We start from the raw sequence: 518,332 nt of genomic DNA, 5'->3' as shown, positions 1-518,332 counted from the left end.
AAACTATCAAGTATGATCAGTCCAGAATTTACTGCATTTTTTTAATCTCGGAGTCAAAGCAGCTGGCATTAAAGAAATACAGTCTCCAGAAATTCTTGAGCATTTTTGTGCATAGGCTGTGCCTATGTTGGTGCTAATTGCTGAGAATTGTAGACTACTTCAAAAAACAGAATGTAGACTTCTTCAAAAAAATGAAAAAAATCATAGCTTGCCAATGGTGACATCACTAGTCAGGATCATTCTGAATTATAGGCTTTAGTAAATGTTTAGGATAGGATAATTGCACACTGTGCTTCAGAGCAGTAATTCCTTACAGCTGGTTACACCATAATAAAATTAAAATTAAGGAGTCTCATTCTTCCTTTCAGTCTTTTGTCAGTTACTTCTTGGACTTGGGCATTCATTTTTCCTTGGCTAATCATGTGTTAATGCACAAATATAAAATATTTGAGAATAATTTACCTTCTGTTACAAGGTCATGACTCATCTGGTTTATAGTCTGAATGGTTTTTGAAAAATACAGTTTTGAATACCATAAACGATTACATCAAATGGCTGACAAAAGCCTTAGCTACTGGGAACTAGAGTGTACCATGAGCTCGGAGCTTTGCTTCCAAGCCTCTTTAATTAGTAGATCAGGTCTGGAGCTCAGTTGCACTGTTGTAATTCTGTTACCTCCAGTAAAGCAAAAGTTGGTGTTTATTTGCTAGTGAAGTCAGTTTATGTTTGTATTTGCATCAGTCAAGCTGGAATTGAAGTACTTCATTTTTTTTCTACAAACTGTGAATGAAAAGTATCTTATCTGTAAGAGCTCTTATTCTGTGTAATTAAACGGTTGGTCATTTCACACATTCAGACTTTCCAGCCTGTCACAGTAGATGCACAGCCCAGGTGTTCGTAACCACATAGGAATTTCTGCCATGGTTAAAAGTGAGTAATCTGGGTTTTCAGATTATTAACCATTTATCAGCAAGCAATTTAATTGGTGATAACAAATGGTTTGCAGTGAATCAGAGATTCTGCTGTTGCAATTATGGGTTGGGTCTTTTCAGCTCTTTTAAGGTGTGATTCAGAGGTCGTGTACCCAGCAGAGAGGCTGAGCAAGGATTGTGTATCACTTTGTTCCTCAGCATTGGCTTAATCAAGATGTAAGTAGCCTACAGGTCTGTGTTAGTCCTGTTGCATAGTTGGACCAAGAGATGAAGGGGATCAGGACCAAGCGTTCTGTGCAGACAAGTGGCAGCTGGATAGGAAGTGGTTTTCCCAACTAATGAAAGAGCCTGAGATGCTGGATTTATTTCATCCACAGAAAGGAAGGGAAAGGGAGCCTGGACAAGATCCCAGGAGAGTGAATGCTCTGGGACATGGGAGACCCAGGTTGGAGTCCCAAGATGAGCATAAGTTTCTATCCCAGTCCCCTGCAACCCTGCAATTTGGCATTTGTTGTAAAGGAGTTACCCACCTATCTCTGACCCAATAACTACATCCTTATTTGTTCAAACTAGAGCAATTCACATGGGAGAGACTGGAAGAGACTTGTTTTCCAGCCTGAATCAAGAAAAGCAACCTCGCAAATCTCCATGTTCTTTGTCCTCCCCCTGTAAAATTGCATTCTGGATCTTCCCCGTTGACCCCCAAGCCCCTCCTGACTTGTTGCGGTTGGGTGAAACAGCATTGGGATTTTTTCTAAACTCCCACCCAGACCAAATTAGGTCCCTAAGTCTTGCTGACTTAAAATTCTCTTAACAGTCATCCACAAAGATGGATTGCTATTAATGGTGAAAAAATATTAGAGGGGTAAGGTTTATGTTCTTACAGCATTTAATTTGGGAGTAAAAAAGCAGATGCAACTCCCACCATGATTAAGCTCTAAGAGAATGCTTCAGACAGAGTCTTGTTTCAGATAGAATTGCTTCATGGGTGATTTTGATCTTGGAGGCTAACTGCTTTTCAAAAGAAAAGTCAAGACCTGGCGACTTAGCCTACAGATGGTTTCTTAGTCTGTTTTCCTTTTAAAAAATAAAAAGTAAAATCACTCTCCATCTTCTTGATTGTGCTGTATTATGAGAAAGAAATGTTGCCTCTATGGATTTCCTAGAATAATACTAAACTCATGCCAACTGCGTTTTATGAACTATGAAACAAGCCATTTGCTCAAAATGACACTCAGGGGAGTGGGGACTGTTGTCCACATGCACCTCATTTTAATTTAATGGGCTTACTCTAGTGTGATTGGGTCTGTAATGGTACACTGGGATTGCAGGAGTAAATTCTGAAAACGGGGTGGGGGGAGAGGAATTGGCTTTTATCAGCAGGTGCTGAGTGTGGGGGCCAAACGTTGGCATTTCCTTGGCCTTCGGCAGCCCAGGATCCCTGGGCGTTCCGTGGCTCCGCTGGAACCACGGGTGTGCAGCCCTTTGGCTAATCCGGTTGTGTACATAACTGCTCTGTGCTGGAACTGACTGGAAACCAAAATTTCTCCTATTATTTTCTTTGGCCGGTTGTGAGAAGATGCTATGCTTTCTCTGTGCATCCTGCTTTTATTTACTCATTAAGGAAGGAGGGTACCTGGGTGTTTCTACAAAGGAAATTACTCCAAATGCCATTTTATCTGCTGGCAACGAGGACTCCTGGAACGCCTGACTGACCGGCGCTCCTGAAGTACTCCCTGCGAAGCACCCTCGACTGGCTCGGCTTTTGCCAAGGTTTTGGCAGGCACCGTAGGATTCAATGTTGCAAAAAACCCTCAGTATCTAAGGCAGCAATTTCCAGACTGTGGTTTCCAAGGAGTTAAGCTGAACTGTCAACTCTGTGTATTCATCAGCCCAGTGTAGCTGGTTTTGAGGTCAGAAAAAAGATGGTCTGTTAGCCCAAAATTCAGGGAATCCTAGCTCCAGTGCTGGCCCATAATTAAAGCCAGGAGGCCATCTGGGTGTTTCCACCCAGCTGCCAGACATTGCCCTTGGTTTGTGAGATTCCTGCCCAGAGCACTCGCCACTCTTGCAGGAGGATGATGCTCCTTAAGGAACAGTTATTCTGTGTTTGCTTAGAAAGCATCATAGCACTAATTATTCTCATTAGCTTTGAGCCACTAATAATTTATCTCACCTATTGCTGTTCCATCTCTCAGTAATGAGAACCATTTAGTCAGATTTTGCAGATACTGCTCCCTTCCTCTCTACAACACACGATTCCCTGCAAGCATTCATCATAGGAAAAAAGGCGTCTACGTGAACAAAATCTTTTCAAATTAGTCTCTGGTGCCCCAGTTAAGTGGGTGTCTACATTGCAGGCATGCAGAAGAGCCTTCTTCATTAATACGTACAATTCTGCGTGAGCTGATTAGCTCTTGCAGCTCATTTGGTAGCAAATGTGTAAATCTGTCACACTCCAAATGCCAAATATGTGCACAGCTAAATTATTGAGAAGTAAGAAACTGCAAGAGTTGGGAGTCCTTCCTGGGAAAAAGGGTCCTTATCCAATGCATTAAACTGGAGTTCTGGATTTATCTAGAGCATTTGTCACTCCTCTGCTTTGTAATTTTTCTGCTTGCAAAATGAGTAACTCTTCCTGTCATGTTGATCGTCCTTTCAATAAGTGTGGGTGTTTAATTTTCTGCCTAACATTCATAACAGACACCTGATATCTAGTCTCAGTTCCCATAAAGCAACAATAACCACAACGCAATGCAATCTTCCTTGCACAGTCCGTGAAACCAAATTAATCAGTTACTATATATTATTAATAATCCAGTTACCATCACTTATCTTGCTCTTTTTTCTTTGTAAAAAAAACTTGAGAAACAGGGAGGGGGAAGACAAGACTTTTTTTTTAATGTCTGTGGTTTTTATCTAGGGCAGTGTTGCACAACTACATTAATATAATACTGCATCTGGCAGCACAAGGGAAGCACTACAAAATGTCACCTGCCTGTGGGGAGGGACTGTCTACTGCTGCAAACATTAAGTGCCCTCAGTCAGTATAATCTGGGACAAAACAAGGAAATTGGCCTCAAGAGCTCCTAATTTATGCATGCTTTTACTCCTCTTCATGCCAAGTAGCTGCAGAGCCAACCCAGCCTCAAGGCCTGGACTCGCCAGCTCAGGCCAGCCACACACACTCCGTTTTACTTTCTGCGTGCAGCGCAGGCCCAGCTTGATCTCCAACGAGAGCAATATTCTGGCATTATCTTCTGGCCATACAGGTTATGAGGACAGAGCTTCCCAATTCCCAAAAATTCTGGCATGGGAAGCCATCTTTTTCCAAGCTGAGGATAAACTGTTGAGATAACATTTTGTAGGAAAATGTGCAGCATAATAATGAAGCCCTCATCCTGTAGCCTCCAAACTGCTGGTGAGGGGATGCATATTACCGTACCCCACTCCATGAGCGTGGAACAGGGTGATCAGGTCCAACATTTCCTATTGCACCCCAGAATGTACCAAGACCTCTCCAAGAGTGTAGGATTTGCTTACCGAGAGGGAAGGGACAGCTCTGTGCTGGGGCTGCCCTGCAGTGGGTACACAGTCCTCCCCAGTGATAATATGGACAAGATGCTGCAGGTTGAGGCCTTTTTTTTCCCTTTTCAAAGAAGAACAACTGCCTTCAAGGCAGAGTTCCCTGATACAGCGGGAGGAGAATGGGGCCACAGGAGAGCAGCTGCAGAAACACAGAGCCGCTGCATGGTGCTGCCCAGCTCCTTGCAGGTCCCTTAGGACTTTGGGGTCCAACACTTCTGCCACCTGCAAGGGACCATAAAAGGATAGTCACAGGACTCCTAACGTTCCTAAACCCTACCTCTCTGCCAAAGCCCTCCTTAAGCGAGAGAGCAGAACAAAAGGAGACACGGCAGAAGTCACAGAACCAGAGTTCACAGTGTAATAAACTCATCTCTCTCACATGAAGTACCGCACTATTAGGTGCATTAGGTAAATTTTGGACGGATGTATAATCTTAATTGTTGTGTATGGTTTGTATTGTAGTCCCAAGATCCAGGTCCTCATTATGCTAGATGCTGTACAAATATATAAGAGACTGTCATGCATGGAAAGGCTTTTATTATGTAAATAGTCAGGTTGGAAAGAAAGAAGTAGTGTTATCTCTGTTTTACAGATGAGGCAGCAAGAGGAAAAAAAAAAGAGAAAGCATTTTGCCCAAGGACACTAAAAGTCTGTGGGTCAGTGGTGGACTTGAAATTCAAGTCTCGATTTAGTTTCTTACCAGCTCTTCTTTCCATTTGTGTACTGCCCACAGCATAATTAAAAATTAAGCACAAAGAAGACAATACCATGTGTAATTTATCTCTATCTGGAGCAATCATCCAGCACCTCTCAGGCAAAACCTCCCCAACTCTTCTCTCTTTCTTCAAAACCTGTATTTCTTCCATGCCCAATGCCTGCAATTGCCTTACAAGTCAAGTCACTGTACATATTGTCCTCTGATTTTCTGCAACATATATTATGTTTGAGTTGGACTATAAACCTGTTCAGGAAAGACCCTGCTCCATGTGGGGCCGTGTCTCAGTCGGAGCAGCCTGCTGAATTTATATTCCAATCCTTTTAAAAAGTGGTACTAGCAATATTTAGAATTAAAAAGGATGCATGTACTTTTCTGCTGGTGAATATAGCGAGGCATCCAGTATGTCTATAACTGCTGCTCAACCCCCCCTGCTAGTCAAAAATACATATTGATGTAAATAACTAATCTATACCAAAGACAAAGAAAACATGGATTTCACTCAAAAGGCACCATAGATTTTGCTTTGTGTACATCAACATTTTATGTCAGGCTTTGGGAAAGAATGTGGGAGGAAAGAATTATAGAAGTCATGACAGTCACTAAAAACAGAATAAAATGGAATTGGAATTTCCTAAGGCTAGATAATACCAGACTAATTCAATAGCTTTCTTTGATACCGTAATTAATTGCCTAGACAAAGAAGGGAAATCTGGCTGTTTGGACTTCAATAAAGTAGCTGATGAGGAGCCGTGTATAAAATTATACCTCCTATCTAGAGAAGTCTGAGACTTATAGAGGAACTGCAAGGCATACACGGTGTCAGAAGAGAAGCTGAGTTGTGTTGAAAGGGAATTATTGAAAGCTCCTAAAAAGAACGTCATAAAACTGATTATTCTTATTTTCAGTAATGACCCACTTGGAAAACAGAGGGGTCTGATCTCTAAAATTTATCAAATTCACAAAGTTGGAGGGTGTCATCGGTGTAGAGAAAGTTCAGAATATCCCACAGCAAGAACTGGATGCCCTTGAAGAGCGAGGCCACAGAAGCAGTAACAGAACTAGCAGCAGAAAAAATTCTGCAGGAAACCAGTAACGAGACAGGAAGATTCCTAAGGGTTTGCCCCAGTGCAGTGTGGGCATGGAAAAGGCAACTGAAGCTCTAAAATGCAATAGGAGAGGCATTTCCAGAAGAGCAAGGGAAGCATTAACATCCTTGTATAAGACCCCAGTAAGAGTTTGTTTGGAAAAAACCACGTGATTCTGATCAATCACGTTAAAGAAAGCTGGATTCTTAATGAAACAGGTACAGAAAAGGGCTGCTAACATGAGGAGGAGACTTTCATGAAAGTGTTCATATGCAGCTTGTTTAGCCTAGCAGCTAAAGACCAAGATGTGGTTTGATTACTCTTTGTAAATCAAAGGGGTAGGGGAAATATTAAAGGTAGGCAATCTTGGCATATGAGCAAGTGGGTATAAAGTGGCCATGAATAATTTAGACTATCAATTAGGTGCTCTTTATCCACCTGCAAAGTGAGGGTGTAAAAATTACAGGGACAAAACCATACCTAGATTTAATGTGACACTCACAAAATGTATTAAATGGCTTATGTGATCCAGTTGCCTGCAGTACCTGGGGAGTGGATTTGATAACCCAGAAAGTCCTGCTGGTCCTATGTCTTAGTGGGTTTCTAGTATAGTGAGCTACCACCTCCATCTTATAATCTTATTAGATATTACAGTACCTAATAATCCCTTCAGTCCTATGAAACCTTTCTATCCTTCTGAATTAAATTTCAAATAGACCATCCTAACTGTGGCTTACAAAGCCATATGTGGGTTTTTTTCTTACTCAAGTAAGTTTGTGGTGGCTATTATCATAAACAAAGACAGAATTTCTTTAGGGACCAAGAGTTCCTTGAAGATAAGTTATAGTGTTTATGGCACAACTGTACTAGTAAATAATAATTTTCTTATTTATTGTAATTGTTTAAATGGCTCCTAATGAAATTTTTGGCCTCATGAAGTGATCAGCTTGGAATGACTTTCCCTTCTATGAAAATATTTAAATACAAACAAAGTCTGCCAATGTGTTCAATTACAGTCATGTAGGGAACTAAAGGGATTATGTGTACTAGGAGTATATTCATGTGGCTTTTCAGATCAGCTGCTTCTACCAGAGAGGGAATAAAGTAAGTGGAAAAGCCCCAAAGAGCGAGCGTTACTGTTGGAATGGCTTGGGACACGCTCATCAGAAAAGCTCACTTTTGTTATTTCCATAAGCCCACGATGCTGATGGCCCTGTAAATAAAAATGCATTAACAACATGGCGCTTTTCAAACTAATTGAGATGCAGCGTGAAGATTACTTTTCAGAAATATGATGTTCTTTATGCAGGAGATCATGCTGGGCCCTGCTGCAACAAGAGCCATTGGGATAATGCTGTATTTTGTTCTAACATCTGCATTTATTACCAGTGAGATACTTTATGTGACATTATGAGGTGGCTTCAGACTTGTAAAGCCCTTGAGAATTAAACACTATTGTTCCATGAAACAAACTCTTCTGCCCAGCACAGGCCCTTATGACTGAATCAGCGGAGAAGGCTTTTAAAAGAGAAGCAAGGAAATAAACGGGATATTCTGCTGACGCTTTTTATGACCTTACTCACACTTCTGCTGATGCTGTGTTAGCAAGAACAGTTCATTCCAGCAAACATAATCTTAGCTCTTGTGATTATGGACACAGGTTTCTCTAAAACCTCTAAAATCAGATGCAATTTTTTTAGAGTGCAGATTTGTTAGAAAGCCATGGGTTCTTAGCCAGCACCATGACTTCAGGAGCCTGATTCGGAGTTTTATGCACTTGTGATGACGCTGAGCTGCACTCAACGTAAATTCACTGATTCAACACACCTGATTTTTTCATGGGAATTGGCATTACCATCCAAGAAACAGGAAGCACACTAATGGGTTATTAGACTGGTTTCCTGCTAAAGCCCCAGCTTGAATAATACCTCCAGCTTCAAGCACCAAACTTTAAGAAAGATACAGGGGGAAAAAAAGGTCCAGAGAAAGGAGCAATAGAATTATTAAGATGTTTAGTAAACAGAAGGTTATTTTTAAAATTATGAAAGGCTTTGGGTTTAATTAGTCTAAATCAGAGAAAGCTTTTTTTCCCCCTGCAAAAACGGGTTACAAAGTGGATCAGCAATCTGATATATTCCACAGTTTAATGTGCTGCAAAGAAAACTGAAGTTGAATTTTCTGAATGACCTTCTGAGGGTGCTTTCAGAGCTTTACCTCTGTGCTTCTCCTGTGACTCCATCGCCGATGAGCACAGCTACTGCCAGCTCCTCAGGCTGGATATTTTCCCTTGGGGAAACGTGATTTAAAAGTCGTGTTTAAATCCAGTGGACAGAGCCTAAGGGTTTGTCTTCCCTACCTTCAGTCATCTAAAACCGAGGCGTATAAACGTGGCTGGACACGTCTGCTCCCCCTGCAGTGACTGAGGAGAAATAGCAACAGAGAGCTTCACAGTGGGCAATTTCCAGATGATTAAACTTTGGTGAGATAAATCCCTTCCTAACTTGTCTCTGAGTGTTCGCTGTTGGGTTTTGCCCTCAACTGGCTGATGACACATTAAGTGAGCACATGGCTTCACTATGTTGCTGCACTCATGAAGACGCACCTCGCTGCCATCTCTGAGGGGTATGACACCACGGGGACCTCTTTGGTGCCAGCCCTTCCCGCCCAGCTTTCTCTTCAATCTCTGATGCTGCCCGTACCCCTTCTCGCACTACTCTGTATCTCTTCACCTCTTCTGCTTTTGAAACGCCTACATTTCTCCACTTTGGTTTCCCTCTGCGCTGACTGGATTTACTTCTTACGAACCTCGGTTTTATCTCTGGCTTCAGCTTTCACTAATTTATTAATTGCGCGGTGCCCCTCTAACAATGTTCTACTGCTTTCCTGTCTTAGGGGAGTCAATGGGACAAGAAAAAAAGCTATTTTGAGTGTAATTGGCTTGTTAGCCATGTGAATTCTTTAATAATGAGTATGTTTTAAGTTCGCCATGAGAGCTGGAAGCGTTGAAGCTGTAACCGCCACTTCTGACTGCCACTACCTCCCTCAGTGACCTTGTGCAATTTATTTAGCCTCTTGGGGCCAGGTTCACCTGAAAATAAAACATATGACTTTTTTTTTTTTACCCTGGGAATGTGTAAGTGTTAATTAATACATGCGTATGTAATTTTAAAAGTCATGTTTATGTGCAAATGCATACCTTTTTTCCTTCAAAGCATTTACAAAAGGTCAAGAGAATTTTAGGGTTGAAAGATAAACAGTTCAGAAGAACTAGAAGAAGTAAAATTACACACGTATACACTTATCACAAACCTTTAGGCAGCCTCTAATTAAGTAATCACTACTTCTCAGCATTATAGTAGATGCTATCAGAAGCTGTTAAATTGTGTAGCAGCTTGTAATACCATGCACTCTGTTTATACAGGATAAGGACTCTCTGGAAATTATTCAGATTAATGTATCATCTTCTTAACGTATGCTACAGTTGTGCCTAGTCAGTCAGGATTGAGATGTTCCCATGCTCAGCTCTACAAAAGCCTGACAGAACAGTTTATTCCTGACAGGCCATGATACTAACCTGGAGATACAAAGGAGCCCATTCAAATACTCAGACCCTCTGCCCCTTTTGAGCCTTACTCAAGACTTGTTCGTGGTGCAGCTACCAGCTTTCACTGCAAGACGGATGCTTGGAAAAGGGTCTTTTTCCTCTGGTCTCCAGGATATCACTTTTTCCTTGCTGCTTTTACATTCAGAACAAAACCACCTCATCAAGCACCTGCAGGTGACCTCTCCTGCAGTGGCCTCTCTGCTCACCTGCACCTGCCTTCCTCTCCCACAGCTCCACACCACCCACAACTCCTGACCCCCCACGTCACCACTTGCCATCCACATCACCACTTCTCTGTCTCATTTCATGTCACCTCTGAAAACAATTCTTCTCTTTTTGCCAGTCTTCCCTCCACCTCTGTTACTTAACTCCATGGCCACAGTTAACCTCATACCCCTTGCTGCAGCCTCGTTTAACACAGAGCTCGATTCCTCAGCTTGGCTGAGCTTTGCTTGAAGCACAGAGGAGAAAGCCTGGAGGCTGGAAGGGCAAAATTGATCTCCAGCAATAGCAACTTAGACCTGGTTGGGAGATCTGGGAGCTCATTTTACCACACCTGGATCACTGGCATTCACAGACACTGTCTCAGGGTAGGGAGTGAGGTGATACCCCACCAGTTCTGGGGTCACCGTAGGTGTCCACTTAAAGTAGTTTTTCCTGCTTAGAGAAGACAGACTTGAGGTTGGAGAGTATTAATGTGCTTCAGTGCCATCCTCCTGGTTAGCTTGCTCCTGAGTGAAGTTCAGTAGAGCCCAAAAGTCCAGAGTGTGAGGTATATTACCTCTACCCCCAACACTCTTTGCAATGCTACAAGCACTTGGATATTGAAGAGGAACAGATGGAAGGAAAAATTAAAAGGCGTTAGCGAGGAAATAAGCTGCTTGCATTTGAGATTTGAGCCAACAGACTAAAACTGTATGATACCATAGGAAAACAGTAAAGTTGAAAAGCAATACAGGGAGAAAATTATTCTTGTATTGGTAAGGAGTTTTAAAATAGGAACCTTTCGGATTAGTAATGAGATTTGCAAACTTTCCTTTTTGTATTGTCATTTATTGTCGAAACATGCCCAGTTGATGTGTCTGGAAATGAGTGAAATTAGTCTAGCGGCTGGTGTCATCTCAGTGCGCTTTTTCTGGTGACAACTATGTCACCATCGTACCTCCTCCCCGTCGGCAGTCAGGTCTGCTGCCCCATCAGAAAACACCTAACGTGTATCTTGTTATTTATACAGCATCAAGGATATGCGAAGTTCTACACGCGTCAATTAAAGCTGGTGGAAATTGGCCAACTACAGTTAAAAACTGGTACACAGGACAACCCAAAGAGCACAATTGCTAAACCTCCGTTCTTTTGAAAATGAGGCTAATTAAGAATTAGCCAAACACGCATGAAGTGGAGAGCTAGCAATAGTGAGGCTGCCTGCCCGCCCCGACATGCTGGGGCTTTCTGCAAGAGGTGCCCGTCTGACTGAGGACCACAAACCCAACCCTGCCACCCCAGCAGCCCAGCACCCCAGCCGCTGTGGGGACAAAATTGGAAGAGGCAGTGGAGGTTCAGGGACCATAGAATCATTGAATGTCCTGACTCGGAAGGGACCTGCAAGGATCACAGAGTCCAACTGCTGTCCCAGCACAGGACAACTCAAAATTCACACCATGTGTCTGAGGGTGGGTCCAAATGCTTCTTGAGCATCATCAGGCTTGGTGCCGTGACTGCCTCCCTGGGGAGCCTGTTTCAGTGCTCCACCACCCTCTGCGGGAAGAACCGTTTCCTAATACCCAACCTACACCTCCCCTGGCACGTCTTCCTGCCATTTCCTCGGGTCCTGTCATTGATCACCAGAGAGAAGAGATCAGCGCCTGCCCCTCCTCCTCCCCTTGTGAGGAGGTGGCAGATCCCGATGAGGGCTGCCCTCAGCCTCCTCTTTCTCCAGGCTGAACAAAGCAAGGGACTTCAACTGCTCCTCGTATGGTTTCCCCTCTAAACCCTTCACCAACTCCGCGGCCCTCCTCTGGACACTCTCCAGTAGCTTTATACCCTTAATGTCCTGTGGTGCCCAACACCCAGCACTCGAGGTGAGGCGGCACCAGCGCAGAGCAGAGCGGGCCAATCCCTTCCCTCGCCCGACTGCAACGCACCGCTACAGGCACCCCAGCGCACGGCTGGCCCTCTTGGCTGCCAGGGCACGCCGCCGGACCATGCCCAGACCCGCGGGGGCGCCGGTCCTGCGCCCGGCCACCATCTTAGGGCGGGGCAATGGTGCCACCACGTCACGCCGCGAGGCGGTCCCGCCGCCGGCGCGGGGCAGACGTGGCCGCTACCCACAATGCCCGGCGGGAGGTGGTCGCCGGGGCCTCCGCTCCGCTCCTGTGAGGCAGGTAAGCTCCAGCCCTTCCGCGCCGTGCCGCTGCCGGGCCTTGCCGGGGGGAGGGAGGGCGAGGAGCGGGCCGGTGCCGGGAAGGCGCTGCCGCAGGGCCCGTCTCGGTTGCCGCCTGCCTTCCCCTTTCAGCGCCGGGCCCGGGGCGGCGGCGGGGGCTGCCGGGGCACTGGTGTGGGTGCGGTTTTGGTCCCGCGAAGCGAAACGACTTGTCACCAGTTTCTCCGCGATCCGGGCCGCCGCCGTGGCCGGGACCGCCGCGGGCGGGGGTGGCGGCGCGGCCGCTGGAGCCGCAGGGCCGCCCGCGTTGACTCTTCGGCTGGAGGGGGGGGAAAGGAGGGGTGGCGGCCCTGCCCCGCCACCGGCCGCCACCGGCTGTCCCCGGAGGTTCGCTCCGGGCCACAGGCGCGGGGTGCCGCGGGCATCAGGGAGCGGGGGCCGCCGGCGGCAGCTCGGGCCTCTCCCCCGGTGGCGCTTCCTGGCAGGAGCCTGCTGTAGCAGGGACGGTCACCCTCCTGGCTGCCCTGCCGGCGTCAGCGCTTTCCTATAGTTTTGCAGCCTACAGCAGTGCGACCTCCTCTAAGTCCGGGCCCGCGTTACCTCTTCCTGCTCTGGCTGCCCTTGCAAACAGCGCAAATGATCGTGCCGAAGCCGCCATGTGAGTAGGTGGTAGGTGAAAGGGTCAAGTTCCCAAACCTTGGGATGCAGCGTGTGCAGTTCCCTTAGTGTTTCAGATTCTCGATTCTGTTTCCAAGGTCTCTTGTTCCTCTCCTTTATGGGGAGGATTATATGTGCTACTGGTTTAGGATTATTTCCTTGTCTGACCATACCGGGTGATGTCAAAGTGGCTTTATATGCTGTGCCCTTCTGTAGTACTTGAGTTTGTAACACAGATTTCTGAAGCATGCTGTAGGGTGGAAAAATTAAGCCTCCTGCCTGCATAATGCACCTGTCACAACCCTTAGAAGTGGGGACAATAAGTTGTCCAACACTTATTATGTGCACTTGAAATAAGCACAGAAGGTGTGTTTTCATTCTGCATCAAGTGGGTGTGCAGCATGCACCCCATTTGCTGATTTTATATTTTGTGGAAGGTTATCACGAGAGGCGGACATCCTGGCAAGGAATGCCTTGATTAAGTTGGTGCTGAAGGCTCACAGGTGTTGGAGGGCAGCCTTGCCATTACGCTCGGTCTACTTAGAATCTTTCAAGTTTTGTGAAGCTTGACTGTTTTTAAGGAATTGAAGTATCCTGAGCAAACCATATTCACAGGTTGCTTTCAAACACTTGTAAAAAAGGTTGTGAGAAGATGTCAGGTAGGTATAAAACAATTACTGTCAGAGCACAAGTTGCAAGACCAATTCGTTACAAAAGACTCGAACGTATACCATTTTCTAGGACTTTTCTAGATGCTGCCTCAGGATCAAGTAATATTGTAACAAAAATTAACAAGATGATAATTAAATCTGTCTTCAAGAAAAAAAAGTACAGTAAACTTGGCTCTGGTTTCCATCATCTGAGATTTCCTGCTCATGGGAGGGGCTGAAACTGAAGCCACATGTGATAATTCCTATTTGTGAAAGTAGTGGAGGTTAACATGTGTATGGTAAATTGGACAGCTTCAGGGAGGGTAGAATAACAGAGGAATGACCGTTTCAGGTGACTCTTGTCTATGGCCAGCTTTCCTTATGTTCTTCTTTTCCATGAGTTCTCCCAGCCATCACTCGCAGGGAGTGCTCTGTAGTGTTGGCGTAAGGGGAAATCAATAAAGATGGGCCCAAAGTACATGCACACAGGGAAACGTGAGAATGGCGCAGGCATGGAGTGATGCTTCTGTGGTGTACTCTCCCTGTGGGTTGTTGATTGGGGGTTAGAATCTCTCTGAGCCCAGGGGAGTGTTTTAGTTTAATAACCCTTGTAGTTTTTCTGTGAACTTTTCCAGTTGCATCTTGAATTCACGTAATGTTTTAGCATTGACAACATCCTGTGACAAGGAGTTCCGCTGGCTACCTGCATGTTTTTTTAAAGAAACATCTGCAGTACCCATGAACCTAATGCCTGCTGGTTGGATTTGATTTGCCTCAGTTCTGTCATCGAATGAGATAGCGAACCCAACCCTGTTCATTTCTTTGCGCCTGTAATGGATTTATAGACCGATTGTAATGGAAGTGCAGTCTTTTGTCATCTTTGGGTGTTTGATGGATATAGAGTTTTTGGAGGAAAACCTATGAAATTTGTAATGGTATGGTGAATCGCTTTGTGCAGTTTTGAATAGATGTTTTAAAAAAAGACATTTAAAGGTAGTTCTAAAAACACTTTAATGTTCTTTCTTCAATCTCTGCCTTTATAAGTCTATCAAATTTACCACTTGGCTCCTTCTGTAGAGCCTTATTGTTTTGAGATCTGAGTAAAGTAGCTAATCTTCATTTTGAAGATTTAGTAAACATTTTTTCTATATTAATACATTTTCAAGTAAGGCTGAACTTTCTGTTACAGTGTGTGTATTACTTTTTACATATGTGTGATGTTCTTTTATTAGCTTTGTTTTTAGATAGCTTTCTGATTCCACTCTTCAGAAGCTGAGGAAAAAGTGTATTTTCCCTGGGTGGGTTTTTAAGATGATCGTAGCAAAACCTGGCTGTCTGGTGATCTTAAGACTGTTCATCTAAATGCAATTTTTACTTTGTGTGACTTCATAGTACGTTAAGAGAAATGGCAGGTTTTAATGGAGGCTTGTCTTCTGTTAGAGAGCCTAATTTCTCTAAATGTAAGGAGTCTTGAAGAAAGTAAATGGTTTTGTTCTAGATTTATGCAAATATTTATTTACATATAGAATAGACATAAAAATTGAAAGAATACCTGTAAAGGGGTCTTTATCCTTTGCTTTCTCTGTTGTCTGTGCATACGTGTTGTTGTTAGTGATATTTATATTCTTCGTCTTCAGTTGTAGGGGTAAAGCAACTATTGTTAGATGGACTGTTGAAAATCTTAATGCTTTGGAAATACAGCTGTGGTTGTGTTGTATTAGGTTCCTGAAGTGCTCAGGTTTCTGATCAGAGGAGATGATAGCTTAATTAAACTTAGTGTATGAGGTGAATGGTGGAATTCAGAGTCAAAGGTTGCATTATGCTGAGTTACTCAGGTACTGTGCAGACAGGTAACATATTTTCCCATTTTAAATGCCTGAAGTGATGGGACTTCCTCAACTTCACTTGAACATAAAAACATTTTAATATTTCTGTTATTCTAGTTTTCTTTTTCACTTGAGTACCCCTGGACTGGGGGCTGTTCAGGCCTTTCCAATAAGCGTGCCCTCACAAAAAGAGCTGAAGAGTATTGTTAGCCAGTAAATATATTTGTTAACTTTTTCTGTTTGTTCTTATCTCATCAGGTAGCTCAACATGAACTTTAACCATCAAGATCATTTATAAAGTGAGCAGAACAATATTTTTCCTTCTGAGAGCTGGCTACAGGATTCTGAGTTTCTCCTTCAGTGCTTCACTACCTTTTCCTAAAACAGGACATGGAGCTATATTCCTTTCTTCACGTTAGGTGCTAATGAAGTTATTTGCTTCATCAGAGGAAATGCAGATCCATGAAATTACATTTTGTGCAAGTAAGTTAATGAGGGGAACATTAAACTTTGCTATCGTGTCATTGCTCTTACATTTATATTGATATAGCTCCTGGAAGTCCCTTTCAGGATTGAGTTGCAAGTGGTAGAGGTGGTTATTGTCGGAGAACCATTACAATTTAAAGCTCCTCTGCAATTTTGTCATGCTCTTGAGCTGCTGCCATGGTAATATGGTTAGCAGCATAGTTAAGAAAATGGGTGCCCTGTGCATTCCATGTGAATTGTCCTGCTGGGAGCACGTGCATGAACTCACATAGAAATAGGGAAAAGTTTCTAGAACTGTGGGTTTAATTTCTAGAATGTTTCACTCCAGCAAGCTAATATAGAGCAAGTCCTAAAGTTGTTTTGTGTCCAGCTGATCAAAGCACTTCGTACAATAGGGAATTCTGTAGTGAAGTGCTGAAATAACAAGCGTACCTGATAAAAGCCCAGAGGTATTCAGCAGACTACAGGCAACAGTGGCTTCCGCTGTTGGTGAAAGTCTGATATGCTGTACAAGTCAAATATGAGGGTATTAATTTGGAATTTGTTTAGCTTTGTTTTTTGCTTTGATGCGTCTCGAAGCAGGTTGAAGTTTGACTGCTGACGAAGCTGAATTTCTTAAACTGAAAGTTGCAACACATTTTCAGTGTTTTCATTATTACATGCCTCTTTCTGAAGAGTAGTTGTGGTTTAACCACAGCTGGCAACTAAATCCCACACAGCTGCTTGCTCACTCCCTCCCATGCTGGGTTGGGGGAAGAGAATTAGAAGGGTAAAAGGGAGAAACTGGTGGGATGAGGTAAAGACAGTTTAATAAGTAAAGCAAAAGCCACACACACAAGTAAAACAAAACAAGGAATTCATTCACTCCCTCCCAGCAGCAGGCAGGTGCTCAGCCATCTCCAGGAAAGCAGGGCTCCATTATGCATAACGATTACTTGGGAAGACAAACGCCATCACTTTGAACATCTCCCCCTTCCTCCTTCTTCCCCCAGCTTTATATGCTGAGCATGACATTGTATGGTATGGAACATCCCTTGGGTCACTTGGTGTCAGCTGTCCTGGCTGTGTCCCCTCCCAGTTGCTTGTGCACCTCCAGCCTCCTTGCTAGTGGGGTAGTATGAGAAGCTGAAAAGTCCTTGACTTAGTGTGAGCACTGCTCAGCAACAATTAAAACATCAGTGTGTTACCAACGTTATTCTCATCTGAAATCCAAACCACAGCAGTATACCAGCTACTAGGAAGAAAATTATCCCAGCCAAAACCAGCACAGGAGTAAATAACCTTGAAAAACCTGAATATTGATTATTATTCAGTAAGTATCCTTGTGTGTATATATAACCTTTGGATGGTGGGAAAGAGAGGAGGTGAGAGTTCAGGGAAAAAATAACTATTTCCTGTCTTTTGGGAAGAAGCAGTGCTATTTTGAGAAAATTTTGATTCCTAACTTTTCATAATACACTCCTTCAGTTGCTAAGGCTTGTAAAGCACCGTTAATGTCATAGTTTGAAAGGTGCTGTAAACATGTCAGTATTGCACATAAAAGCATATTTCAGCTGTATTCATAAATCTGTTTTCTTTTGCAGTTTGTGACTGTATGGAACTTCAGTAGCATCATCTGAGGGAGGCAAAAATCTATTTTTTTCATAACCTCTTAAGTGATAGGTGTAGTGTATGGTAGGAGTCTGGCAGAGAGCAGTGTTGAGAGTTGAGGAATTGTTTGGTTTTGGCTTCATGTAAGTTCTAGCAGTTCGCCCACTTGTAAGAGGACAGATTTGTGTACTGATACTTAGCAGAAAAGTAATCTTTCTTTTAATGCTTGTCTTGCTAAATTTTTGGATGTTTTGATTTCACGTAAGGTTTGAAGAAGTTGAAGGGTTTTAAAATTGTCTTCAGTCTTAAAAGACTATTTGTAGGCCTTGCATTTATACTGTTAAATGCCTGTTGAAAATTTTCTCCTTCTGATCAAGAAATGTTTAAATACACAACTCTTTTTCTCTTTTAAGTGACTATATTCAACAAAGCTTTAATTATTATGCTTTGAAAATTAAATGCTGTAAAATCTGTAGGCTTTGCAAGCAGTATTTCAACCTGCTCAGTATTTATGTAGTACTGATAGACACATTTTGCAGATTTAAAGAAAATGGAGATCTAGGGAAGAAAAAAGACATTTCATGTTTAAGAAATTCGGCTGTGAGTTGGGAGAGCTGGATTTCATTCCTTGCTGTCCTGATCCTTGATTTCCTATTAGATAGTGCGTAAGTTGTGTAAGTCTCTGTTTTGGTACTTAAGCATGCACTCAGTAACACAGTTTCATGAAAGCACATTAATATTATTGCCTGATCACAACCTGGATCACTTTTCCATCTGGCATATCTTTACAGTACATGTTTTTCCTCTCCAGCTATTGTTCTTGTTTGTTCTAGACTATAGTTGTTGTCTCACTAAGGAAGAACACTCACAGCTTGAAGGGTACAAGTGCTACGGTAGTACTAAGGCTAGGTAGTAGTGTTTAAATGTCCACAGGTATCTCTAGGTGAGGATTTATGGCAGTCCAGGTAAAAATATTTGAAAATGTGACATTGATGTCAGACGTGTTGCTGCTTTGTGGTTCGCTTAGACTAATAGGTCCTGTTCAGTTAGGACTCTTAATTTGAGCTATAGTTGAAAATCTTCCCTGTGCCTCATTTTAAGCCTGCTCCCAGGGTACAGCTTGGGAAGTTTGATTAATCACAGTTGACTCTGTTGCTTTTGCTTTTACCTTAATTCTGATTCCTCCTGATTTGTGTTTCATTGTAGGTTGTCGTTAACTCTGTTGGCAATGTCTATGATTTTATCTGCCTCTGTGGTCCGTGTGAGGGATGGACTCCCACTGTCTGCGTCTACTGATTATGACCAGAGCACAGGAATGCAAGAATGTAGAAGATATTTTAAAATGCTCTCAAAGAAACTTTCTCAGCTTCCTGATAGATGTACGCTGAAAACTGGGCAGTATAATATAAAGTAAGACTTCTCTTTTACATATTTGTGACATCCTGAGTTGTGTTTGTCTGTAAGTTAAAAAGTTAACAGTTCACGTTAGAAATCATTAAACAAACTCAGATTAATTCTTGCAAGTATTTATGTATCAGAAATTTAAAATTGAGAAACTGTAGGAAGATTTGGAACCTACTCAATCTTTGGTGGAAATTCTAGTTTGAAATAGACAGTAGTTTTCTAAAGGTTAAAGTCCTTGACCTACTAGAAATACTTCTTTAAATTTCAAGGTTGTTTCTTACATGAAAATTACCAGACTTGTTCTTTGTCATTCTAGTTCAACTGGTATTCATTTGTTTTCTCTTCTTAGTCTACATAAACTTTAAGTATCCAAATACTTTCATGTCCCAGTATTTCTGAAATCTTGTGGTTAGGATGTTATGGAATTAGGCCCTTTTATTGTGCTTTCAGGATTTCTGTTGACTTCAGAGGAAACATGCCCTAAAGCCCAAGCATAACTCAGTAATTATTTCACATGGCACACAGGGAGTGAGGGAGTAGGAAGGGTGGGAATGATTTTTCTAGTGTGAAGGCAGTGTGTAGTCAAGTCTTGAATGGTTGAATGGAGCCTACGTATGCTACTACTCCATAACTACTACTAAATTTTTTTGACCTAGTCAATTTGATAGTGTACCCTCATGACAAAAATGATTAAGTAATAATTCAGAAGATCCTCTTTTTTCAGCATGCAGCGTGAAACTTGGATTATTGTGAAATAATTATTTGAATCTACTGTTTACTCAGAATTTTGCTTTACATGTGACCTTTCTCCATAGTATTGGTAACTAGGTGCACCTGTGTGTAGTTGGTAATTCAGCTGCATTTTAGATGAGCTAAATTCTGATTCTAATTTAGATATGCAGTTTTAAAGGAAGGAGTAATTTCATCCTAACCCCTAGCAAACATGTAGAAGTTAGTGTGGAAAGTATACCACCTGAATGATCCTAGAAGATGCTCACCCTTCTCTCTCCCATTGGTATACATGAGTTTCCAGCATTTCTCAGGATTAGGCCCAGCATGGTCTAAACTTTTTCTAGTTCATGTGTTTTTTAAAACCTCAGCTGAGTTGGCTTGCAAACTGCTCAGCTTAAAAGAAACTTTTAAGAAGGAAGCATAAGGACGTTTTTTATTACTTTTGTCTTTGGTAAGGTATCCATCAAGATTTTGAAGACATTTGAATGTGTCGTGAAAATGTGAACTCTATTTAATGAACTGCCTAAATGCAATAGAGATATGTATATTGAAAACTATCCCTTTCTAATTTCATATTTGTGCTCTCTGATAATCCTTGCAACTATCTTTGGAGAATGACAAATCCTATATTCTCTGGAACAGTTTTCTTTCCTCATGTATTTTAGAAGACAACTGACCCACCCCCACCCCCTGCCCTCCACCCCCCCACCCCAATCTGAAGATAAGGTTTTGCACTTTCGGGATGCACCAGGTCACACATTCTGCATTTGAGATGCATGAAAAGCTATTATGAGACAAACCTTCTGTATTTCTATATCCTGAAAGCTTTATGTTATTTTCTGTTCCATGTATGTGAGAGTATGTACGTATGTACACACACACACATATATACACACACACATACATATGTATAAAAGAGTTTCTCATATGGTCGTGCAGTGCGGTGTTAACGTTAAACATTGCCTAAAAGTAAATTGTTTTTCTTCTAGCACAGTGTTAGACTTTTCAGTAAACACTAATTCCTTTGCTACCCCAGAGCAGTTTCTGCTTTTCTGATTACAGAATATGAGATCACACTAGCAAAACGGCTAATTACCTGGAGTTAAATTTGAAATTTTGAATTTGTTGTCTCAATTATAGCTTTATAAGTTCTCTGGGAGTGAGCTATATGATGTTGTGCACTGAAAATTATCCAAGTGTCCTGGCTTTCTGCTTCCTGGATGAGCTTCAGAAAGAGTTTATCACTACCTACAATATGATGAAGACAAATACTGCTGTCAGACCGTACTGTTTTATAGAGTTTGGTAAGGATCGGGCTTTTTTTCCCCTTCATTCTCACACTAAGAGAAATGAGTATTTAAATAGATGTGCAACTTAATGCACACAAAACAAAAATGTCCAAGGCAGTTTATAGCTGTATTTCAGGTAGATAAAGAAATACTTCTGTGGGCATTAAATTAGGCTACTAGTTTTATTCAAACTTGTTTATAATCTTTCTGCTCATTCCAGTAGGTTTTGGTTTAAGCCTTGTGTGACCAAATCTGAAGTTCATCTTCTCCTAGTTAATAATACTAGGAGTTGTTTTACTTCATACCTGTTGGAATACTTAACCTGTAAAGGCATTGAGCTTCATAAATTTCTCAAGTCAAAGATTGCCATGTCATATTTGCTCTTAGCTGTGTGGTAATTTTTGTTCAGTACATGTAAGGGAGAGATTTTTATTTTTCTTGTGATATAGTGAAGCATTTAGTCTGCTGTCATGCAAGCTCCAAATACAACAAATCTCATACATACCAGAAGACAGCTCTTATGGATTCCATTAGTATCTGTTGCTTTAATACTGTATGTTAGGCAGTTATTTAAAATATTCTTATAAAACACATTAGAACAAAAAGAACTGCAGTTTTAGAAATAAGAGGGAAGGTATTCCGGGTGGTTAATTCCTGTCTGTAATTCAGTCAGGCAATTTTTAACAATTTCTGTATAACATTGTTGTCTTCCTTACAAAGATTTCCACGAACGCTTTTTTTTCCCCCAATGCCGTCTTTGTCCTACTAGTTGTTAAAATGTAGTTCTATTACAGTCGTTATTTTTGTATAGTATGGTATTAATTTTCTCTGCCTGAATATTTTGCAAGCACATTTTGTACTCAAGGAAGTCTATACTTGAATGCAGGAGTTAGTTTAGTAAATATTCATACAAAAAATTAACAGAAAAGCTAGAACAACTGCAGTAAATCCATTATATTAGCAATGTATTCTAGCCTCATGCAGTGAAAAGTCATTAGTTTATTCACAGTTAAGTAATTAGATTTCTAGACCTTAAATTTTTTTTACTGCAGAAATAGCCCATGATATGTTAGTCACAAAACAGAAATAGTATTAAAAAATCCAAGATAAATACAAGCATTTCAAACTAGATTTCAGTTTGTGAAGTACATAAAGCTGCATAGTCTTGGATTAACAAAAATTGATGAAAGTCCATAAGGGTATACCTTTTTATTTTAAATTTTACACAGATAATTTCATTCAGAGGACCAAACAGAGATATAACAACACACGTTCTTTGTCAACAAAGATGAATCTTGCTGACATGCAGACAGAAATCAAACTGAGACCACCTTATCAAATTTCCGTGTCAGAACTTGGTTCAGCTAATGGGTTTGCACATTCATCTGTGGCAGAATATAAGGGCACCGGTAAGATATCTGCAGGTAAGTTTCAGACTCTTTTTTTGTATCCTTAAACAAGACAGATACAGGGTGGTAGAATTAATCTCTGATATTTTTTTTTCTTAAAAAAAAGCTTTTTCACCATAATGTTATTAAAACATAAAGCTGCCATGACCTTACATGTATTTTAGCTTAAATGTCTGTTGTGTCCTCTGCTCAAAGTGCGTATCTTCCCAAGGCACTCAGAGAAAGAAATGGGGTCTATTCAGTGGACTGCTTTATTGAAGGGAAAAAAAAAATCTGCATGACCTTTTAAGAGTTACGAAAATTTTTATTTCTGCCCAGTAAGACCCAATGATGATATAAGCTAAGAGCATAGTGTCAGGAGTTAGAGCAGCTGGAGGGAGAAGCGTCACTATAGGAAGTATCTGTGATGGTGAAAACCCAAAGAGCTGTGCTGGCTAAAAGATGTGGTCTCTAAAATAAGTGCCTTGTGTACGCTGTTAATAATAGCAATTTTGTACATACTGGCCACATTCATTTAAGTAGCCATTAATTTAAAAAAAATTCTATTTATTTAATGTAGGAGGCAAATATGGAATTGTGTGGTTGAACTGTGTTGTTTGTGCTATTAAATGAATGCTCTGAATCAGTTTGAGGCCCACATTTAGGTGTTTCCCACCAGGACAGAAAACTTAAAACTCTCCGAGTCCTTGCACTAATATGTGGAGTTCACATGCGAAACTGACATAATCTGATGTCCATCTTCCAAGTCTAGGGAAGCAAAAACATGAACAGAATAAAAGGAAGGTAATATCTTTCCCTTTTTCCCAAAAGTACCGCTCTCTATAAGGCTAGTTATCCTGGGCAGAAATACACGTGCCATTCTGTGTCAGGGTGAAAATTGCTATCGTAAATCTAAACACTTCCTACAGATTTCTCATATGAGATCACCTTAATTTGTGCAGTTTTATATATATATATATATATAAAAATAAATAGGATTTCTTTGCCAGTGTATTATCCTAATTACTTGGCTTGTAAAGATTCCTCTAGGAGATTGAAATGACTGTCTACTGAAGATGAAAAACAAACAAAATTGCTGGGGTACCCTTATTTGTACTGCTGGGGTCCTGATCCTGCGCGAATTCTAGGTGCTATGAGATAATGTAGAAATAGCTTACAAAATTGGTATTTGCGATTTAATAGTATTAGAGATTCTGGAAAATTAATAAAGGAAAAGTGTGAAGGTGTTTAAACTGTTTAGGAGAGTGGAATCTTTTAAGCAGCACTGTACATACCTTTAATCATTTGCTGCTTTTAAAAGTATGTAATGCTGTGATACCGTTCGTTTGCCACTGCGATGTTTACATCATTGTTACCTCTTAATATTCTGGTGTAATCCTGGCTTGTGGAAAAGGTTATAGTGGCAGAAGTGGCAACCGGCTAACTCTGAATATTGTCTGGATCCAAACTTCCTGCATTTGGAAAAAGAAAGGACAATAAGCATGAGAGAATTTGGCCTGTGTCAAAATTGCCTGTGTTTTTAAAGTTGTCCGTGTAGTGGGAGATGAGGTTTTCATCACTTTTCTGAGTAAAAGTGTTGGAAGATCATGTGGCCCTAAATTAAAGTGTGTAAGGACCATTTCCCTTTTTACTGTACAGCAAAATTGAACAATAATTGGCAGATGATATTCCAATTTTTTTTCACCTACCTCTCCATGACTTGTCTTACAGAAGCAGTTCTTTTGTCCTCTTTTCTTTCCATGTCGACTTTCTTCTTTTTTTTCCCCTCTTCCAGTTACTTACAACTTTCTTCCTCTGAAATCCATAGATCTCTTTGTTCAGTTATCTGCTTCCTTCCTTGAATTGCTGTAGAAACTCACCATCAAAGGGCTGTACATTATGAGAGGTTTGCACTTTGGTCCTTCTTCAGCTCTTCAAATTTTAGATGCTAGTGAATAACAGTGTCTTTTTTAGCAAGTCTGCTAATAGTTTTGTAATTCTTTGCATTCATCACTTCTCTCCACCCTTGAAACGAACCTTCTCTGGATGTTTGCTAGCCCACTCAGTTGGCCAGACTTCAAAGTTTCTCCTTTGCTCTAAGGACAAATTCTCACAAAAAGATGTGGTTTGCCTAGTGTAATTTCCTGAATGTGCTGTCCTGTTAAAAAACATGACTTGCTATAAGTGAATTAAGTCTGTTAAATCAGGTTAGCATGCAGAGGTAGGAAGTCAGGTGGATGCAAATCTAGTTTTGTTACACAGAATAGCAGGATTCGATGTGTTAGTTTTGGCTATGCTGATGAAGCGTTGTCTGTTACTTGCTTATACTTGTAATTGGGTATGTATCCAAGGTCTAGTGTCTAGGCCTCTTACGTTGTTAAAGTAACTGAAAATAGCAGCCCGTTTCCGTTAGTGAAAGTTGTGCTGTGTAGTGAGGAAAAGGGGTAATTATTAATGTGTGAAGCAGAAAGTGTGCAGATTATGGATAGAATTTTGCTTCAAAGGCAAATGTAGGTGTTGGCAGGCATTAGAAATAGGATGACAGCATGCTGATGTGTGATGTTTTAGGTATTTATATGGTTAGGATAAATATACCATTTTCTGAGTTACCTTTTGGCTGATGGTGTATTTGATTTTTTTGTTGGTTTTTGTGGTGTTTTTTTTTTTTAACTTTTAAATAAGCATTTAATGTGCAGTTTCTCACATTGTGCAAACGTCCAAATTTTTTATTTAAATTTCAACATTTTAATTCAGAATTTGTGCTTTATTTGACCCTTGGCTTGTGTAGAGAGTTTTTGATATGGCAATTATAATCTCTTAAGAGTTATGGATGTACTGATTCAAGGTCAGCTGTCCTTTACCTTGCCTTCTCTGACACTCCTTCATCCTTGTGGTTTTGCCCTTTTTTTTTTTTTTTTTTTTTTAAATTTAAATGACTCTTGTTGCTTTGATTGTAACACTAAAATTTATTAAGCCCTGGAGAACTTAATGACATCAGTAGCAGTATGCAACGTCCTTTGAAGTTTTTGGGTTTGTTTTCATATTTTAATAAGAGAAGTTACTGTTTTATGGTCCTTCATAGGCTGTCTTGATTTAGCTGACAAGACTCATTTTTCCCCTCATGGTTCTCAAAGAGGTGTTTTAAATACTGTTTTAACACATGATGTTTTAAAGTTACTCTGATACGTGGGGAAAATGAGGTTGTCTGGAGAGCTGTGCATGGAGAGCAGTGAACTAATTTCATCCACCAGTTAATGAAATGCAATGATCTTTGGCTAAAACCAGTCACATACACCGTCAGCTTTTTGACACTCTCTAGATGAGATGGTTTGAAAAAACCCAAATCAACCAGTTATAAGTCACTGAAAAACAATGGTTTGGTAATCAAATACCATATCTATCCTTAACTGAGTGATTGCTGGAGGTGTTCCTTTAATATGCACTATGGTTAGAAAAGCAATAAGCTCTGGAAGTTAAACATGGGTCATGCTTTTGTTTAAAAAATAAAAATACTGATTACACTGTTAAAGTCAGCACAAATGAGTTAATCGAACTAATTTTGTGTTTTATTCTTTATTCATAATAGACAGCCCTGTCTGCTTATCAATGTGAAATAGCTTTTGTCATTTTTTCTTTAGGTTGTGTAACTTCATAAACTGTTTGGAAGGGCTTTTTCCTGGATTTGTGCAATGCAGGCAACCAGGATTGACACCCCTCTCTCTATTAATGTTACAGTTCGTTAACCTCATTGTTCCCATCTTTACACTTCGTTGATTTGAACAGAATGATTTAAGTATGGCTCAGTAATTCTATTGTTTTCCCAGTGTTGCCTAGACTGTTAAGAGTTTTGCATTGTTTTTTCATATTTGCTTTCTGCTATTAATTATGGAAAGAGATGATAATGAGGAACATACACAACAGTAGTGTACTTGTGACCCTAGCTAAGCCAGAAAAAGTGGGTGTGCGTGGAAAGAAAGTGTGTTTGAATTTGAATGTGTTTTGTAAGAGACTTCTAAGCACTATGTGGAAGGTCTGTATAAGGTTGTAATATAGATACTAGCTTAGTTTCAGACCTGTCTTTTTATCTGTGTCTTTGGTAGCACTCACTGGCTGTATTTTTTAAGGTAGAGGTTACTGGCTGTATTTTAAGGTAATAGCTTTGCCTTCTACTGTTCCATTCAGCAAACAAGCTAAATCAGTCTCAATAGCTCTGCTAATGCATTAGTGGTTTTTTTTTTTAAAAAAAAAAAGATTGTTAGAGGAGCTCTGAAGTATGTGACTTACTAGCTGGCTACTAATTGTGGACAAATTTCACTAGCAACTGCATCATTTGCTGTTGATTTTTCTGGCATATTTGAGCAGCTTTCAGTACCATACTGAATAAACTGAATGTGTTAAGTTAAAGACTAAATATAATAAGACAACTACATACATGAATTGAAGGAAAGTATACTTTTTGTCAAAACTTGTGTTGAAATATTTAAAATATTTCTTCTTCACTTTAGAAAAAAGATTGACCTTTTGTGGTTTGCTTCAGTGATCTCTTCTCCAGCTAGAAGCCCCTGAAAAATGAGATTACTATTTTACTAAATTTCTAAAGACATTGCTCTGACCTCTGATATCTTCTTTTGATCTTCTGCTTTACAGCTCCTCATCAGCGTCTGGAACCTGTGACTCTGCCAGGGATTGTCTCATTTGTGCTTAGTTTGTTATGCGGGGCTTTGAATTTAATTCGTGGCTTTCATGCAATAGAAAGTCTTCTCCAGGTATTGTACATGTTTATGAATTTAAGAGTTGTGCATCACAGCAATCATAATATGACCTTAGAAGACACTTGTTGTATGAACTAAGTCTTGCCAGTTTTATTTTCAGAAATATTGTTTGTGAGGTCAGACCTCTGTTTATGAAACCTGTTATTGTTTGTGATCTGTGCATCCTTCTTGAGTGTGATGCATCATTCATTGAGGCTGTGAGTTTCAAAAGCAATAGAGGGTGGGTGGCTGACTCTTTCCCTAGGTGCCTTGGTAGCAGTGAGTATGTGAACATAATGTTCTGTTTTCTAAATTTATGCCAGGATATGAGACGTGTAATTTTGATAGATGTTATTTAAAAACGCTTGAGAGAAATGATGAACAGCTTTGAAAATCTGGCCAAATTTTTTTGAAAGGTCCTCAGAGCAGGGATCTTCTAAACAGGTTTTGTAAAAATTGTTTTTCAGAAACCTTGTTCAGTTTTTGTTTGTTTTTAATAAACCTTCTTAAGTAGAATGCGTATTTCTCTTTGTGTGCTGAAAGGGTCAATGTAAGGGAGACTGACAGGTGATTTCTTCTAAAGGCCTCCCCAAAAACAACACCACCTCCCTCACCAAACAACCTCCCAACAAACATTTGCTCTGCTCTGACCCTCCCTGTGCCTTTCAGTTTCTTTCTATTCCATTTCTTGTGCTAGTTGTATTCTCATCACTACATGAAAATAATAGTGCTTAATTATTTCAAACAATTCAAATCAATGTGCATGTAGAAAGTTCATGTGTGTTACTACAAAAAAACCCCACTTAACATTAAATGGCTCTACTGTTGTGTGATGGAGGTAGAAACTAAAACTCACATGGAAGTTTTCTGAAAGAAAATGAGAATCCTCCTGCTTGGCTAATAGATAATGTTTTTATTCAAACGTATATCTGATATATGTAAAGATTTAATAAAGCAGTGATGTTTGAGGTCTCAGCACTTCCTGAAGACTAATGAATAGATGAACAGGGTTAACAAAAGTGTTCCATGCTAGGTCCTTCTTTTGAGATGTTTTTGTTTTTTAAAGAAAAAACAAGAATGAAATAGTGAACATACTTCTCTACTTTATCCCTAGTAATCTATCCCTAATTAGATTTTTCTGTTATGCACGCTTCTCCGGTTTATAAATAGGAATGAATTTGAAGTACACTGTAGTATGAATAATACTGAACAGAATTCCATCACTTTGTGTAACGTTTCTAGAACTTCTTTTGTTACCTTTCCACAGCTGATTTTTTTCAAAAAGAAATGCTGGTGTTAGATTAACTGATGATAGCGCAGCCAATTCATTTTATTCTGTATGTCATTGCATGTGGGGGTAGTAGATGGCAGTACAGATGGAAGATATTTTTTCATTTCTGACAAATGAGGCACACATAAAATCTATTGAAATTTCTCTTAATTTACTTTGTTATGGAAAAATCTACAAAGTTCAGGGAGAAATAATCCAAAAAGTGATTAATAGAATTTCTGAGAAGTCATTCAAAAGCTTCTCCCTGAATTAGTGTTTCCTTTGTAACAGAGGTTTGCTAACACCCGAATAAAAACACTGATTATAATCTGTAGCTGTGCTCCAGCAAATATGCAGTGGCACTGAGGCAAAGATTTGCATGTGGTTTGGTAGTGTACTGCATTGTGTAGGTATATTTTATGTGCACACATACAAACTTCTCCCTAGTCAACACTGTAGATATGAATGCTTCACACTGAACATACTCTGAGCAGAAACAAATTGTAGTTCCGAATGGACCACCACCTTCTCAAAATGAAATTTGCATTCGAGGAAGAACATTTGCATAAGTACCCATTGTTTTCCTGGGAAAGTTTTTGATTGTCACAGATGTTTGCTGAAAATGCAGTTAGAATAATCACTGAGCATGTAAATTTATTCTGCTTAGCTCCATAGAAACAATAGCAACCTGTCTGAATAAGTTGGAAGGAATATTTTGGGGGTTTGGGTTTTTGGGGTTTATTGGTTGTGTTTTTTATTTTGGATTTTTTTAAAAAACAAATAATGGAAAGATCTGTCACTTCAAGTAAATGTCTCCCTCTTTTCCTTCAAGAAAACTTAATTTTCCAATAATCTCTCTCTGATAAGTTCAGGTGCTTTTGTTTGTTCTCACAGCCATCAACGCAGAGCTGCCTGCATTGTTCTCTGCGTAGAGTTTTACCACACCCTAGTGGCCACTCTGTCTTTTTCTTTTATCTTGTTTCCATTTTGTGAAGCTGGAGGAAGGCACAATTCTACAAAGTTGATATTAAAGGTAGTTACCAGCGTTTATACTTGAATTTTCAAAGGCACCTGGGGAAGGAAAGTGTCCAGTGTTAGAGCTGGACTTCCTTTAAGGCTTTGGAAAATGTCAGCATTAGGTGCCTGTTGTGAATAAACATTTTGGTCAGGTTCCAGATCACAGAGGGTTTTTTTCCAGACATGTAAAATAAGCAATGATTAGTGCTAACTTTTTTGGCTTATCGTGGCATTGGAATTATTATAAATCTCTATGTGAGACTATTTTAACATACAATAATTAGTAACTTTCATACTGTAAATATCTGGTATTTCACTGAAACATTGTAAAGCATGGCTTTTTATTTTATTTTCACAGAATGAAGGCGAAGATTTCAGCTACGTTATTGCATTTTTTCTTGGAACAGCAGCATGTTTGTACCAGGTGTGTTCTTCGGCTTGCATAATTCACTAGAGTTTAGAAACATTACGCAGTCATGCAGAAATGTCATCATGTTTCCTTAAATGTCAAATACTTAAATTGGGTGATTATAAAAATAATTTCTGCTCTGTTTTATTTCATTAATCAAAAACTATCATACAATCGACTGGTACAAAGAGCTTCTGTTTACTGGCATTTTTCTCCAGTTAGTTGATTGAGATTTGGTGTACTTTTCTGTCTGGAGCTTACAATTTATCTCTAAAGTCAAGCAGTGGAGTTTATGTAATTTCCTTAAAGTAGTAGTTTCATAGCTCAAGTAAACTTAACCATTGGAACAAATGCCCTGCTGCTTCTTTCCTTTGGGAGGATTTGAAGTAAATACAGTAATACCTAGGCACGACACCCCAGAATTTTCCTCACTTTGTACGTTATTGTGCATCTCCTTCCTTTTCAAAGCTTTCAGCCACTTTCCACTATGTTTTTCTTTTCCTGTCTGATATTTCACGTTGCATTTCATGTCTGTAGGTCTTCCATTTCTGCATCTGAATTTGACTCCAATATAATTGGTAGCAAGGTATTCTGGTGCCCATTGGCATTTATCATTCAGGGACACTGCTGTTACGTTTAGCTATCTATGCCTAAAACGTCTGTCATGCTCAATTGCTGTTACTATAATTCTTCTGGCTTTTAATCTCTTGCACTTGTGGAGTATGCAGTTTCTACTTGTTTCCATGTGCCAATGTTTAGTATCATGTCAGACCATAAAATAAAATAATGACTCAGGATTTTCCTTTTATATCAGCCTTTCTATCAGTCAGCCTTTTGTCCAGGTTACCTTACCTGTGATCTCCATTCTCCATAACTTACCTCTAGCAAAATGTCACAGTACAACTTCTGTTCTTTACCACTTGTTGTCTTTTAATCAGCTTCTGCCTTAAATAATTCTTCAGATTGGTGTTAATTTTCCATGCCAACAATCTGTTCCATATCAGATAAGGTGGAGCTCCTCCATTCTTTTTTGTGTGACACATACACATTCTTCCTTCCTCTCCCAAATTAGAAACCTTATTCTTTGTAAAGTATGCATGTCTGTGCATGGAGACATAAGGATGTATGCCTTTTCCCCACTGTCTGACTTGAATAGAGCTGTTTTAAAGAAAGGATCCATGCAGCTTGGGATGTAGGCTTTTTCTTGAATATTCAAAATATATCTGTTGAGGCTCTGGTGTCATTCCTGTAATCTGTAATTATCTGAATTCTTATTGCTGAATACTAGTACCAACTAATTGCTCTTTTAGATATGATTTGTAAAACTGTCAGCAGAAGTAGGTTGCATTTGCTCTGCTCAGAATGGCCAAGCAGGTTCAGAGGAATTCCATCTAGATTCTGAAACACGTGGATTACTTATCTCTAGTTTTACTTTGCTCTGGAGGAAGGACATACAAATCTTAGTGATACTGTCAGTACTTGCATCTCTGCAGATATTTAGATATCCAGAAATTGCAGGTAGTTTTGTTAATCTCAGCCACTCTTACAGTGGAAATGCTTGCTTTATAAGAAAGTGGTTGAGTTTCAAATCGAATATGAAGTAACCTCAATAAACTGCATTGTTCGGTTGCAAATGTACAAAGCTTTGGCCCTTTTTTGAGGAACCTGAAAAATGGAAAAAAAATTAAGTAGAGTTTCTCTGACTGAGAAATTGCGGCAAATGTCAAAGAAGAACAGAAACGACACTTAGATAAGCTGATAATGGATACTGTTAAAAAACTTGTGTGAGCATGGTTATATATCCACCAGGAACAGATTTAGAATACAAGTAAGCCCAAGTGATGTTGTTGTCTACCTTGAAGCACAGCAAAACTTTCTTCTGCAGACAGGGGATGGCTAGAATCCAGAGGGGGGCAAACAATGTTTTTGTAGAAGGAAGTTGTTTGAACAATAGTAGAAGTAAAAATAATATCTAGGTAAAAGCTATGTCCTTTTAGAGTTGAAAACTGAGGTGAGAGACCTGAAAAGATTCCCAGCTGCAGTCGGAAGAAGGCAGAGTAGGGAACTGCAGGCAGTCCTGACATCCTATGCGGGAACTGCGCACAACAGCGTGCAGAAACTGCCCCGTAAAACGTGAAGAAGGGCAGTGGGTATTTGTGGACCTCTCTGCGTCTGGCAGTTATTCCTCTGCATTAACCCTAGGAGGACACTGGGTTGGTGTCTGGGGGGTTGCCTTGTGCTGAGTATTCCCGGCTGCAGGGCCCTGGTATCTTCTGTCCTTCCTATTGCTCCGCCTGAAGAAGGCTTAACACTCGCTCTTTCTCCATCTCCATTGCTCAAGTGAAACAGAGTGTATTTTGACCAGAGATTGCCAGGAATGTCCACTTCCCTCTGTCATGAGCAACTCATTATTGCAGGTTGTAATCAATTATTGTGAGAGAATTGTTCTGAAAGAGGGTTTAATGGAACTAAAATGTAACCTTGTATTGGTGTCAGGTACTTTTCATCCTTCTGTGACTACTAAATTGATACTGCTCTTACATATTTGATTTAGACTTTTACTTGTTTTGGGTTTCTAATTTCTCAACAGCCAGGTAGTGTTTCTTCAGTGGAAGTTATTTTCCATGCAGTAATCTGATTTCTCTTTTATCTCCTGACAGTGTTACCTGTTTGTATACTACACAGGCTGGAGGAATGCCAAATCCTTCCTGACTTTTGGGTTAATTTGCCTGTGTAACATGTATCTGTATGAACTGCGCAACCTGTGGCAGCTCTTCTTTCATGTGACTGTGGGAGCATTTTCTACCTTACAAATTCGACTACGACAACCACAGGGAAAGTCCCCTGATTACAATGTCTGACAAGGCCTGGAACGTTTAGAGGCAGTCTTGTTCCAACAGTTATTCACTCTCAGGAATGTAAAGCTGTTCCCCAAAAGAAGCTGTCTGGATGGACTTTTTTTTTTTGTTAAATAAAGCAATGTAATATGCCTGTGGACATTCTTCACTTGATGGTTAAATGGGACACCAGGTTGGGGGAATTTGGCTGGTGGCATAATAAAGCTTCATTCAAAAGTATGTTAATGGAAGGAATGTATAGGGTGTGTGTTCTGCATATCATGCAAGCTCTTCACTTCCAAAATCGGTTTTGCCTTTGTGAGGCAGTAGGGAATAGGCTGAATAAGTAATAATAATAATAATGCTATTGCATATTAGCAAACTAGATTTGGAATATGTAAGATACTAAATTTTGGACTGTGTTGTTTCACATTCAGATATACGTGGATGTTTTCTAAATTAAAATGTAACCTGGAAACTCTGTTTCTGGGGCTCAACTTTATGGCACCGGTGGCCCTCTGTCTAGTGCTATCAATACTTTAACATTTTTTCATTTATTATTTCCTTTTAATTATCCTTTGAAAGTTATATATGTGGACAGGGTATTTTTTTAGTAATTCTTCAAAAAGTTCTGCGACTTACCCCAGGATTTGTGCACGCTTCCTGTGTTTGAACTCTAGAAAGGTTGAAAGGAAATTAATTGGTGAGTAAATGGAGTGACTTGTACCTGTTGGACTATTCTGCTTTTTATATACATTTAGAAATTGATGAATAATTAGCTCAAACCTGAGATAAACAACTGGTGACAGGAAAATAATAAATCAGCCTGATAAGCTTAAACAAGAAAAGACCAGGGATTTTATTTGTTCTTCTGGCTTTATGGGTCGGGTGTTTCTGTGCTGGGATAGAACCTCCTTTGTCTCTGAGAGAACCGTTGTATACTCTTGAAGTTGGTGAATCAACTAGCAAACCCTAAACACTTAGAAAATGGAACGGCAACCATATAATACCACTGTCAGTTGGGGTTTTTTTACAATTTTATGACAGTTATGACACTTCATAATGTACAAATAGATTTTTATATATGACCTGGAACAATGTAAGGATTCACTGTGAAATGTCGGAGGGAGAGGGGAAAAAGGAAAAAGCAATCTTTAATGGCAGGGAAGCTGCCATGCTGCTTGTGCTGTTGGCTTTGGGGATTGGCAGAGCTTTGCTGTGCTATGAAGTGTTGCTCCAGGCAAATTTCTTCGGGCACTTCACGGCAAAATGTTATGTGTTTCAGTAGGTTATTTAGTATCATATTATGACCAAGAAGAAAGGTGCTAGATATTTTCCTTTCTTTTTAAATAGGTGGTATTAGTCAAGAAAATGGAGTAATACAACCAAGAAGAATTAGAGAATGAAATTGTAATCTGAAGTGAACAGGAGCAATAGGTATTACGTTCTTCATAATGTGTTTCTCAGACTAATGTCTGAGAGCAAGATGCCTTGAAGATACCTTGGAGTGCAGCCTCAGAGATCGGTGTTGGAGGCGACGTGCTTTGCGGTTCAGTCTCTTCCCTCCCCACTTTGAGACAAAGAAGGATGAGTTCATCAACATGGTCTACTTTTGTTTTGGGACTCCAGAAGATGGGGAAAAGATAAAGAGGAGGACCGGACTGAAGCATGCAAGAGTTTTAGGAAATACTTAAACCACAAATACTTTAAAAATCCAGAAGAACAGAAAATAGTCTTTGTTTAGCACTGAGAAGTTTGCTTGTTATTAGCATTCAGTGCACCTTTCTGAACTCTGGACACCAGAAAAGGTGAAAAGCAGTCCTGCATTTAAAGTCAGTGACTGCAAAATACAGCTATTCATGTTTTAAGTGTAAAGCCAGGTTTTATCTTGCTTATAAAGTCTAGAAGAGTCTTTATACCTTCTTTTCAATTTACTGTACTTTACTATACTTTCACTGTACTATCTTTTCATTCACCTCCATTTATAGGCACGGAAGCTATTGTGAATGTCTGAAGTACTGCTTATTTTTTAACTCGGGCTGTTGTGCACATGAAGAGTTCTGTTGCATCATTTCTTCAGTTAATATGTTGGCAGAAAATCTTGTTTTCACTGAGACCCCTTCCCTTCCTGCTATTCCTAAAGGTGCATTTTTAAGGAATGAAAACTTCCTTTGTCATAGCATCTGGAGCCATTATTCCATTCCAGTTACGCTGGCATTAAACTAATTGCTGACTGGCAGGTACAACGAACAAATGTAACTGTCAGTGTAATGGAAGACAGTTGGGGTTTTGTTTGCTTGTTTTTAAGGCACTGATAAAAATCCCATTTCACAATGAAAAGGTAATGAGCATGACTGTTCTTCATTACCTGATATTACTAGGTGCTAAAAACATGGCTTTTTAATGTATTACTGTAGTTTGACTACAATATTAGAACTTGCTGAAATTTTGTGCAGAGATGAGAGACAAGACACACCAGGCCAAGTGGGAGGTGAAAATTTACTGCAAGTTCCTAAGATTTCCCAATTGCTTATACAAACTCCACATTCAGAGAAATAGAGGGTGCTTCCTGGCTGATTTTACCAGATATTTGAGGAGTTAGACTTAGGAAGATGAACTTATGAAAGATGACTACTCTCTTGAGCAGTGTGCTTTAGTTGGAATTGCACAAGGCCATTCGTAGTCGCTTGATTTTTCTGTGGGATTTAGTAGAAGCAGAGCCTACTTCGTGCTGTATTTATAAAGTAAGCCCTCTTTAAGGTTGGAATGAGTCCATCCAACACACCACACACACACACCCCCCCCCCCAATATTTTTCTTTGAATAAAGTGTCGCTGTTTAGTCACTTTCAGGAAGGGATGGCCAAAAGTTTGACTGACTTCCACATGGTATAAATAATGCTGTTTGAGGTTTGCTTACCTCAGAGTCCGCTATTTGAGCTTCTAGAGATTTAATCACATCTGAGGTTTTTCATAGTGATCTGTTCTTGTATTCCATGTATGGGCCAAGCTATTGCTGGGGGTAAGAACTCGTCCCATTTGCAGATTGTCAGATTTTGCTAGGAAATCACTTTTCAGACGCTAGAAAATGCATAGACCCCTTCTTTCACAGTGCATCATGGAAGACACACAACATGCACACATGTATGTATGTATAAGATACAAGACTATACTGAGAGATGGTGGGGAGAGAGGCGTGGAAAAGAATGCAACCTTCTATGAGGGAATATATGTATGTGTTACTTGCTATATCAACGCTAGCAGAGAACTAGATGATGGAAACTGGTTTCCTTTGCAGATGTTGAGCTTACTTAACATTTATTGTGGGTTCTTTAATATGTTGATAGGCTCTTTATCAAAGGACTGAGGAAGTTCTGTTTCGGGATGTTACCTTTTAGCCTTCTGCCTTTTATTCCCCATTTCCACTGCAAGTACTATGGTATGTTTTTTGCTTTCATGGTTTGTATTGAAAAAAGAAGCCCATTAACATTTGCAAACACTAAACAAGCTATTTTGAATCAGCTTTTAGTCAGAATAAATAGCATTCTAGATATGTGTTACAGCTTGCAAGAATCCATGCTTTCTAAATGGTATTAATATAAATGGATGATTTTAGGGATAGATAATAATCCTTATAAAGGGAGGTTTTTTTTCCCTGATGGGAGGTAATTGAAGAGAGGGTAGCAGTAGTGTGTCTGCTTCAACGGTATTTGCAGCCCTGTGTTGACAAGAGTCCAGCTGATCTTTTAACAGGAGTGTGAGGAAGCCTGGAGCATCCGGCTGCGGGTGCAGTTCCTGTCATAGCTGGTCAGATCTTCCAGGTACCGCTTATTTTGGTAAGGCCAAATGGTCTCACAGTGTCTGTAGCAGCTTCTTTTACTTAACAAAATTGTGGTTCATCGGTTTTGTTGATCAAATTGTTTGCTAATGAACTCTATAGAGCACTTGGTACACCCCCATTTGCTATCCTGACTTCATAGAGCTATCCAAATGTTTTTCAGACTTCTTGGAGCTTATGGACTCTTTGTTTCCATAGATAACATTTCTTTCTTCCTCAGAAGCAAAGCATCCTGTGACAGGTAGATGACAAGTTAATGGTCAGAAAGTTTAAGGTATGCTTAGTGGAGGCCGCATAGGCACCATACGGGTACCTGGGTCTAGTATGGCATGCAGCGCCCCGACCTGAGCATCCAGCTCAGCTTGCACTAGGAACATGGGAGTGACACTGTAGGGTTAGCCCACTAACCTCTGTACTGCGCAGAGCTTAAGAACACACCCTAGTTGTCAAGCACCATGCGAAGCTTGAAAGCTTTGAGAACACGCTCTAGCTTTTGTATTGAAGCTGCTGTGGAAATGCCATGAGAAAAGAGGGCAAGAGAGGAGGATGTGATCAGCTGGATGTTCCTGTGCTCGCCTAGGTGGGGGAGTCACGGCGCCTGTTTTCAACATGAAAAGTGACATGAAATAATTCCAGAGCCAGCTCTAATCTGTTTTCTTCCTGCCCTTTTCAGGACACAAACTGCATCTCTCTAGCTCTACAGGCAACTCAAGGTGAGCCCTGTTTCCTAGCAGGTGTGTAGCATCAAGACGGCACTCTGTGGCTCTCTTCTGGTGTTCGCCCCATCTCCCAGGCATGGCCATGCCAGGATGCTGTGCTGTGCTCCTTGCTGAGGAGGTGAAAGGAGAGGTAGGATGTCCATTTGCCTGTATTTTATTTCAGACTGAATGGCAACTGTTGGTTGAAGGACAGGCGAGCACCAAGCATGCCTGAGTGGTGAGAGCAGGAGATTCTCAGCTCTCAGTAAAAGAAGGAACTGAAGCCATTGTCCTGACAGCATGGCAAGGCCACTAGTGACAGCTTTGTCCTTGCTTTGGTGGGACTCAGGGTTCGCAACACGACATTTGGCTGCCACAGAACGGGCATTTTATGGCTCCTGTTGGAGCATGGGTTGCATCACGCAAGCAGCAGTTTGCCATTACGTGGGGAGGCCACCTCTGCGGCCTTGCAAGGGCACCCTCCTAGCGCGGAGCAGCAGCAGCGTGTATGGGGGGGGGTTTTGTTGCACCATTGCTGTGCTGCCAGGGTGGTGGTGGTGGGGAGGGTGGGATGATGACACACAGAGCCTGGGGTGATTATTTTTCACTTATCTGTAAGTTCATTTGATTGTGTGTAATCAGTTACTTTGGAAGGAGTGGCTGCCTCTAGGTTGTGATACGTTCTTCCCCCGGCCCGGTGCTGGAAGGGGGTTTGTGTCTCTGTCAGCCTGACCCTGTGGGATGGCTCAGCAGCAGTGGTGACAGCGCCTGGCTAAGGCTACAGAGGGCTGTTTCCAGTAGATGGCAATAGTTATTAGCATCTGAAAGTCTGTGTTTAAAGAAAATAAAATCTCTAGGGCCAGCTGCTTACAGGGGAAGCTTATGCTCTCTTTAGCTCTTCTTCTGTGGAGCTTTTTATTCCGATGGTGGCTGTGCTGTGCTGCACGGCGTTGCCTCAGAGCCTGTCAATGCCGGGCCCTCACCATGCTGCACCACTGCTGCAATTCCCTCCTAGTGCCCGCTGCCTGCTTCTCTGCGCCGGCTTCCAGCGGGAGCCACAGGGGACCAGGCTGGCACCAGCAGCGTGGCCTCGTCGCCAGCACTGCAAGCATCATGCCAGGCCAGAGCAGGCCAGGCAGGGACTGGGAAGCATTCAGGGACAGACATTTAAAAATATAACCCTGCTTTTTACAATAAGCTACCTGGCTGCCAGACAGCAGGAAGACCATTGCTGCTGCCGTTCCCCCATCCTGCCTGAAACTCAGTGTTCTCGGTCCTGACCACATCCCCTGCTCGGGTGCTTCTGGCTCCTTCAACTGAAAAAACCTGGGACATGGAGGGTTAAGAAAATGAAAATTAAGGGTGGGTGGTTTGTGTTTTTTTTCCTTCAGCTTAAAACAGCTGAACTGGCCTTTTTTCCAGCTACATCCCAAGCTCTCTCTTCCCACCAGCCTCCAAACTTCAAACTAGAAGTGATGGTGCCCTGAGGAGCAGTCAGGAAGGCTAACAGAATGAAAGTACATGCCTCTGGGCATAGTTCTTGGCCAGATGTTGACGTCCACGTATGTTGCATAATGCACGGACAGTGAGGCAGGGATATTGGCAGTGCAGGGTGCACATGTAAGAAATTTGGTGCGTCCCAAATTTATCATTTTATTATGTGCAGGCAGACACTTGATGTAGCCAGCTTTGTGTTGGGGAGAAGGGGCTAAACACCTTAAAATTAATAAAAAATGCTTTCTGGCGGCTAAAAGATGCATTCAGGGAAAAATAGTTCAGCTACTCAGGGTGTACAGCAATTTAAATGAGAGGGCACAGCACTGGGGGCTGCTGGCGTCCCTCCCCTGGGGAATACCCTTCTCCAGATAGGTTAAAAAATTGCTTACCTCAGACAGCGTCCTACATTGCTGTTTGCATGATTATGTAGGAGAACATGTAAAGTATTAAATAGGTCTTCACCGTCTTAAAGACTTAAAGTACTTCATGGCTTTTTGTTACTGCAGCTGCATTCTCAGTACACTTACCCAATCCCTCCTACCAAGTAACAGATCGTAAGTCTCTCAGTTACCTGTGTAATGCCGCCGCAACTAAAAAAAGTCAGGTGAAAGCTGCAGCTTTTTGTTTCCCAGTTATACTTCAGGCTTCTGTTAGTAAATGCTACACATAACTATATTGCTTTTTATCTAACAATGGAAAATGGTGCATTGGCAAGCACTGCTGCCTCCTTCCAGGTGTCCTTGAGAGGGCAAGTACCGACCTACCTGGGGAATTCTTTGGCAAAGGTGATGTACTTTTTAAAACACTTTGGTTTTTTTTAATAGGACAGACAAAAAATTTAAGCTATTCAGTACTACCAATATATTTAACTATAGTGCCACAGCGAGGCTTTATCAGCTAGCCTGAGACTGACGTTTCAAGGCAAGCGGCTGCACAAGAGGAACCCTGGGGATGTTTGCCCTTCAGCCAAGACCTTGAGGCTCTGTAACTGGGTAGTGCAGCGTGCTGGTGTGGTGCAGCCATCCAGCAATGCTGGGCAAGAATTGGATGGTTCTAGTTGCAGGTTCAGTACCTCCTACACAACTCACGTCTGAGCGCTTCACTAGCCACACGCAGCAAAAATAAAACAGAGACTATTTACCAGTGAAACAGTGTTTAATATAGTTAAATTACTTAAATAGATTTAAATTTCCATGGGAAATCATAACTGTATCCATTTTTGCAAGATCCAGAGTAAAGAGTGTGTGAATACCCCTTGAAATGATCATGACACACTGTCAACAATCACAGCTAGAGATACTGGGGACTTGAAATTTCATTGACAACACAACTTCATAAGATGAATCAAAAGTTAAGACGACCGCAGACTTTTGTAAAGCAGAAAGCAAACCTAAAAACCGAGTGTATGGCGTGAAGGTAATGAAACTCAGTGAGGGGTAAAAGGGATGGAAGGTGGAGGAGGGGAAGAAAGGCATAACAGCATGATGCAACTTAAGTATTTTGCAAACCAGGAAAGATGTAAAGGAGCAAAAGTATAGTACAAGGGCAGACTTGGCAGTTTTACAGAAGTCAATATACTATACTTTTCGGAGATGTTTCCTAGTGGAAGGGAGAAGGAAAGGGGCGATGCCATTTAAACTGGCGTTTAAATGGCTTAATGCTTGGGTTATGCTTAGCAATATGGCAAATTAAGTAAGACAGGCCCATGGATTTTCACTTATTCTTGTTGTCGAGTAGGAAAAAATAAATCACCACCACCATAGTGCAATCATTAAGCTGTTAGTACTACAATAATTCTGCCCTGAGAAGAGTGGAAAAGAACTTTATTAAATGTCAAAAGATTGGAGTCATTTTTAGTGCTAGCCAAATTCAATAACAAAACTCTCCCCTCATAGAATATAAAAAATATAGCTTTTTTAAAAATTTTCTTTTTTTTAATAAAATATCACGGGATTTCTTTCTTTAATAGTTAAAAAAGGTACATAAATGATAACACTGAACTATTCATAAACCCCCCCACTAGTGATAAAGATGTCCAACACAGTATCAATGGCACTGTACTTTAAGGTCAACCACCTCATATACACACACTTGCCATCATAACCTTCTTTGAAGATCACCTAATTCCTGAAAATTGAAAATCAGTGACTCAGTTTAAGTAAGTGCCTACTACAGGAAAGTCAACTTGATGCTGCAGTACGTAGTTCCTTGTAATGGCAAATGGCAGTTAAAATATCAGACAACTCTCATATTGGCAGGATTCTATTAAGACCTCCTATAAAAAAAAATATTTTTTTTAAAAAAGAAAAGTTCAAATGAGCTTTTTTGCCTTTTTTTTCTCTTCTTATAAGAGCTCCTGTTAGCATTAGTTAGAAGATTTGCTTAGAGCTCTTTTTCACATTTGACAGACCGTCTCAGTAGCTAAAACTCAGAGGTCCTGTGTTTCCATTTGTTAAGATGCCACCCTCTGCTTGAATGCTGCACAGAACAACTGTGTGACTACTGCATTTTGTATTTTCCTCTTCTTTGGGGTTGTAGATTTTTCTGGATTTTCATTTTAAAATGCATCTGATTCAGCCTGGAAACTCACCTGTTTGTTGTTGGTTGATTGTATAGTGATAATCTGAAAACTGCCAAGTCTGTGTTCAGAGTATTATGCACAAAAAAAAAAAACCTACACAAAAGTCTACAGGTTATATACACCTCCCACCACACCTTGGTGTGGACAGCCTGCCTTCTAATTTATATATAATTTACAAAATATAGAATTTGGTATATCTGTTAGATCTCCATGTTTTCAATATTACAAAATAAAAAATACAAAAAAAACCACGACAAATTTCAGGGGAGTTCTCCCCACAAAGTGTCTCTTGTTTACATCTAGTCTTTCCCATGTAAACTGATATATACCAAAGAAGAGCACAGAAGACTTTTTAATAAATATGGTTGTAGAGCCATCTTTCTTTATCTCGGTCTTCCCCTTCATCGGCTGTGCCAGCCCCACTCAGAAGAGCAGTCATTTAGCTGTGTAGAAGAAGGGAAAAGAGGGGGCCAGGGCTATGATGTCTTTTCACACTAAAACATTACTGATGCCCTTCTAAAAGGCCTTTTTGTGTGCTGCAACAGTGGGTGTCAATTTTGAAAGCCCATTCAAAACAGCTAATAAAAGCACAGTGGTACACTTCAAATAGCTGGCAGTATGGGATGGAAACATTATGGGAGTGCAAATCCATTCCAAAATAATGCTTTGTAGTGAATCATACATTCCTTCAACCGAATAAATGTTGTGTTGCGTCAATAAATACTTAAATAGCTTCTTATAGCATCCTGTAGTAGCAGCCTTTTTTAAAAACTCCGAATTCATGTCTTTTATCTGTGAACTCTGTAGTACACGTCTTTGGTCGACTTAGCACTCAGCCAGGAACAACTCCATGGTGGTTTCTTTCGCTTGCCTTTTGTGATGGGTGGCCAAAGAGCTTGCTGATACCAGCTCTAGAGTCACAGTGTGAAATTTCAACTGCGCCGACTTTCAGCTTTGCTGCCAAAAAAGTGATTCTTCTCTGATTCACAATCTTGTGTAATGCAAATGCCATCTTCAAGTGACGCTGCAGTCGGTGCTAACTAATTGGAGGCCCTTCATTTAGAAAGTAGGTTGTCATTTCTCCTTTGCCTTTGACCTTAATGACCCCTCGATATTCCAGCTGATAGTTGTTGGCTGCTAAAACCTGGTACATGTCTGTGGTTACCTGCAGAATAAACAAGAGTAAGCAGATGCTTGTCCTGCCTTCCACACAGTCTTTTCATTTGCTTTTGGAGTAACCCACGGACAAAATTGAAGTAAGAGCAACTATTTGTTTCTAAGTCAGTTGACTTTTGCATATCAGTGACTAATTAGAAGGTTGGCACAAGCTGTAGAACAACCTTTAGAAATGGAGACATTACAGAAGTCACACACGGTATGCAACTGGGGGGAACCCCCCACCCCCCCATTTTTCATGGAGGTCATAGGATAAAAAGAAACGAGTCACATATTTAAAAATGCACCTGGCAGTTCAGTCTACTCAGATGCATTTATTGTATCACTGGAGCAGTAGTTGGAAAACAGGTTAAACATATTTTAGAAGTCCTCAAAAATGACTTAGAAATTACATGGCGGCTGTACAATTTAGAAGTCATTCAGGAGTTTGTTTTTATGAAGGAGAAGGTAGCAGGCAATGAGAAAGACTGAACAAATGGAATAATCTAGCCAGCATCCAAATTCTTTCTGCAGATGCCATTCAAAAAGAATCACTTGTACTGCAGAATAACAGAAGTTGAAAGAACGTATTTCCTCTTTATTTATTACAATGTGTTTTCTCACCCTTTTTCAGGTGGTGTTAAATATTTCCATTTCTGGCTTCCTATTACTGTAACATTGCTCTGCTGATTTGCTTAACTAGAATGAAAATTGTTCACAGACCGCCTTGTAGGAAAGTTTAAAGGATGTTGGATAAATACTGATCCAGTTAGCTGGCTGCTTGAAAGAAACAGCATGGCTTTCCCTCTTGGGTTTTACATCAGTTACTCTAACTATTTTTATATCCCTTCAGTACTTTCCCAAGGAATGACAATCTGTTACTGTGGACATTTGCTTAGTGAAAGCAGGACAGTGGAACTGAATCATTGGCAAGGTCACTGTCTGAAGGCCAAGGAGACACTTGAGTACCAGAGAGTTTCCATTAACCCCTTAAACCGTCCTCTTTAGTTATAGATCCCCACCCTGCTGATGCCTGGATCCTTGCTAGCCTCACAACACATATGGCGTTGTGAACACAGCAGTGAATTACAGAAATACATATCTGAATCAAGCCCTTGGAAGATAAACCTACAGTTGCACGTAGCCGACCAGCAAAGCCGGCAGCACGGGTGAGTAAGTGTCACAGCGGGGCTGTGCTTATAGGGCCAGGGAGGCACTTGGGAAAGGAAACTCGGCTCACCACTTCCACCCAGAACTAACCTGCAAGTTTTTTACCAAACATTGCCAAGCTGGTCAAGCTGAAAAGGCAAAACTTGGTGGTATCACTAGCACTCCCCAGCTGGCTTTTCTTTCAGTACTGTGTAAGTAAGTAAATGCATGGCATAAAGGAATAAAATGAAACAAAAATTCCGATTCTAATTAAGTTTCAGAACCCGTAAGTGACACAGGGCTGGCAATGTAAGTTTTCCAGTGAAGGCCTTACCTGAATCCTGTCAGGCACACCTGTACTGTCCATTCGGCTGGCTACATTCACCGTGTTGCCCCATATGTCGTACTGGGGTTTGCGTGCTCCTATCACTCCAGCTACGACAGGACCAATATTGAGGCCTGGAAGGAGAGGAGAAATCCCACACTGTTTAGATCCATCACATGTGAGCCACACGATGCTTGAGGCAAGTTATTTTTTTTCAGACAATGAAAAAACATCCTGCGGTTCATTCGGTTTACTTGTGCTTTACCCTGACTTGTAAAGCTATGGCCAAACTATGGGGAAAGAACCATTTAAAGAAAAGTTGCTTTCTTTGATCCACTGTGCCTGTCTGACTGGCAGGATGGGCTGGATCTGCCCAATCCAGAGCTACTTGCCAGTACCAGATAACAGGATAAGGTTTATTTGCCATCCGGCTGCCAGGCAAGCTGCTCACTTGGAAGTCAGTACACAGTTGCTGCAATGCTGAGCACCTGCGAGGCAGCAGCCCTGTGGCCTTCCAGAACAAATAACACACCTGATAGCCTCACATTTCTTCTCCTTCTCCTTTTCTGTCTCTTTTTAGTCCCTGACTTGAAAGACAATTTAATGTCCAAGAATGGCAGAGATGGGGACCACAGGGTGTGTGGGCAGGGAGCACATCACAGGCAAAATGGACGTGAGCCCATGTGAGACCATGCTGTGGTAAGAGTTTCTCTGCACCAAGGTCAGTTGCCCAACTGCTCCTAATCCTCCAGGGAGCTTCAGTAATAATGCTGCCACCCTAACAAAACTGCTCCGATGTTTCAGGGAGGTGAAGTGGTCACCAGGCACAAGACAGCTAACAGCACTGTACAGCTACAGTAACATCTATGGTTTTTTACTGTCCATAAAATCCCCACCTCAGAATGACTGCTACCTATACTACCTATACCTATCCTGTAAATAAATAGTGACATTACCTATCTTCATCTGGAAGTTGTTGAATGAATGTTCATTAATGTATTTCATTTGGTCCATTAATCTCATGGCAAAATCAGCCAGAGCTTTGATATGCGTCTTCCCTTCCTTGTCGTAAGTGGAATCGTTGAGGCCTGATGCAGCCATATATGTGCTGCCAATGGTCTTGATCTTCTCCAGCTGCCGAAATTGGTCTTCACTTATTATCTATATCACAAAAGTAAAAGAAGTGAATAAACTGTGACAAACGCATACATGCTGGTAACGTCCTTGCCACGTGGCCCCCCTCGGTCCAAGCACTACAAAGTACTGGACAGAGCCTCCACTACACAAAGTATAAGAAGAAAGGGGACTAGCTGGTTGGAGGTGCAACAAGGGAATAGAAGGGATTTTAATGAGAAAAGAAAAAGAATTAATGACTTCTAGAACAAGGAGAAATGAACCATGGTACAAGGATTCAATAAACCACCTTCCTTCAGGAGCTCAGCAAACCCCAGTTAAACTCATTGATTCGATGCACTCTGCCCACCTAGATTTTCTGTGACTTACTTCATCAAAATCGGCAATGATCTCGTTGAGCAGTCTCAGGCACTCCACCCCTTCATTGTTGGCCTCCAGCTCCACATAAAACTCTGAGAAGTTGCTTATGGAGGCAAACATGACAGCCACGCACTCACAGGACTGGTAGTACAGTTCATCATTGCGCCGCTCCTGAGCCAAGAAATGGGCTGCCACATCCTTTGGCAAAATGTTGTGGAGGAGGCGTCTGTTATAGGCCTGCAGCTCCTCCATTTCTTCTTTCTCTTCAGTGGCCTAGTTTAGGAGGGAGAGACAGTGATGTGCTTACTGTTTTGGTAACTGCTCTAGGGAGGGGAGGAAAAAAGCTGAAATGACCTTGCAGGGAGGACAAAAACAGAAGAAAGGGGGAAACTGCAAAGGAGGGCAGAACCAGAGAGGTGCAGAACTTGTGTTTTGCCATAGAAGACGTTCTGTCTCTTTGTGTGCCCATGTGTATGTAAAAGCAGGCACAGAATAACATGAAAATCCAATGTTTTTGTGTTTCTGGGCCCTGAACTGGGTAACCTGTACAAGGTCTGTTCATTTTGGGGAACTCCACCGCCATCCTACCATCCATGAGAAGATATATTTAGCTTTCCCAGTCAAGCACAACAGGTTTCAGAAGGACAGAGACAGCTCATCATTGCTAAAGTCTGACTGCATGAGTGGCATTGAATTGTAATCCTCTCCCTGCATGCCCCAAATGCTCACGTAGCTAAATAAAAGGACCCTCCTTTTCCACAAGGCTTGCTGAGGTGCAATGATGGTCATGAAGTACGGTTACCATGGAGCCCATGAAACAGGCCAGGCCGACACTCTGGAGAGGACTTTTCACCAGCCTGTAAAGCCCGTATCTCCTGTGGTAGTGGGGATATGTCTGGGCAAAGGGAAACATGAGGAAGATGGGTTTTCTTTTTTTCTGTGCTAATAGGTGTGGATTTGGGTTTAATGTTCAGATGGAACCAGAGCTTCAGGAAGGATGTACTTAAGATGCACCTAGGCCTAGGTGACTGAAATAAAACAAGCATTTAGAGTTCACTAGATTAATCAGACTTCAGAACCAGATTTGATTTCTCTTTGCAGACTTGCACAGTACCAGCATTACCTCAATTCATTGCTCTGGTTTGTAAGTAAAGGTACAGGGGTGTGTGCGCTCATCACCCCTCTCCCCCCATTACCTCATGGCAGCAGGATTCTCCCCACCTGTTTTACTTTTTGCCATTTTGAGTATTTCTGAGCAAAGGAAAAACACAGGATCAGGCAAGGACTGGGGAAGGCGCAACTGAGACAGGGGTCGCACAGAGTGGTTTGGCTTACGGGAGCCCCGAAGAGCTGTCCTGTGTACAGCACCCTCCGCTTCAGCAGAGGCACCAGGCAAAACGTACAGCCTTTTGAAATGGATTGTCTTCAAATCTCTTTTCCAATGACTTTTGTCATTGCTGGAGAGCTGGAGCAAAAAAAAGAAAAGACTTTCCTGGCACATTTGGGCCTTGGTGTGGACGAACACAGCTCAGCCATACTCTCCAGCCCTCACTTTGTGAGGGGAGAAGGGCTAACTTCCCCACATCCTTTAAGTACTTGTTGGTAAAGGCACAAGCAATACTTGGAAAACACTTAAGAATTTGCTTGTGGATGCTGGTTTCTGAAACAGGACATTTGAACTAGAAATGAAGTTCAACAAGGAAGGACCATTTAGAAGGTGATATGTCTGGACAGAACAAGGAAAACACTTGGCTCTGCCTGGGGAAACAAACGCTTCAGCCAGCTCAGCCCAGACCTGGAACAGGCAAGTTGGCTCATCCCTTCCATTGTTTTACCACGTATAAATGTTTATCTGCCTCCCAAGGAGCTTTAATTAATTGGTGCTTCCTCAGTGCCTCCTAATCAAACCACTGAGACCTGTTATTAGAAAGATGTCCTGCCACCCAGAAGGTAAAAACAATCCACATAAAATCTGCAGTCCCCGGCGGAGGACTGGGCAGAGCTGAGACCTGTCCTGTGTGCTTGAGGATCACGTACGATACCCCAGCGTGCCTCGTGGGCACAAGTAGTGAAAGGATTAACACTGAACCCGGGGACACGAGCACAGCGTGGCATTATCTGTAGTGTGTTGGTTATCCAGTACTGCTGCCTAGGGGCTAATGAAGGCTGTATATCATGCCAGTTCCCCCTGCTTAACAAGAAAGTGAATGAAAATGAAAATGTGAATCTTTCACACCCCTGAACACAGCAAACTACAGCTCACTGAACTCTGGGAAACAATTCAGCAGTGAATATGAGCTTCTTATATTTACAAATCATGTTATATTATAGGTTCCTGCAACAGTGACAGGCTCAGTTGCCTGAATTTATTAACCTCACTCTTCAGATCTATAATCCTTTACTGTGGGGATCCATCCAAAGTGCATTTACAAGGAAACAAAGGGTTAAAATAAACAAGCAGGGTGAGAAGCACTGAGTATGCAAAGTACCAATGAAGAGCAGAGCATTACTAGTATGCCCAGTTATATGCCAGATCCAGATTAAATTCAAAGGCACTCCATAACACTCCGCAACTCAATAGTGAATAGCTCAGTAGTTTTATATTAACACCAACGACTACATGTATTCCTCTAACACAGCAAACACCCACTGACCTGGAGTTTCCAGAGGAAATCAAGCCTTGCAGTGGATTCCACTTGCTGGGCATGCAAGTACAGCGCCAGGACAAAGACGGTAATGATGACAGGGGTCACAATCTTCAGTGCGACTCGTGTCATCGCTGAAGAGCTGCAGCCAACAAAAGAGCAGAATTTCCCAGTTAGTCTCAGCGTGGAGGAACATGGCTTAGCCACGCTCCGCAGTTCCCACTTAAAGCTAATCAACCTCTGAAGAAAAAGCTTTTTTCCTTCCCCTCAAAGCACGTGTTGGTAAAGGGACAAACAGTACCTGCAAGAAGCTGAAGACTTTCGCTCGTAGGTGCTGGTTCTAAAGCAGGATTTTGAAAATGGAACTTTAATCCAACTTCTTAAAAAAGGCTAACATCAATATGAAAGCCATTTTTTTTAAAGAATGGCCATACACGCTCAGCCACCACTATGCTTTGCAAAACCAAGATGCTGACAGCTCTTCAGACTGTATTCACTGCGTCTCCTGCACTGGCTTCCCCAGCCTCCTAAGTCTGGAACTGTTCTAAACTTACTGCTTCTCTAATTAGTCACTTCTTAATGGTCTTTATATTCCGTGAGCTGAGAAGAGCACTAAGACACATTCCCATTTCTTCTGAGAAGCAAGCAAATAAAAACTGCTAAATCAGAATTACAGATATTGTTTTGAAAATACTGTTTTGATAAAACCTTTGACTTGTAATTACAAGTAAGCTCTATGAGATGCTTTATAAAGCAAGTTGACATAAGTCCCACAGGAAAGAGGGTGCTCTGGGAGCAGCAATACATACAAAAGGGCAATACTCAGTCCACTTAGGGCATTTGCACAGTGTTGCACCAGCTCACAGCAATGCATGGTCAAATACTAGACACCACTGGTGAGTCAACGTGCTGATAGCGCACCTCGTGAACAGACAATGCCTACCAACAAAACCCCATAAAAATATTTCATGCCAAAGTGACTCACCATGATAACGTTGAATTCGCAGACATGCTGGAAAAAAACACAAACAAGGTTAGTAGCACGCTTGGCTCCCTCCGGCACTCGTTCTCTGTACATCATTCATCAGCACCTCTGCAGTGTGGCACCTCTAACACTGTGTGGGGCTATAGCCCTTTTAAAGCAGAAAACTACAAAAAGATGGGGGGGGGGGGTGCCAGAGAAAAAAGGTCGTCTGAGCTACACTCAGAAATCCAGAGTGATGGTGCAACATGGTTAACGTGGTTAAAATAGCTAAGAAGTATTAAGAGTCAGATAATCATTTAGGATTTTAATGTCACTGGGGGAAGCTTAGCAAATGCTTGTGCATCCACCACTACTTCATTAGGTCAGGCTGGGAAATTTGATGTAAAGAAGGAAGCTTTGGGCTAATATCTTGTGCAGGATAGCTCCCCTCTTCCCCATTTACTGTAGCATGGATATGTGTTTAATTCCTTTAACTCTAGCACTACCCCCTTCTTCTGCAAGTTGCTCATCTTCACTGCTGTGCCTAGCTATGGGTGCCACACATGAGTGCACTAAAGAAAGTCCTTATGTGGATTGCTATTACTATTCACAATACTGCAAAGTACTCGTATGAAGCAGAGCTGCCGGCGAAGATGGAGGGTGTGCTTTTCTTACAGTGAAAGGACGGAAAGGAGCTTTCTGGTAGGTAGTATCTGTCTGAGTTCCTGACTGACTGATTGCTTAATGTTGCTGGGTTTCTTCTCAAGTGTGGGTGGAATATTAGGTGGCTGAGAACCATGTACATGGATCTTTTAAAACACTGTTTAAATGGAAAGAAAGAGTGCAGCGGTAAAATTACTGCAGTGTCATTGATGCAATTACAGCTTTGCAGGCTACTAACATGAATTATCTTTAGCCTGAGAATCTCACAGCTGTCTCAATAGCTTCAAGCCACAGTTTTCTGGGGCTGGAGGGAACCTCTCACTACAGAATCAGAGGTACAAATCATCAAAATCGAAATAGCCGAGGGAGCCTAACTGGGCATAAAATTAAAAATGAAAGCACAGTGACTCTCTAACCTTGTTTGTTCCGAGACATTTTCTGCAGCTCTGAGCATGGTATTTCTTCTGACACGGCTTTTGCAACCCACTGTTGTCTTGCACATATCTATTGCACAGCCTCTTGGCCAGCTCCAGCAATGAACACGTCTGCTTGGATGTGGACCAGTTTGTGTACCCTGGAGATGGTGACTCCCACACTAAAGGCTGGGTTTAGTTGGATTTGGAGACACTTCCCACATGCAGCATGATTCCCCTACTCCCCTATATCACTACACCTGGGCAAGGATGACTGACTGCCCCCCATTATCACTCTGTCTTATGATGGGAGCATGGCAGATCTGACCCTCTGTACCGGGACTGAAGCTCACTATGGGTGTTACACTTGCTCTAAAATCTTCAGCAGAGACTATGAAAAGCAGCAAATCCAGTATTTACAATAATGCTTTAGATAAGTGACAACGCCCAATGCAAGCATTAATGGCATTACATTGGTAGGTTACTCCCCCATGGGACCACCATTTCCTGTAGCAGATGGCTCTTTAATTACTGGAAGGCAACACAGTGAGAAGCTTGCTAAATACACTCCAGCTCAAGTGCACATTTTTAGCAGGAAAGGTGGTTGATTCTGGGGACAGCTCCCATAGACAGGAGCATCTCCCTTCTCATAACCACAATGCCAAGGACAGACAGCCCTCTAAATCACAAGCCACAGCTCAAACAGAAATTATGGCCTCGATGAACAAATCACTGGGCAAAGCTCTTTGGGCTCCACTATGCAGAAGTGGGCTCCACTCAGAAGATCACATTGGTCCATCACATCTTTAAAACCAATGCATTAGCTTTATCCTCTGCATAGGGAAAATGTAATACGATAGTAGCTCTGTGCGTCCAGTTATACTTCACATGTCACCACGCTGGTGTGTCACTGCAGTCAAATCTAGCAACTCCCAACGTGCTATAATGAGCCTTTCAGTTGCTTGCATGCTGCGTTGGTTTGTACACAGAAGTGTGAAGTGACATCTGCATCACTTCTAATTAGCCAGAGTACCATAATGGCTGCAGAGCAGACGGCAATTATGTAGCTGCAACAGGCACCCAATTAAAGTAGTATGAGGTCATGTTGTGGTTTGTTTTTTTTTTTTTTTTTAATATCAGCTGGACAATAAGGTACATCTCTGAACTATCTGCTACATGCTGAGCTCCCATTTCCCACAACACACAAATGGGACAATACTGGGACGATAAACAGATGTTCATGGAGCTCTCCGGACAAAACAAATATTTCCTGAGAGATAATATAGCATCACAGAAAGCTATTTCTGGGAAAACATGCTAACCTTCTCCACTTTATTACTGACATTTTGATTGTGAAGTGACGTAAATTATACTTCTAAGTGCTATAATTTCGCTTAGTGCTTGACTTACAAGAATGAAATTATATTTGGGATATAAAATGCTTTTATTTCTCTAATTGTATTAGAAAATGCTAAATAGCTTCCGCTGTTGGAATACATAATATCTGCAAAAAAAGGAAGAAAACCTCATTCTCCCCACACCTCCACAGAAAGCTCCATGGGATTTCCTACATAATTGGATTCACTTGAGTTAACAAAATAATTTATGTGATTACTGTCAATCGCAGTAAAAGCCATACCTCCATTAAGTCTTCTTTTTCCAACCTTAATGAATCTATGATTCTATTGGTGGTATTGGGTTGGCAGTTGGACTTGATGATCTTAGAGATCTTTTCCACCTTTATGATTCTATGATTACTGGGCACACAGGAATGCTAAAATCATGCAATATTTATGTGAAGGACAGAAGTAACCAGGTGCATCCGGCTTGAAGGGGTTAATGACCATCAAGAAATTTGAGCAACTACACAAGCTATTTCATAACCTGCAAGATAGCAGCGGGAAGGACCATGGGAATCTTCTCAACCACCCTCCTGGCCAAGACAAGAGCAATCACAGCTACCATCCTTGACCAATGTTTCACCTAAATTGCTGCTTTCTAGATCTCTGTTCTTTGCTGCTCTGGACTCTCCACTATCATGAACTGCCTTCTTGCCCCAAACTGGAAAACATATTCCAGGTTAGTCCTTCTCACTCCTGAGTAGAGCAATGGTCTACTTCTCACGTCTTACAGGCAACTCTCCTTATTATACATCCTAGCATCACGTTCACCTTTAGACAACACCATGTTTTTATTGACTCACATTCAGGTACAATTGTTGCCTACAAGGGCAAATCATCAAAACAAGTAGTGAACACAACAACGCAACTCCCAGTGAGAAATGAAACTTGTGGAGGAGGGTGAGTTTGCAGATGTGCAAAATTTCCCTCCCTAGCGTGACCTTCAGGAGAGGGGTAACCATGTCAGTGGAAGGAGGTTGCTGCCATGATTAATTTGTGACCTGGTGATGAAAAACTACCTTTTGTAAGTAAAAAGGGCAACTGTCTGCTCCCACTTAGTCCAGGCCCTTCTGCTGGGAATTATGCTGAGACTAGCTGCGATACTGGCTTTTCAAATGCGGACATGTGTCCAACAGCAACTGTCAGGAGATCACTAGCCAAACATTAAACACCACCATTCCACCACCCCAATCCGGGTTTGATGTACCAGATGTCTGAACATCTCAGTGGTTCATTATCACATCCCTGAGCCAGCTCAAGTTTGTTGGAGCACTTTTTTTTCTTCTTTTTTGAGGAAAGACATTTCTATATTGGGAGTGCATATACCAGATGATGTGAGAATGACTAACTACAGCTCCCCATTTCTGGAAGAAAAAGAAATAAAGATCCACTCTGATTCCAGTTATATTTTGTTATTAATAGATAGTTCATTAGTCAATTCCACATTAAAAAGATCTTAAAGGGAACTGTGTTCTCCTACTCTTCAGTTTTGCTGAAGTTTTACTCTTCAGGTGGGGAGCAGCATTGACAAAGTCTTCAGTTTACAGCCATGCTTTCTCTGATATCATGCACTTCTCTTGCTTGCACCACAGCCTTGTTGCTCCCATCCACCTAATGCCACACTGAAATCAGTGGGTGAAAGAAATTGGGTGAAGGTTTTAGAAGTGAAAGGCACTTACTAGATGTTAGCTGTAACCAGGAGATCTGCATTGTCAAAAAGGTTGACCCCTGGCACTTCCACAATGAGAACATATATAAATTCAATGATTAACATAAGGATCAGTTTTCCAATACAGCTGATCTGAAGGAACACAGAGCAGGCCAGAAGACTCAATAAGACACTGTAGGTAAAGTACTGTATAAAGACAAAAAGGGGAAAAAAAACAGGAGAGAGATGAATGTCAGCTGGACTCGAACTTGCATATCTGCACAATACACAAGACCAAGGGTATCAGCAATTCATGCCACCAGGACAGATATGCACTTGAGGCCAGTAAGTATTGCCCCTGCTGATGCGACACACTGAATCCATCGGCAAGATACAGGCTGGACAAACTTCTACTAATGCACACCACCATCATCATTTTTTTCTGCCAGCAGTTGCAGAAGAGTGTGCATGCGTGGTAGTGGAGCCCTCTGCCACACTGGGGTGGCGGGGCAGCAATGCCTGCCAATCTGAGAGCTGAATGTTTAGCATGCCAGTGCTTTCAAATGCAATTGCAGACTGCAGGTGCCATTTATGGCTCCTGGGAAAGCTAGCATGGATGTAAAATGAAGGGAGGCATGTAATCCAGCTCATCACCTTCCTGCTATCAAATCTGTGAAGATTTAAGCTTCTACTCTGTCCAGAAAGGCCTATTTCTGGCACAAAAACTGTATCAAATACCTGAGGCAATCCATCCTTTCAGTTAAAAGCAAGCCCTAGTTGAAGTAGAAATACACTTATGTTTGAGCTCATTTATTAATAGTTCATCACTGATATATTAAATTAGAGAAAGTAACTTGTACAGCTTGTAACTTGACCCTTCAGTTTCTGGAAAATGGGTGGACGTTCCCTGTGGCTGAGGGGTAGGATCCCACCATCTCCTGAAAGCACACTGGGAGCAACAGGCAGCACCTGTACCAGATCCAACATCTGCTCTGCGGAGCACAGGGGATTGAAGCCTCACTTCTGAGCCCACTGACTGGCAGGACCTGGCTCAAGGCTTCCATAGCATCTTCAGCATGCAAAATGGTTGTTCCTCACTGCTTAAAATCTTTCTCTGTCCTGAACTCCTGACAACCTCATGATGGGCACAGACTGTTTCTAGTTCTCCATTGTGCCAGATTTTGCTCCTGGGTCTTTCTGTGGACATACTAAAAGCCTTTGCAGGGTTGAAACTCACAGTAACAGTGGTCTCAGAAAGCTCACTGAATCAGATGGGGACCATATTCCTGTTAGGTGACATGGAAATAGGTTCAGTGGGCTCCCAGGGCTTTCAGTAGCACCTTGGGCATCTGGATGATAACAGATCAGCCATAAATCTGTCAGGTCCCCATAAACCCAGATGACCTTGACATAAATTCTGCCCCCATCCTAGACAGATTTTCTTCCTTTTCAGTTTCCAGTAGACAACACACATAATGGCCATTACCTAAAACCTCAGAGAAAGGTCTTGAATAGTGATGCAAAAAGATGTGGGTTTTTCTGGCAAAGTATTCTACCAGTGTGTAAAACATATTTGGGTTTCTTTTTTGCCATCAGAAGCATTTTTTTAAAAACACATTGTTCTGAAGAGGTAGGATTTGCATTTGCAGATTGAAGCAGACCACTATCAGGGCTGCTAACCTGCCTGAGGCCAGAACCTACTATACCTAGTGAAAGAATATATAAGCAAAGTTTTTCATCATGACATAAAACAATGTAGGGAAGAGTTAAATCTATGACTAGACACTGATTTTCAGTGAACTGATTTTCAAGTAATACCGAGCACCCACAAACTCCTTTGAAATGACCTGCAGTTCTGCAAACTATTAAGGACTTCATGAAGAAAGGCCATTTCTCCTGCTACAGACAGGATCCAACAATTATAAAAGCCTACTGATTATTCAGCCCTGAAGGAACTTAAACTTTAATGTGGACTCACGATAATAACTTCTGACACTTAAGTTTGCGCGTAGTAGCCAGCGTCAGTCCTATGATGTCAGTCAGGAGCTACCTTGCTTTCCTCTGAATCACTGAGATTTATCACAGAGGTTTTATAGCCCCTTCTCAGATCAAGCTTTGCAACCCATTTTTTTCAAGCAATACCTCTGGAAAGTTGCAGTTGGGCAAAGGACTTTCACAGAATCCCTGCAAGGTACCCAGGCTGTAGTTGGAAGTCAGGTTGCTGATAAGGCATATGTCCACCCGGTCAGGAGTGATGTTGTATTCTGCAGCCATGCAGCTGGCAAGATCCACAGTGCTGCACATGAACTGAAGAAAAAGATGGTATTAAACTCAGCAGCATAGACAAGGAGAACAAAACAAAGTAGTTTGCATCAATTAAAAAGCTCCCCTGGAAATGGCTGTAGCAATGTGTGAAATATGCAAAATGAAATCACTGGCTTATGTTTTACTGCATGTGCGATGGCTATGTTTTTTCTCCCCCAAAATATTCATTAATAAAATCCAGGCTGTGTACTCTAGAAAGCTAGTTTCATGCTCAACTTCACGTACAACTTTATGTCTGAAGGTTCACAGGCAGAGGGGCTGTAGATACTACACATGCAAATACATCCCGCCATCTGTGATAAGGTTGCTCTATTTCTGCTGATGGGAATTTCTGAGCTGATAACTTTCCTCTGCCATCTCTAAAGCTTCTGCTGTGGGTCCTTCTACAGGGAAGACTTTAGCAGCAAGGCTCAAAGGCTGATGTGCTATGTTATGCTGAGGAAGCAGCGGGGGGCCATTCTGATCTCCTCCACGTGCTGCTGTTTGTCCATTTTGCCAATTTTTACACTAAGCAGTTCATTAATACAAAGGATCACGTATTATGCAGAAAAACAAAGCTCTAATTTCTGCGTGGTGCTCAGCAACCCACAGCAGCTCTTTGCAGGTGACTATGGGGGAAGGCGGTGGGTGTGTTGATGCCACTGAGCTAGTGCCTCCCATTCAAGTACCTCATCAGAGCATAAAATTGTTCTTAAATCTCACAATGTGTATAGGGAAGCTGAAGCAAGAGCAAGTAGTGGTCTGAATTTTAGGTGTTTAAGCCTCTCCAGTCCAAGTCAGCATTGCCCCAGCTGAGGCCATAACTGAGAGGAGCAGAGGGCCATGAGAAGTCTTTGTAGCTATGTCGAAGCTCAGGGCTTTAACCCCAGGCCCATCTCTCCTTCCCTGCCCCTTAAAAAATGAAATAGATGATGCAGCATAGAGAATATTCAAGTGGTTTCTTCAAAATAGATTCAGCCTTCAAGCCATTTGTACAAGTGAGAAACCAGCAGCCACAGGGTCCTAGAGAACAGCCCATCTCTCCAAGTCTGAAATCAGCAGCAGCATCTGAATGCAAAGCTAGACCTCCCCAGCCCCGAGTCCAACTCAAAGTCTTCACAGTCCCTGTTAGGTGATTACTGCACTCAGAGCAGGATGCAGCACCGTGCAGAAGGCAGGCACAAAGCCTGCGCAACACTTAAGTCCCACTCAATATTGTGGGAGTTAAATGATGCATCGGCCTTGTGCTGGCCCTTCACGCAAGGGTATGCTTTGGGCTTGACTTATGTACTTGGAGCAGAAGCATTTAAAGAATCAGAAAAGAACATGGGCACAAATTGTTGCCAGGCATATAATAGGCTATAGGGATGCAGCTGTAGGACTACCATTTCTTTTTTGTGCCCAAAAAGCAAAAACGAATTGACCTCAGATGCTGTAAGCATTAGGCACGATTATATTAAACCCAGTGGTTGGAAGGGTTACGGTGCTGCAGAGCACCAATAAGAAAACTGTGCAGAACTGAGTGGGTCAAAAGGAAATAATGCACATACCATGTTGACAAAGGCAGAGAGAAAAACCAGGATAATGGCAAAGACTCCAACTAAGGTACTATTGGTCCTGGACTGCACAATCTTCCTGGAAAGAGTCTGGAGTGGAACTGGGAAAAGCTGCATGTGGGAAAAAAAAAAAATTAAATAATCATGTAAAATCATTGCTTGTTTTACAGATTACAACCCGCATTTGAGCTGCCCACATCCTTCAGCGCAGCGTCTGTGCGGATGCTGCATAAGGGTTAGAGAAAGGTGATGGGGGATGGCAGCTCCAGGACAAGGGCGAACAGGAACGTGACCGCCTCGTGGCAGCAGGCCCAGCTGGCTCACCAAATCTACTTAGTCCTTCCTAATGGGAATGATGGCTCCTGAGCAGAGATAGATAGCACGGCTTGCAGGGCTGTGCTCATCCTGTTGTGAGAAGCAAACCACAAGCCATCTGTAACTGAAATAGCCAGGAGCTTGGGCCTGTAAATTACTGGATTGAAAATTTAAAAACGCAGAAATGAGAAAATACAGGTCATATCCCTTTGATCACAAAGGTGCATCACAGGACTTTGGGGTGCCATTTCAGAAACTGATTGTTAAAAAGCCCAGGCTAGCCTCATGATATGTCGGACCCTTGGTGAAAGACGCTGGAGAAATCAGCCGAGCTGACCTCATCTGGTCTATGGCACTCGGCACCACAGACACACGGGGCTAAAAATAACCGCTGGAGAGAGCGATCACAGAGCTCCCTAGACAGACTGTCCCAGTGATTCACTACTATCAGAGCTAGAAGCTTTCTTCTAATTGCTTTCTGACTGCAGGCCACCAGCATGCTTTGCTTTAGGTGCTGCATCGTATTCTGGGTAGAAACACTCTCTGTGTTAAAGCAGAGACTAACCAGGCGCCCTTTGCAGCAAGGGTCACCCCTCAGCATTGCACGAGGCCTCCTTGCATTCCATTAGCTACAACAGAAGTCCAGAAGACAATGAGACCAGCCCTCTCTCTTCATGTGCCACCACCGCCCCAGTGCAAGCTCAGGGCTGGAGCAACAAGAGGTGGACGCCAGGAAACCCTTGTGCACTGCCACCCTCCCGCTGGAGAGCATCGGCCCTGCAGTGCCCTTCCCCTCCATGCCACAGGGCCTCTGCTGAAGACTGCCAAAGTTTTTTCCAGAACCCAACTCTCCTTTCCCTACCAGCATGCTGCATGAATAACCAAGCCACTAGAGGGTATTTTTAGAGACACAAAGAAGCTAGGAGTGCAGCGACTCGGCACTGCAATTTAACTATGACTAATGTTTCTATTAAAAGTCTTGCTTTTCCCTTTTATCCTTCACTCTTACATCTTCAGAGATGCAACATTTTGTCAGCGCATGGCTTCCCACGCAGCAGTCCTACAACGTAATTATGAAGTGTTTGAACGGCCAAAGCACTGATTAGCTGGTGACTTTTACAGAGGGAGAGAGGTTGTGGCAAGAGTTTTGAAAGAGCCAATTTCACCTGCTACCAGCACAGACACAAAAATCTAGCTAACTCCAGGCAAAAGGAGAAGGCAAGGCTCTGGGGGGGACAGGAGGAAAGGGGAAATCAGGGTTATGACTGATTTGCACTGAATGAGGATTGATTGAAATTCACTGAAAGCTTATGCAATCCTTCAGGCTCATGCAGCCACTGTACACCAACGCAGAACACCTCTCTCAGAAATAAAAATTGCTGATATAGAAATCCTCAGCTCTGCTCATAAGCCATAAATCAAAATATCTCCTTGCCCTACCATGTCCAGCTGCTTTCATGCAGACATCAGCTAGCAGATCCCTACCAGCGCGAGGACGTGGGAAATGCCACGGCGCTTTCCTTCACTCTAACCTTTATAGGATTTGGAGGGAGAAGGAGGATTTGCGCTGCATTTAAACAGTTTTCTCACTAGACTAGAGCAGGACAGGTTTCCTGCCACCCCTTTGTTCAGGCCTCAAGGCCAAGCTCCAGAAAGGTATGCACAGATCTAACCTCCTTCTGTAATCTCTGGAAGATCAGGAACCTAAATAAAACTTGGGAGTGCTTTATTGTGGATCTTGGCTCAAGCCCCTGCTGCCAACAATCCCAAAAACGTCTGACTTTGAACCAAGCCTGAGATATCAAGCAAAGCTAACAGTGGAAGACGAATTCTAATGAAAACGTGTTTTCTTTGTATTAATCTTGATTCTCATTACTTTGCAAATTAGGGAAAATTTTAGGTCAGTAAACAAGTACAGCTGGAAAAAGTCCTGAAGAGGAAAATTAATGCCAAAAACCATAGGAGGTCAGGATTGCAATAGAGAGCGCAATGGCACAGCCATGCCGCACATCTGAGGAACCTTTTCCTTGTGAACAACATTCATGGAGGCTCTATAACATAAGTAGTGCTCTCCCCCCTATTTCACAGAGACAGACAGAGATCAGGAATATTTGCAGCTTGGAGGACTTCTATGACAGAAATGGGGGACTTGTCTCAGCTCTGACAATTCAGCTCCATGCTAGCAATATTTGCTTCCTCCATAAAAACATCCACGAGTCAGGGGTATAACGAAAAAGAAGAAAAAAGAAAAGATTACTTCCCCTCCCATTCTAAAATAAAATAAAATAGAACAAAATAAAATAAAACAAAATAAAATCCCTTCTGTTCTAGGAAAAGAAGCAGAACGTCAGGACATTATAGTACAGTGAAAAATCCATGCACTGTTGCTGGTTGCCCATTGGTTTGTACTGTCCAACACCATTCACTCCTCTTAATAAGATGCAAATCTTGCCTCAGATCTTGCCTGAGTGAAGAACAGGACAAGGGAAGGTCTGATGAAATGGCAACTCTAAGCCCACGTGCACTACTGAGAACAGGGGCTGAAAGAAAGGATGCAGTCCATCTGGGCAGCTGAGATTCATGTTTGGGTTGCCATACAAGCCTGACGTCACTCATTAGCCCTCTTAAAATGTAAATTAAAATAACCACGGTGGGAAAAAGGAAATTGGATTGTCCAGTCAATCCGAGTTAATTCTGAATTGAAATGCACTTATGCATTTCAACTAGAAAGATTGGAAGACATTATCTCCAAGAAGAGAGAGGCTCTGAAAGCATGCAGGTACTAATGAATATAGAAGGTGAAGGTAGGGTACTGTTGTACAGGTGAAAGTCAGAATTTATAAAGTGATCCAACCAGTACTAGTGTTACACACCCTCCACAACCTCCAGTCATTTGCATGACAAAAATACACTAAATAAAAACTGTAATTCACAATAACAGCTGATCACAGACAGAAGAGTAATATTTCTTCTTGTCGTCTTCACATATATTGTGGACATGGAAAACTGCTTAGATAATTGCTGTTGTGTCAGAGATGAAAAAACTATGAGATCTTTAAGTTCTGATTTTTCAATTTGTAATAAAAGCCTTTGAGTCATTTTTAAGTACATTAAGATGCTTCTGGAGTAAAAGACAACTTGATGTTGCAAGTCAATTTATGTATCTTATCTCACAGTCATTTATTAGTCTATTGAAAAGTACAGTTTTCAGAGGTATTTTTCCCCCCGCTCAAGAATTGAAAAAAACCAAAAAACCAAAACCAAACCTCTTTAGGGGCATCTAGACCAGCTTTGGGAGGCAAAGAAGCAGGTTGGCAAGAGGCACCTATGTAAAGCTACAGAAAAAACTTGTTTTCTCGTGAAGGATAACTTGAAATTTCTCTCATACATGCTCCCAAGAAGACGCAAGAAGTTGAATTCCACACAGCAGTGTAGATACCAGAAGTTAAGGATTTTAAGGAGAAACACAAACTTGATAAGTTCGTAGCAAAACAGATGTCTGTCAGTGGAGTATTTGCAAAGGGACCCTGGTTCCCATGACCTTAGGCTCTATTGGGAAGGAACACCATCTCATGGTGGCCAAATCTTCATGGAGCATCAAAGTGAAGAACTGGAACTCTTGTTTATTACAGCTGAAGAAACTTGGAAAGCCAAGCCGGCTGCAGTGGCAGTTCCAGGATCAACTGGTCCATGGAGAGTTTTATAGTGCAAGATAATAATGACAGCAAAAGAAAATAAAACATGATCAAGCTGTCCAGAAAGAGCCTGCTGGCCACTGTCAAAGCCAGAGATGGAGAGGCCAAAACAGGGAAGGAAAAATCTCACATGAAAGCTGGAAAGAGGAAGAAAAAAGAGCCACTTATCATGTAACAACACAGCAAACAGGCAACAGTTATGCTTATGCAGATACCCTGGGGTGGACACCTGGCTTTCCAACTTAGTGTGGAATGAGCCATTGGTATGTAAAACACATGCTCTCCTATCCCACATCTGAGTGCGAAAGAAAACAAATGATGCTGACGTCCCTATGTCTTAAAATTTCATTTAAAGGATCTGTAAAAGTACCTTCCTGTGCATATGTGTGAAAATGCTTCCTGAAGCAATGTGGAGTACAGGAATAAACAGCCCTTAACCAAGGACTGGGTAAACCCGTTGCTAAAAACACCAAAATCTTTAATGACAGAAGCAGGCTGCAGCTACTGGGAGCTGCTGCTGTCTGACAGTAGCTGACAACTAATCATCTAAACAAGCCATCTCATAATGAGATGTTGTCAGCAGAGGCTAATTTGGAGCACTGAAAAAGGGGTAATCAAAAAGGTACTGGAGCTAGAAGGCCCAATGTTTTCAATATTTACAACCTGTACACAGAAGGCACTGGCCACGCTGAATGTTATACATCAGCACCTTGTAGGTCTGGGCCAGCATGCTGAAAACTCACTTTTGGAAGTACCAAGAGCTTCATAAAACCCCATTGAATTCTGATGTTAGTCTGAGTTCCCTCTGATGTCTCGTGTTTCCAGGGTCTGTGCGCTGAGGCAAAGTCAGCCTAAAAACAGTTGCAGGCACCACTGAACAGACCTCTTCTACAGGAATTTGGAAAAATCCTGTGTGCCTTTTAAATTAATTGTTAATTCAGATCAGTGATAATATGAAACCAAAATGCCCAAACCAAAACTTTTGAATGACAACAGAATCGAGTGCTGCTGTCAGTATGTGGAAACAACCTAAGCCCATAAAAGCCAGTGGGTGACAAAACCAGCCGTGCGTCTTGAAATCCATCTGACTGCAGGTCAACCAGCTCGAATGCTTCAGAGGTCTGTCACAGCTCTTGCCCCAATATCTGCACAACACCAGTAGCGCTGGTGTGCTGGTGTGGCTCGCACGGCTGGCAGTGCGCTGGGATGCTGCTGCCGGTGGCACTGCAGCATAAGTAGGCTCCAGCACAGCCCTGCACCAAGCTTTCAAGTCCTTTGTGGCTGTGACCAAAAGCTTTCCACATTCATTGTTAATTAACTGCTAATCACATTAACTGCTGATACCAGTTTACAAACTAATGACACTCAGTAGCATCCTCACGTACAATGGACACACCAAGTATAACCAGGCATCTTTGGGTACCGTTTCCCAGCTCAAGGGATCCCAGCCTTCCTATTAGCACTGTTATTTCTGACTTGTAATTCTCATTGCTGGTAAACAAGCAGGACCAACGGGATGCTGCGCTTATGAGCTAGGCTCCCTTTAAAATTGCCTTAAGCCCAAGGGAAGCCCTGTGAGTGAGTTGTTAGGTTCAAATATAACCTGAGGCTTCTTTCACTGGGAACAGTTTGTAGCTCTTATTAAACAAGAAGACAAAGATTAATTCTCCGAATCTAACTTTCAAAAATCAAAAAGACATGAAAGGTGTAAGTCTGTCAAGAGCACCCACATTCAGCTGATGAAAATGGCACAGAGAAGATAAAGTGATGCAAATCATCTGCCTGACGTAATCCATTACCCCACTGTTTCTTCTGTAGAAAACATAATGTTACCAAGCTATTTTATTCCAGGCTCTGAGGAGCAAAGCTGAGCTTCGGCTAAGGAGCCTGAATCTGAACGTTTCCACGTTCAGACACTGCTAGACTGGAAGGATCCACAAAACTGCAGATACAATCAAGTAGCATCAACATTTAAATACAAATACCTTTGAGTGAAAAAGATGAGCACGTCACCCTTCCCAAAGCACTGACTGCCAGTTTACCACAGAATGCCAAGAAGAATTAATATGTTTTCAGATTTCACGCAACCTATTTCTTTGCTTAACAAAACCAGTTACAAGAAAGAGCCCAATAATTCTGGAAGCTCTGTACACTCATCTGAGAAAGGCTGATAAAATTCTATATGTTTACAGCTTTTACTTCCCCCCAAGGCATTTTTCCTTGATGATGTTCTGCTTCTGATTATCTGCCTACCCAAACATGCATATGCATCAGGGGCCAGTACACAGGCAACTCTGCAGGAAGTTTACAGGGAGGAAACAAATGGTCAGTGTTTCGTTCCACATTGGGAAATGTATTCTTCTTATATCAATATAAGAGTGCCTGCAGGGGACTTAATAGACATGCAGATCAACACAGTGATTACTTCTGGATGAACTAAAGAGATGCCAGCCCAGCCCTAACATCTGTTTGCAGTTCATTCTGTCTTACCAAAGGCTTTTTCTCTAACCCTTATCACATAGTGTGGAAAGGGTGGCTAACAAAACATGCTCTGTTAGCTGAAGGAACAGATTACTGATCCAGTTAGCTTAGGCAAAGGACTCTACAAAGAAACCACAGTACTCACCTTTACACAGGAGTAAATGACCGAAACAAACACCACTGTGGTCAGGATCAGGAAACAGGTCAGGTAAAAACCCAGCATAAATGTAGAGCTGAAATCAAGCAGATTTTTTTTTTAAATGCACACCATATAGAATAGCTACAGCTCTGCTCTCCAGACCATGACATTTGTACAAGCTATGACACACTGCACGGGCTTTCCAATTAGGATAGCAGTAGGAGATACGAGGTGCCTTGAATACCAACAGATACTCTTGTCCTATTTCAAATTACTCATGCAGGCTGCAGAGCAGAGAATACTGCATCTTTTATAGCAATCACCTTCCTGCCGGAGTGACAGCAGAGGGACTGAGGAATATTGCATGTGCTAGAGGAGCTGATAGAACAATTTGTTATGGTGGGTCAGCCCTGGCTGGCTGTGGGCAGGAGAACCCTGGGAAGGAAAGCATGCTGAGTGCTGCAGTGCAGCCGAGTGGGAATAGTCTCAATGGGAATAGCTGCCCATCCTTGCTGTGCACAGGGAATGTCTGTGCTGCACCGTCCTCTGTGCTCTGTCTCATGCATGGGATGGGGGCAACTGTGGCATGAGGACAGTCAGGGAAAACAGCTTTAGCCTGGTCAGCTTTATAGGTTCCTGTTCCTCCCAACTTTGAAGTACAAACAGGACCCCAGGGCCAACTTTGTGCTATGCATTTTCACGTGTTTTGATCACGAAGATATTCAACAACAATTTCCCAGTGATTGGTCTCAGTGTGATAGGACAGGCCCCCTCCCAGGAGTTAGCCTTGTTTATAATTTAAAGCAAGTATTCTTGTGACATGACATTGAGGCCAACCACGCCAAAGCCAGCTGGTCTCTGTGTTCTCTCATGACTACTAAGATAATTGTACTTGCTAATTCACTGTTCAAGCCTTTGTGAAATTCATTAAAGCTATTCCTCTTTATCATCATAAATGATTACTTCCATTTTGTCTCTAGCTTCAGATTAAAATTCCATGTTGTGTCTTTCATGAAGCTCTGATGGTGACACATACACACACCTGTGGTTTCAGCTGCTGCTTAACTCTTATCTTCAATAAAAGGCCAAAACTAGGCAATTGAAATATAAGGAAAAACAAACCAAAAGGTGAAGGAAAGTATATCTGATCTGCAGTTAAAACATGAAATTTTATTTACTCTTGAACTAAATCATCTTTCAGACAGGTCAGGCTGCCTAAGGACACTTCAGAACTTACCAAAAAACCTAACTGCCACCCTTACGGGCGGCATGGAAGGAGGCTGAGCAGCATGACACTTACACCACGCTGCCATAAGGGATTGGCTGCTGTGTAATACAAGGGAGTCAGCCATATGGTTGCCACAGATCAGAAATTGTCAAGTTGTCATTTAAATGTTAAACTGAGTTTTATGGAGACAGCTTAGTGGCTGCATAGGGAGTTTGATGAGCAACACAAAGGCTGGTAGTGGACCTCTGCAGGTGTGAAGTCACAGCAGTAATATCCAGAGATCCAAAGTATAAACCCTCGTTAAATAAATTACTCTCAAAGAACATTTTTGGCCTTAATTAACAATGCGTTAATTGCTGGGATTGATCTAGTTTCAATTTTGAGCCTCTTTCAGCTTCACTTCCAGTTTCCCAAAGTGCATCCGTCTGTTTACACAGTGCATTTGTACTGATGTTATTTTGCTGATTCAATCTTCCCATGAGCAGAAGTGGATGTCCTCTTGCCTGGGAGAGTGAATGACCTCAATCATCAGACTATAGGTCATTTCTGTGACCTTCCAAATATCTGATCTGAACAGTACAAACCAATCTCTAGTCTGAAAAGACCTGTGGTGTGAGCATAAGTAGAAAGCAGTTGTAATGGCATATAATAGTATTGGAGCTCTCGCTAAACAATTTTTTGTCTTCTCATAATGAAGATGAATTTGGAGTGTTTCCAGAGCTTCTGTGATCTTGTTCTTCAGATTAAAAATGACTAACTCCAAATTTGTTTCCAACACAGCAGTGCTCAGTGAATGATATGTTATTGCTACTAAACCAGAGCACAGGAAATACCAACATGCTTTAATTTTAAGAGATTTTTTTATGAACTCTTTGAGAAGAAATATCATGTCCACAATGCTCACTGCTGGAAAAGATCCAGAGGTTTACGCTGTGCCTTTCAGTCAAAGCAGTGCACTGCAGTGATCCAAGAGCACTGTGCCCTAGAGCCCTGAGCTTATGCCACTCTTGCCTGGAGAAAGCAATGACTGCGACCCCTAAAACCGGAGTGAGCTACACAAAGTGCAGGCATGTGTAGCTCAACTCCTTCTATACCTTTCTTCTTGCGCTGCTACTCTGAGTCCAGAAGAATAAATGCATGACAGGTTATGCCTTATCTGTGAATCAGACCCTAAGACCTCAGTGCTCTGAGCAGCGAGGCTGTGATGGGTTTTTCACCTCTCTATCCCACTGCGTTCGGATAAGAGGACAGCCTAGCCTCACGTTGTGAATGCGTACTATGCCTTAGTAGGCAATCCTTCCTACTTAGTCATATTTGTTTTCCACAGGCTTATAAATGTGCTGAACTGAATTTCCTAAGATGGAGGTAAACAGAAAGAGAAATCACACTGGGAAAACAGAAATCCTCACGTGCCAGCGAGGAGGTTTTAATCTGCACTAGAAATGAGTGAAAACAATAAGCACCATGCATCACTTGAGCATGAATTATTTAAGGATTTTTCTCTTCCCCTTGATGCTCTGAATTCTCAAGAAAAAAAAAACCAAAGAAAAGTAGGCCAGAATAGAGGAGGGAAGCAGATGGGAGCAAAAGGATGAAAAGATACTCACTGTGGCACGATTATGATTTGAACAAAGCAGATGAAGAGGAAGACTAGGGAGGCACAAGCCACGTAGGCTCCAAACCTGTCATCCACCTGCTTGGAGTACTGCAAAAACGCAAACAGGGTTATGTTAGTGGGAATTTTCGCTGTTTGCCTTCTCACCACAAAAGCTTCTTACTTGGCTTCCATTTAGGTCCTTGGGAACAGCGCTGGTAGGAAACGACTAATGATACAAACTCCTCTTTTCCCTGGGCAAGCTGTAAGGGCTTGAACAGACCCAAGGTCAGGGAACAAACCTTACACAGCTGAATGGAGAGAGGATTCACCATCTGCCCCTTGCACAAGAGGAACAGGAATGGATTAACTGCACCCAGGATTCTAGGTCACCATCATCAGACCTAAACTTCTTCCATGGGAAGTTTTCTCCAACAGGGATGAATGCTGCTAATGAGAAAACCTTGTATTCTGTGCAGACGGCTTGGCTCGTTCTAATGATAGTGCGAGGATGCTGCGGTTTTCACACAGTCACTCCTTCCAACTACTTGTCAACATATTGGTCACATGGGAGCTGCATCTGATTCCCAAAGATGCTTTATTTAGCTTGAAGCACGGTTCTCAGCACAGACGGTCTCAATGTTTGAACCACAAAATAAAAGGTGCTCAGAACAGGTGAACCACTAATTTCCCTAGCAGTTTTCAGCTGTGAAATTGAAAGGAAGGAGTGGGGGGAAATTACATACTTGAGCTTTTATCCAGTCCCACACTGATTCATTGAATAGCTGTAAATCCTGCAAAGGCATACTTTTGCAATAGGCTGCAATTCCTGCCATTGAAAGAGTGTTTCTAAATAAAATGCTAAAATAGTTAGTGCAAACTTAATTACTGAAGCTTTTTCCATTGAATAATGAGCTTATCCTGAAGACCACTCCAGTATCCCATGGATCTGTGCTTGGATTAAAAAAAAAAAAAAAAAAAAAAGAAAAGATGACTTTGCTTTTCCTTGGGCAATTAAAAACAGCAGTTTATATTGTATCCTTAATAATAGCATCTGGGTACCTCTGGACTTAACTGAATTTAACTTTGCGGCCATCTAAAGCCAATGTCTCTATTATACAGACAGAGAAATTGAAAAGATCTTTGTGTCACACCAATGATATCTGAAACAAAACCAGAAAGCAATCAGCTACTTGGGAACCCTAGGTCTGTTACTCCACTTTCTCACATTTTTGAGGCAGAGAACTCTGCTTGTTACTTAAAATGGGTTCCTAAAAATGACCTCTGGTCAAATTGCATCCCAATGAACCTTAGTAGCACCTGGAGCTCCCTGGGGAGGCAAAGGGCAGAGTGAAGCCCCTCCAGAGGTGATTCGGAGCTCAGGCAGGCTGAAGCAGGTTTCTCCAGTGATGTGAGGGAGATAACGGGTGACTGCAATCTCAGTTTGGATGGCTCAAGATCACAGACACAAATCTGGTTTATTCTGGATTCCCTTTACAGCTCATCCGTGTATATTCCTGTGTGTCTGACAGAAGTGCCTTGGTTTTCCTGCCCAGTACTCCCTTCAGATGACTGTGGCTTTCTAGGGACATGGATATTAAGGTTTCCCTGAAGAAGCATGGATTTTTTTAAGATCACAACCCCGCCTCCAACACCTAAAACCTAGCTTTACCGTAGATATAAAACTTGACCTTATGCAGGCGTATTAAACTCATTACAAGCTCGACTGACACATTATAATGATTTTTAGACAGTTACCTTTTTCTCCAAGTCAGGCTCCCTGAATGTTAAGAGGAACTTGCGCACATGCTCAGAGCGTAACCGATCAATACTTCTGGCATCAATGGCACGGCCCAGAAACTCATCCACTTCATCTTCTGGGTTCATACTTTCCTGTGTATTCCTGAGGATGTCACAAAAAGGGAGCATAAGAGGACAAGATAATTTCCCCCTCTTCACCATATGCTATCATTTCACTGTATAACAAGCTGGAGGTTAATGGCATTTTGCTTATGACAGCTTCAATTTGGAAAACGGATTATGAACTGAGAGGAAAATGATATCAGCTCTAGAGCTCATTGCCAGTCCTGAGTCCACCAGTGAAAGGATTTGATTTACTTGCCCTTTTTAATACTGCATCCATCTGTCTTCTTGCCTTGCAGTCTCTTTACTGTCCTTCATTCTCTAAAACCGGTCAGTAGTCTCCTTCTACTAGTACTCTGACTTATTCTTCCCTGCACTGCTGTGCTGTCATAGATGTTAGTGCTTGACCAGCAAAATGCTAAACATACCCAGGCATATTTGTTGCTTCCCAATAATAATTTCCATAAATATTTCTGTGAAAATTTCCGAGCTTCAACAATTCTCCATTTTTGAGAAAAAATGGTTCACAGAATGAACATGTGGGGAAAAAAATGCCCTGATGCCCCACTGCCTCCCCATCATGCAGTTATTTATGAATATAAGGCATAAATCAGACAAAATTTTCTGTTTACAAGATATTTACTTAACTCAAAAAAAGGTTGCAAAAGAAAAAGATAGCAAAAAACCCCAAATTAGATTCTGCTTTCTAAATATGTGGAACAAGATTTCTAAATTGCTTATAATCTTTAGTATCAGTGTATTTCTGATGCTCAGCTACAGCTTCAGAAAAATGAGGCTGATTTTCAAAAGCTGTTGAAAGAAATAACACTGAAAACTTAATTGCCCTGAGGCATTTTGCACCGAGGATCAGGAAATCTGAAGCACCTCCCCAAACTCTCCAGTTATTTTTAAAATCTAACAGGATTTTAATGACTTGATGCTGTCACTTTAATGGCCTGCCTTAAAACTAACTATCGGCAGAAATTAAAAGCTAACCCTGAAGTGCTGTTTTTCTGCTCTGCTTGCATGATTGCCAAGGTTATCCATGGGATATGCCAATAGTTATCCATTGGAATACATCCCCCACTTGCACTGCGGCATATCCCCGTGTATAACTACTTCTATGTGCAAACGCCATCATGGCACAGCAACTTACAGTTCATGTTGTGTGACCTTCAACTTAGGCACTCTGGAGAAAAAATCCTGAGATCTAACAAGCACAATGAAAAGCTACACTGCTTTATTTTCTCAGTTTTATTTGTACTGTGTAACAGTGCATAACGCGCAAACAGTGTTGCAGCTGGTGGGCCCTACTGGTACAACTGTGCTGTAGAGCAGAGACCACTCAAAGCACCTTACAAACCAGAGTGTGACCCTTGTTTTAAAAGTTGAAGGTCCCTTTCCAAAAGAAAAGCTATCCAAAAGGTTTCTCCAAAACTGGACCAGATTTCAGGAATCCCTCTGTACCTCAACTCTACCACGCACCTCTTGCCAAGAGAAAAATAAATTGGGTCCGTCTACTCATTTCCATTCCAACTCCCTTTGCCCCAGCCAGCGAGTTGACTACACCTCAGCTGGGTCACGATGATACACCATTGGCATCTATTTAGTGACCATATGGCAACTGCAAACCTAGTTTGTCTCAAGCTCTTATCTTTATTTTAGCTAATCTTAATATTTCAGTGGGGTTGGGAAAAATAGTTTTTTATTTTGGGGTTCTAGAGTTATTTAATTCCTTGAACTTCATATATTCCATTTTGGAATTAAAAGTTGTTTGTCCCTAGAAGGACAGGACATTCAATTTACTTCTAGATGTTTCCTTAGAGGAAGCACATCTGCTTGACCATTCAAGACAATACTGCTTATTTTCATTCAGTCCTCACAATGTCTTCTGGACTTATACAAATGAGCAAGGAAATAATTAGGCTTCGTATTTACAGAATATCTTCCAAGATCCTGCAAGTTATTTACATATTTGGGTTATTCACATTTAGTCATTTCATACCATGTACAAGAGATGCAATACGCTTTCCCCTAGAACCGAAGCAAGAGTTGGCTCAGCATCTTGGCAAACCTCAGTTAAATTTCAAGTCTAAAAGCGTCACTCAGGAAGATGCAAAGAGAAGAAACTGCCTGCTCGGTCTTTGGCCTCGGCTGCCTCCAGTTTTGTAATAGGTCATTACACTGCTGAGGGTATCTCTAATACATCCTTAACTTTTGTGGTTGCAGATTGTGTAGAAATACTCCTGCAGGTTTTAAATTGCCTTGCTGGGATATTCGCAGTGAGGCAGCCACCTTCACGTAGACTGCAGGGAAGCTTAGTCACCTGGCATATACCTAGCTGCTCAGGTGACTTTTGCAGCCAGTTGTACCCAAACTAAATTACTGTACAACGAGTTTGGGTACATTTGCACAAATGCAATTTTAAATTGAAATACAAAATTTCCCTGTGTAAGGAGTGCCCTAGAGGCAGTGCCTGTAAGTCAGAGCTGAGGTACTGACATAGACAAATGAAATTCATACGTGGAAATCTTTACTGACATATTGATAGTGTGGTGGCGTGGGGAAAACCAAGGACTTCAGGCTGCCATGAAATTTCCAGAAACATCTCTTAAATGCACTGCTGAGATTTCTCCAAATGCAGCTGTCAGAAAATTGTTGCAAGGGACAGGAACAACACAAACAGAGCTTGGAGCACCTTTTGCACTCCGCTAGCAATTAACCCAGAGGTGCTGGCTTCAGAGTAATCCAAAAATGTGCTGCTGATTTAATTACTTTCTGCAAATGAAGATTGTGACCACTGCCAAAACGACGTGTATGCCATAATTTAAAATGCTTCATGCCTAGATTCAATAACTAAATCTGCATTTAGGCACGTAAGGGCTGGGTCCTGTTTTCAGAGATGCGTCTTCCTTCACGGTAAGAGAGAAGTATTGACGCTCAGTGTTTGTGCATGTGACGGCACTGGGTTGAGTGCTTGACATGGTTTAGGTATCTGATTTTAACCAATATCACCATGAACATTTTTCTGCTAGAGACTTTTTCTGGCCAAATTTTTGTTCTTGAGTTAAACAGATTTGTGGATCAAGAGAATCTGGGGCAAGTAGTAGCTTCTTTTGGTGCTGAACAGAAATGGAGAAATCCTGCCATCTATACAATAAGATGGCGTCACACTGAATCAGCACTGTAAAAACACAGCCCCTAGCTACTGGCCATAACAGCTCAAGTAACCTTTTCAAATTACAGGAGGGAGGAGAGCCATTATGGTCCTTGGAGCACCGGTGGAGGTGCTGTTCCTCGCCAGCTGGGTGACTGCATGGAGGAGCAACACTGAGGCAGCTGAATTTATGTTTTCTTGCACAAACTATGAGGAGAGATGTTATATCATGAGGAATACTTAAAATTTCTGTATTCCTAAGAATTATTTTGTTGTCATGTTATCTGTTTTCTGTCCACAGTATATCTAACATCAACTGAGGTCCAGCACCCATGGATGCAACAAGAAACCCTGGTGACTCCCCCTAGACACCTTGTAGCACCAGCAAAACATCCCAGGGTGCACAGAGCTAAAAATGTTATGAAAATCAAATTTGCAGTGAATGGCAAGGGAAGGAGAGAATGATTCTTAATATTGCCATGTTCAAACTTAACACTTCCCTTTACTTTCAGGGAGTTGCTCCCAATGCTTAACCACCATAATGTGAATTTTCCCAAAGCTGGATGCTTAGGGCCCACAGAAGCATTTAGCTGTCCCAGCTCACAGAGGTCCACTTAGTCCTGAGGGGCTGCCTGAGAAACATGATAAGGAGAAACAGCAACGTATTTTAGGCATCAGTCTCCTCTACTGCCACCTATCTTACTCTAACCAAGCTTACAATTCATGCCATTCAGTAGGACTGAATGAGAAATTATTCCAAACACATTCAATACTGGGAATGCTTTTGTTATGTCCAGCTGTAGAAGATAAAAAGTGAACACAGTTGGGGTTTTTTCCCCTCCAAAAGCAATTTTTAAAAATACCACTCTTGTTAATTTGTTATTTTAACTTTTTTTTTTTTAAGTTCTATATGAAAAAAATGAAAGTGCTGCTTTAATATGGCTATATTTTAGAGCATGAAAGTTTGAATTTACTTCTTCAAATAAGCTTTTCTGAGTTAATTTTTATATATATAAATAAGTAATATGGACTAATGAGTAATATAAAATATATACAGATAAACTCAGAAACTATATATGTATTTCAATACATACATAAATTTTTCTTATTGGAGATGTTCAACACTTAGACATACTTTACAGGAAGACTTTGCTCTTGGGCTATTTTCAAAGCAGCAAATAGTGAAGAATATTGGAGGCAAGGGGAAGAGCAGCAAAAGAATTTAACTTACAAAAGCAAGTTAGAACCACACAAACAAATAAATGTTTTGAGGGCAGTGGCAGTTCTGAATGCACTTCAGTCAATGCCGTGCCCTCGACTGACTGTCCCTCCAGGAGAAACCTCTAGGGAGTCCAGGCATTATTCTTGGCTGCTGGGCATTAATTTTTGTCTTTTTTTTTTTGATATGAGAAAAAAATCCCAAATGTGCAAACATAACAGTGTATGACAGAAGTAAATTTGCTTACTTGTCCTTGGGGTCCTCAAAACCCTGAAAGAAAGGAAAAGGACACAAGGGTTAGGAAACAGGCTGACCTTGAGGACACAAAGTATCCTGAGAACATCGTTTCGCAGAGGAGTTTTCAGGGCGCTCATTTGTTAGGTGTGGATGGAGAGCCTTACCCAGCCACAGCAATATTTTGTGCTGCCGCGTCATCAGGCAGACAGAGCAGTTTTGGAAAATCATGCCTTCAGATATAAATGTATGGAAGCGAAGATAAGGGAAATGCTTTATCTGACTGCTGGCATGCTTTATTTCAGGTATCTTCTTTTTTGCAGTCACCATTAGAAATGATAAAATGGAAATTATGCTGATATTATAACTGAGGATGTATTTTACTTGAAACAAAACTCAGAATGATAACATAGGTCAACTACTGTATTCAACAAGGTTGCACGTCTTTATGTTGGGGCTCGGCTAAGAGAGCTGGATGTGTTTCGGTTTTCATCTTTTCAGAAGGAACCTCAAGGGGTCTCCTTCCTTCTCCCCTCACTGCATGCACACACAAACATATTTTTTTGAATAAGATTTCAGGATTTATTTATAATATTTGTAATAGCCAAAATGTCCACAATTCCTTCAGGGCCACCTAAACTGAGTATGTGTATGTATTTACAGGTCATCCATAGTTTAAGTGGCTAGAAGGCCTCAGAGAAAAATGCGTACAGAGGCATCATTTTATATGTTTAGCATTAACATACCTAACACACCAAATTGCATCAAAATGGCCATTTTGCATGGGCTGAGACAAAATCTGCCCTCTGACATCTTGGCTTAAATTTAACTGAAGCCAAGAAAAGCTGCATATTTCACAAGTAGGGTCAAATACTCAGGCACAGAGTTTGTACCCTGTGTTCCAAAACATAAAATAAATGTAGCTGGGAGATAGGAAGAATTCCTTTTGTTTTCCTCCCAGAGACCTCAGGCCAAAACCGCTCAGAGCGTGTGAGGATATTCCAGCTGCTTGGACCTGCAGCCGCTACCAGGCGGGGGGCAGCAAACTGAGATCCGTCCTGACTGTAAAAAAGTAAAAATCTTTGGGCAAGTGTCTTCCCACGGCCACCTTGTCCAACACCATCAGAAACAAGAACGTTGACCAGATAGTAAATGAGAACAGATTTTGCCCTTGCAGCTAGGTAGCAATGTGGCAATATGGCGAGAGGCAGAAGTAAAGCCAACACAGTCTCCCTGAACAGCATCAGCTTTGCAAGAGGAAAAAAGCAGGTTTTGTCACTCAGGTCAACAGCCAGGACCGTGATTTCACTGAGAGCAATTTCCATTTTTCCATACTCCTTTTCAGGCTAAAACCACACTTCAAAATAGAAACCGCAACTCCAACTTAATCCATCAGAAATTCAGATAAAAGAAGTCTCTGAGTCCCATGTAACAACCACCAGCAGATCCAGTGGGAAGAAGGAAATAGTAATGTTGATTCAAAACTAGCATGTCAGTTATCCAAGCCAAAAAACCCATGCACTTTTTGATTTCACATTAAAGAGTAATGAAGCGATCATTCAACTTTTTGTTGTGTGCCTTTTTTTTTTTCTTTGCTTAATCATTTTAGAGTTGTCAGGAATATCTGATTGATTTATTTATTTATCCTCTAAGCAATGCTACAACACAGTGCCAAAACTGAAAGCTCACTGATTAATCATGGAGACAAAATGCTCACTAATTTGTCTGGTGTCATAGTTAGTTAGGCTGAAAAAAAATCAGCTGAACATGAATAGCTACCAGCCAAGAAATAAGGGGAGGGAACCAATAAGAAAACAGCCAGTACTTGCTTATTAGACATCAAGTTCACATTTTTCAAGCTTAGCCACATGGGAACCAGATAACTAACTGCAGTGGGAGAGTCCCCTAAAATGGTCTGATTTTCACAGACAGCTGCATAACCATTCACCCCGCTGAAATCCTGAAACTCAACACAGATCTCACACTTCTGCCTTCTAGGTGCACAAGTCTGAGGATACAGGCCAACCAGGTTAAGTTACCAAAACACCTCAGCACACATATCCTCAAAAAATTCCCCAGTATTTCAAGTGTGGAAAAATACATAGGCTGCATATTTAACTGGTCATTTATATGGGTGATCACTTGATCAACACGGAATTTGATTCTCCCCTGCTTCTCTCCCCCAGCGAAACAGTTATAAGGAAAGTCTCTAAAATAATACAGAATTAATTGATCTAGCTTTTCAATTTAGAATACTAAATTGTGCTTGGAACCCTGGAAATTATTCATGCTGTTAGCTCATATTAAATTGGTGTTTCAAAATTAAAAAGTCAAAAAAGGCGTATTTCAGGTAAAGCAAAAAAGGAAAAGATTATTACATTTTTCTTTCCTGGATTATCATTTAACGATGCTAAATATTTAAGAGTGACTTGAACTTTAATTAGAGAGAATCAGCTTAAAATTAAATGTAGCAGGAACCTCTTTAAGTTAAGCAAATTAAATGATTCACTTCAAACGTTCCCATTTCATACGAAAGATTCTTCAAGCAGAATTGCCAAAAATGGAATTGTTATGGAGAAAGGTCTGGAGAAAGGATTATTTTAGGAAAAAAACCCTCAAACACAGCTTCTTAAAAACTAGTTATTTTTTACAGGAGATCTTTCTTATTTGCACTGAAAGACTTTGCCAGGACACAGAGCACATATACTTCTAGGATCTGGCTGTGACCAGAGCTTTTCTTCCCTATCCGCTAAAGCATCCGTGTCTCAGTCACACACCAAGAAGCCTTTTAAGTGGAGGAGATGATCGCGCGCACACAGGGTCATGCTGCTCGCCCTGTTTTGGGTTGGGAAGGAAATTTTCCCCTGGGTTTTGGTTAATGTGTTTTTACTTCCTCCTACTTTGTGGGCATGCTCGGTCCATTGAAAAATCTGCACTTAAAGTATTTCCTTCCCCCTGCACGAGGCTTGGGCACTAATGACACACTGGTCTTTTTTCTTCTCCACAGCTGGCAAACAGTTTAGCTTCTTTAGGACTCAGATGCTTTGCTCCAATTAAAGCCCTCTGGCTCAGCATAAGGCTGCTCGCATGAATTGCAATGGTATGTGTTACACACAGGATGAACACTAAGCACAATCAATCCAGCAGAAATATGGTCTATGTGGATTTGCCTTCATTCCTAAAGGACTAACACACTCATGATCTAGTAGAAAAACTTCCAAGCTCAAGCAGGAAAGTGAAATAATGGGGCTGCTGCTGCGAGCGTGTCTATAAAGCCACTCTCCATCCTCCCTCGTCTTACCTGTCTGTGCTTGCTGCTGGAGGCTGGGCAGGGCCTGTACCCAGCCTGTTCAGGTATAGAGCAGGTTTTGAGATGCACAAAGATATGTCAAGGTTGGCATTTCTGCACACACATACACAGAAACCTGAATGCTCAGAAAAAAGCATCCAATAAAAATGATGCGCCTATCATTTAGGAGGGGTAGGGTAAGGGGGTAGGAAAAGAAACAGCCAGTTGCTGGACTTAAGTATATAAATCCCCTCTTGACTGCTCATGGATTTGTGCCCAGCAGACTGAAGCAATGCTGATGGCTTTGTAGGGTGCTATGAAGAAAAGGCTGGGAATTGTCAGCAGGGATGAAAATGGCAAAAGTGGCGATGGCTACAGGAATCAGACAGAGAGGAGTTCACAGGAGTTCAAGAATAGCTCCACAATCATGATGATGGAGTAGCCCTTGTTAAGGCCAAAATTCCTTTTCTCTAGAAGGGAACATAAGGAATGAGACGGATCTTATCACAGTGCAGTACTAATAGAGTGCTGCATATAGGACCTCATGCAATTTTTATTCAGTCTCATTTTAAATATCCCTGATACTGGAGTTTTTGCCCTTCCCTGAGGAGGCTGCATTATTCTGCCACCAGATTGCAGATGTAAAGGTAATAGCATTTAATAATTGCTCTGAGACTAAGACTGTTCTTTCTCTGACTTTAGGATTATTAACTCAAACTCAGCTGAATCAGCTCCCTTAAAGGCACTAATACCTATCAAAGAACAGACTTGCTCTTTCTTCTTTTCTACATAAGATTTTTTAAAAAACAATTTTTTATGGCAGGTCAGGTGGCTCTGAATTTATAAGCACTTACTTTTAATGACCATCCTCAGTGGGAGTAGACATGTGCAGAGGAAAAGAAGTAGTGTTGTTATATTACTGCATCTGTCCCTAAGGCTTACTATTTTATGGGGGATATTTTATGAATATCTGCTGTGCTAAAAGCTCATATGACTGCCATCTCTCTGCTTGACTTCTAAATTAACTAAGCCCTTTTCTTTGAAGATTAAAACTGATTCCTTAAATAGAATGATAAAGTGTTTGTCAAAGCCATGACAAGCTGACTGCTATACCATAATGCTTAAAATCAAGAACCATTAGAAATAATAATTCTAACTTTGGGAACATTAGCTGCAATTATTAACATATTGTAAATATGCAAAGAAAAGTGGAATAGACTTTGCATCCTTTTAACTTTTCATTTAGCTCCAAAAATAAAGCAGTAGAGGGGCTGATGAGCTCTATGGCCTTCTTAATAGCAATGTGGCTGGGAAGCAGGATTCCACCTTAAGAACTTTTCTGGCAACACCAGCAAAGATCATAAAAGCAAAAATGATGGAGAAACTAATTTTTCTTGACCTTTTTTTCATCTCTAGAAAAAAGTTGAAATGGGACTTACATGATGTTAAAGCAGAACTTGAAAGAACTTAGACTTCGGGACAAAATGAGCTTTGTAAGAGGTTAAGCCAACTTGCAAAGCAAAGGTGCTTCACAGGGACAGTGACCATGGAAAACAAAAGGATTGACAGGCTGAGAGTGGATGAGTTAAAAACAAACCTGGTTTGGCCCCACCACAAAGCTGATTTTTCACATCTGTGTTTAGCAGTGTTTTATATTCTGCCTCTGTGGTCAACAAGACAAGGCTATGAAGATAGATGTTGTCAGGTGTAAAAGCAGAAACAAAACCAAAGGACTTCAAAGCACTCAAGCCAGAAATAATGCAATTTCTATGCCAGAGTCCAGAAAGAACAGGCACAGAAAATACTAAGCCTGATAGGAAGGATATTTAACAAGCATCTAAGTGCAGAACAACAAACTGGCAGAAAACCAGTTTATGAAACAGATTATATGACGAGTGTGTCTGCTATAGATGGAACACAGACTAATGAGCTGCAAAAAGGAAAGCTGAAGTGCTCCCTTTCTGCAGCCCACCCTGCTTGATAAATAGCCTTTCATACCTCTGCACTGCTCACAGATGGTGAAACTCTCTCTCTACTTTGTTCTACTCAAAATGATTTTGTACACAGCCCCAGCTGGTAGACCAGACCTGGCCAAACCCATGAAATTATTTGGCCCATTATATTTATATCTACGGAACATGAGTGGCTGCTTTTGAAATAGCCCCCCACTCCCCTTACTTTAATTAACTTTTGGCTCTGAACTTGCACCTCTGAGAAGTGCAGCTTGCTCACACTTCCCTGTTTTCTGTGAACTCTGAATCCAAATTTCTTCAGTTCAAAGCTCACGTTTTTAAGTGAAATGGTATGTCGTTCTGCACCTCACTTGTGACTGTTACCAGAACTTGCAAAACAGAAAAAGACATAAAAATAGGTAGTCCTAGAAATGCTCTGAATCAGTTCTTGGCTCCCTCATCTCTGTTCTTTCATCTTTATGCTCCAAATGATGATAAACACAACAAACTTCTACAGAGACTACTGTCAAATAACCTTCTAATCAGATGCAGACAGACTGAATTCAAGCCTAACCAGCCTTAATTGAAATCACCCAGTGGCATTGGCCAGAGCTGCTCACTCTTTCTGAAAACCAGACCCAAACCTGCTGATTTGCATCCTTTTGTCATTAAAGCCTATTGTCTGCTTTAGGAAGCTTTGGAAATCATGCTCGTCTACAACTCCACCTCTGATGTCCACCTGTGCAACGCTGCCACGAACATCAGAGGAAATGTTTCTGTGAATAAAGGGGAATTGGTATCTTTATTTCTCTAGGCTTAATTTAGCGCCACTCAGAAACTGACACTTTTTAGTAGTGTCCCAAGCCAAACCACCTGTTCCCATATGACTATGACCCCCTATGAATGGTGGTAAGACTATCAGTGCAAGGCTTACAAGCAACTATTAAACTCTACCTAAGATTCACAAAAGCAGCTGCAGATCTCACTGACTCTTACCCCTCTTCTAAGGAATTCAGCAAAGGATGATTGTAAGCCCTGATCAACTAGAATAAAAGTTAGGTTTGCAGATGAGGACACAAAGCTAGATGAAGCCTCTAACAATTTGAGCAATATACAATGTTTTATACGGCTCCCACTCATTTATATGAGATCACATGGAAAATGTGAATCAGGTAAATCCTCTTTTCAGAAGCACCAAAGCAATTATTTATCATAACTGCAGGATAGGATTCCTCCCCTTGCTGTTTGTGAGCTATCTAAACGAATTTGCTATAGAAAACCCAGACTAGACTAACAATTTCCTCCCAGGTCTATAGCAATATGTGGAGATTACAGCAGAAAGGATTGCTCAAGGGTTTCTTCCTGCTTGATTGTGAGTTCAGGGGATTCTGCATACTACAATAGCAGTGAAAAAATAGTGGGTCAAATTCTTCTCCACTGGGTGCCCCTGTCCAGCTCCACTGACGTCAATGTTGCTATTACCAGATTTAGTAGATGATTGCTGGAAAAGAGGATAATGGTGACCTTCAGTTAAATAAAACCTTCAGAAGGAGGGTGAACCCTCAGTGCCTCATTCATGCACTCAAATCCACTTCTCTTTGATGGGGCTGCACTGTTGACTAAGGAAAACTTGCCCTACTCAGTTTTATTTTAATTTTTTAATAATTTCTGTTGTTTAAGCAGTAGAGTTGGCACAGAACCAGTTATAGCTTCCTCTGATGCACCTGTTCCTCAATTTTGATTTCCAAGTAACAAGAAAATCTATTGTAAGGGCAACTTGGAGACATAAAGGGAGGAAGTGAGCTGTATTTGTGATGCAACATGCAGAGAATTGTTTGATTTGGGGCAGGGTGAATGGGAAAAAGAATTATATTTATGTTTGAATAGCCAGGCTTGTTTCATTAGAAAGTAAACACCAAGCAATCATATATCATGTAGAAGACTCTGCAGGCTCTGAGCAGCACTGCAAGGAATCAGGCAGTGTCTACCTGAAAGAAGAGCTTGCTCTTTATTGCACCAGCCGCATCCAGGATGCATTTTTATAACCTTGTCTCACATTTTTAACACCTGCATGCAGTCATATTTCCTACACGTGCATAATTTCCCTACTTGATTATATTTTGACTTTTACTTCATAACTAACGTCGACGTCATACACAATTTCACTGCAGATTAAATGCTTCATTAGTTGTACTCAGACTCACAACAGATGCATGGTCAGACTGAAATCATTATTGCAGATCTCTGGGGTTTCCTCTTTCTGATCCTGAACTTCCTAATGTTAAACCTTTCCAACAGCTGAAAAAATAAAAGGAAATCTGACAGGCATCTACAACCGGGCTCAGTAATCACATTAGCCACTCTGCTCACATTTGATTATAAGGACCCAGTGGTACCTGTTTCTGTAGTAAACCTTCCCCAAAGCATGTATCAGTGGAACAAGCTAAGCTACTCGGTCATACCAGCCAGTGTAAAATAAATATAATAGCTGTATGGCAGCCTTAAGATCCAACAGCCGGACTTCCCACAGCTGAGTAGGTCTCATTATACAACTAATGCTTTTTTCTTTTTTTTTTGGAAGCCAGACTGCATTTGGCTGTGTCAAGTTTGGTTTTAAGACCTCAAAAATGATCAACGTCTTCTGGGCAGCACTAGTAAAACCTCAGTAGGGATGATGGGTTCAGTGCAGGCATTGCCTCTTACTGATGAAACGGCAAGTGCTCAGAGGGGAACAAGAACAACTGGGCTGGAAAGCACTAACTAGGGAACAAACCTGACGAGGGAATTGGAGCTGTGCAGACATGGTAATAGTCTTCAAATACAGAGAAGATAACTCTAAAGGGGAGAAAATTAAACTGTCCTCTCTCTACTGTGCATAGCTCATGCAGCACTGTGTTTTAAAATGGTAGTGAGGGAATATGAAGCAAAACATCAAGAAAAAAATCAAACTGTTGAAAAGGAAGCCCAGCAAGACTGTGGGATTTCCAGCCTTTGAGGTTTCAAACAAAGGCTAGACAAATATCTGTCAGAAAAGTTGCAGGTATAGCTGGCTCCTGTACAAGGAGGGAGATCGATGCCTTGAAGTTCTGTGCAGCATAGACTGGAAACTCATAAAATCTTTGTACCTATCTCATATTATTCTTATATTGTTTATTCTCTATAAATTCTCCTGATACAGATTTTTTAATGTTATTGTTTCTATATTTGCAAATGATTTTGTGATACCCCTCCAGACAGAAAAGTCCTGAATAACATAAATAAAATGTTTTCAGGAAAATCAAGAGTTCCACAAGCTCCTTATACAGCCTATACCTTGCATCTAAGCTTTTTCTTAATTTAGATCTTTCTTGCAGCAAATTAAGATGATTATTTTTAATCCTGCCCTTTGCAGTCATGGAAAATGATTTATCATTATTTTCTGTCCTTACAAACCTTTATGTATTTGAAAACTTTTGTTTCTAAGCAGTCTTCTCCCTTCTAGACTAAACAAACCCAATACTTCACCACTTCTTTACAGGTCACACTGTTGAAATTCTCCTAATTTATAATTTTCTCCATTGGACTATCTCCAATTCATCCACATTCTCCTAAAGGACTGTAATCCCAGATTGCATGTGTTTTTCCAGCTATGACCTTAATAATGCTGAGCAGGGTAAAAGATGCAAAAGAATAATTTGTCATCTAGAACAACCCTGTAATTCTGGAGGGTATCAACGTTTGCCTTTTTATCACTGTTTACAACAAACCTCTTTCAGTTTACTCAGCTACAATCCCTGAATTGTTTTTTTTTGGTTTGTTTTGGGTTTGGGTTTTTTTTTTTTTTTAATAGTAGCTTTGTTTTGCTGATGAAATCTGAGACATAAGTATTATTTCCAGAAGTCTAAAATCCATCAATATTTATAAAAGCACTCTGAAATCTATACTGGGAAAAGCAAAGTATTTCTTAGTGGTGTATAAATATTATTATAGCTATAAATATACCTGTACTCTCAAATGCTTTCAAGTCTGTTTATTTTTTTGCCCTTTTGCAATTAAAAACTGGGCCAGAGAGACAGTGGGGAAGACAAGGATGGTGTATGGGGATGTGGGGGAACGCTGCTCCTTTGCATGCACCATGAGCAGTACAAAAGTCTGCATTTCCAGAGAGATACAGTCACTGGTCCTGGACTGACCGCTTTTGTTTAGGAAACAAGAAAACATGCTGTTAAAAGCAATAAAAATAGAAAGCAGCTGTTCTGCTCTTCTGCTGTGCTCTGGCTCTTTTCATACTTTGTATACAGCCACAAAGCTGATCCTGTCCAGGCTTCTCTGCCTGCCCTGGGCAAGTGAGGCAGCCCTCCACCCGCTCCATGCCGGCAGCATCACCCTGTCCAAAAACACGGGTTCTCAGGGCCAAGGCTTCAGCAGAGCCTGCCAGCTCAGAGCAAGGCTCGTTGTCCTCCCACACTATTTGTACCTGTTCCTCCTCTACTGAAAATTTACCAGCTTTTTAGGGGCTGCCGCTGACCTGGCAGCACAACAGAGCACGGTCCCCAAGACTGGCTTTCTCCAGGCACTGGCTCCACCAGCTAATGGGGGTCGCGGTCAGCAATAGGCAACTCCGGAGCCTCCTGCTTGCTGCCTCCCCGGAGGCTCTGCATGGCAAGGAAGGCCACACTAAGCAATGGGAGGGAAAAAGGAAGGACTGGGTATGGTCTAGAAAGCAGACCAGTGCATGGGCTGTTGGGCAGGACAGGATGAGCTGGCGCAGTTGCAATCCCAGCTGACTTGGGCCCCAGTTAGCTAGGGTAGGACTAGGAAAATAACTCCAGTTTTCCAGGATGTTTTAGATTACTGCTACATAGACATGTGTAGGATATTTTTTCTTATTTATATGTGCGCGCAAGTACGCAACTTCTGTGTGCCCAGGGGAACAACTTAGCCTGGAAGCATCGTGGAAAGTCAGCTGGATGCAGCAGAGGTTAAGCTCCAAGCCACAACGTGGTGAGAAGCAGGGACCAAAGACCTCCCCCCATGCTGCTGGCCAGACTGCCCTCCCACACAAACCCCGCCGGATGTGCTGCTGATGTGCCCAGGCATGGCGGCGTGTTGAATTGCCACGGCAAAAGGGCGGGGGGCGGGGAAGAGTATATGGCTACCTTTGATAATAATTGTCTCATCCAGGACTACTGCTAATATATCCTAAGAATAGAGATAGCTACCAGAGTCAAAGTTCAAAGGAAAGAAAAATGGACAAAATAATTGTTTTCTATTAAATATAACAGTTCCCTCCCAAAAATGCGGTTCAGGTAATTTCAATATTCTCTTCTGGGGTATTGTAAGTAGTGCCACAAAAAAAACTGTCTCCCTTTTTTCTGGAAATACGGTTGTCTTCATAATGCAAAATGTTCTCAGTTTATGACAAAAAACTGTGTCCTTTATAACCATCCATATTACTCCCTACGCACAAATGTATTTATATCTACATATCAGTATAATGTAACTGCACATCACTGCTACATTACCTGGCTCCTGCCTGAGGACTATCTCACAATTACCTTTATAAACACTTCTTTTGAAATCACAGGGCTAAGGAGCTCCAGGTTGTAAAGTGAAAGGCAATGTTGCACTGCCTGCTTTCAGCATACTAGTTTGACTAATTCAACCTTACGTGTTCATAGTTTTCAAGGAAAAAAGCTACATATAATTACATGCAAGAAGTCTGGGGGAAAGGTGAGTGACATGGAACAAAGAGCATGTTTTCAGGAGCTTTGAAAGCTGGTGCAGCTTACCAAGATCAATGACATGCCATCTCAGAGAAGCACTGAAAAAAGCCTTTGTAGTTCTCCTCCCCTTCTGTCTGTCTGCGTTTTGTACTTCTAAGCAGGGCAGTTTGCACACAGTGTACATGTGCATGCAGCCAGCATGCACTGTGCATGCATTTAAGCACACACAGCATCTGTGTAACACAATGTTAGAGATTACAAATAAAGTACTGTGCAAACCTGGGTGGTACAAAAAAATGCATATTTAAATTAGAAGTTAACACAGAGAGCAAGAGTTGAGACAGGAGATGAAGAAATTGTTCCTATGATCTAATCAATAAAATGTCCATCTACCAGACATTAAAATGGTCTCTCGGCCATGGAGAACAGCATGTTTTCATTTTGACTAATGCGTCTCAAACATAAAGCAGTGGGAAATATTGTAAATACCAGATTTTTAAAAATACTCCCCAAGAACAACAAAAAGTCTAGCTGAAAATAATACATCTGAATCAAGTTTAAATTGGTTTTCAAGAAATAGCCTGATGCATGCAACAGCAGCCTCTCAAAAAAGAGCTTAATAAAAGAGGCAGTACAGAAGCAGATTGAGTGGAAAAGATTTTCTGAGCTGCTGAATTTATAAAAAAGTAAATACCATTATGGGGAAAGGTTCAAGATAAGGAGGAAAAAAAAAAGAAAGAGAGAAGCTTTTACTCCTACAAGTGAGGGGCAGGGAAGTTTTTAGGACTCAGTTTGATATTTCAATAAATAATTGTTTTTCCTACTGAACAACCAGCTAGACACGGCAAACTGTAATTAACACCAAGAAGCATAATACCATTTGGCATGCTTACACCTTGTTTCTGAACAGGAGGCTGCAAGAACCCCTTAAAAGCTATTCACAGAAACTTATAATTATAATTATGTGCTAGTGTGATTAGGCTCTTCTAATAATGTCATGCCTATTGAGCACACCCTGTTGAAAAGCCCACATAAAAAATGCACAGTTCCACTGATCTGTACGCTTATGTCAGAAGCCCTCATTTGGAGATCTGAGAAATTAAAGAAACATTACTATGGAGATTAAGAAATTTGGTCTAGCACTGTAAAATAATATTATGATTGAATAATATTAGCACCAACTATTAATAAATGTGCCAGCATTTCCCATTAGAAGGCACCATATGGGGCTGCTTATAGCTATGCCAAAAGTTTTAAGCTGTGGAAGTGAATCTCATGTTAAAAAGTTCTTTGAATACTTTAAGGCTTTGGTAACCTGGAGCAGAACTTTGACTATGGCAACAAAGCGGGCAACAAATACACAATTTTGACTGTGCATGAAGGGTCAAAACAGCATTAATAAGGTCATAGAGCAATCTGATTATGCATGCAATTACAGAGGTGCTAAATGTTTCTATTATTATTACAAATAGCCATTATAATAGAAACTCTTTTCTTCAACTTTATTGCAGGAAACAAAGATAGCATCTACAGCTTTATGTAAAATAAGCCATAAAAGTGTTCTCAGTCCGACTGCATTGGTAACTAGCTCTTGCTCATTTTAATTTAGAAGAACTGAAACTAATAAGCAAGAAATGAAGATGCCTGCTACCTTAGGCCACTTAATCCATGTACTCCAGAATGTATTCTCGAGAGTTAAACACAACCGCATGATTCAAGTATACATGGGCACTTAGCTTACAGAAGGTGAACCGCATCTGGCTGTTACGCAAGCAAGAAACCTTTGCGGGTGCTGAAGTCTGTAAAGATCTAGTAGAAATGTGTGTCAGCTGCTGTTTGAATGATTGGGTTACTGAGCAATTTTTGTAGATAATCGCGTCTTCTCACACAGCCTGGATGAGTTTTCAGAACGTGGGACAAGTCAGACAAAAGAGCCTTCTTTGTGACATTCAGCCTCCCTTCCCCTCTCGAACAACCTTGTGCCTCATCTCACAATCACTCACCTCCAGATGTACCAATTATTATTATTTCTGGAGTCAAAGTAGGATTTACCACCTCCATTTGGAAACCACCCCTGGGGCTGCAAGAAACTTCAGGCAAAGCAGGAAGGGATATATAATGCTGTATTAAGAAGAAAAGAAATTAATGTCCATAAAGCAGGGCATTACCATTCTCTTCATCTCCTTTGAGACCTGGTGAGCTCCAAGGTGGTTATAAAAGGGCCGGTCAACACCCCAGTGTGGTGGGTTATGGCTGATGGAATTAGCGCGCTGACGGTTCATCTTGGCTATTGTGGCTTTCTCATCTTTCTGAAATACAAATGAGAGAGAAATGCAGAATAAATTTTGAAACGTTTACATGGCAGCCATTCTCCAAGCATCTCTCGCTTCTGATTTTGTGCATGTAACTAGGCTAAACAACAGGCTAGTTAGTTCCTTATTTCAAATATATTGTCTAGCTAAAAAGACAGGCAGGTTTCCACATGGAATGTGTTCTGTGGAAAGACAGGACTTTATTGCACAAAATCAAACCCTTTAATCGTCTCTAGCAAGGACTGCACTGGAGACTTGCTCAGTGAGGACTGTGTGATTTACCTGTACTGACTCAGAAGGCAGAGGGGTGGCAATTATTACATCCTTGCTTAATAGAGACAAACTCTGGAGAGCTTGGAAATTCAGACAGTAGGGATAGCTACAACTTCGCTGTTTATTACTTGAGATATTAAACTTTTTCAAGAGAGTTGCTGCTTCCATGAGTTTATGAAAACAATAGACGTAATAGTTAATTTTGCATCTCAGTAAGTGTTTAGAGAACCGAAATATTTAAAAAGAAAGCATCAGTCATTTTGAACTCTAGACTTTAGGTTCAAGTGCTGTATGACAATACAGGTAGGCACGCATTCTTTTTTTGCCTGGAGTCTGCTTTCCCTACCTGTTTATTTTGATTCCCCACTATTCACTGTAACTTGTACCTGTCAGGAGTTTGCAAAATACCTGGTGTTATTTCCATGGCAACCAGAGAGTTAAATGTCAAGAGTTATGCTGCCTTAAGTGTTTTTTTTTTTTAAAGAAATTTAAAAAAGGCTGCTAAAATTCAGCGCTAGGGAAAGCTGCCTGATTGACAAGCATGGGAAATCATCATCTCTTATCTTGCAAAGAAGAGACAGCTACGATGACAACATTTCCCATGAGACCACAAGCTCACCACGCAGGCACCACGCGTACCCAGGAATGCAGTGCTGCAGGCTTCACAGCCACTAGCTGGGGACACGGTGCCACTTGCAACAGGAGCCGACGGGCCTGTGACAGTAAGCAGCAGTGGTCACTGCAGCCCCAGGCTGCCAGCAAAGATCTTTTTCCTTTCAGCCAGGATGACAAGTGTAGGATCTCAAGGAAACTCAGTGGGAGCAAACCTAATGGAGCTGTCAGCTCCCTGGGATGTTAGCTGGGGAGAACCATACGTGGTCCCACGCTGAATGCCCCCAGGACAGCAGGTGCCTCCCACGTCGCCTCTTCCCCGCATTGAACCCACCGCTGTTTCATCTGCGAGAGCCGAAAACTCCATCACTTGGCACCAGCTGTATTTCACGCGAGCAATCATGACATAGCCACTGGATAACCTCCAGGAGAGCTGCATTTTAAATGTTTCTAAAAATACACTAATGTGATGCAACGCTGCTGTCCAGATTTGAGTTGGTTTGAGGTTTTTACAAGTCACTGCTCTTTATGGTCTCTCTGCCATAATTTGTAGCATTTTCTTGTGGGTTTTTTTTTTCAGTTATGCAATCTTTTTCATAGTTATGCTTCTTTATTCTATGATGTGATGCCAGAAAACTGGTAGGAAATAGAGTTTCCTTATCTCCAAGCAAATATATATTGTTTTCAGTAATAGAAGTAACTGTCAATCCATTTTATTACAACTTAGTGAAGGGTTTTCAACCAAAAGCAATCAAAAAACCCAGACGCTGAAACTAGTCTGGAGACCTACAGAAGCAAAACTATTTGATTACATTACAAATGCCTTTACATCAACAGATGATAGAAGACACATACAGCAGGTTTCACCCCATGAGTTAGTAAATTTGGTTAGAATTTGAGAAAAGCCTTAACGCCAAAAATCCAAGCAGACCTACTAACCCCTCTCTGCCCTTGAGCAATCCTTCTACCTGCTGCTAGTGCTGGTGACTCTGAAGCATCACTTGATTAATTTGAAGGGAATAAAACACCTCATGTTTATTGACGCAACTGGGTTGAGGTAAGGGCGGGACAAACGGGTAAATATATACTTCTGAGATCGTTTCTAACCATAAGGTCAGGCACCATAAATTTTCCATGGCTACATGAACTCTGGCAGTATTTCCCACCCCCCCGTAGAAGGTTTCCAGTGGCTTGTGAACTATGCTTCAGCAATACTTCCAATCAGATTAAAACACATATACACAAGCATAGTGGATTTTGGGTTTCCCAGACTACATACTACATACATACCTCTATATTATCTTGAACAATAGGACTTTGTTGTTAACATCAATACTTACTTAAAAACTTTTTTTAAAACCCAGTATTTTAAAAAGTTGAGCTAATTTATTTTCAAAAAAAATCACTTTTTCAGTGGGTGATGATAACAACAAACTCTAAAAATGAAGAATTAGAAGGATCACAGCTTCTCTGTGGAAATTTATGAGGATCCCTCTCTTTCTTCCTGGCTAAGCAACAGTACGAGGACAACTTGCACACAGGGCTACCTAAGGCATACCAACGCTGGAAAGAAGAACAAAGCAAAGGAAGAGACGATACCTTTCAGTCCTACTCATTACAGGTACTACCAACAGGAGCAGGTGCAAAAGTTTCTGACAGCAGTGAGTTTTTCAGATTTAAAGTGGCTAAACTCCAGAAGGCTATTGTGGGAACTTTTCAAATCTGGACTCACAAAGAGACTGTAAATCTTATTCCCAGAGGTTTTATTGTGTTCCCATCACCAGTTCCCACACACTGAGCTACAGTAATGCTGTAGCAAAACTGCAGAAATAGCTGGGATTTTCCTATACTTATCAGTTGCATCAAGAATGCCAGAATGCCTGTTTCTTTAGTGCCTGATTGGATTTTCCAACATATTGATCACTATCAGTGCAACAAAGCAGTGAAATCTGAGCATGGATCAGCCATTTCAGATTCAGCCACATATTATTCTTGAAATTGTCTTGAAGTCCTATTGACACATGAATGATATTTCTTGCAGCGCTACATGCTCCAAACCATTGCCTTCATAAATCTACATGAGCGGAACCCTGCCGAGCTGTGACTAAATTTGTTAAATCGAGCAATCATCACTTTAGATTGATTGTGTTTTACAAGAGTCACATGCACAACATTTAAAGGACCATTTTGTTTCTTCAGCTGGATGGAGTTCCAAGACACTATTTAGAAAAGAATGAGAATTGTTTTTCTAGGAGTTATGGCCAAAGTTTTGTTGAGCTGTTTTAAGGCCACCATCAACAATCCTTTCTGAAACTGTTGTGTACCTGCTATTGTTAAAAGAAACACCCACATTTACTGCAATTGAAAGACATTACAAAAAAAATAAACATTTTTTCAGCTTGCTGACTTTGTGCAATCAGCACAGTGTGTTTAGTCAGCAGTATTGCTCATCTGTTGACAGTCACATTTTGTTTCCACTTGTGTTCAAAGCAAAGCATTTCCCCAGACTTCTGACAATGTTGAGGACATTAAAACTAGGTGTAAACCTTATATGCTATCAAAACCCAATTCATCTGTTTCCTAACCCTCCAAAACATACTTTTCCACCCTTCTCATAGTAAATCTTTTGTCAAAGATTAGAAGTGATGAGTAGAGTAGCTGTGATGGTTCTACAAATTAGTGCAGCACCTGATCTCTGAGAAGAGCAGAAAGTTGCCAACAATCACCAAGTGACATGCTCCTGTACAAATTCCAGAAACAGCAATTAAACTGAGTACTGTAAGAATAGCAGGGATGTGATAGGATAGCAGCAATGGCTGGGATTGACATTTTGTATAAAATGCAGGAGGACAGATTTAAAAGTTGTGGAAGTGGAGGTACAGACCTCTGTGTTAGTAAGGCTACAGTCTGCAGGGTAGACTTAAAAGTATGACAAGAATAAAACAAAACCACTCTTTGGAAGGATAAAGACATTGTACTGAGTAATGCTGGGTAGTTCACTACAGTCCCTCAGGGTTAAGTTTGAGAATCAGTAAATATCTTGGTAATAGTATTAGTAATTCTAGCTGCTAATTCGTTCTTTATCTGGAAACAGACTTTCAGATAAAGAATGAAGATGCAAAGCCAGTAATGGAGGAAAGGCAAAGATGTCCTTGGAGAAGTCCTGTATTTCTTTCACGCTAAGTTAAGTCCATTAGAGGCACATATCCAAATGCATGAGAAAAATACTGAATAAGGATAGAAGTCACTCTGTGTAAGTCACCCTATATCACACAAGGATAACAGAAACTTAAAAATCTACATTACTGTAGAACTGAAGGAACAGATTATTTCTCTTCAGATAATCACTTCTGCCACAGTAGAGGCAAAAGGGAAGAGGGATCATAAGTGTAGGGTTATAAATGGAAAGCATGACTAAGCTGGAAGCAAAACTTAAATGTGATGTGCTGAAGTCAGAAGGACAACATCCATCCCAGGTCTGTGCAAAACTGCCAACTGCAATTTCAGTTCTGATAACAGATAGTTTTAATAACTATTTACTCAGATATCGTGACATGACACAGAACTTGTAGAGCAGCAAATGCCGGGCTTGGATTAACAGCCTTGAGAGCATCCAAGTTTTTCTAAACAGAAAAAATACAGTGGTTCTTACTGGTCTTGTTTTTTCCATAGAGTACTTGACAAAGTGCTGTGCTGAGACTAATGGCTGAGACAGACGGGGAATACGAATCTGGGCAAAGAGCTGGTTTCCAGTTAAATGGCAAGAGATGATTTGAATAAGGAAGCATTAGGCTGGATGTAAGTTATTAGTAGAGTTACTCAATGATTAGTCTCGGGGCAGATTTTGTTTAATTTTTTTCTTATCACATCTGGCACCAAGTGTAGCAACGACAGACTTTGCTAATAGAGAAGTAGAGGTAGTGTCTGATAGATAAGAAAAAAAGGACTATTAGCACCTGACATTTGAGGACTGACATAGTAGAAACGGGACCCAAGACATTCAGGTGTACAAAATGCATGATCATTCATTTAGAGATTACAGTCAGAAGCTTCACTTCTTTATCAGGAATCACATTAGTTCATCACAGAATAAATATCAGACACCAAGATAATGCAACTATGCAAAAGATAAAGGTTTCCATTGATGATCACGAAAATGAAGAGCTTGCCGTAAGAGCTTGTGATTATCTCTTCTGCATTGGGAGAAGACATTAGAAGAGTTTGTCTTACAAGAAAAAAGGCTGAGAGGGAGAGAAGGGATACAATTGCTGTCTGACAGCAGACACCAGACAACCAGAGCAACCAGGTTTTAGAGCAGCCCACTGTTAGCACTAATGGGAGCAAATAAACTGCAGCAAAAGGTTCAACAGACCTTTATGGGAGGGCCTGCTAATTTTATGACAAGAATTACTTTATATATACATGTATATACAAACACACACTTACATATATGTTCATGTGTGTATATCTACACAGGTTCACATTACAATTAAATGCATGGCACCCTTTGTATCTCACACAGTTAGGACTGTTTTATATTTTAATTATCAAAAGCCTAGCTTAAGGAATTGAAAGCAAATACAAAGAAAACAAATTTGAGGCTTTGGATCTATGCTTTCAAAAAAACCCATGAAATTTTTTATCTGGGGGAACATAACACTGCAATAATAAAGTCACTCCTGCACTGCTGTGGGGTATCTGAGCACTGCCTTCTTCACAGGCAAGTGCTTACCCACAAGAGCAGCAGCATCACAGGACAGGGCAAACAAAGGTGAAAGCAGATGTGGAGGTGAAGATGAGGAGAGAGAAACCTAAACAGACTGGATTTTAAATATAGAATAATATAATATAGAGAATACGAGTTCATTATCTTTCAATAGAAAGCAACTCTTCTGTGTAGCAGAGAGAAAACAAGGACTACATTTTCAGCTCTAGGGATGTTATTTAAAGATGGAGCAATCAGAATCTAGCTTTCTTCCCCTTAAAACTCAAATAAATCTATTCCAGTTAACAGCATCCTTAACAAGGAAAAAAAAGCTAGTTTCAAAGAAAGAGCTAGTCTGAGTTCCTGGAACAAAATTATTAGATAAATGTTCCTCCTATTTACTCTGTGCCACAGAAATGGCATTAACATGATGAAAAAGTCAAATAAACAAAAAAAGACAGAAAATTCAAAGTTATGGCTCCCCATGGCAACCGTAAGCAGAAAGGGTATGGAACAGATGCTGTTACATTTTATACATTCATCATAACTCCTGGTATTGTTGGGTTTCAATGGCTGTGGGACTGATGGACCACATACTCAGATAATTCAAGCCTGCCTGTGTGAACTGAGGAATAGCTCAGGCAAAGTTACTTGGGTCAACGATGCAAATGCTCTCAGATCAATGCAAATCCTATGCCTTGTGTGTGAGGACAGCAGGAACCCAGACACGACTCACAGGAACCCATTACTAAGTTGGTGAACATTTTATGGCCATTACTGGAACAGACTGAATCGAAAACCTGGCTAAATACATCGCAAGAAGTCATTAAAATCAAGCAGAAATGGAAGGAAAAAGTGAAGTGCTAGAACTTTGCCTAGAATCAGGCAAAATATTCAAGATTGACTGAGCTGACTATGGGAGAAAGCTTTTCTCACTTCTGATCTTCACATTAAGTGAAAATGAGTTTTTAAAGAGGGAGAGAACTTTAAACTATTCACAAAGGGATAGAAAAGGGCTATGGGAGCAAGACAATTGCAGAAGTATGCGCAAACCAGGAGCCCCTCAAACTCTAAACACTAATAGCCATGACCTTGAGTAGCAGTTTCTTTATGTTTCAAATTAATAATTACATAGGCCATGTGCATGTCCCAATTCTTAGCTACTCTGGGATGCAGCACATTAAAGCAGCAGTATAACAGTGCCTAGAGACTTCAGCTAAGGGCTATGCTGTTTAACAGAGATGCAATACATATAAAGCAGTGAAAGAATGACAGGGGTGAAACCCATTTTATTTTACCATGGAAAATCAAGGCACAAAGATGCTTGTTCCTCAAAATCTAGGTCTAGAATGGAATCCACATCTCTCCTGAGTCTCTGTCCAGTCTCCTAGTCAAAAGACAGCCCTGTATTCAAAAATGAAGTTACGTTCCAAGTACCCCGTGTCTCTTGTTTTGTCTACACCATCAAGGAGCAGAATCTTGATCTTAGGTCCTCCTCTTCTCTCTGAGAAAACCCCAGTTCTCCACAAGAACATGTAGACATCTTGGTGAGTTCATGATTTAAGAAGTCAATATAGTTTATCCAGCCCAGGAGATGGGGCATGACCATAAGGGTATTTTGGTTTGTGTTCTTAAATCTACCCAGCAAAGAAGTGCTTTAGGTATAAACATCAGCTGGCCCACTGACAGGCAGTGATGCTCAGGAAACAATAACCTTTCACTGCAAGCTCTAATCCTCTTTTGAAGATTGACAATTTTTAATGAGATTTATCTTATGAGCAGATAAAGACCAAAACATCAGCTTCTCTCTTTAGCAGATGATAGGGATTTTCTTGGAGATTTTTTACACAATATCCATTAAGGAGATTGGAAGCTTCCATTCTCTCAGGAAATAAGACAATGGTAGCAAAGTATTTCTGTATAGGTGTTAATAGTTATTCAAATCAACCATGCTATTGGAACATGTCACAAACACTTCATTTAATCGCATGTTAGTCATATTTACAGCTGGGGGAAGGTTTAATTGGTCATAGATTCAGAAATATGTGAAATTATTTTCAATTCAGGCCAATCTTTATATGCTTGCCTATACTGTGAATAGCAAAGTAGTGCCTGTAATGAAGAAATTACTTAGAGAATTATTACTGGCTAGGCTCAACTAGATGACCAAAAAGGTCCTTTTCTAGTATTACAATCCACCATTATTTAAAAGAATACAAACTACTGATAATGTCAACCCATTTTCTGTTACTGGCAGTGTCACAAAAAGGAGATATATTGGCTGAAGTCCAAGCTGCATTTGACTTGACTTAAGTTCAAGTCAGTAATGACCTAATAGCCTTATTTCGTTGACCCATGTCATAGCAGTAGGTGTGATCTCATCCCACTGTCACAGTGATCATCTGTCATTATAGTGGGGGGTAGATTTTCATATCCTCAGAAACAGAGGCTGAAAAGTAATGATAGGAACTGCTCTAATCTTTATGTTCATGGCAATATGGTGAGCAGGTAGACAAAAAACCCCACCTCTGTAACCTGACAGAGAAGAGATCTTTGTGGCTTTCATCTATTGCTGTAAGAACTTGTACAAATTTAAATGAAAATATACATTCTTCAAAATTATTTTGAAAATAACTCAGGACAGTTTCTTTCATCGATCTAGAAAGTACTTGGTGCAGAAACCTTATGCAGAAGGTGGCTGTACTCCTACGCACGCAAAAGTTCAGGAAGGGGAGAGAGAAACAGAGATTTTTGTCACCAAAGGTCAGGCAGTCAACTGACTCATCTATAAAGGCTGGTGTTCACTCTACTTTAGTGTGCTGGAGACCATCTAGTTATTAAAAGTATCTAAACCTGCATTAGGTTGTTTGGTCTTACCCGTTTCTGGCTGCACCGTACAATCAAGAAGGTCTCAATACTGTGCTCTTTCAGATAAGCATTGCGTTCCCCTCCAAAGCCCAGCTCCACCTCATAGTCTCCATTGAGATAGTTCAGGGTTGCTTTTGTTATGTGGATGCGCCTTGAATGAGACAAAAGACAAACCAATTTTTGTAGGCTCTGAAAAGTTATCACCTAACAAGCCAGTTCCTGTCAGTGACAGGTTCCATGTCCTGGAACAAACAAGCAATAAAAATCCATTTATTTAGCCATGCCACCACTCTTACAGATGTAGTACAGGAGTTTCATTTATTTTAAAGGAAGCAGGCCAGGAGACATCTTCTTAAAGAAAGAGGTGTTGTGTTCATGTTAAGCATCTCACACATGCATTTATGAGCACCTCCTTAGATATAAAGCACTTACTCTTTCATTCACTTTGCTCCAACACACAGCAGTATATTTGTTTTGCAAACACAGGCCCTTCACAAGGACATGTCTACTTAGTGAACACATGTAATTTATACTGTAGCATGTATCTTTTTTTGTTGTATCACTTTAATCATTGTGGTACAAGAGTGCCTTGTAGAGGTACCCTGTCAAGCACCACAGTCTTATGCTTTCTTCCAGAGCAGAGAAAAGATGGAAAGGCAAGTAGAAAAAATATCTCATGGACTTAACTTGGTAGCAACTCAGTCTTCAGTTGGTCCATACAGTGGTGAAACAAGAACCGATTCTGCTCTCATAGGAATGTTTCAAAACAAATGGCTGGTCTGAAACAATGCTTCATACAATATCCATTGATAGCTGGGATGCTCTCCAGCAAACACTGTTAACATACAGTCACATCTCTTTGTAACTATGACCAACTTTGCTAGTGTTCGCATAGACTTGCTCATTTCTGTTGTATCTATCAGCTTTGTTTCACAGAGAAGGAATTCTGTTCTTACCACAGAAGCATACGCCCATCTTGGGATTTTCCTACCTCACTGTGACATGCTAGACACAAAACAACACATGCATTAACACCACAGTTTTGATGAAGCAACGTACCCAGCTTTGCCCCCTGCTTCCATGTGGTTGGCTAAGGTAACGTCGTTGGACCACACATCAAACTGCCACTTCCTAAGGCCCAAGACCCCGCAGTGAACTCTCCCGCTGTGGATTCCAACCCTCATGTTGACATTTACGCCCGTCACCTCCCGGACTAGTCTGAAAAGAGATATGGGAAAAGAGGACATCACTAAGAACTGCATGGTTGTAGTTGGTGGCACAAACTTGCACCCAGAACACAAAAGTCCATAATGACCCATAAATTATTCACTCATACACACAGTGCTGCTAATCCACATCAAGAGGAGAACAAAACAAAACCAGACCAGCTGTACTGCTCTTGGATGGCCTGGCTGGCCAGGTGGAGTACTAATTAGAAGGGGGAGCCCTTGGAGTAAATCCAGGTACCCCAAACTCATGGTCAAGTTGAGAACTCAAAAAAAAAAAAAAATGCCTTTGGGGCAGTAAAAAGAATAAAGTGCTGGTCTCTGATTTCCATACCAAAGCTGGACATAACCTGCTACTATTAAGAGTAATAGCATATTGCAAAGAGAAAAAGGAAATGATTTCAGAGATCTTAATTTGTCTGTATGGCACCAAGCACCAACTCTTCCAGAGATGAAATATGATATGTGTGTGAAATACCCCACTGCAGTTGGAAAGCTTGAATGGGGCTTACAGCTGCAGTCAGAGCAGCAAAACCAGAGAACCACATCTATTGCAGTCACTCCAAACAGGCAGCTACAAATACTCAAGCACCGATTTTAATGAGGTTTTGGATGCTCTGCTTACTGCCAGAATGACTGCTGGGATACTTTGTGGGTTTTGCCCTTTTAGGGCAAAAGTTAACTTCAAGAGCTGTTCACATGGAAAATATGTTTAGGAATGTGGGTAGGGGAAAGTCTTGATGAGGCCATCAGAACAACTCTGCTTCTCATTATTGCTGATCACATCATTCCCAGAATGTCCATGTTTCACAGGCAAATTGACCTACATCACGGAGCATAGTCCTTTCCCTTTGACTTGTTAGTTCCTCGCAGCATGAAGTTGTACTTTATACCTATCAGATTTCAACCTCTTTGGTTTTCATGTTCATCTAGTCCTTTCTAGATAACATCCTCTGAACAGGTAAGTCCTCCCAACTTCCTAGCATCAACAAAGATCTAATATTTATGCTTTAGTTTTTAATGAAAATGAATGATTAAAGATAGACCAATTTTGGACTCTAGTTCACTCCTCACAGTGTAATATGCCCCTTTAAAGACTGTTAAAGATGATTTCTTGTTAAAACAGCACCTATCATCTTCTTACAATCCCTATCTTACATTTCACTACCTACTCTCCGAAGTGACATTCATTACTTTCATTAACAAGCAGCAGAGATTCTCTAGCAGGGAAGCTGCATATGGTTAAGGTGCCATAGGCTTATGAACTCAAAGAGCTCCAACCATAACACTTGGGAAAACAACAGGAACTGGGGTAATGAAAAAGCAGCTGCAGCCATAACCCTTGCAAGGACAACAGCAGCACTGGGGAGGAAGGAAGAACACGCTGCAAGAGTGGTACAAACCCTGCTGCACCCTCTGCCAAGCCATGTTACTGACACAAGACCAGGGAACTTCTCCCAGTAGAGTCGTTGATGAGAAAGTGACTTTCTCCAGACTTTGCAGCACACAAATGATTTTGGTTATCCTTTGTAGACAAATGAAATATCCTTTGTCACCTTCCATTTTTTTTAGTTCATTTATACCAGCAGTACAGTGAATACAATTCTATCTTTCTGATCTGAGGTAACACTCCCTGCTGTTATTGTGCACAGATTAAATCAGCCTACGGGCAGGGCCCAGTGTTGGTGAAGCCTGCAATCAAATGTTCAGTAGCTATTTGTTACCTGCAATCAAATGTTCAGTAGCTGTTGGTTACCTTAATTGTGAAACCTCTTATCTTGATCCTTAGGGGAGGAGGAGGTGGGGGGGAAAGCAGGGGTAGTGAGAAGAGAGTCACTTCCCAGAGTTATTAAGAGATAAGTTTGTTAAATGCATTCATCATGCATCGAGTGGGAAACACGTTTTAAAGGCTGCTGAAGAGCTATTTGTAAACAAACATTGAGTGCACTTCAGCTCCATGTTTATTTCAAGGTAAGGTGGGTTGCAGTTAATCAATGAAGTCTAGACATCCTGGTGTTACTCAGCCTTGTAGGGGATTACACAGCAATGTGTCAAGGTCCCTGGACTTTATCAGGCCAACTACTGCAGGAAGTGAGATGTTTCTGGGCAACGTACACAGCATCTTCTTGGTAGGGTTGGTGGCTAAGATTTGCGGTTTCTTATGTTTGACAAGACACTTTGTCGCCTGCCACTTAAATCTATTCACGTGGAAGAAATAGCATCCCTTCAAGGGCTACTGGAAACTCGTCACCTGCAACTCCTTTTATTTTGCGTTTTGCATACAAACCCCAAAAGAAGACTGGTGCAAAGCAACAGAATTTAAAACCCGGAAAGTAAGGGTTGGAAGTCCTGACAGTGTACGCTGTATACAAAACAAGGCAATGCTGCTGTGTACTGCTCTTTGCATGGGGTCTCCTGGGTGAAAACACAACTCTTCAAACTATGTATCTGTGTTATGAAAACGAGACTGAAAAGTGTGGGTGTGTATTCATGTCCTTGCAGAAATTCAAATGGTAAGGATATACTGTATGAAGCTCAGCAAATAGATAGCTCTAGTTTTTACTGAACAGGATGAGAGGAGAACTGCATAGTGATCTTCTACTTCTCTGTTGGTACCACTGATACTTTAGAAGATGCTTTCACAAAATAAAAAACTAGAGAAGAAGGGAAAATGCAGCAGTCTCTGTGCAGCAGGGATGGTGTAGATGTTAAGGTCAGCTCAGTTACCATTCAAAACTGACTGATCTTTGCGCCCAAACTTGCATACACTCAGGGTGACCAACTAAATCTTCCCTCCCTGAATTCTGAAAGATTCATCCTGTGAAAGCTCATGTCCAGGCAAACAATATTCAACATTGTCCGCAATCCTCCAAGTAATATGACTAGATGTGGGTCTCATATTTGCTACTCTTTAAAGACAGGAAAGATTTGGACAAACACAGGATTGCTAGTCTGACCTCAGGAGCAGGCAAAGCCTCAGAACAGACTTTAAAAGAAAAAAATTAAGACGGAAATAAAGGAAAGTGAAAATAAAGGAAAAAGCACCATGGATCTGTCCCAGCCTGCGCCAGACCAACTTTATGGTTTTCTTCAATAATCAATTTAACTAAAGTAAGAAAGTCTTGAATCTGACCTCTTTGGCATAGGGACACATGGAGAAGGATTAGTTAAACTAGACAAGACAGACCTTAGTAGAGGAATTGTAAGGTGAGTAAAAAGCTGGTTTAAAGACAGGTAAGTAAAGAGTGACTGAAATTTAATAAAGTTATTATAATCCTCTGATTTCACATTTCTGTAATTCACTGGAATCCTTCTTTGAGAATGAGACTTCTGGTCATTACAGTAATCTCTGCCTTTCTCACCAGGAGATTGAGCTCCGACATCCACGTGGGTGTAATGGACTCAAGTATCTGATTTTCTGCTGTCAAACCTTTACTGCATTTTGTCTTCTTGTTCCAGTTGGTCTCCCTTTTTGCTGGCATCAGTTCCCTGGTTTGGCTATCTTACTACTAACGTAAGGAAGACCTAACGGGAAAGAGAAACTACTTGCTATTTGTTCGGAAGTTCCTCATGGGGAATATGGTACTTACGAGATGGCCTCTATCATATCCATTCCCATTTCAACACAGCAGTGTGCATGGTCAGCTCTTGCTTCTGGCAACCCAGAGACGCAGTAATAGCAATCACCCAGGATCTTGATACGTAAACAGTGGTTCTCCTAACAAAAAAAAAAATTAATAATAAAAGAGAGAGAATTATTCTGCTTATATTCATGCTTGCAATAGCTTGCCTTTTAAGGCAGTGAATATTTACAGAAATCCAGTGAACCAGCACAGTATGTCATTCTTGCAACAGGAAAAAAATATATCAGAATTATAAAAGAAAACTTACGGCTGCTAGCTTATCAAATCTGGCAAAGAGCTCGTTCAGCGTCATGACCAGCTCCTGAGCAGTGCACTGGGAGGCCAGACTTGTGAAACCCTCTATGTCTGCAAAGAGGATGCTTGGGAAAAAAAGAGAAAAAGAAAAGGAAAGTGTCACAAAATTTGTTGCTGATATTTGTGTAAGTTTTGGGGTAGAAGTGCAGGGATGACAGGCATGTAGGGGTATCCCAGCCCTATAGCAGCAAGGAGGTGAACACTCCTAATGCCACCTATGCCACAGCCTTGATCACGCATAAAGCCCTGAGGAGCATGGCCTCATCTCCACCAGAGATCAGAAAGGGTGAGAAAACCCCGCAAGCCTTTCATCCCCCCACTCCATGTCCAGAAAATTTATGGTACGCTGGGAGCTGGTGGTGGCATGATAATGCTATCAGCCACTAGCAACAAGGCACTCCTACACAACGACCAGATTAGCCCAGCTATAAAGTCAACGCTTACCCATTTTGTTCACATTCCTCAACTACTCAGCTCAATAACATCGCCAGTGTGTTAAGTCTGCTGCAGAAAACCCACACTCCTTTGCCTGCTTCCCCTGCTACCAAAGTGCAGCCACAAAATAAAATCCCTCTCTAGTGAACAACCCTAACTTGCCTACTACAGCTTTCACCCCTGCTTCGGTGGTCTGCTTCCATGCACGCACCGGAGCCCCGTGGCTGGCCGCATCCTGCCTGTACCGTGTGCCTGGCAGACATGCTCCTGCAATGTTATAAACGCACGAAGCCAACCACAATGGCACCACATGCTGCCAGGGTAAAGGCTTGGGCACAGCAGGGCTAGCTGGACATGCCTCAGCACACTTGGCTGTCCTGGTGAAGATATTTTATTGGGCTTTTATACTCTTCATTCACTGGAGAAGAAAATCTACACTGATTTACTCTACTCTACTCATCTCCCAGCTGTGCACGCTTCTCACTCATTGCTTTTTTTTTTTTGCTCAGCTTCTAAAGAACTACAGAAATGAAACCTCTCATTTGTACCACACCTTCCAGCTGGCTTAGCCCCTGAAACACTATAAATATATACACCTACAGCACTTAGAAGCTCCTCTCAGTAAGGCTGCAGGCAGGCATCACCGAACTTTCTGCCAAACGACAAGCGCAGCCCTGGCCAACTGAGGCAAACTTCTGCTACTGCAACAGGGAAACCAAATTGCTCCCATCTTCCCAGGACGGACCGGGAAAGCCCTCTGAAATCAGTGTGGACTGTTTTGAAAGCACAGTTATTTGAATCACAAGTATTAAAAATTATTCCTTGATTTCAATTAATCAATTTCAATGTGGTACTGCAAAGATTCTTTTTTAAACTGGAAAAAGATTTTGATTTATAATTACAACATGGAAATTATTGAAATGCAATCAAACACAGCCATTTTGCTAAATTTAAAATATTCAGTAAAACAAGCACCAGACTATGTCTGTATAGATCTAAGATAAAATGTATATATGCACACACGTTTATGTAATTGTAAAATTCATAAGCTATATTTGTATATAGGAACATTTATCAAGTGGTTGATTTCGTCTTTGAAGTTGATTATCGCATCAAGCTGTACTTGAATAGGAAGAGAAGTTAAAAGTGTAAATAACAAGCACTTTGGAATGGTTTCTTCTTTGTAACATAAAACTCCAACAAGTTTTAGGCAAATTGCAGAGACTATATTTTCAGTTGGAATTCCCTGCAATGTCTTCAGACAGAAAGCAAAGAAAACAAAAATATTTTCACCAGCATTTTTTGCAAAAATCCTGAAACACATTTCAATTCTGGCATGCTTTTCCTATTTTCCTTCTAAATGTCAACTCCAATAAATCCTCAACCAAACATATTGCATTAAGTATTTCTTTGATAGTCAGACTGAAGTTAAAACGTACAAGAAAAAAACAAGACAGGAATGCAGGGACGTCTGAATCAAAATACACTTCGCCATTTTTTAAACACTTGAGGAAATACACAAAAAATAAATCAAGATTTCACATATTTACAAATAAAAGTAAACCTCCCAAAGAACTACACTTGAAATCACGTGAAATCTTAAGAGATGTCTGTATTGCTCGCTAAGCAAGTTATGCATGTGTTAATATGTAATGTACAAATAGGAAATGTCTCCAGTTCTTCTGGCAGTAACAAAATATATCTTGTTGGAAGCATGTTCCTCTTCCAGCATGGGACAAATTGCAAACTCCTCACTTGTGGACGTGTTTATACTTTTTGCTTGTGTGCGTGTTGTAACAGCTGTGCGTTATAACAGGAGGAATATAGAGTAACTGCTGCTCTAATGTTCAGAGAGCAATGGGTATATCTGAAAATACTAGATAGGGATGCCCTGAGCCTTCTCCTTATGCCTGATTCAGAAAATTAGTGCTTGCATAGTGTCCTAATAAACATGGATAAATGACTGAAGGTTGCCCCCTCCATTCTCCATTACTATCATGGCAGATAAATGGATCAGACATTCATAGAAGTTAAATTGCAGCAGTATTTTCAACCAGGCAACAGAGGTAATCAGCAGAGACCTATGGAACCAACCTGTGCACATATTTATGCCTTTTCAAATTGAAACTACTTGATTACAGCATTTTCTCAAACTTGTAACTTTCTACAGGTGACCAGCAAATTGCTCTTTGTTCAGATTCAGCAGCTATCTCCTTCATCTTGATCCTTGTCTTGCACTTCCAAGGACAGCACGGTTGCAGCTCCAGATGCAGCTCTCTGGCTGAGTTCTAGAAAACTACAATTATAAGCCCTGCAAAAGGGTTTATTATGAGAATAAAACCTGGAAAGGTTGCATGATGGGAATCAGAAATGCATTCTGCACATGAGCCTGTAGCAATATTGGGAAGTTAATGTCATCTAATGCCCCTGTTAGGAAGCCAACATTTACTACCTGAGATGCTTCTTGGAATGAGTGTTTTGTCTGAGGAAAGAGGCATGCATGAAACAATTTCAGCAAAGCCAGTTTGATAATTTTGGAGAGGGAAGACAAGGAAAAAGAAGTTTGCTTTTGTCTAAAGTAAAGGAATGAATTACAAGTATTTATTTAGATGGTTCAAGTCTCTTCTCGCTCTTGAACATAGACATGACTCTTGGCAATAAGGGAAGAGCTTCACCTGGCACATACCTTTTCTTCTTTATACGAAAACCTACTCAGAATTGGTTACATGTTAAGTCCTTTGCATGTTTTAGTTTTTGCACACTTTGTGATTAACGTGAAGACATCTACCTGCGCAGTCCACCCCTTCGCCCCTCTTCCATGTCAGCCAACCAAGTAACATACGCACCTCTTGCAGCACCTGAGTATATTCCATTACAGGCTTGAGACAACTGTATGACCTGCTCTGCAGCCAAAGCTATGCCACTGAGCTATCAGAAGACACTGCCTGGGACACACGGACTGCGGGGAATGGAAAACCTCATCAGGGTATGGAAAGGACCACATGGGAGACTGCAGAGCAGTGATTTAGGAACTGAACACAGAGGGGTCAAAGACACATTTGTGGCAGGAGACTGGAGAAAGAACCACACATGATCATCACAGAAAACAGCCCTTGCAAACAGGAACGCAGCAGCCTGAAGCCTCCCTGTCCTCTCCTCTCAACAGAGAGCTCTGAAAACCGCTAAATCACATTTTACTCCTCCTGCCTAAATCTGTTCCCTCCACATGCTCCTGCTAGCACTGCAGCTCCCGCAGCAGAGACAACAACCAGGTTTATTGCTCCCAACCCTGCTAACAACCTGCAAGGGAGGAATGGGGACCAGTGACCATGGCGCTGTGCCATGCCACGTCTGTTCCTTTTGTTATTAACCCCAGTAATCCTTAAATTCAACCTTCTCCCTGTAAAATACCCAACAGCCCAGAAGCAACTAGGAAAAAAGATTTATCTTACAATAGCCGTCAGGGAACAGCACATGATCCTCACCCTGTGTTTAGTCAGGGCTTTTCTTTAAAAACAAAGCCTGCTATATCTCTTTACACACACAACACACACAGAGTGACATTGTAGGAGCAGCTCCCAGTCCTACCAGTGCATTTATCCAGACCAGGAGTCCTAGAGTTTAAACACAGAGCTTCCCCAGCACCCTTAGATCCTCACTGCACACTTCCATCTTTCATGTCAGACTACCCTTAGCAATGAAAAGATTTTAGTAAAGGACAATGGTGATGGATGATTATGAAGGCCACAACCCAAGCCAACTATTTGTCAGTCTTCAGAGGGCAAGGCATTTCCTTGCTGGTGGGAGCACAATGCCAGTAATAGGCCTTCCTTGTGCCAAACTGTGGGGTAAATGACAGTGGTCAACAGAAGGTCAAATGAAATAATTATTAAAGCTATAAAATATTGTGAGATAAGTAAGGCAGTGGTTTAGATGTACTATTAGCTGAAGCTGACCGGAAGGGATTGACCACACAGTCTGCAGCCTGGGTGTCAGCAACTGGGTCCCTTCATCTGGAAGGCTATTGCTTTGTGGGAAAAAAGAGTTTAGCATGTAATTAAAATGCTGTAATGGCTTTAGAGCTCTTGATATATTTTTCCATTCCATCACTGCCTTCAGATTTACCATCTGACTGGGTTTTGACCGGCAGTAACCAGGGTATGACCTCAAAAAAGACAAAAAACTGGTTTATTTCTGGGAAAAACAGACAAGAAAAGGGAGTTATCATTCATTTTACAAGTGGCTTTTTTTTTTTTTAATTATTTCTGTTTAATTTTGGTTGAAAAGTACCACAAATTGTGTTACAGGGTAGAGGTGAATACTTTCCTAAGCTCCTATTTCAGGTCCTATTTCCAGCAAGGGCTGGCTCAGTACATAGCTGTACAAGGCAAACTCAGTTTTGTGCCTGTTACCCTATGTGGCTTGTAATGTTGACAAGGAAGAAAGATGAAAAGGAGCTTGGGTAATTCCAGATCCTGCCATCCTTCCCTCTGCTTAGGGGCCAGTCTGGTACTTGCCTGCTCTTGCCCAAGATGCAGGCAGGGGAGCTGGAAAGGCGGATGCATGGACTGGAGCATCCCTGAGCCCAAGAGCCTGGGGCTGCCAGGCAGTGTAGGACACACTGGGCACACAGGCCTAGCTGCTGCTGCCACCGGGATGCCTACCTGTGCCTAAGCTTGGCCATTACCAAAACCACCACCACCACCGTGGACTGTGAGACCTTCATGAGCAGGATATCTAGCTGCTTTTTGCGGAGTGCTTCTCATACCTGCAAAGGCAGAGTGAGGTGAAATGGAGAGAGGAGCAGCTAAGATGGAGATCCAAGAGGGGAAAATTCCCAAAGTGCTGAGCTTAGCTTTCCTAATTTTTGTCTGTAATGCATTCACAGGATAGTTAAGATACATGGGGGCAGGCAGCTCAAGTACCAGCAGGAGCCTCAGTGTAACACCCCAGAGGTCAACAGTGTGAGCCTGCCCAGACTGGGCTCCTTTCACAGTCTGTGCTCAGGTCCATCCCATCGCACCTTGGGTCCTACCACTGCAGGTCATTTAAAACTAGCTCCTGTAATTCAGGTGATCCTTGCTGTGACTGCACTGCTAACATACCCTGAGGCAGGAACATCTTTCTGGTGGCAAAGGAGATGGTTCTTAGCAAGAGTGTGGGAAGCGGAGAGATGTTGCAGAAAGCAAAGAACAACGCAAGGAGTGTCAAGAGCTAAGGACAAGGTGGGAAGCAGGAAACCCACACGAGACATTTGAAACACACACACCTACAGAGAATGATTTTGAAGTGCAGCTCCAAATGTCTGAAGCTAGTAGAGTTATCAAAGGAGGGACACGACACAGTCAGGTTTCCCTGCAAATGCAGGGTTATTCAAAACGCTAAATTAAATCATCAGTGCTCCTAATGTAAAAACAAAAAACCAGTCGTGTTCTATTTCAAGACATGTGCGTGCCATGCACGCCAGCCACAACATAAATCAAGCAAGGCAAGAAACACAAATGCTATCACCATCACAACAGTAATGCCAGTCATGAATATAAACACCATGTGTTACTGGAAACCGAACACCACAGGCACTGCATGGGAAACAGAACAAAAACCCAGACTCGGTGAGCTTTAATGACTTATAAAAACAGCAAAGTGCATCTGACTGCATGTGAATTGAAGTAACGGTATTTTACTGCAATGAACATACTTCTCTACAAGAGAAGAAAAAAGTTAATGTACCATAACAGAATAAGCATTGTTCACTAAATGCAAGCTCACTAATTTTGATTCACAAGCAAATGTGTTACAAGAGAAAGCCATTTGCTGTAGACACAGTCTGCCCTTGTCAGTAAATTCACTAGGCTAATTGGTGAGGACAGTGTCTCAGGGTGCTACTTATTTGACAACACCATTCACTGCTATTGGTGTTTCATGCTATTAAGTCATACTATTAACAAGGAAGAAGAAAGAAGAAAGATGCATTGGGATGAAAATGACAAAACTCTCAGCTGAAGGGCAGGGTTGAACCCTCAACACCAAACTAGGCTTTCACAGCATCACAGACTAGTTGAGTTTGGAAGAGGCTTCTGGAGGTCATCTTGTCCAACGCCCCTGCTCAAGCAGGGCCACCAAGAGCTAGTTACCCAAGACCATGTTCAGACGGTTTTTAAGTATCTCCAAGGTGGGAGCACCTCTTGAGTGGTTTGGTAAATGAGTCAATCTTCACACTTGGACATTGGTTTAAAAGCCAGTTAGTTCCCCGCCTGCACTGTAAGCCCAGAAGTTATTTTCCAGCTCCAGTGCCATAAACATAGTGTTAAGTTAATCTAGAAGTTCCCAGAATAGACATGGCATCAAGATACACCCAGTCTCTCTTTCCTAGCTGTAGGCACTTGGGGATGGGATAATGAGGTCCTCTGTGCGCTCTCTCTTCTATTCACCCTTTGCATAAATAGGATTTCAGCTTCCAGAAACACTAAGTGAGAACACCTCATAATGCCCTTTCCCTCCTGATTTTAGTAGCATCAACAACAAAAGGACAAACCAAAACAAGCTGAGGACAAGTTCACAGCAGTGGCACAGTGACTGCGGTAAGGCAGCATGTCTAGGTAAAGCAGCACAAACATGAGAAAGGGAAGCAAAACCTACCTAAGGAGGGCAAAGTGGCCCACACAGATCACCATGTTGTGAGAGCCCGGCGACTGGTCCAGCAAAGGCTGCGAGCTACTTTCAGACTAACTCAGGTTCAACAGCACATCATCCTCGCTCTCTAGGGATGTCTATGCAAGAGGCTAAGGTCTTAGCCTTAGCAATCCAAAAAATGTTCTCCAGAACAGCAGGACATCAGACAGACCAGAATTTAAAATATTTCCTTCTCCTACAGTCATGGAAAGAAAAACCCCAACAAAGAAAAGATAGACTCTCTTTCCTAAACTTATATGGTCATTTCAGAGAAGATCCATCTACTATTAGAAATCACCTATTGTTTCAAATGAGTCCTAGCACTTCTGTGACACATCAGCTGGCACAGCTGCCTCTTGGGAAGCGAGACTGTCATGCACCATGACAGTGCTCCATCTTAAGATCACTCATGCTGGCTGCCACTTGCTCGAGAGGGTGAGAAGGCACATATGTACACAAATGCTGTGATAAGCAAAGCAATAGTTTTGAGAGAGAGAGAGAGAGAGAGAGAGAGAATAACACAAAATAGGAGGAAATACACAGAAAACCCTTACAAACCCAAAAGCCAAAAAACCTGTGCCTTATCACCTTTTTCTTTAAAGCAAAAGGCAGAAAGCACCCTGTCCCTCTTCCAAAGCAGCCAAAAATGTAAACCAAACCCACATTCCATATTTGAGAAGAAGTTCACTCTGCAAGACCATACCAACTGAAACTGGTGATAGAGTAAAAACCGACAAAGAAGCAGGAGACCAGATGGCTCTCAGAGACACTGGTGGCAACGTGCAGATTGTCATCCACAGAGCCACTGCATGACGACAGCAAGGCTCGTTGCAAAGATATAAACTGCAGAACCCTGCCTTTACTTGATTTTCCCATGTTTGCTCTGAAGTGACTGTTACCAGAGGTTAGAACTGCCTGGGGGACTCAGCTGGGAGATGCACATCTCCAGCACAAATTCGCAGCATTTGCGGTTGCAGCTCTGCCTGCGTTAGCAAATGTGCTCCTGGGAATGCCCTGCTGAGAGTCTCTGACCCTGCTGGCACTCAAGAGCTGCTGAGAAAAATGGCACCGTACTTTCCATCATGATCAGTGTTCCTCACCTCGATGTTTGTGGTCTGTCCTTCATTGCCAACACAGGAAATGGGAAGAGATTAACATCCTGAGATCACCAACCAGAAGGGGAAGACCGCTCCAGTCATACAGGGAAAAGTTTTTCCACAACCTTCCTAGGTTTGCCGTTTACAAGCATTAGTAGCAACCCCAGTTATTGGAACTTAGTTACAGCTAGGCAGCATCAGTACTCATTTTTTATTTTAAACATGAAAAACTTGCTACCCTCTCCCTCTAAGCATCTTGAGTTAAAAGATTTTCCTATTTCAGCAGGCTATATTTAACCAGATTGATTCTTCACTGGAAACAGGAGTAATAAATAGCCTTTTGGGAAGAAAAACTATTTGGGGAAGGCAAAACAAATAAAGATAGCTATGCAGTGGCTACCAGCCAAACTATAGGTGGAACATGTTATAGATGTCTTTGAGATAAGTGGAAGGAATTTTATTACTCCATCATCACAAGCCAAATTAGATGCCGCTGTCTGTCGAACATAAAAACGAAATCCAAGTGGCCTAAATGAGATTTTGGATTATTAAGGAGGGACTTCAGGTCTTTTTCATGTACCTGACAAGGAGCTGATGGGAATGTGAAAATTCTTCCAATCACTCTGGTCAGGGGAAAAACCATGTAAGTGAGAAAGATGCCAAATCCATTCCAACTCCAAGGAAGTTTAAGAAGGCAAAGTTGAAGGATATACATGGCCTTTTGCAGAAAGGGCAAAGAAACCATGTGTACTACTGACCTCGACCGTGTGTCTTTGCTTTGGCTCCAAGCAAGCCCAGACTCACCCAGGTTTGCCTGACCAGGGCAAAGGAGCTGGCAGGTATGTCCAAACTGGAGCTGGATCCAGCCCACACCAAAATAAATCTCAGATTCATTTGTCCCAAAGACAGCCTGAAATCCAGAACTGCGTATAAAATGAAAAGGAAAAGCCATGTTATTTTCTTTTTTCAAACTTCAGGCATGTTTTCTGATGTGAGCATTCTTGCAGTCTGTTTTCTGGCATTAGAGCAATCTCTGATGTCAAAATCCTGCCAAAAACCAACAAGAAAGAAGACAGAGCTAAGAGAACTCTGCAAGAAGGAACTATCCATTACCACCATAGCTGTATAAGTCCAGCACTATTCCTCCCTGCCTTCCTTCGAGAGAACGGCTTGCAAAAGTGACTGAAGCCATAGAAGCAGCACAACAGGAAAGAGAAGCAACTAAAAACTTAAGTATTAAAACAAAAGACAACCTGTTGCATAGAGGCTGTGTGCCAGCAATCAATCAGTTGTCAGAGAATAATAAACTTTGGCACAGACCGTTAACAGTTTCACACGTATAACCCAAGTCAGGCACATGGGATAGACATCGACTAAGTTGCATTTAATCAAATTCGAGATGCTTTCTGTTATATATTGCTCAAGTCTTTGTCTTTGATGGTGAAAGAATGAGCTCTTCATAGCTGTGCAAATTGCATTCAGTCTGCTCTTCCCTTGTAACATGGATATTCAGTCAAACAACGATGCTTGTTTGACCTACCCAAAAAGCTGCAGTAATTCTGCATGCAGCAGGCTTTTCACCTAATCTTACTACTTCCTCTCTCTCCCCACTAGCTTCCCCAGTGCCCTGTCCTTTTGTGATTTATTGACTCTGCAATTTTGTTAAGTCAGGGCCTTCCCCTCTGGAAAGCCACTAAATAATGAAAACCTTACATTAGTATATAAATGTCACAATTTAAAATGTGAAGGCGCAAATACGCCTTTCCTATAGCTATCTCATTTTCTCAAGGAGAGTTGGTACCAAGATACACAGGCTGTTTCATGGATAAGCTGAGAACGGACAAGTGATGTGATGTTCTGTGTACACGACTACCATTCATGTTTGGGAGCTTAGCAGACCGATAATACTGAAGCGGCCATTTGCTGGGAAAACTGATTGCTGGAGAATAGGAACATGAGCCTTACTGCCCTTTTTAGAACAATCAACCTGAGTTGACTTGCTGCCTCTTCATCTCTATACTTTTAAATGCAATTGAGCAGTTGTGTTTTTAAAATGACACCGATGAAACTGTAAAGAAAAACGGACCCGAAGCATATAGAGAAACTTAACTGTGCACACTTTGTAATGGCCACTTTTCTAAGAAACGTCAATGCAACATCAATGGAGAAAAACTTTAAAATAAAGACACAATCCTTTGTTAGCTATTCTGAAAGGTAAAATGGCTGGCCAAAGAAAATGGTACAACTCATTACCCAAGGGATCAACTTATTTTTAATTAATAAACAAACCTGATAATAAATTTAATAATAAAACACATGATGTTTTCAGTGAGCAGGGAGATAGGCTGTAATTTCAGAATTAAATGAAAAGGAAAAAATCCCACAGGAAATTGAACTCGTTATCTGGTTATTGTACACTACGTTAATATTCCTTACTTGATAAGAACCAGTAATGGGTAGATATGTTCAAGTCACGAGTAAAGTTCTCCCAACTCTACAATGGCTACAACTTAACGTTAAGGGTTTTCTTTCAAGATGTGATCTACCACCTCATCACAATTGATCTATGTCCCCCAAGCTGACAGGCATCTTTGGTTCCCTCCAGCTGCCATGGAGAAACAATGTAAATATAATGAAATTCCGTACAATCAGTATCAGCAGCAAAAACATCCCCCCTTAGAAGGCAGTATAGGTGATCTCACTAAATGAGTATTTCTATGCAACCATCAGCCTTGAACAGGGAGTATTAAATTCTCAGCACCTCTTTGGTCCCTAACCTACCTCATATTCCAAATACTTTGCATATGTCCACTATTTCATAGATATTAAGCAGTGTTAAATCTACTTTACAGCACTCAGATTATATACTGTAATATCAGAAAACAATTACACCACTTCTGTTTTATTATGTTGGTCAAGAAACTAGCTATCAAGACACCCTGAGTTTAATATTTGACAGCCCATCATTTGACTCCATGATCAGGTACTTAGCTGGCTCTGTTTCAAACTTCTTTCTTTATAAAATGAAATGGACCACTCCACCTCTAGCTTCTTAAGCACGTAAATTCTTCCAACTGGCATTAAGCAATTGTTGAAATGTCATTGGTGCTAGGAAAGCAACACCACACTATTTTGCAGAGACCGCAGCATAAAGAAAATATATAAAGGGGCTCAAGGTCATGTGGGAAAACCATGGCAAAGCAGGAATGTGAATCCTGCCCTCGTGAATCCAGGGAACATCCACACAAAACCTACTCCTGAGATGCTGGAGCAGTGACCGAGGTGAGGCAGGTCTGCCCTCTGCATATGTGTCTTTTTAACTTTACACTGAATCTCCCCTGATTTTTGCAATCAGTGGTTTCTTCTCATAATGAAGCAGGCATATAATTTTAAATTGATTTCAAGAGAATTACTGTAATTGCCACCACCAGAATAATAGATCTGCGTATAAAGAAATGGATTTTCTCTTGCATTTTTCACTGGAAAATGTAATTTCTGTGTTAATGCATTATTTCACTAAGGCATTTGCTTGGTACTCTCAATATTCATAAAATATCACCTCCAAATGAAGTTCCTGTAAACAGTTATTAGTTTACCACTGAACTAATACCAATAAAATCAATAGAGTCTGACCAGAGCTTTTCTATAGCATTGAAAGCCACCTTAGAGAGCACTTAAAATATGTATTACGGTGTCTTAGACCATAAAAATAAGAGGAAAGTTACTGTGTCAGATCTCTCCACACCTATGCAAAACCAGTCTAGCTGATTTCTGATTGCTTTCTATGCCACTACAGTAGCAGGAATTTTTGCTTGGAAGATTGAAAACAAAAAAATGAAATAAAGTGCCTGGCATTTGAAAGGATGAGTTCAGTTCAGAACAGTGGGTGTCACAACTTCAAAACACTTCTGTACATTTATCTGTTACATATTCCATAAAACTAACTGCTACTTCAGGCGAGGAGTGAAACTGGAGACACAGCCTGCTGGTGCCCCAACGTTACTGTGGCCTTTCACAAGGCCGCATGAAATGGAATTAAAGCGCCATGGAGGAGACATGCCCATCTGAAGGCTAAAACAGCTGGCAATAAAATTGTGGCTAATGAGTCACAGGAGAAACAGGTCAGGACTTCCCCCCATAGGGCATTCAGGGAAGCCGGAGCTAAATGCACTTGCAGAGCAGGAAGAGGTTTGAACAAACTGTCTCGTGCTTGAGGATATGGTTTAGTGGTGAACTTGGCAGCGATAGGTTAGCGGTTGGACTCGATGATCATAAGGGTCTTTTCCAACCTTAACGATTCTATGATTCTATGTGAATTGTCTTACAGAGTATATATGTTAACAGCAACACAGCTCCTGTCCCTAGAACAGATGCATTCAGGTTTCTAAACAGATGCCTTGGATTAGAGTAATTTGTGCTTCAAACAGGAGTAGCCATGACTGTAGTAAAGTGTTTCTAAAACAATGTATCTGTGCTCTCCCTCGGGGTGGGCTGTACTGTAACTCCACGAATTAATGTTGTACAAGTTTCCAGCATGAACAGGGCCCAGGGCTGTCAGGCAGGTCCAGAGTGATGGACAGGGGAGTGGAAGGAAACAGAGCACACAAACACAAACTGTAAAGAACTTTGAACAAACCAGAATTTGCAAGACATGCACGAAGGCAAATACCAGCTGTGGTATTTGATGTTTGTGTAGCTGTTTTTAATGCTCCTATAGTTCAGATATCAGAGATGATTCTCTGTTATTAAGAACCAAGCCACTCTCCAGAAGCTTGAAAAAGCTTAGCACAGCTACTCTATTTCTTATATACCACAATAAACAAATTTGCAGAGGAGCTGGATTCTAAAAGCCAGTGCAAAGAAAGAAAGAAAGAAAGGGGGGAAAAAAAAAGCAGCAGCCCACACATCATCAAATGCTGGTAGGCTCAGTGCTAAACAGCAGATGATTCTTACTGAATAACTGCCCTAGATTTTGCAAACAATACAGGGAACAAAAATAGAAACCCATTTACATATTGCTGTTAATAACTTTCTTTATAGTGTCACAGCTAGAGCACAATAAATGCAGCCACGGCTTAACTTGAAAGCCATTCACTGTGGAAGAGTCAGACAGATACTGTTTTCTCAGTCCTTATGCAAGTGAAAAAAAAAATCCCGTTGACAATAGCCAGTCACCAGAATCCTTACAAACAGAACCAGAAAAGAAGTTAACAGCAGTCAAAGGTGAAAGCAAATCATCCCCAGGATCCCACTGGCCTCTGCCTCTCCTGGTTACTTCAGACATGCTGTGGTAAATCAAGGACCATTGAGGCTAGAAAAACCAGCAGATAAATTTTTACTTCAGTTTGAGCCTCATGATAGCATCTTGCAGGAATACTTCCCTGGGTTTTTTGGTTTTGTTTCTTTGTTTGTTTAATTAAGAAACACAGACAGGGCTCAGACTAAGTCAGCAGCTACAATAAAAAAGGGTATGTGTCCAGCATTTAAGAACATCCCTACCACATCCGCGCTGCCTGCTACATGACTGTAGCCAAATCTTTGCTGGGAGCCCACGTTCCTGCCAGCAAAAATACCACTGGCCCGTCACAACAGACTGGCACTTCTTTAAGGAACAGAAATGTACACAGAAATTTGCATTCTTGATTCCTTACTGTTCTGCACATGCCAGCTATATATCAATAAAGGGAGTGAGAATGCAAGAGAGGAAACTGTCTCCTAAGACCTTCCGCCTGAGAAGTGAAAGAACACAGATCTGATTTTTCCTCTGCCTGAATCCAGTCTGAACTGGACAATGGGTTATTTTGGACTGGGAACGTGGGTGCCCTCAGGACCTCGTGCTGCAGCTGCTCATTATGTCTAAAATACTTAGAATAATTAGAGGCAAAGACAGCAAACGCCCTGCTCTGCCCTGCTGATTATGGCACGCTCTATGACACAGGACAGTGGGACTGAAGCCGCTACTCCGGTGTTTGATTCTTCTATATAAAAAAATGAAGCAGAGTTAACAAAAGAGAATGAGGACGCCTTCTTCAGTTAGGGCCCCTCCTTGGTTACGTGGCCTCAAACACCCTCTGGCACATGGGAAAACCGAACCTGGATAACCTACACCGGCATGTGGGTCGAGCCTCTATGCTCCCAGATGAACATGGCATGCCTCATCATTTGCATCTCTTCAGATCTTCATTACCTCCATGTTTTACTTTCTGCCACCTGGAATGTCAACTGAATGAATTAATTTCTCTGGGTTTTCATTTTAGTGAGGAACAGAGAGATGCCCGTTTGGTGTGGCAGCCCAGCCAAAACGTAGCGCTAATTCCCCCTGCAGATACAGCCAGCAGTCACAAGAAGTCCCCAGCACAAAGAGCACGTGTGTTTGTGCACACTCCCTGCTTGTTCCTTCTGCACAATTCCTTTTCCTCGGCAGCACAGGCAGGCAGAGTCTTCACGGTCTAGTCATTAGGGTGTTTCTGTAAGGGGAGCCAGGCATTTCTGAGCTCTAACCAGCCTTGCTACTGAGTCAAATTAAAGAAATCACTGTCAATCTCAGCCTCTCTGTTCCCCTGCCCTAACCTCCCCCACGGGGTTGACTGGTAGCAGCAGATACTTACACAAGAGTTTGTGAGCGTAAGGCACTAAAAAATGCAAGGTGATTCTAGGCAGTGCCCATTATCCAGCAAGATGACTTAGAATTTGTTCAATTATTAGTAATACAATAAATGCTGTCTCTGATATACATAATGGAAAAATAAAAAGCTGCAGGACATAACAGACCAACAAAATACAGCTGTTATGATCCTCCACTAGAAATGATCCTTGAATCTGCAGGAAAAATAACCTAAAAAGAGATGAAAGAATACACAAAAGACATTTAAATAAGCCAGTGAATGCATATATTTAAGTAAAATACACCAATCTAATAAATGCTAATGAAGTCCATATGGGGCTTCTGTAGTACAAAAGTGTATTTCTGGATGATTCTCAGCAGACATGTAATTTTATAGTGGATGAACAAATATTTTCACTGTCCCACACTGTTCTCAGAACCAGAGGTTCCCCCAAAGTCACTCATTTCATCCTTAAACACATCTTTAGTTTTGTACAGTTGTTCTCCAATACTGTTTTCTCTCTTTTTTCAGTTGGTTTTTAAGCTTTCAGAGAAGATACCATTTTCAATTTACTCCTTCCACCATTACATAATTCCAAGGAAAAGGAGCTCAGTGGGTAAGTCACATCTGCAATTTCAAGGTTTCTGAGCTTTGCAAGATATTTGTAATCGCTTCCAATTTCAACAACAAAATTTTATTTAGTTTGCAGCTGAAAATGATGAGTACTGGAACTTAAAAACAGAATATCACTTACCATTTATATTCTGTAACACAAGTTTGTCTCCACATTAGACCTGTCATCCTAAACTGCGACCTGCTGGCGCTATTCTGCAGAAGGAAAGATTCTTAAGGAAGAAAGGCAAGGACGATATGGGTTTTTTCTCCTTTTCAATTGAAACAAAGTAGAACTATTAAATCAAAAGGCCTCTTTTCCTCTTGCCTGGAAAGAAAAAGAATCTCACAAAGGGGCTTACAGTAGTTTTGAATGCAATCCAGAACAAAAGGTTCCAAATGAAACAGAATAATTATACTTTTATGGATCAGCATTTGGCTTCTGTTGAAGCCTGATCTGTAACTAGCATTGCTCAAGTTCTGAGTAGAAGCCAAAGTTTTGTTTGCTTTGTTCTACAAATTGATTCTTATTAGCTCATTCTCTGGAAACAACCACAGCAGAAAGCTGCGCTGCATTGGTGTGCCTGCTCCCAAGATGGAAGGCTCTCCACCAGAACTGCTCTGGCACATAACTGTCCACTATCTAAAACTGAATGCATCTGTTTTCCATTCTATCTCCCTTCCTTCAATCACTACTAACAATTGCTAAATTTGCTCCTTGCTTTCCAAGGTTTTTCAGCCTTTCCCATCTTTTTTGCCTACATCCCCACCCTGCAAATATCCCATCAGCTCTGCAACATAGGTATCTCATCCCCTTTGTGGTCCAGGATGTTACAAAGCATCTCTTCAACTCTCTGCTACACTCAGCAGTGATGTATGAGTCTGCCAGGCCTTGGAGATAACCATAATTAAGTAGTTGTAACATCCCAGTAGCAACACGTTCCCCACAATGAGTAGGAAATGGAGCCAATGAATTATCAGACTTTGCAAAGAATCCCCCTTAAAGTTAAAAAAACCCACCCAAAACAACAATAACAACCCCCAAAAAATGAGCTGACATGGTGGATCAATGAACTGTCACTACTATATCTCTGCTGGAAAAATTCCTCACTGCCTCACACTCCTCATGCCGGAAGTGCAAGTTGTGCTTCCGGATGCTCTGCACAGCTATGGACAGGGACAAACAGTCATTTACAGATGATCTTACTGCTGAACAAAGCCACGGTCATCCAGCCTTCTGCATGCCGCTTACTGGGGAGATCTCTACAATAGTAGGCTAAGAGAGAGTATTTCGCTGACAGCCATACGGATCCAAGTTTCACAAGTGGTCACTACACTAGGTTTTGGGCTTGGGGATCAGCTCTGTAGGACTGGAGTTGAGGGAGCTGATTTCAAACCCTGATGACCCTCCTATATATTTAAAGGGTTCATTTAGGAGTTTGGCTCAAACAGGGACAAGGTTACTAGTCAAGAACGTCCTTAGAATTTCTCAGTGCCTTTGAGAGCCTCAGATTATTTGCCAAACACACATACAGCAGCCACAGACAAAGGTCCATGCTGGCCATGGTATCAGGGAAAATAATACCTATATTCCTGTAGTTTGTTTGCTTTTTAAAGCGTGTCACACATACACTTCGTGATTTCTGAAAACTATTTGCCACCTTCCAAGTCCTCAGAACCTACATGGTCTTACACATCCTTATTCCCACAATTAAAAACTGGGTGCATCCTTCTAGGGCTTTGTAACAGAAACACAAATGGACACAGAAAGATCTCCATTTTCTGAAAAGAGCACTTCTATCATTCCACAAGGCCAATGCCCTGCCAATGGCATGTGTGCACTGAAATTAATTTAATCCCTTTGGTCTTTTCCCTTCTTTGCTGTTTTGTGCAGTTCTTTGTTGCTTCTCATTTCTGTTAGCTCTGTTTCTGAAGTGACCTGTTCTTAGCCTGGTTTCTTATAGAAACACCATTTATGGAATCATGAAGTCTCTCCCTAACTATTTAACCACATACTATCAAGCAAAATTAATAAAAAAGATGAAGTTTAAAAAATATGCTATGACTTTCAGTGTCTGGAGGACATAGACTCAAGTTAGCTATGCACTAACTTGAGTCACAGGATACTAGACCGCTTGAGAGCTCTTGTCTGCTAATTGGTTTCAGCTTTTGTGTCTTCATCATTCATCCAGTGTCAAAATTTTATATAAACCAGTAAGAACAGATGCACAAATTAGCAACAATTGTTGAGGGATATAAATATAGTATAAGACAAGAGAAGTTAATCCATCCGAATCCAAAACTGTGCCTCTGTTTTACAGCTTCTGTAAGAGGGCTTTAAATAGTTTTACAAAGTTCAGTGCATTACAGAATAAAAAGTTTAACTGATTTTTGCTTTTCAGCCATTCAGCCATCACAGTCTAAGGAAGAAGCAAAAAAGTAGGATGATTTTAACAAGAACCTCTTTGAATGTTACATAAACTCAGTGTTCTTAAAACCACTTTGCATGTTAACTACACGACAAAGTAGTTTGTTAAGTCAAATTTAACCAAGTCTTTACAAGAGGAAAGCAACTCTGTACAAACGTAAACTTTTGGTCAGATAAGACTCAATTTTTCTTGTCAAGATTATTCCAGAATAGAGAAAACTGGGGGTGAATTAGTTTAATAAACATAATTTGATGCACTTTTTTTTACTATAAGTTTGATACATTTGTATTTCCTATCAGGCCAATCAGCAGACTTACATTTTAAAAAAATTTAATTTATTTTTAGTACTATCAAAAAAGAGCTTCCAAATAACCTTGATGAGTTGAAATACTGCTCTGTAAACTGCAGCAGGCACCTTCATTATTCTCTCCAAATTACTATTCACAGTATTTCATCATTAAAACATCTAACACTCCAATCCACCACCCTGTGAACTTTACAGACCCTTGTGTAAACTCAGAATAGCAGGGTGTGAATTATACATCACAGGCCCTTCCTAATTGCTGATGGCTTGCTGGTGGCTGCAGATCTGCAGTCACCTGGCACACTGCACTTCTGGGATGTTATCTTTATTACAACACACGTGTTTAAGTAATGCACCCAGCAGGGTGCCTTGCAGCCAGTTATTTATCTGTTTTGTTCTTCGGAGGGTACAAGGCTCTCCCATGCCCCTGAAGACACCAGGAGTTCCCAGTAGGGACCAAGATCACAATATATTCTCAGTTCAAAAAGAAAAATCTGCAGACAGTCAGATGAATACTTAAACAATTCAGCATATGTTCTTTTTAGAGGGTGCTGTGCACATGTACAAAGAGGTAGATTTGATAAAATATATTTTGCTCTATTCTTTGGCTTAAAAGATTAATGGCCAGACCTATTGCACAGCATTGATGTCAAGTTCAGGTGTAACAGTGGCTGCAAAATGAGCAAATTCCTTTACACATGGATTTTAGCTTGAATGCCTTTCTCCAAAAGACACTGATTTATCCTCTCAAAATCAACAAATTGGCTAGGAATAGCCAAGCAATTAGTGGTAGTGAGAGCAGAGCAATTCACCTTCACCCATGGGTGAAACCTACATCCAACACTTCCTAGAATTATTGCTAACTTAAAATAATTGAATTTTCTGGAAAATTAAAAAGCCAAGATTCACTCCAGGGAGACACAGGTGAAGTTCCCAGGAGCCAGCTCTTGACAGGGAAGAGTTCCTGTGTAGGTAAAATTCACTGCTGTCATTTCAGGAAAGGCGTGGGAAGGCTCATCGTTTCCCTCCTACTCACTTTTCTCAGCCTACAGCCTCAACCAGAAGTTATGGCAATTAAATGCAGAGGTGTCTCTGAACCCATATGAAACCCACAGTTACCCGCTACCTACCTGCAAAAATAACCTTCTACTGCTTGTGGGCATATGCCTCAAACAAAGAAAAGGAGGCAGAGGTCTAGCTAAGACTTGATGCTGAGAAACAACCAACCGACCCATGAATGCATTTTGGAAACAGATCGAAGGTCATGGACTGGCAGGGAGAGCACTATCAGGAAGCAAGACATGGATAAAACCTGCTCTTAGGCTTCCTCCTGCTTAATGCTGCTCTCCATCTTCAAATATAAATCACTAACTTTCATTCCACCTCCCCCCAAAAAGGGGAGAATACAAGGAAGGAGATGGATTATACAGTAAATATTAAAAAGAGTTACTGCTCCTGCCCTTTCCTGGCAATGAGGCCTTCCATAGAAATTAAAGCTACATAAACTTTGGCTGAGATGAGAGATTTGGGGAATCTTTGAAAATATCCATGGAAGAACTGTCAGAAATTTACACATGCCATACTGTAGTTTTATTTATTAAAGATGGTAAAATTAAAAGGGTTTCTGCTTAGCTTCAATAACCTCTCATGAAAAAGCATGAAAACAGAATTAGGATGAGCTCCTGAACAAAACTAGCCCACTGGCGTAACTACCTCCAAAGGCAACCCGCTGTCTGACCTGGGCTTGGTAGGGTATGTCTCATTATAAACTCATTTAGCATTTCAAAAGGCACTGTTAGCAAGCCAGAAAAAACAGCCTCCATGACTATACTCACCAGTAACAATATACCACTAAGTGGCACATTGCTTTGGCAAGCCACAGCACTAATATGTCCAGCTACAGCTGTATCCTGGGAAGTCTCCTACTAGCTGCAGTCAGAGCTCGGCTTTGTACTACTATGTCTACCGATAACTCCTTTAACACCAAGAAACATTAAGACTACATGTCCTGGGTGTGAGGACAGGGGGAGGGGGAAGGAAAAAGATGTTTGCTTAGTTGACATTTTCACAAATTTCATAGCACACAATTACATAGCACTTTGTAATCTAAGAATTTAACACACTTCATAAGCAACTAATTAAGCATCACAATGCCTACAAGGCGAGGAGGTTAACTTGACACGGCTGGTCTAACTATCCTGACACTCAGCCAAAGTGCAACTATTTGGTCATTTTTAAGGGGAGAATTTTTGGTGTTAGTATGTAATTAAATGAGAAAACTAGTTAAAAAGTGTTTTTCATTTACAAAGCTGAAAGCAAATGGACTGTTTCTTTCCTGCAAATGGTTTAGTTCAAGTTGTTAAGATGTTTAAAAAACTTTGAGATCAGGTTAACGTTGCTGAGTACATGATTCATAAGAATTATGTAAAGGGGAGAAGAGAGGAAACTGTCACTTTCACCACGCTTGGATGCCAGCCCTAAAATAAGCTTCTTGAAACGGTTCATCAAAGGAATTTCAATGACAAAGCCAACCTTTATCCCTTCACAGAGGACTTCAAACCTCTTTTTATAGCACAGAGATTACTATATTTGGCCAAACCTAGATAGCATTAAAGCCATTATCGTTGCAGTGAGATACTATAAATAGTAATAGTAATGTAAAACATTTAAAATTCTGCCTGGGAAGCATGATAGATAAACAATATTATCTATGTGTATTTTAGGGTTTATCTATCAGACATAATCTCATTCATGATAATGTGAACCAATTTAGTTACATAATTCACCTTGTTGTTTACCCAAAACTACTTGCATAGTCTTGGGAACTCCTTTCCTGATTGCATTTGACAATAGACTTTATATTTAACACACACACATATGTGGGAAAGGTCAAATCACGCTCTAAGGTTCTCGATTTGTCAAAGTTAATTCCCATTCAATAAATCAGGATGGGAAACAGTATCATTCTCTGTTAAAAATGTTCTGTTCATTTGCATCAAAAAAGAGTGTATTAACCCCAAACCTCTTCATTTTGATTTCGCCATCACCCTAAATTCTTCAGAAGAACATAATCCTGAAACAAATTTTGCTGCCCCAAAAAGACCGGAAATTATATTTTAACTGTGGATACATTAGTCTCTGAACTTTACTTTCCATAACAATAAGCAGGAGATTATGAACTCATTCACGGGAAGTCCTGATAAGGCTCTAAAAAGATTTGCTTTTACCCAGTCAGGTCAGAAAGACCACTGTATTTTGCATAAAAACCCTCTGAGAGAAATGTAACACAGTAAGCAATATCATGGCAGAACTGCCCCTTATTAAAGGATCATGGCTGTGTTTTAGAGACCTACTACTGGCACCTGAGGAAGACGTCTTTTCTACATAGGTTTTAAATTGCCTTCTATTTTTTTTTCTTTTTCTTTTTTTCTTTTAAAAAGGAAGCATGTAACGTTTAAAAAAAAAAAAGGCATGCAGTCTAGTATCTAAAACCAAGCATATCACAGCAGAATTGGTCATTTAAATACTCCTAATTTTAAAACAGAAAAAAATACCCCACACAGTAACTTAACATAATTTTATAACAACATTTTCTGCTGGTAGAGTGGTTTGGGTTTGTTTTTTAATTAAAATTAGAGGTGGTCCCAAAAGCCCAGACCCAATCATCCCTGAAAATTAAAATATTTAATCTTGTCTGGGACAGATTTTAGTAAACCACTTCTCCCACACAAAATGTCAAACCAGGCTAAGTGAACAAGGCTGTGCTCCTGCGTCTCTTGAGTTTAAAAGGCCAAAGTTAAACCCAGCTGGATGGAAACATCCAGTGTCAGTGACACTCATTATTTCCATGTTGACTGTAAAATCGGTTAGCAACCTCACCCTGATGATCCAGTAAAAATCAACGTCTCAGGCTCTAGGCATTATCATGGCAATCAAACTTTTAAATCAATAGCTAATGAAAATCCCCATCCATTATACTTCCATTTATAATCTACCTTTTTACCTAAACTGGCAGAACAGGAAAAAAGAATCGCTGGATACAGCTGATGGAGGAGGGAAACCTGCACCTCTATGCAGACACACAAACCTTCCCACTTCTACGAACTGTGGAGGAAATGCTCCTGCTCATAAATCATCAACAGGAAGCCAGATTCAATGGCTGGGCACAGCACCCTTGCACCGACTTCACATACTTCTCAATTGCCTTGACACAATACCCTTTACCTCATAAAAACTTAGATCTTATGACATTTTTGAATAGTGACAAAAACAAAACTGAATTGCTTGGCGTGTTCTCATCTCAAAAGCCTCCCCTTGACCACTTCCCCATGAAAAGTAAAGAGCACGCTTGCTTTTATTAAGCCAGTTCATTAATCCACATTACTGAGATGCTACCCCCCACCACCAGTGTGTTTCTGTGTGCACGTAAATGCTTCAAAATCATCCGCAGTGGTTCCCAGAAGTGGTTTCAGTGTACCCAGGCAAGAGCAAAGGCTCCATGTGAACTCCTAGTGTGAAATGAGTCATTCGTTCCAAACCATGTTTCCTTTTTTCAATATTCATACTTAGTTATTCATTTCCCTAAAGTACATGAAGACGAGATGTTCGTAAGTTACCTTCGATTTGCTCTCAGTACATATACTGTTTCACTCCTATTTCTTATCTCCCTTTTCCAGCCTGTTCCATGATCTCAGTGGGCTTTGATTTAGTATCTCATAGGCATGGGCAACAAAGTCCATACTTCAAGGGAGATACCATTTAAGTTGTTTCCCTTTGCAAGACCTTTTGAGACCTCAGCCTCCCTTTGCACTGGAGACAGTCAGCACCTGCAAGGGCTTAATTCCTAAACACTCATTACCATGAGGAACAAAGTTAAAATTACGTTTAGGCCACAGAAGATACTCTATTATGGAACGTTCATATTATTCTATAAATATGCAAGTCACAAAAATTAAATGTTTTCAGGCTTCCTGTTAGCTACCCACCAGGGCAGCCCAAGGAAATGATTGGTGCATGTACGCTTTTATGTATACGTGTTTCACCTTTCGTGTTACTTCACAGCCATAACTGAAAATCACAGCAAACTGTTTTGTCTTTCTGTACTCTGGGTCATGCGTCATTTTTTGTTGTATTTTTTGATATCTCCATGTCTCTATACCAGCTGTTATCTTTGGGCTATTTTTTCCCATCATAATCGTTCCATCAGCTTCCCTTCTCCCTTTAAAATTGTTAATTTCTGAATTTAGTTTATTATTATTTCACTTTTGTTTATTTAGTGATATAGTTAAAATTTCAAATAAGTATCATCTTAAAGAGATAATCACCTTTACTAACATTTGAAAGTTGTTCTGTACAGTCAAACCTGCAAACAATGACATATGGAAATAGATGTGAAAGACTAATACCATACTGACTAGTATCATGCTATATCTAATGAATTGCATTCAGTTTTAATGTCAGGCTGGCCTCTGAGTACTGGAAAAAAGTAATTTCTGTATTAAGAAAATTCACAAACAGTATCTATCACAAGAAATTTACACACCTTCTTAAACAAGCTGAGTGCCATTAAGGAAAAAATGAATGTAAAGAAACAAAACCTAACCTAATCTACTGTAGCACATGCTCTGCTGAGGGCACTCTGGATGGCCTCTTCCCCTCACTTTTATCACAATATGTATATTCTTTATTTTTCATCACTGAACTGTTACAGTCTTTGAGATCTGAGAATGTTTTTGTCTTCATATTGCTAGTGAATCTTTATCTGTTTACTGAGTCGCAACCAAAATATGAAGGGCTGAACTGAAGTCCATCCAAGCAAGCACATCGACTTGCTCTGATTTCAGTGAGTTTTATATAAGACTCTGCATTGAACAGTGAGCAACTTCCAGTTTTCTGCTTGTACATTACTTCTCCCCCCTACCCTCAACACTAAAGGAATTTCTCCAAATGCTTCAGAATTTCATGTGAATTTCACCACATCATCTACTGGAGATTATGCAGGGCGCAGTATATTAGAGGTGTAAGAAATCCACTTTTATTTGTTGAGCACCAAGTATCAGAAAATATAATTCACCAACATACTTTAAGATATGTAAGACAGAAGGCTAGGCAAGCAGCTTACAGGAAAGCCTCTTGTTGGAAGGGGAGATGGAGAGGGGAAGAAGGGAGCTCTCTGTCCCCAGTGCCTCTGTTTTGGTAAAAGCATTTATAGACTGACAGAGCTGTTACACAGTTCCAGGACTCTGCTTAGCAGAGGCATAAGTGATCACCACAGAGGTCAAGTACAGTGGTAGAGGTAAAATGAATCAAGAGTAAGTTAAACTTAACTTTGTAACTGCAGCCCATAAAGATATCGAGCAACTAAAGTACTCCTTTTTTGCCTATTCCCTGTGAGGTGGAGAGTGGGAACCTGGTGATGTTCCCATCACGTCCGGTCATGGGGCCGGACCACCCCAGCAACACAGACTGGCTTCAATTCTGCATGACTTGCCAGAGACTGGATATCGATTTCTTCTGCTCATCCAGGTAGACTACGGAGCAACACATCACTGGGTGACAGAGCAGGTGCCAACAGCTGCCAGTAACAGACCCCCTGCTTGTAATTTCAAACTGGCAGAGACCACTCCAGGTGATCTTAACCTCAGCTGGGCGCTGCAATTCACCCCATAGTAAATCATTGCCTATCTTTAACTTGCATCCCATCATGGCTTATCAGATGGGTGCTTCTAACTGGCAAAAAATAACTAAACCCAAATATATTACCTTCTCAAAACCACCAAGACTCACTCCAGAAAAGGAAGAAAAAAAAAAAAAATCTAAGGAAAGAGATCAGTTAAAGTTGCTTCTCAAAGGAAAATGTTGCAGGAATGTGGCAATCCTTCTCCCGTCCTATAAACAAACTTTCAAAAGTCAATTTCAGAGTCAAAGTGTCAGAAGACACTTCAGAGTCTTTACACTTATTTTGGATTATGTGTCACTGTCATCTTCATCCTGGGTGTTAAGTGCCAAGCACTGGGAGGGTCCCTCCACCCCAGCAGCTGGGAGATGGGCTGCTGTTCTTACCTGACATTGTCATGCTTCTGGATGTAGATCTTATGAAACATCATATCTTCCTGTTTGGCATTAATATCAGCTTTCATCTCCATGGCAACATGTCGAGGAAGTACAGAGAGCAGGAGACGCTCCTGTGGAGACAGACAGATGAACCAATTAAAACACCTGCTGCCCAGTTAACAAACACACTTTGCTCCTTACTGGGGAGAAATGAGTCATCAGTTTGGTGAATGATGAGTACAACCAAGCAAACGGTCTCCATAAACCCAGAAGCTGATTCCTTAACAAGTCATATGCAATTCTGTCCCAACCCCACAATAAGAATTCAATGATTTTAGAAGAAAAAATATGATTTTTCATCCCAGCTGCACTGGACTGGTGATTCACGATTGCCAATTCTTGCAAATGAAGGAGCCACGCAACCCAAAAAGTGCCCATGCACCATTCCTGGAAGGACTCTGATAAATGATACCATCTGACCTCCCACACAGCCTCTCCACATCACTATGAAGTCCTCCTTCACATAACACCAGAAGACTGATACCCCAACACCTTTGGGCACCATTTAGAATTCCTTCCTTTCCTATCTAATAATCTAAGCACATTCCCCCAACAGGCACAAACTTGTCCTTAGCAGCTAAAAAGTCAAAAGGAATGCCCTGATAGAACAAGCATGAAAAGTTAGCTCAACTATACAATGCAGTATTATAATTCTACACTTAAAACCACTATTAGTGCCCAATTGCATTATGCCCTGTAAACCCACCCACTCACCTACAAGAGTATTTTCAATAACCACCCGTCATCAACAATTCACATCTCTCCACTCTCAACTGGCACTTTTATTTACTGATAATAGCTTTAGTGTGACTTTCATAACATTATTTTGTAAGTTGTTCCATATATAGTTTTGTATGTTAGGCAAAAATTAGTTACATGACAAAATGATGACTTTCTGGTATTTTTCCTAAAAATTCACACAAAAGCCAGTGCTTGTTATTACTCTAAATTTGGTGGCAATTTCATGCAGAAGCTATAGAATTTAAATCTGCAGATAATATGCGCCCTAGGGATGCATTTGTGTATTTCAGGAATCACACCTGAGAAATTCTGCCCAGACCTTTATTTTATTCCCACTCACAGCCCACTCAGTTGAAAAGTAGTTTTTCCTATCGCTGAAGATGGGGAGCGTTTCCTTTGGGATCAGCTCCATTGTGGTCCAACCTGCAGGCAGTGCTCTGGAATAGCTGAAGAATCCCAAAAGCTTGTGCTGCTCTTGTCTTTGTTATTTTTCTTTACCTGCAGTGAGCAGAGGGAAGAAAAGGGCCTTCCTTCCTGATGACACAGACACAATGTGGCATAAACGAAGGTCCCTAACCTTATCTAACAGCTCATTAATTCTCAGCAACACAGGGGACAGTAGGGCTCAAACACAGTCCTGACTCAGAGGGGTCAGCAATCCTGTACTAATTACGTCACCAAACCTCTTGCCCATACTATAGTTATAGGTGCATTCCTGGTTTCTAGTTTCTAGTTTTAACTGCAAGTTCCCCATTTATTTCTTGCTCTAAGGAGAGAGAGTAGTTCTGGGGGAACCAGAGGAAGATGAATTCACTGGAAATGTGCTCAGCATGCACCAAGGCATTTTACAGTCTGCGGCACTGCCCACTATTTCCTTTTTTTTTCTCTTCAATGTGTACCTTAAAGAGATTGATTCTTGCTGCCAGTCTCTGAAGAGGTAGTAATAACACAGAATAAGATGTGTTGGAGGGATTTCTATCTCCTCTGCTCAAAACTGCAGCAGTCCTGACAAGATGCTTGTTTTTTAAAGTACTCTCACCTTCACTAGCATACTGCAGGTGCTAACAGTTACCTATCCACATTTTTTTTAAAAATAGATCATGAATCATGCACATGTCCTCAGGCTTCTGTCAGCTATTAGAGTACTCCTTGAGCTCAAAAACACAACACATTTGTATGCTTTCCAGAGTAACTGGTGCATATGCTGTTGCCATTTGAATATTATAATAGGCATCCTTAAATGTGTGAAAGCTGCTATTTTACATGTGATTTTAGACATCCTCTAAATAACTCGGAGCTTAATGGGAGGTTTGTGGGCACCCACAGGTTTGGAGTATTCCCTGTGGGCGCAAAGCCATGGAGGGATGGGGTTTTTTTACTTGTTTGCAAAATAGGGACACATTCAGGGGACTGAGTGTCTCTTACTAGTACTCCAAGAGATTTTCACATACATTTCTGGGTAACTTTTGGTTGAGAGCCCCCACCCCTACTCTTCCTGACACCATAGGCACCTGCTAGATTAAATCTGCTAGATTAAACCTGCTAGATTAAATTTTCAAGACATTTGAGATCTCCAGGAGATGAACTAACACTGCTCTGAACTATCACCAATCAGGGAATGAGATCGGCTTATCAAGTGAAAAAAATGCATGTAGCACAACATCCCTTCACACAGCAACTAATTAGGAAGTTGAGCCATGTTACAGCATTGGGCATTATCTTTATTCTCTTTGCTGGGAGCATCAGGATCACTGAAAATAACCTCTGAAGCTAATAGGAGAAGGCTGTAACAATTGCCTTTGCAAAGCACAAGCCATGTTCAAAGACCTTCAAAACAACAAAATCCCTACATTTCATTTCAAATGGAGCACAGAAATGAAAGTCTCCGCTAGAGTACAATTTTCATTTTTCTATAATGACTAGAAAGTACTGCAGCCCTAACTGTAAAATCACTTATTATGCACCAGTGAGGTGACTGGGACTGCTGTTTTACAAGTATAACAAGGCAGCATTCTGACCTGATAAAAAAAGCAATAGCAAATTCATATAAAATTCTCACCTCAAAATAAGATGCAAGTATAGTTCCACTGAATTATACATTAAACAAATGCATCCTGAGGAGCACTAGTCTCTAGAATAGGCACAGATGAAAGAGTACAATACAGATCTACTCTGTTTACATACATCCACATAGATATATGTATATGTGGGCACACACATCCCTACAACAACTGTACTACATAGGAATTTTAACTATTTATGTCATACTCTCCCAAGATGACCTCAAAGCACTACAAATATTTAATGTCTTATGACTATCCATTTGTCCTCTGGTTTAATAACACTTATTTTTCACCACAAGTTAAGTGATGCAGAGATGAAAGAGAGGAAAGAACAAGTTTTCAGACACAGAAGACAAGCAATGCTAGAAGTAAAACTGTGCAGTCCTGATAACCCATCTCTTACTCAAATCCTAAGTATTTGCTCACTACAGATTGTGGAGAACACCTATTTTTCCATGCAAGAGTAGTTTATTCTGGGCATGCAACAGCGATCCCTGTTATGGCTCTGCCCTAGGTTATCTCAAATAATGAAATAACAAGAAGTCTGTCTTCTGCATTGGACATTCTGGATTTTTATTTACTTTCTTGCTAAATTTGGGTGCTGGTAGATGCTTAATAAAGGAAAATACAAATTCCTTTGCCAGAGATAATCTGCCTGCCTTTAACAGAGAATGGCACACAGGAGCACAGTCAGATCTCCAGAAACAGACAAGCAATGATAACAGTGTTGGGCTGTGCAGCTGCCTTTCCCCCACCTCTGTTTGGAGACTGGCTCTCCCAAATGTAGGCTAAGCTGCCCTTATTTGTATCTGCTGTCAACGCAAGATTATCTCATTGCATTATGCATCGGGATGCATTTGAACTGAACTTGGAGATCAGTGTCAGTGCAGGCTGTAGCAGCAAATAATCTTCTCAGGAGTCCCCAGCTGCCAGGACCCACAGTTACTGCTGGAAGTACTGGAGGGTACTTCTAAGTGACTGGCTTTGACCCATGTCTTTCTGATGTCCTGGCTTTCTTCTGTATGGTATAGTACTTTCTGGGGAGGGGGAGAAGAAAAAGGTGTAAAGCTAGGGCATTTGTCAGGGCTTTTTTCATGAACTACTACTGACACAGAAGCTCCTAAATCTGGAGCAGCACAAGCATTTGAGCCATGCTGCTATGGAAGTCTCTCAGCAGAGAGGACAGAGCTGTAATCAATAAGTAAAACGGGGTACTCTCTTGCCTCAACCCTTTCCTCCGTTTCAAGGTGTGGAAGGAGGAGCGGGTGCTTACTTCATCTTTCCGAGACTATATTTATTACAAAGGAAAAAGAAGCCTTGAGCATGAATATCGTTTTCATACATGTACTATGAAAATAAAGCATGTGTATACATTATTTCACAGTAAGGGTTAAAAAGCAAGTATGTCAGGCAGAAGTACCTCAAGAAACACTGCCAAAAGACAAATCCATAGATGCAGATGGGCTGAGACACGAGGGGAAATTAAGCTGTGTTGCCACAGAAATGCAAAGACACTCCAGCTGATTCATTCCCCTGACCTCTTCCCCAAACCCACAACCAAGCTCTGAGATATCTCCCAAGGGAAGAGTGGAAGTCCCATTTCATGACTCATTTCAAATTGGACTGGACAGACCACTACGAGATGTACTGCAGGGCAGAGATGTGTGTTAGCAAGGGAATAGCCAAGCTGCCCCAAAAGGTATTTTGTTTCTAATTCTGAGGACACAAGACAATTGTTGCAAGAGAACCCATGAATGAATTAGGGGAGTGGATACATTCAGTACCCTTGACTACTAGGCTGTATGCTGGCAGCAGTAGGTCTTTTTATAGCAAAAACACACTATCAAATTTGGTGATGAATGTTACTTTTTGAACAAATACAATTCACTTGAGGCCTATAATGTATAGAGGTGTGTGAGCAGGTAAGAACCTTTGGGAAAGGCAGGAAAAGGACCCTCTTCTGGGGCACCAAGGGACAGTACGTTCTGTGGACCAACTTTTACCTTTGAATTCTGAAACCTGCCTTACAGCTACCTGTTGGCAGTGGCTTTGATGACAAACACACCACGCTTTGACCTTATAAAGAGGGTCAGTCTGAAGCCTGTGTGTTGCATCTGCATTGAATACACGGCTTCAACGATGGGTGCAAAAAAACTACACCAACGCTCTGCGTACTATGTAATTTCAATCTGCAGAGAATAGACCACAGGATTTGTTGATGTCTGCGGAGAAGTCCATCAGGGTACTGGGGAAGACATACTCCCCTGAGGTCTCTTTCAAACCTTTAAAAATCCTGTCCTCTGCCATCAGCTTGTTCTTGCTTGGATGAGTCAAGAAGCAAGAGGCCTGCAAATCCCATCCTACAGGAACAATTTGCATGACTAATACTGCTTCAGCAATTTTTTTAAATTTTTTTTTTTTACTTCCCACTGTTGCTCTTACCTGCTGCTGGTTTTCCCTTTGAGAATGCAGCCTGGCTTGTATGCATTCCCTGGTCTCCTGGAAAGCCTGTCTTTGGGACACCTCTGCTGGGTAGTGGGTACATACGCCTACAATGTTTGTACAGGAGAAGATGAGAACATTGGAGACCAGCTGCAACAGAAGAAAAAAAGAAGAGAAAAAATACTTGGTTACACTTTGGAAACCTGCCATCAGTAACAAAGCACCAGCCAGAACCCAGCTTCTTCCACAACTCCAAGCCACACTTAAACCTCAAGCTCTTAATTCCAGTATATTTTACCCCTTTAGTCTTTAAAATATAAAACATCCATATATGGCCTCAAATTTATGTTCTTACCACTGTGTATTACTTTACTGGCAAAAAGTACAACTCCACTGGTAATTCTGTAATCTTGCTTTTGGTAATCCAGTATCTTGGAACTACTGTGACAAAGATCTATCTAAAAATGCATCATTGCTCTGTCAGGTAAGAGTCAGGTAAGACTCATGCAGACAGAGGAACACAAATATTTCCATGTTTGTGTACCTACATATCTGGCTTGAAAACATATCAAAGATACATTAAACCATTCTTTTGAAATAGTGCTTAAAATACTGAAGGGAAAATGTTGGTACTCATAAGGTTTAAGAGCAACTGAAATATTTTTTTAATCTAGTTCCAACCCAGATTTTTATGTCAGCATATTTTAAAAAAATAAGTTTTTTACATTTCTGTGAACATGACCACAGAATGAATTGTTAAGTCTAGAGCACATTTGGACTGGACAAACATGAAGGAAAAGCGACACTGCTCTTCTGCTTCCACATGGGTTATGTTTTGTAAGGAAGGAGTCACATAACTTTTGCTGAAAACTAGCGTTGCAATCTTTTATTTCCCAACTATTTTTTAATAAATAGGAAAAAAAAAATCCACTCCCATTGGTGGCATTTGGTTCACGCAAAGTTTTCAAAATGGCTCCTGATGGTATAGCGTTAACACTTCCTTTGACACAGGTCAGTCACAGAATAACCTTTTGAGAGTTGCACAAGCTGTACTGGATCTTCCTCTGAGGACAGACTTATTTGAAACATCTCTCATCTCTTCTAGGGGGAAAACTGTCAGATATGCAAGATTCTTAAAAATCGGGATCTTTGGTCTATTCCCTAGTGAGTCCAAATATACCCTTTGCCTTTACTACTTTTTTACTGCAGAACAAAAAATGTAATTTCCAGACCAGCCCATTCCCTGAAAATACAGGGCAGGCTATGAAGGGCAGGAGGGGTGCTGGGCACCCCTCAGGTCCTGAGCTCACAGGGGCTGCTCAGGACTCCCCAAACCAACTTGGTCATTGTGCAGGAGAGAGGAGCCACCCCTGTTCAAACACAGACCCGCATCCCAAAGAGTAACAACCTCTCTGAGAAACCTCACTGGAATTACTCTAACTCTTTGAGTACATCCATGCACTAAGGACAGCAACAATTATTTTATTAACAACTCTGCCTTGAAACAGAATTTTGGCAGAAAAACATCATCTTTCAGCTCAAAGTAAGCAATACTTTAAGCTACATCCAACTGAGGGACTTCTCTCTGTGGACGGCTGCCAGTAGATGGCAACACTCCAACTTCCCAAACTCCTGCATCGAAGTGCTGCATTTTGGGCTATGTCCCCACAGTGAATTCCCACACTAATGTATCATACTACAATACAATAACCTGCAGGTTATAGATATCCACTGGCGATTATCATCAATGCCGACTATATGTATTTGCAGATAACTAGATAACTGGTTTCCAAGGAGGAAACTATTCTCATCACCTACAGATTGCTCCCTCTGTCCAAAGGGTCCACACTTTGGAAAGAGATAGGGGTATCGAAGGTGCAGGTCATAAACATGAACATGAAGTAAGTCCTGATCCTAAACTCCCACATTCCCTTTACAATTACATTCTCATTCAGCACTTTCTAAGGCTGGCTGGATCCTGCCAGATCAAAGGTCCTCCATATCTCCCCCAAGCTGATTAGACACCAGCCGACTTCCACCCAGATCCTGTCCAGTTACTCTACCCCAGTGCTGCATCCAATGGGCATTTGATTTTTTTTTTTCTGATAATGATAATTTTTAAGGTTGAAAAATCCCCCCATAGTATAAAAAACTACTAGTGCTTGTTATAATGAAGAAACAGTTTACAAAGAGAGAAGAATAAGGGTTTTCCTACGAGTTACTGTGATTCCTGCTCCACAGCTGCACTGACTCTGACTCACAGCCTGTGACCAACACTTCTACAAGTTCATTACAGTTACTATGGGCTCAAAGGGGTTAACACTAAATAGCATCTTTTGCTTGGCCAGATTACAAGATTCCCAAATCCTCTCTGTTGGAGCTACCAGTTTTGCAGTAAGTGGAAAATTTGTCAGGGCATATAAAATGGCATAAGCACTCATTACATATATGAAATGGATAAAACTGAGAGCACAGAGATTTTAAGGAACTATGCAGTTTTCGTTTTTAATCCCAAGCATCTGACACTTCATTTCACTTCCAGTCAATAGCACAAATCCAGAACAAACTCCCCAAAACAGTGGCTCAACTCTTGCACCAAGTACAGGAGACAACATGTGGTTTAGATGGCGGGCAACATATCAGGAGTTAACTGAGCAGAAAAGAGGAACACCTCAGTCCTAAAAGCAAGCTCTTTTTGAGTATATCTCAGTGCCAACAAAAAGTTCCCCCAGTGGAGCCCACCCACTATTGTCGCAATAATGCCTTAAGTAGTGAAGTCGTACAGTTCAGGGCATGTGATTCATATTGTGCATCAAGTCCAACATTGTCAAAGAAGAGTACAAAAAACATCATCAGACTTGACATTATTGATAACGTTTGTGGAATGCAAAGCAATTTAACTTTTCAGCACTCACTGACATAATTTTACACAAACCCAAGGTCTTTGCAGACTGGTTTACAAGACAGACTCAGATGACCATGCTTCATCAGGTAGGAACAAAAACTATATTGCAAGGTAATTTTTAAGTAGCGGGGACAGACATCTGTATTTATTCTTTCAAGCAGAAGCTCATTTAATTCACAGTGTGGCATCTTTGCAACACCCTGAAACATAAGGGGTGAAATTACAGTGTAATGTTGAAAGTATCAAAGATCTGCAGAGATTTAAAACTGAAGCTCCTACTGTTTGCAGCAACATTTTTAATGTGAGCAAGAGCATTTTGTTCAATATCTGTTCACAACAATTTTATTCACAGGTATTTTAAAATGTATTAAAAGCAAAAAAAAACGGAAACAATTTCTAATCTCATTAATTTTTTTAACAGTCTCCTGTCTTATAAAATAAATTTATATCCTGTTTGCCAAATGGTACTACTTGCTTATCATCTTCCTTGCCATTTTGCTATGGTAACCAGCTCCAGTCCCAGGAGGAAAGAGATGATGTAGATATTAAAAAACTGATTCCCTAAGCTCCATGGCCTGAAAGTAAAAACATATTATGGCAACTATTTCAGACAATCTGTGCTTGAAGAGCTGTTCAAGGCAATGGGAAATTATAGTTGTCTATTTTGTATTTTATTTCCTTCCCTCACATAGCTAGGGATTTAGAGAAAGAAGATTCCTACCTTTCTGATTTTGGAAAATAATAGCTGATAAAAGACTATTTCACTTACATAGAACTCTTAGGTAAGCTATTAAACCTGGCTGCAGTATTGCCATATTTGAGTATTTCATAAACTAATATGTTTACTCTTACAGCATCTGCATGTGGCAGAGAAATGCTACTGTCCTGATGTTACTGAGGCAGAGTTCTTTAAAGGTAATTCAGTACCTAAGGAAAAGCTGTGTGCTATGAGGGGTTTTCGAAAACCACCACAACTTCTTAGTTCCACTGAAATAATAGATCACTCAATCTCAGACAATAAAACAGACCAGACAGCTTCTAGTCACTTTGATTTCATCACACAAACAGAGCACCACAATGATTTTGTTGAATCTCACGCAGCAAACAGTTTACGGTATTTTTTCCCTTGGTGACTGAAGGAAAAAAGAGAGAGATAGAAACAGTTTAGTTCCACGTGTTCCAGGAGTTATGAAAACCTGGTATTACAAAATGAAAATCGAGAGCTAAATTTGGCCTGACGCTACAGAATTGATGTTTTTGGTGTTTCAGGCCAGGCTGAGGAAGAACCAGGATGTCTCAGTGACCAGGGGAGAGCCTCCAGACCACCACAAGCAGAAAAAAGCACCAGCCTGCATCAATATTGCCACACTTCTCCCTGCTGTGTTTCTATTCAATTGTTCTTCAAACACCAGATGCTATTCAATATGTAAGTAAGAGACAGCAACATGCTTAAGAAGAATAGTGTCAAGATAAGTTTTGTTAGTTCCCTACCAGCGCAAACAAGGCTGGCTACTGACATGAAAAGGTGGGCCATATTCCTTGGAATATCACCTTATCATAAAAATGACAGCTTCTGTTTTTTGCCAAGTTTCTCTGCTTTGGTCCACTTCTCTTGCAGAGGCTCAGGGTTATTTCAGTTCAGAGATCACAGCGCTAGGCTATTTGTTCTTAGTTTCCAACCCCACTAAGCAGTACTTTGTTTTTCTATTTATTTTTCATTTAAATCAAAATATTGTTTTGATATTTTCATAAAGTCCCATTTTGAAAACAACTACATTTTAAGCTTTTACTGTGGGGCAGTAAAACTGTCAGAAGGAGAAGGAAAGCACAGACATGGAGATTAAAAAGTCATGCAAAACAATCTAGAGCAAACAACAAACTATTTATCCCTTTCCAGAGTGTGACACTGCTCTGCCTCTGCTTTCTACTTCTGATGATAGTCATCCAGTAGCAAATTTTTTGTTAAATCGATTATCAGTGCAACAGCTAGGTTAAAAGCAGGTAGCAACTGAGTTTCTAGACTACATTTCATAGTGGTTGTGTACTAAATTGACAAATTGGTCCAATTATTAATTGCAGGGGTAGACACTGAAATTAGCTTTACTGTTGAGAGTTCCTTTTCTTAACTATTAAGAAATCATTATAGAATCTTTACTACTTACCTGAAACAATATAAGAACAAAAATATGATGGAGTACAAAAACTCTAACTATCCAAGATATTTCCGTAAAACCTATGTGTGAAATCCTGGATTTGAGCTATGGATAAATTCTAAAGATAAAAAGCACAAACATTATGAAAAAAATGATGTTGTCATAAGTTATAGCTGGTGCTGTTTTTTAAACACTTTCCCAGAACAGCAATTAGCCCTCTATTGCCTCTTTATGTACTACTATCTAATAAAAAAATTGCAGCAGCTACAGAGCCAAAGGCATAATGAAAATTAAAATGAAAGACAACATCAGCTGGCTCCAAGATCAAATTACTCATGTATTTGTGCAGTATATACAACAACATCTTTCATTTCCCAGAGCTACAACTAGCAGAACACTAAGATAGTGAAAACTTGTAGATTATGCTAGAAAGATAATCAAACAGTTCAAGTCATATCGTCTTCTCCCAGTGTTTGGCCAGTAAAGAATAGGATAAGTACTAGTGAAGAAATTTGGAGGAGTTTTTTATTTCAAATGTGACAGTACTTTTACTGAGTACTTGATAAAACTGCAACAGCAAAAGATTACATCAATACACCAGAGTCTAAGAACAAATTTTCTGAAGTTCTATATGGTGCCTTCCCACTCTGTTCTGTTGCCTCTGTGCAGCAACCACTTGCTTGGATCTCAAGCAGAACAGAAAACTGGTTACAGCCACTATCTTCCAAAGACTTCCCTAAGTGCACTTTATGCACATGAGTAGTGCCACTGAAGCCAGCTCTGAAAATGTAAATGCTTCCCTAAGTCACAGTATAATTTAACGATCCCAAAGTAGCAGAATTTATGAGAGAGTGAGATATGCAGTAAATCTCTTTGGTTGGCCTTGAGAACAAAAAATTTCTTTCAAGAAATACTTCTGAAACTGTTTTGCATATTCCTTCTATTTGGGAAGCCCTACAAGGAGCAAAAGCCGTCTACCTGAATCTTTCAGCTAGATTTTATTTTCAGGCTAAAGATACTTGCTGGGAGCGAATCAGTGGTATTTTGACTGAAAATACTAAAAGAACCCATATGCCACTTGTGAATGTCTCTGTTCAAGAATTACAGTCAATACAAACATTATAGCAAAGCTATCCATTCTGTGCATTCATTTCAGTGACCGTCTCACCTTTCCAGCCCCGGTATATGTTGATCTTTTAGATGTGATGCTCTGTTCTCCCAGAGAAAAGCCAAACAAGCATTTTCCCCCACATAAGTTAATTCTTTAGAATAAAAAAATTATCTAATTTACCTTTTAAATACACAGGTGCAGGTAGAGAGATAACACACTACACCCCCCATCCAGAGCAAAAAAATTAAGAGTTTTATATTTTTCAATTCCTCCAGTTGTTTCAGGGGACATCAAAACATTGGATGCTGCTTTCTTAATTTTAATACCTCACACCTTATTCTACACAACATTTTAATTCATTTATTGATTGCTGTAATTGCAAACCTTCTGTCCATTCTTTCCCACTGATATTCTTATTGTCATACAGAATACAGCATTTATCATTTGGGTTTTTTTTAATAATTAAAACCTTTAAATCCAGATTTTATTAAGAACAAAGCACTACCAATACAGATGTATTTTTAGTAAGCATCTCAAGAGGAAATGTTCCTACATCATACTGATAAATTCTACTTCCTCGTCATGGTTTTATTAATTAATTTTTCTGCTGGGAATTCAGTGAGATCCTATTTTCTTTGGTTACTGAGTGACAAGGTTAAGAAGAGGAGAATCTACTCTCCTGACCAAATCTTGGCATAACACAGCTAAAAGAAGGTACTTCTGTGTCCAAATTTTCCTGGAACTCTATCATGATCCCAGCAAAGCATCCTCTGCATGGTGGCACAGCCTGGTAGGGAGGAAGTGCTGCCCTTTGCTAGCAATAAAATAGTCAGGAAGGAGATTCCTGGGTCTTATTGTCCATCCTCACTGAATCTCCATGGCAATCAAGTTTCTGTGCATCTTCATGCTTAACATACTTTATGAGCTACAAATCGGCACTGGTTTTCATGAAAAGATCCTTGACAGTGAACTGGATAAAGCAAGCTGACAGCCCGTGGCTAAGCGGGAGAGACAGCCCCGTGGGAAGCTGCCACTCGAGGGTAAACATCCAGTGGCCCTTGGATGCAAGAGTGAGATGCTGAAACAACTTAGGGGAAGGCTTCTTCCACAGGCACAGGAACACTGCCCCTTCCCCTTCCCGTTAACAATTCAGCCCCTCTTTATTATTTAAATTACCACCTCTTAAAAGTGTTTGCAACCAGGCTCTCTCGTTCAACTCCAATGGCTTCTTAAGAGATGGCACACCAGGCAGACACCCCTCCTCACCATGTAAGTGGCAGCACAGAGAGCTGAGCACAAGCTACAAGTTTGGCCAGTTTCAAATCTGCAGTGGCAGGCTCCAGAAGGAACAGCCTGCTAGAAACGGAGGGCTGGGATTGCCACAGCTCTCACAAGCAATACTGCACAGTGGGTTAGTTGGGGCATGTTTAACACTCCAGCTCATTTAACATGACCCTAGCGAAAATGCACATGTGCCATGAGGGAATTCATCTCCCTGGAAGTGTGCTTATTTCTGGCACATAGAGGTATCTATGTGTAAAAGACTTCAGCAACCAAATAAAATCTTACTGAAATAAAAGCTCTTCAAACAGGACTTCAGACATTAGGTGCATCTCTTTGAGGTCATGAAAGTGGATGAAAGCTCCTAGTCTTTCTGTGTGTGACTCACGGCTGTCATTGGGTAAACATCTTCACACACAAGGTATGTCAAGATAATTTTGACAACTGTACAAAGTTTGCCCAGATGCATGATATCTTAGGCAATTTATACAGTTACTTTAGTTCAGAAAATTAAGAAAAGCTCTGATATTTCAGCAAAATCAGTTATTCTCCAAAAGATTGTAAACATGTTTGAGTTTGGGTTATCTTCATGCCAGTCCCACCTGCCCATGTGCTCCCAAGGTGGGAGGAGCTGTTCAGATAACAACATACAATAGGTGTTAATTTAAAATGTGTGAAAACACTGTAATTTAGTAGAATTTGGATTAAGAAGTCCAGTTATGCTTTCAAGAATCTCCACAATGTCTCTGAAGCTAAAGGAAGCTGTAATCAATGAGAAAAAAGGTCAAGAATGTGTTTGATTCACTTTTATATCCTATTTCCTTCCCTATCTGTGGAAGGGATGTCAGGGAAGGAAGCCAAATGCTTAGGTTTTCTCTCAGTTCCTCTTAAAATTAGCCCACTACACTGAAACACACATGAAACTCCATTTAATATATGATAACTAACTCAACAAGCAAATGCATACGCTGACCCATGATGGGAACAGGATTTTGTTTGCTTTTCTGCATCTTTTTTAGTTTGGATCAGGTTGTGCCTGGCAGCCAGTGTTTACCTACATGATCTCAGCAGAAGAGATCTCTGCAGCCCCTCCTGCAGGATCCCAGTTCTTCACAGTCACCTTCACGGCTGCCACTACCCGCCCTCTCCATCCTCCTGGCAAGGGGTGGCTCTGCCTTTCCCAACAGCCTACACACTGCCAGCAAATACACTTCACAGAGAAGTACATTCCCAAGACCTGTGGTTGCTTTCAATGGCTATGAGAAAAAAATATCCGCACTAAATAAGCAAAGTAATGAAGATCAACACCCCTCTGCTTCCTTCCCTGCCATCACAGTGCACCTTGGTCCTTAGTGTTTCTGGGAATATTTCTGGGAGCCCCGGACTCAGATACAGGCAGTGTATCACCCCTTATCTTCCATAGTCATTTGAGCACAGGCGTCACCTCCAGGTCACGGAAAATAAAAATATGTATCTAGTTACATGAAAGTCTTATTTATCTGAGAAAAAAAAAACATTCTCCAATTGCTCAGCAGGCAGAAATGAGTGCCCTAAATACAGTCTGTAAGATATAAAAATTGCTATTTCCCAAGCATTTAGAATGTGTGTTTTTGGGAAGTGGTGAGTTAGACTGGTTTTGTTTGTTTGTGTGGGAAAAATGTAAAATTGGAGAAAAAACAGAATACAGAGGGATTTTTTGATTTTGATTTAAAGAAGACCTCCTTCCTTCTTCTGTTGCTGGATTTCAAATCAAGCTGGGACAGCTTGCCTGCAAGCTATGCTCCTCCCTATTAACATTCCTATCCCAGCATATATTTTTTAATAAACAAAACTTACCAAGCATCACCAGCAAAGTTTGAACTCTTGAGCTGAAGCAGTGGCTTGTAGCAGATGAGATGAAGGAGCAATATTCACAAAGATTATATACGATAGCAAAGATTGTGCACAGTCACCACTAATACACAAGTCAATCTATAAGGGTTCTGACTGGATCACAACTGAATACTCTCCTTTAAAGAGCTGATGTGCGATTTTGCTAGCTATTACAGTAAACTTTTGAATGAGAGACGCTGCACAGAAGTCCGAGATTCATTATCATATCTTACGGTCTGTCTGCTTGAGCAGCTGAGCATACTGATCTCTAAACAGATTTGATTTCAACAACTATCAGCAGGCAAATGCCCGACCAAATTTTAACAGAAAACAAGGAACAAGCTTGAAAGCACATTCCTTGGCCATACTGAATTTCAAAGGTTTACAGTAATACAATAAAAATTTTATAGTGAAGCTCGGAAAGACTCTTCAGAATTGTTTATAAAGAAAAGCATCAGGCAACCTAACGACAGTAGTTATGACCAGCTCTGTTTATAATACAAATTACACAACACAATTTAGCCTGCCTTTGTTTCATTATACACAACCCCTCTCCCAAAGGCAATTGCCTTTGGAGCTGCGCTACTTCACTCTTCTTGTCTTCTGTTCCACCTTCCTTACAGGCTAACTCTTGTTATTATCTACCCTGAACTTTCTTCTCAGCTCCCCAGTCCTGTCTTTCCCACAAACGCACACACAAGCGCACAGCCTCACAATTCCAGGATCAAACCAAATGCATATTTTTAAATTAGCCAAAACGAACCTCACCCTTTTCTCATAGCTCCAACAGTTTGATTACTCTACTACACGAGCTTTTCACAGCGTATGTGACAGGGCAGTTTTAATTGATTTGCAGTGTGTGAAGGAAAACATTTCAAGGTATACTTTCAAGGCATATATATATTGAAAACATTATCCAAGTCCCATACCACAAGACTGCATTACTAATTTCTGTAATCATTATGAAATGGCAGGAAGTTGGATTCTTGAATCAAGCTATGCTGTAGCCAAAGGTTATTTCTGCTAGGATCTTAAACCTGCTTTTTCTCACTGAAAATGTATAAGATGAATATACTAAAAATGTTGGTTTACAGTACTGTAAAAATTCAAATGTTGAACAGAAACAAAAAAATCAACCTCACTTCACTGGAGATGCACAGTTTGGAAGGGTCTTTGAATTCTGACAATTGAAATAAGCTGGGTCTGCTAAGAACTGGGCAGGTTATAAAGAAGAGAAATCCAAATTTCTGTAGCTAGTGGAAAATTTTGAGTCTGTAATTGAGTATGTACTTTTGTTCTCTCAAAGATTGTTACCAGAGATTATGCAGCTGAATAGGTTTTCTGAGGTAAACTTAAAATAGACCTGATATCATACTAACCTCCCCAAGAGGATACTGTACACCACAGAATTGGACTTTGAAAAACAGTGAACTATGAATATTTAAAGTAACCTAATCTGAGGAAGACAGAAAAAAAGAGGGAGTACTTATATTCAGAATTTTTTGTAATATGACAACAAGACAGCAAAGGACCTGAGAGACCTCATGGTAGTTCATTCTCCACTTGCCTCTTAAAAAATTGTTGTATGCAAAAATGGATACAATTCTGTTGAAGTTTAAAGGGCATTGAAGAGTAGTACTTGCTTTTGTTGCATTATATACGGTATTTCTCTTAATATATCCCAGAGAGACACTTACTTTTCCTGGAGTGGACAATATTGATCGCAAACAAATTAGCTTGCAATCTACTTTCCCTGACATCATTGTCTGTTGCATCACTGCTTAAATATTTAGTCATGGCATTAGATTTTTCATTTCCAAGAATACAGTACCTATGCACTTGGCCTTGCCTAGTAAGCCTTTCACAAATCAGCACTTGTATTATGTGAGGATTTATTAGTATAATTCAAAACAAGTTTAGAAAAATACTTCAAATGTGGGAGATAACTGGTTACTTATTTTTGCTTAAAGAGGAAAAACATAGCTGAGAGAGGTTTTGCTATCCACTGAAAACCACTTACAGTTATTGCCTTTATGTGTATGAAATGAAGGCCACATAAAAAGAAATAAAGAATTTATCAATAGATAATAATAATAGTAACAATCATAATTATGATGATGCTACAAAGTGGTGTAAAATCTTTCCATATGTGATCAGTTCCATGACGGTGGCTGGAAATCATGGATTAGTTCTTTGCCATTATGTGATAGCATTTGTTGGTCTAAATCCAACAGGGAGCTCCTAAGCCGCTTTTGATAGGATAAAAATATTGGATCCAGTTCGCTATTCTTATCAGTTTAACACTACCAACTTAATACAGAACTGGAAAAAATTATTAATTATATCGTTAAGATCTTATCTCATCAAACACTTCGTAGTGCTTTGTGATAATCAGTCATAAGCAAATATGAGATACCCCTTCTAAGGCAAAGCAGGTGGTCCTTGACAGATAGCAGTGATAGCTGATACATGATCTGGTACACAGAAGGCCCAAACAGTCTAATATGCAACCTGCTGCAGAGCTGGTAAAATAACAGTAAACAGAAGAAAAAGTGGAAGGATGGTGAAAGTCAGAACTCCAGATACGCAATGCAAAGCAAAGCCAGGAGACTAGAGAAACAGAACACACTAGAAGAAGAGACTTAAATGGATCTCTCTTGCCATTAACTTCCTTTATCCATTGAGGTCTCCAAGACAGTCCTTAAAACTAACCAACTGTTCTTTTGAGAACATCAAACATCTTTGCTAAACAAAGAGTAGAAAAGTTTCTCAAAATGGTTCCATCAGAAATTCCAGAAAATAGTAATCTAACTCTTAAAAGATAAACACAAAATATACTAACTTAGATGTACCTTGTTCGTTTATGATAAAAAACTTCCAAACCCTATTCATTTTTGGGAAACTATGTCAGAAACTTGTAGCAGAAATCAACTGATAAAACCAACTATTTCAAAAATCTGATGCTAAGCCATTGGCATAATGCCAGCCATCACAAAGAGTACCAACCACAGCTGAGTTCATCTAATACTTTTGTTATTATCAGAATCTGGGCAGAAATTTCTCATGTGGTTATCTATCAGTGCGTTTGCTGCATTCATGTTTAACTGAAAAGTTCACAATGCCTATGTAGTTTTTTTTTTTAATGTGTGTTTTCCAAAAAGTGTGGTGGAACCTCAGAAGAGACAGAATTTAAACCAAACGGGACAGAAGAGGGAAACAGAGATGGAGAAGCAGGTATCAGAACAGAGGGCCAGGATTAGTAAGTTATGGACAGAGAAGCGCAAACATCTGCACTTTTTCTAGAATGGTTACACATTTCCTTCTTAGAGAACCTGAAATCAAACCGCTATTTTTTCTGCCTCAAAAATAACTTCTGCTCAGTAACAAACTACATGTAGGGTCCCTTCACCTGGCAGGTCTGCAAAGAACCAAATGGTCTCTGTTACTACACCTTGCAGGCAGAGAATGTAAGTATTAAACACTGTGTGTGTCCTCAGACTGCCTTAAACAAGTGAAGAGAATTGAAGCTGCAGTGGCCACCTAAATGCTGAATAATGTTCATCAGGTCACAGGCAAGTTTTTATCAGTTTCAAACAAGGCTCAGTAGGCGATATGCCATATTCCCTACCACGATTGCCCAACTTCACAGATTCAATTTGCCCCTAAAATATCACTTTTACAGTGTAATATTGCTATATCTGATTATCAGCACTGAACAGATCAGGAAGAACTATTTTACAAATGGCTGTTTAACTAGTTCAAAGCAAGCTGTGCTCCTTTCAAAGAAAAACTAGTTGGAAAATCAGCACCAAGTTTTTTTGGACTTTCAATAGGTATGTGATACCAGTGAATATCCAGGACTTGGGCTCCATGGAGCACCTTCCCCACCATCTCCTACCACTACAGATGGGTCAGATGCTAGAATCCAGTCATGATTTCATCCAGCTATGCACACATCAGGTCTAAACAATACGAATTAAAATGCTAGAAGCTACCTATCCACAAGAATTAAGGAAGGGAATTATAAGTTGAAAACAGTAGAAACAGGAGAACAAGGTTGGGTTACTTCCCATGCCTTTCTTTAATTCAAGGAATGTGAGCAGGGTGATTTCTTGGGGGAGGGAAGGGCAGAGAAAGAAAGACCTAATGAGTACATTGTCCTAAGTCCACCATCCTATATATTACCATAAAAGCCACTAGAAGTAGAATTCAATATAGCTGACACTGATTAGTAAAGAAACTTCGTTGATCAAGTACCTCTTCGCAAGCATGTCTTCTCAGCTCTGCTCCTGCTTCACAGTTTGAGTGCCTAACAGCAGCTCCAGCATCAAAAGAACAAAAGATGCACCTGGCAGTAACAGCTTCCACTTTAGGGAGAAAAAGGCCAGCCCTTGGTTTGAATGCAGATGGAAAATGTGCTCAAGTACACCAATTCTTAAAGTGTCTGGAAGCAGTCAAAGATCCCCAACATAGAAAAATGTCTTATTAATGGAAGGTGCAATTCTCTAAGAGAGGTGAATAACCCTATGCCACGGCATCTCAATTTTCCCCCAGCTCTGCAGAACTGCCTCAGTCCAACTACAGTGAAATTTCACCCAGCAGGTGTTCAATCAAGCCCTGCTCTAGCTACTCAATCTGTAACAGCTGCATCAAACAGACAACACACATTTCTTCATGCCATCTTATGATTAAAAAGACAGGTAGTCTACATCTCTGCTCATCTAAGTATGTAAGGTTTCTATTTCTGTATGCCAGTGTTCCTCGACATTGCTTATACAATAATCCATCATCATCAAGCACTAGGCAATTAAATACCTTTGGTCCCTCTAAACTATTTCCGGTTTCACCATGCCCAACTTCTGAATACTTGATAGAGGATGCAACACAGGAAGGCACAGAAAGGAGATGGACAATGTGGGAACTTACCCTATTCATAAGAAAGTTTTTAGGCAAGCAGACAGTGGTCCCAGACTACTACCTTTACCTCTGTCCTTAATACATACCATGGGCACGTCCATAATACTTTTTGACACCCACACTTGAAACCTGCTTTATGTGCAGAGATCACCACTGATCAAGGAACTAATGCTGCTTCTACTCTGTGCTGTGGCTTGAAGCAAAGCTGGTCTGAGGGGATCCCCAGGATGCAAGGCATTGCTGGAGCTACTCCCTTACAACTTCCTTTCACCAGAAAAGGCACTTCAAAGAATTTACAGGAAAATCCTTTCTCCTCCTCCAAGGAAGAAGGTTGAATTCCCCAACTTTAAGCTTGAATCCTTGCAACTGCTTACCCAAGGGAGACTGGATGCCCTTCCTCCCAAGGAGAGCAGGTCTGATTTGCAGAGCCCCCCTGCTGAGCCAAGAGCAGCCTTGTGCCAGCTCATTAATTGCGTCCTAAGGCCCCACCAGCTTTTGAGAAAGGCTGAATTCTGCTGCTATTGCACCTGCACAACGCAAGCAAGGACGGCAAGGGTACGTAGCTACTTAGACATTGACTCCTACTGTCCTTATGTGAGACACTGGTCAGGACCAAAAGACTATGTCAGGTCTTCTCAAAAAAGGGCACAAGAACTTCCACTATTGAGTAGCTTATGATTAACAGATGTGTTGCCAGTATATGCTATCATTTTCCCCACAGTATGATTGCTATATGGGTCTTCAGAGAAACGACAAATATTTGATTAATTCTCTACCTTTTACCTCATGTAGTCAAGCAGTTTGTGGTAAGACTTATAAAATATTGACACAATCACAAGTACTTTATTCACACAGAACACAATGTATTTAATCACTGAAGCTATCTCCACTAATTTTTACAACTATCATGTTTTTTTTTTATCTTTTAAAGAAACTATTGTGCTTCTGAAAATAACTTTTTCCATATATTCCCCCTTCCACCACAGCCTGCTCTGATCTGTAGGCCCCAACTGCGCTGTTTTCTGCCCACCTGAACATAACTCTAGTCCTTCTTGATTTGGCAAGGCATACAGAAAATGGAGGTACAGTCCACACCTCTGGGATTACGATTCAGCCAGGATTTTAGCACTTCTAAGAGACCTTCTATTCACCAGACACCATTAGTCCAAGTCCCCTTCCATTTTTATTTTGGTAAATCAGTTCTTCCTTTCTGTCATTTGGCTATTACCTCCCTTTCTCACTGTGTGTATTACAGAACCCATTTTTAATTGCCCTTCAACACCTGATTTAAAACCATTTTGTGCATTTTCAAGGATGCATATTGGAAATATTCTCCAGATCATGTGCTGCAGGACTCAGTCACTAATCCATTTAAGCAGCATGAAGTGATAGGAAAGTCAAATGCAAATTCAACCGGGAAAGAAAAAAAATTGCTTTTTTCTCCTGGCCCCAGAGGGAAATCAATTTTTGGCATCGGTGCCCACACACTCAAAGATTTTCAGGTGTATAGCTGTCACCAGTTCATTAAGATGCTTTGATGATGCAGTTTCAAGAGCTGAAACTCTGTATCTGTATAAAAAGTTGAATTTTTAAAAGCAGTTTAAGTAAGTGAGCTGCTCCTACAGCAAAGTATAGTCTTTGGACACCCAAAATCAAATGTAAATCATGTAATTTTTTTACATTTTAGAAAATCTAAGTTCTCTTTCCCCTGCATGCTCTGCCCTAGCAATTATATCCTGAGTTTCAATGGAGAAAGGCACTGCGAGGTATTAGCAAACACAGTGAGGGTCACTGTTCAGAAGTGAAGAGGCTGTTGATTTTATTTCCCACTGGAATCTACTGGGAATAAATTAACTACAGGATTCCAGAAGAACAGCTTGTTCTCTAGGCTTCACTCTGTTCAAACAAGAAAAACATAAGTTATTAAAATACATACACAGAACACAGGGACTGAAAACAGGCTGTGAGGTCTTTTGCTCTCAAAATCACAAGAACAAATCCAGACTAGTGCTGGTCCATGCAACTGCCTTTATTCTTCTTACTGCTTTACTTCTTTTTAGTATTATCCTTATTATTATCAGTGACACGTCAGTATTACTGTCCATACTGCTTCCCTCATCATGCTGTCAGAGATTGCCCATACCACAGACATTTCCATTCAAACCAAACCTTCAGAGTGGCTCCAGCAAGGAAGCTAATGACTGAATAAATAAAGGGTGGCAGTCCACTTCAGAGAGGCTCAATCTTTCAAACCAGCATGCAAACCACCACGTATTGCTACCTCTGCTAGACAGGCAGAACTCTAATCCTGATACTTCAGAGAAAGACACTTCAAGAAACCCTGCAATAGACCAATCTCACTAGAATAACCCACACAATATTCCCCAAAAATCCCATTACTTTGGTATGGACTCTTCAGCATGAAGGTTAATATTTCTTTTGCTATCCTAAATGCCACATGTAAGTAGGAGAGGGGGGAGCCCTGATTTTCGGCAGTTGTCTTGGTTCTTATCTGCTACAGTCTCTCCCCTACCTCCAAACTGTAGATTTAGTTTCTGATTTTAGCTGTAGAAAGGATAGAGTTAATTTCGTATCCTCAGAAACTGCACTAACAAGTGTTATACGATTTCCTACTTGATCATTAACCTGTCAAATTCAGCATAATAAACTCTTCACAAGTTTAAGGAAATACAAAAGACTTGTCATGGAGAGAATTTTAAGAACATGACAATCACGTATAAACTAAAAAAAAAGTACTGATGCTACTTTCTACAGCTGAATCCGCAAGAAATAATTTTCCACCTTCACACAGTAAAAGCAACTGCTTCTGCAAGAAGTTTTTTTCTTTTTTTACATTTCTTGAAACTTTCTGAGCTTTCAGTCTTGCAGAGAACTCATCTGAATCACTGAGTCATTCAAAGTGACACTTTAATGCTTTTCAGGAACCAGGCAATGGTCTGGTATACAAGTTTATGATCTATATTTCCTTGTAGTCTATCACAACCTAATAAAACTATGTCAACAAGCATTAAGGAAGGAGAAGTAACACAGTAATTTTCCAGCCACATTATGCCAGCTCTCAAATGCCAAACTACTACTACTACTGTATCTGCAGAGCCTGCAGAGGCAGTGCATTGAGTATATTGCAATCTAAGCTGTAAGCAAGTTACTGCTGGCTGATTTTCTAATACAGTGTTCAAATGCAAGAGGAATTCCAGGATCTCCACAAGCTGTAGGACAGTATTCTAGGCACACTTTGCACTCCTGAGTTTGGAAACAGCTGCATTACCATTTAAAGAGCTTTTTAAAAGCAGCACCAAGTTAATGAACTTCTCCAAAGTGTAGAGAGCGCTACAGAACAGAGATCCGTAAGTGGTAGCACACTGACAAATGAGAGCTATAATTTTGTGGGAGCAATTTCAGTGTACCTGTTTTTCCCTCAGTCGGTTGTTTCTTCTGGTGGCTAGCTCTGCTAGCTATAGCTTTTCTAGAAAGAGGGCCAGGAGGCCAGCTGGGGGTTTCAGGCTTCAGGGTCTACCTGACCATTCATCCAAGCCAGGCAATCAATGTCTGTTCAACATACCCTGCATAGTCTTTTACCAATATCCTCTGCTGCCACAGGATTTAGCACAACAATCATGCTGAATCACCTGATAGAAAGTGTGAGGTTTGGGACCCTGCTGCAGCAGTGATATTTTCAGTACCCCAAACACTGTATGTCTTTCTCAAGAGAAAGACATATGTCACAAAAAAAGGTTAGTCCTCAGGACTTAAGAGGAGAGAGTCTTCAAGGAAGGCTTCCTTTTGTCCACATTCTGAATAACTGATAAACTTAGCCCTTTGGGTATTCACAGAAAGGAAGGCTTCTGGCTATGGATTGAGTATCCCCATGAAGCACATTTTTATACAGCCAACAATTTCACTAGTGAAGTGAGCAGACAACACTTAACGGTGGCCTTGTCTGATAGTGATGGATGAGACTGTCCTTTCTCATTCACTCACTTCTTCACTTGTAGCCCTGCTTGACTTATTTGTAGCAGCAATATGTTAATGTTATCTGACAGCTACTATTAAAGTGTCACAAGCATGTGTATGCAATAATGCAGATGCTGCAAGGAATCCACTGCAGGCCACTATCTTCCCAGACACAGAAAGCAAAGGGAGAGAGGGGAAATACCTTATAAAACATAAATGTTCTACTACTCCCTACCGCTCTTACTCAGAGGGAAGATTGACAGGGAAAAAAGCTGAAGAGGCCAAACACGTGCAGAAGGCATGGCAATGTTCAGACAAAACGAACACTGGAAGCTTTCCCACCTGCGTCCTGATAATTAAAAAACCAGGCAAAATCAAAACTAAACCCAACCACCCAAAGGACACCATCCCACTCAAGCACCTGGCACAAGAAGCTATGTAGACTGATGGTGGTGCTATACAGAGTAGACAGGAGATACAGGCTGTCTAAATTTTAGGAGACATAAGAAAAATATTTTCTTTTTAAGCTTCTTTCTCTACAGCAGTATACAAGTGTGGTGATAAAACGGCATAAATTGGGTTGATGGCATTTCCTGTCTTCATGACGCCTCAAGTAGTTACAGATCTATTCTTATGCCACCCTTGAAAATTAGGGAGATGTTACCCTCATGTCTCATATATACAGAGCAAGCAAAGTATCTGTCCAATGTCACAGAAGAAACCAAAGGCAAAGCCAGGATTTGCATACAGATTTCTCAAGCACTAGATTGCCCAATACTTCAACAAAAACATCTACCAGTTTCTTCTCTGTCTCAGCCTCTGCAAGATCAGCTATACAGGAAGAACCAAGCAAAATATTCTTGCTACATCCCTTGAAGTCAGTAACATTAAAAGACAAAGAATTTGCCTTAACTATATAATCTCCACTTTATGAACTCTGAGAAGGGAAAGTGATTCCAGATCCATGACTCATAAAGGACTGGAACACTTGACAGCTCTAAGAATCTCAGATAAGGAGAAGTAAAGCTGTTTGCATCTAAAGAACAACTTCATAAAAAGAACCAGAAAATTATTTCTATTCTGCATGAGACAGAACTTTCATCTGCAAGTGTGAGGAAGATGCGTAGAAACCTCACTGGCCATTTTTCATGGTCTCAATAAAACCATAAAGAAGTTTGTCCTCAGTATCCAAAGGACTATGGATCAAAATCATCACTATTATATTCACAAAAATTCAATGCACCAGATAACACAGTACAATTCTGTGAATTTTTCAAAGAACACTAAAACTAGCGTCCAGAAAGTCAGTCTGAGCTGGGATGTTTCTGCCACACAAGTAAAAATCCTGGTAATAAAATCATGTCCCCTCTTCCCCTACTTCAAAAAGTTCTCATTGCAGATATTATTCATTTGTGCGATAGAAAGTAAGTAAATAAAATTTAGTCTATCTTCTCATTGCTTCAGTGAATTGACTGAGTCAGTTGATTTCACCTGCTAATCACAAAATGTAACACCACCGATAATCAGGGAGGGAGTACAAAACAAGGACAAAAAAAGGTGCTCTTCAGTATTTATTGGTGCTTGTGCCACCAGTTTGATGTGGTTTGCTAAAGATTCTACCATGCAGAGTCTACCAAATGTATGGTTGGAAAGAATACCACATTTTCTCATGTCAAAGTAGTCTTAAACCCTGCCTAGCAGGACACAGGCACAACAGAAGTTTTGCACAACTGTTAAGACAGGCCAAAAAGCTGATTCAAAACATTTACCCAGGAGACTTGTACCTGTGTCAGCAGTAGTTTCTGCAGAAACACAGCAAGGCAGGGAACTAAATCCTCCTAGAAAAAGCTGCAGCGTAGCCCACTTCACTTAGCTGCCACTGTTGCTGTCTAAGCACCTTTTGTTGTGCTTGGCACTGTCAGGAGGAAGCCTGATGCTCCCAGGATCAATAGGGAAACAAGCTGTAACCTATTAACTGCATAATCAACCTTCCCTCCTTCCAACACCAATATGGTTAAAAAAACCCTATGGGTCAGATTTGCACAAGTATTTAGGCCAGATGTGCAGATAAGTAGCTAAACTATTTAGACTACATGAAATCACATTAAGTGCCTATCTGCACCTTTTTAAACTGAGCTTCTTTCCCTTTATCAGATTCATAGTAATTTAATAGGAGCTGATTAGAAATGAAGGTCTCCAGGGCCAACACATAAAGTTTACTTCAGTTCACTCCAAGCCACAAAGCCAGCTGCAAACTCCTTGTTGCTGTGTGAGCGAAGACCCAGTGCATGCAAAGAGATGCCAGGCAAGTAAACAGCGGGGTCAGGAGACTTGTGTCATGGGGGACACAAGCTGTGAGTGCTGAGCTCCACAGAGAAACAGAAGATAAGGCTGATGATGGCTACACTGGCATGCTGCAGCCCGCTACATATCAAGCTGTGCCTTGGCTTCAAGTCCCCTTAAGGGGAGAAAAGTGCACTAAAAACAAAGGCCAAATAAAACATGCTTTAATTCTCAGTCATTAAGACCACAGCTGCAAATATAACTGAAGCATGTTTCTTTTTAAAGAAACAACACAACACTTTCTCCCTCTGGCCCTGTTAACTTCAAAGGCTTCAAAAGTAACTTGATGCCACAACTAGAGGCAAAGCTGCCATTAAATGCCAACTCCTGCAGTCGCAGAGATTTTGAGGTCCCGAATTCTGTTTTGATTCTTTACCTTCTAATGAATTAAAACAATAAAAAGAAATAAGAGAAAGAAGATGGGATGCAGTTTCCAACGTGGCTGTCTGAATGCCTGCATGTATGACAAGAGGTGTGGGGTGAGTAAATGCACAGAGCCCAAGGTTGCAAGACATAAACTTACAAATACTTCCGATACGCTCCAGTGAGGACCACCTCTCCCCACTGCTGCATGGCTTGTCACAAAGGATCTCTTATGTCCCTGTCCCTTCTTTTATTATAGTTTGTGCTACCAGGCTTGACCAAGTTCAGCACACGCAGAAAACAAGGCTGAAACCCCTTTTGAAGTGACTCCTCCAACGTGTGTATTTCACAACGCACTGACTTTAAGTCAGCAGAGCTTTAATCCACAGCTTTGCACATCAACTTCAACATAAACTGAGCTCCTTCATTCCTATCACACCACAGACTTGGGGACTCCCTGAACTCAGCTGCAGACACAGGGTGGCTTGCCCTGATCCCTAATTTAGCCTCCTGAAATCCTTTCCTTGACCTGGAGCCACCTGGAGTCAACAGGTGAGCTGGTAACTTTAAGAAACTAAAAGCAAAGGGGGACAAGGCACGCACCACACTGCACCATGTCAATACTGCCAGTCCTTCCACCTTTGAAAATCAACCAGAGGGCAAGTCCCTGCATTGTCAGTACTGCACCCAGCCTAAGCACTGCTGGCACATCCATTTGCTCAACTGCAGAAAACTAAGAGTTAAAGGTAACAGGGAGGGAAGGAAAAAATAACACCAAAAAAGGGATTGAGCCCCATGGCTACTACGTACTTGGAAGAAAGACTGATTCCTTGCTTATGCTGATGATGTTCTGGTACAGACTGCTCAAAACCAAGGCATTCCCAAGCTTTTAATTTATTACATTGTTCCCAACAAGCACAAACATAAAAGTTACTTTTCAGGCTTTCTTGTCACTGTGTACTTAAAAACAATGCAGCCACACTGAACCTCCTTGGCCGTTGCTGGGTCTGAGGAGAGAAGGATCAATCCAGACAACAGCCCCTCCTTCCCTTCCAATTCTCCATCAAACAGATGGGAACTCAGGGAGAGGAAAGAAACTGAGGAACAAATGGCTGAGCTGACTCATGCCTTCAAAGTGTCCATTTAAAATGACCAAGTAACTATTCTTTAGGTTAAACCAGAACAAATACAAGTCTGCATATAAAAGTATCTTGCATAAATGCAGATGCTAATCACAAAAGCTTAACTTCAAAAGTAACACACTTGAGGATGCTTCCCATTCCTGCCAGTGCAATATTCAGGCATCTTGCAATCTTTCAGTTAGGGTAATAGGGATTGCGAGCAAACAATCTTGAGGGACAAGGCTGTAATCCAGCACACGCATCTACACCATTCCCTGGAAAAGAGCTGATGGAATAAATTGAAGCAGTTAAGTGAAAACAAATACAATAATGAAAAGACTTTTTTTTTAGCACATAACGACAGCACAGAGGACTTCAGCAGTTTCCACCGCTGCAGCAGACCTACTATACAGCCTACAGCGACTCATATCATCATGTGCTGGAGCTGGGTTGTGCATTATTTTCGTTTCACATCCCTTCTTGTATTTAATCAGGCCACTCAGAGAACAGTTTACAGTTTGTTACTATGCAGCTTCACAGCATCTAGCACAATGTGGCTCCAGTCCTGGTCCCAAGGAGAATAGCTTAATAACAATTTATTACAAACAGTGTGGCCTGCCAGTGGCAGCATGGAAAGGCTGGTGGAAGGCACAGCGCAATTAGTCTTCATGATTTAACCCTGCAGTCCTTTCCGTCAAGCAAACACTATCTTACTGCCTTCAGTGGGAGTTTGGTCAGAGTAAACCCTTAATTTCTAAGAAAATAAATCAATGCGCTTGCAGCAGCATAAAGAACTTGTTTCCTATCATCTACCTCTAAGACCTCAAGTTGAATCCACTCTACTGCCCCAAATCCCAACCAGCTTGCTGAGTCGCAATATGCAGCCACGAAGGCTACCTTCAAATAGCAACCTGAAGTAATGTTTATTCCTTTCAGGCCAGCCTTGTCTTCCCCAGAGACTTATTTTCCTATGACAATGAATAAATCCTGGTTTTGTGTTTTGTTTTAAAGCAATCTGTAAAAAAGAAGCAGTGAAAATAACAGACAATGCCTTTTTCTTCAAATCTTTCCAACATAAAATAGGAAAGCACAGCTAAGGGTTTCCAGGCCAGCAGTTTTCTTGTTTTGTTTGTTTATTTTAACAAAAGTAATTTGGAAAGCATGAGAGCAGGACGTACTGGTACCAACTATGTTATCTCAGCAGTGCTGCAATTTCCCATAGCCTACGCTATCTGCAGGACCTCTGTTTGTTTCTGGTCATGAATTCTGAAACAATGATAGAGCTGAATAAAACTGTGCGCCTTGATGAATAGTAGATGTAGAAATCTTGCATTTGACCAGGGCTTCCTGGCTGGTGCCTGTACAGAAAAAGCTTGGCATGGGAGATGCCTTAAAAACTCAAGTACTAACTGTTCAGAAGTCACACAAAACCTGTACTGCCCTGAACCCAACCTTATCACCAGTCTCAAATTTTCCTCACTAGCCTTCATCTGCAAAGGGCACTGAGTGTGTTGATGAGTATGTCTAGGGTATTCACAGGGAGAAACAAGTGAGCACCTTGGATGATGCAGACAGGGACAAAGCCATGCAGGTGCCCTAATGATAGTAGCGACCCTCCCAAACGGAGCTCAGGACCTTGTTAATGCAGCCACGTAAATGCTAGCTGGCCCAGACAGGCTCACATCTGCCTGCAAAACATCTTGCAGATGTAGCCTAGTTCTCTCTGCCGAGGCCAGGGAGCTCTTCCGCTGTTCTCAGTTAACAGCTGGCCCTGAGCAGTACACCCTGCGCAGCGGGAACAAGAAATGTCAGGGTCTGACCAGCTGAGCTTCCCCTTCTTCAAAAAACAGCTATTTTGCACTGACTAGCAGCTCCAGATTGTGAATGAATGGTACGCCTGAGAACCTGGTGGGGAAAAACCCACAAAAATCCACTTAGTTTTAAGCTGTAGTAGAGAAATCTGCATTTCCCCAGGTCAGGGAAGGCAAAAATGTAAGGGTATGAACCTACCATACTCTATCATTGCCCAAGTCTAGAAGACAGCAAGTTAGCGGCAGCACAGTGCGGAGCTCACCGTGTAATTTCCCTGCAGACTACTCTAAACTTGGAATGGTTTTTTTTCCAAATTTATTGCTTCTCTGATTTCATAACAAATTAGCTCCATGTACCATTACAAGAATTGCTTTGCTGTCAGCCCTGCAGGCTTAATTTGGGGTCTGGGAAGCAGAGGGCTCTTCCCTTCTCACACATTGTCAACAGCTATACAAGGTTTTGAACACAGAGTTCCACCCACACTTGTCCTTGTACAACCCCAGTGAAGCCTTTCACAAGGTTGGACAGGTGTAAAATGACAGAACTTGACCTAAAACAGCACTAAAAAGACAAAGCTGGGGAAAAAAAAAAAAGGCTGTTGCTCTAACAGTACATATTAGACTTGAATCAACTAAGAGTTTTCAGTTTGGTTTTTTTTTTTTTCAAAAGAACATCAAGGTACCAAATCAGAATTAAGATAACCGAAGGAAAGGGGTAGGAGGAAAGAGAATTGCTGCCAACAGTCAATGCAATACTACTGTTTTCACAGAGCATGTGTTCCCTTTAAAGGTGGTCCGATAAGCTAGTGCTACAGCCATCCTGCTACTGAAACACTGCAAGAATATAAAATAGATGGTTAGAAACTGGGATCACAGTGTCGCAGGCAATCTTTGACAGATTTATGTAGGTGACTCTTGAATCTAATTATCTCTTTGATCTCTACAACACAGATATCTCACTGGTCATAAATAATATGCATCAAACTAGCACAGAAACAGCTCCTGTTGGGTGCCTATGCTAGCTGGGGCAACACTCATATTGACAGGCAAACAGGAGCAAAGGCTTTGTATTAAAATAATCCAAGTTAGACTTGGATTTAGTTGCACACACTGATTGAAAAGATTGCTCCAATACTGCAGTAGTCCTGAATATGCTGAGTACACGTGCAAGCATGTTGTCGTGATGCTGATGGATGATGAATTTGTTTGTGTAGGGAATACATACAAGTAAGAAACAGCTGGAAATATATTATAACTCATAATCTATACAAATCTAACCTCTGCTAATAGTCCTTGGGTTCTAGCTGCTGGCCAGCTGGGCGCCACTGAGTGACAGCTTTGGTATAAATTTCTGTTTGTGGCTAAAGGACCAAGGAACTTTAGCTGAAGGGCAGATATCTGAGGAAGGGCCAGCATAGGCTCTCCTAAAATAATGTTGTTTAAAGAGTTAGAAACAATAATCTTCACCTAAAATTTACTCACAGCCAGGGTTTTTTGGTTTGAACACTGTCCTCTGGTTTAACTCAGTCTTCCCTCTTTCTCAGTTGTCTCATATTTATATATGAAACAGGGTAAACAACTATATTTTAAAATATTCAGTGTTAGTTTTTTGTAAATATGGAGGAGCTACTTCCTTTTGATTTCCCTATGTGAGAGAGACTCTCCATTCCTGTGCTAACTGCAGAAGCCCTTCTTCTTACACGCCTAGTTTCAGGTAATTAATTCCCAAGCCTGGCTAACCAGACCTGTATGCAGTATTCCCAACACTGCAAGGTCTCCCTCACTGTATGACAGAGCTACTAATCCCCTCTTGTATTGGGAGCACTTCACCGAATGCGTCCCAGGGTTGTACTTGTCTTTCACGGCTGCACCACTACAGCAGCTTAGTCATTCTTGGACTGACTCACGGCACTGTGGTCTTTCTTCTTTTCTGTCATTTCCAACTGATGAAGCCTAAATGCAGAGCTGAAATTAAATCTAACATGATTTAACAGCTATCAGATGGTAAGACCCTACACCTCTAAGAAGAGAGAGTGCATGACTGTAAAACTAGATTTAAGCCCAAGGTTTCTATTTGCCAATTGACATCACAACTGAAATCACCCAGGAGAGCACCCTGAGAGTTGACTTAGATGAATCTGCTTTCTCAGATACCCATCTATATTTGCTATTCTTCAGACCTACACCATCCTCTCCAATACAGTGCATTCATTAAAACTCCTTGCAATTTAATGTACCACTGTTTGCCTGCTTTAGGATTTCTTTACTCATTTTCATCCCTCACTCCGTTTGAGCATGCTTAAAATTTGCTTACATTTAGATGTTCCAATTGCAGCATCACTTCTCCATATCTCTTAGCAATGCTCCTTTCACCTTTTCTCCCCTTCTCCCTCTCCCCTGCTGTTCAGCAGTATTGCCCTGAGGCAAAACAGTTATTCACCTTTAATCCATTCCTAGGTGGTCTTTAACTTAAACCCAGCCTTGGCAGCTGCTGTTCTTTCCTTGCTCTATTTTTATCTCTGTAAATATGTTCAGGCAGGCAAAATAAGAACAGAAGTGCTGCAATTAGGTGGGTAGTTAAATGACACAATGTGATGAAGAAAGTCAAAGTTTGCATCACTTCAGAGCCTCATCTACTGTAACCCAGCACAGGACTGAGTTGAGAAACAGAAATGCTGACCCACAGACAGGTAAGGTATTGCTCACAGCTCTGCCACAAGCGTGGTATCATTCCTAGGAAATAACAGGTTACAAGTAGAGTACTTGCATTGTGTGCAGTTAGAAATTACTGGCTGGCAGGTCACCTCATGTTTTTGATTATTCCTCAGATGCATTTTTTCTGCTTCTGTAAAGTCAGTGCTAAGAAATAATAAAAACTGATTCACACTAACGAACCTTGAAGCAATCACAGAGCATGGAATCTTTTGGCAGTGTCTTTGGAATTAAATATTTACTGGACACATTTCTGTTCTAGGGACTTAGCCAAAATGAGAGAGAAGGCATGTGAAGCCAGCCTTTTCCAAAGCAAGCATTAATCCTCACACACATAACGCCACACATCCCCTGTTGAGAGATCACAGAAACCTGGCTGCCTTGGAGATCATTCATCTGAAAGGAAAAACAAGAGTGGACTGGTAGGCTGGGAGGCACATCAGACAGCCATCTCAGCTGCAGTGTGCCAAGGAATAGCTGATTTGACCCTGCCCCTTGCTCCTTTTTCTCCAGTAAATATCACTTCTTGCTCCGCCGAGGCAGAACTCCAGCAAATGATTACATTATTGCATGATTAAGGTAAGGTTTAAGAACACCCTGTTAAAGATTTTACTCTACATGTGATGAGAGCTTGCGATTGCCATCATGCTCTGAAACTAGCTGCTTACTTTTATTATCACCTTCCTTCTCCCATAGCAACCCTTTCCAACCAAGTAATGCTAACTGATCTTGGATATCAATCAAACTCCTATTATGTTTACATACAATAGACCACCATGACTCACTTTCATTTACAGCCCTTGAGCTCCAAACACTGGTTTAAAACAGGCCACAGATTATTATAATCATGTTTACACCAGAAATAGAATATGCCAACCTGTCAAAATCTTGTCAATATTTATTCCACATAAACCTGTCCCCAAAAACTGAAGCAAAAACTTAATGAAACATTAGAACTGAGGCAGGCTGGGAAAAGGTAGAAGCAAATATTTGAATCAAACACAAATAATTAATGGACGAAGCTTAAAAAAAGCTAAGTATCAAAGAGAGAGTTATCCCATATAAATTGGGCAGCTTCACAACAAGCAATAAGGCACATGAAACGAAAACCTTCATGGGCTATGGAAGACATCAAGGTCAAAGAGAAAGGATGGTAGATTGCCCTTAGAGTCAGGAGAGAGAAGTGCAGTGGAAACTTGTGCTAACAAGAGAAGAAAAGGCTAAATCTATAGAAAAGCAGCTCTAACAGCAAGTGAGTAACATGCCTTGCTTTCTAAGGATAAAAAATTAGAGCTAGATGGCCATGCATCATGGCAAGATGAACTATATTTCTACAGAACTGGAAACTGGACATGCCTTTTTAAGTACCACTCCTCAAGGGAAAATGCATGCAGAAGGGGTTACTTTATGCTGAAGGGCAGGAAGGAATCTTTACAAACAGACTAAGCTCATTAAGTGACTCTACGTTTCACCTCTCCTTGAGGAACCATTTTTTCCTAACACTACTGGGGAAAACTGGAGCTGAATTCCACATCATTTAGTACCTTTTCTGAGAGATTCTGCTCTGTCCTATGCAATGCAAGCTTGGATGGATTTCAGTGGGAGTTAGCAAGTGAAGCTTGCAAACAAATGTCAGGAAGGAACTCCATGTTATTTTAACCTAATCTTATTTTTCCATGTGAAGTCATCTGGGGCAGTTCTGTTCCTGCTGGAACCCTGCAGTCCATGGGATTTTCAGGTAATTCATATCTCGAATTAAGCACTGCACAGACAAAAGGGCTGACACATTTGAGGGTTGAAGTCCTTACCTCTTTGCCCAAGTTTCAATCTGTGTAATGTGGGATGATACAAAATGAACCTGAAGGGTTCATGAGCCAGTTCCTATTTCTATAGCTAACTTTTTGTGGAAATAATAATACCCTCAGTTTTGAAGCACAACTTCTCTAAAGTCTATGAGTTCCCACTAAAACCCTTAAATCAGAAAAATCTGACGCTAAGACAAATTCAGTGGCTCTCAAAGGCGTGTTCAGAACATGAGAACAAATAGAGCATTCACACTAGTTACTAGTCATCTCTTATCTTCCTATGGGCTAGATAAGATGTTTTGTTAGGAGTTTGCACACTACATTAAGGTCCTGATCCTTAACTGCACACTTCCAGTGTAATAGAAAAATAAGGTCTGTAGAACTAGTTATCTCAGTCCCCACCTAACACAGACAAACACATATTTTGTGGGGATAAGAACAACATCAGTTATTCTTATGGTCATTCTCTGCCATTACTTTTCAATTTATCTACACAACTGCCTACAATGGAAGCTGTGGAAATAAATATCTTTATTCCCAAAAATATTTTTCCATCTACAAACAATGGTTGTTGATTTTAAGTCCCGCAACATGCACAAATCGGTCTTGTTACTCTTTGTTCTGTGCCTAGCTTGTCACAAAAATGCATTTCATGTGCCATCAAGTCTGTTAACTGCATTTTGCCCTGGTCTTCCTTACTCTTCATTAACGTCTACAATTCCCTGTCACATTCAACTACTACCACTCCTTCAACACGTTTTCACAATTATGTTCATAGTATCCATGGATCACAACATGAAACACTGTACTGAAGTCCCAACTATTCACTTTGTACAAAAGTAAGTGTTCCTAAACCTTTGTTTCCTGTTTCTTGGCAGGATGGTCAAAGTAATCCCACCATTCAGAACAGTAGCAACTCACTGAAGAGGATAATAATGGTAGTGAGTCATTTTATAAGCATATTCTAACCTAGGGGACATCCCACATAGAATCATAGAATCATTAAAGTTGGAAGAGACCTCTAGGATCATCAAAAGTCCAACCATCAACCCAACACCACCATGCCTCCTAAACCATGCCCTGAAGTGTCACGTCTACATGTTTTTTGAACACCTCCAGGGATGGCGACTCCACCACCTCTCTGGGCAGCCTGCATCAGTGCCTGACCACTCTTTCAGTGAAGAAATTTTTCCTAATATCCAATCTAAACCTCCCCTGATGTAGCCTGAAGCCGTTTCCTCTCGTTCTATCACTAGTAACTTGGGAGAAGAATGTTATACGGTTATTGGCTTCAGAGAAATAGAGAACAATGACGTTTGCAATCCAATATTTAAGGAAGTTTTGTGCCCTCTGGTGTCACGGCCAGCTGATGAAAACTTCACTCAGCTTCCCAGTGGTTGGAGATACCTGAAGCATAAAGAAAACATAGGCCTTCGACCTCCTCTTTTCCCTGACAAAGCTTATGGAGTTGGTGATGAGTGGGGTGCTAAGATGGATGTGTATTTGGTGAGGGGCTAAACTGGGTTAGATTCTACATGAGTGGCTTAAATAAAGAGCAATATTTCTTCACTGAAAAATAAATTATGCTGAACTTTCCACAACAATTCTGTCAGATACTGACCTCAGGTGTTAAGCTGACCTGGGAACAATAGCCTAGGATAAGTTACACAGTGGTCTTCCCTTTCTCTCCCCCACACGGGAACCTACACTTTCCTACATGCTATCTCACGACAATGTGAGAACCTTAGAATACTTCTTTTATCCTCTTTATTCCTAAGTGTTGGCTTTGGGTGTGCCAGCACTATTTGTGCCCAGCCATCTCCTGGACACTTTTTCAGCACATACCACTTCACTAAGTAGCAGCAGGGATGAAAGTGAACATCTCCTTAAAATTCTCATTGCAATACAAATGACAGCTGCTATTCCTCCTGAGACAAGTTTTTCAGCCACGTTATTTCTCTCATCTCTTAAATTCACATGTCAGTAGATTTTTTTTTATCCCCAATAAATCTTCAGTTATAGTCTGAAGCCTTTCATTTCAAAGCTGGGTTCAACAGTAAGGACAGTGGGTGCCTGTCTGCTTTTGCTTTGCTGCTTAAGTGGTAACGTATTTCAAATTACACTGGGTTGCCAGGTTCTAAAAGCCTTTTCCTTACAAAATAACAGTACAATACATTACTTTGGCTTCTGAGCCCGGATCTTAACCACAGTGTGTTCTGCACACATCCCAGAGCTTTACATCTCCTAAGAAACCATGACAGCCTTCAGTCCTGCAGCTGTTCTTTGTGAGGTTCAGATCTTAGTGTTTTGGTCTCAGATGAAAGATGATCTGAACACCCTTTTTTTTGACTGTTTTACTAGTACAAAGTACAGATCATAATTTGGACATAACTCTGAAACTAAGCAATACTATGAAGCTTGAACACATGCCCAATTCTGTTCAAAGTCTGGTTTTGATCTATAATTAATAATTAATCCATTATAGCTGTATAATCTGTCCTATTTCAATACTCTCCATGTTGCCTGTGGTCCAAGATGCACCATGAAGGAGAGAAGAGAAAACCTTTTTCAGTTACTTTCAGTTTAGTTCATGAGATCTACATGCTTATCAATGTGAACTTTAATTTGCAGATTTTTGCATTAGGAAAATAATATTAAATTAGAGATGCCAAAGTAGTTTTATGCAGAGGGATTTCTTACAGGAAAAGGAGTAAATAAAATTATAAAGGAATACCTTAATGGGAAATTTGAAGTCTGCTCTATTTAAAAATTATCCATTTATAGCTATGTATGTTTTCCTTCTCCTGCATTTTTTAGAATTAAGAGGGACATTTGCATAATGGTAAATTTTCAGTGAGATCTAATACAGAAGCACTGTTTGCAAATATTATTAAGGTAATAAGCAAGAACTTTATTAGTCTGAACTTTCTCACTTGTTTCTCTGTTTTATTCTTAATCTATTTTTCTATGCAATTTTTCTACCTGAAACTGAAGTATGGTGGGTGTGACACCTTTCAGAGTGAATATGCTTAGGAAGTCACAAAAGATGATGATTAACTGAGTAACAAGCAGCTTAGAAAGAAGAAAGCGCTAGTCATGCAAGTACCCTTTACAGAGATGCACTTCTTAGCACATGGACCTGAATGTTGGTTTACCTGAAGACAGCATGTGTCACATAGGTTCAAGATTGCATTAGATTAGCAGTGCTGCCAAACTCTCCCAAGAGCTCCTTTTCCACAGCTTTCAAGCAGTCACTTATCTCCTTTAGATCTGCCATGAAATAAAAATCTACAGAAGTTTTATTCTAGTTATGGCAGTACATAGAAATCCTATGTTGCTCATTCTTCTTTTAAAAGCAGTGCACAAGTTCATGTGCCAACACAACAGTGGAGAGACACATGAGTTATGCCTGGCTCAAGACAATGTGTCTGGCATGGCACAGTTCAAAGCCATGTAAGTCTTAATAACTCCAGTTTAAGACGTATAGTGAGTTTATTAGGTTGCACTAATGCTAATTCTAAGGAGTTCATTAGTCAGTGACATTCAACCTGACTGCAACCAGCCAGCTCAAGTGTCTTTGTATTGAATGCATTAACACTTTAGGGTGCAAGGTCAACAGAGATGGAAGTGTGCTTGGGTGTGTTTGCAAACACTGCTATTAAAGTTCTACCTAGGTAGCTAGGCTGCCTGCTGCGATCCTCAGCTTCATCTCCATGTCAGGCTTAACAACTGTAATTTGGGCTCTCCGATGGCCAAAGAACTACTGCAGATTGTCCAACTGCCCTTACTACTAATGGTGCAAAGTGGTCATATTTACCACACAGCACACAAAAAACCTCAGCTTCTTTTCCATGTCAGACTTCTCTTGTCCTATCTGCACAAGCTTATATTATCTACCCTCAACCTATCCACTCCCTCACCTCATTATTTGTTGTACTTTTCAAACATTGTTCTGCTTTCCCTTGTTCTGCTCCTTGCTGCCTCCCACATATGGGCAGACACTTCCCAGAATGAACTACAAAGCCACATCACAGGCCTCCTTCAAACCCTCCCTTTCAGACTGCCCATTTTCAGCTTTGGTTTTGTTGGCTTCCCCACAAAGGTGAAAGCCATGGGAGCACTCGGTATGCTACATGTCCAAAAGAGCAAGACCGAAATTTGTCTGCCCAGGATACAGAATAGTCTGACTGTTCCTTCATACTCCCCATCCCACCTGTACCCAAATGATGCCTCTTGCTGTAGGTTTCAGCTAGAAATCTTTGGGGATGCAGTATTTCCTGTCCTCTATTAATTTCTATGTATTTCTTATTAGGAACTATAGCACCTTGTGCTTTGAGCCAAAAATTGGTTAGGTGGGGAAACAAAGCAACTCCTTAAGTTTATAAGGCTCATCAACCCTTGAGTAAGGATTTAAAAATCATCTATTGATGCCCAGTCCAATTGTTCTACCAGAGCAGCGCTTTTCAGCTCTTCCACACTGATGACCTTTGGGCAGGAATAATGAGAGGCAGATGGAGAAATAAAGCTATGTGGGACTCTCCCTTCAACTTCCATAGTCAAGGAACCAAGAAAGACGACAACTATTGTATCCCTTAAATTCTAGTCCATACTGACTCCCTGAAATCTATCGTCACTTTAAAAAATGTGAAGACACATACACAGTTTACTAGGGAAGTGTACAACAGCTATTCATTAAACTTCTATATTTTTCAGCTTTTTATGGCCATGGCATGGAATTCTCTTTGTTGGCATCACACAGAGAGAAAATACCAGCTCTAGTTTTGTTTTCTGCACAAGCAGTGTGATTTTCGTCTACATTACCTAGAATTAACTAATCTCATCAGAAAAATAGTGACACTCAAGAGTTATCTTCAGCATCCTAAGCTATAAAACCATAAAAAGATCAGGACTATAACTGACATTCATATTTCTTAGGCATGCTATTAAAAAAACTTACCTAAGACATTTCAGTTACTCTGAACACACGGCTGATGGTCTGTAATTAACTATTGCTTTCTAAAGTTTGGATCCTTTGAACATCAGCTGAATTCAACGACCTAACTCCCAAGACTAGATAAAGGGATAAAACATTTACCTATATGACAGTTCCTCCAGCTAACAACACTCTGGTTTTCAACAGAAGCAAACCGTAAGGTCTTCTAAATCTCCTGCTTGGACAGTGGCATATGACAGAGCACCCAACAGTTTGCAGCTTTCTGTAAAATTATAGTGATTGCTTAAATTAAGCTGTGGACTGGAACGTGCTAGATGTCAGAAAATAGCCACAAATAGAGAGATGCAAGCTGTCAGAAGGACAGAATGACATTTCCTCACATCTTTAGTGGCGGCACTGATAGACAATTTTACAGTTGATCTCTCTTCAGACTAAAAAATCTTAAGCTTAAGTTTTTATCATTCTCTCCAAGTCAATAAAGTCAATCAACTCAGGCTGTCGTGCCTTCTGGGTTTATATATTCAGTTTAACATATCTCAAGAACATAAGAAATATTAGATGCCACAATACTAAATGACATTGCAAAAATACTCTGATGCTCAACAAAATCAAGTCCAGATTTTTAGGCCAAGCATGAAAAATGTCCTGAAAACAATTCAGAAATCATTGCTGGAAGAATCACTTCACCTCATTAAGAATAAACAAAACCACAATACTACAAGACCCTGTGAGACAGTAATAATTATTAATATTAATAAATTCAGAACTAATAAAACACAGCATAAATGGTAAACAACATAGTTGCTACAATTTTTACTAGCTTTCCTCTATTCCTGCTCTTTATTGCTTCATTGTTCCCACTCTACTTCCAACTTCATCTGAGTTACTGTGAATGAGACCGGCTAAACCTTAAGACAACAAGATAAATCAACCATTTGCAAAGTTGTGAGCAGTTTCTTTGATTTATCCCAATGGCCACAAGCAACTATAATTTAAATAAGAGAAGGTCAATGTTTACCAATGTTCCCTTTAAGAACTACAGCAAAATTGTTAGAAATAGCATTTAAATTAGGAAAATACTCATTCCCCCTTTATACACCCAAAACCAGTATCTCCACCTCTTCTTTTAGGCACAACAACATGACATAGTTGACATATGTTTCATCACATATAAGGAGATGAAATGAAGTAAAATATTAATAAAACAACAGAAACTCTGGTACTGGTATATAAACAGGAATATGATCTGCATGACACATAGAGCAATGCTGTTATTCTATCCAGCATTTGTTGTCCACTGCTCCAAATGGAGAACAAAGATGATTACAGAGATAAAAACCACATCATGTAAGACATACTTGATTTAGGAAAGGAAAGCAAGAGCAACACAATACTATATTCAATATATGACAGGCTACTGCAAAAACATAAGGAAAATCATCTGTTCTTCACGTCGTTGTCAGCCAGGAAAAGAAGTTAATTGCAAAAAAAGCAGATCATCATCATCATCATTAGCTTTCTTTTATTTATTTTTTTTTAAAGAAACAAACACAACTTTCTAAAGGTGAAGATAATTAAGCAGTGAAATAGATTGCCTAGTGAAGCTGGGAAATCTCAAACACCAGAGACGTTACATAATAATTTAGACAGGTCAAAAATGACATGAGCAGATACTTAATCCTTCCATCTTGCTTTTTAAATTATCTTATGAGCATGACTTTTTAAATGGCACAGTTTCTTAATAAATATGGTCCATCAATTAACATGTCTCAGGATTATACATTTCAGTTGGCTTATGCTAGGAGAATGAAGCAGACTGAATAAATGCTCAAACTATTTTATTTGTTAGAAACACTTATTTCCTAATTAAGAGGAAAATTCACTCTTGCTTGCATAACTATGGGATTCAACAGTGTTCCCAGAGAGGACAAAACTCTCACCAATTTCAATGAGATAGCAATAATTATGAGCATCATCATCTATATAAGGCTTTTTAAAACAAAATCAAAAGAAAAACCAAGCAAATCAATCTCTTGCTTAAGAAGAGAAAAAGCACCCTCATGCTTTGCCAACACAGGCTGGCATGGATGATGAGTTCCTGCTCTATAAGAGAGGGCAACATACTAGCTCCTTCCTACAATGTGCTTATTTTCTTAATTACATTATTCAAAAGAAATTTCATTCAATCTGCTTTATTGGTGACAATTTGCGTGTGTTATGGAGTTACTATAAAAGTCAATTACACAAACATAATGGATGTGAAACAATAAGACACACACACAAAATAAGAATGACTCTATTAGTTTAAATGTTCAGGCTGTTTTTCATGTGCCAGTTTCACATTATAGTGAAAAACACACTCATCTCCCGAACCACACGATGTATAACTCTGGTTTTGTTCACTGCTAAAATGTAATCTCTTCAGACATCGAAGCCTTGATAGGCCTGAAGTCATTTATCTGCTTAAAGCAATCTCAGTCTTGTAATTTGGGTTCTGACCAGACTCCACCTCACTGAGATCTTCATATTTAATCACAGAACGTCTAAAATGAGAATTTTGTAGCAGCAGGGTTTAAGGACAAAGCTATGGATAAGAAAACCCATCTACCTTCCAAGTGATAAGTGCTCCCTTTCCATAAAGTTGTAGCAAAGACGTCTATAAATCAGTGGTTCGCTCTCATCTAGAAGACTGCGTGCCAAAGTATTCCCTCCAATAAAAGACACTGAAGAACCCAGAAGCATTCAGAAACAGATGGCAATGATCAAGGGCATGGGAGGAGAAGGTTTTTTCAGAAAATTATGTGGAAAGACTGGAACTGCTTACCTGAAATAAGGTGATTGACAGAAGTATGTACTGTCTCAAATAGCCAGCAGAATGGATATCAGAATCCTCTGTTCTCTCTCATAAATCAAGTTCAATGGGTTATTCAAAAGTTAACCAGGTGTTTAGTAAAGCTTACATAATTGCTAAATAGTAATGATGCTACTGAACCCAAAGTCTGATCAAGGTTCATGGGAAAATTGGACTGATCTCTGGACAGCTGTCCAGGGAGGTGTCTAGAAATAAGAGTTCAGTAAGGGTGAGTGGTAGAGGAGTTACATGTCTAACACCTCAGAGTTTATGTTAACCTCCAAACTCTTGGCTTTAAGTGGAGCAACTTCCTTGGGCAGATTAACTGCTTTCTTCTGGGTTCTGTAAATTGACCTCTGAAGTACCTGGAACTTGTTACTGTCAAACAGTCTGCAGATGTAATACCATATGCTGCTTCCTACACTTTGTTTCCAGAAACAGAGCCATGGAGATGCCCTGAAAATGCCCACTTGCTTGTATTTTTCCTCAAAGAAAGTCTTTCTGATAAGTTTCCTCAAAGAGAAAGCTGAATCACTACCATTTGAGTAAACCTGTGGTTTAAAATCAAAGCAACATTACAATAATCAAATATTACTCATATTTAACCATTAAACAGAAAGTTAAGAAGCTGAAGTCGTAATAACATCTCCGTTGTAAGCAGAGTTCACATGTCAAATGACTTAGTCCATCCTACTTTGTGACTGCATACTAAGTGTTGTTATAACATGTTTGGCCACCAACCTCAAAATTATTAAACCCTCACCACTTATTTCAATGTGGGATACTCAGCTGCATTCAAAACACACTCTTGCCATGAATTTCCAATTGATTTGTGCTGTGTATTGCGAGTAACTGCAGAAAGATTTTATGTTTTTTGATGGTAAGGAGGAAAAGCCTTCTCCCTCTCTTGCCACTATATAGCACATTCCTTCGCTTTGAGAAGGAAAGGGTCTTTGAAAGTCAAGCCTGCTGCCTCCATGAAACAAGCAAATGTTACCGCCCTGGAATTAGCAGTGAGCCCTTGATACCCATGGCTATGTATGGGTGAATATTATTTTAACTACCCTCATTAACTGAAAAAGGTTCAATCCTGTGGAATGAACAGATACAACGACACCCCCCTTCTGGGTTAAGTCCTTAAAACCTCAGTGCAATAGCTTTTCTGATTCTCCTTCAAAAGAAATTTTAATTCTGCCTCAATTTCATCTGTTTGTCAATGGGGATGCTACTTCCTTAGTTTAAAGAGAAAGGGGTAGTAGTGTTAATTAGTAGTACTCCTAACGTACGAACCCTTTGCCCTCTCAGGTGCAATACTGCCGCCAAAAAAGCAATGCAAAATGTTATCAGTGCAGTAATAAAACCAGGAAAACATTTCACAACAGCAAAGCCCAAAGGCTTTGCAAAGATATTGGTACAAGAGGTGCTGCTTTCTGAAATGCTGTACACACACTGAAGCTGGTGCCATGAGATGAACCTGTTGGAAAAGGGTAACACAGCTCAACCACACACAGGAAAGTGAGGGGAGGAATTGAAGAGTATTGTCTCTGAGGGAAACTCCTGTGGAAATTTAGGTAGGTTGAATACAACCTGGTACTTAACCAGGTCTAACATCTCCTATTACACAATTTTATGAATAAATATACCTTGCCTATTCCACATATTTAAATGGACCTGAAGAGAAAGAAACCCTATCCACTTTGAAGGTTGGAAAAAAGTTACTTGAGACAAAAAAAAACACAACCCATGCCACAAACTCTTGTAGATGGTAAATGGCCTTTAAAAAGTCATTAACAACTGGTATGACTGACAAGCTTTCAAACAGAAAAATGCCAGATGGAAAACTATGCGAGCATCAGTATTTCAAAGGATATAAAACACTGTCTTCAGCTGTAAAATACATCCCTCTAAAGCTTTTGTATATGAATCATGGCTTTTTTGTTTGGTTTACTCATATTGTAATGATGAGCTAGAAGACAAGGGGGGAGACAGAAAGGCACAAGGGGCTCCTGTCTTAGCATTAGACCCCTAAAAGAGCCCTCAGTTCACTAGAAAAGCCTTGGAGAGTCCCCTTCCCTCAAGCTAATCATCTTGGAGAGCTTGTTTCTGTGCAGCCTGTCTGTCCAAGACCAGCTGAATGGGATTTACTTTGTGACCCTCTAATCTGTGCAGCCTAAACTGAACCAATGTGGGCTGGTTGAATCATTAATGAATCATTAAAGTTTGGGTTTTTTTGTGAGAAGCCAGTGTCTGAGTAGAAAAATAACAGTAAGAAAGGTAACAGCCCTGAAGTGCAGTGGTCTCATGATGGCTGCATAATATCCATCGTCGCAGGACTTAGAAATCCAATGCAGATCTTCATAAAATGTTTCATACTGCTCTTAGTAAGGCCCTGGATAGGTCCCATCTCTCAAAGTCACGTAGGTCAAACTGTACTTATTACTAATTCAGGCTGAGCAGTGCAAAAGTATTAACTCTAGCATGAAATACCACAAGCAGCAGATGTCCAGCAACAACTGTTTTCCTACAAATAAACACACTGGTGTGTTGAATTCTTGAGCAGCATCTACAGAACACCCAGAGACCCAGCAGAGAACTGAAACAAAGAAAAGCATACTGCTGTGGGATGCTAAACTTCCTTATAGGGGCAAAAAATGCCTAAGAAAGTCAAATGAAGTCAAGTTTATGTCTGGAAAGAAGGAGGAGGAAAATATCAATAGATTGAAATTGCTTATTTTATTGAACTTTGTGTAAATAAAGAAAAGCTTATGCAAGTACCTCATTGTTCACAAAAAAGTTCTCAGAGTCACTTAAGTAAAAACACTTGAATTACTTCTTTGAGTAGACGCTTCCTACGTATACTACTTTTAAGCACTGTTCTCTAAGAACCGAGGTATCGGCTTTACAAAAGATGGGGATTAAAAGACTGAAGAATCGAATTATTCCCTTTGTTTAGAGCAATGTGCTAAACTCCCGGTTTTCCCCAATTGCCATACATAGCTTTCCCATAAAAGGAAACTACTTTGGCTAACTTGAGCTCAGAAGTAAAAAATCCTTTCAACCCTGACCTGAGAAGTACCTGCAGCAAAACTCTGAAAGAGTGGAAGATGCTACGCATATTTCAGGATGAGACTTAATGTTCTCCTGATGATGGGACATCAGCCTGGTGGGCTGAGACACAAAGAAGAGGAGTTTTCAACCAACAGCACTCTGGTGAAAGCACTGCTCTTACAAAACCGCTCTGGGATTAATGCCACCCTCACAGGCCCTGTTGCATCCAAGAGACTCCAACGCACAGAGAGAAGGGATTTGCTGCAGCTTCAGCACCTCTAACAAAGTCAGGACCGATTAACCCTACTGATATTTTGTACCTGTGTGTCAAAGGAGGTCAGGTTTCTATGCTGTGCTCAGCTTGACCAGTTTGAAACAAGGTGAGCAGAAAGTCCTGTTAGTACTGAGCTACCAGACAAGACCATAAAGTGCTCCTTGTTTGACACTTGGAGGTGCAGAGGACGAAGGACAAGGTTTCTCTTATATTCTTCCCAATTTTGCTGTATGCTCAGCTTGGACGCTTCACTGTGCCTGAGCTTATAATGCTATGCAGTATGCAGCAGAATAATCCTCACCTCCCGTGGAAGATGGCACGTGCTTCGAGATGGTGAGAAACACAGCACATACTAAGTGCTATTGGCAAAGCTCTCTACAATAACCCCCTGCTGATGCGGTGTTTGGTATATTCATTGCTCAATACTGAGATGCACTACGATTAGTTACCATGAGCAATCTAATGCCACAGGTTATTTTCATGTTTCTGCCCTATTTAAGCAAATATTTTCTTAAATATAATTCCTGTATTTTCCACAGCTGTCTTCTGAGCAAAGAAAACATTTTGCTACTCAGGAGCGCTTTACTTTGGCAGGGGAATGATGCAGAGCACTACTCCTGCTACAAAGCCATCACACACTACCATCTTTTCCCCCTTTCCTGCAAAAAGTAAGGTGCTGCTCAAAGCGTCAGCTGAACAAGCCAGCTCCTAACCAGGCATCACTGCCACACACCAGCCACAAACACCTTATACATTGCCTGCAAATGCTTTTTAGAACTAATATCCAGCACCAACTCTCTCAGATATTGGACTGCAGTATTTTAGTTTACATTTAGAGGTCAGACACGAAAGGAGCATGTTTTACATCAGTGGTACCAGTATCTCATTTAATACATGGGACTGCTGTTCTGTTCCCTCAACAACACTCCTGACACCTGTTTGATTTCCTGAAGCTCTTCTCCTTGAGGACTGTGCTAAAGGCACACTAGCTTGAAAACAGCATGTATTATATATGGAATATGGCCACGAAGAGAAGAAAAGAAACTAAGGGAGAATATCCTCAAGCTCAACACTAAAGAAAAACTAATCCTATGCTTTGTTTCTATTTACAATGGAGCCACTCACTTCAGAAGATAGATGTCATCCACAATCACAGCCTTAAAAATATATATAAAGAAACGGTGCACCTGGCAGCTAAAGTTATTGATTTTCTAATTCCTGTGGGACAATAAATCTAAATAAATTGAATTAGGTACTTAAAAAATACAGAGCACTTTACTCTTTTAAAATCAGCACAGGGGATAGAAATACAAGCTTTTGATTTCAATTTAATCCTGATTCAAACAGAAGAGACATTTTCTATCAAAAGGTACAATATGAGATGTGACAGCTTCCTGCTGGAAAGCACTGCTAAAGGAAGAGATAGATCCTCTTAATTAAGGTTGTCTTGTGTTTGTCTCCCTAAAACAGACATGATCAATAGGCGTGGAATAAAATTGATTGCTGCAGCTCATTTCATTAGGTGAAGCAAATGTCTCCATAGAGATTAAGCATGTCTTTAATATCTGAAGGTGGTAACATCTGTCTGGTTGAAACTGTGAGCTCTCTGAGGCAAGGTTAAAAAAAAACCAACAACAACCAAGAAGCAGATTAGTAGTAGCTGCATAATTCTCAGTGCTGTCTCCCCCACTCCAAATAACTGAACCCCATATTATAGAAATTATCCTTAGGGCTCTTATCTAATTGACCCTCCGTACTAGCACTAAATGTCACATCCTTCCGTAGCAACAGCTGCTAGACTGAGCAAGGTCTTGTCTGTCATGCATATTTCTGCATAGCAGTCATCCGGGAGCTCCAGCAAGAAAGCAGCTGGGAGGATGGGGGAAACAGTGCTCCCGCGCAGCCAGCACAGGAAGGCAAGGAGGGAAACTGCAAGCTGGAGGATTGCTGGGGGGAATGCCTGCAGAGCAGCATTCAGCAGCCAAGGAACCCTGCCAGAGGAAGACAAATGCTGAGGAGAGTTATCAAGCAAAAGGCTGAGCACAGATTTACTGCAATTACCGCTGTGTGTGTGTTCTGCTCTTCCTTTTGCCCCAGTTATTTCCACATTGCAGAGCCGCCATTTTAAAAGCAATGCAGCCAAGTGGTGAGTAACAAACAAGTGCGAGGGGATGAGGCAGGCAGGCAGGGATGGATGGAGGGATGGATGGACTACAACCCATTCCACCATGTGGGGAGTCTGACTTGACAAGCTTCACTGTCAGTTCTTGTTTTCAAAAGGGGCTCTTGGTTACTCTTCTGTTTTCACCAACCACCTCACCTGTGCAAGCAGGAATATAGAACACAGAAGACAAGGCACATCTGCAGTGTGGGATGTGTTTTGCAGCAGCATAGATGACTAACAGAGGATCTGAAGCCCTGAGAAACCAATCCCACCATTGCTTCATGTTTTCATTTGGGGAATGGTAAATAAAAATGCTTCTTGGAAGCCAAACAATAGGAAGGAATTAGAATAAAAAGCAGCCAAGCCAGCATTACCCCTTCATCCTGCATCTTGGCTGAGGCGAGAAATATTACAGTACTCAAGCTACCCGGAATTCCATAATGCAATTTTCTGCCAGCAAGAGCCCCCAAGATGAGGGATTATTCTGAACCCAGGCCCAGATCCTGCTAGAGCTGCCACACAAGCAAAGAGACATAAAACGTCCCCCCACCCATGTTTAAGGAATTGTTTTCATTGTAACTACACTCACACCATCTGTCTGAGTTGCCTAAACAGTACCATGTGTGCAGTTTGTGCTACCCTCTCTGTACAGATATTTACATACTCTTGCACAATACACTTGCTGAAAAATGGATGAAAAGAAAGCATAATCCCACTGAGGCAGCTGCAGGGAAAAATTAGAGAGGCATTCGGACTTGGCTTGATTTGGGATGTTCAGCAACTCATTAAAACATTCTTATTAGCGATTCACAAACACATCCATGTACGCTGGAAAGGTAGGGGCCTAGGATACAACATCCCCGCTTTGCCTGCTCCTCCTAAAATTTACATTTCTGTTGTTGTCAACTAAAAGTTTAAGTCCTGCAAGAGTTCACCAAAAGGTGGTGGGCTTTTCATTGCATGCAGACTTTAACTTGAGAAAATTTCAGTCAACTTCTGATATCAGCATTGAAAGAAACATCACTGTAAATAATTTATTTCTTATATTGTGCCTTTCCAAAGCAAGGCTTGTAAGCACCTCACTCTTTTAATGAAATTTCCCCTTCTACCTCATTTTGAGGGCATATGAGGGAAGAGAGTTGCTTGCAGTGATGCAGCAGGCCACCAGTAAAACCAGAAACAAAATCCATGTAGCCTGCCTGCATCACAGTCTAGTCCTCTGCTCATCCGGACACAACATAAGCAGTGCTTTACAGTTTCCACAGAATTTCATCTTTGGGTTTCATGTTCACTTCAAATGAAAAGCTTCAGCACCAAGCTGTGGAATATGATACAATTTCCAAAACAGGACTGTTTTACAGAAGATATGATGAGATTTCTTTAAAAAAAGCTTTACTAAAGACATACCACAGAGGGATTGTATACTTTGAGGAAGAAAGTCTCAAGTCAGAGCTAAGGTTGTACTGCCAATATTTCAGAGGAAAAGAGAAAGTGAGTAAATTATTGTTGTTCTAAAAAAAATATGTTTGCTTTTGTATGAAACTTTGGAAAAGCAGGGAACTAGATAATTATGCTGGTGGCAGACTGGATTGAGAATAAGCCAAATCCCTGTGTATGATGGTCACCAGGCTATTACACCAAAAAAAGGTGGAAACCTTATAAAACTAGAATCATAGAATCATTAAGGTTGGAAAAGACCTCTAGGATCATCAAGTCCAACTGTCAACCCAATGCTACCATGTCTCCTAAACCATGCCCTGAAGTGCTACATCTACACATTTTTTTTAACACCTGTAGGGATGGTGACTCTACCACCTCTCTGGGAAGCCTGTTCCAAATCAGGAAATGTTACAAAATCAGCACTCTTCCCATTCCTGGTTGTTCTTAAGCCAGTTTTCTCTCCTTGCTTTCAACCCAGAAAAAAATTAATCCCATGAACAATTTTGAAAAACTCCAAACTTTTAGCTAAGTATTTAAGTGTGCGGTTCTGGGACAGGTCTCTCCGCATGCGTATGTGGCCTGCCCATGTTCCTGCACTGTTTCAACGTCCCATATTCCATTTTTCCTGTGCTCCAGTCTATGGAGTAATATAAACAAAACAATCAACCTTTCAGCAAACAGTAAACTCTCTCTGTAAGTTATGCAGAAGGTAACGAGGAAGCTGGCTTGCCTGAAAATTTTCTGATGCTTCAGTAAGATGTCTAAACATTTAAATTCCCTCTGAAAAGGTTCTTCAACAGGTCAAATGCACAGTGAAGGGCCCTGAAATAAGATCAAGGTGCAAACAGACCAGCAATGAAAACCTAAAATTTGTACTTAAGCAAAACCCACACAACCGGGATGGAAAAACTCAGAGGGTAACTAAGCACCATCCACCCGGTCCTGGGGCTGAGGTTTGTGTCTCCACACTCTCAGACCTAAGAGAAATTAATGACAAACGTTTTTCTGGGTTGTGACTAATAATTTCCAATGAAAGGAGATATTGGCCAGTCTTGTCTAAACAAACCAGATGAGGCATGTTTAGGAAAGGTGTTAGCTAACGTTTTAAACACCACTTAGCACCTACTTTAGGTGCTAAAGCAGTTGGTAAACACTGGCTGCTTTCCTAGTCTGGACAGTGGCAGAAGCAGCTGCTTTGTCCAGATTTTTACTCTGGTGGTTTATACTAACAGCTATTTTGCTTTAAACAATTCCTCAAATGGAATAGGCCATGAAGTGCATGAGGAATTTTTTCCTCAGGTGCCGCAGGGTTATACTACAGTGTCAGTGGGCACATCCAGGCTGTCCTGCTCCGCACCACCTACCCAGATGCAATGGTATAGGCTGCTACAGAGCTGGGATGAAAGAAGTCCATCCTCTAAGACAAAGCAAGGCTTGTGAATTGAGGTAATATGTTTCATTAAACTGACATAGCAGAAAAAGCAGCTTTCAGACACACAAACTGTTGTTCACTTCTGTCTCTGCCCTTGGACCATCCCACCTCCAGAAAAATTTCTTCCTCTAATGAGGACATGAATTGCCCTACTGCTACCTGTTTCTTACTGGTGGCTAGATGACCACCCAGAAGCACTGCCAAGACTGCACCAAGACTTTAGGTATCTACAGTTTTCAGTAGCTACATTTAAATAAAATTAACCACAAAGTCTTGAAAATTTATTCAAAGAGACTTGTTTACAATGGGACTTTGGCTTCAAAACTGCAGGAAATTACAATAGAGGTGACTGGTTTAGATGTAATTCTGATTTACAGGGAAGAATCCTCTGAGGATTCAGAAGGGGAAGGTGACTGATACTGATGTTATCCTCTGAGTGTGGAGGGAAACAATGAAAGCAACAAAATGAGGATGATGGACTTAAAAAGTCTTCAGTAAATTCAGGGAACCAGCTGGCTGGGCTCCTGGAACAGAAACTTCAGCGGGAGAACACTGAAAAGCTGCCAGAGGGAAAGGCTAGAAGCAGGACAGTAGACAAGAAGGCATTAGCTGTTTAAAAACCATAAGTTTTGAAAAGCCAATACAGAAACAACTTCTTATGGCTAAGAATAAAAGCAAAATAACAGCAAAGCTATCCTGTGACAAAATCGGAACCTATGTCACAAGAAGAGCATCACAAGTACTGAGGGACATGAAAGGTGAACAGAGAATGTTCCAGAAATATATTAGAAAGAAGGTACAGCACTATTGCTTAATATGGAAGGAGAGAAAGTAATTCATGACTGAGAGAGACTAAAGTAATCCACACTTTCATTGCTCCACATCTTCACAAAAAAAAGGTTAGCTATGGCCAGAAATGTCACACCACTCTAAAAGAGTCAAAACGCAGACTAGAGTTAGGAAAGAAGCAGCTAAAAAATGTAAGACAGGTTAAATGTTGTCAAGCCCACAGTTCTGGTGAAATTCAGTACTGAATTAAATAAAAAAAAGAAGCACAAACCGTTGAATCACTGCCATCTTCAAGAATCTTCTGTGAACATTAAAGACAGCAAAGTGGGAAAGTAAAATGTTGCGATTCTCTCTAGAAAGTGAAGGCACAGGGGAATAATTACTAGAAGTAGAGGGTGAAAGATCTGGATTAGTTTAGTAAAAAGGAAAATGAGAGGAGTGCAGTAACTCTTAATATATGTTAGAGATATTTAAAGACGACAGCAATTAATTGTTCATCACATTTACAGAGTAAAAGACAAGTAGTTGGCTCCATTTGCAGAACAGGAGGTTTATTTAGGTCAGACCCTAGGGAATTTTTCCCTAGGTATGTACAGTTAAGGAGGGGAATATGTCCCAGGAATACTTGTGAAACTGCCTTCACTGAAGATGCCCATGAATAAGAAAACAGCTATCAGGAATGCCTTGGGATATTCAGTTGTGCCACAGAAAAAGGGAAGAAGTCCAGAAAAATAGATTTTTTTCTATTTTGTGATCACTCAAAATGATAGTTTCTCAAAGACCCTTCTGGGTCTACATTACATTTCTGTGATTCCCTAGGGCTTCAGGAGCAAACCTGAGGCGATATTGGGAGGGAGGGGAAAAATAAAAGAACCAATCAGCAAAAAGCAAATCCCACCTTCAGGTTGCTGCTAGAGTCTCAACCTCTGGTTCTTTTAGAAAAGCTTAAATGGCTTTGCAAAACGATTCAGAAGAAAACGCTTTTTTTGGACAGTGATTCAAACCTGAGGCTGTGCTGTAGGTGCTCTGAGCTGCCCCCAGAAAAGCCTCCCACTTGGCTCATTAGGCAGAGAAAACAGCCTTCACAGCTAAATCAACCCCTCCTGAATACTACTCTTGATAACAACAACACATCTTAGAACAATGTTAGCTACTTCACTTGAAAAACAAGCAAAGTTCTGCTTGCAATGCAGGATAAAATATGTGACCTATATTGGACACAGACTGCATACATGAAACCAACATTCCCTTTCTCTAAGCCGTCAGCAGCTTACAGACCCTTGCATTTAATCAACTACCAGAGCTGGGGAAAGGTTTCCTTTGCCTGAGCATCACTGAAGTAACGTGCACTGGTGTGAAGAAGAAAATGTACCCCATGATCACTACCAGCAGTGCCTGTGCCATAGCTAGGGTGGCCTTTAGAAAAACTGAACAGAAACTCATTTTGCCACTGAGAGGAATGACTTACAAAATATGATCCAAATTAGCTTTTGATCATTTCCTGCGTGCTTTGTCTATCAAGGATTCTCATAGTCAGTCCTCCGCTTGAAGAACAGCTTTTGTAGTTGATAACCATGGAAGCAAGGACTGCCTTGTAACACTCACACACTAAGGGCAGAGACAGGCAAAATTAATTGTGCAGCTTGTAAGGTGCAGTGCTAAAACATGGTGATTTACCACAGAATAACTCAATCGATAGCGATTTAAAAAAAAAAGAAAAAGGAAGAGAAAGGAACATGGGTGCTTTGTTTGGATATAACCTGGGACAAATGGGATTGAAACCAAGGCAAACAGCTGCCCAGATTGGATGCAACAATTTTAAACTGCAGGAATAAAGTACTGCACATCAGATAACTGTGAGCTTGCTTGTCACACTATTTGGAGTTTCTACAGGCCTCTCAGTATATCCTTGCCCTGAGGTAAACTTGCACCTGCCTACAGAAATACAGCTAGGAAATCAGAAAAGTCTATACTTAAATTTGGCTCTTAAACTTTAGGAGGCATGTTGTTGAGAAGCTCATGTCCTTTTAGCTTTCACCAGTATGACACTCCCAGAAGAGGTGGATGATGCAACGAAACAGGAAAGGCTATCTGGACAGAGAAGTGCTGTTCCTGTTTATCAGACGGACAATAAAATTTACTGACATACTCTTTGGCGGATGGGCTCTAAAGTGAACCTTTTTTTTTTCCCTTCCCAAAATAAGAATGTCACGACAGCGAAGAAAAATTTTTCTCTTGCTTTCTGTGTAATAAAAAAAGATGAGTGTTTTTGCAGGGGCAGGTTCCTCTAACAGGAGGAGGCACATCTATGTGAGACACTGTACCTTATACTATTACAGTAAAATTACCTGCAATAAGCAAGGCTTCTTGTATCCGAGTAAAGAACAATACTGCTTGCACCACCAGCTCCTGCCTGTGCTACTTGTAGGAGTCAGGGGTCATCTTTGCTCTGCCCAGGACTAGTAAATGTTTCTAATAATAGTTTAAAAATCCCCTAGTATGGGGAGGAAAAAAGTTTTTGTCTGCTATAACATTTACACTAGTTATGCACATTAAAATGTTGGAGAAACATGATCTAGTGATACGGTGAAACTGGCTCAGCAAGAATTGCTGCAAGATTGTGAAGCTGATACAAAGGTATTTTTGAGTGAGCAATTGAAACCAGTCTTCCAACAGCTAGTTTGCTGTTCATGAAATTAATAAGGCATAGAAACAAAAATCTTTTGGGAAATTTAACTTCAGGATTGCTAATGTGAAAAGAAGAACATATTCCAGATAACTGAGGCTTTGGTAATTTAATGCTAACCATGTATCGTAAATACTCTTCTATGAAGCCACACAGCTACAACACAGTGTGTGGATGCAGACTGTGTGCCAAGTTTAACATGTTTGGTTTGTATGCAGATAGAACATCAAGCTACAAGTACATCTGCTTTGTGTTCCCTTTCTCCTGACTATTCTTATTGTGAAACACAATGAACTGAAAGAAAAATCGAGTTATAGGCTCACTTGAGATCTGTATCTCATTTTGGATCACTTAAGCTGCATCCCTGGGTTTTTACTATGCTCCTCTACAGCTATTACAAATATAACAGGTACCCAGTATACTTTCATTGCCATCAGTGGCTCTGTATATTCCTATGGTTGTCCTGAAACGCAAATGCTTAGAAAAGCTTCCTGAGGAAGCTCTCCAGTATGTGGTTTGAACTAAATAGAAAAATGGGAATTCTAAGCATATAACTTACAAAACAGCATACAGAAAGCTTAAATTAATCCATGCAGCAAACTGAATACCTCTGTCAAAGGAGCGAACCAAAACCCAGCAAGGAGCCGAGTTCCTGCAATAGCCAATTACAGTGGCTCCTACCCACCTATACCATTATTCTATCTGTAGTATAATATTATCCTGAGAAAGTGCCTACCAAAAACTGAGCTCACACTATACTTTCTTGAACAAGCAAATTTTCACAATTCCCACACAATGTACAAAACCCAACTGCAGATATTCTGCGGGAACACTAGGCATTAAAGATGCCCTACTCACGAAGTGCAGTTCAATTCATTGAGGAATGACACCCTACAACCAAGACCTTCAGGATGTTCCATATTCTAAAATCTGTGCTAAAAACCCCTCAGGAGGAGGAGTTGATAAATGCTTTCATACACCTCAGGCTCAGATTCCACAAATGTCATTGTGGGATCCACTTAGGCCATCCGTCAGTAGTTAATCTAGAAGGTTTACCAGTGCAAAATTAGTACACGTAACCTTTTCTTCAACAGGCAGCACACAGTACATGCATATCAGCGTCACCATGGTGGCTTTGATACCAGAGTATTAGAAGACTTGAAGCCAGATTTACTCTATTATCAATCACAATCTCTGAAAAAGTTTAATTTGTAAGAAAACTTTTATAAATCCTTTCTGTCATCAGATGACTTCCAAGTAGTTTACGCATCTAATCTCAGAGAAGTCCTAAAAATTATTATATTACATCAATATAATTCCTATTTTACGGCCACATATAAAAAAGCATACCACAGTGAAGAATTCAACATCATTTCCTCAAATCTGTAAGCTTTGAGTGCTGTAACTTAACCTTCAGGTTACGCCACTGGGAGATGCAGATGCTCACTAGTTGTAAATATTCAGTGGTAACAGTTACTTTACTTTGGTTTCCAAAATAAATGATTGTTTCTGAAAGCTTTCTGTGCATTCCCCAAGATCAGGAAAAAAAATAGAAGTGAGGCTACAAACAAAATATAGATGGAGATATTTTCAGTTATGCACTTCACTCACAAGACACATTGCTTATTTTTGCAAAATACCACTTAAGCTGAAGAAGAGACATTCCTCTCTGGCTAACACAGTAGATAATACTCTGCTAATGTGTTGCTCTCCTCCCTTAAGTTTGAAAAACTTGGTTTCACTAGCAACACTGCTCACGGATGGTCATTCATCACTTTGGCCTCAAACAATTGCCAGGTCTTTGCAATTTGGAGAGAATTTGGTGGAAAACAGCTGCTAAAGGTTTCTGAAACTGGCAGCTAAAACACACTTACAAACTTGTCTTCCTTCTACCACACTTTCTCCTGGAAGCCATGCCACTCGTCCTTCAGGCTAGCAGGGTGCTTCCCAGTCATGACACTTGGCTGAGAAGTCCCACGTACCTCACACAGGACAAGGGAGCGCTACTTCTGGAGAAATAGCTGCACCAAACCAGCCTTGCAATGCTCAAAGCAAACTGCTGAGCCTTGGGAAAAAAACGTGGTCCCATCTCATAACCTTATCCTGCTTCTGCACCACCACAGCATTTCTGGGACACATCCGCCTTCCCCCAGAGAATGTATCTGCACGTAGACCAGCAGGGACAAACTCTCACAGTACCAAGAGAGTCAAAGGCAACACAACAAATGACAACTCTGCTTTCAGCTTTCCAGCAACACAGAAGGGAGGTTTATGCTTGCTCTACTAGAAGTCATGCCACAAACAGGGCTTTCACATGACTGTCTCATGTCCCAGGGAAAAATACTTTACCTTCTAGCGGATGTCATGGGAACAAATCCACCCCCAGTCCCACACACAGGGCTGTGGCCAAAGGTAAATGCATCTTACCCCTCACCAGCAATACAGGGGATGTGGCCCCCCCGGCCTGCCCCAAAACAGAAGGTCTAGGTTCCAGAGGAGTCTCTGCACATTAGACAGTGAAAATGAGCAGACACAGGGAGGGAGTTGTCCAGGCCCCTCCTGAGCTACAAAAACACACTCCTTCAGATCAAAAAACCCAATGCTCTCTCCAGTCAGGTTTGGTGGTTGTTGTTTTTTTCCCCATACATAAACAATCCACTTACTTACACGTTTTTAGAAGTGAAATTCAAAACAAACCCCAGCAGTACCTCATGTTCCAGCAGGTGCAAAGGGGCTTTCCGGTTTTGTTTTCCCCAGCTCTCCACCGTCACACTCTGCAGGATCACCTCCTCGTGCTTGTCTGCCCTTGGCAGAAAAAGGTAAGAAGAAACCCCCAGGAAGTCTCAACCACCAGCACTGCTGCACTCATGCTCCAGATGGGACTACATACAAGGCACAACGACAATTTGTTTCTAGTAGTACACAAATATACTAGGAAAAAACCTCAAAAGTAACACAGGGTGAAGCTCCAGGGGTTCACAAAATATTTACAGAAATACATCCACGCTAGCAGGGCTTCATTTGCTGTTTAAGTATGTGCAATCTCGGATCCCCAAACTGTATGCATTTTGCTGGCATACAACTGACAAAACCCCTCAGCCTCTTTTGCAAAAACTTCTAATCCTCCGATGATATTCCAGTTAGGTCTGCTACTAATAACTGTCAGCTTTATGAATAATTTCACACAATTCACTTGGGCAGAAATCTTCCCTGCAAATCTGCAGCTAGGATTGAAGTAACCAACCATTACTCACTTTCACACTGTAATGCAGTCACATTTCATCCCATTAACTTTCACCTTCGGTCCCCATCAGTGCTGCCCTGGTGACACTTTTCTATGCATTGAATTGCAATAATACACAGGAACATGTGTAGGTAGGTGGTCCCCAGAGCAGCAGCTAATCATCTTTGGATCCAATGCAAACTCCTTCACAGCTGAAGAATTTTCTGAAGCCTCTCTTAAGGACTCTCTCCCATACTGTATTCAAGAGAGCATACCCACTTCCTAACTCTGATGTTATCAGAATCTTTCTTCTCTCTAATATGAAGAAAATTATGAAGAGTTGTGAATCTAGCCTGGACCAGAAAAACATAGATATTGAAGCATGTTCAGTGCTTCCCTAAGCGTGACTGGGAGCATATTTCATTTTACTTTTTGCAATAGTAGCATTTTCTTTACTTTCTAATTTACTTTGACTCAGAGGAAATACGTGACGGTCAGCGCAGCATGTGAAATTAAATCTTGGCCTAGCAATCAGAGACAAAGTAGTCAACAAAAGCTGAAGAATTTCTTTCATCTTTGGGTTTTTGTTTTAAGAAATGCATATCTACTCTGAGTTTTAGATTGGGAAGCCTTTGATCTTGCAGTGCAACGGAAAGGAAACCTCTGCTTGAAGTTTGCAGCTAATGCTCTGTTTGCAGAGGGCAAACTTTCCCAATGAGTCCTTATTCAGAGCAGGTGCAGGATGGGAGGATCCATCTTTGACAGCAAGTTGTAGCTGTGGCCTAGTATATATATACATATCTTGTTACCTGCCCTGAACTGTTGCACAGCAGTGCAATATGCTTCTAGTAATGGCCACATTCCTTTTCAGAGATGGGTGAAATGATCAATCTTCTATGTAAAGATCTGCTGAAGTACAAAATGATGCTTTTTTCCTTGCAGTTGTTCTCAACGTTCCACTTCACATTATTATGACTCTGAAAGGGTATGTTGAATATTTATCAGGCTAAAATACAAACTACCTGTGCCATCACTCATAAATGTAGATTTTAAGTTTCTCATCTTTACTGAAAAATTTTGGTGATTCAGAAATAATTTAAAGAGCATTCCTAGACAAGTAATTTCCTCTAATAGTTAGTCACGTCCAGTTTAGTTGTTCAAGGGTTACAGGATTTTTTTTAAAAAAATCCATCTATGTTCATATGTAGTAATACATTAGAATATAATGGAATACAGTCAACAAGGTAAATCTCTTCTGTATATTCTCCACTTGTCTAAGCCATCTGCAGCTGGGAAGCTTCATTGTTAAAGGTCCATTAATGAGATCAATACAAGTTATATCCACAAGGGATTAGCTGGCTTATATGCTATTGAAAGACTCTTGGGTTCAACAAACTGTTTTGGTTCTCACGTGCAGTTATGCCTCACCATGCCCCTCCTTTCCTTCTTTCGCAGTCCAAAACCTGGAAATGAAAGCATTCCCATTTTTCTCAATATCAACTCTCACACACAAAAAAATCATACAATGAATAGATTCAGAGATTCTAAATTTATCTTCAGTGGATGCTCTGGGAACGACAAGGGGTAGGTAAAAGGGAAGGCTCTCTGCCAGATATTTCCTCTCCTGTATTTATTAACTGACTTTTCCTCTGCTTTCTTTTGTGGCTTGTCTCAGGTTTAGTTATACATTCATCAGTTTTAGTTTTGGTTCCTTAGCAAGCCCAGCTGCAGTCACTGTCACCACATATCAACAGAATTTAATGGCTCTCTTGTACCCTCCACTCCTACCCAAGAAGCTGTAACTTTCATTTCTGGATAATCATGGGGGCAGGTGAAAAAATAAATTAACAGACAGCAACAATAATTTTAAAGACACTCCCTCCACTTTCATCCCCTAGTGTAAAGAAACAGAAGGACAATAAATGCAGAGCTCCAGAGCAAAAGAGTCTGGTTGTTTCTCTGGGGAAGAAAAAACAAAAACGTGCATTTGCCGTGGAAGAAAGGCTGCCTTTCTGGTTGTGTCCAAGCTCACATGACAGATACAAGTTGACATAACAGTGCAGTTATTTATCACACAGTTGTTTAAAGATACCTCTTAATAAAAAATGATAATCACACACAGTGCCACAAATCCACCGGACCATGAAAGCTAATATTTACTCAATACTAAATACCTAATGGCCATGCAAGCCTCTGAGAAACCAAATTTGGTTACTGCTTTACTACTTGGAAAGCCAGCGCTTCAGAGAAAATAGATTATTTGGATTTTTTACCCAGCTATTCAGCCTTTACATTTTCCGTCAAACACTCAGTCACAGCACACAAGTTTTCCATTTCAGAAATACTGTACTTTCAGCACTTCAGATGCCAGTAAAATGGATTTTCACCTTTGCATTTAGTTTTGCATTGGTTTATTTTTAACACTGATACAAAAACTGGAAACAGAGAGTGATGAGCAATGTAGCCCTTGAGCACAGCCGTGCTGGCACACCAGGAGGTAAGGAAGGAGCTGAAGGAGAGAAGGGTCCCTTGCTGCAGCCTATGTCCTGCTGACAACCTGCTTTTCCTGCCCTGGTGGAATTTCCTGCCTCACCTTTGTGAAGGACAGCATGAAGAAGCCTCCATCCACTTTTCATCCGTTTATTTAAGGAATTTACATGGCCATACTATGGTCTTACAGATGCCACATAAGGTTGGTTGGGTTTTTTTTTTAATTTATTGTTAACTGTAATTTTTATCACTGAGGTAGAAAAGTGTTACTGAGAGTTTTCCTCTCTGACCAGTTTCTGTATGGGTACAGACATGCTAGCGCAGTGCATGGAAGTTGTCCTGGGCTGGCCTGGATACCAAAAAAAGTATAAACAGATCAGTGTGGCTCTTCGCTTAAGCAAATGTCTCATTTCCTCCTTACCACTTGATGTTGCTTTGTACAGCAACGGCGAAACCTGAATTCGAAGAAGTTGCCATTTACTTGAAGCAGGCAACAACCGAAGCAAAAATCCTTCAGATAAATTATTTGCTCATTTCCACCCATTATGCAAGGATAAATGCTATAAACAGCAGAAAAGAAGAAAGCCGGTTTGGGATGCTGGGAAATACAGTGTCAGTAAATGTAATGGGTTGTACACGGATAAAACCCACTGAGTTTGTGCATACACAGTTACGTGATCTAAATTACCCATTATTACTCAGGAAAGAGATCTTGGAATCGTAAGAGACTTCTCTGAAACCATCAAATTGAATGCTCAGGGATGGTAAAAGGGGAAAACAATGTCAGGGATGATTACAGAAGAAACAGAACATCTCTGCTTATAAACTGAAGTTTTGCCCACATCTTCAATACTATGCACAGTTCTAAGATGCATTTGGGGTAATGAGAAAAAGACAGGCAGGAGGAAGACTTAAATAGCAGAGGTAAAAAACAGCTTCTTTACAGGAAGAGATTATCCAGAAGAGGAATTTTCAGCCTGCAAGAGAGATCACTGTGGAGAAGAATATGGTTATGGTCTAGTATCATGAATAGCACAGAGATAGTGATTGGGAAAAACTGTTCCTATGATGCAAGAAATAGGGGGCATGAAATGAAATGATCAGACAGTTAGCTGAGAGGGGTCAATTTTATCTTGTTTATGATACACTACGTAATTAAGTTGTGGAACTCAGTGCCACAGGATGTCTTGAAAGCCAAAAGTATAAATGGATTAAAAGAAAAGCAATTAAAGAAATTTGTGGAAGAAAGTTCCATAAAGGGCTATTAAATACAATGATGCAGATACAACCTCTGGCTCAAGTAGTAAGCAAACAGCTGACTGCCAGAAGCTGGGGAGGAGTACTGCTGCTGCTGCTCTTCTACACTGGCCACTAGCAAATGCTTGGGGAAACAAGCAAAGGACCAAGCTATAATCTGAATCTGGATGTTGGATTAGATGGGTCTTTTCTCTGGCCCAGTATAACTGTTTTGATGCTCTGAAATGGACTAATTTGTCTTTGAGAATCTGATGCTTATTAATATCCAAATTTAGTTCCTTCCCTATAATAAGAGGAGGTGACCAGAAATTACCAGAAATATTGCAAACAGCAATTAAAGTAATGCAATCACCTACGCTTCATACTTTTGGATTGCCTTTGACCTGGCAATTGCTACATGATTTAAAAGCCACTCAGCTAACCTACTGCTGCTTGAATGTTTGTGGCAAAAGCTTTACATAACACAATAACACTCTATGTTTAAATGCACAAGAAAAATATCTGGTTAAATGCACAACAGTTATTGCTTGGAGGAAGAAAGATGTATAAAAGCAATGAAAGGCCCCATCTTCTTGCACATTTGTCAGTATAAACTAAACCAACTGTGCTGAATTTCCATAGATCAGCAGTGCCGTAGAAGGGCAGGACTGCCATTAAAGACATATTAGATTGTTTCAGCAATACAAACTAACATTTTCATTCTTGCAGGTTTCTCTAAGGGCAGTGTAAAGTTGCAGAAAAATCAATTACTGAAATAATAATCAATAAATCAAGGCCACACAGAAATGCATATGCACCAGGCTGCGCAAAATCACTGTCAAGTTTTTGAGTTCTTCTGTTTCTACTTTAATATTTCCCTAGCATAGTTTTAGTATACTGAGTTATTCAGCTCATAAAAGAACAAGATGAAGCAATTTCATCAAAGTGAGATTTGTTCCTCCTCTGCGTTATCAAAAAACAGGAAAGATGAGATTCAGGTAGGTGGACAGTTTTGAAGCAACAGCATTTTGCACTAAACCTTTTACAACTTTGTAAAAGTTTTCAGTTTTTGAAAAGCATCCACTCCACTTCTTTCAGACGCTCCTCTCAAGACAGGCTGGAGAGCACCCTGTTCTGATGTATCTCACAAGATAATTTGTGGGGGTAAATTATGTACAAAACAAAGCAAAATGTAACATCACCATGAAAATATAGCTCTTAAATTCAATATTCGCATTCAAAAGAATTAACATGGCTGGTTTCTGAAGCAAGTCCCTAAAATAAGCTGTAATACATGAGACACATGAACTTAAAATTGATCTCGACCAATGTAACACTGGAAGTTCTCACAATACAAACGTGGTCTCAGCAAAGTGACAGAGGGAGATGAAGGCAGGAGGGAAACAGATGCTACAATGAACGTACAAACAAGGTAATATCTTCATTGGCAAAGATGCCAGAGGAATCCTTGTAAAGCAGATGTTCCTAACTGAGGTTGCATTCCAGGTGTTCACTTCTCAGTGACGTCATCCCATCCCACTACAGCTTTAACAGGAGAGGGTATTCATCTTCACTCCCAATCCTAAACTGCTGCACAGCCAACTGCAGCTCAGCACTCCTAAATGACTGTCAGATCACACCACACACAGCATAGTGTTTTGGTGGTAGGAAAGGAATGATTTTGGAGTGTGTAATCAGCACGTTGCCTCCAATGAGAGGGAGGATGACAAGCAAATGCTAGAAATGAACAACCATTTTAACTGAAAATGGATAATCGTGACAAAAGGGATGAGAATCTCATGTTTCCCTGGGCCAGGTGAGTCCCTTCAACACTGTGCAACAGAAAAACTCTCCTTTGCCCACTCCAGGACTTTATTCTCTTTTCTGTGAAGTGACACGCTCCAGCAGAAATGTGGAAATGTTTCTTACCACCCTCTTTCCTGCTTAGAGACAACTTCAACTCCACTGTGGCTGAGAAAGCTATTTCATGCACGACTGCTCTATTAGTAGGTTCTTCATGTAAAAGGGGCAGCTTAACCCCAATCCACCTTCTCTGGTTCTTCCACCTGGAGTTTAAGGTCTGTGAAGGGATGGTTGTACACTCCACTCCTTTGAGAGGGCTTCAAGCTGCAGACCTTGGATGCAAAGAAGAGTGTGTGGGCAACCAGTTCCGAAGCTCCAGAGGAAGGACGCTACTCAGACACAACACAACCCATAGCTTTTCACAGGAGGTAGATGTCCCATAACCAGCATGACAGTGGTGTAGAGCTCATTCTCAGAGGCCTCACTTCCCACAGTTACACGCAGGGGAGACTGGGAGCCTAATATCTAAGTCTTAACTCCTCTGTGAGCCAAGGTCCTGAAACATTAGGTGCACATAGTGCAAAATATTTTATGGTATCTGTAAAACAGCATAATTTATTATTTTACTCATTAAAATATTGAAAGCACAATGCTAACGCAGATAAAGGTCATGGTGCAAAGTTCGCAAGCTCAAAGATATTGGTTGAGTTGTTGCTTCATAGATGAAGCAAATGATCAGAAACATGTAAGCTGCACGCCCTACAGCTGCACTGTAAATATGGTTCATTTGCTAAAATCCCTAAAGCCCACAGAGTATCATGTTGTTTCCAGCAGCACCTTCACAGCTAAGAGACCAGGTTACTCTTCCTCCTCCTCATGTTGAAAAATCCCTGCATTCAGATCAATATGATTCAAACATAATGAGCCCTTACTGCTGGAAGGAAAAGTTGTAGTAAGAGACCATAGGAAAGGCACACCTTCAGCTCCCACTCTGGCTCTGGGTAAAACAGCTTTCTGTTACCATGGGAACACATCTTCTTGCAGTACCATAATCTCCCATCTACCATGATAAATGCAATCCAGCATCCTGAAACAACTCCTACTTTGAGCAGTTCACCTTCTCCTCTTGCCAGGGCATGCAGAAGCATGCATGCACACAGGCACAGACTGACAACAGCCTGACCTTCTGCTTCTCCCCTGGGCCAGGTGTGTGCAAGACAGGCTGCCTTCTTCCACTTCAGCTTTATCAGGCTTGAATCTTTTTCAGATATGTGACCGATGAAGATAGGTTAAGCAAAAGGGATGTTTTAGTAGTTTGATTCCAGTCTGATCTTTGGAATAGCTGAGGCTGACTCCTTGCTTTGCCTGATACTTCCTTTCAGGTGAGCCATTTCAGCCCCTCTGTGCCTCAGCTGTGCAGAACTCAGACCCAGTGCTTTTCCCTTCCAAAGGGGATGGAGGGAAGCATAGCATCTCCTGGCCATAAAGGGAAGCTGCCAGAGCCCATCATCCTGTTACATAAATTACTACAGCATTTGGGGTTTGTGGGTTTTGGGAACTTTGCTTGTTTTGGCACCACTGCCATATATCTGCCTTCAGATGAGCCCCCAGCCATGCCCCTGAAGCAACATGGCCAGAGAGCTGGGAAAGATGCACATAGAGACCTGACGAAGACAGCCATGGAAAATTAGTGGCACTTTGAACTACTGGATCCTTGCTGCTACTGGCTGGGATGCACAAGTACAGTAGAGCCAGAGCTATGCACAAAGCAAGGGAAAAGCTCAAGGAAAATGGTTTCTATTTTAACCGTCTGACTTCAGCTTAAGGACAACACAACCACAGCTTCTCCAAGGAAATCAAGGGGGTCAAAATGCTAGCTAAGGAAATGCAGCTTGATAGGCCTTTTTGCACATTCCAACCTTGTTCTTACAAAGGAGCCTGCAACTTTCCCAACTGACCATTATCATAAGAACATGAATCGTTTTTTTAATCTCTAGAGAACTACAGCAAATTTATGGCATTTGGGAGTAGCTACTGTCCACTGACCATCACATATCAGAGCAAGAATTAATGAAGTATTTAAATCCATATGACCTTCTGCTTTAAACACACATCAAACCCTATTTGGAAACAAGCACGGTTCACCTGGAAGTTTGCAAATATGTGTTGGGGGTGGGAAGGAGCGCTTATCCATGGCACAGTGGGTCTAGTTCATGTAGGACTGTACATTACACATTTGACTAAGCCAATTGGTGAGGGACAAGAGGTGGCCCATCATTCCAGTTGTTCATCACAATGAAACTTTTACATCATGCCAATTACAATTAGGTGCATGGACAATTCAAACTGGAAAAGAAAAAATTTCAGGGAATCGTTACAGAAAATGATTACTCAGTATCACTAATTGTAGTGATTTATAGCTGATGAACTATCTATCTCCAGACCTACAAATGCTCCAATTATTAAGCAAAAACAGTCTGATCCTAGCCAATAGGACAGGAGTACAATAACTGAGGGAAATTACTTTATCAATAAACAGATGTTAGTATTTAGCACCAGTAGTCTATGACCCCTTTTATCTCTGGGCCTCTGAGCACTTTACCAATATTAATTAGCCTTATGAGACAGCTCTGATACCAATTTTATGGGCCCAGAGCAATTATGCCTACTTTATGGGCACAGAGCAGTTAACTGGCACTCTCAAGGTCAAAGAAGAGTTCCAGTTCCCAGCCACCATATCTGTCCATCAACTCACTCCACTAGTAATATATTTAATCCTTCTTTATCAGATCAGTTCCCATACTTGGGTGGACCATCTGATTGAAGTTTAGATGACCTGGTATTTCCCACAGGTAGGCAGCTAGGAACTGCAAAGCATTCCCCATAGTAAATCTACACCAGTATCCTACTCAATGGCAAGTCTCTCTCTCCGAACTAGCATTGGAAGCCTTAGAAATCTGATTTTCCCATAACTGCAGTCAGTATCAGAATTTAATGGAGAACATCTAACACCATATAGATAACCATAGCATATTCATCCTCTTCCTAACCATCAGCCACTATATAGCATTGAAAGACTATAACCAGTCAACACCACTACAAAATTCAGTTTTGCATAAATGATTGCAAATGCACTGTGGTTGAGAGGAGGTAGGAGGGTTACCATAGCATGGGAAATGAGCCTTAATACAACCCTTCTACTAAAACATGGCATAGGAACGAAGACAAGTCCTGCTCAGTCTCTCAGCTACAGACAGGTGTTTACTGCAGAGGCAACAGGAGCAGTGATCAAGACACTCAAATGCATGACATTTTCAATTCTGTCACCAACTTGTGGGTGCGACCTTTCACATACTGCTTTGCCCTTGTGTTTGTTCCTACTTTAATAAAAACTGAGGGAACAACTCTTTTTCCAAATCCAGCCTCCTTTGCTTTTCAGTTTGGGAGATCCCTGGCCGTTCAGCCACTCAATTATGTATGGAGCTGCATGACTTCTCTTTTTCTGATCAAAAATCCTACCCAAGATTTTTTTTTCCTTTTTGTTGAAGTTCACAAAGTGACTGCTTTATTATTATTATTAGCTTCAGATATCCAGATTCCTTTTTAAGATTCAAGTCAACTTAGAGGTAAAGACACCATTTCAAAATAAAACAGAAAAAGCAATTTACATCTCCTCTCATGCTGTTTTTCTTCTTAGACAAACCTGAACAGATCTGTGGATGAGTCCAACAGCTCCAACTCAAAAGCTGCATTTTCATCATCCTTTTGAGCTTGAGAAGTTCACTAATAGTTTCTGCCTAATTTTACCTGTCTACTTACACAGAAAACAAATCAGCATTTAATTAGCTGCATGTGACTTAAGAGCTATGTGTAGCGCACCATGTGGAGATTAAGAGTATCTTAATGCAACACAGCTACCCAAAGCTTTCTCAGAAACCCTTAGATTTGTGACATTTTGTAGTTGTAAATACATGACATGCCACAAAACCCCTTCCACAAATACTGCCTGCAAGCACTGGCCAAACAACAGGATCTTGGGCACATTTCCAGGTATGCAGAGTACAGAAAGTGCTCTTTGACACGTTGGAGGGAGGACTGGACACTATTATAAGAACCGAGCATCTCTTTTTTTCCTTGCAATCGCATACCAGGTTGCTTAAACCAACAGGGCTGTTCTTCGCATAGGAAGATAATCTGCTTACTTAACCTGCTTAAATTCTGCAAGTGAGCATGTATTACAACTTCTTTTCTTCTCAACAAATGTCTAAATCTATGGTCTAAACACCAGCCAGTTTCTCCCAAAGAGGAAAGTCTCAGAAAGGAGGAAGGCTTGAACACAACTGTATACAGACATAGTGACAGTCCCTCTTGGTAAAGAGAAGCCACTCAGGAGCTCCTGGAAGCCATCAAGCTTACCAACACTCATGGAAGAGCAGCTGTGAGACCAAGGGGCTGAGGAAAGAAAGGTGAGAGGAAAACCCACGACAGTAAGCAAATACCAGTTCCCTTGGGGATGCTCCACTCTGTCCTACCCCTCCTCTCTCTCTTTTCATCCTGTGACTATCAGTGACAGCTCAGCTGAGCTGGACAGGAGAGCTCTGGCCTGGTGACACTATGCCACAGCATTCAAATGCCTTCCCATTGCTCTCATCTGGCACAAAACACCAAACCTGGACTGCCATTTTCCCCAGGTTAGAGAAAGGTAGCGCAGGAGGGAGGCAAAAGGTTATACAGGGTGGTGGGCGCTTCCAGGATCTTCCTGTAGCCTGGTGGGTGGAGGGATTTTACAGATGAACGCTATTCCCAGCTCTGCACTGTCATCTTCTACACAGATCATGCACAAACAAGGGAACAAAAGAGATGTGTTTGTTCCAGTTCTATTAGAAACACAAAGACATTGTTTTGGTGGATAATTTGTTTGCTCAGGAAAGCTCAGCTCAATTGCAGGAGTCGCAATTGCTGTGAGGTCCTGCAGCTGATTGAAACAGATAAAGTTAAAAACCCCACATTCAAAATCATGTTGAGCAAGACACAAAGATCATAGGGCTTATTTTTAACATTACACAGAAGCGACCCTGTTTGCCTGTGCAACTACCTGACTCTTGCGTGCAAGATAATGGAAATTAGAAGATGAGGCATCCCCTTAGATTAGTTTGCAGAGTCACTCTGTTCATAAGCAGCTGCACCCACAATGGATACTCATCCTGCTTGGAAACAAGACTTGCACGAATTCTCTCAATATTTTGTCCATGTACAAAGAGCACACATTGGCTTTGCTTTGCCTATCTCATGGATTAATCCCTAGATGCCAGATTATGTATGCATGTCTTACATTGTTTATTTTTCACATTTCCAGACTTTCCAGATTAAAAAAATGCACAAAATCTAGAAAAACAAGCACAAACAATTTTTTAGAAGTTGTAAGAGCTGTATTCATTGATGAAGAAAAAGCAGTCACATCTGTGCTACATAAGGACACATTGGAAGGCCAAGATACAATTATCTCATTGGTGGTATAAATATAGCTTTCGCCCAAGCAAGTTCATCCTCACCCATGCTGTAAATTGGGTTAATTTTTCAGCATGCCAAGTTGCAATTTGTTCTCTTAACATGAATGGCTTTTGTAACATCAGCTGCAGCTTCACAATATTAACATCTACCCTTCAGAAGAACTCTGAAATATGAATTATTCACCCTAACTTGAACAACTGCTTCATTCTCAAATCAAGCAAGCAATATTAACCCTAAATTATTCTGCATTAGAGTAAGCAAGAGCTGTCTGAAACAGGAATTAAGTTAGTATTTACTCCACTGAAAAATTAAGCATCTGTTTAAACATACAAGTATGTGACAGGTGTTACCTACGAGAGTGAGAAGTGCTGAGCTGTGAATGCGTAAAATTTTGCAAAGGGACTGCTCAGCTAAAAACCCATTGGCTCAGCCCACACAGGATACAGCAAAGTATGTGTTTATTTAAATGCATTGCAAAACTAGTGGTGGAGTAGTTGGCAGGTACTTCCACATACGAAACAGAAAATGATGGAGAGTATGGAGAGATTCCAGCCTGTATCACTCTGCAGGATAATGGTTGCACCTGGTTGAGTAGTTTACAGGGAAAAAGATCTTTCACATCAACAAATCCCACTCACGGCATTCACGCTGCTGGACACTTCATAGTCACTAGACTGACCACAAAGTGGAAAAAAAAAAAACCAACCCCACAACAAAAAAAAAACAACAAACAAAAAGCAACAAAACCAAAAAACCTCTCCAAATTTTACATTTCTTTGTGGGAATGATGAGGGAGAGAGGTGGCTGTTTTCTAGTTGCAGAAACCCTTGGCATACACTGGTGAAGGCAGCTAGTCTGCATTTCTGACAAGGCAACTTTAAAACAAACTTCTATTGATTTCAGCAAAAGTTCCATGATACAAAAAAAATCCCAGAAGTCTTTTCCAATCTTTTTTTTTCTCCTGTGGCAACCAAGATTCTAAAACACCATTTTCTAACAGGGGAAGATTTTCTTCATGTTTTTCTTGAAGCTGCGCTGTTCAGTTCCTCCAGTATTTTATATTGCTTTTTTAGAACATATTTATATTTGAGAGCTAGACTACTTTTATGTGCAATTAGCTGAGATCGCTTAACTCGACACAAAACAGGTAATAATCCTACCTCCAGATATCTGATGTCTTCGAAATACGTTTGGAAATTATTTTCAAGAACAACCGTTTACTCCTTAGAACCTCTGATGAAATTACAGGTTGTTCCAAAGGCATTATTTAGCATCTAATGAGCCTGAAAAGTGCCGGGTCCTCTTCCCCACCTTTACACCTCCAGACTTGCACACAGACTTCTGCAGACAGACATGGGTCTGTACAAGCGTGGAGAGGCAGGTCAGATACACATGATTCTCAGAAATCAGAGTTGTGAAAGGGGAATTACAGTACTGCACAAAGGTTTTGCCTTCTTAACCCCACTTGATGCTTTGCACGTGTTACAGTTGTAAAACATTCCACATCCTGCAAACTTTTACATTTCATCGTCCCTAAAGAGGAAGGAGGAAATTACGATCTTCTCTGAAGCACCTCTGAAATGTGCACCTAGACTTATCTCGATTCAAGCATTTCTGTACTCTATGAGAGGAAGAGTCTTCCTCTGCAGGAGACAATGGAGGTATTCCAAGCACGTGATGGAGCCACCTGTACATTTTATATCTTGTCCCATCTTCCCCATTTAACAATCCAGTATTTCCAGTATGACCAAGCTCTACATGAATTGTAGGAAGCAGAGGTACTACCATCTCTCTGTTAGAAGGACTATGTGTGCACCAGCTTCCCTTGAGACAGAAGGAGATGCAAACCTGGTGCCACACACCGCGGCTACCAGACCTGGTCCAGAAGGATAAGGATTATCTGAGCTATTCTGTTTTCAAAGTCACCTTCATCTGGGAAGAAGGGGAATTAATTCTACCCAAAGCTGACTAATAATGTGAGGTCAATTCAGGGCAAAACAGCAATGCAAACAACCTTCAACGGCTACTATTATTAAAGTTAAACTTCCCTTTCAGAAGAAAGCCCTGCCTCCTTAGACACATAACCTCACCCTTCTCTTGTTCTCTCCTGCCCGTTGTCCTCTGACAATATAGGTAAGTATACATTTACACAAAGGCTAGCAATAATAGGCCCTCACTGTAATTTAATAAAAGAGAATTTATCTTTGGAGTCTGGGTAATTGCCAGAAATAAAATCTGGTTTAAATATTATGGTTTATTTAATGTTTCTCTTATTCAAAATATAGTACTCTATTTACAAGCTAATTAGAAGGTTTTATAATGTTTATAGAAAATCTATTTACATTAGCAAACCATCAACAAGTCTTGTGCAGATCTCCAAGACATCCAACAGAAGCTGGCAGCATCAATCACCCATCTTTACTGTCAGTATAGTTGGTATATTATTACTATAGCACAGTACTGGAGCACAGAAGATCCAGATTTCTCCTAGGAAAACAACTGAAAGAAACAGATTGAATCAACAACAATCTTCCCCAGATCCCTGAATATATGTATCTTTAACAAAATCACAGAATCACAGTGATCTCAAAGTTCTACTTTTTACTTTTGTTGGGATTGTGTGCCATAGAGCAAATAAACATAAGATACTGACAGCTCTACAAATAAAACCCCTGGTCCATCACAAGCAGTGGCAGTTTTAAAGTCTCCCCTAGGCTAGCTCAACCTTGCAACTGACAGTGAACATATTTTAAACATGCTATTTCTTCTAGGTCTTGGGAAAATATGTTACATTAATCATACATTAATTATTGACCTTAGAAGCCCATCAGGGATGAGGAATGTCTGTGTGAGTGGAAAGCCCAGTCTCTAACCTCCCTGTAATGCATCTCCAGGTTTGATCCTCCCACCTGCAACCACCTGAGCATGCCACACATAAAACCAGATCAGTTGCTGTGCATTTTCCAGCCTATTTCCTAGCATCCCTGGCTCTCCACTGCAGGTAAGAAACAATGGTTGCTGAGTCTGGCAATGGGGTTCTGACTGTAAAAGGTGAGTTACAATGATGCAGGTGCAGCTGCTTGGATACCATTCTGCCCTGTTGCACTCTGGCTATGATGCTGAAAGGGCATCAAAGCAGGCACCTGGAGCCTGGCTCCATCCTTCCTTTGGGTTACAGAGCTCAGCACGCACACAGTCCCTGCTGGCACTAAAGGTGTACCTAACTGCTCCCTAATTAAAATCCCCTCCAGCAACACACATTTACAGTAACTTGAAATGATAGCCCACTGCACTGTAGCTACAAATCATCTGCACTGTGCTGAACTGTAATTTTAGTGTATCTGTTTGCAGTGTAATCTGGGTCTGTGTAACAGAACCATTTTGTATCTGTGATTGCGTGTGGGCGGAGGTGTGAGCGGATGGATGACAGGTGCAGTAAAATAAAGCCACAAACTAAGCAGTGATGAGGTTGCCCATAAATAGAGAAGGTCTTCAGGTAGCCATGTTTCTCAAGAGCAGTGGCAATCAATTAGCCGTAAACTGTAGATGACCTGAAAACATCCCTTGCATTCCATTTTACATATCCTTCTCCCAATATTTTTCTTACCCCATATTCAGAAAAAGAAGAGCTTAAATCCGTTATCCAAAGACCACTGATATATCCAGTGAGCAAATAAAGAGAGTGCAAATTCAAGTGAGAGCACTGGTAATGTGCCCACAGGGCCTTCAGCTAGCAAGATCAGTGAGCACACCTGCACACAAAGATGAAACTGCAGTTTAAGATGAGTTACCTATCGCAGGCTGAGACATAACCGTGTTATCGATTGTTATGGTTCTCTTTCATCATCATATTACAGGATGCTTGAGAGACCGTGTAGTGCAAACCAGTATGAGCATAAATGGTGGAATATGGTCCACCAAGCATTAGGCTTCCCATGGCAGGGACTGCTGTCTCAGTCTGTTTCATTTGCTTTCCAAGCTTTCCTCTGTGTCTTTTTTGGTTATTCCAATTTCAGTACTTCTAGGACTATTCTCCCTTGGAAGGTTTATCTACACAAAGCCTTTATTCTGGAATGAGGCATAGTTTTGAAGTCCAGTACCCATTTCAGAATATGCAATAAGAAAATTACTCTTGCAAAGTTGTTTATTTTGCAATGACTACTTGGGTCAGCCTCCCCTTGCAGAAAAACTTGCTGAAGTTTTACAGGAAAGAACAAGATGAAGGAAAGCATCTCTCCCTTCCCATGCCAGAAAAGACTTCTTTAAACTCTAGTTCAAATTAAAGTGTCTCAAAACTTTGTCTGTAGAGAGACATTAACTCTTAGAATCTGCTTATTGCAGTGAAAAGTATCACCATGCAAAGCCACTTGTCACCAGGCCCTTCCTAGGTATCACACGAGAAGAGCCTGTAGGCGCAATAGGGCAGCAGTGGTAGTGGGCACCCTGTCTTCCCTTGCACAGTGAGATGCAGAGCCCACACAGATGTTCTCCGTACCCTCTGCGGCAAAAGTGCCAGGGCACACAGTTGGGAAAAGTCCCACATATTGCCTTTAAATGGTCTGCATGTGACTAGCAGCATATATAGTTCAGCTTGAGGACACCTAACTTACAGCTTTAGAGAGCTTCAGGGGTACAGCCATGCCTTTGCTGAGGATGCAGTCCCTAGTCCTGAGAGAGATGAACTACGGGGGCAGAACAGTGCTGTCAGCAGACTCCAGCCCTTCCCAGCCTGTTGCAGCATTGCGGGTACAGGCAGCGTCATCAGGTATCAACCCAAGGTACTTCTCATTCACAGAGCATGCTGTACATGTCTGGCCCTCTAAAGCACCATCAGAAGGCCTGCCCAGGATATCAAGTCAGCAAATGCAAAACCAAAGATGACCCGTGACAAAGTTTTTCTGCTTCCCACAGGCCTTTCTCTTGTACATGAAGTCATGCTGCCCCCTTCATATATCAAACAATTTACCTTTCCTAACATAACACACTGGCTGTTTGTCCCACCTGCATTACACCCCCTTTTAAGCAGAGCTCGTATTTTGCCTTTTTTTATTCCCCCCCCCAAACATTCACTGAAGCCTGATGAAATCCCAGTGCCTCACCCTTTAATCACCTCCTCCTCAGCAGAGAGGCTGGGATGTCTCTCACATTTGACCTTGCCCCCACACAAATATGCAGTGCTGCTTCGTTTCCCTTTTATGGTCTCTCTGCTTATTGCTGATGATGGTAATTTTAGTTTGTATCAAATCACAGCTAGATTGGTATCCTGTAATGTTTACAGTCTCCTATAATGTATATTTTGGAAATGCTAATAAAAACTTCTGAAAAGGAGAAAGGAACAGCATTCAAATTGCTCACAGAGTGTGAAGAAAAAAAATCCAATCTTGTCAAGATTAGATGTGGGTCTTCAACATTATCCTTTATTACTGAGCATCATTGTCACAGGCTCTCATGGGGGAAAATCCTTCTGAGCCTTCTAAAATTCCCAACCTGCCGTTTAGCTTTAAGTTTTATGGAGTGCAAGCTTTGAACCTGCCCTTGACACCCAGTGTGATCACTGGTTGCACATGAAAAGATTATTTTCATAAAAATCTGGAATGCTTTTTTTGAGAAGCAACATGCTGCACATTCAACATGTGCACTCAACACAGGGGCATTTCCAGGGAATGCAACTGACACCTGAGAAGAAGGAAAAATATAGCTATTGATACCGAATAGCTGGATCCTGTGCTCTGCCGCCTTTGAAAGGAATGCCCTGTACAAAGGCACAAGGCTGATTACATTGTTCTTCTCTGCACAGAGCTCAAAAATAATTTTTCAGTCTAAATTAGCAGATATCTATAGTATCAGTGCTCCTAAAGGAAACTAATGAACTGTTCTATATTCATCTTTCTCATTACCAATTTGTTACAGCTTATCACATGAATAATATTCCAGCTCTTAAGAGGGGGAAAAAAACCCTGAATCAGAGAAAAATACTTTGATTTCTCACATGCACTTAAACACTAAGGTAATTAAATAGAAGTCATACAAGTCATTTTAAAGCTGCTAACACAAGATGAACTCCTGCCTTTTCTGTGCTCAGGATGAATTTATTAAATGATGTACTCTCTAGCTGCTATCACAGATAAGGCTGTTGCAAAACTTTTGGACAGAGATTGATGTAATTTTGCAGCATTATGCATTATTCTGGGAATGAAATAAGGGCAAGATTTCATTCTACACCCATAAAGAGGAGGGGTTCAGAATTCAGAGCCTAAGGACAGTGCAAACTAAAGGGACTTTGTGTCACCCTTTGGCACTCTTGCTTGTGCTCTGCTTCGACCTTTGGGCCTTTCTGAATTACGGTAATCTTGTGAGGATGTCCTATGGGCCACAGCACCATTCAGAGTCCATATTGCATTATGGATTATAGATGTACCTAATCACATCAGCCTTGCCTACGAAATCACTGCCCTCTGAAGCTTTTATGCTGAGGGATCCTGCAGCAGCCACAAACGGAACTACAGTATTTACAACTCTCGGTAGCAGTTTGAGATTGGAAGAGTGTCAAAGGGCAATGATTTCATCCAAAAGAGCCAACAAAATAGCACTTACAAACACAATGCAGAGTGCTCAGACTCTTTCAGTCTGCCACTTGAAGGACAACATAAAGCTACAATTAAAAACTATTATGACTGCATCAGGGAATACAGTCACACCTACGTATGCAAATCTGAAAACATGTATGCAAGCTGCGTATACACAAGCATAGTCTTTCTGGGCTATATACTTAATGACATTTATTGCTAGTGTGGTTAACAATAACAGTCCCAGAAAATCGTATGTCTCCTGAGGTAGGCAGATGTTCCATTCTCATTCTGATTCAGTACAGAATTTGGACACCCTGACATCAGCAGGTTTCCAAGTCCACCAAGCCAAAACTAGTTGTCACCAGAACCTGGGAGATGCACCTTCAGCAAAACAAGAAAAGACAAAAAAATTATGGCGAAATGGAGACAGGCATCTAGAACCGGCACACCTGGATGCATTTCACTGTCACCGAGGTTTTTGTTGTAACACTGGCTGCCATCTGTCCGTTGGAGAAAAATACAAGTAGAACCCTCAAACAACAGCCCTACTATCCCACGCCTGCAAGAAGCAGTTCTGATGAACAAGGAATAGACTATAAAAATAGCTTTCAGAGATCTACCAGGACCAAGGTAGTTCTGGACCTCATAAGCACCACTGAATTAAGAGTCCCACTACAAATATGGCACTGGGTACTGAACATCTAGTACTGAATATTAGCTCTGCTTGCATCTCCAGGCAAATCACTTCACTCTCTGCCTAGCATACTCTCTCTCCTCTATTTTAAGTATAAATATGTCAGAACATACACAGCTTCTCGCTATGATGTTTCTGAAAGTGAAGATACAAAGCCCAGATATCACAGAATCACAGAATCCCAGGTTGGAAGGGACCTCAGGGATCATCTAGTCCAACCTTTCCAGGAAGAGCACAGTCTAGACAAGATGGCCCAGCACCCTGTCCAGGCGACTCTTCAAGGTGTCCAACGTGGCCGAGTCAACCACTTCCCTGGGGACATTATTCCAATGGTTGACTGTCCTCACTGTGAAAAATTTCCCTCTCATGTCCAACTGGAATCTCCCCAAGGGCAACTGGTGTCCATTCCCCCTTGTCCTCTCCATGTGACCCCTTGGAAAAAGGGAGTCTCCATCTTTTTTGTAGCTGCCCCTTAAGTACTGGTACGTGGCGATGAGATCCCCTCTGAGCCTCCTTTGCTCAAGGCTGAACAAACCCAGTTCGCCCCGCCTATCCTCATATGGCAGCTTCCCAGTCCTTTGATCCTTCTCTGGACCCCTTCCAGCCTGTCCACATTTTTTGTATAGAGGGGACCAGAACTGTACACAGGACTCCAGGTGTGGCCTGACAAACACTGAGTAGAGTGGGATAATGACTTCTTTATCTCTGCTGGCGATGCCCTTTTTGATGCAACCCAGCACCCTGGTGGCCTTCTTGGCCGCAGCAGCCACTGTTCACTCATGTTGAGCTTCCTGTCCACCAGGGCCCTCAGGTCCCTCTCCACAGCGCTGCTCTCCAGCCAGGTGGATCCCAGTCTGTGCTGCACTCCCGGATTATGTTTTCCCAGGTGTGTGACCTTACATTTGTCCTTGTTGAAGTTCACAAGGTTCTTGCTGGCCCCCTCTTCCAGCCTATCCAGATCTCCCTGCAAGGCAGCTCTGCCTTCTGGAGCGTCTACTTCCCCACTCAACTTGGTGTCATCAGCAAAATTCATCAGGCTACACTTGATCCCATTATCCAGATCACTTATAAAGATGTTGAATAACATTGGGCCCAATATCAATCCCTGGGGGACTCCACTAGTGACAGGTTGCCAGTTTGAGAAAGAGCTGTTTACCACCACCTTTTGGGTGCAGCCTGTCAGCCAGTTCCCCACCCACTGCACAGACCACTGATCTAGGCCATAACACATCAATTTCTCCAGGAGGAGACTGTGGGGGATCATATCAAAGGCCTTGGAGAAGTCCAGGTAAATAATGTCCACCGCCTGCCCCATGTCAACCAGGCAAGTCACTTTGTCACAGAAGGCCACCAGGTTTGTCAAGCACGCTCTGCCTTTAGTGAAGCCATGTTGGCTTTTCCCAATCACGTGCTTCAATTGACTTGTGATGGCCCCAGGAGGATTCGTTCCATAACTTTCCCAGGGACTGAAGTAAGGCTGATGGGCCTATAGTTACCCAGATCCTCCCTCAAGCCCTTCTTGTAGATAGGAGTAACATTTGCCTTCCTCCAGTCCTCTGGGACATCCCCCGTTCTCCATGACTTCTCAAGGATTATGGAGAGCAGCCTTGCGATGATGTCAGCCAGCTCTCTCAACACCCTCGGGTGGATGGCGTCAGGGCCCATTCATTTGTGGGGGTCAAGCTCCTGTAGTAGTTCATATACTAACTCTTCCTTCACTGATGGCGGGTCAGTGTTTGGTTCAATTGGCAATTTTGTTCCCAAAGCCTGGGACACTACAGTGCTGGTAAAGACCGAGGTGAAGAAGGTGTTGAGGACCTCTGCCTTTTCCGCATCATTGGTGATTGACTCTCCTTTTCAGTTTAACAGTGGGCCTATGTTTTCCTTCTTTTTCTGCTTTTGGTTGACATGTCTGAAGAACCCTTTCTTGTTATTTTTTATGTCTATAGCCAGTTTCAATTCAAATTGGGCTTTTGCTTTTCTAACTGCGTCTCTGCACTCTCTGGCAATGCCCTTGTAGTTCTCGGTGGATAATCCTCCACTTCTCCATTTCTGGTGTGCTTCCCTTTTGGATTTGAGTAGACCCAGGAGGTCATGGTTGAGCCATGGGGGCCTCTTGCTCCACTTAATTCCCTTTCCTTTGTATCAGTTAGGGTCTTGAGGCACTCAAGTGACAACAGCACGGTGTTTAGAAATCTACTCCAGTGAGCCCTTAACAAGGCTTCCATATGCTCAAAAAGTTTACCTGTCCAAAGTTGTTACCATCCCTGAGTAATTTTAGATTCACGGATTGCTGTCCACGAGTCTTTGCTATCTTAATCAGCTGAAAGGCTTGAAATTAAAGAGATTGGTATTAAGGATTCAATGTGGATTAGAAATTGATCTTAAAGAGTCTATTCCAAATACTGTTGAATCTTTCCTAAATTTATATTTATATTTATATTAATTCCTAACTTTATATTTATATGTAAATGAAATAAATAATTTTTAACATTAACCTTTTCTTATCTAGAGGTCAACTAGTCAAAAATTCATTCATTAAAACCTCAAATACAAGTTCTCCCTGATTATCAAACAATTTCAGCTCTAGTGTTAGAGGATAAACATTCATTTACACACAACATATAATCACTGGGTTTTGCCCACTCTGGTATAAATACAGCTAAGTAGATTACTAGAACAGTGACTTGTTGAAAGTCAAACAAATTTCTCAAAGATATCAAACAGCATTTTCTAAATAATCAAAAGACCACAGCTTTCATCTCTAAAAGTCAGAAGCATCTCTGTAGAGAGAAGTAGACATTTATGAGAGAGATAGAGGGGTTTGTTAAGTGTTCAAAAGTTCTTTTGATATCAAAACTGATTGATGATGTTTGACCTTGGCAGTGTGGATCAATTGAAAAATGAAAGCATTTTGAAGGATCCCTTTAAAACCATAGACCCACAGGAAACCATAAAAAGTTTCAGCTGTGGGACTTTTCTATTCGACATCCAGAAGGTGGTAAGTTTATATCCTCATTCAAAGTGACAAGCAGCTACAGTATTCCTAATATTTGAATACATTACATTAACTTACTTCAAGACATATAAAACTGACCAATGTGCAAAAAGAATAAACTTTTCTGCACAACATTTATTTTTGAGAACCTCAAAGTTTTTAGAACTTCTGACTTCCAGGTTGCTTTGGTACCTAAAAAATTTGCTCCCAAAAAACCATTGTAAGTAGTTCTCCCTCTATAAATGATGAAACTCAATACAGCAAGCAACATATACCTAAAATATATTCATTCCTACAAAGGCCTCATTCAGATAGTTGAAGTTCCAGTCAAATCTGTAGGCCACCAAAATAGGATTGCTATTGTTTTCATAGAGATGAAAAATTGCTTCAAGGTATTAAAGATCAATATGAAGATTAATCTGTGCTGAAATACCTGCTAGGCTTTCCAAAGGCCTGCGAAATCTGGATTGGTGTATTTTCATGAGGGACATATCTTTCAGTAACATGTGTACTGCAATGTTAAATTCCTGCTTGCTGGTGTGAGGTTTTAAAGGAGATGTGTCAATTATTCTTTAATTTATTTAGGAAATACTTCTCTGAATGTAGCCAAAAAGGAGCTTAGAAGGCACTACACCATTTTATGAATTTGAATAAAGGACAGCATGATACAAGATTTATGCTATCTACTTTTTTCCTCATTTCCCCATTTCTCTGCACTAAGTTTAGCTTCTGCTTATCCCATCTTCAAATGTCCTTTTTCAGTTGGTTCCCCTTTCCCCATAACCTTTTCTTCTTACTTTTTCATCTTCCTGAGCCAGCAGTACCAGTGCATAAGATTCTTCCATGGCTTGAGAAACACAGCTGACTGAAAAGTTGCTAAAAACTGAGAACCTCACAGGAGCTGAAAACCACAATATCAATAAATTTCTATACAGATGGTGTTCTGGACAGTGGGCACTGCAAAATGCTGGGAGTAGATTCTAACCCACTATCTTTCCCTTGGAAAGGATGGAGCTTGAATCCATCATTAACCTTTGCCCTCCACTTTCACCCTTCTTTAAAATTACAGTAGTCAGTTACCATTGAGCATCACTTTTAAATGTGACTATGAACCAGTCTGTTTTAAGCTAGTATCATTCTTTGAGGGTAACCACTCTACTCTGGGCTACTTAAGTTTGACAAAGTTCATTTTTCCTAAGCATTTTCTGGAACTCATCATTGGGTAAAAATAGTAAAGCGTTATTCTGAGAAGCATTTTTTCCTGCCTGTGAATGTATTTCCTGATAGCTGTCTTGTGAAGTTAAACATGCGCTCAGAAAGGAGTCTCTGCTAAAGAAGCTTCCAATCACTCATCAGTTTGAAGCAGATGTGGTTATTCATTTCTTCTGACAAAGCATCGTCCCTGCTTTGAGCAGTCAGGCAGTTTCTTTATCACATGGCATATGAATCATCTGTGCAGCAAGGCCAAACTGCTCCTGCTGGGTTCATTATTTTGGTAGCTTCCCAGGCAAAGTTAACTGCTTTGTCACCGTATTCATTTTGACTGCCCCACAGATTAAAACCAGCAATAATTACTCCCCATCCCTCCAGCGCTTTCCATGGCATGGGATTGTTTGTTCCCACACTTTATCTTCATGAGGTGGTGTTATGCCACTGCTGATGCAAACAGCTGGTCAGTTTTACGATGGGTGTATTATCATCTGCTGTTACTGCGCAATCTGTAATACATTTGATTGCCTTCTCTCCTGCTGTCAGCAGAGATCCACCTATCACACAGCCCACACAAACTTTCCATTAGAAACACTTCTGCAAAAACTAGATTATAAAGTATCAAGACATAAGATAGAATAAGAGAGTAAGAAACACGTCTTATAATATGCATGACCATATCTGAATAATACATTTAGCCAGATAGTATATGGCCTAATTTTCAGGGATCCTTAATACCACCCGCAAGTGAAATGTGAATCAGTGTTTTGCAGAGAAGCCATCAGCCAGGCCAGGATCTTACTGTACATTGCAGGATTATAAAATAACAGTGTCTAACTGAAGTAAGTTATAGCTTAATATATATGGCTATATGGCTAACAGAGGAGAGGTAAGTGGGCAACAAGGATCAAAGTAATGGCAGGTCGCTTCAATACTTGCTGAAGTTAAAACTTACTTCATTGTTTTTTATTTCTAACAACTACGTTATTTTGAAGACTCACGTGGCAAAGTGCAGAGAGCTTGCTCACTGTGGATGCCAGTCCTAGGAGCTGGCTCTGCTTCCTACCTGCAGTCACCATCCCAAGGCTGTACAGGGATGAAGTTTGAGTGAAGTGTTTGTCAGTTACAGGAAACTGAAGGCAGAGGAACGTGGGGAAGCGAGGGATGAATTCTGCAGAGACCAACCTCACTGTGTGATGCACAGCTCATCAGGGCAGCCTAAAAGCTTTACTCAAAAGTCAAGACAGCCTAACTAGCTGGGTACGTTTTGTGCCATGCAAGATTTGAATCAGCATTTCTGAGTCTACCCTGGGGCTTCCCATGTTCTTAACACTGGGTGACCGGTTCATATTATAACGGCCAAGTCAAGGAGCTGAGCACAATTACACCACGTAACACCATTTTGTGGATCAATAACTCATTCAAGTAGTGGATGAAATAGCACAGCAGGATACTGGCTGACAGGCCACCAAAAAAAGACACTTTTAGCACAAATTAACTAAAAACATACAAAGGATGTGTTTGGCTGAACACCACTGACAAGCAGAGCTCTATTAAATGAGAATGTCATTGAATATAGTGAACAGTTATTTGCAGCACACGCTTGCAAATTAACAACCCAGAGAGCTACACAAACTCCAATAATCTCATATTTTAATTTTTTCCCACTTCCAATCTTGAAATTTAATAGGCAAAGGTCATCAAGAAAACTTTTTAAGAAGTAGCAAATGTCCTCTGCATTTTGATATTTCCATGGAAACCTTTAATAAGCTGCGCAGCACAATATGTTCTTTAAATGCGCTAAACTCATGAGAGACTGCACTTTGTCAAGAGAAATGGATAGGCTCGTATTACTGCTGGCAACACACTTACTATAAACAATGCCTTGCACTTTCCTTCAAGTGTGCTTATATTACGTTTTCCTCTGAAAGAAAATGACCCCGCAGCATGGAAAAAGGACACCGAATCCCAGCAAGTGGTTTAGGGCTGCCTCATGCAGCAGAATTGGCCAGTGCGATTCTTCTGTGCAGACAGGGTGCAGGATGGTTCACAGAGCCGATCTCTGACATTGCTCTGGTGGCTTATTTCTCCCTGGAAATTTGTCCATTCAAAAAACCTGGCATTCTTATTAGCAAGGCTGGCCAAGGTACGCATGGATGTGGAAACTGCAGATGCAGGGCCCATTGTTCCAGGGCAAGGTGACCACACGTAGTGTCACAAGCACCTGGAGATGGTCTCCTTGCTCCCGTCTGTGCCCTTCATGCTGTGTAAACAGAGTTACACTTGACTTGCCAGAGGGGTCAATCCAAAACATATCACAAACATTAAGAAGTCATTAATATAAATTACAGTCACAGCTGCCAAGTACTGAAAAAAACTTTACATAGCTGCAACTGATAATTGTGCAATACTGTCAAAACTGTATCAGAAACTAGATTATCACCACCACCCCCAAAAAAGCATCCTGTTCCACCTCATTTTTGTTTTAAATGGTGTGAAGAAATTGCCGTTTCCAAAGTAACATGTAATTCTTCCTGATCATCCCTGTCACATTTAAACACACACACATTCAGGAATGCCAAGGATTATCTGTTTATTCTCCTATGATATCCACCAGACAGAAGATCCATGCTGAGACATACTGCCCTTGTACTTCCACCTACTGTAAATAAGTTTGCAACATAAAAGATCAGTAAAGTTTATAACTAGATATTGCAACCAACTGAATAAATTTAAGCAGTCTATTGTTTGCCACCGGTAGAAGAACATTCAAAACTGACAGGAGAGATGGCTTTCATAGAAGTTATATTCTTAATGCAACTACTGTCTGGGGAGGGGTGTAATTAGGATTGTCAAGTGCTACTTACTTCTTTAAAAACACATTTTTAGTAACCTAGTAAATATTTCTCTGAGTTCTAGTTAGACAGGTGGGGAAGAAAAAGAGACAAATTAAGGGGGGGATAAAAAGGATGCCATCACATGAGTAAATGACTAAGGAGCTGTCTTCAAGGCACAGGGTGAACCATCAGGACTCTTTCTATCTTGCAAAAAGGCGACATTTAAAAATTCACTCCCCTTGAGCCTAATTCTGTTCCTATTTAGGTAAAAGGCAAAGCTCTCATTGGCTCCAAGTGGGAACAGAGCAGGGTCAAAAATGAGTGCTTCTGAAAAACACTTCCATAAATGCAAATCCAGCCTCTTTAACATCGCGCTCTTGCAGTCACCTGTGAATCATAATGAAATATCAATACTATGTTTGCACCAATAGACAGAACCAATATCAGGAACTTTTCCTATCTAACGTATCATCACAATGAGATCATTCATGGCCTGGGGAATTCACTATGTAAATAAGCGAAAGCAAAAAAGGTAAAGATTTTCAAGCAAATTGTCCAAAATGGCAGAAGGAGTCAGAACTACCACCACAGATTTCTCCAGCCCTGGAGAACCATGCTCAGTCCTGCTGTGTTCCACCTCCATCAGCATCTTCGTGGCTCCCTGTGTTGATAAAAATATTAACAGCTTCACACTTTTTCCTGGTGAAAACCAAGAAGGTTCCTTTCAGAAAGGAGTTTTGGCACAGAGGCAGAAAAGAGATCTGATAAAAGCTTGGGGAACCCGCTCTTCTCTACACAGACACACCCTGTAAGCTATAAAGACTTCAAGCTGGAGCAATCAGGACTATTTATATGAATGACAGCTCTGTATTGGATTCTTCGATGCTCCGTCTCACCCACGCAGGCTTAGTTAGCTCAGCTACACTCCCAAAACCATGGGCATAGATACTACCACACAAGGAAGTAAACAAGAAAAAACCCCACTTAGCTCCTTTGGTGGTAAAAACAAGAGAGGCTCCTAATGAAAAAATGGCAGCGAGAAAGGAAGTTTACAAGCACACAGTTTTCTTTCCATCCAAAGTCTTTAAAGGATAGTGTTGCAGAAGAGGACAGAGTTTAATCATCAAATCCAGTACTGCAGTTTAGAACATAAATCTACTGAATTTATGCCTAAGAGATTTTGTGCCTTCCCTTGCAAAGATGTGCCAGTCCATTCCTTGGATGTTTTTCCCTGTTCAGGATTCTCCTTTCTTAAGCAATAAATCCAGTGGGCTTGTGTGCTGGCAGACTCTCAGGTTTAACATGTTTCCAGATACAGCCGTGTTTCTGGCTTGTTTTCCTGCTGCCAACATTGCTGTGCCTCCAAGGGAGCCTTTGTAAACATGATGTTAGAAATGGCTTTTGAGACCATTTCCCCAGGTAAAAAGTGGCAGGTATAAATCCAGTGAGACATTAGCAGAAAAAAAAAAAAAAAAAAGCTAAAACAAAAGAGGGACTAAAAAGATCTTGCTGCACTGATTAACTGTCAAGGGAGACAAAGGACTTCATTCTAAGACTTTCTCTGTATCGGTATGTTAATCTCAGATTTCTCCAGATCAGGTGAATTTTACACAGAAAGACATGCCAGCAGAGAAAGCGGAACACTTAGTCTTGATCCTCTGGTCTTACATTTTATGTATTTAAATGGAACAAGGCATGCATATCTGTATCTATCTCTAACACGCAGATACAAAGCATGTATCTCTATCATAGCAACATAAAGGCCACTAAATACAAACAATCTGTCTTGTGGAATAGTGTATTCCTTTGTATTTTCACCTAATAAAGCACTGAATGTTCTGACGTCTGTGATAAGTTCTCATTTTCATTAAAATAGCCCAATACAACTTTACACACTGGCATGTGTTTGTATGCAGTGATGAACTGGTCCAAAGAAGCTCTCAGGAACTATTCAGTCCTTAGATCCTCCATCAGCACTTGGAAAACACACACGCTCAGCTTACGGCTGTACACAGGAGAGATTAATAGGAAACCCAATGCCTCAAGCTGCGTTTGAAGATCAGTCATAGGAGTCAGTTATCTGCTTCTCCAGGTAGAAGAGCAGCTTCAGTCAAAAATGACTCCCTTCTACTCTTCATCACTTCAGTCCCTTCCATCCGACCAGCTGGTTTTGTTCCTAATAGCAGTTACCAGCTAAGACTGACCATGCACAGAGGACAACACATTTACAGAAAGAAAGATGACAAAGGATGTGCATTTTGCCTTACTTCTCTAGAAACAACCTTCCACAACTCTAAACCTGATGGAGACAGGAAAAACAATGGAAAAATAACATGCAAAGCATGCAGATTGCATTTGACAGTTCCCTGCATCATGTATTCTAACTGTACCACTTACTGCTGCTTGCACACAAACTTCCAATGGTTCACAACTATAGCATACTAAACTAAAAAATGCATATATTATCCACAGCATTGTCTCAGTGACCAGAATTGTTGACATTGAGTCTGTTGATGGTCTGTATGATAGCAAACTGAATCTTAAGTCACTTCCAAGGAAATCTGCTTGACTTCATACCTTCAACATTGTTGGTAAGAGGAACAGACAGCCTCTCTGCCACAGTTGTTAATGGCTTGATCTTGTAAACTTTTTCCTGAGAAGTAAAACCTGCAGCAGAATATGCTGGTGATCAGCACAGGGAAGTCTGCGGTACTTCTCCACTCAACTGAGACTCATCCTGTGGAAATAATTCCCCTACTGTACGCCAGGAATTCCGTTTCACAGCCTTCGATCACAACCAACACAGTACCACCTAGGCTTTCTTGCAGAAACACTCAGCATTTGTAAGCTTGTGAAGAGAAACGGATAGGAGCTAACTGCACCTCAGCGGAGTCTTTCTTTACAAGCTACTCCTTTTAAGGCCATACTGCAGAAAATTTAGAAGACAGCAGTGCTTGGTGGAGTAACACAGATCTTAATCAAGGTATACATGTTGTGGCAAAACCTATAGAAACAGACATTCCATATTAATTGATAACAGAGGGTATTATTCTTCCTACCTATCCTTCTCCCACCTCTGTAATTGGAATTACAGTAAAACATATGTTCCCAGTACCATAACCACCACTGAATATCTGTAAAGCTTTACTGTATAAAAAGTCTGAGATACACCAGCTACTCTCAAAATGACTACAGCGGATTATTCCCCAAACAGGACCAGTCCTGTTTTATCGCTTATGAGCAAATATCAGGATGACCTGTTCACCAAAGCACATGAAACCTATCAAAATATATTAATGTTTTTTCACACCACAATTTTGACCTTTTAATTTTCCGATTATTTCTCTCAGTAACTGAAAAGATTTGTTTTATGATACTCATAATTTAGGGGGCCTTGGCAAGTGTGTACAGTACCTTTCAGCATTGCTGCTAAACAATTTGAGTTAAAATAATAAATCAAGACATAACTGTCCTCTGCTGATAAGCAGAATTACCAGCAACACATGCTTTATAGCTTAAGGATACTAGTTATTTGTATAATTTAAGCCCTACCATCACCTGAGAGAAACACACACAAAATATAATCATGAAGCAGCAGTGATGTGTTGCGCAAACACGGCTAATAATTTTAACTTTATTGCTGTCCTTCCCATTGTGATTTTGAAGAACTTCACTAGTTAGCAATTGCAATGCAATACTTCATTCAAAGAAAAATGAGGTAAAAGAGCAGTTTTATTATTCATCAGGACACAGCCTACTCTTGTTATACAATTTGTTTTCATTTCACCTGCCTGAACTTTGGAAAAGCAAATACTTTAATAAATTGACACAAGGGCTTTGTAGTGTCCTTGACACCTCTGTAAGCCTCATGTTAAGGTCCAAACCTGCACCTGCTTTCTCCCATACAGCTGGATGTACTTCAAGTCACTGGCCCCTTTTTGGGTGTCACATTTTTATCTGAGGGAACGCATAAAGGATGGGGGAGAAATGCATCAGCAACTATCTGTATACTACCATAATTGGATGTATTTTGTGTACAGTCCAGATACAGGGACTGGCATTGATTTGTATAAAATACTAAGGCACGAAACAATATGCAGCATGCATATCCTTTACCCTACTCTGAGGTGAGCACAGCGAACCTGGAATTAACTACTTTAGAAAAGCTTTGCAAAAAGAAAAGTATTACTTGTCTTCAATGCCCCAACAAGCCTGACTTGCTGCTTTCCTTTCGTTAACCTGTCTCTGTCCTGCTAGGTGTCCTTGGTCAAGAAACAGCTCTTCACCCAACTGGGGCTGGCTCCCCTCCTCAAGAGATGCAACACTTCCTCATCAGCTTTAACCGTGTGGGGTTTGTGACTTCTCAGGCTAACCAGAAAACTCACCTAACATAAGTGACAACAAAGAAGTGCCAGATAGCGTCTGCCCTGGCAGAGATGAGCCCATAGGCCAGCAGCAGATAGGAAAGCAGCCTGTCCATCATCTCCAATCTCCCATCTCCATCTCACAAGGTGCAGGCTGGAGACAGGGAATGGCAGTCTACACATGTTGGCCTCAGGAAACTCTGAGGTGGCAGGTGGGGAGCAGATGACAGCAGAGCCATAGCTACTGCCCCTTTCCCTGTTTGCCAATCCAAAGAGCTGTGAGTAGACATGCAGTGTAGCACAGGAACCGTGCAGTGACCTGCCAGCAAGGGCCAGCAGCTCTCTCCTAGGAGGGATTTTAGCTGAAGTCTCTTCTTCCTGGCTGACTTGCACGTGCTGCCTGGCCTCCTCACACACCTATGTGACAAGCGTGGCTCTGAGGGGGCAATAACATCCTCTGTGACTTGTCTTCTCTCCTCCTTCATTACAAGAGTACAGTGTCAAGTGGGGAACTCAACGATGGTGGCAGCTGACCAACCCTCGTCAAAGCTGAAAGGGCTGTAAGTTCACATCTGGAAAAATTTCTGTGTTTTGTTAGAAGATGAATACAGGCATAACCATAAAAGGAGTATTTTTAAATCTAAAAATGTTGTAAGAAGGGGTTCACATTTTTATTTGCCAATTATGAAGACATTTATTTCAATCTCTAAATTCAGAGCAGAGAGATTTTGCAGCAAAAGGCATGCTATTTTGGTGCCAGAGAGTTCATTTTTCTTCTTCCCAATGGAACATATTTTTCATCCTGACACTTTCTGAGTACAGAAATGTGCAATAGAGAAAGCCTAGAGATGTAGCGAAATTCCGTAAGACTGAAAAAGCTGCAGCCTCTCCCTGCTCTGCAGTCCTCCCATGAACTGGGGTACACTTACCTCTATAACTGCCCAGGAGCTTCCCCTAGTATTTTGCCACCACAGAAAACAAAGGACTAATGAACTCATTTCTAAGCAACTATTTTAGCTGGATACAGTAAAAGGGGACAGAAGGGGAAAGATTAAACTTTTCATAGAGAAACTTGTTTTGGGTAAAAACAAGTGTTGAAACAGTGGAAGCCATCCAGTCTAACAGCACAAGGTAGATCTGGAATATCAAACATAACCTCGATTGCTGCAGGGTGTTATTTGTTCATGTTTCTGTCTCCCCTCACCCATAAAACCAGGATTAAATCTTCCTTTGCAGAACTGTTAAAAACGCATTGGCATTTACCATCTGTTCAACATCCTACTTACCTAGTCTTGACACGAAACACCTTTCTCCTAGTTCTCAGAGTAAGAAGCAGAGTAGCAAGAGTTGCTGCCTCTCCCTGAACATTATCATCTTTAAAAATTTTATTAGCACTTTAAGAAAATAATTCCAACAAGATGGCAACGCAGGTTGCTTGGAACAGAATACAAACCTAGTTTAGGAGAAAATATAGGTATCAGGGAGGGAGGTGATATTTTGCTTGTAAAAATGCGTGTCCCGTGAAATCAGGGCAAAGTAAAGCTACTCACATGTCTGGCACTTTTTTGTTGTCTCAATGACAATTTCGTTGACTCAGAACTCTGAATTCTGACATCACCTTGTTACAAAAGAAGCATTTTCAGCCACATGTTATTTTTCTACAGGGATTTGACTCATTCTTCCAAACTTTAATTTAGAATCAATTGTTTGCTGAGTTATTTTCACACATAAAAGGCAGCACTGCCTCTTATTACCCCACAGAGATTTTTAAAAGCCTAGAATACAGTTGTGGAATAAGTAGCTCCTTTATAGCTCCTTTATTTAGGGGGGGAGGGGGGGCGCAGGGGGGAGAAGCACAAAACACCTTCAATTGCTCAAATCACTTCGTTAGCCAAACATCCTAATGCCTTTCTTTTTCTTTCAAAGAGCAATTCTCTAAGCCACTAGGGGTTGTAAGTTCATGCAAATCAAAGGCCAATAAAACCATTTGACTGTCATTTCTGAGTGGGTGGAAGCTCTCTTCTGAATCCATTTGGTAATGAAGTCACCCACACATTTCCATACTTGATAAAGACCACAGGGCAAATGACCACCTGCCAGCGGTGGCAGGGAAAGGAGGAGAGGAGAAACTGAAAAGAAAAAAATCTAATATAGGTTTTCCAAGCTGTATAATTGTGACAATATTCTAGAGACCAACATTAAACTGCTTTTTATTCCTCAATAAACCTAAACAAGGTTTTTAATAAGGATTTTTCTCCACGTCTCAAATAGGGCTCACAACTACACACAGACTATAAAACAGGTCCACAAAATCACCAAGATCAGTATGGTGCCTTTTAAGAGCTGTCCCAAGCAAGGTTTTGATGTGTGAATCAAAGCCTTGCATGAAAAGGATGTGGAGATAATGCTGCTTAGCAAATCAAGCATCTTCTCCAACTTGCAACAGTTCACATTATCATGATGAGACGCACATGCTGTCTGGAAACCCACAGTCAGACGAAGCAGCAACATTACGTCCATGTGGACCTGATAAGGCAGGTGACATCTTCCCCAAGCGGGGTGCAGAAGACGCAATAAAACTTATTTTTTTTAAAAAAAACAACACCACAAAAATGCATACAAACTTTCCTGGAAAAGTAGTATTCCCACCTCAGCACCAACAATATCAGCCCTGAGAAGAGTCCTGTGTGCATTATGCAGTGAACTGCAAATTTGGGCGTAATCTAGGTCTTGTGTCTGGCCCAGCGGCCCCTGGCTGCCTTGGCATCCTAGAAGGACAGTCCTGTCACGTATTTTACTAGAACGTCCCATCCCACTCTAATGCCCAGCCTGCACAAAAAAAAAAGACTTAATATCTGAAACAGCTTCAAGGAAAAGTTACTAGAATGAGCTGATCTTGAGAAGAGATCATAAGCAGCTCATTTATGCAGCTTAACAAAAGCAAGATGGGGAGGCAATTATTCATATGCAGAAAAGAGAACTGATGCCACTGAACTCTTTGTCATGCAGATAAAGGCAGAACATGATCAGAATGTTTTCCATTGAAACATTCCAGTGATCAGTATTTGAAAAACCAGATATTCAAGCTGGAAACAAAAGGCACCTTTTTACCACACAGGTAATTCCTTATTGTGATGGCTTATAGAGGACAACAGTAATTAACTGTCATTTAGGATCCACTTTAACCAAGACTGAATATTTTTCATGAAGATCCCTTAATTCGTCACTACAGGGCCCAGCTTAAAGCAAGAATTAGTTGGTGGAGTCACACAATGTGTCTCATATGAAGTAAATCTGTAAGCCATGTAACCATGATGACCAACTATGAATTAATCTTTGCAGGGCTTTCCCAGCTCAGAGCATGAACCAAATCAATCCAAGTTACTTTGCATGGATATGAAAACAAGCTGTTATAATCCTCAGGCACGTTCTCTTCGTTGTGGAAGAGCTGGCTGCTGAGCATGGCTGGCACGTGCCAGGAAACCTGCCCATACTGCTTTGACACGAGATGAGGTAGTGTCCTCTCGCACAGAGCTCTTATTGCTCCTCCACTGCCATTCCCAGAGCAACACACAGTCCTCTTTCCTGCAGCAGTACCCATAAATGCTCAACTTGATTATATCAACAGAAAGCGATGCAGGTTTCTAGACATTTGCCGTTTTATAGATTAAAAAAATTTGTATTTTTCTTTTCTACAGTCACTCACTAAGCATGGCCACGGCACCTAGCAGAAGGCCAAATGGAGAGGTCTCATGTTCTTGAAGGTAAAGGCTATGGCCTCAATAGTATAACACCCTGTAGTCAGAACAACGTCTAAAACTCACACCTGGGTGCAAAATAGCATATACCAATTTTAGATGAACAGAAAGCCCAGATTTGAAGTCTTTGGCCTGTAGAACCAGGTTGCATTTTTGCTTATGTTGTACAGCTGATTTCTTATAGTAACAGGATATAACAGAACTAGGGCAATCTAGCTTGCTTAAGAAGTGATGACAAGAAATGTAGCATCACTACAAGATGCTTATTTCTAAATGCTGGTTAAACTGTACATATACATGCTATAAGCTAACCGTGCCATAGTGGGGTGCATATTCCTTTTTTTAGCAGTCATTCAGAATATGCTACACTGAAGTCACTTTGCTGATGGCAAATAATGCACCACACTCGAACTTTCTGCAATAAAAGCTTTTACTACATTGTTATAAATGTATTTATCTATAATTTTATTGTCTTCAGGATGCTCTTCTTAATAACTCCTCTAAAATTGCGAAAGTTGGCTGAGAGCCAGCCATAGTGACACTGAAATTAAAAGACCCCTGGAAAGCTGAAACACTGAGCAATACTAATCAAAAACTAAAGCAAAATGTCATTGTATTTTAGATTTTGACTTTCTCTCACTGAAAACTTCAATTTAATTGTTATATAGGACAGGTTCCCCATTAAAACTTCAAGAGACAGTCATTAAAAACTCTAGAGAAAAAACATCCAGCTCATTCAGCATAAGAACATTGCATTTGAAAATTCCTCATGCTTAAATAACACAATTTGGCGGGTCCACCCACTACACTCGACTACGCACTGTTTTCTGAAGTGCATGCTTATAACAGCTGAAGAATGATGCAAAGCCATAGAGAAAATAAATATCTTTGTGTGAACTAGGAGAGGACAGTAGTTATGAAGAAGTGGATTGGCAGTCAACAAGGTGTGACAAAGACTGTACTGAACACAGGTCCGAATGCAAGGCTGTTCTCTAGGCATTATCAAGATGAAAATTCAAGTGAGGGCATGCAACTTGGCAACATGTAGTAGAGCTCACCACTAAAGAAACAAATGGAGAGAACTAAACTGTGATTCAGAAGAATTAGCCTTTTTTCCTCCTGCTGCTAAGTCACAAAACCACCATAGAAGTGTCATAATCTCTCCAAACCCCATATTCTGCCGACAGAAGATAGAGAAAAAGCATCTCAGGAATGATTTTTCTCCTGTGCGACAGAAACGGCTCATGCTTGTACCAGTGATGGAAGGACAAGCAACTTTACACAGGTTGTTATGCAGGTACAAGCACAGTTATATGTGCTTGGGCAGAAACACTAGTTCGTTCACTCTTATTTCAGTGACTTATGGTGAAGACAGGAGAATATAACCCGGGGACGGAGAGAAAGTGAGGCTGAGTTTTGTTAGGGAGCTCACCAGGGAGGCCAAAGGGAGAAAGCCATTTGCCCTCCTCTTACTACTACTTAAGAGCAGAGCATCACCACATGACTCACCTGAAACACTGTGATTCCCCATCAGCAGAGATCAGCAGTGTCTTCTTACAAAACAGGGGAAGCAGCGGACAAACCAGGGAGCTGTGCAAGGCCAGTGGTGTCCAAGCAGACAGAAGAGTGAAGGCTGTTTACGTTATGCAGAATCTGGTCTCCCATTCACTGCTGAGCAGGGATGTCTCTTTAAAATGTGAGGCTCAGGGAACTTCATCTATCTTGAGCTCAGTAACAGGATGTCGTCTCACCCAATTAAAGAAATGCAGAAATAAGAGAGTTTGCCTGTCTTTGATACAATTATCACCTGAGGGGGGATTGGGGGGGGGGGAGGGGCAGGGGGAAGATAAATCATCGGAAACCTATTGTCACTGATATTCTGAGTTCTGATATTCTTTCCTTCAACTACCTTCTCTTGGTGGGAAAGGTAAAAATTAAGGGTGTGTTTTAGCAACAATGAAACAGGCTATGAAGAATCTCCCTGCTGAGGAATCTCAGTACATACCAGACTTTTGCTAGTCTCAAATTTAAGACAATTCTGATATCCCAATTTTGCCTTTCAAAATTCATGTTCCTGTTACTGAGGCTTACATTCTTACAGAGGCTGTTTAATCCCGTCACAGCCAGGGCATCCTGAGGCAGCTGTATGGGTCACATAACTAGTACATAAGGAAACTGTGGTCAGGAAACAGCTGAAAACAGATTTGATCAATGTGGTCTGGGAGTGAGGATGAAGCAACTGTAAATGGAGATCAAAATAAAGCTAAGAGGAAAGCTGGGATTTAATGTACTGAAGGAAGATGCTGCTTTTCCTTACCAGTCCAGAAGGGAAGACTCTTTCAGGCCGTCTGTGATCCACTCTAGGATGGGCTTAGATCTGTACAATTCTTAGGTGTCACAGTGATGACAGTGAAACAAACACAAGGAAGGAAGGCTAAAGAAACAAAGTTGGGTTGTAATAAATATGAACGGCATTTTTAGTTAAAGCCCCAATTGTACTGTATTTAATAGACATTAAACACTGTCTTACAGATTTGCTCACACCAGCAGCCCAGTGAGATACCGATGCTGTTAAAATGGAAACCCCACCAGACACTGTAACTGAAAACAGCTTTTTCATCACAAAGGCTTAGTTTTACATAGCATTTGAGGCCTGAAGCAGAGTACAGTGAAAACATCTGTCCAAGTACTTATAATTCAGTAGGCAGTGACTAGAAGAAAAAGCTAGAGAAAATATCCTACAGCTTTTTTCTACCATAACTGTGAGGTTTGCTTTTTCAGGCAAATGCCTCACTTGAAGGCAGTGAGGCTGGCTGAAAACCTCACTATCAGAGGAATTATTTAAAATACCAAAAGAGAGGTGGGGGAGAAACAGACCAAAAAACACCACTCAGAGGCTACGCATCACGGAGATGAGACTGTAAAGCCCAGGAGAATAACTAGGATTGCTTCTGCTTTGAAAAATTGTTCAGCTGTATTTCTCATTTCCAGAAAATAAAGATGTCATAACAAGAATTAGAGATTGTCAACAATAAGAACAACTGAAGTAGGATTTCTTTATTTGTCTGAATGAGAGAGAGACAGCACAAACAGATCCAGGAGGCCCTTCTGAGACCCCAGCCTTGAGGTTAAAGTGGCTCCCAGTCTAGTTTCCAGCAGGAGACCTTCACCCTATAGAGTACTGCATATCAATGTGTCCTGTATGAGGCTCAGCTACAGACATAGATATTGCTGCCTATCACTATAAAACATGCAATTCCCCGAGTACTGGAATTAAGGAAGTGGTCTTCTGCCAATCTGCATCTCGGGCTCAGTGATGTCTCACAGCACAAGCTTTGAGCAAAGCTCTTCCCACAGCCAGGACCATGTCGCAGGTCTCTGCCCTGGGCAGATTCTCCAGTGTCCATAGGAAGAATCTCATCTGTAGTAACACAGTTACCCTTGAGACTTCTACCAGTCTATAAAATTTGCCTGTGGTTGGCCAACAGGTTAAAAAAGGGAGGGGAAAAGTTGAAAGAAGCGAAAATATATACAGAACCAGCTTCATCTTGTATGACTGTTTCCTATGGAAACAAGGCTAAACCCAACACATCATTGCAAAATGAACACTCAGCTTAGTGCCAATTCTGTTCCAGAGCATAAGATGACAGAGAAACCTCAAGCAACAGAAAGCATTTGTCCTTCACTGTCTCAAGCAGGAATCTCTTTAATAATTGTACCGATCCCTTTTTCATGTTATATTGCATTATGGCAGTGCAATGGGAGGGGAAAAAGGAGAGAAAGCAGATGTCACTGGATTTTGAACACACCGTTAGCTTAGAGATACCCCAACACTGAAGCACTGCTAAAGAGCCAGACAAATTAATGATGTCTAACTGGATGGCCTAGATTTTTTTATTACTATATCTCCTGTGCAGAAGTCATACAGCATGCTCCCCACTGATGTGGTTGCCATATATAAACAAGGCATAGTACACAGAAGGAGAGGGTAAAAAGAAAATATAGCGAGATCGGTATATTTAAGCTTGCCAAGTGTTGACATTTGCCTTCATGTACAGTTCTCAGAGCTATGAAAGAACAGGAAAAGCTCAAAACACCTTTGCATTTCCAAACATCCACTCTCTTCTCTGTAGAGTGACACCTCTTTTAATGTCAAGATGAACCAACATCATTTTAAGTCAGCTGGATACATTCAAAATGAGAAGAAAGGAATTATTTTCCAAGCCCCTCCTAAGTTATGTGCTCTTAATGCTCTGAATCATCCAATGCATATAACTTTTAGGGAGGCAGCTTTGCAGAATAACTTAATTTCTGTTCTTCAGCACCCACAAAAAGCCATCTAAATTACCCACATGCAGAAAGACAGTAACTTCACCAGGCAGATAACTAAGCTAAACACCAAAGGCTCAAGCATGTTGTACATGAGCTAAAAGGAAAGTCCATTAGGTGAAATCAATAACAGAAAACAGAAAGTATTTAAAAGACCCTCGGTCTACTTCTAGTCAAGTTACTTACCAGCTTAGCAACTACCTTTTCCAGATCTACCACTTACCTGCTCATCTGCTTAGGACAGAGACCACTATCTACTGCCCATTTCCCTTCGGCCCAACACAAGGCAGCTTTACTGGTGGTTTCCTTACACTACCAGAGAGCAGACTGGGATCTGCCACTAGACAGATAAAAACACCTTCAAGCTTGCATGGAATCGCTTTGTTGCGAAGAAAATCTTGTCCAAGAACAACTGCCCTTCAGTGCTCTAGCAGGGTTGCAAAATCCTCTGAAAGAGGATCTTGCTGTATTGGCTTTCAACACATAGTTCCCAGCACACAAAAAGAAAGGCTGCTCTTTGGCAGTGCTAGTAGGGAAATCATGACTTCTATTCGGCCAGCTACTAGGCAATGCTACATTATCCTTCTACCTTCCAAGCTTCACCAAACACGACTGAGTTGCAAGTGTAACATTTTCCACTGCAAGACATTGTTATGCCTCCGTACAGTCAAGTCTGCCATCACATTTCCAGAAGTACTCCCTACCTCTTTATGAAGGACTTAATGAGCAGGATACGACCAATCTTCTGGTCGTTAGTCAAAACAAACATTTCTTGTTGTTCCTTTTTTGTAAATTCAGATTCCTTCTCATTAGAGATTATGCGGTACTCCAGAGAGAAATATATTCTACCTTCTCACCAATCAATAGTTATCCAACATACTGTCTCAATATTTCCCTTGGAAAGTTAAAGGACACCATTCTGACACAAACACTGCCAATTAACTACACAGGGCCTCATTTTCCAATAGAAATAGTAATTCACATATTCACCCAACTCTTCCTAAAGGTTAAGCTTTTTCTCAGCCAGCCATAATGTCAAGATGTGCAGGCCATAGGCTATTCCTAATTTATTCTATATTTTAACCAAGGAACTGTGTAGCTTCTTCACTCAGTAAGTTTTCACCTAGCCAGACAAAACAAAGACCTGCACAAACCTCATTTCTTTGCCCAGCAAACCACAGTTTTTAAGAGCAATCCACCAACTCATCTGGTAACAGAGAAGTCACCTGTAAGCTAAGGGCAATCTCTTCACTACAGCCACCCAGAACTGATAACTCAGAGCAAGGATAGTCTAGGAAAGGAGTAGAACAGTTGTCCACTTAAAACATCTGGATATAGAAGACAAGGAAGTGCTGATTCTGAAGCGCGTTTATCAGAACAAAAGAAGCTTCCATTTCCCCAGGGTGATTTTGAGACAAACAACAGATCCCTAGCTGGTGCACATTCTGAAACACAAAGCCTGAGTTTTCATGTCATCTAACAGGAAGGTGTCTTCTTTCTATGGTGACACTTACTCACTAGTTCACACCACCCACGCCACTGCTAGAGAGGACTCTCAGCTCTGCAACAGAGCAGGTTTTCCCCCAAGCATGGATGCAAACAAGCCAAAGTGCTAAAACATTCAGAGGGAGAGCTGACGAACCCTCCATTGAGGCTGCATACTGCCAGTCCGCTCTGGAGTGCCCAGAGTCCAGCCGCTTTTGCTCATGTGCAGACTCATACCTGGAAGCGCAAGCTTCCCCAAATGCCATGTCAGCCTCTGCCATTTCTGATCCTCCCCACCTAATGTTGAGCATTAGATTATTTCAGACCACTTTTGATTCCCTCAGGAATCATGAAGCAGTAAAGTCAAGTAATCACTAGCTGGGATTTCCTTCATCTGTCCTCTTTGACATTAAAGGAGACCAGCATGTTTCATAAGCCCTTAGCCCCGACTCGGGCAACTCAGAGAACAAAACCAGATGTTCAGGTTCCTGGCACAGTCACTTAGGGGAACTGGATGTCTCAGAAAGGTAGCACTCCAGACCCTCATACTATAACAGGGATTCACCTACATCCCACTAACAGGAGGTATTTTGTACACAAACGTCTCAAGTCCCCATTTCTCCCTAGCATACAGTGTTGGAATGAGGGCTGAGCACTGGATGTCTTCATGTAGCTAGACATAGAATAAGAAGCCTTTCCAAAAATATACCTGACTGAGCAGGGTTCACCCTCATTATTTTTTTGGCATTTGTATCGGGTGAGGAGGAGGTCATGCTGTCCTTCCTCAGCTTTAATTAACAGTTTAGAGTATTCAGCCAGGAAGATGAAAGATGCCTTACTCAGTTAAGGAACATTTAAATTTATTGTACCCACCTCCCTGCACTATCAGGCTGATCTGGACCAAAGGCACTCCCTAAGTGCAGTTGGAAAGCAAGCACCATGGGAGCAGAAGGAGAACATGACACCACAGCCCCATGGTTAAAACACTCTCATGGAAGCAGGAGAGCTAGGTCTCGTTCCTAGAAGCATAAAACATCTGAACTGCCTGGAACTACACTTAGTTCACCCAGCTCTCCTCTCTAGGGATGTGCTTATTGCAATAGCACAGGCTGTTTTAAAATCAGGACTGAAGCATGCAATTCTGATGAATGATGGCAGTAAACTAGCATATGATGAGTCTTCATCTTTTAAAGGGAGCTCTCTCTACTCTTCTGTAGTGCTATGGATCTTTACATTACTTTAATGAGATGCCAAGATAGAAAACACTCCAAAAGCATTACTGAATACTATTTTCTCCTCTCCCCTGCTTCAATTTATATTTGTCTCATCAGTTTGCCAGTGCAAATCTTCTTATTTGATAATCTCTCTAAAACCTTCTGAAACAATTTTAGAAACCTGAGTCAACTGGATTTTGTATTTTGACAAGCTTTTGAGAGAGAGTTATACTTAACAAGTGATCCAAAACGGCTGTCTCAAATATTCTGATTTTGAAAAGAAGGTTTGGTCTGTAAAAAACAACCTAGATTTTCTTTAGACTTTTTAGCACACCTGTCTTACCTCAGAGACAGCTGCTCCCTTAGTAGCAGCAGAAGCACAGAGACAAGTAATGCTTGGTGTAAGCCGTATGACTGACTATTTGCACTGCATCAGAAGCTGTATTGATGATTTGCACCACATCTTGACACAGTTGCCCAGTAAAATAAATCTCTAAGACCAAGCATGTCATTAAAAGCACCTTATAGCTGAGATTGCACCTGTACATAGGGAGACAGCACGGCTGAGAGACTAAAAAAAAAAACCACCATAACATCGCCTAGAGCATCTGGTAGAGTGCCACATGGCTGTTTAGCATGAAAACAGCATCTCAGTTGGGTTGTCCTGGTTGAGATACACAAGTTTATGAAATGCCATTTTCACTGAGTGTTAAGTTACCAAAAGACAAACAGACAAATCCCAGAATCCACATGTAAGTAAAATGGATATACTTTACTAACGTATGTGCACGAAGGAAGGAAAGTGGAAACGATATCATGACTTCACCAGATGATAAGCTACACATGCAGTGTACCTTTCAATGGACTGCTGGGAGTCGTCAGGGCATAGGAACTGCAGGCAGACCGATAAGAGCATCAAAGGAGGCTCTTACCATTTGCATTAATGTAATTGGCTGTAGCACAGAGCTGTGGACGGAAGATAATGATAACAGTAGTTTGTTATATTCACTCATTGTTCTTCCTTCTCCTTCCGCAATTAGAGCAACTATACACATAATGCAATGCAAAATTATATCGACTGAATTTAGTCTACTAGCCCCAGCAGACAGTTTCTGTTTAGTATGTTGTCTTTCAACATGCAGCACAATACAATATCAGAGGCTTAAGATAACGATAAACAGCACAGGCTCATTACAAAGATTCATTACCGATTATGCCATCAGCATTGAGCTCTGGTTTTTCCAAAATGAAACATTTGTTTTCTAGCAAGGGAAGCATAGCTATTTCTGTGGCAGAGCCCTGTTGAAGTATTCTGTTTGTAAACAGGGCCAGAACATGTCAGGTCTGTTTAAACCCAGGATTGGATAAAGTCACTCAGGTTTTGCTGGAAGGACATATTCTCCTATTATCTGGGACAGCTCCTGTGTTCTGTCAAGATGCAGGAGTGATGACAAAGTGGCTTGGCAACCATCCTGTCAGAAGCAACAACAACAAGGAAAGAATAGCACAGCTTAGAAACAAGAGAACAAACACACACCGTTTCCACCACTGTGACCTTTTCCTCACAAAGAGAGAGAAAGTGCTGTTATCAGGAAGATATTAGAAGGGACCTTGGAGAAAGAGCACTGCTTAGCTGGCTGGTGGAGATTGTTCTGTCCTCATTTGAAGTGTTCAGGGGAACTCTTCATTCTGAGAGTACAGCAAGGAATTCCTAAAAAAAGCATAATAACTGATAATCCACAAGAGCGTGAGGAAGGGTCTTTAGCTGGAGTCTTGCATTACAAATCTAATTCTACAATTGTAAACAAAGTAAGCACAAAATACACAGACACTTTGGTCTGCAACAGAAAAAAGAATCAAACGCTATATGTAGTTGGGTGGTTTATAACTTAAGGAATGCCAATAATTCTCCATACGAGTACCAGACATGTCCTTTATCCACTTATACAACAGAGTCACTATATAGGCGGAGTTTGCTGAAGCTACCATCAAAGTTAAAAACAAATGGAAAAACTGGGTGCACTTAAGGATAACAACATTCATCACTTATGCTTTCATTGACCTTGCAGCAAGGACGAGAGCTAGTGCTTTTTCTGGATTTCAAAGGAAAATGTAAATTCCCAGCATGTAAGAGCCATCTCACCACACCATAGCACGGGAAAAGGGCTATAGTCTGTCCATGCTGGCAGCTCAGAGGTTTCATTTACTGCATTCCTCACCCTTACAAAATGACAGATTATTAGGAAATAAAATCCAATCATACACTGAAATTAAGAAAGCCAAAGAAGTGACCTGCCCTAATTAAATCTTATGATCAGATCTATTTCAAAAGTGAAGGTTTTTTTTTTTCCAGCTTGCCTAACTCATGCATTCTTCAACAGCCTCTGTTTTGCAAGTCAAAATGCCTTGGATAAGATTTAGTCAGAATCAGTACTATTTCAGTAGATGCTATTTAACAGTTGTTCTTGCCCTGATAGGGGAGAAGATACAGGTCCTCAATGAGGTGTTTTCAGCTACCTTGTTTCCTCCTTCACATTACTTGATTCTGCATGCAAGATAGGGAGAAATAATGAATTTCCCAGTAACTGAACCCTCAAAAGCAAAGCCCATCTGTACCTTAGAGACAGGGGTCTCACCGACCCCACCTAAAGAAATTCAACCCTGTCAAGCATTATCAATTCAGAAATATCCCTTTCTACCAGGTGGGATTTACACTCCAGTTTGAAAACCAGCTCCTGCTGAAGGAACAAAGCTGCTTCTTCAGAATGGTTTTATATGGAGGTGAACTTTAATGATCACCACTCAAACATGAAGGCTCAACTCTTATTTCTATCAAAGCTGTTTAAAGGATCCCTGTGAGAAGGTCCTGGTTCCCTACCAAGAGAAAAACAAGACCTAAATGCAAATGGGAGTCCAGCATCCTGAAAGAAGCCGCATTTTTTGACTGAATTGATTTCTGAAGTAAAACTCTAGGAGATGGAAACTTTGTGCGTGAAAGATCTGAATGCCTTGGTGATGGTAGTGGGAAACAGAGGTTCACCCTCTGTTAAAGCCTTACAGCTTGTCTAGCAGAGTCACCTTGCACTCTGAGTAGCCTGAACCCTCCTGAAAAAAAAAGGGAGTCTTGGTTATGTGAGGTGAAGAAAGAGACATTCAGGAAAACATGTTAAAGTAAATACATACATGCTCTAGCCTAACTGGTGCGGCTAGAACCCAGGGATCCTTTATCCAGACTCTACTAACATAACATATTTCAGAATTCTTAATAAGGGGAGCTAGCAACCACTAATAGCTGCAATACACAACTGAATCCAGAAATGATGGACTATTTCCAGCTCTGCCACTGACTAGAGGCATGAAAAAGTCTGAGTGCCAAGGCAGCATCATTAAGACAGCATCAGTATGAGTTACCCATTTTTGCTGCTTTAAAACATAGGAAAGATCTTTTTGTAGATTAATAGGAACAAAGCTAGCTCATCTTCCTGCTTGGCCCCAGAAAGTAGCATGTGTTTTTCCCTACTTCATAAACAGAGCTTAAATTTTGCAATGTGCATCCTCTCAGTTAGTATTACCAGCAGGTACCCAAATACACCGCACTCAAGATGGAGAAAGAATGACATATTCCAGCCCCCCCAAATATCTAGCTTTGTTCAAATGAATCATACCCCAAATTCCTAATTTAAATAGTTAGGGAAGCAAGACAGCAAAATTTGGGGGAAACAGGAATAATTTGATTAACAAAACGAAACTTGGAACTTGAAAAAAAAATAAATCAAAAGTTAAGGACCAGATTTGTGCCTGAAGTGTTTATTACAATTGTAGTTCTGTGCCTACTGGGGTGGCTTGTTTGATGTCCCTCTCTTATGAGATGGGATGTCTGCTGGGTGAGCCTGGTGGGGTTACATGGGGAAGCAATGGGGTGACCGAAGAGCTCTGTAACCTCAAGGTCACCTCAGTTCCCAACAGAAAACAGGTCTGGCTGGTCTCAGCTTCCAATCTCTACTCCTCTCCTGGGACAAGATCAACAGATAGTCATCAGTGACAACTAGTTAGGATTTTATTTCTAGCCTTACAAATAGAAGCCAGAGAAAATGTTCTATTCCTGTGACAGCTCAGGTTCAAGGAGAGGCTTGCTGTATCACCACTAGTACTGATGGGCTTACAGTTCTTCCTGGGGTTTTGTCATCTACACATGTGATAGGTACATCTCTTCTGCTAAACACTGAGTAGAAGCAGACACAGGAAAAAACCATACCTACAAAACCTCGCTCAATGCATTTCTTCCATTTGACAGCGAATCCTTTACAACTGCACAAGGATATACAATCATTTTTTGTCTCTCCTGCTTGACCCCATACCAGGAAAACACACTCTAGATGCCATTTGCTTCTGAGATTTGTTGTATGAGACAGAGGCAAAAGCCAACCTACAAGATGCAGGACATTATTATTATTATTATTATTATGACTGTTGTTATCATTTCTCTTACTGTGGTGCAGAAGGAAACATGACTGGTTGGATGCCATTTTTTCTCACCAAAGCCACTTTGGCTGTTTCTCATCTGTGTGTTATGTCCCAGCTGCTTGCACACTGTGCTATTATTTCTTTCAGATTTTTCCAGGAACTGAAGTGAAGCTTGATGGATCTACAATTCCCCAACACTCTCCTCACCTCGCCTTTTTTAAAAGGCAGGCATTATGTTTGATACTTTACATTCCTCCACTACCTCAATGACCTCTCAGATATAACCAGTACAGTAACAAGGTGGTTTCAGCCACTTCTTTAAGTGTTCTAGCAGGCCTTCTCCTCACAGCAAATGGGGCTTTTAAGAAAATGGCTCCTTCCAACACTGGGAGAAGCACCAATGCCTGCTGCACAGGTTGTCAATCCAAGGGCATGACAAACAAATTTCTGGCAGTTTCATCAATCTCTTCTCTCATCACATGAGAGGGTCACATGCTCCTGAAACAAAAACTCAAAATCCAACAGCCTGGAATAAAAGCCTTGTTAACATCCTGTGGTGGTGTATCTAGCTCTACCACTCTCATGAAAAGCAGCGCAACTTCCCTAGCATGGATGAAACTACATTACTATGACTAAACTTAAAACATTTTATTTATGTAAAAAAACACAAGCCTTTCCGTAAAAGACACTGCATACTGTCACATAACTGAATACAAGCTAAGAGCCATGTTGATATAAGAAATCATCATACTTCAAAATAAATACTCAGCTGCTAGAAATCTCAGGTATAAGCCAAGCCTAACATGCCTCACAGCCAAAAGCAACATTTAAATTATTTGTTTAGATTAATTGCTTTTTCTTTTAACTGTGACCACTCCCACAATTATCTTAACATTTCCACTTAATATGGATATATACATTCTGTGTCCAATTTCATAACTGTAAAGGAACAAAATAAAACTTCTCAAACTGATTGCAATGAAGTACTTGCAGAAAATTCACACCTAACCTTGCTGTCAGAAGACTAGCAATTTGCCAACTATAATATTTAGGAACCCCTCCTCCAGCAGAGGAAGTTTAAAAATATTTATCTCAAAGAGTTCATGAAGTTTTGTATATCCATTTGGGAGTTTGTCCTAGGGGTTAGAATTAGAAGATAAAAATATTAATTGCTTTGTACATGAGTTATCCTAAGCTTGTCTAGAACACCTTAGATTGATAGCGACCAGGCTGGTTTCCCTGGTAACTAAAATCACAGAATGGTTTTGGTTGTAAGGGGCCTTAAAGATCATTTAGTTCCAACTCCCTGCTGCCATAGGCAGGGACACCTTCCACTAAACCAGGTTGCTCAAAGCCCCATCCAACCTGGCCTTGAACGCTTCCAGGGATGGGGCATCCACAACCTCTCTAGGCAACTTGTTCCAGTACCTCACCACCCTCACAGTGAAGAATTTCTTCCTTACGTCTAATCTAAATCTACCTTCTTTCAGTTTAAAGCCATTACCCCTTGTCCTATCACTACATGCCATTGTAAAAAGTCCCTCTCCAGCTTTCTTGCAGGCCCCCTTGAGGTACTGGAAGGCTGCTATAAGGTCTCCCCGGAGCCTTCTCTTCTCCAGGCTGAACAACCCCAACTCTCTCAGCCTGTCTTCATCGGAGAGCTGCGTCAGCCCTCTGATCATCTTCGTGGCCCTCCTCTGGACTTGCTCCAATAGGTCCATGTCCTTCTTATGTTGAGGACCCAAGAGCTGAACACAGTACTCCAGGTGGGTTCTCAGGAGAGCAGAGTAGAGAGGGAGAATCACCTCCTTTGACCTGCTGGTCACACAACTTTTGATAAGGCCCAGGATACAGTTGGCTTTCTGGGCTGCAAGCGCACATTGCCAGGTCACACTGAGCTCCTCATCAACGAACATCCTCAAGTCCACCTTCTCAAGGCTGCTTTCAATCCATTCTCCACCCAACCTATATTTGTGCTTGGGATTGCCCCAACCCAATTACAGGACCTTGCACTTGCCCATGTCAAACTTCATGAGGTTCACACCTAAATTAGATTAGAGATACCTAAACAACCACCAAAGTTTGAGGAAAAGTGCCTGGTACAAAACCATTTGCACAAACAAGAAGCTATTTTGGAAGACTTGCAAAAGTCATTGAAGAGAGATTTCAGTATTTTAATAAAATCGATGTTGCTCTGGTTCCTAGGCAGCCTTGCCTTGATGAGCTATGGAAAAGCTATCTAGGAAATGCAAGTCTACTGTTAGTAGGTTTAAAATCCCTCCACAGTTCCCTTGGAAGCAAGAGCTTTTTTCAAAGCCCTGAAAAAAACCCAAAACACAAACACCAGGTGGCCACTGCTCCAATTATTAAATTATTACTTTCTCCCTGACTATGCTTTGAAGAATACATATAGGTGCCTGGTTCGGGAAGGTTTCTGTGCTCTGGAGCAAGTGCCTAAATGCATCCCCTTAATTAGGTATTTAAATAGAGAAAACGCTATGTTTCTTCTCAGCATGTTATTGCTTATTTGCATCATCCTGCAACTTTCCTTGTACAAAGAGCCCATGATGCCTACATCTGAGCTTCTGATTCCAGTCTGAGGAGCAAACACCTCAGTATCCAGGACTTTCATCCAATTTCATCTTGGGGCATCAGACCAGCTTTCACCTTTGCATCGTTCTTTCTCCTGAAAGAATGCAACTGTATTAAAATACCTTGCTTTTAGGACAGATTCTGATATTTGAGAGATTTCCATATGGAGTACTTCTACCATTCCAGTATTTTCTCATTCATTGTAAATACTTGGAGTTTAAAATATCCTATCTGTGGTCCTAAGAACCATAGTAATTAAAATGTCACAATCCACAATAGCATTTGTCAGTGATACCAAAGGTAATAAAATACACTAGACACTATCCAAAGCCTGTAAATTCAGTCATATAGACAGTCCTTTGCTCCTGATAGAAGTTGCTCTGTTATTCTGAAAAAGCCCTTAGTAAATAGGTAGTTTTAGGTGATGGTCCCAAAGGTCAACCTACTTTGGCAGAGATTATTATAGAAAGGACTTACATCCATGTGAAACCATTAAGAGACAGAGGCAAAACCAGGAGCTCTAAATTGGGAAATGGCACCTACAGTATTCAGCAGAGTTCCAAATTTCCATCTCCATTCCAGCGTACTGCTCCTTCAGGAAAACTAACGAACCTCAGAAATAGTAAAGGGTGGAAACTGTCAACAGGAACTGTTCTGCTCCGCAGGCTAACCTGATTTCCTACAAAGGCAATGGAAAGATCCCTAATGTTTCAAGATGGAACTAGATCGCATTTGCATAATGCATCCGTGTAAGTCTGAAATAACCCCCTGGATGTTTACTTCCTCAGCCCGTGCAAGATTCATACTGGCTTAAGAGAGTGAAAGCTGTTGCATAGTATCCACACATGCCCTGTCTGTGGAAAGTTTTTTGAAAGTTGATCAGTTTCAGGTAACTTTAATACATAGCCTCACATCTACCTGTATCCTATAAAAAGATATTCAGATCAGACTTTATACACATAGAAAAGGTTTCTTCTGATGTCTGACCCTTTTATTTGATACACCAGAAACTGTTCTGATACCATGGACTCCCACCCATTTTTTTTTAGGATAAGCAAACTTAGTCTTTATTTATTTCCTAGTGTGTCCTTCTACTGCTATAACAAAGATCACTGAGCCACACAATAATTTTGCTAAATATTATTCAAAATTTAGTTTATTGACACAGGAGATAGGGAGGGGAAAAAAAGAGGCTCTGAATAGTACAGTCTCTACTAATTAGCTTGTTATCTTCTTTCTCCTACAAGGCTAAGAGTGGACAAGCCATCCTGTAAACCAGAAGGAATTGCAGGTACTTTCCTATCCGTCCACTGACAGCGGTGAAATGCTGCCAGCTAAAATTTAGTTCTTAATTACAAGTTTGGAGGATTGTTGCCTCCCGACCCTTAGATACAATGGTGTGGTTGGTGGTGATACACAAATACCTGAGAGCAGAATGGTGACTGGGTATAAGTCACCAACAGTAAAGAAATTAAATTTATATGACATTCAGGAATTCTAAAAACCTCTGCCACCCCACCTCTTAACAGAGGATCTGAGAATATTTTTCAATTCATTTACCCTTTAAGGTAAATTAACTGTGGCTCAAATTGGTCATTATTGTTCTTTTATTACAAACATAGAAAATGAATTTGGAAAATAAAGTGGAAACATGGAAAATAAAGTAAAAAGAGGGGAAGGAACTCAGTCAATCCATGGTCACAGACAGAAAAGCCTCATCCAATTTCCTTCTTTGTTCTCTGTAAAGCAAATCGACTGAAAGGAAGGTACATAGACTTCATGAAACACTGACGTTTACCAAAAAATTCTTTTAGGAAATCCCCATGCAGTAAGGGTTAGATTACCAAAATTCATTTCATTTATCTGGAAAAGTTAATACTATCTCAAATATTAAATTAGGAGCACTGGCATGAGATGGAAACATTGTGCAGCATACTCCTTTGGAGCATGGACTCTAAATGGGAAGATTAATTGAAGAAGGAAATATTTAACAGAACCAAAATGCAAAAATTTTGGAGTAGAAGCAGCCAAGTCAAATGCAAAACAAAAGCAAATTTGACACGCAGAGAAAGCAGCAACAGATTACAAGAACATTTTTTGTTTACCTCAATAGAAGTATTTTTAAAAGCTACTTTATTTTTTAAACATTCAAACATTACTCCATATGTAAAAGTACTGCTCTCTAGACACACACGTTCATGTTTCATGTGACTTGTAAAAGCTAAACAAGTTAATGAAAGGTAAACAGCTTTAATTGCAGCTTTCAAGCGCACGTTCAGAGACTCTCATTGACTCTGGTATTATTTCACTAGTACAATGCCATTAACTGAAGAATAGGTGTGCTGGTATCTAGCACCAGCTGCTGCAGCAGTCTAACTGCCTTTTACTTTTTACATTCTTCAATGTTCACGTGTTTCTAAGCTAAACTGGACCATTACCACCACTGCCAGTGGACCTTAAGATAAAATGGACTCTCTTCCCAAATGCAGTAGGAGTCAGTACTTTTCACTAGTAGGAAAAAGGTTTTACATGTTTCCTCATTTTACAGATAGGGATCCCTGAGCAGCGATGCACCCAATGTAAACGAGTATCTTAGTGACAGCCAGCACGAGAGCCACGGTCTCATCCCACATCCCTGTCCACTGTAAGCCACAGTTTCTCCTTCTAGGTCTGTAAACCACAACCATTTAAATAAAGCCTCCAGTGTCTTCCCTACTTCTATGGGCTCTACCTACCTTCTAATTGTCAAGAGAAGCAAATCCAATAATGCAAAAAGATGGTGGCTAGAAGTATCAGGAAGACACACTGGGACAGGAAAGACAGAACCAGGGGAAACTGACAATGAAAGTAGAGAAGGTGATGACCACCAACAAAAACCATCTGGTTACAGGGAAGGAGTCAGAGCTATTGGAAGCAACAACAACAAAAAAATAGTGGTGGGAGACAGCAAAGACACTCCCTTTTGCCTGTATGCAGCAATAGCTTGGCAAGGAGACAGAAGCTGAAAAAACGGACCAGTCTCTTGGACAGAGGGGTGGTAAAAACAGCAGAGAATTAAGGCAAAAAGTTAACTGAATAAACAGAGAAAGTGATGGCAACTCTGTCAAGAAAACAACATGGCATCTGTCAGCAGAAATGCACACAGTTGCTGCTGGTTGCAGTTGAAAAGCCTTTGCCAAAGGCTATGAAGTTTGTTTCTTTTTAGTGATGACAGGGTTTAGTGAACACAACCGCTCAAGGAGCTGACCACCACCATTCTTTAAACAGCAAGGGACCCCAGAGCATGGCACTGGTTTTGATGGGGTTATCCCAGGGATAAACTGGCCCTTTGGTCACAGCTGAGCTGGAGGCTGTACCTCCCTGAGCCACGGGGAGCTCCTGAGAACAAACTGTTCCCTTTTTGTCTACTTGCAAATGTCTCCTGGTAAATAGATAACTCAAGTGGGTGCTGCTCTGCAGGAATCTCCAAGGAGTGCCATCCAAGAGGGCTGGGATACACAGCAGGGGGAGGGGTGCTCAGCCAGCTAAGCAACGACCTTTCTTTCCTAATTACACTTTTTTGCCAAGATGTAATTAGTTTGCCTGCTTTGTCTTCTGCTTGACAGCCTGCTGATCTCACAGTTCCTCTCCATCCCTTCCTGGCATACGGGTATTTTTATTTAAAGCCTTTACAGACTAGATAGACTTCACTGAATCAGCAAAACTACTCCTATGATTCCTACTTCTATAACTACCTTCTATTTGGGTATAAAAATCCACCCAGCCTTTCTTCCCACACCTACACAAAGTATTTTTTTCCAGCTATGCAGGGAATAGAAGCTGTAAGTACGTATTATCAACATTATCCCAGACCCTCTGAAGTCAATGAACTATTAAGTTAAGCAGTCACTGCAGCAGGACCCAAGTACTTAACTATTAACTAACTGAAATGAACAAACTGTCTTAATGCAGGGTTGCCCCACATCCAGGTTAATACCAGGTGAGCTGCTGCAGCACAAAGGGTAAAAGCCCGTTACAAAAAGTACTTGAGTCTTCTGAGAATTTGTATTTAAGTATATCCTGTGATGGCTGCTGAACCAAAGGAAATCCATCACCTTCCAGATTACGTGGGGTCACAGGTCATGACCAGTTATACAACTTTACATATTTCCATGACAAATCAGTCACATCGGTCCAATGCTACAGGCCAAGAAGGACAAAGCCTGTCCCTGAGATGAGACCCACTTGGAGCTCTGAGCTATGTGGACTTGCTCCAGCTAGAAAGCAGCCCTTGCAATTTACTCACCCCACCAATACTACAGTGAAGTCCTGAAGGAGGTCCCACTTTTTCACTGATGTAGTATGTGGATCTGGTGCCAAAGGAAAAGAGAGCACCCTGCCCTGCCACGTCAGCTTTGTAATAGAAACTAAGGGCTCTCCCCTCTAGAAGGGCATTTACAAAGTGCTCAAAATTAACACTTGTTTTTTGTCACACTGCAAAGGGTATGAAGTTCCCAAGTACTGAGAGGCTCCAGTTCTGCAACTAAAGCCACTGATTTTCTCTCAGAATTTGCTCCTTGCAGGACTGGTGCTAGTTTGCTCCTATCAGAGTAAATTCCCTACCTAAATTTGGCAGCTGACAACACAGGCACCCAGAAGCCCTCTGCTTACCAGCCTTTCCCACGCACATCTTAGACTGTTGATTCTTTAAGGCTGCTTTAGTTTGAGTCATATGCCTCAGAAAGATCAAGCACCAAAGTTTCACCCAGAGTTTACTTATGCTCCTCCACAGATTGGCAGGCTTTTATAAAAACAGTGGACAGGCCAATGAAAGTGGGCATGGTGGGCTCCTAAATGCATGGAGAAAGAGCTACAAATAAAGAAAACTGTAATTCTAGTCCATGCTGAATCACAGATCTTCCTTGGATATTCTCAGTGCTCCTCCTTTAGAGGTCCGTTGGTCCATCATAGCCCAAATAATGCACTGCTGCAGACAGAGCCCTGGACAGGTGAGTCGGTGTTGCAGTAGCTCCCTGATTCAACATTCTGCCTCCTTCGGAAACAATGTGCGTCCCCAGATGGCCCAAAATGGAGTAGACATCTCAGACATTCAAAGGTATTTCCTCTCCCTAGTTACCCCACATCACCTGAGACCATCCCTGGTGTTGGGCCCAGAAGTACTTTAGGTACCTCCTCCTTTGTCAGCCTACTGGCCAACTTCCCCCCTACTGTGAACACCTTATTTTACACTCCCAGCTCCTGGTGAGACTACTGACAGACAGACCCCCAGGGACTGGCTTGCAAGATACGAGATCTGAAAAGTGCATTTATCTTTGCTAGCTTGCCAGTTCTCTGGGCCACGTTATTAACACAGAAGACAAAGCTAAGGGGAAACAAAAAAAATAAAAACAAAAACCATGCCCAGCCTTGCCAGCAAGACAAAGGTACCATGCCCCAAACCAGCCTTTGCTGGAATTTCCATGCCCATACTAGTGCAGCAGGTGTGTGCCTATCTGGGGATGTTTGACTATCCCACACTAAGGATTTTTAAAGCCTGTGGGGGCTGCAGTTAAACCCCGTTGCCTCTAGTTCCTACTGTGAGCACTCTTTCAGATACATGTCTAAAGAAAATCAAATCTGAACCTTTTGGAGGGTTTAAAATAGCTATCAACCAAGTTGAGCAAAGCAAGGCTGGTTTGGGGAGTGTTTCTGGCAGGGATGGGTGAGAAAGCACAAGTTTGCATTTGTACTTTCAACTTCATTGTTGTAGGTTTGATGCTGCTGGAACTGTGCTGATTGTTGTGTGCAGATAAGTCCATACAGCTTTGCCCTTCCAGGCCCCATCGCTTCTCCTTAAAGTAGAAATCTCAGCTCTTTTACTCTAAACCTTCCCACCTGCTGGCAGGCTGTTTCTCACCAGAGGGCATGCATTTTCTTGGATACATAATTTCCCAGATATTCTTGATAGTGGTAACCACCCGCCTAGGATTCAGCTGGATTTCTTTCAGCTCCTGGAATCATATGCTGTGAATATATAGCATAAGAGGAAATGGGAATATAAAGGCATGCAGTGTGACAGCTCCTACCCTGAGATATAACTTTGAGATCAGGGTGGGACATCACACAATGAAAAGTCACCCCCGGGTTTAAAATGGAGCCCACATAGCATCGGCCAAAAAATCAGAGCAGACTGAACAGACCGAGCAGTTAGCACTGCAAATGCCAGAACTCAGAGGGGCTGGTTTCCTCCACCCTTGTGTCTTGTGGCTGACCCACTTGCTCCAGCTGAAGTTTTTCTGTGGTTTTGGCACTTACAAAGGTCTTGCCTGAATTGATGCCCCAGCCTGCATTCAGGGAAGTACTGACACCACAGCCTTTTGCCTCCAACCAGGTGCTCCCCCCTCCAGTGCTGGGCTGAGCATCCCCACGTTCACACTGAAGCCCTGGTGCCCATGCTGGAGGATAGCAGGCACAGGGTACCATCTGAGGTGGGGAAGGGAAAGGCACTTTTCAAAGAAATAATCTGAACAGACCGATGTGAGCACCATAGCCTGAGTTAACTTTAGATTTCAAGTGGAAGAGCTGCTGGTGACTTGCCCAGATTCCCTGGCCTACTGCCTGCCAAGTCCTCAGAGACTATTTTTATCATTATTTATTTATTAAATTTAACTGTCTTGGGGCTGGACCGCAGACAGACAGAATCTAAAAACGCAGACACTCAACGGAAAGCTAGCTGGGAGGTAGGGGGAGAGGTTAATTATAATATCTGCTCCTGTCCCACTGAGGAGTGAAAAAAAAAACAACTTCTAAGAGAGTCTGTGGCTTAACAGGCTTAAATTCTTGCAATTCTTCTAGGCACCACGTTACCTAGAAAGAAAAGGTGCCGGCTCACCTGGCAGGTACACGTGCCATTTCCAAACAGACTGGGCAACAGCCTATGAATTTGGAAAAAGGTCATGGACTAGCAAGAGCAAGGAAACGATGCCATGAAAGCTGACAATCCACTGTACCAATATTGAGCCAGAGAGGCCACTTCTAAGGAGCAACCTGGATCAGTAACTGATTCTCCACTATGAATCAGATTTACCTGCTGGAGTCCTCTACAAGAAAGGCACTCTGCATTTTTGGGGGTTTTTTTGGTAGCCTGAGACCACCAAATTATACCACACAAGCTGCTTGTAACTAAGCTTTCAATCCAGCTTCTGCTACTAGATACTTAGTGTTTTGCTAGCACCTTACAGACCTAAAGAGAATTCCTTTCAGTCCTTCCCAACCTGTGCTGGAACCAAGCCAAAGACACCATATAGCCCATTATAAAGCTTAAACCACACTCTGCTATTTGGAGAATGCAAATCCAGCCAAAGCCACAAACAATACAGATTGTTCCAAAATGCATTTCCAGATGGATCGCGATGAATGAAACACAGAACACCTACAAAGAGATTTCCATCTTCAAAAGGAACCAGTGTATCTGATCTCCCCGAAAACCAGGTCTGAGAATGGGAAACTATGGCAAGCAAGAATAATTCTTTCTACAAGAGAAATGCTTCACACTCAGACAAATGCTTTCCACCCACAAACCATAAAGTACTTTTTCTAAAAGCAACCACTATTCTGGTTTCACTCAGAATAACAGAAGCAAGGCATGTAAACCGCTCGCTCAGGGTCAAACAATACAATCTGGTATTGTCAGCTCTGTGACCTTGCTTTTCCAGTGCTTACCTTGCCCTATTGCGCTGCCTGGACAACGTGTTGACAGACAACAGGCTTTCTATTCCAACAGAGCCCTGTAAATCACAGCTACTAGTCTGCCCACATCATGCCTGGGTTTAACTGAATCAGGAGCTGGTGGCTGTTGCTAGCGTAACACTGATGAAGGAAACCTCATCATACCTGCACATTAATAGCATGAGCCTTGCAAGCATGACACAGCATACCGCTGGGAGCGCTAGGCAGAAATCAGAGGTGCACTTTTGCTGCTCCTGGACAGCCACTCTTCCACAGGGCTAGAGCATGGGTCTCAGTAGTTCATGTGGCTCACACGACTCTGCATATCCCCTCGGTAGGACATTTCCCTTGATTTCAGTGGGATTTCTGGATGCAAAAGGATTCACAGGTATAACCAGCACACACTGAAACAGCCAGGATATGTGTGGATTATCTGTGAAATTCAAGGTCTCTCCTTTTTGTATCAACCCAGGCCTGGAATTCGGGTGTCTCCGCAGGCAGGTTGAAATCACAGCCCAAACCACCATGGTGCTATCAGTACAAGATTTTAGCAACACCTTACAGACTATATACATTAAAGAAAGTTTTATTTGTAGTCCAAACCTCACAGTCTATCAAACATAGAGCACATAATCTTCTGTTCTCCCATTTAAAAGAACACTTCAGCTAGGAAGGCCATTTCCATGAGACGTGCACACATTTCAAAATGTAAATATAGCAGGGCAGGAAAAGAAAAAGGACTGACTGCTAATGAATCACCCTTGTTGAAAGCTTCCTTTGGGGCATTCTGCCATCTCAGTCACTTTGCTCTGCATGCTTTTTTAGCATGGCTCTTTCCTGGGTTCATTCACCTGACATACATCTCTCTCTAGGTTGTAGGGATATACACACCTCTGCTTTTGTAATTCTATATGTTATTAGCTGGATGAATATTTTAAGCTCACCTGCAAGGCCAATGATTAAGGGGACAAAAATAATTCTTTAAAGTAGCATTTTTGCTCCAAGAGTAATCTTGATACAATCAGAACGGCACTTGTGTGTCACTCATCTTCAGGTGAACTTTGCTAAACATTAACTAGTTGCTTCTCATATCACTTGTGGTGTGGTCTCTATAAACACGCATTAATTTCCTCATCAGTTTAACAAAGACAAAACTGACAAATTAAAAAGAGTTGCTAGAGACCAGAGATTAAATTAAAGGCATGCATCAGGACTTGGGCCTGCTCAGGCCCTATGATCTGGCCTGTCTGTTAATAGTGAAAGTGTTAACTCCTTTCTCCTCTTTTCTTCCGATGCGGTCCAGGTCAGAGCGCATTTGTTAAATGCATTAAACCAGAAATGACCACCTCAAGAGCTGTGTTCTGGCCAATTTAGCTCATACTGAACCCTTATGAGCACTAACAAGCATGTTATGTGCCCTGCCTTCCCCTGGGACATCTACAACTGTCCTCCTCCTCATCCTTCCCCAGATAGTTTCAAATCCAGTCAGTTCCCAGATCTGGGTCACACCACAAACACACTCATGCTGCCACAGCAAACACTTCTTCTGGTGGCTCTGCCAGGCTATGCAGGTTCATTGTGTACATTAAACCAGGCTAGAGACTTCTCTTCTGCTGAGGAAAAATCATGTCTGGTACAGCATAACTCCTGTCAGCACTTCCTCCGAGAAACCCCTCAGAGTTCCCCATCTTAATGAACTAAGTTGTCACTCCTTCATCCTCAAAATCTCGCTCTTTCCCTCCATCTAACCCTTGCAGCCTCCACATCCTCCTTCTAGAAGAAGCCTCAATAAGTAAAACACGACTTCAAAAAAAGCATGAGAAGAAAGCTGTGCCTAGCCTACCCTATGCGAAGCCACAAGGCCCCACAGTGAGGATATGCTTATAACACAGATCTCATCCTCTCCAAGTAACACTTCTGCACTTCACTGCTGACCTGTGCTGCTGGGCAAGGCGTGCAGAGGCAAAAGGGATTCTGCAGAGTGCTCTGCTTTGCCTGCCGAAGATCTCTGACAAGAGTAGACACTGTAAAATATGCACCCGCTCAGCTGTTGAGCCTGACTCACTCACAGAGCCGCACTAACATCCAGTGTGGGTGCAGCTGAAGTGACATACCAGCTTCGTATAGTCATGGGTCTGTCTGCTTCTAGCAGTTTTGCATGTGTCACCACACTGCAGGAAGCTTGTGATTTGCAAAGTTAACTTTGCCCAATTCCACAGGCTCAGAGCCTGGAAGAAGTGGTGGCAGCAACACAAAGACAGGGCACAGGAGCCTGCCAGCAGTTTGCGTTAGATGGATACTGACCCTTGGATGATAAAGCTTGCTAGCGGTCTGCTGTGTTTACAGTTATACAGCAGATGGTTCCTTTAAAACAGAGAAGCTCAAGAACAAAACAGGAGATAGCCCTACCACCAAGTTGTTTGGTGAGTTTCCTACAATTTTTTCCATTGTCAGTCCCAGCTGAGTGGGAGTTTATACACACGATGTCTATACTCCAGCATATACATACTCCAGAAAGTCACTGTTGGTCACAAGTAAACACTGGGTATCATGGATATTTTAAGGCCCCTGTCACTGTGATACCTAAATCAAAAAGACAACAGGAGGATTGCTCTACAACCCACCAGCACGTTCCTTTACCAGGCAATGCCACTTGCAGTGCGGTTCATCAGAAACCAGACCAGTGACATGCTGAGAAGAGGTCAGAAATAGAGTGACAAAGCACATCGAGGAGAGATGGTGCTGGAGGTCTGCAAGGCCCAACTGCAGCACATTGGGCAAGTCATGGCCTGATTTGCTAGAAATAGGTATCATTTCCTCTGCAGCACTGGTAGCAGGAACAGGCAGGTGGGCCAGGCTGGGCAGCAGAAGAAAGAGGTAGAACACCAAGGTAAGCCTGAAGCAAATTAAATATCAGAAGGCAGCAGGTTCCTTTGAGACTGCTTGGTTGCTCTTTTGGCAGAAGAGGAAAGCAAGCCATTAAAGAGGCAGAATATACCCGTGTTGACTTCATTTGCAGCACTAATTGCCATGTACATGCACTAATTGCCCTCACGTGAAGTACAAGGGAGCAGGCACTATTTGAATCCCATGCAGTAGGTGAGACTTCCAAAGTAATGCTTGTTGGGTCATGCTCTCACCACACACTCCACTCATACCAAAGCAAAATGGAGGGAATTTGGGCAGTGTCCTTTTTAATAAAGTTATCTATTGCAGTTGATTTAGAGACCAAGAGAAAACTTTCAGCCAGACTGCTGGAAACAGTCAAGACATTAACAAAGTTTAGAGCTTCTTACCAAGGTAAGACGATGTAGCAGCCTCTGTTCTCTGCTGTCACTTTGGAACACAGGCCAGTGGAAATCTACTCTGCAGCTGCAGGTACCTTATGCAACTGTCTCTCCTTTTGTTAGTAAGCAACACCATTTGATTGCTGTCAGTGAAAGCTAATCACTGCCAGGACTCATCCTAGCTACCTGCACAGGTAAAATGCACCAGAAAAATAAGCACCAGCAGCAGGAACACAGAGCTGCACTACCTGGGGCCTTCTCCTGCAGCTGTTCAAATCATTGAGGTGGTGAAACAAAGGAAACAGGAGAGGAGGGGTGAACTGCAGCAGGTGGAAAGACCATGCTTAGCCATCCTCTCTCCTGTTATGTTAAGGGTTTCCCGGAAATAAGGCTTTATGCCCTTCCCTCCAGCAAAGTGGGAAAGCAGCATATGTCCCTGTCAGGATGTTGTCCTTAACATCCTTCAGCTGCATCTATGTTTGCTCCTAGCTCCTTGACGCTGTTTTCTCACTAGATGATACCCACCCCTCTGATCTGCCAGCTCAGGTCCATATGTGACCTCCAAGACTATTTTGGTCCAAATAAATGGACTAAACTAACTTTGGCTGAGTTGGGCTGAAACCAGGCTGGGAGCAAAAAACATTTCAGTTACTGAGTTTGACTGTCTCTTTAGCAGGTACCGCGACTAAAGTACACACAACCAAAACTGGAAAACCAGAGCATCTGATCCATTGCCACATGGGTGAAGAAGAGGAAAATGCACCTCCCAGTACTAAATTCTTTTACAATATTTCTTCTTCAGGTTTTTTCCCCCAGGACCTATGGAAGAGTGATGCTGGGAAGAGAAACAGGAGACACTGCAGACACATGTCTGAAAAATGTGCACTGCGGGGTGGCTAGTACAAGAGAGATGCCTTCAGTAACTTGAGGATTGATCAGTGTAAATCAGTCACTATTGTTCTACACCAGCTGTCCCTTCATACAGAAAAGCCCTGAGGGGAGTTAAAGGCACTTTGCAAGCAGCCAGAGGGAAAAAGGTATTTTTGGTGATAGGCAGAATGCATTTAGATACAAACTCATTTCTTGTGGTGCTAAATAAAAACTAGACAAGACAACAAGGATTTAGGGTGTGGTTTGAACAGAGGTGAGATTCCTGTTGGATCTGGCTGGGACAGGGAACAGCAGAGGGAGAAGGAAGTATCCTGGCCATTGAGAATCAAAAGTTGTTTAACTCAGTCCAGAAAATTGCAGGCCTGCCCAAGGCCGCTGTTTGTGTGGAAGACACCTTATAGGTTTTTTTTCCCTCTTCACTGAAGCAAAATCAACACTTTTTCCCACTCTGCCCAGACCCAAGCACTAAGGTTCTACCAGCAAGCCAATGTTACATGCCGCTGATTTGAATGGAGCAGAATATTTCTCCAATACATCCCAAACCTCCACTCAGGAGGTTTGGCAGGTAGGGAGGTGTCAGCATCTCTCCCCCTGACATTTTACATGCAGTGGATATGCTCACATAGCAGCAAAGCACTGGCTGAATAGCACATGCAGTATTGCAGATGGCTTAAACAGAAGAGCTGATGGAAACCACAGAGCTTCTCCCAGGAAAGAGACAGAAGAGCATCACCTGCCACTTCAGTGTTTAACAACCTGGGATCCTAGACCTACATCTTAGATTCATAGAATCATTAAGGTTGGAAAAGACCTCTAAGATCATCAAGTCCAACCTTCAAACCAATGCCACCATGCCTCTTAAACCATGTCCCAAGATACACTTCTGTTCCATTTCTCCTTGGCTGAGCAACACTGCAATGATAAGTAATTGGCATTTCCATGCCTGTGTGCAGTGACCACATTCTTAAGTGAGCACAGACCTATGAAGTGTCTGTAACTACAAACCCTACATATTGGTGCCTGTATATATAAATATACAGTTTATTTTAGAATAAAAGAATCTGCCAAAGAGTTGGCAGGGGGTTACCAATTTTCCCATTCCATTTTCCCCAGCCCAGAAGGGCTTCACAATGGGGTTTAAACACCTTTAGCTTCTTCTTCTTAGGCAGCTTAATGAAGGAAGTCTAAAAGAAATTAAATGTTGCCTCGCACCCAGTGTTATACATGGCCCAGAGCCTTGTCTTGCATCTGCTACCTCTGAAGACAGCATGAGTGAACCAGTACCAAAGATTTCTCCCTCACAGGAGCCTGTCTCAGGAGGGGATGATCTACAGCCACAGTTATGAAGGTTAATGTCTCTTAAAGGACTGTTTTCAGGGCAAGAGGAGAGGTGACAAACCACATTCTAGTTCTTCCCCACTTATTCTCTCCTACTTATATTATACCATATTATTAGAGTATATTGTCAGTCACAGCTGCAAAGGAATTAGCAATGAAAAGGTTTACTCTCAGCCCCAAGCAAATGGCCAGGAGCTCTGAAAGCAGATCATTTCTCTGCAAAGGATGAGCAGTCACAGAAGTCCCTAGCACAGAAGCAATCATATCAAGGAGACACTCATGACCAGGCTCCTAAGAAGCAGCTTTGGTAACAGGGCCAAGGGCTGGTGGAACATGACAGATAAGCTCCTCTCAACTCCATCCCTATCACAACGAGCCCCAGCCCTTGCCAAAGGGGGTAAACACATAGCACAGAGGGTGACACTATCTCTTCGAATAGAAAATGGCATATATAGGCAATGCATTAAATTAATAATATTAAGTACTTCCAACTTACACAAGCTACAGTCTTACCCTGGAGATATTACGGTAAAGATTGGTCTGTTCAGAAAAGGTCATCAAAATAAATGGAAGAAAATTGTCTAAACCTGTGTGAACACTCCTCTTAACAAGCGTTACTTTATTTAGTTTGCATTCCTTTTGGAAGTGAATTAAACTAACTAGGTACATTTGCATCTAAAGTAGAAGAGTAAGGTGATTTCAGCAGTGGACTACAGTCTCTACATAGTTGGCTGTACAGTGTGGTTTAACTAATGCACCTGGGGTTACCTTTCCTAGATATCATTACCTGGACAAACCTTTAGTGTAATGACTACAGCCACATACTTGTTATCTACATTAGGGAAGAAGGAAAACAAAACAAAAAAAAAATGCAGTCTCCTAACTTTCTCTAACAGGAGATTAAGATATTTTCAGGAAATACTTCCTGAAGTATTTGTTCACAGACATTTCAACCACCACAGCACACACTTTTAAGAGCCCCTGGAGTGCTAGCAAGTTAACTTGTTACCTTGTTAACACCTATCCTAACAGCTGAGAAGGACTAGGCACTGACAAGGAAGTCACCTGTGAAAGGACACTTAGCCTTCAAGCCTATTGCTTGTACTGCAGTGCTTTCAAGAAGGCCTCATTCAGGAACAAGACCCAGCTGTGCCAGATGTCATACAAATGTACTGGTTGTGACAAATGGAGAACTGCAGGCTTTGGGTGGGTGGGAACTAAACATAGGTGAAACAAGGAAACTAACGACCAGTTTCAGCTAAGAGCAACCAGAGAGCTCTAGTCATGGACATCTCATCTCATCTCAGCTATCTGCTCCTATCCACGGCTGTGCTTGCTTGTTTGCTGAACAAAACAAACAAGACCGTATAATCTCTGGTTTTGTAGCTTTCAAAAGTTATCAGTGCATCTGTCATACCAGGGGGATGGTACTTGCTCCAGGACACCAACATGACTAAGAAGATACAAGCCTGAGCTCTGTTCCCTCATTTTTCTGGCTTGTCAGCAGCCTTGCCAATTTTTCAGATGATAGTAAAATCCACATATACACAGCAGCTATTTGGTGGTGCACTGCTAAAGAGTCCAGAACAGAAATGGAGCAAAGAAAAATGCAATCATCAATATCAGTTAAGACAGCAAGAACAAAATTACCCAGTATGAAATCTGGGCATAATGTCAGAGCCCCTTCACAAACTAACATGACCACCAGTGTTATGTTTTAAGTAGATGCCACCACCTTGAGCAGGAAAATACCCCCGATATGTTCCATCACAAGGTGTTATAATCCTGTCTTACTAAAAGGGGAGAGGTGAAAAGATACTGGTTCAGCTCACAGATCACTGCAGACTGCTTTTTCAACTGACAAATACTGTGCAATTCAGCATTTAAACTTTTTTTTTCTTCCTCCATACCATCTGAATGGAAGAAATCATTAAGCGTAAGAGAAGAATTGTTCAGCGAGTAGTGTTAAATGAGCTCAGTAGTCCTTCCTGGCCTTAAGATCCAGAGTTCACCACACAACAGAAGTTCCCACACTAGTAACCTACTTCATGTTTAACGGTTTTAAAGACTGCAGTTAGCTTTTTGCATGAGCGAGACTGACGTTTTAATTACACAGTCTTCCACCACACTGCAGAATATCCTCTTTTCCTAGTACCACTGAGCATTTCTTCCTTTCCTCTGTAAGATTACTAGCAACTACCTGCACAAAAAAAAAAAGAAATCCCATTCAGTTGGAAACATCTTCATTAATAATGTATCCCTTGGTCCACCCATTTGTGTAATTCTGTGCATAAATACCAACACGTTAAGGAAGAAAACACCAAAGCTGCTGTTGGGTACCTCCCAGCAAACGGAAAGAGCTCATCACTCAGCAAGCATGTCTGAGTAGCTCTGTCATCTATGGGCTGACCAGCAAACTACTGTTTTTAGAAATACTGATTTGAGTAGTCCCTTACCACATCGCTCTAAGAATTCAGTTTTCAGATTCTGAGGGACACAGAGATCAGCGCTTGTCACATTTAGTCTAGAGCAGGGAATAAAAGGAAGGAGCCACGGCTTTTTCGAGGGGGGGTGGGGGTGGAATACATCCAGGGAACTGTCTGTATTAGCAATGTTTTATGACAGATTCTTGCAAGCAATGTCATAGCCTTTTCTTTTGACTATGAAGTGAGACAGAATGTCTTATGCAAGCTGCAAACACGTTTAAGGAATAAACAGTTTGTTTAAGTTGCTGCTTTGAGAGATCAATTTCGAATGTCTGCGGGGAAAAAAAAAAAACACAAGCCTTTCTTCATTTATATTCCCTCTGTTGCATCAGCACAGTCCTTTGTTTACTGGCTGCAAAGATGCACTCTGATACTAGTGGAATGTGTACGTTAAATTTGTACACCAGCTTTAATCCCCAACTGAACCTCCCAAAAAGCAAAGCTTCCCAGGAAAAAGGAGGATGATAGCCAAGCACAGCAGTACCAAAAAGACCCAATTCACAGTAAAAATTTTGATGGGTGTTGCATGAATGTGCAAAACTTTCATGAAAAGAAAAGGAAGTTTAATATTTCATCTGAAAACTCAGCACTCAAACTGCAGAAGCAGCAAGCAGTCTAGCTAAGGGAATTAAAAACAAAACTGGGGCAGGATTGAGGATGCTTTGAAATAGACTTCTGGTATTTTGCTCCTGTGAAGCAGGAGAAGCCACAAACGATGACCATACAGTGCACACTAGATTTGCTTGATGCAATTAATACAGACAGTCCAGATAGCATCTTATACACTCAAACACGATTTGTGTTCTTCATGTCTGGGGAAGAGAGTAAGAATACATCGCAACTGCATTAGTGACTTATAAATATGAAGAAAAAAGTACATAAAGATATTTTCTTTGCAGAACAAAGCCTGAAAATACCAGGAAACTTTCCATAGTGAATGATGTAATGAAAATCCTACTCAGTATCAGTGAAGCCAGCCTGGCACTAGAAACCACACTGTTGGTGATGACAGTGCTGTCCATGAATTCTTAAACTGTGGGGTCTCTTCCCACTTGTAAACACATCATCTTTGTGGCACAAAACTGACTGTGTCTGGCTGAAGCCGTTCACAAGCTTGTCTAACTACCAGGCTTCTGATGGGAGAAGGGCTTCCTGAATAGTCAAATGCAAGGTTGAAAGCAGAAGTCAAAGCTTTAATTGTGTTCAGGCCATTTCTCCAAGTGTCAGAACAAGACCACCTCAAGCTAAATTCTACCGCAGATCTGTTCAATGATGCCATTCTGTACCTACCAGAGATGAAGCTGGCAAGACTTACCACCATGGTAAAACATCAAGTACAGCTTTACTTGGGAGTGGTCCAGTTGCAGGTGCTGAAAAGCATTTTGACTCTTGTCTTGGCCTGACAGCCATTTTATGTGTGATCTTATTAAGTGCTAGAAACTTCAAGCTTTCCTATGATAAGGTGAGAACATTTTGGAGTTCAGGAGACAAATATGAAAATTCTTGTCTGTTTCTCACACCCCCTCATAACTAGATTACCCTTTTTAATATCTTTGGGGTTGTGTTTTTTCATTCACATGAGATTTCCCCTTGGGTTTTTACCTAGCCTGAGGACTCCATAATAATGAATCCAATTAAATTTCTGGCAGCAGGAGGATAAAATCTCAGGTAAAGACAAAAAATAATTTTTTTTAGAAGTATCACCAATGTCAAAACAAAAAGAAGAAAGAGCATCCCTTGGATGCAAGATATCACAAGTTCAGATCACTAGGCAAGACTTCAGAAAGAGGGAAGGAACTAACACCAAGTATATCCCACATCAAAACACAGGACTCACAGGAAATGAAAAAAGTCACACAGCAGTTATACAGGAACCCCACCCACTTCCCAGAAGCTGTGAATCTTCACATTCCTTGCACACACTTGTCACTGTCCTACCCGTCTGGGCCATGAAAAAAAAAAAAAAGACATGTAGCACATCATGAAATCATGTAGCAGCTGGAAGGCTTGGAGGAGACACTGGCGCACTCCATCTCCCTCTGCACCACATTTTCTGGATATGTATTACCTGTGCAAGGTGCCATGTAAATCCTACAATATAAAGCAGACGGGAAGATAAAGCTTGCCCAAGGCTAGCAAAACTTGGAGGCCTGTCTTCTACCTCCCCGAACTGCACCCACCTGCACAGGGGAGGGGTAAAGGAAAAAAAAAAAAAAAAAAAAAAAAAAGAGGAAGGCAGGAACTTTCAAAGCTCAAGTTCTCAGAAAGCTACTACCAGCTACAGGATGGACCACTTTACCACACACATGGAAGCTGCTGTCAAAACAATTTCAATTTTTACCTCTCAGTGTTTCAGCTGCCGCTGGAGATTTTTCATTGTATCTTCAACCAGGACAGAAGGAAAGTTCCTTCAGTTTGACTGGAAAATGAGAGTAATATCCAGTCCCAAAATATGAAGACAAAACCAGCTATTCCCAAAAGACTGTGACTATTCCAACTACTTCAGTGGGCAAAAAGTTAGCAATTGTTCCAATTTTCTTAAAAGACTGAGAGGGAGCTATGGTGCATGACTGAAAGATTAGCTAATCCAATACAAAATGAATGCATTTGGAGAAGTGTGGTGCCGAAAGTTCACATTCCAGTTGGGCAGAGTCCCAGTCCTCTTCTACCCCAGACCTCAGCAGCGCTGCCCAAACAACAGCAAAGTTGGAGCAAAAGGGCATTTAGGAAGCACTGAGCCGATTCAGGCTCTGAGAGGGCACAACCAGTTTCAGTGAGCCTTTAGCACTAAGATAATCAGCATTTTGTTTCCACTGCTGTTCAGGTTTATAAATCATCTGAATGCAGTTAATCAAAAAAGACCATGTAAATAAGATGTCCTGCCTTGGACAGGTCTCTGACAGAGTATAGGGGTCACACTGTCAGATGAAGTCATCGAGCCCAGGACACTGAAGCACAGTCAGTCAATGACTGCTTTGTAAGAGTAGGGCATGGAAAGCTATCCTTCTGCCTCACACATCTCCACGAATCCCAACATTTTGCTGAAATATTTTCACCTCTCCAGAAATAAACAGAACTAGTACACCCTGCCTTTTCAAGTGTGTCATAAAAATGCCTAGAAGGACATGGCTTTTGCTAGAATTAGTGCATCTGACAAAGCAATGCACCTAAATCATCCCCATCACATTTCACCTTCACTGAGATCCAAGCCAGTTATAAGATTGCAACTGCTACTGCAAGGCTGCGAGAAATGAGTCAAACGGGTCAGGTTACTGAGACAACGAACCTATGAAGAATCCAGGAATGTGGAGAAATTAAGACACAGAGCACTCAAACACTATTATACTAACAGTTATTGATACCAGTGAACATTACAGTGAAATATCAAACCAATGCAGGGTGGTCAGAAGGAGGATAAAGCAAGGGCGGGAGATTAGGAGGTGGCAGGATCATAGGGCAATTTAGGAGGTAAGAAAAACAGATACGCTTTTGTAAACCTCAAGCAACACATGCATTCCCAAGAGATACAGACAATATTCCTACTAAGGACTAATTGATACACAGTACCTCAGGGATTTAATTAATTACCTCTGTTGCAGAATTACACTAGAGAGGCAACTATCAATGCAGCAGTTACTGAATATTTCAGGCTGACATTTTTCTCCTGAACAAAATGCTGCAAATCATCAATTTTTACTAACTTCAGTCAAACTGCTGCTCAGGTAGATTGTTCAGTTGTTAGCAGTACTGCAACACATCTTAATGTATGAGAGCTCTTCCAATACCAATGTTTATGCAGAACAGGATATTAAGTGCTGTTTGAGGCACATGGTATCTGGCCCCATGTGCCAGGGGTAAGGCCCTGCATGCCTTATAATCACAGCCTAAACAAACATTACTCAGATTTATTTTCCAGGGGGACAAAAGTAAAACAGACAGCAAACAACATAAGAAAAGTGACACACATTTCTACCTGCATTTCAGGTAGCTCATCTCTCCTTTATGAATAGAGGCCACTTGAAGGCAATGAAAGTGCATTACAGTGACCTGAGTAACATACTTCTGAGAATCTGTTAGTCTTGAAATCAGTCATCACCTACATATCTTAAGTACACTGAGGCTGAGATGGAACATACAGTACCATTTCTCCTGCTATGTGACTAGCTTCGCTTTGAATGCCATTTAAATTGCATCTAAAAAGCATCTTTATGAGACGCTACAAGATATCCACAAGACTCAAGCTGATATCCTATTACAGTAAGAAGTTGTTTTTAGCCCTGAAGTGACAGTTTATTTAGGGAAAGGAGAAAGAGACTGCACATGTTTTCACACCGACAATTTCCTAGAAATGGTTAAACTGAAACGCTACACTTTTATGAGAGCCACCATGCAGCTGCAGATCAATCATGTGCCATTAACGTGGACTAACAGGGAGAAAGGCCAACACGTACACAGTTCTCAGAAGTGAAGCATGAGGAATACTAATGTAATGTTGTTATGATGGAGGCATATGGAAAGGGGCTGAGCAAGAAGGAGCTCAACATCAGGAGCCTTGGATCAGAGTGCCACAAGCAAGAGCCCTGTGCTGGGACAGCTGTTCAGAACTGTGCTGTCAGAGATCCTTTGCAGAAGGTTTGCGGTAGTATTTGGGAATGAAAGAGCTCAGAGCATTTCAGTTTCTCTTTCGATGAGTTACTGACACAAGACAAAAAAAAGGTGTTTATCTTTCCCAGTCTTCTGTTTTCATAGTACCTTAACAGTCATCTACTCATACTGAGTTAATAAACTACAAAGGCTTAACCGTATCCTTGAACAAGGAACCTCAGAAAGTTACAATGAAACAGGTTTGGATGGGAAAACAGGAATAAATCTAACCTCAGTCCACGGGTTTGTTTGATGTTTGCATATGGCACTCTTATCCCTTACCCCTGGCCCCCACCCACTCCCACACACAATTCCCATCCCTTTTTAAGTCTGATTCAGAGCCCAATAAACTCAGTTGTGAAATTCCCTGTCCCTTAGCCCCCAGTCTTACAAAAATGCCAGTGCTTACTCAAGACTATCTGCACTGAGGGCAGCTGGTCTACTCACATGACTTCAGTTAAACATCTGCAACCTGTACACTCTAAGTTCTTCCCATGCATCTGTACAAGTTTGTGGGTCAGCTTGTTTCTGTCGGAACACAGAAGAAATCTCGGTATCATCTTTGTTGTGAATGCAAGACAGTTTATTGATAAATAGTATATTTCTTTCTCAGTGAAGTATTAGATAGTGTCATTTGAACAGAAAGTAGTTTATATAGGAATCCTGGAGTTGAATGTGTTTTCAGAGCCCAGAAGTATATCAAAACCAACACATGAAAAAGGCTAGCCTACAAAGAGATACACTATATAAACAGAGGAAGACACAGACTGGTATGCACTGAAGCACATTTGTAATCCAAACTGTCCCAGAGTAACACAAGGACACAAACCTGAAGACAAATGCAGTCATCCTCTCCCCAATAAATCCGAAAGCAGGCCTTCTAGAATTAACTGATTATAGGTACACAAGAAAAACCTTTAAGCAATAAAGATTTGTAGTTGGCGGAGTGTCACACATTTAATATGCTCTGCTTCCAGCAGCAGTCCTAGCATGCAAGTAAGTTCTCAAACACACATTTTCTTTTTCTCCCCTCTCTCAGCATTGGATAACTTTTGAATATAATGCAATAATTTGTATTAATTAGCATTTTTTTGTTACAGTCAAACATCAGTTCAAGAAGCCAACATCATTGCCCCTACGCAATCAGACTCACAGAGGTACCAAGTATACCTGCCGCTTTTGCTAGGGGTGCTCAGGGTGCTCTTGAAAGACAGACCCCAGACTCCTCCAGGCAGCAGAAATGAAAGCCTACTGTCAAAGTCCAGCAACGCCAGAAGAATTATTAAAAAAGCAGCTCAGCTAAGACTGAACAATCACACCACCTTTACTCCTGTCACCTTACTGACTAAGAAATAGTGGACTGCCTTAACCCTTTTATGAAGCCTGACTAGCATAGCCTTGGACCAGAGAGTTTGGGGACAGAGAAGTCCAGTGGTCCTAGAAGGCAATTCAGACAAAAATCATGCATCCTCAGCAGGGGAATCCAACAAGCTGCCTTTCTTGCAAAAGGGACCCACAACCAAGAATTTCACACTCTTGAGAAAGAGGAGCAGTGAGGTTTTTAACAGGCTCCTGAGCCTCACAAAAGTGCTCAGGAGTCTACACAAGAGTCATGCAGCTTTGAATGTTAGTGGATCGTAACAAGAGTGTATGATCTTTCCTGGCGTGGAAACAACCGGGAGAAGATTAAAAAGCCCACACAACGAAGAACTTGTTTAAGTATTATGGTTAAAAATGACGTGAAGAGAGGCAAGGGGATACAGATCCTAACCAGCCTTTCTTCTGTGACTGCAATAGATAAAGAACCATCTGGTCTCGTAGTCACAAATGCATTCACATCCACTCCTGCTCCACAAAACCCAGGCTGATGTGACTGCCAGCGTGAAGTCACTGAAAACAACTTAACCCCCTCTTCTCAATTTATCTGGTCTTCGTCTACCTTCACCCCTGTTAGTCTCATGGAAGAAAACAGGGCTTGCATGCATCAGTGGGGCAGAGCTGAACACAACAGATTTCCATGGCAATGAGATACAGCCTCAGTGAGGAAGGCCTGTTAATAGCTGTGAGGCGATGTGCTCGGCAGAAACAGATTTTTCTATCAGCCAGCCAGAGATAGCAGCTTATGTTCATACGCAAACGTGCAAGGAATCTGATTCTTGGCCTTGTACAACCCCACTGAATTCAGCCAGAGCTACGCCAACGTAGACCACAGCAAGATAAAGACCAGCATTTGGTGTTAGTAGGAAAACTAAATATGTGATATGGAGAGACACTGCCTTTAAGAAGAGTACTCCTAAGACATTCCTCATTAACTGAGCATTTATTGCCAAACTGCAGGAAAACCCAGCACTAGTATGAAAGGGAGAGTAACTGTGTAATGTACAGGTTTGTGCATACTGCACCATTACCTACCACCCGTGCTTTTACCTTCCACAAGCGCACATTTATACACCAGCTCAACCTCTTTATAAATAACCCTGCTTCATTTTGAAAGGGAAGGAGCTGTCATTACCCCAAATTCTCCACTGAGGAGTCAATCAGTTGGCCTTTGTGATTTAGGCTCCTTTCCATTAAAATACAGTTAGCAACACTTCCCAACATAACAATTTTATATGCGCTCATTAGTATCGTCCAACCTCAGCTTGGCTTGTAACAGACTGCTAAGTCCTCTGGCCATAATCATGATGAGCTTTGCCTTCATATATAAGGCCGCAGTCTCTAAATACACTGAATTCAATAGGACAAGTCTCAGTTTATAAAGTTAAGAGCATGCACAAGGGTTTGCAGGACCAGAGTCCCAGCAAGGAAGAGAGCCAAGGCCATTACCAAACTTTTCCAAGTCAAGCAGAAAACCAGCAACTGTCCCGCTTACAGCGTATGCTCTGCTGGAAATTTACAAAAAGCCATTTATATCAAGCATAAGAAAAATATGCCATGTACAGTTTATAAAAATATCTGTAACAAACTAAGAACAAAGCCAGAAACTGTCCAAGCAGGCTTAACTGGGCGGGTGTGGAGAGAATAGAGGGGGGGAACGACAAGTAGTTTTATGGGCTATTTTGTAGAGCAGAGCAGCAACAGCCCCATCCTACCGAAGTTTTATTTAAGCCCTACAACTTTTCCCAATGCTGCAGTAGGTACAACTCAAAACAACTTAGAAGTAAGACTCAAAGCAGGCACTGCAAGTGCAAGGCTTTATTTTTTATTATGTGATAGGGCTGTGAAGCTACCAAACACCTGATTTTAATAAACAATCCTCAGTTACATATAAGCATCAGGGCTGCCTCCGACAGGCTCATGCTTCTTCACAGTCCTGCTCAGAGGGATGGTGATTACGACATAGCTACAATACCTTAAGTCAATGGTTTCCTGATTGCCAAGGTATCTGGTAAGCTTAAAGCACAAGCCCCAAGGCTGCTTGCTTCGCTTGAAAAGAAGAGTGATGCCTTGTATTGCCACTGTTTATACAGATAGGGTAATTAATTAAAAATTGCACAGTAATGCATTAGATAATAGTCTTATTGTTCCTGTGAATTGAGCTGCTCCAGTTAAACATGATATCACAGCTAAACAATAATCTGCATTTATAGCTTTTTAAAAAAACTTTCTTCTGGCTGCATATGACCTCTGGGCTTCCTCACCGTAGATATTTCCAGCACATCTCAGAGCAAATACCTTCCTGCTGAACTAAAAGCTCATCCCACATTCCCACGCTCTCTGATGCCTAAGCAAGCACTGCGCCGACACCAAACCCGGACTCAAGAGTGACACACAAGGATAATCTCTAGCTGATAAAAATGGCACAACTTCTACACATCTCAGTAACGCGGCAGCACGTGCAGATACCATTCCACAGGTGTGCTTAGCACAGAGCTGTTTACATTAAATACAACTGAAGGGCATTAGCAGGGCTCACTGACAGCGCTGGAGCAGCAGTCATGGGAAACCAGTTTAGAGCCCTAATGAACAGCAGCCATGAGGAAACGCCACAGCTACAAAAGAAGCAAGATTACAGGCTAGCCACCACGTTGTACAACATCCCATCTTGTGGCAGGTAACCTAGGGGTTTGATAGAAAGGATCAGCCAAGCCTATGGAAGTCAATCCCAATTTCGTCAGCCTTCAACGCGGTGGGCAGGTGGGGGCTGCCGAGCACACGCCTGAACTGGCTTGAGGCTCACCTACCTGCTTCAGGAGGAACTTATCCTCTGCATTGATCTTGAGGGAGACAGCCAGGTGGATGGCAGAGAGCACTACCCCGCTGATGACCGCGGCCCGCATCCGCACCGGCAGCAGCGTGTAGATGCTGTAGATAAAGAAGACGGTCCACCAGATGCCCTCCGAAGCGCTCCTGGGCCACACCAGCAGAACCCCTACCACTTGCACTGCCAGGATCACCAGGATGACAGAGTAGCATGCCAACCACATATGGTCCTGGTGGAAGTTGTTGCGGTTGCACACTATGCACAGCACCACCATCAGCAGGATGGCCAGGGAGAGCACCACGATGTAGGATACCTCATAGTGGCCGTGTGCGGCATGGAAGATCAGCATCACCATGCAGACCAGCACCAGCACAGCCATGAGCATGGTGAGGCTGCTCTGGTTGAGCCGGAAAAAGTAGCGCTGATAGAGGCGCTCCAGTTTCTCTGACTGGAACTTCTTGGACCTGAAGATTTGCAGCAAGCTGCTGCAACAGCTGCCCATGGAGAAGGCTACCTCGGAGTCCCCCTCGTCCCCGTCCTCCTCCTCCAGCTCCTCAATCTTGGCCTTGATGCGTCTCTCCTCCAGCCCCAGCTCCACGGACCGGGGCCGTACCTCCCCCTGCTCCCCCAGCTGCCCAGGGCTGGCATTGTTGGGGGCAGCGGGGGAATCACCACTGGGCGGGTGGCGGGACCGGTGACGTTGGCTGTCGTCACTGTGCTCCTGCCAGGCAGATTTGGACCTAAAGCTCATCATCCTGCAGCCGCTCTCCCCACGACTCCTGCTCGCCTGGGGTTCGTAGTCTTCCTCATTCCTCCACCTGCTCGACATGCGGGAGGCCTTCTTGCTGGAGGACCTGTTGGGAGGCGGTGGGTAGGAGTAGCCATTGGCCCGGGCCTCTGCTTCACCCCAGGCCGAGCGGTGCTGCTCGGTGCCTGCCCAGGGCGCGGGGCCGCCGAAGCCCGGGGGGCTGACGCTGTTGGAGCGGGACATGCCCTGAGGCAAGGGGCAGCGGGCGAGGGGACAACTCCGAGGGCTCCCCCGCCACCGGGGGCGAGCAGCTGGTAGAAAGCCCCAAAAGTGAGCAGGGGGAGAGAAAAAAAGAGAGGGGGAAGAAAAAAAAAAAAAGGCAAAACCTGCAAACGCCCCCCAAAGCCTCCGGAGCGGCCGGGCGTCCCCCGGAGCCGGGGTCTCCCCGGCGGGGCCCTCAGGGCAGCGCGGCGGCGGGCGCCATCGCCGGCCCCGTGTGCTTCGACACCGCCGAGCGAGCTCGGCACCGCCGGGGCCGGGACGCGCCCCCCCGCCTCAGGGAAGCTCGCCCTCAGCCGAGCGGCGGCAGCGGCCGCGGGGGCTCCGGGCGCCGCGGGGGAGCCGCATCGCAGCGCGGTGTGCCGGCCCACCACCCGGGGCCGGGCGGCTTCGCCGCGGGCCGGTCGCGGGGAGGGCACGGAGGCTTAGGTTCGTCGGGCCGCGGCGGCAGCCAACGGCGGGAGCATCCCCTGCCGTGGGGGCGCTGGGTGCGGCGGGGGGGCTGTCCGGGGCGGGCCGGGCTACGGCGGCGGCGGCGGCGCCCCTGCCTCGCCTCCCAGCGGCGGAGCCCCGGCGGCAAGGCAGAGCCGGCGGCAGCCGCGCTGCTCATGCACACGGCGGCCGCCGCCGCTACGCCGCGGTGCCTTCGGGCGGCGGGAGCGCCTCTTCCACGGGCACCGAGAACGGGGAAAAACGAGCGAATCTAAAGGGAAAAGAGAGAGGAGGAAAAAAGAAAAAAAAGGCGGGGGCTCGGCGCTCCCTCCCCCGCGCTGTCAGAGGGACAGAAAGGCGCCGGCGCGGGACTATGGGCAGTAGCAGCGGACCGCGTTCGCCTCTGCCAGGGACGGCGGCGGCAGCGGCCCGCCCCGGCCCCGCGCCTCTTTGTACTCCCCATTCAACCGGGCGCCGGCCGCGCCGGCCCCCGCCACCGCCCCCCTCCGGCCCCCATTGGCGCGCCCCCCACCGCCGCCCGTCGCCATTGGTCGCCGCCGCCAGCCGGCCCGCCAATGCGCGCGGCCGAGGGGCGGGCCGCCGCACAGAGACCGTTAACTCCTTCGGCGCTGCAGGCGCCGCGTCGGCCGTTGGCGCCTCCCGGGGGCGCTGCCTGAGGCGCTTCCCCGGCGGCCTGGCTGAGGTGACCCCCAGGACAGTCCCCGCCGTAACGGGAGGCAAACGGGGCTACCGCCGTGTTCTGCCTCAGCTTCAGGGCTGTGAGCGCTTGTGTGGTGGCTTTCCGCGGAGGAAGCAGGGAGAGGGGAACCGCGTCGTGCTCAGGATGACGGCAGCATTGACACCAGGCACCGGTGGCCAAAACACTGGTGAACAGAGGTAAAGCCCTCCAGACACCTCTCCCAACCTCGGTACCTGTCACTGGACCTACTACTAACGCAGCGATTAAGGCTAAAGTACAAATAGAGGCTTTTGGGGTTTGTGGTTTGTTTTGTTTTGTTTTGCCCAACCACCTGAACTACAGCCCACCTCTTCCCCTGCAAGCAATGTGATATGGCCTTACCAGAGGGTATGTTCTCTAACCTGGTTAGCCAGGCTGGTTGGGGGGCATGGAGAGGATGCCACAGCAGTTCCCAACGCATTTCAAACACCAGGCTCTTCTACGCTGTTCTTTCAGATGATCTGCTCTTTCTGCAGAGGTGAGTTAGCCAATTAATGATTAACAGTGTTTTGAAGGTAAGCATCGTATGTACTAGGAATAATATTACCGCTTGATGTTCTTGTCATGTTTTATTAAAAACAAACTGCCAAATCAGATAACTGCTTAGCTTAAGTAGCTGAAACTCGTAATTATCTAGATGCGAGAGCAGGGATTTTAGATGTTTGGACAAACAAGTAGCCCTTTGTAGTAGTGCTGAAGCTGTGGTTATCGAGGGACAGAGGTAAGGCAAGGTTTGTAGAGTGGATACAGTTGGAAAAAACAGATGACCTTCCAAACACAGGCCCTTCACATGTTCTTTACACTTGCAAGTAACTCCACAAACTACAGCATTTTAGGCCTTTCTGCATTTCAGTGAAGGTTTGTAAAAGCATGTGCTGAATTTCACCAGCTCATTCAACAGAACATGGTTTACTTACCAGGAATGCACTGTTAAAGATTTTCACTATAAAAATGCATGCAACTATTACAGCGGTGCTCACTTCTGTGGCATTTTCCTCCTAGATGCTACATACTGCACCTGATCAAGATTGATCCCTTTCCATGAGGAGACATTTTCATACATAAATACTACTGTCTTTCAGATGGAATTTATCTTTTCTTGGGATATTATACAACACTGTCACTATCCATACACTAGAGTAGAATAAAGCTGAAGAATTCTGTGGTTGGTTACTCTGGCTGTACAATGCCTGAACTCTAGGGATAAAGACAGTGAAATGATTCTTCAGTGAGTCTTAAATTGGGCCAGGTCTTTTTGTTTTGTACACAAAGTCCCATTTTGGAGTTGTTCTCTCAAAGCCAGCAGAAAAAGATCTCACTTTTCATGAAAATGTGCAACTGTAAAACCAAGGGAGAAAGGTGACCCACATGAACTTAATGTTTAAAATTAATTCTGCTTGACAGAAAATGACTGTTTAACCCCAGCCAGAAACTAAGCCCCACACAGCCACTTGCTCACTCCCCTCACCTCCGCTGGGATGGGGAAGAGAATCAGAAGAGTAAAAGTGAGAAAACTCATGGGTTGAGACAAAGACAGTTTAATAGGCAAAGCAAAAGCCACAACAACAGCAAAGGAAAATAAGGAATTCATTCACTCCTTCCCATGGGCAGGCAGGTGTTCAGCCACCTCCAGGAAAGCAGGGCTCCATCACACATAACGGTTACTAGGGAAGACAAACACCATTGCCCTGAGTGTCCTCCCCTTCCTTCTTCTTTCCCCAGGTTTATACGCTGAGCATGATGTCATGTGGTGTGGGCCACCCTTTGGTCAGTTGGGGACAGCTGTCCCAGCTGTGCTGCCTCCCAGCCTCTTGGGCACCCCCAGCCCATGCGCTGGTGGGGTGGTGCAAGAAGCAGAAAAGGCCTTGCCTCTGTGTAAGCACTGCTCAGCAGTAATAAAAATATCTCCACCTTATCAACACTGTTTTCAGCACAAATCCAAAACATAGCTACTATGAGGAAAATTACCTCTATCCCAGCCAAAACCAGCCCAATGACTAAGTAGGTATGCATAAGAACCAGGCACGTTCCAGATCCAACACCGACACCTTACTACACTTAGTTCTGGATATCAACAAAGCATTGCTCAGGTATTGGGCCAAATAACTCTAAGGTTCTTATGTTTCACCACTGGAGCTAAGTCAAGTGTTACTTAGCTTTTGCATCGTGACAGCCTCTGGAAGCCTGAATCCAAGGCAGGATTCCACTGTACAGTAAACTATAGCCCCTTCTCCAGAAAGTTTACATATACAGGTACCAGAAACTGGTAGTCTCAGTTCTAAAGTATCATTCATGTTTCTTTTCACTATGTCATTTTGTTTGAGACATGAATAGTTTTGCTTTTTTCTAATGTTACAATAATGCTAAAGCTGAAGACATCAAAGTTTTGGTTGGTTGGTTGGTTTTTTGAACTTCCTTAGCTGGAGGGGGAAAAAGCTATGTCCTCACTAGAGGGGAAAAAATTCAACCAAAAGTTTATAACTTTAAAAACAGGTAGGTAAATATGAGGTGTTGAGTTTACAGAAAGGTAATGGAGCAGCTAGAAGAGATTCTGCAAGAAATCTGTGACTTATGAAAACAATAAGGATGCTGTATTCAAAGCAAAGAAGTGCCAAATAATCAGGCAGTTCATACAATGAGGACGTATAGAGCTATGACAAAGATGATGTAAGATTCCACACAGATAGTAAAAATCTTAAAATGAATGCCTACTTTTAGGTGATCATATTACTGGATCTTGTATCTTGGAACTGTAGTAGAAGAAAGGTAACTAGTAGAATAATGTGATATTAAGGATACAGATTATCATATGGACATCTTACCTATAGCTTTTGTTTTAACACGCAGTTTCTTTGAGCCCTGGCTCTTGTTTCTAATTCAGGAACCTGATTACAAATGGCAGATAAGGAACTATGTTTGTCTCACCTGAAAGAGGTATGTGAGAAAGCAAAACCACAGCATATCCTGGGTGGCTGTGAAGTAATTTATAAACACATCTAACATTTATTGTAAGAACATTCAGGTGATTATTCTCAATAAATTATACATAGATAGCAGTCACCTTTTCCCTTCATAACTTAGTCCAGACAATTTCAGAAGAATGACTGTAAAAGTAAGGAGCTTCTTATATCTCAGTCCCAACAGGCTATTTACAAATTATGACCTTAGTCAATACAAGCATTCTTTGTATTCTAATCTATAAAAAGAGAATATGTACTTGCTCTGTTCAGAGATCAACAAACACAAATATCACAAGACTTAGTAGTGCCAAAACAGAGAAACTTACTACTCCTTATCCTGAAAAGCTAATGTTCCACCTTCCACTCCAGCCTAGCCTTCCCAAATTCTATTCCCCCAATCATAAAAGCTATTCCTTTTTTATGGAGGGAGCAAAATTCCATTAGTTACCTTCAATGTAATTTCATAAAATTCTGGATTAAAATAGAACCCTGCCTCTTCAGGCTTCTGTCTTTTTCAAAAAGTATTTCTCTGGTTAAAATAATACCTAAATGGAAACAGACACATGGAAGAGTTAGAGAACGCTAGCACAAAATTACTAGAATGATATCAACTCCACAAGATCCTTCAGGAAGCCATGAGAGAAACAAGTGTCGTCAGAGCTAAGTGAAGGACAGATCTAAAGTTCTTCAACACACAAACAGTTCACACAAATTCTGATTTCGGTTGTAGTCTCAAATCTGTATCAAAACAATTTTTACTTTATTATCATGTGCAGTATACAAACCTTAGCATTCATTCTTTGCGTTATTCACTTAAAACAGGGAATAACATCTAGATAGTGACCTCAGAACACACATCACACTTTCACTTTTCATGGCCTTCATGCACTACAAGATTCATTGAAGTATTAAATCCAGAACTCCAAAATATCTATGCTCCCTAAATTAGTGAAGCTTTTATAAAACAGGTTCTTGGTCCTTTCACTGACTATCTTTGCATAGTCCAAAGCAGCCCTCTGAAACCCAGAGCTCATTAAGGACTCCAACTTGGAGGCATGAAATACTGAAACTGAACAAGCTTCTATTATATATTCTCTTGCTCTCCCCTGCCCCCTAATGTGATGATTCACAAGGAATTAGAACCAAAAGTGAGTAGGAAACTGTGAAAACACAAAACCACAGCCATTTAAAAAATAAACAAGAAGCCCAACCCAAAACAACCTGACTCATCACTGACTTTTAGGGTTTTTTTAGGGGTATTAGGGGTACATAAAAGCCTAGCAAGACAAGGTGCTTATTGAATCAGGTTTCTCAGCTTTTTCATAGCAGCATCCACATTTCACACCAAATGCAGAACTAAAAATATTCGCATTCTTATGCTATTGAGGACAAGCTATAGCTGGGATGCAGATCTGCAACACAGGCATATGCACATATGCAATACAAGAGGATTGCATCATGCAATTCACTATAACACAAGTAATTCATGTGGTCATTCACAGGGATTTCACATAATCCTGACATTAAGAAAAAAGTAGCCAAGAATTCCAGGTCTTTACAAAGATTGTGAACCCAGCAACTCATGCATTAACTGTAGCTCATATATACCTAGTCAGTATTCAGCCTTGCCAGCTCACCTATGGATAACATCAAAGCCATGTTAGCATGACTGATGTATGACTCCTGTAGCCTGTATGAAGCTCAGAGCAGAAAAGTTATGCTTTTGGCACATAGGCTACACAGTTTTAAGCTAGTTTATCAAATACCTTTACACAAGCTGTAAGAAGGCTCAGTCTTACATTCCAGTTATGAAATTACTATACTTACTTGCAGTACAAGCACAAATAATTAAGGGGCACCAATAGTTAAGGTCATACACACCTAAAATGGACATGTGTGATAGGCCTCTCATTATAGCACTAAGCACACCAGCAACTCATCAAGTTCTACTACCACAAAGACTAGCTTCGGTACACCTGAAAATGGCCCAGAGTCAGCTGGTTTTGCCCATCAAATTTACATTGAAAAAAACCTCAGACTGATACTGTTTTAATTTTGTAAAGAACCACAAAAGAGTGCATGGAGAAGTGTTATTATGTGCACAAGACTAGCAAAGCCTAGTCTCAAATGTTTTAAATCTTATTTTCCACGTCTACCCCCCTCCTTACTTACTCTGACATGAGATCAGCACATGCTGTAGGTGGTCTGCAGCTAGGCACAGGCACAAGTTGTAGAACTTCTGAGACTTCTGCCCTTCTTTCAAATCTGGTGAGTACTTTTTAGTGACTGTAATCCCAGTGAGGAACAGGTAAATAGGCCAGAAAAAAACCTGCCTGTCCTGTATTCATGAGAAAGCCAAGCTTGAATAAAAATATACAAAACCAGACTTTTTTTAAAGTTATTCTGAATTACACAGCTTCTATGGGCTGATAACAATATGTTGTATTGTAAGTTTATTCTTAAAAATTAATATAATAGGACTGCAATGATAGTTTATTAGGCAAATAGGTATCAGTTTAAAACATATAGCTGAGAATAACTAAATAATATTATTTTTAACACCAGCAATAGGTAGTAGTTTTACATCTTTCCACTAGCAATTTATTTCCTGAATATCTGGCAAGCTGTGGCCTGATCTGCAGACATGTATCACCAGGAACCTGGAGCATGCTGGCCCACTAGTGCTTACGTCCACCCCGTGTTTGTACGTACCTGTACAGATGGAGCAGATTTCCACATATCCTTTGATTTTACAATACTTTTTGAAGAATAATTCAATCACCTTCAGATTGCACAGTTTACTTCTGGTAGCACTTTGACAATATAAGATGTTAATTTCCAATCTCACTAAGTAAACTAACTAGCAATGTCTTTCAATTTCACATCCATTTTCTTGCTGATGCAAGAAAGCTTTTTCCACTGTTCCAGTTTGCTAACTTCAGAACAGTTAAAGTGCTTTGTTTATGTAATTTAAACTGCATACAAAAAAAAAAGCTGAGTAAGGAAACACCTTTAATACTCAAACCAGTAGCTTTCCCAGAAGTTGTTTATACACAGGAGCAGAGGACTGAAACAGAGCACATACACCAGTGCATCCAGTGCATCCAGTTCCCCATAATCGTGCAATAAACACCTGCTGAAGAATGAAAGGGACTTCATGTCATCAGCACACCAGAAAAAAACGTTGCAGCATTTCCATTAAGTGCTGTTATTCTGCCCTAAAAAAACCCCAACCAACCAAAAAAGATCCCAAAACCAAACATCCCCCCTAAACAAACAAACAAAAACCCCAACTACTGGATACCAAAGAAAAAAAGAAAGTTTCATATTTTGCCAACTCCTAAATATTCTTTAGGAAGCACAATGGTAGCTCTGTATCCTCTAGTACCTCTCCTCTTCTTCTGTCTCCTCCTTTTATTGATTGTCATTTAGTAGATAAGACCAGCACTCAGTTTCTCTCGTCCAGTAAGTGAAAAGGCTATATTTTACCTGAAGAAACCTTTAAAAGGAAAACTGATTTCATACAAGCAACCTAGTGTTAGGCTGACTGGAAGGCCCTCCACTTCCTGTATCTTCTCCACGACTGAATTTTTTGTAGGCATGCTAGAATCAGAAGAAACAGAAGGCTGACCTTTAAATGGACATCAACTTAAAACTAATTTTGAAGAAGATACCTGAAATTCTGTATAGATACGTATTTTTTTCGTCAGATTATCACTCACTGTTTTTACGGTGCCCAAGAGGCTGAATGCAGGTTACAGAGCAAATATGATTCTGCAAGTTCAAGTGTTCAAACTAGAAAATGTCAGTATTAAAGTTTGTAATGTACACTTGTGATATTTATATATAGTGACTATAATATTTAACAGTGCCTAAATGATAGCTACAGATGGTTTGCAGAAGATTGTGCAGACTTGTCTGAAGCAGGAGTCAGAAAGACAGGACAAAATGCAATTCAGCTGAATAAGCCTCTGCAAAATCTTCCACCAACTGATTTCCTGGTAATAATATCCTCATGTAGTACCAGCTAATGTAAAATTTCTATGTACAAACTATACAGAATTAATGTAACCTACAGAGAGGCAGTTTGTTGTGACAGAGTTTGTGCAAGTGTAACTAGACATAGAAGGGTTTCTTAATATTGTGAATTATGCTTTTATAGTGGAAGACTGAAATAAAATGCATCTACTTAAAACACTAGAAAAATTAAGATATAACATTGACAGTAACATCTCTTTCCCTAATATTAGCACATTATCAGTGTCAGCACATCAAAGAGAAAAGCACACCTCTGACAATACTAGTGCCCAGCTAACTTGTGAAGACATAAAAAGGTCTTTCACATCTGGAGAGGGAAGTATTATTCTGGAAATCAGTGACCAACTGTTTTAAGAGAGTTTTAAATTTTCTATTCCCATTTTTAATTCCAACTGCTTCCAGGCAGCCTTCAGAAACCACTACAGAAGCTTTATTAATTCTCTCACTACACATCTAGAAGTCTTCTGACAAGTGCAGAAGAGTGTTTGTTTAGGAGATAGGAAGTAGAATTTAAAAGCCACTTAATCTTGAATGGAAGTTCCAGGCAGTCGGGTGGCTTGAATCAATCAATCCCAACTCTAGAAATGCTCAGTCCATATCAAATGAAACTGAATCACACAGATACTCACACCTTTCTATTTTATACTCGGCATACCAGCACAGATCCTTCCTGGGAGTCTTATCTCAAGAACTGCCAATGCTTCATTTAAGATGAGCCTTAAATGCTACTGTGAAATTAATTTCCTTACAAACACAGAATCCTTATCCTTTTCAGACTTTTTAACATTACCCTAGGTTAACTAAAATAGTTTCCACACATACTGTTTTCAAAATGCAAAGAGGAAACACAAACACCCAGTAATAGTTATTCTAAGGCACAAATGGAGTACCACTCTTCACAGCATAACGTTTCAAAGAGAAGTTTTTTATTGCACAGTAGTGGCAAGTCACAGCTATCATGCGTAGGACATGTGCTGATGCTAGGCATGAAAACATTATTTCATCCCATCTGCAGTCAAACAAAAAAATCACTGTAGTTGTGCAATCTTGTGACAAGCATATGCCTAGAACAATAGCACTCACTCTGCAACTACTACTCAGTTCCTATTAAAGGATTATAACTTGTTTTTTATGAGCATTAATGACATCTAGACACAGTATTTAAACCTCCCTTAGGAAGTGTTAAAAATGCTAAGAATGTTGCCATGGTAGCAGACATACTATATTTAGTAAATGAACTCTGAAGTATTCTGTTGCATTAGTTAAGCATTCCACTATATTTATAATACTCAGAAGATTTTGGTTTTGTAGAAAACCATCACCATCTAGAGTACAGACAACAAGGGGAGAACAAAGAGCTTGCATTCTATTGAGGATCCTTCAGAAAGTTCTAAGTTTGAATGTTAACATAGTTAACACATTGTTACAAATACCTCTTTTAAAAGTGAAAAGCAGAACATTTGTAACAGTATGAAGTTGCTTGATTCTTTTGTTTGAGCTTAAAGGTTATGTATGCCAAAGTCCTGTAAATTACAAGGTACCTATTATATACAAATGAATAAAAACACAGCCCTAATTTACATTTATAAAGTATTTGCTTTTTTCCTTAAACAGTAACAACACAACACATTTTGTTCAGAATTATTTTATTTGGATTATAGCAATTCGTATCACTGATCAGTAGGCCAAATCCAGGCAGAGAGCACAGAATCAATTTCACAAGGCAACACACAGACTAGTGTTTTAGCATACAAACCAGTTTACTGCATTATCAAGTAGAAATATCTTCCAAACATGCATAAAAAGTCTATGCTTAATCTTTCAGAGCTCCAGGTAATACCAGATTCCTAAATATACAAAAAATACATTTAACTTATAATAATCTTAGTGAATCAGACTTATAAAATTACATTTTTTTCTTTACAACATAGAAAAAAATACAAAAATGACTGTATATAGCTTTCACCCAAATTTCACTGACATAAATATACATCAAAATGTATGATTTGATGTATACTCATGAAAATTTTAAGCTGAAAGATAGGCTTTAAGATGACACTGCAGATTGGTCCACACAAATGCCAACCTTTTTACTAATAAATAAAAAACCCCAACTTTGATAGAAACATCACATTGTGAAAAATTACAATTTACCTGCACTGTAACCTGCATCTTACTGTAATTTACAATATGAACATTTCTACAATTCCAGCTGTAAACTATACACTGGTAAGAACCTTGGTCTTTTAGAGGCTTATGACTAACTCGGACAAAGCCAGCATGGTAGAACATAAAGTGTTGTTGACTGAACCAGTGAACACAGCACAAAGACTTCCAACACAGAAAACATGGCTGCTGCAGAAGTTTGGAGACGCTGATGGAAAAAAATGCAAGCCAAGTAAATAGTCTGTGGGAGGAAAAAACCCAACCCTCTAGATGTGTGACAAAGAGTACTAATCAAAGCTTCTATTATAAAGTTCATATAAACCACATTACGTTTTAAGTGACAGATAAGGGGAAATTTGTTCTTATTTTATGAGGAGGAAAAACCCCATACATGTGACCAAAGTCAGTATTCGGGGAAAACCCAAACAGTATTAGGGCATCACACTACCATTCTTACTCAAGATCACTTTTCAGTGATTTCCATGGAAGCTAAACTTTAAAAAGCACTGCAAGCTGAAGTGCTAGGATTCTTGTACATACTAACTGCATGTTCATACTTCAGAGTAGAATTTTTAAGTCCACTTTGTTGATAAGATTTCTTAACTATCAAAGCAATTCCTTTTTCTTTTAAAAGGAAAAGTAACTGTTTTCTTTTAAAAGGCTGTAATGTGTTTGCATTTGTGTGGTAAATTAGTATTTTCAATTAAAGTAAATATTCCATAATAAAGCTTATTCAGTAAAGACGTTGGTCTTTCAAGCCTTCTCACTACTGGCAGCTCTCCCTGCTTTTCCGTAGTACCAATGTTATCTAATACAGATCTGTACTACATCTTTCTCGTCAACTGAGCTATGAGTTTGTTTCATATAGGAATATTACACAGCCATTTTTTTCCTCCAAATTAGACCAACAAATTTGAACCAAATCCTTTATTTGGGCACAGAAATCAAGTTAAGAAAAGTTCAGGAAGTAGGCATGAACAATATCCAGTAACCTGAGTACATCAGGAATTGAGATCTTTTAGATGATATCCTTCAGAAATACTGACACTACCTCCTCCTTTGATAGCAAGTATAAGCAAGAGGAGATGTTTTGTTCAGAGGTGAAGTTTACACTTTTGAACAATGAATCAGCATAATGCAACATTTCTCAGATCACTATAACAAAGCACCACATATCCTAATGGAGAAATGAATTGCCATTATTGCATCTTTGAATGCAAAACACCACTTTGAGGTTGTATATGGCTATAGTGGTTTTGATTACAGCCAATAGCTGTCTCCAAAAGGTTTACAATAGAAGCAAAGATCATTATTGTCTGCTACCCTCTCCCTGCCTACAACAGTCCTGTTCGTGTTGAACAGGAAAGGTGTTATACATGTTACTGAGCACTAGGAAAATTCAGTCAGACTTTTTGATGGAGCCAAATGAAATTACTGAAGAATGCGGGTGTTTTTTTTGTTTTTTGGTGTTGTTTTTTTTTTTTAATATAGCTCTGACAAACAGAAGCTAAAATAATTGTAAATCCGGCTCTCCTCATGTGCTAGAACAGAGAGCCTGTGCCCTTAATACTTACAGGCTATGTTTAGGGAGAGCTGCAATGCGTCAAGCCCAAGTAACTGGGATACAGATATGGGCCACACCCAGGGGGAGGTGCTGGCAGGCACAGCAAGAGACTAGTCCTGCAGGTACCATGGTAGTGGTCACACCTCATTTATGTGCTAAATCATGTTACAAGGGGGAAGCCAAAAAAGCCCTTGTGTTGTTTTCTAGTAGCTCTAGCTGGGGGAAGACAGGGCTATTTGACTATGAATTCCGACCAAAGCAAAGACTATATCCTACAGTTCCTTTTGCCTTTGCTTGGATATCTGTTCACTTCCCTGCTGCCGTTGTCCCTTCCATTCCCCACCCCCAATCAACAAGTTTGTTCGTAACTTGGGGCACTGCTCACACAGCATTAGTGCATTCCGCCTTGCTGCAGGGTTCTCTCAGTTCTTTCATTTTCTGTTTTGCCTTCCCAAAGGGAAGGCTTAGCCTGAGAACCCCGAGAAAGCACCTAGGAAATTTAACTTTCTATGGTCTTCTGCTCTTTCAAAAGAGCAGGTGAGGGAAGGCTTGTTCAATCCGCAAAAGCAGCATGTAACACATGAGATAATCTGCTTTCAAAGAAGGAGCTTACGACTTCACAACATTTTCGGAAGCTGAGTGCCTGGAGCTGCCTGCTGGGACTTGCCAGAGTGATACGTGTTAGTCACTTGAGAAAAGTTAGGTTGAGGAACAAGACCCTCACATGATTCCACAGTAGAGCAAATAGTCCTCAGCACTGAAAGGTGAGTACCACTGAGATAGTGGACAGTGATTAGAGATGATAATTTAAAGTAAAAACAAACAAACAAAAAAACCCCAACAAAAACTTGCACCTGTTTTGGGGTGACCTCCCTCCTTATATTGTTTAGATTCATTACTGATATCACTAGAAATATTAGGGGGTTTTTTTCAGTATTTTAAAAAGTACCCAGGGATGCAGTACTTAGAGGAGTGTTAATGTTTCAGATAAGCATTATAGCCTCTGAATTAACATTAGCATTTGAGTAATCAGCTTAAACAAGATCTTCAGAGAACACACACTGGTCAGACACCTTACTGTTTAAATTCCTAATGAACCACATTCCCCTCATTTCCCATAACTGGTTTCCTGTTCTTGTTCCCATCACCTTTTAAACGCACAACCTACCTTTCTAAATTTAAACACTTTGCCCAAATTACATTGTCCACTGGAGTCTCTGACAAAATCTTAAAAGTATTCCAGAGCATATTGTTTGCTTTCACAGCAATACATACAGTTTCTGGCATGCAGTCAAGCACTTAAAAAAAGAGGTATCAGTAATATAATCCCAATTCAAGCATTTAGTGGGTACAACTTCATCACTTATACTGCAACCTTCAGGCATTTAGTAATAAATGAAAACCATTTAGCACATCATTTAAGGAAAAGGTTAACTGCCACGCCATATAAAGTTTAAAAGTTTTCTGAAGCACTGCAAGCTGAAAATTATGTCAATGTTTTATATTGTGGAATTTCAGTGAAATCAGTTTTATTGGTTATTCTTGCTAAATTATTGTTCTTTTACCTCTGACTTATTTTATCCTGGTACATTCTTTATAAATGTGCTGGGTATTGAAAATCTGCAGCATTTTGATGTTTGAAAAGTTCTGAAAAAGAGTTGGAATTACTCGGACTTCTTGTGTTCTTCAGTGTGGGAGAGTACCTTTCGCCTCTGATGTAGCATGTGAAAATACAGCTGGGGAAAGACTGAGAAGAAAACAGACTTAAGTAAATGAAGTGTGAAGTGAGGCTTACATGTCAATGTAAGATGCACAGTCGCATGCTCAAGGTCACCAATTCTCTGTTAAAAGAAAACATGCTTATTCGCTTCCCTCTCAAGTCATCTATTGCCTTTTATTCTTAAAGAGAATATGTGATATTGTCCTTAGGCATCACGTACTATTTAGTTTTTGCTAGAGCAATCACATTTTTAATTAAATGCAAAATGCCTTATTTAACTCTGCACGTACAAGCAGGGTGACAAAAGTTTCCTGAACTGCACACATACAACAGAAAGAAAAAACACTGCAGGGAGGAGAAAGTCCTTCAAAGAATGACATTTCCAGATTTATTTCATTTCTTGTAATTCTAGTGTCTCTTTTTCAGGATCTAAGGAACTTTACACAAACTGGTGCCTCTTTCATCTCTTCTCTCTTTATGCTCCATGCAAAGCTTTTTCTCCGCCTACTTCTAAGACTACACTACACAGTATATTTGCAGAACAACAAAGTAGGGGATGAAACACGTACATAAGCAGCAAAAGCTGAAATTGCCATGAGACACTAAACCTTTGTGAACTATATATAAATTAAACAAGGTCAGCATCAGCCTAAATTATATCAGCGACACATGCAAAGTGTTCATCATAAACACAGGCCAAAGTCTATTTAATTTGTGTACTACATTTTTTTTTCATGTCAACTTTTTTTTTTGCTTACCTAACTCTGCATTTCATTTCCTGATTGTTTCAGGCCCCGCCCCCATCCTGATTCACTCCACCAGTGTTAAAGAGTGAATACAGCTGTCCAGAGGCATAACAGAATACAGAGCCACATGGTTTCTCCATTAGAAGTCTCAGTAATTGGGATGAATTATATGCAAAGAATTTAATGACATCTTTTCTGGAAAGATGTCAATTTTGACAGACAATTACTAAATTAGAGATTTAAAGTGAGGTAAATGGTAAGATGCAACTATCAGGAACTTAAAAACTCAATTTTTAACACCAGTTTGCAAAGCTTGCTTTCCTCGTGATATTAACATTTCCAAAATTTCCAAGATCTTCAGTGGGTTCAGAAGGCGTAACTCCTGCATGGGTAGCTTTTGTGAATGAAAATCTAACTATTGTGCAATCAATGACTGCAATGAATGTTGCTTTTCTTGTATCTCAGGAATACCTTCATGTGAAAAGGCACCTAAGACCGCTTGAGTCCAAGCTGTTGGTTCTCAGAGTTAATGTACCAATTCGCAATAATAATTTAAAAAAATAAAGACTGCATCCAAGTTACACATCCAGCAAATGATAACGGATCACAGACAATACCTCATTTAAGAGACTGCAATTTTAATGGAGAAAGCAGGCTAAAGTTGTTACCTGGGTTCAACATGGGTTCTCTCCCACATGGCCTGTTAACTGTGATCTAGCTACTGCACAAGAATTAATACTCGCAGTTATTTTGTCTAAAACAAAAGGTATTATTCTGGCTGCTTGGAGTTAGTAATGTCACCATTTTTGGAAGAGGGGACAGGGAGAAACAAATGCATGAAAAGTGGTTTTGTTGGTTCGTAAGTTTTTCCAGCTGTTCTTAAAAAAACCCTACGAACCTTGATGCAAGAATTACAAGATGGTTCACTGAAAGTGTAAGTGCTTGTTACAGAGACAGCCACACTGAAATTTAAATCTCTGAATACAGTTTATCACTCCGCACAAACAACAAGGTTCATATAAAGGCAGCTGCAGAGATACCTAACACCAGCAACATCATCACTACATTATTCTGCATGTTCGACTTTATATGCACATTTAAATTTGCTAAAAGCTTTCACGTTCCTGTTCCTCATTGCAGAGTAGCAAAGCCAAATCTCCATTCCATCTATAGAAACATCAACCAGAGACTATGTCAATTTAAGTTAATTCAACATAAATGGTTCCCTACCCACAAATGCAAAAGCAATGTTCTTATTCCTGATAAAGAACTGATTTTTAGAAGCTGTTTTGAACTTTGTTCTCCCAGAAGTCTGTAAGCAGGGGAAAAAATATGAAGATGTCAACGTCTGCCAAGAAGTACCACAGTTATTTAATATTCCACGTGGAAGAGAAAAAGCATGTAGTACTGTTTTGCAGGTGCTGGTAGGAAGCAATCCCTGCAGTTTTAACTCTGACTTTTTTCTTTAGATAATTTTCAAAATTACTTTTGCAAAATTAGTTATATATAGATTAATCCTACAATTATTAGTGTTTCCTATTACAGCTTTTAATATTTAAAAAACCAACAAACTCATACTTACTTGGAATGTAGGAGATCATAACCAGGATCAGGAATGTATAGTAGTCAAAAGAAAAATTGTACTTGTTAGGTAAACTAATGGAATACAAGCCAGACTGCCTGACGAAGGGTAACGCAGCATATATTGTAAGTAATTCGCCTGAGACTCCCATTGGATACAATACTATAAACAAAGTATACCTAGAACAAAACATTTACAGAAAGGATTAAAAGTTATTACAAACTCTGACAAAGTATTTATTAAATGCTATTATGGATATTAAAATTTTAAATTCTCAACTCAGTATTTATTTCCCTTAGCTCTTACTTGGTTAGAGCATGGCAACGTGTCAACATTATTGCAAGATAAGTATTCAAATCAGCAATCAGTTTGAATTGTTTAAAGATTACCTTTTGAGAATCTGAAAACTAGCTTTCAAACTATTTTCCACCCCCACCACCACTTTGTTACTTTGATTTCTGAACTCTTTGGTGGACGTCATTATATTACTTAAAAGGAGGTCAAACACAGTTGATATTAATCAGTGATCTTACAGGCTGTTTCAAGTATATTGGATGAAAACCTTTGGATTCAGGGTTACTGTTAAATGTCAGTTTACTTACTGTTACCCCTTACTGTTAAATGTCAGTTTCTGATAAACACAATCACTTTGTAAATGGGACTGAGTTCTGACAAACTACTCTTTCAGCTTACAATGTAACAGACTTTTTTAACCCACAAAGAAGCTAGGAGGTCATATTCACAAACAGGGCAATTACCTCAAGATAGAAGCTAAATTTTTGTACTACTGCTATTTTATAAGATAAATATCCCTGTCAAATCAGTGCTTTAAGGCTATGATTCCTATTATGCCACCCACCTGGCCCACTTGATGAGATAAGGGAGATGGTTTAACAAGCTAAACGTATAAAAAGAGTAACGGATTATCTCAGTGATTGTCCAGGCCACCACAAACAACAGGACACTATCTTCAGTTTGTACCTGTAGGATAGAAAAAAATGCTCAATATGAACTCAAGCATTACTAATTACTCATCAGACTCAAGAAAACCTCAAAGAAATCAATTCCCACGGGTTGCTTTACTGCATCATTTTAGAGAACAGACTCCAAGAATGAGCTTAAAAGCAACATTAGTAACAATGGTAAAAAACCCTTCTTATCATGCTCCATATTTTTCTAGTTGCTTAAGAAAAGGTCTGCTTGGTGATCAGAGGACTTAAGATCCCCCATTCTATGCAAGGTAGATTAGTACAAGAAATCCCTGAAATGCTGAGAACAACTCATAACTCTTCCATTCCTATAGAGTACCAGCTTCCATTTCAGTCCTATGATTGCTTCCTAGTGCAGCAAGCAGGAAGGATGCTAGCGCATTAGTCTAACATTTGATATCTGGTTTAGACCAGACCCTAGTCCATGCTACTTCTGAATAGAAGCACTGTTTTCCTCTTACTACCGAAGAGAAACTGTGTCCTAATTTTGAGCAGCAGCAAAAAAGCAACCGCCAGGACACATGCTAGGAGAAGAAACAGAAGCTCATATTGTCTCACCTCAGGTAAGCTTGACGACTACCTGCTTCGCTGTTCCTTGCTCCTTTTTCTGCTTATTGTATCCAGCACACTTCCTCCAATGTTACACTCACAGCATTATTATGTTTCACTGCTTTACACCTCTCAGAGCTTTTATTTCAGACACACGTCGCTGAGCCAGCTTTTACTCCCGTCATATTTTGAAGGTTAATCTTCAGAAGCATGTATTATAAAGAATTAGATTTATTAGATTTGGGAGCATAATTATGAGGTTTAAGTTTCAGATAGAATAACACTGATGAAGTATATTGGGTCAGATACCGACCCTACAAACTCTTGAAAGAGCAAACATGATTTTTATGTAGCCATCCCCCTCCTTCAACAGAATTCTCAGCAGTATGAGTACCTTGAACCCAAATTCAGTGGACCGTGGGAACAAAAAGCTCAACCACAGGGGGCTGCATTTTCTTTTTTCCTCCAACTCTTGGTAAAAAGGGAAAAGTCAGTCAGTAGGTGTGGATGGCACACTATTCATCTCAGGCAAAGTACATGTACAAACAAAAAAAGGAGCAAGAAAATATACGGGCAATTAGAAGCGTTTTAATAGGAGGGGACTGATCATATATTTGCCTGTAAAAACACCCATGAGGATTGCCCATAAAAAGTTTTCTGTTATAGACTACAGAACCCAGAAAGATTTATACAGAAATCTTGGAATATCCTGGAACGTTAAGCTGCTGCTAATCTATATTCTGCTGCATATAGCATTTCAAGTCACTTTCACTGCATTTTGCAGCAAATGCACCATGTCCTTTTTCCTCATAAAAGTCTGATAATTTGCTTCTATATTAATCTCCCTTACATCATCATAAAAGAACAAAATCAAAAACTTTTTCGAATATTTTCAGAGAAAAGACCAAATCTGTTTTTACATTGCTACAGGATCCTAATCTTGTTTGTGGTCTGCTTTATTATCAAGACTTAGTTCTCAACCTGGAAAAGTGAACAGCACTTCACAGACGATGCAAGGAGCTATGTGCTTCACAAGCACTCCAGAGCTGCATCTTCTGGTCAAAGCAGGAGTAGCAGCTTAGTGAGTTCATCTAAACCTATGCATCACAGACTTCAACCTGTACTTTGAAACCCCACTTCTTTCCCTAAGTATTGAAATCAAGCTACAAATTTTTGATTGTTGGTTTTACTGAAGTAGCACCCAAGGACACGAGTAAGGACAAGAAACTGTGAAGCTAACAGTGAATGATACAGGTAGGAGTAGAAAATCTGCCAGTTACAATCCAGTTATATCACAGGACTTCTGTAACGCTGCTGTCTCGGGTCTAGTCTTCCCCATCTACTTTAATATTTGAACTGTGTTTAGAAGTTATTAAAACAGTTCACACCATTATAAAACACACACACAACTTGTTAAGGTCACTTAACACAGAATCACTGACTCTGCCTTTTCAGCTTGTGTCCCCATCTAAGGAAAAAAAAAGAAAATCTGAAAATTGGTGGTAGTTTTCCTATGAGTGACCGATACAGTTTTCAAGTAGTTCCATTCTGTGCAGTAAGGAACAGAAAACTATATTTTAACTACAGCTCATCATTAAAAAGGATCTTTCTTACACACTAACAGGTCTGTCAGAAGTCTGTCACTATTAGAACATCTCTTTGAGGACTGACAATTTTTCAGTGCTTCAAATAAAGATGTCCGAGATGCACATTATCCACCCCCTGGGAACTGATTTACAAAACAGTCTCTCGAGTCTTATTCGTTTAGGCACTGCTAATGCTGCATTTGTATCACTCCTCTTCCAAGTTGAGGATAAAGGGGATAGCACAGCCAATAAACAGTAGACCCTTAATAAACCACTAAGCCCAATGCTGCCCTCAGAACTTAATTTCTCTTCCTCTGCTTTTTCATGCCAGTCTTTGAAGGAGGTGTTAGACAAAGTCAAAGCACACTTTACACTTTATTTACAACTTATTTGTCCAACTGCCTTAATAAGGGTCAATCATATCACGGGCACAATTTTTTTGCATGCATTTCAAACCAATTTATCATCAAGGAGGGTCCAGAATATATTTTAGCTTATCTTCAATACTATGAATAGCAGCCAATGTTTGTTAAAATATAACAGAATCCATAGTCTTTTAAGATGCAAAAACGGGAATTGACAAAATAAAGCCTGAGACGTTTTTACTATTCTGCTTGTGCATGAGAAGGGAAAGTCTATAGATTTCTCCACATTAAGAGTAACAGTTTGACAAATTATTTGTAGAAAATTTCAGCTAAACACATAATTAAGCAATTCAGTGCAGAAGAGTAAAACCAGCAGCACTATGCAATTGTAATGATAAAACTGCACGTCTCCCTCCAGAGCGCTGGTTCTTTGGTACATCAATTAAAAAAAAAAAAAAGGAAGCTTCACAGTAGGCACAAAGGGCCCAACAGACACTTGTGTTATAAAGCATTACTCAGATTTTACATAGATGTCAAGCAGTGATGGATCAGGCTTTCTAACTGCACTCACCCATTTAGAGCTCTGAACTTTCCAGCATGGATGACTTTTACTACAACTTAGTCTTAAATATCATAAATTAAGATGCTCTGCCCTCCATAAGTATGCTTTACTACTGACTGAAGATGTTAATTCACAACTACAGATACTGGAGTCAGCTCAATATGCTGTACATGTAGTCTTCACACCACCACCGTCTGTTCCAGAAAGATTCCTCTACATATATGCTATACTTCTCTGCAACTGCACCAAGTTGGATAAGCATTAAATCACTGCTGACACCATTTTTAATTACCCATCAGAACTGGGTGCAGAATAATCTATCAGAACAGCACTGTAGGAAGGGCTGCCATGATGTCACCAGGTGATATCATTCTTCACACCAATTCAAAAAGTCAACTTTGAGCTGAAGGGCACCTCCTGCTCTCCTACATCTACTTTCTTCTAGCCCTTCATGCCAGTCTGCTCATTCTCTTCCCTCCTTTGGAGGGGAAACAGTAAAAGTCAAACCAAATCCTTTCTGATGTAATGACAAAACGATTGCAAGTACTATATTACATGCCAGGCCTTCCTCCACTATGCTAACAGCTGCTCATATGGTGGAGGTAAGGGGAAATCTCAGTGCTACACAAAGTGTGCAGTGCTTTAACATTTGCCATGCTTTAACATTTATTATAAATACTTTCAGATTGAATTTAACAACACATTAGCACTAAATTCAACAAAAAGCACAAACATGTTAGTGGCAAGAAGCATGCTTCAAATCACATCACATATCTAGAAGTGTATTCTGACAGAAAGGAGGGATGCAATACAGATGCTTCTTCTTTTAGCTATATCATATATGAAAACAGTCTGGAAAAGCAAGATACTGAACAAGTCTCACTCAAAGAGTTAAAGAGGAAAACTGTATTTTATTTTACAAGAACCTCATCATGCAACTGCATAGCTTACAAGTTCCATAAAGCTGTGTGAGAATTTAATCCTGGACTTCACCATGGAGCTCACTTGTGCAGACAGCCTTTAGAAAAAGTAGAACACTCGTGACACTTTCAGTACATCTCCCCAGGTGAGACTGCATGCTCTCTGGTTGGGGGAAGGGGAGGGATCAGAATACAGCCTCTTCATCTGATTTATTTACTAAGTCACAGGTGAAAAACTCATCACAGGAGTCCTCATCCTCACCACTCTTATGCCCACTTTCTAAGACATTAAAAAAAAAGTAACACATAATACAGTCTCTGACAAGACTTCAACCAAAAGACCACACAAATGTGAGGAAAAAACAATAATATTGTTGAAAGAATCCTTGTAAAAAAATCCATGTTAAAAATTTAATGTTAGGCTGAACTTGTTGCTCACATTTTCTTCTGTTTTCCTGGTTTCTTCCAGTGAGAATGTGGGCATAAGTTTCAAAAAACCTAACCCACAATCATTCTACAGACTTCCCTTTGATGTCCAACAGACAACACATGGAATAATTCTAATCCATGCAGCCAACCTTTTAACATTTGGGTTACTTCAAAACCAGAAGACAACTCATAAAACCAGATTATCACTGTCGTTTAGGAAGCACCAGGTACCCCAACATTATACAGGTAACAAGCAAAACTACAGGCATATTTCTTTAAAAATATTTTACATGCATACTTAAAAGCAACTGTTTTAGGATTCAAAATCTAGTATTTATTTCCAGTGAATTAACATAGACTGGAGTTTATTCATTTGCACCAGAAGTGAAATCCATACAGAAGATAAGTATTTACAAGATTTTGAGTTTACCGAGAAAAATAACATTCCTCCACTTTAAATTGCATGAAACTAGCACTCCACATGAACAAGCATCATAATATCAGAAAGGGGTGTTATTTATTATGAACTACAGTGACTTATGCATGTGGATGACCACTCTGATAACAGGTTTGGAGTAAGGAAGAGGTAGCAGCTCCCCTGAGGACTTGGTAATGAGACAAGCTCCTTAAGACGTTCTCCATGTCAAGCCACAAAAGATCTTATGCATATAATGACACTAGGTGACCATCACTTATTTCAGGCAGCCATGCTGACACTGGCATCAAGACTAATTTCCTTCTTTAATGAGAAGAAAACCAGTAAGATTGGTTGGCTAAAGTAACAGCACAGATGCGGCATATCTGGGCTACTACAAGGTATTCAGATGATATGAAAGAATGACAGCATGGTTTGCATCAGTTAAAGCACCTTTAGATTTTACAATAACTGTCAGGAATAATTTTCAAATAAGATTGCTTCCAAAAGATTCTGCAGGGATTTGTATAAAGCACAGCAATACTTGGTGTGGTAAGCAATGAGAAAACACACACAGGCGCCAAAACCCACCTGCGCTTGAATGTAAGAAAAATGAATGAAGGACAGAGGGAGGATGATCCTGGAAGGTGACAACAGAGAACATCCAGGCACTGCCGTGCACAAATAGTTGAGGGGGAGCTTCCAAATACCATGGTAAAGAAAGCAAACTGTGTGTGAAAGAGGGGGCAGTGAGGAGATTTTGCCGTTACGGCACTAGTGAGATCAATTCTAGAATGCTGTCCCAAATCCTGGGTTCCATATTACGCACTGGAACCTCTTAACTTTCAATAAGGACTGCAAAATCTATTCAGGAGCTAGACGTCTTACAGTGAGAGAATCAAACCTCAGCCTATTTGACTGTCAAGAAAAGATGACATCAGATTTATTTCTATTTCTTTTGATCCACAGAAATCCACATAAACAATTTCACATTGGGATACAAACAGAAGTAATTTTAAGGAAAATAAGACATCCATCAACACTTGCTTTTCACCATGGGTTAATTTTTCTACCTATTTTGTAGCTTAACTTACCTCTTTTACACTATGTGTTACTGCCCACGTCAGGAAAACCCTTGACATCACTTGGAAAGCAGTCAGAACGACAGAAGAGGGAACAATGCCTGGAAGATATTTTGCAATTAGTAAATATTCCTGACTATTGGGGTGGGAGGTGGAGAAATAAAACACAGCTAAGCCAAAGTCCAGTTATTTGAAATTTTTGGAAGGAAGACATTTAATTTTTTTAATTTAAGAGTATGAAGTCTGTCCTGTGGTGTGTTTATACAGCCTAATGCAATGCAATCCCCTGACAATAATTTGTGCATCAAAATACATATAAAAGTAACCAGTCTTGTTGCAATCATAGCACATTCCTTAATACACAGAACAACTAAATAAGATAACTTCAACTGAACAGCTTTTGGGATACAGTCTTTCAAATAAACCCGTTTGATTAAAATATGCAAGATACTCTTCATTACTGTGACTTAAACATTAAATCAGTATGTTTTACACAGTATACCCCAAAAAACAGCAAGCAAAAAGTATAGCTACTTTGAAAAAACACAGATCTAGCCCATATTCTGATAAATACAAGTTACATTCCCATGAAGGAATTATAAACTGTAGAAAACAAAATAAAACCCAAAGAATAGCTGATGCACTGGTAGGTAGAGAAACAATTAAGATTTTCTCAAGTAAGCAGATTTCACTGGTTCTTCTAAGCAAGTTCTGATGGGCTGATTAAACTGCCACTAAAAGGATCCTACACACCCAGGTCTAATAGAGCAGGAATAGTTTTAGACTGCAGGATTACACAAAATTTCTGAACTTTGCAGCAGTTTTATTTTCTTCCAATAACATGATAAAGACAAATGCAAGAGCAGTTGCAGCTCTTAATACACAGTAAAAAGTGCTTCTAAAACTAATGCAAATCACAGCAAGCAACACAACAGCCTCAGAAGATGTAAAGACCAAATCGGAAAATTGTAAAACCTCAGGGCAGAGTTTCTGTTACTCAGACAACACAAAAGGGGGTGCTATAAAATCCCACAATCTGTACTCATTAAAGACTCACTCCTACAATACAACAGATCTTTTCTTTTAAACAATTTAGATCATCCCTTCCTAAGAAAGATAAACTAATGTTCTGGCAAAGGAATCTATAAATAAGCTAAAAAGACTGCAGGAACCATCCAAGATTTTCTCACAAATAAGACTAAAAAGGTTTTTCATTACAGCCAAGACAATGCCAATCTATGCCAAAAACTGGAGTTCAAAATAAGCGACTCACCAGCTACAGTTTATGTAAACTTTACTTGCCTCTAATTATTTCCTCATCACACTGAAAAGGTACCTGATAGAAAATTTTAAATTTAGTATTTTTAAGAACAGCTCTCCCCACTTATCCAACACTGCACATGCTAGAGTAGTGTTTGACAGGGGGCTCAGGACGAGAACCAAGCAGTAAATAAGCCGTGGCCAGACCTCTTCTAGATCCTGGACTAAGCCTCCCACCTCCAGCAGCAAATCCTCCAACTCCCAACAAGTGCTTCTCTCAGGGAATTCCTGGCTGAGAACAGGCTGTATCCATAGCTTACAGGTGGCACCCTCATATCTCTCCTAACTGAACAGGCTAAAGCAAAGTCAACCAGTGCTGACTTTAGCTTACCAGAGGATTACTGGTAAGCATCCCTATGGTAGGAAGCTTGGTACTGTAGTGATTCTGTAGGCTGGGCCTATATTCACCAAAGCCTTCTTGCTTTTCTTCTCCATTCCCTCCAGAAGCTCCCTGTACCACCACTGCTTTTTCATTTTGGTGGCTCCTATCCCCTCCTTCTGTAAGTTCCTCCAGGCAGAAGCTCTTCCATGTCATTATTGTCATTCACACTTGCATTCTGTCTGCTACACAAGTAAAGGAACTGCATGTTCACCTTCCATTTGCCTGTCCTTCAGTCTCTCCTCTTGGTCTCTGGGCTACATGTTACCTCCTCTCTTCATGTAGAGCTCTCCTCCATTTTTTAAATCTCTATCACATGCCAAAGTCCTGTTCTCAAGCATGCTTGAAAGAGACATTCCCCTATCAATCTTCGTATTTTGAAGAACTTGCCTCACAGATGCTAACGTTTCAGATTCTACTGAGAAGATATGGAGAGAAAAGTTATGCTGATACACACAGCCATCTGTCACTGATAAGCTCCTCTACTGACACAGAATTACAGCTCTAGTTATAGCAATTAGTTTAGCAGGGGCAAAACAATCTACAAATTTCCTGTTTCTCCTTGCATAGAAACTTTTACCAGAGTCAGTAGGACTACAGCAGACAGCAGCAGTGTATCCAGCTGCGCAAAAACCCCTCATTTTATTTAGCTGACAAATGCTTCCATTAAGAGAGAAAAAAACCCCATGGGCAGTTGTAAAATAAGTGGGGTTTTTGTAAAAAAACTTTGTTAGGGAAAGCAAAGAGATAGAGTTGTAATGATATAAAATGTTACAAGATTCTACTAATGGCTCTCTTCACCAATATTAAATTGTGTGGCTGAAGATAACATGGGCTAAATGGATCCACACCTCAAATCAACTGAGTCAGGATTATTAGCTTTGCACACAGATAAGCTGGTAGAGTCATCTTGTTTGCTCTTCTGCCCCAGCCAGAAGGTGAAACACAGGACTTTCTCCTGCTGTTCGCTGATTTCTGTGGGCATACACACTAAATTGTGAGGAAAAGATAACCCATTTAAATTTTTTTAGACTGTTAGATTCAGTACTAGTAAACATTGGTGTCTGCACACAAGTTTAGCTTAAAAACACAGTAGAGCATTATAGATTTAGGATGGTAAAACAGCATTTTATCTGCAAGGTTTTTTTTGCCCAGTGTTCTGAGATTTAATTTGCTCTTGCAACTTGTTAAACAAGACTTTTAAAATTTCACAGTTTATTATTAATTTTTGACAAAGTTTTAAAAAGTAAGTACGGTTTATCTTGGAAAAAAACAGTAATTGGGATCTAGTAAAATAAAACACTATTGGAAGGACTGCCTTGGCAGCACAGGCAACTATATGATACATATAGCTTATTCTGAGAAGCCTATATTAACTTGAGGCGTATATGATCATTCATTTCTTGGGATGATTGTGCACAGTCTACAAACTCCCCTTTATAAGATAACATTTTCAGAGTAACTGAATTATTTAGGAAGGTCAGGACTACTTTATTAAATACACAATTAGACTGCCCTCTGCTGACCAATTTATGTATATGATTTTAAGTTCCCCATCTACCACATTTGGTTATTAAGAAAAAAAATATTTTGTGCAAGAATTCAATAGGAACCTACTTGTACCACAGCAATACACCCTCCGGCAGGTAGACTGTTTGTACGATACATGAAAATAGCAGGTGTGTAGCTGCAGCTTTAGGAACCTTAATGCCATCTTACTCTTTAAAGAGTAGCTAGCAAACTTTCAGATAGGAGCTCAAACACTTACAGTTAAAATCACAAGACCAACTGCCTGAGCATAAGACTGTCTCTTTGTGAAGACTGGATTGTTTAGAAAAATCGGAGTTAAGCAAAAGTATGCAGGCAGGCGCTGCTTCCTTTGATAGCACGCTGGCTTTGATCTTGCAGAGATTGTGACAGATCATCTGTTCTATGAACAAAGCATCCAGGTGCCGAGGCCCCACTGTTCACTACTAGTGACAACTAACAAACCAGACAAGATGCAATCCTGTCACTCAGGCATGAGGCTCTTCAGGTTGACTGAACCATGACACAGCTACTGACCCCGGGCCGTACATACACAACTGTGTTCCTGCTACCAAGCTACTGAACAAGCCGCACAGTACAGGCTAACAAGAATTGCCAAATCTTAAGCAGTTCTTACTCTCCCAAACAGTCCCGTTAAAGCACAGCCGAACCTGGTGTAAGGAGTGGTTACCCCTTCCTAATTTTACAACATGTATCTATGCTCTATGGATGTGGGCAAAGTTCTAGTGCTTGAAATTTTATTTTTATTGGAATTTAAATTACTTTCAGCTGGAACTTTTTTTTTTGCAAAAAGCTTGGTACAGAAGGTTACAGGATGTAGAGATTGGAGAGTTAAGATCTATAAAACATCTATGAACTGCTCTAAGATTTTTAGCATTGGAAGGATCTAGATAAAAATAAAATGGCAAATAACTGTTGCACTATTTTCATTTTTGTGATTTAACTTGTCAAATTATATAGTAAAAATACTGGAATGTACTTCAAGCAAAAATCAGTGAGTTAGGCAAGAATTAAATCTGGCAATTCATAGATTATAACATTTCTAATGCTAATATACTGCTAAAACTGCAGCCTTCTATAAAAATAATAAAACTGAAAATTTGCAAACTTACCAAATGCACAGTGCAGAATCTAGAACAAAAAGAAAAATTCAAATCACTAACATTTCAAATGAAGCAATTCAGAAATACATTTACTTCTATCACAAGAGCTTAAGATTCAATATTTGTATTTCAAAGATTAAGCATAGTATTTAGCTCTGCTCCCCAAGCTTACTCCCCAGGCCGTAAGCCCCCTCACCGCTTGCTAAAAGGAAAGGTTCAGCACTTGTGCGAGGCATTTTTCTTATGTTTACCTTCAAATCACTCTATAAATACTAATGAAAAAACCAGGTACCTAGACAGCACTGTTCAAAGGCTGCCTTATTTCTCCTGAAGAAAACACTCATGCAAACATTAGTAACTCTAGGGAAGACGACTACACCTACCTCAAGCAAAGCTCCAGTTTGGAAGAATTTCAGGGGCTTTTCTATTGAATAGTAAAGGCTATGGTAGCTACCTTTAGCCAGGTAGGCTCGCACCAGACCAACTGCGATAACAAGCCACCTGAAAGAGAGAAAAAAGTCAAAGATAAGGAGACGTTAAGCAGAGTGCAAGTACAAAGAAATCCTTAATCCCTCTTTTGGTATCTGAGAAAGCAACAGGCATATAACTGTCCTGAAAGATAGGAAGTTTTTGCGTACCCTCTGCAACACGGAAAACATTAAATACTTGGATTTTCTGCAAATTTATCAAACTTAGACAATACATTTTTTTAAACATCTTTCGGCACCAACATTATACCAGCACCTTTAGTGTCTAAATTTATTTTTCAGTGAACTGTATTTAATTTAGTTATGGAAGGTATTAATGACATTTTAAAGAAGATTGGCATCACATTTTTTTCAGCTGAAGCAGAAAACCATTTACTGCTAGTCAAAGATCTCTTACCATACATACCATAACTTAAACAAGTATGACAAACAATGAAGACTCAGAAAGCATTCATTTTAATGTTTCAGTTCAAAGTACATCCTGAGACTTTATGACAGACCACCCAGCTTAATTGCTAACATATATTTTATGAGAAACAGTAACTGCACAAAAACTGAGCCTGCTAAAGCCTTGAAGGCAGCAATGACCGTTCCTGTCCCAGCTTTCCTTTTTAAGCAATAAATGTATCTAGGCCTATATAAGTAGTGTCTGTATAACTGCAACTATACTATCAACAATGTGACCTGTTAACCTGGCTGATCTTCCCCTGAGGTAATTTAGGAAGCAACCCTAAAAATTCTTCCTCCAGTCCTGGCCGATGCAGTAACATCTTTCACTGCCATAGCTGTCCAGAGTCGGTGTTTGCCCACAACCTCTGAAATTCTTCAGTGAAGTCTAGAACAAGCCACAAAACTAAGGTGGGTATACCATGGTAAAACACTTTCTCATTTTAAATTAGCATCTATAGTTAACTTTACTTTCCAATTGCTTGTGGCAAACATGGGAGAAGGGGTGGTCAATGAGAAGTGGGAATCCTTACCAGCAGCTCCCAGACTTTTCACTGACAGGACCATCCTGGCTGTCTCTCCCTCAGTTACTGTTAATGCCACCGTACTGTACCTCCATCTCCTTCCAAACCCAGAAGTGCTGTTACAAAGCTTGTGCTAAAAGTCACCAAGCACGTCTGCTAACAACCGTGCACCTCAGTGGAAGCGTGTGTAGGGGTGTAGAAAGTCCCCTAATGATGCAACAGGATTTTACCGTTCAGAAAAAAAATCTGCAGCTCTGGTTTTGTAATAGGGAAGATTAAGAAATTCCCTTAATTTACAGCATATTAGATACTTACAAGTACCACATTAGCTGAGGTACTATTAAGTATACACAAATATTGTCCCAAAGGTAACAGCTGTTTGAAATACACTGTAAAGTCCAGATTTTTCAATAATAAGTAATTCTGGCATCCAAGATTGTATCCTTAAAAACATTTGTTAGTACAACTGAAAAAAAAGCTATTTCTGTCCGGACTTCTCAGAAGACTAGTACCAAAGAAAAGCAGTAGGAATGGGGAAGAGAAACGGGGAAGAGAAACAGGGAATGAGAAACAAGCCCTCGCTTTTTTCAGTAGTGACAAATTATTTCAGTTAAAGCTGCCTTGTGAAACCAAAAGACAAACATTTGACAGGTAATTGCTGTTTACAAAGAATGAATCAGATTAATTTGGTATTTGGACATCAGTGTAGAATAAACCAGTAAGCGCTGTAATATTAATGTCTTTCCCTTGCAACACTGACTGCTTCTCTTGTAGAACAGTAAATCAGAGCAGGCTGACACTGTCCTGTTCGTATCTGTCAAGTTTCTCTATTTTTCCTAATCTTCCGTGTTTGTTGAGAAACTTCACTAAATTGAGCAATTTCTCAGGTTGCACAAGACACCAGTTCTTGGTTGTGCCTGCAAACTGTTCCCACCTGCAGACCGTGAACACCTTAACTGAGAGGCTGGTAAAGTACACAGCTCCCAGAGGAGCTCCAGCCCCTTGCTCATCCCCACCCTCCCTGCCAGATCACTGACTCCACAAAGACTGCACTTTCCATCACCAAAGACCACATCTCTCTTTTAATAATAAAATTACTGTCCTTCAAAGGCATTTAATAGAGACCAAAGTATTAATCTGCACAAAATTAAAAGCTGTGCATACTTTGTGTCAAAGCCTTTACTACCTCTGTCCTGCTTCTCTGATTCTTAACTAGTTCTTCACCCTCTATGACTAGAGAAAATGGAATAGGAGTAGGTGAAAGTGAGGAAAATCAACTGAAAAAGAAACTTGGTGAGAAGTTTAAAAGGGCAGCAAAAGGCACCACTGTCACGTGGATGCCAAGCTACAAGTTCTTCCAGCTTTCTCTGACCTGAAGTCTCCCCACTATACCAGCTGGAGTTACACTTCAATGAATTACCACTGCCACACATGTAAACTTTAAGCTAGACACTTACACTCCTGGATTAATCCAAGCTAAGGAAAATAAATACTGCATACACACAATTTAATTATTTTACTTTCAGTTGCTCAGACTTGATAAGCAAGCTTCGTGCTCAGACCCTCAGTTCAATTCCCCATAATTCTATTACAAATTATAAAAAGGTGTTTTCTTATGCAAAGTTTACTGAGGTTCTCCATCAGTTATGCAAAAGAATACAGCAAAGTTATGCAGCGAATGAACCTGAAAAGGGAGAAGTGTACTTTGACTCTCAACAACCAGACACTGAAGATGTGGACAATGAGCCAGCAAAACCCAGAACGCTCTTTGCTGAACGTTTGCAGACCACTGGTAGCACAAACCTTTGTGAATTCAAAAGCTATTACATTAAGATCTGTCTTGTTCATTGTTTATACCACCCTCAGCTACTTCAGTTCCCAGAAGTACTAGCAAGTTACAGCACTTGACTAAAAATAAGAAATTTACTCACATATTAAAGCAGCTTATCAAACATTTACACTCAACTCTAACAGCATGACCTCCCTCCCCACCCCCCATTATTCACTGATTTCAACCATGTTTTTTAGGACATAATTTCTGCGGTGCATCGATGCCTCCAGAATGAGCTCTCAATGCCAGGTCAGGTATGGCTACGTGACTTCATGCTGTGATGGGAAAATAACAGTTTGACTGAATGCAAGAGAAGAAAGATGCAATGCTTTCTACATCTTAACACTTTGAACAATAGTAAAAAAAACAGAGCAAGTACAGGTGAGAACCAACTGCAGGACTGGTTATTCTCTGCTGGGCCATGTTTGCCCTTTTCTGAAAGATAACACCCAAAGATGTGAACCAAACGGTAAGCGTACACAGCTTCATTTAGGGATCCACGGGTATATATACTTTTTCTACCATTTTGCTCTTGCAAAAGCCATTGTATTACCAGGAATCCATATACTACGTGCACTAGAGTATAGAATTAGAAATAAGATCTTTTATTTTTAGAATCAATGTTTCCTTTAGCTAAGTCAAGATAAATGCAAAAATTATGCCAAGATTTTTCAATAGTTACTTGATCCATTTTATATAAAGCTAATAGCTGGGGCAACTCTGATTTTAAACATTTACTTTACTGTTTATTGCACAACAAAGCTCTTGTGTGCTTCAGTTTAAAAGCCACCTTTTGTAAAACAAAACCAAAACCCACTTAAAATTTTTAAAGATTCCATGTGCTTTTACAGCATCACTTCATAATCTAGGCACCTTCAAATTGTTGGTGGTCTCTTTCACAGTTCTCTTTCCAAGGCAGTGCTGTCTGAGAAACTAAGTCTGAGCACTCTGACTGACATGGGGACAGTAACAAATTACCTCCACCAGCTGCGTATGAATCATTTCATATGAACAACTGCACTTCTGCCAACCAACTCCTGAAAAGCTACCTTATTATGAAGTCTTTTAAAAAGAAGAAAATAACTAACTGAGGGTTTTTTCCTAAGCTCAACATTTCAGCAGTGTCCAGAGGAAGCGCAAAATCCTCATCCATTTCAAGACAAATTATCCGTCAGAGCCCTCCATAACCTACCCCAAAAGAACAGCGGTGAGTGACAACGCAGAGATATGAACCCTGATCACAGGACTCCTACGGTAGCTCCCCAAATCGCAAAAATCATCTAATCGCAAACACATCCAGAAAAAAGCAGCTCATGCTAAAGCACCATAAGCCACATCTCACCCAAGACTGGAATTTTCTAGGAGGTTTGGTATAAATCAGGAAAACAGGTAACATCAGGATCAAGATTTACACAGCAACAGGAAGCTAAATACAGATTTATGCTATTTATTTCTAACATTTGGATTTAGTTTTTTTTTCCCTGAGGAAATTTCACATGCTCAGTAACTTGCCCTCCATGACAAAAAGTTCAGGACATTTAAAGAAATTTTCCATTTATACCGCAATTTCTCTCAAGTTCTTGAGACCTTTTATAAATGTAAGTGAATTAAGTATTTGCAGCTCAATAAGTAGGCAAACATTTTTACTCCTAGAAGAGCTCAGGTTAACTTCTTAACGTTGTGCAGGGACATCACAACAAAAGCAGAGAGACCTCCTGCCTGCCTGTACTGTGTTGTATCACTCATGTAGTTAAGCATTTCTGAGACAAGAGATTCATGTTTATCAAACTGGTGGGTGATTATCATTCCCCTTTGAGTGAAACACCCTGCAAATATCACATGGAGCCACAAATCTGCTCAGCAGTTCCACTTCACAGTAACATGCCTATTGGGCAACGGGTGTAGAGGCCTTACAAGAACTGAGCTCTCTCCTCTCAGCTACCTTGGTTCCTCATAAGCGTGACTATCAGATAAGCTGAAATAGCACCAGCTGTCACTGGCAAAGACAAGAATCATCATGTCCAATTGCCTTATTGAAATACATTGTACCTATGTTAATTCTGTACTAATCTTCCCCCAAAATACTGAGACTAGCCTGTTTGCCTGACTTTATCTATGGGAAAACAGGCTCATTTCGGATCCATTTTAGAGAGTTTTTTCTCCTCCCACCCAAATATCCCCAGTCTTTCAAAAGATTATTTTATTTTTATCTGTGGTCCTGTAAGACTCTACAGCCTCTTGAAAATAAAAAAGAAAGTCTCCTATACATGAATGAGAGTCCCCAGTTGTTGCTATTTTTATTTTTGCGCCTAAGAACACACCCGAGCACGCACCAACCAGCCCAAATCTCATTCTGCTACACAGGGCAAGAGCAGAGCGTCAAGCAGGCCCAGGAGCTCACACATTGCAAGCAGCAGCTTTCGACTTCCCCCAAAGCATGGGCCAGCTGAAGGGCTTTCGAGGAAGGCTCACAGGGCTCTAAAGGGTAACAGCTTTGCCTTCGAGCTACCACTATGGAGAAATTCCCTCCACTGAAAAGCGCTGGAGTCCGCACCACAGGCGCGGTGAGGTGAGAACAGTGACCAACACCATCACCTGGGTGAGAAAAACAGTGGCAGAGCAAATTAAGGAGTCAATTATAAACAGAGCAGCTCCCAGAGAAGAGGTACTTGTTCTGTTCCACCGACTTCGCTTCGGAAGGGGCCCGCGGAAGAGGCCGCGCCGCAGAGGGGCTCGGCGGGTGCCGAGCGGGGTGGCGCCCCGCAGGGACACGCTCCGGGGACACCCCGGCACCGGACCTGTGCCGGCAACGGCTTATCCTCGCAACGTACGGTGGAGGCAGCCGAGCCCGCGAGCGGAGCCCCTCTTCAGCGTGAGCAGCTGCAAGAGAGGGGCTTGGCTATGGTTATTTTAGCGTTATCGGAGGCGTGAGGCGCGACCACCGGCAGCACGAAGGGCAGCGGGAGCGGCGGCGCGTCACCACCCGGCTGCCGGGCAGGCGCGGCTAAAGCTGCAAGTGCCGGAGGGGCGGGTGGGGGCGGCAGGGGCCACCTCCTGAGCTCGGTCGGTCCAACTCTACGCCCGGCCCCGGTCCCGCTCCGCCCGCCGGGACAGGTACGGTTAGAGGGCTGCAGCCCGCCCGAGCGGGGCCCGCCGCCTCCGACGGGACGGGCTCTGCCGAGCCCGGTGGCGCCGGGGGTGCCCGAAGTGCCGCAGGTAGAGGGGCCGCCAGAGGCCCGAACGCCCTCCTTACCCCGCCGTCATCACCACGTTGTAGATAACAAGGTAGGCCGTGGCCAGGGCGCCCGGGCCCTTCCTCCGCCGCGGTTGCTGGCTGCTGTAGCCGTTATCCGCCCGGCTGCCGCCGCCACTGCCAGGCGCCGCCATCTTGCGGCGGTCCCGCGGCCTCCGCCCGCTCTCAGCGTACGGCGGGGCGGGGCCTCTCCCCAGCCCCGGCGGCTCCGCCGCCGCCATCTCGGAGGCGGGCAGGGCGCTGTGCGCAGCCGCCGTCACGCCCGCCTCGCCGCCCCTGCCCGCCGCGGGAGCGGGGGCGAGGCAGGTGACCCGGCCGGTTGGTGCCGACCCCCGGGCCGCAGCCAGAGCTTCAGGCGCCCGCAGAGGGCAGGCGGGAGCCTGGAGCGGCGGCGGGTCCCTGGGGAGTCCCCTCCCCCCTTTCAGGGCGTCGCGCTGCCCCGGCGGGGAGCAGCCCGGTGACAAACCGCCTTCTCCAGCACACTTTAAGGCAGGTTAAAAGTGCCCCTCTGCGGCCTCGCTTCTGCAGGAGGAAATAGGTCTGTCGTTCTAGAGAAATTAATAGCGTTACCTTCCAAGTTGAGGTTATTTTAGGAATGTTATTAGGTTTTCATCACTTTTCTAGTGTAAGAAGCTGCGGGAGCCAAGCGCAGCCGGACCTCTAACTCGTTTTCTGCTGAAGTTTTATGTAATGGCAAAAAACTGGAAAGCATTACTTTAATAGCAACACAAATTCAAGCGCACTCTTTAGGGGAGATACAGCTAGAACTACCTTTCCAAAGAGTTACCATGAAAGGATGAAAACAAATCTTTTTTTTCCTACAGAAATTGTAAATATTCTGTGGAGGTGCTTCTCAACTTCCAGAAACAATTCTCCATTTATTTTGCAGGCTGGTTACGGTGCAGTTCCTCTATGAGCAGTGCAGAATAACAGCATAAGCCTCCTTCCCCCTGCAAATTCTGTTTTCACCAAAGTATTTACGGGGCCTAATATATTCGTGGTGTTCATGCGCATCTCTTGCAGTCAATAGGGCTCAAAAGTCAGATTTATGATAATTTAATTTTCAAACAGCAGTGTTTTAGTGCAATGTTCTGGACCTTTCTAATAAATATTCCAAAACATGTTAGTGAAACAGATAATTTATTATTCATGTATGCAACTGAAAAAATTTTCTACGTTTTCAAACCCTGACGCTCACTGCACAGGACAGGGCTATGAAGGGCTCTGCAGTCGTCTTTGTGAGCAAAGAGAAACAGCGATAGCCGAAGTCTTTGCGTGCCACGCATACAATTAGCAGAGGTCTCTTCATCAACCAGAAATACGTACGGGATGCTTGGGTGGTTGGGAAGGCCTGTAATTAAGTAAATTATATTTCTGCAAATCCAGGAACCTGAGTAGTGAAAACCAGTGGCCAATGCCAAATTTTTTGTCTCTTGAGAAGACTGAATTTCATACAAAAGAAATACGAGAAGAATTAAGTGATTCATCTTTGGTGGTACCAATGTCTTGCATAACCTCTGCCGTTGGGGATAGTTTCAACCCAACACACCCCAAGAGTGGCTCTCTGCAGCCATTATACAAGCAAGACAAGGTTTATAGGAAGAGGTAATACCTTTTATTAGACTAATTAGGATGGCTGGCAAAATGAGCCAGGATTTCAAGTACATAAAATATTCTTCTTCAGTGGAAATGGAATTCTACTCTTCAAACAGAACAAAAAATTCAAGGTCAAATACAGGGTGGAGTCCATTGCTCAGAGTTGAATTAGATATGTAGCACACCATTTTTGAAGTGGAGGTCACTGTTCCTGCAGACTAGAAGGGATGTTGATAGGAAGCAACAGGGGGATAGTAAGCTAGTTATATCCTTGGGGAAAAAGAAAAATAGGTGGTTTATAGCCTGTGGGACATGGAAGGATTAGCAAAGGAGGAGAGGGAAGGGAAAAATCTGTGCAGGAACACTGATATTGGGTCTGTGGGTTTTGATACCCAGTACGCATACCCATGGACCTTGCTGTGCCCACAGACCAGGCTGTCAGAGCCAGACCTTTTACTGCTTTATGCATGTGCCTACCTGAATGGAAGCCAGCAGTCAGTGGATAAAGTTAGGTACATTCACAAGACAGTAGAGCACATCTTGCAAAGGTGACAGTTTCAAGGCCTGAAGATTTGCTCAAGAAATGTGTCGCTGTAAGCAGGATGTTTCACAATCTTTGCTTTAGGGAGTTTCTGCATGGTCCATGGTGTCCTGGGCTGCACGTTAGACGTCTGCATAAAGGCAGTGCAAGCATATTTGCTAAATATCTTCCTCTTTACAGTTTTTAGGAACAGTGGTATAAGAAAACATCTACGTTTAGACTTCCCTGAATTTTTCCTCTCTTGCTCTTACAGTCTTTCTGAACTATGCGGTTCCCCACCCTAAGGGAATTCTCAACTGTAAGAGAAACCCAAAGCTGTCGTGGTGCCCCATCCACGGCTACCCTTTTGTTCATTGTGAAGGATGTGATGAGGCTGGAGATGTGCGGCAGGGCAGACAGCTGTGACTAGTGTCAGCCCCAGGCTGTACCTGATGGCTGTGGGGCAGAGCGGCCGCCGCACCGGGCTGACGGGGTAGAAGTGCAGCAGCACCACACAGATCCAGGAGGCTTCACTGTTGCCACCTCATCCATTTTTGTGCCAAGCAGGTCTCAGGACAGAGTAGGGAGAAGAGCGCTGTTACTGATATGCTTAGGCAATGTGAACGCAGTGACGCCTGCAATAGAGTATACAAGGAGCGTGCTTTGTGGTATTATTTATTTAGGAACTGTGAGTAACTACAGCTGTAGCGTTCTCGTCTTTGCAATTCTGATGGTTTAACAAACTGGGAGAGCATTAGCATATTTTTATTAAGGTACAAAATACACCCCGTTGTTGCCTAACACATTTAAAAAAAAAAACAAAAGTGAGAAAAGCTCTGTATGCTCTAAATCAGATTCAAAACGTTTCTGTATAAGGAATTGTGGCAATACTGTGTTTAGTATAACAAGAGGTTTTTATCAATTGGAAAGGAAAAGACATGCTGGCAATCTGAACTTAGCAACAAAGAGTAAAGCAGTTAAAAACCATTGTGTCATCCACATTAGTTGAGCATTGAATGTAGAAGAGCAAATCATATGAAACACATACACAACTAGGTAATTTAAGGTTGATATTGTACACACCAGTATTAAAGCACACTGACTACTTAATGGTGAGGATTTAAGGTAATGTTTTTTTTAAAAGAGGTAACCTTTGAAATGCAAATGGTTGCACTTTACACACAAAAAGTGGAAAAGAAAAAGAATCACTTTTGGAATGATACATAGATATAAGACACGCTGGTTTTGGATTATGCATATCATCTTGCAGCCTCTGATAGTACCTCTGAACAACAACAACAAAAGAATTAAAAAGTGCCAATACTGTGAAAGGAAAGCAAAGTTACTAAGTCTGAGTGCATTAACCATTTCTGAGGAGAAAAATGGGTTTTGGATTTTTTTGTTTTGCTTTTCTGCATTTTTAAAAAAACACAACAGCCTTATTGGTGCAGGTTCAAGACAAAAACAAGACAGTCAAGCTCATAAGGTAGAAATAGGTACTGTATAGGTTAAGATTCTTTGGAAACTGCTAAGTATAAAGGAGTTTGTAATCCAGGCTACTATCTTTTTGGCTACTCCAAAAATCTGTGGGAGTTTCCAGCTTATCATCAGTTGAAATCTGTTTTGCAATCACCAAATAAATGCAAGTAAAACTGTAACTAACCTGGGATTCCATTCACACACATGCACATAGAAGTCACTGATTGTGCAATAACCTGGCTTTTTTCGCAGCAGCATACATATGAATCATAAGTCATTATTAGACTGACCAGAACAACAGAAAATATTTTCAGTCTTTGTGTTTTTAGTCTGTTTCTTAAGTAGGCAGCTGTAACTGCACTGCAGTGACGGCTTCTATAAGGGAAAGGTGACAAGGTGTGATCAGCTGGTTAAAAGCAAGATCAGAAGTATCTCAGGAAACCACCTGGATGTTTAACTTCAGCCAGTATTACAACGGCACAGACAGCGCACTGAGAAGGGGCAGTAGTTTGAAGTTAGGACCATGATATTCTGTTTAAAACAAAAGAAAAATGAACCGTACCAGCATACAGATTGCAAAGCTGGCTGTGTCAGACCTTCCCTTATAGAGGATACTGCTCAGGGGGCAGCCTGTTTCTTAGGACTGGAGAGATTCACTGTGTGTCTGGCAAGTGCTTCCTTCTAAGTAGATCTTGGGGAGCCGACTTAGCTGCAGTTCTGGCTGAGGGAAGTGATGGTATAGAGTAGTGAGCTCAGTAAATAGACCGTTTCTCTTTAAGACGTTCAGAATATAACTGTAGACTTGTTTTCCATACATTTGATTTTAAAAATAGACTGGGCACCTTAGTTGATGACTTGCTTAAAGTAAATCCAGTCATGCTAGCAACTTAAAATTGCCTACTGATTGGAATTAATGCCCGTACATAAAGCAAACAGGTATCAACTGATCATGCTGAAAAAACAACCCCCCAAAGACCTACATATCACACAAGGTGCTTTTGATAACTTGGTTTTCTGAGCCTTATGAGAGTCTTTAAATATATTTTTTTCAACTTTTTTTTCTCTGAGCCTTGTTTCATTCTTCCTCTTCCTCATCTTCGTCTTCTCCTTCCTTTCCCATTGTTTCCACAAGGAGTTCCGCGGTGCACGTGGCTTCCCCAAGGCTGTTAACAGCTTTGCAGGTGTATTTGGCATCATCGTCCCCACATACTTCAGAAATAGTCAAAGAACAGTTCCCATCCTCATCATAATCTATCTGGAAATGACGAGACTCCTTGACCGGCTGATCGTCTTTGTACCACATTACCTCAGGGTCAGGGTAGCCTGCAATGGTGGAGAGAGAACAGCAGTTGCAATAAGCGAGTATTAACTAATTGGTAATTAATTTAAGCTTTAATTCCACATCTGTGTATGGGCATGCCAATATGTCGATACACAAATATTTCATTGAGTTCTATTTAAAATAAACGTAGATGATCTGAGGCTTTTTTACTTCACATTTTCCTGAGACAACATCATTATGAATATCAAAAACCTGAAAGTTAGCACTGAGGTACTCACTAGGTTCTACCTCCCACTACTTTAGCAGTGACTGCAGACAGCTTTTTGCATGTTGCAGGCATCAGCCAGCGAGGGACTGTTAATAGCATATCTGGGGCTTACCTTACATTGCAGTTTTTGTGTAAACCATAGTTCCCAACACCTAGATTTAGAATTTCAAGGGTAAAGTGCTTTGGGCTACAATTACAATTTAATATCTTTCTCAGGTTGCTTTGTTGTGGGTGTTCTGAATCTTCCTCTTCCTAGTCTGCTCCTTACACACCAGCCTGTCCCATACGGTGACAGTGGCACTCCCATTTCCTGTCTGTGTTTGTTAGGATAAGCAAGGGTGTCTTATGCATTTTGATTATGCAGCTCAACAGGAGTTTCAGAGCCTTTTGTGAAGCAAATGGCTCTGCTACACTCGAAGCACCCAGAGCAGGGCTGTACGATGCGTGCTGGAGAACAAGCCCTTATACAGTACTCTTGGCTGCTATAACAAATTGAAGGCTTGTCGTGTCAGCCAAGTTCTGGACTGCATGAGAGGACGACTTCCCGCTGAGCAGAACTGAAGTGCAGGAATCCCTAATACAAAACGAACATTACAGTGATACTCTGGAAAGTTTGGAACATGGTACATCCCTCTCTTGTTCCATGCAGTACTTATGCACATACCCCTCATGCTGAGCATCCATCACCAACAATAATTAATCCTCACATCTCTGCTGTGAGGTAGGAAACACAAGCAGTGAAAGAGATTAGGAGCACAGAAACAAACAAGCAGAAGGTCAGTGAGGCAGTTTCTGAACCTCATCTTAAGATCAGAAATTGTCTAACTTACACACAGGCAGTGTGGTACCGGCTCTGTCCATTTTGTGTTAACAGCTCTTCTCTTCCTGATTTCTAGCTTTCCTTATCAGCTGTGATACAGAAGGTTCAATCCCATTGGAATGGGAGAGCAGCCTTGGCCTTCAGGCTGTTAGGCTGACCAAGCCCAAGCTCCTCAAAAGCTTTCTTATTCTATCTGCATATTCCACTCGGAGTTTTCTTTCTTGAACTTGTAAGTTAAAAAAACTCAAACAATACAGTATTTTCTAGATGTGACTTTTGTAACTGGCGCAATGACATTATCATTACTTCTTATGCAAATACGCTTCTTTGCCTTTAATACAATGCATGTATGGCTTAAAGTTGTCTCAAGGTCACCTGAGACCTGTCTGTCATTTCAGACAAGTGACTTCCTATTTATTGGTTTCTGGTTAGCAGTCTATAAGAGCTTACTCTTGCAAATTGTGTGTGGTACCACACTGCATCTTGTTTTTACTGTTTCTACCCTCAAAAATCATCTTACTGTTCCCACTTGCCGTTCTGAATTAGTGACTCACACATTGACTCTCGGGAGACTTCTGTTCTATGGCAAGCACGGAACAAGCCCATGCAGCTCCGAATAATTTCTGCTATTGCAGCACATTCATGCTGTGACATGCAGATATTGGTAAAGCAAAATGGCACCAACACAACAATAATACAGAAAAAAATAAGAAAAAGTTAAGATCACAATGCAGAAAGCTGGCAAGGAAGGAAGGAAAGAAACAGATATGCTAATTCAAAGTACCTTCAATTTTGCAGTCAAATCTAGCAGCACTTCCTTCCACAACCTCTATGTCAAGGATTGTTTTAGTAAAATATGGCTTTACATGGGGCTTTTCCTCAGCCACTTCTTCAAGGAAAGCATCTGGAGGAGAGTGAAGAGATAGTAAATTATTTTACAGGGCATGTTCTCAAAACATGCATTTTAATTTTTTATTACCGGATGGTAATGAAAGCATCTTTTATTTAACTTAATTCTTTAAGGCTAATGAGACAGCGAGGATGTTAGCTGCTTACTATTGTGCCAATCTTTCGCAGCTGGATGAAGAATCAGGCCATAAATAGAATGAAATGAACATGCAGGCCACCATGCTATGAATGATCTTTAGTTTTTTCCTTGCATTTGCTTCTAATTGAACCTGGACTTCTGCTAGTCAGAGGGTAAACCGGGCCCACAGTCTACATGGATATGTCAAAATTGCTTGATTTTCAGAAGTCTCAAACATCTGCCCCTCTGTTTGTTACACACCACAAATCCGCATTTCTAATGGGGACACAGGGGAATAATGGAGACACCTTTTTTTTCTTAAATGCCCCTCTCTGAGAAGCACGGCTAATGTAGAGTATGTCTTAGTTACAGCAAGTTTTAATACTTTATTGCTTGCTCGCCTGCATGAGAAGGCAATATATCACTGTAATCTTTGTATAAACACGCATTCCCAAACTGATAGAAAGTGCAGCTGACAAATCTGCCTTAATTCTTTGGCTTTAAAAAGAGTTTACTGCCCGTTCTTATACTGGGGCGTTTTGAGTAGCAGAACAATATGAGAACAATGAATTTTTGATAGATTTCTTTTAAAAAAAAAAAAAAAGAGAGAGAGCAAGCGAGCACAGGAATAACCAGCTCAATGATTGGTCTCTGGCAGTTTCCTAAAAGTTTTAGTAAGATGGATTCACAGAGAGGTAAAAATATGGTGCAGCAAAATTCCTTACCTTCATTCTCTACTTTGTCTGCATTTATAGGGCTGGTAGGTGAGCTCCCAGAGGCCTTCCTCCCACTCATACCAGAAATCATTGCCATGGACGACAGTCTTCCTATTGCTCGGACAGCATGGCCTGTTTTCTAAGACATAACATAAAAGGCTTCTGATCAATCCAATCCAACTGGCATGTGATTTTCTGTAATAATCGTGCTTCGGACAAATTATCTGGGATCTCTGCAAACCTCACTGGAATTGTTGGACAAACTGCTTATATATAGCTCTGTTGTTTTAGGAGAGACAGAGCAGGCTGGTCTGAATTACCAAATTTAGTTGCAGATATAAACTTCCCCTGATGAACTCATACCTAAATGAATGTCTCTGTTAGCTGCGGATAAAAAGCACTGTGCGAGAGGAGGGCCAGCAAAAAAAGCTATGTCCGGTTTAACTGGAACTTAGCTCTGGTGGGGGGCGGCTCTCTCAACAGCCGTAGGGGCTGGCCTGAGTTTCATCGAGGATGAATAACCAGCTTATACAAAATGAATGAGAAAGTACCATCTGCATGATGGAAGTAGACCTCTGACAGGCTCGAGAGTCAACCACCAGGATACTAAAATATGCTCAAACTACGTCTGAGCCTCTAGTACAGATGCTTGTATTTTTGTACAGCTTGCATGAGCTCCTAAGAAACATGTACAGTAGCATGTAAGAGGAAATATAAGATAGATTTATGTAAATGAATATTTTGTAGGCTACTCAAAAGGCTGGATCCAGAATTTTATACATCAACTCCCCTAGCTATCAAAATGGCACAATGGACCTGCTACAACAGTTTCAGCATTAGGAAAAAAGAAGATACGGAGACCAAGTATGTCAAAGAAAATTATTAAACCAATCTGACTGAATCCGCGAGAAGCTTGGTGCTCCAACAGGACAGAACTACTGGCTTAGGAGAATGAAACTGCCATCAAAATGAGGTACCTTTAGAGAGGCCAGGCGGATCAGCTTTCCCCTAGCTGTTCAGGTTTCTTAAGGAGAACGTAATCCCGCAGCCCTCAGAGGCATGGAGAGGGCAGGGAAGAGAGATGGTCATACCCCCAAAAGAATAGGAAAAACTCTACTTGAACTAATACGCCTCTCAGTAGCCTGAAATGGAATCATCACGTGTTAAATCTATGCAGCCGCGCACCCTCCTACTGCTTGCCCATAGAAACCAAACCTGCTTTACTGCATTCATACTCTGGCCGCAGTGGGGTTTTCACCAGCAGCAGAAACCACCCAGCATGACATGTTTCTCAGAATCATAAACATTACAAATAGAGGGACTTATTAGGATAACTAGCTCAATTCGATGTCCTCTTCATTACCTGCCATTTTCTTCTGGCCATATATTTCTTCATCCTATCTTTGGAAAGTTTTTTGGCTTCCATGTTTTTGGTGTCTTTTTGCAGCCAAGGATGCTGAAGACATTGAGTACAATTAAAGCGACTCCTGTTTTTATATAAAAAGACTAGTCAGTGTTGCCATTAACGACAGTTGAACCTACCTGCTCTGACATTATTTTGTGCTCTCTTTTCTGAGAGCTGATTTTTCTGTTTCCTAAATTTAGCAACATAGATCACCTGACACTGCTTTCCCAGCCGTGCTTACTTCTTAAACAAGTTCTTGTTTCTTTCACAATTTCTGGAGGTTTTTTGAGAGAAAACTGTGTATTTTTAAGTGTTAATAAAACATTACAAAACAAAGCACAAAAAGCCATATGTTTTAGGTGTGGAACACATACAGCAGAGCCATAATGGCAGTGATTCAGCTACCTCATGCTGGCAGAACCCTGTCCCAGATCTCCTTCACTTACTGAGGTTTCCCCTTTCCCACCACTTAACATCCTCCTTCCCTGCAGCACTGAACGTTTAACAAAAAAGAAATGTCCAAATCTCTAATCGAGTCACACTCATCCTTCACTTTGTTCATGGTACACAGATAAATAACCCTCTGTTCTCCATCCATCTGACTGCAAACTCATTGGAAGAAGTACATTTTCTTTCCTTGGTTTGTTCAGAGCCTGCTGTAAACAGGGCTTCCAACTCTGCTTTGTTTTGTTTTTTTTTCTTGCCCAGTTACTAGATTTATAGGAAAGTTGCCTACTCAGAGGTACCACAATGAAAATGCAACACATGGAAATAAATCTGGCCAAATTGCAACCCATTCAGATCAAGACAGAACATGTTATGCAGGAATCTGTGTCAAGCAACAGGGAAGATGAGAGTAGCCACACAAAACCTCAGGCAAGCTGAGGGAAGGGAAAAGCAGAATGAGCAAGCAATTAGAAGAAAGTGCTCCATTCAGACTCTGCACTGTAAAATAAGTGAGAGCTGCACATAGAGAGAGATGGGCACACGGAGCACCTTATAAAGTATCCCCAGAGATGCCTCCATCAACATGGAGATTCACCGTGGGGAAGCAAGAATGACAAGTTCAGCTAAATGCAAACACAGAAAGTGTATCAAGTTCACCAGCTTTACTTCATATCTTTCTTTAGTAGATTGCTGATAAAGTCCTTGGCATCATCAGAGATTTCATCAAAAGCCTCATCATCGAAGTCCCACGTTGCTGAAGTAACATTGGCTAGGGTTTCGTTGTCATTGTCTCCCATGAAAGGAGAAAGTCCGCTGACCCTGGGGATAGAATAGACACAGGCACAAAACAAACAGTGTCAATTTGTGAATTATCAGAGGAGCAAATTAGTGTCGTGTGCGACAACATCTATGCTGTGCAGATCTTAATCAGTAAAAGCTCCCTTAAAAAAAGACTCAAAGCTTAACTACAGATAGTCTTATGGGAAGGAAACTAGAATTCTGACTGCAAAACTGAAAGGAAAATGCTGTTTCTTTCCCTTTTCCCAAGACATTTTTGAGGAAAGAACTAGAATTAGGTGAAAGCGGAGCATACTGGATTCTTAAATGATGTGTCTAGTTCTGCATAAATAATACCAGAACTTGCACACTGAATGCAGTTGAGTAGCTTGGGTTTTTTTCCCCTGGTGCTTTCAGAGTGACTTTGCTGCCTTTACTGTCAAACCAAGGAGGTTTTGTACATTTTATTCCATTTACTCCTGCAGAGAGGGCCCGAGAAGAAAGATGCATCGTGAAATCATTACATTCACAGGGCTATTTTGTAAACAAACCCACCCTGAGTTATATAGCCAGATAAAACAGTGCTACATCGCTGCAGGATGTAGAGTTATGCAGATGCATCCAAAAGTAATTTGGTCTTTATGTTCTCAATCAGTCATGATGATGCATGAAATGGAAATAATACTCTTTTATAACCTAAGTTGAGCTTCCAAGGCTTTTTACTCAATATAACTGATAAATTGCCAGTGAAAGGCAATTACAGAACATCACGCTGTCATTTTTGCAGAGTATCATTCTCCAGCTGAGCGTTGTCCTCTACTGTACTGTACCATTGTGCATCCAGATACTTTGATTCCCATACGTATCACCCTTCCAGTAAAAACTTTCAGGTGAAAGGTTGCTTATTGCTTAGAACTACAAGTTATTCCATTTTCCAGGTCCTTTTCCTGGCATGCAATTTACATAATAACCAATTCTTCATGAAATTTCACAGACTTTATTTGCTTTCTCTGTACAATCATGTCAACCAGTTACAACTACCAGTTACATTTCAACAGGGGAACTTACTAGGGTTCTGAAAATACTGTATGAATATCGTGGTGCTACTGAATATCACAAAACAGACTGGTGGAAAAAGAGATTGGGATCAAATAAAGTAATCTACTAGATTGATAATATTGATATAATCTCCTCCAAAGTTATTTTGCTACTCTTTTGTTACTAATTACATTCAAAATCTGATTTGGAATTTGTTCCTCAGGATTTTATTTCTGTAAGTAAAGCAAAAACACACTCGTCGAAGCCTCAGACAAAGCAGATACTAAATCTTTTACCATTTCTGAAAGGTGTAAGCAGTACAGCAGAGTCTAGTATCATACGTGTATACTTCAGAAATTTGCTGGTAACAATGCATGAGCTGAAGATAAAAGGTTTGTTTCTTCTCAGGCAGAAAGAAGTAACTCAGAACAGAAGGTGTTTGCTGTCTTACTTTCCATTATATGGGTGCATTCAAATGCAACAGTGAAGCATGACTTTATAAATGTATAAGGTGGCATAAACCCATTTATGAACATATAATAGGCATGAGTTACAGAAAGCTGAAAGATTAATGTACCAAAAAATGCTCACATAAAACAACTTTGCCACAACTCTTCTGTCTTTGACGCTTACTTTAGTGGAAGAGACAAGATTTATGCCCAATAGCACAGGAGAGTTGGTATAGCTGTGGCACAGTAAGAGACTGTTCTGCCCTCATGCACATCAGCAGTCACTGTCAGGTAAATAGTTAAAGCAAAATCTCTGTCCTGGAATCAGCAAAGCACTTCTGCAGGGCTTTAAATCTATCTCCAGTCCAATATTGAAGCATTTTCCTATTTATGACGATGTCATCATTCTCTATAATGTTTCAGAAAGTGACAAAATCTCATCCAGACTGCAGCTCTAAGTTTTGTGTTCCAGACACTGACTGCTAAGTTGTCTCTTTTTGGACTATGTAGTAAGTACAATAATCTCTCAGCCAATTCAGCAGCTGCCAGAAAGGCTCACATTTTATACAAACGAAGGGTCTGTGAAGTATTTCTTTAGTTCCCTGTCAATATAGGAGATGCACATCTTCTCTTCATCCAGTTACGCTTCCAGAGGACGTACTTGGGCAGCCAAAGCAATAACAATCCCATTTCCCTTCAATACTTGATCGAAGTATGGCAAAGGTGACCTCTGCATAATATTACCACAAATAGTATTGTGCAGCTCTTGTGCTGCATTGGACAATATTTTGGCCTATTTCCAGAGCTTAAAGCTGCAGTATGGAGAGATCATTTCCATGCTAAAAAGACTGCTGCAGATACCGAGGCATTGCTTCACGTGGAAACACCACTATTCCACACTGCCATAAGAGGCAGTGCTTATAGAGACATCCAGCCTTCTGGGCAAAGGGACACTGCTCATCACACACAGCTTTGAGGGATGAGGATAAATAGAGGGAGATTAGAGAGGAAAAACCCTTTGGTTGTTTTGGTTGGCTTTTAAATATTTTTTTTTTAAAAAAGAATTGCATGACAGAATTATCTCATAAAATCTTAAATGCTGTGGTAGGATTGACCCATCCCATGCATTTAGTGAATTACCAGATGGGTATCGTTAAGCCTCCACTCACTGTCATTTCCAAACACCAGTGTAACAATACCCATTCAAACATTTCAATGAACCTATTTCTGTATTTCTGAGCATGTTGTTGCAAATTTATAAGGCTAAAATAATTTTCTCTCTTTCCCACAGTTTTACACTGTGAATCACTTGCCTTGTCATGGAAATACTTGTAAGGAGACCCAGATCCTTGTCTACAGTCAGAAAACAAAATCCAGCAGCTAGTGTAGATTATAACCAGAAATTCTTATCTTTAGCACAGATTTCACTGACCTAAGTCTTGGCTGTTCATTTCTTAATAGCCATTTAAAGTAATAATGGCCCAGCAACTCTTTTGACAGATTATGGAAACAATTTCTTTTTGGAATGCTGCAGCTAAGTGATAAAGATGAGCTCCCACTCCAGAAAATTAATACTGAGCTTACACTGCAAAGTTACTAGTAGGCAGGCAGCAAGTTGTTTACTGAAAACATTTTTCCAGCTACTTAACCAGACATCTTCCTGGCATGTTGAGAACTATTTGTTTAGAAAATCTTTCACAGTTTCCACTTCTAAATAAAGAAGAAAATATGTAATCCTCTGGAAGTTCCTTAACGTTTATTGGTCTGTTCTAACAAAGCTCTGAGTGTAGATTTAGAAATGTTAAGATCAAAAGGGTCCAATGTGGTCACCATGTGTGCCTATGTAACAAACACCATAGCATTTCACTTGGAAATCTTTGCATTAAGACTGCCACTAATCTGGGAAAGACAAATTTACTGCATGTCTCAAAAAGCCAGACCGAGCATTCCTCTGCAAGCAGTGCTTCCAGCAGCAACTGATTTGGACTGACAACACGGAGCAGCTCCTTACAGTCTCTGCATTGCATAAGCAGTGAGAAAAAGTAACAGATCTCAGTATAGAGAATACTATCTGCTTCTGATATACCTGTGCAGGTCATGTCAAATAAGCACATGATAATGCCTGCACCCTGCAGATCATGTAGTAATTTAATTCTTTTACAAGTGAAATAAACCAAATAAATAGTCTCAGGCTATTCTGCGGGGGACACGCATCCACTGGACAAAAACGCCTTTTCCTTAGCTGAGGGCTGACTGACTCCCACACTGTCATCTCAAAGAAGAAACAGACCACTGAACCCACGTAAAGGAAGACAGCTCATTGCTGAAGCCAGGGTGTTACTCTGTTCTCATCCTTGTTTTACATGCCCGGCGGATTCATGGGGAATGAAAATTTGCCAGTGCCACCAAACAAATAATTAATTTTCTTTTGAGCAGTGCAGTCAGGACATTAAAGCCCTCCTAACTTCCTTTATTGAAAGAAGAAGGAGTGCTCTCTCATCTATATGTTAATGAGGCTTAAATTTTTAATACGACATGGAGCCAGGTGTTAGCCAGCAGCGTGTCTTGTCTTATCAAAGTCCCAACCCAGTGCACCCAAAAGATGAACGATGCTGAAAGACCTTTCAACGAACCCAAACTGCCAAACTAGGGAGAAGTTACAGCAGTGATGAATAACACAATAGATAAAAAGGAATGGGAATGGTTGGGGAATCAGGGTGTGTGTTATTAGGAAAGCGTTGAAGGAAAAGAGTATACAGCAAGATCAAATATGTAATTAAAAAGCAGCCTAAGAAATAGCATCTTTAAAAACTATTGACAGCAATCAACTACTCTGAAAAGATATATACTGCCTGGCACTGATAAAGCAAGAAGAACTAATAGAAAGCAAGGAGAGGTTTGAATCAGCCACAGCCAGTTCCTCACTGATACTAGTCAGATGCTATGATGACAGAAGGAAAAGGGCTATCCACTTTCACCATACATACACACAGCGCTGAAATCTCAGACTGAGATTTGGTCTGAAGTAAAAAGAGAATTTAGAAATTGTTTGAGATTACTAAATACTGGAAACACTGACTATCCAAATGGATCGTCAGAAAAGAACTAGAAATAGAAAAAACAAAAAACAAATTCAGCAGTGCCCAGAAGAGTAAATGGGACAGAAAGAGCTAGGAAGAATTCAGGAGGTTTAACCTTCATAGATAAAGATTATTGTAAATGCAAAAAGAAACACTGAAATAGACATAAATGGAGATGATATACACAAGCTATATTTGTGGCCTGTTACTTCAAAGGCAATAGATCAACTTGAGTATGTGGGACAGTAATGCGATGCAGAACAGGACAGAGAACAAGATAAAAGTGGAAGATAAAAAACATGAGATGGAGAATATGAACAGGGAAGTTTAAAGGGAGAACAAAGACTGTTGCAGAGACAGGACTGAATCCAGAAAGGTTAAAAGGATTTAATATGCAGCTTAGGAATGTGGAAAGGGAACCCATGAGCTGTAGGATGGAATTAAGTCAGTCATGCCACAAGGAAGACAGATGCAGCATCCCAACAGAGCATGTGATATCTGTACTTACGCCTGCATAGCAGAAGGCTAGGAGGGAGGTTTTGCTGCAGGGTTTTGGAGGAGCGCTGTAACCCTGTTTCCTACCTGAGATTACATCCCACCCATTTGTTCTTCTGCAGGGACAACCCTTCACCCACCGAGAGCTCTTTGGCGGCTCTTTGCTAAACCTGGTTTGTATTCATTGTTGCACAGGACATAATGGAAACACAGCCTCCTTCTAGGCAGGTTACAGGTCTCTCAGCAGACTAGAATCCTACCTTAAAAGAGGTGTTAAGTTATGCAATAGCATGCTCCCTGCTGCTTCACTTAGGACATATGATAGACACAGCAGCTTTGGGCCATCACTGTCCTTAAGTCCAGTGCTGCTGCAGTGCTCACTTCTTCCTTCATGGCCCCGCTTGCCATGTCAGGGGGAGGGGGGCTGCAAATGCTAAGTTACAAGCACAGTGATGGTATGTGAGACAGACACCAAATGAGTGAGTCTTGCACTTCCTGCATGAGATTTGGCAGTTCTGAGCTTATAATCAAAACAGGAAAGTGGAGCTACAGCTCAAGAGAGATGCAGTTCTCAATGACTTTATTTGCATTCTGTGATGATGATGTGATGGTCCATTTTGGATAATGGCTCATAGTTGTGAGTCTGCAAAAATAGCTGGGCTTTAAGGAAGCAAAGACAGATTGGGAGCCTGTCGCTCTGGGGTGGAGAGAGAAGGTCCAAGCAATGACTCACAGGTCTTCCCTAACTTCAGTTGCTTTATTCTTATCGCAAGAAAGGCAAAAGCTGCTTATTGCTGTTAATCATTATTGCAGCAATAGCTATGCATCAAAAAGAAGATTTTTGTTGTGTTTGGGTAATGTAATTTTCCCCTCACGAGGAGTTAAATGAGCTTAAAGACACCTTAGCAAACACGTAATTTCAAAATATATTTCACAAGGCATATCGGGCCATCTGAATCAAGGGTAACACCATCCCATCAGCTGAACATTACAGCATCCAAGTATCTTGCTTCTGGTGACACAGAGAACCGGGAAGAAGCAGTTCTGCCACTGCTGGCAGACTGATCTTTGGCAAGACATTTCACCTCCTCTCCATCTTTCACCTGCTCCCTTTGCCTTGTCTACTGAGATGCTGACGGTGTTCTCTAGCACGTACTGCACTGGAGCAGCACCCTGGTTGCATGCCGTAGGAGCACACACAACCGCTATCACCAATTTTTGCCTCAGTTGCCTGGCATGTCACTGCTTATACTGCAAACACCCAAAAACTTGGGTAACAAACGACAGCAAAAGACATTAAAGGCCCAAAATGTGCATGTCACGCTGTGGTTAATGTTTTGTTCCTCAACGTGTGAGAGGCCTCTAGGGGGCAATGCAGCATTGATGTAACTGTTGGGTTTTCCATTGCCGTGCAGGCAGCCTGGGATCTCCATACCGCTCTTCCAGTGCTCTGTAACTCCCGAGGCCTCAAAAGTTAGAGAAAGAAATGAATTTGTCATCTGAGTACTGCGTGTGTGGTCTACCTTGTTTGAACAAAGAATGATCCAAACGGGCTTTCAAGATCTAGAAAGAAATGCTGGAAGTGAATGGAAAATAAAGGTCCTGTAAATAAACTGGCAGAGCAAAGTGACCTTGAAGAGTGTAGCACACTTCACGTAAGAAACAGAAGATAACAGAAATATTCAGAGTTTTTGCTGGGAGTGAGGGAGTTGGTGTAGTAGTTTTTGCACAGGACAAGAAGGAAAATTATGTTGCTTGGTTTGGAAATGAGAAGAGTATGAGAACAAATATAGGCTGACAGGCATTCAGAATCATGGAAAGTCTGAGTAAAGATGAGGTGAACAACTGTGCATTGCCAGGTGTCAAGAAAGAAGGTAGCCAGGGAGGAAGGGACCCTTATAAAAGAAAGTAAGGTATTGAGAGAAAGAATGAGTGTCTTTTGAAAGAACGAGTGCAAAGCAGGTCTGCCATTTACTTACTATTGAAACTGGAGTGAGGGAGAAAGAACCACGCTCCAAACTGAGCTCTTTTCATTTGTTTATATGACATCAAATGTGTAAAGTCACAGCTGGAAGGAGATAGCTTGCCATTCTAGGCATGGAGATCTCATTTCCATATACATTTCTCTAGACCCATTGAAGTTCATCATCACATGTCATCAAATCACATATAAAGATCAAATCAAATACTAAAACATGTAACCAAGAGCTGCAGCAAACTGTCCTCTAAAATATTTCCATAAACTTGATCCCTGCTGCTTATAAGATGTATTTATCCAGTGGTACCTGCTTAGTAATAAACTAAAATGCACTGTGAACAGATACGATAATGCTGGGATACTTTAGTCTGTCCCACGAGGGATACAATTTGAATAAGAAGACCCCAGAATTTCACAAAAATGATCTCTCTTGGGAAGGAAAGAATGGAGATTATCAGTTGTTAGTGCATGCCCAAACATTTCTCTTTAGCATCTGGGAAGGAAAAACAGTTTAAAGTTAATAATAAAATACCGTCACGTTGTCTCTTTAAATGAGATGAAGCATTACTGGTTTATGATGTAAAGCACTAAATAGCTGAATTTCCAGAGCTGCTAGTTCTGTGGTTTACCAATTACACCCTTCAGAGAGCAGAGAATTTTTGTTGAACATGCTGGAGCTGTTAATTAGAATACAAAAGGCCTGAAAATTGGAGAAGAATTCAAAAGGTGATGGAAATTTCATATGCTCAGCAACTGTCAGGATTTGTGTTAAGAACAGCAAAGGTACTCACAAAATGTAGCAGATAACTCCTATACTCCACATATCTGTTTCATATCCAATAGGTTCATAGTTTATAACTTCTGGAGCCACAAATTCAGGTGTCCCAAAGAGAACTTTCAGAGAACCTGCATTTTCTGTGAAGAATAAAAGAGAAAACCATTAACTGCTGCATGCAGATTTTTAAAAAAATTATTCCCTAGTAACAGGTGAACCAGTTTTGCCCTCATATTTGTAATTTTCTTAAAGATCCTTATCAGAAAAAAATTAATAATGGCTGAACCCCTGTTTTCTTAGCTGATACATGTATAGCAATAAAGAATTATTTATTAAGCATCCTCAAGGACACAGCATCGTACAAGGCACATAATAAGAAGGTTTCTGTTGCAAGGAGTTTCCACAAGACCAAGTCTAAGAAAGAGGAGAACTTCTAGTGTTTAATTCAGTTGTGGATGCCCTGAAGTACCAAAGTGTTTGAACCTCCATCACTTTTGCAGTTGCCCAAGAGGACTTCAGGATTCCAGTGTTAGAAATAAATTGAAGTTTTCACAAATTATCTAAGTTTTATCAAATGCTCAGATCTGCTCAGGTATTCTACTGTAAAGAGAAACAGTAGTGATAAAATTATAATAAGAAGAAATAACACATGACATTTTTTATAGTTTAAACGGGAAAGAAAAATCAATACTGCGTTGCATGTCTCTGAAATTTGAAGTGGCGCAGGTCAGTGGTGAAATGAGAAAAGCAGATGATGTGCACCTGTCAGATCACTACCTTGTCAGTAAAGCTAGGTTTAAGACAGCTCTCAAAGCCAGGCTTGCCTGCAAGCATACCTGTGAAGCTCCAGGGTAATGAAAGGGGACCAAGAATGCTTAGTCATCAGCTGCTATGCCAAACCTTTAATCAGCTGGCCTGTAGCACAGGTGTCCTACATTTGGCTCTGCTTAAACACAATGTGGATGCTTTTAAAATGAGCTACAATGAAGCTACTGCTAGCAATGTGAACTGAAAGAATGAGGTCATGGGACATGTGAAGCCGTTCCTCATATTTCTTGTGCTGACCCACCAGTATTGCTCTACTGGAAAACAGAGGGATTAAGGTAGAATAACAACCTGTATAGAACCTAGTATTGCCTGTTTGTGCTGCCAGTGTGCAGCTATGAGTGATATGTCTAACTTCTGGTCATAGTGTGAAACACAAGTAATTTATATAGAACTTATTGGGCAAATCTCAGTGGACTCATTTTCATTGATGCTCATTCTAAATAGGATGGGAAGAAGAAAAGAAAAGAATAAACAAGGTCAGGAAGGAAGGAAACTAAGGAATAGAATAATAGAATTACAGAATTGCTTAAGTTGGAAAAGACCATGAAGTCTAACTGTTAACCCAGCAATGCCAAGTCCACCACTAAACCACGTCCCCAAGCACCACACCTACGTGTCTTTTAAATGCCTCCAGGGATGGTGACTCAACCACTTCCCTGGGCAGCCTGGTCCAATGCTTGATAACCCTTTCGGTGAAGAAATTTTTCCTAATATCCAGTCTAAACCTCCCTGGCACAACTTGGGACTGTTTCCTCTTGTCCTATCACTTGTTCCTGGGCAAAGGGGACCAACCCCCAACTTGCTACAACCTCCTTTCAGGTAGTTGAGCAATAGATGATGTAGAGAGCTATAAGGCCTCCCTTCAGCCTCCTTTTCTCCAGACTAAACATCCCCAGCTCCCTCAGCCGCTCCCCACAAGACCTGCCCTCCAGACCCTTCCCCAGCTTCATTGCCCTTCTCTGGACATGCTCCAGCACCTCCATGTCCTTCTTGTCCTGAGGGGCCCAAAACTGCACACAGGATTTGAGGTGCGGCCTCACCAGTGCCGAGTACAGGGGCGCGATCACCTCCCTGCTCCTGCTGGCCACACTATTCCTGATACAAGCCAGGATGCCATTGGCCACCTGAGCACACTGCTGGCTCATGTTCAGCCAGCTGTCAGCCAACACCCCCAGGTCCTTCTCCGGCGGGCAGCTCTCCAGCCACTCCTCCCCAAGCCTGTAGCGTTGCCTGGGGTTGTTGTGACCCAAGTGACTGAGCCATGTTGAACCTCATACAACTGAATAGGTTATGGATTGGGGAAAAAACCCAATCCCAGTAAAAAATTTTTATTATAAAAATATAAAAATGCCAGGAAACATATTGTTTCTGGTTTGAAACAGTCTTGGATTTAGGTTGAGAAATTTGTCCAGTCTGTACATGTGCCTGAGCAATCAGTATTTGTCTTAAGTGAGATTCATTGCATTACATTTATCTTTTGTGCAAGAGTAGCATCCAGATTAGGCACAGTAGAATGACATAGTGAGGAACCATCTCTCTCCCAAAGATTATATTAGATTACCATCTAAACAAAACACATATGAATGGGAAGAAAACCAGATGTAACAGATTCCAATCCTGCTCCTGTTAAGGTTACCACAAGTAGAGACATCTGCAGCTCTGTAATCAAGAGAAAAGCTTAAAAAACCTCAAACAACAGCAGATCGAAGTTTTGAGAAGACTACAACAGAAGCTACTTGTCCACATACCAAGTCCTACAACATAAATGCTGATCCTAGTACTGACTCCACACCTACAGTTACCTCCACTGAAAGCTGCTAAGTCATTTCATAAAATGTAGTCATAGACCTAACTTAATACTCTTTTGAGGTACGCAAATCCCCAACTTACCAAATGAAAATTGAAGAATATATGGGGTTAATAACTTGCTTAAGGATCAAACAGCATGTGTGAGGCAAATTTTAAGCACTACCACAGTAATGCCCTCACAGTTGTGCCAGTTTCCCATTTTAAATGCAGTGAAACCCTTTTTGCACTGCTCAGGTGTGGTGAGATAAAATTAATTGCAGAAACCTCATTTTCACATGTTATCCCTGCCTTCAGAGACCCATCCATGCAGACAGTACCCATTTCTAGAGACAGAAACATCCAGAACGCCTGGGAGCAGCAGTTGTTTGACTAGCCTTTAAAAAACACATTCAAAAGCTATTTCACAACATCCCTATGCTCACATAACCAGAGTTTTCTTACCCCAAAAGGTAGGATCCTTTTCTTAATACCCAACCTAAACTGACGTAGCCTAAAACAAGGGCAATGTCTTCTCTGCAGTGGCAATCAGGAGTGATAGATCCCTCTCCTTTTCCAAGCACAAATGGGAAGCCTAAGATCCCATCTTCCCATTTGCCTTCTTTGTAAGGCCAACACCTACCTTTTTTCCCAGCTGTCCTTATGAAAAATTACTGAAATTTGTCACAAAGAACCTATTTTCTAAAAGGTTCGTCATGATCATCCAAATCTCAGGCTCAGATTTTCACATCCAAGTTTGGAGGCTTTTCTGTGCACTGTGTAAACTACCATGAGCCACTATGTATGCAAAAGGCTGGTGTATGAAATATGCTGCCCATAGGTCAAAGAAATGTTCTTTTGAAAACATGGCATTTGAATGCAAGCATACAGTGTGAAACAACTGATACAGCATTTTCTGTGTATAAAAGAAAAAAAAAAGAAAGAAAAGAATAAAACTTTTTCTGTGCAATAATATGTCAAGTCTTTACCCAGATGTTTACAAGCTCAGTATACAAGCAGGATCTGTGTTTGGAAATCCCTCAGTTCAGACAGAAAGTTGACAAGCTAGCTGGAAACTGTTGCTGACAGTATGTATAATCAACTGATTAAAAAAAATCTTTACAGTACTCAAAAACCATTCTCTTTTCTCCTCAAGAGGTTTATCTTAAACAAATTTCTACATGTGTTCCTCAGCACACCAAAAAAGGTCAGGAAAATATCCCACTGCAGCTCTGGTATTTCCTGACAGTGTAAGAGAACTAATTAGCTGCAGAAGATGACTGCAGATGGAGCTGATTCTAATGTCTTTAAAACTGATCAAAACACTGAATATTTAGAGGCATTAGTTTGCATGAGTTACAAAAAGTTAAAAGTAAATTTCAGAAGCTGAAGTGCAAAATCAGCCATGGTTCCCTTCAGCAGACCGTTGGTCGAGCCTGTCTGCTCAGTCAGGGTCACGTCCGTAGTATGAGGGCTCCAATCTATCAAAGCCAAAGTGAATTTGACAGCCAATCCCAAAATCACAAGGCTTGAAGGAACACAAGTGGAGGAATGTGCCCTCAGTGCACCACAAAAGACAACTGGCAAGAAGAGAGCACTTAGTGAGAAGTGTTCTTAGCAGTTTTGGTAAGTAAATGAAACAGCAAAAATAGTTTTCTACTTTTGGAAAGCATCTCAACAAAATGTTACAAACATCTTTGTGATTAACACAGTGCTTTTGCTTTATGGGTGTGGAATGGGAGGGCACTTTCTCTTCCGAGGGCAATGCCACACACCCCGAGTTGTCCAGAACGGCAGGCTGATGAAAGAAACAGCAAAAATCCTGTAATATAACTTTGCAAGAATTAGCAACACAATGAATGTAGAGTAATGTAAAATCAAAATCAGTGTCAGTGCCAGTAGCTCTCATCATTCTACATCAAGAAAAGGTATATATAGGTTAGAGGTTTATTACATATGGCATGACTGTAGCAGCTCACAAGCTAGTGTCAGCCGTGCAACACACAGTGATGCCACAAGTTTAACAGAAAAATGGAAAAGCTGATGGATATGAACAGGCTACTGAAAATAGGATCTTCCTTTTGCTAAAGGAAGGTTTAACTGTCGTTTGAAGTTAAAAAGGTTGAAGATATTTCTACAAAAAGGCCATGCTGTGGTTACATTATCTCTCTTGTTGATGCAATCCACTCAGTTCAGCAGTAAATGTATAGTTTTCAAGCTGACAGCTGGAACGTCATGGGATGAAGTCTTTCATACTCTTCTGATAATAAAACTTCAGCATTGGAATTTACTTAACGGTTCATCTGTTTCCTCAACAAGAACAAAATTCAGAAAACTATTGGCTCCATTCTGGTGAAAGAACATAAATGGCAGCAATCTCTTTTTTTTTTAGTGAATTAAATAAACACCTTACCTCTGAGTTCATAGTGTCCATGTGACCAAGATTCATGTAATAATGCTTTTGGAGTGGAATGTACTCTAAAAATCTGAAAAGCAGATTTATTTTCCCCTAATAATTCAACATGCCATTTTCAGTTTGTTTTAGTAAAATTATATTCTTGGGTATGCAGTAGTCTGTTACGGAAGTGTCAAAAGGAGTAGGATGAGCAGCATGTAAGCAGATAACAAAAACCAGAAGGTTGAAGTTCCAAACTGTACTTTTACAAAAATCATTGTTCTACTTTTTAATAAGTATTAAATATAATTTTGTTTAAAGAGGGAAGGCAAAAGATTACAACTACGAGTCTGGCTCTGGGCCCCTTTATATAGAGAGTAGCAATTCATATGAGTTGTCCCAATCAATTTAAATGCCAGAAGAGCCACAAACCTCAGCTTTCCCAGTATAACAGGTTCATGAAATATTTTAGCTCCTTTCAATTCCTGGAATGATTTTTTTTTTCCTTGTGAGAATACAAGATTAAAAAAGATCAGTGTGTGATGTTGGTATTGTTTAACACTAACACACACAAGTGGAAGGCTGTTTTTTAGAGCTGAACTAATGCTGAGTGATATGAAGACAAGGTCTCTGGCTTTCAAATTGCAGAGCATGTTGGAAGGATTAGTCCAAAATCAATGACAGGAAGCAGCTAAAAGCCGCTTAGGAAGGGGAGAAGCTTGTCATATGGAACTTCCCCCTTCTCCATTCCATTGCATTAAGTAGTGCTATTTTCCAGTATGGCCAAAGCACAGCTCTGTGTAGAATTCCTCCCATGTCTAACATGTACAACAATATGCTGCTGTTTAGGATAAGACATGATAAAACCAATGGGGAAATATAAATTGAATGTAATTATCCATATCTGAGAGGCTTCTAGAATGTCACCTTAACTCCTGCTGTTACAAAACTTTCAAGGATTTGTAGTAGTCATGAAGACCAAGGTTTTGTTCTGTTTTTTACAGTCAGAGAATTAGTGTTTTATGGTTTCCTGTAGCAAGTGTAAGTATTTGTTAACATTACTAGTACTGTGTATTTTACCTTGTAATCTACAGGGATACCCTAGCCATAGAAACAGACAGGTAGATTTTATACACCTCACTGCAAGCTCCTCTTGAAGATGAGGTGCCCTGCTCTTGCTCTTGAATGTCTTCCTTTTCCATTTTCTGTTTTTTTCCTAAAACCAGCACTATTTATAGGGAACATTGTCTATTCTTTATACATGAAAGAACATAATATTAAGTATGAATTAATGCTTGTCCTGCCCTTTTCCCATGTCATATAGAAATAGGCAGAAAATTCATTACCTAATCTTCTTGCAAGTCCAAAGTCAATGAGTTTGATACTTGTACCGGTCTTGTTGACACACATAATATTTTCTGGCTTCAAATCCAAGTGGACAATACCCTGCTTATGGATGTACTGAACTCCCTCTGAAATCTGCTTCATATATTTAATGCACTCTCTCTCTGTCAGTTCAAAGTCTTCATCAATGATTCGTTCAAAGAGTTCTCCTCCAGAAACCCTATGAAAAACAGAATAAAAAGAGGACTTCTGTAGCATTTTCCTTCTGGGAGTAATCAAACTATTTCCTTTACAGAAACACAGATAATTCAAGCTTGCAATAGTCACTTCAGGAGACAGTCTATGTTTTGTAATGGCACTTTCCGTAGACACAGATGTCACATAAGAAGAATCACCTCTTGTGTGTGGTATAAATCAATATATTTTTTTCCATTCTGAATCTCTTTCGCAGGTTAGGTCCATGAAACACTCATTCTGTTATCCGAGACAGTAGGAATGTAGCTGGATTTACATCCTGCTTTTAGGATTCAGTCACCTGCAGCTGGCAGCAAAGCGTGTGCCATGTGATTGTCACCCCGCTGACGTGTTTATAACACCGCTCCAGACTCTGACCTCATGTTCCTCACTGCTTCCTTCCCTCCTGTGCTCCACCACTATACAAGTGCAGATAACATAATTTAGAAATAAAACCTGAAATACATGGGTTGGGTCCCAGGAAAAGAGGAAAAAAATTTCTAGTAGATGAGCAAAAATTTGGGAAGAAGAGAGACTGAGAGTGACAAAGAAGGGCTGAAGAAGGAAGAATTCAAATTATATGATTAAATGGAATGCAAAGCTCAAAGGGTAAATTACTGACCCAAGTGAGCTCAGAGGGAATTTCCTCTTTAGCCATGACAGGACAAGGATATAACGCACAACTCTTTCAGTGCTGGTATTTTTAGTTGAGCTATCGTCACGCTCCTTGTAGGTCAATTCCATTTTTATGCCCATTTAAGATGTGAAATAATTGGTCTTTCCAGGGTAGAATCTTCTGGATTGAATTGTTTGTGGAACTAAAGTGGGACATTTTTAACCTAGATTTAATAAAGCAAAATTTAAGTTGTGGTTTGGTTTGTTGTTTTTGTTTTTTTTTTTGATAAAATTCTGAGTATCACTCAACTGGTCTATCTGCTTACATCCAAAGATGGGAAATACTGTTTTTTATTGCAGTGGGTGAATGACCCATATAGAAAGGAGAAAATGGTGAAGAATGGCTTTGCTTTTAGAAATCTGTTCTAAATTAAATGTTCCATGGTCTTTATATGGCTTAATATTTTGCAGCATTCATGCTTATTGCCAAATGTAATTGCACATTTCAGTTACAGAGAGAAATCACGCAACTGAAAACTGGCCTTGCAATGTTTGCAGGTTGTCAAATAAATGATTATATCCCTCATGTAGTAGGATGAAATTGAAACATCTGGAGTTCTGGACACATTTGTTGCTTTGGCTATAAGATTTCAGAAAATATACAATCAGAAATGCTGCTGCAGTTTCCTATTAACATGAAAACAGCAAGAATAGCATATGCTTGTTGGATTATAGCACATTTGTAACATAAAGCAAATAATATGGCTAGGGCTGTTGAATAAACAGCTCTGATAAATTGGTGATCTAGTATTTTGTTACTTCAGCAAGACATTAACCAGTATGGAGGTGTTTATGAAAACATCTGCATGCAAAATGCTTGTGTCTGGAGCACTCTGCAATTCCAAATTATAACCATCCTGATAATAAAAAGTACCAGTTGTTTTTTGACTATTTAACACAGATAATAACAACTTATTTTTACTACAAAAAAGTCATACTTCTCAGATCCCTAAAGTGAAAAAATTTTCAGAAATCATACCATTGTGTCAAGCACCGCTTTTTAGCCTGTTATTTGGAGATTAACTACTGTTAATACATCTGCATGCTGTTTTAACCCTGGGACCTCTAGGCACTCTGGTAACATTGTTAGATTAAACTGCAACTGCATTTATAGAATGCACATTTTTGCATTTTTATCCTGAGCCAAATCCAGTTTAATTTTTGCCAGGTTAGGAAGCTGAATTGAACCAATGCAGATTAGGTTCTATATATACACAGAAGAAGTCAGCTTTCTTCAGTCACAACTAGTTCAGAATCTAAATCTCTCGTACTTTTCTGGATTCTCCTCTTTTCAGTCTTCTCTAGATGAGGTCATGAGGAAAATATTTCTGTCATAGAGTCACAGAATACACGTTAAAAATATTTGATTATAATGTTTTGGTCATGGAGGAACAGTGAGAGGAATCTACCTTGGAGTTGCCCAGGCAAGTATTAAAACTGCATTTTAATAAATCTCCCTTCAAGAAAAAGAGGAAACCTTAGTGACTTGTGCTGACTTAAATCACACCAAATGGAGTTTACTGCTGAAATTTTGCTTTCATAACCTTAATTTGCAATACAATAATCTTCTTCTGATCTACGTCAAAATAAACTGTCTGAAGTATGTAAAAACTTCGAGGCACTTAGCTCCCAGTGCTGAACGCCATGCACAAGATGCTACTCTTTTCCAGATATTCTTTGTCCACTGAGATGCTTATTGTGGAACAGTACATCGCTATATTTGAAAAGGGAATGCCTGAGATTTGCCTCTGACTTCCAGCAAATGGTAGATGGGAGGGTTTCCAGTAAAGAGCACATCAAGTGAAGGGGGCCTACAAGAAAGCTGGAGAGGGACTTTTTACAATAGCATGTAGTGATAGGACAAGGGCTAATGGCTTTAAACTGAAAGAAGGTAGATTTAGATTAGATGTAAGGAAGAAATTCTTCACTGTGAGGGTGGTGAGGTACTGGAACAAGTTGCCCAGAGAGGCTGTGGATGCCCCATCCCTGGGAGTGTTCAAGGCCAGGTTGGATGGGGCTTTGAGCAACCTGGTTTAGTGGAAGGTGTCCCTGCCTATGGCAGCGGGTTGGGACTAGATGGTCTTTAAAGACCCCTTCCAACCCAAACCATTCTGTGATTCTATGTTTGAATCATTGCAGTGTTTGATTTTAAATGAATGATAAAAATTTCTGAATTTATTATAAATATGAAATAAAACCATATAAAATAGTGGCATCACAAATATTAAAAGGAGAGAGGGTGAAGTTCAAAAAGTTATAAGAAAGATATGGGATTAAAATGAAAATGAAAAATTTAGGATGACTATCAGGAAGAAAAGTGCAAAGGTGCTCCTCATCCATAGCTCCAATTTGAGTGGAGGGAGAGCTGCTAAATTCCAGTCACAGCTAAAATCTGGTTTAAAAGACGACTGATGACAGGTGAGCTTGATTTGTTTGAAATCTCTACATTTAGACTCTGATGGGAATAAAGAGAATAGCTTGGACACCAAGAATATTTGAAGGTATTTCCCGCAACTTCTTCGATATGCGAAGAAATATTAGCTTAATAACTAAACCAGAAATGATCCATCAGTGGCTCTCTAACAATACGGGTGCAGTTGCCATGCTAGGACTGTGTCAGCTGGGCAATGTGTGACAGTGTAGAGGCGACCAGGTCATCTGACACAAAGGTGTCACACAAGTATCTCACTGCCCAGAGGTGCTCCAGAGCTGGGACAGGCTGCTACTGCCTGCCTGCGTGCTGCTTTAAGAACCCTTCCTCCTATGGCTCTCAACACTACGGAAATTTCAATGGTGCGGTTCAAAAGCCAGAAAAGGTGGCCACCCCAGACGAAAATCACATCCTCATTAGCCTGGTTAACAAAACCACTTTAAATTTGATTGCACTTTTCTATATTTTTAAAAAGTAAAGCCCCTCTTTTGGCAGAGGGGAACTAATGCAGTGTAAAGCCATATGCTATGCAAAACTCTTTATACATTTCCTTGTTTTCCATTAGGTCTGCCAGCTCCCAATTCCAAGCTAAGTAGGGCTCCCTTCCCTTATTGTCATCAGCTTGCTTAACTGCTGAATCTAAAAATAAAAGCACCTTCTTGCACATAAGTATCAAGGTTGTATAATGGAGATCCAGTCTCTGAAATATGCTAGTGCAATAGTAGTTTGCACATCATCCAGCCAAGTGCCAAGCAAGCAAAATAGACACAGACTCTTTTGCATCTAACAATTTGTATCTTACTCTCCACTTCCAGACAGCAAAAAAAGCCACTTCTCTTTCTTGCAGCAGACAGCACATGAAGTAGATGCGGCAGCAGAATAGTGACTGATGTAACTTTTTGGGAAAACATCAGCACAGATCAGGATTTCATTTTCTTTCCAGCTGCTACTGCCACAAGTATGGGATTCACACTCAGCACGTGCATTATGGATGATGTAAACATTGGTCATTATTGGTTTTGAAGTCTGACCATTACTCTCCATCTCATGCTGTGCAGATTCGTTTCTTGTCATGAATTCTGGTGCATTAACATGTTCTGAACCTTCTTTTTTTCTGGAAGTAAATATCTACTATTTTTAAGTGCAAAGATACCCAAGTCACAGCCCCATGAGATGCTTTACAACACTGCTTTTGTGGTGCTTTTCTGCTCTTTCCCACAGTAGTGTGGCAAAAGTAGCTTAAGGAGGACAATTTCTGGGAGGTACAAGTAAGTGATAAGCGTTGCTATCTTACTCAGCAAGACAAAGACAGCAACCTAGGCTGTCTTCAAATTCAGCTTTACTTAATGTGCATCGTTTTGGATGAAGAGTGCAATGACTTTCAAGTAAAGGAGAAACTCCTTTCTACAACTGCTACACCTGGGCCATCATGCAGAATCTGTGTATTGATATTAGGGACAGATTAATGTTTAATTTGGTTTTTTGGGAAACAGTCAGTGTAACCAGTCCTTCTGCATCTACTGGTCTAGATTTACAACATTCACTGTGTTCACCTGTGGAGATTTTTCAGACAGTTCTCCCTTATTATAAATAACAGTTTTGCAATCAGATTACTTATGTTGTTGCAGGAAAAACACATCAGACTAACCAGTTAAGGTCTCTTAAAAATGTAAAACCTGGATATGGCACGTGATGAAGACCGAAGTGTTCCCAATACCTCTTGGGTACTATAAATTTGCCTGGCTCAATCTTCCAGAAATTCAACAGTATTGATAGAATGTAGCTTAGATGTGTGCCTTCTCAAGCATATCTTTCTCTCCTACTATCTGTTGTGCACCAACGTTCAGTTCTCTGCAAGAGACAACTGATCAGTCGTTAAGGGAGATTTGACACAAGTTTCTTCAGTACATGTTTAGAACTGTCTAAAGAAAAAAATACATTTTCTGAAACATGCTTTTGGTTCTAAATCCAAGCCCAGATTGCAGCGAGCTTTTTTCTTCTCCCCTCCCAAGTTGGCAATAAAAGAGTGAGCTGCAGAAAAAACACCACATGTACTTGGTTAAAAGACAAACAAACTAGACAATAAAGATTGTAATGCATCTTCACTGATTTTTAAGAGATACAACAAAGATTCACTTACACAGTTTAAATAAGTCAGAAAAATAACTGGAAAAATTTGCAAGATGTGAAAACCATCCAGACCCTGCAGACACTGAAGCTTTTGACAGTCCCATGTCTAGGTAAGTTGCTACTTTTGTATGCACACTTATTTTCAACATTATTAGCTTTGTTAGTGTAATCTGCTTTATACTTACATTTCCAAGACCATAACGATGTTGGCTTTTTCTTCAAAGGCATCTACACATTGGACAAGTTTTGGATGATGTAGGCAGTTCATGATGCTGATTTCCTCCCGTATGTTTTCTTTTTCCTTAGCAGAATATGCTTTGAAAAATTTTCCGGCCCAAATTTTTCCAGTCTTCTTTTCAACAAGCCTAAAGACTTGTCCAAATTTCCCCCTGAAAATATATAACTATTTCCATAAAATGTTTTTGCAATGTATGGGCCACCACGAATAGCAACATTTTACTAAATATTCTAGCACAACCACTCCATTCTGCAATAAAAATGTCTTCATATCAAGCATTGATTTTGTGCAGTCATCTGCAAGAAGTTTTGCACGAATATCACATTCAGAGATACCCCGCTATTCCAATTAGCAAGTTTCATATAAGAGGGTTCAAAAAATGGACTTGTACCAGGCTTTAATTCACGTGACTGAAGTTTTTCTGCACACAGTTTTGTATAGGTCATACACCTCTGAAGGGGCAGCAGATAGGAGACATCTCAGGTATAGGATATAGGGTGTAGGTGAAGTCTGAAGCTGAATGCTAGAGGCTTCAGTACTATCATTTCACATTGCTGTAGATGTGCAATCCTACCTCTACAATATACTTATCAGGATCTGTTAACGGCAGCGTACAGGGTCCCCTGGCCTTCAGCACCACCAGCAGCACAAATCGCTGAAAGATTATTGTGACATGCAATTCATATAACCACGAGCTTGAGCACTGAGAAACACAGCCAGGCTAATCACTGACCTTCACTGAGCAATACTATTAATGCTCTTGGGATTATGACCGCTGTCAACAGAGATTCTAGCCCGTGGGCAGGATAATCTTATTACCACTAATGGATAGAATGGAAATGCAAGTACACAATGTGTACCTTTTTTTTCAGCTAGCTTTTAGAACACTGAACAACAAATGAATCTTCCAGCATTATTCATTTGTGGGCTTCATTTTCCTTACCAGAGAAGCACGTAGTGCCTATTTAAAATCATCAATTAATAGGAATAGAGGATCTTTATGGAGTGGAGGCCAACATATGGTAGAAACTATTTTTACTGCAACAGAGGAGCCCAGCTGGAATATTGAAAGTGTAAGACACTGTCAAAGAATGAATGCACATGATCTTTGTAATTGCACATGATCATTATAATTCGCTGATGATACCAAGCTGGGAGGAGTGGCTGATACACTGGAAGGCTGTGCTGCCATTCAGCGAGACCTGGACAGGCTGGAGAGCTGGGCCGAGGGGAACCTCATGAAATTCAGCAAGAGCAAGTGCAAGGTCCTGCACCTGGCGAGGAACAACCCCATGCACCAGTACAGGTTGGGGGCTGACCTACTGGAAACCGGCTCTGTTAAGAAGGAGCTGGGCGTTCTGGTGGACAGCGAGCTGACCCTGAGCCAGCAGTGTGCCCTTGTGGCCAGGAAGGCCAACAGTATCCTGGGCTGCATTAAAAGGAGCGTGGCCAGAGCAAGAGAGGTTATCTTCCCCCTCTATGCTGCCCTAGTGAGACCACATCTGGAGTACTGTGTCCAGTTTTGGGCCCCCAGTTTAAGAAGAACAGGGAGCTGCTTGAGCCCATCCAGTGGAGAGATATGGAGATGATCAGGGGGCTGAGAGACCTGGGTTTGGTCAGTCTGGAGAAGACTGAGGGGGGATTTCATCAATACCTATAAATATCTAGAGGGAGGGTATCAGGATGATGGGACTAGGCTCTTTTCAGTGGTGCCGAATGACAGGACAAGGGGCAATGGGCACAAGTTGGAACCCCGGAAGTTCCACCGGAATATGAGGAAAAACTTCTTCACTGAGGGTGCCAGAGCAGTGGAACAGGCTGCCCAGAGAGGGTGTGGAGTCTCCTGCCCTGGAGACATTCAGAACCCTCCTGCCCTGTGCCCCCTGCTCTGGGGGTACCTGCTCAAGCAGTGGGGTTGGATGAGATGATCTCCAGAGGTCCCTTCCAACCCCTACCCTTCTGTGATTCTGTGATGGTAGCTTTGAAAACTCCATGTCTTCAAAAGCACAATATAGTACTTACGATCCCAGTCTTTCTTCAATATTATAGACATCTGAAACTTTTTGTTCAGTGTTGATAGTAACCGTCCGATAGTCGACCTCTGTTTCTTTTCCTTCTACAAATAAGTATTAAGGACCACGATTAAAAGCTCCATAAAACATGAATTAAAAACACAGATTTGCATTTTTCCTGATTAAAATATTAAGTTCTTACCATCATCAGATAGCTCCACTTCATCCTCTTTCAGTTCTATGATGAAGATAAAAAGACATGAATAACTTATTATATAGGATTTGGTACTTACATAAGATGGTCAAATTATTCACAGTAACATGGGCAACTGGTAGACCCTATGGCAGCAAAAAGCAGTCAGGGAGTTTGTGCATTAACTTCATAATTAAAATTTCTTCACCACTTCTACATGACTATTGACTACACAATCACAGTCTGGTCACCATTTCTTAATAAATCAAGTTCATGTGGTTTGCAGTACTTGTCCATTATACCTGCCTACAAGAAACATCAGCATGCTGAATCAGTTCAAAGTCATCTAATAAATAGCTTTAGGAAAGACTTAGTGAAATAGAAAATGAATTAAAAATATTTAAATCAATAACACTTCTGGTTCAATGACAGATCCTTTCCTGGCTTTTCTGTGCGTTTTCTGTATTACAAAGCCAAAAGTAAAGCGAGTTTGTACATGAAAAGATTTCTTGCAAAGCATCCAGACAAATTATTCGGACTCAAGATGACTAAAAAATTTGGAGAGCATGCGCCTTCCTGAGCATGGCTGAACTCTGAAATCGTTGAGGCCCAAATGGAGCCTCAGTTCTGCAGGCAAACTCAAAGGCAGGCAGAGATGTTGGCAAGCCCAGTGACACAAGAGAGTAAAAGCTGGCCAGAGTGTCTTGATTTTCGTTTTTAATTTTCATGTGCATGAACTGTTGGTAGCACCAGTTTGTGTGTTGTTCCCTATGTTGCCTGCAGATATGAGGGGAAAGAGGTTGTAGTTGGAATGTTGTTATATATTACTTACACTGCCTGGGCTTGCTCCTAAGACCTGTGGCTATGACCAGTAATTTGAGAAACTGCAAAGGCGGTTACACAGTGACCTGTACAATTCTCCCTTCAGCTGCTGAAGCTGCACTTTGCCATCATAGAGTGCAAGCTTAACCAAGTGATTTATCCCCATTGTGTCAACAGATTTATGTTGTGAAAACATTAATGTGGTACTCTGGATGCTGTTAGGTGCTTCAGAGCATAGAGTTATATGCAGCAGATGAGAAAAAAACAACAGAAGAAAAGGGTGCGGGGTGAGCAGATAGTGGGTCTGATACATGGGCATTGCTTTTTCACATCCAACACATAATGCTGCATCTGTATTCTGCTAGCAAAGCCGATCAAGTAGATAGAATCTGTTACTAAAGCCCCTCTCTCTTTTTTCTGGATTTGCAGGCCTTGTATGTCCCAGCACAGACTAGCAGGTTTGCAGCGATTTACCAGAAGAGCAGGGAGGGAAGCAAGCCCTCCCCACTTAGGGTTAGCTGTCCTCAGATCTTCCTGGGCTAGAAATCACATTTGCATAGAGCACATCACATTTTCCTCCCCTTTTAAGGGCTGCATGAGGGAGCTGATCCCAACCACACTGCCAGTAGTTAATGCCTGCCAAATACTTATTAGACAAAGATGTCAGTTCCCAGTTCTGCAGCGACACTATATTGAAGCCCTGAACTAGAAACAGTTTGGTTCACTGGTGGAAGCCTAAATTAGATAAGTGGAACATGTCTGAGCTTGGTAAGTGCTGAGTAGCTGTGCCAAAACCTTTCTCAGAATTCAGTCAATGGTACCAAATTTTCCTCAAACATGGCAATGTCTACTTTAATCTGTTGTGACTTACAACCTTATTTTAGTAGCTCTTTTCTTGAAATGCACAGTGAAAAGTTAGCCATGCCTTTCTTCACTAAGATTATATTGAGATTGCTAATATGCATTGGCCACCGGTGATGTGTCTTCCTAGCAGCAATGGAAAATCCCTAGTAACTCAGCATAGATGGCCACCTAAAGTCCGGACTTTGAGAGGTGCTGAACACATTTGTTTTCCACTGCCTTTAATTAAAGCACCAGTTAATTCACACACTTGAAAAATCACACTTGCTCTTTCTCCATGCTAGCTGCAGTATCAAGAATTGAAGTCAAGAAGCCCTGGCATTGAAAGCACCAAAACAAACCACCCTCCTGCAAACAGAATTCATTTTCTTTTTAACTCAAAACAACTAGTTTTTGTTGGTGTTCGTATGTATCACTATCACACGCTTTCTAGCCTTTTTGTATTAAATCTATGTAAGAAGACTCTCAGCCTTCAAAACAGCTTGTTTGCTTTGGTCCGGTACAAGTAGCACTTGCTCTAGGAAAAACAAATGTAGGGAAGAGTCAGGTCCCCAACTCTAGAAGCTGTTTGTCCTGCAACTAAAGAAAGAGGGCATTCAAACACAGGGAACTTTATTATGAAGAGCCAATACCATCTAGCTTCCTTTCAATTTTATTGCTACTCCTAATGCTATTTTCCCCCTTTGAAGAGAAGCTGCATTTTGATTTAGATCAGGTTTTAAATCTTTAAAATAGAGGAAAATAATTTCTCAGAATGCATCCAATTTAGCACTTGAAGAGGAATATGATTTACTTTTGTTTGGAATGTCTTTTGAGAGGCTTACACAGTTGTGTGGTGCTGCACCACTTTGCTATCATTTTGTCTTGCTGTGGCAATAAAAGATAACATCACAAGGATTATGCGAGACACTTAAAACACCAAAGCCCCGCATACATAAGTAAGGAGGGAGAGATACAACACACAGTCTACTCCTCAAAGACAGGCAAAAGAGCAAAATACATTATTCCTGGTCTGGGCTTTTCGGTGTGGTATGACCATCAGAGTGATCCTTGCACAGTAGGTAGATGCGGATGTGCACAAAAACATGCACTCAATAGCTGTTTTTAAAAAAATAATGCTGATTTTTGTGCATTTTAAAAATTTTGGTACCAGTTTCCAAATAATTTCTAAATTGCTCCAGCTCTTCCCATTAGTCCTTTGGGAAGACCTTACACCAAAAAAAAAGAGGTAAAAGATACTGAAAAATATCTTTTCAGGTATGTGGAACTGTGATCAAAAACCCTAAAAAATGTTTTTGCCACCCATAACACTGCAAAACCAACATGCTAATTTGGATAGCCTTAAATTCACAGGACTGGTGTACTAGGGGCAACAGGACTGAGGTGCTAAACCATGCTGGGATGTGAAGATGGGAACTACAACTAGGTATGGGAGGCTAGTTCCGTTTCTGCTGCACATGCAGTGCTTGGCTAGCAGCAGGCACATTTACTTTTTCCAAAAGCGATTTTGGGGTAGTGTTTGTGGCTGGACCCTAACAACGTAGGGTTTGTGCTGGACCCTTGTATGTGTCCAGCATAAACTGTAATGAATCCATCAGTATGTTTCAGGTAAGCCACCAAACATCATTTTCCAACTGGTTACAGTATGAATGTGTAGCTTATATTTTAAAGGTTTCATCTCCCATTACCTGTGCACTGAACTACTGAAGTCTGTCAGCCAGCACACTCACAGGAGGCCAGAAGTTGAATTATTGGTTGCTTTCACACAGCAGGGTTTTGGGATCCCTGAAGCCAAGTTTCCACACTGGATGTGTGCAAAACTTATATGCCCAGACACCCACACGAAGTCTGTGAAGGGACGTTAGCACACTTACAGCCAGCATAAGCATTCATTGCACAGAGGCACCTGCAAAGGAGTGCGTACAGCTGCCTGACCTCACTAGGGAGCTGTTAAGATACTGTTTAATGGAATTTAGATTTTTTTTTTCTCTTAAAAACTAACCTTCTTGTTTCTCTCCAACTTTCACAAGCTCGGATTCCTGACTGGGCTCACTGATGCCGTACACGTTAGCAGCTCGCACACGGAATTTGTACTCCCGGTCAGCATGCAGGTCCTGCACATTGAAAGAGGTGCTGCGGCAGGTAGTGAGATCTGTCCATTTGTTATCCACTGAGTTCCAGATCTCCACAGTGTAGGACTGCACCGCGCTTCCGCCATCATAAGAGGAGCCATACCACGAGAGAGTGAGGGAGGAACTCCGTATGTCTGATGCGCAAGGTGTTCCGGCAGGTGGGTCTGGTTTATCTGCAAAAACATATGCAAAGCACATTAGATGAAATTGTGAGGGTAAGAGGGAGGACTTCCGTTAGGGTATTACTGGCCCTAGCTAACCTCCTTTTTCTTTCCATGCCATTGCTCAGCTTCAGAGGTTTGTACTACAGGGAGAAGGAACAACTGCAGCAGACAGTCATACCTGAATTAGCTAACATCGATGCCAATCCCACATGAACCTCAGCATGGGTTGTGCAGTTCCCTGGGCATCTTGCTAAGCCATGCTGAAGCCTAATGCCCTCCACAGCTATTGTTACAGAAACTATGGAAACTAAACCCAGTCACAGCTATGCCTCCAAGTAATGAAATCCAACCTCCCACAATAGTGCAAACCAGTCCTTGCTGAACTTCCTTAGAGGTTTACCCCTGTAACAGTCACCACCACTTTGATGCTCTTTCTCCAGCTCCCTTCATCTGCGTCCATGCTTCAGGCCCACTACTAACCTTTCACAGCCTCAGAATGTCCCACTCATCCAACTATACCTGGGTAGCAGAGATACTAAAGCCAGTTTGTTGGCACAGAAGCACAGATATTGAAGGGTGACAATTTTGTCTGCTAACGATTTAGTGAACAACATCACCTATGTGCAGTTTTTGGAAGTCTAGTGCACTTTTTGATAAAAAGTAATTCAACTGAGAATACATTATTTAAATATTGAGATTTTTTTAATGTCATGTGCATTTTGGAAATTGTGGGGGAGGTAGAAGATAGAAACTCCTAACTGTTTTTCATCAGTCAGAGGCTGGCTCCTGCAGTCCTTATTTCCATGAATAGAGCCGGTATCACCAGAACCTGGTGTGCAGATGAGCAGCCAACTATGCAAACATCCGATATAAAACAAAAACCTTGCAATTATAAGACTTTTTCAAAATTAAGTTTAATGTTATTGAAATAGTTATTGAAATGAATGTTTTCCTAAGACAGAAAAATGTTGACTTTTTAAAAGAATTACTGATTAAGAAAATAATTATGGAAGTTAAGCACTTCAAAAGACTTTAAAGGGAACAAATATCTTCCTTGGGAATAATCCTCTCAGAAGTAATCTAGCAAAACCTACAAAATAATGATGATGTTGATCTGGATGAACTAGTGGCCAAAGGTTGAATGAGAAATCAAAGGATGGGATAAAATTACAGAAGATGAAAAGAAAAAGACAGGAAGTGTGAGATGCTACCAACAGTGGTTACACTGGACATGGACTGATAAAATCCTGTCCCATTTTGCTGGTTAAAACTGCTGATGGACATTGTCACTTTCTCCTTCAGAAAGGCAGAGCTGGCAAACCAGCCAAAAATACAGCCACTTTCTCAGCAATAAAAACATCCAAGTGCTAGGGAAGACTGCAGTGGACTTTGATCAAAGCCTTACTGTGGTAGACTATATCAGGTATCCCTCAATAGCCAAATTATCATTCCTAGGAAAACCAGTGGACAGATGGAAAGAGCCACAGTTTGCCATAAACATGCCTTTAGTTTGTGGACAGAGGGACCTCTCCTCTAACTGCTGGGGTTTAGTCGTAGAGAGGGAAAATGGGGTGGTCTAATCTGATCAAGACAGTTAAATCTCAGTTCACTATTTGGAAGACTCCAAGCTCTATTGACCAATGATTTCCCTGAAAAAACATTTGTAATTCCTTTTAGTTCAGTTGCGATGGAAATTCCATCTCCCTTTACAACTTAGACATATTAGAAGATATATAAATAGGACTTGTTAAGTATGATGGAAAAGACTGGGAGGGAGGAAGGGACATGGACACCAAGGGTTTGCTGCTGGATTCAGCATGAGAATGCCCAGGCAGAAGAAAAAGAGACTGCCAGAACATAGGCTATCTTTATTCATTTTGGCAACACTTAAAACACCATTCCACTAGGAGTCATCATTATACAGTACATCTCTTGTTAAACACAAATATCAGAGACCAGATGTCCTTAACCTCTGGAATGGCTTATTGCCCTGCTTAGTTGTCACATTTTACCCACCTCATTTTCTGGCAGAATAAAAGGGACTATTAACAAGCATGAATTTATAGTGTAGATATGAACTGAATCACAAAGAATTTAAATGATTTGTCCAAGATCAGAAAGACTGATTGTAGCAAAGATGAGAACTGAATCTTGATGTCCTGGTGCCTGAACAGCAGCACCCCTCTTCCCTGTGCTAGTCCTGCCCCAGCCTCCTCGGAGCTGCAAGAAGTGAGAATTCAACACTCACACGACTCACAACACCAGAACCCTTGCACAGTACTAGAGCAGCCACCAGAGAGCTGGTTGCATGGCACACATGGATTGTGTGATTTTAGTCAAACAGCAGCAATAGCCATCTTCTCACTACAATTTATTATCGATGCAGACATTGTAGGGAATGATGCTACCTCTGTCCTCTTCAAAATCTGTACAGAAGAATATTAAACTCTCTTTCTTGGTTTCCTCCTATGTATCATATCAAGATGCAGATAGAAGACCTTGGATAAGTAACACCTGACTTATTCTAAATCCAAACAGAACAGAGCAGTTGCTGATAGCAAGAGGAAAATACTTTAAAGAAAAAGCTAAGCCAGTAGTCTATCACCTTACAGAGGCATCTGTTTGGGTTTGTCAAAGTAGCACAGATTCTCTGACATCTGCTATGCACACAGCTAAATCTGGGTAGAATGTGTTTGTTTTTTTTTTTTTAAAAAATGGTGTTAGCTTGCTCTGATGCTCTGCACTGAATTTTACACTGCAGGAGGAAAGAATGCATATGCTTCGGTATTTGCAGAGCACAGTAGCCTGGTTCCCATGCAGGACATGAAAATACAGTCTCTCTCTTTGCTGACTTTCAACACACTTCTGTTTCTAAATGAAACTCTGAGCATGATTTATCAGTTGCCTAGGCCACAGTTACCTTAGTGACCTCTCTTTCCATGACTCACCTAGATAACTGCAATCCATTTGGCCAGCATAGTTTGCAGAAGCAAGGCTTAGGTATGTGAGCACTGGAGAGAAAACATTCATGGCCAAGGGGACATGAGTGGTAAAGAAAATGCTATATGGCTTTAGTCTAATATCTGCCAGCCTTGGGAATATTTCCACTTTCCTGACAATTTTTTCCCAGTAGGCAAAGATGAAAACCTGCAATCCTGGCCAGACTCTTGAGCCAGAAAGACACATGGTTTTGTTTGAAGTCTACCATGTGCCTCTGCTTGCAGATCTGCTCAATGTATAAATACTGGGGCAGTAGCTGCTATGGGAGATCATAAACAAGAACGAAAGCCTAATCTTTCCTCTTTCTTAATATGACAGATGTATATGTACCATTTTACCATGCTTAAAAACTATTTGCTATCAGACTGGATGGTATTCTACAGCTCTGCACATTCGGAGAATTTGCAGATGGTCTCTCCATGTGTCTGTTTTGTTTCACAACAGTTTATTCTATGGGGATTTTAAAGGTTACAGTTTATTCATCTGTCTGTATTGAAAGCTAGGATATTTTGCCAAACTACGTTCCCTTCTGGAATATGAAATCTCTATCAGCACAATTAACTTCTTCAATAAAAATATCCAGTGGGTTGAGGAGGGGTGCGGAAGTCAAGCACAATTCTCTATTCTGTCCTTCTGTTTTAGTGTTTAGTATACCATTAATGTCCTTGAGCTGCCCATCTTTATATTTCATTTGCATGTCATGTGCAATCTTTTACACACAGAGACATATTTCATACTTAGGCTTATATTATGAGGGCTTTACACAGGCTGCATTGGACCACAATTTTGTTCTTCCTGTTCTGGACAAAAACCATAGCCACCAGCCAACATGTGAACTACAAAGAAGGGAGTGCATCCAAAAATACACTGCTCTTTGTGGACATTTCTATAGGGGAAGCAATGAGTTTAAAATACTGAGCTCTAACTTCAGTTGCACTATTATATGCAATGAAAGAAAACATGTATATATTCTCTACCATACGATTTCTTAACTACATGAAACTAGGGGTGCTCCAGGCTTGGCTAACTTACAGCATGCATAGAACACCAAAACCAAGGCTGAGCTATGCTTTATCATATTCTAGATTGTTGTGGTTAAATTGGCTGTATCTACACAGGCCTGTTGAACTTGGTCAGAATTCTACAAACTCCACATCCTTTGTAGCAGACAGTACTTACACATCTTTTACTAGGATGCATGACCACCTCATTTGCCTAGTCATGACTGTAGAGGCTAACAAGGTAGTTGGAGGTTGGACAGTTAAACGCTAAGGGGTTCTCAAGCACAAAGCTCCCTAGGTAATCTCTTTAGGACCGTCAGTAGGATTGCCCTGAGCTGGCTTCCAAAGCCTAGTGGCAGGCAAAGGAGATGGACAAACATCTCATTTGGCCTCAGGCCTGCCTCAGGGACTGTTCTGCACAGCAGCACAGAGACTGCATAAAGTCACTGACACTAGCAGCACAGAGGAAACAGCAGTAGCAACTCATACATGCTATATGCTATGCACAGGGGGGTAAGAGGGGAGTGAAGGTGATGTGAAGGAGGGCTCAGCTGCCCTCCTTCCTTTGTGCTCCAGCAAACTAGGCACAGATTAAAAAAACCCCTACTTCCCAACAAAGGGAGGGATAAATTACCACTACCCCAGAGCAAGGAGGTCAGATTCCAGTCTATTCTCTGTGGCATGCGTTCCTTAGGGCAGATGGTAAGGCCACGAGCTGGCCTCACATGAAATGTATAAGCCACATTTAAGACCATACCAGGATTGAAACATGCACTTCTTATTTACCCCAAATTGAATGCAGCTGCACTCCTTCCTCAGACAAAATCTCAGAAATATTTTGGTAAACAGGTTTTGATATACAGCCTAAAGTAACCTTTAATTTGCATTTGTACACTCTGAGAAGCATAAAGCATAAGCATGCTCAGGCTTTAAATCATTGCTATTTATAAGACAAATTTGACTTGAGGTCCTTGCCTTTTTTACAGTGGTGCGTAACCCAGAATTCCTCCTGATAAAGAAAGGGACGTTCTCTCTTTCTGCATAGGTGGTGAACCCACAGGTCATACAGGACACCCACATAACATGAAACCATGCTATCCAGATCTCACTGCCGTCTCCACATGGCTCAGTTTACAGAGTCGACAGAACACAAGCACCATTCCAGGAGTCCAAAAAAGGCAGCAATCTCCTTATCTAACTCTGAGCACAGGGAAATGGAAATTGTTCTGCTACTTGATGTGAGGGTCAGGCTGAGCCAAAGCAAGGCGATAGGACTTGCTGCGCATTAAGAGCTTGCAGGGCTCTGATGGGCTCTTAAGCAGCAATGCTGTTGCAGTAGAAAGCCTCTGAAAACTGAGAACAGTATAATCACAGCCTCTGAAAAAAGTTATTTTTCTTTTACTGAAGCAATGTCTCTGAAGTAGTTTTCTTTATCCGTCCTCAAAATTGGTTTGGTTTCTTTTTAAATCCAGTTATCATATTACTGTATAATACTATTATTAGCTGTTGTGATATTTGTCTGCCAGAAAAAGAACAGACAGAAAGAAACAATTTAATTCCATTCCACACGCTGTTTAGCCAGAGAAGGTATTTAATATGCTGCAAAAGCCAGTTGAACACTGTCCATGCCGACAGCACTGGCAAAGCCTTCATTTGAAATTCATCAGCAGGAGAAAAGCAAAACCATAAAAGGTCATAACTGAACTCTGCATTATTGCTGACAGGGCTCGGGGTCATGGCAGACCTCTCTGCTTTGCACGGAAAACTATGCCCTGCAGCTTTTTTTCCAAGGGAGAAGAGTGCTATAAGTAGAGATACTAGTACCCCTTAACACCCTGTAACACCCACTAGCACCCTTCTGGATGTTAGTGTACCATAGGTTTAGGATAAAGTTAAACTAGAAAAGAATGTCAGCGTTATCCCGCAAAACAATACAAGAGAAGTTGAAATTAACAGAAACTTTCTGCTAATGAAAGAGCCTCCCCAGCAGAGCTGAGGACCACATGGACAAGGTTAGTTGGCTCAGGGGACCAGAGTCTGAAATTCACTCCCCCGTAATATGCGCTGCTAGCCTCCTCGAAGTGTGATCCCTTTACCATATTGCCCCTCCTGACAACTCTGTCATAAAACCGAGTTATTTAAAAACTGCCCTTTTGAGACCTGCGGGTAATGTAGCTCACAAATACCAGTGGCCCAGAGCACCTCTTTGTGCTGTTGTTCCCACTTTGCCAGTTGGGGTAACTGAGGCATAAAGGAGTCAAATGACCTTGCCCAAGGACACACAGGAGAATGGAGCTGGGAACGAAACCAGAGCTCACCACTCCCACGCAAATGCCCTCAGTGCAAGAACATCTCCTTCTGCCACAGGCCTAATGGAACAAACAAATGTATAATGCATTCTCAGGAGCCCTTTTTCTAAACCATCTGCTCCTGTGCCTGAGTCAACAAGCTATTTGGATTACTCATGTGCTAAAAGTTAGGCATCTGGTCTGATAACTGATTGAGTTAGAGCTCCAATACCTGTTCACCGAAAGGCAGAATTAATTTTAGGACTTCCCCCAGTAAGACTATCAGCAGATTCCAAGTCTCCACCAGGGTCATTTTGGGTTCTAGGAATCCCATGTTTGTGTGCAGGAGTCATGATGAAGCATTTCTTAGTAACTAAGACATTCCAAGCATTTAACAGCAGGTAAAACACAGGAATTTTGTTGTGAGAAATACTGTCATGATATTTCCTTTTCTTCATCAGAAGAAAGGTGATGGTAAGTATCAGGAAAAATAACTAAGCAAGGATTTCTACTGGAATTTCTTCTAACAGAAATTACATTGAAACTAGAGGACCCTTCAAGGAATCAAGCTGGATCAGTGTACCAGCACTGCTGCATAGGTCAATGTAAGCTGGTTTTCCTCTGTACATTGTTATCTTGCTGGGAATATTTGGTTTTGATACATCTGCAGAGTTTTGCCACCAAGCATTAGTGGGGAGACTGACAGTGGACGTTACAACACTGCTGAACTACAACAGCAGCAACAACAACAGTAACATAAGACATCTCTTCCTTAACCACCAGTCTAGTTGCCCTTTAACCATAAAATTGATGACAAAAATCCTCCAGCAATCCAGAGGAATTTGAAAGGCGAAAGGTTAGAGACCAAGTCCACCCACATATTCTTAGGAAATTCACTGCATTCTTGACCCTAACTGTAAACAGGGAATCCCATGGATACTGCAAGATATAATCTGATGCTTCTCAAAAGAAGATGAAGTTTCAGAAGCATTCATGTTAGCACTTCTGAGCTGCAGTATTCTCTGTAGAAGTGTCTATGGTTGTTCTGCTTCACTACCTGCTTACAGATGTCTGCACTTGCTTTTCCAGAGAGAATGCAGTTTCTGACCACCGCTAGTCTGAGCAGCTAGCACTGAGCCAGACTTCTCAGGCACTCACAAAAAATGCTGATACCGTGAGCTGTTGGTTATGCTACCACATTTCCTTCTAACAGAGTTTCAGGGCAAAGAACTAATGCTAACATAGCATGCATATATGTCACGCGTTGAACCAGGACCAAGTCCTTCATATAATCAATTAATAATCCTACTATTATATTCAAGAGTCTACTGGAGTTAGTGATGATTGATTCTTGTTCTCAAGCTAAACTTGTATTTTCTCATTTTTGCTTGGAAAGACTGCTCATACAGATTCTGTTAAAGGCACAGAAGTAAGTTTCCTCACAGAAAAGTAACTTGTCCATCCCAACTCAAGTGTGCAATCATAACCTCATGCAGAGGAGCAGGTATTAGTGAATTCTTGTTACACTACTTGCATGCCTGTGTGCAACATGCTTATATATGTGTCCTTAAGTACTTGGTCTATTACTGTTCAACAGTGCATGAGACACAGTACACAGTACGTGCACAAATGTTTAGAGTAATAAAAACACCATAACAATTAATCTTTAGGCCTCTCAGGGTATAATGACAGTGCTCTTATTCTTCTGCATATATCTGTCATATAGTTCACTAATCACCACGATTTATTTTTTTTTATACAATACCACACCAGGAACAATACAAATCTAAAGGATTTATAAAAGACAAACAAAGTTGATCAAAATCAGCCCGTGTGTTTTTACTTCTGTATTAACAAAAGGAAAAGATATCACTACTATCTAAAGTATTCACGAAACACTGATCATCAGAAAACTCCTGTATACTAGGCATGGAAACATGAAGCAGTTTGCCCAAAATCATGAAGGAAGCTTGTGGCATAGCTGCAGAACAGACTACTTCTCTAGTGCCAAATTCTCCTTGTTGACTACTCCGTTATTCTTTTGACTCTTGGTCATAGTATCCAGCTTTAGGCAGTATGAAAACTGAGTTCCTTTTTCAAAAATAGTTACAGATTGGGCAATTCCTGTCACATAGCTACAATGTTCAGAACCACAAATTTGATAAATTTATCCATATACGTCTAATAAATGGCATGAAAGGAATTAATATTCTTTACTATCACTGTGGAATGAGGGTTCTTTGCCTAAATCAGTCCTGTCTTACACTAAGCTCATCGCTGGCTCATTTAATACAGCTTTGGCAACAGAAGTCCACTTTAATCTGACAGACCGTCTGCTGTAAATCATTAGGTCAGTCCCACATCAGGCCATTTTGGTTTTGGAGCAGAAAGATGTTGCAAAATCTCCCTAGAGAGATCACTCAGCTAATGAAATTGCTTAAGAGAGCTAATCATAAGAGTAGAGAAGAGCTCAAATGGACATTTTGGGACCAGTCAACCCTTTAAAAGAAGATATTGCTGAACTTGGATGTCTCACTTCTACTGCAGGTCTCCCAGTATTGTTAGTGCTTATAAAGACAAAGTTACACAATTAATCAATGTGAAACTCAAGACTCAGTCCTTGTGGCTAAGTGCCATGTACTCATCACGACGCTGCACTGCCTATCAATTACCAAGTGTCCTCTAACTTGACTACATATCTGTGCATCTGGTGTGTGGACTGCAAACAGCTCGCACTGGAGGCTGAGTGTAATGGAGATTTTGTTCACTGATATTCATTAAAATCACAAAGGAAAAAAAGTCTTTAGAATAAAGCTGGGTTTCTTTCAAGAGCATCTTTTCCCATGGCCCAAACTGCATCGAATCATATACTATCCAAAATTTTTAAGTGTCAGAACCCCTGCTCACTTCAGTTGAGCTTGCAGTTGTCTGAGCCTGACAGTGTGAGCCGTTAAATTTAAGACTTTAGGAGCCAAATTCGAAGGAATGCAGGGTAGATTTCTTTTCCCCTAAAAGTCATTATTTTTTTGTGAAGAAAGGTCTTTGACAACTGAAAGCATAAAACTGAGATCTTAAATATCCTCAGGAAGGATCCTCAGGTCTACAGGCCTTCTGCTCAAAGCAGGATCAGCTATAAGGTCAGACCAGATTGTTCAGATGCTTATTCAGTCTGAACTTGAATACCTCTAAGGATGGAGACTGCACAGATTTTCTGGGCAACGTGCTCCCTGGCATGTGTTACAATCCAAATTTAATTTGGGAGATGCTTATTGGAGCCTTTCATATGAGAAACTTGCCCATCAGCATGAAGACTTTGCAACCCACATGGTAAGGAGTAATAATAAAAGGAATACTTCTTTATTTCCTCATTTATTTCATTTTATATTTGAACGAATGCCTTTGATTCCCTACATTCAGAACAGACAAGCCTGTTTGTTAGCTAACTCTTTGAGAAACACAGCTCTAGGTTGGCTCAGACACCCTCCTCCAGAGAGCAGGTGTTCTCTATTTGTAGTTTCCCTCAATACATTCAAGACTCAGTTGTGGACTGCGGTCACTCAGTAGTGTTTGAAGCACACAGCATACACATAGATGTGCCTTTTATTGGTAAACTTATCGGAGGCAGCTTACACAAAGTTTGGTTATCATAAATAGCTGAGGCAAACAGAGCAGATCTTGAGCACCAGGGCTTACTCCACGAATGCCTGTTATGAATGTGTCAGGGTAGGGAGAGAAGTTTTCTTCCCAGTACTTTCAATGGAGCAGAGAGAATGCACAAGTGGGAATTTAGGTCTAAACACGAGCTTTGGTAGACTAAGAGGTGTCACATTTTGCATATTTAGAGAAGTACAGTTTCCCTATTTTGACTGGAGCAGTCTTTGGCGAAAAGTACCATCCAACTTGCATGAACATTTAACTCCCTTGAAGGTGAGAACAGGGTGAAGGATTTTATCTCAGTAGTGAGATTCTAACCCGCTTCCTAGAAGGAAGACATTTTTGCTCCCTTTTCCCACATTTTTGAGTACTCAGAAGAATCTGGCCTTAAAACGCGTGTGTAGCAAACCAGAAATCTTGAGGCTTTGTCATGCCTTTGGCTGTGCTGACATCAGCGAGAAGTCTCACTGAAGAGCTTGCAGTTTTACAAGAGGGAATGTATTTTTTTTCAGTTGGAAACAGATAGCTGGTCATCAGCCAAAACGCATGGCAAACTCCAGCACATTGTAAGGATTCTTCACCCAACTGTCCCAAAAGCATCTCTGGGAATCCCACTGTTCTCTGGCACATTTCTTATGGAAGAGCAAAGCAGGAGGCTGAGATGTAGCTTTATAAGGTTATACAATTCAAAGACTTTAAAACCAATTAACTCCAAAGGGTATAAAACAGTGACTTATATAATAATGAGTCAAGGCTCACACAGTGAGAAGATAATAGGAATTGTTGGCCCAGTTCAGCTAAAAAATCTCCATCTTGCCCAATAACCTGCTACAGTTAGCAGCCTGCAGCAGTTGCAGCAGTTGCCTAGGAAAGAGTGAAAAAAAGGGAAATGCAAAGAGCAATTAATCTCCTGCCTTTCTTCTAGCTGCTAATCAGCTGTGTTGGGGCTTTGGAGCCAAAAGCTGTACCCAGAACAACATATATGATGATTATCCAAGGACCAATTTTTCATGGTGTTCATTTTTACCCTGGCTATACTTCTGACCTGCACAACCCATTGTCGGAAGGGGTAATAAAATATATCTATGCATCATGTGAAAAATGCTTATTCTGTTTTCTTCTATTCTTGAATTCTCTGGCATGTTGCTGGAATCTACTTGATATTTATACTCATTCCTTTAGTTGTCTTTTAACTGCAACGAAAGCCACAGATTAGGTGAAAGAAATTAAATAACCAGGAGGCTTCTGTTGACAATATGTACAGCAGTATGCAGCTGAGGGCCATTCACTCTTTAACAGTAGGTTTGCACTTGAAAGTGTGATTCTACTCATTAAACTTTGTATGTTATTCACTGGATTGCTGGAATGAATTTCCAGTCCAACTGGGGTGAATGGTATTTCGCCACTGATTTCATTGGAGTCAGATTTTCATCTTTGGCCTAATACATGCATTTCTTTACTTACTCACCAGCTCACATATGTGTTAGGAGAGCAGAGCCAATGCACTTATGAATGCGTGATTAGGACGCAGCCTTGCTGGTTGAACCACAATTCATCCAAATGCCTGGGCAAATTCTGCCCTCCCTCGCCTTGTGTTGAAACCCCTCTGCAGGCCGCAGATAACAGCCTGGAAACAGACCCATCCCGCAAACTAATGTTTTAACCAAATGACCCTCTTCACTTATAGAACTTCCCTAGATTTCCCTGGAAACAATTTGCTGTGTATCCACACCAAGGTGGGTTCATTAGCCCTTCCAGAGCTCAATGTCACAGCTCTAGATTTTGTCTGATATTCAAGCTAGCTAGTGTAGATCTAGGCTGCAGTTTTATCTGCAAACATACTACAACTGTCTACCAGTCTACAGCTACCTGCAGCTGTCCACAGCCTGCTACAACAAACTTGATGGCCTGAATGTGTCACCTGACAAGGCTGTTTGAATTTTAAATACATGTGTGTAAAAGCCCATATACAAAGGGCTCCATATTCAGATGACTGCCTTTATTCACTGCTTTCTGTCACTATAAAACAGTAGAAAATGGTAGGAATTTCAATTAAAAGGATAAAATCTCCCTCCCCCAAGCAACAGGATGTTCTCAAACTTATAGTCTAATAGAAACCACCTCAATCCTTCCTGAAGTAAGAGTTTTAAAATTTGCAATCTAGCAAACAGCTGGATGCTGCAAACATTAAATGGGAAAAAGAAGCAGTATCTAACCAAAAAAAAGAGACATGAGCTGTTTTTAAAGTCTGAGCTATTTTGTACCCCCATCTGTAATTATTAATTTTTCAAAACAGTATATCCCAACTGAACTTTCTTGTAGCCCTTATTACAATGTCACTGTCCAGTCCAGATATTTTTTTTACAGTACTAGTTTTTCATTTCAGTCTTCTTAACTTATCTGATTATTTTATTTAATTTTTTGCATATCATCATATATAAAGCAAATGCAGAGTGATGTCTGAAGAATGAGTATATATCTAAAACATTATTATGGACTTACCAACAACTGTAAGGTTGACTTGTGCTTGTCTGCTGCCAAGTTTGTTCTCTACAACTAGGGTGTAACAGCCACAGTGTTCCTGCTTTGTTGAGGATATTGTTAGCTTGCTGCTATTTTCAGCATTCTCAATTTTAATATATTCATTTTCTTCAATCTGCCAAATTCAAAAGAAAAAAAAAGATTTTATGGGATTAATTTCTTTCTATCTGAAAGAGCTCAAATTACAAGACGAGGTTATCACATTGTTACCTGCAGATAACTCTATTACAGCAGTGAATATGTGCAACTGGTAAAGAGTGTAATCAACACAAAACATCTAGAAATGCACTGGAACATTATAATGGCTCCAGTCCTGCAAAGGCAATAGGGACCCCTGATGTCGCTGGGACTCCACTAAGGAACAGGAGTTTCACTTTCTAACTCCTCTTCGACAGGCTGGAAGTGCAAACTGTGGAATTGGCAAAAAACCAAAGTTTGGTCTCACAGAGACCACAGTGGTACAAGACTTTAGCTCTAAATACCCTAATTCATTTGCCATTCCCCTTGAGAGGCCCAATGTGCAAATCATCCATAGCTGTGACTTTTACCCTCTTGTCTTAACCAGCCTTATTTTGTACTTCCACATAAATCAGGGTAACAGTTTCTTGGGTTTTAACAATTGAAGGTCATGTTGCCTGAAATGGAGATGTGATGCTACAGCTGTGCAGAGACATACAAAGAGCAGATTTAGCTTTCTTGTAGCACTTCTATTTTCTAGATGGGCAAAAATCAAAATCTCAGCTGAATACTATAGGCACGTTATGAACTAGTTTTTAATTGAAACAAAGCTATCATAGCATAAATGGCCAAGGAGACCTAGATTTTAATCAGTCGTATCTTGAGACATGACAGATTATTTAAAAACCTCATAACGCTACACTGCAATTATAGAAGCTGTACACTGTGTTCTTATGAAACAGACAACATAATGTCAATGCCCTTCTTCCTCCCACCACTTCCTTCTTAGATAAGTGAATCTTCCAACTAATTCTCGGAATTTCATTAAAAATGAAGACTATTTAGTTTGCCTTATCTTGTCTCCTATATTCAGAGAATAAGAAATTACAAGGCTAAAAGCAGGACTTTCCCTGCTTTCTCCTCAACTGAGATAGAACACGTGCATTGCTATATGCCCAAAAGTAACCTGAGAAAGATGCTCCTACAGTAACTTGACTAGAAAGTTAGCAAATGGGATTATGCTGCATTACAGTTTAAATTACACTGAAAATTGTTCCTCCTTCCCCCCCTACTTTGTTCTTCTGAGATTTTACACTGGCTTATATGTTTTGCTTCATTAGAATTAGTCAAAGGGTAATAGAAACAAAAAAAATAGTCTAGTAGAATTAGATCTGCGTTATGCAGGGAGAGCCCTGCAAGTATGCAGAGAAGGCCCTGAAAGGATGCTCAGCAGCTTGCCATGGTTGCGGGGAACCTGGATCCCTGTGTTCCCAAAAGACAGACACTGGTCACAGTTAAGAAGCTCCAACAATTGGCAACATTAAACAATAGACTTTGTTCCTCAGCTAATGCAGAGGCTTTCAAAGGCTTCCCCTTATTAGCTGAGCACAGGGCCAGAATCCCTCCACTAGACTGCCATCATGTACAACAGTATGGGTCACAATTTCTGTGATATTCCCTTTCATCAAGCAAAAGTTATTTGTTCAGACTATACCTGTGAGAGGCCACTGTGTCTCTCTTGAACCTGAGGGAATGCGAGAAAGGAACATGGAGAGGACAAGTCCCTCCTGAATGCTGCAGCATACAGTGGCAGGGCTGAAATCACAACTTACCACGTACTGATCTGCTCATATAACTACTACCAATAGCCCCCAGGAAAACTGTAAGAACACTTGGGTGATTTTCACTTTTAGGACTGGGAGTTGAAATCAATCACATTTATAGAAGGGGAAGAAATCCAAGAATAAAACAATGTGTGGTGAAGTATAAGTGAAAAAGTAAAAATAATGATGCATAGTGCAGAGTAACTGGCTCCCCACTTAATTTAATAAATGAAAGACTGCTGCCTTCACTTGTCCTTCTACAGTGTTTATGAACCTTCCTGAAGTTTTTTTTTCTTTTCTTTCTCATTCACCTGCCATAATGATGATTTAAAAATTCACATGTCATCTTAATGTATGATTTTGCAAACCTTTAGTTGTTTCATAGTGAATAACAAAAGAAGAAAGTATAAAGATGGTAAAAATAACATTTTACAAAGGAAAAAAAGGTGTAGAGTCACAGATTATGGATCTGATATGGGTTTTATGAGCTGCTGGTCTCTGTTACCACATAGATTTTGTGTATAGAAATGGCCTTGAAATCTATGTAAATAGGACTGTTGTATTCAACAATGAACTCATAATTCTGAACAAATCAGAAACTTACTTCTGAGGGGTACATTCTACCTATGTGTTAAGACAGAGCTCAGCAAAACAGGATACTGAATGTCACTGGAGCTTCTGAGACCTACTTTTGTAGAAATAAGTAGGCCACTTTTTAATTCCAGTCTTGAAATTAAAAAAAATTTAAGAAAATATAGGAGTTCAGGAAAAAAACATCCTTTCCCCTGAAGTAAAAGGTTATTTGGGGTTTGCAAAGATGAACTCTGGAATACCCTTTGGACTAGCAAACTGTTTTGAATTCTTTCAATTAAATGCTGGCACATCTGGATTTGGAGTCTAGACTTCCTTGTAGGAGGAGATGTTTTTATTTATGTTCTATAGAGTGCATAACAAGTTCAGAATTAAATAAACAGAATAGCAGCTACAGTACATATTTATATTTGCTCTGTCCTAATACAGCACTTCATCTTCCAGTTTGTACTTGCATATTGGGTTATTTGATTTAAAGTGGTTTTATTATTCACTAAAGCAACTCTCTTTAGAAACTGCCCTGATGGACACATGTAATATAGTTCAAAGAAATTAATTAAAGTAGAAGGAACATTAAACCTAGGGGGTGAGGGCACTTATGGCAGTGTGATTGCTGTTGTACCTTGCATGGTGACATTTGTGTTGTAAGACATTTCACTCAAGCTTCTTATATGGCATTATGCCCCTCTGACATAACTTTAGACCAAGAATCAACAAAGAGGTTATTTCTGAAGAAGAGAAACGTTTCCTGTGACAGAAGCTTTTCAGATACCTGTATCTTTCACATCACCTACGCTTTAATTACATGGTCTAAGGCTTTTCTCAAAGAAAGTGTCATTTGTTATAGGAGGGGACAGGCAGCCATGGGTTTAAACTGTAGCAAGAAAGATTTGGGTTTGGCATTAGGAAAAAAATTCTAATGCTACAGATATTTAAGCACTGCAGTAGATTGCCAATGAAGGTTGTGAAATTTTCATCACTGGAATGTTTTCATCAGAGGTGAGGAAAACATCTGGCAGGAATGACAAGAACTTTTCCAGTTCCTGGGGAAGGGAGATGAACAAGAGGGGACATTGGAGTTCCTTTCTAGCTCTACCTTTTCAATGAGTGTTAAGACCAGGAAACAATTTACCTGCTTACGGAATTTCATCCAGGTGCAAGTTATGGGCGTTGTTCCTACCACCTTAGCAAACAGTTCCACTGATTCACCCGCACGGACTTTTCTGTCTTCTGGGAACTGAGTAATCTGAGGAGGAGCAGCTGATGAAAAAAAAAGAATCGCTCTTTAGGTGACTCTACTTTCTATTTTTCTTAAAATTCCAAACACATGCATCTCTCAGCTCAACAGTTTCAGTTTCAGAGCTCAAATCAGTTTTCAGATTTCATTTGAAATCCTGATTAGCAGTTATCTGTTGCTTGCAACGAAACAATTCTATGGACATTGTTGATTCTACTGTAGTGATGCAATAACAATCTACCGGTCACAAGTTTGCTCATGCAAGACTAAGGTACAGAAATCCAAAGGCCAAAAGTGTTAAGACCTACCACCAATTCCAACTATATAGCTTATCATATTTTGTGTTGGGTTTTTCGGAAAAATTTTGCATTATGTATTTTTGAAGAATGGCTCCAGCTAACTTCGTATCAATTTGTGTGTGCTGAGGGGGTCTGCAAATCTGCCTCCTAATGTCATCAACAGCGTTCAGAAAATTTAAGACTCAAACCCTGCCTGTGAAAATTCTGGCTTCAGTAGCCAGGTAAACACCATGTGGGACATCTGCTAGAGAGGCAAGGAAGTAAATCACTATCTTTCTCCGTCACACTCAATTTCCCATGAGCAATGACAGATCTTTTTGTTTGTGTATTACAGTGTTTCTTTTAAATCTTGCAGCTGCATTCATACTCCTCCACGTCTGGATCAGGGATTTCTCCTCTTCCCTCTCACTGCCTGAGTATCAATAGATGGCAGAACATCTCTTTTGCTAATAGTGCTACTTTTCAGTTGTGATGCTGAGTGTGCCAGACCCTTGGTAGCTGTCAGGGACAGATGCCAGAAATATCACAGCATGGACAACTCCAGGGTGAAGCCTGTTCTGTTGCTTTACAGGAGCAGCACAGTAAAAAGTATTTTGGGAGGGGTGTTGTTTGTGTGCAGATTTGAGGACACTTTGACAGAAACAGTAAAAGGCATTCTTTAACATTAGAATGACCTCACTGCCAAACGTAACATTCCTGTCCAAAGCACTGGGCATGAAAACACAGTGCTTTCTTTTTCTTTTCAATGTAATTAAAACAAAGTGGGTTCCCCCCCCACCCCCCGACTTGTTCTTTGAAGAGTGTTTTTGTTTTGAATATCTGAAAGAATCAGGGCTGAGGCATATATCTAGCAAATAAAACAGCCTGAACAGTTTAAAAGTCTGATAAAGTTTTAAGACACTAAAAGCAGATTCCTATAAAGGAACATCCTGAGTAACACTAAATATAGATAGTTTTGCCTAGGAGAGTGCAAACACATGAACAGGTTACTGTAACACCAGTTATGAAGAAACGTAGAATCTGTCAACTTCTCTGCAGTAGCTACTCATGCAGAGGTAGCATTCTGTGATAGAAAAATATCTTTCACTGAAGGCTAAGCTGTGTTGTGACAACACTACCGCTGGTATTTAGTAGGATCTTCCTATAGTTTATTCCACAGTAACTTTTTTGCATGCTCATAATTTAAGTCTTAGCGCAATTTACCTTATGAATGAGTTTGAAAAATGGACTTTGCTTTCCAGTTTTCTCCTGGTAGAACTTCATCTCACCATTTAATCACATATGCAAACACATTTAGTAGGCAAACAGCTGTATTTAGAAACATGGTGTCTGTTCTTCAAAACCGTATTGGTTTATTATTTATTCCTACAGGATGACACATACAACAAATTACCTGCTTTTGGAGGAGTCTTTGGAGCTGGTTTCTTCTTTACTGTTGCTTCACCTAGTTTAAAAAAAAAAAAAAAAGCAAAGGTGAGCTTTGGAATGTATCAGCTTAACTGCAAAGCTTACATCCATAGCGATGCTTTGTTGGCAGTGGAAAATCTAATATGTTCTTTCAGCGTATTAAACTCAAGAATTAAAAATACTTTTTAAAAACACTTATTATCCTGAATGATCCTCAGAATATTCACAGCTGAAGCTGGAACTTTTTAAAGAATCAAAGCAATCTGCTACACATCTTCCATACTCTGTCATACTCCATTCCATATAGCAGTTTAACTGGGGTGAAAACACTGGGCCAAGATTCATCTCATACTGAATTTCTGCTCAGATTTCCAGCATAATTAATGCAGAATCATGTCAGTTAAAACTAGAGTAGTTAACACCACATACTACTCCTTACACCACTTGTGAGCTAGCAAAGAAACAGTGATACGCAGGCAGTAAACACTAGGATCACCCTTCTGCTCATCCTTTGCCCTAGGCACTTTTTGCTATATTCACAAAAGAAAGGGTCAAAACAGAATTTGAAGCCTAGGCACATAAATATTGGGAAGACAATGTTCTACAAATTGTGTATGGCAGGTAGAAAGAAAGTACAGAAGATGGGTAGGTAGAAAATGACTACTATCTATTTCTCACAAAACAGGAACTAAGGGCCACCCAATTAAATAAAAGAAACAAAAGAAGTATTTTTAAATATAGCATGCATAAGCTAAGTTCACAGACAAGTAATGTTTTGCAAGACAAAATCATAAACAGGTTCAAAAGGACAAATTCATAGGAGTTAGGTCTAGTAGTGGACATTAAATGTAACAGTCTGGATGCCTTCAAACCACTGAATTCCAGAAGTGGAGGGGTTCATTCCCTTTAGAGGACTCTCTTTTTATCTGCTGTCCTAAGCATCCTTGTCAGAGGATGGCCTCTGCTGTGAAAGGACATTTCTTATTTTCTCATGCCTAAGTAGGCAGCTTGATTGAAGTAGTTTAGCTTTTAAGATATAATTGCCTCCAACAGAGGCAGTATCTAAGTGCTTTTGCTTGCCAGACAGCAGTATATACATAGGTGCCTAGCGATAGCCATAACAGTCTCAAAAAGTTTGAATTTTTTGGTTCATTGTTTACTTAAGTTATTTCAAAGTAGCAAGACACTGAGCAGCAAAAAAATCCTCAAAAATCCACCAAACCAATAAAGACAGTCTTTTATTTTAACCTCCTTTGCTACAGCAAACTACAAGCTATGCATGACACCCAGGGAATACATCACCTGATACCCTCTGAAGGAGGAGCCATGAGTTGTGAACCCACCATAGGAGTCTAATGTTATAGCTCAAGCAACAGACAGATGTGAACGTTGATTTTAAGTTTTAGAGTCACTGGTGATAGTAACAGATGAGCTATAAATTGTTAAAAGACCAAATGCTTTAATAAATATGTAATGGTTTAGCTGTTAATACCAATGTTTATTCTGGGGAATATTTCACTATGCACTGAATACAGAAGTTCTACCACCTTCTTTTTGTAAACTTTCATTTCATAGTAAATTTCTCTCAAAGTATGCTTAGCTTTTATATACTCTGTCTTTACTGATTTTATTGGAACCAGAAACACAATACTGGAGAGGCAGGATATTCTTGCAGTACTTATGGCTGAGTCAAAAACCAAGAGTTCAGTATGTACCAAGGAAGCCTTTCTTCTATGACAGTCAGCTCAACAAAACTAGTTAAAGGTTTAGATTAGCACTTGTGAGGTGTTTATCCTAAAATAACTGGACCACCGGGGCATGAGCTAGGTATCTGTCCTGTCATGTCTTCCATGTGGGCTTAACCCTTTTTAAATTGAAACCTTCAAAGAGCACTACTGCTCATTAAAGGGACCCATTACTTTTCAGGCCACGAACGGACTGACATGTACCCGCGCTGCTGCAGTAAGTGACAGCAAATATATTTCCAGCTCTGCTTTCCTGTCCAAGCTGTTTGAGCAACAAGTGGTGTTTTCAAACCAGCTTTCCTCTTTGTCATTGTATGGTAACACCCCAAGCTGAAACTCTCATTTATTTCAGGCTGTACTCACAGTTATATGGATGAAACTACTTGTATGATCATGTGCCAGCTGGAAGGGCTGCAGAGTGGCCTATCATAGAATCACAGAATGGTTGGGGTTGGAAGGGACCTCTGGAGATCACCTCATTCACCCCGCCGCTTCAGCAAGGAAACCTAGAGCAGGAGCACAGGACTGCGTTCAGGGAGGTTTTGAATATTTCCAGGGAAGGAGAATCCACAACCTCCCTGGGCAGCCTGTTCCACTGCTCTGTCACCCTCACAGTAAAGAAGTTTTTCCTCATATACAGGTGGAACTTCCTGTGTTCCGACTTGTGCCCATTGCCCCTTGTCCTGTCATTGGGCACCACTGAAAGGAGTCTGGCCCCATCGTCCTGACACCCTCCCTCTAGATATTTATAGGTATTGATGAAATCCCCCCTCAGTCTTCTCTTCCCCAGGCTGAACAAACCCAGGCCTCTCAGCCTTTACTCATAAGAGATACTCCAGTCCCCATATCATCTTGGTAGCTCTCTGCTGGGCTCTCTCCAGTAGTTCCCTGTCTTTCTTGAACTGGGGAGTCCAGTACTGGACACAGTACTCCAGATGTGGCCTCACTAGGGTGGAGTAGAGGGGGAGGATAACCTCCCTCCACCTGCTGGCCACACTCCTTTTAATGCAGCCCAGGATACTGTTGGCCTTCTTGGCCACAAGGGCACACTGCTGGCTCAGGGTCAGCTCGCTGTCCACCAGAACGCCCAGCTCCTTCTTAACAGAGCCGGTTTCCAGTAGGTCAGCCCCCAACCTGTACTGGTGCACGGGGTTGTTCCTCGCCAGGTGCAGGACCTTGCACTTGCTCTTGTTGAATTTCATGAGGTTCCCCTCGGCCCAGCTCTCCAGCTGGTCCAGGTCTCACTGAATGGCAGCACAGCCTTCCAGTGTATCAGCCACTCCTCCCAGCTTGGTATCATCAGTGAACTTGCTGAGGATACACTCTGTCCCTTCATCCAGCTCATTGATGAATATGTTGAACGGGACTGGACCCAGCACAGACCCCCGAAGAACACCACTAGTTACAGGCCTCCAACCAGACTCTGCCCCATTGAGCATGACCCTCTGAGCTCTGCCGTTCAGCCATTTCTCAATCCACCTCACTGTCCTCTCACCTAACCCACACTTGCTAAGCATGTCCATGAGGATGTTATGGGAGACAGTGTCAAAAGTCCTGCTGGAGTTGAGGTAACCAGCATCCACTGCTCTCCCTTCATCTACCCAGGCAGTCATGCCATCGTAGAAGGCTATCAGGTTGGTCAAGCATGATCTCCCCTTGGTGAATCTATGTTGACTACTTTCTGATAACCTTCTTGTCCTCTACATGCCTGGAGATGACCTCCAGAATGAACTGTTTCATCACCTTTCTGGAGATGGAGATGAGGCTGACTGGCCTATAGTTTTGCGGGTCCTCCTTCTTGCCCTTTTTGAAGATTGGAGTGACATTTGCTTTCCTCCAGTCCTTGGGCACCTCTCCTGTCCTCCACGACCATTCAAAGATGATGGAGAGTGGCTTAGCAACAGCATCTGCCAGCTCCCTCAGCACTCCTGTGTACATCCCATCAGGGCCCATGGATTTGTGAGGGTCCAGTTTGCCTAAATCATCTCTAACCCAATCCTCCTCAACCAAGGGGAAGTCTTCCTTCTCCAGATTTTCTCTCTTACTTCTGGGGGCTGGGATGCCTGAGGGCCAGCCTTAGCAGTAAAGACTGAAGCAAAGAAGGCATTCAGTAACTCTCCCTTCTCTGCATCCTGCATTACCAGGGCACCCACCTCCTGCAGCAGTGGGCCTACAGTTTCCCATCTTTCTTTTACTACTGATGTGTTTGAAGAAGCCCTTCTTGTTGTACTTGACATCCCTGCCATCATCTTCTGTTAAACATCCCTATTAATGGAAATAATCCATCAGTTTTTCATTAGATGCATAATCCCATGCAAACTAACTCAGTTATATGTTTTAAGAACATGTAGGTATTTGTGTGTGTTTGTGTGCATGTGTGCTGTATTTGACATCAGATTATCTGCCCTTCTCTAAACTGAGAATGAAATAGCTGTTGGGTATCTCCTCGGAACTATAATAGCTTTTAGTACAACCTAAAGCAATAACATGATTTTGATTATTTCCACAGTCCATTAAGCCTGATATGAACAAAGAGCACCAACAATGAGGAAAAAGCACCATTCATCAAGTGCCATCTTAGGCTGCAGATACTATCACTATTTTTCAGAAACATCACTGCAGACAAATAGGAGGAAAGGCAAATTCCTTAATCCAGCATGATTTTCACCCAGCTATCACCTCTTGGCCTACACTGTATATTTGTTGCAGTACCTTAGTTAACAAGCAAGGTGCTGGTGCAGTCACCACACTCTCCAAATGTTTCCGTTTCACCCTGACTCTTAATATTTCAAGATTTTTCTTCCTCCTAGCTGACAATGTTGTTCTCTGTCTTTGCACAATACATGCACATTATGGATATCTATAAATTCAGATACCCGTCTCACTTTTCTCTGCCTACTACCAGCCACTCTCAGTTCATCACAGAAGGGAGGGACCCCAATAACAGAATTTGTTTATCCACAATTACAGTCAGTGACATTCAATTCTTATTGCTAAAGAACAATGGTTCTATACAGGCTAGGATGTATAATGAACCATCAGGTACTACATTTACCCTGTAAGTGGGATAAATGCATGGTCTCCCTCCTAGCCCTGGAATAACTAAGGGCTATGCTTAAGGCAGTTTAGAAGGCTCTCACCTCAATGAGGATTTTCATAGCAGCAAAGCAAAGAACATGAACCCATCACCTCATTCAGCTAGGGTACTGCTTTTTATATGTAAATACAAAATTCTTGTTTACTTTTTAGTTTCTACCCACCAAGACATTACATTCAGTTGACTGAGGATATACAGACTGTCACTGGACTTCATCAAACCATGCAGATTGCAAAGGGTTGCTCAAAAGTCTGGCTGAATATCCTGTTTTGCAGACACAAATAGCCGTGAGCAGAAATGAAAGGAAGGGGCATTGTGGAAGGGGATGAGTACAAGGATGTGTCTCTGGGTCTGTGAAGCTGATTTCTTTGGCTAATGGCATATAATCCACTGTTCTTAGATTTTCCTTAAGAATACCAGCTCATCTCATGCACCTTTTTGAAATGCAACTTCTATTTCAAAAGCTGCTGGAGACAGTTAGTGAAAAAAAAATCTAATAAGATTACCCAAAGTTGACAAGGTCAAATGATTGTTTTCATTAAAATATTTGAGCCTCTTGGAAATGTTAGTTCAAGTCTGTCTCTGCTGCTTTTTTTAAAAAAAGACAGTTTGTCTCTTTTGGTATTTACATTGAAACAGGCTGAAGCTGAAAACCAGCCTGGAAGAAAAAGGACATAATATTCCTTCCTTAAATGAATTTGCCTTCTAGGAACAACTTAATGTAAACATTATAAGGCTGGTATTTACATAACTTTATAGGCAGGTTTGCCTCTTAGAGAGCTTGTGTCTGGGGCAGGGGGACATAAACTAAAAAAGGGAAAGATCTCATACAGGCTGATAGCTGTGGGACTTTTGGTTGTGCCATTCTCTGCCCTGATGTTGAATTCATGAGAGCAGATATGTTCAGAAGCCCCAGTCTTTCTTTTTTGTTTTCCTTTTTTGGAATTTTACTAAAAATAGGCATAGCCCTCCCCTGAAATGGCTCTCTGCACAACTTGCTTTCATAAAGCATGAAGTAAAACTCTTATGGTCTGAAAAAAAACATCAGTACTCAAGACAGCATTTCCAACCAGTCTGTAATTCCTGCTGTCCTTCTTGAGGGACATGCCTAAAATTGGCTTATGTGCATGTCTTCTATGGCAATGGATTTCAGCACCTGGTAAACAAGTACAATGAATACATTAACTCCATCTACATAACGAGCAAGACATTTCCCTGCTTCTGTCTGCTTGTGGAATAGCCTCATTTGAGCTCAGGATAGGAGAAGGGCTAATGACATACTCTAATACTATAGTCACATAGGAAACTATTTTCCCCTCATACAAAACTTCTCAAGATCTCATCTTCTGAGAGGAATTAAATTGTTTTTTTCTGAGTTTCCTTTATGAGAAAATGAAAAAGAAGTTATGTCTGTAAGGTGTCAAGATATCATGGTAACAAGAATATTTATACAGGAGATGGAAAACCAAGATTCAAGTCTCTGCTCCTTCTTCCCCATCTCACTTGAATGCTTCAGACGTGTGGGATGTGACATTATGAAGTCTCTCTCTCCCACATTTAAATGAATCACAGTGTAACCTCCTTCAGACCCTTCTGGGGATAGAGATCAGGGTCTGAATCAAGATTACTGTTGTCTGTAAAGCTTTACTACTCCCTACTATACTAGAAAGCATGGAGTGAATGAGATCTAGACGTACAGAAAAAATAAAACACTTGGCCTTGTGGTCAAGGCAATTAATTATTCAGTTCTATCCTTGCTTCTGTCACAGATTTCCTTGATGGTACAAAAACTTATTACAGGTATTACTTAGCACAGACAAGATGAAACAGGAGAAAGATGATGGCTACATTTGTAGTAGAAAAAGACAACGCATCATTACTTACCAATTTATTTATATATTCACAAACCTATCCTAATTGCTACAGAGAAAAATGACAGTGACAATGCATTAGCACCAGTAGCCTGAACACTTCATCAAGGTTCGAAAGCTTAAACGCTTCTGCTTCATTGCTTCTCAAAGTGCAAATTCCTCACACTGTTTCCAAATAAGTGTTTATTATCTAAATACAATAAAATAGAAACCAACTCTGGTTTAAATTTGATGACAAGCAGAAATTAGAAAACTAAATGCCATACAAGTCACTTATTTGAGATTACGTGTTTTGGAACAGTTTTTATTTGCTTTTATTTTTTCATTAAAAACTACTGCCATTTTATTGCAACATCCCATATTTAGTTTCTAAATCATGCAGAGACTGTCCTCTAATTGAAAAAAATCCATCCTTCTCCTTCTCAAAATAAAAATAAAAATCCAGGAAATATTCTTGTGTTCCAGTCAAGAGAGAGCTAGCATATACTGGCATGCTCGGAGCTTCAATAATGCAACATAGTATGCTGAAAGTAACTCATATTTTAAAACAGCTGGGCTGGAAGAAGAAACAATTCTGTAGCAGTTTAGTAGCACAGTGCTTGAGGAATTTCTGCAATTACAGGAACTCTGAGCAGTGCAGAAGGGATCCCATATCAAACAGAGCTTACAATCAACCCAGGGCATGTGAATGCCACTAAAAGCTCTGGTAGGAGCAAGACAACGTTATTTTCTTAAACATAGATTTAGTTTTCATATTTCTCATGTCCTGCGAGAACAGCTACAATTAGATGCTAAAATGCTGTGCCCAAGTGTGTAGGAACAGCCATTTAAACTAGGTCACTACCCTGCTACCCAGTTTATTAAATAGGAAAATACTGTCAGGTCATTTAGACATTCAGGAGCTCCAAATGATTTCAGTGGGAAAAGCTGGTGTTATGTGCTTTTGCACATTAATTGAACCAATGGATTTAGGTCCCTGTTTTGTAGAGAGAAACTTTGGGCAATGCTTCGATTACATGCCTCAGGTCTGCAATTTCTAGGCAATGACTTAACTGGGAATTAATGGTGTACAGCACCTCTTCAGTTCAAGGCCATGTTGCAAAAACTGTACTCATTTTTCTCTGCATGAGACAGTCAATAAACACTTCTGTCTTCTTCTGTCAACATACAGCTATGTAGGATGGACTGTATGAAAAACACATGGAAAATACTGTTCTGTGCCAACATTAACCCAGAAAATGTCAGTATGGTGTGACCTGTAAAGTAGCCTGTCAGAGATTCAGGATGCATACCTGGCATTAGCTAAACAGCACGGAACTGGGTATCAAGGAGAAGTGATTTACACAACAAATTAGTATTTCTCTATTGTTGTCTTTACACATACAGTAACTGAATTTTCACCTGAGGCAGCAACTGACGTTCAGAGTCACCAAGTTAAATCTTACGTTGCCTTTTTACTTCAGCTAGTTTTGTTGGCCTTGTGCTACAGCTATTTACCACTGGACCTCAGTCCTGAGGAATGAAGTCAGCACCTTTCAATATGCAGAGTTTCAGAGGAATCATATCTAGGTCTTAAAAATATCTCATGGCAATTTTATTTACATATACTAAAAGAGGAAGTTTCAGCTTCTCTTAGACAAAACAAAATCTTTCCTTGAAAAAGTTTGATCAGAGGCTTCCCTGGCAATGTAACTCTTCGCGTTCCAACACACTAAGTACCTGTACTCACTGTGCAGAAAATGTCTTGGTTCTTCTTGCAACAGCCAGGAGTAGAGAAGCAAGGACCTTCTGATAAATGAATGGGACTGAGAGAACTGGTCTAAATAGCCTAACTGACCCTTAAAAGCATCTCAGACTATCCCAGGGGCCAAAGAGGACAGCAGCAGCACAGTCACCACATGACAGCTGCTACACTATGCTCTTATTTCTGCAATCAAAAGAACATCTCTGATCTGATTATTTACTTCCTTAGTAACTGATGTCTTCCTTAGAAAGTGGCAAGTTTTATACCAAGGACAGAACAATCTGACATAAAAGGAAGATTTTGAAACATGTTATATTCATCATTGCTGTGCTTCATACTATATTGATAGTAGGGAAATCAAAAAATCTAGAAGTGTTTACTGATGTAGTTATATATTATCTAAACTGGGCACATCAAGTTTAATGTTTTAATGACATTTTCTTAAAACGGTGCTTGCAGACTTGGATTCTCTGACAAGATTTTTTATTGAACAGTAAATAACAGAACTGCATGCTAATCGCTTGGCCACTGACTCATAATTTTTCTGTGGTAATTAAAATGCTTAGAATCCCACCCACTATGGAAAAGAATATATAAAGTGATAAGGAGTTCTGTGTGATGTATTTATGTTTGTGACATGCTGCTTCAGAGATGCCACTGTTCAGCATTGCATTGAAGTACAAACAACGTTAAGAAATCAGATTTGGGAAGTTAACAGTGCAGCCTTCCAGAAGATTTGATCTGGGCAGTGTCAGTAAAGACATTTTATTAACAACTGTCAGCAAGAGGATGCATCATTACTTAACCAAAAATGTGTTTGACAGGAAATCAAACAAACTTTATACAGTAGTAGATATAAAAGACTTATATCAGCAAGATAAATACTGTAATGAATTTTTGGCCCCTTTCCTTGAAGGTGTGTGGAGGAAGTTCTTTTCTGTGACATAACTTTATATTTAACTGAGCAGAAGAACTTGTATTTGTGCAATCAAACTCTGTGCTTTGATTTAGGAAGTTTATTTCCTAAAGCATTAGAAGTTTCTTCCTACTATAGTAAAGCTATATTTCTCTGTTCAGCCTTGGTGAAGTTGAAGAAATAGCATCTAACTGTTGTAGTATGCCTTTTCCCCCAATACACCTTGACAAAAAAACTTTGAAAAAAAAAATCTGCCTTTTGGAACACTCACGATTTAGGTAAATTTTTGGGATGTGGCATGCAAACTACTCACAAGGCTGAGGATCAAGAAAGTTGGGTTCTAGGCCTGCAAATAAATGTGTGATCTTGGGCTAAGTGCTCAAGCTATGATTTACTGCTGTTTTGGTCCTCAATGTAACACACATTAAGGAGGATAAAATTTTAGGAAGTGTGGAATAGTAATAGATTTTTTTAAGAAAGAGAATATTTTATTTATACACCATCAAATCCTTATTTACTCTTACAAATATAGAGCAGCACTTTGATTATTTTCCACAGTTTATTGGCCAAAAAAAATTTCTTTAATAGGGACTGAAGATTTCACAGGTGGCCTTGGTAATTTAAATAAGCAATTCCCTTTAAGCCTAATGTGAAGTAACTTTTAATTTCAATGGGAATTGGGTGTGCAAATCCCTTTACAGTGGATGCTTTCAAAGGTCCCTAGAGAAATGTTCAAGTGGTGAGAATTTTTTAGCTTAGTACTTCTGCTGCAGGGTTATGTCAAATTAGAAGACCCTTATATTATGCACTGATTGTTCTGGCATAGCATGGATTCTGCAATATGATAAATAATGAAAGGTTCCAATTTTCCACTGCCTCTTCTAGTCTTTTATATCTGCACAGAAGAAACATAACACTTTCTTATTCTAACTCTAGCATTTCACATCCACCTAGCAAAGACACAAATGACAAAGCCTGAGCCAGTACAGTCAGTGAAGAATGAACCAATTCCAACATTAAAAAAGGAGGTGACCTTCCTCCATTCTTCCTCAGGATTGATTTCACCCAGATTCAAACCTGGATCTATTTGTTATTTTCAGAAACATTATTATTTATTCTATTTATCATTGCAGAGTTGCATGCTGCAGAGTCATAATCATTACTAAACTCTGATGATAGAATATTAATTGTAGGCAAAAAGAAATACATAATAATTTTCCTGATTTGCTAGAATGGGATCAATCTTTCTGCACATAAACACTGCAAGCATCTATTCAGAGATATTGTTAAACACTGAATGCTACAAAGCTGCCTTCATAGATGTTTTTCTGAGAATAAGTGCTTATTCTAAACCAGAGTCTAGTATGTGTTGCATTTCAAGAGTTAATGCCCAAAATTTCACTTACTATTGGATTTCTGTAGCTTACAAAACCCAAGCTTCCAGTAATAAAATAATGTCAGAATGAGTAGTCAAATGACCTGGGTCAGCAACTGTTCTCACAGTGAGAGAAATTCTACAGATTAACGTCCTGACAACATTCATTCTCTTTCACAAAAAGACATTTATTGATCTTTGCTTTCAGGTCAGGAGCTAAAAGTTAACTACTTTCCTGAAGTTTTCTACTAGGGCAAAAAACAATGATCACTTATAATTTATCTGAAGGGAGAAAAGGTTGACATAGCTGCTAACCATGAAATTTGGCTTGCACTTTCTTACAGAAAATGGAAAATATGGATTTTTTTTCCCCATAGAAGTATTTCTAAAAGTGACAGAGGCTATATTGCTTCTGTACCCCATACGGTATATACTGTTGTGACTGAATTCACTACTCAAAATTCAGAATTTATTCAGTGGGATTATGAGGAATTATTTTTCTCTATTTCTTCAATATCATTCCTTACACTCTGCTTGACATTAGGACTGTTGGTAAGCTGATGTGGCAACAAAGACGAGAGGAGATCAGAGTAAAAATTTATCTCCTTATTAGATTGAGGCATCTTACTTCACAGTCATTCTTTATTAGCCTTCTTTTCAAGAGAAATACAGTAAAGATGCACAAATATCTGACTTGTTAAGCCCATTCTCTTTCAGGTAAGGAACTTTAAAATCTCTACATTTGAAAGGAATTTCAGTTTAAATTGAAACTGTGAAGTCTACTAGATCAGTTTTGTATATTTTGCCCCCAACAAACGTATAAATATAACACTCATTTTGGGCAAACAAATACCCATGGTCCTCAGAGACTGAGGCTGAGACGTTAAAAACCACCTGTGGAATCTCTGCAGCCAAATCCTTTTAAAATTAAATATGTATTTTTCTAAAGTTTTCCAAAAGCTCATCTAAAGCCCAGCTTCCTGACATTCTCTCTGGTTACCTTGATGTTTTCAGTGCAACAGGAAACTCTGAAGCCAGAGCTGCTAGCTTCTGTTTTGCTACCTATACCCAATTTCCACTAAAATCAACAGCAAGACAAGTGGTGATTTCAGCAGGATGTGGATCAGGTCATATATTCTCATCTTTAGACTTAGTTCCCAACTCACACTTTCTCCTGGGAAAGCTGCAATTGATAACACTGCTGGGAGGATCAGAGGAAATGTATGTGCATGCCTAGAAAACACTATTCAAAACACTATCCCATGGAGCTTTAAATGGCTTTAAAACTTTCTTTTCTATTGACGTTCAAGAACAAAATGATTGTTCTTAATTGCTATTATTTACAGCATTTGAAGCTCTGGTGCAGAGGTGGAGCATGTGGGTGTGACCCTTCCCACACCCCAAAATGATTGGCTGGAGGGAAAGTTATAATGCTCAGGCAGCAACTCAGGAACAGCTGCAGCCCAGGTTGTAGCTCTATGTAAGTCAACAATTCCAGGAGCACAATTATTACCTGTGATCATCAATCAGCACAAAACTGCACTGAGTCCTTATGAAAGCAGCTAAAAATGTTCCATGCTGGAAATCATATTATAGTATCTTTCACGTTTTTTAAGAGATTGAAGAGATATTTGTATCCCATGAACACTTAATTTCAAAAGCAGTAGCGGTATTAGGAATTTCTAAACTGACATTATTGAGCTGCCTTTAGCATTTGAAGTTTCCCCTTAATCAAATGCATGTATGCAGAGTAGCAAACATGGGAATGTATAGCTGATTTGTTATTTCAGAAAGCATTAAAAGCAAGTAAAGAATTTAGGCTTAGAACAAGGAATGTAAAATTCACCAAACCACTCCCCATGGTCATGGAAAAAGAGGCAGATTATGCTACAGGACATTTCAGTCAAGATACCTCGCCTACCAATGGTAAGAGAGTATATTGTCTACACAGGAGACAACACGACTTGAAACAAACTACTTGAGAATTCCTCCGCTCTTTGGGAGGCAGCCAAAAATAAATCCATGTCATAAGTTTATTGCACCATTATGGAAAACTAGGAATAGAGTGAGCTAGGTCTGAACTCACAGTTTCAGCACTTATTTCTAATCCCCACAAGGGCAAAACTCATTTCACATGACTTATGTGCAAGCGTTAAAGAAACAGCACAAGCTTCTGATACTATGCCTGCAAACAGAAGGGAATGACCACAGAATCCCAAAGCACTTTTGTTTCCAGTGAAAAGGAAATAATCAAATTCATTGTCACTTACTCTCTGTTGGCAGCACAGGGGGAAGTGTGGTCTTAGGCTTCTTGGTCTTCTTGTCAGTAGGCTTTGAGGTCTTTGCGGATGAGGCATCTGCAATCAAAACAAATAATAAAATACAAATCCTATTTAAAAGTCAATAATGAAAAGCTGCCTATTAACATCAGCTTGCTTTAGACCTTTCTGCAAAGTTAGATGAAATTGCTGTCCTTTGGGTTTTTAAGAAGGGTTTTCTGCACAGTCTTGCTGAAGAATACCACATTCTAGAAGGAGGGAGCAGAGAGGGAGAAGCCCTCTATGAAAGCAACTGCACTGACAACCCATGAAAGCAACCAGATAAGAGGCACCATCTAAGCTCATAGGTCTATTTTAACTGAATAGAACAAAGTACAGTGTGCACAAAGCTGCTTTAGACAGTGCACGGAAGAGGGAAACAAAGGCATATTTGAGGCATCATTTAATCCAAAAGAATCTCTTGCCATGTCATTCTTCTGTTCCATTGTCTATGTGATCTGTATAGATAAACACATTTTGAAAAGTAGCATTTCCTTTATATGTTTAAGTCTTTTCAAGGAAGTATCATTACACGTTGGTTCATTCGTAAAGAAAAATGGCAAAAGGGACACCACAGGATTCAAGTTTGATGGATTTCATTACTGTCAAGATTGCACAGCTCATACTCAGCACTGCAGGCTCCATCAACAGCTGAGAGTCAATACAAGCTCTCTTCCATGTGTATCCCATATGACATAGACATATATAACTAGAAGGTGCAACCTTTTTTTCAGCAAAGTTTTTAAGCACGTCGTATCATGCAAATCCTAATGAGCTCCATGTGTTAGAGTGTTTGATCCTGACATTCTTCTTTGGAAGAAAGATCCCAAACCTGGATTATGATCTCAGCAATAGCTGTATCAATTTATAGCTTTCAAATATTCAGCTTTCAGAGGCTTTGTGCATGAGATAGCTGTTTGAAATTTAGTTACCAGATAAAAGGTAACATTAATGTTATGGAACCACCTATTTCAGTCACCTACTTCTAGGTGCCAGAACATGAAAGTTGGTCTCTAAATTTCCTAAAAAGTTAAGAGGAGAAGACAGAATCTCCCAGAAAATAGTCCTCCAATCCGATTTTAGTCCATGGGGCCAAAAGGAATATAATGATATTCATGGTTATATTTTTGAGTCTAAAAACCAGCATCTGTGATGCTGACAGCAGACTGAGTAGAAGGGAGCAATTTTAATTGTTGTTTTAGATTGCAATTCTAATTTAAAAATAACAGTCATCCCCTCTGCCAGTCACAGACATGGGATATCAAATGGCGTCTCTCCTAAATAGCTGGAGTTTGCTGTAGTGCCATTCCTCAAAAATCTCTCCTCATCCATACAAAGCAGTATGCCAGTAGGGAATGGAAAAGAGGGATGAGGCAGCCAGTATCAACGTAAGGAATGTGGTCATTCTGGTGTCCAATATTACATGAGCATATAGCTCCTAACACCATGGGTGCCACTACCAGGGTGAGCCAGACAGCTGATGTAATGCTATTCATGTCATCATGCAATGAACATGTCATGAACTGACAGCCTCCTGTGATCACGGCTTTACAAAGCCAAATTCTGCCTCCAGCCTCCTTGAATATGTATCACCCAGCAGGGAATTGGAAGTGGGAAATATACTAAGGGAGGCTTCAGGAAGAAAGGAAAGTACTTGAAGGAGATCGGAAGACAAAGTCAAAGGAAAAAACACATAGGTGACTGCGATGTTTAAAAGATGCTAGGGCAGGTCTGGAGAACTACTGTGTGCTAAGCCCTTGATGATTTGATCCCTTCGCCCTCTGCATCTGTGGTAGTTAAGGTGTTACAGGGTACTAGATTTTGCTTAAGGACTCTTCTTGATAGTCTTCTTTAAACTTCAGTGCTGGTAAAATGTATTACTTTAAATTATAGAAATATAAACAATAGCCTATCAAATATCTAAACCAGACTACCATAGTGTCATGGAAGGTGCCATTACAGGAACCAATAGAATTAATTATAATTATGTATAATTAATTCTTTTTCCAGCTATATGAAGACTGACCCTTACTGATGGAGTTACAGGATCATGTTCTTTCCTTGCGTCTGCTACATTAGGAAAACAAATAATAGTTTTCTTTTCAGACCTCCTGCCCCACATACCACATCTGCAACACAGTTGTGAAGGCTTAGTATCCAAGATCTTTGTTACTGGGATTGTTGTTCAGTTTTGTGTTCTTTTTAGTTACAGTGGAAGTTTTAAGGAAGGGCTTTCCCATATCCAGCAAAGTACTTACCTTCTACCAGCACTTTGCAAGCACATTCAGCTTTTCCTGCTGCATTCTCAGCTATGCATTTGTATTCGCCCCCATCTTCAGGCATGGCCTTCTCAATGGTAAGTGAACACAGTGTCCCTAATACAAAGGAAGGAGAGATCAAATGCATGTTATGCTGCAGTTCACAAAATCCTTAGTGCTATTAAGGAACAGAATGCATCAAATGATCCAATCCTTTACTACAGGTGATCACTGCTAGAAAAAGATGTTTTGTCCTTAAAAATTCAACATCAGAATTGGAACCTTATTAACGCCAAATAAAATAAAAACACATTGATAGATAAATTAAATCTTATTGCTGTTCCGTAGGATACTCAAAGCTGTCCCTGCAGCCCTAAAGTGGTTAATAGATGAGGGTAGAGAAGTCCTAGAGCAGAATCTCTGCTGTTCTTTGTCTTGTAGCAGGGAGAAGTCGTCCTCACTCCAATGATCTTTTCCCAAAAGTGCTAGTAGTGTAGGACTGAAAATAAGAGGGCTTCTGTCAAGTGACCATCTGCAATATTTTGATTCAGCCTTATCTCTAGCACTCCCATGAGCATCCGCATGTGAAAATAGAACTTCAACTTAGTGTCCAAGTTTAAAAATGACGCTGAGAGCCATTTTCTTTTTGTTTTAATTACTCAGAGAACAAATGTCTAATATTGTAAAACATGTGTTAGAAAGTCCAATATATCAGTGGCAATCAAATATGTCACTGCAACAAATCCATTTCCTTTCAAACAAAAAAAGCAAAATTTGACTTCATTGGGTTTGCAGAAACAGGATGTAACATAAACTCTGTAGTTACCAAGGGAAGCGTGGTATGACCCAAGGGAAATATATTTCCTCTTAAAAAATAAAACTCTGTGAACCAAAACAGAAGCTGTTCCCAGTAGTTGGGGAATAAGGAAGGAGAACTGTGGTTTACCTAATCCCTTACGCTCACTTGCACTGTTTGGAACCACAAGTATTTTGCTCCCTGCGGAGAATCCCAATTAAAACACGCCAGACTTTCTCCTTCCAAATACCCCTTATTAAATGAGGGTGAAGTGTGAGCTTACTTTCTCCTTGCTCACTGGAAAGCCTGGCCTGTCTCCTAAACGCAGCCTGAGACATTGCACTTCCACCTATCGCTGTTAGCTTTTCCAGAATGCCTCAATCCTCCACTTACTTCAGCTGCAGTAATACCTCCCTTCCCCCCTCCGTTTACCTTTCTCACATTCTCTCCTAACTAATGGCAAGATTGGATAGAGAATCTTTTTTAGACATTTCCTGTGTCCTAAGACACAAGGAAATTTCCCAGCATCTCTTGCTATGTGCCACTTTTCTCTCTATGTTAACTGGAGGCTGCCTTCTGCCTTCCAGGGTGCCTGATCCCAGGGTCTCCATCAAATATATCTCTTGTGATGTGGGAGATGGCACAGGCACAGGTGACACTGGTCCTTGAAAAGGACCTTGAAAAGAACACCCCTCTATCAGAAGAACTTTGAGAGTTTACTGGCTCCTCTTGGAGACTAGACCTCAGTTCTGACATGGCAATTACGCTTTTGGCAGTCGGATTTTCCTTCATTGTAAAACTGAATGTTATTATTCCAGACAAATCATATAGAAACATTCAAATGGTTCCCAACAAATCTAGTTTGCCAGACACACACAAGGGTTAGAAGAAAATAAATTTTTCCCACCTCCTCATCCTCCACAAAATCAAGAAGCTCTAAATAATGACAATTTCCCCCCTGAGAAACAATGTGAAAACTATCTCAGAAGACAACTGACCCCTCACTCACATGTGCTGTGCTCAGCCGACCACAGGGTGAAAAGAAAAGCCACATGAATTCCCTGAGGCAGCTTATCTCCATAAGTCAGGCTGAGCCAAAAATGCCAGGAGCTGCAGTTCCATTCCAAATGGAGGACGGACACTAGAAAAGTATTCTTGCAGGCGTCTAGCAAATATAAATTCACGTGTTTCTGCTGTTTAAAGAGACAACTGGAGAGCAAGCCAAAGATAACTTCCAGTCTAAGAATGTGTATAAACCTATATAACACGATTAGAAAAGATCACACATTAGAACCTAAAAATGCTATTGCAAAAGAACATAAACTGTGGAACAAAGACACATACATATGGAGATCTCTGGTCACCTTACTGCAGGGAAGGAGTCTGGCTTGTAAGGATAACTGGATTGTTAAGGTATGGGAACAAAGCAGCATTTACATTAGTTTTTGCTGCAGTTGTCCTCAACAACCTGCTCAAAAGCCCTTCCTCACCTGCATGCTAATCAGCTCATTGAAGACTAACATGGCATACGGCCACTCCTCACCACTCATACTGTTGCAATGTCGTCCGTACAGCATACTGCAGCAATATAAGTTAACATATTATGAGAAACACTTCCTTGTGCAGCATATACAAACAGAATCATCCCACCCTAACAATAAGTAATTCCCCACACTTATACTAAAATCTAGACACAAAACCTTGGGTTTTCTCATGATGATCCTCGACTTGCCATGTGCATTCAGCGCTTTGTTAGTTTTGCTTCTAGAATCTAGGCCTGGCCAGGCTACATGGCAGGGGTCTGATCAAAGCTGCATTTGGTTTATTCCACTGGAAGCAGAGTCCCCATGAAATAATGTCAGTCTTACTCATTCTAAAAGAATATTTATGTGTGTTGAATTTTAATGAAGTTATTTTGTGAGGAGGATGAAGGAAATCTGTTTCTTCAAGGGCTACATCCTTTTTCTCCTGACTTCCACCTCCCTGCAGTAATAATCTGTATCCTGTTTCCCTCCAATTCTCCATGCCCCCCAGCAACTACACTGGAACAGCACATACAAAGTACATGGGGATTGCTGGGCTTGTTGCTACCACCAGATGCAATGGTGGTATTCTGCCCTCAGTGGAGGAGTGAAGGGGAAATGAGATAATTTGGGTCATTCTCCTTTATTTAGCCACTAGTTTTCATGAAACCGTGGACTACTAGGACTAAATGTGAAATTGGCCAATGGTTCAAAAAAGTATTAGCCAGTCTGGGTCAGGAGTGTAAGGGGAGGCTGAGAGACCACATGGGTGTAGAAGCCTAATTTTCTTAGAAAACGAAAGAAAAAACCCCAAACAGGCAAAATTTGATGACATTTCATAAGGACAGGAAACTCCCCAATAGGCCCGTATTCTGTGATCTAGAGCTACAGTCAATTCCCGGGGCCAGAAGGCCAAATGTCTTTCAATGAAGTATTTGGTATTTCCTCTGCAAAAACTCTTCATGACCTGAAACAAGCTTATTTTCTCATAACTGCAAGAAAGCCCAGACTGGTTACTCCAGTTGGGTATTCTGAATCCTGGCACTTCACTAATCCCAGTCAACTAAAAGAATTTGCTACCAATTTTGTCCCCTCGCCCCTCCACCTGGGGGGAACCAGCCCATGGACAGTCTTTAAAACACAGTCACAAAGGGTAGGATTGGAGTAAACGTGAATACTGGGATCTTCCACTTAGACATTGGATCTGGTGCAGCTCTAGAAAAGACCTGAACATCCACAGAAGCTGACAGTTTACTGAAGGCTTTGGTTTAGATACACAAAGCCTTTCCCTTGCATTTTGAGCTATTAAAGGATTTTCTGACTTGCTCAAAAATAGTGCAAGCCAGTTTAAAATATCTCTAGGCTTCTGCATTCTTTCCATGAAACTCCACAGAACATCAACTTCAGATATAAAACAAATACACAAACCAACAAAAACCAGCTCCTGAGTCTAATTCCCCACACTGGCATCTAGCTGGCCAACCTCCTGACTCCTATACGTGATGCAGACTGAAGTTTATGTCTTTCTCATTTGTATCCCGTGGGATAAAGAACTACTGTGGAGTATTTAGGTAATATTAATAAATACTAGGCCATGAGAAATTGTGCCTAGGAGTCATAAAAAATTCATTAAGGAACTTGTCAGCCCACTGGTGCTAATTTTCTAATAAATCACAAATTGTCTGGGAAAGTGCAGATACGTCCTAGTGTCACAGTCATGTTTAAAAATGGCAAGTGGGTTGACCTGGAAAATATTGACTACAGTTACAATGACAACAGGCAAAGTAGTGAAAAAAACTCACATGAGTTTCCCAGAAGAAAAAACGTCAAATTGAATTATTGCTAATTGATTGACTTTTAAGGAAACCAATGTAAGAAAACTACTTTCCGTATTCATGAGATCACACATTTAACTGACAAAAGTATCTGTGTCAAGGTAATTTTCTTAGTCTTTACTGAAATATTTGTGCTATCTCACATTATTCTGCTTGCAATTAAAGCTATATTACTATATTAATGTTGTCAATGATAGGAAGAGTTAGACCTGCCAAAATAAAGATGTCATGAAGAAGCTGACAATAGGAAATCATTACTTGGTATGTTTCCAGTGGATTTCCTCTGTGATCAGACTAGGACCAAAGATATTAAAATTTTAATCTGTGATGTAGAAGTATTCATAAATTCATGTTGATAAACTTACAGATGATAGAAAGAATGTTGGAAAGGGAAAAGATAGAAAGAGGGATAAAACAGGGCACTCTCAAAAAAATCTCATTTACTTGTTAACCTATTCACTCAAAGAAAATAGGGCTTAAGACAGTGAAATAAGAAGCATCCATGGACAGCAAGGGATGCGCTATTTTCAGAAGACTTAAAGGTTTAATACAGAAGTAACCAACATGAGCTCCACTGTTGTGAGGTAGAAACAGGACCAATGACCTCCAGTAAGCACAGCAACAGGAAGGTACCTCCCTCTCACTGATGCTGACACCTACATACAGTTCTGCTGCCTATTTTCTAAACAGGAAAGTAAACCAACAAACAGCAACTGAAGAGGAGGTATTCAAAAGAAAAACAAAACAACCCAAGCCTCCAAGGGTTGAATAAAGTGCATTATGGAGAGAAAGATAGTAAGAACTTGACTTGTCAGGTTTCAAAACAGAGATAGAGATGTATCTTGATTACAGAGTCAAAGCCATTCTATCAAGTACAAATGGGCTCTTTAGCTTAGCAGAGAAAGGAAACAAGTGTATGGAAGAAAAAAACAGATAAATTCAGATTAGAAATAAGACATTGCTTTGTTTCTTTATTTAAAAACAAAACACTTACAGAAAGAAATATACACTGCAGTAAATTACCAGTGATTATAGCAAATCTCTCTTTTCCTATATTTAAACCTACGCTACATGCATTTCTGGAAGAAGGAAGATTCAGACAAAAATGTCAATACAGAGGGAAATTTTGTGGCATGTGACAAACATGGAGTTGTGTCAGAACTGATGCTCAGATGATCTGTTTAGCCTTAAACTTTCTGAAGAAGCTTTTTTCGAGCTGCAGAATCCATTTACTTTCAGCAGTATGTAGATTGTGTTAATTACACACCAAACCCTTACTCAAAGTTAATTAAAAAGAAATAAAAAAATGTCATGGCAGATCCTAGTTAGACTGACAGGCACAGACTTACACAACTGATAGGAAGATTTAGGAGTTATGTTAAGTCACAAGAAAGTTTTTAAGGCATTATTGCTAACAAGATTACTAACTCTTTATGCTGCCAAGACGCTTAGGAAGAAAAAAATGCTGTCTTACACAAAGCAATACAAACTCTGGGCATTTTCTAAGCTACACCATCACTGCTACATCAGCCTGTATTAAGCAGTTCCTCTTCAATCCGTATAGTTACTTTGTACTAAATCTAGAAAAAAAAAAAAAAAAAAAAGCAGAGAAAGCTGATTTTAAAAATGGCAAGTTTGCCAGTTTTGACTTATATTCACTGTGCACCTCAATTCTCCAGTCTAGTAAGGATGTCAGCTTCCAAACCCCTTTCACTGTTGTCTTCTAGAACAACCTTTGTTACTGTGCAAAAGTTTTCTCTCTGGATTTTCTATCCAAGAGTGAGTCACATAGCAGGACACTAGCACAGGGCACTGCTGTGCCAACTACTATACAAATATAAAACAAAATGGTTCCTGCTCTAAAGAGTTCACCGTGTGAGGAAGCTTGTTCTACTCAGTCCTTATATGTCTAACTCCACTGTAATGTCTGCTAGAGCCTTCTTAAAAACTTTTTTCTAAACAAAAAGCTCCCCATAACTTCAAACAAAGAACTCACATATTAATATCAGCTGCCTCTTAACCATACACCATCTAACCTGCCTATAAAAATGCGTAATGCTGTAATTTATGAGTACCCTCTTTTCTTTGTTTGTTACAGTTACCATTTATTTTGAGATTTCACAGGCAAAACCCACATTAATATCTATCCCAGGAATGTAGATAACTGCACTCTGACAAGTGTTTAAAAGAATATAAAATCAAACCCTTTATTAACTCCTACCAGGTCAGACATGTTCATAAAAGACAAATGGTCTAAGAGCTCACTTTGTCATACTTTAAGCAACAAACCACTCATGTCAAACAACTGACACAATACTATTTGGGGAATTATTAAAAGAAATGGAGAAACAAGTAATGGAAATGTAAAATGGAAGGAATTTGATTGTTCCTAGCTATGTTGTGATTGTGACATTCAGTATAATGCTGCCCAGATTCTGACTTCTAAGTGCTAATGTAAACTTAACCCTGGAATAATAGAATACATTGCAAGCCCTAGATTAAGTACTAGAATAGAGCACAAATACTGCGTAAATATGCCTGAAGATGAAGGCCTTTTCTGGAGAAGGATTTAATTTTTGCTTTGCCAAAGACCTTACCAATCAGGGATTATTCCAGTCCTGGTGTTTGAATTTGGGCTTCTCCGATGTTACAAAAGTGGGGCTAACATTCCCCCTTCTCTTACATGCTAATGGATAAACTGCCTTGGACAGGCAAGATAGTGTTAGCCTCTTCATACACAGAGGAGGCGTGTGTATAGAGTTGTTTCTAATAGGTAGAAGACCTTACTATCAGCTAGGACAAATATGCCAAGGAAAGTTACTTTCAGTGAGTGACTACGTAAAGGGATTGGTTAGTTTGTCTATCCTGTGAACTTGTTACACACAAGTATGCTTTTAAGTCTGCACTTCCTGGCCAAATATGCCACTTGTTTTATCAGATGGGCATCTTCCTGAAACTGGATTTGACGTATTTATCTTCACAATGTATTTGGCACCAGGACATAAGCAAACTGCTATCTCTTTTGCTTTCTGGCCATCACAGAACAGGTTAATTTAATTTCCAAAAGACAAATACATGGCATGCTGCAGGTTCATGTGTTACATTGAACAGTTCATGGGCCAGTGGCCCATACTAACTAAGATGGGCTTGTAGTATGATAAGAAGCAGATAGACATGTCTCACTCTAGACAGAGGATTTTCCAGTATCCAACTCACTAAGAACAAGTAAGTTATTCTTTTGTGAGATACCTCTGGAAACTTTTCCATACATCAGAACCACTGGTCACTACCAAATGTTACAGCCGCACAAAGCCAGTTGGTGAAATAGCTAAAATCAGACCCGGTCTATGCACTTCCACAATGGATTTTGTTGCTGAACACAAGCCGAGCAAGGTCATACCAAAGAAATAAAAAATGGCTTTGCAAGATCTAAGCCCATTAATGTGAGCTAGGTCTGTTTGCTCTAAATTCCTCTCCTTCCTCACAGCCTCAACTTTCTTTCAGCTGAGGATGACTCTAGGGGATTATCTCCAGAGCCAATTAAATGAAGCTCCAAGGTTGGCCAAAGGCACTGCTGCTGAGGGACATGACACCTGAAGGCGTGAAGAAGCTCCCTTTTCAGCGTTTGCAGCAAAAGATGGAATCTGGGATTTTGTCACTGGGCAGCTGAGTTCTGCACCCAGTTTTATTGCTGCTGTCTATGTTTAAAGCTGCTCCAAACACTTTCTGTGAGACTAATCCATACAGTTTCTCTAGTGAACAGTATTTCCTGATGTTCATCCTGAATTTGTTATTTCTCAATTCTAGTCTGTAGCTCTAATTATTCCTTCCCTTCCCTTGGTTCCTCCAACTATTTATGTGTTCCTAATTAGGGGAAAAGAGAAAAATCAATCTCTCAGAAAATTGGAACTTACTTAAAGTGAGTGTCACGCATACCTAGTTAATTACTTAACAGTTGGCATGAAAGCGTCTCACAGCAGGAGAGCAGCAACACATTGTTCTCCAAGTGCCAAAGCTAGCAGGTACTGTCAGGAAAAAACCTAAATTGACCATCGTGCAATGCATCCCCTCAGTGTACCAGAGGGTATGTAATAAGGTTAAAAAAATTAATTCTAATCTGTATTCCATTTTTTTCCATTAAAGGAGAAAACTGTAGCATTTACTTCCCTGTGTAGTATTTCTTTCAAAGATCCTCTGTAAATATGTACAAAAGAAAGCATAACTTTGAAGTACCAATAATACTGACTACCTAGGCATGATACTGGTGTAATCATGCAGCTACAACTGAAACATAAGGACAGTTTCTTCACCCCCTGCAAGAAGCTGTCCTGAAATGGTGGATTCCTTATCCAGTGGTGACTTTCATTCCTTACCTCAACGGAAAGCACTGCTAAGGTCTGACATGCTGACAAAATGCCAGCTCTGGGGTGTCATGACCAAAAGTGTCACCTAACCCAGACAAACTGGGTGGGATAAGTCACATGCCCTGCTCAGACAGGGCATTTCTGTGCATGAGGATAACTGCACTGTAAATACTAGTACACTGGATTTTCAGCTCCACAGTAGCATTTGATAAAGTGAACATGAGTTGGGGGATTATAACAGTCAATTACTCAGGCTATCTCAGTCAAGAACACAGCTTTCTGCAGCATGGCAACACTAAAGCTTCAGTACTTTAGAAGGCTCCACCATAGAAGCTTTGATACAGAGATGCTGTCATCTGATGTACTTTGACAGGAGACATGAAACTTTGAGATGCATCATTTCTTTTCACCCTGAGAAACTCCAAGAAAACCCTTGAAATCTTGCTTCCAGTGTAGGGCTGATGAAATTGCAGTTTCCCACCTTCCTGATCCTGTCAGCCCTTTTTACAAGAGTGGCATTTCCCCCAGTCAACTTTTTCTCATGTATGTGACAGTTATCCCTATTCTATACAGTCCCCTCAGGTGAAAATCATCACGTACCCATAAATAAAATTTTTATGCTACTTGAGACACATGCCAGACAGAACGCACTTGCTACCACTTTTCTCTCTCCATCTACTTACTTTGGTATCCCCTTAATGTAGTACTCAGGCACCTTTTTTTCCCCACCCTATCTGAAGGCAATGTGGTTTCTGACTGCACCTACTTCAAAGGAATACTCATATTTCAGTGTTTGGAACACTGCACAAGGATTCACTCATTGTGGTGAACCGTTGCGTGTATTCATTTGGTCTTGTTTAATAACACTGAAAATAGTCTGGGTTAAATGAAGAAAGATTCACAATTAAGAGTGCGGACCCCTGTGCCAAGCTATAATTCTTACTGTGAATATGAACTTTTTTACTACAGCATGCAGGACAGTGTCATTCTCCATATAATTCCCTCAGTGTTTTATGAAACAAATGTGAAGTAAAGAATTTTTTTTTGTATTGTCAGTTATCCTCCCTGTTTTTATCCCAGTGAAAATATATTTTGTCTAGATACAATATTAACTTTCATACAAAACCAGTCTAGTAGGGATTGATTATCCTGAAATCAGTCAATGTGACAGCAATAAGTGTTCTCTCTGAGGACTTTTACCAAACTCTATACTGTTTTGAAATTAGTTAAAAGTCGTCAGGCCAGTGGGGTTCAAATATTTCAGTGTCTGTAAAGGCAACAGAAGCATCTGTGGTGGGGCATTAAATACACTGGAAATCAATTCTCAGCTCTGATCTTAACTATGGAACTTGAGGTTGCAGTAATTTCTTTCTATAACACACCCCTCTTTGCTTCTCTGTTTCTTATTGCAATAAAAAGCCTGAAATACGAAACATACAGAAGGATTAAATTAGAATTTGTAAACCAGTAATAATATTATTCTGTTTTCAATGTTCTGAATCCTTAAAGTTCAGCTTAAATAAACGTCATGTACCAGCTCCTTAAACAGCATTAGCAATGTAAACAGCATTTAAAAATGCAAAAAGTTCAACTTTGTAAAAATTACATCTGCAGGCTGCTAAAGGAGAATCTTCAAGAAATGTCAAACAATACTGTTCCTTGTGTACTCCACTGAAATAACAAGAAACTTGCATCTGGAAACAGTTACTGGCACAGGACTTTATTTAAAGTATTGCGTTACCTTTAATGAACTAAATATTATTAATCAAGAGCCGGATATAACAACGTGCATCCGGCTGTCTTGTAATTCAATTAATTTACCTTCTTGGGAGATGACAATGGACTTTGATGATTTGATGGTTTTGCTGTCTAGAGTCCAGGTGACAGCTGCAGGGGGATCAGAGGAAATCCGACATTGTAACACCAATTTTTCACCATCTACTACTCGAGCATCCTGAAGCTTCTCTGCAAACGAGGGTGCTGTTCCTTTGCTTGCTGGTGGTTTGCTTGCGGTTGCTTTGGTTTCAGCTTTTTTCCCAATTATTCCGCCATCCACCACTGCGCACCCATGCTCACAGTTTCTGTCATTCTTCTCTTCTTTTTTCACTGCTGGTTTGGCAACAGGGGCTTGAGAATTGGGGGTTGCGTTCTGGGCTTCAGAATTGGTGCGGGCATTTGGTGCTGGGGTGCTAGCACTGCCATTCTCTGCAGGTGGCTTTTTCTTTGAGCCCAGCACAGATCTGAAATCTGTAATGGCTGGTTTAGGAGGTGGCACCTTCTCTGGCAATGGGGTTTTTGGGGTGCCTTTCTTGGCCAGCACAGAGCGGAAGTCCACCTGCTGAGGAGCATGAACTTTCCTTTCCTCTTCTGACAAGGTCTTGGGTTTGACCTGCCGCTGCAGGTTTGCTCGGAAGTCCATTTGCTCGGCTGGGATTTCTTTCAGTTCCTCCTCAGAAAAGCTTTTGGTGCTGACTTTCTTGCCTAAAATGTCACGGAAATCAAGTTGCTCAGCTTCCTGCTGCCTCAGGCTCTCCTCTGTGTGTTCCCGAGTTTCCACTCGCCTCTTCAGCACACCTCGGACGTCTTCCTGCCCTTCCTCAGCTGCTCTGGTTTCACTGCTGTTCTTTTTGAAGCCACTTGTTCTACCAAATGTTAGTTTACCATGATCTCCACCATCTCTTCGCTCTCCAGAGCTGGCTGATTCCCTCCCACTATGATCCGAAAAAGAAAAGAGAGAGCCAGGAAAGGGGCTGGTTTAAAAATGTCAGGGAACAATCTCAGAGCAGGAACAAAATGTGTTTATAGAAGGGGAGGTTGATTAGAGAAGCACACTCCATTAGTTTATTGCATCAGTGATGACTTCAGGAGCCATATAAGGGCACAAACAAAAAAGATCTTCCCTACCCTGGCTTGGTACCATGTGCTTAGCCTGTATGATGAAAACAATTTGTTGGGTCACATTTGGGGATTAGGTTGAACAGCAGCCAGCCTGGGTCTGTAAGGGCAGGGAATTAACGGAGCAAAAAATAGAACCCACCCATGCAAGTCCCTGGGAAAAATACTCACTCTCTGAGCATTTCTGCTCTGGAAGCTGAACTCTCCCGCAGCATCAGAGACACCTGGCAGCTGCATTCTCCAACTTGGTTCCTGAAATATTTAAGTGTAATCAGAAAAGCAGAGGTTTTCTCCCTCCAAAACTGTAACTTGCCTGAGCTAAGTGATTGTGTGTTCCTCTAAACCAGCTCAAACCCAGTGTGGCATCCTCCTTTCCTACGCCTAGCATTGTGGTGGTTGACTGAGTGGATTTGGTCCCCTTATATTTGAAGCCAAGCTATCTCAAATAGCTTTTACTGATCTGTTGCAGTCTACTCTGGGAACAACATACTCCCTAAACAAAAATCAAAGCAACTCACAGAATGAAACAGCTGCGAAAAAACAAGCTAAAGAAAAACAAATACAAAAGCTGGAAAATCAAGGCAGAGGAAGGGGCTATTTTGCAAAGTTGAAAATCTTTCCAACACTGCCTACTGTTTATTTATTCGAACCCAAGCTCTTCAGTTTTCTAATGTTAAGATATTAAAATCAGGGTCTCATTTCCTTCCCTCCCCCCTGGCCCAACCAATCAGCAAAACCCATCTACAAGGATTGCTCCAGCCTGTACATGTTTATATTAAAAAAACATAAAAGTGTCACCATATATGGTGCTGAGTACTTATTCTTCCTTTTGCAGAGGAATACCATGGATGCCTTCTGGAAAGGGCTCCCATTAAAGAATTCATTTAGAGCGCTCCCCCACCCCCACTGCTCCCTCCCTCCCGCAGATATATATCATTCCTCTAGCCCCAAACAGCTCTTCTCCACTTAAAGCAGGAGAGGCCAGAAGCAAAATTTAACTCCCCCAGGGCAGCAGTTGTGTAACTGTTGCCACTGCTCCCCTGAACTGCTATTAAGAAAACAGACTTGAATTGATTAAGGACTAGAAATATCTTTTGTTGGTGAAAACCCTATAATCCTTCCCAGTTTAAGTATACGCTTGTAAATGGACTGCAAACTCCTGGATGATTTTTGTTTTTCAGACAAAAATAATTTTTGCTACTGAAAACATTTCCTGGACATGAACAAAACACATGTGTATTGAGGGAGGAAGGCAAGAGAGGTGGGTTTTCCCAGCTGTGTTCTCCTTTCACAAGTCTTGCAAGATAAGAGCACCTTCAAGTCCACTTTCCCCTGAAGTTTAAAACACAGACTCAGGAGTGCCTTTCTGTTAGTTTGCCATATGCATATCGTCTGGCCTGTTTCTTAAATAGTGCATGGAAGTACATTCCGAGATATGGTTCTGTTTGGTGAATAAACAGTACTTTCACCCATTTGCAGCTTGAAATGAAGTCACACAGTAGGCAAGATCATTAACACAGATGCAGCGCTGAGTTATGTCTTTATAATCGCAATTAGTGCCACACCTTTTCAGATGGATTTCCCTTGTTCTCTGTTGCTTTAGAAAATGAAACAGTGGATCAGCCTAATATGAAAATCAAGCCTTTAATACCAAGAAGAAATTGGTGGTGTTGACTGAAGTAACTGGATTGCAAAGTAAAGGCCTTGCTGGTAGAAACACATCCTATTTGACCATAAGACCATTAATAACAAGAAGCCATAGAAACTTTTTCAACTCTGTATATCCAACAAGTCAGAACATGTTCACTAGAAACTGTTATTGAAGGCAGTCTGTAAGGAGAGCACTGAAAGCCACTACCCTAATTTCCTCCAATACAAAAGACTAGAGAAGGTCTGAGTAACAAACAGAAACTGTCCAAATGGCAGGAGAGGATCCAAGTCATGGTAGAGAGTATTTAACTCAGTCCTGCACTGGAGACCTGCCTCCTCTTATATGTGACCTCCATTTGGAAGTAAGAGGAACAGAAGGAAGGAAAGACAAATGGAAAGATGAATAGAAAGGACTGCACATCACCTCCTCCCAACATACTGACTGGCATCTAATGATGGCAGGGTACCAACACTGTTGAAAACCTGTTGTCTTCAAACAATGTATTTCAAACCGGCCCCTTTTGCCACTATTGAAACTCATAAATTTTTTTTGTGCATCTCAGAAGCTTTTAAGAAAAGCAGACACACTCTGAAACTGCTCAAGTACTTTCTCATTCTCCAGTGCTACAGGGATGTTATCAGGCTGTTGGTTTACCAGAAGATCCCTCCCACAAGTCTCCTAGAGTCCCATTACTCTTCTTTTAGGACTTAAAACCAATCCAAAGCTGACAAAACAGGAGAAGCCATGCAAGCTGAAGTATAGACAATTTACAGCATACATCAAATAGAGAGGCACCACTGCTCAGCTTCTGTCATGACTGTATAGCAAAAATATTTGCCCACAAGAATTGTGTCACCAGTGGGAGAGGTTAAAGTAACAGAGACAGCACTCTCCCGGGAGAGGGGTCTAGGGATACTGAATGTGTTCCTGACCACTGTGAAGAATAATAGCATTTCTGCAGGACCCATTTCTGCAATGCATCTTTCCCTCTGCAAATTCTTCAGATATGCAAAGAAGCAAGTAAGGAAGGCAAAGTAAACCTCTCTAAACTAAGCTATTTTTCACAGGGTTTGGAAAATGAAGGAGGGGGTAAGAAAGCGGGAGAGCATTTTGTTCTTTCTATTTTTAAAACCTTGGGAAGTGCTTACAAATTATGGCAACAGTGGGACACAGAAGTACCTAGATGGAAAAATTATTCACAAGGTAATTTTTTTATCTTAATTATGATTTGTGAATGGCTGAAGACTAGACCACCGGATACAAACCTTGAGTCTATGTCTGATTCATCATATCCCTGTTCAAAAACGTAGCCTTCACAGGAAAAGTCCTGCTCCCAGTGAAATCAAAGGGAGTTGTGTTACTGCTTTTAGGAGCAGGGAGAACATAATTTTGTCTTCTGAATTCAGATGCCGAGTCTAAAAAGGTGAAGTTAATAACACTGACCCACCTTGGAGATCACAAGATGGAAAAAGAGAAACAAGCCAAGAAAAATTAAGAAGGACTGGATTGTTTAGATGCTAAATTCAATCAAGAATAATTCTGGAAACTTTGTAAATATTTTTACATTTACGCAATTTCAGGATCTAGGCAAGGCAAGATACACAGGGGCAGTGAGAAAAAATAGAGCTTTGCAGTACACAAGCACTACTTCAAGTCTTTCACGTCTCTGCTGTTTTGAATCTTGGCAATAACAATATTACTTCTGCAACTTGAGGTTCTCCATGTTGACATTTTGTCAACAAAACTCTAGGCAAAGATAGATCTTAGTGGCTCTGTTATCATGGAATAATGATAGACACGGATAAAACCTATGCTTAGTAGCTGTACTGTAAAGAAGCATCTGGAAGTGTTGACTTGCAGGATTGATCTGTAGAATGCCCATGCACAGGACTCATCTTTAAAATGTCAAGGAATGATAATAAAAAACCCCCACCAAAAACAAATAAATCCCCAGCTGCAAAGCCTGAAGCATTTTTAAAAATAGCTCTCTCTCCTATTGTGGGATCAGTTTTCCCTGGAATGGCTTTTATGTTCAAAATATCTTGAAATACTAGTTTCTTGGCAGAATCTACTCAAATATTTTCACTGAACCTTAGATGAGACTTATTGTCTGCATATCCCTAGGAAGCACTCTCTGGTGGAAGAAGAAAATAAGCACTTAATTTTAGTGTGGGGACACATCAAAAATTCCTACTGGCCTACCAACTGTGAAACAAGTATTGCAGAGTAAATTACATTTTTTTAAGAATAAAGTGAAAGGGGCAAAGAAGTTGATCCCTAGCTATAGCTGGTGCTTCAGTGCAGGTAACTGCAAAGCCTCAGAATGAGGTTTTGCAACCCTTTTGTCATTAAATGGAGAGAAAGTCCAGGCTCCATTAAGCTTTAGCCCCAAAGAAAGCAACTAATCTACTGGATCACATTAGCTGACATAAAGCAGAGCAGCTCTACTGGCTTCAACGAAGATGCACTGATTTACCTCACTTGAGGGTTTGATGCTTTTTGTACCTGAAAGACCAATCATTTTACTTGCATTTTACAGCACCGAGTGGGAAAATGGAACAGGAAGGGGTCATGGTTTTCTTCCCTAAAAACAGGCAACGTATTGATAGCAGAAAACAAGGTTTGCAAACTCTATTTTACAGAAAGACAGAACTATATTTACTGTTTGGTGTAATGGAATGTAGTCTTACAGCTGCTTTTTATATAACCTGAAATGCAGAGTATCTGAGGCACCACTGATTTAAAAGACAAATGTTTACCTCTGATTTTATTCAGATTATTAAATTCTCTAAATAAGATTAATCAACACTAACCAAACTTTTATGGAAGATGGAGTGGGGGAGAAGAGAAATACCCAGCATCTGAGAAGACAAAGGTTAACAAAGCAGATAATTTGTTTAAGGAACTGCAGGAGGATTTCTGAGGTCTCTCGTGTTGACTTTGCTGTTATAAAGGTAAAGGCTTTGCTCAACCTAGTCTCTGTCCAGTACTCTGTCCAGTATTTCTTTGCTTACCTCTTCATTTAAGATATAAACACTGAATGAAAAAACATGGGAAAGTCATATTGGGCTAAAAAGACACCAGTGCTTGCATCACTGGAAGGATGTAAATAACAGGAGGAGAAAAAGATGTCTGTGGTTTTCTGAGTCAAAAAAGGATTGTTATTTCCCATTTCAATCATGATAGTTTAAAAGAGACTCTGACTGATTTCTTATCCCTCAGCTGCACAGGCTGGCATTTTGCAGGCTGTAAGATGTTCGGATTTCAATAGGTGAACTTCAGTAGTGGGTGAATCTGTTGCACTTTTTATATTTATGCAACACTATTCCTTGAGGCCTGAGCAACAGCAGGCTCAATGGAACATTATTAGGACAATTAGAATGAAAATGTAGAGGAACTGGAGGTCCATGTATGTTTAAAACAAGGACCAGGAGAGGCTACCATGACTACCCTCTTAAAAGGGCTACACACCATTGTCAGCTCACTCTGATGAAAGGAGAAAGAACTAGGAAGAGACAAATAGATCTTTTGTTAAACTCAAATTTTTAAGACCAGAGTTTTAACTTGTGAGCAGCCAATAGAAAAGGAGAATTGTGGAGGTGTTAGGACAGAATTTAGAGCTTAAGAATAATGGAGAAGAAAATGGGAAAATAATTATCACTGGTAGCAAACCATGCCCAGACTAAATTAAGGGAGCTGGAGAAGGAATGACTCCGTAAAAGCAGCTATGCAACATGCTTCTAAAATTAATACACGAAAAATAGCCGCACATTTTATTTGAAATGAAAATGATTATGTTTAAAAATAGCCCACTGTCAACTTCTCTATAAAATCTTCAGTGAATTGACTTGTGGTTTCTCAGTTATTCTGTATTTTTAATGGACTTTGTAGGAGTTTTTGAGGGAAAGACACTAAACGCAGTTCTCCTCCTCTCAGGTACTGCTAAGACTGTTTCTGAATATATAAACAATTCTCAATCATGTATTCAAGACAAATACAGGCAGTTCAAAAGCTATATAGAAAAGACTATTTGCTGCTGAAAATTATTTTAGCTCTATAGCAAAGTTGAAGTTATACAGCTGACATTTGGCTCCTTGAATATTCCTGAGGCAGTTACCTTCTCTGTTATTCATAGTTATAAGCAATTGCCTAAAAGCATATGGCTCTATGTTCCCTGAACAGTAACTGGAATTTTACTAGTGACAGCAGGATAGAAAGAGGTATCAGCATTCCCTTTGCTCTAATTGCAGCATAGCTTTACTCGTTATGGATTAGAAAAAGCCAACACGAACGCACTGATCTTTGTGGGACTCTCAGCTATTTCTCCAGTAAAAGGATTAGGGAATAACTGAAACTAGCATGGGATCTGCTGTGTTGTTTTCTAGCTACAACTTTACTTCTTCTCACCCCCAAAAAATTGTTCTCCTCTGCTAATTTTTGGAAATAATTTATTTTCTAAGTGTACATTCTGTTATGTTCTGAAGTCGTGATATTGTCAGGCGTCCGCTCAGACAAATGTCTTCAGTGAGGCATTGGCCTGGGTGATCACTGACTACACCTGGTCATTAAGGCCGACCTGCTCATGTCAGCCGCAACAAAGTCTTTGACAAAGCCCTCTTAGCTCTCCTTTGTTCTTCCTGTCCTCTTTCCTTCTTCCATCCCTGAAGTTTTGCTGAAGTATCTCATTCTCTTTCAGTTCAAGTGAAACCACCAGCATATCATAAGAGAAGATGCCCATGTCCAGGGCACACAAACAGAAGCGTGGAAATGTACCAATAGAAGGTAGCAATTCTCACAGTTTGGCCTGCTCTCTCATGTACAGGTTAGTGACCTTAATGAAATCAAACTGGCATTTCTAATCCTGCCAGAGGTACTGAGTGTTAGAAACACCACTGATCCCCAAAGAGACTTTTCTTAGATGCAAGGATGTACGTAGACACAACCTGCACAAATCAGCATTATGAATGCCCTAGATGACCAGGGCGGGTTGCAAACAAGCCAATTGTTCTGAAATGAGTCAGTTCACAATTTACTGCAGAGTACAAAGGGTCTAACTCATTATCTACTGAAGAGCTTATTTGCAAAAAGGTCATGGCATATATGGCTCACCTACATAAATGTTAGTAACAGGGTTTGAAATTAAGCGTAGAAAAACTTCATTACAGGAAATCTTGATATACAACAGCTATACTTTTCTAACCCTTTTCTGGTGAAAAGCGAGTACCTCATCTGACTTCAAATACTAAAATATACTGAGGGTAGTTTGTGGGTGCCTGTGATAGTCTATGGAACCATACCTTAGAGCTAGGCACCTACACAGTGACATGTCCATCATTCGGGCAACATTGGTTGGAAAATAAACTATAAAACTCACTGTTTAGAGGCTAAAATAGTTAAATTTATTAAGAAATGCCCCCCCCTTGGGTTAGGAAGACATGATTAATTTATTTGCAAGCAGGCGAAGGACAATTCAGTTTTTACATTTCGTACTAGACTGAAGTATATGAAACAAAAAGAACTTGTTTATAGCATAGAAAAAAGACAAAAACCACCATAAACCAGGCAAATGTGAGCAGTGCAGAACTGTAACGCCAGCGCTTCGTAATGCTGGCCAGTGTTTGTCTAAACTGCCTACTGGACTAGTCTGTCTGGACTAAAAAGGTAGTGTGTGGAACAGAGCAGGTAATCTTCTTCCAATGTAATGGATTCAAATGTCCATAGTGGTTAAACAAATTTTAATAAATAAAGTCACAAATATTAGCCAAGTAAGGCAATACACCTATGCACAGTAAATAGCACAGAATGCTAACGTTGGTTTAAAATTGTACGCTAAGTTTTCTATAACCACATAGGAGAGATGTAATTATGCCCAATCTTCACCATTGGAGGTAGAAAACGCTGTGGCACTTCCTACTAGGTAAACAACTGATAAATCTGATTCTTCATTTAAAGGACAGTTATTTTACCAGGAAAAAAAGAGGGAAATTCAAAACAGCACTTCCAAATTTTGTAGAAATGACAAGAAGTTCAAAGCATGAGGGTACCTCATTTCAAAGATACATCAGAAAAATGAGACGACAACTTCTATATAAAGTTCAGACATTTCAAACATGGCCAGGAAACACTTTCTCCCATTAGAGGTATGGATCATAATCTTGTGGAACAGTCCTTCCTAGTCAAATTGCTCCCATGGAAAGCAGGTGTCCTTACAAATATCTAGAGAGATGCCAAACATGATAAATAGCTCCAAAATCAAGATATTGTTTGTGGTTTCCCTTGCTAGAAACCCAAATTGCTTCCCATACTGCTGCCACAAAGCTTTGTTTTTTCAGGATCCCAAAAAGAAACTCTGTACTGCTTTATCCTTCTTTCTGACTCTTCTTGTGTTTCCTCTTTCCTCTTTGAGTTTTATTAGTTCTTTTCATCCCTCAGAAATATTTTGTTCCTTTAGTACCCTACTGTTTTATGGAAATAGGAGGGAACTCTTATCTTCTTCAGGCAGGAATTTCAACTTGAGGGTAAATATAATTAATTGTTCCAAGGGAACAAGCTCTTTTCATGGCAAACATACCTGAGCTGGATTTCATATTGCCCTGCATGACGAGACTGCACATTCCTCAAGATCAGTGTGAAGATGTCTTCATTTTGCAGGATTTCACATGCTGTTCCGGGCATTATTTCTTGCCCATCTTTAAACCAGTGAACAGTGGGGAAAGGATCTCCAGCAATGGCACAGGATATGAGGACATTTTGCCCAGGAGCTGCTGTCACTGATCTCGGTTTGCTAATGAACCAGGGCTGAATACCATCCTGAGGTTCTGTAGTTTACAAACACAGTTTACAAATCAGGAGAAAATGCCAAGCTTGAATGTAACTAATAAGCTAACTTATTTCAGGGAAGGCAATCACAGACAAGCAAAGTTATTTTGAACATGCATAGGGTAATTTTTTAAAATCTGAAAATAAGTCAGGATTTAATTTTGGAAATAACTTGGTATTAAAATTAATCATTTACTTGGCACTTTACTGGCTCGATCCAGGCTTATATTAAGAGCAAAACAAAGGGACTTTAAAGCTGCCCTAAAAGGAATCTTGAAGATTTGAGCTTAGAGAATACGAAATAGCTTTCAGGGCAAGTGACAGTACTATGACTGCTGTGCAGTTGAGAGCTCATGCAATAAATTATCATGAACAATTGCATAAAATTGCCTTTAATACAGAAGACTGACCCTAAGGCTAGGTCTCAGGGGATCTTAGAGAATAGAAGAAGGTCTGAAGTCAGAGCAGACAGTGACAACAGACTACAGACCCACCCCTGGAGGCGCAGCTCTCTGAAAGCCTGGGGTTAAGATCCTTCCCATTAAAAATAGCAAAAGTCTCCCACTGATTTCCAATAATTCTCAGTAATGACTATGAGAAAATGTTGGCATACAGTAAGATTAGATGAAGTCCCCTGTCATGGAGGTAGTAAATGCCCAATCACAGGAAGTCTGTAGGTACTTCAGTGTTTATTGTGGGATTTACATCATGTGTGGAGATTCAAAGCCAAATTTTTTGCAGCTAGTTCTCAAATTGCAGAAATGTGTTCCTCGCCTGCTACCATTACAACGCTAATATTAAAGCCGGGATACCTGGCTCCTAGACAGCTCTTCCAAATATTCAGGGCTTTAATTAGAAAGAAAAACATCATTAAAAGGTTTACATTAAGTCCATAGCTAAGTGAGCACTACAGTTATAATCTGAAGCTGCATTTAGCAGAAGTTTTGCACTGTCCCTAGGAATAGGACTCAGGAATGCATTTTTGAAATAGTAACATAATGTTCCAGAGTGAAAAGATTTTTTTAAAGTCGCTTCTGCTCAATATCCTTTTTAATTCAGAAGCAGAGACTGAGAACTCCTAGCATCCTTCACAACAGACATCATAAACTCTCATGTACTTTAAATAGACAGTCCTCCAGCACATCAGAATGATTTTCTTTTAGCATTTCGTAAGGTGGAGAAGAACTTTATACCTTGTACTGTCAATGTGGCCTGGGTTTGAGTTTCTCCTAATTCATTCCAGGCTTCACAGGTGTATTTGCCTGTGTCTTCAGGAAATACTTCCTGGATGTACAGACTGTACTCATTTCCCTTCTTCTCAAAGTGGAAATCTTCTGTCTCCTGGATTTCTTTCCCATTGTGCAGCCAGATAATTTCAGGAGGTGGGTTAGCTGAAAAATAGGAAACAACAAAAATCAGAGACACACACAAAAAACCACCATATATTGATTAAGAAAATGAACAAGGTTGGATATTTTCTGCCATCTGATACTGCAATTTAATCTTCAAAACATTCAGGAATTTAATTAACTCTGTCAATGCTGTGTATTGTGGAACTGTCTTATTACAGTTAAAATACAAATAAATAAGGGAAGCATGTATAAAACAGAGAGGGAGAATGAGTTCTAGATCCCATGAGGGTGGTTATCAAGGGATTCTATTATCAAAGTTCATACCAGGACGGCTTTTTTCTGCAGCACTAATTTTACCCCAGCTGACAGGAATTCAATCTTGCTTGGTTCACCACAAAAGCTATTACAAGTCCACCGAGACTTAGTTCAACAGCAGGACCCAATAATACCATTATTATTCCAATAAAGAAATAATTGTACAGGTCTGAACACATTAACACTGGACAATGTTCATCCACGCTGAAGATTAGATTAGACAAACCTAGCTTTTACTTTTAAAAAATTCATTCTTCAAAATATTATTTCCAAATGCAAAGACACCTGCTAAAAGAAAGGAACAGTGGGAAAAAAGCACATACTTTGCAGCAGGACTTACAATTTTTAAATAATACTGATCTGTATCTACACACCTGATACCTCCACAGTCATTATCACTTGGCTTCCATCCATTACTTTGAGGTCAGTCAGGCCTTTAAGGAAGATGGGTGCAAAAGTCTTGTTTAACTTGACAGCCTGTGCACTTTCTGCCTTCTTGCTGCTCTTCTTTTCTGTGAAGTCGAGAACAAAAGGGGTCTCTTACTGGAATTTTCATGACAAATTTTAAATGGCCTGAGGTCCAAATTGATTTTGAGTCAGTGGTCTTGTTCCAGGTCTCAGAAGGCAAAAACCACTGAAACCACCCAATATAGATCTTCTGCCTTGTCAGTAGTCCAAGCTGAAAGGCAAAAAATGGGCATGGAACTGTGCTTCCTCCAGGGATCATCTTAAGTCTTAAATAATTGATAACAGATATCATGGTGTATCACACAGAAATTCACACTCATTTTCCCCACGTACACATACTCAGGTGCAAAAAAAAAAAACCCCAACAACTTGTAACCAAATATTCAATGCCTTTAATCACTGCTAAATTCACATAAAAATCTTAAGATATGTTACAAGTTGCTATTCTCATGATTGACAGTTAAAAACAAACTCAGAGGAATACAGGATTCCCATTTAGATTGTTAGGCGGTCAATATCAAATGTGTTTTGAGTTCACCATACTGTTCTCCTGTATCGCACTTTGCCAACTGATCGATGACGGGAAAGATTGAACAAAACCTGAGGTTACCAACATATATTACAAAAGAAACTGTTGGATTAGGGCTTGCTTTTTTTTTTTTTTTTTTGTTTGTTTTGGGTTTTTTTTGAGGCTGTACAATCAAATGATGAGTGCTGGAGTTAAATTAATCACTCTTAAAAATAAACTCTGTCTGTGATAGATGTGTAATTTCTAGTATCCACAGTGGTATCCTCTGTCTTGGATTCAGAGGCTATGACACAAGATCATTTAACTGTGACCTATATGGTACACTAGACCAGGAAAGATACTTCTGCTCTAAAATCCCTGGGCAAAGACACTTCCGAAGCCGAAGTAGTGATCATGACCAAATGTCAGAGGTCATAAATATTTATTGGTCACTTGGAGACACTTTTTGTTTGGTTTAGCTTGAGTTCAGACCTCTTACATCTTGCGTTTAAAATGCCAACCCTACTTTCTGTCCACACATGAAAATAACTTCATTTTGCTTATGCCTACCTTCAAATTTTTCAAAGGTATATCAGGATCATCCAAAAATGTGTTACAGTAATGCAAAGTCCCAGGCTGGAAAAAAACCCACTACTTGTAAAAGGATGGTGATTAGAAAAACTGAAAGCACCTCACTGAGCAAGTCTACTGAAGCTCCTGGAGGCAAAAAGTTAAGTTGTCCCAGGGTTATTTGAGCTCAGTGTAAATTTGGAAGCTGCCTGGAGAGGAAGTTTTTCCTCTTTTCCAGCAGAGCTTTTCCTAGCCAAAATCTTATCTTGCTGGCTTATGTTGTAGGTCTTTTCTTGGCACTGAGCAGTGAGACGTTGATGCATGTGAAAATGGAAGTATGGGACCTGACTGAGACCCACTCAGCTCGGTGTTATAGACTTACTCCCCTGGCTACTAGGGTACTACTACTACTACGCCACATTGATCAGTCTTAGGGTTTCCTATAGCACCTGCTTGTGAGTGACTAATGCTGTATAGAAAATAGCCATGGAGTTGGGTCAAAACCATCTACAGTAATAAACTGCTGTGGTTCACCATATTCCTCTTTTTTGTACTGTTTACTCAGGGAAACAGCTTCAAACAACTGCAGTACTAAACAATATCAGCACATGCTCCTTCACTACTCTAATGCCTTGCAGAAAATCCCTTTGTCCCTCAAACTGAAACAGACCTGGGAGGGAAAGCAGAAATCCATATAATGGGAAAAAGGAGGAAAAGAAGGAGAAAGGAGGAAAAGGAAAAAACTACAAAGTAATAAGACAAGAAAGAGGCATAGAAAAAAAAGAAGACGACGCTTAAATTATGTTTCTATTATCCCTTTTATTGAGAAATAATTCATAACATTGCAAATTGAGAAAGCAGATATACAGTAAAAGAAGAGCAGGGAAAGGACCAACAGAGAAACAGACTTGGGGTATGATCAGAGAAGTTCGAGCCTTCAGAGGACAGATAACAAAAAAAATAGAGCAAAAAAGCTCCCACAAGAGAGTTAACAGTGACGAGGAAATAAATTTTCTAGTAGTGGCTCTAACAGCAATTATCCCAGAACAGACCGAGCTGCCTCCAGCAGAGCCCTGGTACAAACAGCTTTAAGTACTAGCAGCACTCCACATCCCTCGCAACAGGCTCTTTGCTTGATTAGACTGATGTGCCTATTCCATGTAGTCTAAATAAATGGATTTCTGTAATCAAGGAAGACAATACAGTATAACAGCTTCAGCTTATTAAAAAGAAATGGGTGAGCAACTACAGAAAGAATAAAGCAAAATCATTTCCCAAAAGGAGTTTTTCAGCAATGCTAACTCCTTCAAAATATATGCTGCAAAAATGAAAGTTTCATCTACTGTAATAAAACCACTTTCTTGCACAGAGCTGCATAAACGTTAAAAGCAAGTAATTTACAGTAATTGCATATATGAATCACAAACTCAGCAAGATTACAAAAAAGTAGGCTTCAATTTCTTAAGGTTATCTCAGGCTGATGTATCCTACTGATACGAGTGATGTTAAGAACATTTACTGGGGGTGCAGACCTCTACCCATAAAAGAGTGACCTGCAGGATTAAAGGATGAAGGACATTTGCCATTGTTACTGACCAATGCTCACTATTTGTAAGTGAAGCTGTCAAATTGAAATGCATGGAGCCAGAACCTGCCTCATCATCGCACAAATTTTAAAAATAGCGTTTACACTAAACTTAAGCACTGCATAGGTTTATGCTGATCTTTTGTATGAAGACCAGTTCTGTGCTAAAACAGAAAATTATGATGGTAAGTATCAAAACCCAGAAGTCTGTGGCATATGAGTAGGGAGAACTTAAAGGGTACACCTTCAACAGTGCAAGAAAAGTTACTGGAACATTAAGATGGATTATTAAGTCTGAAATACCGAAAACTTGAGGATTATTCCAGGGACAGAAACAAAGGCAACTTTATATTTCATAACCTTTCCAAAGACATATCCTTGCAAACCTATCATATACCAGTGCACATACACTTTGATTTAGTCCTTGAAGTATTACCGGATTTCTCAATACCTATTACAAACCAGAAGTAAAAAGATCTCACTTTCTATTGCTGATGTTCTTTGGAGCATGGGGACAGTGAAGGCATTTCTTCACGAACAGATATGAAATCTGTTGTGTGTAAGAGCTCAAAAATTAGAAGCTATCATGGCTAAGGCAACCAGTATTCCTTTTCAAACATATGACATCCAGGATACAGTAAATATATGACTAAAAAGACTGACTCCATGGCAACTTGTGCAGGCTTTCATCAAAACATAAGCATTCTCCCCTACTTTTTAAATGGGAATCTCTAATCTTATGCTACTGTTGTTTAGTAGTATATGTTGATCAGTAGCACATGTTTATTGTACCAACAACTTAAGCAGAATATGACAAAAATTGTCCAATGTTTCTCGACTTGGCAACAACAATTAAATAGACTTAAGTTCTCATCCATAAACTCTATTTATTCACCACAGGGGCTCATTTCATTCAACATTTCTTCCTTTACTTAAAATTTGATATTGTGGATTCTAGACCTAAAAAAAATAATTAAACTGACCTACTGACTTTAGTTTCTTGTAGATGTTTACACAAGACAACACAGCCGGTTTTAGATACATTATTTAGTTTTATTTAGTCTTAGTCTAAAATCATTGCTTTTTATCAGAAGGGGCTGATACAATCACGCAGAGGCCCAATTACAAAGCCTGAATGTTACATATTTTCAAATTCTTCTAAAGCTTGTAAATGCTTTTAGTTGTTTATTTATTACATAGCACCATGCAGTGACTCAGTGCTCTTCTGACGAAGGCTTTAACATTTCACAATTTTACCATAAGATAGCAGCGCTGTACATTCTCACAGCTTATTTTAATATACCTAAGGGCTTCTTTAATCTTAGCTTTTACAGCTCATTTGGAAAAACAGCAATCAATTTGATTTCGGAGGGTACTTGGCAAAAGAAGGGACATTGCTCGTTCAAGATTAATGGTGCAAAGATACTGTGTGATTCTACTTCTTTTTGAAAACACTTGGCTAATTATTTTGCAAGGAAAGTAGTACAAGGAAAGCCATACATTAAAAACTTGACACTGTTCGCAAAAGGGTGGCTTCAGAAAGTGTAACAGCCATAGAAGCTTGCATTCCCTGGCCACAGCTAGGTGCTAGCTAGCCTCATACATCAGGAACAAAATCTGTGACTTGCACCAGTAAAACGGAGGGCAAGGAGATAGGAAAAAAAGGACACAAATAAGCAAGCTGCACACAACGAAAAGCCAGTAGTAGGGCTTGCTTCCCCTCATTCCTCCAAAGTCCCTTTCACCACGTGAACTCTGCTGTGGTTCAAAATTCATACGCTCTTCAGTGACAGCTGGCTTCAGAGACCAAAGCAGGGGGAAGGAAGAGAAAGAAGAAAGCACAGGTACAGCTCCCAGCTCAGATACTGCAAGCCATTATGCTTCTGGCTGAAAAAGCCTCTTTCGTAACACTGCAGGGTATTTTTGCTGCCAAAATTACAGACAATAAAAATCTGGCACATCTGGCACCAGAAGGGAAATCTGGAACCTAGGAAAAATTTGTCTGAATTAGCATAGGGGCATGACTGTTATATACCCACACATCCTCAAGCTTAATCAACTGGATGTGAAAAAGAGGAGATCCGATCTCTTCCTATTATGTTAATACACTCTAATCGCTTAGAGCCATTTAACATCTCCCTCACCACTCTTACTTCTTATTACTTTCAAGTAGGAGTACGTTCACTTCTGAGAATGAAAAGAAGGAATATAAGAGTTAACGCATAGCAGTACTGCCATAGTGACTACAAAAATTCTACCCCAGGCAGTTAATTTTCTCCTGCCCTTTCTTTCCCCAGTCAACTTCTGTTGCTGCGGTGAGTTCCCCCCGGTGGATCACGTCAAAGCAATTCCCAGGAACATCAGAAAGCACTACATAGGGTGGGCTTGATAAAATATGGGTACATTTCAATAACTTGTTTTCAGACCATACAACTGGTTTATTTTACAGTAGCTTATAAAAGCTGCCACAATTTTTTAAACGCAGCTGTTGGTTTTGTGCAGGCCAAATCATGCAAAATAATACAGAAGATACTATGGTTTCATCAAAGGCTGCTTATAGAGCATTGCATTCTCACAGGCTCTTATAAAATTATGAGATCAAGAAGTTTAACAATTTTTACACAGAGCTGTGGTCTGGCATAATACACAAGCCCAGCTGAGGCATCCTCTGGTGAGCAGCGGTCTCTCTGTCATTTCAACAGGCTTTTGATAAGGCATTACACAGGGTGATAGATTTAAAAGTCCACCACAATGATCCCACTTATATGGTTCCTATGGTTTTTGCCTTTCTGCAGGCTTTAATATGCATGGCTGTTGGGAAACAGCAAGTAATAAGATGCACAGCTCAGTGGGAAAAACAGCCTGGGAGACCAGAAATAGTAAGCAAAGCATTTAAAGGGTACCCTATATACCCACATATGTTTTCTACAAAGCAAAAGTAATACAGGCTTTTCCCACAGCACTGCCCTACCCCTTAAGGGTTTGGGTTTTTTATTAGAAAGACCCTCTAATAAGCATCCAAATCTATGTTTAAAAAAGCCACTTAGTGCATTAAATCCACAGAGATTAAGGAGAATTTAAACTCTTCCAGTTTCTTACAAAAATACAGATTCTCAGCATATTTGGATGGCAATGGCAAAAGAGTTATATTGCCTCTGATGCACAACTATTATTATTAATCTTTTATTTTATTTTCCTGTGTTTTTGTAATCAATAGTCAGTAAATCCATCTACAGCTACCATATCAAACATCTGTTTATCTGTTAAACTGGATTAATAACAATTTAAGGTGATAAAAAATGCTTTCATATTCTTTGTCTTTTCTCAATCCAGGATTTAAAGAGTCCTTACATAATTTTAACCGCCATGTATCTGCAGGCTGGAAACTATTGCAAGAGAGGTCTTAATGTTAGCTGCGGGCCTAAGGCAAAATACACTTGAATTTTTTAAAACCTAGACCTGGATCAGAACTTGGTGCTTGAACACAACTGTAAACATCTTTACATTGATAAGCAAGGGCAAGTTATTGTGTTGAAGGTGTATATGTAAAAGAAAAAGTGGAAAATTCATACTGCACCGAATAGCTAGCCCATTACAAATCAATTGTACAATACACATGTACCAGTTTAACTGCAAAGTATGCAACCAACTATTTACTTCCTAAGGTGAAAGATATAGATAAATCTATACACTCGGAGAGAAGATAAAAAGAATCAATAACTGCACTGTGGCATTTCCATTCCCAGATTTGCTGTTGAAACTGGAGTGAAGAAGAAAATCCAGACCAGGATGCAAACTTTAAGAAGGTTTTCAAAGACTGGACCTGGGCTTTACTTAGCCTGTAGTCAAAACAGTTAATATTTTATGGACATCATCTATTCTAGTTAAGTTTCTTGTTGATTTGCCCAGCCAGATGTAGTGAAGACTTTAACGTGAGCTGCAGAATGCTGACATCTCCTGTTGAAATATCAGGACTTCAGCATGCTCAACACTGCACAGAATCACAATAACTGAATTCAGAAGGGACCTCTGGAGTTTGTCTAGTCCAGCCCCCAGCTCAAGCAGGGTGAGGTACAGCACTGCACATATACACCTTCAGTGCAATATCTCAGCTGCACAAGATCACAGTTATAACCAGTTACAAGTCAAGGACATGCAAAGAATAGAGTTTGCTGCCTTATGTTCAGAACACTGCAAACAACTTGCAGTGTTTAGTCTTACAGAGGTTTAATTATGCTCAAGGAATCTGTTTGCCAGAATCATGTGGTTAGCTGCCAAATAATGCCTAGTCTGAGCCGTGCAAAAGGACTGCCTCAGCAACATTTACCATTTATGGTGTTTAAATATAATTTTGGCTCAGAAGCTAATAAGTCAACTGAGCTGAGGAGAATGCTTAACTCAAAAAGCTCTCTGTGTGAGCAAGCTCAGAGACAGAAGCAGCAGATTCCACTGAAATATCTCAAAGCAAGACTCAGGTTCACACACAGATCTTGATCTTGAAAACAGCTTTACCTCTCCAAATATTTGCAATGTAAATATATCCAGCTGTTACCAGATGTCATCTTAACAATGCTATCAACTCAAAAAATAAGATATTTTATAAGGCAGAAAATTGATATTAGGACACTCATCTCATCTGTCTTTCCTCCTGTAAAGCATTTTTATGTCTCAGGCCTGAAGTGATATGGTCAAAATATTTTCTGCAAGTTTTCTAAGAATTCCAAACTTGATTTATACTGGCATTAAAAATTATGAGACCTCTGTGTTCTTGAGAAATGTAGGGACATTCCTTCTTTATTGAAGATCTCAGGTTGGTATGCCATTTTGCAAACTTAGGTCATGAGAACTAGATGTTTAATGACCTAGCAGTGTTCTTTACACATCTACCTCCCATCATCTATTTCTGCAGTTATAATCTTATAATCTGTTTTTGTAAATGGAAGGTGAAATTTAAATATCTTCTGGAGATGCTTTCACTGAAGAGCCAGCCCAACTTATAGCCTGGATGTTATGCCTTGCATTACACAGAAAAACTGTTAACCCAAGATTGACAATGCCTTAAACCTCTCCTAGTCAGTGTAGTTAGGTATATACAAAGGAGGCCAAGTTCCACTTTAACCAGTCTGACAATCTATTTGTTTTACTGCAGGCTAGTCTTCCAGCCCTATCCTGCAGCTCCACGTACACTCCTTCTTTCCTGAGTCTCTCCCTCTGTATGGGATATCACCAGGTCATCAGCATTTTAACCTCTGTTTTGTCTACTCCATTTGTTCAGCAACCCACAGCCTTTGAAAGAGACGCTGCCCCAGAAATCCCACTATCAAAAGGCTGACTACACCAGTTAGAATCATGATTTGGGAGAAACAGTGAAAATAGAATAGAATAGACTATTTCAGTTGGAAGGGACCTACAACGATCACCTAGTCCCACTGCCTGAGCACTTCAGGGCTGACCAAAAGTTAAGGCACATTGTTAAGGGCATTGTCCAAATGCCTCTCAAACACCGACCTGCCTGGGGCACTGACCACCTCTCAAGAAGCTTGTTCTGGTGTTTGACCACCCTCTCAGTAAAGAAATGATTCCTAATGTCCAGTCTAAACCTCCCCTGGTGCAGCTTTGAACCATTCTCATGCATCCTGTCACTGGATACCAGGGAGAAGAGATCAGCACCTCCTTCTCCACTTTCCCTCCTCAGGAAAAATCTCAATTTAGAGTGCAGGGGACAGAGATATGAAATAGCCAGCTGAGTTCACGGCAGATCACTTTGCAGTCAGCAGACCGAATTCCTCAGTGTCAGTCTCACTGGAAGTTTTTGCAGCCAAAGTGATGTTTGCTTTTGCCTTCAGAACTGTCTGCCTTATTAATGACTAACCCTGTTGGCAAGTTATTTACATCAGGTAATTTTTCTTTTGTCACTGCCACAGACAGCAACTCCATGGAAGGCTTGAGAGCGTGTATACTTACCAAATGCATTTATAAGGCAGCTCAGCTGGCCCACTGCTAACAAATTCCCCAGCATTAGATACCAGTCTGACATGGAAAACTGCAGAAAAGGTGCTTCATATATGCTAGACGCAAGCCAGGTTTCACAGCTCTGCAGTGAAAATGTGCATACTGCTGAGGCAGAATTTCACCTTCACGTGTACAGCCTCAATTTTTTGTGTGGCTGCTCAGGTAGAATTTAACTTAACTGCAGTGTATCATGATGCATAAAGCTAACACTTCCATTAGAAAAAAACCTGGGCTGTGCATGAGCCGAAACGCATGGAAGCACAACAGGAACAGGCAGTCACAAAAAGTGCAAGTGTCCCCAAGGGTGCCACTGATGTAAAGAGTTACAGCCCCTTCAGCCCTTCTCTCCTCTGGCAAACCCACACTGGCAACAGAATAGTTACCTGTCGTAATATTAAAATAGTTCTGCTTACTCTGTTGAGTGAGTAATCAAAAGGTTATTGTACTAAGAATGATTTTAAGGCACCCCTCAAACAAGACAAGTAAGACTCAGCTTGAAAGCAGGGAAACGTTTGAAGTTAGGTTAATGTAAAGAAAAAAAAATACAGCAACATTGTATTTCTGGGTACAAGTTGGTGTCAGAAAGTCATTCTAAAGCAAGGCTTGTTCAGCATTTAAGTCCAGAAAAGATAGTTCTGGTAGGGCATTGTTTGTGGTTAGTTGTCTCTTTTTGATGAACTTATGTTAAAAAAACTCTCAAACTAAAACATTACCCTGAAGAAAAAAAAAAAAGCCGAAGTCTGTGTATGTGGACTGACAGTCAAGGCTTGACTAAGATGAAGCTGCATAGAAACACCTCCAGCAGCATACAGCTATACAAAGTTCCTGCCCTCTGTTCCTTTCCTCTACTGCAAAGGGATGACCTGCTCATTAGGACTCAGACTATAACCCGTGTTAAGGCACTCAGACATCTCTGTATGCTCTTTTTTCCAGTCTGTAAAATAGAAACCTTATTCTTCTAAAAGTGAGGTATCACTGCTTGACAAAATCAGATCTCAAGAAGAAGTGCTAAAGCAGGTCTTAGAGCGGTATATCTGCCTAGTAGGATACATTTGTTACCCCAAATATGCAGAGAACAAATTCTCTTATGCTGCTTCTGGTACATGGACATTTTTGCCTTTTAGGGGAAAAAGAACTGCAGACTTGCAGAACTAGGAAGGACAAGCCAGGACCTGCTAAACTTCAGCATGGGGGCCCTGTATTTGTATTTTCAGCTTTGTTTTCAATTTGGTTGGCCATACTAACCTAGGGACTCTATGCTGCAACCCAGTTAGATGCTTGAGCAACACACTGTTAAATTTGTAAGACTAAACTGAAGAAACATACCTTTAAGAACTTGCCATCCTCACCTGGCTCTATATACAGCAGCTTATGTGTATGAAATTTCCAGATTTCTCTTTAGTCACCTAACTCAAAGACAGATGCTTCCTTTAGGCAAACCCATCTCCTCTTTTCCTTACTTGGACCTTTCTTTCCTATAACCGTACTTCTCTTCCTGCATATGCTGTTCATAAAGCAATTTTAAAATTCTCACCTTTACAGCTCTTCTCTTTCTGCTGGTGCTGAATATCGCTTGGTTATATACTCACAACTCTTCTCCATGGTCCTCCCATTTCCCTACACTTTTGATAATGGTATTCACAAAAATATTTATACTGAGAAAAAACATACACATCACCCTGCTCTCAAACCAATTCCTTTAGTTCACTGAGTCCATTGATTAAAAGGTATTTTTAAATTATCATCTTCTTGAATACATGTGTTCACGCTTACGAGACCCTGACATGCTTTGCTTTTCTGTAAGCATTGGCCATGCTCCTCTGCTTACGCAAGAATCTTTCTTCTGTAAGTGAAACTTCATGAGATTTTTGCACTGGATCGTATATATGTTTGCTTGTGCATATATTTTACGTCAGCTAGTAATGCAAGGTACTCAACAGGCTTCTAAATACTGTCAACACATCTGCTCCCAAATCCAAGAGAAATTAATAGAAAAGGACAAAACTCACACTAACGGAAGGGCTAATTGTCTTTGAAAAAAAACCCAAACCAAAAAAGTAGGCACAGATATATCCTTAGCTGCCTCTGTAATTCTAACATTGGGAAACAACATGCTTAAAGATGTATTCCACCTTTTGGTTTGTAGTTTAATGGTCAATCCTACATGTATTCTTCCATTTATGACTCTCATTCTGCCCAAGAGATGAGAAGCTTAGATGTTTAAACAGGTCACTTCCAGCACTTAGTTAGCCATTTTACCTGTGATGTTGTGGGTTCTAATTGTTACATAACCATTCTACAGGCTAAATTTCTCTTTGGTGGCAACTCCATCTGATCTATCATGACTGATGGCACACAAGTGACTAAAATATAGATTTGCTGTTTGCCATTTGTTTAGCAATACTTGCACAACAGGACTGTGTTTTGATAAATTCACGTTAATCTAGCAGTCATGGAAAAGACACTCAATGAAGCTAAGTTAGAAGTCAATTCATAGAAGTCACATAAGCTGCATGAATTTATACCTACGTGAGAAAAGCAGGAAAAAGGCCAGAAAATGAATGCAGACAGAAATGACGCTTAGTGTCAGAAACCTAGTCCATTTTCCTCCAGAAAAACTCACACTACATCAAACTCTCTGATGCTTTGGAACCAATTTTCAGTGATTAATTCTGATTAGGGCTTCCTCCCATTCTACAGCTTGCCTACCTCAAATCTACCTGCACAACAGAGATTTCTGGAGAGTTTTATAAATTGAGCTAATCCTGTGAGGTAGTTTGATGGCTGACTGAGTTCCCATTAGCTAATCCACATCAGCTGCTCTTGGAAACATTCTTTGAGGTAATATCATGCCCATGTATTCAAAATTAATCAGGCATATATTCAGTTAACAGGTTTTATATGTATTTTGATTACTTCCATTTTTCAGCTGAAACTTAGAGCATTATAGAATTTGGCAATCCAAGTTGGGACAGTTTTCCCCTTGGCCAATGCAGGGCCATACCCAAGACTGTTATAGTAACCATCTGTTTTCTGTCATTCTGGTACATAATAGCTTAACATTCACAGCATTTGATCACTTCACAGTTGAGAAGACCACCAGATGTAGGGGTGGCGGGTTTTTTTCCATTTTTCTTTTCTTTTTAAATTAAACATTTCTTTCTGTCAGCATCTCATCTTTGTTTTTCATTTATAAGAAATATTAATGCAATTCCTGCCATTTAACTTTTGCTTATTCTGCAAGCATTCATCTTCCATTTTTACCCAAATTTGGTTCCCCTTTTATTGGAAATTATTTATATCGAGACACTGTCTTTAAGAGAACATTGTTTGTATTGATGGCACAAATCCTATATCATTAAAAGCTTCACACATGTTTTGCTTTTGTCCTTCATTTTTGGTCTCTAGCTGGCATCGTGTTTCATGTTTGGTCCTGAGGTGTTGAAAGAAGGCAATTTTAAAATAAAATGATTAGTCTTACAGGGATTACATCTGTTAGTGACCCATGCAGAGTGCTGGTCTGAGAACTTTGGGACACTTGAAAGCACTGGAACAGATTTTTCTTGATGCTCAAGACAGCTTACCTCTGACCTTTCAATACAGTAACAAAACCCCCCTCCCTTTCACTTGGTGATCTGAAACCAATTCTTACAGAGCCAAGTGGTTCCACCAGGCTACTGATCTGGAATGCCTTTTGGACATTTAACAAGACTATATGTGTGTATTTTGGAAAGTCTTCTATAGTCCTTTATATTTATATTACACTTGAAATACAGCAAAATGCTTTCAAATAAATAGTGACTTTGAAAATCTGTCACAAATATTTCATCATTGTAGGCAAGTAAGACATCATACTTCATTTAACTTAGGCAGGAATACATATCTCAGAGAAACAAAACTGTAGTCTCTCAATTAAGTCTTCAAAGAGAGGCTGCTTATTGCAGTGATAACCTTCTTTAAAAGATTAATGCCTAAGAGAGGTCATTCTTAGATAGAAAGAAAAACAACCCACAGCCTAAAGACAGCATCTCTCATGACTGGAAGAAGAGACTCCTACCTGAAAGCCTTCCTTCCACCTGGTAATATTTTATGGTCCCACTCACACCAAGATGAAAGAGTGACAGGAACAAACCAAACTGGTTTTCCAGAAAGCATCTGCCTTCACTGCTCTGATAAACTGGTTACAGCAGGGACTCTGGCAGGCTTTCAGGTGACTCTAATCTGCTCGTCCAATGATCAATGAATGACTACAGTAATCGGATTGTAAGGGCTACAGGCTTCCCAACATAGACACTTGTGCTGGGGAGGCTGTACTAAAAAAAAAAAAAAGTGTGAACAGAAAGTGGTTGGGGAGAAAGGAGAACAGATGTGAAGTCAGGAAAGTGCACTGCTGGCAGGGAGGGAGAAATGAGGTCAACAACCAGTAAGCAGGAGCAGCAGTATTTGCTGAATAGTGTTTGCTCACCAAGGCAAGGAGTACTAGGCCTCTATTCAAAAAAGCAGTGTGCAGAAGACAAGCATCAGCAAAACGGGTGGATGCAAAGCATTAGAGCCCACAAAAGTACCCTGGCTGCAAGCCTGTGCTGCTGCTATCACTACCCATTCTTTGTGTCCTCCGTCTTGAAATCAATCAGTGATGCTGCTGCCTGGTGGGAGGAGGCTGGAGAACTCTCAAGGAGCCTGCAGCGGGTCAGATATTTTGTTTTGTTCATCTACTGCAGAACTGCAAGTGAGAAGGACATTCTCCTAGGAGTCAGCTCTCATGTAACAAGCACTCCAGCTTGATACCATACTTAGAGAAAGCTGGAAAAAAGCAATTAACTGCCTCTCTTACATGCAGAGTCTGTTTGCAAAAGAACAAAAGCTTCCTACAGACAGAATTAATTTGGTTTGGCACAACAGTAGATTGAGCCCATCATATGTCCCATCCCTAATTCCTGCTCTCCCTCCAGCCTGTAACCTTGTGTAGTACACCCAGGTATTGGTGTGAATATCAGGTGGTTAAATATCCCTTTGACACATTTTTTCTATGGGTGGATTTGACCTATAATTTCTTCTCAGTGATTAGTTAACTGACAGAGACAACCACATATCAGAAAGCTTATCTCAGGTATGAAGCAGACCTGAAGAACCGTTACTATGCCTGGGAGCTGGTCTTACCTTTCAACTATACCAGTTATTACCAATAGTTGTCCTGCCTGTATACTCTGTCACAGCTACAGCAAAACACTAATGCTAACTGACTATACAGGTACATCCAAAATCAATTAACTTTCACCCCAGTTTCCTATTCATAAAAAAACTGATTAAAATATTCAGCTATCCTGATAAAAAGTTGATGAATATTTTAATATTAAGATTCAACTTCAGCATCTACAATCACCGTCAATACATAATCACTGTATATTTCAGGTGACCTGAATGTACCCTGCATATCCCTGTTAAGAAGCTGTTTGTTGTTGTTTTATTGTTTTGTTTAGTTTTGTTTTTAATGGGATGCTTGGTATATTTTAAAAAGGCTGGAAATACCTATTTTAATTTCACAAAATAATATTAAGTAGGTAAACCAACCCAATTGCCTAGCTTACATGCATAATAACAAAACCACTGTCCTGCACACACTGTTTAAAAACTTCTTTAAAAAAATTGTACATCAGCCCCAAAGCCTCCCAAATTCTGATTTTCCAGTGTATAGAAAATTATGCATAAGTTTAAAGGAAAAAAATTCTAACATTTGCAGAGCAGTAAATGGTACTATTTCAGGAAGATCTATCACTGAATGCCTGAGTAACCTGGACCGTGTTTCTCACCTTTCAGGTTTTCTTGCATTGGACTAATTAATCTAGCATTTTATCCAGTGCACCCCACTCACTGGAGAGTTCAGTTAGAAAAAGTTCTCATGATGAAGACATTTTTAGGCTGGTTTTTCAAAGAAGTGCTGCTCATTCTCTGTAGTTCATCTCTGCCTGTATTTCAGCTGTAAGAAACTGCTGTCACAGGGAAGATGGCCGTCAAGACTCAATTTAGTCTACTTAATCTTTTACAAGGCCAAAATTAGCTTCACCTTGATTAACTTAGTTTCTCCACAGACTACCTAATGGATCTATCCCACTTTACTCAGCCTTCAGATCACTTAAGCAATCTGAAGATGTTGTTTTCTTGTCTTAAATAAGCAGAAGGCTGATTAGTTTAAATTTTTAAGACCACTGCATTTCTTATGCCCCATCCATATGAAGTGTGGGACTTTTTCAACACAGTGCCAAAAGCTTCCTACAAGCAGCTAAGTACCTTCAGTGTTTTTTCATACAGTACCAAGGAAGGACTGAGGTTGCTCAGTGCTAGGCAGAATTTATCCTGCTTAAGAATAAGGAAACAAAAGACAACCGTAAATGAATCTGAGACTGATGACTTAGAAGGAATGTTATGCCACAATAAGCCTAACTAGTTATCCAGGGCCCAATGCACAGCATACTGAAAGTACTGGAAAAAATTCCCCCCTTGTGTTTAACAGGACTTGAAGCAGTAGCCCTTTATGGGGCAAGGGGCCTTTAAAATGCTGTTTCCTACAATAATCCCACAAAAGAAAATTTCCTTTGACAAAACCAAAGCAACAGATCATCTAAAGGACCAGGAATGCGCAAAAGATAATCAGAAAACATAATATGTGACCAGATAACACCTGTAACATACCACCAGGTTTAAGTATCATCTTGTACCATAGTTCAAACATGAGGCTTATATTGTCCTTTTTTTTTTTTCCCTTGAACAGTTGTTCGCTGACTATCCTTGCTGCCAGTATGGGACTTTTCTGAGAGATTATTTTAGTTTAGAAGGTAGAGCTTTTTGCTTTTGAAAAATAATATTGAGTGTTACTGTTAAGACAGACAATTCAATCCAGGTAAAGTTTCCCCAGTAATCACAGCAGGTCACAGTATCACAAAATGGTTGGGGTTGGAAGGGACCTCTGGAGATCATCTTGTCCAATCCCCCTGCTTCAGCAAGAAAACCTAGAACATGGGCACAGGACTGCGTTCAGGGAGGTTTTGAATATTTCCAGAGAAGAAAACTCCACAACCTCCTTGGGCGGCCTGTTCCACTGCTCTGTCACCCTCACAGTAAGGAAGTTTTTCCTCATATACAGGTGGAACTTCCTGGGTTCCAACTTGGGCCCATTGCCCCTTGTCCTGTTATTGGGCACCATTGAAAAGAGTCTGGCCCCATCCTCTTGAGACCCACCCTTCAGATATTCATAAGCATTGATAAAATTCCTCCTCAGTCTTATCCGGGCTGAACAAACCCAGGTCTCTCAGCCTTTACTCATAAGAGAGATACTCCAGTCCCCTGATCAACTTTGTAGCTCTCCAGTGGACTCTTTCCAGTAGTTCCCTGTCTTTCTTGAACTGGGAAGCCCAGTACTGGACACAGTACTCCAGATGTGGCCTCACTAGGGTGGAGTAGAGAGGAATGATCATAGAATCATAGAATTGTCAAGGTTGGAAAAGACCCTTCAGATCATCGAGTCCAACCGCCAACCTATCACTGCCAAGTCCACCACTAAACCATATCCTCAAGCACCACATCTACCCTTCTTTTAAATACCTCCAGGGATGAAGACTCCATCCTTTCTTGACCTGCTGGCCACACTCCTTTTAATGCAGCCCAGGATACTGTTGGCCTTCTTGGCCACAAGGGCACACTGCTGGCTCAGGGTCAGCTCGCTGTCCACCAGAACGCCCAGCTCCTTCTTAACAGAGCCGGTTTCCAGTAGGTCAGCCCCCAACCTGTACTGGTGCACGGGGTTGTTCCTCGCCAGGTGCAGGACCTTGCACTTGCTCTTGTTGAATTTCACTGGGTTCTCCTTGGCCCAGCTCTCCAGCTGGTCCAGGTCTCACTGAATGGCAGCACAGCCTTCCAGTGTATCAGCCACTCCTCCCAGCTTGGTATCATCAGTGAACTTGCTGAGGATACACTCTGTCCCTTCATCCAGCTCATTGATGAATATGTTGAACGGGACTGGACCCAGCACAGACCCCCGAAGAACACCACTAGTTACAGGCCTCCAACCAGACTCTGCCCCATTGAGCATGACCCTCTGAGCTCTGCCGTTCAGCCATTTCTCAATCCACCTCACTGTCCTCTCACCTAACCCACACTTGCTAAGCATGTCCATGAGGATGTTATGGGAGACAGTGTCAAAAGTCCTGCTGGAGTTGAGGTAACCAGCATCCACTGCTCTCCCTTCATCTACCCAGGCAGTCATGCCATCGTAGAAGGCTATCAGGTTGGTCAAGCTTGATCTCCCCTTGGTGAATCCATGTTGACTACTTTCTGATAACCTTCTTGTTCTCTACATGCCTGGAGATGACCTCCAGAATGAACTGTTCCATCATCTTTCTGGAGATGGAGATGAGGCTGACTGGCCTATGGTTTCCCAGGTCAAGGATATGCACCTTCATGAGACCCTTGCTGCAATAGACTAGCAAACCCAAAATGGCAAGTGGAATGTAAACCAGACAGACTCAGAGATGTGCCCAAGGACCACAGTAGCAAGTTAAGGTAAAGCTGAATTCTGACACTGGTCTGATACTGATGATATGCCAAGAACACCCATATTTTCTTCCATTAAATACAAATTACTTTTCACATACAAAATTAAAATATTTCTATATCAATGAATGAACAGAGCACTGCATGAAACCTCAAAACCTTAAATCATCTTGGAGAAAAAAGGAACTGGAGAGAGATTGGTTACAATTCAGAAACAGTATTTACAAACTTTATTCCAAAAATCAGTGTCTGGTCAATAGAGGCTTTTTAAAGTTTTCTTTCTTTCTGCACGTACACTGCTTTCCTGCTGTAATCTGTCTGCAAAAGCCGAGCATTTAGAGAAGCCTTAGCAGCAGCATACAGGGACATAATGAGTTCTAGGGATGAAGTGGAGGGAACAGCTAAAGCTATAAAAATGTTGTACACATGGTTTTACAGCCTGTCACGCATGATCTTAATTCTGCTCTTGTTCTTCCCCCCACACTCCATGTCTCACAGAAAATAGAATAGGATGCAAAACAGAGGAACTATTCCCCATAATAGTGTCAATGCAGCTTTCTAGCCCTAGACTAGCTAAAATACAGGAGGAATCCCATTCAGTGCAACAGTGACTGCATAACCTGAAGTAGCTCAGCAGAGTACATAAGCCTAGGGAAAGGCTGGCCGCTATTGCTCCCACATTAGCATTGTATGTCAATCCTAAAATAACTCAGAAACGGTTAGTAAGAGAGGAGCCGTCTTTTTGGTTTCCGTGTCCCAATGAAGAATGAGCAGGTCCCAGGCTGAAGACAGATCCCTTGAGGTGGAATGCTCTTGACTGGCCCTTAGCTAATGCAGATTAAATGCTTCAGAGAAATTATAAATGACGGCTTTGAGACCAGATTAGTTTCAGGCTTATTTTAAATCAATGTTTTCCTACTTTGTGCCTTTTTTCAGTGGGGACGGGGAGGGCAGGGCAGACAACTGCATTGCCAACTTGGTAATCAATAAATTAACTCATAGGTTTACCAGAAGGTTTACCATAGGTTACCTCTGTTTTCATTTTAAGCTTGTCTAGGGTTTTAAGTAGATTCATACAGACAGAATAAGGGCAGGCATATCACTGAAATGCTGTAGACAAAAACCACAGAACATTGGCAAGTGAAGACAAATCTTGGGATCCCAGGGATCAGGGTACATTTCCCACTAAACCGCGTGTACAAATCTGGGCCAGGTATTATTTGGTCAGAGATAAATGGAACAGTTCCCTTGGCAGCTGTCACTCAGCAGTCTGTTGGACAGGCAGTGCCAAACTATAATAACTTTGTGAAAAAATAATTTGCAGATGACAAATATAAAATACAGGCTTGATTGTGGAGGGAGGCGGAGTCTGAGGGAGGGGGTTTGTAAAGGGAGGGGGCTGATCATCTCCAGGCCATAAAACGAAACATCTGCATACATTGATGTTTGGTGAGATTATAAGAATAAAGACCATAATACTGATTGATACTACCTCACTGCTCAATTTATCCATGGGATTCTGTCATCTCTTGTCTTCATTGTGAACTCTGGTCTTTTAGATGGTGTTTGTTCAGATCCTAGTGCAGAATTATGACTTTCATGGACAAATCAGCTATGCCAAATCAGCACTGAGAGTACCAAATTATTGATACCTGCAAAGAGGGTGCTCTCAGATTTCAGAGACAACAGATCACCTGAATTGCTCACTGCAATGTTCTTCTAGTACTTTCACTACCAAAATTCTGCTTATTTAGAGATATACTACTCCCAACTAGCTGATAGATACCTCTTCAGAATTATCTATGATAGATCCTGGTAGCAGAGCAAGAATATCGGCATTTGCTATCATAACTGCAGTCCCTGGTGCTGGTCTCTGTGCTCTGCCTTTCACAAGTAACGGGTAGCATCTGCCTCCTCACCATAACACACACTGCCTGATGAGTGATACTGGTGATACTGCACTTATTTTTCTTTCAGCAGTGACAGTCCTTTCCTACACTGGTACACCTCTTCCAAAAATTAGCCTCGCTGCTCTGTACCACACTAAGCCCTTCTTGGTAAGATGCTTGGTCAGAGCATTCATACCTTTTTCTGAAACACGCATATTACTTTACATTTCATACTCCTTAAGCACTCAAGCTGCACACACCTCCAAGTGGGGGAAAAGGTATCCAGCTGACAACAGCTTAGAAAAAAACATGGAATCCACTTACAACCATGTCTGTTAAGGATCCAAGATTTTTTTTTATATAAAATATTACAGCTGATATCATTGTAGTAATTACAGCAGGCTGAGATATTCACCTTTGACTGTGACCTGAGCATTGCAAGATGCCTGTCCTGTGTTGTTTTCAGCCAGACAGGTATAAATGCCATCATCTTCTGGTAGGGCATCTTGGACAGTCAATTTTGCAACTCCATCTTCAAAAGTGGAATGAGCATACTGAATTGGCTGGTCTGCAGACAGAAAGGAAGAGAATTATCTCAATACATCAGCCACAAGTTTCAAAAGCACTTCCTGTTTTCAGTGAAATGTTGATGCCTAACATCAGCCAGTATATCAAAGTGCAGAGCCAAATCCCACTCTCTGGTGCACAGCCACTGCTCTCTAGTGACTACAAACAGCAGCACCCCAAGCACAAAGCAGAATATGGTTGTTGGACAAATTTCACCATTAGGTTCACTGGGTGCTACCTTGAGTAGCAGCAAGAGAAGAAAGGCTTATCTTTGTTCAGGTGGATAAGAAATATCTTTTTTGTGCAAACGTGTTTGCTTCAGACGTTGTCTCCATCTTGTACATTGCCTGAAACTAGATATTAGCATTATTGCCTAGATGTGCAAAACCTGTTGGGCATGGAGAAGCACTTGAAGTCCTCCATCAAGTACTTTGTAGTGGAAGACATTCCAAGAGAGACAGCAAAATCTACGATGGAGAAAAGAGGCTGATTTACACAAGCAGTCAATCTACACTACAGTATGTATATTCTGGTAACAGACAGGTACAGTCTGATCTGTGCTGATGTGACTATTAAAGAAGTTCATTTCAAGAAACTGGTTCCTTGATTTTGTTTGGAACATGCTTAAATGTCAGTGTAGACTGGTTAAAGTTGCCTTGCTATTGTTTCAGGAACCGTCATCAATCTCAGCCTTACTTTCTGAAATGCTTCTGCAATCTGTTTTCCCAATATTAAATAGTTTCCACTACTGACTCATCATTGGTTGCTTTCCCAGTGTATGCAGTGCTTAAGAGGGCCTGATATCTGTGCATAAACATCATGCAGGAAAAAGAAATTAGGGTCATCTAAGAGAAGAGGGTGAAAATACAGAGAAATTGTGCAGGACTGAATCAATGACACCTGCCATTTGGGAAATCATGGTCAAAAGAAAAGATCAACATTGATTTCATCACCAAAATAATTTTAAAAGACTACAACAAAATATCTGGGGTTTCTAAGAACCAGCTCTGCACTGTAAGCAGGATAAATTAAATGATGGGACAGTTTTTTCTCTCATCTTTGATTTTCAACACTAGCAAACTCAGAAGGCAGTCATTATCCATGCACTATCTATCTGCATATGAAGTTTCATTCTGAAATACAAACATGTGCCAAAATCAGCATGATCCAATACTTAAATATATTATAAAACATGGTAGATGATCTTGTTCCTTTATTTATCTTAAAAGTCATCTGTTTGTTAAGTTAGCAGATTTTCTACTGCATGAAAAACTGGGGTGAACATTTAATTAACTGCCGAGAAGACTCAAATTTTAGAATAAACTCTCTCCACCTTCTTCACTGGCCACATGTTCTTATTACTGGTCCTGTTGAGCCCCCTTTCACTCTGTTACACACAGACTGTTGTAACTATTAGGTCCAATCACATATTTTTTGCATGTGGGAATAACTTTTCAATCAAAAATGTATGTGTAGAGCTAAAGCCCAAGCAAACAAAGCTTTCTGTAAGAGGACATGGGGCACTGGACTGCCTTCCTGGTCTGACTGTTGAATATCTAACCTGACAGGGATCCTGTCTGGGATTCTGACACTGAAACTATTAATGGTGCCTAACGATGCTATGATGATAACCATATCAGAAATACACTCAGGATAAAAGCTGCATCATCAAAACCAGAACAATACCTTTTCACTTCTGTTGTAAATAAGCAGATGAATAGGGTAAAGCGTTCTATGTGGAAAAAGAAAATGTGGTCTCCTTCACCGTGGCCTCAAATTTCGTCAGGGCAGTGACTTTTTCACTCCAGCTCCCAACAAAACTGTGACTATTTTTTAGCACTATTCACAGAATAGTAAATTCACTTACAGAATAGCCTTTTCATCAGACCCCAGAAAACAAACACAAGTATATCAGCCTTGAGGAATAACCTGCAGCAAGATTCTAAGTTAAGTCCATTATACTTACATTTTGATCTATTAAAAACAACTCTCCCAGTAGTGAAATGTTCCTGTCTCCAGAGGCAGAACAGTCAAATCTCCATGACAGCTTGGCAGCAGGAACAATAACAAAAAATACCTTTCTGCTGGCATGTTATACCAGAAGAAAGGAAATTTTCCCCTGGCCCATTTATTAAAAGCTTTCTGGACAGATCAGAAAGCTCTCCTAAAACCAAACACTACTCAGAGAATTGTTATGCTAAAGTCATGGTCATACTGGTTTTAAATTCAGCAGAAAGAGGTTCAGTTCAACTTAGGGAAAAACAAAACACACGGAAAGCAACATGAAAAGTAAGATATTGAAAGTACAGTTGCATAGGCCTTATTCCTGCAATTTAAAAAGAAGTTACCAATAAATTATTTAAAGAAGCTGAAGTAAATTGGAGTTGCGTGCTGAAGTATTGTCACAGGGAGCACATGTACGAAGTTATTTATAAGGCTTTACTGAGGCCAGAACTAAAACACAAGAAGCTTACTTTCAAGGAATTTGCCAGTACATCAGTGAAAATTCAGAAACGTAAAATAAAGGGCAGAATGAGAGCAACAGGAAAAAAGGAACTGTCTTGAAAAAATTGGGAAAAAAGCTTTAAATCATTAAAATAGGGAAAAAGTATAAGAAACTAAAGATGGTAGAGCTGCAGAGAAGAGTAAGAACTCAAAGAAAATCCATAGTTCTGTCAGGTAGCTCTTATTTGTGCAGTCTCTATGAATGTGGAAAAACTACTCATCCTCACAGAAGCTAAGAAGTAATTATAGACAATGCGCAGCGCACATCATCTATTTTTTGTCTTGATTGACCTGAAAGAGAGGTCAATCTATATAATGGCTTGGAAAATATTTTAAATTTGTGTGTAGTCACAGCTGGTAAAAATGTTTGATATATAAAGCAGTACTTGTATGTAACATTGTACAAGAAGTTATTGCAAGTCTTTTAGTTCTCAGGTAGTGTGGATTGCTCAGAGATCGCAGGATGGCAGATTGGACAGCACACAGGCTGGCCAATATCACGGTCTGGCCAGCCTAGGAGTGAGTGAGACTGTTCTGCGTTTTAACTGTTTTTATTGGTTTCTCAAAGCAGCCTTCTGTCCATGTTTCTTACAGTCTGATAACTTGGTCTTGACATTCATTGTTTCACTGAGATATACATACCTTTCTCACTATTCTTTTCAAAAATTAATTCTAGTTTATCTTTGTCATGCTTGGAAGATAATTAGCATTTGATATTTTCTTGTGAACTTTATACATCCTGTTCCATATGATTTTTATTTCTCTGGATTTCTGCAAAAGTGGTATATTTTGAACAGTAGTTTGGTTTTTCTCAGCAGATTGCTTTTTTCTCTGCCGCAGCCTATCGGTTGTGAATGTAAAAAGCTTTATAGTCCAAGCATGGACAGCAGATTGTAAAACACCTTTTTTTAAGAACAAAATTTGTCTGCTTCCTCAAATCATATACTGTGAATATACTGTTTTCTTCATATGGCCAGTTGATGAAAGACTCCACCATGTCATTTTGCCAAAAGCAGTTATGTCTACTTGGAGTAATATTTCAGGACTACAAACACACCTTTCCCCTTTATTTGACAATGGATATAAATATGAGATGTTTGTAGTATCTCACTAGCTGGTAAACAGGAAGGAAATGTTTGCATTCAAATGGCTATCACTTTAGCCATTTGATCCTTAGGTAAAATAATGACGCTGGGAGTGTGCATGGAATTATCAGCATTAAACTACTGTTTATAATCCAGTCAAGTTTGTATCAAAATGGTATATAAACAGTTATGTATCACAATCAGATGCAAGACAGGAAAGTATTTAAGTATAGTGGTATGTTTTAGGAGTCTTGAATAAAAGTAGTGTGCTTACGTCTTTAGATAATATATGATATCACTAATTTTTATTGTTAGGATAGTTTCTTGTGCTTCTGTTACTCAGACTCGTCATTGCCTTTTAATTTAAGAGCAGAATTAATGCACTGGCTTTCACTTACAGAACCCTAATGGTTTGAAATCCAACTATCTGCCTCCTTGTGATATTGATCCGATTGCAGTTAGAAGCTTGGATGCAATATAGACATGGTTTTACCTGAACAAGGGCAGACTCATCCGAGATTAGTGAGAAGAAAGGTCACTGCAGAACAAACATCCTGAAAAAAGGCAGGGAGGCACAGTGCATACTGGAGGCCTACAGAAGCATGTTGCTTATTGATCTCTAGGCTGTATTTTTCAGGAGATAATGGTTTTCTGTTTAGCAAAGCAGAACATGGTTACATCAATGGAGACGCTGTATCTGTGCCTGATGAACTGTAACACAGACAGTCATCTGAGACAGGAAGATGCCCTGTATGCAGAAGGCAACTGGGTATAATTACATCATTCAATGACTACGGGAACCCTTTATGAGCAGAAGGGTACCCTTGGAATGCAAAGACGAAATGACTGACCCTATGGGTTGGAGTTGCTGCTTCAGTGCTGCAAGACAATTCTTGCATAGCAATACAGCGATTCTACTCACATCTGCAAAGGAGGAACTGCAGAGTAGCCGTCAGCCAGAGAAACAAATTATTTCCAATGGGAGAGTGTCAGAGCTTTTACTCACATGTTTCATGTTGTAAATAAAGCAGTGGCCTTTCTATTCTAGACATGGAGCTATTGGGAAGGGGAACAGACCAGGCTGTGGGAACATACCAGTCTCAAGGTCATGGTTCATTTGCCCTGCCACCTTTTTCAGTTATCCCATTTACTGTGAATTGCTAAAGAAAAACAGCGATCATGTGAAAATAATTAATTTTAAAACAATCCTGGAGGAAACATCTTTATGGCAAAGTATGTTACCGTTTGTCTTTAAATAACACACACATATACACACAAAGATAGATAGCCTGGGAGAGTCTGCAAAAAAATCGGTTGCACTTCAGGAGTAACAAGGGTAATCAAGAGTTAAGCTGAATAAATCTGTCTAGTGTTCAATAGCTATAGCTGTAAATGGAAAGAGCCCTCAGCCAGAGCATTTAGTCCCTGAATCTCTGAAATAATTTGGAATCTATGCAAAATGCTGATGTTTGGGCCCAACCTCGATATTAAGAGGGGACTGTTAAGGGAACTTGCCTGTTCAGCTGTGTAATCAGGACAGGGTAGGAGATTATACCATCTGATAAAGGTAAAAAATATTTTACTTATCCTTTTTTTTTTGTCAGCTTTAGGCAAGTGTTAGAATCTCAAGGAACGTACTTCTAGTAGAGAAGCAACCAGAAAAGTTGTGATTTTAAGATCTTGGGGACATAGCTGCTCATACCAATTATGACCTGCCCAGCTGATGGAGGGGTCCAGGTAGGCATGGGTTTCCTTCCTACCGTAAAGAGTGATATGCTGTGCTGATTTTGCTTAGAACTTATTATTCCTGCAGGATCATGATGCCAACCCGTTACTCTCAGAGGAGAGGCTAGAGCCAAAGGCGGGGGGGTATCACAGGATTCAGCATACAGTAGCAACACAGGCTTTGTTGCAGCGGAAAAGCTGCGTGACAAAACCCGGGAAACCCATCTGCGTACAATCCCGTCACCAGAGTCCCCTGCTGGACATGCTGGAAAACTGCAGTAAGACACAAAAGAACAAAACCGCCCTTCGTGCATATTATGTGCATATAAACTGATCTTCTTCAAATATTCTAGTCGATTATATTACGGTGATTTCAAGTGCTTTGTGCAGTATTCACAGCCTTGCTGTGCACTGATCAGAGTGGCATTTGAGACTGTGGATGTAGGTGCGTGCATGCATGTATTGCAGACCAGGGGATTCCTTACCATTGAGAAGCCACGTGATCTGAGGCACAGGTACGCCTCCTACACAGCACTGCAGCACAAAGTCTTGCCCTTCACTCACAGTGCATCCTTTCAAGACACTGGAAAAGCATGGAGCAACCTCTTGAACTTTAGGCCCTTTAAAACCAAAATGAAAACAGTTCCTTTAACCCAAATTGAAAAAATTATCACTTACTGACTTTTTCTAGGTATGCTTGGGTGACGTGGCTGGGCTAATAGATTCATACCATGCAAACAGGCAAAAAAAAAAACCCCAACAAACCATCAAAAAAACCAAACCCTATGGTGAAATGTTTTATTGGGAAATAGAAACAATTTTGAACAATGGACTGATATAAAGAAGGGGTTCTTCCATAATCTACAAGGCAGGCGTTGCCAGCCCTCAAGTTATGTCTTAGGTGGTGGTTTTCTATGCCAGAATCCACCATTTGCAGCCAGTCACTAGAAGTGTATGCAACATATTACCAGAGAGTTCAGCGCAAAGAACGGGAAGGATAATTCTTCTCTCGTCTGTCTTCTCCCAGTCCCTCTCCCAAATTTCCCCTGGCTGGCAGTGAAACTGGGTGACTTAAGGATGCAGTTTACAGGTCTCTCATGAGACAGAAAGATAGTATCTTGGGTATCCTGGTTTAACCTCAGGCACAGCAAATAGAGAAATGATGCATAAACATGATCATAGCTCCAGGACAAAACCTAAAACCAGGTGAAAAGATTAGACTTGAGGACAGGATTTGCTAAGAGGCCAACAAATTTTTCAACCAGACCAGTAAGACAGTGCCTTCAAGCTCAAAATAATTTGTCACTGGGAAGTGTACTTGGATTTAGCAGAATGCAATTCTCATTCCTTCGCTTTTCTTTTTATTCGCTTTACTGGGCAGATTTGTGATCACAAAACATTTCAGATATGCAGTCTCCTATAGAAATGCCAAGCAACTCCAAAAGAACTGAATGCAAAACAACAATAAAATCTTTGGCAACATGTATTAAATAGAAGCATTAATAGAAAACCTCAGTGGAGAACAGGCCTTCCTGTGTACAAAACATTCAATGAGATGGTTTCAGCTGTACCAACAACAAAAACAAAAGGTCAGAAGGGAAAGTGATGCAGAAAGTGGCTTGCCAGCTATTCCATACCACGTTAGTCACAGAGCTAGGAATCAGAATTAACCTGCACTGAGAAGTCATAACAGAAATTTTGTAGTCACCACCCTTTGACAGCTTAGAAAACCCCAGCCAGGGTTTTCAAAGTGCAGATGGGCTCACAAGAACTTACTTCTGACAGTTAACAACCAGCTGGTGGAAGTCTGGCCTTTGGGGTTGAAAGCTGCACAGCTGTAAGATCCACTGTCCCCCAAGCAAGCTTTCTTTAACCATAGGCAATGAATTCCATCTTCTTCGTATATTTGGACATCTTCTCCAGCTTTAATAGGTTCACCCGCTTTGAACCACTCCACATCTGGTTTTGGTTTCCCTGAAACTAGACAATCAGGTATTTGGATTTTTATGAGCAGGTATTCCCCTTAGTGTAATTCCATTATTTGCTTTAGTTTAAATTAGGTATAATTTACACATACATAATCATATAAACCTTAATGAGCCAGTAATACCCAAAACTGTCTCCAAAAAGATGGTTTGATATTTCTGGTCTTCCAAAACCTCTTGGCCAGTCCATCGTTTAAAATAACAAATATTTGGTAACTTGAAAAACTCCAAGCACTTGCGTCTGAAAATTGTTCCTCTAAAAGTCACAGACAAAATGGATGTTATGAGATATTAGAGAAAGAAAGAAATTTCTCCCCATTCCTTTCTACCCTGCTAAATTGGTTTCTCTGAGCACCTAGCAGTACTTTTCAATCCACGGTACCTACCACTGTTTATTCTGGGACGGTTCAGCCTGGAGAAGAGAAGGCTCAAGGGGGATCTCATCAATGTATGTAAATATTTGAAGTGAGGTTGCAAAGAAGAGAGCGCCAGGCTCTTTTCAGTGGTGTCCAGTGATAGGACCAGAGGCAGTGAGCACCAGCTGAAACACAGGAGGTTCTGTCTGAACATAAACACTTTTTTTACTGTGAGGGTTACTGAGCGCTGGCACAGGTTGCCCAGACAGGTTGTGGAGTATCCCTCCCAGGAGATATTCAAAAGCCACCTCAGCATAGTCCTGGACAACCTGCTTTAGGTGATGCTGCAGGAGCAGGGGTATTGAACCAGATGAAGTCCAGAGGTCCCATCTAGCCTCAAACATTCTGTAATCCTGGGTATTTTTTTCCAGACTAGGACCCAGGTATAGGCAAAGCAGACAGCTTCCTAGGACAGTAAACTTTCAGGGAGCAAAAGCAAAACAGCTGTGGCTTCACTGCCTGCTTTGCCTGTGTCAGAGCTCTCAAAAACCAGATTTGGCTTGTAGTAGTGCTGAAGGAGGTCTGGGCTTCATGGGGCAGTTTCTAAGATGAGCAAAGAGGAGAGGTTGGGAAATAATGCCAGAAAAGGTCATCCACCCCATCCTTCAGTTATTTTCAGCCAACAAGGCCCCCTGGGGCTTCTACCTTGCTGATGTTCCTTCCCACCTGTACCCATTTCATTACAGCAAGAGTACCCAGCCCCAGAGGAAGGTACAGATGGTAAAAGATGGCAGGATTATCCACGACAAAGACATACGATTTACTGCAGGAAACCCTTCTGAAAGCAGAAAATACAAGGATATAGCAGTGACACCAAGAAGAGGAGCCCTTAGCTAGAAGCAGGACCCCACCTGATACAAGTGACTAGAAAATCAAGCAATTCCTTTTTTTAAAAAAAAAAAAAAAAAGCTTTCCCTAAATCCAGCTCCAAATCCCTAAAAAATTTGGAAGGGGGCAGGTTACCGTTGCACCCACAAATGGGACAAAAAATGGAATGCTCATCACATACATCAGAAAGCAGGAAAATGTCTCTTTTCTGTGAATTTTCTCCACTAGAAACTCGAAATTATTATTCAGAGAAAGAGCGCATTGGAATCCACTGAAAATTAGTTAAGAACAGTGGAGATGGGAGAACCTCCAATAGCTGAGGGGGTGAATCAAGCCTTGAAGTGTTAAAGAACCTGGATGCTTTGTAGTAACCATGCAGACCCAGAAGCACGCTGAGCTGACAGCCTGGCAGGTAGAAACCTCCTTAAGGGTGTAACAGCATTTCCATTGTCCATTGCAACCAGGAAGAGAGGTGCCTGTGAAAGCAACCCCTTTGCAGAGAGGATTCTCAGGAAACAGAGTTTCTCAGATTAATTATTAGAGCCCGCTAGGGACTGTAACTTCCCTACAGACACCTTGCCTTTGCATATAAGAGTTTGTGCTTTGGGACCAAAGCCAAATGAAGAGACATTCACTGGCTTCAATAATAACTGAATGATCTCCTTGGTTTCTGTACAATAGGGACTATATTTCCCTGCCAAACAGGATCATGAATTAGTTAAACCTTGCATAGTTTTTAAGATGCTCTGACGGAAAACAATCCATGTTCTTAGTACTAATATACCTGAAAAATAAGCTATTCAAAAGGTGGCAGGATCTCTGGAATATTCTTTTCCTGTCCTTACTCTCTGGGTTTGTGATATAAATCGCACTCTTTACTCATGGGGCAAGAACTATCAAGAAATGAAATAAATTACCTTGGTTTTGCTGTGATTTTTTTTTCCTCCAGAGACATAAAAACCAATTTCTCTCTCACTTGTGGGAACACTTTAAAGTGCGAATGTTATTTAAAAAAAAATAGCAGAAAAATGCTTCAAAATTATTTTCTACTAAAATTGTTGTAATAATTAAAAAAAACCCAACCTGTTCCAATCTACTCCCTGGATTCAGCAAAATGCAGGTCTCATTACTCTACTGAGAGGTTAAAACCCATTCAAATTCTGTGGAGCAAACTCTAAACCTCTCTTTTAATTCTGACTTCATAATTTCAGCTGTTAGGAAGCACTCAGATCAGCACTGGGTTGACTGAATATCAGGGGTAAGAGTAGATGCCGCAAGGGAAATGCAGTAACTGATTGTAGTTTCTTATCTGAACTTTTTTTTGGCTCAAGGGCAATATAACTGATTACAGTTCTGGAAAGTGTACCATCCATTTTCTCTCTCACACCCTCATATAAGAGGCCCTAAAACCACGTCCTAGAAAAAGCAGCATTGATTACATCTGGGGAAACCCCAGATGAGAGAAGGGATGGATGCTACAGTATGGAATGACTTGAAAATTTAATTGGAAAGACAGTATTGTGGGAACAGCATGAGATTCTGCATCTATTTTCAAAATACTTTAGGAGGAGGACAACTTGCAATGAAGAAGGAATTGCTTCTCCACTTCCACATGCAAAATGGGAACCTGACTAAGCCCAGGGTTCTGATAACTTTCATCCCTTTACCTTTGCTCTTGAATTTAATCTCCTGGCCTTCTGATGCTTCCAGGCTCTGTGGATGGCTCTCAAACTGAGGGGGAATTCCCAGAGGCTCCATCTTCTCCTCCACTACAGCCTTCCGGGCTCCAGATCTGTTTTCTGCTTCTCTGCTCCTTGGACTGACTTGCCCTGTCAGAGATGGGGTTTGTTGAGTTGACACCAGGGGCTGCAGAGCCCTTTTCCTGTCTTCACTCTGTCTGATGAAAGTGGCCTGCAGTTCTGCCTTTGGTTCTGGCTGCAGTTTGACAGCTTGTAGTGTGATGGTGCTTGAAGTTTTCTGCAAGACCTGAGATCCCTTTTTTCCTTCTTTAGGTTCTTGAGAAGACACTGCGTTGGCTTCTTGGTGCTGTCCCTGCTTACTGTCTTTGGCTTCTCTGGCGAGGTAAAAGGTCTCTTTCTTTGCTGACATCCTGTCTTTGGTTTCAACCATGAGTTCAGTGCTGCTAGATTTCAGCTCTTTAGCAATCCCATTGCTAGTTGCCTGTTTGAATTCTGAATTTTCGACGGCTTTAACAGCAGGTGTTGTTGGTTTTGATGGCATGCTGAAGGAAAGTTATAAGTTTACAGGTATATGACACTGTATAAAGACTGATTATTATTATCAGCAATGATATAAATGTACAAGCCCTTAGCAAGAAGGTGAACTAATTAGCCTTTCGTTTCCTTCACGCAAATTAAGAACATGGATGAAAGAGGTGAAGTGAAAAGCTTCATAAAATATGATCAGTGTTTAGACTCTGTCTCAGCTGAGGAGTTTCTGGATACAAACCTACTGCTCAGGTTCTAACATGTTTTGTGAGTCAGACACTAACCTTGCATACACTGCTTTAGATAGACAGCAATTACATGAGACCCTGGAATGACCATGGTGTAACACTACTTCATGCTTTAATAAATTGAGGCTGCATATAATTGTAGCTGAAAATACCACATAAAATTGTTCCCTAAAGGGAAATGAAAATGTAAATTGTGTAGTGAATTTATTATTTGTAATTATGGTTTCTTGTAATTTAGGTGATTTCAAAAGAAGACTGATCAGAAAACTAAACTAAAGTTGAGGGAAGGGAGAGGGGGTGATGTCAAAAAAATAAATCAATTGACTGGACATAACAATATCAGCTATGGTTTTATTAGGAAGAGTTTCTTAGAATGATGATGGATCTGCTGCTAGTACTTTGGGGGCACAAGATTAGCTGACTAACTGGGGACTTGAATCTAAGTTTTCTTCATTGAAGTTGAGTCCCCTGACCACTAAGCTGTTATCTGTAGACCACTGCGTCTGTGTCTCACACTTCCAAAGTATTATTCCAAAGCAGAATTGGAACATAATTGAAATATGGGAAGTTATTTCTAGCCCAGCTCTATTTGCTATACTTAGTGCCACTGACTTATTCTCTCAAGGAGAATCAGGACACTTATTGTGGTACTTTCTTCAGCCAGAGGTAAATGTACTAGAGAAATAATGTCTATGAGATTTGCAGTTAACAACTGTCAGATTTTTACATTTTACAAAATATCTCTTTTTTTGTGAATAAATGATGGAGGAGGCAAAACAACTCTGCAGAACCCAGTACATGGGGAGTTCTGGCTGCAGAGCTGCACAGTTTCATTTACACTAAACATATTTTAAAGTATGTTCCTAAAAACTACACAGACCTGAAAAATAGGCTAGGCACAGCATTTTCAGATCCACTTTGCAGTGGACATGGAGTTAGGACAATGTAAACATGCCATTCTGAAATCCCATCCAGGGCATGTGAGGACAGATTAAACACCCTGAAGACTGTAAAGCAACTGGGATTCATGAAAGTGTCTTATACAGTCAGCTTTTCATTCCTGCATTTTCTATTCATGAAGAAAAGCTGTTTTACAAAATAATTTTTAAAAAAAATTATAGTAATTTAAACATTAAAAATATTGATAAAGCCCTAAAATAAGAAATCTTTTTTTTCTCATTACTTTACCCATACTTTTGTATCTATTTTCAGACAACAGCAAAGACCATGGCAAATATCACATTTTGCTTATGACAGCAAAGAACAACCAGCTCAGTACAGACAAGATGCATGCAGGTTTTTGACTCCAAAAAGGAAGTTTGACCAATTGGTACAGAGTATAAGTTCTCACATACTTTTATTCAGATTATGTAACTATTTGGCTACATGGGAACAGTGAGCATAAACCCGTCTAAATTTTGCTTTCCTGAACCAGATCAGAACTCTGTACTTCATAGTATTGCCACTAGTTCCACCAACTATTTCATAGCAATCCACCAGGACAGCTGAATTTGGCAGTAAGAGAGACTCTCATTCCAAGTAAACGTTTTCTAGCTTCCAGATACAGACTGACCCAAAGAGATCTATCACTTTGTGAGGAAGGCTCATGTAGTAAATGTTAAAATTAGTGCACTGCAGTTAAATATTCTGAGAAAGTATTCCAGTAAAAACATACCATGGTGGCTGAGCGTATATGTCAGTCTTATCTGGACCTGAAATAAAAAAAGAGAAAACAGGTAGCTTATACATACAATACTGTACACAATTCCATAAATTTGAAAGATTTTAAGCAAAGAATATACTTAAGAACAGTCACTCTTCATATCTTCAATCCATTGAAGTCAAGATTGATTATCCCCACACCTGAAATTTGATATGGACAACAGCAAGCTGCTCAGCTGAAATGCAAAGAGGTCTTGGTCCATTTTGAGACATTGCTGGGTCAACTAAGTTCTCAAGGGACTTGAGAACTAAAGGTTATGTGAGCCTCAAAGACTCCTTGTTGGGGGAGAGAAGGAAAGAAGAGATTCCAACTAGGAGGCAGCTCATCAGATCTTACGGGAACTCCACAGAGCTTGTAGAGGTGGAGAAAGACACAGTGTCAGTACTACACCTGAGCACGCCCACAGTGAAACTGCAGCTGTCCTCTGGCTAAAACACAAAACCAAATTAACAGTAGTAAAAACTCCCCAAACATGAGCCCACCTGTAAAATTTTACCAACTCATTTGCTGTGTACGAAGTATTATCATGTTTAACATGAATAACACAAAAGCTAATATATCACATTTCTTCACTTTGCAACACCACCAGGAAATCTGGGAACATGGCTGAGCTACATTGATTTGCCAAGCTACCTCATCAACTGCACTGGTATAAATGAGCACATATTTGAGGTAATGAATTTTGCAAGTCATCAGCAAATACTTCATAAAAATCCTTTCAGAGTCTTAGCCTCAGGGAAAAGACAATAACATGTGATAGACGATACTGTGATTTCCGCTGTGTTTTGCAAGCAAAAATCCACATCTAAACGCTCGGACTCGCCACACCATTCAGAGTGACCAAAAGAATCTGTTTACACACACACACACACAAAAGTTGCAGTGAGAGAGGGAAATACCCTGTTGACCTCACTACAATAAACCTGTCAATAAACAGCAACATAAATTCTTCACATAGAAATTAAAGCTGGAAAGAGACTGGATAAATGCAGAAGAGGAAGGTGAATAACTACTGGTTGCAGACAAGACAATACCATGCAACCCTGTCAATTAAAAGAACATTTTCTCCCTCCCTCTCCACTTTCCACTATGGGAACTTGGGGGAAAAATGCAGCTCTTGAAACAAGATTATCTATATAAGAGATTGCATGGATTTAAAAGAAAATGTAGCAATTCCAAGCCACTTGAGCATCTGCTAGCATATTACAGCAACTCCTAGGACCTTATTTAATTGCTAATGAAAGAATTGGGTATTATATGTTGTGGTTAGGTAAGTGGAATCATCTGATTAGTCAAGTACGTTGCAAGAGAGTGCCCTTTTTACTGACCTGTACTAATCCAAGAAAGAATGCCCACGTTATTCAGAGATGTGGTCAGCATCTGAAGCAAACATATACCACAACTGACTTTGTGACCCCAGTTCCGCATCATCTCTCAAGGCAGATGTACCCATTACAGAGCAGAAAACTCACCCCTTCAGGGAGAGCAAGTAAGGGTCAAGTTTCATGTTTAAAAAAAAGGCTTATTGAACAAAACGGCCCTTTCTGTAAAGCATCAGTTGAATAGGCAACCTGTAGAAGCTCCTACAATGGCTTCATCAGATTGCAACATACAGCTTTAAGTTGCAAAGGCTTGTTCTGGTTCTGAGGATCCCAACTGTAAAACCTCTTGTTATTTATATTCTTGATATCTTACAGAGCGACAGCATTGATGTGAACCTAAAAAATCTCACATCAAAAAATTCACTGCTGGATGTGTATGTAACCCACTGATCTTATGACTGCAGCTGAAGCCAGAAGCTGTTCATTTTATTATTTAGTTGGGTCCAGTGACTGCTTACCCACCGACTGATGAAATTCCTCTTTAGTGTGGTTGCTGAAGGCTGTATGATTTTGAGGCTGATGCAAAGAGCACCCTAAGAAGCATCAAACTCCAAAACAAACTGTATATAGTAATGCATATACAGAAAAGAACATCCTAAATTATTTATACAAAGACATTTATTCCCTTTAACAGCAGTGAAATAAGGCAGCATTGGGAATTGAGAAGCCTGAATTTTAATCTCATTAAGCTGTTTTTTCCTCTCTTACAGTTTAGAGTTATGCTCCTTTCCTTTCCTCGTTCTACAAATATAGATACAATTTTGTTTCCCTAAAGGGAGCTGGTATAAATGTGCATCTGGTGTTGGTACTCAACAAATACAAAATTAATTACTGATTATAATGACAAGTGCACGGTTTCCACTTGCTGAAATGAAAATCTATGTTCAAAACATGTGGAGGTCAAAATCACAGTAAAAGTGAAAAGTTGGTTTTAAAGAAAGCTGTTACAAAGCATTTGGATAGCCTTTTCCCCACTGAACCAACACATTGTTTTCAGCTGTAGCACGCTCCAAGCTATCACAGTATCATTTAATGAAGAGAGAGGAAGATAATGGGAAAAGTAAATGCTTATACTGAGAACACAACCAAAGATATTTTGAAGGAATGTCTGTGGTTCACTTGTGCTTTCTCCAGTAAACGTGTTGCTGTACCTTGAACCGTGAGCTCTGCAGACACAGATGCCTTCCCAGCGCTGTTTGCCACTGTGCACGTGTAAATTCCTGAATCAGCAAGTTGAGCATTTTGGATTTCCAAGAACTGGATGCCTGTTTTCTCAAACATGTTGAAACGCTCGTTTTGCTGCAACTGAATATCACCCTGCAAATATCACAAGACACCATGAGACGGCTAGCTATTGGTAGGAGAAGGGGATCAAGATATCTTTTGGTAAAACATCAGGACAAAATGCCTATCTTTTAGCCAAATTCTTTCTATGAATAATAGTCAGATGGTATAAACAGAAAACTGTGTCCAAAAGTTCAGTAATTCATATCTGCAGAAGGCTGTTTTTCCCTGCGTTTTGCTACCCACTCACCTCCATTTAGTTTTGGCTTTTCATTATTTACTATATCCATATTCCTAGGAAAATGTCTTTTCACTGTATGTGGCCTCAAACCAGTTTTTCTGTTCATGTTTGTCCCAGGAAGTCAAACACCACAGTTTTAAGCAACAAATTCCAAGCTGGGGAGTAGTTCTCTATCCCTCAAAAGCTCCTTTATCCTGTATCACTTCAGGAACTGGAAAAAATTCTGTATAAGGGGACCTCATCAGTGGCCAGGTGGGGATGGCACTAGACATACATTAAGAGACGCATTGCTGCAACACAGGTCCTTTGCAATGCTATGCTGGAGTTAAATCAAAAGGTATGGCCTTGAGGCAGGAAGCAATGCATGTAGTGCTATGTACTATTACATAGATTAGATGAGCTGAATGACACTTTTTTTGCCTTTAATTGACCAACATCATTTGTGAGCAAATCAGTGCTTCTGGTTCAGCACCAGCCATTAAAGAGCGTCCCTTGCTATCAGGCACCACATCTTTTCCTATCCTAAGTTTAGGAAGGGAAAGTGTACAAATCTACCATTTGTAGGGCATTGGTCAGTAAACACTGACCAGGGAAACACTACAGTGTTTTCAGATATTGCCATTCCTGAAGTCTCTATCAATGTTACTGCTGTCTGGGTGTTGTAAGTCCTATTTGAATAAAAAAGCTAGTTCACTTCAGGGGTTCGGTGGTGATACAGTAGAAGCTTCTGTTCTTTGCAACTTAGTAAGAAAAGGGGAAAGAAAATAAGCAGAGTAAGACATTTACACAAAAGCTTATTCATTAGTTCTAAGAAGTAAAATTTTAATTGTTTATAAAATTTTAATTGTTTATAAAGCTTCCATGCTGTATGGAAGGTGGTCATGTGTTGGCCCTGCACTAGTCAGATGTAGTCCAGCAGCCATGTAAGTTCATTTCCATGATGCTGAGGTAGAGCTAAAATACCTACACTCAGCAGGACCCTGCAGTGCCATCCTGGCATGACCAGAAGCATTGTGGGCCTGAGCTTGTTTGCAGCTACCCAAAACACATGCATGATTACCTATTAATTCATGCCTTATGAATAGGGATGCAAAAACATGCTCCACAGCAACAACCTGCCAATAAAACTCTGATAGAGCAACAACACATTTGCACTTTACAGAGCGTACGAATTATAGAATGACAGCTTTATGGTGCTCAAAATAGGTGCTAAAATAATATTACGAAAGCCTAAAGAAAACCAATTTAACCAGAAGTGATGGATTGAGGACTAGTTCAAGAGAGTGGACTGGGTGTCTGCAGGCCAGCAATAGTATGACTACTGAACCTGTGAACAACACACCTGTGTATTTTACAGAATAATGTATGCAGACCTGCAAGTGTTGAAATATGTGTTTTAAGGGCATAAACATGAACAGAACTCATGGAGCTCCTAACAACAAGTACTTTGCATACTTCATTCATTTGATCAGACAATGAATGCCAGATTATAGAATAATACATTATAGAAGGTGACAATTAACAGCAAAAGTAAACAATACAACCTCTAAAAAACTGCAGAAACGTATGAAGAAGTACCAAATTGTAGAACCAAGCTGCTGCATTGCTAGTCCCTACTTGCTGTTTACTACACAGCGCTGAACAAAGAGAACTGAATGACAAATCCTGGTTTGCACCCAGTTGCATGGCTGGAAAACCTGAGCGAGTCTGGTGGGACTGGAAGCAGGCTGTTGTGGAGCAGCTGCATTGCAGACTGCCTAGAGAGCCAGCAGGCCCAAAAGAACTGGTGGCAGCTGGAGGGAGGAGCAGACTGAAGGGAGGTGTCTTAGTGAGGGCTTCCACAGCAAAAGGCTGCTTGTTTTCTGAGACATACTCTGGTATTCTTGTATTACAGATAACAAGGATAAGACTGGAATAAAGCAGGCAATGAATTGGAAGCATTTCCCTGCTCTATGAGCAGTTTTCTGGTTTGTTTGGGGTTTTTTTTGTGGTTTCTTCCCGCCCAAACCTGGAGACACCAGAAGAAAATAAAAAGTCTGAGAAAAGCTTTTTTTTTTTTACTATATATAAGGCAACAGACTGTTGAAGGTTGAAGAGGAGTAGGATGCCAACAGAGCAGTCATATATTTGCTCTTCCAGATGAAAGATAGTGACTGTAATCCTCTAAAATACTACTAGTTTCAGTAAAAAATGGCCTAATCAGTGTAATATTTAATTACCACCTGAAAGCTCTCTCCTCTAGTAACAAAAAAAAGTGGTTGGAAATCTTGTGTATGCCCAAAGGGGACATCAGGGCTTCAGTCTTCAGTGTTTTGTTAGTAGTCTAATGAATTTTAAATATTGCTCATTTACAAAGCATTTTGTAAATGACAGATGCTGACAATTCCCAATTTTAATACAGATTTGAAGTTGGCACCTCAGGTCTCTATTTTATGTCAGACACTTTTCTGCTACCATTCTTTTAGCAGAGGTCAGACTGAAACAGTTGAACTGTTGCTCATCTGCCTTAGATTTCTTTTTTTTTTTTAATTTGGAAAAACAATCATGCATTGCAAAACCCAATCATATCTCTTAATTCCGAAACAGTTAATTTTCTTTCCAATTCAATTTCTTTTCTTTGCAAACGTCATCTTCATTCTAATATACAGGTAAAACCCAATGTGAATGATACAGAAAATGCAGTTTATGATTGAGACACTGACATGGAACTTGGGAAATACAGCTGTAATTTTTACAGCTGTCAGAGACTCCTCTGTAACCACAGTCAAAACATTAAATCCCTGCAGACCTTCTCTATAAAACAGAGATGATGATAATATTCACATTTCCCATCCTTTGCCTGATTCTCTTATGTAGTTAGGTCTCTGGGCAAGTATGCCCCATACTCACTATTTTTATAATGGAACCTGGATCTTGTTTGGTGCTTGTAGATTATTTTTTTTTGTACAAATATTTTCCACAATGAGACAAATAGGGAGAAGTTTATACTGAGAAGGAATGCTGTTATCTTTTGTGAATTTATTCAGCATAAAAATGAGGAAGAATATGGCCCTCCTTGTATGTAAATTCTCGCCATGATAATTTGCAGTGGCAAGAGCATTTCATCCTTTCAAGTCACAACATTTCAAAAGAGAAAGAAAAAATTAATTTTCTGGGAAATCGTACCTTAAACCAAGTTACTTGAGGCTGAGGTCGTCCTGTTATTTTACATGAGAATTTGCCTGTTTGGCCTTCACGCACAACAACTCTATTTGGTTTTGTAGCAAACTTGGGTGGACTCTCTCCCCAGATACTTGGCCTATGCTCCACAGATGGAACAGTAAGTCTTCCCCTGGAAAGACAAATGACATTCTGGTTTTACAGAAGAACTGGAAGCTGCTGTGATTAAAACACACTTCAGGAAGCATTTTAGACCGGTGGTCTGCCAACAAGGGTATGTAATTGGTGGTAACCGAGACTGTAGTTACACAGTAATTTTTTTGGCCAATGGAAGAAATGGAAATGATGGCCATGACTGCTCTTGACTCTTCATGCAACTGAACAGTATGATGCTACACACCCTCATCCATCATACACATAACTCATATAACAGATCTCATGGACAATTTCAGTTGCTTATAAGCAGAGCTGGGCAAACCAAATGATAGGAAACACCACATGCATTTAGTTTTTCCCGTTTTCTTTTTCCTAATTGCCTCCTGATAGATTATTTGTGCATACTTGTTCACTGTTCACAGTTTTTCATCATGTAATTTGTCGTGATATTGAGTGGAATGACACAGTAATTTCTGATTTATGAATCAGCAGCTTGTTTTTGCAAGATTTCTGATACGTCCTGGTAAAGATTTTTGGCTTGGAGAAGGCTTCTGTTTGGAATCTCTTTCACTACAATGTTTGCAAAGCAAACATGAAAAGGGCGCAAAACCAAAGTACACCCATCCCGGGTGAATATCTGTTAAGTGCAAATGGCCAGCTCTACTTACATGGATGGCACAGCTGGGAAATGACATGTGGAATGAAATTAGAGTGACATCAGTGACTGCAGTCCACAACCCTCAGCTACACAGCCGCAGAACAAACCATTGAGCAGTATTACAGCAAGAAAAACAAACAAACAAAAAAAAGGTGCAACTTCAGGTCCATTAACATCAATGAGAACAATCACACTCTTTGCTCTGAAGCCCTGGTACAACAAAGACACATTAGCAGACAGCAGATGATGATTTCTGGGTGTGGTTTTTTTTTTTAACCTTTAATTTCAAGCAAATGGAACCATTTTCAAGGCCTTCTTTTCCAGATGGCCTTTTACTACATGCAAGTAAGATATGTCAATACCTCACCATTTCTACCAGGCATCGCCTTAGTCCAAGGTGCTGCCAAGATATGATGGTTGCCATATAGGCAGCTCGAAGTTTCTAAGTAAGAGATGACACCATAATGAAAGGATTTATATGGACAAGAAGACCAGCAAAAAAAATCTTGGGAGAGAAGGGTGACTGTAATATGTTAAAATGGAAAACACTTCATCATATAATTAAATATCTGTTAACTTTTAATGTCATCTTCCTCATGCTACCACTAAAGAAGGGCATAAATGTGTATTAAAGAAGTCTTCTAGTGACCATCTTCAGGTGGTGTTTCTATATGTATATACCTATACACATATACTAACACATTAAAAGAAAACCAACTACTAGTTAGCCTGCAGCTTTACAGTTGTTTCCTAGATATACACAAACTGAAATGTATTTTTTTTCTTTTCCCTCCTCCTTGTTTTTGTAAGGCATAAACTTTCCATACTATAAAATTATTAATACTGAATAGGAGCAAAACACATGAGAATGAAAACCAAGGACAATCATTCTAACTCCATGTGATGCAATGCATTAGGATAGTGCTTTGGAAAGCCTGAATGTATAACAAAACCCAATAGCAACTTTGACTGTCCTTTCATGCTTTGATTATTTAGCATGTGTGTATTTCTATAGCACATTTGCCATACAGACATTATCATGTAAAGGCCTTCCTGATGACGCAGCTTCACTTACTATTTTCACTGTTGTAACCTCAGTTATTTTTAAAATTCAAAATACACATAAACAATAGTAATATCAATGACAAAATTAAAATCTTCAGTTTTAACTATCTGTATTCTGATTACTAACATAATCAGATATGTATTTTTGTCTACATCCAGGGTGACTCAGTCCAAGAGATATAAATCAGAAATAATTCTGCTTAAATTCAAGCTACTTAAAAAGAAATTATTTCAACTGTTGGAAGAGTTAGGCCTGGGCCTTTTAAAACAGTGGCATTCTCTTAATTGTAAATGCTTACTGAAGTGCAGAAAGTATATGACAGCAAGAAGGCTCTTCTGTGTGCCAGTGTAGATCACCCCATCAACCCATTCTTGCTACAGTTACTTGTTAACAGTTACTCCAAACTGGAACAACACTTTCTTCTGGACTACAATTTACCCACTGTGTTGCTTGGAAATATTTAAATTATATGTGAGAGAATGCTGATTTCAGTTGCTTTTATTTCTTACAGATGACTCAAAGTAGTATTAGTTCTGGCTTTATAAGGAGACTGCCAGGTCATAGAAGATGTGGGGAAGGATTTCTGAATATCAGAGAGCAGAGACAAGAGGGTGCAATATTGCACATACCAGCGGAATGTTCTGTTTCTAGCCAGAATAATGTCAGTATGAGGAAGCAGTAGCTATATCAAGCTACTTACATCTTCCTGACAGCCTCAATCATTTTACTAACCCAGCAGCTCTCATAGATGCTATTCTGCTTGGGATAAATGGATATTTGGACTTAGAGCATTTGAGTTCACAAATATCAAAGGGTTTGTTTTCAGATGTTGCTGTAGCTGGCAGTGCCCTGCCTCTGAGAGCCCAGCCATTCTTGCTATCCCCATCTCACAAGTGTGAGAAATCATGCCAAGCAGTTACTAGCAATGCTGTGCAGAATTGCATCATCAACAACCAGGCTTTGCTCTCCTCCATTCCCTCTGATTCTTGCACAGGCAAGAAGCCTTGGGGATATGTTTCCACTGAGGAATTACTGAGAACTGGACAAGAATCCAACCCTTTTTGACTGGCCCTCAAAGTGGATAAGAGCTAAAGACAAAATGCAAGAGGTACTTAAAAAGTAGAGAAGTGGTTATTCTTTAGAAAGTGTCATTTTACTTGTTTTCCTACCAAAACACATTTAGGTGTCTGTTAAACAATATCAAAGCCAATGGATTTCTTACCCAGGGGTTCTGGCGCTGGGTGGCAGGCTATATTTCTTCAAGGAGTTTCCTGTAAGCATGGGACAGAAAGACAGGAATTCAGAAGTTTTGACAAGACCATTGCGAATTACAGGTACTCAAGACTATGTAAAGTATGTGTTTCTCCAGGTTTCAAACAAAGGAGGAATGCAACACCTGCAGTATAAGGTTATGTCATCTGTAGTCCAAAGTCAGGCTCTCCAATTTCAAAAACAAGTTTTAGCAGAGTTGCCATCTAAGCCCTGGCCTCAGCAGTAACAACACTGCAGATTATTCATGCAAAAGTATTTTTAAACAAGCAAATGAAACACTCTGTCTAATCTCTACAGTGCAGCACTAATTCAAACTAAGGTAGCAAAAAACCTTTTTGGACTCTGAAAGATGTCTTACTTTACTTGGTTTCGTTTTTAGTCCTGTGCTAGCCCTAACTACCTTTTCTGTAAAATGATTCTTTTTGAAGCACAATAGTTCATCATACTTGCTGGTGCGAACAATAGGGAGATGCATATGAAGTCGTGTAAGCTCAGCGCCACCTACTGCACACAGCATTCCTGGTAGCTTTGGCACGCTAAAAAAGGGTAGCGACCTGGAGTGGATCCAGAGTGGCAGCGTGAAACAAACGGCTCTGACGGCTGTGAAAAAAAATATTGTTCTAGAGCCTTGTAAGAAGCTACATTACTGTCAGACAGGACAGCCATGCAGGATGGAAAGACAAGATTGTGTTTCAGTCACTCATTTTTTCAAGTCGCAGTCACCCCCACATAGAGATATCTGCTGAGAACAGAAAAAGTCTGCACTTTGCTATCTTGATGCATACAGGGATTTTTAGAATAAAGACGATGTAATTCTTAAACTCTGAGAAATTCAGTCATTGGGTACTGCCATGAAATGCATTTAAACTGCAGCAAAGCCCAGGTCAGAAAAACTGATATAAAAACAGCTTTAAAAAATCCTCCACCTCCGTGCAAATTGTCACTCATAAAAGTTGTCACAACTTAAAACTAGGGGGAAAAAAAAAAGATTTTGCATAATTTTCTCAACAGAAGGCAGTAACAATCATGCCAGATCTATGCCTATTTCAGTATGTACTCTGAGGATATCTGTAAGAGATTTTGACTCTGAATAAACCCAAATGCTGATTTTTTCAGGACTGCTGTGGGTTTTTGCTTTGCTTCAAGAATTCAACACAAAGTTGTGACCTGAGGAGCTTTGATATTCAACAGCCCTCTGACATGACCAAACTCAAGAGAGAGAAGCAGTAAAATTGATTTCCATCCTCCCCTGGCTTTGTGTCACTCTTTAGGTTTCAAATTCGGCAGTTTGCAACTATCTAATATGCAGATGTGCTCTTAAAAATTCCTGGGTTTGATCTTGGCTGTTTCCCATGTGACATTAAGCATACAATTACAACCATGTATTCAGCTTAGCAAGTGGAAGCATGCATGGAGAACTCCAGAAACACATTGCCTCTGTGTGCCTACCTGATCGGCTGTGAAGCAAACAAGATCACCACAGTTTTTACTGCCTGAGAGAAAATGCTAACTTTCCAGGCCTTTGTTTCTGTCCTGAGTGGTGGCTTCCATGAAAATTACAAAGTTTATATATAAACTTCATATAGCAAAGTCTTCAAAGCTAAGTCTTTTGTTACGTGGACATCATGATACATACCTGAAACCAAACGCACACTTTATCTAACATGTAGTTCCCTGCAAAACGTCTTAAACTGTGAAATGCAATTAATGAATCTTACTCTTGCACCAGTGAGGAAGCACGTGTATACAGTTGTGATTTTAACCAGACAGTATAAACAGCTTGTTCATTTAATTATACTCTGTAATAATCACAGCAACAGTATCAGTATCCTCTTACCTTCCACTGTCAGTTCCACAGTCACTTGACGAACCCCACCATCATTTGCAGCCTCACAGGTGTATTTACCACCATCACCTTCCTGTACACCTCTGATTACCAAACTGAATATCCCTCGAACACTGCGGTCCATGACATAATGGTCATCCTCTGGGACAGGATGCCCATTTCTGTACCACGTGATCTGAGGCTCAGGGTAGCCTCTGACCTGAAAAGATGTGAGAGTGGAGAAAGAAGGCAAATGTTACAGATTATGGTATTAGGAAGAAATGTTGGACATTTAGCAATGCAGTGGAAAGTTCTTGACACAGGAGCTGTTAAACACATACTCTTTGCAAGCCAAATGGCAGAACATAATGAAATGAAAACTCTCGGATAAGTTAAACTGTTAAAATCATTAGACTAGTCAGGCAGATAGATTACACAGAGAGGTTTCCCACTAGAATGGTTTACCTGCAGAACCATAGTGACAGTGCCAATGAAGAATCCTGACACCTGGGTCCCCATTGTTCAGAGACTGAAGGGCAGTAGTGCTACTACACCTCTAAGTACGCAAAGACTGCAGGATATCTAGACCAAAAATTTCTAGCTTGATTGCCAAGGATTGGGCTTATACTGTAAACGTGTATGGAGCCATCTAGTTATCAAATGTGCTGAGATACAGTAGCTCCTGACAATATACAGGCAAGAAATGCAGACACATGCCAAATTTTTGTCTTGAGCTTTAAAAGCAGAAGATAAGGAGTTGCAATCTGAGAAAGTGTGATTAAGGGTCATTCTGATGTTATAGTGGTGTATTCACACAAACACAGTACTCAATTTAAAGAGCTTGGTGGTCTACTGATAGCCCAAAGAAACATTTTCAACTAAATGAACCAATCCTGTGCTCATTAAATTGCAGCCATGTTAAAATATCCTTGCCTGCTATGGCATTAATGACACCTTCAGATCCGCAGGCAGATTCCCAGTTGGCATAATTGAGAATGGAGTTATTGATTTCAGTCGAGCTGTTGAAACCTGCTGAGGATCTGTGGCTTTCATAAAAAAATAGGAAAAGCAGACATACAACAGTTTCCACCAAAGAATTAACTCCTCAGGAAAAGGTTCTTTCTCTGCTTTGTGAGAGATGCCATCCTCTTTGAAGGTCACTTCAGTATGTGTTAACTGTCAGCACACTTCCCCAGTCATCATATTAACTCCCCCTTCTTTCCTATTCCCCCACTCTGATATGTTAGCTCTCCATCTTCTGACTCTTTGATCCTTTGCCTACATGTCATGAAGTAACTGAGTGGATCAAGATGAGCTGGGATGAGTAATAGTTGTGGCAGCGTGCGCTCACTGGGAAAGGAGCAATGTTGCATTTTGAACTACATTATCAAATCTTGGCAACTGAACAGGAAGCCCCTTCAACCTCCAGGTGGGCAAAATATTGATGGGCTGTCCTGATTTGAAGAAGGCTTAGTTGTGGCTTGCGCAAATTCCTCTCAGCATTCTCCTCTCAGTTTCCAATCCGCACTTCAGCTCTGCTTTCTTCTAACTGCACAGCACTCACTTTCTAAATTACAATCTTTAGCCAACCAACCTTACCCATTCTTAGGTTCTCTTCTTTCAAAACCTTTCATTTTTAATCCAGCCCCACCACACTCCAGCTGGGTTTCTCATCTGTTGGAGCTTAACCTACAGCTGTCAGAAATTTTTCTCTTTCCTTTAATTCTTTGGGTATCAGTTCAGACAAATTAATTTTGCCAGTGATGTGGTGACCCCTTCTTCCTGGCACTGCTCGCCCTCTCTCATATTAATGTTTGCCAAGAGCATGAATATGCTGAGTAAGATGGAGAAACTTTCCACTTCTGGTACAAACTTCTCGAGTTCTTTCAGTCTGTCTTTACCTAAGTAAAAGCTATGGTCTATGAAGAATACATTCATTGTGGGATTCTGCTCAGTGGCGAGTCTATTGCTGTTTAAAAATACCACAGCATCTTTCTAAAGCTCTTTGCAGCCATGCCTTTTCTTTCCTGTGCTTTCTGAAAAACAGCAGCTCCCACTCAACCATGCCCCCTAACACTACTCCAGTGTATTGGTTTAGTGCTTACTCAGAAGGCAGGTTCCCAGGAACGTCTTTCTCAGCACATCTTATTTTCAGAAAAAGGGAGTTGTGAAGCATCAATATGAGATTTTTACAGTAGTGTAACTCTTGTGAGTTGATAATGTGCTTATTGGTAAAGAAAGTGACTTGTACCAAAGAACTGTTTCTTACTATTAACTTGCCAATGCCCTCCCACCTATCTTTTCATTTCAGATTAAGAAACCAACAGAGAGATTAAGCAATTTACGCAGACAGACAGCATATTAGAATGGAGTTTCTACCTCTCATTTTTGCTTCACTGGATATTAAGATTTCTTTGAATTTGAAATATTTGAGGCAAAATGGCTTTGAAACTGCTATTTCAAGTAATACAATACAGTAAAATGACAGAGTTTCATTTGAGTTGGTGTGAAGAAAGAACCACCTTTTCGGTGCATTACATCACAACCTCTTTACTAACGTCAGTCTAGCCACATCTGTTTACAGCTGCTGAGATTCTGGCCTGTGAATACAAGTCATCAATTATACATCACCTAGTATATTAACTATTTTTTCCAGTTCGCAATCATTCCTTCTGGCCTTCTGTGTCTTGTTCAACCCAGCTTCAAAGCTCCCAAGCATAAACATTCTGACACTTATCTCAGGGAACAATTAGAGTTGAAGCAATGGGAAACATCTTCTTTCCATTTTTCTTTTTGTTTTATCATATTCTTAAGTCCCTCTTGGACCACACAAGGCCATTTTTACCTGACCCCTCAAGGTCTGGTAGACCATTATACATGCTCTTCCAGTATCATGTGGCTGAGCCTACATTAAGTTTTTTTCCATTTCTTCCATGTGTGTTTATTTTATGCTTGCTATGGCTGTATTATTTTGTTCATCCACACCTTTACACTGAGGAAATGCCACACAAAAAATTACAAACACAGGCGATCAGCATGCCTTTTCCTTTCAAAGGGTTGAGTCATTCCCTTCCCAAACTCTGGGTTTTTTTCTTTCATTTTTTGTCAGAAATGAAATTATGGGAAAGCAGAAGTTTACAGAATTGCTCTGTTGCAAGGATTTATTTCAGGTTCAGGTTTGGAATGTGTTTCAAACTGAGCCAGCCCTCTCTGAAATACATGGTCTTGCCATAAAAGTGTCAGGGACCCTTAAACGAATCACTGGTTACTAGGTTTTGATCCTAATGGATCAATTCCAGAACTGCAGCAGGTTTTATAGTCCTCCCTAACCTTTCCAGAGCTCACTAAAAACATCTGCCTTGAATAAATTCACAGCAAACAGAAATTTATCTGCTTATTTAATGCCCAGCAGAGAAGGCTATAACCTTTATTTACAGATTGGCCTGTGTAAGTATTGCCAGTCCCAGGGAGGGTACAGCTTTTCTTTAACTGCTCTACAACACTAACAAGTGGGAAGTTGACAGCAAGCAGCAAATAACTGTTGTATTAGTACAAACACGAGTTTTGAGTTTTTGTCTGGGCCCATCAACTGCTTAAAGCCTTCCTGGAAAAGTCTGCTAAGGTAAAACAGGCCTTCTGCTCCATGCCTCAACACAGCAACTGGAAAGAGCTAAGAGAGAACCTGTTGCCTGTGAAACTTCCAGAGTTAAGGTTCAGTTCTGCATCTCGGTCTGGGAGAAGGCTATTGAAAAGGGATGGCACTAGGTTCCCAAAGAAAAGAAATAAGGAGAAAAAATAAAATTAGTCTAATGAAGCTGTACTTTAAAGGACAGTATTATTAAAAAATGTGCCACTACAAACCAGTCCCCATTGTCACAAACCCAAAGGCATTCAGTGACCACCAAGGCCAAATATATTCATTCAGTGACACTTTTTCTTGTTTGAAAGTGCAGGAAAGATTTTCTAAAACTTGGCCTATATCTATGCTCCATAAAAGAGCTGTTTATATACCAATTTCAAAAAAAACTTAGGTTTGCCTACTTAAATGCATCACAGTTGCAGTAGCAGTTTAGGGCAATCAGGTGCACTCTTTTGGCTCATGCTTTTAACTTCAAATCAAATCCTATTCTGTAATAACTACTGCTGGCTCCAGTGAGGTTAACAATGAATACAAACCCACAGCACCCAAAAAGAGATAGCCATAAGTGACAATAAACCAAAGTGTAAGTAACTGTGAAACACTGATGGGGTGTATACTATTACTGATGCTGCTCACTTTGACGGTAACACCTTAAGACTATTGGAAATGACGGCAAACATCACATGACATACTCTAGCATTACATTCATTATACTGGCTGAGGTGTTCAGCGCTTGATGTTAAGAACTAGACAAATGTCCCATGTTGCTGCTCCAGGACGCATCAACACACAAGCAATAAGATCAGGAAGAAAACAGCTATCAAAAGGTGGTCTTGGCTTGCAAAATCCCCCCAGATGACATCATATATAGACAGGCACATCAAAAGTTGTACTAAAACTGGCAAGGATACAACTGTTATAAAGTTGCTATTCAAAATAACTCCCCTCACAGAGATGACTTCATATGCTGCAATACGAAATCCACTAAAGACTAAAATTCCTTTCAAGAGACAAACCTTCTCCCATGAAGTCAGAATTTTAAGACATCCAGATTCTGTCAACACATAGTATTTAGTTGTGCTGCTATTTCTGTAGGCTACCTTTGCCTTTAATTCCACAAAAACCAGAATTAAGATCTATGTCTGTATGTCAAGTATTCAGTCATTGAATAAAAGAATCAGTTGTATTAGGTGGTTCAAACCATCTAAAGAAAATGGATTTTAAAGTTATCTTTGAAAATCAGAAATATCCTCTATTCAAACTTTTATACTTCACATGTTATTTAGAATGTACCTTTCAACCTAATTTGCATACCTTGCTTCTTTTTGAGGAATGCTGTCCTCTTTGTAGGCTGTTAAAGAATATCAGGGTAGAGTAGGTAGTGTTTAACATCCTAAAATAACCAGCTAAGTGACACTGCTTTTTGATACCTGGGTGTCAGTGAGAAGAACCTGGTATCATAATGCCCATTTAAATTTGTAATGGAAAAATACAGAATATACTTCTTATAGAAAATGTATGGAAGTTTTTGTGGTTTTAATTAACATGGACACTGATAAAGGGTTATGCAAAAATAGAGTTTTCCACTTGTCTTGAGACTTTTAGGGATATGCAGCCCTTGAGGCTATTAAAATGACGCTTTTGGCCTGTATCTCATTCAGTGCAGCACAGGGAAATAACTTGTTAAAACCTCTGATGGTTAGTAGTGTAGCTAGCACATTTATAGTTAGACTGTAGTGTCTGGAAGCATTAAAACAACATGAAAACAAACTTTGCATAACCTGTTTGGTAACAAGTTTAAGAACAATGGCAGTAATCAGAAATGTTTTCTAATGCATAAAGGAACCTGCAAAGCAGAAGAGAATAAACTGTTTCCCACATCCACAGTGGACAGGACAAGCAATAGACTTTTAAGAGAAATTGGCCAGTGGATTGGAAGATGACGTCTGACAGCAGTGACCTTTAGAAAAACAGCAGGTGTTTCGCATATTTTGCTGCCTCCCTATCTTAACATTAAGGAATGCCAGAGAGTGAGCTAAGTTTTTGAGAAGGGTTTGTAGCCTATCCTCTGTTCCATGCTCACCTTCAACCAGAAACCAGTCAGTTCTGGGAACTACATCTCAGAAAAGGCCACAGAGATCAGAAGTTGCAAAGGGATAAAAAGAGGATAGCCGCAATTACAGTTGCCAGATATCACCATTGAGCTCCAAAGTGTATGGTCTGGGCAGATCATGAGAAGACACACCAGGAGGACTCATCAAGGGAGATATAGAAAACCATTCAGAATATCTGACAAACTTTGACCTTCTGCTGCCTGCAAACAAACGCCTGACACAAAAAACTAAAGGACTTGGCCTAGCAAATACTCATTACTAGCAGGAAGTAAACTGTCTGCACCTTATGCAAAACTTAGAGTATTGATCCATCAGATTGTTTCAAGAAAGCAGCAGAAGAAATGTGATTAAGTAGCATGACAAATTTTGTAAGTGTAATTCTACTCAAAGAAATGAAGATATAGGAAAAAACAATGTATAGCACTTACACCTGAAATGCAGTAGAAACTGCATAGTGTACCTCTTCTTCCAATGTATAGGTATCAGCAAAAATGGAATATTATTCACTTTATTGCAAGGTAGGTATTAGATGGGCTCATCTGTAGGTCATACAGTTGAAGGCTCTCATGTAGCCCCAAGAGATTCAATCCAGACAGTAACAGCTGTTCTGTGGATGTGGCTCATCCTAGGTCCTACAAAAAAAGAGGTGTTTCCCATAGTCATCAGACTGTAGCCAGTGTCTTCTACCTTCCTTGACTGAATCAAGAGCCAAGAGTTTTTGGATCTGGATCTTGATCAGAAGACTTGTGAGGGGAATTAAGTACTTGAGCACAAACTTAGCAGAGGATGCTAAGAACTGGATACACCGTAACACATGCTCTGTCCATATGGACAGAGCTGTTGCTCTCTAGAAAGAAAAAAAGCCATTTCTTGTTGTAATAGTTCATATTGATGTGAACTCTGAATGTCAGTCTTAGGGAAAAAGTACTACAAAACTGTGGAGACTACAACATGAACATCGTGAATACAGCCCAACCCAATATGTGGTGTATTTTTATTTTAATTTAGATTTTTGGTTAGTGCAGGCGGGAAATGTGGTTCTGGCCAGTGCCGCTCTTCTTTAAGTCTTATAACAAAGCTTCTGTTAGGCTCAAGCTGCAATTTGTTTTAACAAATGAACAGCAGATGTTCTTGGTAAAGGAAAGTGGACATGATACATTGTTAAGCTCCTTCTGAGACTTTAAACACACACAAACCATATCTCAAGAATAGTTTATCCATTTTAAAAGCTTGCTTCTAAAACAGAGAACTTGCCTGGCAAGGTTAAACATGAAAATGTTAAATATTTGGAGACTTAGCTATGACCTTGCAAACAAAGCAAATAATAACCTCTGCCTTCTACAGAGCAGTCTAGAATCTACAATTGCCTAATTTAAAACAAAAATGGAATACATACTACGACTAAACATAGCTCACTTCAAAGCATTACCTACTGTACATACAAGAAACAATAATGGTCTTTCTGTAAAATTTGTGTAAGTTTTTGTTTAAGTGCTGAACTCTGGTACACTACATCTTCTGTTTAGGTTTCTTGTTTCATGTGCACACAGTCCTCATAAATTAGCTCTTTGGGTGTAACCTTAACTGGAACACAACTCTGAAGATGTAAGTCTTCACAGCTGGTACGTGCAATTATCTGTTCCTTCCCCCAAATGGTGCGGAGCAGGGAGAGAAAAATGACAACACAGGCCTTCAAACAAACCGTTGAAAAAAAAAAAACCCAAACCAGAAAAAACAACCAAAACTGGCAATAACAACAACAAAGAATCAAAAGTAGAATCAAACACCCGCCAAGCACCACCAAATGCTACACCTCATTCTTCAGGTGCCCATCCCTGGCGATCACTGCATTCTGCTCTTAGGCAACCTGAGACCACACATAATTATGTTGAGCTCCTCAAGGTTTCACCTACAGAAGTTTCAAACCATACATATTTTGCTTGATTCTCATTTGTGGCAATGAAAAGAAAACCTTTGTAAATTAAACTCCTTGATATTGCTAACATTAATATTGTGAACAAGGGAAATCTCATATTCTTTTAGTCTTGAGTAGAAAGATCATATGCCACAGCACTAACATAGAAAGGCTGCAAGATTTACCATAGTCCTGTTTGCCCCGATGAGAGATACAGAAGAATTACCTGGAGATGCAATTCATAGAATTCAGTGCCAAGGTAGGGAGACCCAGAAGATAAAAAGAGACTTAGCACTTTCTTCCTATTTATTAAAAGCTGTTCCTTTAAAATTACTACTTTAATGCAACTGTTAGTGTGCTGTATGAAGTCTACCTCTTTCTAGTCCCATGGAAAAACTGGTGGCATAATTTCAGATTATGTTGGGTAATGTGCAATTTTCACTGACTTAAAACATGATAGCGAGTGCTGACCACTTCCAGCTCATTTTGACTGCTGTACCCAACTATGGGGTTATGAATGAAAACCAGTATACTTTGGTTTATTTTTAAAAGACCACTAAAACCTCCACAATATCATAAACCTACATGGTCAGAGTTCAGATTTTGTATCCTGGACCTAATCTGTAGATCATAGGATAGAATTACAGAATTCAGGTGAGCATAAGCTAGAAGAAAGTAAAGAATTCTCTAAATCTTCATGAGAGACCCTTTCATAGAGTTTCACTTTGCTGTATGGCAATGTGCAAGGGTCTCTGCAGGAGCTTGGCAAAAAGTCCATTCATCCTAGAAAGAGTAGAATGATTTGATCACATGGAAGAATAACTTTCTGCCATGCTTCTGTGCTTACTCCCTCCCTGACACCAGTACTGACAATCTAGAATTCTGTAAGCAAAAGTTTATCTTCTACAAAATCCTCTGACTCTGATGAAAACTCATTAGATCTTGCTTCACTAACTCTGCAATGCTCCATTTGGCCAGAAGCATGCTTTCAGTTCAGATCATAAACCACAGCTGGCATTACATGCATGCTACTTAGATAACCTAGAAGAAACATATGTAGCTGGGTCTAGTGAACTACTAGTGCACTTGACAATTCCTAATTGTCTAAGTAGGAATTCACGTACCCAAGGACAAAACTGCCATCTTAAAATGCGTAAAGAAACACGCACACAAAAAATGCATACACAGACACAGCCATTATAGTGATCATCAGCAAAAGATGTTACAAGAAAGTAGTGCACCAGAGAATTAATGAAAAACAGCAAGCTTCTTTGCAAGGCTTTGTGACGCTTTACAGAAATGGTATAAATAAAGCTCGTTTGGATTTTCCATCTGAAAACACCAAGTTATGAGATGGTCACAAAACTAGATTTACTTCCTGCATACAGTGGGAATTTAGAGAACAGCCGGAAGTTACACTCCATAGCATACAAGCCTGAGCAAATGCAGTACCTTAGTACATCATTAGAGCAGGCTTAGGAGGGTCTCCCAGACTGCGTGCAAGGCGCTGTCTGCTTTAACCTTGTTGTTTGACATTTTACTGTGACTTTCTATGTTTCATATTTTGGAAAATAGCAAATAAACATTCTTTATTAACTTCTATGTCGTTCATGATTGTAAAAACCTGCTTCAAATCCTTGTCCGCTTGTATCGTTGAAACTGAAGAGCCCTTGTTTAATCTGTGCTTGTACTAGGAACCATGAAATACCTCTGATAATCCTTGTTAAATTTTCCATCTCTTTTCTAGCCTAAGATAAGATCAGAACTGCATATAGCATTCAAAATGTGGGAATCCGTGGATTTCTAGATTGACACAGCAGACTGTTGGGGTTTTTTTGATTTCCAAAATTTTTTTAACAGTATTTGCTACTTTTCCCAACCTTGAGCTGATTAGTCAGAGAGTTGTTCAGGGCAAGATCTCTCTCATGAACAGAAATAGCTAATAAAAAATGAAGTAAGTATATTTTATTTTTCTACTTTGTAGTCATCAGTGCCAAATGGCATTTGATTTTTATAGTCCAGGCATTCAACAGAATCCATAGAATCATTAAGGTTGCAAAAGACCTCTAAGATCATCAAGTCCATGATGAGATCCATTTGCAGATGGCACCCCACCAGTTTTAGTTTTGACTCTTTAAAGTAGTCTGCATCATCTGCAAATTTTGTTATTTCACTATGCAGCCCCTTTTTGCAGACTGCAAGGGTGCTGAAGACTACACATACTACCACAATTCTTTAGGGAATCAGCATTTATGGTACTCCCAGAACTTATGACCTATCCATGGAAGACATGGTCTGCTAACTGAAAAGCAGACAGCAGCTGCATATCATTTATTCTTTAATCTTCCACATTTATTCGTGGGTTGTTTTTTTTTAAATTCAGTGTGGAGAGTTCCCAGAGGTGCATGGAGTATTGGCTTTGTGCTCAGTCACCAGAGTATAGCTGTTTGAATAAAGCATTGCTTTCCCATGTACCATAACATCTATAAGTGCATTTGTTCTAAATTATTATTATTATGAAGGACTCTAGTTGAATTTCAGAGCAGCACTAGGTATCAGGCTGCTTTGAGTTTATCCAATTTCTAAGTTCAACACCAGCCCCAATTAATGCAGCTCTTAAGAAAATAATTACGCCCTACTTATGTATTTTGGAATTAATCATATACATAGGTGCTTTTCCAAAATTAAATTTTATTTCATTTAAAGAATAAGTTTAAATTTATTACACTTAAAGGAACATTGTTATAGGAGGTCTTGAGACAGCTCCAAAATAACCTCAAACATCATTCAGATGAAATATGGAATACTGTCAAAGTGGACTCCACCCTTTCCAATATAGTGGACATGAGGGGAACACACTGTGCAGAGAAACATGTTTCTGTGTAGCTATAATGTCAATCAGCAAGTGAATGAGACGTTGTAAACCTCCGTTACACCATTGGGGGCATTTCACACAGGTGTTGCAGTCTCAGAGTGACAGTGGTTTTTTGATGGAGCTTTAATAAATCATTCTGCCAGCAGCAACATCTGCCTTTTTACTTTCCCCACATTGTAGCCAGCTGACCTGTAGCCATTATGTGCATGAGGAGAGTTTTATGCAAACCACCCATATAGCTCACCTGGACCTTTTTTTCCTGTAAATACAAGATTTCTGAACTTAAAGATGGGATCATAAGTACACTGAATATCTGTCCATCTTTAGATCTATATTTTATATTCAGTCATTGTCCATTTTTTCCCCTTTTTAAAAAAGTTTGTCTAGGTTGCCAATGCAAAAGCAGTCAGATGCCATAAACCTTGGATAAGGTCTAGGACAAAGCTTAGGCTAAATCCCCCATTGCCACCCAGATGCTGTCCTGGCTCCCTCCTATTCCCCTGTAGTTGCACATTTTTGAGAGTTACGCTGGCACGCAAAGATGACAAGTTCTCCTCAAAGTGGTGAAATTCTGACACTTTGTCAAGGGAGGGGTGTGCAGGATATTGAGTTATATACAAACTGAAGACAATTTCAGTTCCAAAATAGGTAGGTGTCATGTGGGAAAGTGTCACTCTGACTTCATAGCTCAGGATCTGAGACATGGAGACACTCAGAGACTTTGCCAAACTCACACTAAAAGGAAATTAGCTTTCCATATTTAGTAATGTTAGATCAAATAATCTGACCATATTTTCTCCTTGCCACCAAATCTGCTATTGCAGCAATCAATGCAAAGACTGAACTGAAGTTGCAGCACAGGAGGCAACTGCTTTTCTTACCCTGATTAATGACTGAGGCCATCAACATCATATTAATATGTTTGTGTACAGGTATCAAAGTGCAGAGTACCGAGTAACAGTAAAGAGGGTCAGAATCTTGGCAACAAAATAAGAAGCATGTAAAATAGTGTTACAAATAAAAGAATGTTAACTCACCACCACAGGAGAATGTGAGCAACATAGTAAGATAGGACTCTGTCAGCTCTCAGGAACTTCAGTGCTGCCATGCAGCTCTGCAGAATAGAAGTGTCTGCCAGAAAGATTTCAAAGGCAAGGGCAAGCACAAGAGCTCTCAACAAAGCAGGGAAGATAAATTTTGCAGCCCTCTGTTGTGTGAAACTCATCAATTTTAGTGGGAATTTTCTCTGCTTCTGATTCTTCCCTTAAAGAAAAAAAAAAGGCAAATGCAAAGAGGAAACTTACTTCCCATGGACCAACTGATGTTAAGGCCTTTTAAAAGTGTTAAATTTTATGGGGTGCTGAACAGTTTGAATAGCTTAAAATGCCAAAAGATGGGGAGGGGGGGGTGTGGAAAGCTGATCTGTGTGCATGGTTATGGGTCATTTAGGATTATGGAGTAAGAATGTAAATGAGTTCAAGGGGAAGCTGCACGGAAATAAGGCTCTTGCTAATTGTTCCACATAGCCCAGTAAGGCCCAGTAAGCACCTCAAATGTGCTCTGTTTCCCTATTCTTCTCTTCCTCCCCACCTCTGGTGATTCTAAATCAAGATGTCTATCAAATATTAGTAAATGAAGCAGCTGCTTTAAGTCAGTACCAATGCATTTAGGAGCATGCAAGGAGTTTCCTGATAGGACCAGTGTTCATTTCAGAGCAGCAGCAATCTTTGCTACAGAAAACAAAATTTTGAAAAATCAGACCAGACTTTCACTGTGTTGAGCGAGCTGTCAGGACAAGAGCAGCTCATTCATTTCCACTTCAACAAGACAGCCTGATTTACTGTGTTTGCTGCTGCTTTTGTTCATAAATTTTATCTGGTAGCGCTAGAGGAAGGGCTGAAACATAAAACAGCTAAACAAAATAACAATAAATTCTTGGGAAACTGTCTCCCCTTTTCCCACCAGAAAAAGCTTAGCTTTTAACATGTGACACAGGTTTTTACCTTCAGTTGTGAATCCTTCATTCAGTAACAATACAAAAAGGTGGATAAAGATTGTTTAGACTAAGCACAGCACTAGGAAGCCCCCTGACAAGTACAGGATAAAATTAACACCAACAATTCATTCTTCCATTAGCAAAATATGTATATGTCACCACTTAGAAGGAAAACTGGAAACATTTAGCTCTTTTTATCTCACAGAACTGATCATAAAATCCAGACACTCTGAGTCACAGCTTGATATTGGGACATCGTCAGGTCAAAAAACTCTGCTGATACCACATGAAAAAAGCAAAACTAAACAGCATCAATTATTTTCAGAGCAACAATCCCTTCATAATAATAATATTTGGGGTTTGAATTGGCAGTCAGTTTCTAAAGACGACAATCCACTCTGTTTCTTTCCTTTCTCAGGAGAATGATCATCATTCACTGTCATAACACTTGCAAAAAACTAATTTTTCCATTGCGTATTATTTCTGGAAGACTGAAGGATTTTTTTTTCCACTTACCAATGTGAAGTTTCTGTCTTAATAGGATGTGAATTTATTTTACATGTCACTGAACACTAGTGGGTCTATCTTCTTGTAGGAGCTATACCACTGATCAAAAGAGCTTCGTATTTTCCTAGCTTGGGGATGCTGTTCTTACGAATTCAGTATCAATACATGCTATCAACAGGTAAGGAATCTCTATAAATTTACATGAGCACACACACAGTATGCATGACCTACTATGGAAAATTAGTTAAAGAAGAAAATATGTGCTTTCTGTCTGTGCCCAGAACACACAGCTACTGGAAAATATGTTTGGAGCTATGAAATTCATAATTAAGGGCAATAATCCACATCTGGAATGTAAGGTGGTAACAGAAACTCTTCGCTCTGAATGAACATGCCCGTACTTTATCAGTTCCCAGCCAGACAAGATTTATTTCCTGCAATTTAGGAGTCTGGCAGTGGCCATAGAAAAGGCTAAAACTGGATTTTGTTCCTGAGTTGACTGCACAGTTGTATGTTCATTTAAAGACTGTCTGCTGCTAGTGACGAATGCTGCAGGCAAAGGCAGTGTTCTACGTAGGGTATAAAAATTCTCCTGTTATGTGTACTGCTTCATTGTTAATGCTACTTGATAGGGCTGGCAAGCACACTGGGCATGAAATGTCATTTGTTTTAAATTTCATTAAAAAGTAGAACTGATGTGATTACTAAGAGGTATAAAATGCTATGTTGGATTGTGAAGACATATTAGACAGACTAAACATCTAGCATTTCTCATTGCATTGTTTATTCCACTACTTGCAACTTACTGCCATGTGTTAAATAATTAAGACTTCTATTTTGCCTTTTGCAAAATGTCAACTGCTCATAAGCAACTATCAGTGATATTTTTATCCTGTAGTAATCTGTAAAATCTATAAGCTTTCCAGACTTCACACATATACTTTTTAATGACAGAGGTAACTCCTACAGTACAATACACAAACTGCTGTGTTTAAAATAAAGACAAAAACCAAGAGTTGAGCAACAACTGTTTAAAAGAAAAAAACCCTCAAAGCACTAACTGAAATACTAAGTATAAATTGATGTGGCTATAAATTTCCAGTTCAACAGTTCAGAATAAATATTTATGGACATGCTGAGTTCAAGGGAAATTTTGTGGGCTTGCCTCTTCTTTCTAATGCTTTCTCTCAAAACTAAAATTGCTGTGATCTTGGGAAGAGCAACACACACGTGCACTCAAAAATAGCTACATTTGTTTAGGTTGTGGAAAAAGTGCTTACTCTGCATATGCTTTCAACAGAGCTCCACTGAACTGCAGTTGCTGGCATTCCTATTGAGAGATCTGAACAAATCCAACTTAATGTTTTCTATTAAACCTATGAGTATTTAATAGCCTCCCGAGCAGACAAATCTTTGTCTACACTTCTGTCCATTAGCATATCCCAACAGCCAAACTAGCTTGCTTTTGTGTCAAGGCACTGAAGATCTAATTCTGGCATTTTGTTTTCATTAAGTGATGCTCTTAATCCAACAGCATATATGTACCTATTGCAAATCTTAAGTTTCTCTTCCAAAATCAGAAGCTATTTATCTCCAATAAGGAGAGGTTCATGTCTAAGGTACTGGATGGGAATTGAACTTCTGGAAGACAGTTTAGTTCTGACTCCAGGCACGTATTTCTGTGTGATCTTGCACAAACCAATAAATCTCAGTGTGCCTCAGTACTCCACGTGAACGTCAAGAGGGGTAGAAATGACTATTTTCTCTGTTGTTTTATCTAGGAAGGTCATCAGAGAAGGGTCCAACTCTAGGCTGGCCTGTGTATATGTTAAATACCATCAGCAAACATACGCTAGGACTCCAGATGAATTAGGCAGTTCAACTGGTACCGTGAAATAAACAAAGATCAATACCATTGACCACAGTTCTTTAATCTGTATTTCCAACACTATCATAGTTTTTCTTCCAGTGCCCTGACTTTTAACATAACTTTGTTTTGAAATATTTGTATTTGCTTCCCTGTAGAGATGAACTGCTGAGTTATTCTTTTATAAAGGAACACCAGAATTTATATAGACAAAAGAATCAAGCTTAAATATATTGAACTCTTGTTCCAGGGTGTTCACAGAACAGAAGAGTTTCTTATTAATCATTTGCCTAAGAAGTATGGGAATGGGATATAAGTGAGTTAGATTCCAGATACAAGATACCAGATACCACCATGTGCGGGGAGGTGCTTTTACAAAGCAAAATAGTGTGCATTACACTAATATTATAAGCTTTGCAAAAATAATTTAAATAATGCATGCACCATAACTACAGGATTGCTTGTGTATTATGGGGCACATGGAAAGAATTGCAACCTCTCAAGCCACACAGTTAAAATTTGACTCTACTGCGCAGCTAGAGGAAAATTACTGCTCTGATTCAACATGAGTCGAGAGCACAGAGCTGGACGAAATAAGCTCAATATTCTGTTGCCAAAAGCCAAGTAACCACGGACAGTATTACTTAATTTGTTAGTCTTTGCTTCTTCATTCTCTTTGGGCTACATGTACAGATTGCTGTAATCTTTAAATGAAAAGTTCTTGGATACATTACACATTGGCATACAGTGTGACTTTTAGTAAGCTCAGCTGTTGTATTTATAATAGTATATTCTATAGAGTAACTTTACTATCGCATATTGAAAAGGTACAGAAAAGCAAGGAAAATTCAGAAAGAAAGAAAATAATTTATATTTCCATTTCACCTCATTCTGCACATGAATTACAAAGCCCTCTATATAAGCAATAACAACATGCAAAGCTGACTTGGAATTTTTACCAGTTTTAGCCAGAGTATTTTCAGAAGACAAAGATTGCTTTGTTCTGTCTGGCTGCAGGTTTAAAGCAATGCATTGATTTACAGAGAATAAAGCTATCTTCATCATCAGAAAGCCTAGAAAAATTTTGTTTAAAAAACAGAACATTTCCAGGTTTTCATTCTCTCATGCAGAGTGGTGAATATTCTGAAAACTTTCTTCTGAAGAAGAAAGGCATAAGAGCTTAGATCACCTCTAGAATCTCACTACAACATATCCTTAATGTGGGGAGGCTAGCCTGGAGGTTAGGTTACTAACTTGTGAGTCAACAAACATGATTTAATTCCCAACCAATAACCCGGCTGTCAAATTTCCTAGAAGAATAAATTCAACACATTTAGGCAGGCAATTCAAGACCCTTTTACTGGATTAGTCATCTCTGGGATGACCAGTCAGTGGAATGCCTTGATTTTCAGGCTCCTACTAGTGCAGAGAGCTTTGATACACAACCTCTGACAGCAATACGAGTAGCAGTGTCTTCCTCATCAAGCACTGCCCCAACATATCAACATCTCTCCTCTTCCAAAGGATATTTCCTCCATGTAAGAAAAAAAACAAAGGGATGTGTATTGACATGTGGTGCTGAACTATGAACTGGGATGACTTTTGGCTTAAAAATCATATGAAGGCAGGTTTGTCCCCAGACACTAAATAATGAAGTTTTGCAGCTTAGGCACAGAAATATATGTGCTGTTTCAGGCACCCGCTAGATATCCAGTAACCTCCAGTAACAGAGTGATAGTGGCTTACAGACTGCACATTGAAAACTGGGTACCTATGGATGGAGAATCTCACCTTGCCTGCTTTAGCTCCTGACCATACCCTTTGGTTGGGTCCTGAACCTGGTTCATTGGTTGCCATGTCTGGGCCCATCAGTAGGCCCTGTTAGAGCACACAGCCCTGCCTGCTGTGTTTGGGGCCTGTGGGACCGCAGCCCACTGGTGATGGCACAGCCTATGCATGGCTCACTCTCAGCTCCTGGCTCACTTTCCTTTGGGGAGCAGCCAGCCCTTGCTGCTCCCTGTCAGACAGACTGGTTTCTCTCCTTCATGAATGGGTTGAAATGCAGACAATTCACAGCAATGTTATTTTCTGTTCAGCATACACTTAGATGCTAAGGAGTCCAGATGTTACATGTGAAAAAAAGTATGTTGTCTGCTTTTGCCCAGTAGGTTTCCAAACTTCATACTGTATCCATGCGTGAACAGAGCCAAGTAACATGTCAAAAGCAGAATTTTTAGCTTTGGAGTCTAGGTGCTAGAGTGAGTGCAGGCTGAGCAAAACCACAATGAGTAATGATGTGTTTTGATTACAAACCTTCTCCACATATGGCCTTCTGCAACGATTCTGAATACATCATGCTTGCTATCTATTAATGACTACTTTCTTTTCCCTCAGAAGAAAGGCAGAATTATACCAAAGAGTGTGATTTTGTGTCATTTGGTGTAATTTAGGTCACACTCTCAGGTACACATTCATAGATAGTCAAATGCATAGTTTGCTATTTTACCTGCTCTCATAGTTACATATGGCACTGAACCCCTCCCTGACCTTTGTGGTTTCATCAGCCAGATGAAGGCAAGGTGCTAGAGTATAGTTTAAGCCTTGCTTATGATTGAAGAAGGCAAATATATCACTAGTTAGCTAAATGCTTGTCTGAAAATATTTCATCCTACCTTTTGGGTCAGCTAGAAAAAGGAAATTTAAAGTTTTTCCAACTAGGGGCATATTTCTAGAAGAAAAAAAAAAAAAATCAAACCACCAAAATAACTTTTCCCCATTTCATCCCTCTCACAGCATTATAGGCTATTGCAGCACAAGGAAAAGAAAGTCAACTGCTCACGCTATTCCAGTTACTAGGTCTCCTTTAACCTTTAAACCTGTTATGACTGTGAAAGGAGTCAAATGTGCAATTCCCCAAAAAAGGCAAATTTAAAACATCATAATGATAAGTTACAGTCATGTTTCATGTACCACTAAGAATATTTATTTAAATAAGAAAGCACAATGCTACATGATGAGTTTTATTGCCAGTGGAATTGACCACAACAGAGACTTATGCACTGGCCCAGAGGAGCAAGGAAGACTAGCCTGGAAAAGATGATGATATTTTTCAAATTAAAAGCAGAATTGAATAATCTAATAAGACTGTTGAAATTTGAGAGATTCATGATTAACCATCATGGGACAAGAAAAATAAGAATTATACTGACCACTTCTACCCTCTACTTACACAGACCCAATGTCTGAACATATCTTTGTTCAGCTATTTACGATATGTTGATTAGCTGTTTTTCTCTGGGGAAACAGCTAGATTTTCTTCTATTCCTTTTTCAGACATATTTATCTTATCCCTAAATGGTGGACTTCATTATTTGTCATGGCATTTATTCCATCATTACTTTTACAAAAGACTGAACTTCCTTTACACCACAATATGAATATTTTATATCTCCTTTTCCTCTGCAAATTTGTCTATACATAAATTAAGAAATTTTTCTCTGATTTCTGTTTAAGGACTACAGAAGAATAGCAAGTCCAGAAATCCCTACTAATGAAGTAAATTTTCTTCAAAATCAACCCTAGGGATATCCCTACAGATAAATCCTTAAACAAACACACTTGCCTTCTTTAGTTGACACAAAGCCATGCTTTACAATGACACATCACGGTAGTGGGTGATCACAAAACAGGTATCTACAATAAACTTTCCAGAGTCAAGAGTTTGTTGGTTCCCCCAAATCAAACCAGGAGCAGGTAGATGCAATTAAATCACACAGAATTTTATTGTCAGGTTCCTCATGTGATTTTAATTGCTTCCATCTCAAAATCCAAACTAATTGGAAACACACTACAGAAAAAGTAAAGAAAGAACAAGTGGTGACCAAGACCAGCACAAATGCATGGCCTGGCTTCAGCTAAAACAATGCTGATTTGGGTAGGTACTGCACAAAATAATAAGAGATTCTCTTTAGTTCCAGATGTATATTAGTTGATATCATAGAATCACAGGTTGGAAGGGACCGCAGGGACCATCTAGACCAACCTTTCTGGGAAGAGCACCGTCTAGACAAGATGACACCCTGTCCAGCCGAATCTTAAAGGTGTCCAACGTGGCCGAGTCAACCACTTCCCTGGGGAGATTATTCCAATGGTGACTGTCCTCACTGTGAAAAATTTCCCTCTGGTGTCCAATCGGAATCTCCCCAAGAGCAACTTGTGTCCATTCCCCCTTGTCCTCTCCATGGGACTCCTTGGAAAAAGGGAGTCTCCATCTTCTTTGTAGCTGCCCCTTAAGTACTGGTACACGGTGATGAGATCCCCTCTGAGCCTCCTTTTCTCAAGGCTGAACAAACCCAGCTCTCCCAGCATATCCTCGCATGGCAGCTTCCCAGTCCTTTGATCATCTTGGTGGCCCTTCTCTGGACCCCTTCCAGCCTGTCCACATCCTCTTCTTATAGCCGGGACCAGAACTGGACACAGTACCCCAGGTGTGGCCTGACAAGCGCTGAGTAGAGCAGGATGATGACTTCTTTATCTCTGCTGGTGATGCCCTTTTCGATGCAACCCAGCACCCTGTTGGCCTTCGTGGCCGCAGCAGCACACTGTTCGCTCATGTTGAGCTTCCTGTCCACCACAGCCCCCAGGTCCCTTTCCACAGAGCTGCTCTCCAGCCAGGTGGATCCCAGTCTGTGCTGCACTCCCGGATTATGTTTTCCCAGATGCATGATCTTACACTTGTCCTTGTTGAACTTCATAAGGCTCTTGCTGGCCCACTCCTCCAGCCTATCCAGATCTCCCTGCAGAGCAGCTCTCCCTTCTGGAGTGTCTACTTCCCCACTCAATTTGGTGTCATCTGCAAACTTCATCAGGCTACACTTGATCCCATTATCCAGATCACTTAAAAAGGTGTTGAAGATCACTTATAAAGAGGTTACAAATGTTCTAAGAACGTTCTATTATAATTATTACCATTATGATCTTTAAAAATTGTTTATGCTCCTTTAATTACAGTAGCTAGTACCAAAACAACGAAGGATAGGGACCAAATCTTTCTGCCATTGCACAGAGCGAGAGAGAACTCCTGTCCTCAACTCATTATAAATAAGCAGTCAAGGTGGGAAAGGAGATAGAAAGCAAACAGAATAATAAATTTGATAGTGGCAAATAGCACATTTCTTCCACAGTTTGGGGGTGGGTGGGCTACTGAAAACAGGCTCAATTGTACAAAAAAAAAAAAGAAAAATCAACTATGAGAAATGGCAACTGAGAATAGGGATACTGTACATCCAGTCTTCCCCAGTCATGGCCTCTTCCATGCTTAGAAATTTTGTCTGGGTGGAATTTGAGGATATTCAGCATTGTCTAGAATTTCTGAACGTCTGGCAGATTAGAGCAACTCTGCAAAAGGTCTGATCAAACTTTGCTGCCAAACATCCAGTAATCTTGGCTGTTGCCTCAGCGCATGGATAGATCAGTTGCATGGGATGGTGTACAAAGTCCAGCACTTTTGAGAATCATTACACACGCTGCATACAGGCTGAGCAAGGAGTGCTTAAATACTTGTACCTGAAAAGTCCTGAGTGCAACTATGATGGCCACAGGTGACAGGGAGACAAGTATGAAGTAAATTTGTGAGTTAAAGAGACTGAGAGACAGAATTGGAGATCACAGACCACCACTTCTGTCTAAAACCCAGAAATTTCTTGAGCAGCAACTTGAACCCCTGCAGTTTTTTCTAAAGGACATATCATATTCAAGGCAGGGAAAATGGGTCAGCACAAGGGAAGCATCTTTGAGTAATTCTGGGTGTAAATTACACTGTGTGGGTAAGCAATTTTGACTGAATCCTACCTTAACTGCCTCCCAGCAGAGCAGCCATTCCCACTTTGCCCTTGTTTAAAGCTGAAACACTTGAGTTGCTATTTCTATATGCCAATACAGAGTAATACAATAAAATAAAACAGATAAAATAATGCATGCATTATTTATGAGAACATGTCAATGGGTAAACAACCAGCACTGCTGTAAGGTAATATATTGGGAGGTCGATTACACCAAGGAAGAAGAAATAGCAGTAGAAGGGTGAAAGAAAAAAAAGCCATGTGCAATAAGCCATTCACAGCCGCCTATTTCATCTGTCTATACTCCAAAGTTTGTTTGATAAAAAAAGTTTCAGGAACTTCTGAACGCACCACATTTTTCCCAAGAATGCTCACTGGTATGTGGAAAAAAAGATTAAATAAAATCTCCAGTCAAATTGATAACTTTTTCAATTCTTTGCTCCCAAAACCATGCCTCAATGTTTCATATCAGGTTTCTGTGAATATCACAGTGCATGTCTCCTGTGAAAACATGGATCTTTCCTGAGTTACTTCCTCATATGGCTCAGAACAGGCACCCCTCCAGAAAGCGCAGATCCAAAGCCACTGGCAGCTTCATGCAATTAGCTGCCCAGTACATTTTGTAACAGCAAACATCTCATGCCAACAGCAAAGGATTTTGTGCCATGTCATCATCCTCTGTCATTATACGGGCTTCTCTCATTTCAGATCCTGCCATCTCAAATCTAGACGTACAATGTAATTAAGGCATACTTCTGGAGTGCCTGCTGACTGAGGCTTGGAAATGGAGCACACATTGCTGCTTCAAATCCAAAGCAAAGGGAAGATAAAGCTTTTTGCCATGCAAAGCTGGTGCAGCAGCCACAGTAAAACAAATTGGTTAGATCTCAGTTTTTCCATTAGTACGTAGTTGAAAGGATTTACAAATGCTGTGGGAGTGTTTCCCTTCAATGCTTCCCTACCCATTACCTCTTAACACACACATAAATGGGTCTCCCCTCTGTCTCAGAACAGATGTCAGAATCACTGTCAATCTTCCCACTGCCTCTTGTTTCTCATTGCCTGATCCCAGCTTATTTTCTCAGGCACGATGTTTCATAAAGTACCTGTGCAACCAGCAGCAGCACAAGCAGCTCAGAAGTTGACAAACTGATGCACATCATTGGACTTAACTGATTCAATAGGGTGTTGCAACAGCAGGGTGGTAGAAGGACAGCCAGAAAGCACATTAAAAAGGGGCAAAATTTGTCATTGACCTGGCTTGCCTTAAAATTTACCATCCAGCTCCATTACCTGGAGTGGGATGGAAGGGGAGGAGCAGAACAGTAACTACTCAATGGGCAGCAAACTGAACTAAGTACCCCAACATCTACTCAAACTATGGACTACATGTCAATACATCAAATCTAGCTCCCTGGGATTAGAATACCAGACTAGATTTAGTAGTTTGATATCTTGGTTCTGGCAATGAACCATATATGATGGTTCACATGGAGCAGAAAAACACCCATACTGCACTGTTGCCAACTGTGCAATGCTTTATCCAATGAGAAAAATTCTTTCCTGACCCCTAGGCAATCAGTCTGTGGTCTCTATCATGACATTCGGCTGTTCCTTCCAAGCAGAGCTGTAGAAGTATTCTTTAGGCTCATAAAATTAATGACGGCCAATATTACCCTCAAAAATTATACACATGTGCAGCCAAAGCAGGTTGAGTTAACTGCTTGCCATAATCAAATGCAGAGGTTAATACCACTCTGTACAGGGAAGGGTTTGTTGGAGACCGATGGTTCTTTGACTTGTCATTTTTTACTGCTCGACACTCCGTGACATTACAGTAAAGAACCAGAAGTAATCATGCTATATTTTTGATGTAGCAAATCTATTGCTATTTAAGTTCAGCAAAATTATGTGTGGTCAGCTAATCACATAGTTATCAGCTACAAATGCTTGTTTTGGGCAACCACCTTAATTTTTTTTTTTAAAGCAACAACCCTGCTGCAGACTATTTTATTGGTCTCAGAACTCAAAGCTTAAAATAGCAGGGAAAGATAAGAGACTGCAGTTCAGTGGTTAGAGAACAGTAAAGATTCTCATTTTTTGTTCTCCGCTTCTTGCCGCAGAAGCCTAAGTAAATCTCTCTATGCCTTGAAGTATCTTTTTGTACAGAAGTTACATGGACTAGCGAAACCTGGATGACAGCACCAACATTCACTGACTCCTTATGGGGGCAGTCACAGTGCAGAGCCTGCTGGGGCCAGTCCATCCTGCTGCTTTATTCACTCACACACATCACCAGAACTTCAGGGTCCCAGTATTGTTTTCTGCCGCAGAAAGCCAACCTGCTTTCTAAGACATCCCCAGACAGTCATGAAAGAACTTTTCAGTGCTTCTAAACACAGAAAGGGAACTGGAGGATTAACTTGCCATCTTAATACACACATGGCAAGGCTCACAAACCCAAGCAAAAGCTGAACCTAAGCCTTAATGCCAGGATGGGCCAATTCAGGCCGAGAGCAACACTTAAGCTGTGGGTATAAGCGGATGTAGAGTGGAGTCAGGGCAACATTTACATAACTGCTAGATTCTACAATGGAAACATACCTTCCCCTCTAAAGAGTTACAGCAGGAACTTAGAGCTTGATAAAGTTGTACAATATTTAGAAGTCGAATTTCTAAATATGAAGAAGGTAGTCTCAAAAAGGGTGGAGTTTGAGACATAAGACAGGCTTCAGTATTAAGTCACTGAGCCTGTAGTCTCTGAAAGACCAGTAAACAGGATACTAAGAAATCAGGTAGACACAAAAACATTGTGAAAATCTGTGGCCAACCTCTGTTGGCCATCACAAGAAAAGGAAACTTGTACAGATTTGCGGATTCCAGTGAAAAAAAAAAAAAAATCTTTCTAGGGGCTTCTGCCCAGCACTCATTAATATATGCTGCCATTTTCATGAGAGTTAGAAAAGCTAGCAAATTTAATGGCAATGTTTAAAAGCTTTATTTCATTTGACTGTACAGAAAGTTATACTATTTGCATTGGGTTACTGTGATGTTTTGAACCTTTGCTGTGGAATACCGCAGCTGAGTTTCAGAGAGTAAGAGAGACTGAAACAAATTGAAATTTAAGCTAATATATGGCTAATGATCTTGTACTTGTAGGTCTGCATAGTAATGTGCTCTGTGTCATGATTAAAGTATCCTGCACAGTTTCAGAAAGTAAAATTTAGGAACACCCTAAGCCTGAAAGAATTTGATAGGATACTCTGCTTGGATTATGAATCGATCAAGTGTTATCAGCAGCATCAAAATACCTTGTGTGATAATTTACAGATGCTTATTTGGGTGCTATGGCTGAAAAGGATTTCCCTGTCCTCTCAACATGACGTTTGCCACAGAAACGCCCATAATATTTGCTACACAGAAATAAATCTCCTTCATTAGTGCCATTGAGCATTATAAAACCCAGCGATGTTCAAATGAATTAGAAAGATAAAGATATACAATCACAATTTAATGTTGCAAAGCACTGATATTGAATAGCATTGAATATTTCAATGATTAATACAGTAGAGAAAGAATCAGCTTAAAACAAAGCCTGGTAACACTTTGGCTTGCTCTTCTTTTCCAAAAGTATCTTAAAGGCTCTGACAGACAAGCTACAATGCTTTAGCACAAGGCAGGAGATTACTGCCCTGTGCTGTTCACTTCACACGTCATGTGCAATTGAAGAACAAAACATCAATTTCTAACAAGCTGGGAACCTACAACACAATTTCATAATAATCTGGGGTGGTTTCCCTAAAAATCACCTCAGCAACTGATTGATGAACAACTGAGATGCCCATGCAGCAGACGTTCTGGGGAGCATTTAGAGAAGGTAACCTTGCCTTTGCCTTACTAAGTGGTTCCACCCCTAAGTTGGTGCTCCAGGCCAAAATCATGCTCATTACACTCGAAAGATTACGAGCTAACTTTTTATGCTGCGGTCACATTGGAAAACTGAGATATAGATAAACCTGCTAAGATTTTAGTAAGAAAACCAGGGTGGCTGTGGAAGGAACAGGAAAAAAAAAAAAAAAAAGAATTCATGTTAGTGGCAACTCCAGTTCCTTTCTACCTCCAGTTTCCTACATTTATGGGCTATTTCTCAATTTCTGCACTCCCCTTGATCTTGAATTGCCATTTCACGCAATTTATCTTACATGTCACTGGAAAGAAAAGCAACAAGTTTGACTCTGGGGTCCTCTCTTCCGTGTTCACTTAATGAGGGTACAGGATCATCACAATATCAGATTTATATCCTGTCTTGGGTTCTCAAAACGTTTGTTCTTTCTGATAAGATAAATTCCACTGCAGAGGAACTCTTTGAAGAAAATCTCCTGTCTAGCCATTCTTAAGGCTTTTTATTTTTCTTTAGCCTGACCTAGTTTAATATTTATACTGTGTGATGAAGCAGAATATCAGCAACGACCTGTCATAACATCTGTAGCCTATTTTCCAGGACAGTATGTTCAGAAGCTACTTCTATTACTAAATCTTAATAAATTGTTTTTATTAAGATGGTCCTTCTGAACCTCTGGAACATTAAAGTGACACAAGAAGCAACATTGTACTAACCAGCTGAAAATGGACCAAGATGATACAAGCTCTGCAGGCTGCTGCAGCTACCAAGTGGCAATATCCTTTCAAAATGCACTGTTGCATTCCCCCTCACCCTGCTCATGATACTCGACTAGGAGCACAAACAAAGTACGAATTTGAACCCACCAGTTGTAAACAACACAACACCATCTCCCCAACCATGTTACTTTATAAACAGCAGATCAGACAGACTCACTTTGTCGTTGGTATTATAGTCAAAAACCTATTTCTTCTTGCATAAGGTAATACTCTTTATGTCCAATTATTATAATGTGGCTTGTTGCCTGCCTCTCCCCCCAAGGAAAAAAAAATTTAAAATTGCAAGTCTGTATCTCAACCTCCAGCTAGGGTGGATTCCACTACCTGGAACTAATTCACAATGATTAAGATTGGCTGTTTCATGTCTTCAGCTGTGTTACACGTTTTTCTCACCTGTATTAGCTGAGAGAGGTAAAACAAAGCTCCTCCAGGGCAGCAAGCTGGACTGAACAAAAACCAGGCAATGCTGCCTGCATAGCAAGAGGCCAAAGTGCCAAAGACGGTGGCTGAAATTGCATCATCTTGGTTTGCCAAACCATTAAGGCAGGCTACTTGCCACAAAGTAATTGCAGATCTCACATGTATTTCAGTGAAGCTGTCCTCTTAATGTTTGGCACTTACAAAAGCACTTTGAGCAAAAAAGATTTCAGCTCTATGACATGCATGCAATTAGTATATCATCCCTGTTTTAAGGATGGAAAATTAAAGGTCTCAGCAATGCTCATATACCAAATGGGCAGAACTGGAATTCAGATCTTCATCAAGTAGGATCTGTTCCTTCAAGGAACTTAAGCCAATCAGTTTAGTTATCACTGAATCTGTCTATTTTTTCCAAGCTACTAAAAACCCTTTCCAGCCTTCAAAGTGACTTTAGAAAGGGGATAGGTATCTCTGAAAAATTAACACTTTAAAACCAGTTCTGAAAAAAATGCAAAGCAGTGATGGCACTCTAGCTTGTAAGTCATTATATTTTACAATTGTTTCCATATGACTAGTAATAAAAAGCCTGCAGAGTGCACTAAAAATTGGAAACATCCCCCTTGAGCTTTTAATTAGGAAACATGAGAAATGTAAGCCCAAATCTTAGCAACATCACATGCTTCAACTTTGATTTCACTGTACTGTTATTGCCAGTTGCAGTTGTCTGGAAAAACCAGTCAGAATTAGAATAGTATTGTGCATAGGTGTCACATGAATTAAGTAGCAACATGTTGCCATTTTTCCACTGTGTCTGCAACAAAGCAAGGTGAAATAAAGGGGGTGGGGGGGATAAAAATAGTAAGAAGGGAAATGCTTGCTGGGACTAGCCAATGTCATACACACAGAGGGTTTCTAACCGGTGCCTTAAAATCACAATAAAAGTAAGTTAATTTTTCAGAAAAAATCCATCTAAACGTTTGATAAAAATCTGTTCTTTGGTTTAAACACTTTCATTACAGTTATCTGCTTTCTATGAAAAATGCCAAATTTTCTTTAAAAAAGTCATATCCGAGAACTACTACTGAGTTTTTGTTTTGCACTTATGCTGGTTTTGGCTGAGAAGGGGTTAATTCTCCTCACTGTGGGGGTCGGCTACCTTTCCAGCTTCCCGCGCTCTGCCGCGTGGCTGGGGGGGGGGGTTGGGAGGGGCAGGGCCGTGGTGGGGACGGCTGACCCCGACTGGCCAATGGCAGGTTCATCACATACCACGTGACACCATATTGGGAGGGGCAGGTTGCAGCTCAAGAGCGGCGCGGCGTCGGGTCGGCGGGCGGCTGCGGCGCGTGCGGTTCGTTTCGGCGGTTCGTTCCCCCTCTCCCCTCCCTTCCCCCCTCCCCCGGGGCTTTGCGCCTCTCGTTGTTCTCCTTTACATTGCATTTCTGTTGTGGTTTCTTTTCATTTTAATTATTAAACTGTTCTTATCCCAACCCACGAGCGTTACCCTTCTGATTCTCTCCCCCATCTATCGGTGGGGGAGTGAGCGAGCGACTGTGTGGGGCTGAGCTGCCGGCTAAACCACGACAGCACTTAAAATCATATACTCCAAAAATCATTTTTCAGCCCAGTTCCTGTTGAAAAATCCCAGTTCCTGACCTGCTGCTTCATAAACAAATAAGATAAATATCAGATGCCCTCTGCCAGCCCTCTGTTTAAGTTAGAGTTTCATAAGTTATGAATTTCCCAAATTCCTTCTAACCCTTGCTTTTGTTACGGTGAAGTTGCAGTTTCCTGCCTCAGTCAGACAAGTCCCACCACTTCAAAGATTAAAAAAAATGCGGTCAGTTTGATGCTATAGCTGTCAGCTATATAATTGGCATGCAATCAGAGCGTGACATGGACAGAAGGAAGCTGAAAGGGCTGAGAGGGAAAGCTGGCAGCTGCAGGAAAAAGATTTGGGTTAAGGGAGGAGAAAGGAAGACAGACAGGACAAGGAAGAGATCATACCTCGATCGAAGCACGAAAGAAACATGGATGCCAGTAAGCAGAATTCAATGTCCAAAGCATGAGTGGAAGGGGAGAATCTGGGACCTACACCCCACTACACACCCTTTTAAACCCTTTGGGTTAACAGGTTTCCTTGAACAAACCAATGTTTCCTCTGCAAATGCTCTTTTTACTTTCACATTAACATGTATGGCAGGTGGTGCAGATACAAAAATGTCACAACTCTCTTTACAGATTCCCAGCTTGACTACTAGGAAGAATGTGCTGTAGCAGGGTTAGATTTGCATTACGCGTGAAGCTTCATGAACAGGCAGATTTGGGATGCAGGGAGTTGAATACACAGTAGGAGAATATGTACTCTCTGATTAGAGACAGCTCTTCAAGCAGTTTTCCATGGATACTAAACTCTGTGCCTGGCATGCTCAACTAGGTTGTACTTAGCACATACTCAGGTTTTGCAACACACTCCTCTACTCAGTAACAGACCTTTAATGGTCCTGCCTCCTCAGAACCCTGGTGTATTCTTCTTGAGTAAAGGTCCTGTATTGCAGAGGCAACTTTTCTGTCTTTGCAGCCTACTAGGCAGCTTCAGGAAAGGGCAACACCAAATGGAGAAGCCCTCCAACATCTGTTTCTTACCTTCCCCTCAAATCTCGCGGTGGCTCCCAGCTGCACTCGGATATTCCGAGGAGGAAGAGTAAATGCTGGTGCTTCAACAGGCACAGGGGGGCTGAGTGTCAGGGAAGTTTTGGAGACTCGAGTAGATGTCACCAGTTTCACATCCCCCATGATGTGGACTGTAAAACAGAAACAAATGGTGATATAGAGGTTATGATGATTAATTACTTAGATTACAGTAACAGCTAAGGATCAGATCAGGAGCAGATTGTCCTGTACACATGCTGTATTTGTATACATAGTAAGACTCTTCAGCTTAAGGTGACAAGCGCCATTTTCTGGGTGGGGAATTGAGACCCAGGAAGATTGCCTGGTGTGCCTACAGTTGTGGTCAGGGTCACAGCCTTGAGCTGAACTCGCTTTGAACTCTCAAGTCCCAGGCCAGAGCATTAACCAAAAAGTCATCCTTTATAACTGCATTAAAAGGTAATAACTTATTTCAGGAGGATATTTTCACAACGTGACTTTGATTTTCCTGGCCTGGAATACACCAAAATCAATAAGTCTCAAAAGTACAGCCAGAGCTAAACAAGTACTTATGAAATAGAGAGACCTCTGTTTGCACTGGATTTAAGTTGCAAGCAGGAATGTGGAAAATCTGATTTTTCATACCATGCTTTCAAGATCTTAAGAAATATCTGGATATCTCCCTCCAAAGAACTGCTAGTACATAGCAATACTTTTGCAGAAATTCCAAGTGTCTACTGCAAATCCTTCTACAGCACACAGACCAGTAAAATAGCATGGAGACCAAATTTCATAATGCTACAAAAATGGTATTTTAGAGACCTCCTTACAGATATCTGCTTCAGAGGGATTCTTCTGCTACATATTTCATACTTCCCAACAGAAAGCAAAAATCACTTTATTTCTAAAAAGTAAAATTTTGGGTTTTCCAGGAAAAAAAAAAAAAGTAGTAGCTGATCCTAGTATTAATTCTTTGAATTGTCTACGTAAATTAGAAGCCCTGCTGTAAAATGCCTATTTAATAGACAAGTATAACAAAGAAAATAACCTGAGAAATGCTTGACCCACCAATAAGTCATGTTGAACCAATGAAGAACACTGGGCTTCCAGTCATAATCCTCTGCCATACACACCAAACCGTGATAGACTATGAATTTATTAATCTGATTCGGTTGAAAGTTACAATAAATAATACTTGAGTGAACGGTGAAACTTCAATTAAAACAAGAGAAAAATCAATTAAGCTAGGGCCACATTATTCCTGACTGTATGAAGGATACTTTTACTAGAATGGGCTGCAGTTATTTGGGGAGCAGGGGAACACAAGACTCATTCATTTCCAAATAGGACTTACACTCAAATGTCACACGTATGCATCTGAAAACCCATCCTGAGAACACACTTTTCCATATAGCATACCTGACATGCTCCATAAACATACAGAAACACCTTCTCTACATTGATCAAAAACAATTTAAGAGGGCAGCTCCTCTCATGGAAGTTTAAACATCTAACTTTTAGACTAATGTTGAACTGGAAGCTTTGGCTCTTTCACAGTCAACAAAGAGGCACCTCCAGAGGGTGTGTGTTGTTCTAAGGTGCGAGAGACAAAGAGCTTTCTGCTTCACACCATGCACTTGCCAGGAATTACGGCTTAGAAGGCAAATCCTTCCAAGGTATCAGTTAAATTATGTATGCACACAGAGTTAAAAAAAAAAAAAGTTTGACATTTCCTTCCTCATTCATAAGAATCCAGATGACGTGGACTTTGGATTCCTTCTGGAATGGTGTTCTGTTAGCATTTCTGTATATCAACATGCAAAAACCCCAAGAAAATCCTCTAGTGTTTTAAACAATTGAATTGCTGAGACCAACACATAAATGGAATAAAGATTATTTCCTTAACCGTGATGCAAAGCTTTAAAATGATAAATTCTGCCTTCATTTACAGGGGAGTGAGTCTTGCAGTGAATCTCTGTATTGGCATCCAGTCACCAGAGAGCATAGTGTAAGTCTCCCTTTCCAGTATAAGCAACTTTGAAAAACACAAACAGAAAAAAAAACCCGCCAAAATTATCTGTTTTCCTTAACTTATCAAAGAACCATATGAAATCATAATATAATTTAAATAAGGAAGAAACTGACTGTATTCCAGAAACAAGAAATGAAATGAAAGACTTACTTATTTTGTAACAAATGTACTTAGCACCCTAAGGGACAGAGAATGACAGTCTCTCACAGCTATAGTCGCTACAATGAACAACCATTTGCCTGAGAAAGCGAGAGAATTATTCTTTCAATTAGTTTTTCTTTCATTAAGGACAAGACTCCAAACTCAGTTCTCCACTCAGCTAATACTTCAGTTTATCCCAGCAGACTTTCAATCAATTGCACAGCTGTAAACTGATCCATACTGGGTCCATATTTTCCAACATATTTTTAAAATTTATTTTTCTTTACAGATAAAATACAAACATTTTTCAAATATCAAATTGCCTTAAGTATCAACTGTGATCTTCTGTAACTTTTAGTATATGACATTGATAATTTTGTATCTGCTTACCTCTTAGCCTAAATCCCATTTTAAGGTTTATTTCTAATTTTCCTTTTTTTTCCTGTCCTCTTTCTCAAAGTGTTTCCTGAAATGTCTCTTTTCCACAGATGATCTTAACTTTTTGACATGCTCAACTAACTACTCAATCTTCAGTTTTTCTTTTCACATGTTGTTCTCTGCTAAGCTACACCTTTCCATAGCCTATAAATGCCAACATCTGCAGTGTCTCTCTAGCTATGAAACTCTTAACTAATAAATTGGTCTGCCAATACAAGCCTGCAATAAAATTTTCAGACCACCAATACTGCCAATAACGTGCCAGGTATAATCCAGATGCTATGAAAATCTCCAGTCTGAAGACACTGTAATGCATTTGATTCTATAAGAAGCCAGCAAGAAAACCTATCCTTCCACACACATCTGTGTCAACTTTGCAGAGAGTTTACAAAACCAAAATTACATCAAAAAAGCATATGCCCCCTAAACTTTGTTTTAAAAATAATGTTGTAAGAGTAGTAAAACTGAAAACATAATTAAAAAAAAAAACAAACAAACAACAACCAACATTCAGAATCCAATTCATACTTGATATTCACCCATGCAAATGGAACTCCGTTCTGGTCAATGCCATTATAATGGCTGAAACAAGCAAGAGAAAACTATATGCACTACAGATCCTCACAGGACTATTCTGTAGGGACCAAATGCTCAAGTGTGTGTCCCTAGGTACAGTGCACTGCTTATGCAGGGTGACTTTAAGGAACCTGTTAAGCATGACACTTGCTTACACACAGAAACCTCCACATGGGTATGCTACAAGACCAAACTCACCAAGCATCTGAAACAGCCATTGGCACGTGCGTGGAAAATACACTGTATCCAACATACGCTCGTCCTCCAAGCATCACTGGGCTCAGGTATGTCTGGACTGCACTAGTCAAAGTCCTGTGGCTAGGAAAGACCTTCTGATGTAAAGACTGAGCTAAAGCCCAACACCAGCTTTCCAGTGATTTCTCTGGCTATTCAATCAAGCTCTACACAAAATGAAATGAAACAAACAAACAAACAGGAGAGGGGAAAAGTAGAAAGAAAGAAAAAAAAAAATCCTAAACAGCTAAGCCACTCTTACTGGTCAGGTTACATTTCTATTGCATGCTGGTAAGATACCAAAAATCATCAGCAAATTGATGCCTAATAAAGTGAGACTGTAAAGCATAAAATAAGGTAATAGCTAGTCTTTTCCATAAACACCTCTTGCACAGATTTATGTTTTTCTAACTGAAGTGTCTGAAGGGGATTGAATTTGCAAATTAATATTAGTTCAAATCAGCACAAGCAGTTTTCTAGCAACATAAGCCTCTAATCATCCACATGTAGCAGTCTGACTATAATTAGCTACGTGTGCTGAAGATTTTTCTAGGAAATAATCAAGAAGTATTTTTTTTCAGCTTTGAGGATATTTAACAATTATGTTCCCAAACAAAGCAATAATTCCATGTTGTGCAGTCTGGTGTTACTATGGAACTACCATGTCCAAATATTTTAAAGAAATTATGTTCCAGAGAACAAATCTTATTCAAGCTTAAAATTTTATAGGATGAAAGCAGACACTTAAAAGCTATGGAATGTATCTGGGTTTTTTTCTTTTATTTAAGCAACTTTCTAGAATGAGCCTATCCCTAAAATATTTTTCTTAGGTATTTCAAGTTTGCTGCTGAATAAGATTACAAGGATGCGACATGAACTCATAACCTTTCATTTCACACGCTGTGCACACCTAGACCGTGATCTTTAAACAAATCCAACTGTTACTGAAGTTGCAATACAAACATTGTGGTATTAAGCATAGAAAACCACCATGCAGATGTTGGCTTGCAGGGTAGTGATGTGGTTAGACAGCATTTCTAATCTGGATTTTTTAAAAAATTCTTAATCCTTTCTAAAAAGCACACAAATCCTTACAAATTCTCACAGTGTGCCCTCTAATCTTTCTAATACCAAAGCAGACTAATGTGTTTCAAGCATTTTCTACTGGGAACAAATCTCTGTCACTCAATACTCTACTCACAAAAATAAACCCCAAAAAAGAAAACGCTAAGAAATCCACCTCATAGGTTTTTTTTCCTCCACTTATTTTATGTAAGTAAATACTTAACATCAGCTTCCTACAAAACCATTTAATTATACTGATTTCCTTTTACCAAGTCCTTCCTCCAAGGCAGAAGAAAAATGAGTTGCAGAGAGAGCATATGTGTGCATATGTGAGAGCAAGCTTGTGCAAGCGAGAGGAAACCAGAGCTGCCAGCTGCAAAACCTCTGTTTGACTCAAGTGTAGAGTTGCAGTAAGTTGCAGTAAGTGGCACATTTTTACTTGGTCCAGCTATTCTGTTATTTTAGTCAGACTGCCTTCAATAACCTCTGAACCGTCTCTGAAAACTGGATAGAACCTTCTGAGCTCTTTAAAAATATGAGCAAAAGAACAGACAGCCCAGGCGTTGGAGTATGTGTCTGCTGTTTGGGAGTCCTGGTCGAATTCCCTGCTCCGCAATGGGCTGCCTGTGTGACCTCGGGCAGTCACTAAGCCTCTCTTTTGCCATGGCTCCCCGTTTGTAAAGCGGGGATTATTGTACTTCCTTACCACAAAGAAGTGCTGTGAGGATAACTATATTAGAGGGTGGGAGTCAGGCTACAGTAAAAGGACCACATAAATAGCATAACTAGCAGAAAGCACAAAATTACCGTAAACTTACAGGAAGCTGGATCTCATTAGATTTCTTTTTTTATAAATCAGTTGGGGAGTGTTTTCAAAAAGCACACATTTTAAAACACTAGGTAAAATTTATTCCCTTACACATATCACTGAATTCAGAGTTTTGCTGGGGGCTAAATGTTATCCATTATACTTCAAAACCTTCAGTATTTAAAAGAGTTTCTTTCACTTCTAGACCTGCTTGATAGCTTCCCCTTTTCACACACCTTATTTCCTTTCCTCCAGCTTCTTTCTTTACCACAAGTACTAACATGTGGTTACCATACTTCTATACAAATCTGTAACCGAACACATTCTCCACAGAACTACAGAAATGAATTTTGCAGCCATATGACTGGTGATTATCTTTTCAGTCTTGCCCTGCAAGACCACACAAGGAAGTATCCTGCCTCCTGTCAGCTACCGGTACCCAAGAAACAGCATGTAGGAAGAACAATAAACCACAGTGGATCAGCAAAGGTGATGAAGTCATGTGTAGATTAAGCAGATAGGAAGAAGTTGAAAGCCGGAACAGGAAGCAAGGGGCTTGTAACCCTACTAGTCGTAGCCATACTATTCCAGGCAGCTTCTCTTTCACACCCAGTAATAAAACAGGAATTCCTCTGGTAAAGGAACAGCAACAAGATTATGGTGTTGCAAGCAGGACTAATTTGAACTGGCCATGCTAGTAATACAAGAGAAATACACCTTTTATTTTTCTAAAGGAACAATAGGATACAGTCCACAAATCATGCTTTTGTGATGTTCAGACCTTATTGTGCCTGTGCTCTGCTATTTGTAGGTCTTGCTAAGTGTTGTTGTCAAGCAGAGCCTCAGAATGTGCCCTGACACTATGGCAGCAAGTGAGATTTTTCATCAGCCCAGGCTTGACTGGGGTTTCTTCCTCTGTCATCTCATCCATAAATGATCATCATCATCTCACTTGCTCTATACACACCTAGTTTCTAGAAAAGCCCTTCTGTCATAAAAATTTTCAAGGCATTTTCAACCCAGACCCCTAAGTGTTCTATCCTTTTCTAGTAAAATTTGATACAACTATTAGGCATGGCAGTAGGAACAGGATCAGATGCCAAATCTTCACACACAACTCCATGATCCAAAAATTTTGCAAGTTTTAGCAACACCATACATGTGAAATCCCTGGGTATGTTCCCACAACATACATTTGCATAACTGTCCCACAGAAATGGGTATTACAGATCACCTTGAAATTTGTGCTAAAGCTTAGGCTCAGTAAAGTGGCAGCAAAAAAGTTCCAAATGAAATTACAATTTCATTTGGGACCATCATGGCAAAGATTTTCCCAGAAGTAAGCAAGTTCTTCAAATCCCATCATTTCAATGCCTTGGATTTCACACTCAGCAAGTCAGCAGCCATGAGGCCTTGCATTAGCAAGAATCTTGCTTGTACACAGAAAAAGGAAAGAACAGGATCGAACTGTTCCAGGTGCTCATTTTAACACAGTGCTACTACAGCCCCTATGTTTTATTCTGCTACAACAATGTTCTCCAGGCTGCTTTAAAGACTGAAGTGTCAAGCTCCAAAGGAGGTATACACATGTGAGACTCTGATACAGAGTTTGACCTATGAAGTGTAGTAGGAGCTTTCTAGAATGAAGCTAGGTAATTTTCTTATTGCACAGTGCTACATATCTCCTAGTATTTCGGGCTACACTGTCAGAGATAAGATAACAACAGTGTTTTTGGCACATTTCCTTTAGTCTACTGTATGTCTTGGGTAGCCTTGCAAGAAAAAGGACAACTCTTCCTACATACCCTTTCAGGGTTTCTGCAATGCTCAGTTCATTAGCTTTTGCTGAATATGCAAATCACAACAGTGGCTACTGTAGAAGCATCCGTAAGTAAAAGTTAGCCTGGTGTGACTGAGAACAACTTCATAATTCATAGTCAGCTGACAAGTCTCTAAAAAAGACAAAAAGATATCAACACACGGCTTGCGTGGCAGAGAACTGAATTATTTTTAGCAGATCAGAGAGAGACGTAAGAAGATAATTCATTTGTCTAATCAATAAATTTGGTGCTTTTACTATATTTGCATGACTAATGCAGCATGGGCTTTAACCTGAAATGGTTTTCATAGTACCATCGCATAGCTGGGTGAAAGAATTTCATCCTCATCTTATATTAAAGAATAACTCAAGATGATGCCAAGTGACCTACATTTATTCAAAGATAGGTTTATCAGAGCACAAGAAGGGTGGCTGTCAAAAGCCTTTATATAAATCATATTTTTAAAAAAACAAAATAACCAAAAAACATTGCCACATGTTCTTATCAAGGAAAAAGAAAATCATGCCCTCCCTAGCCCTCTGTGCTCCCTAGCAAAGACATCACTAGCAAGGATGTGACTTTCTTGCAGATACACAGTTATAAACATCCTCTAATTTTCCCCAATTTAACAGTGCTGTTTCGGGTACTATAGATACCAGGCCCATTGGATTTGTACAGATGTCTGACTTCACCGAGCAGTCATGTGACTGCAACATAACACATCTAACATGAGCCTTGATATGTGCCCTTGCACAATTGCGCCTCAATGGTTTACTGATATATTAAAGTAGCTGCAAATGGTATTTCAGGTACAAGGAAGAATGTAGGAAAACATATAAAAGAGAAATGTATGTATATCTTTGACAACATATGCTCATCTTGATTATAAACAGACATGCTACATTATTCAATTATTCCATAACCACAGAGCATTAAACTTTAAGAAAAAACATGCCCATTACAAAGCAGCTGAACATGTGTCTTAAAAGAATGCAATGACATTTTAAGACTCAAAACCTTGGATGTTTAATCTGAAACATCAGATTAAGAAGCAGTAAATCAGGAGAGACTACAAGAAACAGCTTCTTTGCAGCTGTTATCTTAGAAGAAATATGAGTAACTAAATGTGACATGCATTAGGCAGGTTCAGTACAGCATCCATACCTAAGAATTATTTTATAGCAGCAAATTGAAGCCAGGGAGAAACCCAGATGGCAAATGGAATGCAAGTAGGTCTTGTTCTTACTGATTCCATAGTGGCTTCCTATAGAAGCACATTGGGGAGAGTAATTCAATCTGACTTCAAAACCTGCTACAAGTCTAGTTTATAAGCAACATTAAAAAAAAAAAAGAGGAAGAAAAATTAAAAAGGCAAGACCTACAGAAAGGTTTTCAGTGTACTAAGCAGCAGGTCACTGGCTATAAAATTCTACTGGTTTTCCTTTAAAGAATCATTTCTAGTACTCAATATATACCAAAATCAAAAATTCAGGGAGACTTCTGGGTGTGGGTAAGAAACTGTAGGAAGAGATTTGTTTCAGGTCATCTTCACACAGCAGGTGAGAGCTCCCAACATAATTCCTTTCTACAACTCACATCTATGTGCCATCAGTGACTGAAAAGCACAATACCTGAGGATCAGCTGGGAACCCCAGCTGACCATGGATTTAAGAGGACTTTGGTGAAACATTTGGAATAGAGACTCTTGAAACCTTCTTGAAATGTAACTTGCAATTTTATAATAACTTTCAGTGCCAGTGGCAATCATGCGGAGGTGAAGCTTGTCAGTATAGGCTGATAATAGCATGAAGTTTCAAGTACACAAGCACAGATTTGCACCTACAGCTCTGGCTTCAAACCTTAATACTAAACATGGACAAGCCCAATAATACAACTTTGCTAACAGCTGTACATAGCGCAAACAATACTTTCCATCCAAGCCCCTTAAAAGTAATTTTATGTATTAACTCTCCCAGTATTGAGGAAGAAACATGATTCAGTGCTTCAGTGATTTCGCATAAGACCTCAGAGCTGGGAGAAAATAAAAAAAAGTAAAATCAAAGGTCCAAGGACTAAATAAAAAAAAAAAAAATCTTGCAAAGAGAAAGAAAAATCTTATTTCCTATTTATTTTGTAAGGTAATTCCTTTTATCTGAGTGCAGGTTTTAGCAAGGCTTCTAGCAGAGCTAACAAGTTTAATTCTAGAGCAAGTTAGCAAGGGCCAAGTTTTGAAAGGTCTGCCCACCATTTGATTCAAATAAATTTTATAGAAAAAGTCATATTTTTGTGATGTCTTAGAGGTGGTGGAACATGATGCTAAGTCAGCAGTTTACAGTGAGGTTGTCTGGGTTTGTTTTTTGTTGTTTTGTGGGGGCTTTTTTTTTTTTAGGGTTCCACATTTCAAAGAGTGACCACAACATTAACTTTCCTTGATTTTGATGCTGCAGGTGGCCAATTGCTATTGCCCATTTCCAAGCCAGTAGGGCCATAAAATTGCATGAAAGATGAGTCATGGAAGATTTGTGGTTCATAAAACACAGAATTTTTAGCCTCTAAATTTTGCTTTGCACTTTAGTTTCAAATATAGCCAGAACTCAAAAAAACAAAGAGACCCAAGTCCGCCAACTTATATGCCATTTGGGAAAATGAACACATGCACTCTACTGGCTGAGGTGCACGAACCCTGGGGTAACATTGGAAAGAAACCTCTTTATTTCAGCCAGAGATAGACAGTGCCATGGATAAACATCACTAAGTTTCAAATTATACTGCAAATACTTAATACTAAAGGAATTAGGTTCTTCATTTGAAAGAGCCACTGGTTCTTCATGCCGAGATACTCTGCACAAGGCCAAATTCTGTGCTGCCTTCTACTCTATGAAGCCCCATTAACTGTCAGCAGAAAACCTAGCCCATAAGTTCTCCTGCAAGTTTATTTATTCTGGAAACAGCAGTTTTGTTCATGCATGCAAGCCAGCATACTCCAACAATCATTGGTTATACATCAATCCTTAACAATGTATTTGGCACTGTACAGCAAATAGAAACACCACCTTGCTGAAAAAGTTATAACCTACATGCAAGATGGGGTGATACAATGACAATATCTTTTTTCCTTAATTAACAAACAGTTGGTTTTATTTCATAGAAGCACTAGATAGCCCGCAAAACTTATTGCTGTAAGTCAGACAGTTACAGCATTGACAAGAACATCTACAATTAGATTGCAGAAGAGATTTTTCTACAGGGATAACAGGTCTCAGATTTTCAGGATAAAGCAATGGCTCCTAGAGAGAACGAGCTTAGGGTTGTTCCACAACACCCTCAACCCCACATTACCTGTCTGACGCAGGACAGCTTCCTGTGACCTTCTTCATGTCTCAATTCATAGAAAGAAAGAAGTGAAAACTTTAAGAGTGCCATCCAGGAAAGCCGTACCAGAGATCGTCAAGAAGTTAAAGCAGTCTTCAGATGATGAAGTGTGGACCCCTACAGGCATCTCTTGAGCTGGTGACTTCTTTTCTACTTTACCTCTACTGTCCAGGTTTTAGCAACGATGTAACCAAACAAGACCAACTCCTAACACTGAAGCCATCTGTCTGCTCTTTTCACAGCTTATCAGGTTCCACATCCAGTGCAGCATGCTGCACTCCAAGCCTGAACCAGCGGGAGACTTTGGAAACAAAGAAACAAAAAGTGGTAGCATTTTTATAAATCCTTAAAAGGAATAATTCCCCAAATGGGCCCCACTAGGTGGAGAAGTTAAGGCGGTACTTATATTCAAACACTTAGCTTGCTGCAAGAAAATGAAGACAAGTTTATTCTCAATGTATATGGGAAATAAGATGCGCAGTCATAAGCTTTTAATTGTACCAGGGACAATTTAATCATTAGTGAAAAAGTTTAATAAATAAGAATTGAAGCAGTCCTGGAAGAGATTGCTCAAGGAGCCTGGGGAGTCTTCAGTGCTGGAAGCCATACAAATGTCTGTCAGGAATGACATGTACAGTTGATTTAGCCTTGGACATGGGAAAGACCGGATGGCCTTCTGAAGTCCCATCCAACCCCATGACTCTATGATTCATCTGACAATTGATGTTAAATTTGGACTACAATATAGGACTTTCACATCCTGGATAAGAGCCAGCAAGACAACTATTATTCTGTAGAGAACACTATAAATCTGAGAAGAAACAACTGTTACAAGGTGAAAAAAGTCAGCCTATGAAAATGACAATATCAATATATAAATCATTAATATTGCAGAGCTTAGCAAGAAGAAGAGAGACAGAAGGAATCTGGTTTAATCTTACTTAAGCACCAGTTTGCAAATCTCAGCGAAATGTCCATTTCTGATAACAAGTGAACACCATTTTCATTTGCGACTGCAGAGAGTGGGACATGCAGGCAAAGAAATGAATGCCTTCAAAGACAGTTCCATTTTCAAATAAAGAAACTGTTCCATTACATTCAAACACCTTACTGCATAAAAAAGTTTTTACATACTTTTTACTGGGTTTGTAAATTAGAGAGTTGCAGTAAGTTATTGAGATCACGTCATATTTGTTCAGCTATGTTCTACAAAAGCACACAATGTACGTTCTCAAAGCTATCAACTTAAAAGTGTATGTAAAAGAAGATTCAAATGCAAAACAGTGGTTTGGAGCATCTTCACATTTCATTGGGGATGGTATGAACAGGAGAATGATTGGACTCAGTCTGATATCCAAGCCCGTCCTGACTGCCCTGGTTCCAGCCAGGAGACACACCCAAGAAAGACCTCCTCCTCTGTGGAAATTCATTAGAATGGCTCTTCTCATGAACCTTGGGCCCCATCCAATATTTAGCCCCAGTTTACATAGTGTATCTAATGAACATATCGGCATTTTCTATATCAGCAGGGAAAAAAGTGGTAGGAATAATAAAATGTTTCCATCGTGTCCACAAAGCAAAAGTTTTCCTATCCCCTTTTAAAAGGCCAAAATTGAGCAAGGCATAGAACTATGATGCTCTTGTGACAATGTTCTATAGAAGCTTGGTCTTATCAGTCACGTCAACTTGTCTATCACATTGGGAATAAGTGGCATAGCTCTCATCACAGGCAGTGAAAGATGGGAGGTGAATACCATTTCACACCACTGCCAGGCAGAGATGTTGCCTAGCAAGGAGAGAACAGAGTTAAAAAAAGGAAGAGTCGAGATTAAAAACAAAAAAGAGAAAAGGAAGTCAACATGAGATTAAAACAACAACTCTGAGGATGCAGAAAGGCACTGAGGAGTGGGGAAGAGAATGGTCACACAGGCAGAGGCAATATACACAAAGAACATATGATGACAGCTGTCAAAAGGCCAACCAATATTCACCTGTACTGGCAATATGGTTTAGAATCACAATGACTCTGTTGATTGATTTCTACAGCTTGAACTGAATGAACTTCAGGACATTTTCTTTGATGCCCGCCCCCCAGTCTAACAACAAATAATTCCATAATGACTGAGGTTCACACAAACCTCTTTGACCAACTTTCACCCACAAAATCAGTTGGTGAAGAGTCATTCCCCCCACGTCCCCTTCCCCATTTTTTCAGCTTTGATGTTTGCAAAGTGTTTTGTATTTCTCCCCACCAAAGCGCCTCACTCAACCTGTGTAGTTGCCAGTCGAGGGCAATTCTGCTTTATATGAGGTCCCAAGAACCACTCTGGATGCCAATAATGAAAGCGAGCAGGTCAAAAAGACACCAATTACCCAAGTGTTTACACAGATGTGAATAAAAATGTGCAACGTTGATATGAGAAATAGAAATGCATTCTTCAAGATAAAGTATTAAAGAGTATTTTAAAAAAAGAAAAAAGGTAGTTCTTCAAATACTGCTAACACTTCACATCCCATTACCTCTTTTGTATATCTCTGCGTAGACAAAAATTGTTCATGTTTTTTCTGTTCTCTTTTCAGTTCCTTTTGCATGCAGTTCCTACCAGAGATTTCTTCTTTAATGATAGATTAAGAGAACCATTCCTCTCCTCCCCTTAAGTTAGGTCCCCACCACCACACTGAGATGCTTATACTTCTTAACAGACCAACATATTGAAGCCTTAATTGAGATCAAAATTTTATATTCTCTGTCAAATTTATTCCAACACCAATTTGTGCCATGGAGGACAGAGGGCAGAACCCAGCCAGTTTCTGTGTTTTGTTCCCAGTCACACATTTTATTTCATGAGTAGTATATCTGAGGTGAGCAACAGACAAAATAATGTTGTGTCACTTCAGTTTTGCTGAAGTCAGTAGAAAGACTGCCAGTGCCTCTAGCGAGACCTGAATAGGGAACCAGCTCCAAGGCAAGCTCTTCATTTTTAGGCACTTGCCAGGAGACTTCTGTGCACTCAGTACAGAGCTCTGCAACTCTGCAAACCAGTTTAGTACTGGGTACACTTTTAAACTCTGCAGAGAAGTGCTACACCAGATGTGCCTTGGAGTATCGTTTATCAATTAAAAAAGTAACAGTATGCCTCAGCTCTACAAGGTGTCCATGAACAAAATGTTCTTAATTACCTTGGAAATAAAAAAAGAAATTGGAAACCTGACCTTTGATTAGTATCAATAGGATTAAAAAGTTCAAAGAATTTTGTAAAGCCTGGGGAGGGAGTTTGAGAGAATATCAGTAAAATCCATACCATTTTTTCCCTTAAGTAGAGTCTTTTTTCCTATTCCTTTTTCATTTCCTCTAGAAAACGACCCTATGAAATTGTCACAGAAAGTGTCAAATTGGAATGAGAGTTCTACAAACCACAAAAATCCCTTTTTAGACAAGAAGTCTCCATGCCATGAATCCAGAAACCAGCACTGAGGGGATAAGAGAGAAGGATAGAAAACTGCTTTTCCCGGTGGACCCACAGATATAGCATAGACACAGTTCTAGCAAAGGGCAGTTTGGCCAGTTGCACAAGATTTTGTTTTCTCCGGGAGATTATTAAAACAGTGTTTTTCCAATAAAAGACATTTTTAGGGATAATCTATATCCAGAATCAGTAAATAAGGAGTAGAAATCATCACACTGAAAACTGCAAAGGTACACAAACAGAAAGCCTTGCTGAGGAAATTCCTGGAATATTTGCACCTCATGTGATACATATGCAAGTCTGCTGATCATGAAGTGCTTAGGTTTCAGTTATAAAAGATGCCTCCAAAATCATATGCAAAGTAATTGATTATTGAAAACATTTTGTGAGCATAAACACTCACAAAGAGAAACCAAGCACCTAAGTACCCAACTATTTCAAGGGTGGGAGGGGGAAAACGAAATTACATCTGAAGGCATCAGAATAAGGTTGGTTTTTCGGTTCTGTTTTTTTTTTTTTTTTTTTTTTTAACATCAGGTATAGCTGCTGAGGAGCCTAGCTGTGAAGACAGAGGAATAAAAATAAGGTAAATAATAAGACAATCTGAAGACATGAACTAGATTGTGTATCACTAAACAACTCCAAATCAATACAGCAATATTTTGACAAGTATCAATAAATCCTAAACCCACAGTAACTACCCTCTAGTATCCATAGCACAGGAAGTTGAGAAGGCAGAAAAAGAACAACAATGTTTTTGCACAGCAAGTTAGAGGTCTGCATTAGAATTCCCACTATGCCACAGCATCAGAGTTCATATCGCCCAGCCCCAGCAATGCGTTGCCACACTGCTCAGACAAACTGCGTAAGGATGTCATACATTACACGTTACACCACAGGAAGGCTTCCCCTGTGCCTCAAATACCATTCCTATTTTTTCTGTAACCACAATCACTTTGCTACTATTTCCAGTGGCCATGGATCCCTTCCCTGCCAACATGTCTCCACATTCCCCAGCTAAAGTGCTGCAAAGATTTACTTTTAATCAAATCACACGTTCCCCTGTGCTGCTGCTTAGACAGTTTTTCACAGTATCACACTGCCAGCTACTCCAGTGAAGCCACAGTTGTGTTAGCTTTTAGACACTTTTTTTTAATAGGTTTTGGTGGGGGAGAGGAGGGTTGGGGTTTTGGGGGTTTTTTGTTTGTTTTCCATCAGCTAGATCTCTCTCATGCATCTTCGCCATGTCAGCTTCAAACCTGAGCTCTGAATAACTTCAGTGAAGACATACAGCAGGTCCATGTAAGAAACAAGACCCAGTTCTGTTGCTGTCCTTGGGCCCTGTGAAACACACTTTCCTCAGTTCTTAAACAGCAGAATGCGGAACAATTTGAGAAGTTCCAGGTTCCCATGTTTATCATCATCTTCCCCTGCATTTCTCCATGGCAGTGTTCAATCTATTGGACTCTGATGAAAGGCTCATCTCCCGCTTCCTGAGGTTTTGTTTTGGTTTGTTTGTGGTTTGTTTGAGGGTACAAGTTTTTATTTTCAGGTTGGCGGGTGTGGATTTGCTCAATACCTTCTTGGTTTCTCACACCACTGCTGAGATGATCTATGGCTTCTTCCTGCCTCCTCTGTCGTCCCACAGCAATGACACAGTGTTCCAACATCACTGTCAAATGCATTTTATCTGCATGGGAGTACAGTGATTTAATTCTATGGACATTGTTACTGACAACTGAAACCCATGGCTTATGATGCACCAGACTAATTGAAATAAAAGGTAAAGCACTGAGGCCAGACAAGCACAGGTAAATAATGCTTTTTTGATTATTATTATCATGTTTCCTTAAGGGAGAGGAATGTCTTAAGGTAAGGAGCTATGTTTTAAGGTGGTATAAATAATCCTATTTTCATAGGGTCACAAAACTGAAACAGTTCACACTGGCTAGGGATCTGGTAGCACATCTTTCTGTAAAAGTTTCGGCAGCTCAGTGTAAACCCATTTATCATGAACTACAGAACTGTAGTACTGTAAGATCTGCAATCACAATGACCCTGCATTATTTATTCTATCTCTTATCTGGCAGGAAATACCAGCCTCCAGGAATCTGCCTGGTGATGTACAGAACAATGGATGATTTCTGCCTCTGAGGCAGCCGCCTCATATTTGGAATGACTAGGTTATCTGAAACCAGAGGTAGAGTAGCTAGCAAGGGTTTTCTTCTTTAAATAGCATGGTCCTGTTTTCAAATAGTGGAGATATTTCAAAGCATCTTTTTCATTGCTTTAATAGATAACCTTTAAACAGAATAACTGAGGCAAATTCCATACAAGATCTAATAATTTGAAGAGAGGACAGGGATCCCAAATTTCCAGATTCTGCTTCTGATCTTGATTCCCTCTGAGGTTTTCCTGCATCCATCCTCTCAATGCATCCCCTACTTGGTACAAGAATACTATTCATCTCAAAGATGGCTACAAGTGTTGGTTCTTTTAGAAGTATGTTTGACAGCTCTGGATCAAAGAGAAAGAAATGCAAGAAATGAGTAGAGCCCAAGTCATTGGTTTTTAATCGTCTTTACTATTTGTTCAATGTGCGTCATTCATGTCAACTTTTTATAGCAAGAAATGACAGCCAAACAATTTCTACATAAGAACCCCTTATCAAGCAGCCATTTAGAAAATCAGAAGTGTAGATTGGCTATAAAATAGAATACAGAAATTATGCAAGTTGTCATGAGGTGCCTACTGCAGCTTTATGCTTTGCCATTAAAGCAAACACCACAACCTACTCTGAAGCTTTTAAGTGTGTGGCCAGATGCAGTTTTGTTTTGAGGACTTCTCAGTCCAAGCGATCAGAGGCAGCACTGTTGGTTAGGTGTGGTTCAGAAGAATGCATCTGAATGATTCACCCAACAAGTGACACAGAAAACAGCTTTTCTAGGATCCTAGAAGATGACATTACACAGTATGATCAGCAAAGCATCAGTATTTCCAACACAGAATCATGAACACAGAGGTAAAAATACCTTTCTTGAGGAGTCAGAGGAAGAAAGAAAGAAAAGCAAGGGCAATTCCTGAAGTCAGGACAGATACCAAAAAGACTTGCTACTGCCCTATTCTCTATTTTTAATTTGCTGATAGGGAATAACAGCAAGAACAAATAGCAGGATGCGGCAGAACTCCAAATAAGAATTGGTTTGTTGGTTTAACAGACAAGAGGAGCTTCTCAGCCCGTGAGATATCCAAAACAATTATTAACCACTAACTACAAAGAGGTAGGCACTCCTGTGCTGGAAAAGAGAGAACACTATCTGAATTTATTGGTGTTGTGCATGAAGAAAGATCTGGCAGAAAATATGAAGTAAACTAACTTCTACAGGTTTTTGATATCACAATTGGAAATCCTTAGAACAAAACTTGAATAAGAAGAAAATTGCCCAATTTGAAATGGTTTCTTGTAAGTCTAAAACTTCGGCCAATTTTCTGAGGTTGGCAAACATTTCAGTTACCATTGCCATCCCTAATCACAGCAAGTTTCTCCTTCCAGTATTGGCTTTTCTCTGAATTTGAAACCCAAGCTTAATGCAAACCCACATCAAGCAGAAACAGTATAAAACAGATCCATGCTGAGCCTATATGGGTAAAACTGCAGAGATTCTTGCTGCTTTAGTCACAATAATTGTTTTTCAGCTGAAAAACTACTGGTCCTATTCAGCAAGTGACTGCTTTCCTCCTGTGCCACACAAAGCCACAGAAAAATGAAGCTAGCCTTCTGCTAGTTTTTTTGTTTTTAACATATGTTAGCTGGGACACAGCAGCATAGAATCTTAGAAGCTTGTAAAATGAATTAAGCAGACAAATGTACTGTATTTGTTTTCAGTTCAACAGGAGGCTCTAATATTGGATACATATGAAGGAAGAGACATGCTAAATTGAACGAGCCTGCAGGCTTAAAGTGGTATTAATTCCACTTGCATTCAACCATGTGGATCCAATGATCAAAGGGGTTTAGAAGCAAAAAGGGAATAATGGAAATATCAACACTCAGCAATACTCCATTGCCTCAGGGCAACACAGGACAGTAACAGATGTCACGAGAGCATCAGGGTTATCTCTTCTCACATCAAAAGGAAACAGGAACTACAGTCACACCGGATTTTCATGCACCAACCTTAGATCTTCAAGACACTTCTATGAAAGAATGCCAATTGCACTTCTATCCTTCTGCTTTCTAAGCTTAGAAACTTTCTATAGGAAGTACCACTAGTGATGGCTAGTTCCGCTTGGCATGACTTTGAAGAGATGAGAGAAGAGCACCAACACCATTGTACTGAATGAAAACTAGCAGATAAGTCTTGCAATACACCAGAGACAGGCCTGTTGAGTAGGCAAGTGTTTATCCAAGCAAGAGCATTTGCCACAGGAGAACAAATCTTTGTTTTATGCTGTTTCAAAAAGCTTTCCCAGATCCAGCATATGTATTTTGCATTATCCAGAAGTCATAATGAACTAAAATAGAATTTAAAAACTTAAAAATCCAGGTTCAGAGCACCTTTTTGCCAGAGAGTTCTTCCACTAGCACACAGGAAATCTGTTATTCATTATTGTTAATCACTTAATTTTTATCAGTTAAACAGTTATTCATTATTGTACATTATTATGTCAGCAGTTAGTTTTCTGTCTGCAGATAGGGATGGGTATTCTTCCTATAGGGAGTAAAAAAAAAAAAAAAGAAAAGAAATTCAATGCCCAAAGGTGTTCCAAATACTGCTTTTCCAAACTAGAATAAGGATAGAGAATATAGAGAACAACTGTTGTTTTGTTTTGGCTTTTGGGGTTTTGGTTTGTTTGTTTCCTGGATCACAAAGATAATACCAGGGTAACTTCTGTGAAAACCCTGATCAAATTAAGTACTATTTTTAAAAGTCAAGACTATTTATCTTTAAATATTAAGTCCTTGAAACATTTGCAGAGTTCAACACATGCTGTTTTTCTGAAAGAGACTGAAATAACTCTATTGGTACTGATAGAGTTTATCTAGATTTCTAACATCATAAATAAATCATAACTGACCAGATAGATACATGTGTTCTTGCTTTCTTTCTGACCTATGGTTCTGTTGCATATATACGAGGCGGTGGTGGAGTGGGGACGAGGAGACGACGGGACGACACTGTGAAATCACAGAACAACTTTCTAGGCAAGAACATAACTTCCTTGTAGATAGCAGGTGTTATCTACGACATTAAGTTATTAAGACAAAGCAAGACACTATCCAATTGGAAGACTAAGGGGATTTAGGGCACCTGCAATTACCCACTTTATTTATTTTTATACAAAGCAGAAGCTGAGACTATTAGTCTTGAAGTGACATGCTGCTGAATGATTGAGTGTTACCAAATGGTTATGTCAGATTTTATTCTTTTCTTTGCTTGCCACTGACATAATGAAAGACCTTAACATATGGACTCACTGATGGATGATCTTGTGATGTTTGCTCCTCAGAAAGAATGTTAGATAGAAGGCCTGTCTTCTCTAGTTGTATAAAGTATGAATTTTTAATAGTAGCCTATCTTGTAGGAGATATGGTTCATTATTTTCTACTGGCTGCAGTGACCTAAGTGCTGATGGTTTTGTGCCTAGCCAAATTCTAATGCTACAAGACAGACAGCAGGTTAACAAACTTTAGGTGAAGACACTGGACCTCTAACCATCCCTTCTAAAGGGCTGCCCAGCTCTCTGACAGAGCAGAGCTAGATGATGCCAGCTCCTTAAAACTCAAAAGGCAAACGTTCTTATGTTTTAGGGGGAAGCAAATCACTCTGTAGCTAGAAGGAATCAAAGAAATCTCATTCATAAGCCACTCCTCTGGCAATCCTGATCATCACCTGCTCAGCTTGCTAAGGTTTTTCAGAGATTCTCCAGTAAGCTTTTGTGTGTAACAGTAAACAACATTGAAGCTTGCACAGAGAAAGATTTAGCTAAGTTCAATATGATTACACTTACACTTCTGAATCAAAATAATCATGAAAGTAAGTTTTCACAATATTAGGGCCTAAGTTGTTCTCTACATTCTTGTAGAAAGACAGATCAGCTGAAGGCTGGTATTTTAAAAGTTTTTGATTATATGCCAGGCCTTAATCCTGTCAAGGAACAGACCTGATATTGCCAAGGCTGCGAGTTTCAAACAAGTAGTCAAAACTGGTCATGTAAGAAATAACTTCATACTTAGCTTGAGGCAGGTTAAATACTAAACAGAAAATTGGGTTAGTACCTTGCATTCAAGTTCTGTTGAACTGAATGGGAAGGTTCCCCTGATTTAACAGCTTTTGATTATACCTTTTGGCAAACTTTCAGTTCCAGTCTTTCAGATTTTCGAGTGCAAGACATCCATCCAGAGAAGTGGAAAGGATTCTTGCAGTAACTGGAGACTGCGGGAAGAGTATTTGATGAAACACTCCTCCTCATGTGTTTGTTTTGTTTTAAAAGTAGCAATTGTTTTGGAGGACTAGAAGACTTGAATTTTGATGTTCTTAAATGTTTACGTTCATTGTCATTCTGCCCCAAGTTTTTAAAAAGTGCTAGTGATATTTTTTAAAGTGTAGTAAGACATCAGGAAAGTTATTTTAAATTTACTCTAGGAAGGTCCTGTGGTACTGTGTAATTATCCCAGATTGTAGAAAAGGATTTTTTTGTAGGCTTTATTTTTGCCAGATTTCCCCATGCTATGTGTATTTTAACTACTACGTTCTTCAGACTGAAGTGCTGCCTATGTTTTAACCCCTCTTATGCAGGAGCTGCTATACCTTCTGCATGGAACATTCAAATCACTGGAGCCCAAAATGGTTTGTTAGGCAAAAAAACTTACATGTCATTTAAATAGCTGTCAGATGTCCTCACTGTTCCAAGAAGATAAGGATTGTGAGTGGGCAAAATAAACTAACAAGCTCCTCAAAGACATGTAGCTTCAGGAAAAGGTGAATGATGAGAAATAGATAAATGACGACTTACAGGTTTGTAGCCTCTTCAGGGTGTCTGTGCTGTTACAGTTACCTCTGTCCCTATGTTTTAGAGGCCACCAAGTTGATTTTTAAGTGTAAACTACTGTAGGTTTTTTTTTGTTTTGGTATGAATTTTAAATCATGGGGGGAGGGAAAAAAGTCAGTGGGAGATTTGTACTGTTAATGTTAAATAAATGGAACAGATAAATTCAAACCAGAGGGCACACTGGTATGCTTTACATGGTTTGTAAATACTAGCCATTTTTTCTTACGTGCGAATCTTAGTTAATGCCAGTCCCTCTCCTTAAGGACTTCATTGCAAATTTGTTGCTTGCTGCACAGCCTTACAAATTCATAAAGAGCTTTATGAATTAAATGAGTCTATTTAGTATGCACACCTAGATGGAAATAAAAACTAAGGAACAACCATGGAACAAGGATACAAAATCTTAGTACAGCTTTCAGTCAAAAGAAACATGGTCCTGTGAAGTCTTCAGATGCAATAGTATTGGTATCTGACAGAACTGAACCCTTTGCAATAATTTTGCATTTCAGATAAGCAAACATTGAATTAAAACAAATGCTTTAATGGCAAATCACAGGTTGGAAGGGACCTTAGGGATCATCTAGTCCAACCTTCCCAGGAAGAGCGCAGTCTAGATGAGATGGCCCAGGACCCTGTCCAGCTGAATCTTAAGAGTGTCCAATATGGCCAAGTCAACTGAACTTACAGGGCATGAAAAGCACCACTGTAACACAGACTGGGGGCACTGCTGACAGATTTAAGGCTCAGGAACAGACATCCAATAAAATCTAAGCACATAAACACAGCTAAGTGCAAGATCTGCTCCAAGCTACTCAGTTCATCCACAGGGTAAAACTGGTTTGCATTGTTTACAAATAAATATAATAAATAATCAGGCAAATCTGTTGTTAGTTAAAGCATTAGGAAAAAAAACCCTTTACAATGCCTCTTGCAGAAAGACATCTGTTAACTTGAACTCTCCAATCCAAAGAGTTTAAGGAAACATGTGCTTGCGTATTATTTGGGTTTGCCTTTTCTCTCTCTTCCTATTTCCTTTTCTGCTTTCACAGGTCACTTTATTAGTTATGTTTTACGAGAAAACATGTTTCCTAGCAACAAACATCATACTTTTGGCCATATGCTTACCATTACACCAGAGGCTCAACAAAAGTTATTTAACCAGAAAAAGATTCTGATGTTTTCAAAATACTTTGGAGACAAACTTATTAATCTATAAATAAAACATACAACTTGTTTGTACTGCTACATATGTACTATTCAAGACTGTTGTGCTTAAAAGACCAAACCTTTCTTTGAGCAAGGTCTGAGTAAGAGGTTTAAAATGTGAGCTAGATCTACAGCTCTAAACTCTTCCCAGGACAAGCAGTTTTCCTATTAATGCATCTTCTCCAATCATCTGCTTTCTATAGTGCGAGTTTTTCATTCTGATCCCATTGAGAAGAGAATTAGCCATGTCATAGGGGCTTCTCTTGAGCTGAGCCATGTGCAGTGCATTCAACTCTTGAGTATTAAAAGCCAGATTTTAATTTAATTGTTGTAATTTATTTCACAGAGGTTACTAGCACAAACCAATAAGGAAAAGCAGTGCATATGAATGCCTTCCACTGTTTCAAAGGAGAACAATCAAGATCAGCCTGAGAGTATTAATTTTCCATCCTAACAAATGGTTTAACTTCCAGGCTCAACCCAACTTTCCAAACTGGATTGATTTCACTAGACACCTTAGTTATACCTGCAATATCAGCTGCTTCAGAGAAAGTACGTTGTAAATCTCGTTTACTGAGAAAAGATATCACAAGAAACAACAACATATCAATTAGCATCCCAAAAATACACAGGTGAATTTTATGCTAATAAAGGTACTGCATTAACATTAAATATAATATAAAATTATATTTTCAGTATTGAAGACTCATGCAGTCTTTTGGTAAATGGCAGGGACAGTGACAGCACCGTGCTGTGGTTAAGCTGGCAGTGTCTGCTACCACTGCCAGAACCTAGACTGCACCTCTAACCAGCTTCCTCTCTTGATGAAGGACCATGCATACAAGACAATTAGTAAGTGATGAAGGCTTGTGTATCCCTTTAGACCCATCACAGGAATAAAGATGAAAGAGAGAACAAGACCCAGAAGACCCAATTAAGCCACCCTTAACAGTGCTGTACCAAAGCACCTCCTTCCTTAAAAGCTAATGACTGTTCTTGGAACATTTTGGCATTTATACTTTTTAATAGGTAGAGCCAGAAAAGGAGATGGGTAACTTGAACTACTAAGTTTCTTCGGCTATCTTTACTTGCCCTCACCCAGTACAATTGCTATTTTTTTTCTTGCTGAAAAAGCATATTTATCACTGTAACGCAAACTGGGCATGAGAAACCACAAAGAAATCAGGATTTTACAACTGTTGGAGGATCAAAATATCTGCTTTTGATCCTTCAGGAATCATCAAGAGACTGGCTTTGTAGCAGAAGTACTACAGCATCAAGCAGCAGCGAAAATAGATTAAGCAATACCTGCTTTATGACATTAGCTCCTGACTAGTGCGAACACTTGGAAAAAACAATGCTAAATAAAAACCTAATGAATTTAAATGCTGGAAAAGTATACTTCTCTGGAATGAACCTCTAATACAAACAAAAAAAATAACATCTTCTGTTCTTGTTAATTTTGGCTGCTCTATCTATATTCATATTCTTTCTTTATGCCTGCAATGACATCACCCAATAACAGGAAATTCATTGCAAGCTTAATTCGCAGCCCTTTAAAGGGCTCAAGATCCAAACTTTAATGAATTAATTAATTTACAGGAATGAGGCTACTGCCTCATTTTTTATACAGATGTTATTCAGAGGTCCAGACACACATGAACAGTGGAAAACACAGTAGTTGAAAATGCAATGACTGACATCCCTTTAACTAGAAGGCAGCTATACCAGATTAAACTTTTAATCTTAAAAGGAAGAAAAAGAGCCTCAGTCCTTTCAGTAGTTTAAAAACTGATAAGACTAAAATTTGCAAAAATGTTTTAGTCTAGAATTTTTCATGTTTAATGCTTGTAATAGTTCATTGCTTCTCCTATTGACTGCTTGATATGACTAATCTTGTTTATCTGATATTCTTTGGGGATTTCTGAATCCTCTTGAGAAGCAGATATTCATGAGAGGGGACTGGAAGGATTACAATGACTTGCATCAGTTTTTTTAAGAGGTCTAGTTCCTTTAACATAGCCTCTTAAAGGGAGCCTGTATTCTTTTTATTGCACTGCAGGGATCTTTGGATGGGGGAGGGGGCAGGGAAGAAAAGTCCAATCACAAAATATTGTGAACTTTCCTTTAATTATGATTTTAATTAATCAGAGCTGGGCCATGTCTGGAAAAATATATGACACTTCCTGTAAAGAAACAAACCTGCACCACTCCTATTCCCCATGAGATTTTCAATAACTAGAAAAATATTCCCTTGTACATTAAGTTCCCCAAAGAAATATTTTATTTCTTCTTCTCTGAAGAACTGTGCAAGGCAAAGTGTCTTCTCCCACTTCTAACAGCAAGCTTGCCCACAGGAGAACCTCTCCTCCCTCCCCATTGTCTCTAAATTCCAAGACCAGTCCAAAGTAGACAGTGTATTGCCATATCCACAGATAATGTGCCATTGCTGCATCTCAGTGCTTCAGCCATTCTTTTTGCCCCCAGCTTAAACCTAGACTGGTTTTGGTGCCTTGTTAATAAGTTGAGACTTGGGATTAGTCTAGTGCAGTATTATGCCCCATTCAGAGCTAACAGGTACAGAAGAATTATAGGTGTAATACAGCTTCCTCTTTTCCTTTGTAATAACTAACTCAAGTTAGATGTAAAAGTGGCTGCTACACCTAAAACTCTGCAGAAAAAAATAGGGAAAATAGGACAAATACAAATAAGACAACTTGCCTGGTAAGGAAGTGCCTCGGCCAGAAACAAACTATTCTCTATAGGTTGCTGAGCAATCTGCAAATACAGCAGAGCATTAGCCAAATTCATATGTTAAATACAGAATAATCACTGTTCTTTCCAGCCAACCCTGGTACTGTTAGGTTTATGATACCCTGTATATTTTGATAAAGAGAATAACATTCACCCTAAGATGCATCTAGTGCAGAACTTCAACTACAGGCATCCACCTCCTAAATTGGGACTCTGGAAATTTTTCAGGGCTCCTACTTGTATGCTTGAGCTTTGTGAACACAGATGAAAAGACTTTTTAAAAATATGTTGTACAATCCCTTCTTCCTGGATATTTCCAAGAGACATACAAAAAGTCTGAAAGAAGAGTAAGGTGTGGAGACTGGCAGCATACATAGCAAAGAATTTGCCACCTCCCTGAAGATGATCTGTTTCCTAGAATGCCCAAGAAACAGATGCATCCTTCTTCCACATATATTGGTGACTGCAGTCTGTAAGCCTGAATTCTCCTCCACCATGCCAATCAGACTATCCAATTTCTATGGTTCTGAGAGAGACCAAGGCCATTTCCAAGCAAAACAAGTAAGATAAAGTTTATAGCTTTCTCCCAGGATGATTTGTATCTTTTGGAACAAACACAGTCTCATGAAATCAGGTTACTTGAAAAAAACAGAATGTGTTTACATGAAAAGCACTAGAATAGGCCAATTTTTCACCCAGTGGTGGAAGTACTGTGCTGTAACTCTTGAAAATTTTGCTTAATATAACCTGGTTGCTTTTCAGCTTTTTCTCAAAGTCAGATCAATACATTCTTAACTGGATATTATATAGGCTTCCCTGTAACTGATACAGTGGCAACTCTCTTTAAAAGATTGCCAGTTACTCCTAAAATAAATTGTTCTCCTTGTGCAATACCATACATGTTTTCATTATCAGTAGCTGACTCCTCAGACAGACTGAGGGTAAAGACACTTTATTCTTTTGTGTTTCAATCTGAGTATGAGCTGAGAAGTGAGGTATTTTAAGAGATTGCCAGTTTTCCCATGGCCCTGACCGAAAGAGACAGCAGGCCTTCCTGCGGCTGACACACCTAACAGTAATACTACCCAGCTGCTCTTTAGTCAAATTACTATTATTGTTTTTAAAGGTCAAACTACAGTGGACAAAATAATCCAGATCACCCTCGAGCTTCATGAGTTTTCCTTAAGTTTCTGTTTCACACAAAAAAACTAACACAAGCTTCCCCTGCTTCTCCTACACAAATCTCACACTTGAGCATGTTCTGGCCAGACACACACACTTACGCTCATTCACTTATAACATTTTTGGCCAAAGTAAACTCTCAAAAACTGCAGAAGTGGGATTAAAGCTCAGAAGTTTGTCCCTGTCCTGTGTTCTAAGGCTGGCTAGACACTCGAGTTTTTCCCCTAGCTTACCTGTGCTACAGTACAAACAAACAGATTCTAGCCTTCATTTGGCCTGTGAGTCTTTCAACAGGAAGACAGCCTGCTGTAATTCAGGAGTTAAGCAATATGGTAACAATAGAGAAGTTAACTATCAAAGTCACCTAAGCTCTAATGAGCCTTTCCCTTGGCCCCAGGTATAACAATGCTTTAGAGTAGATATCTGTTCTCCAAAAATAAGACATCACTAATTAGCTTCTTAATAAGTCTTCAGATAGGCTATAAACTGGACCACAAACTGGAAGTTTGAACTGAATTCAAACTGGCAACTGAGAATTTTTACTGAGTTCAAAGTTAGAAAAGACTATTCCAGTCATTTTGTCTGAGCTCCGTGGGACACAGCCCAAAGAAATCATGCAAGAATTTGTCCACTTAAGATCCTTTAAAGACATCCATAAAATGAATAATAGAATCATTAAGGTTGGAAAGGATCTCTGGGATCATCAGGTCCAACTATCAACCCAGCACTACCATGCCTCCTAAACCATGACCTGCAGTGCCACGTCTACACATCTTTTAAATACCTCCAGGGCTGGTGACTCCACCACCTCCCTGGCAAGCTGTCTGATCAGACTTTCATGAAGAAATTTTTCCTAATATCCAATCTAAACCTTCCCTGACACAGCTTGAAGCTGTTTCCTCTCATTCTATTGCTAGTAACTTGGGAGAAGAGACCAACACTCACCTCGCTACAACCTCCTTTCAGGTAGTTGTAGAGAGTGATAAGGTCAACCCTAAGATTACTCTAAAGCCATATTATTATTAAGATCATTAAATGTTTTGACATCTCAATTCTAATGAGAAATAAGCTTTAATTCAGATTCCAACCTCTGGGTCCAATTCTACCATCCGTTACTTCCTGTTCAGGTAGGTACATCTATAATCAGTTAGAGTCACATTTTTATCCTTTTGAAAAGTTAAATGGACTGAGCTTCTTTAGCCTCTGGCTTCAAGACACTTTTCCTGACAATGAATCATTCTTCTACCTCTTCACTGAATCTTTTCCAATTTCAGCCTCCTTTGTGAATTGTGGCTACTAGACGGGAGATGGTGAGTGTAAGTCTCCCTGGAGTTACAAAAGTGTAACATTCACCACCACTCTCCTCATTGACGTTTCTTTTCCTTTCTCTACATCTCAATAAGGGCCTAATCAGATCTCTTGCCTACAGCATCACAATGACAGTCCTTATTTCCTTGTTTACCCAGCACTAGCCCCAAACCTGCTGTCTCAGATGTAACATTCCATTTTCTGTGACTCATATTCTGCTCCCATATACAAAATCTAACAAGTGACTGTTAACAAACATAAGTCTGCCTTGCAATAAGATCCAGATTACCACATATTGTTATATGTGCTCCTTACATTGTTGGTTAAAAACAAATATAAAAACAAACAATAAAAAAAGAAACCACACTTTGCCCCACTGAGGCTTGCATGGTGTCAGTAAGTCCGCAGAATTAACCACTCACCTAGAATGAGAACATCGTGTACTGCAGTCAGGGTGCTTCTGATATGAGGGCATTTCCCTAAGATTTCAGTAGAAGTAAAAGGTCAGGAAGCATTAATGGTTTTGTACAAGTTGTCTAGAAACACTAATTTAAAACACAGTGTGGATAAAAATAAGTATTGAATTTGATCCATTTCCACTGACTCTTGGAAACAAATACTAGATTTTTACTGGTGTATTAACAAATGAACGAAATTCACCTCTGATGCAATTGATGCCAGTGATGGATTTATTTGGAGCATTTAGCCTGCTAATCACATCAGTGACATCTCTAGGGTTGGTTTTTCTATCAGCTGGATCTTCACTACTTTCCCTTCCAGGAACACTAAGAAACAGCTAGCGAATGGCTTAGGGATTTTCCGTATCATTTATACAAATCTTCCATTGCTTCATGCTAACAGACAGGTAGCAAATATCACAAACTGGGAAAGACAATTTCAGCAAAAAAAAAGAGCAGGGATTTTGCTAAAACTGTTTTCTACTGAAAAGCTCATAAATGGAAACTTATTTGGCATCTTTGTTGGAGCTGAATTGGCAGAGTAAGATGGAAAGCAGTTCTGTATCTCATTACTGCCTCTACTATCACTAGCTGGAAACTTTGAAAAAACAGGCCCCTTTATTTAGATAAAACTGAGCTGCTGTTGCTGTAGAGAGTGTCTGGCTTTCTCTTTCCTTCTCCTTAGTACGGATGACATCTGCATAGAAAGGCTCTTTGTCTTTTTAAGGCTTCACCTACGGCTGCTTATTTTCTACCTGACATCTATTTGTGATGTCACAGGCATTTTTTAATAGTTAAAATGTCAACAAAAGACAGATCAAATGCCACAAAACACATGTAATTAAGTGTTCCCAAATTAATTTCAGTTTAACCTGGTGTAGCATGCATTTTCATTAATTAGTTAAATGCAGATAAATTTAGCTTTCTAGAAGAGGGCTGCAGATAAGTACATAGAAAGAGCAATATCAACAGCTACTCAACCTTCAAACTGAAACAAGACCTCGATTTAAGGTGAGCAGTAAATGCTGGGAAGAAGCAAGATGTATAAGAAAAAACTCTGCTTTCATGCCAGATTTTCCCAGAAAAAGAATGATGGGAAAAAGGGATCAAAAGTCATGGTACATGCTTGACTGCAGTAGGAGAATAAATTTTTAATAGCTGCATTGATAAAGGAGACATAACAGCTACTACTATGGAATAAGAAAGGTGTCCTTACATCTCATGTAAGCCTAATCAGGGCAGTACAGTATCCTATGGACATATCCAGGCCAGTTCCAAAACTAAAATAGCAAGATGAGCATGCTAATCCACTGGACTAATTATCACTCAAGACCTAAGCTAATTTTTCCAGATGTTTCTTTGCGTAAGATGTATCAGAACTGAAAGCAAAACTGTGGACTCAATATTTTGCCTTGCTTTTCTAGTTTAGGAAATGCAGTTTCCATCCAGCAGCAGCAGAAACCTGAATTCCATCATTACACTGTTTAGAGCCTGACACTGGAAAGACAACATGGTCTAGCAGGCAGAACAATCAAGTAGGAGGACTTCAAACATCTGATACTATTTCTGCATAAAACCATTTCATTTTTCTCTTTCTTTTTATCTTTGGCTTATGTATTGAAATTCAGCGCAAAGAATCTGTGTGCTTGTACAGAGCCTAGCACAATGGCATCACAAGCAGTCTTTTTTCAGTGCAACAAAAAATACTACATCTTTTGTTACCGGGTTCTCACAGTAGGGTAGGGCTCTGTCTCACACTTAAAGATGTCTGGAAAATGGAATACTATATCCAGATTAACACAGAAGAAAACAAAAGCTTAAGTCAGCCATGTAGCACAAAGAACCATAGTCCCTCTGCACATCCAGTCTTTAGCTACTCATTTCACAGCTAACACTGGAAATTAGCCCCCCACCATCCTCTTCTCTCATTAATAAATTGACTGGCTTGTCTTAAAGTCACATACACTCAAAGGGCACATTTGTTACAATTGCGCTGTATGTGTTAAGACAAAACTATCTCCAGTCAGATTAAGCTCTTCAGACACAGTGAGATCAAACAGCTCACAAAATCCTTTGATGGAAATTTAATTCTTTAAAAATACGCACGAGGTAATTGAAAACACATTTTATGATATTTCAGATTATAAACAGTAGATCTCTGGCTGGGTTGAACAAATAGCATTAAGCCTTTTTCTTCCTTCTGAAAAACCACAGTGCTTGGCACCATGAGGCACTGATGTATCTTCAGTACCAGCACAAGGAAACCAGTGTTTATAATGAAGAGCTTGTGTTAGGATGCAGATTGCACTCCGACAGAAGAAGCTACTTGTAAACATCAGCTATTGTTCATTCAAAGCCATTCTGTGATATTAGCATGTTTTTCCAAGATCTAAGCACAAGGCCTGGGTTTATTACATTTTGTCTCCACCCCCCCTTTTCCCTCACACAAGTCTTCAGGAAAAAGCAAAAATAAGCATCCTTTGCTTACGACCTCGAGTCTTATCGTCAATCCTATGCACCCTAGAACACAGAGACATTAAAAATCATAGATAAATGATCAGAGTATAAAATCCAGTTCCAGCTTTGCTTACTTGATAATTAAATCTCTGTCTTTGCTAGTACTGTGAAACTTTGATGAAACAAATCTTCTGCATGCATGCGTTATAGAGACAATAGTTACAGAGGGAGGCACACTGCTTTATCCATTAACACACACCCCCCGAGATCTGTTTGGTTCCATCCCTAGTGCTTTGTGCATTTGCTATGTGAACAAGGAAGCTCTGAGCAGCAACCACCACGGGCAGTCCAAAACTTCAGCACTTCATGCTGCCAGACTGATCTAACTTTGCTTCTCTTTGTGCCACAAGGCAGAGCCTTCTGTTAGGTGTCAGAGATACCACATGTAAGAACAGGACAACTGAGGTGTCTTCATATTCCTCTGAAAAAAGACAGGGTGTTAGTGTAATGGGGTGGGGTGAATGAAGACTCTTCTGACAAAACCATTTAAGAAAACAGTACCTTTGCCACAGCTAAAGCATTTCTTGGAAAGATACAGGCTAGTCTGAAGGAGGTTGTTTCTAGTCAAAGAGAAAGTGCAAAACCAACCTTAACTTACCCCAAAGGAGTCAGGACTCAGGAGTGCACAGGTATTCAGAGACTGTGGAAGACTTTGCCTGAATCATGCACCAGCTATGAACCTCAGTCTTCCACGTGACTTAATGCATATGAAGTGCATGGAAAGCATCTCAATGCATTTAAAAGATCTTTTAATAGTAAGAGTATAATGAGCATCTGCCTCCCCATTCTCCTGTCCTTGAGGGAAGAGGTAGGGGAAATCCAGAACTGTCTGGTGTTCCTTCTGTGGCAGAGCCACAGAAAAATCTGCATGCCCAACACAACAGGTGTCAGGCTTCATTTGAGTGCATATAGCTATTCATTATCTTTCACATTTTTTAACAGACCCTATGAGTAACCCAGTCCATACACTTTCTCCTCAAACTAGAGGTTAAACTACCTCAGTCCTAAAAAGGAAACAGCTCTGATTTATATTTCCAGAGTTTATGCTTCACTTCTTCCAAGTCAGTGGTCTTTGAAAAATATGAAGTTTTACTCCCGAGTTGGAACAACACAGACCAAGAAAGGTTCAAAAAGCAGGCCAAGACTGATGTAGCCTTTCACTAAGGTAAAACGCACCCTGTTGCATGCTTCAGCTTCCTCACTGCTGGAGCCACAAATAAGAGCACAAAGACCAACATTTGGTAAAACAATGGCACTCACCTACTCACTCTCTGCTTCCCTTTCTGCCTACTTATGTTGACAGAAGTATTTTCACTGTGTGAGGCGTTAAAGGTAAGCCCTCATTTTATGAAAATGCTTCCCTCATGTCAGAAGAAGCAGTTGATTTTAAAACTAAGGCTTCATGGTTTGTTAGGTTCACTAGAACAGATAGAGTGACTAAGAAATTTATGAATTTGAAGTGGTAGGGCATCAGCCACACTCTAAACCAATGCTCTTGTTTTCCCTGGGTCACTGAAAGAATGTGCTGCCCTTTGTACAACAGGAATAAGAAGTTAATGTGTGAAGGCTGAAAGGCTCCACTCTCCCATACACTCATTTTAAGTGATTCTTCGTCATAACTAAAGTTTTGAAAAGCAAAACGATCCACAAGGACAGTGCGATCTAACAAGAAATCAAGCTTTAAAGTGAGAGCACTCAAACAGCTGAGGAATTGCAATTCCTAGGCTGCACCTAGGTAAAACCTAGCAAACCAGTCGTAAGGCAAAACTGAATAGGCTGCTTATTGTTCTGCATCACTCTCCCTGGGTGAAGTGAAAGTACAGGAAAATGAAGTCTTTCCCTCTCACAGCTAAAGATGGAACAATGCAAATCCCAGGGCAGCATTGACTTGTTAAACAGTTTCTGCTGGGTCTATTTTAAAGCTCTAAAGACTTTGAAGTGGAGTTGTAAACTCAATTGATTTCAAACAAAAGGCTAATGTAATCCACTTTCAGCACCAGTACCATGCTGGCAGTGAATACATCCTTCTAGGTAATAGAAATTACTTATTAGGGTTTAAAGCAATTCATTTCAGTGTTTTCAAGTCACTTAAGAAGTTCGATAGGAATGATCTTGTCCAAATTCAGCCACAGGGAAACAAAACCAATCTCTGGACCTGTTTTACTAGGGAGACAGTAAGGTCTCCAGGAACATTGGCACTAGTATCTGACACATTCATGTGCCCTTTTTGTCCCAAGCTGCTTTCCAGGTACTGTAGTTTTATATGTGAATTGTTACACCGAGCCCTGGAAGGCAGCTGTCTCCGAGGTGGGATGCCCAGCTTTAGCTGTGCAAGGTCAGCATGATCAATTAGGGCAACAGTGGACACTGCATCAGCTTAAAGGGCTAGGCAGCTGTCAGATTCAGACAGTGGAAAAATGAATGGAGAGTTTGGGAAATACTGCCCACCCTTAAAACATTTTATAACACTTACATGTCATGAAAATGAACCAGTTTAGGAGTTGTGGCAACAAGATCATAAGTCTCTGAGAACAGCCAAATGGAAAAAGATCTACAGGGGAATTGATTAAAAGAATATGGGACAGACTGAATGGAACTACCAGTTGCAGAGTCTAAGAAAAACAGGAACAAGTGGAACATAGAACAGGTCAAAGATATTAAACCTTTCCAATAAGTTTCACAGCATTTGGCCCCTTCCTTTGGAAAGTACATGTGATACACCAGGGAATGTAATGACTCAAGGCAGAGTGTGAAACTAAGCAGATTTTAAGGTGGCCCTGACATAGTTTTACATATACACATGAAAGCTGCACTGTCTGTTTCACTGTGGTTTTATGTTTCTAAACAAAAGGTCAGACATGTGTTAATGAACTCGTTGAGTTGGGATGGAAAAGCCTGCAGCATAATTTTTGAAGGCCAGTGCTCAGCAATGGGCACCAGGACGAGTCAAAAACAGAAGTGATTCAAACTTCCTGGGGTAACTGCAGGCCTGTTCAAGGCCCAGTGAATGGGGTTGTTTAACTTTGAGAAGAGGAGGCTGAGGGGGGACTTTATTGCTCTCTACCACTACCTGAAAGGAGGTTGTAGCGAGGTGAGTGTTGGTCTCTTCTCCCAAGTTACTAGCAATAGAATGAGAGGAAACAGCTTCAAGCTGTGTCAGGGAAGGTTTAGATTGGATATTAGGAAAAATTTCTTCATGAAAGTGTGGTCAGACAGCTTGCCAGAGAGGTGGTGGAGTCACCAGCCCTGGAGATATTTAAAAGATGTGTAGACGTGGCACTGCAGGGCATGGTTCAGGAGGCATGGTAGCGCTGGGTTGGTGGTTGGACCTGATGATCCTAGAGATCTTTTCCAACCTTAATGATTCTATGAATTAAGATCTACTGTGTCATATATGTCCAAATGGATTTGGACAAGGAGAATCTCTTTTTAAGAAGCTTCTATGAAGGGAGGACACAGCCTAAGGGGATTTTGCTGTAACTGATTATAAATATTCAAATAAATATTCCTATATCGTTGACAGTTTCCAGTGTCCATCCGCTCCTGGCTTCTGCGGAACCGACTCCCATGCGAAGCCAAGAGGTTTTCTTCCTGGATAATGTATCTACACTGAACGTCTTGGAAAGCTTTACTACTTTCCTTTTCTACTTTCATACCACTTGACTTCATTCCAGACTGAAGGACTTTGAGCCTAGAGTCTTCTCCCACAAACTATGACGCTGAAGTCCTTCAACATAATATGAATTTTAAAAATATCAATAACAATCTGTAATTAGAGCAATTAAGTCATATTGGATATAGAGAATGAGAAAGGAGATTTTTAGATGCATCTCAGCCTTCCAGAATGGTTATTTAGCTGCTGGAGCTGCCTTAAAATAAAAGATCATACAGTAAATTTCTTCCATATTCTCTAACTCAGATGAGCACAAAAACATCTTTAAAAGGCACACCAATTCCTCCTGAGCCAGACTACATACCAACAGCACTCCTTCTCAAACTAATAATTTTGTGCTAAATTAAAAATAAAAATTGCTCCTTTACTTCTCTCAGCAACAAAATACAGCATGCACTTCCCTATCCCAAACCTCTACTTACCAGGTAGGAAGCATGCTTGGCCTCTCCTCCTTTAGACTAGATAGGTAACAACCTCAAGTCCAGCAAGTAGGCAAACCTTTCTGCATGCCAACACTGTCAAAGAATTTGGTGAGCATGAGACTGCCAGCAGGCAAATAACATTTCTACTGGAGTTAGTAATGTATGACAAAGGGCTATTTTTTCCCCTTTCTCATTGTTCACTTCATGTTTTCTGTTGTTTACTGCTGCTCATCTATAGCTAATGTTGCTTCAATTGAGCAGACTTGGGCTGCACAGATACTCAAAAGCCTAGTGTTTAGCTCACCCTGTGCAGTTAAAAGATTGCCCAACACACTAATACTCTCCTTCATTACATACCCTCCCATTTTTCTAGCTGCTTTGATACACAATGAAACAGTTAATGTTCACCTTTAAAGTAGTATCAATGCCATTTGAATTAGCCATCCATTGAATGAATGAGAAGAATTCACACCTCAAGGCTTATTGTTTCAGGCTGCCTGCCAACTCAGGTGGCTATTGCTGCAGCAGTCACTACACTCTTTAAAAGGTTTCTCCACAACTACAAAAGCTAGAAAGTTTGAAAACTTTTGGTCACAGAAAATAGAGTACAACTGTGGATCTGTCTGGCCCCCAAACACCTCATTGGTTTAGAAATCCTGTGTTTAAACCACAGTTCTTTTGTTTTCCTCAAGACAGCATTTTTCAACAGGACATCCTTCTCAGGAAAGCACAAAAATTTCCTCAGCTCCCTGAAGATGGCTTGCCTACAGTTGCGTACATTCACACTCTATGCAAGCTGTATTTTAATATGTATGGCCAGGGAAAAAAGCAGTCATCTCTGCACCCCCAGAGGAGTGTGAAAGCTGCAATATTACATAACCTACAAAAATAGACAGTGGGCCAGATACCAGAAAGGAAAGCAATTCTTCTTAAGTACTTGCTGGTTTCCTATTGATTGTAGTGGTAAACTTCCAAGTTCCCACTCCCTGTCTCTGGGACAGCAGCAAAAATATACACACTTTCTGAGCACACCACTACAGAGGTTAACAAACCAGCACACCCCTGCAGCTTTACTGCACTGGCTCACATGCCACTAATGTGACACTGGCATTGACCTGGAATTCACTCATGGCAGTTACAGGATTAAAGAAGCAAAATCCAGAGCAGAAAAACCTCACATTCGTTTTGCCCATGCGAAATATGACTGTCATTTGTCAAAGGAGCTTTACAGAGCTAACAGCTTACAGTATTGCTTCCTTCAAATTCACAAACATGAACCAGATCACCACAACTTCCATCCCTTCCATGACAAAAGCAGGAAGTTCCTCCCACCTGTTATTTCAAGACAGGAATACTTAAAACTGAAAGTGGATGAACAGAAAGGTTAGGGGCGGGAAAGAAGCATGGGTCTCAACTAGGAAAGCAACAGCTAAATTATCTAGCTAACAACAGCAAATAACTTCAATAAACAGAAGTGGAAAAGGCTTCCAAGATGATTAAAGTAACAGCAAGAGAAGATGAAGCGAGTATATAGATGCTGCAAAAAAAACCAAAAACAGAACTGGGATCAGCACCTCACAAAGCAATCGCTCTCCTGAAATTCCTGGAGTCACACTGAACAGGCAACTCGGAGAAGTTCCTGGATAATGGTCTGGCAGACAGGGCTACTGTATGCCTTGATGTATGGAGAGAGGAGTACAGAATAAATATAAGGATATAGTTTGATCTTAAGTGGAATGTTACCAAAATATCATGTCTGTAAATGGAGTCAGACAGCAAGAGATGTTGGAAAGCAAGCCATAAAAATGCCCCAATGTCTCATTCTTATGCATATCCTATCTCCAGTGACCATCAGTAGCACTTGCCTTGGGAAAGAACATATAAAGCCAGAGTAAGCTTAGAGCAATTCTTTCCCAAATACACCCTCCTGGCTTCTGGCAGCCAGCAGTTAGGGACTATGAAACATGATGGTGTGGTTTCTTAAGTCCTAGAGTTTAACCTCTATGAACTTAACCTCTTCTTGAACCCATTTTGGCCTTCTTGGCATTTAATTGCATTGAGTTCCACAATCAATTGCACATGCCTTGTATTAAAGAAAAAAAAAATTTAAAGATAAGACTTGTTTTAAGCTTGTTGTCTGAGTTTTACTGAGTTGTCCCTTTATTCAAATGAAGCTATGACTGATTATTCCTTGTTTACCTTCTGCACACCATTTCTAGTTTTATGACAACCTCAGCCTCCAACTAAGATTTTTTCCAACCTCGAGAGTCCTAGTTTACTCTCTGGGCCTACGGATGTCATTCCATGCCTCCTATTTTTCTGCCTGCCTCTGAATACTTCTCAGTTCTACCAAGCCTTTCTGAGTTAGAGCTGCAGATACGAGTTTTGGAAATGCCAGAATAAGAGTTTCTGGTTTATTCTATATCTTAATTTCCAACTTAGTTACTTGGCTACCCCTAGAAGTGACAATTTGCAAGAACTATACAAAGTAATGCCAAAATCACTTCCTTTACATAAGAATTTAAATTACATTCTCCGTTAACATATTGTGTAGGGATACTCAAATCCTCAGTTGTATTTATTACTACAATACCCTTCTGATAGTAAATTTAGAATTAACCCAGACACCTTGCTCAGCACCACAACATCTCCCCGCTGCTGTAAACATAGAACACTCATTCCACTTCAGTAAAGCTTTTCAAGTAGAAAGTTGTTTTGAGAATAAAGCATACCATGAATTAGTCTCATATCATTCCTAGCACTTACAACATTCGACATACAGCAGAGACAAAAAGCTGCAAAAACATTCCCTCCATTTCTTAAAAGTCAATCTATAATGACTAGAAGCCTGAAGAAGTGCTATGTGCTTGATTCTCACTCTCAGCACTCTTGCTTTTTCCCCTTGTCCAAGAGCATGATATGGGGACATAAATCAGTAGCTTCAATTCGTCACACACACACACACCTCCCAAGTTAACAGAAAAGATGAAAACCAGCTGCCTTCTAATTTGCCTCTGTTTTAAGTAAGTGATTCCCACATTTATCAATATTTCATCTAGCTATTTTTTGGCACCAACATTTTCCACATCACTTCGAAGTAGAGGGGTGACTAAGGATGGGAGGGGAGAACATAAATATCACCCCCACACAAAAGAAGAAAACCCGTACTTCCACTGGTGTCAGGTTTCACAGTGGGACACTTCCTTTGCAAAATTATTTGTCTTTAAAGTCATGTTGTGAGGGAAAAAAAATCATTAAGTCATTTTCTCATTTTGAGCAACCAGAACAAACAAACCTAATAGAGAATCCTCTGGAAGTAGAAGAAAGCTCCTAATTCACTAGTTCCTCAGTGTTAACTCAGACAAAGATTGACCAATATTAATCCACTCTTTAAAAGAAATAATTAATATATACCTCAAAGGTTAGTTAGAAAAAGTTACTTTTCTCTCACCAACCAAGAGCTTCTGGGTTCTGTGCATGCAAAACTGGGTTCCAAAAAACCAGCTTGTTCAGGACACTTCTAAGACACCAGATCCACAAATTGAATACTGCTTGCCTGGATAGCAAGTGAGAGCAAATTATTTCCAAAGGCTCCTGGAAGGCAGAACTGTAGTTTTATCCTAGAAATAGAATATGAACACACACTCCCTCAATAGCACAGGGAATGTCTCTGCCCAGCTCCCTGGTAACCAACTTTCTGTTTTGTTGACTAAACTGTTCGAAAACATTAGGGAAAGAAAAGCATGGCTTGGCTGTAATGCCCTGGACTCAGAAGACATGAGTTGAGCCACTATCAGTTTGTGTGATAAGGGTGACAGAGACGTTTGTAATGGTACTTCATTTTTCCAGGACGGAGTTCCTCATCTCTTTGCTCATAAAAGGATGGAACCTTTGTGTTTAAGTGGAAACTCCTTAGCCTAGGAGCTGTACCTGCTATTGCTTGTACAACAACATGAACAGGTTTCTTATCTTCAGTCTAGAAGTATCTTGGATCCATACCTTAAGTATCAGCTCCAACCAATTATAATAGGCACCCCCTCCTTCCCATCTCCCTACCCCCATTCTCATATTCTTACCTTTCCCTTTTTACTAACTCTAGTGTTCACCCAAGCGCAGGGGGAGTTGGATCAGGACTGAAAAGAAAATCACATTACATTCAAAAGGACCAGAATTTGGAGTTTATTATCTTCCACTATTCCAAGATGCAACTTTCAAAGGTCCCTGCCTACATGTCTTAAAAATATATCCTAGATTAATGTCACAATATTCCTTAAATTCTTGATTAAGGAGAAGACAGAGTATGGACATAGAATCATTAAGGTTGGAAAAGACCTCTAGGATCATCAGGTCCAACCACCAACCCAGCACTACCATGCCTCCTAAACCATGCCCTGCAGTGCCACATCTACACATCTTTTAAATATCTCCAGGGCTGGTGACTCCACCACCTCTCTGGCAAGCTGTCTGACCACACTTTCATGAAGAAATTTTTCCTAATATCTAATCTAAACCTCCCCTGACACAACTTGAGGCCATTTCCTCTCATCCTATTGCTTGTTACTTAGGAGAAGAGACCAACACTCACCTCGCTACAACCTCCTTTCAGGTAGTGGTAGAGAGCAATAAAGTCTCCCCTCAGCCTCCTCTTCTCCAGGCTAAATAGGAGTCCATCATGCTGAAGTCATGGGTAATCTCAGGTAAAAGCTGGCAGCATACTTCACTAACTAATCCAAGCCTATCTTTGTGTACAGTTCAGCAGTTGGTTGATGTGCTAATATGAAATGTTTTCTGCAATACTCAGGATAGACAGAACATCCTACAACACAGTGGTTAATAATCTGTGAATAGGATGGTAAAATTTAAATGACTGCACCTGGCCTACCAAAGTGACAATGGCACATCCAGAGAGGCAGAAACTATCCATGTACCAGTGAGGAGAGGCAAAATTACCTCCTGCTGGACTGCCAGACCTGCCATCCTCAAAGAAATCCCAGACAAGACAGAGAAAACTCAAGCTACATCAAACTAAGTTTTTCCTACATAGATATATGTTGGACAGCTGCATTGTCAGAATCTTAGTGTAATATTTATTTCCTGTTCATTAGAAAAGATTTGATCTGGCAGGTCAGTATGATTTTCTCAGCTTTGTCACCTGTGTCTTTATAAAAATCTTTCTAGCAGTATTACCTACTTCAGATTTTAAATATTTATATTCAGTGTAACTTGATTCAAAGTATTAAGGATTAAAGGTAAAAGGCATCCCATTCATATGGAAGGGGTGATGAGCCTTAAAATAAGCAAACCACAATGTACTTGTTATGCTTAGCTTCCCAGTACATTTTTCCAATATCCAGAAGATACAGGAGGCACCTTCAGTGAATTGCACTGACAGCGGAGATGTCCACACATGCACAAGTAAACTATCAAAACAAGGGTCATTTCAGGGAGCCTTCCTGGCATGGAGTGCAACAAACCCCAGTTATAGATCTTGTGACAGTAAGTCTGCTGAGCTAGACTAGGAAATTCTGTGATTCTAGCTGCCCAGGAAGCTAACCTAAGCCATCATATGAGTTATTTCTGGCATTACCCATTAGTAACAGACTACAGGTGTAATTATATGATTCAACATATATTTTCTTCACAGACAATTATGTGCCTGCAGAGAGCCAAGCTGACATTAACAAAGCACTAATGCAAGTTTCAGAGAGAGGACCTGACTTCTACTTTTGACTCCAGTCAAAAATGTAATGCTCCTTTCATGTTCAAAGAGAAGTTACCCAGTTATTATAGAACCAAATTGTTGCAGAAGCTCTACAAGGCAGGCAGAAAGTTCAAACATAACTATATGCCTTCTAAAAAAGGACTTCCATGAAAATGATGTGCTGTGGTGAGGAACAACACTGAATGAGGTTACTGCTTTTAAAAATATATGTGATTTCAGTCTTTCAAGTCAGGACCACTGGCCTTTTATACTCCAAACAGCTAGGCAGATATTCTACAGCTACCATGTGGAGTTTTAAACACATGCATCTTTAGGCTTATAGAACACAACAGTAGATTAAGATACATAGGACATAACTATTTTCATGAAAGATCAATAGACAGGCGTTTGTCACATCAGGAAAAACTCAAAAATGGAAGTATGACAAAAATGTACCATTGTTTGCTGAGATCCAGGAAAGTTCAGAATCAGGATGATAGACACCGTTTTGTAAACTAAGTCGAACGAGCTGTCCAAGTTTATAAACTATGAACCAGGACCCGAGACAGACTGAGAGTTGACTAGTTTTGGGAGATGCTGTTAAGAGGTCTTTATCTTAGCCAGGGCTGAGGATGAAAGAAGGAAAACTAATAAACTGATAACATAGTGGCAGAGTCCCGAAAATGTTAGGTGGAAAGGATCTCTACACATCCCTAAAGCAACATTGCGCTTGAAGCAGAACTACCATCAACACCCAATCAGATCAGCTGTGGTTTTGTCCAGACAAGCCTTGAATACCTTCACAAACAGAAGTGCCACAACACTTCTGGGTAACCAATTCCAGTGCTGCTCTACCCTCCTAAGCTTCAATATCAACCACTCAAGCTGCAACTGGTGGACACTGCCCCTCATTTTCCCATCCGCCACTACCAAGCAGCTTGGCTGTTTCATCTTTGTAACTGCCCTTCAAGTAACTGTAGGCTGCTACTTGACTGACAGCTCAGTAGCAAGACTATATATGAAATCTTGGAAAATCTCCCACTAGAGGTGGAGACACTTAACAATGAGATTTCTTTGGAAAGGAAAGTGTGAGACCCAAGAGTCCAATTTTCAGTTTCCCACTAATTTACAGAATTTTGTGTTAAACACAATAGCACTGTATAAAACAGCATCTTTCATTAAAAGCAGCGTTTTGTTAACAGTGACATTTTTCTTCCACACTATTTAAAGAGAAATAACTTTTGCGCTGGTATCTGTGATTCCCAGCTCTCTATCCCTCCCAAAAAGTGAAACAAGTTTCAATGTAAGCTCTTTTTTTTCCCTTAAGGTAGAGGTTGAAAAAGGAAAGAATTTAATGAGTATTATCTGCATTGGCACTTAGAAAGGTTATGATTCAGAGGAAAAAAGACCCCATGGAATATGTAAAAACTTATTTCATTACAAAATATAAATAGTTTCTGCAGAAACATCCATTTTAAAATTAATTCTCTTCCAAGTTTACTGTCACCATCATAGTCTAAGTTAGATACATTTCAGTATGCTTTGACAGGACATTTGTACTAGCCCGTTTCCTTAACCAAACACACAGTCTAACTAGGAGAGTATGTTTAAAGTTAGCATGTTCATCCCAAGGTGCTGCACTTTCACAGTTATTTGCTTTTCTTCCCTCTGCTTCTCAGCACCTTTGGGATAGGTCTTCACAAAAGCAGCTATTGAATCAACATACAGAAGATTCATATTTTGCGTATGCATTCAAGTTACTTTAAAGATAAAATTTTGGGCCAACTAATCAATTTGAGGGGGAAAAACCCCCACCTCACTGAAGCCAAAACCCTTCCCTAGGTAATCCTCCCTAACCCTAAAGGTCAATGGATTCAATAAGTACGTAATATTTCCAATTCAAACTACTTGTGTTCTTAGATAAAAAGAGGCTAATCATCAGACCCAGACTGGGTGCAACTCCAATGATTCCATATAGTCTCAAACACTTTTATGAGAACATGATAAGCACCAGCTGATCCATCCAAAATATGAAGCCACTCATGTCTGAGTGAGTTGTCTAAACCTGGCCATTCTCACAGAAATCAGCATTTCTATACTGCCCCAGTGTTCTATGCATGGAATTCAAGCTGCTAAAGAAGAACAAAGAGGTTTTCTACCCTCTTTCTACATAAATTTCTCTTATTATTAGGTTGCTTATTCAGCCTATACTAAAAAGTTCAAGTCCAAGAACTGCTGCAGTTTTATTTAAAGATTTTTTTTTAACGAAAATGTATCATAATTTAGACAGACATGACTGGTATACCTTTAATCTTAATATGTGTTCTATACAGCTATAAGTTAAGGGTTTTGTGCTTATTTTCAGAGTGTACTTCGTTAAGAGAAATCTGCAGAAAGGCAATTTTGAGAAGAAAAGTGGAAGGAAGAACTCTAACACCATAATATTTGTGACATGAAACAGCTTTTTTTCTAACCAGAGCTTGACCCTGCTTTTCAAAGGGAAAAGCACCAGCTATGAAAGAAGGTGACGCTTGGTGAATTTCCCAATGGATATAGGATGATTAGGATGGTGGGCAACATGAAATACTAAATGTACTGTGCTACACTCACACTGGGCTCACTTCTAGTGAAATGGTTCAATTGCACCTTTTTATCAAAGGAAAATAAACACAGACATGAAGGAACATGCATATTTGAATCCCACACTAGTATAAAGTTGTGTTTGCTTCTGTATAGGTGGGGGGGGTGGGGGTCTCTGTCTTTTTAGGTAAACTGCAATCAAGTGTTTTTAACAATTACAACAGTCAAAAATGAGTGGAGAGGGCATATAAAATGCAGAAAGCAGGAGTCGGAAGGAAGCAGTAGTCTGTCAAGCCAATTTGTCTAAGCCCTTGTTTTTCCCTTACCACCTTTCCCCCAAATCCAGCCAACAGGGAAAAACATCAAACAACCAACAGCCAGTATACCCACTGGAAGATTGGTACCTTCTATAAAGTTCAGCTGCAATGGTATTCATGTTCCTTTAAGCTTCTGTTTGAACAATGTCACTATGGAAACAGATCTGTGATGCCCTGCACCTTATCAGGCCTTCTCTATTTAAATTCTTTTCTTGTGTTTTCAACAAAGCCATTAACTGAACCGCAACTAATCCAAGATTCTGTTGGGGTGAGGTTCTCGGGGTTTTTTTCCTTCACTACCCCATCTCTTCCAAAAGGTTCTCTCTCCCACTAATGCCATCTGACAAGTTTTGTTTGATTACATCTCTTCAGTTCCTAGCTCAAAAATATTACAGCTGTATTTACTGCCAAACAGATTCTATAGTTTTTATTTTATTCCCAACCCCCTCTAAGTGACATAGTTTTCAATGAAAATTCCACTCATTCAACAGCAACTTTTTCATTTTGGTCTTAGCTGCTAGGAGTCTGCCTGCATCTACATCAGATGTGCCTGTAAGTTTTCCCTAGAGAATTCCTAGGTTAGAGGTATAAAGGGTTACATCTCTGCAATACCAACAGTTTATCAGTTCCAGATGCATATGGAATCCCAAATCCTGTGTTTACAAATTCCAAATACTATAATACTTTTGGGGAACAGAGAAAAGGAGGGGAGCTGGGAAATTTTAAGTTTACTTTATGCAAATGAAGGAGGGCAAATCTGGGTTTGCCCTCACTGCATCCAAATCTGGTGCACAGGCAAGAGCCATAGCAGTGCTTTTGCAGATGAAGGAAATGCCATAGCCTCTGCAACACTAAATGAAATGCGTGCTATAATCCTCCACCTAAGTAGACAGAAGCCAAACATTATTTAACCTTTGAGTTTTTGTAATACTGCCCATAACTAAAGATGTCTCTTGTAGCCTTGCTTTAAGGGAAGTTTCTGATACTTTCCAGTGTGGGGTAAGGTGGAGTCCTACCAGCTTGCATGAGAGTTTTGTGAAGATGGGAGTTACAAAACAATTATTTTGTTCACTTACTGTGTGTGATATTTTGGCTTGCCTGAGGAACCAGGAGATATGGCAATACAGTAGCCTAAGACATGCTGTGGCTCTTGGAGTTCCCAAGGTGGACTGGTATAAATACAAAGGCAATTGCAAATAACTATCCAAGTGATCTTCACAATGAAGAACTAATCAAAACCTCCTTATGACTTCCACTGGGACAAAGCAACTGTATGTCTTTTAATGCTTTAAGAAAAGGTGAAACTGGAAGAAAGCACACAACTCAGACATTTCCCCCTTTTAATATTTAACTGCATTATTTCTAGGCTTTCATTGAGCAAGCTGTCTGACAGAGGCAGGAGCAACACAGTTCACAAGCAATACTCACTGGGATTTGGATACTACGTCAAATGGAAGTAAGAAGGACTCTTAGGAACCTCATAGCAAACTAGTTTCTTTCCTGTTGTTGCTACTACAAAATTATATTGTCTTTACCACCTAACAGGTTTGAGGTGTAAAACATGACACATTGCAATAATGGATTTTAAGTGACATTTTCCCTGATACTTACATGGCTTGTTTTGTTTTACTGAGGAATGAGTTTGAGATACAGCCAAGGAAGGGTCCTGCATACCTAAACAAGCCTTACATGTTCAAGTCCTTTAATCCCAAAAGGTAATCAAATTCACATTTTTTCCATGCATCTAGCCATGGAACAGCAGCCTTGTTTTCTATTGTCACACAGATCAGGAAGTTGCTATTCTATTTCAGCCCATACCCACAGCAAAGCAGGTAAGCTCCCTGCTCCCAAAAGCAGCATTGCCTCACTGGAGAGTCAGAGAAACGCATGACAAACGCAATATAGTTCATAGAGAACACATTTTTCAGGGACCTCCTCAGATACCTTATGCTAAATTCCACTGGTGTTCAATAGAACATGAGTATTTCTGAAAAATGCTACCTGCACAAAGCAAAAAAAAAGGTAGAGACCAAATAATACACATTCCAGCTTCATCTCTAGTGTACTAACAGGGAAATTTTTTGTAGTTTTTATGTATTTGTTTTTATGAACTACTAGACTTGGCACAAAAAGTGTTACTTTATGTTACCCCCTCATGTTCTTAAACTAATCATTCTTCAGAAGTTGTCTCTGGCAGCTACCACTCTGCATCATCATCTTTTGCCACTGAAAGACTGAACACACTGATTTTCAGGGACTTAAAAGTTTGGATATAAAATGAGGAACTAGGAAGTACCATGCTAATTTAATTTCTTGACACAGTTCACCTTTCACTGGGTAAGATCGGGGCATTTCTGGGACCCTGTGCATAAGGCCATTGGTGCCTCCAGCCTCCTCTTGCACCGATGGCAAAGGAGCACAGCAAGGGGTCAGCTGTGCCTTTGGAGAGGAACAGTACTACACCCAGAGGTGCAGTTTTGCAACATAATTGGGTTAACTTCCACGTGTACATATGCTTCTGGTTCATTTTGTTTCTCACTGTAAACATGCCTTTGCTGGGTTTTAGTCCCACTCTTGATAGCATACTGTTAATAGATATCAAACAATATCAAACAGAAAAATACTTAAATAAAACAATTCTGAGTAACAAGGGTCTGGGATAACTAGAAACACAAAAGTCATGGGAGCAAAATGAGCAGTGAATATATTTAAGTTAAAAATTGTAAAAATGCTTCCAATATGGCAGAGGAACAGCTTCCCACTAACTAAAAGAAGCCTAATTCCACTTAAAAATGAGAGTATGAAAGAGGCTGTATGGCACAGCTATTGTAAATAAGGCTGGACAGGCCCCCCTGGACCACTGGGTCTCATTCCCTGCAAGGATAGCAGTGGAGTTGGTTACTTCTGTGTACCACGTTATCCTTTCATTATGTCGTGTAGCTCCCTCTGAAGTGACTGAAAGTTGTGCTTACATTTCTGAGGGCAGATCTGGGCAATTTGCCTTTAGCCTCATACCACTGAATACACTTCCTTTTCTCCCTCCCTGCCCACAACTTTAAGAATTAAGCTGAGAACATAAATCTCTCTTTCAGATTTCCTTGGTTTAGGCTGATTAAGCCAAAACACTCCCTGCCCCTCAAACATCTATAGCAATGAACTCATTTTTGAGGAGTTTCTTCTCCTATGGAAGACACTAGCCAGTGACATTGATATGTCTTTTCTCTCCACATTAATTCAATTTTGTCATCCAAACTAGAGCAAGACTTTGGTTGCTTCTGTATTCTTCAGGCTGCTGTGGGTCCTCAGAAGACGACCAAAGTGGTGAAATGGATTTGGAACACTGGTTTTCCTCAAAAGCTTTCTGAGAGAAAGCTTTAGTGATCTTTCCACTAGAGATTGCTCACTAGACAGTTGCCATTAATTACTGCATGGGAACATTCGGACAGATATACACAAGGCACAAATCACGCATCAGGGATTTAGTTGGTTTAGAACTATGGCAGAAGGAGTTGGCTTTCTCCCATTGTGTCTTTTATGCATCATTTCAAATTTCTATGGCATTTTTACTGTCCTGGCTGTAGACAGAAGCAGATAGGACTCGGCAGGGAAGCTGATGAAGGACAGGTCACAAACTAAATTTAAGTGAAGTAGGTAAGTGGAGCTTTGCCAGAACCATGAGTCTCTCCCTGCTACACTGCACACTACCAACCTAGAGGCTGTAGCAAGTTTAAACCCACCATTAAACCTGTGTCTAAATGGCAGCCTCTATTTCATGGTCCAGAAGAAAATTAATTTGATGAGTAATAGAAAAACAGAGTTACAGCCTTGTTGGCACAAGCAGTAGTAGAACCAGCTGCCAGTCCTCTTGGAATGAGGAGGCATGTTGCAATAAGAACCACATTTTCTGTAAGAACATTAGCAACAAGTTGTCTCTAACATCTCAGATTTATAGCATGGCCTGGCTCAGAGCTTCCTTGCAACAAAAACTAATAAAGTTGAAACTCTGGCCAAGGGTTTTATTCCTATAGCAGTTTATTATCTCCCTCTCTTCTAGTCCTAAAAGTCCAACAGTATGATGGTCTGCCTAGGTTATATGTTAAAACCTGTGCAATAACAGTTCAGAGCTACAGCATCCACCTTCCAATAAAGCACTTCCTGTGCAAGCCACTGGGGGCATGTGGGGTCCTGAGGTCAGCAAAACACATCATCTCATTCCATCTTGATCTCTTCTGACATTAAAAGTGATCAACAGATAAGAAAGGAAGAAAATTGTACCCTAGCACATCCATAGGTTGAATCATGCATTCATATGGATGTGGTGTGAAACAGTAATGCAATGAAGGTAAAAGAAAAGAATTCAGGGAATTTTCCGTCTCATTCCTTATAAATTATGATGCACAAAATATGTACATTACTATTTGCACAGGACCAGCTCATCTAGACACAGCTGAATTGGTTTTAAAATGAGTTAGTTATGGTGAAATAGCACAGCTTGCAAATCCCACCAAGCAAGTAAGCTAATTTTCAGTTTATTAGGATAGGGACTTCCCACTGCACCCATCTCCTTTCCCTTCAGAGGGATGAAACATTTTTCTAGGAGCAGAAGAACTCAGACCCAAAGGAAGAACTGCACTGTGACGCTCCTAGTCTGCCAGCTGATTCTTCTGCCCAACAAGTCTTTACTTTATATATTGATATATGGAAGAAATCCCCTTGTAAGGAAAAGGAGATTAGAGGTTAATCTTAGCTTTAACAATAAAAGTAAGAAGCCACTACACAAACCATTTCAGTTCCATGGGTTAAATGGAACCAGCTGTACATGTGGCCGCCATGTACACAGAACAGCATCTCACTAAAAAGAAGCAATTTCTTCGTGGCATAGAAAAGTGGATAGGACACTACACTGTTGTCACAAAGTGGCAGGGAGGAAGGTTAGAAATGACAGTGCAGTCATTTATTCTGACCCACTGGATACTGTCAGCAATTCAGTTTAACCCTTTCACATCTATATTGAGACTGTGAGACTGATTGTCACTGAGATCAGCGCTACCTGGGTGAAGCACAGGAAGACAATTCCTGAACAGTGGTGTCTCAAGAATTTCTAACAGCTGCTGCCTGCTGCATTGACTGAACTCAAGTCTGAATTAAGTCCTGTGAAATCCAGTATTTGCACCAAGAAACACATCTTGGATTATCCCATAGATTCCACGTGCACAGGATACGTGTAATCTTCAAAAGACAGCTCCCTGCTGACTGAAGGAGGAACAGGTATTACAGGGGTTTTAAGTCTCTACAAGCAATATAGATATCATATCCTTTTACTGTATTACTCTATAGACTCCAATAAATCCACAGAATTCAGCTTACCACAAGGCTACTGTTTTTCAGAGCCACTGACCCAATGACTGGTATTAATTTGCTGAGACAAGCTCCATTAAGGAAAAAAAAAAAAAAGGAAAAAATCCACACTATTCCCCCTCATCACCACAGAGATGACATTTTGTTGCCAATCTGCCTGCCAGGAAACCATCTGGAAATAATATCAATACCACAATCTATAGGCATCCCTCCAATGCATTAATCAGGTCATCAGAGTTCAATAACTGACAGCATCTTCAAGAACTGGAAAGGATAAAGCTGTGGTAATAAGGCACGGTCAAGATCAATCCCCAGGGCCTAGTCAGTTCTTTCTCTCCTTCCCCACCCCCACCTCTTTTCTTTAAGCAAAACATACAGCATTAGTATTTTTTCCCCCACTGTTTGGGTTTAAATTTACCATTTCAGAGACCTTTGAAGTACAAGCAAGGCCTCTCAGTTTGACACACTCATGCGTAATGGAAAATGTCTACCGCCTTACTGAAGCAAATGCAAGTCCTCTCACACATGAGCCAGGAAAAGTCACAAACTTCTGCCTTGCCAGTAGTTATCAATGTAAACCCTTAAAAAGGCATTGAAAAATCCTGGAGAGAATTAAATGGGGCATGACAATGATTTGGAGACTAGGAAAAAAAATTAAAATACAAATATGTACATATATGCTTATTGTAGCCAAAAACTGCACAAAGTTCAGTTTAAGATGGTTACAAGGTTTCTTATCACAGAGCAGAAGTACTTTCAGAGGGAGGCTAGCGGTACCAGATGCTAAAGTTATCAGAGAAAAACATACCAAAACCCAGGGGCTGGAAACTGAAGCTGCAGAAATCTACATTTGAGAATGTCCTTCCTCTAAAGCATAAGAAAAGGTAACAAATCAGAAAAAAGTTTCATGTGATTTTGGTCTCCTATCTTTCTTTCTGAAACGAAAAATCCAGGTGGTTTTCTAGGAGATATGTTTTAACGACACAAGCTATTGAGTATAAGACTGATGAAAAGACACGTACTTTTGAAAAGCAGGGGGTAAAAGCAGAAGCACAGCAAATCCCCTGGATTAAAGAAGCAAACAAATCAAATATTCTGTTTTATCAGTTCAGTACAGCCCTACATAAAAATACATATATAAAAACCACTGCACTGGAAGTAAGCAGCTGTTCATTAGCTTGGACAAAACTCTTTGGGGCCAGTGACAAGATCTTCCTCAGTGTTTGCACAGCAGCTGGTGTAACACAACTCAAAGTTAATGTTGTACTACGTAACTTCCATTATAGAAAAGGGAGCAGTCAGCCCACGTTCTGAATTTAAGTTAACTAGAACTGTTCAAAATAACAGCATCAAGTCCTAACAATGAACCTAAACTCAGGTTTTGTTTTCACAAGTTGAGATTCAATATTTGTCAAAGCATTCAAAATTTTTATTTTTCTAGTACGCAATTTTTAATTATTTTTTTTAGTTTCCAGAAGTCTTTCTGTCTCCTGTAAGCCTGGAAACTTTGCAGAGCAGTTTTTCTATAAAGCATGTTCAGATTCTCTTATTTGAAGATGAAAAAGAGTGAATAACTGGCATCTGGAAGGGGCAAGGTACAGAGAGTCCATGTAATATATTTAAAGAGTGATTTTTAATCTTATTTATTGAGTTTCAGATTATAAAAATTTTATTACGTTATTGATACCTAAATATCAGACAAGTGAAGTCTGGCTGGACTAGCTAGATAAACCTACCAGTCTACTTGTAAAGTAGAAAACAATACCTAATTAACAAGCAAAATCCTTCTGAAGCCTGGCACTGAGAACAATTCTAAATACTAAATACCAGCTAAATACCTCCACAGAAGCCAACGATCACAAAAGATCCTGACAGCCACTGAAGTTTCATTTTATAAGAAATCACTCAAGAGATGGATTAGTCAGATACAGGACTGTAAGAAGTCTTCTGTATTGTGAAGTCCAGCTCCTCTTTATGACTCACAACTGTTTCCGTTAACATCATTTCCCTTGCACGTATTACAACGAAGTGATGAGGTACAGGTTTTCACCAACAGATGTTATTCCAGTCAACTTTGATGAAGAAATTGCTCTAGACAATTTCACTTTTTTTCAGTAACTTTTGAAGTATACAACTCTACTTCATTATTTCACTTCTAATATGATGGGGAAGTCCTACAACTCATCAGCAAAGTCATCACAGAGACAGTATGTGCATTTCCAACAGCTCTGTGGTCCAGGCAGATATGTTGTTAGGCTTGAATCCAAGACCTTCAACAATAAAGCACAGACACATAGCTAGATTTGAAGCAACATTGGTCCAGCTCTCACAGGTTAAGTAAAGGCTCAAACAGACAAGCTCTGCAAATTTAGGTGTTTCTATTTACAGAATACAAGGTGACTGTTATAGCAGCGGACTGGATGTGGCCCAGAAAAAAACCCAGCACAAAACCCCAAACACTCCAGTCCTGTGCTCCTAGTAAAAAGAATATTGTGACTTCACTGATATAGTTCAAAGAGAATACAGTACTAGGTTTATTCAGCTATCTAGGTGTTATTAATATTAGCTTCAACTAGCTAGCAATATTAATCAACAATAACTTGTTTGCATATCTTATTTCAATGCTGGATTGTAAAAGCAACACTTCAAAGTACATCTGTAGAGAATAAGCTTCTGTGCTGCTCCTTCAAATGCATGCACAGGCTCTATGGAAAAAGGACAATCTTCCTGTAACTGCACAAAAATTACTATAAATACACTCTGGCTCTTATAAAGATGTCCACAGATACCTCTCCTAACCACAGAGTATTCTCCTTCAGGTTTTTTCCATGCCTGCAAAACTGGAAAAGCAAAGCTACCCTCTTCCTGGATGTTTTAAATGCAGCGGGTTTGAATATTATGAAATCCTGGTCTAGAATATGTATAAGTGAAGTTGTAATCATCACTTCATTAGTATATGTATGCAAAAGGTAGTATATATAGCTCCATTAGCACTCAACAGCTTCAGGCCCAGCTTGTGTCTCTCAATTTTAATAGTATTTTCATACCTTGTGAAAGCCATCTAATAGCTGCCATACATCACCACCACATGAGGACATTCAGAAATACTCAGTATTTGCCCACATGGAAAAGAAACGGACAGTGTAGTATCAAGTGTTATTCTAGATCCATACACAGTTCTCCAGTGGACAGACACTTCTAAGTGAAGGGTACAATCCAAACGGAGAAAGCTAATAAATGCTACCTGTTAGGTAACACAAAGAATGGCACCAATAGTAAGGGTCACCAAACAAAACCAGTGTACAGGTATTCAATTTTAAGAAAGGGAACTTTTTACAGATATAGGAAGAAAGAAAGAGAACACTAAAAAGCAGCAGTTCAAAAAGCAAGAAGCCTCAGGGAGAGTTAGGAGAATATTGCAGGACATAGGTCAGCTTTTAAAATGGATTGCTTAAATAAAGACAGGGTAGCCCATAAAACATGGCAAGCCAAATGTAAGCAGGAAATTAAGAGGGCTAATAAACAATGCAAAAAGTGCCTGCAAAGACCACAGTGCTACTAAACAGCTCTTTAAATACATCAACAACAGGAAGCCAGCTAGGAAAGCAGTGACTGCTGGATGACAAAGGACTAAGAGGGGCAGATGGGGGTGGTAAAGCGTGGCAGGGAAGCTCAGTGAATTCTTTACATCAGTCTACTGCTAGAATCTTTGGGAGATTTCCACACCCATTGCACTCTTTGTTGCAAATCTGGCAGAGAAGGCAGATCAATCTGAAGTAAATTCAGGAAATACCAGACCAAACAAGGAAGTTAGATATTAATAAATCACTGGGACAGAAGAACATTCACACAAATTCTGAAGAAACTCAAATGTGAATTTGAGGAACCGCTAGCCAAGGCGAGTAAACCAGGATTACAGAAAGCCTCTATTCCAGAGGACTCAGATCCTGCCTGCATAACTCCCAGCTACAGGAAGGGCTGCATAGGGATCCCTGGGAACAACACTCTGGCAAGTATGACTTCATTCACAGTAAGAGTGAGCACATTAGAAAGAATTAGAAAGCAAATTATAGAGCTTATCGGACACTTTTTCAGATGGAGACGAACCAGCAGAGCAATCCGTAGGATCAGTGCTGGGACTGGTGTTACTCACCATGTTCATCAATAACAAAATCAACTGATTGGGAAAAAAGTTGGCCACAGGCTTTAGTGTAGATAACTTCCAAGTAATTCACCTAGGCAACACCAGCTCTAACCGTTCCTGCTCAGAAGCTGGAGCCATCCTTGACAGTTCTCTAAAGTTATTGGCTTAGTGTTCATCAGCAGTCAAAAAAGCCAGAAAAATACAGAGCATCATCAGGAGAGCAAGACAGGGCATTTCTGCCACTTCACACAGCCTGAGCATTCCCACAACTTGGTATGTGGAGAGCAGATCACAATACTCAAGGAGGACATAGTAATGTTAGAGGGGTGCAGAAAAGGGCAAATGGAAGTGGAGCAGATACTTTACACGGAGAGACTAAAAAGGCTGGGGGTCCTCAGCTTGGAGAGACGAAGGCTGAGGGTGGATATGACCGGGTATAACAAAAAACCCATGAGCTGTTCAATGCAGAACTGTTATTTGCCAAATCCTACAACACTACAACAAGGTGGTACTCACTGAAACTAGCAATAAACCCATTTAAATAGAAAATACTTGTTTACCCAAGCAGGTTACAAACTTCTGCAACTTGATCTCACACGAGGCTGCAAAGGCAAAGGATGTCCATGAGTTCAAAAAGGGATTAAAACTCCTGGACAATAGGTCTATAAATGGACACTTAGACTAAACAGGTACATATCCTCTAATATTCTTAACACAAAGGCTGTGTAAACTGGAGAGGTAGGAAGAGAAGTGAATCTCAAAAAAAAGCTGTCGAAGAATCTTCTAGTAACTTGTTGGACACAATGCTGGGCTAATTGGAACACTGAGGAAGTTTTAATGTTATTAATTTTTTAGGTAGACTCAGGGTTACCACACATTGCACCATTTCCTGAAGATAAGCAATGACCAAGATTCATCAGGGCTTCAGAAAAGGACCTCTTGGCACTGTGACAACCAGACTAGAATTCACCCCATGGTTTCATACAGGAATATTGTTTTAGAGATCTGCTTTCCATCAACATGCTGACCACTGTCCCTTAGTATCCAATGATAATTATCTATAAACAATGCAATAAAATAAAGTATACACGGCTGGTATTCTTCCTCCTGTGCAGCTTCTGGATTAATTTTGTTATTTTATCTGTACTGTAACCCCAGCAAAGGAGCAAGCTGATAGAAAGCAAACCTATTCATTACCTCTTATGGCAGGGGTGGAGTGGGACAGGGACAGATAAGAACAGCAAAGAATAGAAAATAAAACAATTTAGATCAGTTACAGGTGCCAGAGCTTTTCTTTTAACACCCTTCCCGTGAAAGCACCTTTTACATCTGTACAAACAGGACAGACATCCATAAGTAATTATTTTACCAGCCCAGGTAAAGTAAACAAAGATTTTAATTTAATTTTTAATTCAAAGTTTAATTTTAGAAGCATTTTAAAATGAACACCATCTTTGAAGACAGTAAGTTATTTATATTTCAAAAAATTTAATCAGCAAAGCTGTATTTCCTGTCTTGTAAGTGAAATACAAGCTTGGACAGAAGAAAAATACCTCACAGGAAGTACAACTACAGCAAGTTTGTCTTCAAGACAACAAAACCCTTGTTTGGAGGTTCAATTTAGTTCATTATCTTTTAACTTTTACAGTTTTGAAAGAAAATATTTTCGTTTCATTCTTGGGGAAAATTTCTATGCTACACAGATCAAAAATTAACAAGGTTTGACAAAGTTAACTCTTATGCCTGCTCTTGACACAGTCTGTCGCAAGATGTTATGTTTGTAATAAAACTGGCTAGCAAGAAACTAGCACTGGAAAGCTATCTAGTGACTTCTGTTCACCACAGAATACATCACAGGCATGAACAGACATTAAACACCATGCATTTTTCTCCTCCTTAATTTGTTGAAAAGTAGGGTATGTTACTACAGTTCCCTACACCAGTATCAATATGTTGCTAATGTAATACATGGGTACCTGTCACACATAACAGGATCCTGCAGAGTGCTCATGCACTGATGAACAATCAGCAAGTTCAAAACAGGTTACCTTAGTGGTCAAATAAAGTACAATATAATAAAAAACCCAACAACAAAACAATATAAGGTCAAGTACTAAATCATATTTACACATTTATGTTTACTTTTACCATTTCAGCCAAAGCAAAAAGTACAAAGCGGTAAAGGGGTTGCAGTTAGAGGATACTACATAACTCTAAGGTCAAGTTCACACATGTGGAAAAAGTAGTAAGGTCCACACTATTTTATCTGGAAAACATTTTGAACGTCTGACTTTCCGTCCTTGCTGTTGAGATGCCATGGAAGTCGTTAACTTTTGCAACCTTGTTTTCTGGATGTCACCACAGTCCAGTCAGGAACCAAGGCCACACTTCTGTTCAGGCTAACAAGGACTACCGATTTGGTCTCCATACCTCAACGTCCGCAACTGTAGCTCAGAAATACCTTGGAGAAGGAATATAACTTCAAGTTTCATATCAGATAAAAGCTAAACAGATTGAATGAGAACTAAATACTTAGTCACCTGAGGTGAACTAGATAATGACACAATTTCAGGTAAAATGAAGGATTAGTACTTCGCTTGACTAAGTTTAGAAGCATTTGAAGAAAACAGCATTTTAAGCAGCCACACTGACTTTTACTCTGCATGACATGTGCTTAATTGATTAGTAAGTAGCGTAGTACCTATATTCAGTCTGACTTAAGCATTTACCTTGAGCAAAATTCCCCAGCAGCTGAAATAAAGCATTGGTCCCACAGGTCAGGGCTGAGGCAAAACGGAGTGAGTGCTTTTGAGCCTGACTAGTAGGGGTTCAAGCCAGCCATGTCTGCAGGACACGGCACAGCTCCTGCCTCCTCACCTGCCGCTCAGTGTGAGGGGATTCCCTCATGGATACTCACCACCATCCCACAGCTACACCTTTATTCACATATCTCACATAACAACATTGTGACTGGCACGAGTGGCAGGTTACACAGCGGGGCGGCCTGTCAGTCGGCCATGAGCTGCCCCAGGCTGGTCCCAGCCAGTTCCTGCCAGCTCTGGCACTGAGGGAGGCCCCAGTGGGGAAAACCACCACACACCAGAACCTGGCCATCGCACCAAAACATCCTCAGCCAGAGAAGCACCTGGATACAAGGTGTTAGGGAAATAAAATGGCATCTCCTGAGGGCTAGAGACACTCTGTGGGGTCCTCCATGGCAAAGGGGGCAGGGACACCCCCGAGGGACAGCCTACCTCTGCATTGCTGTGATTCTGTAACCTGCAGCAAACATGCCACAAGCTGGGACTATGACGGAAAGGGCCGAGTAAGTTTATGTAAGTGGCTTCATAATTGTTGGGGGTGGCCTTCTTCCTAAGTATCCAAATCAGTGATCAGAAGTTTGTATTGATTACCAAGAAAATAATAAAAAATTTAATTCTCCGACTCAAGCCTGTTTTGCCAGCAACACAGAGGCAGCTTGTCACAAACTCTATTGCAAGAGTACTACATGCTGTTAAGGTACATCCCTGAGCCAGGCTGAAGGAAGCCCAGAATGCAAACTGTGCAACTCCCCTGGGAATGCTGAAGTTCAGACTTCAAAAACCAGCAGCCTCTTCCATTTAAATGTGTTCACTCCACTCACAAGCATGGACATTTTCACAGCAACATGAAAAACTGCTGTACTGCAAGTAGGAAAATGAGTAGGAAGAAGAAAGAGAAATGAAGATGACAATGGAAGAAACCTTTCACCACTCCCCTGTCCATGAGAAAGATGCACCCAGACATGCATAGACATACAAGCCAGGATCTGTTCCTAAAAAAATGCATGATACATGCTCAGATATTTGCTTGCCTCTTACTGATATGAGTTCAGTCAGCACTAAATACCTCCCAGCCAGTTTCAAGTTACAGCCAGGGGAAATAGTACCATAAAATTCCTCACAGCCACCCAAACCATTACTCTTCTATTTTCTTCCATGTGGGGTCATCACACCCCCTCTGGAAAGCTTAGAGGTATGATACCACTGCAGGCATCTTCAGAGAGAGCCTGACAATGGAGTATTATGAGGCTTGTTGTAACATCCTTTCAATATTCTTAAGGTCCAGTGATTTAGAGAAGAGGGTCTTTTGTGTCTCCTGTCAGTTCCAGGAAGCTCCTGTCACTGGTATGGAGACTGCATATGGAAAAGAGCTGCTAAATAGACCAGTTAAAAGAATATAGGCCCAGTTTCGCTCCCACTTTTACTGAAAACCATGAATGCTACAACTCTGAGGTCAGAGGAATTGCACTGCTCTGATGCTGGGGGTGAGACCCCCATACACCAGCTGTTACATTTCAAAGCCAGGGCTCCCCCTGCGATGGTCTCACAGGCTCTGCCAGAGGTACACCCCCTGAGGCCATCGCAGCCAGAATGTCAGCGCTTAAACAGCAGCAGCATGCATACAGGCAGATCCTACCAATCTAACCCACAACAGCACCAGAGTAAACTCAAGCTGCACAAAACAGAAGAGGTTCCTCACCTCCAAAACTAGGCTGGACTTGAAGTAGTGGTGAGGAGAGCTAGTAACACTTTCACACATGAAGCACTGACTTAATGCCTTCTTCATCTTCCACCAAAGGAAAGGAAAGCTTATGATCATAAAAGATCTAAGGTAAATAACCTGAGTAAAGCAGGTCATTTTTGATAGATTTCCCTTTCCTCGGTATTTTAAACACACCCTGCTTATTGCTTCTGTTTTGTAGCTTCCCTTTGGATCTAATCAGCAGTGTAAGACCATGCAGACAGTGGTTCCCTGACCTAGACTTTGAGTGCTTCTTACAGAACGTGCCCTCACACTTTTTCTTTACCCTGTCAGACTGTTAATCCTTGTTCAGGAGCTGGTCAGTGATTTTTGTTTTTTTCTTTTTTTTAAAAGACAGTGATTCCAAATACATGTCATAAAATAAGAGATGTGAATGAAAAAAGCCTTTACTTCTGTATTTAACAAACTGTTTGCATCATTATAAGGAATTAATGGAACGATACATTTATTCCATTGAGAGACAAGCAAATTCATGAGAGTTACCACTGCAGAAAATATGGTTACACAACTATGTACGTTTTATAAAAGGGTATTAAAGCATCCTTGCTATTATTTGCACTGCTCATTTACACAGTAAATGAAATTGTGATTATTCATCAGTTTATGCCATTTAAGAAAACAACATCACGTTGAAATCAAATACAACAGCGTCCTGATCAGCACTAAGGGCTGGTAACTGTAGGTTTTTTTGGCTTATGCTTCCTGCAAAACACAACTCTCATAGGCCTTAGAAGCAAACAGGAAACTTGTAATACTTCCAGGCAGATAAGAACAGCTAACTCACAAGACAGGGATCCTTTCATTATTTGGAACATCTCAGAGAGTGTCTGTGCCAGACCAAGTACCACTGTGTCTCTCCAGCCACTCAAATCCTGATCCTCTTCCTAAGAGTATTTGCAACTCAGTCCTTGGTCTCCCCATTACCCACTCATCCCTTAATATTTTGCTGAGGTTCACACTCAGGATAGTGATTTTTGCTACTTAACAGCATTTCCCACTGAAAGCTGAATTACACTGTTTTAGACAGTATGCAAAAATCCTTGGGATGGAAGTACAGGCTTGGCGGTCAGATTATCCTTCACTACACAGTTCCGGTATCATTTTGGGCACATCTTTCTGTTCATATATCATCCTGTCATTCTGCAAATACCCCAGATCACAAGACAGCTGATGAATAACAGAAGCAGCAGCAAAAAGATAACTTGGAGCAATGGTCTTAACCTGCTGTGCAACAATTAGAAATAAACTGCAGTGGGTGTGTAAAACAGCACAGGCCATCACTCACTTTCCTTAGCCAGGAGGTCTGCAGCTTCAGACCACCTGTGGACTCTCAGCAATTTATCACATTTCACAAGAAGAAACAGCAAGTGATGCACATGACTGGCAACTAGAGCATCTCTTCCTTCTCCCACAGGTTGTATCTTCTACTTCCAAACAGCATGTATGGTCTGTTTTAAACGTTTCTTGATGAAGAAAATAACTGAAAACATCCCTCAGTGACAATTCTGTGTCTTACAGCACATCAGCTGCATCACAAGCCATAAAAACGCCTTTGGCACCAAGAATCCTGTGCACACAGAACAGCACATCAGCCTGACTAATAAATATGCCATCAGCTGGCCATGTTTTTGGCAAGTGAGTGAATTTAATCCAATTACAGCAGAGGTGATGAGGTCACACTGACTCTTACTGAAGAATCACCAGCAAGACGGTCCTCAAAACATGACACTGCAGCTTGCTATACGTATTTACAGAGCTGACACACTGCAGCAAAGTTTAGCAATGCTTAGACTTCTTGTAACAAAGGTAAGTGCCAAGAAACTGCTTTGTGCCAGCAAGCAGAAGAGGAAAGGGATTCGGCAAGAACACACTTTGTAAAGCACGCTGTAATCCTAAGCACTTAATTGCCTTTGGCAAGAACTGCATCCCTTTGCTCTCTCAGAAGTTGTTTTATCTGCAACCTGATGCTCACAGCTACAGCTATGAATGGAGTGGGGGAGGAGAAGAAACTGGGGGAACCAGTGAGAGAGCTACAGCTACCAGTCTCTCTTTGCTGAGCTACCGAAAAAAGATACATAAAACATCAGTACGTGCAAGGCCTGATCTGCATATCCGATGACTCTAGAGAGCTCCCATAGAAACAAATGCAGACTGACTCACATCCAGGCTCTTTAATCACCTACAGAGGCAGGGAAATTTGTTGTAGTTACACACCTGTATTTATACTTTAGTGTTTATGAAGGAGTGGCCTCACTTCCAGACATTGAGTGAACCCATATAGGTCAGAGTAAATTTGAAGGCATAGCCAGAGTTTCTTTTCCCTGTCTCTGCTTATAGGACAGCATCGCAAATATTTTACAATACGTTAACCCAACTCATTGTTCGCACATAAATGGAAGACTCAAAAGGTAAATAATGCACCAAGCCTCCTTAATTAAATAAGGAGTTTGGGGGAGGAGTTTCTGCAGACCCTTTTAAATCTTAAAGCCTGCCAACTGGATGAACAAAAGGTAGATTAGGCTCACATGATAAATCCCAGTAAACCTGAAAAGGCTTTGTTAATAAGTCACTAAGAATTTTTTTCCCCTCCCTAGAATTTCTGCTTACCAGAAGTGAGGGTTAAGATTATTTGAGCGGGTTTGGTCTCCAGTAGCATTAAATGGGTATATGCCTCATGGAGCTCTAATCTCCTCATTTCTATAGAGCTCAATTCTCCTTTCATTCCTACCAAAGGAGAACCAGTTATTTCTAGCTTTTATAGAGGGAGCAGCTGCTGAAACTTCAGAGGCAAAAAGAGTTTGTGAAACTAGTCAAGATTCCCAGGAAAATTAAACTGGAATTCTATATCAGCTTTAATAGCAGAGGTACAAATCTATTTTTATTTCATTTTGATATTCCTTTCATGTTGCAGGTTGCAAATGATCCTTTGAAGTTTCCATTCATAAGTTAGCATTCAGTGGCGTGTTCAGAGCCAAATGGCACGTTAGTCTGGCAATTAGTATACTCTTCTGCTTGTAGAGAGGCTTAATGAAGATGTTACTAGAGACAGACCTTGCTCTAGCACATTCAACAGACCCTTTACAATCGCTCAGGAAAGTCCCAGATTTTAGCAAAATCCATACTGTAATCACAGACAACAGATGACATTTAAAGCTATGATAAATTTTATAGAAGTCCAGAATCCATCCTACCTGGGTCCACCTGGCTTCACTAATTAATCATTTTCAGCACTGTATATTAAACATATATTTTCTGCACACAGCGCTGAAATCCAAGGAGCATATGTAATCATAATGTACATTGGGGAAGCATTTCTGTCACTGAAGGGGATGAAGGCAGCTGTACAGGGCTCATTAAGATCCTGCCTGGAACTGTGGATGCCACTGTTGTCATTCAGGCTCAGAATAAGTTTTAAAAAGTCTGCTCTAGAAACATGTTGCTACACCTGTTGCAGTAATGAGAGAAAGGACATCCTACCTTCCAAATGGAATTTAAAATATGGATAATTTAGCATCAAAGATAAAAAAGGGTATTAACCAGCCAAGGAAAAAAGTTACCTTCATTACCTCCTAACTCATACCTGTTGAGTAAAGTTTGGAAAAGCTATTGAGTACAGCTCTAAATGCAGCAAAAGCAAACAACTGCAGCATGTTTTAGTATGAACTTGACAAGTTTATGAAGGAGAGGAGATGAGTTTCTCAAAACCAGGATGAAATGGTCCAGGATCCCTCGCAGCCTGTGCTCAGGCCTGAGCCCAAACTGCCTAGAGGAGTCCAACAACCACAGACTGTGGCTCCCAATTCTCCAGAGTCTAACCAAACACTTCAGCCATCTCCCTACATGGTTGTCAGAGCTTCTGAGCACACTTTCTAGATTTAGACATCCACAACTTTAAGGCATAGCATTTAGAGCTGTTCTGAACTCTCTTAACATCTGCATTTTGTTTTAGGAGGGCGCTCTGAAAGCTATTTGTTGCTGTTGGTTTATAGTCTTCCTAATACAGTGTCTTTGGCCTGCATAAAGATATTGGTATGGATCTTAATTGACTGTAAAAGTAGGACCATCACCCAGAGGAAGTCCTAATGATCTTAAAGGAAGAGTCAGGAAGAACAAAAAAACCAGACTAAAAACTACTGAAAAGTCATGCATCTCTTATATTTAACTTAAGCCAATGACCATACATAATCATTGCTTCTTTCAGACTTCATAAATTTCTGTTCAGCATTATACAATCACATGACCAGAACTTAACTGATTTATTTCCTTCATCCTCCTTTGCACCATGTAGCAAGGAAACTAAAGCTACAGGAAGATGCTTGCAACGGCAAAGTATCAGATTTCTAACTTTCTGTGCAGCAGACCTTTTAAGATTTCCCTACAAAACCAATAAAAAAATGGGTCAGTAATGTTAACTAGTATGAGCCTCCCACATATATATAAAATCCTAGCTGTGATCTGTATTAAACCAGGCATTTTCTTTCTGCTCATGTCTCTTTAAAAAGGTTAGATACCATTAATATATCACACACCAGCACAGGATGCGCTGTCTATCCTTCTAGTGGCTGCTCCTCTGGTGGCAACCATTCTCCTACTATGACCAACAAAGACACTCCAGTTACAGCCGGAGATAAAACACTTGTCCTGTAGTGTTTGACTGCAAAATGTTAAGGACGAGTGTAAAATAGGTGTATTAGGGAAATATGTTATGGTGAGCACTATGTTACAAAACTATAGTGCACATAGCAAGTAGCTACAGAAGAGTAGTATCGTTTGAGGAACCAGAAAATACTGTGGATATACACTAGAAGAAAATTAGTTTTTCATGCCATCTGACAGTTATTAGTAAATATAATTCTGGTTTAAAAAGAGAAGGCTTCTAAAATGCATTCTTAGAGCCTAGTTCCTGGAACATCTCACCAAATATAAGGTTGCAGAGGAAGAGACATACCTTATTTGGTAAATAATAATGCAAGTCATTAGGAAAAAAAATAAAGACTTGTGCAGGAAGTAAGGGGAGGGAGATAGTCATCCTGTTTGGGATTTAAAATGTGAGAGAAATTACTCCTTCCCTTATAGCTTCACTGACAGAAATGGTATTTCCAGCACACCACTAAGAGATAGCATAATTTTGGAGAGTCTTAGTAGGGAACGCACCTCCCACACATCATGTAACTCCATGCTCACCCTCCAGAGGGTTCAATGCTCGGAAACCCTCCGAAGTGGGGTGTGCAGAACCAGGTATTCGCACTTATCCTCTCAGCCATTCCCTTTGTAGAGGGCACAACCTAGGCTTCAAAACCACTTTTGATTCTGCTTCCTGACTCTGGGAGAAGTATTGCTACGGATTCGCTCTGCAGAAGGCAAGGCTGGGGATAAAAAGTATCTTTAAACTGTAAGAGAAGGGCAGGATTCTCTGTCTTTTTGTCCCTGGTCCCCAGCCCCTGCTAGTCTGCCATGCCGCTGCCTTCCAGCCTAAGTACAGGGAGCGGTGCCAGGCCAGGGTCCAGATGTGCACATACAGGAAAGAGAATTAAATGGCAAGAACACCCAAAAGCATATTGCTCCATAGTGTGAAGGCAGCACTCAGAGAAGTCATTGCACCTCCTCCCCCCCTCAAGTTAATAGCTTTAAGCGTTCTCCTTGTTCCCCCATCCTTATGCAGTACATTTAAGTGGCTTTAAGTGCCTCTTCTCCGAGATATTAAGTGTGGTGTGCAACATGGTACAAATTACTTTGAGACCAGGAGAAGTTTAAAAAAAAAAACCAGCCGACGTACATTTTGTCTGCAACATGAAATACGTAGATGTGCAGTGAAGGAACATTTCTGCATGTACCGCCACATGCGCACCCTTATCTTGGAAGGGCTCAGAAGTCCGAGGGAGAGCCAAAGAGATGATGGTTACAGCCTAGCCTATAAACGTTTGCTCTTAACAACCCTTCGCTACCTGCCAGCGGAGAACAATAAACCGATAACAAGCCACACGAAAAAGATGACAAGTACTTACTGCCAGGCTCGCTCGCTCTCGGGTTAACGCACGCCGGGAGAGCGGCGGAGGGGAGCGCGGCCGCCGCTCCCGCCGGGGCCGGGCCGGGCGCTGCCCTGAGGCGCCGCTCGAAACCGGCGGCTCCGACGCTGCGAGCCCGGCATGTGCCGCAGCCCGCGCCGCTGGGCCGGCCCGCTGCGGCGCGGCTGCTCGTCCCTCCCGAGCGGCAGGTTTCCCTCCTCCTTCTCCGCCTCCTCCACCTCCCCCTCCGGAGGATGCCCCGGTGCCCCCCACTCGTGCCCGCCCCCAAGCTTCCCTCCGCGCCCCGGGGTGCAGCCGGCAGGGAAAGCCCCGCGGGTCCGGGCAGCGCTGCCGGCGCCCCCCTCCACCGCCGCCGAGCTGCCCCGGCCCCAGCCGGCGCCTCCGGCCGCAGCCCACCTGCCGCTGGGCTCCGGGGCCCGGTCCGGCCCGCAGCCGCTGCCCTCCGGGAGCGGGGGAGGCGCGGAGCCCGCGGGGGAAGCGGTGCCCGGCGGCGATACTCACTGCGGTCTGCGCGGCTCCCTTTAACTCCCCCTTTAACTCCTTCCCTGCCCCGCCAGCGCGGGCTGGCGGCCGCCTCGGAGCCTTATTAGGCAGCGGCCGCGGGGCCGGGGGGAGCCCCGGGCCCGCCGTGGCGAGCAGCGGGGAGGGGCCGCCCCCCCGGGCCGGGCCAACCCAGCCCAGCCCCTGTGGAGCGCGGCTCGCACAGGTGGGCCGGCTAGGTACAGGGCAGTGTATGGAACTTGGGGGGGAGTGAGGAGTGTGGGGGTGTGCAGAGGAGTGTATAGGCATGTGGTGGCTGTATGTGCTGCGTGCGGGTGTAGGCGGTGTGTGTATGGGGACTGTGTGTGGTGCTTGTATGGGGAAGCAGAGAAGGGTGTGTTTATGGGCTTGCATGGGATGTGCAGAAAATATGCTTGGGATGTATACATGTTTTCTGGGGTGAGTGTATGGCTTGTGTAGAGGGGAATCATAGAATCATTAAGGTTGGAAAAGACCTCTAGGATCATCAAGTCCAGCTGCCAATCCAACACCACCATGCCTCCTAAACCATGCCCTGAAGTGTCATGTCTGCATGTTTTTTAAACAGCTCCAGGGATGGTGACTCCACCACCTCTCTGGGCAGCCTGTTCCAGTGTCTGACCACTCTTTCAGCGAAGAAATTCTTCCTAAAATCCAGTTGAAACCTCCCCTGAGGCAGCTTGAGGACATTTCCTCTCCTCCTCCTCTCGGGAAGTGCATAGAGGATGTATATATGAAGGTCTGTGTGGGACTTGGATAGGATGCCTAAGGGGTGTGTTTACAGCAGTGTGCATATGAGTAAGTATGGAGAGCACAGGGGTCCGTATGGCGCTGCAGACCTGCCACCCAGTTCCCGATCCCAGCAACCGGGCGTTCTCTCTGGCACATGGGGGACTCAGGGCTGCCCTCTGCCTCCCCCACCCCACCCCAGAGCCTGGCCAGGGCTGGTGTACCTGCACATCTGCCTAGGGATGTCCAAATCTGGGGCAGGGGATTTAGTTTAATAAACCATTTACAGTTAATTGTGTTAAGTGCTAAAGTAGAGTAGAAGGAAGAGCAAAAGAGAGATAGGGACAAACTGAATCCTCTTCAATACTAAGACCTTAGTACTGCTGTTTTGTAATGTGGAACCTGAGACCCCAAAGGGGAGGGGCAGGGCAATCCAGGTATGCTGCAAATGTAAAGCCTTTTTACTCTAGTACTTTAAAGTATTTATTCCCACATTTTAAAAAACACCAGGCAGCTGACTTCTTATCTGAAATGGATTTATAGCCAGATCCTAAACACACACAGGGATAAACACACCAAAAGCCCAGGTTCTATGGATAAAGCCTTTCCTCTCTGTCATCTTGCATTCTTCTGTGCTGCGATCAGATTCCTGCTACGTATCCTAAAATACGGTTCTGAACTGCTACAGAAAAGGCAAAGCAGAAGCTGCAGAGAACTTGCCTCCTGACCAGGCTCTAGAATACCTCTAGGGGTGATGGAGCAAACCACAGTCCGGGCTCTAGTTCTTTCTCTCCCCTCACTGGTTCCACTCAACAGCAGTCAACTCAGAAAAATGTGGCTAAGAAAAGAACATCACAGCAAAGCTGTACTTTGCTGCAGCAATATCAGGAGTTTTATATTTACCGAGACCTTGATCTTTTTCATTTTGATCCAAAGGTGAATTTTTCAGCCATTGATAGAGGATGTGTCCTGCAACCTGAGTAGGCTGTACAAGGAGGCAGCGTGGGATGCTTGCCTTTTCCTGGTGCATTGTTTGTCTTACACAGCACAACCCTCTGCAAAGGATGACAGCAGTTACCAGTAGGAGCCCATGAAAAGTAGCCATCTCTTTTCACTCTTTCTCTTCCAGGTGCAGTATAAAGTGAGCGAAGTAGGAGCAACTGCTGCTGCCTCTTCAAGAGGAAGTTGTCTGCTGGCAGCGATACTGTTCTTCTAATTCCCTTAGATTGACTATCTGTTCAGAGTACAAGATGCTTTTCCTGTTTTAAAGGCTCTGGGTAAATACAGGCGTTTTTTTCTTTTTTTTGTAAACTGTATCTCTGAAGTAGGAGTCCTGAAGAAAAGTAACTTTATTTTCAGAGGTTCTGAATACCCCAGTTTTCACTGGCTCTGTTGAACCACCCTCTTCAGATTTTTTCTGTGAAGTCACAACGGAGTTTCAAGGAAATTTTAAGAATATATGTAAAGTGAACCTATGGGTCGGTACAAATAACTTTTAAAAACAGCTATTACCCAGTTTACTTCACAGGTAGTCTGGTGCCAGGTAACACCATTCGTAGAATTAGCATTCAACTGTACATACATACTATGCTAATTACATGCAGGCAGGCTGTTACTTCTAGGCTTTTTCCTTCTCAGTGCGTGGTGGTGGCATATTCTGGACTGTACAGATGTGTTTCCCTTTAGACTGAAACAAATGGGCATGCATCCCTGATCTCCACTGAAGTGTGTGACTCTCTGTCTATACTTGATTTCAAATGGCAGTGCATGCGCACAGAATGAGACAGCTACATACCCATTGGCACACAAGCTGTTAAAAGGAAGATGCTTGTTGTATGAATGTTTTCTTTATGCAAATAAACGTTTATTTGGCATTAGAATACAGAAAGAACATGAAACCCTAAGATGTAGCCACACAGAGACTGACATGAGCTTGCTTTGACCTTCTCCATGCCACAGCTGACCAAAGCGTGTACTGGC

General features: G+C 40.7%; 4 protein-coding genes across 10 annotated transcripts; 1 reads left to right on the top strand and 3 right to left on the bottom strand.

The window, feature by feature from the left end:
• Window positions 1–12,183: 12,183 nt before the first annotated feature.
• On the top strand, window positions 12,184–32,771 carry SEC22A (SEC22 homolog A, vesicle trafficking protein). 2 transcript variants are annotated; one of them, XM_075093026.1, is made up of 8 exons: window positions 12,184–12,308; window positions 15,699–15,923; window positions 18,723–18,926; window positions 20,793–20,956; window positions 22,171–22,365; window positions 26,977–27,095; window positions 29,726–29,791; window positions 32,437–32,771. In XM_075093026.1, exons 3-8 carry the CDS (start codon window positions 18,745–18,747, stop codon window positions 32,635–32,637), a joined length of 927 nt encoding a protein of 308 aa, XP_074949127.1. In that variant the 5' UTR covers window positions 12,184–12,308; window positions 15,699–15,923; window positions 18,723–18,744; the 3' UTR covers window positions 32,638–32,771. The 2 variants fall into 2 exon arrangements, with proteins under 2 accessions (XP_074949127.1, XP_074949129.1); XM_075093028.1 differs by lacking the exon at window positions 12,184–12,308 and adding an exon at window positions 12,629–12,965.
• Window positions 32,772–40,568: 7,797 nt separating this feature from the next.
• ADCY5 (adenylate cyclase 5) lies at window positions 40,569–254,710 on the bottom strand. The gene is made up of 21 exons (XM_075093025.1): window positions 253,581–254,710; window positions 130,261–130,410; window positions 124,964–125,085; window positions 99,701–99,812; window positions 99,400–99,527; window positions 95,643–95,801; window positions 94,593–94,734; window positions 85,982–86,122; window positions 72,881–72,903; window positions 68,153–68,297; window positions 66,408–66,505; window positions 63,579–63,666; window positions 56,937–57,053; window positions 55,225–55,389; window positions 53,114–53,289; window positions 48,980–49,006; window positions 48,004–48,136; window positions 45,359–45,622; window positions 44,812–45,016; window positions 43,865–43,989; window positions 40,569–42,391 (listed from the first exon to the last, which is right to left on the bottom strand). Exons 1-21 carry the CDS (start codon window positions 254,589–254,591, stop codon window positions 42,263–42,265), a joined length of 3,660 nt encoding a protein of 1,219 aa, XP_074949126.1. The 5' UTR covers window positions 254,592–254,710; the 3' UTR covers window positions 40,569–42,262.
• A 9,822-nt stretch (window positions 254,711–264,532) lies between these two features.
• On the bottom strand, window positions 264,533–288,610 carry HACD2 (3-hydroxyacyl-CoA dehydratase 2). The gene is made up of 7 exons (XM_075093029.1): window positions 288,365–288,610; window positions 282,205–282,322; window positions 281,831–281,849; window positions 277,484–277,572; window positions 271,434–271,555; window positions 270,575–270,753; window positions 264,533–268,273 (listed from the first exon to the last, which is right to left on the bottom strand). The coding sequence occupies exons 1-7, from the start codon at window positions 288,583–288,585 to the stop codon at window positions 268,191–268,193; spliced, it is 831 nt and encodes a 276-aa protein (XP_074949130.1). The 5' UTR covers window positions 288,586–288,610; the 3' UTR covers window positions 264,533–268,190.
• A 2,529-nt stretch (window positions 288,611–291,139) lies between these two features.
• On the bottom strand, window positions 291,140–515,719 carry MYLK (myosin light chain kinase). 6 transcript variants are annotated; one of them, XM_075093019.1, is made up of 32 exons: window positions 515,606–515,719; window positions 451,863–452,020; window positions 423,378–423,585; window positions 421,491–421,539; window positions 418,395–418,560; window positions 414,856–415,021; window positions 412,275–412,311; window positions 409,791–410,365; window positions 406,671–406,874; window positions 405,380–405,514; window positions 399,428–399,580; window positions 379,808–379,945; window positions 378,960–379,157; window positions 377,519–377,765; window positions 369,468–369,548; window positions 368,223–369,112; window positions 357,884–358,000; window positions 355,578–355,664; window positions 342,546–342,596; window positions 340,749–340,876; window positions 337,206–337,359; window positions 324,467–324,769; window positions 320,791–320,826; window positions 320,599–320,692; window positions 318,524–318,727; window positions 312,871–313,088; window positions 306,533–306,656; window positions 298,591–298,743; window positions 297,436–297,559; window positions 296,082–296,211; window positions 295,114–295,233; window positions 291,140–293,282 (listed from the first exon to the last, which is right to left on the bottom strand). In XM_075093019.1, exons 2-32 carry the CDS (start codon window positions 452,010–452,012, stop codon window positions 293,035–293,037), a joined length of 5,688 nt encoding a protein of 1,895 aa, XP_074949120.1. In that variant the 5' UTR covers window positions 452,013–452,020; window positions 515,606–515,719; the 3' UTR covers window positions 291,140–293,034. The 6 variants fall into 6 exon arrangements, with proteins under 6 accessions (XP_074949120.1, XP_074949121.1, XP_074949124.1 ...); XM_075093020.1 differs by lacking the exon at window positions 515,606–515,719 and adding an exon at window positions 515,501–515,582; XM_075093023.1 differs by lacking the exon at window positions 515,606–515,719 and adding an exon at window positions 515,084–515,297.
• Between the last annotated feature and the right edge of the window lie 2,613 nt (window positions 515,720–518,332).

This window comes from Phalacrocorax aristotelis, chromosome 5 (assembly GCF_949628215.1).
Source record: "Phalacrocorax aristotelis chromosome 5, bGulAri2.1, whole genome shotgun sequence".
NCBI classification, from domain to species: Eukaryota; Metazoa; Chordata; class Aves; order Suliformes; family Phalacrocoracidae; genus Phalacrocorax; species Phalacrocorax aristotelis.
This window is presented reverse-complemented; position numbering and strand designations above follow the sequence as displayed.

Excerpts from the sequence above, each read along its gene's own strand:
- SEC22A (XM_075093026.1), top strand. The coding sequence starts at position 18,745 with ATGTCTATGATTTTATCTGCCTCTGTGGTCCGTGTGAGGGATGGACTC. Across the intron at positions 18,927-20,792 it reads ACTGGGCAGTATAATATAAA|CTTTATAAGTTCTCTGGGAG; the intron begins GTAAGACTTCTC and ends TCTCAATTATAG. Across the intron at positions 27,096-29,725 it reads CAATAGAAAGTCTTCTCCAG|AATGAAGGCGAAGATTTCAG; the intron begins GTATTGTACATG and ends TTATTTTCACAG.
- ADCY5 (XM_075093025.1), bottom strand. The coding sequence starts at position 254,591 with ATGTCCCGCTCCAACAGCGTCAGCCCCCCGGGCTTCGGCGGCCCCGCG. Across the intron at positions 48,137-48,979 it reads GCGAATTCAACGTTATCATG|CTCTTCAGCGATGACACGAG; the intron begins GTGAGTCACTTT and ends TGTTGGCTGCAG. Across the intron at positions 43,990-44,811 it reads CAACTTCCAGATGAAGATAG|GCCTCAATATTGGTCCTGTC; the intron begins GTAATGTCACTA and ends CTCTCCTTCCAG.
- HACD2 (XM_075093029.1), bottom strand. The coding sequence starts at position 288,585 with ATGGCGGCGGCGGAGCCGCCGGGGCTGGGGAGAGGCCCCGCCCCGCCG. Across the intron at positions 270,754-271,433 it reads TATCTCATCAAGTGGGCCAG|GTATACTTTGTTTATAGTAT; the intron begins GTGGGTGGCATA and ends GTTTTGTTCTAG. Across the intron at positions 268,274-270,574 it reads TATGATCTCCTACATTCCAA|TCTTTCCCCAGCTGTATTTT; the intron begins GTAAGTATGAGT and ends TTTTCTTCTCAG.
- MYLK (XM_075093019.1), bottom strand. The coding sequence starts at position 452,012 with ATGGGGGATGTGAAACTGGTGACATCTACTCGAGTCTCCAAAACTTCC. Across the intron at positions 324,770-337,205 it reads AGTCAACCTTACAGTTGTTG|ATAAACCAGACCCACCTGCC; the intron begins GTAAGTCCATAA and ends ATGTTTTTGCAG. Across the intron at positions 293,283-295,113 it reads ATTTGACTGCAAAATTGAAG|GCTACCCTGACCCTGAGGTA; the intron begins GTACTTTGAATT and ends CCACCATTGCAG.